Source organism: Pipistrellus kuhlii, unplaced genomic scaffold, assembly GCF_014108245.1.
Source record: "Pipistrellus kuhlii isolate mPipKuh1 unplaced genomic scaffold, mPipKuh1.p scaffold_m20_p_7, whole genome shotgun sequence".
Lineage (NCBI taxonomy): Eukaryota > Metazoa > Chordata > Mammalia > Chiroptera > Vespertilionidae > Pipistrellus > Pipistrellus kuhlii.
Genome location: NW_023425573.1, coordinates 53,012,113 through 53,499,774, shown reverse-complemented (window position 1 = coordinate 53,499,774; position 487,662 = coordinate 53,012,113). Strand labels below are relative to the sequence as shown.

Sequence of the window (487,662 nt, the reverse complement as noted above, 5' to 3'; positions counted from 1 at the left end):
TCAGGCTCTGATAATACCCTAGTCGGTTAGGCGCTAGTAAAATAGTTTCTCTGAGGTCAGGTCTCAGTAGAAGAACAGAATGCTTTGGGCTTATATCAAAATGACTACTTTCGCCGAAACTGGTTTGGCTAAGTGGATAGAGCGTCAGCCTGCGGACTGAAAGGTCCCAGGTTCGATTCTGGTCAAGGGCATGTACCTTGGTTGCGGGCACATCCCCAGTAAATGGTGTGCAAAAGGCAGCTGATCGATGATTCTCTCTCATTGATGTTTCTAACTCTCTGTCCCTCTTCCTTTCTGTGAAAAATCAATAAAATATATATATATTTTTTTAAATGACTACTTTCTGGATATATCCCCTGGATGATGGTTTTCTCTCCAGTCCCAGAGGGTGATGACTAGTCTGAGCCAATCCTGTTAATATTCTGTTCAGTTTGGCAAGGAGGCCTTAAAAAAGAGCATATGATAAAACGAGAGTGAAGAGATTTCTGATACAGAGCATATGATAAAAGGATATGATATAAATACTCATTATAATATTTTTAAAAGACCATTTTGGTTCTTGTATACTGAGAATTTTCATTAGAAATAGCATCAAATGACTTAAAATAGCATCAAATGACTTAAAAAAGAGCATATGATAAAACGAAAGTGAAGCTTAGATGAAATGGGCAAAATTGATGCATGAAAATCCTTCTATTTTGGTTTTAACATGTTTTGGTGTGAGAATTTGAAATGTATTTAAGAAGGCTTTGTCTAACTCAAATATTGTTTCTCTGTTTTAATCTAAGAGTTTCATATTTTTTGTTCTTGCATTTGTATCTACCTATAATTCACTTTAGGTTAATTTTTGTGTATCATAAAAGCAAAGCATTAAACTTCATTCATTGACATGTGGGAAAAAAAAAAAAAATGACTACTTTCCCCTGCCCTTTGCCAGAAGCACAAGGAGATTTTTCTCAGAACCTTCACTGTGAGAACCTGGTAGGGCTCACAGAGGTTAAATTCACACAATTAAGGGACTTGCCTGTGACTAGGTGCCCCTGATTTTTTCCCTCTCAAGAGTTGTACACACTGAGCCTGGAGCAATTTGTCAATTACAGTTTAGGTTTTCTTAACCCCGCCCTGCCCCCCTGGTTTCCATGGAGATTTCTGCTCTGGTAAATTGTGGTTCTCTGTGTCTGCCCCTCTGCCTCTCCGGTGTTGGGGGCAGATATTTACTCTGTGACCCAGTTCTCTAATGGATCTAAGAAGAGTTGTTGATTTCCAGGGCAGCATTTTTTCTTTGTGTGGATGGGAGTGACACTTCTAAGCTCCTTAGATGCTGGACCAGCAACTAGAAGTTGGCTCTCTTTTTCTCTTTTCTATCATAGGTACCAAATGTTTTGGACCCAGGTACTGGAGACTTTGGAATAAGCTCTGACTTTGCTCCTTTTTTCCCTTTTTGCTCTAATTTTCCCTTTTTTTAAACTAATTTTTTCACTTATTTCTGCCAACTTTTTTTTTCCTGTTCTCCCCTCCTCCCTTCCCCTTGGCATCTCCTCCATTATATGACAAGTTCTCCTTTCCTCCATGTCTTCCAATTCTTCCCCTCAAAAAATGGCACCTACTATGTTGTGCCCTTGAAACTAATATAAGATTATGTGTCAACTGTAATTGAAAATAAAATGTTTTTTAAAAAACACAATATGATAACACTACACACCTATTAAGATAGCATAATTGTAATATATATACACATATATATACAGATATATATACATATATGTATGTGTGTGTGTGTGTGTGTGTGTGTGTGTGTGTACTAGAGGCCCGGTGCACAAAATTTGTGCATGAGTAGGATCCCTAGACCTGGCTGGTGATCAGGACCAAATCAGGTTCCCTGCCTCCCTGCCTCCCTACCTCCTCCTTCCCTCGCTCCCTTAGCACCCTGCCATGTTCCACACCACCCCCTGGTGGTTAGTGCATGTCATAGCAAGTGATCTACCTACCATTCTCCCAGTTGAACTCATGAGGGGTCACTTTGCATATTAGCTGTTTACATATATAGATATTACACATGAAAAAGGGCACCATGTAAGGAGTGAGAGGGGCTAAGATCTACTTCATGCTCTGTTAACTGAGTCATGAGTCCATAGGCTGCCTCTATCTTAGAGAGGGAGTCTTTATTTTCTTTCTAAATATTATACATCATATGAGCTAGCATAGCCTTACATGCGTATGTGTTTGTGTGTGTGTGCATGCCACTTTTATGATTTTGTTCCCTTACTCAAGAACCTATTGGATTTTGCCTGTCATGAAAAGTTCGATCTGGGATGTTATTGTTTTGGTAAATAACTCCTTTTTTTCCTACCCAGTAACCTTATTTCCCATAAGCATCAGTTTTTGAAGTCAGATGAAATTTCAAATCATAGCCCTGCCACTGACTATGTGACTTTGGGAAAATACTTAAATAGGAACCTCAGTTTTCTTTTCTGTAAGTATATACTTTATAAATTTGCATTGCAGATTAAATAGGATCATGGGAGCTTTTTATGTAGTAAGTGCTCAGTAGTGCTTATTATAGCACAAGAGAACTTTTTTGCAGTGATGGGTGTGTTTTACATCTGCACTACTAGCCACTGGTGGCTATTGATCATTTGAAATCTGGACAGTGAAAATAAAGAACTGAGCCCTGGCCAGTGTGGCTCAGTTGGAGCATCCTCCCATGCACCAGAGGGTCTCTGGTTAGAGTCCTGGTCAGGGCACATATCCAGGTTGTGGGTTCAGTTCTGGTGGGGAGTGTACAGGAGGCAATGATTTATGTTTCTCACATTGAAGTTTTCTCTCCATTCTCTCCCTCTCCTCCCCCTGGTCTCCTTCTCTCTCTCAAATCAATAAAAACATGTCCTTGTTGAGGATAAACACATTTTTTTTACAAAAGAAAATAATATTTTTAATTAAAATATATATATATATTATTGATTTTTTTTACAGAGAGGAAGGGAGAGAGAAAGAGAGCTAGAAACGTCGATGAGAGAGAATCATCGATCAGCTGCCTCTTGCACACCCCCCACCAGGGATGTGCCCGCAACCAAGGTACATGCCCGTGACTGGAATCGAACCCGGGACCTCCCAGTCCGCAGACCAACGCTCTACCACTGAGCCAAACCGGTTTCAGCGAAAATAATATTTTTAAGTTTTATTTTATGTTAGCTAATTTAAACTAAGCCACATGTAGCTACTGGCTAGCATATAGGCATAGCACTAAACAACATTGTAAAAATCAGTTGGAGGAGAAACAGAAGTGTCTTTTGTTTGTATGACTTGTGCCTTACAATATTTCTCTTTCCAAACATGCATGCTTTCCTCTTCCACCTATCTTCTTCTTGTACTTTTTGTTTTTCACATCTGGAAATTTAAGATTCAATGCATTCTCCTTTAGCATTCTTCAGTTGGTCCCGATCCACATCTTCCATGTCTCGGAACCTATTATTGAACAGATGCTCAACATTGCACTACTTAGGGCGTAATATTCTTCTGAGCTGGCTTTGTGATTGTTGTAACTCCCCAAGAGCATAGCATAAGGATCTGTGTGGTTTTTAAATCCTGTGCCTCTCCCAAGCATTTAGATGAAGCATGTCAAACATGTGGCTGGCGGGCCGCATGCCTGACATGCTTGATTTAGACCACGTGTGTCAAACACAAGGCCCGCGGGCCAAATCCGTCCCGCCAGGCCTTGCAATGTGGCCCGCACCACGCTGTCATCACTGCACTCCGCTGCGTTTCCATCACAATGATAGTTTATGACTGTTCAGTAAACCATTCGGCCCGCGATTTAGGCTGGATTTTAGATTTTGGCCCCTTCTCTGATTGAGTTCGACACCCCTAATTTAGACTATTACTTAGAATACTGTAAACACTACATTATGGACTGAATATTTTTGTCCCCCAAAAATTCATATGCTGAAATATAACCTTCAATATGATGATGTTTGGAGGTGGAGCCATGGGAGGTAATTATATCATGAGAGTGGAGCCCTCATTATTGGGATTGGAAGAGGCCAGGGCTAGCTCACTCTCTTTCTGCCATGTGAAGGTACAGGAAGCTGGTAGCCTGTAACCCAGAAGAGAATCTCACCAGACCCGACCATGTTGGCACCTTGATCTCAAACTTCTAGCCTCCAGAACAGTGAGACACATATTTCTATTGTTTATGACCATCCAGTCTATGGTACTTGGTTATAGCAGTCTATGGTACTTGGTTATAGCAAGATGAACCAGGACAACTGAATAATCCTGTGTCGGATTGATTACTTATCCTATTCTTCTCTGATTCATTCCTATTGCCTTCCACTCCCCATCCCGATTCTCCAATGCTGGCTGAAAAGACCCAAGTGCCCAAATAACCAATAAAATACTTATTACCTTTTCTACCTTTGTGTTAGTTTATCTTCCCTACCCTTCCACAATGAATAAAAACATTTTTCAGGGACATTACACTTTTCATGTTTCATTTAGTAAACAATGGGTGCTTACTATTTACAAAATACTAGTAGTATGAGCATGAATTGATGATGGGGGAGGTGAAAGTTCTATCATAGCTGCCCTTTAATGAGTTATATTCAGATATAGAGAGTGATTTAGGAAAATGATTAATGGAAGATTAGGAAAAAAGGAAATACCATGTGCTAACTAAATAAAGATCAATGGTATGTACCATTTAAAATATTTTAGTTGCCTACTTGAGGATAATTAGCCTAACATACCCAGTGTTAGAAATGCTTCTGGTTGTAATGAAATCTTATCTCAAACTAAACTCTCACAAAATGAGTAAATTGAAACTAAAAGAGAAACTGTATGGAGAGTCTAGAAAAAAAAATAAATTTGGAAATCAGCTTATGAAAAAGATAATATGGAAAATAAAGAATAAACAGAAGTAATAATAACATTAAGGGGTTATGTTGTAGAAGAAAAAAGTACAATTTTAGGAAATTGTATATATGCACAGGTATATGTGTTTTAAAGAAAATTACTGATGAAAGTTATCTGAAAATCCCACAGCTAAAGAGCTCTAGGGACTCCTAGCAGAATTAGTTGATTCTATTTAGTAACTGTTTACTGGAAATACAATTGAAAAGTGGTGAAATATAATTACAATAAAATTAGCTTAATATTTACTTCATAATTTATTTAGAACTGTAGAATGACTTATTTTCCCTTTTATCGTCGTCATTGTCAAGCTCTTCACAGTAGGTGGCGACATTGCTTCACTCCTGGACTCAATTTGCATGGCCTTAACTAGGAAACATTGAGGCAAACTTGGAAACAAACTTCAGGGACCTAATTTGGACAAAATTAAAAACATTGTCCTTCCTATCTACCTTAAGAATTCATATAAATAATGCCTCATCATAATATACGGCTTTACATATTCTACATTGTTTAATAGAAAGTATTTGTTGGATAATTCATTTTGCCAATGAATGTCAGCATAAACCAGCATGTGCTGTTTTAAAATTAAGACTCACTTTTCCATCATGGGAATGTAATAAATTGTCTCCTTTTAAGTTTTGATATAAATGTAGTATTTATTTATAATTAATTTCTTGTGTGCTGGTCATTCAACAGTGCTTATTATGCCTGTGATGGCCAGAACCCCATAAATCTCTGCAAAGGGACAGTCAGAAGAGCAGTTTTCTGAGCAAGGCAGTAAGGCAAACTCTCAACCCACATTTGAGATTGAAAATATTGTTTTAAGGCAATGTATAGCCATATTTACACATGCTATGGAGTAGTCATTTTTAGTTCTCCTAAAATTTACCTCTTGTACAACCTAATTTTAGTAATAAGAATTTATTCAGTATTTGTACTCAGCTATATCTTCCTCAGATCTTATCTTTAAAATTTTTTACTTTTATTTTTCTAAAATACAGAATAATTATTTTTTTAAAATAACTGTCTTTGCCCTAGCCAATTTGGCTCAGTGAATAGAGCATCGGTCCACAGACTGAAGGGTCCCAGATTTGATTCAGGTCAAGGGCGTGTACCTTGATTTCAGGCTTGGTCCCAGTCTCCAGCCTGGGTCTGCATGTGTGTGGAAGACAACCAATGTTGTCTCTCACATAGATATTTCTCTCTCTGTCTCTTCCTTTTTTGGTTTCCAATAATTTCTTAAGGATACTGAGAAAGGACTAATTAATCCCTTTAGGGAACCCACTTCAAAATTCTAAGATTTCTTTCTTGGGCATAATTAATACATTCCTTCTAACCCAGTAGTCATACAGCTTATGTTGACTTTTTCCAAATGTCTAATATTCTTAACATTAGTTGAAGTTTATAGATTTTTTCTAGTTAAGAGCAATTCTCAATTTTAAAAAGCACTTTAAAGATTTATACAAGAACTAAAACGAATTCATGCACCAGTGGAGTCCCTCAGCCTGGCCTGTGGGATCGGGCCAAAACTGGCTCTCTGACATCCCCTGAGGAGTCCAGGCCAGGCCAAGGGACCCCACTGATGCACAATCAGGGCTGGGGAGGGATGCAAGAGGTTGGCCAGCAGGGAGGGACCTCAAGAGGGCTCCAGGATGTGTCCAGCCTACCTCACTCATTGACCTAGCCCTGGCTTACCAAGCCCCCACTTGGGAAATTCAGGAAAATGTGTAAATACAAAAATCAACTAGAATATTTTATACAATGTAGATCATTAACAACTTCAGTAGCTGAAATAACTGCACTAGAAATAGAAGGGCAATCTATAAAGATGATGGGCCTAATTGTTAAAAGAATAAAGGAGCCTGGCCAGCATGGCTCAGTGGTTGAGCGTCAACCTATGAATCAGGAGGTCACAGTTTGATTTTGAGTTCAGAGCACACATGCCTGGGTTGTGGGCTTGATCCCTAGCATGGAACATGCAGGAGGCAGCTGATCAAGGATTCTCTCTCATCATTGATATTTCTATCTCTCTCTCTCCTTCTCCCTTCCTCTCTGAAATCAATAAAAATACATTAAAAAAAAAAAAAAGGCTATGGGAAGAAGTGGGATTTATCATAGGGTCAATATAATAAAGGAATGCGTGTCCAGGGCAATGACTATAGGGAAAGATCAGGGGCAAGAATTACCAATATTTTTTTTTCTTTTTCTTTTTCTTTTCTTTTTTTTTTTTTAGTTTTAGGAGAGAGGGGGACATTTTACTATTTGTATTTATTAAAGTGAATAATACATTAACTTAAATGTGATTGATACTCAAGTGTAATGACCATAAGTAGCAGGTGATACTGCTGAACTGCAGGGCAAGCAAATGTAGTGGTGGGTCACTCTCTTCAGCACGGTATTTAGGATTTAAAAAAAAATATTTAACAACTTTTAAATAGAGAATACATTCAGAAGCAATGCAGAAAACATTTACTTACTTTTCTGTAAAACCATAGTCCGATGGCTATGGAAACATATTTTGTGGTTCTAGTTATATGGTACCTGAAGAAGACTATAATAACTTTCAAAGCAATCCAGAAAGCCATCATCAAAGTGATAAATTATATTGGGCCTATAATCTGAAAATCAACCAAGTTATTAAAAAAGATAGATGTTAAAATGTGTAATCAGAGTTTATAAACTGTAGCTTACACATATATGGCATTATTTTTCAAAACACTGTCACCTTATTTCATTTGCTTATAAAAATTAATGAAAGTGAAGCAATTATAATCTTCATCTTTAAAATATACAGCATAGCCCTCGCCAGTTTGGCTCAGTGGATAGAGCATCAGCCTGTGGAAGAGTCCTGGGTTCGATTCCTGTCAAGGGCACATGCCCAGTTTATGGGCTGGATCCCCTGTGAGATAGCCAATCAGTGATTCTCTCTCATCATCGATATTTCTATCTCTCTCTCTTTCTTTCTTCCTCTCTGAAATCAATTTTAAAAAAATATTTTAAAAATATACAGCATATAAAACTATGAAGGGAGTTGATAAAGTGATAATAGACCTCTTAACTGAATATTGATGCATTGTAAGTGAAGTTTTTCTTATAGATGTAAGAGGTACATTTAAGACAACGAGCATATTGGCCATTGAATGGCCATTGCTAGACAATAAACTTGAGACCTTTTTTTTTTTTTTTTTTTTTTACCTCAGTATGGTAAAGTCCTCAAAGTTAAATGGTTCTAAAGAAGACTAAGATCAATTTGGAGAGGATAGGTCCAAAATGAATTCTTAGAAGAAAATAGAGGACAATGTTCTTCCATAAAACATCCCTATGGTTTAAGGGTGAAATTTTAGATGCTAAAAAAAAACCTATCACATGAATCCAAATAAATTGCTGTATTTTTCTAAATACTTTGTATGGGAGTCTTAACCCACTACCAAATTACTGTTTTAGGACTAACCTTTAGTTATAAGATTCACATCTTCCATATTCCACTTAAAATGAAATGATCTTTGCTTCCCAATTCATTAGTGCACTCACAGCATCCAGGCATAGCAGTTATTAGAGAAATGGGAAAATGAAACCCTAAGTGTAATTAGTGAATGACTTTATCAGTCCGATACTTAACACATGTGTTCCCTATTCTTGCTCCCACTAGAAAATAAAATGTTTACGCTTTTGTATTCGCAAAGAGATCTGGAGGTTTAAACAGAGACAAATGAAAAATACAGCTTTTTCTTTAGCTAGTCTCCAGATACCTGTTAAGTTGTTGTTGTTTATTAACTCCATCTAGTCTCGCTGTCATACAAATTAGGCTGTAGTATTGAGTCAAGGCTAAAGAAAGGAAAATATAATTCCTAAATACACCATCGTAATCTTGTGGTTGACATTGTTTTTAGTTACATGGCATTTATGAGGTGTTAATATTTGTTTCATAGCAATCTTTCAAATAGGACTCATTAGCTAAATCAAAGAAGGATTGCCCCTCTAAGCAGCAGCTAATTCTTAAAAACAGCAAATAGCTTGCCATTGAGCACAAGCATACCTTCGATATTCTTGTGTCAAACCAACAAATCTTGTGTCCATACCCTCTTCTGCTTCCTTTCATCAGGCTCCTGAAGTCCAGGTCACTACCCCCATGCTCTAGGGCCAGGTATCAGATAACTAGAGACAACACCTGTAGCCCAGAGCCCACAGAAATCATCCAAACTCCCTGTTCCTAAACAGGCTTAGCTGCTCACCCTGCTGCATGCATTCCTTCCCAGGAAAACCACTCCTAAGCTTTGCCCATACTTTGCCACACTCGTTGCGCCTCCTGACTGACCCTGGTGCTTCGTGCAGCTCTGCGTGGCATGGCGTGCCCCTCCTCCTGGGAACTGTAAGTAGCCAAGTGTCTTTTTAATTGCAGTTATCTCCTAATCTGTTTGCCTCACCATCCCTAAATAAAAACAAACTCCAGGGTACATTTTAAAAACAAAAGATGCAGAGAAGTCTATACTTTCAGGGATCATTTCTATAGTTCGTTGAAAACAAAAGATGCAGAATGCAAAGGGTATATAAAGTAGTTGATCTTGGAGTGCAGTCCAAGGGACTCAGTGCCTGAGACCCTACCAGGAATCGGAGAGATCAAAACCATGCTCAAGAAAAAGGTCCCCAGAGTGCAGTGGCCCAGCAGATTTTACTGTGGTGTGAGGCCACTCATTGTAGCTGATCTTTGAAAATGTGTAAATACAAAAATCAATGCTCTGTGTGTGCAGGAGGCAGCCAATCAATGATTCTCTGTCATCATTAATATCTCTAGCTCTCTCTCCCTCTCCTTTTCTCTCTGAAATCAATAAGTATACCACTTATCGAATATTGCTATTGTATCATAGAAGAATATCAACAGTTTTCTGGAAAGCTTTTAAATACATCTCCCTTTCTCAACTACATAGCTGCATGAGGCCAGGTTTTCTTTATATACTTGAACTGAAAAAAAACACAAAAAACCATATTGAATGCAGAAACAGATATCCGAATGCAGCTGTCTTCAATTAAGCCAGTGCTTAAAGAGACTGGAAAAAGTGAGAGTAATATTCTTTTCACTGTTTGTTTAACTTAGAAAATGCATTTATTTTTCACAAAACTATCCGTTATAATAACATATACTATGCTTATTATTGTTATTTTAAAATGAATCAATCAGTAAATCTTTTCAATGTTTCTCACTTTTAATTTAAAATATGATAAATATCAATAAATAGGACCTACTCTTAAGAATAAAAAAGGGTCATGAGACCAAAATTTTGAGAACCACTGATGTAAAAGAATGGCAACAGGCAGAACTGGAAAACCATGAAAGCCACGCTGTGAAACAACTTGGATTGCAGACTAAATAGGGATTTTTTTCATAGAGGTAATGAAGTTCTGAGCAGAGAGATAACACACTGAAAGAAAATCTTTAGGAAGAGAGCTCTGGTGAATGTGCTTAGGAATGTAGGACAGTCTGAAAAAGGTGCATGTGTCTGTTTAGTGTGTTTATGTGGGGAGGGGGGCAGTTCTGAGGCAGAGAAACCAGGCAGGAAGCTATGGACAATCCTAGACACATACCTGGTGTGGCTCTGTGGTGGAGCATCACGGTTTGATTCCCAGTCTGGGCACATGCTCTGGTTGCAGGCACAATGCTCTGGGTGTGCAGGAGGCAGCCAATCAATGATTCTCTCTCTTCATTGATATCTCTAGCTCTTTCTCCCTCTCCCTTTCTCTCTGAAATCAATAAAAATATATTTATTAAACAAAAAGAAAAGTAAATCCTACACACAGGGTAATCAAGGTCTTAGTAAAGAGTATAGCAAGGGAATGAAAATAATAACTAGAATTTGCTACAATATATTGCATGCTTACTATGTGCACAGCACTTTGCAAAAACACTTGGTATGGATTATCTGATTGTCTTCTCAGCAGTCTTCCAGTAGTTAACTTTACAACTTACATTTTAAAAGATGAGAATACTGACGTACAAAGACAACCAATGAGGGGTGGAGCTGAGGTTGGAACCATGCAGTGTGACTACAGAGCTCGAGTGGAAGAATCAGTTTAGCCTAGGTCAGTGGTTGGCAAACTCATTAGTCAACAGAGCCAAATATCAACAATACAATGATTAAAATTTCTTTTGAGAGCCAACATTTTAAAACTTAAACTATATAGGTACGTACATTGTTATTAACTTAATTAGGATACTCCTAAGCTGGCCTTTGCTAAAAACTCAAGGGGCCAAAGAGCTACATGTTTGCCGACCACTGGCCTAAAGAAAGAATCACTTCAGGCATTGGGTGAGTGGGACAGAGGCCTTTGGGGCCCTCCCTGATCTCCTTACTGGGCAGTGAGCCCTTACCCAGCCGCCATGAACATGGCTGCTGCTGGCTCACAGCTGCACCCTTTGGGGAGGACTGCCCTTGGCTGACAGGAGACGATTAAGAGGCCTGGGAAGCTGCTGGGGGTGGCTCTCAGCCCATCAGTTGCATAGGGGGTGCAGGGAAGCCTCTGTGGCAAGTGTTTCACTCTTGCTCCTAGCTCGCTTGATGCCCCCTGTAGGGTCAGACGAAGCTCACACTACACCTCTTCTGAAATGCACCTTTGTCTGGCTTATTCCTCTGCCCCCTCTGGCTACCCTCCCCCTCCCTTAGTGTCTTGGGAAAGCACTCTCTCAGTAAACCAATTGTACATGGATCTGTGCCTTAAGCTCTGCTTCTAGGAACTTACCTGGGACACTGAAGAAATTCATTTTAAAATACCTTTGGAATTCTATTCTTGTTTTGGGTCTCAGACATTACAGCTATCTCTGAGATGGATCTATAATATAGTCTTTTTATTAATATATGTTAATTTGACTTTTTTTTTTTTTTACATCCAGATACCATGAGAAACCCATTCAGCATTAGGACCTAAGACACATTCTTTCCAAATCACAACTCCAATTAGATCCTTCTGTGCTAATCAAGCTTTTATGAGCACTCCACTCTCCCCTTAGAATAGTGGTCGGCAAACTGTGGCTCGCAAGCCACATGCGGCTCTTTGGCCCTTGAGTGTGGCTCTTCCACAAAATACCACGTACCCTAATTAAGTTAATAACAATGTACCTAGTTTAAGTTTAAAAAATTTGACTCTCAAAAGAAATTTCAATCGTTGTATTGTTGATATTTGGCTCTGTTGACGAATGAGTTTGCCGACCACTGCTTTAGAAGAATCACGGTAAGGACTGGAACCTCCATGCTTTGTACCCCACCAGCACCTAGCATGGCGTTCTATACTTTGGAGATATACACTACATGTATGAAATAAAAAGAAAACAATCTCAGAATGGATTTAATCACTCTGCTGTCATCTTTATGGGAAGAATATCTTTCTGAGACTCTGACACAGGCATACCTCAGAGCTGGTGTGGGTTTGGTTCCACACCACCCTAACCAAGTGAGTCTGGCAATAAAGTGAGTTGTAATCATTTTGCTGGGGGAGGATCTTGCCTTTACTTTATAAAAAACCCAACACCTGTGAAGTACAATAAAGTGAGATCCTCCTCTTTCATTGCGCCTGGAACTCAACTGGTGGAGCTGACAAAATGATGGGATCTCTCTAATCTCCTTACTTGTGGTTTTCATTCTCTAGGGCTGCAGTGAGAGTAGGAATTTGCCTCTTTAGCAACACCACAGATTTTAATGCAGGATGCCAATAGCCACATTTTGAGAAACACTGCTTTAGAAATATTTAAACATGACATAAAGCTGCCCGTTAAAACACACACACACACAACACAGCCACAACACATGCACAAAAACACAAGATTTGAGATCTAAAGGGCACAACCTCCTTTCACAAACATGAACATTATTTCTTACCCGTAACTATCATTACAAGAAATACAGGCCAATTTAAGAACCTTGAAACATTTTCAGACTTGCCAAGTTTTATTGTGATTATTTCCTTAGTAAACATGGGGACCATGAAAAACATAATGTTTCTGACAAGTTTAGTATTTACATATGTTCAACATCCTATCCAGTGTATCCTTAGGTGCCTTCTAACGTGCCATTGGAACTCTTAGGGGCCTCGCTTTTCCCTCCGCACATTAACCACAGTGATTTGTACAGCCTCCCGGCAATTCGCCCTTCCATCCTTCAAAACAGAAATGCGGTAATGAGTGCTTGTGAAGTGTCTCTGAGGTAAATGACCTCTGCCTCCTAGAAAGCTCTGTTAAAGTGATGTCTGTTCTGGGAAATGGTTGCTGCAACATTATTAATTTGTTGATGACGGTGCTGGCCCTAAAAAAGCCAGAAGTTCTGAGCTGTCTCCGAGGGGTTAGTTCTCCAGGCTGGCTGTCAGTAATTGACACTAAGCCTCTGTGAGGGACATCTGGAGAGCTTGTGACAGAATGATCCCCAGTTTACTCATAGTCTTGCCTTTAGGAACAACCCTAAGAAGGGTGTGATCACAGTGGCCAGCTGTGGCCTTGCGACAGGAATGGGCAGACGCACGGTTACTCTCTCACCAATGAACGTGTAATGCCAGGGCTTGCTTTACTTCTCGCGATTGCCACTATACTTTAAGTGTCTTTTTAGCTAACATTTCTTCTTAAAACATGACTTGGTAACTTAGGATGTGGAAAACTTTCTTTCCAGCAGGGAGGAGTAAACTCCTAACGGATGGAAACACAGACCAGATAAAATATAAAAATGAACTCCCTGAGATCTCTACAGAGTGAACAAAAGGCAGCACATTTTGGAGAGAAGTTAAAATTTGGAAGACCTGATCCATGTGAAATGAATTTCCTGTTTGTTTTTTTGTTTGGTTGGTGTTTGGTGTTATTTTTCAGCTTGTTTCTAGGGGTAGACTACAGATGAAGCATGTGTGAGCAGCTACAACTCTTAAGAAAAGTCAGCCATCTTTCTGTCCTGAGCAGCCAGGGACAGAACTTGGGGTAAAAAGAGCTTCCAGAGAGTGAGACAGAATCCTTGAAAAGAGAGAGCCTCGGAAGGAGAATCCCAAATTCTTATGTATAAATTCTGCCCAACGCTGACCTCTGAGCAACACATCCATAAAGCAGACTGTAAGCAGTTCCCTTAAAATAGAAGATCTGACCTGAGATTTAAGCCTCCACCCATTATAGGCAAGACAGAGCTTGCAGATTAAGTCTAACCAATTAGAATCCTGCTTAAACAAAATTTCAACACTCTTTGGAGAAATATGAAAGAACACAGACTCCAGAATCAACAACATAACAATTACCACATCAGGATACAATCCAATTTTATTTTTTTTTTACTTACAAAGAATTAGGAAAATACAACCTACTCTTAAGAGAAACAACAATGAGGAAGTCCAATCCCAAATGACCCAGATGTTAGAAATATCAAAGACTTTAAAGCAGCCATTGGGGTAAAGAAAAATATGATTGTAATGAAGGAATTGGAAATCTCAGCAGAGAAATAGAAACTGTAAAATGAAGAAAATGGAAATTCTAGAACTGAAGAATTCAATATCTGAAATAAAAATTCCACTTGACAAACTTAATAGCAGAATGGAGATGAAAGAGGGAAGAGTCAGAGATTTGAAGACAGGCCAATGGAAATTATTCAGTCTGAGGAACAGAGAGGGAAAATGGTTAAAAATAAAAAGAACAGAACCATAGGGATTTGTGGAATCATAGAAGCAGCCAAGATTACATGTAATTCATAAATAATAGTTGAAAAAACTAAAGGGAAAAAGTCTTAGTTTTTCCACTCATAAGTTGAAATACAAAGACCCTAAACAATCCATTAGCAATCATATTCAGTTTTAAAAAATGCAGATAATCACAAAATTGGGTTTACCTCCAGGAATACAAGGTTTAATTACCATTTTAATAATATAAAGGAGACAAAGCATATGATTATCTTTATATTTAATAATATAAAGGAGGCAAATCATATGATTAGCTCCATAAATGCAGAAAATGCATTTGATGAAGCATCATTTATATATACTAATAAAAATATAATATGCTATTTAGACTAGACAACCTTCGGAAGAGGCTGGTCTGCGAGGGAAGCCTGGATCCCGGGTGCTGGAGGGAAACCGGTGTTGGCAGCTGGGGGAAGGAAGGCCTACGCTTGAAAGAATTTCATGCTTCGGGCCTCTAATTTGCAATAAAACTCTTAGAAAACTAAGAATAGAATTTTCTAAATTTGACAATGGGTAAGTATAAAATAAAACATCAAATTTAATTCAAAAACAGTGAAAGCTTACTCTTGGCATTAATTAAAATGGCAAGGGTAGCCATAGCAACTTTTTCCATTCACTAGTGTAGTGGATGTTCTAACCAAAGCAGAAAGGCAGAGAGAAAAGGAATAGAGATGAAAAGGAAGAAATAGAAAGTCCATTATTTTGCAGGTGATATAGTCATCCACATAAAAAAACAAAAGTAATGCATGAATTGTTAGAATTAATTTTAAAAATTTAGCAAAGTTGTTAACATCAACATTGATACATTATACATTGATAGTATAAACCATCAACAGATGGTTCAAAAATGAAAAACTTAAAAGATAATATTTATAACAGCATCATAAATATTAAGTACCTAGAAATAAATTAAGAATAGTTATAAGATCTTTAAGATAAAGTTATAAAATTTTATATAAAGACTTTTTTTTTTAAAAAAAAGACCTGCACTTTATGAGAGATGCCATGTTCACTGGTGAAGGATTCAATATTATAAAGATGCCACTTTCCTCCAAATTACTCCATGTAAGTTTAATGTAATTCCTATCAGTATCCTGGGGTGCTTTTTTATAGTTGAATTTAAACAAATGAATCCTAAACTCTAAATGGAAGAGAAAAGGTTATTAATTACCAAGATCCCGCAGGGTGGTTGAGTGGCTCAGTGGTTGAAGTCAACTCATGATCCAAGAGGTCATGGGTTCGATTGCTAGTCAGGGCATGTGCCCTGGTTAAGGCTTCATTCCCCAGTGGGGTTAACCAGTCAATGTTTCTATCTCTTTCTCCCTCTCCTTTCTTCTGTCTCTAAAAATCAACAAAAGCATATATTTTAAAGAGTTGTTTAAAGATTAATGAATAAATAAATAAGATCTGTTTGAAGAAGTTGAATAAAGTGAAGCAATGTGGCCTACCTATAATAAAATTAATTTATGGTATTTAAAATGGTGTAGTATTTCCACAGTGTCAGGCAAGAAGAATAGTGGACAGAATTGAGAGTCCAAATATGGATATTTTATGCTTAACTGAGATTATTAAATCTTGCAAATGAGCAAGGAAAATATTGGCCTTTCAATAAATGGTGCTGGACAATTGGATAACCATGGGGGATGGGGTGAGGAACAGCACCCCTACTTCACACAATACACTCAAAAGCAGTGGGTTACAGACCTATTCGAAAAATAATACAAACAGACTTTTAGAAGATAATACTGGATAATATCCTTATAGCTTATGATGGGGAAAGATTTCTTAAACAGAATTATAAAATTTAATGAACCAACTACATTCAAGTTCAGAACTTTTGTTCATCAAAAGACGCCATTGAGAGAGTAAAAAAGAAAACCCATAAATTTGGAGAAGATAATTGCAACACACATTACCAAGAAAGGTTTCATCTCAAATGTACAAAGAATTTCTGTAACTCAATAAGAAAAATACAATAAAGAGATGGTTAACAGAAATAACCACAAATATATAAAGACAAGTTCAAACTTTTTTGGTAATTGCGAACATTCAAAATGAAATCAGAGCATGAAACCACTTGACATAATGGATTGCAAAATGCAGATCACTAGCCTAATTTATTTCCTTCCCAAATCCACAACTTGTGATTCTACTGCTTTGATTTTCATTAGGAATTCAACATTGTCTTCAATTCCCTTCCTCATAAACAAGTGGGAAGAAACTTCACATGACGCACAAGCTTCTTTCCCAGTCTTGACCTGCTCTTGATTGCTTCGTGGAAGAAAACGTTGTCATGCACCATGGTGACATTTTTCTTTCTACTTTTAACCTGTCTCTGTGATATATCCATTTCTAGGCTAAGGGTATTTTTGTTTTTATTTTTGTTTTTTTGTTGTTGACAGTATTACAGATGTCCCCCTTTGATGGTATTTTCTTATTCAAGCACTTAACAGCTTACATATCAAAATAAACAGTTCATAAAATTAGGTTTATTGCTTAATTGTGATTCTTTTATTATGCTGGGCAACAAACTAATTGACTTCTTAAGCAGAAATTTATATGCCAAGATTTTGCCTGAACTATGCTCCCACATAAGTCTGAAGCCATATTTTTTCCTTGGGAGGGGACTGCTTTTTCAAACATACAAGATTTCTGGAGAACAACTTCAGGTTGCTGGCATCTCTTTCTTTCTGTCTTTCTTTTTGTAATATATTTTTACTTTTTTCAGAAAGGAAGGGAGAGGGAGGGAGAGATATGAGATGAGAAACATTGATCAGCTGCCTCCTGCATGCCCCACACTGAGAATCAAGCCTGCAACTCTGGCATGTGCCCTGACCAGGAACCAAACCTTAATCTCCTGGTTCACAGGTAGACGCTCAACCACTGGGCCATCTCAGCAGGGTGCAGTTGCTGGCATCTTAATGTAAATTCCCTTATCAGAGAGTCTCCTCCAAAACAGGAACAAAGGGCAGCATGAAGTCTCAAATGGAATCCAGGGAAAGGACATCTATATCTATATATATATAAAGCCAGCGATCAGAAAGCTGTTAACGACCAGAATGACTGGTTGCTATGATGCCCACTGCGACCAGTGAACCAGCCCAATCAGGGGGTGGGGCTGGTCAGCCATCTCCTGCAGCCTTTCCCCGAGCTAACCCAGCCCTGATCGGGCAACCTCCTGGCATCTCCTCCTCCTGACAGGCTGGACCCCATCTGTGCATGAATTTGTGCACTGGGCCTCGAGTTTAGGTAATAAAAGGAGACAAAGGAAAGCAGAAAGCAAGCGTGGAAATTCTAAAATTTCCAGGGCACAGCAAAGCACACTCCTCAACATTTGCTGAGTACTGCTGTCAAATCCTACTTTCAGGTCTCACTTTGTCTCTCCTAATAATCGCCTTGAAAATATTCCAGATGGCCGAAGCCGGTTTGGCTCAGTGGTAGAGCGTCGATCTGCGGACTAAAAGGTCCCGGGTTCGATTCCGGTCAAGGGCATGTACGTTGGTTGCGGGCACATCCCTGGTGGGGGATGTGCAGGAGGCAGCTGGTCGATGTTTCTCTCTCATCGATGTTTCTAGCTCTCTATCTCTCTCCCTTTCTCTCTGTTAAAAATCAATAAAATATATTAAAAAAAAAATATTCCAGATGAAATCAGTTATGTTTAAGTGGTGACTTTATTTGTGAAAATAGATGTGGGTTGCCAGGATACATAAAGGAATCTCCAAGTAATATTATTTTGCAAAATTTTTGGTAATATTTTATGTTTAACCACGTAGCATACCAGTGTTCTCAGTAAAAATAATTATTAGTTTTTATTAGCCAAAAATTATCTAAATTTTCTTCTATGAAGAAATCTCCTGATATAAAGCAGTAAACAATTTTGGACACTAAAAAATGACAGTCATGATATGCACACATGATAATACACCAACATCTTTAAAAAAAATAACCTTGGTTTGGGTCTCTCCAAAGAGGTTATGTGTGATAGATCAAGGAATCCTGATGATAGCCTCCAAGTCCCTGCACAACCTGGCCTTCTGTTCTGACTCCTAAAGCAAGTTAATACTTGCTTCATATATGCTTTGTTCTCCATTTGAGAGGTGAATTTATTTCCATTTTACAATTTTGCTTTAAAATATCAAACCTGCATCACAGCTGAATGTGAAAAATCAGATCAGAATCTAAGTACTCCTGAAATACCAAATTTATTTCATAATATACCCCAATGAGTCAAAATTAAGCCATCTGTCCTTTGCAGAGAAGCATTTAAATCCATTTTTTATCTTGCATTCAAGACAAAAATACAAGTTTTAGGATTAGACATATCCATAGCAAGTCATAATATTGAACACCTAATTTCAGTATTTTATGCTGGCTTTATGGCTATATTGAGACAACGTTTGAATGCATTAAGGGGAGGCTGTCTGTCAGTGTTCATACCTACTCCACGCTGGGTGTAACTTTAGTTATTAGAGGGACATCATATATTTTCAAATCTCTGGGAATATCTTATTTTCTGGATTAGATTTGCATTTTATATTCAGCTAGACTATAGATAAGCAGCAAAAATTACTAAAACACTTCCTGTCGCTGAAATATGTAGTTAATAAAGTAAGTTAAGTTAAGGCTCTTTTTCTTTTTCTTTTTTTTTTTTTTACAGAAACTACATGTACAGTACATCCTCAAATAACATCGTTTTATTCGCTATTGTTTCATTATACCATTAGTGAGATGCAGTAAGAACTTAGCTCTTGTATACATTAAGTAGCCTATGGCAAAAATAGTTTTGTTTTACGTGTTTCACTTAAAGTCTCAGACCCTACCAATGGCATAAGTAATGACTTAATGTATTCTCTTTCTTTAAATATAATCTCAAATAAGTAGTTTCCCTCACCTCATTTTTCCAGATTTTACATTATGTAGACTAACTTTTAAGACATATATATTACATTTACCATTATTACTTTCTGCACAAAAGTTATTGATCTGATTGTGGTATGTTAATATGATAAAGGGCCACCTTTTGTCATCTAATTTTTTATAACAGCTTTATTAAGATATACTCACGTAAAATTAGCTATATAAAGTGTAGTGGTCAATGTACAGATATATTAAACCATCACTATAATTTTAGAACATTTTCATCATCCTATAAAGAAATCTTGTCCCTATAAGCTATTACCCTCAATCTTCCCACCCCCTAACCCAACTCCAGCCAACCACTAATCTACTTTCTGCTCTTATAGATTTGATTATTCTGAAATGAAATTATGTGACTTCCTTTTTTCACTTAGCATAATGTTATCAAGGTTTATCTATGTTGTAATATGTATTAGTACTTATTTTTATGGCCAAAGAATATTTCATTGTTTGGATATACCACATTTTGTTTATATTGAATTATCATTTGACTAGAGGTCTGGTGCACAAAATTCATGCACAGGGTTGGGCAGGGGTTGGGTGTGTCCCTCAGCCCATCCTGCACCCTCTTCAATCTGGGAAATCCCTCTCACAATCCAGAACTGCTGGCTCCCAACCGCTCACTTGATTGCCCCTAACCACTTCTGCCTGCCAGCATGATCACCCCCTAACCACTTCCTTGCCAGCCTGATCAATGCCTAACTGATCCCCTGCCAGCCTGTTTGCCCCTAACTGCCCTCTTCTGCAGGCCTGGTTCCCCGCCCCAATTACCCTCCCTTGCAGGTTTGGTTGCCCCCAACTGTCCTCTCCTGCAGGCCTGGGTCCCCCCCAATTGTTCTTCTCTGCAGGCCTGGGTTTCCCCCACCACCACTAAAGTTGTCCTTCCCTGCAGGCCTGGTCCCCCCAACTGCCCTCCCCTGCAGGTCCGGTGACCCCTAACTACCCTCACCTGCCGGCCATCTTGTGATGGCCATCTTGTGTCCACATGTGGGCAGCCATCTTTGACCATATGGGGGTGGCCGTCTTGTGTGTTGGAGTGATGGTCAATTTGCATATTACTCTTTGCTTAGATAGTATGAGCATTTAGGCTGTTTCCACCTTGGCTATTATGAATAATACTGCTATAAATAGTCATATACAAGTTTTTGTGTGGGCATATATTTTCATTTTTGTTGAGTATATACCTAGAAGGTGATTGCTTCATATTGAACTTTTTAAAAGTTTCAATCTGGTCATGTGCCTTGACTGGGAATGAAACAGGTGACCTCTTGGAGTACAGGATGACAACCAACTGAGTCACACTGGCCAGGGTGCTCCATGTTTAATTTTTGAAAAATTATCAGACTATTTTCCAAAGTCACTGTATCATTATACATTATTATCAGTAGCATATGGGGTTTCTGATTTCTTCATATCTTTACCAACACTTTTCATTACCAGTCTTTTTTTTATTATAGACATTCTAGCGGGTATGAAATGGTATATCTCTTTGTGGTTTTGATTTGCATTTCTCTGATGATTAATGATGTTGATCATCTTTTTATGTGCTTATTGGCTATTTGTATATCTTCTTCAGAGACATATTTATTCATATTCTTTGCCCATTTTTAAAAATTGGGTTATTTGGCTTTTTATTATTAAGTGGTAGAAATATTTTATATAGTCTAGATAAATGTCCAATATATGAACTGCTAATAATTTCTCCCATCCTATGAGTTGTTTTCTCACTTTCTTAATATGGGTTGACAGACAAATGCTCTTAATTTTTCTAAAAAATATATATTTTATTGATTTTGTACAGAGAGGAAGGGAGAGAGATAGGGAGTTAGAAATATCAATGAGAGAGAGTTATCATCAATCAGTTGCCTCTTGCACACCCCCTACTGGGGATATGCCCGCAACCAAGGTACATGCCCTTGACCGGAATCGAACCCGGGATCTTTCAGTCCCCAAGCTGACGCTCTATCCATTGAGCCAAATTGATTTCAGCCAAATGCTCTTAATTTTGATGAAGTTATATTTATCTATTTTGTTATGGTTGCTGCTCATGCTTTTGATATTATATCTAAGACAACATTGCAAAATCAAAGGTCATGAAGATTAACTCCTGTTTTTAAAAATTATTTTAGCTATTACATTTATCTCTTTGATCCGTTTTGAGTCTATTTGTCAGAGAAATCCCTGTGTAAATCTATAATCAACTTAGGCTTTAATTTTACAAGGCAAACACCTAGAGCAAAGTCTATCCATCTCTAGCAGATAATTTTAAAACAGAGATGCCAAATATATAGATAGATACTACAAAATACCCAATACCACAGAGATAATGAGAACTGATATTCTACTTCCAATGTGTCCATTCTAGAGCAAAACCAAAGTTCTTGATTGGTCCTAAATCAACTTGCATTCCTAAGTAACTGGGATTCTCTAAGAAAATGTGTTAGAATGAGAATGAAATGATGATTAGCAGTCTTCAACTTTATATATTTATCTTTAGATGATTATGTCTAAAATGCCTAACTATCAGATTAACTTCTACCTGTAGTAATTAGAAGCTAAATTAAAGAAAACATCAAAGATCAAATAAAGACTTTTAGGACAACATCTAAGAACAGCTGAAATTCCAAAAAGGTAAGCTTGTTATTTATAGTTACTTCTCCCTGGAAATACTTGCCAATTAAAAAAGAAAAGCCAATAGTCTGATCAATATTTGAAATAACCTCTTGGAGGTAGGATGATAAGAGTAGGAGTCCAAGTTCTGCAAGGATCTGCAAGAGAGGAGTAGCCATGGTAAACCATTCCCCAAGTTTGGGTTGGAATCTCAAATAACTGAATACTGGGAAAACGGGTGAACAGAATATAGATTAGTCCTCACAGGAACTAGGTTTCATATTATCTTAATCCCTAGAATTTTATTAAGGTTATTTAGGGTTGCCAGTATCACAGGCTTGGTAGAAGACAAATAAACTTATTATGCAGTATAATAATATTATTGTAGGCATCGGATTATTTTATAAGCATTTTAAAATACAATGTCTAGCACATAATAAAAAATAACTTAGCACCCCAAAATATAACATCATTAAGAATCAACAGAAATAATAGACAGCAGAAATAGGTCCTCAGAGTCCATTATACTAGTAGTTATCAGAAACAAACTTTAAAATAAATATGCATACCATGCTCAAGATAAAAGATAAAATAGAAACTTTTGGGAGCTAGAGAAAATAAAATACTTGAAAATGTTATAAAATAGAATCCAAGAAATGAAAAATTAATAGCTGAAAATAAAACTCAGATTAGACACATTAAAATAAAAGCTATAGTGAGAATGAAGCACAAAGAGTCAAAAGGATAGAAGATATAGGTAAAAGTGTAAGAGTCATAGAGGATAAAGTGTTAAAAGAAACATTGGGTCCAAAAAGAAGAGAGAGAGACTAAGAGATATATCTAAAGAGATAATAACTAAGAATTGCCCTAAAATGTATGAAATATTAAGTTTAAAATTTAAGAATTTCTATGAACTCTAAACAGGATAATAAAGAAGAAATCCACACCTAGGTTCATCAAAGAAAATTTTGTGAAAAAAGAAAGGTGATGAAAAATAAATAAAAAATCTACTGCGGATATGGAGGAAGCAGACAGATTACTGTCAAAGGAGCAGTAATTAGACTAAGAGACAACAACTAACTTCTCAACAGAAACAATGGAAGCCAGAAGACAATGGCAGGATAACTTCAAGGCACTGAAAGAAAATAACAACCAAACCAGACATTCATGCATAGTAAATATTCTTCAGTAATAAAGGGGAGCTTGGCTGGAGTGGCTAAGTGGATTGAACATTGTCCCATTGATCAGGAGGTCTCAGGTTTGATTCCCAATCAGGGAACATGCCTGGGTTGCAAGCTCCATTCCCAGTAGGGGTGTGCAGGAGGCAGCCAATTGATGTGTTTCTCTCATTGATGTTTCTATCTCTCCCTCTCTGAAACCAATAAAAATATATTTGAAAAAATAATGAAGGGATATAAAGACATTTTCATAGAAACAAAAACTGAGAGAATTAGTCACATGCATATCTACATTAAAGTGGAAACTATAGTGTATTCTTTAGGAAGAAAAAAAAAAGATCCCAATTGGTGATGTAGATAGCTGTGAAAGCAATGAGATTTAAACATTTGGGTAAATCTAAATGAGTACACAGTATACTGCATAAACAGTAATGACTTTTGGTCTTTAAAAACATGGAGAAAATAAAGAATGATATTATTTTAGGGGGGATAAAATGTTATTAAAATGTTCTAAGATTCTAGCATTTTCTGGAAAGATGGTGAAAGTACAAATAAATATATTTTGATAAATCACAAGTCCTATATAATAAAACCCTAATATGCAAATTGACCGGATGGCTGAACAACTGGTAGAACGACCAGTCCCTATTTTGTGCACTGACCACCAGAGAGCAGGAGCTGCCCCAGACTGAGAGGAAGGAGACTGGCAGCAGTGGCAATCAAGGGGTGGGGTCGGCCAGTGGATGGTGCCAATGGGGACCCCCTGATCACCGCACCAACAAGTCACCCTGCAGGAGGAGATGACCAGTAGTGGTGGCAGCAGGAAGCAGGGCCGGCCAGTGTGGCACCAGGTCGCCAGCCAAGGCAGGTGCCAGCGGGCCCCCCGCCCCCAATCTCTCCACCTGCTGATTGCCCCACAGATGGCCCTGATCACCAGCCAGGCCTAGAGACCCTACCCTATATATTGGGAACTGGCTCTTAGACTTAAAAATTAAAACCTGGCAAGGCTACTCTAACACTGAAAAAAACAGGATGATGCAGTGATGACATGCATGGACTCTGGCTTGCATATTTTGTGGTCAGCCCTGACTCTGACACTTATAACTGTGTGACAAAGCCAATTATTTAACTTCTCTCCACTTTAGTTTTTCCACCCATAAGATGGGGAAAATGGTACCACTGCCTCAGAAGGACCATGTAATGTATTACTTTTTATAACCAGGGCAAAAAAATGTAGCTGCCCATACAACAGCAAGATGCCTCTCACCTGTATGAAAAGTATGGTCACCGGTGCATGCAGCGTCTTGGAATGTGAGAGGGATGTCTGACTGCTAGTTTAGGCCCAACATCCCCTGAAGGATCCTGGATTGTGAGAGAACGCAGGCTGGACTGAGAGACACCCCTTCCGTCCATGCACAAATTTTCATGCACTGGACCTCTAGTGTCATAATAATTATGGTAACCACTAAAAGTTTAATTAAAAAGTAAATAATTTCCCAGCTAATCCTAGGTCAAGGAAAGGAGATTGAGTTCATCTAATAATTGGAAATTTTTACTGAGCAAGAGAAATTTTAATGAAATATATATTTCAGAAGACACAACCCCTTTTGGGGTAATCAAAATTTGAGTAACTGGCACTTATTTAGGGTTCTTTCTTTCATTTATAGTTATTTTGCCTTTTTGTTATAATTTTTAAGAAGCCAATTGTTTCCCAAAGGATTTGTTTTTAAAATGTTGACTTTTATTCATTTTATTCTTAACCCCAAATAAAATGAAATTAAACATGCAAGCTAATGGAATGTCAAGTAACCAGCTATATAGCCAGCTCATTTACACTGAGTTAGTAATTTGCTCAGTCTGCAATTTATGTTAATTAAGGAATGATTATCTTGTTATACATTTACAAAATGACATAAATCTCTCATTTGCTTCTCTATAAATGTGTTATTATTACCTTAAGTTTAAATTCTTTTCCACTATTAGCCTCTTAGAGTAATTCCATATAAGGCTGTCATTTTCATTATATGTTTATTGTATTGTTAATTGGCAGAATCTTCAACTTAAAATTAAGTAGTATTAAAAACACATAGGATTCTCTTGGCTTCAACAAGCTGAATAATACTCTGCATAAAATGATGACAACCACTATGGCACATTTCTTTCTTAAACATAAATTGGCTATTATGCTTTATAAACTTCTATATCTTTTTAATGTAATTATCCTATCTAATAAAGAGGAGATATGTAAATTGACCTTCACACGATTACAAAGATGGTGGCACCCATAGCCACAAGATGGCGGTGCCTAGTCCCCTCAGTTCCACTGGTGTCCCCCAGTCCTTTCAGCCCAGCTGGGGGCGGCAGGCCACAGTGTGGCTGGACCCACCCTCAGCCCCCCCAGCCACCCAGGGCCAGCCCCAGGTGCAGGCAAGCCTTGGATGTCAGCTACCCAGCTGCCCAGGGCAGGCCTGAGGCTCAGATAACCAGGGCTGGCCGAGGCTGGTGCTGTAGGCAGTGGCAGCAGCAGAAGTGTGATGGGGGCGTTGCCTTCCCCTGATTGCTAGGTGGCCTCCCACTCCTGAGGGCGCCCAGACTGTGAGAGGGGGCAGGCTGGGTTGAGGGACACCCCCTCTAGTGCATGAATTTTCATGTACCAGGCCTCTAGTGGTTTAATAAAAATATTTTAAGTAAAAATCTTAATAACAAATATTTATGAAACATGTCATATTTCCCCCCATATTATATAGATTAACTTGTGGCATGATGTGTGCATTTATTCTGAGTCTCTGTCTAGCCAATTAATTTTATGTGCATAGTTTGAGCCCTCAAACATTGGTCAGAATGATCTGGGATAAAAGGGACTTTTTTTTTTTTTGCTTGTCTACATTTCCTACATTCATAGAAAAATTGTCAACTCTCTAAAATAAGTGAAGACCCAATTTCAGTTCTATCTTGGCCACTGACTTGCTTGGTCAACCAACCTCTCTAAGCTTTTCAGTTTTCCTCTTAGTAGCCTGTCCTTTACTTTCAGGTATATTAGAGTAATTTGATCTCTTAGGAGAAAAGGATTTCGCCAAACTCAAAGTATTTTTATTATCCTTCAAATTCAAAGTATTTTTATTATCCTTATTACTCATATCTAAAGTTTTTGGCTAAAAAATGCCCCAAGTTTTTCCTTGTCCATATTGAGGGCCTCACCACAAATCTAGGCTAAATGCGAAGCATGTGCAGAGCCCACCAGCCTCTCTAAGTACGAGTACAGTGAGTATGTGGTGCTTGCCATCTTATTGTTCATTGTCTCCTGAACTTGTTGCATATAAGAGGCTGCTTTCCAGTACTCCCCGTTACCATTTGTTTCTGCTGCCATGGCACCTTTCCACCCAACATTTTGTTGTTTACTGTGAGTCAGAAAAGCTTCTGCAACAGAGAACTTAGCTTATCGCACTTGGGACTGACTTCAGGCTCAGCTGAAGTACCAAAGAAATTCTGGAAGATGCAAAGTCTAGACTGAGTAGTTGCTAACAGACTGCAAAGTGTTTGATCTATTTTGCCCAAAGACTGCTACTTCTTCAATGAAAGGGTCTAGCTCTGTATAAGAGTTGAACTTAATGAAATAGGAGATGAACTAAATGTTAAAAATAGATAAAATAATAGCAATAATTGGAGTATATCTTAACCACTAAAAATGTGAGCTTTACATCACTGTCAAAAGAATATTGAAAGTAAAAACTGAACTTTTCTTAATTAAAAAGAGGATGTTCATCAATAAATAAAGTCACCACCTGGTCAGTACGGCTCAGTGGTTGAGTGTCAACCTATGAACCAGGAGGTCACGGTTTAATTCCAGTCGGGGCACATGTCCAGGTTGTGAGCTTGATCCTCAGTAGGGTGGGTACAGGAGAGAGCCAATCAATGATTCTCTCTCATCATTGATGTTTCCATCACTCTCTTGCTCTCCTTTGCTCTATGAAATCAATAAAAAATAAAAAATATATTTCTAAAATAAATGAGTAAAACCACAAAAATAAATAAATGAATGAATAAATAAAGTCACTGAAACAGGATTATAAATTATACAAATAAAGAAAAAAGCATAGGTATCAGGCCTAGGAAAAAGTCAAATTTGTGCTCTATGAGTGTATATGGTATTAAAAAAAAAAGTGCTAGAAGTGGGACTTTAACTTTTATTGTGATATTTATGCTTAGAAAGTTCCAGGATAAGAAATATTATGCTGAAACCGGTTTGGCTCAATGGATAGAGCATCGGCTTGGGGACTGAAAGGTCCAGGGTTCGATTCCGGTCAAGGGCATGTACCTTGGTTGCAGGCATATCCCCAGTAGCGGGTGTGCAAGAGGCAGCTGATCGATGACTCTCTCTCATCGATGTTTCTAACTATCTCTCTCCCTTCCTCTCTGTACAAAATCAATAAAATATATTAAAAAAAGAGAAATATTGTATGTATAATTAAAGGATCAATCCTGGAAAAATCTATAATTTAAAAGGCTAATATGCAGAGTGTCCCCTTGGGAGTTTGACCCGGTGAACAGTTCAATCGCTCCCTATGACGTGTTCTGACCACCAGGGGGTGGCACAGAACATGGTGAGCAAACAGCAGCGGCAGCAGGATGTTGAGGGAGTAAGGGAAGGAGGAGGTGGGGATGCAGGGAGGTGGGGGAACCTGATCAGCCCTGATTGCCAGCCAGGCTTAGAGACCCTCCCCATGCATGAATTTGTGCACTGGGCCTCTAGTATTTCAATAATGAAAATATAGAGGGATGAAGGGTTTGGGGAAATAGAAAACAGAATCAGTTGGCATTATATAAAGAGATAAAGATATCAAAAGAGAAAAGAATTAAGGACAGAAAAGAGTATGCTGATGAGAAATGTGCATTCATCTTAGTGATTTTGCAGTGTTATTACTGCTATGGTCTACATATAAAATGCTTTGAACAAGGACCAAGTCCTAGAATTTCATCTTCTATAATGTCTGTTTATGGAAGAAGGAGTTTGCTAAGTAAGCATGCAGGATCGGTTTGAAGCACACAAGGATATCATGATTCCTCAAAGTTGCAAGATTAAGCCATAGCCAGGAGACACTTCTGTGTCAGGGAAAACAAAGCCCATGGGCTCCCCTGCTGGGATTACTATCCTAATTATCAGAGAACCATTGTTCCTTTCCGCCCCTGAGCATCAAATAGTCTGACCCTTCAACTTCAAACAACCTCCCACCAGCGCTGAGAGCATTCTCTGCTGGCTCGTGCTCGCCTTCTCTAAAACCAAAGGCCCTTGGCCGAGAGCCAGTTCTTAGGATTACAGCCCTTGGAACGTTTCCATCAGCTCTGAACTCACACACACACACACACACACACACACACACACACACACACACACAGGCACACACACTTTAAAAGCTTGCTTCACACATGTTTTTAGCAGTACTAAAAAGAAGAAAAGTTCTAGTATTCCTTTTAACGTTAACTTCAGTCTCTGGCCATTGAAAAAGCCTCCTTATGACGGATTTTTTAAAAATGGATATCCTAAAGTAATATCTTTAAGGATAAGGAATCAGAAATGAACTCATCTTCAAGCACATTGTATTATTACAAAATACAGGAGTGTAAGCCCTACTATTGGTCGTACTTCCTCTGACATAGACCTTCATTGTAAAATTTTTATCAAATTTTAAATAATTTTAATGAATTTGTATGAGGTGTAATGCTTTAAGTGGGACCTGCCTCCACCTTTCCCCTTTCAAGCAAAACTAACCTCTCTTAAGAAAAAGAGTTAACAATTCTAGATATCTGCCTCCTGGGAATAGAATTGCATCCACCATGGGGAGATTTGCGTTTTATACTTTTGATAAGTTATTTACCACCCACTTTGTTTTTCCTCTTCTTAGTACAGCTGTGTTCCCTCCACACCCAAATATGGCCCGAGTCCTGATCCATCAGAGTAAACTAACTTTATTACAGCCATTGTCTGGCCAGCTCTTTCCTCCTCCGCGACACTCCACCCTTCTCGGAGATCTTGGGTCTTGGCCGAAGAGGGGGGAGCAGCGAAGAGAGCTGGAAATCTGCCATCTCATACTCTAGTTTGCCAGTGAAACGAACTGGCTGTTAATTAAGTAAGGCCAGTCACATCGGTGGGCTTTGTAAAATAACGAGGTTAGACTCTGTCATCTAACATTTCTTCCCCTTCTAAATTCTGTGATTTCAGTAATGCTTTCCCAGTACCACTGTTTCAGAAGAGGTCAATCACCCAAACATGTGAAAGATGTCTTTCTGAAAAGAGACCATGTAGCAAGAGAACTCAAATCCTATTACTCACTCCTTGTTCAGCGAATGTTTATTGAACTACTATTGCCCAGGCACTATGGCCGACAAGGCTATAATGTTGATTAATTGCATTTGTATTTGTTCTTTCTCAAACTGTGTTTATCGAGGTGACATTCACATAACGAGCCCGGCTGGCGTGGCTCAGTGGTTGAGTGTCGACCTATGAACCAGGAGGTAAGGATTTGATTCCCTGTCGGGGCACATGCCCAGGCTGCTGGCTGGATCCCTGGTGTGGGCGGTGCAATGATTATTTTTCATCATTGATGTTTCTATTTCTCACTCTCCCTTTCCCTTCCTCTTTGAAATCAATAAAAACATATTTACATAAAAAAGAAATTCACAAAACAAAATTTTAAAGTGAACAATTTAGTGCCTTTAGCACATGTATCCACAGTGTTGTACAACCACTACGTCTTAGTTGCGAAACATCTTCACCACCCCCGGAAGGAAATTCAATACCTGTTAATCACCAATTTGCTTTCTGTGTCTATGGATTTACCTATTTTGGGTATTTTATATAAATGGGATTGTATAGTATGTGATTTTTTTTTTTTTGTCTGGCTTCTTTCACTTAGCATAATGCTTTTGCGGTTTGCCCGTGCTGCAGCAGATATCAGTATTTCATTCCTTTTTCTGGTTGAATAATATTCTATTGATGGACATTTGGGTGGCTTCCAACTTTTGGCTATTGTGAATAGTGCTGTTAAGAACATGTGTGTGCATCAAACAGCTTTGAATATCTAGTCAAATATGCCTCAGATATACAGTTTATGGCCAGGACTTTTAGAAATACTTTTGGAAGCAGTGAACTGTCTTCTTGAACTGGATTCAATCAAAGTCAATACATTGCAATCTAATTTCTAACATGTCTCAGTTCTTTGATCCTGGTTTTACAACTCAGTAAATTGAGACAATATATGAAGTCTCTCCTAATGCTTGCTGTGTTCCTATAACTGTGTAAGTATAAAACTAGAATCCAACAATGTCTTTGTAATCAATGCCACATACAGTCATATAAACAAGGAGCTATTAACGTCAGAAAAAGAAAAAAACTGTGTTTTATAAAATGTTTCCAATGGATCAATTACCTACTGAATAGGGGAATAAGATGGAAATGCCTGCCACTGCTAATCAGATCAGTTGGGGTAGCAAGAAAGTATTTTTCTTCTTTGAATCATAACTTATGGTAACCATTTATTTTCTTAATTATATAACAATTTAATACCAACTAGGTTTTTTACTTTTATTTTTATTTTTCTGTTCAGAGGCTACATTGCAAAATCACTTGAACTAATGCTATACATTTGAGATACAGCTCATGGCAACTCCTGATCCACATATTCAACACATCTATGGTTTTGTTCCAGTTTTTTTGCTTAAGCAGTCCTTAATTATCCATGCACTGTTTTCATTCTTGGATCCATTGGCTCAATGTCAATTTGTAAGAACTACAATGGCAGGCAAAACCAATCCTAACATTAACACACACACATACTTTCAGTGCTCTCTTTCTTAGTCCCTTCATCAAAGGAAAGGTTTGGCTTCATATGGTTTACAACTTTAGAACTATTTATTTTTACTAGAGGACCAGTGCACGAAATTCATGCATGGGGGGGAGGGTGTCCCTCATTCCAGCCTACACCCTCTCCCATTTGGAACTCCTTGAGGGATATCTGACTGCCCATTTAGGCCTGATCCCACCACCTGCCACTGGTGGGATTGGACCTAAACAGGCGGTCAGACATCCCTCTCACAATTCAGGATCACAACCTGCCTCTGCCTGATTGCCCCTAACTGTTTCTGCCTGCCAGCCTGATCACCCCCTAACCACTCCCCTGCCAGCCTGTTCACCCCTAACTGCCCTCCCTTGCTGGCCCGTTTACCCCTAACTTCATTCCCTACTGGCCTGATCGCCCACAACTGCCCTCCCCTGTAGACCTGATCTTCCTCAACTGCCCTCCTCTGCTGGACAAGTCTCCCCTAACTGTCCTCCCTGGTGGCCTAATTGCCCACAACTGCCCTCCCTTGCAGGCCTGGTGTCTCCCCCAATTACCCTATCCTGCAATCCTGGTCTCTCCCAACTGCCCTCCCCTGCAGGCCTGGTCTCCCCACAACTGCCCTCCTCTGCTGACCTGGTCACCTCCAACTACCCTCCTCTACTGGCTTGGTCACCCCTAATTGCCCACAACTGTCCTCTCCTGCAGGACGTCTTGTGGTGGCCATCTTTGACCACTGAGGGTGGCCATCTTGTGTCTTGGAGTGACAGTCAATTTGCATATCACACTTTCATTAGTTAGGATAATACCTTACTATAAGTTCTGACAAACTAGGTATAAACTTAGAAATGATATAAAGAAATTTTGCAAAATCTTTCTATTTCTCTAAAATAATAGACTTCATTATTTCTAGGGTGGTTGATTTACTACTCTGGCCAGGTTAATTCTTTCAGTCTAATAACAAATTCATGCTCTCTTCACATACAAAGTGCTGCAGCTGCATTTCATCCACTCTGTGGGGAAAAACAACCAAATTAACTCTTTAAGTTGGGCTCAGTTATGACTTTAGGTCAGATAGATAGAAACAGAATGATTATGTAGGCATTTAATAGACTCTGACTACAGGTGTCACTTTAGTTTATAATAAATTATTGTCATACAGGTTTATGAAATGGTTGTACTCATGAGAAGCCATGCATTAAATGTGATTTTAAATATTGAATCACCTTAAATAATTAAAGGATGTCAATAATTTAAAAAATATCACTGTGGTGCCAGGCCAGTATGGCTCAGTGGTTGAGCATCAACCCATACACCAGGAGGTCACTGGTTTGATTCCCAATCAGGGCACATGCCCAGGCTGTGGGCTCGATCCCCAATAGGGAGTGTGCAGGAGGCAGACAATGGATGTTGATGTTTCTCTCTTATTGATGTTTCTATCTCTCCCCTCTCTCTAAAATCAATGAAAACATTAAAAAAAAATCACTGTGGCATCTCTTATAAAGCAAATAATTGTCAAAACAATCCTACTTACCACTTCAACAACAACAAAATAAGGTACGTAGGAATAAACTTAGCCAAGGAGGTAAAAAAATCTACACTTCAGAAAACTATGGTATGTTGAAAAAAAAAGTGGAGGAAGATATAAACAAGTGGAAGAATATACCGTGTTCATGGATTAGCAGAATCAACATCATTAAAATGGCCATACTACGCAAAGCAATCTATAGATTTAATACAATCCCTACTAAAATACCAATGGTATATTTCACAGATTTAGAATAAATACTCCAAAGATGTACATAGACCTCAAAAAGACTCTAAATAGCTGCAGCAATCTTGAGAAAAAGAACAAGGTTGGAGGGATCACAATACCAGATATCAAGTTATATTACAAAGCCACTGTAATCAAACAACCTGGTACTGGCACAAGAACATGCATTTAGATTAATGGAACAGAACAGGGAACCTAGAAATCAACCCAAGCCATTACACTCAATTAATATTTGACAAAGGAGGCAAAACATACAATGGAGTCAAAACAGTATCTTCAATAAATGGTGTTGGAAAAATTGGAGAGGTAGATGCAAAAAAAAAGATGAAACTAGACTAACAACTTACACCATACACAAGAATAAACTAAAATAGATAAAAGACTGAAATGTAAGTCGTGAAACCATAAAAATCCTAGAAGAAACCTTAGGTAGCAAAATCTCAGACATCTCTAGTAGCAAAAATAAATAAACAAACAAACAAATAAATAAATAATTTTTTTCTTAATTATTGAACTATTTTGCAAAGTTATATTTTCACATTGGGTGTGTTTCAAAAACAAGGTGCCAAAATATCTTAAGTAATGAAACTTCCCGTTTACCTGGGTCTTTAATTTCCAAACATTTTCTCAGCTATGTTACCCAGTTGCACTGTGTAGCAAGCACAACTGCTGCTACTTACATATGAGTTAAGTATCTTGGATCTTACTGCCCTGTGGCCTGAGAACCAGCATCACCTTCCTCAAAGACAGAATCACAGGATCCACACTAAAGCTAATGAATTAGAACCTTCATTACAAGAAATCAAGTGGTTTGCCTTAGGGTTTTTAATGGTAAATCTGGGGCTAGAACTCAGATAGCTTAGGAATTTGTCATCTGACTCTCCTGAATTATAATAAACACTAGAGGCCCAGTGCATGAATTTGTGCACTGGTGAGGGGAGGGAAGGGGAAGAGAGGAGTCACCTCAGCCTGGCCTGCACTCTCTTACAGTCCAAAACCTCTGGCTTCTTACTGCCCGCCTGCTTGCTACTCCTTACTGCTCAGCTCACTGCTCCTTACTGCTCAGCTCAGTGCACCTTAGCACTTCCATGGAGGTGGGAGAGGCTCCTGTCATGGCTGCTGTGCTCACCAGCTATGTGCCCGGCTTCTGGCTGAGCAGCACGCCCGCTTTGGGAGTGCACTGACCACCAGGGGCCAGCTCCTGTATTGAGCGTCTGCCCCCTGGTGGTCAGTGCGATCACAGTGACTGTCATTCTGGTCATTCCACCATAATGGTTGCTGAGGCTTTTATTTACTGATGACTGTGAAAGAATGCCCTTCCAGAAAAAAAACCAACCTGGCAGTTTTATTGTGTCCTTGGTATGTCTTTAGTTGCATCAAACAATAAAACATGTAGGATCCGGGAAATAATGTCTTGCTGCAGACAGATTTGATGGGTTTGAGGATGAAAAAACCCATGTTTGCTTTGTTAGATTTTCAGCATCAATTTTATTAGCACTGAGGACAATATAACTGATTTTGCTTTCTTTAATATAGAAGTAAAAGTAATGGGAATTAAACACTACACTAGAAGCTAAAACGGCATAAACTGTACACTAAATTTACCAAACAGCATACTAGCATTTTCCATGGACAAATTAACACTTTTTACAAAGATAACTCTTTTTTCCCTTACTTTCTCCTTGCCATGAGTATACTATTAATGAGACCTACCTTTCTGAACAAAATTTACTTTCCCCTGCCCCCTTGTTCAGCAAGGTGCTTTTATAACAAGATTTTATCTGAAGAAAGTTCCTTTTAAAATGCAAATGTAAAAGAGTGGTGATATATTAATATGATAATAAATGGTAATTGGGTTTGCCAGGGTTTGTTTATCTGATTGGTACAGAGCAGGGCCCTCTGGAAACGATCTCTGACTCCAGAGGTTTGTAAATGTACAAATGTGGGGGTGGAAGGAAGTGCTCAGAGAGGAAAGATGAAAGATCCAGGGCAAACCCGGGTATGGTAATAAACAAGACAGACACTAACATTCTAGACTGATTTACACTTGCAGGATGCTTTCCCTAGCTTGTTTCACGTGAGACCCTGGGGTTCATAGTGGAGATGGGGAGATCTCTAAAAGGGCAGGTGCCTGATCTGCAAACTTGGAGCCAGCGTCCCCTGGGAGTATGTCCAGTAGAACTCTTTCAGGGTGACTGCCTGGCTCACCAGCCGCTGTGAGCCCAAGTCTGCATTCCCAGAGGAAAGGCCTCCTTGAAGTGCAGCCCTATAAGAATGCTTGATCTCCCTGCTCAAAGCAGACTCTCTTAATTAACTAACGCAGGACGTAAAATTCCCTAAGAGAATATCCATTTTGTTTTTTGTTTGTGCTTTTTTTAAAAAAAGAAAAAGAAAAAAGAAGAATGAATATTTTAAAGTGATCTCAGTCCTCTTTTGCTATTTCCTTCTAGTTTACCTAGAAAAGGAATTCCTGAGAAAAAGGAATTTTAAAGACTAGAATGGATTAGAAGGGTGGTTGAGAAATCATCATAACTGAGATATTTAAAAATAAAGGAGCATCTAAGTCCTTTGGGATGATTAGACTGTCTAAAGGCAGGGCCATGGACCAAAAACGTTTTTGGTATTTCAGCTCAGCAACTCAAAGACATATAAAATGCTTTTTAAAAAATTAGGCTTTAATATAGACTTCCTAAACATTTCAGAATTATTTATAGTACAGGAGTTTTGTGCTTGTAATAGTAGTTTGGCTTGCAAGAGCTATGATGTAAGGACATCTAGCAAAATGACAATATTCATATTTAAGGTGATCCTGAGGTGTTATGTATTGCAATAGTATCAGAAACCAATAGTTGTTTTTGTGTATTTTAAAAAAAACCAGTTACTCTTCATGTGTGCTTCATATATTGTGATTATAAAGTATATTGCTATCCAAAGTATAAGCATCATATAATAAAGAACAATGAAATCTTAGTGAATTATACAAAAATGAGAAAAAGTATTTTGAAATTTCTCTGACCTTCAAGTCCTTCCTTGCTTCTTGTTTTCTACTGTAGATGCTGTAATTAAATTGTGGAGAGGGACTCCAGTTAATAAGTTACTCTTAAATTACAGAGTATGCAAATTCAGTAGAATCTGGGATCAAGCCTTTTTACCCGTTTTATAAATTTGAAATACTTATGAGATTCATCATGATTTCTGAATTATACGAATTAAAATAGTAAATAACAATGTGCTTATTTAATAAGGAGTGACATTCCTTTTTATTAAACTTAAGGTGCTTAAATGTTAAAAGACATCTATAATCTCACCATTTAAATTTTACCCCATCCCTATCTTCCTGCTCCCACCATTTAGCTGCACATTCAAAAAAGCCCACTGTTAATAATTTAGTGCTACAAATTATTTTTAATTTCTCCACCTTTATACAGCTGTATCGGTCAATCTGCACAGGTTAAAAATAATGGATCAGGCTAGCCACATCTGTGCTCCATGCCCCCCTGCTTATATGTATATCTGAACCTCTCTCCCTATCGTCGTACGTAGATTTCCTCACTTCCAGTGCTAGTAAAAACACTATTTCAGGGAACATCATGTAGCTTCATGTGCTTGTGTAGCATTTATGTAAAATACATTTCTCTTCAGATCAATTTTTGTGAAAGTCACCATCACCAGTATGATGTTAGAATCAATGGGACACTTCTTTTCTTTAGCATACTCTCAATCATCCTAGGTGGTCCTTAGAAGGCTCTCTGATTTTTTTCCTACCGTTCCTTCTCAATCTGCTTTGCCACCACCTCTTCCTTAGTGCAGCCTTTTCAAGCCTAGTCTATGCATTCTTCTCTTTACAAATTATATTTTGTCCCTAAACATCCTCCTTTATCAATGGCTTTAATCACCGTGTATACTGAAATGGCCTCTATATTTATATCTTTATCCTAGACTTTATGTAGTCCAAAACCATCTTGAATGCAATACATTTTTACTTTTTAGATTACTTTTTTTTTATTTTTTATCCCATACCTCTCTTCACGACCCTAGACCCATAAATCCTATTGCCACAAACTCATTTCATCTAAAACCAAAGTCGTAACTCCGTCAAATTCAGTCCTCTCCAGTTTTTCTATCTTAGTGAATGTTACTGCTATCTGAATAGCTGCACAGTACAAATAACATATACAATTCATCACCAGCAGTTTTACTTCCTACATATTTTTTCAATCTATCCACATCTCGCTATCTTCACTGCCATCCCACTAATTCCTGTACCACCATCTCTCATCACTGAGAATCTTCTGATTGAGTTATGCTGCCTATACTTGTTCTACTCTAATCAAATTTCCATCTATAATCAGGTTGACCTCCCTTCCCCCTGGCTGCCTTGCAACCACACCAGCCTTCTTTCAGTTTCTCCAATGTTTTCCCATGCTCCCTCCATCTGAAGAACAATTCCTTATGTTGCTTTACTTTGAGATTCTGGGGTTATATCAGTGAAAAAGACAGGTAAGGTTCCTGCTTCTCTAAAAGAGCTTCCATTCTAGAGGGGTAAAGTGGGAAAAGAGATTAAAAAACAAACACAAAACAAACAAGACAAGTAAGAGATACTGATCATGGCTCACAGTCTGGAAGTTGAAGCTGATAGGAGAGAGAATGACGTACTGGTTCCTCCTTATTGGGCGGGCAGTGAAGGCTGTCCCCAGGGGCCTCTTTTATAAGTGGGATTTGAATGAAAAGGTAGTGAACCCTACAGAGTTCGTGGGGAAGAGATTTCCAGGCAAAGGGAAGTCATGGAGAAGAGAATTCAAAGACCCTAACATGGGAGTGAACTTGGCTGTTGGATCAGGGTAGTAAGAGTGGAGCTGGTGACAAATGAACAGATTGAGGAAATGTTTTGTACATGCTGTTCTCTCTGTCTGACATAGTTCCCCTCCTTTCTACACAGCATACTCCTGTTCATTCTTTGATCTCACTTCTTGGGGTGGCCTTTCCTGACTCTGCAGATGTAATCAGGTCCCCCATGGATGCGCATCATGATGTACCTTTCCTTCAGAGCATACGTCACAGTTGTAGTTTAGTCACATTAATATCCTTGGTGATTTGATGAATTTGCTTCATTGTGAATACTTGCTCCATGAGGGTCAGGACCTGTCTGTTTTGCTAGGCTTTCCTAATTTTTAATGAAACACTCAAATATTTGCTAACGTGTGATTATTGGGTTAAAGAAATGCACCTTTTAAAAAAATTAAATTTGGGATGACATTGGCTAATAACAGTACACATGTTTCAAATGTACAATTCTATAACACATCATCTGTATATTGCATTGTGTGTTCACCATCCAAAGTCTAGTCTCTCTTCACATCAGCTGTTTGATCCCCTTTGCCCTCTTCAGTTTACCTTATCCAGTAACCACCATCCTGTCTACTTATGGCAAAAAAGAATTGTGAGCAGGGATTCAAGATTCTGGACTAGGAACTCAATGAAACAGTAGTCACTGAGTATAGAACCCTAGCCTAAATATGGATTTAATATTAGGTCCCTTCAGACTGGGGCAAGGGAAGGAATGAGAGGGCAGTGTATTTGAATTAGCTAAGGACTGAAACAGGCTGAAAGAAATTGCGGATCACGCTATGAGGGAAGAAGGCAGAGGGGAAGGAGGTGGATAGAGTCTAACAGTGGTAAAGCCCAGTGATTCAGTGTGGGCTGCCTATTGAGCCTAAATTGCTTAGATATTTTCATCACTTCCACTTTCATTATGTCTTTTAGCAATTTTACAATTAATTTCTCTCTATTTTTGGATTTAATAGTTTCCTGAGCTGACATATGCTGATGTTTCTTTAGGAAGAGTAGCTCCTAGAATGCAGAAATGAGGTGGATGTGACAAAGCACAAAGGGTGTATTAAGTTTGGTTAGTCCATTGATTTCCCCTTTGTCTGGGAAGGATTCCCCCATGCATTTTCTAGTGGATTGTCTAGGCTGGTTTGCAATGCTTCATTTGATATAGATTTTTTTTTCCCTTGGGAGAATATACCTCACCATTAAATAAATGTCATCATTGAATAATTAGGAAGTCAGATAGGCTTCTTACATATTCCCATTTTATTTCATTTCTCCTCATTACTTGTAACTCATGATAGTAAATAATTCCTCTTCTAGAAAGGCACTTTGAAATAGTCACCGTTATATTTTCACAAAGCTCTGTAAAATTTTCTATTTTGTTCCAGTCCAATATTTTACCTACAAGCGCTCTTGGTTCCAATTATTACAACCGATTTGAGTCAGCACAATGCACTTGAGTACACACTGTCTGTTCCACTTAGATGAATGTTTGGAAATGTAGCTAGTGCCTATAGGATAGAATAAAAAGCCCTTAGAATGTCTTTGGAATTATTGGTATTGTGAATGAGGAGAAAAATCTCTGTTTCACGTTTTCATACATGCTCAGAAATGAGATTGTTCTTGTGAATTTTGACTCTTTAAAAACTGCTACCAGTAATGCAGCGGCAGTAACGACAATAAATCTTAACAATAATAAATCACCAATTGCTTCACCTGTCCTGCTCTTGTTTATGAAGACAAATATAACCTTCCTATCATACTTCCTGTTTGGATGAAGTGAGTGTAATTTTCAGGGTATTTTGATCCAACAAGAATATTTCACATGGAACAGCTAATTTTTAGAGAATTAAGAGACATTATCTTCCTATAGGGAAACAAAATCAGATCTCTAAAAATGATAACTTACCGTCAAGGCACAAAAGCTGGCCGATTGCCAGAGAAAAGCTTGTTGCTGCATAAGCAATTTAGTTGGCAATCCGTTCACAGTCCGCTGTGTGAGATGGCCAGATTTGTGTCCAGATGGCCAAAATGCTGAGCAACTCCTTGAATCCCAGGTGGTGTTGAGATGCTGATTCTGTATGGGAGATTGTGGGTGGGTACCTACCTGCCCCAACAGGTAGGCTCTTTAATCGAACCCTGGCAAGCCAGAGAGTCATTGCCATGCATGTATTATAGGAGGTGATTGATGATGCTGAGTCACGGGAGTCCTGTTACGGAACAAGACAGCTGGGGGGATGAACATTTGCCTTTCCTGATCTGAGATGCTTCTCAAGCTGTGGTCTGAGGACCACATGGATTGGGATCATTTGGGTGTCTGTTAAAACTGCGTAATGGTTTCCACCCTGGCTTATTCAATCATCTCTGGAGGGATGAGTTCAGGATTCTTTATTTTTTTATTTTTTAAATATATTTTATTGATTTTTTACTGAGAGGAAGGGAGAGAGACAGAGAGCCAGAAATGTTGATGAGAGAGAAACATCGACCAGCTGCCTCTTGCACACCCCCTACTGGGGATGTGCCCGCAACCAACGTACATACCGTGACCAGAATCGAACCTGGGACCTTTCAGTCCGCAGACCGACGCTCTACCACTGAGCCAAACCAGCTTTGGCAGGATTCTTTATTTTTAAAAATATGTTGGTTTTTTTTTATTGATTTTAGAGAGAGAAGAAGAGAGAGGGATAGAAAATCAATGAGAGAGAAACATCAATACCTGTAGGTTGTTTCCTGCACACCCCCTACTGAGGATTGAGGCCACAACCTGGACATGTGCCCTGACTGGGAATCAAACTGGTGACCACTTGGTGCATGGGTCAATGCTTAGCCACTGAATCACACAGGCCAGGAAGGATTTTTGCATTTTTAAATAAGATGCATTTTAAAAATACATATTTTTATTGATTTCAGAGAGGAAGGGAGAGGGAGAGAGAGAGAAACATCAATGATCAGAGAGAATCATTGATTGACTGCCTCCTCTATGCCCCAATTGGGGATCTGGGAATTGAACTATGACCTCCTGGTTCATAGGTAGATGTTCAACCACTCCTCAGCTGAGCTTAATAAGATACATTTTTAAACAAGTTCTCTGGATTATTCTTCTGAGCAGTAAACTTGAGAACCATTAATTCAATACTAGTGGGATGTTACATAACACACAAACATACTGCTTTATGGAATTTAAGGAGAACACAAAGGCCCATCTGTCCTTTGACACAGCTACATGCTAGCAGTAACAGGGTGGCTAACCACATAGTTTTCTCTGACCCCTGGTGGTCTTTCCTAATCAGCGATTTCCCTCAGGATTTAACATTTGTATAAAGCAATTTATGGCAACTATACAATTGGGATTTTCCAGAACAGTTCCAATTTCATGTTATTTCATTATTTTCCATAAAAGTAGCCTGTTTAGATGAATTAATCTTTGATTTCTTCAGCAGAACAGTATTTTCATATTAATCATGTATTTGAGGGGAAAAAACACACCCTCATTTACCCCTGTCCTTTCCTGATCATTTAAACAGCATCAAGAATACTCTCTATGCACTTTCCTCCATTCTGGGGTGACACAGAGAGAAAGCATTTAGTCAAATTCTTGCCTTTAAGCTTTTAAGAAGACTTTAAAAATACATAACAGAAGCAATAACTTAAAGCCAAAGCACTTTGGAGCTGTGTGAAATGTTGTTTTGTGGATTGTTTTTAATTCTAAAAACGTGATTTTGAATATTAAGAGCCAAGTTTGAGAGAAAGAATTGTCTATAGGGAAAGCCAGAGTAGCAAAGAAAGTGTCATGATGGTAAGAATAATCTCTTCATGAATAGAACAGGAAGTACATTTTTTTCATGGCAAAGAAGCTGAGTGGCTAAGACTAAGATTTTCTATGGATTGCCTTTGAGAAGAAGCCCAATTTCCCAGGCCAAGTCCTGAAGTGTGAAGTGGAAGTAGTTGGCTGAGAGAGAGAAACTCAGAATAAATTGGGCAAGAGTTGGAATCTTGGAGCAAAAGGACCATTACATGGCTTCCTAAGATATAGTCTGGGAGTTTGCAAACCTCACAGCAAAGTCCCCTGTGCCACATAATGGCAAAGTAGCCAAGAGGATGGGCCTGAGGGCAAGCAGCTGACTTGCAGAGCCTCCATGTTGAGTGGAGAATTGCTGGGCCCAGAAACCAAGAGAAAAAGGATTCCTGGAACCTTCAGACACTCAGGTCAACAAACAGATGAGTGAAACAAACATCTCAGGGGAGGCCCACAAAGATAAGCAGGTTTCCTTCTTCCACGACAAGATATTACACATGTGACATGTATCTTAAAGGTTTAGTTCACCCTCCAGGAGGTGGAAATGAAGTGGAAAAAGTCTCAAGTTTGCCTGAGTGTTGTCAGTCAAAAGACATTAAATTTAAACTAGAAGTCACCGTAGCATGTATTCAGTGAAACCTCAACTTTAGTACACCTTTGTAAGACTTTATATGAACAAATTCTCAGGATAATTAAAAATCCTTTGTCAGATCACATGTTCTGATTTTTTGGCCTGGAAAATATGGTCATCATATTTGTACCAGGCTGCTGTACCTTATACTTTCTTAGAATTGTTCTCCAGATAGTCTAGGCTTTCAGCTCTCCAACTGGTTCAAGAACATGTCCTCTCTTCTCTCTCTTTTACTTTCTACATCTCTGGACATAGGGAAGGTACGAAATGAGTGAATGAATGGTATGGAATGAGTGAATGAATGGTCTACTCAAATATGCACGAAGTCTCAATTCCAATAAATAGTTGCCGAGGAAGCACACTAATGAATAAATCAAGAAGGAAAATAGAGTTGGGATTTTTCCCCCCATAAAAACTTAGGTAGCCCTTAACTTGGGTATTGGTATAATGTACATGGTGAAATGAAAGGAGTTTTACAGTTGTTCGTATGGAAAAATAATACAAATAATAAATTAATAATTGTACAAGAATATACTCTGTTTCGTGTGCTCACAACTGTAAACCTACTTTGGCCTCACCCTGTATAAGACACCTGCAGAAAAAGAAGTCATATAAAAGTATCACATCTCTTTTTTTCCTGCTTGGGCACTAGAATCTTGATGATAGCCAGCTATGGACTACAAATCTACCTCTTGATCTACTAGAGTGTACTTTACATTGTAAATAAAAATATTATGCCTAGTAGAGTGGTTGAATACCCACTAGGAAGAAAAAGTATATATTGCTATACAATGTATTCTCCTTTTTTGTTATTGTTCATATCACTTATTTGTCATTTTGTTCCTGTAGTTCAGGGTTTCCCAAAGTGTGGTACGTGTACCCCCAGGGGTACGGGAAGAGTTTGGTGGGGGTACGCTTTGCACCAGAGTTTGGTAAGGATATGCACTGCACCATGTTTAGCTGCGCCTAATACATCCACTTTTTTTTTTTTTTTTTTTTTTGGATGAGGGGTACTCAACGTTACGAAAATTATAGAAGGAGTACACATATGTCAAAAGTTTGGGAAACACTGCTGTAGTTTATGAGGCAGAGATATCTGTCTATTACTAAATTTCCTGGGTTCTTAGCTAGACTACAAAATCCCTTGAGGTTATATTTGGCCATGTGTCTAATTTCTAATCAATGAAATGTGATTGGAAAGGATGTTGGCTTCCCAAGCCTGGTTCCTAAAAGACTTCCATATGTAATACAATTCTATAATCTTTTCCTGTCTGGTTAGATCTAAGGGAATATGGAGTCTCATTGAAAATGGCAAAATTGGGGTCCTGGATTGGCAAGAACTACCCATTTTGGATGCTGAGTAAGCAAAAAATAAACTATTACAATAATTTGCTGAAACTTCAGGGATTTTTTATTTCAAGAGCAGTAACTAATATACTTTACTTATAATTTCATACAATAGTCTATAAATATACAGTGAGATATAAACTTCTCAAAATAAGAAATTGGTGAAAACCCTTAGGTGAATAGTTTCTTAAATTATTCAAACCTGAAACCTACATGTTCATGTTGACCAATATCACTCCAATACATTTAATTAATTAATAAATTATTCAAGCAAAAATACACAAAACTATTCAAATCATTAAAAGTGTAATATAATCACTACTTTATATTAAGGATTTACTATGTTCTAGGCATGGTAATAAGCATTTTGCATTTATCATCTCATTTAATACTCATTTATGGTTCTGTACTTAGGTACTAAGATTACCCATTAAAAACTCAGGGAGATTGAGTTACTAGACCAAATCACACAGCTGATAAGTGATAGTGACAAGATTCAAACTGGATGTGTGAGTCCAAACCTAAAGCTCTTGAACTCAGTGTAATATCCTGAATCTTTCTTTTGCTTGATTTCTATTTCAGTGTGGTTTGTACTGGGATATTCTTTTCTTACTCAGAACTTTATTCCTTTTTGCATAATTTTCATACCCCACATTCTATAATTGTTCCCATCTGTAATTGTGCCCAAATCATGTTATGTATTGGATTTAAACACACACACACACACACACACACACACACACACACACACACACACTTTATGTGTGTGTGTGCGTGTATGTGTGTTTAAATCCAATTTGCATAGTCTCCCAGGAATTACTCTACTTGTTGGTCAATCATGAAGGCCCTTTGTTTTCTGACCAACAGATGGGAAAGGCAATTTTTGGTTTGTTTGTTTGCTTTTGCTTCTTTTAGAAAAACAACTTCATTATTGGAATTTAGACTGAAAGTGGATCTCTTGTTGGGTAAAACATGGATGTCACTTTATTACAATTCCATCTGGAATCTTCACAGGCTGTTGCAGTTTGGGGATGGTACTATCAACAGTTTTATACCCCATGTTTGGAAGGCTATTCCAATTGTCTGCTGCTATAGATGACAACCCAAGCAATCAATGATTTTTTAAAAATAACATTCTTATCTCTCTCTTTTATATATATATATTTACAGAGAAGAAGAGAGAGGGAGAGAGAGTTAGAAACATCGATGAGAGAGAATCATTGATCAGCTGCCTCTTGCACACCCCCTACTGGGGATGTGCCCACAACCAAGGTACATGCCCTTGACCAGAATCGAACCCAGGACCTTTCAGTCCGCAGGCCAACGCTCTATCCACTGAGCCAAACCGGTTTGGGGCATTCTTATCTCTCTTATATCTTTGTGTGACTGGGCTCAGCTGGAAGATTCTAATTTGCAGTTTCTCTCGCTGTTGAAGTTATACTTTGGCTGGGGCTGGAATCATCTGAGGATTCTACTAGGTGTCTAATCGTGTTTTCACTTACATCTGGTGACTAGGCTGAGATGCTTTGAATAGCTGGGGGTTTCTTGGGCATATCAGTCCACATGGCCCCTCCATGAGCTTCATTACAGCAAGAAAGTCTCCCAGTAGCCAGAGTCCTTATGCGGTAGCTGTTTCTCCCTGGTGTAAACATTCCGAGAGACCAAGGTGGAAGCTGCCAGCCTTCCTCTGACCTACTCTTGGAAGCCATGAGGCATCGCTTTCACTGCATACTATTGATTCTGTGAGAACACACGGAACTCAAGAGGAGGGAGTACATAAGAGCATGTATACTGCAAGGCACAGTTCATTGGGAGATCAGTTTTGGAGAACAGGTACCACACAGGCTAAACTTATAACTGTGTTCCTTTCGGGCCATCCCATCCAGCTAAAGGAAAACACACAAGGATATTGCTAAGATTTCTAATGCTAACAGAAGTAGTTTTCCAAGTTCTCTATCACCCTTTGGCTTGTTCAAGTTTTCCTGCTTCTACTGTTAATTTTTCTTTCTGCCACCTGGTAACTTTAACTAGCAACTGCTTCTGCTGCTCTTATTTCAGAATAAGACCTCATTATTATTGCTGAGGATTGGCCGTGCTATTGCAATCATGTGAGGCTTACTACTCCTTAAGCGTGATAGAGCTCTAACTTACTTACTTGGGAGAGTCTTTTCATCAGCATTTGTTATAGATTTTTTTTTTTATTAGTTTTCCCCAAAGGGTAGCTTAGTTTTCTCAAAATCTTATAGATCTTTCACCACTGTATTTTGGTCAAGTTCCTCCAGGTCAAAGGGAATTTGAGTGGCATCACTCAGATACATCTCTCTATTTCCCACCATGAATCAGTGGCCTTCTGTTACCTACTTAACCAATAGCTCTTTAATTAGAGACGCTATGTGACAGAATTACTGGAGGTGAGGAAGGCAACTAATGTGCAATTTTCATGACCCTAACTCATCATTCTGCAATGTTAGGCATTTTATGGGTCCAAACTGAGATTGCTGAGTTCAAACTATGTAAGAATGAAGGCACAGAGATACACAAATAGATGAAGATGAAAATGCCAGCTTTATTACTGATTTGCAGCTCTAGCTTTACTAGCAGATCTGGTGGCTAAAGGGACTGCTAACAACCCCAGGCCTCCTCACCTTCCCCCAGGGTTAAACTTCCCCTTGCAGAAATGTGCCTGCTAAGTTTATCGCATCCTGGAGAAGGGACCAGAATGTGAGAATCACATGGCCAGGCTGGCTCAGGAAATCCCAGAAGGAGCAAGCCCAGGCCAGCCAACAGGTCCTTCAAAACTCACCCTTCAGATGAGTCATCTCTCTCAAGAGGTAGAGAAAGTAAGGGCAGGAAAGAGGCTGAAGGCATTTGTTGTTTACTCATCTCTCCATGGGAAACAGGAAAATAGGGCAATACATGTTTTTCCTTGCGTTCTAGGAAATTCCCTGCCTTCACTCCCCAGGGATTTTGGGAAGGAAGCACAGAGCACTCGGACAGTCCCAATCCTGTCCTTGCAAAGGAGGCTGTGGGTGAATTGCAGTAGCTTGTCAGAGTCTGTTCCTGACCCGGGCACATATATAAGTACCCTCGCCCACTGCTGGTTTTTCTTCCTACTGTTTCAAAAATGCCGTTAAAGTTACCAAACAAAACCACATCTATATAAATGAAGTAGGAAGATAAATAAAACTTGGAGTTTAAGGAATTGATCCAGAGCCTGATTATATTTCAACTATGACCTAGTAATTCCATAATTTTTGTCCTGTGATGTTATTAGAAGGACTACTTGTCTTTGGACAGTACAAATAAAGCAGAAATAAATAGCATGGGCTTTATATAAAAATATGTGAATATGTGTGTGTGAATGTGTGTATAAATTGCTTGTTCATGGCAGAATATACATCTGTAAATATAATATAACATAAATATTTCATTGGTTTCTGTTATGAGTTTTGGAACTGGAGGTTTGAACCCCTGTGTGTTGCCTTTGAGCTACCTCTTACATGTAATTTGCACATTAAACATGTATGTGTGCATCTTTATAGCTCCATAGTTGTCATATCTACATAATATGTGTGCTGAAGAGGCACAGAGCTTATTTTCTTTTTTGAATTAAAATTTCAGAAATGTGAATCCATCTTTAGAAGCAAGAACACTGATCAAAGGATGCAACAATGCTCTTTAACACTAGGTGATGAAAAGCTCGTTTTAATTACAGCGAGCAGTGAGTTCTGGTAGTGGGCACGGGAACTATGCAATGAGCCTTACAAGTCACAGCTCCACCATAGCTCTGTCTGACGAGCAGCCAGATCCTACCCCGGGTCTTCTGGAGTTGCTCAACATTCCAGGAATGTTGTACAAATTAGTTTCTAAGGAACATTTTTTTAAAGATCATGTGAGTAGATAGGGAGCAAAACAGAAGGTCCTCACCACCCCCATTGCATATTATGTTTAATAAACACTTAAGTAGTGCATATCTGGGATTTTTCTAGGCACTTGACACAAATTAGCTTATAGCAAATTGAAGATGAGAAATTCCGACCAGCCCTGTTTTAGAGGAGGGAAGTAGAGGCACAGAGAAGTTAAGTAGTTTGCCTAAGGTCAGTCAACGAATACTTGAACCCGGGCGAGGCTGGTGGTAAAGCTCATGCATTTCATTACTTCACCTTGCTCCTTGCAGCCTGAGCACATGGTGCCTGACAGCCATCCCATGGCTCACTTAACCTACAGCAAACTGTTTCATATTACTGGGCCTCAAAGTCACCTTCTCTAAAAGAGGATGGATTTATAGCTCTTCTTTACAAAACACATCCTACTGGTAAGGTGAAAAGAAACAAAATGGACTTTGAAATTCTCAGAGTTTTTACCCCGACTCCAGGTATAGAATTTTAAATGTCTGTGAGTTTTTTTTGTTTGTTTGTTTGTTTGTTTTTGTTTTTTACTACTTTAAGGTAAATTTGTAAATTATTGAAAAATTATAAGTACATGCCTGGCCTTGTTATGCTATTCCAATTGTAGCCAATAAGATTTGAGGCAAATTGAATGATTTGGTGGGTGTAACACAAAAGGCCTTTGATAAAGAACGTTCCCAAACTTGAAGTTCTGACTTCCCCGGCTACTACCGTGTTTCCCCGAAAATAAGACATCCTCTGAAAATAAGACCTACTTACAGGTTTCCTTCTGAGTGAAATATAAGGCATCCCCAAAAAATAAGGCCCCCCAGGCTAAACATGAGAGATTTGGTCCACTGATTCTGAAAGAAATGGAGTCACAAGAAATTCACCAGGAAATTCAGGAATTGGATTGTTATGATGATGTTCCAGAAGATGATGACATGATTGTCATTGAATAAATGAGTAAATTCTTGATACTGTAGGATTCACAGTGTGTCTGGTTTATGTTGACAATTACCGTACTGCCGTACTGTATATAGGTAATAAATTTCCTTTATTTTCATTTAACAAAAAATGTGTACCGTATTCTTCTTCATGGAAAAATAAGTCATCCCCTGAAAATAAGACCTAGCGCATCTTTTGGAGCAAAAATTAATATAAGACAGTCTTATTTTTGGGGAAACAGGGTAGTAAGCCTGGGGAACTGCTTCCTCCGGGTTCCATTGGATGCCTTCTCAGTAGTCTAGCTCCTGAAATGAATCCGTCTTCTCAGTTGTGTTCCCATGTCCATCCAGACTTTAAACTGCGGCCACAATTACTCACACTAATTGGTAGGCTCCGCAGAGAGGCTGAGGGCTGAATGAGCACCGGGCACAAAAGTAGGTTCTCGGCTGAGAACTGTGTGAATGAAAAGGGTGGGAAAGGTCGGCTTGCTGCTGCCTGCGCTGAATCCACTGTGGAAGAAAGGACTTGAACCTGGCATACCTCCCAGCAAACAAAATTTAAAAGAAATCCCAGTAGGCAAAATTTTGTCTTTGGATTTTACCAGATAATAGATTATATAGATTCTAGTTATAAAGAAACACATGGAAAAAAACCCCTAACAATCAATTCCATAATCTCTAGGCTAAAATGAGGTTGTGTTTACACAGTGGCTTTTAGTCCCATGCACTTTGCCTGAGGAGCCCTGGCCCTGGGACATTGCTCTGCTTGGAGCTTTTATAACTGCTGGACCTCGCCAGCAGCTCACTCCGGGAACCTGGGGAGGTCCGGCAGTCATGGTTCTAGGGTATTCTGTACCCCCAGTGCCAAAGAAGCAAGGATAGAAAGGGCAGGAGCAAGACTTTCCAGATTTGAATAATCAAAGAAGATGCTCTCAACTGCTGCGATGAGAAACCCTTTTCTTTTATTGTGGCAGTGAACTTATGAGATAGACAGGCTTTTATTGAAGTGCAAAGATGGAAGAACTTGCCCTGGAAAATTTTTGGCCCAGGTTTTGGCCAACAGGAAGGCAGGATGTAGATGTAGGTGGAAATATAAAAGTTAATACCTAGTGAATTCCAAGACTATGCCTTTAGGTGGTCGTCCTCCTCCTCCAAATATGGGTAATTTGATTTCTGAAAATGTCTAAATGAAAACCACAAATGATTTCCCCCTCTGTCCCGAAGAGATCTAGGTATAAGAAGTTGGACAGAATACAACTCCTGGCACAATACTTAAATATATCCAAAACCTTTCATCAAGTGACCAAATGGAGAACAGGAATATTCAACTCAACTCACATTCAGGTACGCAGATAAACCTTTGAAGACAATGATTAAAAAAGCTCCCCAGTTTGTGATTGTCTTGTTTTTGCTTTTTCTTAATCAAACCCCTCAAACACTTGCAGTAAACATGACTAAAATGTCCATTGAGTGTTGAAGCAGACTTGAAGAGGATCAGAGAAACTCAGTGAATTTTCATGCAACACTTTTTAAATGATAAAAATAGAGCTCTCTAGGGGTAAGGGTTTCGGGCTCCATCCCCAGTGATGGGCATGCATGAGGCAGCCGATCAAATGATTCTCTCTCATCATTAATGTTTCTATCTCCCTCTCCCTCTCCTTTCCTTTCTGAAGTCAATAGAAATAGATTAAAAAATAAAATGTTTTATTCTTTATACAGAATTAACTATAGTGGATATCTTTTAATTGATCTGTATGAATGCATATGAACTACAGCATAATTAGTAATACAAGAAATATACTTCTTTACTTATTTGCTCCTTTAGTTCTGGATACAAAAGTTAAATATAGCCTAAGAGGGTTTTCTGGGAGCGTTGGCAGCTAAGCAGCTAGACCAGTGTCTCTTTGTGAGTGTTCTTCCCCACCAAAACTACCTTTTCATATAAGAATTTTATAGCTTATTCTGGACATTGCCGCAACCTTTGTTCAGCAAAGAACACTAGAACCCCAAAAATTAAAGAAAAGGAGGATTTCTAAATCTGTGTGGTGAAACCAACGTCCTAAAAAAAAAAAATAGTTGATTATAGCTGATGTGCTTTACCTGTCAAAATGATAAAATCTAGAAAGCCTTTACTTCTCCTGAAGATTACAACAATTTGGCTTTCAGACATACCATGGAGAGTGTATTACCAAAGGCACAAAAAAGAATGTTAACTCAGTGAGTGCTGGCACATTATTTGAGTTATACCAGCAGTGGTTTCCTCTTCTAGAAAAAACCAGCCTGGCCCTGGCTGGTGTGGCTCAGTTGGTTGGGTGCCATCTCGTGCACTGAAAGGTTTGGGGTTCAATTCCAGGCCAGGGCATATGCTCAGACTGCCAACTTCATCCCTGGTAGTTGGCATGCAGGAGGCAGTTGTTTGATATTTCTCTTTCTTATCCATGTTTCTCTCTCTCTCTCTCTCACTCTCTCTTCTTCCCTCCTTTCTTCCCTCCCTCCCCCTCTCTCTAAAAATCAATAAAAATATTTAAAAAGAAAAAGAAAAAACAGCCTGAACCACCCAGCTTGCTCCTGCCAACTCCTGCTCATATGGCTCTGTTGTATCAACTTTTTAATAGTTGTCTAAGACTCCTTATTCTACTATAGTAGCATTGGCTGGGACAAACAGATCAAGCAAATGAGCAAGAACCTTGGTCATCTGACTTCAGTTGTTGGTGGCAAGCCTCCCCATTAGCTCATCACTTTCTAGAAGAGTGCAATAAGAAAAACCCAACTCCAGGGCCAGTAAGCAAGATTCCCTCTCAGCGGTGTGTCTCCCTGATGACTTGCTGAGGAATGCCATTTCCTTAGGTCTAATACAAGCCCTGAGTGTTGTCACAAGTGTTGATTCCAGGTCACTGCCGTCGGGTTAACAAGGAGGCTGTTCAGAAGGGGTGACCCAGAGTACCAGGAGGATATCTATATCAGTGTTGGTTGATAAAAACATGAACCAAATAATAATAATAATGATAATAATAATAATGATAATGAGAGCCACATTTGTAATTTGAAATATTTTAGTAGTTACATTAAGAAAGTAAAAAAGAAAGTGGTAAAATTAAATTTTTATTGAGATAAAATTTGTGTATAACATTATATTAATTTTATAACATTATAATTCAATATTTGATCACTGCAAAGTGATCACTACTGTAATTTGATCACCACTGTGATTCTACTTACCATCCATCCTATATAATAAAAGCTTAATGTGCTAACTGTCTGATCAATCAGTTGACCATTTAGTCTACCACTCGACCAGTAGCTATGACACGTACTGACCACCTGGGGATAGACGCTCCAACCAGTAGGTTAGCTTGCTGCTGGGGTATGGCAATCTGGACTGGGGCCAGAGGGCCAGACATGCCCTGGAGCCCTCCTGTGGTCCCTCCCCAAGCTGGCCAACCCCCATCGCCCCCAATCAGCCCTGATCACCAGCCAGGCTGAGGGAGCCCACCCATGCAAGAATTTGTGCACTAGGTCTCTAGTCTCCATATAATTGATCCCCTTCACCTTCTTTGCTTTCCCCACAAATCTCTTCCCTTCTGGTAACTACCAATCTGTTTTCTGTATCTAAGCGTTTGTTTCTGTTTTGTTCATTTTGCTTTTTTTAGATTCCACATATAAGTGAAATCATATGGTATTTGCCTTTCCCTGCCATACTTATCATAATAATCCTTAAGATCCATTCATGTTGTTGCACATCACAAGATTTCATTCTTTTTTTGCTGTTGTTATTTTTTTAATCCTCACCAGGATATTTTTCCATTGATTTTTAGAGAGAGTAGAAGGAAGAGGGAGAGACAGAGAAACAGTGATGTGAGAGAGACACAGGGATTGGTTGCCACTGTATGTGCCTAACCAGGGCCGGGGATGAAGCCTGCAACTGAGGTATATGTCTTTGACTGGGAATCAGTTGTTTGTTTTTTGTTGTGAGGGTTCTTTTGGATGTTAATTCTTTTGTGTGTGTGTGTGTGTGTGTGTGTGTGTGTGTGTGTGTGTGTGTTTTAAGTATATTTTATTGATTTTTTACAGAGAGGAAGGGAGAGGGATAGAAAGTAATAAACATCGATGAGAGAGAAACATCAATTAGCCGCCTCCTGCACACTGCCTACTGGGGATGTGCCCGCAACCAAGGTACATGCCCTTGTCCGGAATCGAACCCGGGACCCTTCAGTCTGCAGGCCGATGCTCTATCCACAGAGACAAACCAGTTTCGGCAATTCTTTTGTTTTTTTGGTTTGTTTTGTTAATCCTTACCCAAAGATATTTTTTCCATTTGTTTTTTTTTTTTTTGAGAGAGTGGAAGGATGGGGTAGTAACAAAGAGAAACATCAATGTGAGAGATACACATCGATCAGGTTGCCTCCTACACGTGCTGCTACGAGGACCAGGGATCTAGCCTGCAACAGAGGCATGTGCCCTTGACCAGAATCAAACCTGCAACCCTTCAGTCCATGGGCCAACATTCTGAGCCAAGCCAGCTAGGCCTGGATATTAACTCGTTCTTGAATATATGATTTGCATATATCTTCTCCTATTCTGTAGGTAGCCTTTGCATTTTGTTGAATGTCACCTTTACGGCCCAGAAGCTTTTTTAGTCTCATTTTGTTTGCTTTTGTATCCTTTGCCTTTGTAGTCAGATAAAAAAATAATAAGAAAGAAAGAAAGAAGAGAAGAAGAGAAGAGAAGAGAAGAGAAGAGAAGAGAAGAGAAGAGAAGAGAAGAGAAGAGAAGAGGAGAGAAGAGAAGAGGAAAGAAAAGGGACTGCTAACACTAATATCAAGGAGTTGGAGAAAACACCAACGTTATCTTCTAGGAATGTTATAGTTTCAGGTCTTACATTAGCCGGGACTGACCAGCAGACCCTGATCGACAGGTGAATGAATTACTCTGTCACACATTTCTGTGAAAGACAAGGCTAAGGGGGCTGCTTGTCAGGAGGCAAACAGCCCGATTGCCTGCCTCCTTAGGCTTTTATTGAAACAACAGCTTGAACTAAAATTAACCTCTAGATACAATCAGCAGGGTAAGCATCCTTGAGAAAGCATGTGCTTCTGCAAGGTCAGGTTTAAAAACTAAACATAAAGATTCCAGCAAAAACCCCTGGGGGATCAGACTTGTTTGGAAAAGTCAAGGCAGGGGCTGCCACCTTCAGCAAGGAGTCCTCCTGAATACTCCTGACCTTTCAGAGAATCCGAAATTACAGTCTTTCCAACCAAGTCCCATGCTTCCCCACATACATTCAAGGCTTTAATCCGTTTTGACTTAATTTTTATATATGATGTAAGAAAGTGGTCGGGTTTAATTATTTTGCATGTGCCTGCCCAGTCGTCCCAACACCATTTATTGAAGAGTCTGTCTCTTTCTATAATACTATAGTTTGAAGTTGGGGAGAAAAAACAGTCTGAACTACCCAGCTTGCCTTCAGCTTTGTTCTTTTTTTCTCGAGATTGTTTTGTTGTTTCATCCAAATTCTAGAAATATTTGTTGAAGATATTTGCATTTCTGTTCAATAGGAATATTGACACGTAATTTTCTTTATTCCTTTATTTATTTGTTTGTTTGTTTATTGTATCCTTGTCTGGTTTGGTATCAGGATATTGATGTTGGCCTCATAAAATGAATTTGGAAGTGTTTCTTTCCTCTTTATTTTTTGGAAGCGTTTGAGAAGGATAGGTATTAAATCTTTTTTGAATGTTTGGTAGAATTTACCAGTGATCTTTCATTTATCTATTGTTTTCTTAATCTCTATTTTATTTATTTCTGTTCTGATATTTATTATTTTCTTCCTTTTACACACTTAATTGGCTTTCTTGTTCTTTTCCAAGTTCCTTTAGATGTAATGTTAGATTTTTTAGTTGAAGTTTTTCTTATTTTGATATAGGCCTATATTACTATGAACTTCCCTCTTATAAGTACTTTTGTTGCATCCTAGATCTTGAAGTGTTGTATTTCCATTTTCTTTTGTCTTTTAAAAAATGTATTTCTATTTATTTTGAAGAAGAAGAAGGAGAGAGAAATAGAAACATCAATGATGAAAGAGAATCATTAATTGGCTGCCTTCTGCACCATCCTCCACCTTCCCCCCAAAGAGGGACAGAGACCAAAACCTGGACATGTGCCCTTGACCAGAATCAAATGTGGGACCCTTCAGTCCCCAGGCTGACACTCTATCCACTGAGCTAAACCGGCCAGGGCTTTTTTTGTCTTTTTAATTTAATTTAAAATATATGTTTATTAATTTCAGGAGGAAGGAAGAGGGAGAGAGAGACAGAAACATCAATGATGAGAGAGAATAATTGATTGGATGCCTCCTGGACAATCCCCACTGGGGACTGAGGCCACAACCTGGAATCAAATCTGGGACCTTTGAGTCTGCAGGTCGATGCTCTATCCACTGAACCAAACTGGCTAGGGCTGTCTTTTCAATTTTATTTCATTTCATGTCCCTTTCTTTCTTTCTTTCTTTCTTTCTTTCTTTCTTTCTTTCTTTCTTTCTTTCTTTTTTTTGTGTGGCTAAACACAAAAACTATCCTAGAGAATGTTCCATGTGTACTTGAGAAGAAAGTGTATTGTGCTGCTTTTGTATGGAATGTTCTGCATATATCTATTAACTAGAGGCCCAGTGCACAAAATTTGTGCATGGGGGGGGGTGTCCCTCAGCCCAGCCTACACCCTCTTCAATGTGGGAGCCCTTGGATATCCCTCTCACAATCTGAGACTGCTGGCTCCTACCACTCACCTGTCTGTTTGCCTGATTGCCCCTAACCATTCTGCCTGCCAGCCCGATATCCCTCTAACTGCTCCCCTGCTAGCCTGATTGATGCTTAACTGCTACTCTGCCATCATAATAGTCCCCACTGCCCTCCTCTGCTGGCCCGATCACCCCCAAGTGCCTTCCCTTGCAGGGATGAGGGGACGGGGGACTCCACCTGGATGAGGTGGGACTGAGGGGACTTGGTGCCACCATCTTGTGGCTGTACTGGTGCCATATTGTGAGGGTGTGATGGTCAATTAGCATATTCCCTCTTTATTAGATAGGATTCCACCTAGTCTTCTGTGTCATTTAAGGCCATATTGATTTTCTGTCTGAATGAGCTACTAATGTAAATGGTGTATTAAACTCCCCTACTATTATTGTATTACTGTTGTTTTATCCCTTTAGATCTGTTAATATTTGCTTTATAAACTTAGGTAATTGTATGTTAGGGGCATATATATTTATAAATATATCTTCTGGTTGGCTTGACCCTTTTACCAGTATGGAATGCCTATCTTTGTCTTTTATTATAGTCTTTGTTTTAAAGTCTATTCTATTATGTGGTGTCCTTTTGCTGCAGCATGTGAGAGGTACATGGTGTCAACTTTCCCCATTACTGTTGATTTTCATTTTAATCGCTTGGTTCTGGGGGTACTTGCCAAGTTTTTCCACTGAAAAGTTACCAAATAAGCAGTTTGTGGAGAGATACTTTGAGACCATACAGACAAAATGTTTATTATACTTTTTCTTCTAATTTGAGCATTCATTGATAATACTTGCCTGAAATAATTATTACTAATATGTTTGTCAAATGGTGATTTTCTATTTTTACCATCCCTTCTATATTTCTTAGTTGGGATTCTACTTTAAGGGAGAACTTTCTTTTCTTCCTCTTTTGTTTGTTTATATTATTATGCCCTCGAAATGTTATTTTATTCAATGGGTTATAATTCATTGCTAATATATTTATGTTGCTGCTCAAATTGTCCCAGACTGGCCAACGTTGATTTCTGTGTCCCTTCAAGATGTCCTTATTCTTTTCTGAGCACTTTCCTTACACTTTACAAAATACCCCTGGCTTATCTTGTACTTTCTTTTTTCAGAGATGTCATCAGCCATTTACAAGAAACCTTGGTCTTTTTAGAATAGTATTTAAAAGATAACATTTGAGCATTAGGCTTCTTCTCTGCCATTAGGTATTACTGTTCCTTGGCCCTCCCCATGAACAGAACTGGGTACACACACACACACACACACACACACACACACACACACAGTGTTTAAATGTATGAATTCACAATAATACCTTCAATTATAATCCAACGCACACTTAGGGTTCACTGTTTTTCTCTTTTTCCCTATTTGTAACTTTCTTCTCCAGTGAGAAACCTGACTACACTACTATTGGGCTCTGACATGCTGTCGCTGTTGTTATGTGAACACTATGCCATTCTCATTTTCTTAGACACTGATTCTGTGCCTAGCCACCCTTATCACCACCCCTTACCTGAAGAGCCACATGGAGAAGAGTAAATACCTAAACATAATAGGGTTCAGGTAGCAGGAAAAGAGGAAAGTGGATTTGGAGAGGTAGCCAATACCGCCTGCTACACAACCCATTGCCATTTTGTCAATAGCAACCCAGCTTTCCTTTGAGGAACTATGCATTTTCTCAAACAATCCTTGTGATTTGAGTGGGTCTGGACCCTCCTTTTCCTCCAGTGAGAGCAGGTTAACCATATTGCAAGCCCTTGGCCACTGTGGTTGGCTCAAAAATGGCACATGACCTAAGACAGGCCCATCAGAGCATTGTCTGAAGTAACTAAAATGATTATACAGAAATAGAATCTCTTCCTACTGGTATTGCCCAGCCTGGGGCTACTGATAGTCATTTTACTCCCACATCTGACATGAAGCCAACATAAAGAAAAGCAGGTCTCTGACTTGAAGAAGAACAAAGATTCCATACATTAAAAAAAAAAAAAGATTCCATATATCATGTTTAAGCACGTTTTTATTGTTGTTAATCCTAACCCAAGGATATTTTTTCCATAGATGATTAGAGAGAGTGAAGGGAAAGGGAGAGGAGGAGAGAGACACCGATGTGAGAGGGACCTATCAATTAGTTTCCTCTCACATGTGCCCCAGCCAGGGAACCTGCAACCTAAGTACATGCCCTTGCTGGGAATTGAACCTGCAACCCTTTGGTGTATGGACTAATGCTCTAACCACTGAGCACACCAGCCAGGAATGTTTAAGCATCTTGATCCAGTCATACCTAAAGCTAGTATACTCCTAGGCTTATCCTATATAATAAAGAGCTAATATGCAAATGGTTGTCACGCCCTCATGTCATCACATCCTCACACCATAACTGCTCAGACACTCAACACTGGGAAGAGAGGAATGGGGACCAGCCAGGCACAAATGAGCTTGCAGGAGAGGAATGGGGACCAGGCAGGCTGTGGCCTGGGAGAGAGACAAGCTGCCTGCTCTGTGGTTCCAGGTGCTAGTGTCTGTGCCTGCACCTGTGGCCCAGGAGAGGGACAAGCTCCCTGCCCTGTGGTTCTGGACGCCTGTGGCTGTGGCCCGGGCAAAGCTGGTCCAGGTATTGGGTACCTGCAGCTGGCCAGAATGAGGAAGCCTGGGTCCTGGGTGTGGGGTGAGGCAGAGGCAGTTAGGGGCAATCAGGCCAGCAGGGGAGCAGTTAGGGGTGATCAGGTAGAAGTGGTTAGGGGCAATCAGGCAGGCAGGTGAGCAATTAGGAGCCAGTGGTCCTGGATTGTGAAAGGCAGTCAGACATCCCCCAAGGGTCCCAGATTGGAGAGGGTGCAGGCTGGGCTGAGAGACACTCTCTCTCTCCTCACCCCCCCCCCCCCCCCCCCCCGTGCACAAATTTCATGCACTGGGCCTCTAGTCAATTATATAAGCCAATAAATTCTTTTTGCTTAAGCCAGTTTTAGAAAAATTTCTGTCACTTGTGCCCAAAAGAGTTCTAACTGATACAGCTGTACCTTAGATGGCTTTTATATTCTCCCAACATCTGGGGAAGGCTTTTATGCCATAATTCTCAGCCTAAGATAATGGGAGGAACCAAAGACAATAACATTTGAATAAGAACTCCTGGAAGAATCAAAGGTTCCATAATGTTTGTTTGTTTTTCTTAAATCTGTGGACCCTAATATATTTTTAAATATTAGGCAAGTCTTAACTTAGTCTGTTTCCTTTCCACATGTGAAAAATACTGGCAAAGATACGAAAACTTTCAAGTTACTCCACCCAAAGATGAGGCAAGGAATTATGAGCACACATTTTAAAGCAGCTTCAGTTCCTCAAAAGATGTAGCTAAGTGTGTGTGTGTGTGTGTGTGTGTGTGTGTGTTTAAAAATCTTCTTTCCCTGTACTCTGTTGTACTCATCCTATAAGTGCAGCCAGTGAAAGCACTGCTATTTGACCCCGGCACATATGGCACGTATCACTCTTTTAAAAAACAAACGCTTACAAGAAGGAGACTTTGAGGGCCGCATCTGGGCATCTCAAGAAAGTGGTTCCAAAAGGAAGTGAGAAGCCTCACATGAAAAAAAAAAAAAAAAAAAAAAGGGTGTTTCCGTCCAAGGACAGCGAGTTGGTTTGGAATGTTTATTTCAGTCATCCATTTGGCATTGGGCGGGAGAGCAGGCCCCCAGGCGTGCACTGCAGCCTCTTGGCCCCGGGTGAGCGAAGAAAGGCAAGACGGAAGCTGGATCCGCAGGACTCAGCTGGCAACTGCGCAGAGAAGTGTGACATGAAGCAGCTTTCCCCACAGCTGTACAGCTCCCATTGTCTCTCTAAACCTAAACATTGGGGTTGGCCAAGGTTTCCTTCTTTTTTTTTTCTTTAAGGGGACAGATTTCTCTTTTTTGGTGACTTCTGGTTCCTGGGCTGCATCAGCCATCCTCGGTGTGAGGCTGCGGCCCTGAGACCCAGCCGTGTGGCAGAGCCACACAGCACCCCCCCCCCCCCCCCATTAAGTTCCTGGTGGAAAAAGACTTAACAGCTGTAATCCTGTAATCTTTCCTTCAAACAATGACTCCATTTCATTTGAAGTCTTGTGGATGAATGGCTTTTGTCATTTGGAATCTGAGCACATATGGATGAATTTTCAGTTTAAAAAAAAAATCAAACCATAAAAATGCCAACAAGAGTCTCGGTTTTGAGGACAAATGTGATTTCATCACATCAAACACATGTTATTTCCTATTTCCTCATCCTCTGAAGCTGACAAAGATAGCTGAGCTACTTAGTCCACAGCCTCGTAGGAATCAGATAAGGAAGGATATAGGTGGACCGGCCATATAGCATTTCAAAGGTCTGACAAACAGAAAGATAATAAAGCTGTATAGATCGCTGGCAATTTATTTCTAATATACTAAGAGAAATAACTCAAACAAATCTAGACCCACTTTTAAGACTGTGTGTCCAAACTTACTTCTGGAGGTTACAAACCCAAAGCCCAAACCTAAGGAAATTCATTCTCCCCTGGAGTAAAAGCTTCATGACTCAGATTTCACACTTCTACAGCGATCTAAGGAATAAGTTGACATTGTATCCCAGTGAGATCTTTGGAAGATGAAAAACATCACTTGGTTCCTTTTCTCCATTAGTTCTTACATAATCAGTGCCCAACCCGATGGACTCTGCTTCCCAGAGGAGTGTGGTATTGGTTTGCTCCTCTACATCCCCATCTGTTCAAAGCCTTATCATTTCTCACTTGAACAACTGCAAAAGTCCCTTAACTGCCCTGACTGGTGTTGCTAAGCGGTTAGAGTGTAGGCCCACGCACTGAGGAGTCATGGGTTTGATCCCTGGTCAAGGGCATGTACCTGGGTTGCAGATTTGATCCCTAGATAGTCAGGCATGTGTGGGAGGCAACCAATCAATCTCTCTCTCTCTCTCTCTCTCTCTCTCTCTCTCTCTCTCTCTCTCTCCTTTCTCCCTCCCTCCCTGCTACTCGTTCTAAAAATCAATGGAAAAAATATCCTCAGTGAGGATTAACAACGAAAAAGTCCCTTACTAATCTTGTCACAAATCTTCTACCCTGCCAGAAGAATGGTCTTTCTGGTCAATATTCCAGTGTCCTTCCTTGGCTTAACTTTTACCAGTGGTTCCAAGCTGCCTCCATTGCAGAACACATACCGTCTTTTGTATTAATCTCTCCCGCCTCAATTCTCTCACCATCCTCACAAGATGTCCAAAGATGCTGAATTATCTGGGAGCTCTCTCATTGTGAGTCTTTCTCATTTGAGCCTTTGCATTTGCTGCTTCTTCCACCAGAAACGCACTCTGCCACCTCGAAGCTGGTTAAATAACTACGGCTGGGATTTCACAACTTAGCTCAGATGTCAGTGTCTCTCAGACACCTTGCCTGGATTCCCATCTGTATCCAGGTAAAGAAGCTTTCCTATTTGCTCCCTGTGTTATCTTCACTGTAGTACTTATGTTGTTATTGTTGTTATTATTATTTTACTGGCTTGTCTTGCCCACCAACCTGGGAAGGGGATGTTTCTTTCATTTCTGTATTCCCATTACACACCATGGTTCTTGGCTTATAATTGGGTGAGTGAATGAATGAATGATGTAGAATTTAGAGAATTGGCTTTGGTTTTGCAAAGTTTAGTCATTTGTGTTTGGTTGCTTTTAATTGGCAATAGTAATGACCATCCCTCGGTCACTGTGTAAATCTACTAGTTGGACATTTTTGGCTGCATTTTTATAAGCTTTGAAATGTGTATTGAATCTCTGCTACAGTCAACTGTAGCTGCACTAAATTATTCAACACAGAACATTGCAAGGCAAACACATAAATTCACCATATGGAGTCAATAAAAGGTGTTAAAAACAGGGGGAAAGTTACCGATAAAATGTGGCAAGGTTTTCAAACAGGGCCAACATTGTCTATTTAAATTGCAGAGAGTTTGATTCCCATCTACGCAAACAAAGGAATAAAAATTGCAGACTTTTTTGGTAATATTTGGTAAATGGAAATAGTTTTTGTCTTCCGTGTCCCTGAGTCATCATTTAGCATCACTCATTATCAAAATTTATGCCCTACCACTCCCCAACCTGAACTTTATATGCTGGTGAGGCTGGTTTCCTAACTGGTTCCAAATCCATTATCTTTAGTGCAGGCATCATACTTTTACTCAACTTTGCACTCCGTTTGGAATATAGTGCTGCTTAATGACGGGGCTATGTTCTGAGATGTACGTCAGTAGGTGATTTCATAGTGTACTTACAACAACATAGGTGATATAGCCTGCTATTTACCTATGGTAGATGGGATAGCCTGTTGCTCTTAGGCTACAAACATGTACAGCATGTTGCTGTACAAACAAACCACAAAATTAAATCAAGCCCAAGAGAAATGATGCAATGAAGAGACTATGCAATCATGAGATGTATGAGGTTGCTTTTGGCATACCGTGGCATACCGCTTTACAGGAAACTTTGTTCTAATGAGTAGAAAAAGTGTACTGTAAAATAATGATAAAGTATAGTGTAGTAAATACATAAACCAGCAATATAGCCATTTATTATCATTATTAAGCCTATGTGCTGAACATAATTGTATGTGCTGTGCTTTCCTAAGACTGGCAGTACTGTAGGTTTGTTTGCATCAGCAATGCCACAAACACATGAGTAATGTGTTGTACTATAATGTCACTGGTGATAGAAAAATTTCAACCTCATTATGATCTTATGGGATCACTATCGTTTATGTGATCCATTGTTGACCAAAATGCTGTTTGGTAATACATGGTATTTTATCTGCTATCATTTGTCTAATCAGCCTAAGTTCTTCTCTGTCCTTTATTCTCAGCCTAAATCCTACCACCTTCAAAGAAACCACCCCTAACGCTTCTGACCCACATGAATTGTACTTTTTTCTGATATTCTACAACAATTATGTCTGTAATACTCATGTTGCCCTTCTCAATAATCCCCATAACCAGTGGAAACTACTATTCATTGACACCTTTTCACTGTAACAAATCCCTCATGTCTTTCCTGTATATTTGGTATAAGTTATTTTTATGGTCAATCACTGTAACCACTCCCTTGAATATATTTATAACTCTTATGATACTTGCTTAACAAAACCCTCCTTCAGGTATAGTTTCAACTCTGCCTGTAGTGCCACTGCACTCACATAGCTGAGCATGACTAGAAAAACATCACTGTGACAACTGATCTCATTTTAATACATCACAACTAACCTTGAGTGAGTTCTTAATGCTATCTGGCATTTTTTTATATTTCCCTATTTCATTCGTTCTCCCATTCCCTTAGACAACCAATCATGTTGTTGTGTGGTTATATACTGGCTTGTTCTCCAGTTATTTGAGGAGTTTTGTTTTTGTAGTGCTGCATATAACTTGAGGGCTGGAGCCCATTTTCAGAGGCTCCTTTGATATCCTTAATAATGCTAGACCTATGTGTAATATCCTGTAAATGAGCCTAGGACTGTGAATAGTTGCTTTATCCCACCTTCAGGATATGGCAAGGAATTCTGAGAGGCTAAGAAGTTTAGCTAAAGTATAGAAGGCTCAAAGCCATTTGAAATTGCCCCTTACAGAGAATATTGATAGTGAGGTGACTGGAGAGGCAAAAATGAGAATCTCTTATATTCTTTGGAGGTAGTTGATTAAGAAGGCAAACATGTGTTAGACTGCCAGAATCAGACTGCCTGTGCTTGAATCCAACTCCATCACTAATCTGCCATGTGATCCCTGGAATGTTATTCATTGATCTTAGCATCTATTTCTTGTTTAGTAAATGAGACTAACTAAAAGTAGTACCTAACCCATAAAGCTTAGAAAATTTCAATGAGATGCATGTCAAGCACTAGTCCATATTGCTAAATGTCCAATAAATTCTAGCTATTATTTTCAAGGATTAGGATAAAGCTGAACAGTTTAGCTTGAGCTTCTCCAGCTTGAAAGGCAACATCAATCCTCTAATTCAGGTTAAAATGAGCTTTGTCATATTATGAACCATTAAGTTTTTGATCCTGAGAACTTAGACACTTTGTTAAGCTCTCTAGTGCTGACTTCCTCACACTTACCATGTTCATGGACCTTGCAGTTAAAGAGGCCTGCTAAACCATATCTGAGCTGACTTAACTCCTCATAGTCAGACCTGGGTCTTTCAGCTGGCACCCTGGCAGCTGGCCCATGTGATAATAAAATTTGTTGAAATGAATTGGATTTGATAAAGAATAGCAGCAGTTGGCCCTACTCTGATAGTGGTGGAAATGTAGAGAATTACCTTTATTTTACATTACAGTAATTTGACTTACACACATAAATACAACTCCTGGGGAGCAGAGATATTTCTACGGTGGGCCTGCCAAATCCCTGGGAAGGTGACATAACTGGTAACCTGAGCCAAGAAGGGCTCCGTTGTTGTTTGGATCCAGCCTAAGACAGTCATCTCTATTTATCGACTATGTCCTCCTCTTAGGACCTATCAATCTCTTGTTGATTTTTATGCTGGGCACAAAGGAGAATATAAGCCAAATGTAAGATGTCCTGCTTTCAAAAATCTTACAGTCTAGTTGAGTAAGAGACCTTCAAACACATGCTCTTAAAGTTGGGGATATGTTTGTATTGTCAACTGTTAGGTTGTGAGCTAGTAAGTGCTCAGAGAAGGAAGAGTCAGGAGCCCCGGAGGCTGGCCTAGTTGGTTAGTAGGTTCAACTTAATTTACTTCTGTGTTTTCTGAATATTGCCAGAGAAACTCATGTGTTAACACGTGTGTGTGTCTCAGTGTGGTAAGGAGGATTAAGAGCAGAGTCTTATCTATGGTATTGCTACATATCTGTTTTAAAGTGTGAATGTCTGTAAAATTTAATACAAATGTTTGATCTAGAGATCTAATCTTCTGGTAAAAATCACTTGCCAGGATAGCTTTCTGCTTTAGGATCTCAAGGGCCCATCAATTTCACATATATACAGAGATCTTTGATCATTTTCCTCAATGCCAGACACACATACAAATGCTAGACAATCCCATTACATGCTTCATTACATTACATGATAATGCTGTCATATATTTTATTTATATTAAACTCTAGCTCTAACTCTATACAGAGAGCAGTTGGGTCAAATGAGAGAAAGAAATGAGCTGAGGCTGATGATCCAAGGACACAGTCACCAATATACACATTTCTCTTTGCTGCTCTCTCTGCTGTGGCCTTGGAGCTGGTTTGGATGGGGTGAATAGTGTTCTTATATGGCAACGTGTTGAAAATTCTTTCCCATGAGAAAAGTGAAGGAATAGGTTGTATAGCTCAGGGAGTAGCCAAATTTAACAATCTATTTCTCAAAAATCATTTATTTTTTAATTATATTCAGTCATTGGTTGTCTAGCCTCTCTCGTGTTTAAATGTTATATTTATTTGGGTAGAGAGGAAAGGAAAGAGTGACATCAATAATTAAAAATAAACTGTAGGGAGTGGCAGTAATGAGACACATTGTCCTTTTAACAGCATTCTTACAAAAACATGCCTGGGCTGTAGCTTCTGGCTAAAGTCACATATTTCAGGAGGATTTTTACCTCTCTATCATCTGGCAGGATCTGATGTAAATCGGTCCACACCAGATTTTATGAGATTTCTTTACCCCTCCTTCCTGAAAAACACACACCCACCTTCCGTTCAATCAAAGCTTTTCTAAACTTTAATGCTAGATGAGGGGAAAGCCAACCACCCAATTAGCAACATCATATTTTGGCAGGAATCTAAGATCTACATCCAGATTGAATTAATTTGGGATGGTTAGTATTTGTCATTTGACACTTATTTGTTAAAATTAAGTCCCAGCAGTTTCTAGTCCTACAGTATAATACATCAAATGTAGGTAATAATACTAGCTAGAGTTTTGAACTCATCATATGCCAGTCATTTACTGAGCAATGGAAGCCTAATTTATATCACTGTTCATGTAAATGAACAGCAGCTTTCAACTATAGTTGAGTTGCGACTGGTTGTGAATTAACCAATCAAAGAAAATTGCTTAAAATGGAGAATCACCCAAAATAAAGTATATATACCTTAAAACAAGCATGTCAAAGTCAAAGGCTAACACAGGCCAAATAAACAAAGCATGTGGCCTGTGGGCCACAAGTTTGACATGCTTGCCTTAAAACATTTTGTTTTAACTTAAAATACATAAGTTTATATTCATCTGTTAATCTTTTGCTATTTAGCCAATATCTTTTCTATTAGTATAGTAGTCTGCTGAATTGAGTGGGGAGGGGAGGTTGTTTGTTGTTTAGTTTTATTTGTTTCCTTTTCATAAACAATACCCATAATTAATGGTCTACAATTTCCACATTTAGTGTTTGTTTTTTTTAAGAGCAGCAGGAACTTCAATATACTTGAAGAGCGTATTAAATGCGGAATTCTTATAGATTTTAAAGATTTTACTCCCAACCTTTTATAGTCCACTAATTCACACAATTATAATACTTTCAATGATTTGCTTTTTCTGAAACTTTTCAAAAGCATTAAACTTGGTTTTTACGTTTGCATAGATTTTCATCACTTTAATTCAATTAATTAATTATAATAACAAGTATAATAGGCATGAACAGGTTGGGAATAAACACAATGACTCATTAAGAATTACAGTTTATTTGGGTGGAGTAAAAGTGTGCATGCATATTAGATTACTAGTGTCAAACCGTCAGAAATTCTGCAGTTTTTCCAAAAACATTGAGAGGACAGTAATTTAACTAAACTAAACCTTAGTTTCTGCATCTTCAAAATGAAGAAATTTTGCTGTTAGGATAAAGTGAAATAATTTATTCAGTAATTGGCACATAAACAGTACTTTAGCAATAATAATAATAATAATAATAATAATAATAAAATAAGAGCCCATCTAGTTCTGTCCTTAGTTCACTATTGTAATTATAACAGATTTTTTTTTTCTTGCCTGAAATGACTTTCTTCCATCATGGTTCAGCTTATTCGTAACTCCTACCTAATACTTCATTTGGCTGTATTATTCCAAACTGATTATTCTTTTTTAGTAATTTACCATATATACAATACTTTTAGTAGTTCAATTCAATAAATGTCAAAATATTATCATACATCAGATCATAGTCAGAACATAAGAGATAGAATGAAGAATAATATACAGATTAATAATTTCCAGTCTAATTAATGATATAAAAGATGTGCACAATTGGCCCTGGCCAGATCTTTGTCTCTCTCTCTCTCTCTCTCTCTCTCTCTCTCTCTCTTTCTCTCTCTCCCCCTCTTTTTCTCTTTTCCTTCACCCCTTCCACTATCTTTAAAAATCAATGGAAAACATCAAGTATGCCCTAGCTGGTTTGGCTCAATGGATAGATCATTGGCCTGGAGACTGAAGGGTTCCAGATTCGTTTCTGGTCAAGGGCACATGCGGGCTCGTCCCCAGTAGGGGGTGTGCAGGAGGCAGCCATTTAATGACTCTCTCATTATTGATGTTTCTATATCTCTCTCCATCTCTGAAATCAATAAAAAATATATATATTTTTAAAAAGCTCAGGTGAGCATTAACAACAACAAAAATGATGTACACAATCGGACTTCATTAAAATTTAAATTGTTTGTCAAAAGATGACATAAGTGAGTAAAACGCAAGCCACATACTGGGGATGGGAGGGTAGAAGGGGTAACTTTTTGTAACAAATGTATCTGACAAGATTTCTATCTAGTCTGTATAAAAAATTCCTATAAATCACTGAGAGAAATAAAGACTTGACTGGGTACTTCACAAAAGAAGATATAGCCAATAAGAATAGGCTTCACAGAAAAAAGTAAGATGGCTAATGATGTCAAGACAGGCTGCAAGATAGTGTGTGAGTGAGAGAAAGAAAGGAGAGTGTATGAATGTACAGGGAGTGTCTATTTGTGAGTGAGGGACAGCTGTATTCTAAGGGACTTTTGGGACTTCCGGACCTGGAGCAACTAGCTCTGCTGCAGAGACTGTGCCATCTGGAAGGTGAGAGTGGCTGTGATCAGAAGCCTAGCCTTATATTCAATCGGGAAGAATCAGATACCTCCTGGGACCCTAACCACATCACCAAGGGACCAGCTGCGAACCCACAAACACCAAAATTCAGACAAGCTCTGCACCTCCTCACGAAAAGGTCAGATTTTGTCCAGAGAAAGGAGAGAGAGTTATATAATAAGACACCTGGAGAGAAGAGATTATGGGGAGACAAAGAAACAGTCCGCATATGAAAGAAAAGCAGGTATCACCAGAAAAGGAAGTAAACAAAATGAAGGCAAACAGTCAAGGGCATGTACCTTGGTTGCGGGCGCATCCCTGGTGGGGGTGTGCAAGAGGCAGCTGGTCGATGTTTCTCTCTCATCGACGTTTCTAGCTCTCTATCTCTCTCCCTTCCTCTCTGTAAAAAATCAATAAGATATATTAAAAAAAAAAAAAAAAAGAATTCAGAGAAATGGTCAGAAGGTCACTGCCTAGAAGCCTGGAGAGGCTGGGGTGGTGCAGAACACCTGTGTTGTCGCCACGGTGACAAGACAAGCATCCCACCCTGGCCACTTGGTGCCTGTGCATGCAAATTAACCCACTATCTTTGTCAGGTTAATTTGCATACTCACTCCTGATTAGCTGGTGGTCGTCCTGAAGGTATGGGAGTGTCTATTTGTGAGTAAAGGACAGCTATATTCCAAGAGACTGTTGGGACTTCCAGACCCAGAGCAACTAGCTCTGCTGCAGAGACTGTGTCATCTGAAATATTTCTTCCTCTTTTATTAGTGTAGATATCCTGAGAAAACAGAAACACCAATCAGAAAGGATATATGCATGACTATGTTCATAGCAGCACAATTCACAATAGCTAAGATTTAGAAACAGCCTAAATGCCCATCAGCAGATGAGTGGATTAGAAAGCTATGGTACATCTACACAATGGAATATTATGCTGCTATAAGAAAATAAGGAATTCTTACCATTTGCAGCAGCATGGATGGAACCGGAGAGCATCATGCTAAGAGAAATAAGTTAGCCAGTGAAATAAAAATATCACATGATCTCACTCATTTATGGATAATAAAGAACATTATAACCTGCTGAACAAAAAGATAGATACAGAGGCAGAGAAGCATCAAACAGACTGCCAGAAACAAAAGAATATAACTGGCCAGGGCAAGGTCAATGGGGAAAAGAAGAACACATATATGCTACCATTTATAATACTTTAAACAAGGAAAAAAAAATAGAATACAACTGTAGGATTCCATTATATCAGATATAAAAACAATCTATGATGAAAGAAGTCAGAATAATTGTTACCTTTGGAAGTAATGACAATGAGGAGAATTAGGGGAAAGCTTCTGGGTTGCTATGCGGTTGATCTGCATTATTGTAATATACCGTGTTTCCCTGAAAATAAGACATCCTCTGAAAATAAGACCTACCTACAGGTTTCCTTCTGAGTGAAATATAAGGCATTCCCTGAAAATAAGGGCCTCCTAGGCTAAACATGAAAGATTTGGTCCACTGATTCTGAAAGAAATGGAGTCACAAGAAATTCACCAGGAAATTCAGGAATTGGATTGTTACGATGATGTTCCAGAAGATGATGACATGATTGTCATTGAATAAATGAGTAAATTCTTGATACTGTAGGATTCAGTTTGTCTGATTTGTGTTGACAACTATCGTACTACCGTACTGTATACAGGTAATAAATTTCCTTTATTTTCACTTAACAATAAATGTGTACCGTATTCTTCTTTATGGAAAAATAAGACATCCCCTGAAAATAAGACCTAGCGCATCTTTGGGAGCAAAAATTAATATAAGACACTGTCTTATTTTTGGGGAAACAGGGTAGATGTATTTGATTTATAAAAAGATTATCATGCTATTAACTTATGATTTTGTGTACTTTTCTGTTTGTATGCTTCATATCAGTAAAAATCTTTACTAAAAGAGCAAAAGATGGCCTAGCCAGTTTGGCTAAGTAGATATAGCATTGGCCTGTGGACTAAGGGGTCCTGGGTTCAATTCTGGTCAAGGGCATGTACTTTGTTTTCAGGCTCCTACTTATTAGGGATCATGCAGGAGGCAATCAATAGATGTGATGTGTTTCTCTCACATTGATATTGTTCTGTCTTTCTTCTCCCACTCTCTCTAAAAAAAAAAAAATCAATGGAAAAAAATATCCTCAGGTGAGGATTTTAAAAAAGAGAGAAAGATTATGGTTGGGGACTGGGTGAAAAAGTTGAAGGGACTGAGAAATACAAATTGGTAGTTCAAAATAGTTACCTTGATGTAAAGCACAGCATAAGCAATATAATCAATAACATTGTAATAGCTACGTATGGTGCCAGGTGGGCACTGGAAAAATTGAGCAGAATCTCTGTAAAGTATATGATTATATAACCATTGTACAGTACACCTGAAACTAATCTCTACTAACAAAAGGATAATATGCTAGTAAGACCAGGTCGATCTGCCTTCCTTTCGGTCATCCTGCCTTCCTTCCTGACAAAGCCACAGTGGCCAGATCTGAGGCAGAGGCAGTTAGGGGCAATCAGGCCAGCAGGAGAGGGCAGTTAGGGGTGATCAAGCCAGCAGGGGGGAGCAGTTGGAGTTGATTGGATTGGTAGGGGAAGCAAGAAGGGGCAATTAGACTGGCAGAGGGGAGCAGTTAGGGGAAATCAGGCCAGAGTGGAGGGCAGTTAGGGTGATCAGAGAGACAGGCAGGGGGATTATGGACGATCAAACAGGCAAGCAGGTGAGCCATTAGGAGCTAGCAGTCCCAGATTGTGAGAGATGTCCCAGAACGGAGAGGATGTAGGCCGGGCTGAGGGATAGCTCCCCACCCCTGCACAATTTTATGCTCCAGGCCTCTAGTACAAAATAATATGGAATGTAAACTGTAATTGGGGGGGAAACTAAAAGAAAAAATGAGCACAAGGCAAAATAAAAAGATTATAAGTGAAATGCTGCCGTTAGAGAAGATATATCAGGATGGGAGAAATCTTGGAAGGTATATATTTTTTTGTTTGCTTGAAAAGGACATGGATGAAGTGGAAGAGAGCATAACAGCATTTCTACAGGGAGGCAATAACAGGCATGAAGGTATAGTACATTCCCAGGAACAGCAAATATCCCAAGTTGGCTGAAGTTTCATGCACACGGACAACAAGGAGAAAAAAAGCCTGAAAAACAGGTTATAATTCCATTGTGCAAGCTTTGGCAGTCAGGTTTAGGAATATGCATTCTTCTTATCTTTTTTAAAAGAATAGTTTACTGGTTTTTAGAGAAAGAGGAAGGGAGAGGGAGAGAGAGAAACATTGATGTGAGAGACACACATTGATTGGTTGTCTCCCGCAAACGCTTCAACCAGGGCCAGGGATCGAACCTGCAACCCAGGTATGTGCCTTTGGTTGTGAATCAAACCTGAGACCCTTTGGTGCAAGGACCAATGCTCTACTATTGAGAAACACTAGACAGGGCAAACTTTATATTTTCTGAGAGCAGAGTATATGTCATGATCCTTGCATTCACACCTCTTAGCTTATATTCCTCGAAAATAAAGGTATTCCTAAAGATATTTGTTTTTTACTATTATCATGACAAGTACAGCATGTGACTGAGACTTCTCCTCACTACTTTCAGATACACCAGGTGTCTGACTCTGATTTCGGTTTTAATGTTGCCAAATTCAACAGTGTTCTGGCCCCACAAACTAGGTTAGCAGGAAAGATTTTCCAAATCATCGTATGTCAAATATCCTTGTGTTACATTCCAAGGGACATTTGCATGGAGGAGTAAGGATTATTTTCCCCAAAAGTTCTTCATTCAACCAACATGTATTTAAATGTCTTCTATGTGTCAGGCACTTTAAGAAACCCACAAGATTTATAGAACCATTCTTTTATATATATATTTTAAATTAATTTCAGAGAAGAAGGAAGAGGGAGAGAGAGAGATGGAAACATCAATGATAAGAGAGAATCATTGAGGCACTGGGGATCAAGCCCGAAACCTGGGCATGTGCCTTTGACTGGAATCAAATCCGGGACCCTTCCACTGATTCTCTATCCACTGAGCCAAACCAGATAGGACTATAGAACCATTCATAAGTGAATTTATGAAGTTTCAGATTTTAGACATCAGAAACAAGTGGTGGTCCAGTGCCATTAATGACAGTTGGTTGGTAGAGTATGTGTAAGTTACCAAGTTCCCAGGCCCCAGGGACAATTTAAATCTGTCCCACAGTCATCCTGGTTCAATGTTTTATAAACATAATCCTTAGGCTTTTTATTATGTTCCAAAACTAACTTCAGCACCTAGGCTGTTCATGAAGCCAGAAACGGACTCTCTACAATACCCTCTGAAAAGTAGTGCTGGGTAGTAGGTCTGCAACACAACCTTGAATTGTTTCCTAAACAATTACTGAAATATTGTGGTTTTTATTTTCTTTGGCTCTTAAGGGCTACATCAGTGCTGCCCCCACACATTCTGGAAATGTTCGTTCTTAGCTGTCTATACCACAGCCACTAAACACATGAATTGCACTAAAAACTAAATTCTAATTGAATTATTTTTTATTTAAATTTGTGACTAGTAACCACTATAGAAGTTATTAGTGACAACACAGCCCAAGCTGTAAGTAATTCCCTCCCTCAGAAGTGCCCAACCATCCTACCAACAGAACAGCTTAATGCTGAGCAAATATTTGTACCGAGAATGCTGAGCTTTTGTGTTGCCTATTTTACTGAAGTTTTTCAGGAACTTGGTGGAGGTAATAAGGACTGTGTACCTTTAATTTGATTGGACTTCACAAACATTTATTGGCCACTTCCTAAGTACAGCGAGTATGGGAGATACATTCGTGAAAGTGGACTTTGTTTAGGGGAAGCCCACAGACGAGCTGGAGAGGAGAAAATAAGCTAGTAATGCCAATTCAATGTGAAGAAGTGGTAAAGGCAACACAGGGGAAGCACACCTCACCAAGGGCTTCCTGATCAACCCTGGCCTGCGTCTTGAAGGCTCCGTTTCAGTAAATCAGGTAAAGAGGTAAGGGATGAAGATTAAAAAAAAGAGAAAGATTTCTAAGACAAAGGTTGCAGCATGGGCAAAGCCCCAGGGCTGAGAAGTACACACTTTGTTGCGCTAAGGAGGAGTACAAGGCAAGTAATGATAGGAGAAGAGCCTGGGAAGAGAGACAGGGGTCCGGTCAAAGAAGGACCTACTATGTATCAGACACTATTTGAAGGTGAGGACCTACTATGTATCAGACACTATTTGAAGCTAAGTTTTGGGAACATCGAGATGAGCACATGACTCATCCTCACAGAATCTGATATTCATTGTGGAATACAAAAACATAAACAGGCACATCTGAAATATCGTTATGTACTAGCACAGAGCAAGAACAAGATTTTGGAAGAACACATAAGACCCAACATTAGTGCTGGGAAAACGTTCCTTAAACTCTTCCAACAGTTAACAAAAGGTCAAAATTAAAAAGCAGATGTAACTCATTTGTAAGAGAATTGGACAGCTGTCTTCAGGGGCAAGATTGTGCAGTACAAGACAGAAGGGAAATACCACTTCACAATTTTTTTTCAGACATATATGTGTTGCATAAAAATTGCATTAGCCATTAATTCTCCTGGGACAATAGATGTTTCAATATCTCTGTGATAGACTGTGGAAGGAGAATGGGATCTGGCAACCCAAAGGCAACTAAGACTCTTGGAATAAGGTTCCTTTTAGGAATTACCTCATTATTTCCCCCCAAAAGTGCTCCATGACTTACAGTTATGTGTGAAAATTAAACCACTAGGAGGTCTTTTATTTTCACACTGTCCATTCACACTGTAACTGCTAGAGACATGACACACTTCTAAGTTTAATCTACATTTCAAATACATTCTTAAGTCTAGACAACCAACAAAACAATTGATCAAATCCAAATTTGCAGCATTTCCTATTTCTTTCATACGGATATGTCTACCATGGCTGATACCAAGCTACTACCATAATGTAATTGAATATGCGCTTGGGAAGGGATGCACACTATTAGACAGTATTTCCACCAAACAAAAACCATCAATGGAAAATACCTCAAGAGTGCAAACAATAAAATGGACTAAGATAGGAAGTAATAAATCTGGAACAGGTCGATGAATCTTAGAGGGAAGGCGAGGGGTCGGGGGTGAGGAGGAGAGATTAACCAAAGAACTTCTGTGCATATATGTAGCAACCATAGGCACAGACAATAGTGTGATGAAGGCCTTGGGGGGGGGGGGGTAATAGAAAGGGTCAATGGGGGAAAAAGGAAGACATCTGTAATACTTTCAACAATAAAGATAAATTTAAAAAAATGGAAATAGATAAGGAAAGAGCATCAAGAAAAAGGAAAAAAAGAACTAATAAATTTTGACTATTATTACCTTTGGTTTTATATAATTTAATCTTATAATAATTTAGTTTTAAATATTGCCTTTGTTTAGCCACCAAATGGCAGAATCCTTATAAGCCAGTTTAGCACACAAGCGGGGGAAGTAAGTCCCGGAGCAAGGGAGAGATAATATAAGGATGCATTTTGAGTTGGCCACAGCTATCAACAACTGGGTGCTCAACCTCATGGGACCTTCTGAGAAGCCTTATGAAATGTCTCACCCTATCCTGCCAGCGGGCTTCACAAAGATGGCAGCCTTTACGCAGTGGCTCCCCACTCGAGTTCATTCTACCACACTCTGGATTGCACATGTGTGAGCACTGGGTGGGTTCCCAAATCCGTGCCAAACTGTGAAGTCAGAGGAGCTCCAAGGCAAGAGCCTGGAGGCCAGCTGCCCGGGCCTGGTAGTCCGATTGCACTTGCGTGAAACTGATTGAAGCCTGCTCTGAAGCTGGTTCCCGCGGTCCTGGAAGAGGAGAGGGGCCAGATGGATTACAAGTAGCAAGTAGGCCCTCTTACACTGGCTCACAGCACCCAGCTTTGTTGTTGTTGTTGTTGTTGTTTTGTAGCATTCATTTGTGTTGGGTTTTTTTAAATAGTGTCTTTTGCCCCCCTGCTGTTTCCAGTGCCTAGCATTTGCACTTTGCACCTAATAAGCGATTGATACATTTGTTGACCAAATAAATATATAAAAAGGAGATGACAGGCATTCTTCCATCATTCTCAAACCCCCTGCCTCTAGCTTCCACCCTGAAAAACAACAGCAAGACACCCCCAAGTGTTTGTATGTAGTAAAAGTTACTGAAGGTAGGGTAATGGAAAGGTGCAGCCACTTCCCATTTCTCTTCTTTGTTCATTTTATGGGGCTCCTATCCTGAGGCTCTCCCATTAATTAGTTGAAGAAAGAAAGCAATGAATCTTTCTTCCTCTAGTTGGCTTCTTCTCCACTGTTCTGACCAGAGTCCCCAACATGCTCTGCCCAACAACGGTGGATTTACTCCCTGCCCCTTTCTCTAGCAGCACAGAAACGTTGCCAGAGGATTAACATTCCCTGCCTTTTCTTCTCTTCTCTCATCGGTCTCTGCTGGTGGAAATGAGCAACACTGAGATTTATTTCCCCCATTAATGTGAACTACAATACCTTTCCCAGTAAAAACCTTTTCAGAAAAAAGAGGCATCACCAAAACCAGTTTGGCTCAGTGGATAGAGCCTCGCCCTGCGGACTGAAGGGTTCGATTCCGGTCAAGGGCATGTACCTTGATTGCGGGCACATCCCCGGTGGGGGGTATGCAGGAGGCAGCTGATCAATGTTTTTCTCTCATAGATGTTTCTATCTCTCTCCTTTCCTCTCTGTAAAAAAATCAATAAAATATATTTTTTTAAAAAGAGGCATCTATGAATAGTTTGGATTTTAATTGTCAAGGTTCCCCATCTTCATCACAAATGTCTAATACTTGGGAAAATACTCAACAAATAACAGCAATGCCTCTCAACTCCATTCACTTTTGCCAGTGTTTCTCAAATTTCAGCCATTCCCATGCAATTTTCTCATTTTTGACATATCTATATGACACTAGAACTTTTATTTCCTTTGAAATTTACTTTAAATCACTTCCCTTTTTTATTTAGATGTTTATTTAAATGGAAAATTGCATATGCTTACCATAAATAGAACTTTGTGAGCCGCCTGTTATAAATTGAAAGTAACCATAAAATATGGTTATGTACTGAATGTTTGCATAACTTCCAAAATTCATGTTGAGCTCCAAACCCCAACATGATGATACTTGGAGGTGGGGCCTTTGGGAGGTAATTAGATTTAGACAAAGTTATGGAAGTGGAGCCCCAAAGATGGAATTAGTGTCCTCATAAGAAGAAGATATCAGAGCTCCCACTCTCTCTGCCACATGAAGATCCAGCTAGAAGGTAGCTTCCTTCTGTAAGTAAGGAAGAAGGCCCTCACCAACAACTGAATCTGATGGCACCTTGCTTGGGCTTCCCAGCCTCCAGAACTCTGAGAAATAAATGCCTATTTCTTAAGCCACCTAGTTGATGGTATTTTGTTATAGCAGCCTGATTAGACCAAACACACACACACACACACACACACACACACACACACACACACACATAATTAAAAACAATTCATTAATTAAATAGTAGCTTGGAAAATACCTGGTAGATGCCTTGAGTGTGTTTCCAGTTCTCTATTTGTTTAAAAAAAAAAAAAAAGTAGATTAGCATGTGTTAGAAAAGTTTTTAAAAATATGAGAGATTTTGCTTTCTGACATAAGTAGAAGGATGAAAATAGAATTTAAAAGAGAGTGACTTCCTTACTGTGGTTGTCTATGCTTTTCAAAGTCGTGTTTGTGTACTCCCCAAATCATCTTGTCGGTATGTCCTAAACTTTGGGAAACACTTGCCTACTTTCCTGCTGTCCATAATTGTAGACATGTGGGGAGGCACTGCTCAGTTTTTGTATGTTGGTGCCCATGGGCAAGAGAGCATTCCAACTTCAAGTTTTAATCTCCTGTTCCCTTTCATGTATTTTAATCTATTGTTCGATTATCTCAGAGGGTTGGAAAGGTCGTATGGAAAACCTTATAGAGCCTTGAGATAGAAGTGGCGGGAATCCTGGCTTTCCTTCGGGCTACATAAATTAGGTAGATCCCTGATTCCCTGACTTCAGGTTGCTTTGTCAATAAATGAGGTGTCAAGATAAATGTGGCAAAATGAGGTGAAAAGACAGATAGTGAATGCAGAGATGGGGCCTCACCCATGGTCTGCCTGATCTACATCAAAGCCTTTAAAATGGCGACATAGTTCACTCCCCTGGCCTTTCTTCCCCCTTTCTTCCTTCAAGGAGTTACCTTTGAGTTCTTTCTCCTAAGCTCCAAAGGCCATTCTTCTGCTTTTGTAATGTATCTCCTGAGCCCACACAGCCAGGCTGGCTCACTTCTTCTACCTCTGTGACTTTCTAAATAAACTTTTGCTTGTATTTGAGTCTTGGCTCTGAATTCTTTCTTAGCCAAGTACTCAAGAACCAAGGTCTAACATCTGGTGCTATTGAGAGTTAACAAAACTAGACATAACATACAGGCCTCAGTTGTGTTTCAGACCCAGGCCCAGAAAAGTGACAAAAGTAGATGAAGAAATGCCACAACTAATATCGGAACCAGATGCAGTGATCAACTACCCCCTACCCTGATTCAGACCAATCAGTAGAGACCAAGACCCTGACGATGACCTTAACTCCCTTAGTCACCATGATGGATGATTTCCCCCCAATATATTCCATCCCCTGGAAGCTATCAGGGAGTCAAGTCTTTGAGCATTAGCTCATCTGACTCTGGGTGTGAGCTACTTCCTAAAAATAACCCCTTATTTAAAAAAAAAAAAAATGCAAACTAACTAACTAAATGCATAAATAAAACGGCCACATAAAACTATAGGAAGTGACATGCTGTGAACACCATCTATTGGTAGTATTGTAACAACAACAACAACTGCTGCTGAGAATGTTGAGACAAGTGATAGGCAGGCTTCCGTGAATTGATATGAGGTGGCAGACATGTACAAACTTATATTTAATTGTAATAGTTGTATATCAATTTTTAAAGTTACCTTTCTGATTGTGGAATAGGCAATGTTTCTTTTAAAAAATGAATGCATTTAAATAAAAAATGCATTTAAATAAATACAGACCAACACTAAACTAAAAAGTAGGCATGATTGTGTGAATATCACCAAATCTGTGGCTGAAACTTAGGAAACACCAACTCAGTCTTTAAGATACGTTTGGTCTGAAGTAGTAAAATTCTATGCCACTGTAACTCCAAAGGTATTATAGGGACTAAGAGGATCGTCTATTTTCTAATGATGCTGTGAAAAGGATTAATTAAAAAAAAAATAGCGTGCCTGGGTCAAGGAGTATATGGAAACTATACTTTCTGCTCAATTTTGTTATGAACCTAAGACTATTCTTTTAAAAAGTCTATTTAAAAACAAAACAAAAATTAATAACAAAGCATTTCATGTTACAGGCACAGAAAACTTACTAACAACACTATTCTACTGTAAGGGTTATATAAATAACACTTTGTTATATTGTATAAACAAGATATGTGCTCTGACTTTTAAATGTGCAATCTGAATGACACTCTCTTTTACAATTGAAAAACTTATTCCTCTGAGGTCACATAAGTAATGTATTAATGAGAGAATTGTTCAGTATTAAACTATTGTCTGGTGTTCTTTATACATCTATTCCCGTCACTGTGGCCTATCTTAGACTGCGAAGAAGACCAAGCTAATTAAGTTGTTCTTTTTCTACGCAGAACAAAATATCCTGCTGTAAATGATGATTTTGATAACATTGTAGTACCAAGATCATGAACACATAAAGGGGTCAGACACACGAAGTTTATCTAGAAGCTACTATCATGGCAAATTATAAAATCATGGAATGTAATAATTTAGCTTCTATTTTATGAGCCCGAATACAGGTTTAGCCTTTTCTTGTATTACGGAGTCAGCTTCATGGACCCTGCACTTGGTCGGATGTTCTGCAGGTACCGTGAACATCTTCATGCTTTCTGTCTTTGAACGAGTGTTTTGTAAGTGAAGTCAGTGGGACAATGCAGCAGGCGCAGAGCGGAGGAGCTATGCACAGCACACCGGCCCACTGTTCTTTCAGACCCCGTTTGCATGCTGCATTCCCAGTGCCTCCTTTGGGGCACAGAATTCTGGTGAACCCAGAGAAAACACGGAACAACAGAAGGTTAGGTGTTACACCCAAGACAGTACCGTATTTTCCGGCGTATAAGACAACCCCCTCCCCCCCCTAATTTTACAGTTAAAACATAGGTTTAGGCCTATATTTGCTGTATAAGGCTACCCCCCACTTCCGAGGCAAAACCAGTTCTTTTTTCAATAGACCGCCTCTCTGACTCTGGCCAATCTGAGCAGGCTTTTTTTTGTTTCAAAAGTTGTCTTATACACCGGAAAATACGGTAAGTAGATGTTCTGACAATTGCAAGAGGCCACACTTTCTGTTCCAAGCAGAATTTGTTTCCGACACAGAAAGAAGGCTATGGTATTCTTAAAAACATAGCAACCAAGAAACCCTATCATATCCTTTCTCACTCATATTACGTTCCTGTATTAGGAGCCACTTACACGGAAAATGGGTAAAACCTAACACTGTAAGAGCTCTCTCCAATTCCTGTGTTTGTTTTCACAAGACACAAATCATAACATTTTGGAATTCTGTAAGCCCTTGTGCATGTGAACAGTAGCTCTCCCATCTCTCTCACTTTTCTCTCCCAATTATCTCATTGTTGCACTCATTATTATGTAGTCCAAGTATATTTACTGTATTTTTCGGACCATAAGACGCTCCGGACCATAAGACACACCAGTTTTTAGAGAAGGGAAATGAAGAAAAAAAGATTCTGAAACAAATAGTGTCCTAAAATATTTTATGTGCATTAAAACCCAATATCACAGTCATAAACACATGTAATCAACCCTGTAAAGTAAACAGCAGCATTTAGAACCATTTTAGAGCCGGGCAAGCACACAAAGACCACACAGAGCCGGGCAAGTAAAAAAACTTTTTTTTTAAAGTATATGTGTAGGCTATATTTGGACCATAAGACGCAGGGACTTTCCCCCCCACACTTCTGGGGGGAAAAAAGTGCGTCTTATGGTCCGAAAAATACGGTATATAGATGCTATAAGCCAGGTTCTTTTGGAAGTCTCTGTATGTATTCCTTTAATGATAAAATATCTCATTGCAACCATCATAAAAAAAAGAAACGTCATTGGGCTTGGTAAAAAAAACAAAATATTCATAGCACTAGCAACAACTTTTATTCTTAGTGCTTCTTTCAAGGTAACAGCCTTGGACATACTAATAGGCTGAAGTCAAGCAAAGCCAAGACAGTTCCATCAAGATAGCCGGTAATTATCCCCCTGGCAAAATCCCAGGCCTGAGACCAGTGTTGACTTGGCAAATCAGTCCATATATTTTCAAGTGCTTATTAACTGTGAGTCCTTTAAAAACTGCTTACCTGGTGTGTTTTAGCTCATAACCTCCAGGGAAGGCTTAAGGGCACAGTAAGAGAAATGGTGGCCATCATAAATGGTAACACCAGGATCATCTTAATACCCAAGGGTGTGTGTGTGTGTGTGTGTGTGTGTGTGTGTGTGTGTGTGAGAGAGAGACAGAGAGATGGGGGGAAAAGAGGAGAGAGGGAGCAGGGGAAGAGAAAGAGAGGCAGTCCGTATTCCATTGTTCCCAAATGGACCAGCTGCCTTTACAGCAGGAGTGCAGCAAAGAGAAGGCATCGGATTTGCTCTCAGAATACTTGGGCTCTCGTTCTATCTCTGCCACAAGAGGTCAGTTACCCTGTCAAGTCCATCCACTTCTCTGAGACTGATGCAATGTCAAGTACGACTGAAATGATATTTGAGTTACTGCAACATATAATATTCTAGCATCTACTTCCTGGAAAATCAGAGACTTAGAATTTCCTTCTCTCTTTCCCTAGTTCATCCCATTGCTATAGGAGGTTCATATTTACATTAGGGGACTCCCACGATTATTCCTCCTGCCTGAGCTCACTCTTGCACCCCAAACTGGATCTTCTATGTCTGAGCCATGAAGCAAGTTGCTCAAGCCTCTCTTCCCCAGGTCAGCCAGGCGTGGCGTAGTATGCTGTTCTTCTAGGAGCCAGGATGCGGTGTCCAGTGCTAACCCCTGGGTGCTAACACTGTATTCCAAGTTGCAAGTCCACCAGCATTCTCGTGTCCTGACAATAGGTCCCAGGCTCCTTCTCCCGACTCCTCCTCTCTGTCCTAGGCCATGCCACTAGGTATTAGGCTTCTCCTTGCTTATTGTTCCATTTCTTATTATAAAAGTTTCACATGATAACCAAACTTTTTTTTTAAGAATTAAAGGAGAAGAAACTATAAATCATAATTTCATATTCAGACAGCCACTCTCACCTTTTTGTGTACATCCATAGTAAATTGTTGCTGCAAAGACCCTAAGTTTGTTCATATATTTCTGTATAGCCAGACCCGTGTGTATTCCTCTCTCACCACTGACCCTGGGTGTGGCTAATGAGATGGCAGCAAATGTATCAGAGACTTGAAAAGCAGACTTGAAAAATCTTGTGATTGTGTTTACCCTCTCTTGCTGCTCTTGGAACATACTGTCACCTTGCAAGCAAGCCAATCCAGTCTCCTGAATGACAAGAGAGAGGTGCCCAGCTGTTTTTGTTACAAATTGATATTTGTTTTTTGCTATTGAGTTTAATGATTTTCTTATAGATTTATATGTCAACCCTTTATTAAATATATCATTTTCAAATATATTCTCCCGTTCAGTAAGCTGTCCTGTTAGTTGTTGATGGTTTTTGTCACTGTGCAGCAGCTTTTTAGTTTGATGAAGTCCCATTTGTTTATTTTTGCTTCTGTTTCCCTTGCTTGAGGGGCATCATCATGGAGATATTACAAGACTGATATTTACTACCTATGTTTTCTTCTAGGAGTTTTATGGTTTCAAGTCTGACATCTCAGTCTGTAATGCATTTTTAGTTTATTTTTATAGATGGTGTATATGATGTAAGAGAATTCCATTTTTATTTTATTGCAGTATGTGTCCAGTTTTTCAAGCATTATTTATTGAAGTGACTGTCATATCTCCATTGTATATTTATGCCTCCTTTGCAATAGATTAATTAACTATATAAGTGAGGGTTTATTTATGTTCCATTGATCTATGGCTCTGCTTTTGTGCCAGTGCTACACAGTTTTGATTATTATAGCTTTATAGTATAGTTTGAAATCAGGTAGTGTGATACCTTTAATTTGTTCTTTCTCAAGATTTCTCTGGCTATTTGTGGATACAGTAGCTAGAGATATAGCAGCCATCTTGTCATTATGGTAGAGGGAGAGGTCACTAGAATTGCAGAGAGTAACTGTGAAATTATTATAGTATCTACCCCTCGACTATTGTTGTATGAGAAAATTAAAACTATTTTGTTTAGCCACTGTAGTTGGGTTTTATGTTATAGAAACCAGAGCGTTTTCAACTGATACTCATGTCGTATCTATAACAAAACAGATGGAAGTCATCAAAGAAGACTACAATATTGCTTTGATTCTGTCAGTGATACTCTGGTGCCTAAGCTTGACCGAGACTGGCCAAGAAGGGAAGCCAAAAGAGGATGGAGAGTGAATGAGTGAAAAGGAATCAGTAGAGCATCTGTTTCTAGGGAACTCCTGACTGAAACCAGTTTAGAGTAGGAAGATCAATACATTGGTAAGGGTACATGACCCAGAGGGAGGGCAGAAATGTGTTCAAGAAGTGGCAAAATAAAGTGATGAAGCAACAGGGCATACTAGAGTGTAGATTAGCCTAGGGATTAAAGAAATGGGAAATTGAATCCTGAGTCTGTCGCTTCTTAGCCATATGACATGGTCCAATTATATAACCATGACTAGCCTTAAGTATCTTTTCTCTAATATGGGAAGAAAATTGTCTGCCTCACAAGCGCTGTAAAGATTAAAAGCAATAACACATTTGTAGCTCACAGTTATACCACCTTTGCTTCATTTCCTTTTTACATGTTCAAAGTCAAAGTAAGGTTAGCAAAGAGATCAAGACAACATGTTAGAAAGACAGACTGGAGGGAAGCTTGCGTCTCAAGGAGCTATGTTGATAGAAGCTCTGTGAAGTAGACAGAGGTCTCTTAAAGTCAGCCATCTGAAATGTCCTCTTGGAGTCACTCGGTCTTGAATGGGCTGCAGCTGGGAAGCAAAAAGAGCTCCCAAACCTAACTGAATAAAGTCAAACTATTAATATTCTCAGGGAGCAATAGGGAATCATTGGCTTTCTTGTATGCACCACTTGTGATAACAATCTGAATGTTTAAGTACAGTAAATATTTGTTGAATTAACAATACGTTAGAACACTTAACCCTTTTTAGTAGTCCCTATAACAATATTTACCTGGCTTAGAAAACCACTTTGGTATTTTCTTCCAGTTATAGTTGGAGGAAACTTTTCTAGCTTCCACCCAGGAGGAGGTATAAGCTAATTAAAGAACATCTTGAGAGTTTTGAAACCAATTTGATATGATGTTTCATCACAATTAAAGTAAATTAAAATTACATTATTTTAGAAAGAAGCAAAAATCCAGAGGAGATTTAAGCAATTTAGCTCAGAGGGAATTAGAATTATATTAATTGAAGTTGGTGTTATGGGCACAGTTAGTTGAAAATTGCAAATATTTTCTTAGAGCAGGGAAGATTTCCTATGACTGGATTTCCTTCTTAGATTTATTCATTCCTGAATTCAACAAGCAATTAGTGAGACTCTTCCAGGTGCCAAGCACAGAACTGGAAGCACCTGGGATTTTTTTTTTTTAAGTCTATAATTACAGTATCTGTTCTTCCAGTACAATGGGTTCCAAGTTCCGTAGGCATAAGAATCACTTGGGTAGCTTGTTAAAAATGCATACTTCCTGGGCTTACCATTGAAATTCTGATTCATGGGGACTGGACTAAAAATTTTCATTTTCATATAGCACTTCAGATGATTCAAGTGCAAATGGGCTGAGAATCACAGTGTGAAGCATGTTATTCTACAGCTAGACCTTATCAGCTAGTTGGGAAAAGAAAAAAAATACACATTTCAGGAGGTCAAGGACACAGGATGACAGATTGGGATGAAGGGTGCCAAGGCTGAGGCAGAAAATCCTCAGGTCTAGGGAACAGATGGAACTGACATTTTCTGGGAAGCTGTGACCATGGGAAACTGGAGCTAGACAAATTAACAGTCCCAATTAGAACATATAATAAGCCCACAAGTCAGGGCAAAGCAATGATTGAGACTAAGCAGAAGCCATGGGAACCATGGGCAGTCAAGAATCGCAGATTTAAAAGAAAGGAGTAGAGTTACTAGTAAAGAGACCCTGATTTGGGTGGTAATTCAGTCTTATCCCAATTGGGAAAGAAAACAGTTTCTGAGCAAGGTTTACAAGCAGAGGCAGGGGAGTGATGCAGAGAGGAAGATAAAACACTAAAATTGAACCACAGAGAGGCAGGGTGTGTGGAGAGTGGCTATAGCGTTTGGACAGCATCAAGCCCTGAACTAATGAGAGGGCATGGTCCTCCAATGGCAAAGCCACATGCAAGCCCCAGCTTGGAGGGCAAAGGCCTCCGGCACAATTACAGCCAAAGGCTATGGTTGTAAGCTTGAACCTATGGTCCAAACCTGTGGTCCCACGTGGCTAATAGGCTGCCAGAGGTGCAGCAAGTAAACAAAGCTTGATCAGGTGCATGTAATTGAGTAGGATCGAAACCCATGATAATTTTGTAAACATCTTGACCACACCTTTATTTTGCCTCGTGGAAACTGGCTATACAATAAAGATTGGCTATAAAATAAAGACCCAGTCGCTAGCTCTCCACCAGGGAGGACAGTGTCCCACCCAGGCCCAGCTTTTTTCTCTTGTCTGTCTTTCCTCCATCCCTCACTGCCCCCTCTCAGGCTCACCGAGCCTGCCTGAGCTGGTCAGCACATATGGTGCCCAACGTGGGGCTGAGTATGCCATAGCAGTGCAGGGCTCCCCACAGGGTGATGAACAGTGATGACAGAAAAAAGTGAGAAATAGTCACTTCTTTTACATATACTGGCCCATCACCCCTGAGACACCGGGAACGCTGGGCTCTCCATAGATCTTCCTGAACACAGATTTCAACCTTATCTATCAGTTTCTTCCTCTGCAAAACAGGAATAAGAATAAGGCCTAACTCATATAGTGGTAGTAAGTATTACGCATATTAGATGTAGAAAAGCTTCCTGCCTGGCCCACAGTTAGCACTCAAAGTAAATTTATTATTATTATTATTAACTCTGTTCTAGGGCTTTTTTTTTCTGTTTTTGTTTGTTTGTTTGTTTGTTTGTTTGTTTTGTTAATCCTCACCCAAGGAAATTTCCCCTTGATTTTTAGAGAGAGTGGAGGGGGAGAGAAGAGAGAGAACACACAGAGAGAAACATTGATGTGAGAGAGACACACACGCCCTGACCCAGGGCGAGGGATGGAGCCTGAAATTGAGGTACATGCCCTTGACCAGGAATCTCCCTTCATTTTGCAAGGCTGATGCTCTATCCACTGAACCAAACTGGCCAGAACTCTAGGGCTTTCTTTAGCACCTGAGCAATATAGACCACTATCTGTCGTGCCTGGGACTTTTCTGATACTTTGTTAAAATTTTAGTCAGCTGTCGACTTAATTTGAGAATACTTTTCTATTAAAGGGCCAGAAATGTTGTCATATGCTGTCCTTTGAATATGAATGGGTCCCTCTCTTGCAGCTTTCTTAGCCCAGGCCTAGGGAGGTGCTCAATAGCTGGCATTTATTGAGCTCTTTCCATGTGTTTGCTCCAGTATTTTGTGATTTATATGAATAACTACAACGTTTCCTCACAAAAATCATGTAAATACTACTATTGCCCTTAAATAACAAACAAGGAAACTGAGATTAAAACTTAAAAACTGCCTTGTTTGTGTAGGATTTTCACGCAGATCTCACTATCTCCTATTTCTGCACCTCATTTTACATCTTCTCTCTCTCTCTCTCTCTCTCTCTCTCTCTCTCTCTCTCTCTCTCTCTCTCTCTCTCTCTCATCAGTCACCACTGTCATCAACCACATTCGAACTTAGAGAATACAACTTCAGCCACCTGAGAAAGTGTAACCTGATACTTTTAAAGTCCAAAAATCAAAAGGGAAGAGAGAAGGATCATTGCAAAGCCTGAGTTAGAATCCCACCCTTCAACAGGTCAACTGTGGCCAAGACAGCTCAGAAAATATGGCAGATCCTTTGTTAACAGACTGGAATGGAGGGAAGAACCATTCCTAGGAGAACTGGGGGCTCTCCCAAGAAGACGGGGTGTTGAAGAGACAAAGGAATAGGTGCCCGTGGCATCTGTCTGAGGCTATGCATTTCCCACACCCTCACTGCATTTTTAATATTTTTGAACTCTTCACTTTTAATCATTAACACAATTGAGATTTTAGGGGTTTGCTTCTTTCTCATAGTTTTTAAGACAATATTTTGAATTACTTCTTTGATCATTTTAACCCACTCCCTAATACTGATAAAACAAAGCGACCAGGCAGTGAGAACCGGACCTGGGACAGGCCTGTCTGGCCCCTTTGGCAAGCACTTTTCTAGCAAAGTTGGATAAGGTTAGCAGAGTTCAGCCCTCTGGAGAGAGGGTGAGCTATGCAGATGTTGGAGCTAGTGATTTCAGAGGAGGCAAGGGGCTTGATCCTTTGAGGGGGATCTTTTGGTTCTACTAATTAGCTGCTCTCTCCCCTTCCTTTTTTCGTGGGACTTTTCTTTGATCTTACTTGTGTATTGAAAACAATTGCAACTAGAATGATATAAAACAGTTAAACATGTTAGTAAAAGGCATTTGATAAGATGTCAGTTAGCATTTCAGTAGCTCTAGACAGTTTGATTTCATCTATGCAAGATGGAATGCTTGGCATTTATTCATTTTATTTTTGCATATAAATGTGAGTTTAGGGCAAGAGGAAACTGGTATAACCTCAATTCCACCTCAGAATTTGGACACATGACAAAACTGTTTCTAAATCAGTTGTGGACAATTTACACAATAGAACCAATGATGCTTTGTTCTCCTCCAAAGCCTAAAAAGCATAACAAATGCAAATAGGAAGAACTGGTGACATTTCTTAAAACTTTAAAAATCGGGATAAGTGTATTTTAAATAAGAATAATTCCTCTCTTGCTGAAACCGTTTTGGCTTAATGGATAGAGTGTCGGCTTGGGGACTGAAAGGTCCTGGGTTCGATTCCGGTCAAGGGCATGTACCTTGGTTGCGGGCACATCCCCAGTAGGGGGTGTGCAAGAGGCAGCTGATCGATGACTCTCTCTCATCGATGTTTTTAATAGCTCTCTATCCCTCTCTCTTCCTCTCTGTACAAAATCAATAAAATATATTTAAAAAAAAATAATTCCTCTCATTAAAAAAAAAAACACAAAACACAAAAAACACCCAGCTAGTTCAAGTTTTAGAGCAGCCTGTATGTTATAATTATTCAATGGTTTTAAAATAACTTGGCATTGTTCCTTAAATAGAGGCATTATTGCTTAATTGTAGATGAGTCATTTCCCCAATCCTAAGCAATTAATCAGTGTTTCCTAAACTTGCCTAAAATAGGAACCGCCACCCGGAGTTTTGTCAAATGTACAGAGTCCTGGGCCTACCCCAGACCTATTGAATTAGAATTTCTCGATAAGGCCCAGGGGAATCAATATGTCCATTAAGCATCACAGGTGCATCTTACTCACAGGTGTGGGAAATACTGTTTCTACTCCTCAGACAGTGACATTGACTCTTTGAATTACTGCTTTACTGAGTGACCAGAATAGAGCTTTATCAAGGAAAGAACTGGGATATTCAGAAGCACTCCTGGATTCACAGGTGGACTACAAACCACAGCATGTTCTATTTTATATAAATACACCGTATTATCCGAAATAAACGCCATGTATTTAAATATTTCCCTTTATGAATGCAGGGACAGCAGAATATTTTATTCCTTCAACAGAAAACCCAGATTATATTCATTACTGACTTGAAAAAAAAAAAAGAGCATAAGGAGGAAAATATCGCTTATTGAACAGGTCACCATACAACACGCATGATCCTGATGGTTTATGTAAGTTATTTGTGAGTATTTCTTTTTCTTTTAATAATTCTCTATTATTGATATTTCTCTGAATCTTAAGAATTCACTGATGGTGAGAGTGTTTTATTTCCATTTTATAGATGCAGAAAGTGAGGTCACTAAGTGTGCAAGTTAGACAGGGAGGCAAATTCACCAAGTACACATTCTTACTATGATATTAGACTTTAGAATTTACATTGCAAGTCAAGGAATTCAAATTCACTAGACAGAATAATCATGTGTTTGGGAGAATTTCTTCTTTGGAGGCCAAAAAAAAGGGGGTTATTTTTCATGTATTTGGGCTGACTTGGAGAGGGAAGAAAGAGAAGGAGATTTCAAATCTGATGGCCTCTTGTAGAATAACTAGAGGCCTGGTGCATAGCATTTGTGCACTGGGGTGGGGGACACTCAGCCCAGCCTGCACCCTCTCACAGTCTGGGACCCCTTGAGGAATATCTACCTGGCAGCTTAGGGGGAGTGGGCCTAAGCCAGCAGCCGGCCATCCCCGGAGGGCTACTTAGCGCTGCCACAAGGTGGGAGAGGCTTCCATCACCAACACTACACTTGCCAGCCATGAGCCTGGCTTCTGGGTGAGTGGCGCCCCCTCTGTGGGGGTGCACTGACCACCAGGGGGCAGCTCTTGCATTGTGCGTCTGACCCCTGGTGGTCAGTGTGCATCACAGCAAACAGTTGTTCCGCTGTTCAATCAATTTGCATATTAGCCTTTTATTATCTAGGACAAGCCACTTTTCTCCTTAAAAAGTGACTCTATCAAAAGACAAATGAAAAAAGTAAATAAAATTATAAATCTGGATGTGTAATATGTGATATATATATATATATATATATATATATATATATATAGATTGCCCCCCAAAATGTATACACACTCAACAGCTGATAGCTGAGTTGATGTTTCTTTCTTTTGAGATTTAACCCATTGGAATGAATAATTGTTCATAGTGTGCAATTTTTTGGGGGGACAATATATATATATATTTGGGAACTATATGTATCTTTGGAAACAAATTTTTACTCCAACTCATTTTCTTTCTTTCTTAGTCCCCCATGCTATTTATTCTGGTTAAAGTGGTTGCAGCCTGAAACAAATATGCCCCCCCCCCCTTGGGACTTCTTGTTTTAAAAACCCTTTTTGCAAAGGGTTTGTTTTCTTAGACTTGGAAGCTGTTGAAAGGGGCCAGATGGATAGCCTTGGAAGCTGCTTATCTGCAGAGGAGAGCAGGTGTAGATGGGCATCCTGGGCTTCCCACGCGGCACAGCTTCCAACTCCTGCCCTCCTGGTCGACAGCTAATATTAAGTTGGGAAGTTAAGAGGACTCCCTGAAATAAACGTGGACACTATAAGTCAGCAGCACATTCCTCTCCTGTCACCATTGTTGTTGATATTACAGGCTAAGACCCTCCCACCTGATACTCCTTAAAGTCTGATATTAAGGAGGATATTGGAGGATGCAGTGCAGTGTGGGAATGCAGGAGGAAGGGCAGAGTAGGTGACAGAGTAGTGAGGATGTGAAATATTGTCTGGAGTTGCCTTTCCATACAATAATGCTATCTGCATTTTGTGATATCTTCTCTTTGTACGTATGTGGGAAAGACCAAACCATCCCTCAAACATTAGCCCTAGCCTTACCGAGTTTCTGAACCAAAAGTAGTATCCACCTTTTCCCAGATTTCTTGTTCTAGGAGAAAAAAAAAGTATTACTTCTGTTATTACTTGGGTTCTCCTTTATTTGTGGCAGAAGCATTCATTCCTAACTGAATCAGGAGGAGAAAGGCAACTGGAAGAAGTTTGTATGAAACAGAAATTGAATAAACCACGTTTAAAATCATTAGCAGTGTCTGGCACATAGTAAGTGCACAATAAATATTTAAAAAAGAAATATGGATAAATATATGAATCTTGCAGGACTTTTGTGGATATAAATTGACATGAAATAATCCCTCTAAAACTTCAGCTAAGAGGACTATTTTCAATTTTGATTTAGGGCTATCAGGGATTCATGCACTGGGGGAAGGGCGTTCCCTTGGCCTGGCCTGCACGCTCTTGCAATCTGGAACCTGAGAAGATGCCAATGAAACCCTGCTGATTTTGTAGAAGAATTTATTATAAATTATGGCAAAGTTTCTTTGAAAGCAATTTTACCACTGGGGTGGGGGAGGAGGGGACTTCTGATCCAGCCATCCCTAGCATAGTTTGTAAATGCCTGTTACATCCTATATAATAAAAGCTAATATGCAAATTGACCCAACGGTGGAATGACCGGTCACTATGATGCTCACTGACCACCAGGGGGCAGATACTCAATGCAGGAGCTGCCCCCTGGTGGTCACTGTGCTCTCACAGGGGAAGCAAGGCTCAGCCAGAAGCCCTGAGTTGGGCTCATGGCTGGTGAGCACAGTGGTGGGACCGGAGCCTCTCCCACCTCCACGGCAGCACTAAGGATGTCCGACTGACAGCCTAAGAGGGACTGGGCCTAGGGCTCCTGGGTTGTAAGAGGAAGATGAAGTTCTAACATTTCAGTTTTCTTGGAAGATGAGTAGACAGTTTCAATAATTTTTTGTCCATATTTTGTGACATCAATGATAACAAATCATATATATTAGTGATCAGGAAATGAAATGTGTATTTACAAATAATTGCCTGATTTTAATTTTGTGATGAGGAAGAGGGCTACAATTAAATAGAAATGTCTTCTCCTTCCTCTCTCTCCACCCTCCTCAAAACAAAAAATTTCTTGAGATTGTAAAAAATAGAAATCCCTATAGAAACTGCATAACATAATGGAGTATTTTGTTCATTTTTCATTTAATAATAGTCATAAATAATAACCAAATATTAGAGACTGTAAACCTTGAAAGGACAGAGTTCTTTTAGTTCATGGACTTGCACACTTTGTCCTTGGCTTCTCTCAAAGTGTGAGATTATGAGAGAGACTAGCTGTGACAAGACTTAAGGGGAGAAAAAGATCCTGATTACTGCTAGAAATATAGCCAATGAGAGCCGTAATAGAAAAGAATATCTCAACTGGAGAAAATAATCCAGCTTTCCCATGCACATGAGCAACTCCCTGGTGGGTTGATTTTGTGAGTCAATCAGACCCAAAGTATAGGTTTAGAGATTACAAAGAAAATAAATACATTTGTAGGTCGGAAGTATCTCACTTGGCCTGAATTAATAGCTTTTCTTTTTCACTCATTTTTGTTCATTGGTGTGTGTGTTTTTCTTTCTTTGATTACTAATGCACTTATTAATTTTGATACAATGTAATTTTAGAAATACATATTGCATTTACTCAGATTTTTGAATTGACTTTATTAATACTCTCTCCTTTCTTTAAAAGGCTAGATGTTTGTTTCATAGGCTTTTGGTAAAAGTCACTTGTTAATTCAGCCATTAGTTGTTGAAAATCTACTGTGTGCTCAAGGCACCTTGAACTTCCTAAAGCTGAATAAAATGTGGCCCTTGATGCCTGAGTCTTGGTATGTTATCTTGCCAAGAAGCAGCTGATTTTTAACAAGATGATAACAGCTCTGGTTGCATACCAGAATCACATGCGAAGCTTGTTAGAAATACACCTGCCCAAGATCCAGCTCTCAGCTTAGGAAAATTCTGATAACAGGTAGGGCCTGAGGTGTGTGCAATTTCAACAACAAGCTCCCAAAGTGAATATAATACATAAAGCAGGATTAGGAACCAATTTTAATTAAGAAAGGACTAACTGCAGTAGTTCAGCCACAAGTCAATCAGGTGAATGTCCTTGACATCTACACCATTGTAGCTGGCTTAAGTCATTTGTTTATAAGGCTGTTTTTTTCTCTATTTCCACTGCTTCAGAGTGGGTAGTTCCAGGCTGAAAAGCACGCCAGAGGAATGGGTGGGCCCTGTCTTTTCTGTAAAACCCCTGGAACAAGTCTGTTCTGGAGAAATAAGATTGCTACAGCCAAAGATCATCTCCAAAGCCTTCCCACTCTGTCCTTATTTCCATCTCACACGAAATCTTCTTATTTGTGTAAATTTTCTCCTTCAGTAGATGGTGAAGCACTCTGGAGCGGGAACAATCCTCTTTATCCCACTAAGGAACACAGTCACCCATACAGAATAGGCACTGACAGGTGTTTGTGTTGAACTGAATTGAATCCTCATCCACCACCATATAGGTATGCATCTAATCATAGTGGACATTTATACATATCCATAAAAGTGTACGTTTGTTTAAAAAAACATTTCAATCACACAAAAGAATATGCAACACACATAAGAAAGAATAATAAGCTGAAACCAGTTTGGTTCAGTGGATAGAGCCTCAGCCTGTGGGCTGAAAGATCCCAGGTTGGATTCCGGTGCGGGCACATCACCACTGGGGGGTGTGCAGGAGGCAGCTGATCGATGATTCTCTCTTATCGATGTTTCTAACTCTCTATCCCTCTCTCTTCCTCTCTGTAAAAAAATCAATAAAATATATATTAAAAAACCCCACAATAAACAAGCACCCTGGACTCACATCCCAGTTGATGAAAGAGGAAGTTGCCAATACCTCTGCGTTCCCTTTGGAACAATAACAGGCTTCTGAAACTTAAATCAGAGTGCATACATCCCATCATTGATGGATTGGATCATCCGTTCATTGGTCAAATGTGTCAGAATGGATGATGATGACCAGGTGATTATTTCTTCTGTTGGAGTGAGCTGGGTCAAAGTGACCTGAGCGCTCTCTCTCGAGACGTGCAGACTGCCTTTGCTGCTAGCAGTGCTGACCCTGCGGGGTCCTCTCCAGCCGGCGTGGCGCGGACGCGCGGACACTTTGGGCCGGAACTACGCGTCCCGGCAGCCCGCGGGGCGGGTGGGCGGGGCCGGGGCCGGGGGGCGGGGGCCGGGCGAGCGGGGGCATTGTGTCGGCAGCGCCGGGGCCGCATTTGTCTGCTCGAGGTGCCGGCGGCCGGAGCGAGCCTGGTGTTCGGCGGCCGCGAGCTGCAAGTGTCATCGGCGGCCGCGGCCCCGGGAGGAGACCGAGTGGGAGGAAACCTCGTGTCCACGACGCCCGGCCGGGAGCGGCGCGCCCGCGGAGCAGCATGCGGAGCGGCGCCCGGCGCCCAGACCACTCCTCCCGCGGCGGCGAGCCCGGGGCGGCGCGGGGGCGGCGGGCGGCATGAAGGAGGCCGGGGGGCGGCTCGGCTCGGGGCGCTGCTAGGAGCGCAGCCGCGCGCTGCACGGTCGCCGGGCGCAGCGGAGGGCGTGGAGCCGGGCGGGTCGCGCCGGCGAGCGGGAGCCGGTGGCCGGAGCTGGTGCTGATTTCGGGCGCGGACGCTACTAGGGGGGCCCGGAGGAGCAGCCCCCGATCCCCGGCGGGCAGCCGACATGGGCAACGCGGGGAGCATGGATTCGCAGCAGACCGATTTCAGGGCGCACAGCGTGCCTTTGAAGCTGCCGATGCCCGAGCCAGGTGAACTGGAGGAGCGGTTTGCCATCGTGCTGGTGAGTGCGCGGGGCTCCCGGCCGGGCTGCGGCGCAGCGGACCCCCCACCCCCCTCCCCTTCTCCCCGCGCGGGGAACCAGCCTCCTGCTCCAGGGGGATGGCGCCCACCTTCTCCAGGGGGGGCCTCCCCCCTCTCTGTCCCCCCTTCCAGTCCTCTTGGGGTCCCGGGCTGGGACTGGGGGCTCGGGGCGGGCTGCCTGGCCGGCTCCGAACCCATTGTCTGGCGGGAGAGGCACCTCGCGGCCGGTGTGCCCGGGCGGTGCGGCGTGGGCGTGAAGGAGAGGGGGCGCGGGCCGGGGAGGAGGGGGCAGCGAGTGGGAAAGCCGATTGTTAAAAAGAAAAATCCCCAAACCCGCAAACCCCGCGTCGCCGCGGACCCTCCCGGCCTGCGGGGGCCGGGCCGGTGGCTGCCTGGGCTGCGCGCCGGGCTGAGCGCGAAGGGGAACTCGCAGGCGGCGGGGCGCTCCCTGGAAGGGGAGGAGAAGGGGGGCCCCCGGGCAGTGGGGCGCCCCGGTCCTTAGCTGGGGAGAGGGCATCGGAACCCCAGGCGCGAGAGAAGCGTCGCCTCAGCGCGTTCCTTTTGGACTTAAATCTAAAAACCACAAAAATGTGCTGTTTTGCGGGGACGTGTTGCGAGCTGCTCTGACTCCCAGGGGTGACCCCTCCCCTCCCATACCAGCCAAGTCCGGGGCTCCCTTCCCTTCCCCGGAACCCCGCTCCTCCTAGTTTACAGCTTTTTCAAACCCAAGACAGAATGCTCTCTTCTTTCTCTCCCCGCCTTCCCCCCCCCCCTCCCCCCCCCAGGCCGGGACTAAGTTTTGGGGCCCCTCCCTGCCATCGCCGGGCAGCGCTGTGAGCTCCAGAGGGTGTGGCGGTCTCCTCCTCGCCCCGGCCGGAGTCCCTGCAGCTGGTGCCCAGGCTGATGTGTGGCGTCCCGGTCTCTCCTAAGGGATGTGGGAAGGGAACCAGGCAGGATCGGACGCGTTCCTCTTCCTTACACTTCCTTGTACATTTCCCTCTTCCTAGTTAGTTGCCTCTAAACTCTGCCAGGCTGTGGAGCCGGAGGAACTTGTGCTCCAGGGCAGCCGCATCTGGCATTTGTTTGCCTGCCTGCGGGTTTTTGGCTTGTAGTTCACACAACCTTGGGAAAGGACCTGGATGGGGGACACTGACTGGGTCTTCCAGCCCGGTGTGATGTGGGGAAATAGTGTTCTGGATGGCGGGTTAGCTTTGTGCTCTTGGGGAGAACAGAGCTGTCTCACACCACCCGGAACCTGGCGTGGCAGCCGCGAGATAGATGAGGCTGCCTGCCTGGCTTTGAATCTTCTGTGATCTCCCACAGCTGCTCCCACCTTGTGCAAGATGGGACCCTCGGAAATGAAACAGCAAAGGCTTAATTACTTCTCAAGGCAGCGTGGGTGCACCCTTGACTTGCCTTTCCAGAGACAAGTCTTTTTTTTTTTTTTTTTTAATTCGAAATCCTCTTCCTACCAGACACATGGTTCTTCCTCCCAGCTCTGAGTTGTCTTTCCATCCATGCTGTGGTCTGTGGTGCTGTGTGTGTGTGTGTGTGTGTGTGTGTGTGTGTCTGTGTGTCTGTGTGTCTGTGTGTCTGTGTGTCTGTGTGTGGAGGGGCTTGCAGTGGAAGGGCCAGTGGCACAGGAAAACCAGATAACAATAATGCAATTAAATTCTGCTCAACTGGGATAGCATGTTTTGCATGAGCTCTCAGTTACTTTGCTGATTAATAACACATGGTATGAATTAATCCTTAGGAAAACAGTGCTCCGTCATTAACGTGGTTGATTTGTGTTACTGTTAAGTCTAGCAGTCACAAATTTAGTAGGTAGACATTTATGGTTCTACACTGTAAGCTCCTTGGGGGCAGTGGCTGGGTGTTGTGGCTACTTTGCTCACACACAGTTACTGGATGCGGCTCCTTTTGTGATTGTTTACAATAGTATAAGCCTATAAAAACAAAACCAAAAAAACACCAGGCTGACCTTTTTTGAATAGAGACAAAGCTTTTGTTTTGGGAAAAATCTCAGCTTGGGGGCCATTGATGTGTTTAATGTAACTCCTTAGTCAGCTCCAGCTGCTCTTTGAAAATCTACAAGTGGAATTAAAGGGAATGGTGGCTAGAAATTCAAAGTTGTGATTTCTCTTCCGGTCAGTTTCTCAAGTTGTATATTCAGTGCTCTCAACTTTGCCTTTCTTCATGAGTGGCTTAAGACATCAGCTCAAACCATTTAATTCTGGAGATCAAGCTGAAAGGACACATTTTAGGTTGGCAAGTGTTTAAGTTTATATGTGGAGAAATTCTCTACTCTGAGGCACTGGGAATCATTTTGGCATTATTGAGCCTAGGTGGTTCCCCTTCTCCCCCCTGTATCATAAAGATGATATGTGTTTTTGGGGAAAACCAGATAGTAATACAGTACAGAAAATTATGCAAGCACCTCATTGTAAGTATGGCTTACATCAATAATTAACGAGCCATTTCTGGCATAGAAAACAATTCCTCCCCACCCCCAAGCTCTAGAATATTTAATGCACCGGGGAAGAGTAAATAAAAATAAGAGTGACAGAAGTCCATCTATTTGTGGAAAATGTATGAGAGAACACATCTACTCAGTGGCTGTTCCCCCACCCTCCTCAGTCTGTATGAGTTAAATTCTGTCAATAAATAAAAATAAAAAAAATTAGTGGGAGTGAGTGAAAAAGTGAGAGGAGAGAGTAAAAGACTGCTGAATTAAGATCATTGGAGGGATAAACTTTAAAATATAACAGTATTTTTATAGGAAAAAAGATTTTTAAATTTTGTGTTAACTGAACTTTAATTAATGACTAGTAAAACATGGAACGAATTCTTAAAGAGCTTAATCCTCCTAAGGAGAGTCTCCCCCCTCCCTGGGTGTTGTTTCTGTTACATTCTTTGATGGAAGTATTTCACAAATTGTAAATTTAATTGTCTGCTTCAACTTGTTTCTTTAGGGTGTATATATTTTATGTATTTTACAGGTAACATTGACCTGTATTTTTGGGGTCTCGCATAAACTATTTTGGGGTTTCGCCTGATGCATGAAATTTGTGCAAGGGGCTCTGCCTGGCTTAGTCTGGAAGGTCGTCCTGATGGTTGTACGGAATGTTGTCTGGACGGTTGTTCGGCTGTTCGGTCTTATTAGCATATTAGGTCTTTATTATATAGAATATCTATGTGGCTCTCCATTATTAAACACTGCCTGATTGTTGGGAACACCACACAAACACACTCACACTCTAATACTCCCATGCCCTTTATTTTCAGAGATGACACTATGAAAGTGGTTTTGGGTGTGGCGAACAACTGATTATCTTTGTTCAAGAGTACCTCTTTCAACTTTACATATTCCTATTACTCACATATTTATGGCTTGCAGTCGCTGTTTGTCCCCCAGTGCCGTAGTCAAAGAGCTGTCCTCAAGATTCTTTTGAGTTTCAGAGGAAAGGATAATTTTAAGCCTTGCATTCCAGCTGCTGTATCTCTGGGATATCAGATATCAGGCTGGTCAGCCAGCAGATTACAAAAGACAGATTGGGAAGTGATGGTTTAGGGCAGTCTTCTGTGTTAGATTCTGGGAACTGCTTTGGTATGTGATTAATTTGAGTCAGTTTCTTTCTTTCTTTCTTTTTTTTTTTGCTTGCCCTGAGGTTAAATGTGGTTATTTTGCTTTAGGAAGAAGCAGGAACATTTTCTGGGTACCTACTATGAGTACTCGCTTGTGCTTACATGTTCTCATGTAATCTTCACAATAACTCCAGCTATCGGCAACATTTTAGTCGAGGAAATAAAGATTACCGAAATTGCCTGAGGTCATAGGAGATAGCCAATCTAGGATTTTAACCCAGATTTGGATCTCTGTACTATTCCCCCCTAATTATATTATACTTTCTTAAGCCTAGAACTGGGAAGGAAAAAAAAAAAGGGGGGAGGAGGGCTAGCAGTAAAGCTATAAGAAAACCCCCAAAACCCCAAACCCAACTCAAGCAGGAAATTGCAAGGTTCAAACGATAACATTGGCAGACATTTTGTAGATTGGTTAACGTCGGGGCGCTTGATGCTTCTCTCCAGGTGTCAGACATGTTGGCATCTCCACCACACTGTTCTGTTCTTAGCGCATGGAGTCAAATGTTCATTTAGTCTCAAAGTGGGCAAACTTAAACTCCTTGTGGGGAAGTTTAGGGCTTCCACGTCAGGGGGAGGAGGCAGGGGGAAGAGACAGTCTGTCAGTGCAGTGCCTGCACTCCAAATGTAATTACTTGTGAAAGGGACAAGGAAGGTCAGGGCTTTCCAATTAAGCTGATTTCCCACTGCAAGGTGTTGTTCCCTTTCAACCGCTTCCAAGGAGAGCGCCTGCCATGAAGTCTGCTGAGCAGATGGATGGGTAGCAGTGGAGTGAGGCCATCGTCAGATGCATGCTGATTTGTTTTCTCACATCCCTTTTCCTGTTGGGAGAGAAGGGGGTGAAGTGTTGTCACTTTGTGCCATGGCAGTCTCATCCTAGGCAGTAAGCCTGAGCTGCTTTATTCCCCAAAGCAGGAATTTATGCTTAGGACTGTGCTAATCATCATTATCTGGGTGCACTCCTCTTCCCTCCCCCTTACCACACAATACACACTCGCGTGTGCTGCGTGTGCACGTGCACACACACACACACACACACACACACACACACTAGTGGCCCAGTGCATGAAATTCATGCACATTAAAAGGGGATTAATTAGAGGAAATATTTTAATATTGCTATTTGCCCTTTCTCTATAATAGAAGTGTCAGAGATGAAAGAAAATTAGTAAAATTTATATGAAAATCTTCCTCCTGTCAAAGTCGGGGGTGAGCCGCGGAACCCAGAGTCAAGTCCCCGCCCACCCATGGTGCCTCGAAATCACAAGAGACCCAGCCCCAGCCCACCCCACCCTCATTGGGCCAGATCCAGACCTGGCTGGCCCCACCCCTGTCAAGCCCCACCTGGCAGTGTGGCAGCCTCAGTTCCCGTCAAGCCCTGCAGGATAGGGAGGAAAGGGGGGACAGCGGTGCAGCCTCAGGTCCCCTGGCTCAGCACTGGGCTGGGGGTGCAGCCTCAGGTCCCTGCTGATTGCTCCTTAAGGCTCGTTAAGGGAACTTAGCCTCCGCTGTGGGTGCAGCCATCTTGGTGATTGCCAACTTGCATATTCCCTCTTTATTAGATAGGGCAGGTATCTAGGGTAGAAGTTGATCAAAGGCTATGCTCTGAATGTAAATGTTTGGCTCTATTGAGAGACTGGCAGCCATGTAAACTGGTGAAACCTGGGGGAGGAAAGGTATTGCATGCCCTTAAATCCTTAAGGGATAAGAATTGCTTTGTGTGGCCTCTCATTTACAAACAGAATTGGCCTGGGATGCCGAAGAAGACTTAGTTTCTGGAATTATATTAGCTGCACCAGCTTGAGCAAGTTAAACTCTTATCTTCTGGTCCTTGATTTTTCCTCCTCTGTATGAATTTGATACAACTGTTAGGATAGTCATGAGATTTTTAAAAACCATAGCACCTGAAAGTATAAAATTTCCAGGATGTAAAATGTGGTCCATTAGCTGACTTCAGTTGTTGAACTTTTGTGAAGGAAAGTGTGCAGCTGTGTTCTGTGTGGTCTAGAGAGTAGAATTTCCAGGGTCAGTGACTGAATGGCTCATAGTCTAAGGAAAGTATCCTAACATTTAGACTTGTCAAAAAATGAGTAGTGAGCCCGGCCAATATGGTTCAGTGGTTGAGCATTGACCTATGAACCAGGAGGTCATGGTTTAGTTCCTGGTCAGGGCACATGCTCAGGTTGTGGGCTGAATCCCCAGTGGGGGCATATAGGAGGCAGTTGATTAGAGATTCTTATCATTGATGTTTCTATTTCTCCCTCTCCCTTCTTCTCTGAAATCAATAAAAATATATTTAAAAAATATTGAATAGTGAGCTCTCCATTAGAGCTGCTCAGACAGAAACTGTGTGAAAAGTGCTGATGGTGGGAAGGTCTTTTTGAACCCAAGACATAGCTAGCATTGGCTTGAGCAGTGCCTCCTTGAGATGAGCCTGCCACCCGCAGAGTCTAGACATAGAATGACAGCACCTGAGAGTGGGGAAGGGTTGTGTAGGTTCCTCCTGGGCTCAAAGAAGAAGATAAGTATAGGCTCTTGTTTGTTCTGGAAATCTCTTTGACTTGGCAGAAATTGTGGCCTGAACAGCTTGGTCTCAATGAAACATGCTCTTCATTTTCATACTTTGGGCTTGGAGAATAAGGACAAGGTGAAGTGGGCTCTCTGACCCTTATCCATACTAATAACCTATACTAATAAAAGGGTAATATGCTAACTAGACCAGTTCAACCAGGCGTCTTCTGGATGTCATTCCAGACATCCTTCCTGACAAGTGCTATCCTGCCTGGGTAGCACTGCCTGGGGTCCTGGTGCCTGTGGCTAGCAGGGACAAGGCTGGCCTGGGTCCTGGATGCCTGCGGCTGGCCAGAAGGAGGGAAGCCCAGGTCCTGGTTGCAGGGGCTGAGGCAGAGGCAGTTAGGGGCAATTAGGCAGGGGAGCGGTTAGGAACCAGCAGTCCTGGATTTTAGAGGGATGCCCTGCTGGATTGGGCCTAAACTAGCAGTCAGACACCCCCTGAAGGGTCCTGGATTGTGAGAGGGTGCAGGCCTGGCTGAGCACCCCCCCCCCCTCCCCCCAAATTTCATGCACCGGGCTTCTTAAATAAGTAATGGATATTGTAAAAGTGGATAATGAAAGAAGCACTGATTCCAGATGATTGTCTCTCCTTTGCAAGAGGGTGCTCTTCCACTCTACAGTGGGGGACCTGTCCCCTTCCCCCCTCACCAGGAGTATGTCCCCAGGCTTGTGGGTCATGGTGTCAGTAGAGAGGCTCCATGCACCCTCTTAGCTCTCACCTGCTTGAACATTGGCTGCAGGGATAACTTGCCTCTTGTCTTTCTTTGATGATGGTGTCTGTTCATACTGAGGGGGATCCTCTCCCCTCTCCAGAACCTTATCTTTCATCATAACACCAAGGACTATGCCGTTTCTGACAGATGTGATCTGATAGGGAAGCAGTGTCTAGGGAAGAGCTGGTAGGCTGGAGGGCTGCCGGGTGGACTGTGATTCAACTAAGGCCCACAGATGTGGGCCAAGATAGCTGGGAATTCCTTTTTTGGGAAATACCGAGTTCTCACTTGAAGGTATAATGGCATTTGATGTAGATAGAAGTGTACTTTCTTTTTACAACCTTAAAAAAACAACTATGATTACTGGCATCAGGGCTCACAGGTCGGTCCCTTTTTATATCACCAACTTTTTATAGACATACCAAGGCGTTCCGCTCCTCACATCGGTGTTCTTATGTGGGGTGAGGTGGGCTTTGGTGACTCCTGTTTCACATGTGATGGTCCGCCTTCTTCTTTGCGGAGGAAGCTTTGGTGCGTGTGGAAGCCCTGTGTCCATTGCCGCAGGAGCTGAAAGGTTTGAGGTGTTTAGACCCTGCTGTATTGGGGGGGGGGTGGGGTGATCTCCCTGCCTGATGTGTTTGTGGTGGAAGGTGCCCCTGGCCTGCTGTTAGTAAAAACCTGTTGGCTTTGGGAAAGGTGTCAGATTCTTCACATTTCTCTGCCCTGTGACTGCTGCCTGCAGGTAACAGACCTTATCTGTCTCAGGTCCTGGCTTGATTTGCTCAGGAAACTGGCTTATTTCTTGTTTCTCCCCCACCCCCCACCCCCCCATACCCCTTAGGGAGTGTGGCTGAACACTTTTTAATTTAAGGTTGGATGATGAAGGGATTGAAAGCTCAAACAGTGGTTCTCAAACATGACTGCACATTGACATCATGCGGGAGCCTCAAAAAACTTGGATGTCTGGGTCCCACTCCCAGAGATTCTGGTAAGTTTGTCCGCAGGGTGGCCTGAGCTTCTGGGGTTTCACTAGTACAAGCTCCTTCGGAGATGGGAACATGCAGCCTCGGTTGAGAGCCACTGTGCGGGAGGAGTGAGCCTTCCCCTTTTTCTGCTTCCTGCGAACACCAAGCAAAAGTTAAAACCACAGTGCTGAAACTGGCTCAGTGGATAGAGTATCGGCCTGTGGACTGAAGGGTCCCAGGTTCGATTCCAGTCAAAGGCATGCACCTTGATTATGGGCACATCCCCAGTGGGGGGTGTACAAGAGGCAGCTGATTGAAGTTTCTCTCTCATCGATGTTTCTAGCTCTCTCTCCCTCTCCCTTCCTCTGTGTAAAAAATCAATAATATATATATATATATATATATATAAAAAAGTTAAAACCGCGGTGATGAGTGTAGTAGGAAAGGAATTTTCAAAGAGGTACCAGGAAATTTAGAGAAATGAGGCAGAGTGGAGAAAAGTTAAACAAAACTCCCAGAGCTGTTTAATACAACCAAAACGACCCAGGTGAGAAACAGAAGTGGATCAAGGACTGTTGAATGTCAGAGAGACTTACTGAACCATTGAAGAAATGGCCATCACATAATCACACTGGAAATTTTCAGAGAAAGTTCTCTGTGTTACAACTAAAGAGTGAACAGTGACTCTGAGGTGTACTCCTGGAGTACAACACTCAATAAATCAATGGCATTTTTTGCTCAGGCCTCTATTCTCCAGCCTAATTGTTTGTTGGTTCAATGCAGGCCTTTTGCTTTGATCTCTGGCTTTTCCCCTTACAAAGCCTTGATGAGCTTGGCTTCCTGGAGTGAAATTCAAATACACTTGTGAAATGTAAACAACATTCGTTTATTAAGAATTCTATAATCAAGGCAAATTGGCATGCTTATATAAGCAATTAGCTCAGAGAATAGAACGAGAAATAGGATGCTTGGGTCAAGAATGAGCCGATTGCTCTCAATGCAAGGAGTCTGGCTATTCCTTTAATAGCTGTAACATAAGCAAATGCACATTCCTTTTATTCATAATCTTTAGCATTTGTGACATGGGTTTGTGGGCAGCCTATGTGGTTTTCTGAACGGAGAGGGTAGAAGCAACTATTGTTTCATTTTTCATCTAGAAATATAAACAAATCCTCAGGGAAATGTAGGTAGTTGGTTAATGACCAAACAAAACTTCCTAGGAATCGGACCAGAGAGGGTATGGATTTAAATGGGAATATTAAAAAAGTATGATGGAGTTTAATTTTTGTGTAGAAGGTAACGATGATGACTGTTTTACAATGGCGGGAAGATGGAAGATAATCTCACCTGCCTTTGGTGAAAAAATGCAATTGTTGTTACTCTTTGTACAGAGGAAGCACTGGGATCACTGACAGTAGGCAGCGGATAGACATGGTTAGATTTTCCCTTGGGCAGCCTTCAGTTTGCGCTGGGAGATCAATGGTGCCCAGTATTTCGCTTGGAAACGCTGGGATCCTTAATGCAAAGGCTGAGAGTCAGATGAGTAGCTTTCTAGGTTAGTTTCAGTTCTGGCCCTTTCCGTCCCCAGTTATATTCAGCCTAACGGTTTTCCCAAGGAAGCTTTGCCCTTTTTAGTGATAATGGGGTATTTTGTCTAACCAGAATGCTTTATCCCCAAGGACGTCTGCCTGGTGAACCTAGCAAGCCAATTCAGTCCAAATAATGTGGGACCAGGACATTACACATTTGGAACGGGTGATTCCCCAGGCCTTATTACAAAATCATTATTTTATTGGGAACTAATCAGGCCACCCAGATGTGAACCCGGAGAGACCGTTTAGACTGTGGCCTCCTGGGGTGGAGGGACCATGCAGCTTGCCTGTGTTCAGCCTCTCTGCTGTCCTTTCACAGAAAAAGTCTCCAGCCGCGGGGTCTGCCTTTTGGAAAGCATTTGTTTGGTTTAGAAATCCCCCTCTCACCTGTGAATTTACCAGATCCCAGCCCTCCGTTAACCGAGTGATGCTTTAACCTTAGACATCTGTATTTTTGTTGTTTTACCACTAATTATTGGTAATTTCAAGGTTGGTAGTTTCCCTATTGATAATGGAGACATTGAAGGCATTTTTGGTTCTCTAGAATTTATACAGAATCATCCTTTAAGTGAGTATTTTTATTGGAGAATAACTTACAAAGAGAAATGAACCCACAACGTGAAGTGTACAGCTAGGTGGAGTTTCACAAACACACCGTGGTGACCAGCCCCTCCATGAGGATTCAGAATCTGTTTTTCTTCAAACATGGTTTCCCTTGGCTGCTAGGCTGCGTCCCCAGCCACAGTCACTACCTGAACTTACTCTCCAAGGGGCTGGATGTACGGCAAAGAGGAGACCACAGGATTGTGCCTTGTGGCCTGATTCTCACTGGCTCTAACCAGGACATTTCCACCACTTCCTCTGAGAGATTTTCTCTTTTCAGATAGGCCTGACCATGAGGAGATACTGACATGGTACCATCTTTCTTTTGTTTTTAGTTATATCATCTACAACGCTAATGGTATTTCTTTTGCATGTGCCTGGTATTCCTGTTTTTCATACTATGGAGAAGAGGGCATTTTGACTTGTGTTCCTAGAGTACAGCATGAATGGGGAGGATTTTCCACAGTGAAAAGGAGCATTTGCAGTTTGGGCTTCAATACTTGGAATTACACACTTGCAGATACAAATTTTATTTATTTACTTTCAAGTCTAAATTCTGGCCTTAAGGTTGTGAATTTCATCTTCTGGTTCAGTTTTCCCACAGAGCCTGTTTTGTTATTCCAGACATCGATCCCCTTTGGTCCTGTTTGCTGTTAATGATTTACCGTCCATACTCTACTCTGTGACTTCTGTGCCCCTCCCGCCTTCTCATCGAAGCTTTCCGCTGTCTGGCCAGACCCATATCTTCCTCTGTTCCTTCCCTGACCCAGACTTGAAGTTTGCTTTCTCCCTGTCCACAGACAACGCCTGCACTTTGCCTCCATGTCTTTCATTAAGTGATTCTTCTGCTTACTGAAAATGTACTCCATGTATATCTATCCTTCCAAGCTCTTCTAAGATCTCACCTTTCCCAGTTATCCCTGCAGCCAGACCCACTCCAGTTTGGGGGAGGTGGGAAAAACAACTCTCCTCTCTTTGATCTGTTTATGGTATGAATGGCATGAATTATTTCTCTTACTCATGAGGCCCTTGATTAACTGTCGCCTTGTGTGAGGCATGGCCGTAAAATAAGGGATGCTTTTATGTGTAGCTCTGTAGTCGCTCATTACACTCTGAGCCATCTGTTTGTGTCCATGTTTCATTTGGTAGTTCACATTGTGGGCTGGTGGATGGCAAGGATTCTAGCTCACAGGTCCTGGCACTTCTTACCCAGCACGGTGCTCGGTCCGGGGAAAGGTCTTCGCAGAAAACTGCTGACTTGCTTAGAGCGTGGTGCCCACTGACACCGGGCCAGGAATGGAGGAGCTCTCTGAGAACCTATTGAACTGACCACACTGGGCTGACTGTTAATGGCGCATAATTGGCCTTTATGTGGGAATGAAACTTGGTCACAGACTCTTACTCATCTTGGTTTTCCCCACACCACCTGACTGACTCTAGTAGATGTCCAGATGAAGGTTCAGAGGTGAAAAGTTGGAGTCATGTTTCATTTGACCTCTTACAGGAAATTGGTGAGTTAGGAGTTGTTAGGGCAGCTGAAAGAAATGGCCAAAGAAAATAAGTAGTTTTTCCCTGTCACTAAGCCAGATGGGTGTGTCATAATATGCGGTCATCGGTGAGTTCCGTGGCACAGTAGCACAGGGCTTTCTGGGTGGAAAATGTCTTTCATGGCATTTTCTTTTACCTGTGGACTGAGGTGGGCGTAAGTGAGCAACATTTCTTGTTTTGGCTTTGTAGTGCTTTGCTATTGGCAAAGTGCTTTCAAATGATCTTCTCTGAATCTAATAAATGAGGCAAACAGGGCCTGAGGGTATGTGGCTTGGAGTTATATCGGAAGGCGGTGAAGTCTGTGATCCAGTCCTAGGTCTTTCGAACTAAAATTCCAGGGGCATTTAGCTGTAAAGTAAGGTGATGCTTATGTGCTGTCCCTTATAAGCATCATCTCTGCTGCTCCCCGCAGCCCTGGGAGGGAGCTGTTATCTTCCTTTCCCTAAGGAGACCGTGGGGCTCTGCGTGATAAAGTTCCGCTACCAAATGATGGAGGCAGGATTTGAATCCAGGACTGTCTGATGAGAGGACGGGTTTCTTCATACTGTACTACACTGGGTATGTTTTCTGAGTTAGCTATACACTGAGTGGCCAGGTTATTATGACCACCTGACGTATGTAGGCAAATTAGCCATACCCTGCATCATATGGCATATGGAAGCCAAAGGCCTGTACGAACACCTTTGCTGTCTGCAGTTAAGATAAAACGTCTCCAATTTGCACAGGAACACAAGGATTGGACCGTCGAGCATTGGATAAAAGTCATGTGGTCCAATGAATCACGTTTCCAGTTGCATCATGCAGATAGGCAGAGTGAGAATTTGTCGGAAACAGCATGAGATCATACACCCCACATGCATGAGTACAACCCTTCAAGCTGGTGGGGGTAGTGTTATGGTTTGGGGCATGTTTTCCTGGCATGATTTGTGCCCTTTAATTCATGTAGAACAATGTCTGAATAGCACAACATACCTAGGTGTCGTTGCTGATCAAGTTCATCCTATCATGTTCATGGCATATCCCAATGGAGATGGCTTCTTCCAACAAGACGATGCGCCATGCCATGGTGCTCGTATTGTGCAGGAGTGGTTTCAAGAACATGAGGGAGACTTTACCTCGCTTAGCTGGCCCCCACAATCACCAAATCTTAATCCAATTGAGCATTTGTGGGAGGAAGTTAAAAGAGCCACCAGGGAGCTGATTCCACAACCATCGACTCTTACAGAACTGGACAGTTATTCATCAGGCATGGTGTCAGACTCCTCCCATCACCTTTCAATATCCTGGGGAGTCAATGCCAAGAAGAATTGCTGCAGTGTTGAAGGCAAAAGATGGCCCAGCGAAGTACTGATGGGGTGTCATAATAATCTGGCCACTCAGGGTAATATCTCATTACATGTATGCCTCTTGTTCTCATTCTTCATATACTCTCTGGGCTACATTCATTAATTCACACTCTAGCTACCCTGTGAATGAGTCCAGCATCAGCATATTGTAGATACTCTGAGTTCCAAGGGCTCAGAACGAAGGTGCTGTTTCTATGGTTTAAGTGTTCAGAAAAGTCTCCTTGGAATAGTGAGTAGAGAGATGCCAGGGTGTCCCAACCACTGCTGGACCCTCCTCTTTATTCTATATTGTGCAGGTTTACTCATTTGCCACTGCTTTAATCAGATGTCCCAGACAGATTTACTGAGCATTTACTATGTGCCGGGCAGTGTTGTAAGCACTGGAGGATGCGGTGCTGTGTGAGGTGAACCAACTGTCTGTCCCTGAGGCATTTTCTGGGAGAGGGCAGTGGGGGAGCCAGACACGAACGGGGTGCACACATAAGCGGACCTGTTCTGATGCTGCAAAGAGCTGTGAGAATAAGCTAGGGCAGTTTGTCGCTCTGGTAACTGAGTTTGCTGACCCCTGAACTAGGGCAATGTGAGGTGGTGCCCTCTTGCTTAGGATCTGAATGATGGCGAGCAGACAGCCAGAGCATGGAGACCAGGTAAGTGCCCTCAAGCAGAATGGGCATCCATTTGCTTCTGCCCCTATTGACTCCGAATGGGGTTCTACTGAGCCTGGAGCAAATGAAGGGAACAGCGAGGGCTTCAGACCTCACCGGTGAGGAAACCTCACGGAGGCGAGGAGTCTCTCCTCTGTCATGACAGAGCCATTTCCTCTAAGTGGTTTTGTGCAGTCACAGCTCTGCCACCTGTTACCTAAAAATGGTTTCTAACAGGTGATGGCTGCTTGGACCCAGGGGGCATGCAGAACAGAGTATTTGGTTAGTTTGAGCAGTGCCCTTGTAAGGAAAGGCGCTCTGTAGGTGGTACTTGAGATGGCCCATTTTATGTGCTTGAAGCCATGGAATGACCTGGATCAGGCAAGGCAGGAAGACATTTCTTTTCCTCTTCTTTTTCCCCCCTGTAACTTGCTACTCACTTGTTGCTCAGATTTTTTTTCTTTTAAAAAATTTTACTAAGAGATTTTTATTCTGAAGTTAAAAATGGAAGTAGCATGTACCATAGTTATTATTCCTTAAGTTGCCCGTAAAGGTACAACAAACATAGTTCTGGTTTTATGATCCCAGAAAGTAATTCTCATGCAGGTTCAAGTTCGAGAAACTCTGAGCTTGGCTGAAGGAGAAGCCACGACAGAAAACTCTGGGCATTCGGACCATTCTGCCTTTACTAGTAACTGTCACATCGCTGGCCGTGGCTGGAAAATAGGTGGAGAATTCTGACATCTTGCTTGCCCATAGACTTACTCCATTTAGTATAACATTATGCCTTATATCCAGGAGTGGACTTGTTTCTTGTGGAAATTGTAAGGTAGCCCTCAAGTTAAATGTGGGTTTGATGCATGTACAGAAACAATGGCAATGTAGCCACTTGTTATAGTTTCTGTAATCATTTCAGTAAACATGGAAGGCAGCTTAGGGTACCTGAAAAGGACGCATCTCCTCTGTTTTGTATACGAGAAACTTGAGTTGTTAAGGGACTTGCCTGAGGGCACAGCTTTTCTACCCTGTTTCCCTGAAAATAAGACAGTGTCTTATATTACTTTTTGCTCCCAAAGATGTGCTAGGTCTTATTTTCAGGGGATGTCTTATTTTTCCATGAAGAATACGGTACACATTTTTTGTTAAGTGAAAATAAAGGAAACTTATTACCTGTATACGGTATGGTAGTACGGTAGTTGTCAACACAAACCAGACACACTGTGAATCCTACAGTATCAAGAATTTACTCATTTATTCAATGACAATCATGTCATCATCTTCTGGAACATAACAATCCAATTCCTGAATTTCCTGGTGAATTTCTTGTGACTCCATTTCTTTCAGAATCAGTGGACCAAATCTTTTATGTTTAGCCTGGGGGGGGGGGCTTATTTTTGGGCGGATGCTTTATATTTCACTCAGAAGGAAACCTGTAAGTAGGTCTTATTTTCAGAGGATGTCTTATTTTCGGGGAAACACGGTAGTAGGAGGCGTTGGAGTTAAAAAATCAACTTTGTTGACTCTGAAGCTGGGCTCCTTGCATACTCTGGGATCATTTACAAAGTATAAGCGTGGTAAGTATTACTATCATGGTTCAAAGTAAATTGAAAGCTCTGTGAGGGTAAGCTCAATATCTTTTCAGCTTGTATTAATTTTGAGCCAAAGCAACAATATATCCTTCAAAAAAAAGTTTAAAGATAAAATAATAACTGGATGAATAAGCCACTGTCCGCCGTTGAAATGGTAAAGGCCAAATAAGCTTGTGATCAAATTGGCTTTTTTTCTGGTAACAGTTGTCCTCTGAGCTTGCTGAAGGCTCTCTTTCAGACAACTGCCTCTGAACCTTTGTTTTTTTAAATGCTCCCAGTAGAATGGCTGTGTTGTTACAGCTTCAAGGCTGTGCAATAAACTTTTTGATCAGCCCCCGGTGATAACACATAGACTTGAACTTCCTTGTGAGGGGAACAACTGTTAGTATCTCATATTAGCAGGCTTTATGTTGGGGGTTGCTTATTTTTAGTTCCACGTAACCCCATTCATTCATTTAACAAATGTTTTGTTTGGGTGTTCATCCTGAGCCTGGCGCTGTGGAGATGCTGGGACACAAAGGTCCAAGTATCCTCCCTCTGCCTTTACGGCACATGTGTCAAACACAAGGCCCTCGGGCCAAATCTGTCCCGCCAGGCCTTGCAATGTGGCCCGCGCCTCGCTGTCATCACTGCACTCCACTGCGTTTCCATCACAATGACAGTTTATGACTGTTCAGTAAACCATTCGGCCCGCGATTTAGGCTGGATTTTAGATTTTGGCCCCTTCTCTGATTGAGTTCGACACCCCTACAGTTTACGGAGTTACCTGCCTCGTTGAAGAGACAGGCGTGAGAGTGAAAACGATGGGATTTTAAAAGGCATTTGTCGTATGTGTGTGCTCTGTGTGTTTTGTACTGTGCAAGGGCAAAGGAAGGTGCGAGGGCTGTAACATTTTATTTTATTTTTTAAGATATTTTAGAGAAGAAGAAGAGAGAGAAACATCAGTGATGAGAGAGAATCATTGATCGGCTGCCTCCTGCACACCACCTATTGGGGATTGAGCTCGCAACTTGGGCACATGCCCCTGAAAGGAATCGAACCCAGGACCCTTCAGTCCGCAGGCGCTCTATCTACTGAGACAAACCAGCTAGGGCTAGTGCTGTAACCTTTTAGGTTAACCTAATACATCTAGAAACGTCCTTAAATCCGGCTGGAAGTTGTAATTCATAAAGTACAGATGAAGCGAGTCCTGTCCTGCCTGCATGCTTAGAGATTCAGGGGTGTGTGTGCAAGTGTGCCCGTGCAGATCCCCTGGGGGCACCTGGTAGAAAGGACTGAATTTCAGGGACAGCCTTTCGAGTGCAGAGCCTTCTCCTCCAGAGGGACAGACGGAGGCGTACTCTGGGGTTGTGCGCTCAGAAACCAAGTGAACGTCTGCTGCCCTCACCTTGCTGGAAGCGGGCAGTCTTCTCCACAGAGCTCATTGGGGAGGTGATGGCATCGGACCCCTGGGGCCCAGAAGGAGCGTTTAGCTGAACTATGAACCCCAAAGGGTGTAGTTGAAAAAAATGCTTGTTTATGAGCTTAGGCTTTGGACTTAGGCGTGCGTTTGAATCAGGATTTTGCTGCTAACGGGTCCAGTGGCCTTTCCAGTATGAGTTCAGGAGCTACGGGTTGTTGGGAATATTAAATGCTGTTGCTTAGTGCAGTGTTTTTCAACCTTTTTTGGGCAAAGGCACACTTGTTTCATGAAAAAAATCACGAGGCACACCACCATTAGAAAATGTTAAAAAATTTAACTCTGTGCCTATATTGACTATATATAAAGTAATTCTCTTGAATAGGAATCAAATAAACACAAAGAAAGTATTTTATAATTACTTTATTATGAAATATTAAGTAAACAAAATAGTGAAAAATTATAAAATTCTTGTCTTGTCTGCACCTACGGCACACCAGGCAACATCTCGCGGCACACTGGCTTAGTGCACTCAGCCTGTGACACTCGGGTAAGCACTTCACCAAAGGTGGTGGTTGTGGTTGTTTTTCACCCTTTTACTTGTCTTTGTTCAGGCACAGACTTTAGGGGTCGGGGGACTCTGATGGGATTTCAGTAAATCATCATCATCCTGAACGTGAAGAGCGGCACTGAGCTGACGGTGGCTTAGGCTTGCTGCGCTCACCTTGCGGTTGCACGCATTCACTTCTTTCACACACGAAGTTTCCAAAGGGCTGGTCAATTGTACGCGGCCTCTACTTGGAGAGTTTATCTTGACCCCTGCACATACTGTGCTGCCTGGAAAAGAGGGCAGCTGTCTCAGGGCAGCAGACTGCTCTGTTTCAGGCCCCAGGGGAAGTGTTAGATTTTTCATAATCGGACCAGATAGCCACACATGCACAGCAGTGCGACCGTGACCCCTACACAGCTATTGTAGTTCACATGAGAAAGTGCATTCGGGTCATGACCATCTGGGCCTTGAAGAAACTGCTGTGGCCGTTTTGTTTGGCTCCAGCTTCATTCTGGAATGGATGGAGTCATTTGACTTTATTCTGAATTCCAATAGTGGCAAAAAAAAAAAAAAAAAAAAGGATTTTTATAACGTGTGTAGATGGCCTTCTGTTTGACTTAATTGAAATCCACCCTGGCTGGCGATCTCAGTGGTTAGAGCGTTGGCCTGTGCCCTTGAGGGTCTCAGATTTGATTCCCTGTCAAGGGCACTCTACTTGGTTGCAGGTCCAATCCCCGCCCCCAATCTGGATGCATGTGGGAGGTAACCAATCTCTGTCACAGATGCTTCTCTCTCTTCCCTGACCCCCTCCCTTCCACTCTCTCCAAACATCAATGGAAAAAATAGCCAAAAAAAAAAAAACAAAAAAACACCCAAAGATTCTTTATTAATGTACTAGAGGTCTGATGCATGAGATTCGTGCAAGAGTAGACCTTCCTTCCCCCAGCTGCCGGCACCAGCTTCCCTCTGGCACCCTGGACCGGGCTTCCCTCCCGGCTATGTCTGGTCTAATTAGCATATTACACTTCTTTATTTTAGGTTTGGGTTACATCCTACACAGCAATCTTGCTGAATCAGACAGAGCTATGCTGATGAGACAGGCCAGTCCCAAATTCAATCAGTACCCTACCACCATCCAGAAATGAGAGCCTCATATTTCCTGAAGATGCTTTTTACATACACTTCTTTCTTACTTCCCAGTGAGGAAAATTGCTCTTTTCCTCTCAGCTGATAAATCTCACTGTTGCCCTAAATTGTATAGTGGCATTCTACTTTTTAAAGTTACTGAGCTAAGAGAATATTTGATAGCACTTTAGACCAGTATGAAATAAGATTTAGTGTTCTCAGACTTTTGAGGCTCCTAAAATCTTGTGGGCTGAAGCTATGGGCATGTTTTTCTTCGGGCCCCATTTTCATATCTAATAGCCTTAATTTTTGGATTTCAGTAATGAAGGTCTGAACCCAATCTGTCAGGCTGCTAGTGGCGTTTATTATAGCCTTTAGTCACCTTAGAATGGCATGAAAGGAAGTAATAAGCCAACCCTAAGAAGGTCCAGATGAAAAGGATTATAACGTGGTACAAAAATATTAGCAGGCCTGGCCCAGCTGTGTGACTCATTCCTTTTGGAGAATCCATTTTGACAGCTTTTTTGAATTACGCATCCATCACAGTGTTGGTTTTTTTTAGGGTGGTGCTAGACTTTACCCTAATGCTCATGATGGCAATTGCCAAAAATGAACAAAGAGGAGAATTAGAAATGAAACATAAGAATGTCACAAACATTTATTTTCTTCTTGAGCAGAAACAAAACTAGGAGTTGGCATGTCTGTTTCATTGCCCCAAAAGAACCACTGCTTTACCCGTGAAAGCGCGGCCCTTGTGGGCCATCCCAGCTTTGCCTATAGAGGAGCTATTCTTCTTCTTAGGTTTCCATTCAAGGGTTTTCCTCCCAAACCCTCTCCCCTACCCTAGGAACAATTCTTTTAGGGCTTAGGGTTTATTTCATGAGGTCCCGATGACTAAGCCTGCTTTTGGGATCATTCCTAAAATGTAGTCCTTCTGGGAAGAAACTCCCATGCACTGCAGAGGAGCAGCAGAGACACAGGGTGTATCCAGAAATAAAAATGTGACCCTTTGCCTCTCCTGTTCCTCTCTCTTACCGGCATCCTTCTGTGCAAACAGATCCTCGTCACCGCGGCAGCCTATCATGCGGGTGGGTGACTATCATGCCGGTGGGTGACTCGCTTCACTGCTCCAAGCAGGTGCTGTGACGTATCAGAAATCTCCTTCCATACCACTGACTGCCATCAAGTGCATGTGTGCTTTCCACAGCATGTGCTTCAACATGAGAAATAGTGCTATGGGTATGCTCTTAAGGAGACAGTGTCAACATTACAGAACAGTCTGTTACAATACCCACCTACCTATCTAGAGAGAGGGAGTCCCAGGTACGCCCATGCTTCTCTGTCCTCGCGTCCTCCCTTCTCCCTTTGGAAGTAAAACCACCCTGTCTGCCATGCTGTGCACATTGGGCACAATGTACAGTCGCTTGATTTTTATAGAGCCGGTCTCATCACCCACGTGTACCTCTGGCGCGACGCATTTGGTTTCGAGAAATATTTCATGTTGACACATGTAGCTTCAGGTCATTTAGCTCTTACATCATCATCATGAAGGAATGTGCCGTCAGTTTGTTTACAGTTGGTCCTCCTCATTCCTGGGGTCTGGATTTGCACATTTGCTTAGTGCAGTGGTCGGCAAACTCATTAGTCAACAGAGTCAAGTATCAACAGTACAACGATTGAAATTTCTTTTGAGAGCCACATTTTTAAAACTTCTAACACCTCTTCTTCAAAATAGACTCACCCAGGCCGTGGTATTTTGTGGAAGAGCCACTCTCAAGGGACCAAAGAGTTGCATGTGGCTCATGAGCCGCAGTTTGCCGACCACGGGCCTATTAATCCGAAAAGGAATACTTCCAGTGTCTTTGTGGTCTGTTTTTCATGGGTGGTGACAAATTGCAGTTACCTGCTGAGCCGTTTCCCAGCTGAGGTAGGACCAGGCAATGCCCCGCCCCCCTCTTTCAGCTCTCCCACTGTAAACAAGTGTCTTTCTTGCATTCTGTTTAGTGCCGAGCCTTTCACATTTTTGTGCTTTCGTTGGTGATTTTGTTCCATGTAACGGCCTCCAGCTGTAGTGCGGGAGTGCCGTGCAGTGTTCCTGAGCACCGGAAGACGGGAGCTTGCCTTCTGGAGGAAAGACGTGTTAGATAGCTTTGTCCCGGCCTGGGTTAGAGAGCTCTCGCTGTGAGTTCAGTGTCAGTGAATCAGCAATTAAATAAGGCATCTTTAAACAGAAACACACATAACACAGTTTTATGTGTTGAGGTGACCAGAGGCTTGCAGGAATCTATCTTTGTATTTCCCCTGAGAAGTGATTGTTCTGTGCTTGCTAATGCAGTGTGACTTTTAGGACATGAGCCCAGTGAATAATGGGAATCATCTCCTGTACACTATGGATGGGCATTTAAGGTTAGTTTCATTTGTTATTACAAGTAATCCTTCTATAATCCTAATATGCTGATTAGACTGAACAGCAGAGCGACCTTCCGGACAACCATCTGGAAGACCGAGCTCCTTGCATGAGTTTCATGCACCAGGCCTCTACTGTTATAATATAACCCTTGTGAGTGCCACTTGTTGCACAGGTGTAAGTGTCTTAAGGTTATATACTTAGAAATTCAATGACAGGGTCCCAGGTTTGCCCGTTTTCAACTTGTGTGGTTATCGTTGAAATGCTCTCTAAAGTGGTTATTCCCCGGGTGTGGTAGATATTAGTAGGATTTGCCACCCTCTCTCTTGTCTGCTCAGATTGGGTCTGTGTATCAGAGAATTAACAAATATTTTTTAGCACTTCTCTGGTGCTAGAAATTATGAGTAATAGCAGGGAGCTGTCATCCAGGAGTTGACTATACTGTATATTTCCAGCGGTAAGATTTAGAAGCACAAAACAAATTTAAAAAACCTACTTGCCATCTATTTAAATTTTATCTCTGAGTGAGATGAGTATAGATTGAACAGTTCGGAGAATGCTTAATGTCATATTAGCCGCTAACATTTATTGCCTTTTCCTTGTGCTGGGCAAGACATCTTTTATTGCAGTTCATTTTAGTAATAAACCAAGAGGGTAAATACCATTATTCATCCCATTTTACTTAAGAGAAAACAGGTGCAAAGAGATTGAGCAACTTGTCTAAAGTCAGATAATTAATAAATGACAATAGTCAAGGTTTCAATTTAGGCTCCCTGCTGCCTGCTTTCCCAGTTTATTTTTTCCTTTATTCCCACCCCCTCCATCATTTACCCTCCCTGTACCCTCCTCCACCTCCCCTGGTCTCCCAGTGTTAACCTTTGTGCTCTCTCTGCCTCAGCTTGCCACTTAATTTATTCCATGTAGCCACGACCTAAAGGTATTTTGTCTCTCTTCATGTAACATACAGACACAATTCAGGTAATTGGGGCCTAAAATTTACTATATTTGTGAGGTCTATAGACTTCACAAAGTAGCACTTTTCTAAAAAAAAGAATCGTTTCTTTTTTTGGGTTTATGTTTTTGATTTGCATTTTAACCCTGAGGGCTGGAACAACTTAAAACTAGGGGCTTTAATCCCATCTGTGCCAGCCACATCCCTAAGATCTCCTGTATTTTAACTTCACCATCTATGAAGGGGAATAAATAAATAAAGATGTTCCTGCTATCTCAGAGCATTGATGTGGGATAAGTCCTGCAAAGAGCTTTGGTAGAGGAAATTTCTTTTATACATAATAATACGGAAAGAGGAATTACACTTCATTTCAAAGTCTCGTTACTGTAACATCATCAAATATAACAATTTACACTCAATGCATATGTTAAATGTCTTTAAAAGTATTTTTTCCCCCCAACTAATTCAGATGTGTTCCAATTGTAGAAGATTAATTAGAAAATGCAGCTTGGGAAAAGAAAATAGACACATTTCTAATCCCATTGCCCAGAGATAAGCACTGTTGACTGCTTTGGTATGGATGTTCTTCCAGCATGGTTTGCTTTCTTGTGTGCATCCATGCCACAAACATCGCATCTTTCATTAGAATTTCCGAGGGCTTGAAAACTGTTACACTGATGGGCATTTCACAGTTTAATGAACTAGTCCCTGTTGTTTAAGTCTCAGAATGGTCTGTCTCTGTCTCTCTGCCTGTCTGTCTCCCTTAAGTTTTACCAGGATGAATACCCTAGTAGCTGAGTCTCGGCACACATTCTCCATCTTTCCTTAGGGTGATGTTGAGTTTAAAGAGGCAGTTCAGAGTGGTGAAAATTAAACAGGCATTAGGAGAATTGGACTTGACTTTTAACTTTGTCATTAATTGTTGCTGCAACCTCTGCATCACTTTCTTTCCTGTGCTTATTTTACTCCTCACTATCAGGTAGATTTAATTCTCACTGCATTCACTTAGGATAGGTTATAGACAAGGAAATTGGACTGGAAGGGATGTATGTATCTCTTCTGATGAATTCTGTTTGGTGGTTTTGTTGTTTTTGATGATGCCAAAGGTACTGAGCATCTTGTCCTGTATTAGTTAATCTTAATCAGTGATTATGATTAACTAGAAGCCCAGTGCATGACATTTGTGCAGTTGGGGGGGGTGTCCTTCAGCCTGGCCTGTGTCCTCTCACAACCTGGGAGCGGGCTAAGCCATCAGTCGGACATCATTAGCACGACAGCCAGGCCGAGGGACCCCACCGATGCACAACTGGGGCCGGGAATGAATGAGAGAGGTTGGCCAGTGAGGAGGGACCACGGGAGGGCTCCAGCGCATGTCTGGCCCATCTTGCTCAGTCCTGATTGGACAGACCCCAGCAGCAACCTAACCTACCAGTCAGAGCATCTGCCCCCTGTTGGTCTGGACTTCACATGCTGGTCTGGAGATACAGCATGTGAATATCTCGCTGGCTGTGCCCAGCTTCTGGATGAGCAGTGCTCCCCTGTGGAAGAGCACTGACCACTAGTGGCAGCTCTTGCGTTGAGTGTTTGCTCCTTGATGGTCAGTGCACATCATAGCGACTGGTCGTGCCGCCATTTAGTTGATTTGCATATTAGGGTTTTATTATATAGGATAGTGTCTGAGCTTGAACCTATTCTGACTTAAAGAAAAATCCCTTTATTGACTAAGTTTACTTAGTAACCCAGTCTTACCAACTGATAAACGGGTAACCCCCCCCCCCCCAAAAAAAAAAAAAACTGGCATGTTCATACAATGGAATACTATCCTATATAGTAAACCCTAATATGCTAAGTGCCCAGTCGACTGGTCGGCCATTCAACCAATCAAAGTGTAATATGCTAATAATATGCTAAGGCCACTTAACCACTTGCTATGATATACACTGACTTCCAGGGGGTAGACAGTCAGCTGGTTGACCAGTTGCTATGACATGCACAGACCAACAGGGGGCAGATGCTCTGACTGGTAGGTTAGGTTGCTGCTGGGGTCTGTCCGATCAGGACTGAGCAAGATGGGCCAGACATGCGCTGGAGCCCTCCCGTGGTCCCTCCTCACTGGCCAACCTCTCTCATTCATTCCCGGCCCCAGTTGTGCACCGGTGGGGTCCCTTGGCCTGGCTGTGCCCTCCTGCAATCTGGGACCCCTTAGGGGATGTCTCAGAGCTGGTTTCAGCCCAATTTCACAGGCCAGGCTGAGGGTCCTCACTGGTGCACAAATTCGTGCACTGGGCCTCTTGTTTAGTCATAAAAAGCATTAAAGCACTGATACATTCTACAATATGGGTGAAATTAGAAAATGTTTTTTAAGTCCAAGAAGCCAGTCCACATATTAAATGATTCCTTTTATATAAAACGATCATAACAGGCAAATCTAGAGAGACAGAAAGTGGATTAGGGCTGGGAAAAGGGGTGACTCTGTGTGCCTTAGGATGGGTGATAGCTAAAGGTACAGGGATTCTTGTTGAGGTGATAAAAATGATCTAAAATTGATTGTGATGATGGCTGCAGAGCTCTTAAATGTGTTAAAGACTCTGCATAACATTAAATGGGTGAATCGTATGGCATGTGAGTATCTCCATTAAAGCTGTTACCCAAAAAGTCAGATTCTAAAAAGCTTTTGTTTCAAGTTTTCTAGATATTAAAATTATAGCCAAGTGGAAATTAATTGCATCAAACTCCTCATGTGTTGCTGCTTTGTTTCCTGAGAATCTCAGTGTGAATCTCAATATGGGAGGTAACTGAACCACAAAGCTCTTCTTCCCCATTTGGAGTTTCTCTTGAGGGCTTTTATTAAAACTATTTGGGGTCCACTATGACAAATATAAATTAATTAATGGGCAGTACTGTCTATCAGATCCCAAATATAAAACTTAGCTCACCAGTGAGGCTACCGAAATACTGACTTTTCAGCCCAAACAGCATGGCTTTGTGGTTGATTATTGACCCAGGAACCCGAAGGTCATGGTTTAATTCTCAGCCAGGGCACATGCCTAAGTTGTGGGCTTGATCCCCAGTAGGGGGCGTGCAGGAGGCAGCCGATCAATGATTCTCTCTCATCCTTGGTATTTTCCTCTCTCTCCCTCTCCTTTCCTATCAGAAATCAATAAAAATATATTAAAAAATACTGTCTTTTCAGAAGTACCCAGAATGAGTATTTTACAAAGCACTTCAAAAACTCTGAGAAACAAAGGAGATAAATCATAAAATATTGAGAGCCCTGGCCAGGTGACTCAGTTGGGTGGAGTATCATCCCATACACAAAAAAGTTTCGGGTTTGATCCCTGGTTGGGGCATATATGGGAGGCAGCTGATGGATGTTTCTCTCTTTTTCTGACTCCCCTTCTCTAAAAATCACTAAACACACCCTCAGGCGAGGATTAAAAACAAATCGAAACAAAACTATAAAGTGTTGAGATTAGCTGTGTTTGTTGTTCTTGGTGTGGTCCATGTTGAAATTATGGCATTGCATTTTCTTGGTTAATTGCCTGAGTGTATTAATGGGTAGCTCACCTACTACTTACTCTATTGGGGCACTCCTTCCCTGTAGGTATATTAAGTATGGACACATGAATTTAGCCAGGGAAAACAGATGCAGGGGTAAGAATTGGGTCCTTTAGAAATTCAGACCATATTTGATTATTTTTATTGAAATTTTCACATCCTTCAGAAATTTCTACCAGAATCATAAACATTAAGGTAAAAGTTCAGTAAAAAATGTTGTTTGTTTTCCCTTACAATGGTCTGCAGTTATGTAAGTTTTCTCTTAAGCCTCTCTTGATCTACCATTGCAAGTTGTCATATCAGCCAGAGAGCCAGGCTTTTACACCAAAATACCAGTAAACCATAAAACATATCTGAGACGGTCTTAATGTAGCAAAAGCAAATTTGGCACAATTTCTGAAGCAATTCCATGACTCGAATTTCCAATAAATTAATCTATTTAGATATGCTTTGAGTACTTTTCCTGGAAAAATGATATATTATGCAACTAGAGGAGACTAACTCAGATCTTGGGATTAGCCTATGACTTTGATCTTACGTAAATGAGTTTCTTTAACAGTGTTTCTGTTTAGTATCTAAAATAAATCCAGCTTTATTCAAGAAAGTTTTTAGCTGGATAATTTTCTGTGTCGTTACTGCGAGATCAAAATTGTTACGCCGAGTGGAATTTGTTAAAGGGTTCTTGAAAAATTGAGAGGTATTGATTTTAGAGAGAGGGAGGGAAAGAGAAAAACAAATATCAGTTTGTTGTTTCACTTACTTATGCATTCATTGGTTGATTTTTTTTTTGTATGTGCCCTGACTGGGGATTGAACCCACAACCTTAATGCATCAAGACAACTCTCTAACTAACTGACCTACCCAGCCAATGTAGGATTAAGAGGTCTTTTTCTCCTGTCTAGAACATCACTCTGGCCACCCTAAATTATACTATTTATTTTAATTAAACTGAGAGATTTTAGAAAATTGAGGTATAAAATGAAGTACAAGTATTTTTTGTTGTTGAAGATTTTCAATTCACAGATGGTATTGCACACCTAGTTGTGTGCCCAGCACTTAGCATATGATTTGTGTATTCATTCAGTGAGGATTTATTGGTGAAACTGGTTTGCTGGGCACTATATTAAAGTAAACAGAAATGAAAAGACAATGTGCTTATATATATTATAGTAAATGCTGTAATAGGACTATGTATTAAATGGCAGTCCAAGGTGGTATGTTGTTTATAGGCAGAGATTGGCAAGGAGCTAGACAAGAAACCGAAGAGTTGATTCTTGAATTGGAGAGGAGAGGATGAATGGGATGGCTTGGGCTTGGGGACAGTTGGGGGGCGGTTTTGGGGGAAGGCATTCTAGGAAAGGAATGAAGGTATGGTGTGTTTTAAGGGACTGCATGTAGTTGATATTGGAACATACATACGGTGTCTGTAGAACTGACAAGAGAAGTGATAAAAGTCATGTTTTAGTAATGTTATCTGAGAGGAATCTCAGGATGGCTTTGAATGAATAAATTCAGAGTTAGAAACCCCACTGAGTAGTCTGCTGCCACAGTCAGGCAGGGCACGACTGTGGAGATATAGACAGGACAGGTGTGTGTAAGAATGAAGAAGGAGAAACCAGAGAGTTGGTGTCAAAGGAGAAAGAGAAGGCCTTGGGTTTAAATTGGTTCTTATTTGGATCAGGGACCACTTTGAGATTCTTAGGAAAGCTGTGGATCCTTATCTCGAGAGGAGTCCATAGATATATCTACATGTAAACAGTAACAGGCAGTTCCAGAAACCCTTTCATAGACTATCAGAGCTCTGTGCATCGCTGGTTCAGAATCCTTGGCCAGTGGAATGGAGGAGAGGAAAGAATTAATAACTCCATGTTTACTAGAGCCTGGGATTTTAAGAGATTATTGATGTAGCCAGACAGAGTGGGCCAACTGGGTAGAATATCTTGTGTTATAGAAGGCAAGGATGAATTGAGATTTTGGGGTACATTGAGATTTCCCCTTAAAAATAAGTACAGTGTATTTACCTCTGGTAATGTATTTATTGTACATGTACTCTGCTTGATGAAGCATAATAAAGTATACTACTTGGCTGGATGCAGGGTTTAGACTAATCCTGGTAAGGCTGCAGTTTCAAAGGTGTGAGGCCTGGTTTAAATGCTCATATCAATGATTTTATTTTGCTTGTTTTATGTAGACGACTGTACTTTTTAAAATTAAAAAACAAAACAACATTCTATTGTTGACAGTATTACAGATGCCTGCTTTCCCCCTTTTTGGGCCCCTCTACCCCAGGCCTTCCCCATGCTATTGCTCATGGGTTACGCATATATGTGTATATGTTCTTTGGTTAATCTCGTCTTGGCCACTGAGGTCTGCTATTCTGTCCATGCATCTATACCTCTTAACGTATTTTGTTCGTCACTTTACTTTGTTCTTTAGATTCCACTAACAAGTGAGATCGTGCGCTATTTGCCTTTCTCTAACTGGCTTATTTTGCTTAGCATAATAGTCTCCAGGTCCACCCATGCTGTCTCAAAGGGTAAGAGATCCTTCTTTTTTAATGCTGCCTACTATTCCACTGTGTAAAGGAAGCACAGTTTTTTTATTCATTCATCTACTGAAGGGCACTTGGACTGTTTCCAGATCTTAGCTATTGTAAATAATGTTGCTATGAACATAGGGGTACATATATTCTTCCTGATTGGTGTTTCAGGATTCTTAGGATATAGTTCCAGAAGTGGGATCATGGGTCAAACAGCAGATCCATTTTATTCTGTTTAAAAAATATATATACTTTTATTGATTTCAGAGAGGAAGGGAGGGAGGGAGGGAGGGAGGGAGGGAGAGAGAGAGAGAGAGAGAGAGAGAGAGAGAAACATCAATGATGAGAGTCTTGCATGCCCCCTACTGACGATCAAGCCTGCAACCTTGGATTATGCCCTGACTGGGAATTGAAAGGAGACCTTCTGGTTCATGGGTTGATGCTCAACCATTGAGCCACACAGGCCAAGCAGGTCCATTTTACTCTTCCTGTGCATTGTCAGTCATGACTTCAGCATTTAGTGGACATTTTTATGTTTTAATTTTTGAGGAAAATATGACTAATGGCTGGAGACTAACAATGAGGCTGAAAAAGTTGGATTATCACAGCTAAGCATCTCTTTTTTTCTACACATTTAATGCCTTCACACTCATATGTTTCATATTTTGGTTGACAGAATTCTTTTTTCTTTTTTTTTTTTAAAAATATATTTTATTGATTTTGTACAGAGAGGAAGGGAGAGAGATAGAGAGCTAGAAACATCGATGAGAGTCATCGAACAGCTGCCTCTTGCACACCCCCTACTGGGGATATGCCCGAAACCAAGGTACATGCCCTTGACCGGAATTGAATCCGGGTTCCTTCAGTCCCCAAGCCGATGCTCTATCCACTGAACCAAACCGGTTTCGGCGGTTGACAGAGTTCTTAAGCAATCATTTCTTCATCTCAGGAGTCACCTGGAGGATTTCTTGGGTCCCCAAAGCACTGACAATTTGTGAAAGAGGTTAGAAGGGGATTGTGAAATCAGTCTGTCTCCTAGGTGTGTGAGGTCATAGTGTCTTATTTCTCTTCTATCAGATTAAAACCACACCTCAGGCTCCGGGAAATTAACTATGCATGTGGTTCAAAGAGATTTTTGTATTTTGGTACATAGCAGTTATTTTTCTATGTTGTTGTTGTTGTGTTTTTTTTCTTTCCATCTAAAAGCTCATTGGTGAGGAAGGTTTATGGGAACTTGTTAGAAATGCAGGTTCCTCCTAATTACTGAGACAGTCTACATTTTATCAAGATCCCACAAGTGATTCATCTGTCTGCTCAAGCTTCTGACCAGTCCACCTCTCTCCGGAATGTGGACTCTTAGAGCCCCTTTGCTGAAGTTCAAGACCTTTTCATTTGTTTCTCAGAGGTGATGGGAACATCTGGTCACCATCTTTCATACATAAATGTTTGTGGAGTTAAAGATGATTTAGGTGCCTCTGAGCCTTTTGGGTTTAAGCCTGGTAACTGGAGTTTGTATAATTTCTTTCTTCACAGAGAAGATTATTTTCTAGATGATTTACATTTTTTTTTTTTTTCTGAAATGGGCAAAATACTCTTATTAGGGTCTGATCGCTACAAGCAAAATAAAATAGCTCCCGAGCCATGTATTTTATGTTCTTTTTACTTTAAGATCTAGGGACATATGACTGTATTTTTTGTTTCATTTAAAAGGTTATTTTTTTAAGCAGTAACAATAGCAACTAATTCTTCATTGAAGGAACTTCAAACCTAGAAGGCACTGGTCTCTCCTCTCTGAAGGATAGAACAAGTTGACCAGTGGTCTCTGGAGTCTCTTCAGGCAGATGTGACTCACTCGATTAGAGCATTGTCCCATATGCCGAAAGGTCACGGGTTCAGTTCCCAGTCAGGGCAGATAACCCAGGTTGCAGGTTGGTTCCCTGGTTGAGTGCGTGTGGGAGGCAACCATATTGATGTTTCTCACTCATATTGATGATTCTCTCTCTTGTCTTTCCTCTCTCTAAAAATCAATGAAAACATATTCTCAGGTAAGGATTAAAAAAGAAAAAAAAAGAATGAATGAAAGGAATTAATAAAATAAACAAAAGGGAGGCAAGAAGGCAGGGAAAAGAAGAACTAAAAGCCAGTTGAATGGGAAATGAAAAGCTTAATTTTGATGATTGCTTTATAAGTCTTTTGGTTTGGGGATTCTAAGGAGAATTCCTTGAAGGATTAGCATTTTTCTCTTGGTTTTTGACTACCAGAGCTTTATCTGTCTCTTGTTTATATAAAAAGTTCAATTTTGGTGAAGCGAGAAAAAAGCCATAAAATGTCTTTTTTTATTCTTTTATTTTTTAAGCATCAGGGATTTTTATTTTATTTTTTATTTTTATTATTATTATTTTTTTTTTTTGGCATCAATCTTCACCTTTTGCATCACCTTTTTCCTGAAACATTTACATTAGGTTGTAGGTTCAGCATTGCCTTGCTGGATTGTAATTTAATAAACCTGAAAGGTTTCTCTATTTCACCACAGTCCAAATTAGTACTTACAAAAGCCACGTGACTGATTGGCAGATAAAACTTGGACAAGTGCTTGCCATGCAGTTAAATTACAGTCTTCTCACCTTAAGTATGGCTTTCATTGTACAGGAATGCCTGTTTGCTTGGTGTCCTGCCTTTGGTATTTCATTTTATTGAGTTTGTTTGCATCACTGCTAATCCACAAAATTTGTAGGTCTGGTAAGGCTGATAAGTGAAGGAGGTAGAGGTTCGTTTGTGCAATCACTGCATGCTGATTGTCTAAGCTGCTAAGGCATGCAATTTAGCCTTCCATGACTGAACATGTACACAATTGACATGAAAGCATTTCTCTCTTTCCCTAGGCAGGCACATGGGGGTCTGAGTTAGTGTGAAAGAATGCACGGATGTGGAGCCTCTTCTGCGTTTGTATTCCTTGGAAAGTAGCCACCTCCCAATTTTACTTTAGCATGGAGAAAGACGCTTATTTTCTAGGAATGCTGTAAAATAAATAATGAATACTTCACTTACAACAAATGATGAACTGTTGTTGGTTATTTATATGCATCTCATTGGCCCTCTTTGATTTTTGAGGTTTTGTTGGTTCGTTCTTTGCTCTCTGTTATGAGTGGAGAGTAGATGATGAAGCCTGAGGGGAAAAAGGGTGGACAGAGAGGCACACCCGCTGGTGTGTCTCAGTGGTTGAGCATTGATCTAGGAACCAAGTGGGTTGCTGGTTCGATTCCCAGTCAGGGCACATGCCCGTGTTGTGGGTGCAATCCCCAGTGGGGGGAAGGGGATGTACAGGAGGCAGCTGGTTGGTGATGTTCTTCTCTCATCGATGTTTCTATCTATACCTCTTTCTTCCTCTCTCTTTAAAATACCAATAAAAAAAAAATACCTATAAGGAAATGTTCAGGTGACTAAAGATAATGTGTGTGACACACATAGTTATGGCCTCATGTCCTTTCAAATAATATGAATTTTTGTTAGCATTACATGGACTGTATTGAGTTGATTGAAGTTATTTTCAGAAATAACTACCAGCAACTATTGATCCTGTAGAGAGGCTGACTGGCAAATGATAGGACCTGGGTTGGTCACTCAGGAATGCATCTTGATGCATTCTTTGCAAGAAAGAGTTGATCAAGAAGTGGCACAGGTCACTTAAACCATTGGAAAGGACAAATTAAAAATGATTCAAAATAAGTTGCTGGACTTTCATTTCTTGAAAGTTGAATTAATCAGGAAAAGCATAGTAGTAATTTATTGCCGTGTGACAAATGAAATGGTAGTAAACATATATGCATAACCCGCAGACACAGACAACAGTGTTGTGATGGCCAGAGGCAAGGAAAGGGGGAGGGCTGAGTGGAGGTGGGCAAACAGGGGTGGGGCACCTATAATAGTAAATCTTAATTGTTTTCAATAAAAATATATATTTTAAAAAATCTCCCCAAAAAGTAGTAAACATTCTGTGGGTCAGAAATTTGGGTGATTCTGCCTTATGGTGTCTCATTAAGTTGCCATTGTATGAAGGTATGAGTGGGGCTGAGGGATTCACTGCAGAGGTGTCTCTGACATTGGGAACTATATTGGAGGCTGGCTACCACAGAAGGACACTTAATTTTAAAATATCTTAGTTATTTCCTTCTTCAAATGGTAACTCAGATAAACACTAATTTACAGCTTTGTAAAGATCACACATGGAGCAGAATATATGGGAGACATGAAAGTTCTCCATTTAGTGGGGAGATTTCATATAACCTTAGGGTAAGAATTTTTCTGTGGCTAATGAAAGTATTTTTAATTAATACAAATGCATGAACTAATTGGCATATATTACTAGCCTGCTACATTTTTTTGAACCCTAAGGTTACTCTGTAGAGAGATGTATAGTTAGAGGTCTATCAGTGGAGAGTGTAATTGAGCATGTGAGGCAGACTTATGGTTCATAACGTGTTCATTATATGAAAGATTCTCTGGCAAGTTTGTTCAGTTGCCTGCCCTATAATAGCTTAAGTAAACTCTCCATAGCATCCATTGTGAATTGATTCTCTTTATAGTTGGTTGAAAGCTTTTGGTTTATTTTTAGATTTCTAGTTTGGCATAGGGTCCTATGGGGAAAAGTTCATTTACTACATCTGACACATGACCCATGTTGGTGATGAATCTCATCTCACCATTTATTTTTGGGTTGCCTTCTACATGCTAGGGGGAGTTTTCATTCTATGCTCACTCACCTTGATAAAGACCTTGGCCCCTCCCATTGTGTTTTAGCCTTGGCAGGGTCTTTATGGCTAATTTTTCACTTTTGAGAAATTCTTTGCAGCTTTCTCCTGGCAGCCCAAACACTGGCCATTTAATACCAATTAAAGGCAAGAACTATTAGTCTCAGTGTATTGTGATTAATAATAACCCATTTTCCAGTCATCTGAGTTAGAGCTGCTTTCTCTAGTTTCATTGAAGACTGTTTTACTCTTTTTTTTTTTTTTAATTGTTGTTGGCTGATAAAATCTGAGGAGGCAGATGATAAAATCTGAGGAAGAGAGAGATAGAAACAATCAATGATGAAAGAATCAAGCCTGCAACCTAGGCATATGCCCTCACCAGGAATCGAACCATGACCTCCTACTTTACAGGTCAACGCTCAATTTCTGAGCCATGCTGGCCAGGCAGGAGGAGTATTTTGACATCAAAGAGAATTGTCTTGGAATCAGAAAACATGAACAGTTGTGTCTTTGGGCTAGGTTGGGTATATAAGGGAACAAACATAATGAAGTCAGAGAGCCCTTGATGAAGTCAGTGATAGGGTTCTAGTTCCAGCCTTAATACTCCCTGGGTGTGTGGCTTGGAACAAATTATTTAATCTCTCTACTAGTTTTCTGATCCATAATATAAAGGATTTAAACTAAGTTATTTTATTGCCCCCCTGCTTCTGAAATTCTGTTAAAAATTGGCTATTCTCCTTATAGGTCATATGCAATGTTATGAGATTAATCAATTTAATTCTTTAACTTGAGGTTTTGAGAATCAGTCTTTGTAAAAGAATTCTTTGGTGATGATGAGGGGAGTGTAGGCCCTCATGACAGGTATAAATAAGAATTGGAAGGTTTTCTCTATGAACAGTTTAGGAGAGTTTGACTTTGTGCCAGAATTGGGTTGGGCTCAACAGCAATAAAAAAAAGAAGAAAAGAAGAGAATTGGGTTTTGTGTTTCTGAAGCACTTTTGTACAGTGGGATTTTAAAGGAAATCGCTTGCTGGAAAGCATTATTTTAAACTCTGGATATGGGTGTTCAATCTAATTGATAGAGCATGACTTTGTAGTTTTTTGTTTTTTCTTTCCACTAAAAATGAGGGCACATGAGGGGATAAAAGTGTTGTGACTTTGAGAAGTAGGCTAGGAGATGTTCTTTGCGTACAAAAGATTTTTTTTCTAGATGTGATTGGTTATTCAAGCTAAGAAATGTGCAAACCTGTACAAAACTTTTTAGTGTATTTGAGCCAAACGGATGACAGTTTATGGGAAGCAAAATATCAATGGATTGAGAAAATGCTATGGAGAGTGGCAGTTTTACAGCTTATTTTATACATTAGGATAAAAGGAGAAGATATAAGGAAGGTTATATGAAATTCATCGGTGGTAGATTAAGGGGGTGAGAGAAAGCGAAGTAGGGAAATCTCTAGGATTGGATAAAACGGCACAAGTGAGAAACACATACTTCTTTTATAATGGTGAGTAGAGGGTAGTTAGTATTTACAGCACATAGACATGGTATGTGGGGAACAGGGAACGTGATCTCACGCTCTGGTGCTGGTGGTTATGCCTTGAGAGGTCTGGAAAAGGAGGTTATCTGACATCCCAAAGATATGTTATTCTAGATGCAAACAGTCAATAGACAGGCTCATTTAAGGTAAGATGACCTTTGTCAAGGAAGCTGTAGGCCTAGGACGTGACTAGCCATTAGGACCCACTTTTAGTTAGGAAGTTTTATGTTCAGGCCATCCTGTGTGATTGCTTTCAGTCTCTGAATGTGTAAGGCCCACCATGCAGGCCTCCCTGAGCTTGTCAGGCATAATATGTGGCCCCCTTTCCATCCACAGTTCGGTGGACAGTGGGAAAGTATATTTGAAGCTATGGTTGATGTATATGATTCTGCTCTGCCCCTCTCCCTCTGTCTTTCATATGAAAGATTGGAGGCCCAGTGCATTAAATTCATGCACGGATAGGGTCCCTAGGCCTGGCTGATGATCAGGACCATTTGTGGGGTGATTAGGGGGAGGGGGACCACTAGCATCTGCCTTGGCTGGCCTGGGGCCTGCAGGCCAGGAGCAGCTTCTGCGTTGAGTGTCTGCCCCCTGGTGGTCAGTGCACATCATAGTGACCGGTTGTTCTGCTGTTTGGTTGATTTGCATATTAGGCTTTTGTTATATAGGAAATGCCCTGGAAGAGGCTATAGCCACCTGCCCTTTTCCTGCCTCTTTCAGTAAACCTCCCAGTGAACTGATCCTTTTTTTTTTTTTTTTTTTTTTTGAGACATATCAATTGGTTGGCTCCTAAACCATGGGATTGATTTTGCAATCCAGGTACATGCCCTTGGCTGGGAATTGAACCTGCACCCCTTCAGGCCGACGCTCTAACCACTTACAATCACTGCCTAGGGTTTCCCTTTTGGTTTTAACCTAATTGTTCTAAAGCCATGCATGGCCTCACACACACAAAAATTTACAAACCATGCAAATCAACAGAAAGATTGTCACTGTGTATGCATTTGCCATGGTAATGTACAAAAGGGTTGTAGTTGATCTAATCTTTAAAAATATTTCCTTGCCCTAACTGGTTTGGCTCATTGGACAGAGCGTCTGCCTGTGGACTGAAGAGTCCCATGTTCGATTCAAAGGCACGCGCAGGAGGCAGCCAATCAATGATTCTGTGGTCACCACTCTTCACTCTTGCTATTGAGTTAGAACTATAGTTTTACATTGATATGAGATGTCATAACAGGTTTATGTACAATATATATAAATATACGTAACTATGTACATAAACACATTTTAAAAAAATATTGTTTCTTCAATGAGTTAAGTCCTTAGAAGGCTGAGGGTTTTTTTTTGTTTTTTACTTTTTAATGGCTGAGAATACTATTACCTATTGTTCTTAAATTTTTTTATTTCAAACGAACAATTACTGACCCCATATTTTAGACAAGCACTGAGATGAACTCATCACTTTCTTTGATGGTGCTGGGCTCTTCTGGTGCTCCAGTCATGGCTCTTCCGAATAATCACCAGTGACACTGTGGCCTCCTCAGTGGCTTCTTCCACAAAGCTGGGGGTATTGGATTCCACATCAGTAGACAGTCCCAGAGCCTGTGTGTTCTCCAAGTAGACATCAGTGGTCAAATTGACACCACCAGTGAAGTCTGGTCCGTGGGTGACTCTGGGTCAGCTTCAGTTCAGCCTGGAACTCTGAGTCATTGAACATGTGGATATGGGAGTATTGAGGGAAGTCCCAGCCAGAATGAACCAGGTACTGAGGATGAAGGCCTTTCTGATCGTGGTGCGGGTGGGGAATGGTGGGGAGCGCAGGAGGCTGGAAAAGGTGAGGAAGCAGGTGCCACCATTACGTATTCTTGTGCCCCAGTCCCACTATTACCTATTCTTGTTATAGTAGCTTTTCATGGAGGAAGAACTTTGAGATCTTCCAGTTTATAAGTTAGTGGAGAAACAGTAATCTGTGTCTTGAGTCCTGATTGATGAGACAATTTGAGACCTGTTCACCGTTCATTGCTGACTAGCTTCTCTACCAGCAGTAAGGAGCTCTAAAGATTTCTGAAGGAATGGCAGAGGTGTACCGAGGCAGGACTCCATATAGCCCTAAATGCTTCTGCCTGAAGATAGCGGGTTATGAGGACCAAGTTATATGAGTGTGTGTTTATAATAGGACTTGGCACATGGTAAGAACTCAGTGATCCTTTGATTATGATCTCATGCATGCATGTCAAACTTGCGGCCCACAATGAATACTTTTCCGGCCCAGCAATATAACAGTAAGAAATGTTTTAATAAAGATTTCATAACTTAATTTTTACAATATCCTGTTATATACAATCCTACATAACAAAAGCCTAATATGCTAAGTGTCTGACCGTTTGACTGTTTGACCAGTTACTATGATGCACATTGACCACCAGGGGGCAGATGCTGTAGCTGGTAGATTAGGTTGCTGTGGGGGTCTGGCCGATCAGGACTGGGTGAGATGGGCCAGATCCACCCTAGAGCCCTCTTGCGGTCCCTCCTCGGCCCTGACCGCCCAATTGGGACTGGGCAAGATGGAGTCCTCCTGCAATCCCTCCCCGGCTCTAATTGGCCCCAATAGGGACTGGGCTAGATGGGCCGGACATGCCCTGGAGCCCTCCTTTGGTCCCTCCCTGGCCCCAATCATGCACTGGTGGGGTCCCTTGGCCTAGCCTGCGCCTCTCGAAATCGGGGACTCCTTGGGGGATATCGGAGAGCTGGTTTTGGCCTGATCCCCACAGGCCAGGCTAAGGGACCCCACCAGCGCGCGAATCCGTGCACCAGGCCTCTAGTTATTAATAATGAACTACAATGTTCACCAATGACTGATGACTATAATTGTGTTGCCTTCATTTCCCTTACGAGCCTTACACGCAGGTGCACCATTTCTCTCCACTAAAACTGGCAGCGAATATTTTTAGCAGCCGATTGCCACGTCATTAGTCTTGTACTGACTTTTCTGGTGTGCGCAACAGGAAATATTTCACTTTTGGAAAACAAGAAAAATGGGTTTATTTGCATTATGCTTATTAATTTTTGCAGTTATTTATGACTGATATGCTAATGTTCAAGAAAACATTAATTTTTATTAAAATGTTCTATTATTTTATGTTAATGATTACTCATTTATTTCAGCCCTTTGTATTCAGCATGTCTCTACTGAAATAAACCCTCATTTCTATGAAACTTGGCCCTAGCTGGTTTGGCTCAATGAATAGAGCGTTGGACTGTGGACTGAAGGGTCCCAGATTTGATTGTGGTCAAAGGCACATGCCCAGGTTGCAGGCTCAATCCCCAGTAAGGGGCATGCAGAAGGCAGATGATCAGTGCTTCTCTCTCATCATTGATGTTTCTATATCTCTCCCTCTCCCTTCCTCTCTGAAATCGATAATAATAATAAAAAAAAAGGAAGCTTTTGTTTTTTTGCGGCCCACATAAACTTAAACCTTATTTATTTGGCCCATATTAACCTTTGAGTTTGACATACTTGATCTAGTGTAACCCATTCATATTTAGAGGGGAAAAAATGGTATCTGGGAATGTCAAGTTTAATTCAGACTTACTAGAAGGTCTTTCTGATATCTGTTTTGTTTTTTGTTTTTTTTTTTTTATTCCATTCTATATGGGTTATCTGAAGTCATATGTGTGCCTATACCTTTGTTTCTTTATCTGTTGGAAATGATATTGGCTTTTCTTTGACTTTTGTATTTTTAAGGTTTTACTGTTTATGAAATCTCAAGCTGAATTTAGGAAGACTTCTTAAAAACCTCACTATTTGGCTTTCTTGATTTAATTAACAGTTTAACTACAACTGGGTTATATCCCTTCTGGGCTTCTGCCATTGCTTTGTTACAATTATCTTAGGAGTTTGTCTTTTTTAAAAAAAATAACTTAATTAAGATATAATTCACAAACCATAAAATTCATTCTTTTTGAAGTTTATAATTGAGTGGTTTTTATATTTACAGAGTGGTGTAATCATTATCAGTATTTAATTTCAGAGCACTTTTCTTACTCCCTTACCTATTAATGGTCACTCTCTACTTTCCCCTCCTCCTCCTAGTAACTGTCTGTGAAAGTTACTTTTCTACTTTCTTTGTAGGTTTACTTATTTTGAATATTTCATATAAATGAAATAAATCATATAATATGTAGCCTTTTGTGACTTGGCTTCCATTAGCATGCCATTTTCAGGTTCATCCATGTTGTAGCGTGTGTCAGTCCTTCATCACTTTTAATGGTTGAATAATATCCCATTGTGTAGCTCTATCCGATTTTCAAAGCCACCTCTCAGTGGATGGACATTTACGATGTGTCCACTGTTTGGCTGTTATGCATGCTGCTGCTGTGAGCATTCATGCACAAGTTTCTGTGTGGACATATTATTTTTGGGGAAGCTGTTCTTGCTTTGTTTTTAGTGGAGGCTTTCAGGGCTGGGACCCTTTGAACTCTGTATGAATCTCTGGCACTGTTGAGAGCAGAGTTCCTCTGAAGTCAGAAAGATCTGCTCTGGGGAATTCTACCAGGGGTCAGATGGACTGGTGGGAGTGGGGAAGGAGTTTCCAGCCAGTGCTGCCTGAAGAATGCAGAGTCCAGCACGCAGTGTGGCCTTGAGCAGTATGGTCTCCTGCGATCACCTGTCAGATGCCTTATCGGTAGGGGAAGAGTGATGTTACCACTGAGAACAGTGACCTCCTCCAGACATTAGTTAAGATTAATGAGTACATCTTGGCTGTGCTAAGTTCTTCCTTTGACTGCTCTCCATCTCAGAGGCAGCCTTGATATAGGGCTGAAAGTAGTAAGAGAAAGCTGGAGGAATGCAAGTTGCTGTTGCTTTCTTGGGAATGGGGGTTGTCCTGGGCATGATGATGACCCCAGTTCATCATTTCCAGCATTTCAGGTGAAAAGGACCAGATGCTGGAAACTTAGGGGCTTGTGATCAGAACCTGTCACAATGGAATAACTGAGCCAAACTGGCTAGGGCTCTAGAATAGTTAGTTCTGGAATAACTCTAGATCTATCATATATCCTACTGTGGACTTACACATCTGTCAGGCTACCCACATTTGGATGTGAGTAACTAGATATCCTATATAATAAAAGCCTAATATGCTAGGCTAATATGTCCGATCATACATTCAACCAATCAAAGTATAATATGCTAATTGTATGCTAAGGCTGCGCAACTGCTCGCTATGATATATACTGACTACAAGGGGATAGACAGTTGATCCATTGACCAGTTGCCATGATGTGCACTGACCACCGGGGGAGAGGAGGAGAGGGGAGCAGTTGCTCCAACCGGTAGGTTAGCTTGCTGCTGGGGTCTGGCTGATCAAGACTGAGTGAGATGGGGTGAACATGCCCTGGAGCCCTCCCTCAGTCCTTTCTTGACTGGCCAACTTCCTGCATCTCTCCCTGGCCCTGATCTTGCACTGGTGGGTTCTCTTGGCCTGGCCTGCACCCTCTTGCAATCTGGGGCCCCTCAGGGATCCCTCAGGGGATGTCGGAGAGCCGGTTTCAGCCCCATCCTGCAGGCCAGGCTGAGAGACCCCACTAGTGCACTAATACGTGCACTGGGCCTCTAGTCTAAAATAATAAAAGCATAATATGCTAATTAGACCCAATGGCCAAACACTGAAATGATTGTCCGGATGACGTTATGGATGAAGTTGGGGCTGCGAGGATGAGGCCCTTGCATGAATTTCGTGCATTAGGCCTCGTTTGTAATATGCTTTTTATTTCATGTTTAACCTACTGTTCTGTTTTTTTTCTTTATATTTTCTTTTCAGCATTGGGTTGGCAGTCAGAAGACCTAATGTTTATTCTGTTCCACCACCTCCAAACCCTTGCCTACTGTCTTATTTAGTGAGCATTGTCTGTGCGAGCTGCTGAGGATGCAGAATTGATCACAATATGGTCTGTTCTGGGGGAGCTCCCAGTTCCCTCATGTGTGAAGCTAGGGCAAGGCCTGCCCGCCGTTTTGCTTTGTTAGGGCATTTATTAAAGATGCAGATGTGAGACACTGTAGGCTGCTCATTGTCATACAACCGTCATGTATTGTTTAATGAGATAGCGGTAAATGTGGGCTACTAATGAGTTTTCTAGAGAGATTTTTAAGCGTGAGAAGAGATGTGTCTGGGAGCAGGTGGACTAGGAGAACCTTTTCCAGGTGCTGAGAGGGATGACGGGAAGGACTGGGTGGTTCCGCCATGAAACAAGCCCAGGGAGAGGAATGGAGGCGAAACCCAGCCGTCTGTACCTGAGTTTTCTTATGCTCTCGAGTAGGAGAAGTGGGGACTCTGAGATGGCAGAGAGATGCTGAGCCCTGCTGATGGGGAAGCGAAATTGGTGTTTAGAGGTGGATGATGATATTTTATTTATTTATTTTTAATATACTTTTTATTGATTTTACACAGAGAGGAATTGAGAGGGATAGAGAGTTAGAAACGTCGATGAGAGAGAAACATCGACCAGCTCCCTCCTGCACACCCCCGACCAGGGATGTGCCCGCAACCAATCTACATGCCCTTGACTGGAATTGAACCCGGGACCCTTCAGTCCTCAGGCCGATGCTCTATCCACTGAGCCAAACCGGTTTGGCGGATGATGACATTTTAAAGGTCTTTGCAGTGTGTCCACACGCTGGGTACAAGCCATTTAAGTGAGAAGCCACACTCCTGCTTCAGGACAGGCTAGGCGTGCAGTTACAGCGCTGTGCTGGTTTGTTGTGCCGCCCGCCCACTGTTAGTTCTTACACGTGGGTGGTGAAGGCTATTATGACTGTCAGATACTAGTCTGTTTGCAGTACCTTAACGTAAAACTAGGATGGTTTGTGGTGAGGCAAATAGGTTTCCATATAGTATTGTTTTACTTTCCTGGTCTCAGAATTAGATATCTCAGCCATCTTGATACATGGGTCGGTGCTTCACTAAGTGAAGTGTTCGTATCAGAATATGGTTAACATTCCATTCCTTGTTTGCTCAGCTCTTAATACTTTAATTTTGCAGCTAGTATTTTCAAGAGGGTTAACATCATTTTGCAGTTTCCTGTTAAACCCCAAATATTTTAACAACGTGCTGAAAATGTTGTAGTCCTAGAAGGGAATGCTTTGCATAATGTTTGGAAAATGATACTCTGTTCCCAGGACTAGATACTGTAGATGGGTACCGAATCCCTAGCTTTGGTGTGGTACATGGAATGCTAGGAAAAGTTACCGGGAAGGGACGTCTGAAGTATTTGGGAGGATGGTGATGCTATTGTGTGTTCTGACTTGACAGTTTTGAGTAGACTCTCTTAAATAGATCATATGGCACGAAGATGTGGGGCATGATTCAGGACTAATAGGAAGGCATTTGTTTAAAGGACTGTGTCTTAGCTGTTCTCGTTGATTATTTTTCTTAGATGTCATAATCCTAGGAAAAAGAACTGAAATCTGTGAAAATGGCGAGGTGGGTGAGGATTCAGTAGCTTTTGTGAAAATGTTGACAAATACATAAAGTAGAAATAGGTGCAGCCTTATCAGAATTAGATGTGGACAAAAAGGTGAATAAAAAAATATTCCTGTTGCTACCCTTTGAATTTGGGACTGGTTAATTGTCACTAGTCACTCTCGGTTTGCTACTCATTGTATAGCGCGTACTGTGGCTGTGTCCTTCTGGGCTTTAAGCAGCCAAGATCAGGGTCAATTCACCTTTGTATTCCTAGCACCTAGCACGGTGCCTGGTGCCTAGAAGGTATTCAGTGACTGTGGGTTGAATGAGTGAATGAATGAATGAATGAATGAACAAACTGGTTGTATGTGCAGAATGGGATCCGTGTGTGTGAGCCCAGGGAGCCCCTTGCCAACCTTGGTGAGCACACAGCTGGGAAAGCTTTTTGCTCGCCTGTCGATCTAGCAGCTGGAGTCTTTTGTGAAAAGTGAGAACACCTCCTCTTTCTGATTTTTATTAAGATCAGCGATGTTGTGTCCATACTCTTCTAATTGTTCGCAGTAACTTCTCAGAAGTTTATGAGGTACTTACTTGTAACCACAACACATTTCCCACTCCTGGCAGGGAGATGTGGGGGTGAAGCTGAAGGGACCAGACCGCTCAGTCTTCCCCCCTCATCCTGGGCCCTCTCACCTCTGCCCCTTGGCTCAGTTTTTCCCTTCACCTGGAATGTCCGTCCGCACTCTCTGCTCTTCCTGTTTGCTGCCCTTTAATAGATTTCTCTCCAGGTTGTGCCCATCCTTCTAGGCCGAGCTCATATCTAACATGTGTGAAAAGACTATCTTTTGAATCGGTGGGAAGAAAAAGTTTTTGTTTTTTTTCTGCCCCGTATGCCCAGCACAGGTAGTTTGCAGGTGCGTGTATTTTGTTTTGCACAGAATCTATCACACTGTGGCTACTGTGCAGTCTCACGAAATCTCGCCAGTTCGAGAGCACGAGAGGCGGCAACAAGGAGATAATACTGGCATTATCAGTTACTGATTGCAGTTTATGGCAGATGACTTAAACTGAGCCTTAGTTTCCTCCTACGCAAACGGGGCTTGGCATGACGAAGTGGGAGAGTGTCTGTGACGCTGAGGAATGGCTCTACTGAGGTAGGTGCCTAATAAGTAGAGGCTCCGTCCCTTCTCTTTGTTTCTAACTGTGTAAAAGGAACCTTGTTTTGAAATCCAGAGTAGCTAATCTCACCAAGTCTGGTCAAAGGACATTGGTTGCTACATATTTGTCATTACAGTTTGGTCACACCTGACCCGTTTTTTCTGAATTGCTTTAAGCGGGTGGGATTGATGTTACCCAATAGTTCAAGAAAGACTGATGATAGCCCGAGAAGCAGAGATGATCATGAGAGCAAAGGACTGGGAGAATGTTGGCCATTGTCTGGCTGGTGTGGCTCAGTGTTAAGTGTCCACCTGTGAATCAGGAGGTCAAGGCTTGATTCCAGGGTTAGGGCACATGCCTGAGTTTCAGGCTCAATCCCCAGTGCGGGGGGACGTGCTTTTTCTCTCATCATTGATGTTTCTAGCTCTCTGTCCCTCTTCCTTCCTCCCTGACATTAAAAAAAAAAAAAAAATCATATATATGTGTCCTAGCCCATGGCGTCTGTGCTCACAGCATCTCCGTGTGGGGACTCAGGTGCTGTGAATCAGGTGGAGAGGGGTGTGCAGGGCACTGGAGTCCCAGGTGCTGCCCAGGGCCCAGAGGTCAGCTGGGACCTGCCCTTCCATGCCAGACGCTCACACTTTGATCGCTAGCTAGGCCTAGGGACTGCACCTGTGCATGAATTTCATGCACCGGGCCTCTAGTGTATGTGCGTGCGTGCGTGTGTGTGTGTGTGTGTGTGTGTGTGTGTGTATGGAAAAAATGTCAGCCACGGTGTATTTAATAAATCTTTGCTCGGTGTGCAGGGCTTCCCTAAGAAGAGGGGTTTCCTGATCTCTGAGTGCACACCCCCCGTTTTGCCTCGTGGCCTCTGCAGAAGGGGAAGGCAGATCTCCAGGGATGCTCACTGCTGGGGAAGCAGTGGGAGGGGCTTCTTGGTTGCATATGTTTGTTCACAGCAGAGATCTCATTTGAAGTTGTTCTCTTCAGCAAAAAGAGTGGAATGGAAACTGGTTTGGGATTCCTGTCCTCGGGGTGGACGGTCACAGGAGTCATAGCCTTCATTCTGGATTCTGGAGTGCATCGCACAGCGCTGGGACCGCGGCGCCCTTTCTGTGCGCCGCCCAACGGCTGCACTGTGCGCCTTGGCTGCGTCGTTTTTAAAAAAAGATTAATCTGCAGTGATGTTTTAAATGGACTGCTCCAAGAAGCCCTGTAACTCCTGACTAATTAGCATAACAGGTAGCAAGGCAGATGGTTGTTATCAGTTTTAACTATTTTGTTCTACTTTTTGAAGCCCTTAATAGAAGGTAAAGGTACTTTTAGTGAAAACACATGCACCTGAATGGTTCCCAGGGCGCTGACTCACCCACAGGTGGTGCCCATTGTTGTGTGGCGGTTTTTATGCCTGCAAGTGGCATTTACTTCTGCTCTAGGTTTGTCTTAATCGGGATGAACTGGGGAGTGGCCATTAGGAAGGTGTGTGTGCCTCTGCCCTTCCATCCCCTGCTGTCCCAAAGGGAATTCCCCAGGGTTCTCCCAGAGGATCCTGGGGGGATCTCTTCTGATCCTCCTCTGTGCTTCTTGAGTCATGTGAAAAGCAGGTCTTAGAGGAGGTTGGAAGGAAGCCCACCCACCTCCATCGCCTGAAGCCAGCGGAGATTGACTAAGGAGTCACTTTAGGCTTAAACTCTGGCTCTATTATTAAGGCTCTTAAACATGGGAGTGTGACCGAAACCGGTTTGGCTCAGTGGGTAGAGCGTCGGCCTGTGGACTGAAAGGTCCCAGGTTCGATTCCTGTCAAGGGCATGTACCTTGGTTGTGGGCACATCCCCGGTCGGGGGTGTGCAGGAGGCAGCTGATCGATGTCTCTCTCTCATCGATGTTTCTAACTCTCTATCCCTCTCCCTTCCTCTCTGTAAAAAATCAATAAAATATATTAAAAAAAAAAAAAAAAAACCCACAAAGAAACCATGGGAGTGTGGTAAGGGAGGACCAAAAGGGCAGAGAACGGTACATGAAAGTCTAAATTTCCGGGAGGAGAAATGCTGGTGTTAAATGTCCTTACCCTAGGAACTCCGGAGAGGGTCAAAGCCAGTGGGCCCTGGAAATCTAGAGGGAACCTCTAGAAAGGTCATACCTTTTTTTGTTTGTTTGCTTTGTAGCTGGGGAGGCAGTCCTGTGGTAGGCAGTTAGACCAACATGGACAGAACTAGGATGATGGGCCAGGTACAAAAGGTCACCAGGGTGGAAAGCCCTGGGTGCCTAGCAACAGATCAGACTGGGAAAATTAGGAACTCACGCGTCCCGCCCCCCCCCTCCCCCCAGGTAATCTTCCCTCCCCAGGCAGATTGCTAGTGAGGCCAGTTAGACCCTCTTAGACCCTCTTAGAAGGGGAACCAATGGGGCTGGAGAGGAGCCCTTAAGCGTGAAGCCCCCAGGACAGTGAGATTCTGACCCACATCAGATACATCTAGGGCTCCATTGTGTTTTCAGCTTTCAGCTTCAGGCCCTGAAAAGCAGCAAAACCAGACGAGTGAGGCCACAGCTGAGCTCAGGATCAGCACTGGATAATGACCCCCTGCTCTGGTGCCAATCAGTCTACCACCCAGTCATTGGAGATCATGACCCTAAAAGCACATACTTGGAAAGCTAATGAATAGATATATGTTTAAATATATTTTATTGATTTTTTTTTTTTTTTTACAGAGAGGAAGGGAGAGGGATAGAGAGTTAGAAACATCGATGAGAGAGGAACATCAGTCATCTGCCTCCTGCACACGCCTTACTGTGGATGTGCCCGCAACCAAGGTACATGTCCTTGACTGGAATCGAACTTGAGACCCTTGAGTCTGCAGTCTGATGCTCTATCTACTGAGCCAAACTGGTTAGGGCGCTGATGAATATTTTTTTGAGATCCTCCCCTGGGCCCTTCCCTACAGTCTCCACCCTTAAAAGCCCTTGGGACCGAGGACCCAGCATGCTTTCCCTCAGGAGAGGAGCATGCCCTGCCTTTCCCATTCCTCCACCCACCCCACATTTCCTTACCGTTCTCTTTCCTAAGCTCTGAGAGCCCTTCTTCTGCCTCTCACTTCCAACTATGTGACTTTTAAAATAAACTTTCTCTTATAGCTTGAGTCCTGACTCTGAATTCTTTCTTAGTAAAACTCAGATACCAAAATCGCTGAACCTAAATTTGGGTTTTGTAACCTTTTAAGAAGTAAATTTTCTTTTTTATTTTGGAATTTGTTTCTTGTAATAATAATCATTTGTTCTTCATGCAGAATGTTATAAGCTTACCTATATAAAACTCTGAATGTAGTAAATGCTCCATAAGAGATAGCTGATATGATAGCTGATATTAATAGCAGTATAATTATGAGAATGTGTTGTTGTTGTTGTTGTTGTTGTTATTATTATTATTATTATTATTATTATTATTATACTAGAGGCCTGGTGACGAATTTTTACACAGGTCGGGGGTCCCTCAGCCTGGCCTGCACCTCTTGCAATACAGGACTCCTCAGGGGATGTCAGAGAGCCAGTTTCGGCCTGATCCCCGAAGGCCAGGCTGAGGGACTCCCCAGTGCATGAATCTGTGCACGGTCTCTAATATGCATAAAGATCTTTGGTTAATATCTTCCCATTCTTCCCCTCACCCCGTTCCCTTTGAGATTCACCAGTCTGTTCCATGTTTCCATGCTTGTGCATTGTTTGCCTCCTGGTGGTCAGTGTGCATCATAGCTACCGGTCGAATGGTGGAACGGTTGCTTAGCCTTTTGTATATATAGATTTGCGGAATGGTCACAGCAGACTCAGTGCTCTTTTTCTCCTGAAAATTACTGTCACAATAAGCCAAGAAGGTCATTGAAGAACTCCTAGCCATCCCCAAGCGTAGAGAGAGTAAATTAGGACATTTTCTTCATCTTGAAGGATTGTGATTATTTATGGTGAAGGAATGAGCAGAAGTTATCATGCAGTTTGATCATTAGCATCTGTTTTATTTAGAGAATGTTGACATCATAAACTAGGAATTTGTAAAACTTGTATGCGTGTGTGTGTTTTTTTTCCCTTCCCTTCGTCAGGGTAACAACCATGTGCTGTACAGATCTCATCCTTTACATTTATGGAGTTGTATTGTCAGAATTGTGTCAAGTAAAATCTCACTCTTGGCTAGCATGTGTTTGGAATTGCCCTTTGGTATATTAAAGAAATAGGAATATTAATTGCCACTTACTGAATGCCTATCTCGTACTTATTTAGTTTTCATAGCAGCTTTGCAAAGTCAAACAGATTCTGAGGAGTGAAGTAATTAACTCAAAGTCTTGTGACAGATTAAAAGGTAATAGCACACAGGTTGGAACACAGGTTCAAAGCCCATTTTCTCTTTCCTATGTATACATTTTCCCATATTTAAAAAAACAAACATGTTATTGATCTTTTACAGAGAGGAAGGGAGAGGGAAAGAGAGCTAGAAGCATCGATGAGAGAGAAGTATTGATCAGCTGCCTCGTGCACACCCCCCACTGGGAATTTGCCCATAACCAAGGTACATGCCCTTGACCGGAATTGAACCTTGGGACCCATCAGTCCTCAGGCCGACAATCTGTCCACTGACCCAAACCGGTTTCGGCCCCATATTTCTTTTTATGATGCCTTGTCCTCATTCTAAAGAAATGGGTTACCTTTTGAAGTCAGATGTTGAGGTAGAGCTTGGAACTTGGAGTGGAGGCATCACTGTTGCTGGCAAGTCCAGGGGCCAGGCCATGGGGTGATTTATGGGTAGGAGTCAGCTGGTGGGAGCTATGGTCTTCTCATTAATGAGAAGGCAGCAGAGTCCTCTTTTTTTGGATCCTTACCCGGAGATATTTTTCCATTGATTTTTAGAGAGAGTGGAAGAGACAGGGAAGGACAGAGAAATATCGATGTGAGAGAAACATGTCGATTGATTGCCTCCTGCATGTGCCCTGACCAGGGCCCTGGACAGGCTCAGACCCGGGAGGAACCTGCAACATGCCCTTTGTTGGAATCGAACCCGGGACCTTTCGGTCTGCAGGTGGACGCTCTATCCACTGAGCCAAATCCGCTAGGGCCAGCTGAGTCCTCTTGATCAGTGACTGTTTCTTGGGGATAGGAGCACAGCCTCCCTCAGGCTTCATGAGGGGTAGCACATCCTTTAAGCATCATGAAATAAGGATGCTTCTCCCTTGACTCACAGTAAGCAGCCCTCTTGGGTCCCTCAGATTCTCTTCCAGCCCATTGAGTCTCAGCCCTTCAGAGGCTTGGATCTGGATTTTGAAAAGCAAGGATGTCTGGTGCAAGTGGGCATATTGCCTCCGTTAAGGTTGGCCTTCCATGGTCCAGGGCCTGCACATCCTTCTAAAATCTCTTAAACTCCCTGCTGCCTCCACGAAAGAAAGAAGAAAAAAAAAAAAAAAAAAAAAGCTACACCTGTAGGTTTATTTATTTTGTTTCTTCAGCGATATTCCTTTATCTTTTAGTCATAAAGGAGCAATCGGCTAACCACTAATCCATTTAAGTGGCCAATAAAAGTGTGTGTGAGAGAGGAAGTCCTTTTCAGTAGGAAGCTCTGGGCCCGCGCTCTCCCTCCTCGGTGACCCTGGCAGTGAGAATGTGGGTCCCAGCGGTGGGATTGCCTCCTGTATTCCCCTTACGTCTATTTGCCGAAGGAGTTAACAGTGGCCCTTTGAGCAGCGAAGCATCCGGTTCTGGTGCTAGTGTCTACATTGGGAGAGAAATGATTTGCTCTTGGCCTTAGTTGCAGGCCCATTCTCTTCCAGAGAGTAAGGATGAAGTAGAATCCCATCCAGAGAAGGCAGAGGGCGGGAGGCCGGAGGTGGGAATGGGGGGAGGAGAGAAGATGGTGTGGTGGGTTTGTGAAGTGCTGGCAGCTTTGAAGCCCAGGCCGACGCCTTTCACTTCGTTGTGTTCTCACAAATATGCTTCCAATAAAAACAATTTGAAAGGCAAAATATAAAATTCTTCCATTTGGGTGCACCTTGCTGAGCTCGGGGTAGTTGTTTAAATTGTGCAGTGATTAGAACCATACCCTGAGAATGTGTAACACGTTGTCAGACCAGATGGTCACATGATGTTCAGTGTCCTGGTGAGTTTGAATTTAGAAGGACCTCCAGGCCCTCTCACAAACCCAGGGTTGGCAGGGACCCTGGCTGGGAAAAGGTAGGGTTAGGCAAAATTCCTTTTGTCTGTTTGACGAACCAAGTGGCATTCAATTGATTTGATCTCTGCAAGAGTTTACCTTAGCAATCTTCTCAGTATTTGTTGCTTTTTTAACTTTTTTTAAAAACGTATTTTATTGATTTTTTACAGAGAGGAAGAGAGAGGGATAGAGAGTTAGAAACATCAATGAGAGAGGAACATCGATCAGCTGCCTCTTGCACACCCCCTACTGGGGATGTGCCTGCAACCAAGGTACATGCCCTTGACAGAATTGAACCTGGGACCTTTCAGTCCACAGGCCGAAGCTCTATCTACTGAGCCAAACCAGTTTCGGCGCTTTTTAAACTTTTAATTGGGTTTTTAGACATGTGCTTTGTGGTTTATTCACGAAGTTATTTTATTATTATTTTTTTAATGACAGATGAGAACTATCAAAGTGGTTGCTATGAAGGACTAAGTGATGTTATTATGCTGCTGATTTTCTTCAAATGACCAACTTAATCTTGTGAAAATGCTTCAGCAGGTTGGCTGCCCAATTGTACTGGGTAGTGTCTTGATTTATCTTCCTCCCCTCCTCGGTGTGCTGTCTTCTCACAAAGTCTAAGTGCTGCCGAGCACAGTCTGCACCTCAGAGTCATACCTTATTTCTCTTCGGAGGGAAGGTGCTTGCTTGATAACATATAGAGATGGAATTAGGGTGTAAGGCGGGACATTTTAGGGAAACAAGGAAATGAGATGAGCTTGTCTTTCTACCAGCTTCCCTTGCTGAGGTTTTACACTGATCTTGGCATTTGTTCACCAGGGGTCTCGGTGAAAGGAAGGTAATGTACGGAGTTCTACCGCTGAACTCTGGTCCCAGGGGCATGCTTTTGCCCTTGATCTATAAATGGGAGTGTGGTATGAGCCTCTGCTCAGAACCTACCTTAGCTCACCTGTGTGATGCTTCCGTATTACAGGATCTCTGCTTGTTGCCACTGTGTCTTTATCTTCTCCCTGAGAATCTTACATCTCAGTAGTTATGTGACTTTTAAGATACCTCTCAACTTAGTAGGGTCAGAGCTGGTAGTAAGTAGTTTGCCCATTCATTCACTAACTTTCATTCAACAAACTTGAGGCATCTGTGTATCACTTTTTAATTATCAGTCTCCTTTGCTAATTATCTGTTGACTTTCATGCTGTCGACCTTAAATACGCCTCTCCTTCTTTAGGACTTTGGTGACCTTTTTCTTTTTTTAGCAGTTTATTGTCTGTCTGATTTAACATTATTGCTTTGAGGCCTGGGGACTTCCTACACACAGAGGTGTTTTTCATTGACCTGGATAAACTTACAAGCAAGTTACTATAAATCACCGACTTTTGACATTCCCTCAGTTCCCATTTCTGTGGTAAGTGTTCAGCACAGTCTAATTAAACACATTGCGGGGTAATACAGAAGGAAGCTCTTTCTATTTCAGGGTTCCTCTCAACAATAGGTAGAGATAAGCTTTGTTGCTTCTGGAGAGGAGAGGACTCTCCTGGACACCATTTGCTGTTCTTTCTCCCTGACTCTTCTTCATTCTTCACTATTTGTCCGAGAAGCTTGAGGGGTGATGGGTTAAAAGAAAAAGGTCATGTGGAGGCTGGTCCCCAGGTATTTTATGAAAAAGTGTGGCTTGTCTTAGGGTGAAGGCCTTTCTGAGACAGAGGAATGAGCTTATCATGGCTTCGTAGGTGACACTAGGTCCATGCCTTACAAGGTCTGAGCTACAAGCTGTGGTCCATAAGGTCTGTGCTGCTGCCAGGCTCCCGTGAAGTTGGACAGACTACACTGTGGTGGAGATGACTTTATGTTCTCTCTATTGGATGAGTCACTTGCCTGTGTTTCTGCCAAGACAGGTACTTTCCTTAATGACAGCCACTGCGGAGGGCCTTGTTTTAGTAGTAGGCCTTTGATCAATGTTTAAATTTAATTGCTTGCTGACTTGTTGAATACTGAAGTGTGATTACGTTAAGCCTAGTACATTGGAACTAAAAACTGCTCTTCAGTCACAAAATAGAAAATTCTTTTATTCTAAAAAATATATGAAGTATAAAACCCAGCTACAAAATAAGCCTAGTGGAGGAAGAGTGTGACTTAGGGGAAACCTGGGTGGACTGGTATTACGACTGCCTTCAGTGGCAGAGAGGCCCAGCTCATGCTAGTGTTTGACTTTGAACTCCACGCATAGTTGTTTCGGAAAACGTGATCATCGAACCTGTCAAATGGTGATTTGCAGGGCAGGGCGCGCTATGCTGAGTAGGTTTCTCTGGAACAGAGGCACAGAAATGACGTTGAGGAATGTGTTGGAAAAGTCCTCGCCGCTATTCCACTTTCCCCGTGGACGAGGAGAGACAGCGTTGAGTGGGAATCAGTGTCGCTCCCTGCTTGGAGGAGCTGTCCTTCTGGAGCCCACTCCTGGGCCTGCTGACAACCCAGCTGCTCCCCAGGCGGCCAGCTCCCTGGCTCCTGCTCCTCCAGGTGTGCAGAGTGCTGTCTGCCAGCAAGTTCCAGCTCGGTGTTCTGGGTGGGCCACGGACCATTCCAGGAACCACCAAAGCAGTTAAACAGTTTACTACTGAACAAATATTGTTGTAATTAAGAGATCACTTAATCTTTAACTAATCCTAAAAGAAGTGTTTTCATTTACTGTTTATTCCCTACATTTTGCCTTTTGAGCTAGGTATTACCATTCTGGTAAACCTTGAGATACATGATTTCCACGATAACATTTATAGATTCCCAGAGCTATTTTAGACCCTCCACCTACACACCTTATTGAAGACACTCAAGGTTATGGTCTCTGGCTTTTAAACTAAGACATTCCCAACCTTTCCTTCAGTCATTGGCTAGAGTTGGCCACCAAGGAGTTCTTCCTCATGTTTGCTTGAATGCCTGTAACTTTGCACATTTTCTGTAAAATCGTTTTGTCCTTTTGTTATTGGAAAGTTTTATTAATCCTTCTGATAATTAATATTTTAACAGTTAGGAAGCCTCTGCTTTATTATCTTTTCTTAGATGACAAAGATTCATAAAGATTCTAGTGGCATTTATTTTGCTCTCCCTGAAGGTACTAATGAGAGCAGAACAGCAATAATTGAGGTTAGCTCTCACAGAGGAGGAAAATGCTTGTGTACTAAAGATCAGTTAAAACGATTCAAGATAAGTGATCAAAGAAGTGTTATCTTCACCTCTCTTCCGCGGAATTAGAGGGTGTCTATAATAACGGCTGAATAAGCACCCAGTGTCATCACGGGTGTGTGTGTGTGTGTGTGTGTGTGTGTGTGTGTGTGCGTGTGTGTGTGTGTGTGCGTGTGTGTGGTTTCTTTAATTGCTGATTTTCTAATGCCATTGCAGCACCTTCTGATTGACAGCTAGTGCACAAGCCTTTAAAACAAAGCAGGTTAGTGTCCCTTTTGAACTAAAGTGCCATTAGGGACCAGTGAACCAGATATTGCACATTACTGAGGAAGTCACATTTGTGGATGTCTGTGCCTCTCTACTTTAAAAATAAATGTTTTTATTGATTTTAGAGAGAGATGAACGGAGAGGGAGAGAGAGAGAGAAGCATCAATAAGAAAGAAGTATCCATCAGCTGCCTTCAGCACATCCCATACTAGGGATTGAACCCATAACCCGGGCATGTACCCTGACTGGAAACCGACTGGAAACCGACTGGAAACCTCCTGTTGCATGGGTCATCGCTCAACCCACTGAGCCACACTAGCTGGGCTGTACCTGTCTACTTTTATTTATGGAGCTCATGACTATTTTTTAAAACAAAAATAATCACTTTAGTCTTCACTAAAAAACAATTATTAAAAATAGCAAAGTTAGTGTGGCCAGTAGTGTAGGGCAGTAAATACTAAGAAACTTTTTATTGATTTACAAAAAAATAGTAAAGAAAAGTATGTTACTTTACTTCTTAATGCTATTCCCCAATTCCAACTGCATTGGGTGGTGGTATGAATGAAGAGAGCATTTTTTCTCTTTCCCAAAAGAGGATACCTTGTCTTAAGACACTTTGATCTTTAACTCTGAATTTTTACATGCCTCTTGGAAATTTATTTTATTTATTTCCTCATTTGTGATGCCACATTATAATGATGAAGGGAATTAATTGTTCAGGTAAAGTATGAAAACGTGACCTCAGGGAGACAAAGAGGCAGATAGGATATTGACAACTTTCACAGCCTGGTTTGAGAGGATTGCTTACGTACTGTCCTTTCTCTGTCTGAGCTGAGGTCTGGTAGACTAGGGCAGTGTTTCCCAACCTTCTCTCATGATGAGAATCACCTGGTGGAGTTGTTAAAACACAGATTCCCGGATCCCAACTAAGAAGTGCTAAACTAGAATTTTTGGGAACATATAGGTAAAATTGTATACTTAACTAGTATATAAGACAGATTTTATATACAGAGCACTAAGTTAGGTATGCAATTTTACCTATATGTTCCCAAAAATTCTAGTTTAGCACTTCTTAGTTGGGATCCGGGAATCTGTGTTTTAACAACTCCACCAGGTGATTCTCATCATGAGAGAAGGTTGGGAAACACTGGACTAGGGTAGCAGTAGTAATCACACCCTTTTCGTGTTTTATTTCTTTAATTACCATCTGTTCTGGCAGCTTTACCTAAAGCACAGATTCCCAAACTTCCCACCTGAATTACAGCACTAGGTCTTCGTGAATTGTCCCAGACGCAGAAGTCAGTGTCTGAATTTGATTCAGCCACTCATGTCTTTGGGCACCAACAATGTGTTAGCTCTTGTTTCAGCGTACCCATGATAGACAGCATGGTCTGTTGATTTTTCCAAAAACCTTTCCTAATTAGATCAAAGAGGTTCTTTGAGTTTGAAGGTGAATGTGAACATTTTCTACATTATTAACCAATTATGTTTTTCTTCTGCTTAAGAAAAAAAAAATCTCCATCACCTATTTATTTATTGGGCCTCATTGTTTTATGCATAGTCTTTTGTGTAATAGGTCAGAGGTCAGCTAACCTTCTTATTGAAATGGCAGATAGTAAATACTTTAGGCTTTGTGGTCTAGGTAGTTTCTGTCCCAGGTACTCAGCCCTGCTACTGCCCTCTGCCCATTAGGGTCAAAGTGGCCTCAACAGTAGGCAGACTAGTGAGTGTGGCTGTTTTCCTTATGGACACTGAAATGTGAATTTCACATAATTTTTACATTTCCTGAAATAATCTTCCTCTTTACTTTTCAACCCTTTAAAAATGTAAAAACCTCTATTAACTCATGGGCTGTGCAAAAATAGGCAGAGGGCTGGATTTGACCTTTGTAATAGATAACTCATTTAATTTTTTACTATTTCCCCCCACTTCCCTCTTTACATCAGCATTTTAGACCATAGAAGTTAAACTTTTTTTTACATCATCAAAGAAATTTAAATTTCTGGCCCAGCTACTGTGGCTTGATGGGTTGAGCATTGACCCATGAACCAGGAGGTCACAATTTGCTTATGGGTAGATATGCATATGCCTGGGTTGCAGACTCGATCTCCAGTAGGGGGCGTGCAGGAATAGTGATGGATGATTCTGTCATCTTTGTTGTTTCTATCTCACCCTTTCCCTTCCTTTCTCTGAAATCACTAAAAACTCATTAAAAAATAAATTTCCAATTAGTTTTGCCATTATTTTGAAAGTTAGACTGTTCTTGCTAAAGATTGAATACCAAAATACACATGATATAATTCTGGTGTTATCGATAGAAAGTTATTTTTTAAGGGATTAACCTTAATTCATTTGGAATTTATATTGATGTTTAGTTGTATTGGCTATCTAAATTTATTATTTTGTTTTCAAGTAGCAAATGAATTGTGGATCATTTTTGAATTTCATAGTATTGAGATCCCAGCTGTGTCTTGGGTGCCTTTGATCTCAGTCTTGCATCATTATAATGCTCCCACTTTTCACTTATGGGCAAGAAGTATGGGACCAACAAGTGATGCAAGTTCCACTTAGTTCTTGGCTTCTCTGTTTCTGGTTGAGCTTTATAGGGTAGTCAGTTGGAACCTCTGTAAACATAGTAGATACCTGTGGAAATAGTTACCTAAAAAGAAAGCTTATTTTTATGTACATACTACATATTTTTATGAAGAATGACAACCTGATCTTCCACATTAAGAAATAAATGTGCAGGTATCTATATATATCTACATCTACATCTATATATCTATATCTATATCTATATCTATATCTATATCTATATCTATACCCATACCCATACCCATACCCATACCTACATCTACATCTATATATCATCTACATCTACATCTACATCTACATCTACATCAAGAGGTAATATGCAAATGAGCCAGGACACCAGAACAGTCCCGATCAGCCCAGGAGGAGGCTGCATGTGCACATGGGCCCAGAGCAGAGACGCAACACACAGGAAGGCCCACCCTTGCTGGGAGACAGTGTGCCAGCAGTCCCACCTCTGCACATAAACCGCAGAGCAAAAACCTTTTCTGCCCGCTCATTGGCTAAGCTCCCCTTACACCACTCACAGTATTCTTGGTAACTTGGGTAATAAGAATATAAGAAGGTGACCTAGGGTTTTCCCACCACACTCCTGGAGGAAAAACTAGGTCTGCTGCTGGAGGGGCTAAGAAATGTCATATCCTGCCCTAGCTGGTTTGGCTCAGTGGATAGAGCCTTGGCCTGCGGATCGCAGGGTCCGGGTTTGATTCTGATCAAGGGCATGTACCTAAGTTGCAGGCTCCTCCCTGGCCGGGGCCTAGGTCAGGGCTCATGCAGGAGGCAACCAATCGAAGTGTCCCTCTCACACTGATGTTTCTCTCTGTCTTTCCCTCTCTCTTGCATGCTTTCTGAAAATCATTGGAAAAATATCCTCAGGTGTGGATAAAAAGAAAAAAGAAAGAAAGAAAAAAAAGAAATGTCATATTCTATGAAAGAGACATCTTGAAAATGCCTAAAGAAAGTTGTCACTTTTTGTGGTGAAGGGAATGTAGTCTGTGTTGATAAAAACACCTTGGTGGCTGTGGCTGCTAGTAGCAGCAGCAGGATGATGGGGTGGTGCCTTCCTCTGATCAGCTGGTCACCTCCCGCAGAGGGGAGCAGGCCTAAGCTGTCAGTAGGACATCCCCTGAGGGCTCCTGGACTGTGAAAGGGGGCAAGCTGGGCTGAGGGCCTACCCTCCCCCAGTGCATGAATTTTGTGCATCAGGCCTCTAGTTAGTTTATATAACAAACATCTGTTGGTTTTTGCTTTTGGACAATATTGTCTGTCTACCTACCTACCTACCTACCTACCTATCTTGCCTGTAAGGTTTGAAAAGAATTCTCTTTTGTTTTGTCATTTTAGGTGTGCTAACATGACTCAAAATATAATTTGAGCTTAAACAAAAACTGTTCTACCGAAGATTATAAATCTTAATTTTCGGGAGTGGTTTTCTTACTCCTGAGACTTAAAAACCTGTCTGCTCCCAATTCAGTTGCCTATGAAGAACAGACACTCTGCTTTTGTTTTCCGAGCGCACCGAAGAGTATTCCTCCTGAACCACAGTGCTGTTAGTGTCAGTGATGGATTTGCTTTAACTTATTTTTTTTTGCACAGAGCTGTACGTTTTACAAACTCTGGCTGAAATTCCTTTCTAATTCTTTGGTTTGCAGAAGAAAATCCCCTGCTGCAGAGTCCTTCCTCTGGTAGGCCGGCATTTGCAGTGAGAATGTTCTTTCACACGTTTCTGTTTTCCCACCGGATGGCCACGCGCTGTGTGAAATGAGGTGGCAAACTCCCCATGGGAGTTACAGAGTTGAGTAGTACTGGGGATACAGGTGATGGAACGTACAACTTGCCAACAAGTTTTAGCTGAGAGGTTGAACGAAATGTCTTAATCCAAAGCGGAACAACTCCGGACCAAGAATGCCTTTGGGTTGAAATGAGATTCATCGCTTGATTATGCCCAGATGGGCTGTGAGCTTCGCCTTGGAAACTGGTTCCAATTTTGTGTCTTTACAGTGGTCCTCAGCTACCATCTGGACTAATCTCTTAAAATTAAAGTGGAATTAGATGTGATTGTTTGACTTGAAATTTGAAGCCTGTGTTTGTATTTAGCAAGACGACCAGGATGTACTTAGAAGTTTTGTTCAGCATCCCCCGCCCTATATGTATTTGAAGAAAAATTAAAAAAAAAAAATCAATAGACTCACATGAAATGAGAGGCCAGTGTGGAAATGGCCTCGGATTCCTGTTTGTAAGCCAAATTTATTTTTATAAGCCTTTAACGGAAGACAGCTTGTTCTTCTTTGGATAATTGGCCCAGGCTTTGCCCTCCTCTTTCAAATAGCTTTGACCAAAAGGACCCAACTGTGAGATGAATAGGAAAAATGAATTGGGGAAGTAAAAGAAAAAAAAAAGTTTCTTTTTCTTAATATGAAAGCAAAATAGTTATATGGAATCTTTTAAAAAAATAACTTTTATAAGCTGCTGCCTCTTGACAGAGTCAGAAAGTCGATGCTTAAATTAAGCACATAAATGAATGGGATTCTGGAGTCTTTAATGTGGGTCTGTAAATACAAGCCTTGTTTAGTCATGGCAATTTCTGCAAAAATGAACTCCTGTGCCCCCATCTCTCCCTCTCTCTCATTTCTCTTAGTGTCGTAGATCTAGACTTAAGCATTTGAACAGCCAGCGTAAGTATTTCCACATTGGAAGCCTACAGGAACTTGGCTGGGTGTCCTCCTGATTTTCATGGGAGGGAGCTATTTTTCCGCTTTCTGCTTTAGATGTCAGATTCTATAGACTTGCTCTTTGGACTGAACTGGCTTGAAGATCAAATAGGAATGAGTCCAGCTACTAAATTTAGAGAACTGATTCATAATTTCTTGATTTTTATTCGGTGGGCAGGGTTGTCTCTGACCATTGCTGCTTAACTCTCTGTGACTCTGGTAATTCAGTTCATGTAATGAGGCCCCACCGGTCCTGGCATAGACGGTTCCTGGCATAGATGGGCCAGTTTCCCGGCCTCTGCAAGTATTTCAGATGTCAAACTTTGTCTTCTTTTTCTGTTCTACCCCAATTAGCTACTATTATATATTGTGGTTTTGTGTTTGTTTATTTTATTGATTTTTTTACAGAGAGGAAGAGAGAGGGACAGAGAATTAGAAACATAAGTGAGAGAGAATCATCGATCAGCTGCCTCTTGCACACCCCCCACCGGGGATGTGCCCACAACCAAGGTACGTGCCCTCGACTGAAATCGAACCCGGGACCTTTCAGTCAGCAGACCGGCACTCTATGCACTGAGCCAAACCGGTTTCGGCAGTTTTTTTTTTTTTTTTTTTTTTTTTTTTAAACTCAAGCTTTATGCTCCTGTCTCATTGACATTTTCCAAGCCCCTTTTCAAGAATAGGTAAAGTGAGATTTAAAATTAGTGGGAAATTACATTTTGCATAGATGCCCTTTTGTCTTAAATTCTCCTCATGTGACATTCCCACTTGCCATTTGGGAGAACAGTTATTCAAAGACCATTTGAAAATGTGTGGCCCCCTTCCCTACCTCCCCCACCATTATTTCTTAAGCTCTCGAAAAGCCTGTCTCATTTCAGGACTCACAAAATCACGGAGGTGAAAAGCACTTGGCACATTGTTCAGTATTCCACGAATTTGTAGACTAAATACATTATTCTTCCTGTGGTGCATCCAAAAGATATCGTCATCTTTTAAGATTGCAATTAGCACTATTGTAAAATTGGCCGATGGAAGGTGATATATTAGAGTTGTGTGTGTTTTGGATTTAACGTTTCTTTACTTAAGGATGTTAGAGGTGACCTAATCCTGCTTCACCTGGGTTACAGGAAAGAAAACTGAAACTTTTTTTTTTAAAATTAATAAATTACAAATGGAAGAACTTGGTAATGGGGTTTGAACAGTTTTCTTTAAAAATCACAAGCACAGATGGTTCACCTGGATAATTTGGACGGAAACCAGATGAGCAGAACATAGGGGGAGATTTAGGGACGTTATCTGGATAATTCAGCTTCTTTGTCTTTAACTATTGGAGCCCGATTGGGTGTTTGGATGTCGGAATTACCTGCCGGAATAGTACTTGAACTTTCCAAGTTAAAAAACCACACACACACACACATTAAAAGAGACGCTGAATTTCTTAGGACCATATAAGAAAATAAGTAAACTGAGACGTCTGGCACTTCCAGGCTGGGAAGCTCAGGGAATTTCCTGGCCAGCACGGGCAGCTTGTAGTTTCTCTTCTCTCCCTCACTCCTCTTTCTCCCTCTCTTCCTCCTGGTAGTCCTTCCATCCATCAGGATAAGGTCTTTGGAGAAAAGTGGCCACAATACAACATCTGCAAACATTTCCTTTCCTTGTCCCAGTCCCCCGAGAGCTGGCGTTGGTGAAAAGCCTGCCTGTTTGTCCTTTGGCCTGGGAGTTGCCAGAGGGGAGCTAGTCTTCATTCACTGTTGTGTCCCTGGGCTGCCTTAATGTCCGGCCTGTGAATAGGAAAAACTCTGCATTATGGAGGCAGTGGGGCTGAGTGGAAAGAATATGGCATTTGTAGTCAGACCTAGTGACTTTAGGCTAAATACTCAATTTCTCTGATGCTTTTCTGTAAAATTGGAATGATGTCTAGGTCAAAGAGTTGTGAGACCTAAAAATTTACTTAGGAGGTCAAGTGCTTCCTACAAATGCATACATAGAACGTGGGGTAGGTCATCCTCAAGAAATGCTAGTTTTTTCCCCCTGCTAGAACTTACTATACTTTTGGATGACTAAATTGATATTCAACTGATTTTTTTCTGAGCAATTAATATGCAAAACTTTTCTAAGAACTTGGAGGAATAAAACATGAACGATAGGGTAGCATTTACAGGCACAGGTATCCTTTAAGCTAGGGGTGTCGAACTCAATCAGAGAAGGGGCCAAAATCTAAAATCCAGCCTAAATCGCGGGCCGAATGGTTTACTGAACAGTCATAAACTGTCATTGTGATGGAAACGCAGCGGAGTGCAGTGATGACAGCGCGGTGTGGACCACATTGCAAGGCCTGGCGGGACGGATTTGGCCCGAGGGCCTTGTGTTTGACACATGTGCTTTAAGCCATGTGCACTTTTATCAGGTTGACTTGTCTTTACATCGCTGTGAGGTAGGCATCATTATTATCCCCGGTTCCTAGGGGGAGAAAGAGCACAGAGAATTGATTTGCCTGAGATCACACAGCTAATGTGACGGAGTTGACTCAAGCAAAAGAGATAAAGTGATGAATGTAATTCAAGGCACAGTATGGTAATATTTATTCTGAAAAAGAGTGAGCCCTGGTTGAGTAGCTTAGTTAGTTGGTTAGAGTGTTATCCTGATATGCTAAGGTTGCAGGTTTGATTCCCATTCAAGGCACATCCAGGAACCAACCAATAAATGCATAAGTAAGGGGAGCAACAAATCAATGGTTTTTTCCCCTCTCTCCTCTTTTCCTTCCTTTTCTCCCTTTCTCTACAATCAATCAATCAGTCAGTAAATAAAGAGGAAAAAAAGTTGCCAAGAGACTAGAACATAAACATTTCATCGCAGGGAAAAATTTTGTGACTGTTTGGTGATGGGTGTTAAACCAGATTTGATGTGATCATTTTGCAGTATACACAAATATCAATCCATGGTTGTACACATGAAGCGAATATAATGTTACGTGTCAATTCTATCTCCAGTTGTAAACAAAGGGTAAAAGTGACCAGGTGATTTAGAAGAGAAGGCAGTTCTGTTGTTTTGGGTGGATCCATCAGGAAAGGCTTTGGGAAGAAGGCGCCATTGAAGCGGTTGTAGAAGGAATGGGGGTGCTCTGGAGAGCTAGGGACAGGGCCACATGGAGAAGACTGTGCTGCCACATGGGAAGGAGAGCCGGGTGGTGCCCGGGGCAGCCCACAGCTCAGCTAGCTTTCTCGGTGTGTGGTAACTCATCCAGAGCGGCCCCCTCGCACTGGTGCTGGGATCCCCGGCACGAGCTGGGGTTTGGGCACAAGGCCTCCGCTGCCTCGGGCTGTGGTGTGGCAGTGCGGGAGCCTGAATATCTTCAGAGAAAAGTCAAAGCTTGAACCAGGTGACTACGCCAAACAGAAATGTGGATCTGAAGGGCAGAGGAGTGGTAAGTGGCAAAACAGGGCACGAGTGAGAATGTTTGAAGCAGTGGCTCTAAGGGGAGCCTAGAGCAGAGGTCGGCAAACCGCGGCTCGCGAGCCACATGCGGCCCTTTGGCCCCTTGAGTGTGGCTCTTCCACTAAATACCACAGCCTGGGCTAGTCTATTTTGAAGATGTGGCATTAGGAGAAGTTTAAGTTTAAAAAATTTGACTCTCAAAAGAAATTTCAATCATTGTACTGTTGATATTTGGCTCTGTTGACTAATGAGTTTGCTGACCACTGGCCTAGAGGATCCTTTGAACCAAAAATGGTTTCTACTGTGTCTTTTTAATAGGTGCTGGCGATCCTGGACATGAGTGCCAGGGACTTAGTAAATGTTCTCTCTGTGGTATTGACAACCAGTAGGAGACAGAGGCTGGACAGGTAGCGTGAAGCAGTGGTGGTGAAAACATGAAATCCTAAATGTCAGTGTCAGGTTTGCACTGGAAGACTCTGATAGGATGTTGTTGAAAGTTGTCTTTCCTCCTCCCCGCCCCCCCCCCCCTTGGGAGGGGGCAGGTAGGGAGGGGAAAATAGTGACCACATGGGGACTATGCTTTGAGGAAGGTGGATCTGGCATTTGTAGGATGGATGAGATGGCTTTGACTTTCCAGGCAGGACATTGAGTTGGTGCCTTTGCGTCTGGAGGTGGAATCTCCAAGGTTTTGTTACTGATTTGATTTGGAGGATGGGAGATAAGGAAGGAGAAAAAGGGGACTTTCGTATTTTTAATAATGTGTTTTCTCATTTAATAACTGTTTGCGTGAGTTTCATGTGGCGGGCGAAGTGCGAGGCACAGGGTGTGCAGTGCTGAGCAACTATGTGCGGATGGGTGGGAGGAATAAAGCGAAAAGTGGCTCTGGAGTTGTGAACCCCGGACACCGGCAAAGTGTGGCATTTCCTGGAGGAGGGCAGGCAGGGAGGAGCTGGCTTAGAGACACTGGTGATGGATTTTGTTGTGATGAGTCTGGTTTGAGGTCAGTCGTGGCAAGTAATCAATTATAGAATTAGATATCTTGGGCAGAAGTTAGAGATGGCAGTAGGTGGAAAGTGGATGAGAAAGCAGAGGTCATGTACATATTCAAGGGCAGAGGGCAGGAGCCAGGATTTGGCCAGCAACGTGTAGATTTTCAGGGACAGAAGGAAGATACAGAGAGGAGTGAAAGTTGAAATTTGAAAGTATAACTTACACATACACTTGAAGAAAACTGTAGAAAAATGTGTGTGTGTGTGTGTGTGTGTGTGTGTGTGTGTGTGTGCGTGCGCGCTTACTTGTGCTTTAGAACAAGGTTTCTTAACCACAGTGCTAGTTTGACATTGGGGGCCAGATAGCTTACGTTGTGGCTGGCTGGCCTGCACACTGCACCCTGTAGGACGTTCAGCAGCATCCCCAGGTTACCCATGGGAGACCAGGGGGTCACCTTGGGCAGCATTCTCTCTTCCCAGTTGTGACAATCACACATGTCTGTGTCCATTGCCAAGTGTGCCCTGGGGGACGGACTGTTTCATAAGTTAGGGTATTGTCATTTTTTTATTATTATTATTTTTATTTTTTTATGAATTTCCCTCCAGGGAAAGGTTTGAACCTTTATTTGGCTGCAAGTGTCTTTTTGTTCTCAATAAAGTTACAGACGGGAGACACTGGAAATGATGCTGCGAATTGGTTTCCTGGGCAGGAGAGGAGGCGCGGACCTGCAGGGCTGTTTCATTTCAGCTCCCCACGGGCCTGTGCCTGTGATGTGGCCGCACCTGTGGCCATCAGGGTGGGGGGAGTAAACTCTGGGAGTTTAGGGAATTTATTGGTTTCCACAGGAGTGTTATTTTACAGAAGTTCTTACACAGCCCTTCCATGTTTTCAGGAAAATCCATTCATTTAAATGTGCCATACAGAAGAAAATAGGTGTGTCCTCATAGGATTCCTTAAAAGTTCACGTTGAATACCTCCCTCCACCAAGTGAATGGACGTAAGAAGTGTACTCCGGTCCAGCGGTTTCTGCGTACTTACCAAGGTGTCTCTGCACCTGGGAGATGAACGATTTGAGTTGAGTTGAAATCCCTTTTGGTTTTGAAAGAGTGGAAAGTAGTGCTGGGAGGCAAAAAAAAGCACAAGCTTACATCTGTGCGAGATGTCAAAGACCACGTTTGAGGCGGTGTCCGGCGTGTTCCGCTTTCATTTGGAGCCCTATTTTCAGGTCGGCGGTGGATTGCGGTGTGCCCTGTTCCATCAGCAGAGGGAGGATGTCCCTCCCCCTCCCTGGAGTTCTCCAGGTGCTCCCTCCCCGCTTGCCTTTGAATCTCAGATTGATTTCGCACAGGTGCTTGATGAAGAAGTGATTACTGTGGTCAGTTTGGCCTACTGAGCTATTCATAGGACAAACTGCCAGAAATGAGAAGCACACAGGAAAAGGAGAACCATTTCTAAGTCGTTTCAGTTGCGTTTAGTCCTTTCAAAGCTTGCAAAAGCTAAGGGTTGTTCTCATAACTAGAGGTGAAATGAAAGCAAAGAGATATGAAAGGATGTGTGGTTATAGTCAAAGGTTAGGCTAGACAGATTCCCTTAATTCCAAGGAGCATGCTCTGGGGGGTCCTTTCTCTCTTTGAAAAGAGCAAAAAGTGCCTGGGACATCTTTGGCTACTGAGTAAGAGCTGGACTATCCTACCAGTAAGATCTGGACTATCCTATGAGTGTGAAGCATGTTTAGACCCTAGTAGAGTTCTGCCTTGGAGACCTTTGGTTGTGTTTATTCTCCTTGATGGTAAGACAGTGGGAGGTAGAAAGGGATGAAGATTGACAGTTGCTACCAAAGTGAGTTTGGTCAAGTTCATCCATCTGTTCTCCATTGCACACTGCCTCTCATTCTTTCCTCTTTGATTTTATTTTTGAAATAAAGTTCTTATCGTAGAAGAGTTTTGATTTATAGAAAAATTGAGAAGAGAGTATAGAGAATCCCTCTATACTCTGCAACTAGTTTCTTCTACTGACATCTTTCCTTAGGATGGCACAATTGCCACAATGAATGAACCAGGATTGAGACATTGTTAACTAAAGTTCATACTTTGTTAGGATTCACTTAATGCACTTTTTTTCTTTTCAGGATCCCATCCAGAATACCACATTACATTGAGTCACCATGCCTTCTTACACTCCTTTTGGCTCTGAGGGTTTTTCAGACTTTCCTTGTTTTTGATAACCTTGACAGTTTTGAGAAGCACTGATCAGCTATTTTGTAGAATGCCCCTCAGTTAGGATTTGTCTTATGTTTTCTCTGATGAGCAGGCCGAGGTTATTGGTTTTTGAGAGGAGGACACCTGAGGTAAAGTGCCATTTTCATCACATCATAGTCAAGGGTGCATACTATGAACCTAAGTTAGCACTGTTGAAGTTGACCTTGATTACTTGGCTGAGGTGCCAGGTTTCTGCAGAAAACTGTGTCTCTGTCTGTTTCTCTCTCTCTCTCTCTCTCTCTCTCTCTCTCTCTCTCTCTCTCTCTCTCTCTCTCTCACACACACACACACACACACACACACGTCCTCCCATTTTCCCTTTGCATACGCACTCTGGAAGGAAGTCGCTATATGCAGCAACACTAAGGAGGGAGGGGTTAGGCCCTACTACCTTGAGGGTGGCGCTTTTACAGAAATTATTTGGAATTCCGCATGAGAGATTTGCCCTCCACACCCCATTTATTCTGTAATTTCTTAATATCAGCATGGACTCTAGGATATTTATTCTTTGGACTGTAATCCATCACTACTTTATCTCATTGTTCAAATGGTCCCAGCTTTGGCTATTGGAAGCTCTTCTGGGGGCCCCTGTGTCCCTGTAGCATACCCTTAGTCTTGTTTAGTTTGTTTAGTTTTAGAAGCTCTTCCTAACTTTCCCACAATACAAGTTCCTCTTTGATTGATTTTTTTTATGTGCCTCGGTAATGCTTTCTGCCCTGTGTGAAGCAGTGACAGATCACGTGCTTGGTGGCTGAATGCTAAGGCTTTGGTCTCATCTCAGCTGACCAGTTGAGTTTGTGGTTCTGTTTTCTCTAAAATAAATATACCACAAGTCTTTAGCTAAGGGAGTTGTAAAAATCCAATAAATGTAAAAGGGCTTCACACTCAGTAGTTATCAGTCCATGCCCATTTCTTGACATTGTAGCACATCTTCAGACTTCCACCCCTGGGGCTTTCCATGGCTCTGGTCATGGGAAGTCTGAAGATGTGCTGCAATGTCAACATGTTCAGTGTTTTGGGGGCCTGAGAGGTCTGTTTATAAGGTGAGATTTGGAGTCAGGAACTTGGGTTGAAAAATCACTCTTCCGTGTCTGAATGTCAGGAGGATGGGCGGTGGTTAGGAACAGGGTTGGAAAGTTTCTTTGGGTAAGTGGATTAATCGTGTTGCTCCAACTGAATGAGGTATAAAAATTTGAAATTTAAAGAGCCTTGGGTTACCTTCTGCTTGTAGAATAATTGAAAGACAGTGCATATTTGTGCTAGGTTACAATATGTAGCACTTAGGTCTTTTTTTATATACCTTAAACAGTCTGTGAGAACATAATAGATTAGTGTTCTCACCTATGTCTTTGTTGCATTGTGTTTCTTAGGATGAATAAGTAGGCTTGCCAATTGATTTCTAAAATGTTTATAAACTTAAAATCTCTGGGGAGTGAAAATTGAAATGACAGTATATGGAGTGTCACTTTACTGGGAAACTGCTGGCTTAGTATTCTTATCCCATTTGTTTTCCAAGCCGTGGATGATAGTCAGCAATCAAGTGAAATTCAGTAATTGGGAGTTTTGTGGTGTTTCTCTACCACCAAACCCTGCCCCATCCCAAGTAGTTAGTTCTGAATGCCAGACCTGGGTGAAATATTGCTGTGCATTGATATCTAAATGAATCCTTAGTGCATGCTTTAAAAAAAATTGAAAGTTGACTGGTTAAGAGAGGAAGGGTACACAGTTGGCTTCATAAAGTTTTTCTCAGACTTTTAAAGTCGTAAGTTAAGAGCCTTTGATGGAATACCGGGAGGTCCTTCCTTTGCTTTCTTACCTCTTCATTAATGTAGCACGATAGTAAGATGTTGCAAGGAAGTCACAGCATGATTATGCCAAACCATTAGCTGTTTTCTGTCCAACTCTAACCGCCTTGCATGAGGTGGAGCTTTACTCTGTGTGGAGGATAAGGAAAATCCAGTTTTAGTATGAAGGTGATATAATACAATTTATTTATTAATTCGTTATATGGTAATTTCTTTCTTTCTTTCTTTCTTTTTTTCTTTTTTTCTTTCTTTTTTTCTTTTTTTTTTTTTTTTTTTTTTTTTTTTTTTTTTTTTGATTGAGGGAGTAGAGAAAGAAAGTGAAATCGTGGTTCCTATCCTGAACTAAACTTTGGTCAGAGTGTATTTTTTAGGAGCTCAGAAAAAGCGGTGAAGAGCAGATAGTAAGTTTTCCTGACTTGGAGGAAGTTAAGGACAGGATTGTGATGGAGGTGGAAGGTTTTATATGATTTGGGTATAAGTTTCCTATTTGATGTGGGATATAATCGAGAAGGTCAAATGAAGTTGATGGTGCTAACAGTGACTCTGGGTAGAGAAGACATGGTGATCAAGCCCTAGTTTATGACTGTGCTGGTGATGGATACTGATGCTTAATTGAGGACTTAGTATGTGCCACACACTTTATATCCTTTCCCCTATTTAATCCCCACAGTGATCATTTTCAGATGGTAGCTTAGAGGAGTGAATAATTTGCCCAGGGCCATCTAGTAAGCGCTGGAGCTGGGATTTGACACCATGATGTAATGCTGTTCCTTCTAGATGAAGTCAAGGTCAAGGTAACTAAAATAAATACTAATGAAACCAGAGGAATATCTCAGAGACAGAAGTCACAATATTTAGTAACAGACTAGGTGTGTGAACTGAAGGCAAAATGAGAAGAAAAAATGGGATTTTCAAATTACAGTGCTGGAGAAAAAGGAAGACCATGGTGTTGGTGAATGGGCAGGAAGAATAAACAATGAGGGTCTGTCTCAGTCCTGTTTACGGGCCCCTCTTCCTAGAAAACGGCCGATAGTGTTAATTTTATCTTTCAGAAGGCAGCTATTATGTCAAGTGCGTACTGTCAACACGGAACACAGGTTGTGAACACAGCTTTTGTCCCAAACGCCTGTCACACAGGGGCGTTGCTGGCGCTAGTTTCAGACCAGTGCTCACTCCCAGTGCAGCTGAGGTCAAACATCGTGCCATCCTGTTGGCCTCTGATTTGGCCAATGACATGGTGGTTGTGTCATTGGCACAGACAGTGATAGTCTCTGATTGGCAAGATCCTCCCTGGGAAGGACCACATTTATGCTGACTACTACAGATCAGCCAGCTCTTGTCGGTTAATACTGAGTGGCTGTAGTGTTCATTCTGAAAGTGATTGTCAAGGCCCCAGGATTCTTAGGCTTGATCAGCAACATGTAGCTGATAAGATTTCTCACTGACTCAGGGGGAATGCTGGCTAAATCTTGTCTTAGGGATTATGATTTCAGTACAGCTGTCATGGGGCCCGAGCCTGCTTGAACACCATCTCTCATCTCTGTACATTAATGTTTTTTTATTTTTTTATTTTCTTTTATTCACTGTGAATCATTAAGTAATAAATTGCCCTTTTTTGTTTCCTTCATGCAAGGTTCTTATTTTTCTGGGTGAAAAAGTGAACTCAATAAAAAATGTACCTAGAATCAGCTCTCCTTAGGAGAGAATATTAATGTTGTGAGCAGTGGGGCCTCTTATAGGCAGCTGTCTAGCTGTCCAGAGGTATAGTTGTCCAAAATTATATCCTCCACCTGCTTGCTACAAAATCATCCAATGTACCGGTAGCTGTTCATTAGCTCTAGTTAAAGGAGGAGAAACTACCACTCCTGGCCCTGTGGTCTCTGGATTACATAGAGAAACACTGCCTTTAAAGAAACATCCTTCCCTTTCTCCTTACCTCTAGCAAGAATTTCGTGTTAGGGAAACTATATGAAGTCCTTGGTTAGTTTGCATTGCCTTTCCTAAGGGCTAGTTGGCCAAATATACTGTCCTAAGAGAATTAGGTGCAGGCAAGTAAGCTGTTTCCCCCCCCCATTTTTTTATTGAGGTATTATATGTGTACATATCTTACCATTGTCCTCCCACTCCCACTCCCCCAGGCAAGTAAGTTTTTGATACGAGCTGAGGAAAGAGCGAAATTCTGGGAAGGGGAAGTGAAATTATGTGAAGCTTGAACAAATAGTTGGTTGTGTATTTGAGTGTGTATGTGTCAGTGAAGTGGTGAGTATTTTACATGCCGCTAGTGGAAGAAGAATGTTGGAAGAATGGTAGATGTTTGCTCTGGACAAATACACCACTTCCTTTAAGAATTTGCTGGTAACCCACCTTTGCTGATATTATCCATTCATTTCATTGACAAGACTCTTCTGGAGAGAGAATACAGATAGGAAGTCAGCCTTAAAATTCACTTCCTCCCTCTTCCTAAGAGGCCCTCGTTAGGTTTAATCTACTTTGGGTGAAGTACAGGGCCAGCCAGCTGTTTTTCTTCATTACCTTAAGTAGGGTTATAGCTTACCTCATGGACTGGGGCCTCTCGTTTGTTTACCAGCTGGGGCTTGGCTTTGTCGGTTTTCAGTTTACCTCCATTCCACTCCCATTCAATCTCAGCAAATTCCTAGTACACTGAACAGCCTATTTCACTTGAATGACTCCTGGGTGATCAAACTCTTAGGGGGCTGAGCACACAGTGGTACCCTTTTATTTGATGTCTCAAGATAACCTTTGTACCCTTTGGACTTGGAGCTTTCAATTGAGCTTATAGTTAATTCCCAATGAACATTTCAAGTGGGCAGGGTGGGTGCTAGCCCCAGTGTGAGATGACCCCATTATGGTGGCCCCATAGCTGAGATCATAAAAGCATCCCAAGTGTCATTTGAAAGTCAAACACTGGGTCACATAGTCATGTTTTATTTTTTTTTAGTGGGGGAGGAGGGGGTGTTAATTCTGTCCTTCCTAAGATTTCTGTACCTAGTGATTCTTCATGAGCTTGAAGTCTGAGAAAACACTTTTTTTTCCTTTTTTTTTTTTTTTTTAATGATGTTTTCACTCATTAGGTTCGTTCTTCTTTGTTGAACCTGTATAAATGAGACTGGTTCTTGCTGCTTTGTATTGTCTTTGAGCTCGTGGCAGGTGACACTAGCCCCTGTGAAGACTGTCCTTGTGTATTGTTTTCATAAGCTTAATAAGGCACAGAAAGAATAACAAAGGAGACTTTTCCTCTGGAGGAGAAGAGAAGGGAGACTAGACAGTTTGCAGTGGACATGTGATTCTTGTATGAGTGCCCTTTCTGATCATCTTTTCTCCTCTTCATTTTTATGTTTCTTCTTACCTTCCATTTCTCTATACGGTTAAAATTAGGAAGAGAATGTATGCCAGTCTTCTGTTGAATTGATTTCAATTTTAACTTTTTCCTAGACTAACTTATTTTTAGTGCCTCTATTAATAAAAGACACCTGTCTTTCTAAAGACAATAAGATTCATGTTGGACAGAGGCAACTAGGAAAGTATTTTCCATTCTAGTCTGGTATATATTAATTTTTGTATCTAGATGGTTAGATATTTAATCTCTTATCAAGAAGCCACAGTTTTATAGCAAGCATTTCTGACAGATTCAGTATTGACAAATATAAAACAAATTAAAGACTGTCATGGGAAAATATAATCCTGTCCATTTCCTTCTTTTGTGACCATTTCCTCTATCACTTTTTCTTTCTCTTCCTCATTTTTCTGACTTCTCCACACTATTGATGTGTTTCTATTCCCTTTTCGTTCTCCTTATTGCTTTCTGTGCAGAAGGCAGGACAGCCTTCGACTGGTCTTGGTAATGATATTGAAGTTGTTTTCATATGCAGGGACGGGACAGGATACAGTCTTCCTAGTATTTTGTTATCCATAGGTGAGGAATGCCTTTCCACCTACTATTAGTCAAAACAAAACAAAACAAAACAAAACAAAACGGAAACAAAAAAGCAGAAAGACCTTTGGTTGAGAAAAATGGAGAAATTTGGATTGATCAAAGCATGAACTTACCAAAACACTTCTTTAGCTAGTATCTGTATTGAAGAAAAATTCATTGTTTAAAGTGAAGAAATTCATCTCTTAAGATGATTAGAAAGCTAACCCGAATTGGCAGCTTATTTCCATATCTTACCTTAACCAAGTAATCTCGCCTTTCTATTGTCATTAGTTTGAACAATATGAACTTGCTGTTGTTATGTCACAAATAGCTGAATGACAGTGATTTCATATAAACCTGATGAGGAAATGGAGGTACAAAAGAAAGGTTCATCAACAACCTACTCCCCAACCCCCTCCCTAGATCTGTCCTTGAACCCAGTAATCGGAGAACTGAGAAAAACCTTCCCTCCCTCCCTTCTTCATCTCTATCTTTCTAAGTTAACAGATATCAAGGGATAAAGAATATCTTTATAGGAGAGACTGTGGGGAAGTCAAGGTGACTGATATTTTGGGGGTTAGAAGGCAGCAACAGAAACCCCACCTCTCAGTACTAGGACAGTGATGACACCAGGTTTTAGGACAAGACTGCAATAGAGCCAGCATCTACAGAAATGAGTGTATCTAGTCACTGGTCATTTTGTTGGATTGTCTGAGCCACATTGTGCTGTCCTTGAGGAGCACGGATTGTGCTGTTTTTCATTGCATTCCTGACATGCTTTAAAAAAGGCTGCCACAATCTACTGTAGTTGATTGATGCCGGGGAAGTTTGCTGCCTCTAACAATAGCCTTTCTCCATGAAACACTCCATTGATACGTGTAGAACTCATTACTGCTAACCAAACAGTAGTGGTTTTATTACTGTACTGATGGAGCCTGGTACTTGGAGGTTGGGACTTGGGAGTGGGGGCAGGGAGGGGAGAAAGATGGGGCCAGGAATGTGGGCAGGAAAAAGGGAATCCCTTTCCATGATTAGTGGTGTCCACCGTAGAGTTCGTTAGGCAGTTTCCAATAAAACAATGTGAAAATCTCGATGCAATGCAGAGTTTATTTTTTTATTTTTTATTTTTTTATTTTTTTTTTCTTCTTATTTTATTGATTTTATACAGAGAGGAAGGGAGAGAGATAGAGAGTTAGAAACATCAATGAGAGAGAGAGTCATTGATCAGCTGCCTCTTGCACACCCCCTACTGGGGATATGCCCGCAACCAAGGTACATGCCCTTGACCGGAATCGAACCCGGGACCTTTCAGTCCCCAAGCCAACGCTCTATCCATTGAGCCAAACCGGTCCCAGCTGCAATGCAGAGTTTAATATGCATATGCAAGGATGCACCAAGTGAATTATTCCTAGCAGGGAAGAACAGGCTTTTCTCAATGGAGAATCAGCAAGACAACAGCGTTTTCTAAGGCCTCTTCCAATAAAGCGATCTGCTTTCCTGACAGTGCAGGGAGGCGAACACGTGGGCTGTGAAAGATGGGGACACTGATGCGCACAGGACCCGGCTAGCCGAGGCAGGCTCCTCATTACGTGCAGGAAGACAGACCCAAGCGAAGGCTTTTACCCTCTTTCATGTTTGTTGTAATGCGCTGGCATCCTTCCCTCCCTACGTTTTTATCCATCATTTTAATTGGAATAGTTTATCCATTTACCTTTTATGTGATTACTGACGTATTTGAGTTTTTATCTACCAATTTACAACTTGTTTTCCACTTGACCTGCCTGTTTTATGTTCTTTCTTTTCCTTCTTGACTTCATTTGGGTTAAGCAAAAAGTGATTCCATTTTCCCTGTTTTATTGACTTGTTAATTCTTTTGCTCTTAGTGTTTATCCTGGAGATTATAGGGTGCATGCATCCTGGACTTACTGCAGGCCAATAAAGACTCTCCCTTTTCCCTCTTGGTTTTTGCACACTGCTCTCATTTGGAAAAGTTCATGATTTTTAACCCCACAGGTTTAAGTTTATGTGGGCTGCATAAAAACAAATCATAAAGAATGATTTTGTCTTAATTTCCTGGTTAAGTCCCTCCCGTGTTTTTATTTACTGAAATTGCTTGTAAATTTCATCAAAGCTCTTGCCCAGTTCACCTGCCCAGTTCACCTGCTCCTGGAGATGCTTCAGTCCTAAGGGAAGATACAGAAACTGTAGTTAACAATATCGTAATGACTGTGGATGGTGCCAGGTGGGCACGGGCAAATAATCAGGAGGTACACTTTATAAAGGTTATGATTGTCTAACCACTCTGCTGTACACCTGAAACTAATACAAAATAATATTGAGTGTTAACTGTGATTGGGGAAAAAGAGAGAGAGAGAGAGAGAGGAGAGAGAGAGAAGTGGACATGCCCACTGCTGACTTGTTGACTCTCTAAAATAAATATGGATGCTTTCTATGTTCCCAGGAGGCTGTTAGCTTTTCCATAGTAAGGACTTTCCTTTCCCTTGCACCATGATATCTGGCTCACAGTAGCCTGTCGGTTGAGATTTGAACCCAGAGGCCAGGATTGGAGCCCATTTTAGGGAAGCTCTAATCTGTAAACCTACCAGCTTCTACCAGTCTCTTCTAGCTGTTTTAGTTGAATCAGGGCTGTTACTCTGTTTCATATACCCTAAAGTTATACAGCCCCCCAAGTGTCCAGTAACTACAGTTGTTTTTCAGGGGGTCATGAGCAATATGCATGGAAATAATGTGTGGCAAAATCCTTAAATTTGTCTTGGAATTGTTGTGCCTGAAGCAGATAAAATAGGATAAAATCCTAGTACAAAATATCTTAACACAGACTTAGCTGTGCGCTAGGCCACTGATATTGAGGTCATTTTCAGCGGTGATAAGGAAAGCTACAGCAGAGGTGTGACCCTTGTTCCCCAGGGGCAGCATTATGTCAGTTCTGTTATGTCATTGTTGTGTTTTTTTTTTAATAACCAGAGATTTATCATGTTAATGTGAACACCCTGTTCTCAGCGATGGAGGAGCTTTTTGGATCATGCAGGTTCATTGTTTGGAGACAGCATAGCCTGTGCAAAAACAGCTCTGAGTTCACCACCCAGCTATTGAGTACCCGTGGGTGAGCTACATCACCTCTTTCAGGCTGACCTGTGCAGTAGGGTAAGAACACTCAGCTCATCTCACAGGCTTGTTGGAGTGCTGACTTTACACACTGGTCCCTGAAGGTGTTTGTATCAATGTGACCGGTGCAATCTGTTCTCTCCCACCAGGTGTTTTACATTTGGACAACGTAGACTATAGGCACATCTCACGTCGAGCTTGCCCACGCTTATTTATTTTTTTGAGGTGGATGATGGAAGATGGAGACCACTAATACTGCGTTCAAGAGAATCTTTTTCCCACTCTTAACTATGCTCTACTTGGTATCTGCTCCAAGGACATTCAGTTTGTTCCAGTGTTGGGCTCTGTGATGTGGAGAAGTCAAGGGGGAGAGAGAGAGTGATAACTTTCAGCAGTGACAGCTTTCTGAGAACAGTTATTTCAAGATAAATTAACAAGAAGTTGTTTCCTTAAACAAAGGCAACCGGTTGATGTGAATTGACTCTTAAGAGAAATATTTATCACAGCTCCTTCTGCCCGAGTGAGTGTGGTCACCAGGGCAAAGATAGCAGCAGTCTTTATCCAGAGAGTGCAAGACCTGAATTCAGATGCCCCTTCCAGGGGGCTGCCAGCCAGTCTAAAGTTTGGCGTGAAGGTGAGCTCAGTGTCTGCTTCCATGGTATTGGAAAAATCATGTTTGTTGGGGCACCTGCCTTGTATGGATAGAGGAGGGTGTTTCAAAGCGACAGAACTACTGTTTGAGAGACTAGTAAGTGGAGGGATAGCGGTACAGGCATTGTGCTCGGTATCCAGAGGCGCTATTGACAAGTTCTCCTGAAGCATACATAGGAGAAGAGGCAGAGTGGTCCTCTCCTCTTATCGGGACACCTGTAAGAGCTGGAGAAGGGTGGTGGAGGACTGGAGAACACCTCTGGGGACAAACAGGGGGTTTGGCACTTACCTTACTTCTGGAATTGACTTTGAGAAGTGACGGTTCACTTCTCTTTTCAAAGCAAGATGAGTAGATAGTGACAGTAACTAGTAGATAATGATTAGTATTTTGTCTTCAACTGTCATGAAGAATGAACCCACTTCTGATTTGTATATGAAACCTGAACCCTTGTTTAGCCTTTATTGTAGAGCAAGCATGTCAAACTCAAAGGCTAACATGGGCCAAATAAACAAGATTTAAGTTTATGTGGGCCGCAAAAAACAAAAGCTTCAATTTTCATAGAAACGTAGGTTTATTTTGATAGATACATGCTGAATATAAAGGGCTGAAATAAATGAGTAGTCGATAACGTACAATAATAGGACATTTTAATAAAAATTAATATTTTTATTGAACATTAACTTACCAGACACTGAATAACTACACAAATTAATAAGCGTAACACAAATTTATTTTTCTTGTTCTCCTAAAGCAAAATATTTCCTGTTGTGCACATCAAACATGGCAGTCCAAGACTAGTGACACGGCAATTGGCTGCTAAAATATTTGCTGCCAGTATTAGTGGAGAGAAATGGTGCACCTGTGTGCAAGGTACATAAGGGAAATGAATGCAACACGATTCTAGTAGTCAGTCATTAGTGAACATTGTAGTTCGTTATTAGTAATTATGTATAACGGGATATTATAAAAATTAAGTTAAAATTTTTTTGTTAAAATGTTTCTTACATACCGTTATACTGGCTGGGCTGCAAAAATATTCGTCGTGGGCTGGAGTTTCACATGCTTGCTGTAGAGGGCTGGCTGGATGATTGGCAGAGCTTCCATCACATCTCGTCGTTTCTCACACAGTCGAGGGAAAGACCAAAGCTGGTATGTCAGAGTGGGCTTCTTCCCCTTGTTCAGCTGCATCCTTTACGAAGGCCTCGCAGTTGGAAGTAAGTGCTTGAATCTAGCGTTGCCCGTGCTAATTCCTAGCCAGACCGACACGATGGCACATCTATGGTTTGGAGGAGACTTTCAGTAAGATTAGATTTTAGTGCTATATTTAACTTCTAATTATACCTTATTAGGATAAGTTTTAATTTCCCAAGTGTTAGAGCCAAGTCATGAAAATGTGGGTCAAGTAAGCTAATAGAATTAAAACACACACACATACACACACACACACACACACACACACACACACATATACCATAACAAACGCTAAAATGGACCAGTTGTGTCTCAGGTAATTAATGAGAAAGGCCTACAGTTACTAATGTATGTTACTGTTTCATGTTTCCAGGAAAATAGCCCCAGTGTCTTCCAGATTCTCAGCCTGCTTCTAAGGGGACTTGAAATAATAATATTTGCCTTGGATTTTTGAAGATATAGGAAATTCAGCCTTAACGATTCAGGTATAGGTTGTCCTCTGTGGGTATCTGCAGGGAATTACAGTTCTGTGTTGACTTCCACATGCAATTTATCAGCCCAGCCCTATTAGGGGCACAGAGCCCCCTGGGCAAACATAAGGTAGCACAGACACACAGATCTGATGTGTGCAAGGTTCCTTAAGCTAAATAGAAAACACGTGAGTTTATCTGTTAATCCAGACCATTCATGCCCCTCTTTGGCCTCTTGGAGGCCAGTGATTGAGAGGTGACTGGAGTTTGTGCTGAATTGGTGCCTGAATTCTCCAGATAAGAAACTTTTAAGAGTTTGGGAGTCTTAAATGTCATTGGCACATTGTATATACCGTCAGAAACTCTTTACTTTCTGTGAGCTGCCTCTGCTGATTGGTTAGACTGTTGGGGAGGGGACAGTCTTGCTGTTGGTTAGTGTGGTGTGGTGCAGAGAGCCAGGGCCGGGGGACTGTCGGATGTGCCTGCACAGAAGTGTTCTTGCAATCTGTGCACATCTGGCCAAAATAACCAGCGTCTGGAGGCATAGGACTAAGAGGCTTTTGCAGGCAAAAGATCAAAAAGAAGAAAACATGCCAACACATGATGTATGTCCTCCTTCGCTCTGCTCCCCTCTGTGTTTGCTGCCCTGCCACGGAACGCCCCTCGCGTGTGCCTCGTGGCGTTGGTGCGGGAATAGCACTGAACCTGGACGGCTATTTTGACCTGCCGCCCGTTTCTTTGTGCACCAGTGAGTGTGTGAGTACATGGACTGATGTTAAAAATAATAGCAGCTCTTGTGCAACCATTGGAACTTAGGAAAATCATCCTTTATTCCGTCGCCTTTCATTTGGTAATTTTTCTTTCCTCTTTGTTTTTGTACATAGAACTTTTTGGGCCACATTTTTTTTTTTTTAATGTTGTGGTAGAATATACCTCAGATAAAACTTACCATGTTAACTATTTTTAGGCGTGCCACTTAGTGGCATTTAGTACATTCACATTGTTGTGCAATTCTCGCCACAGTCTATCCCAAACTGAATCTCTCTCCTCCCTCCCCCCACTGCTGGAAACCTCTGTTCTACTACTCAGTCTCTATGGATGTGCCTATTCTAGGCACCTCATATAAGCAGAATCAGACAATATTTGTCCCTTTGTGACTTGCTTATTTCACTTACCAGACTGTCTTCAAGGTTCATCCATGTTGTAGCATGTGTCAGAGCACCATCCTTTTTAAAGGCGGAATGATCCTCCGTTGTGTGTGTATGTGCCCCTTGCTTGTCCCTTCATCTACTGTTAGACATTTGGATTGTTTCTACATTTTAGCTATTGTGAATCATGCTGCTGTAGACATTGGTGTATGGGTGTGTGCATTCCTGCTTTCAGTTCTTTTGGGTATGGACCTAGAAGTGGGATTGCTGGATCTCAAGGTAATTCTGTGTTTAACTTTCCACAGAGGCTGCACCATTTAATACTGCCATTAGAAGTGCACAGGGGTTTCAGTTTCTCTACATCCTTGCCAATGCTTATTATTTTCTTCTTCTTTTTCTTCCTCCTCCTCCTCCTGTTCCTCCTGTTCTTCCTGTTACTCCTCTTCCTTCTCTTCCTTCTTCTCCTTTTGGTAGTAGCCAACCTAATGAGTGGGATGTGGTATGCCATTATGTCATTGTGATTTTGATTTGCATGTGTGCATACATTTCTAAAATGTTTAAACAGAGCACACATGGCATTTTGCATCCTTCCTCAGTTAACATTTTACCCTGCTCTCTTTTACCTTTAAAACGACTATTTTTAATTGCATTTTTCTGTGATCCATGTTGAAGTTACCAGTTCTCCGAAGAATTCGAGCCAAGAGCGTTCATGTGGCCTTCCTTTGCTGCAGAAGGGAAAAGGCCAGAGTGAAGCAGTGTGTAGAGACCCCTGAGAAAACCCCAAGAGGAAGCTGGAGGGCTTCCTCTGTCCGTTTCGGCCCTTTGAGGCACTTTACCCGTGACGGTATGTGCTGGTCCTGCAGGATATGGGAGGGAGACCTGTTGTAACAAGCAAGCTCCCGGTGAGACAAAAAAATGGATTAGACCAAGGCAATACCAAGCTACAGAGACAGAGCGAAATCATCCAATTTATCATCCTTCCCCCAAGGCTGAGAGCCTTTTAAGCAGTTTGGGAGAACTTTGAAGGGGTAGAGAAAGCCCCAGAGTAATTTCAACACTTGTCCCCTGCAGGCCAGTTTGTTAGAAGCTCTGCTTTGCCAAAAGACGAAGGCAGTGATTAAGTAGAGCTTTTGAAAAAGAATGTTAAAATACTTCATTAGGAGAGATGATAGGGTATGGTTACTAAACACCACAGTATTTAAAAGAGAATAGTGAAGTAAAATTGAGTGCTTTGTGCAAAGACTAATTTGGTCACCAAAATTATGGAAGCTTTCATAAGATACAGAGAATGCTTGCAAGCAAAATGAAATTCTTTGTAGGTCTGAGTTAAAAAAAAAAAATTATGATGGAGCTTCATTTATAAGCATGATTTCTAAGACTAAAGCTGAAGATTACTTGAAATTCCAATAGGAAAATACTCACACTTCTTTGCTATTATGGTTTTTTTTTTTTTTTTTTTTAAATATTTTACTGATTTTTTTAGAGGGAGAGGAAATGAGTAAGGGAAAGAAACATCAATGTGAGAGTGGAACATTGATTTGCTACCTCCTGCACGCCTCTACTGGGGATCCTGCCCTCAACCTGGGCATGTGCCCTGACCAGGAATGGAACTAGCAACCTTTTGATGCACGTTTGATGATGCCCAACCAACTGAGCCACACTGGCCAGAATTAAAAAATTGCCCCCCCCCCCCCCCCCCCCCCGTAGTTTTTGGAAAGAAGCATCTAAGCATCTAATATTTCTAAGTATTTGAAAGAACCAGTTCTTAATCAGGTCCCTCCCAGAGAACGGGTATTTGTCCTCCAAGGTGACCAGGACCTCATTTGACACTGGGCATGGGGCATCACCAAGGAGTTCATCTGTGTTTCTGGAAGGTGCTGGTAAGCCACCTCTGAGTCCAAAAATTGTCAGACAGAGACAGTCAGCTCTGAGCTGCATAGTTATTCAGTGGATTATGTGGAGATTTGCAGACTAGAGCAAAGAGAAGAATGGTTGAATGGGCCTGAGGGACTAATTTATCCATGCCTGTGGAATTCAGCTCCACAGTGGGGCTGCAGGGGATGGTTTTTACAGACAGTGCCTCTGTAAAGATCCTTGGAAACCCACTACTGGAAAGAACCTGACCAAGTTCTACTCTGCAACTCAGTTTCAGGGGTAGCATGAGATTGAACGCAAGACTAGAAACAGAGAAGACCTGGGTTCCAGACTCAGATTTGACTGTGGTGAGCCCCAGACCTCTTGTGTTGGTAGCTTAATCTTTCTGCAAGGTTTGCTGGCAGCTGTTGGATGGGTCTTGTGTGCAGGAACATTTTGGGGATTGCAGAATACTGTGAGCATTGTTCTTAGGAAGTCCAATAGTAAAATTGAAATGAAAGAATAACCCTCCTGCCCTGCCCCGTGACTCACTTCCTCTTTGGCATTACTAAGGATTCTCTCATCTGCGGTGCAAAGCTCTTCAAGTCTTTCTCTTAAGACGGCCAAGTTGAATGAATGACTTCAGAGTTCAAAAAATAAATTATTGGTCCATTATGGACCTGATGGTGGTTTGCTTAATCCCAAAGCCAATAATGTGAGGTGCTTGAACCAACCACAAATTGATTTTCTTTCCCCCCCCTATGTTAGTGGTAAGGTTGCAGGTACAGCATACGCAGCACTGCCTTGTGATGCTGTTTCTGGATATTTAATAACGTGCAGCCACGTTGGAACAACAGATCAGTGCTAATGTGTCTGGGGAAACTCAGATGCAGCTTTGCAGTGTCAGTGACTACTCACAGGTCCTGCAAAGGGGGAATGCTGGGGCCGCACAAAGCCTCTTACTTCGTGAAATCTAGAAGCATGGCCACGAGTAGACAGTTGGTACATTCAGGCTTCCTGAGCTCTTTCTCTTTGTCATACGGTTTCCTCCAAATGCTTATCAAAGGACCCTTGCTTCACCTAGAAACTTCTAGAAATGTAAGCGGACTCAGTTCTATTACTGAATCCCAGCTATAGTAGAGCTCATTGTCTTTTGTCCTGAGTCAAGTGGAATACACAGGATTGGTGTTTTGGGAATAGTATCAGTGTAGGTAAATGAAAAGGTTTAGGTGCCTTGTTCTTTTGCATGATGGTAGCTTCATTTATATTTTAATCTGCATATATATATATATGTATATATATATAAAATTATGTAATCTAATTTCTATTAATGTGCTGTGGCTGAATGCATATGTTGTACTGAATACCAGGTGCTTGACAGTTGTCTCCAGTCTTTAGCAATACCTATAAGATAGGTGGGTTTTATTGATGAGGAAACTGGCTTGGATAGGTAAACTCTTCTAGGCCATGCAGGCTGTGTTTGATATCACCTTTGCAAATCTCAGAAGACCTGAGTGGGTTAGGTCATGCGGTGCTGCCTCCCAAGTTTAGGGGAATAGGCTTAAGGAATTCAGGGAAAGTACTTTCCTGCTGAGTCATGTTTTCTTAGTCACAAGGTGCTTTACACATTTTGTGCTTGTGTGAAACATTCTTCCAGGAATTGTCTTATCCTGATGTCTTGCCAGTTAAGTCATGGATGCCCAGTTGGAGGAGATCAAATGGTGTTCACGTTGCCCTATGAAGAGGCAACAGGAATATTGGTTTGCATCCTGGGTTCTGATCCCAACTGAATTTAGAAATTTGGTTTCTATTATTGTAACTACACAGTTGATTTAGTTAGATTTGACATGTGGTTGTCTCAATTGTTTTTTTAGTAAACTGCTTTATTGAAGTATAATTTCTATGCCATAAAATTCATTCATTTTAAAGTGTTGATGTGAATGATTTTTAGTAGATTTACAGAATTATGCCATTATCATCACCATCTAGTTTTAGAACATTCCTTTTGCCCCCAAAAGAAACTTTGCTTTGCTTGTATCCGGTTATAATTCTCTTTTACAGCGCGCTCCTCTCACTGCCATCAGGTTTCCAGCTGGTTGTGAGAGGAGAAACCATTTTTGAAAACGATGGTTTAATTTTATCAAACTCTTAGTACAGGTTTTGGCATTCACCATGTCAGGCTCTGTTCTAGGTGCTCTGTGAAGATTAACTCATTTAATTCATTGGTTCCTCATTTCACTCATTGATTCCTCAGAACACTTTTTTTTTGAGATAAGTACTCTTATCACTTATATTTTACAGATGAACTAGAATCACAAAGTTAAATATCTTGACCCATTTTATAGCATCAGTAGTGGTGGAAGCAGGAGTCCAACATGTTATTCTAAGTGTTCTAAACCACCTAGTGAGACTAGGAAGAGTCAGGAGGCAGAAGCAAGGTGGATGGAGGACATCAGACAGAGGAAAATGGTCCCTCCAGGAGAGAGTCAGGGCCTTCAGCTGGCCCTGCGTAATGAAGCCTTAGTAAGGTATTAAGTAAACAAGTCTTGTAAACCGTCCTGGTGGTCTGCAAAGCACTTACCTGCCATCTAGGTTTCATCCCTCCATTCCCTGTCCCTTTGTCTTGGTGTCATCGGTAGCAAGACATGTTTTTAAGGACTTGTTTGGTTTATATACTAGATACCAAAGAGCTATAGCTTTGGGGAGGGGGGAGGTATGTGTGTGTTCTGGTCAACAGATCCTTGGTGAGGGTCTGAGGAGCCAGGGCTAGAACTATCTGTGGGAAAAACTGGGCCCAGTCCATTTCCCTGTGTTTCGTTCTTTTTCCTGGCTCCATTCCCCTTTCCTTATGAGTGGTTTTATTACGTCCATTGAGGTCTGCCCATTTTCCTAGCTCAGAGGTCGGCAAACCATGGCTCGCGAGCCACATGCGGCTCTTTGGTCCCTTGAGAGTGGCTCTTCCACAAAATACCACGGCCTGGGCGAGTCTATTTTGAAGAAAGGGTGTTAGAAGAAGTTTAAGTTTAAAAAATTTGGCTCTCAAAAGGAATTTCAATCGTTGTACTGTTGATATTTGGCTCTGTTGACTAATGAGTTTGCAGACCACTGCCCTAGCTTACCTGGAAGCCTGCCCCCCCCCCCCCCCTTCTCTTTAAAGGGATGGTCTTTGGATCCCTTGGGGTGCTGGGATTGTGAGGATACAAGCCCATAAAGATTGTACAGTGAGTTCAGCTGCCCACCAAAAACAACTGCCTTTGGTCATGGATCACCTGGAAAACGCCAGTCATGATAGTTTTCTCAGAAGGGAAAATTGCAACTATAGGTTTTGCTTAGCATTCCCCTGTTCTTAGGGCACAGAAAGGTTGTGGAAGTCTTGGGCAGTACAAATGAGATCCCAATGCTGAGTGTGTGTTAGTAAATGTTAATTGATTAGTGCATTCTGGTGGGAGGAAGATTTGGCTGTTCATACTTAATCTGTACTGTAATTGGGATCTGATATTGTATGTTTGCTCATTTCAAGTATACTGGCTTTTAAAAATTTTTTAATTTCACGTCTACCAACTTTTCATTCTGTCAGGTAATGGCTCTCATTTACTTCTGGTAGATTTTCATTGAGTTGAAGGACTCTTCATTTACTAAGATCACAATAAGATGCCCAAGAGGAGATCAGAGAGCATATAAGTTAATCTGTCAGAACTGTTCGAATATATTAAAAGTTGGAAAACTGCTAAACTTGAAATTCTACTGCTTTTTGTTTTCTTTCCTTGCATGGGTTTATTTTGGACTACAGACTTTATCAGCAAAATTTGGACATAGGGATCTTTATTGATTGATACTAAAGTGAGAAAGTACGTCTTCATTTGTGTAGATTAGTTTTATAAATTCAACAGCAACAGCCTTTGGGTGCCTCTGCTGGGTGTTAGGTGTTGACAATACCTGAAGTGCCATACAGCCTTTATTCCTGGCCTAATGAGTTTATAGTCTAGCTCTCTGTCTTGTGTTAATCAGCGTCTTTCAGTCAGATTCCTGAACTGGCCAAAAAGCTTAGCCGCACTTGCTTTGTGGAGCTCAGACACATGATGTGACTTGGTAGAGAGGCATTTCGTCTTATTTACGTGGCCTCTGTGATCTAAGAGTGTGTGGAACTCCATGATTTTTGCTGGGTGGCGTGTGGCTTGGAGTCAGGGTTGTCAGCCTCTCTGAGCCTCCCTTATCTTAAAAGAATGGGGATGATGGGCCCTTTGCTCATCGGTGGCTCTCAGTAGATTTGTTTCTGCTACAATCACATGTTCGTCCAATGTTCACCTGAATCTTCAAGTCCTCAAGGGTTTAAGTCTCTCCTTTTTTTTGAAACAACAAACATACACTGAGTGGCCAGCTTATGATGATCTCTGAACGCATAATAATCTGGCCACTCAGTGTGTATCCTATATAATAAAAAGCTAATATACAAATTGTCCCTTCGACCAGGAGTTTGACCAGCAGGCCATCTGGCCAACCATCCATGTCCCTTCCCCCTGGCCAGGCTGGCCTGACCCCACCCATGCACGAATTCATGCACTGGGCCACACACACACACACACACACACACACACACACACACACACACTGAGTGGCCAGATTATTATGCATTCAGAGATCATCATAATCTGGCCACTCAGTGTATATTTTCTGCATTATGGAGCTCTGGAGGCTGGAAGTCCGAGATGAGGGTGCCAGTATGGTTGGGTTCGTGGTGAAGGCCAGCCTCCTGACAACGTCCTCGCTTTACCTTTTCTTGGTGCAGCGAAAGGGGGAGGGTGTGAAGTCTTGCTCTGACCTGTACAGAAGCAGAGCTGAGCTTGGGGAACCACTAGAGCCCAGTTTCTTTTAATGGGACCCTGTGGATTGGGCCTCAGTAAACTTGGTGGGGACTCGAGGCTGGGGCTTAGGCCGGTCACCCTTTGAATTTGCACATGGATGAAATGGTTCTTTGAGTTTTTGTGCCTTTTTTATTTAGGGACATCCTTTGGCAAATAAAATGGATCAGAGATTTCTCTTGACATTTGCCCCAGCATGTGTGCCATTTCCAGGAGAAAATATATAGGATTATCCTTCAACTCCCACTTCCTTTGGTGGGTTCCTTATCAGCGCAGAGAGCCACCCTGTTTAACGGCAGGAGCTGTAATATTCTTACCTGTGCAGTGGCATGAGGCACCTCATGGATTGCCCTGTGGTTTAAATGAGATGGAACTAAAGCGTTGATTATGGTTTCTGGTACATGGTAATTCCGCAAAGATTTCTTCCCGCCTTGTTCTAACCCCAGACTATCCACTGCCCTTCTGTTTCTTGATTCTCCCTGGCCTTCCTGTCTGACAACTCCTTCTATCACATAGTTTCACACTGCCTTGTTCCATAACTTAACTGCTTCATATATGGGAGTGTAAATGTTAACATTTGTACAGTCTCGTCCCAGATGTTGGGTCAGGAAGTTGGCCATTTCTTTCGGACTCCCATCGTGTCTGGTATAACACGCACACGCCAGGCCCTCACACGGAGTGGTGAGCAGAAACAGCATGAGTGAGAAGGCAGAGTGTGGACTGTTACTCACACCTAACCTTTCAGGTGTCATTTTTATTTTCTAGTTGTAAATCTGAAGCTGAAAGGAACTCCAGCAAACCTTGAAGCACATGCTGCTCATTTGATGTGTGTAGGTTTTGAGTCCTAGAGTGGTTAAGTCAGTTTTCCAAAATCATGGAAGGAGTTAGATAACATAAGCAGTCCAGTTTCTGTAATTACCTGGTGCTTCTTCATCCTGAAACTGCAGTGTGGAGCCTTATTCTGATGCTAATAAGGTCACAGGCCTGTGAGATGTTACTTAGTAATGGGATTGAAGACAGAGCCACTTGAGCTAAGATAGGTGCAAATAATCTTACAGTTTTCTCACTGTGCTGTTGGTTAATGTTAAGTCCCACTCAAGGATTCCCAGTGTATATATCGGAAATGGTAATAAAAATCTTTCTGACAGCTCTGAGAAATTTTTTTTTGTTATAAAATATTTTTTTGACAATTCTTAAATTCCTTGCTTAATTTTCAAATAGAAACCAAAATTAAAAAGAAAAAAAGAATGTTCAGGAGTCCTTTGTGTACTTGTACTAATTATACTTATTTTTTATGATGAAAATAAAATAACAAAACTGCTGTACCCTAATATAGTACCAGAACTAATTAAAGTTTAACTGTCAAGTTTGTACTGGGTGTTTTATTGTGAAACTTGCCCTCCCCTCCCTTCTTGAATAGAGTCCTAATTAGGGCAGGTCTGTAGTATTGGGAAGAGATAGCAACTTCCCTTAGGCTATTGTAAGTCAAAGGCAATGCCTTCTGTGGTTTCCCATGTTTCCAATAAATATTTCTTGGCAGTTTCCAAATGTCTCCTCCTACCCTCACTTATCTAAGGTGAGCATTCCAAAAAACAAACCGAGTGATCTCTGACTGGAATACACAGAGAGGTTTGGAAGACGTTTTAGCACTGTTTGGTTGGTAGATTCTTGACTCCATGGGCTGAACATGGGCTCTGATAGCATTTGGTTATACTTTGTGGGAGGCCTACCATTTCTGCCAGGATGGGAGTGTTTTTTCATTGACCTCATTGCCGTCATGTAGAACTATTTGTGCTATGGCTGTGGTCGGCAAACTGCGTGCGGCTCACTAGCCACATGTGGCTCTTTGGACCCTTGAGTGTGGCTCTTCCACAAAATACCACAGCCTGGGCGAGTCTATTTTGAAGACGTGGTATTAGAAAAAGTTTAAGTTTAAAAAAAAATTGGCTCTCAAAGGAAATTTCAGTTGTTGTACTGTTGATATTTGGCTCTGTTGACTAATGAGTTTGCCAACAATTGTCTTACGGCATCTGAGTAAATGGAGATGGGAGACAGGGAGGAAGGGAGTGAGAAGAGAAGTTCGGGTCTTTTGGGCCAAGATGGACCTTGAGCTGTGAGTCATGGGTCATTTACTTTTGTCACTGCCTGTGGCTGATATGGCCCCAGAAGAGCTGTAGGGGTTAGGAACAGCAGTGCCGCTGGGTACCTTTGCATTTGGAAGACTTTCAGAAGCTCTGGTAGGGCATAGACTAGCGGCCAGTAGAAAGAGACGTAAGACAGCGGTCCCCTCAGTATCGGGTATTCTTCCTCCTCCATGGACATTCAGCTCTAAAGACAAAGATCATGTTGCTGTATATGCAAGAACCCCAGAGTTGTTTCCGTGCATAATTCCTGACCACTCATCCCTCATTTCATCCAGTAACAGGATGCATATGTGCTTGGCTTTGATGTGAAATGTGTTCTTTGATCGTCAGCGAAGACAAAGCAGTTCTGATTTCCTTGGTCTGAGGTGTAGGGCGCAGGTACTGGGATGTTTTTAAAGCTCCCCAGATAATTCTGATGGGCAGCTGAGGTGGAGATGTATCTTTCTTTCAAAACCCAAAGAGGTGTATATAAAGCAACAGTATGTTTTACAGATGCTCTCTGCTTGATAATTTTAGAAAAGCTGTGTACAGCCTAATCCTATTACATAAGGAGATATACTCCTTAAAAGTTAAGTTCACCACCTATCACATTGGATAACTATCTCTAAGTAGACTAGAAGGTATTTGTTTAAAAAAAAAAAAAAAAAAAAAAAAAAAAAGTAAAGTTTTAAGCACAACTGATCCATCTGAAGAAACAAAAAATCAAGCGCTGGCTGCATACCAGGCCCTCTTCCTGCCTGGCCTCCTGGTCCCCCCTCCCCGGGTCAGCGGCTTGTACAGTAACATGCCTGGTGTCCCATGTTGCAGAAGGCCTCAGTGGGTCTTTCCTTAACCCTGGCAGAGGGGGACTGTGTCACACTGGTTTGTTTCCCCTACTCCGATGTTGGAATGACTGAGAACTGGAACCGACTCTGATCATTACACAAGCATGAAAGGAAAACCAATGAATGCCCTAAGCACTGATTCCTAGAATGTATTGTGCAGAGAAGGGAAGAAAAGTAGAGAAAAGTTACGTTTAAAATCATCTGTTGTTATTTTTGTTTCTGTAATTTATTCTCTACCTCCTCCCTAACCTCCACCAACATTAACATCTCTCTTAAAAAGGTGATTAGAACTTTCAAAATAACATGGGATGAGAAAATATTTCAAAAGAGTAGACGATGAACAGGAAAGACTCCTCTCACCCTTTTGAAATGTTACCAAAATGCCAGTTTCATTCCCTAGTATTACCATTGCAGGTAACCTCTGAAATTTTTTTGTAAATCCTGCAGACTTCAGAGTGTATTCAGGCAGGCCCCCCTGGGATGGAACGTGAGAATTATGTTTCAGTTAAGCTATGAACGGAACTTGTGTCATACACACCCCTGGCCATATGCGGTGGCTCTGCATGCAGAGTAAGTTCACACTACCTTTAAAACAAAACGACAGGTGCACACGCAATGTACTCTGCTAGCCCCTGTGTTTTTCACGTAACAGTACAAAATGGGAACTCTGCCATCGTTTGTAAAGGATGTTGCCATATTGCCAAATTGCCTCTAAAAGGTAGTACCACTTTACACTATAAACGGTGCATGAGAGTACGTGCCTGTTTTCCCCTATTCTTGCCAACTTTGCATTTTATCAAATTTGGGAAAGGTTAGCCCATTGTTTGGCAAAATATTTATTCCCAAAGTGTTTTCAGTGACTTCTGTGCCAGGCTCTGTGCTCTCTGTTGGAAGACAGCAGTAAGTCAGAGGTGGATTCCTGCTCTAAGGTTATGGTTTAGGATGAGTAAGGCACAAAAACATTTTTAAAAAAATCACCATTTACAGTTTAGGTATACATTTATCATGAAACAGGGTGGGCAACTGTAATAATCTATTATGGTTTAACTTAAAACTCAAAAATGCCACAGAAACATGCCTTCATTTTGTTTAACTTGCCGCAGGGTCTTTCTACTTGGTTGTAATATATTTTCCATTTCATTTCTCCTTGTGTTTTCTGAGTTATCTTTATATTTTAGGGCCTTTTCCTGTCAGTCCAGATGCATTCAGTCTACGGTAGATGGAAAGTGAAAAATGTCTAGTAATTTGAAACGAGTGCACAGAAAACCTTGTGCTTTAACTAAATTGTGTTTTATAATTCTGTAACATGGCTGTTGGCCTTAAAGAGCTAGTGAATTTAGCTGGCGAAAGGTCAAGTTGTAGGGCAGAAAGTGTTTCTAGTTACTACAATATGCCTCGTCCATCTTCGTCCACTGTCCGGTGCGGCTTTTCTGGTCTGTCTGGAGATTTATGTAACATCGCTGCATGGGAATGTGTAAAGCCCAGGACAGCGTGCACTCTCCATTCCAATGTGCCCCCGCGGAGTCGTCCCCGCCCGGGCCCCTGCTCCTGCCTCACATTGTGGTTCAACTCCTGCTTCCTTCTTCGTGTCTGTGGAAGGGCCTGCTAGAGAACTGGAGCCTGAATTGGTGATAACATCCTGCCTCTAGCCATTCATTTTTCTTTTCTGCGTCCTTTTAGAGACAGAGGATCCATTGCCATTTCAAGGGAGAAAAGGCTAGAAGCTTAGTGTTCCCATTTGCCAACTACTGCTGACTGGCAGTTCAGAACTGTTGCCACATTAGTGTGGTTAGCATTTATGGGCTGATCCGTTCAGTGACCCATTCTCTCCGTTCCCTCCTAAAGCTTTTTGTGGCACCCATCTTCGGCTGGTCTTCAGCGTTGGTGGAATTTGCTTTCATTTTTAATTTCTAAGTGTTCAGAGTGATCCTTCAGACTTGTGTCCGAGTTGACACAGCGTGATAGGCATCCAAGACCTGAGTTTGTTCCCCGGGGCCATGAATGTTATGTCAAGTAGGCTGACGTTTCCTGCTCTGTGAAATGAGGATGTTGGACTAAATAATCTCCATCTTTTTCATTCAGCTCAGCACTGCTATTGGGTATATTGCATCTATTGAAATATGTATCTGGCAAACCTTTTAAAAATAAAGAATATATATACGGCAGCAGTGGGTGTATTGGGATTTTTGTAGTACTGGTTTTATCCAACAATGACTAATTATCCTCTCACTGGCATCGTAAAGTGGTGTTCATTTTCTGCATGCGAGTTGAGAGATCGTAATCTGCCTGTGTTTAGGAAATTAGTCAGCTTTTGAACTCGGGGCTATGTGAGTGTTGGTTCCTTGGCGCACTCACTCTTTGCTTGTCTTTGTTCCTGTTCTGTTATGAGCTAAATGAACACCGTGTCCCATGTGTTTTACTCAAGTCATTTAGTTGGGACAAAAGTGAAGTATCATTTCCTATTGGCCTCCTGATGGCTTAGAGCCCAGGTCTATGAGGCAGGAGGAAGACGTCTGTATATCTTCTTTCACCTCTGTTAATTCCAGATCTTTCTTTAAAAGTTTGATTCAAGATTTATTTCAGCAAATCATGGCAGTACACAACTTCAATTTTTAAATTTTTTCCCCCTCAAGGATGGTTAAAAATGGACCTTAAAAATGCATATCCCAGCCCTAGCTCCTTTGGCTCAGTTAATAAAGCACTGGCCTGCGGACCACAGGGTCCTGGGTTCGATTCAGATCACGGCCACATACTTTGGTTGCAGGCTCCTCCCTGGCCCGGGCCCTGTTCAGGACGAGTGCAGGAGGCAGCCGATCAATGTGTCTCCTCTCACATAGGTATTTCTCTCTGTCTTTCCCTCTCTCTCTCTTCCACTCTCTAAAAGATTAATGGGAGGGTATCCTTGGGTGACGATTAACAGAAAACAAAACGAAACAAAAGAGAATGCATTTCCCAGACTGTTTTGCACCTGCTTGAGTGGTTGTATTTATTAATAGCTTTCCAAAGGGGGAAGTGACTTTTGGGACACAACGCTTGCCTGATTTTTTTTCTTTTCTGCTTTCTACAGGGATCTGGAAATTAATGGTTCTTTTTTAGGCCAGTTAATTGCTTTCATCATCACACAAAGAAAAAAATATCACCTTTAAGAACCATTGCTTTATGTGTGTGTGTTTTTGTTTTTATATATACTAGTATATATTGATTTCAGAGAGGAAGGGAGAAGGAGAGAGATAGAAATATCAATGATGAGAGAGAGTCATTAATTGGCTACCTCCTGCATGCCCACTACTGGGGATCAAGCTTGCGACCTGGGTGTGTGCCCTTGAACAGAATCAAAACTGGAACCTTCAGTACACAGGCCAGCGCTCTATCCACTGAACCAAACTGTTTGGGACAGGAACCATTGCTTTAAATCATCTTTCTTGAATAGTTCTCTGTTGCTTCATCCAGAAATGGAGAAAATTAATCCCTACCCTCATAGACTCATTATAAGGTTCAATCAACATAATGGTGCAAAACCTTTGAAAGTTAGATTAACAAGAAATTGAGTTAATCTGAGATGACTTATTGTTGTCTCAGTAACTGGAAGTTTAAACTGTGTTTTGTCTGCCAGCTTGTTGCTTGTGCACACAGTTAACCTCCAAGAGGTTATGCTTTTCAGCAAAGGGAAAGATTAATTTCTTCATGGATTATATTATGAGATGAAATATATTTCATTCTAGCTACCACAGTAAATGAGCAATATTTTTTTTAAACCAGTGTGAATTTGATTTAGTTATTTAAACATCAAATATACCACTTTTAGGTTAAAGTACCATAATTGGTGTCATCATTATGTAAGCTTTGTAGTACTTGGATTAAATAGAAGAAATGAATGTTTCGTGTGCCTGTTTTAAAGATTAAATATGAAAATTTTAAATCTGAAAAGTGTTCTGAATATTTTTGAGAAAAGATTCTCTTTTGCTCTTACTGTATGGAATGATGCAGTATGATTTACAGTCTTGTTATCAGTATTGATCCTCATACACTGAATATGTTTTTTCTCACAAATAGGGACAGGTGTCTGTGCTCTTTAGAGAGTCTCCGATTTCAGTCTTTATCTCCACTTTTCTTTCATTCTGGCATTGCCTATGTTGCATGTTAAAGCTTGACATCATGATTAAATCATTCTGTGACTTTTGCAATAATTCACAGTGGAGCGGAAGCATCATGAGAAAGCCACGCCAGTTTTCTTGAGGTCTGACACACCCATCTTAATTTAGATTATTGTTCTAAAGATGCACCAGGAAACACACAAACACGCAACCCAGAGAGACAGTGGAGGGACTCGCCTGCCTCCTGTCCTTTTCCTGTCTCCTCCTTTTGTTTTCCAGATGCATCAGCAGATGGCTTGTTCAAAGCTCTAAATTTATACCTTGCATGACCTTTAGCCCGGAGAAAGGCAAGTCTCTTCTGAGGGTGGACATCCAGGCCAAGTAGATTCTTCTCTGTCATCACAAATAAATTCAAGTCTTTGCATGTTCCTTCTGAGGTTTAACTAGAGTAGCCTTTTTTGAGACTAGAACAAAAGTAAAGATAAGCGAGGCACAACTGGACAGCGCTCTATGGTAGTTCCTGAGCCCTGTGGTGCGCGAGAATATAGAAGACTTCTGCTGAGAACCGGCTTTGAAAGAACTTTTCAGGCTGACCAAGGCTTGAGTTCTGCCTTGGCAGTGCTAGCAGAGCTTACCTCAAAGTGCCTTAGCATTTAGCGAGGTTCTACAGATACCCAGCCCTGAACTGATGTTGGAATTCACAGGTGCTCAGTAAGTGATAGGTCACTTAAGTCCCTCTCCTAAGAGCTCATTCAGAAATCCCTATGTTGAGAGACAGGAGTCACTGGAGTTCAGGAAGGAAAAGGAAGTTGCATGCTACCGAGCAAAGAACCAGAAAAAGAATAGCATGAATAATTGTATTAGCTTCTTTATCATTGACTGTATAATTTATACGCTGGGTGCTTTTTATCTACTGTAACATGAACAGCATGCACGTTGTCTTAAAGAAGTGGCATGTCCTTGTTCGTGACAACTCGTTTTATGGGAGAAGTCACATAGGTTACTGTATGCCCATAGATCAAAACACCCAAGGTGGATAGGGGAAATTGATACAGTCATTCTGGGGGAGCGAAAATAACCCAGCTGTGGGGTTAACTTGAGAATGGGAGGTCTTGTCTTGTTTAGCGAATCTGCTCCATGTAGTGTAATAAGGATGTGGAGGTGGGTCTGACCATCATGTTTGGTTGAGAGATGACAGGGAGCATTGGTAAATGTAAATGGGGTCATTGAGGAAAATAATGGCCTAGGGGTCTTTGAAGAAAACACGTCACCGTATAGGTGGGCCATGATTCTTACTTGACTGAGTCTGTGATCAGAAGGTGATGGATAAACCGGTGTCAGCATTTCCCTTCCCCTCGTTACTGGATTCTTCTGGTCTTTCCCACTGTTGGCCTCATGCTTCTAAAGAGAAAATTCTGTAGACAGAAAATTAGGCTGAAGTAGTTTGGAGAAAATTTCTGACCCGCCCCACTTCACCCTAGCTTTGAAAATCTCAAATGCAAGGCCCAACAATGAATTATTACTAACATGCTAGAGGAAACTGGTACTGTTAATGTCATGTAAGGAGAAAGCCCATTTTGAGTAGAAACAGAAGGACATTTATGAGGGAGAAATTGGCTGGCTATGGCAAACTGAGTAGTAGGAAATTTAACTATAGTTATTCCATTGAATTTTTAGCAGCACCCATCAAATCGTTGGCGTTTTGCTGGTAAGTAGTATAGCAGCCATTAATAAAAGTACACTGACCTAGAAGAGCAAGAGAGAAGGGTAAGAGTTAAGTATTAAATTTTTGCAGGCTGTGTTGTGTGGCAGGAAACTACAATGAGTTTCCATATTAGATCAGCCTGTTTAAAATTTACAGATGCCAGAGGGTGTGGGTGGACGGAGGCATTAGGATTGTATACGATCTTTGAAAATTGCACGTTTGGGGTTCGTGTTTCCAGTTGCAGCTGAATCTGAATTTGAGATTTTAATCCCTTTGAGGCAAACTAGGCATATTATAAGAATCTGACACTTGATCTCATGCGCCTTACCCAGTACACAGAGACTCCAGCGCCTCCTCAGCTTTGATATAATCTGGATCCCCCCTGGCCTTTGGTTTTAGCTGTATGCAGTGATTAGAGGGCATCCTGGTGATGGGGGGACCTTCCCACAAGACAGAAGGGCCCCTGCAGAACACAGCAGTGGGTTCATTACCCTGCCCGCCTCCTGCTGGCCCCCATGGGCTGGAAGTTGGCTTCAGGTGGCTGATTGGTTTTCGATGGGTCCTAATGAGACAGGTAGGCGAGACAGGTAGGCTTAGCTGCGTTAATTATTCATGGCACATTGGGAAAGCATAAACTGCCTATTCAGAATCCTGGAGCCTGGCCCTGGTTGGGAATTTTGGGTAGGCCAGCTGTAGGATTAGCATTAATGTGATACTAATCCCTGCGAGGGCCCCTCAGAGCGGAGCACCCGTGTCTGTCTTTCTCATCCAGAGTCCACAAACACATGTGCAGTAACTAAACATCTAGATCATGTATGGCCAAGAGGGTTTATCAGAATCCCAAGTAGAGAGATACAGACATACAGCCCAGAGGTGTTCTTCCACTGAATGTCTCCAAGGAGGCCCTGGAATCACGGCCTCTTTTCATTTTTATTTTTATGTATTTTATTGATTTTTTACAGAGAGGAAGGGAGAGGGATAGAGAGTTAGAAACATCGATGAGAGAGAAACATTGACCAGCTGCCTCCTGCACACCCCTTAAGGGGGATGTGCCCGCAACCAAGGTACATGCCATTGACTGGAATTGAACCTGGGACCTTTTAGTCCGCAGGCCGATGCTCTATCCACTGAGCCAAACCGGTTTCAGCGGAATCATGGCCTCTTTATTGAGATACCTGGGCATACACACCCCTCACTGGGCTTTCCTCACATACTTGCTTAAGGATAAATGGGATGGGTTATGGAAAAATCTTTTGGGAGTTTTCTTAACTTCCATTTACATTTTAGGTAATCATATTCAGCTATCCTATATTGGTTCCACCTTGGCATCCTTTTCTGTTCCATCATTTGTACTTAAGGTTTTTTGTTACATGTGATAAATGCCTGAGTATTATTACTGAAGAGGAACTTTTCCAGACTAGTTGGTGGGATGTAAATTGCTGTTAGAACTTTAGAGACCAAGTATAAATATTTTCAAAAAACAAAGACCCTAACAAGTGATAGTGCATTATATATCTGTACAGCTGGTAAAATGAGAGGAGGGGTTTTTTAGACTTTCTCTCTTGAATATAGATTTCTTCCTGGTGGGACTGAGAGAGATAACTAGTGGCATCATCCGGGAGTGAAAGAAATGAAAAATAATTAAACAAACTAAATTGGTGATTATGTCCTCAGCAAGTTGCTGTGATGTTCATGCATTTTGTGTGAAGCTTTCTTGGACTTGAGAGCGAGCCTGACTATGCCCTTTCTGGAAATAAGCCCAGGTGCACAGACTTAGGAGGCCGCCATCACCGCACGCTTCCTTGACCTGCCTGGGCCGCGGTTCAGACCTCCAAGACTGTCCCTCCGTGTTCTGTCCCCGCCACTCCTGCACACAGCGTTAAGTAGTATTGGTGCGACCAAAAACCCCAACCCTACCACCAGAAGACCTCTTTCACAGAAGATACCTTAAGTAGAAAACACCATGCAATATTGCAATCTCATGCTCGATAAACTCAGACCCTTACCCAACATCCTCAAACCATTGAAAATCTGATGTATCAAAGTTCAGAGTAAATGCTATCTACGAGAATTTCACTGGCCTATTACAAGTCTCACTCATGGAACAGCTCAGTGTAGAGGTTCTTGGACGGTAGGTGATTTGACAACCCCCCCCCCCCTTGTGTGTGTGTGTGTGTGTGTGTGTGTGTGTGTGTGATTATACCTAAGGCTTTGGAGTCCCATGAATCCAGCAGCAAAGATGGGAAAGAGAGAGGTGAAAACACTGCCCTTCCCTGCCCCATTTGCCCAGACGTGATGTGCATCACTTCCCCCCGGTGTTTCTGGGAGAGAAATAGTCCCAGTATCCCACGTAGATGCAGGAGGCCTGGGGAACACAGTCCCGGGGGAAAAACCGCTTCCCCGTGGCAAGCTGACAGTGTGCAGGGCCCGTAGACGTATTGGTGGATAGATAGTCCCCTCTGCCCCCAGCGTTCATACATTCCAGGAATCTGGGTTGGACAATATTTGGACATGGTGGGGCTAGGTATTAGGCTTGTCACTATGAATCTGATGTGGAGCCAAGATATAAACTGCTGGAGGTGTGTTTTACCACTTCCACGCCTGCTTTCATAGGTTAGTGTAAAGACAAAATGAAAGAGAAGGAGCATATATTGATAAGGATTTGCAAAGCAGTGGAATAATGGCAGTGAGTCCTCTTTGCAGAGAGAAAGATGCTATAGCCCAGCAAAAATGAAACCATTCCTGACTTGCAGCAGATTACTGGGCTGATTCGATGCTGTGTGAAAAAATAATAAATCATTTAAAAAAATGCCTCCACATTTATTTCTATATAAACACCAACTAGCCAAACCCCTGCAATTCCATTTCTTTAGAACAAGTAAATCTTGATTGTGCCTTTTTATACTCTGTCAGTTTGGCTGAAACTATTTCTGTAACCCCAGTGACAGAACAGCCAGGATACCATAGTCTTTTAGTAAAAATCCCAAACTCAAACAACGGAAACAAAAACTGACACAGGAATCCCCTCTTAGTCATTCATTGTTACAGCTATAAGAAACTTGTAGTTGGTCCTTGAATATCATTACCTTTTGGCTGTTTCTTGGATTTATCTATTAGAGGAGGCCAATTTGAGACTATTTATTCAGTTCTGTGTCCCTCACATCTGTTGTGAAAGACATATGAGGGTGTGTGGGGGAGGGAAAAGCTGGAGCCTTCATGAAATGTATACATACTTGAAACAAGAGGGATGTTTGCCTTAAGTTTGGCCAGGATGAAAGAGACATGGAAACCTTGGAACCAGTTTGCAGTGAGATTTACCCTGAAGGCTGTCTTCTCTCCTCACTGCCAAAAGGAGAAGGCAGAATGCCTGAATGCTAGCATGTGACATGTTACAAAAAGGGAAGACCTGTCTAGAAAGTGGGAAGCATGCTCCAATGAGACCAATACAGAAGATATTAGGGGGAATAAGAAGTCCTGCTGACAGTGTGTTTAAACTGAGAGGAAATGGGAAATGGTGTCATGCACTGGTGACTCATCCTTCTTCTGGGACAGTCATTCAGAAGCCAGAAGCAATTGGCCTGCTTCCCCCCTGTGTCTGGGAGTAGAAGGGTCACAGACTCAGATGTGCCCAGGGGCCATGTGGTTTACCTCAGTGGGTGATGGATGCAGGTTTGAATTAGAGTGGCAGATGCAGAGATGGAGCCTCTGGAGGAAGGGAGAAGAAACCAGATACTGCAGGTTTATGCCGACACATGGGCCCAGCGTTGTCAGATCTTCAGAGAGCCGCTTGTCGCTGGCTTCTGTTTTTGTGGCAGGGGCGGTCACACTGGTTTCTGGGCCTGGGATGGATGGGGAGACCACTCTAGTTTGGCAACATGTTCGCAGTTTGCAGCCGGAGCCTTGAGGGGGGGCTAGTGCCATTTTGAATCTACAAGGTGATAGTGGTTTTATGGAGAACCTGCTATTGGGCAACTTTTCATAAACTAGATTTTTATTTGCTTTTGAGACATGCCATGATTACCATTTTCCCGCATGTATGTGTCTAGTACTTGGGATTAGGAAATCAACAAAGATGAAATTTGGGATTGAAAGTATAACCAATTTAAATCTGCTTGGTTAGTGTAAAGAAAGTGAAATAAAAGCTTTCATAATTCTTGTCCGGCCAATAAAATAGATGTAATTCAGATGAATTATTTTTTGTGTGCTTGTTGCCATGGCTAATTTAAATGTTCTAAGTTTCATATTCCCATCTTTTTAGGAGGTTCGGCTTTTAGGGAGAAAAAGTCTCTAGGTCTAGAAAAAAGAAATTATCATGTAACATATGGAATTGACCAAGAGGAAATATAATCAGAGAAGCTATATTGAATATTGTCTGTTTAAAAACTGCTAGTTAGATGATTGAAAAAATATAACAACTCCATAAAATATAAACCCTGAAAAATAAATCAGGGACTGAATGCTATGTTAGGTTTAAGATTTATTTTTTATAAGAGAAGTCAAATCTTGTATGTGTGTGTTGGTCTAGCCAAGATTCATTTTATTTTACACAGTGGGCATGATAGTTAAATAAAAAAACACCCCACAGCTTTGAGAAAAAAAAAATCATTTTTCTTTTCTTTTTTAAATTAAATTCATTGGGGTGATATTGGTTAATAAAATTATATAGGCTTCAGGTGTACAATTCTATAGTACATCATCTGTAGTATTTCGTATTGTATATTCACCACCCCAAGTCAAATGATGTGCCTGTTGCAGTAGCTGGCATGTAACAGGGACTCATTCCTCTCTTCAGTGTCTTAGGGGTTAAATATCTCAGGGCCCTGACTCCTGAAGAGGCTATGGGACTGATCCTAGCCAGGGAGGAGAATATATCTGGTTTTTCTTCTGGGCTGTTTTTTATTTGGCTTGCTCTTGTGTGCCATGACTCTAATTCTCGTGCAGCAATTTATCTCTTTTCCCAAACTCCATGATTGTTATTGGTGTATGACATAATAGATGCTTATTGTGGTTTTAATAAAAAATTTTTTTATCACACCGTGTGTAGAATTGGACAGAGTAGTCAGCATCTTCCCCACTAGTAAAAAGCAGGTAATGAATGTGAAATACTTCCAAGTGGATCTCTCTACTGAGAACATCCAAGGGCTCGAAACACCCTTGGATCTGCCTGTCTTACCAAATGGAAGAGGTGGGGCTTCATTGCATAATAATTCGGCAGTTAGGCACCTAAGGCGGCTGTGAAGCTGCTTGCTCATTGGGAGACATGGAAAAGAGAAAAGTTTCAGAGTAGGTGCTGTGATTTTCTGCTTGCAGAAGACCAATATCTTAGCTTATTTGGCTGTACAGACTCACATGTCCCTCTGCATCTTGACAAACGCATTGCTGATAAGGACAAGGGAAACAGCATGACTAACTGTGTTTGGGGTCAGGAATTCTCCCCCCCCCCCCATTAGAATAAAACCAGCCTTTTCTTGGAACATGAAGTTGAAACTGTCCTCACAGGATTTAATTCCCAAGACATCAGTTTCCGAAGCCCTCCTTGATATGTGCACAACAGAGCTAACTCTGGGGTTCAAATACAAATAAACAAGAAGTTGTTAACAGAGATAAAGCCCCTGGAGAACACGGGCTTGTTCAAGCTGGAAGTGCGTATGGAGAGTCTGCAGTGGAAGATGCAGACAAGCTTTTATCCTTTTCCTGGGAAGGGTTTTCTCTAGTTTCCCCCCGCCCAAATCGGGAGACTGCTGTTACAGGAACAATAAAAACATGTAGGGAACAGTTATTATAATCTTGTTTACTTAAATCTGAAATGTGGCTACATCTTACTAGCCTGCAAGAGGTGGTTGAAATGTAAGCCCCCACAAACTGGTGGGAATCAAAGAAAAGCTGCCTTTAACGGAGACATAGGGAAGGCAGGATCCTCTTTAGGACTTCTTGGAAGGGTAGCATTTAAAGACTCTATAAATATGCAGAGCACTCAATGTGATTTCAGGTATTGAAATTTTAGTCACCTTTTGTAGTTTTATTCAATCTTCCCATTTTGGAAACGAGGCAGTTGAGAAAAAGTTTTGCTCTTGAGGAAGTCACACTATTGAACAGAATCTTTATAAGTACTCTTGAGTTTTATGATATAGCAAGTGATTGATATTTACACAAACACATACACATGAACACATTTTAATACTGAGGATCAATAGAGTGGTGAGAAGGACTGTAGTGATATTATTTCCTAGAAAGAGGTAGTGATAAATTTTTTAGGTGATTTGAACTAATTTTAGTAAAAAGTGAGGGACTTGGGCAGGAGAGTTAAAGTAGATTAGAAGTGTGTTGGGAAATAAGTAATTGGTGAGAACTTTAAAGGACAGTTGGAAGTGCATTTAATTCATAGGATCAGAGGTCTTAGCATGTGGGATTTTTAAAACAGGAAATGATGGCTCAGGAGTTTTGTACGTTAAGTTTGTGTTGTGGCTGATTTTTATCCAGGATAAGTGGGTGAGGAACATCTAATTTTTTTCTTTTTTTGTTGTTAATCATCACTGGGGGATTTTTTTTTTAGAGAGTGTGGAAGGGAGGAAAGGTGGGAGGGAGGGAGGGAGGGAGGAGGGAGGGAGGGAGGGAGGGAGAGAGAGAGAGAGAGAGAGAGAGAGAGAGAGAGAGAGAGAATATATAAGAAAGACACATCGATTGGTTGCCTCCCGCAAGTGTCTTGACCCTAGCTGGGATCGAACCTGCAACCCAGGAATGTGCCCTCGATTGAAAATCAAACCCGAGACCCTTTGGTGCTGGGCCAGCTCTCTAACCACTGAGCAACCGGACAGGGCATGACATTTTGACACCCGAGAAAGGAAAGGAAGAAAGTATCATTGCCAACCTTGGTATTTGGGAAGAAGCTCCAACCAACTGAGCTACTCAGCCATTGTGCTATCAGCCCATCTTAAGGACCCCTAGTCAGTTAACAAGCAACCTGGTACCACAGCCCCCCAAATGCATGAAGATGCCTTTTCCGAATCATCCCAGCTGGTCCGTGAAGCGGACCCCTGACCCTTCCTGAGAACCCATGTGCTGACACCATGGCCGTGGGGAGGTGCCAGCCTCAATGAGCAGACTTTGGTTTTTATCCCAGATTTATTAATTGGTTCTCTAACCTTACACGAAATTAGACTGTGTGTAGTGTATGCAGAGTGTGATTTTATCTTTGCCAAGTTTACGCTTGGCATCATACTGAATGATTTCTGCATCCATTCTGGCTGGCTGGACCGGGCTCAGATTGACTGTCCTAAAGTCATTTATTTTTTAACCAATAGCCTTTTATTTTAAGCAAATGTTAAAGTCATTTTTTAGCACTCAGAGAGGCCACCTAATAAAAAAAGATTTCTAGAATAAAAAAGCCCCTATCTTGTGGGTGATTGCTTACAAAAAGATCCTTCTGAGAATGCAAGTGGAAGTATTTACAGACGTGATGTCTGCAGTGCTCTTTACTGGTAAAGTACAGGGGACGGTAGATGGAAAAAGACTGCAAATTATGACTGTACAAAGTACATGGAGGGGTAGTGTGCTGTTCTCTCCACTTTTATGGTTGTTTGGGATTTTACATAATAACTGAAAAAAGAAGTGCTCTTAGAGCAAGCATGTCAAACTCAAAGGCTAACACGGGCCAAATAAACAAGGTTTAAGTTTATGTGAGCCACAAAAAACATACAAAGCCTTCAATTTTTATAGAAACACAGTTTTATTTCGATAGAGATGCGCTGAAAAAAATGAGTAATCAAGGGGAGGGTGGTGATAAAAGGGAGAGATCAACCAAGGACTTATTTGCACACATATGAGCCTAACCAATGGTCAAGGACAATAGGGGGGTGGGAACATGACTAGGGGGGAGTTGGGGATTGGAATGGGGGGTTGAGGACAAATATGTGATACCTTAATCAACAAAGAAATGAATTAAGAAATGAGTAATAGTTAACATAACGATAATAGAACATTTTAATAAAAATTAATATTTTTTCTTGAACATTAACTTGCCAGACACTGAATAACTGCACAAATTAATAAGCGTAATGCAAATAAAACTATTTCTCTTGTTCTCCGAAAGTGAAATGTTTCCTGTTTCACACCAGTTAGTCCAAGACTAATGACATGGCAATCGGCTGCTAAAATATTTGCTGCCAGTATTAGTGGAAATGGTGCACCTGTGTGCAAGGTGCGTAAGGGAAATGAATGCAACACGATTCTAGTAACCAGTCATTAGGGAATGTTGTATGTAGTTCGTTATTAATACTTATGTACAACAGGATATTGTAAAAATTAAGTTACGAAATTTTTATTAAAACGTTTCTTCCATACCGTTATACTGGCTGGGCTGCAAAAACATTCGTTGCAGGATGCGAGTTTAACATGCTTGTCTTAGAGACACAAAACACAGCATTTTGGGGAAGAACTTGAATCTGAAAATGAAAAGTATATAGTTGTTGGTCTTGTTCCAGTGAATTCACCTGGACTTATACGTCACTTAAAGGATGTTCAAAAGTAAGTGGGAGATATACACCAGTAGCAGTTGTTTAAATATGTTGGATTGCAGGCCATCATTAACGAAGAATTGCAGATAAGCAGGTGCTCCATATATTTGTGGGATTTTAATAGAGGGAAAACCACCCTTGCTTATTTTTCTGCACCCCTTTGTAGATAGCCCCATACAACTGGTGCTCCCTGTGATGTGTCCACGTTTTGCTTGATTTTAACAAAGTGCAGTTGTTGAAAGTTTAAAAAAGAGGGGATGAGGAAGAAAGGTTGTGGCGAATCACATCGCAGGAGGTGAGGAGGCCGTTGAGCCCTCATGAATGGTGGTGTTTTGATGTTTCCTGCGTCATGGTGGTGGTCACCCCGAAGGAGGAGAGCAGACTGGAAAGACTGTTTTGATCTTCTAAAGGCTGCATGAATAAATCAAACTGATGTTTGATTTAGGAAACAGGCTCAGACTGTCTTTAGCTAGATGGTAGCGAATGAGTATTTTAAATTTTCTTGATAAGAAGTAAAAAGTGATTTTCTAAAATAACAGAGTTTCATGCCAGTTACAGTGTGTCACCTAGGCCCACTGTTTCCCTTTGACTTATCCAATTTGCCATCAATCTTTTCCCTCCTGACATGTCCCTTTATTTTATTTTAATTTTTTTTATTATTTAAAAAAAAATCTTTATTGTTCATATTATTACAGATGTTCCTCTTTTTTTTCACCCCCTCCGTTGCTCCCCTCCACCAGGTTCCCTTTCCCCACCCATCATTGTCCTCATCCATAGGTGCACAGTTTATGTTCAGTTTCTTCTCATCTCCCCTTTTCCCCGAGAATCGTCAGTTCACTCCCCTTCCATACCTCTGATTCTATTATATTCACCAGTTAATATTGTTCATCAGATTTTTTTTTAATTTTCTTGGTTTTTAGATTCACTTGTTGATAGTTACATATTTGTTGTTCATAATTTTTATCTTTATTTACTTTCTCTTCCAAAAGAACCCCCTTCAGCAATTCATATAATTCTGGTTTGGTGTTGATGAACTCCTTTAGCTTTTTTTTTTATTGGTGAAGCTCTTTATCTGGCCTTCGATTCTGAGTGATAGCTTTGCTGGGTAGATTATTTTTGGCTGTAGGTTCTTACTATTCATCACCTTGAATATTTCTTGCCATTCTCATCTGGCCTGCATGGTTTCTGTTGAGAAATCAGCTGACAATCGTATAGGTGCTCCTTTATAGGTAACTACCTGCTTTGCTCTTGCTGCTTTTAATATTCTCTTTTTGTCTTTTGCTCTTGGAATTTTAATTATGATTTGTCTTGGTGTGGTCTTCTTTGGATTCCTTTTGTTTGGAGTTCTGTGCGCTTCCTGGACTTGTAAGTCTAATTCTTTCACCAGGTGGGGGAAGTTTTCTGTCACTATTTCTTTCAGTGTGTTTTCGATATCGTGCTCTCTCTCATCATCTTGGACACCCATAATTCTGATGTTGGTTCACTTGAAGTTGTCCCAGAGGTTTCTTACATTATCTTCAACTTTCTGGATTCTCTTGCCTTCTTGCTTCTGCAGAGGAGTATCTTCTGGCTCTTTATGTTCCAAATCTTTGACTTGATTCTTGTGATCTTCCATTCTGTTTTTAGGACTCTGTATAATATTTTTTATTTCAAACAATGTATTCTTTATTTCTTGTTGATCCCTTATTATTTCTTGTTGATCCCTTATTATTTCTAGTTGATCCCTTTTCATATCCTCATAGGTCTTGTTTATTTTATCGGCCTTTTCTAGGAGATTCTTGAACAACCTTATAAGTGTGGTTTTGTACTCTATATCCAGTCGCTTTTTGTCCTCCATTTCTTCGTTTGTGATCTATTTCCTTGTCTCTGCATTTTCGCAGCTTCCCTGATGGGGCGGAGTTTCAGGGTGGAGCCTACAGCCTTGGCTTCCTTCAGCCACGCCCTATGCAGCTCTTGAGTCTCAGTATTCCTCAGGGTCCTTCAGTACTTGCTGCAAGCACCTCTGAGAGTGAGGTGCCCTCGAGTTTCGCCTGCTACAAAACAGTCTAGTCTCTTCCGCAATGGGCCCAGAACTGGGATTCAGTTCAGTTGGAAGTGGGATTGGAGGTGGCGTTCAGAGCAGACTGGGGCTTTTGTCTCCTTCCCACCAGAGCAATCCCTCAGCACAGCCAACTGCCCCTTCTCTGCGCGCAATGTGCGCGTCTCAGGGGGCCCTGCCTTTCGCCGTTCCTTCGGGGTTCCGCCTTACAGCCCAGCTCTCTCTGTTTGAGCCTGGGTCCTGGGGTCTGGCCTAGAACTGGGGTTCAGAGCAGTCGGAACTGGGGCTCAGCACAGTTCTGAGCTTTTGTCTCCTTCCCGCTAGGGCAATCTAGCAGGAGAGTCAACAGTCCATCCTCTGTGCACAATGTGCGCGCCTCCGGGGGCTCTGCCTTTTGTTGCTCCCCTAAGATTCCGCCTCATAGCCCAGGCTCCCTCTGTTTGAGTTTGGGTCCCCAGGGTCTGGCCTAGAACTGGGGTTCAGCGCTGTCGGGGTTCAGCACAGTCCAGAGCTTTTATCTCCTTCCCGCTAGGGAATGCCAGCCAGGCACTCAGCCTCCCTCCTCTCCGGCTCCGTCCTCTCCGCGCGCGCCACGTGTCTCCGTACCTTAGGCTTTTATAGCTCCTCCGCTCTTCCTTCTGGTTTTCTCCTTGCTTTTCGTTGTAGAATTTCCAGTCAGTCGACTTTCCTGTAGTTCTGGGTAATGTCCATTTTATATTGTAGTTGTATTTTATTGAAATAGTTGTGTGTGGCTGTGGTTAGGTGTTTATCTGTGCAGCCATCTTGGGTCCTCCCTGACATGTCCCTTTAATACATTTCTGTCCTTCATCACGTCACCTCTTAGTTCAGTTCATGTGACCCTCTGCCTCAATTACTGCAATAGATTACTCCGCTGGGTGTTCCTCCAGTGCTGCTGAGCCGTCCCTTCCCATTAGCGATTTTGCTCTCCTTTGACTATTCTGTGTTTGGACTGCAATAGGTAGCCTTCATTTGTTCTCTATTGTGTATGCATTGCTTTTGTTTGCGTGCTACACAGAAAGTAGGTGTGTGTATAACCAGGGTATATTTCTTTAGTTTTTTAGAAAAAAAATATTTTACTGATTTTTTTAAGAGAGGAAAGGAGAGAGACAAAGAACTAGAAATATCGATGCGAGAGAAACATAGATCAGCTACCTCCTGCACACCCCCTACTGGAGATGTTACCGCAACCAAGGTACATGCCTCCGACTGGAATCGAACCCGGGACCTCTCAGTCCGCAGGCCGACGCTCTATCCACCGAGCCAAATCAGCTTCGGCACCATGCTATATTTCTTAAAGTTCCAAACACTGCTGGCAGTCAGTTGGATATATTTGTGAAATATAACAAGGCCCTCGGTCTCTATTTAGTTTTCGTGCTTACCTGTAATACAGTGGAGAATACATTTCCCAAGGGTGGCACCTCAGGGTTAAGACATTGCCCCCAAGCCTGTAGTAACGGTTGTAGATATGTTCCAGGCCTTTTCTCCTACACCAGTGGTCGGCAAACTGCGGCTCACGAGTCACATGCGACTCTTTGCCCCCTTGAGTGTGGCTCTTCCACAAAATACCACAGCCCAGGCGAGTCTGTTTTGAAGAAGTGGTGTTAGAAGAAGTTTAAGTTTAAAAAATTGGGCTCTCAAAAGAAATTTCAATCCTTGTACTGTTGATATTTGCCTCTGTTGACTAATGAGTTTGCCGACCACTGTCCTACATCCATTGCATTCATTAAAACATGCCCAGCTGCATCTGTATGTTTGTTGCTTCAAAAGAAAATCTTGGCAGCATGCATTTTTTTGCACCTAGCATTTGGAGTTTGGGGGGGAAAAAAGTACCAAAAAGGCTGCTTTTTATTTGATTGTCTCAACAGTTCTTGGTATTTAAATATTTATCTGCTTGGTTTTAAAGTGTGGGATAATAGGGTTGGTTTACCTTCTCCTTTTATGGAGCTTCTTCTAAGGATGTGTGTAAAGCATTAGTCAAGCAGGTGTTTGTACCTGCGTGTGGGCCTCTGGTGTGTGTGTGTGTGTGTGTGTGTGTGTGTGTGTGTAAGTGTGTGTAAAGACCTGGCACCTTTGATTCATGAATGGAGTTTTAGAATTCTTCATATAAGAGCCATAAAGAAGAATCCTCTGTGAACATGAAATGTTAATTGTTAGGACAAAGCCAGACTGTTCTCAGTCAAACCGACAACAGTCAAGAACTTGCTCATAAAACTCTGCTTCTCTGGCTGACCTTGGGAAGACAGGCTACGAGAGTACAATCCTCAGGTTTACCCCTTGTTCCTTTTTTTTTATTTTTTATAGTATGGTACAAAAGGAAACCTTTTACAGCTAGGGCACCCTGAGCCAAGATGCATTAATCAAAGCATTTGTCGAACACCTATTCATGAGGCTCTGCCATTCTCTTGAGGCCTTGCACCTTTTTCAATAATGAGTTTAAAAGTAGGTCAGTGACCACTTCAAGGTAAGAACAAATTATAAAAAAAAGGAAAAATCCTTGGGGAGCAGTGCAGCTTTGATAAGATCAATACGCTGCCCCCCAGATAACCGGCTAAATGCACGTGTCGGGATTTCCTGCATCTCTCACGCTCTTGTCCCTGAAAGAGTGTCTGAAATACAGAACTGTTCAGTGCTTTTAAGCCTGGCCCTTTGGCTTTGTAAGGAAAAAGCTGAAAGGCCGTGCCTGACAAAGGCGCATTGGAGCCTCTGGTGTCATGGGGTGAGATGGCACTCAGTAGGTAAGACCAACGTGGAATTCACCAAGCTCAGGCGCCAGAGGCGGCTGTCAATTTTTTAAAATGTCATTGTGCCTTTTAGTTGCTAGAAAGGACTAAACGATGCCCATATTATAGGCACACGTCTTCCCTCCCTCTTTTTTCTTCCACACTCTGCTTTTTCTCCCCTGAACTATGGGGTTTTTATTTCATGAGGCCTTTAGGTGTGTGACCTTCAAGCTTAATCCAAGGTTATATGCAGGGAGCAGACTTTCTTCCTTTTTTGACTCTACTCATAAGATCCCTTTTCAGGATTATCCTGCATTCATCCTGTGCATTTCTGCAAAATTAATTAACAATGTAAGGTTTCTCAACTTTTTTCTTGACCTCTTCTCCCCAGATAACCTGTCGTTTTAAGGCAGGACAGTGGGGCTCCCTCTCCTACAGGGAAAGATTGGACCAGGTTTTCACAGTAAATGCCTCTTTCAGACATTTATTTAAAATTACCCGCTGTTGGAGAAGAGAAAAGCTTTTATTTGGGTCCATACCATTTGAGCAGACTTTGGGTTGAACAGACTATATTTTCCCATCCGGGTCTTGTTTGATTGCTTAGTCGCCTAGTGCAAACAGACGTATGTCTAAGAGGTGTGGCTTTTTACAATAAAGGCAGCCATTAAAAATCCAAAGCCTTTTAAAAGGAAATCTGCTTAAAGAAGAAGTTCCTCTGATAATGGTGTTAAAGGCTATTTTCCGAAACATTAACCTGGTCAGATGTTTGACAGACCACATACAATTCCTACATATTCCTAGAGCGGTCTAGTGAATTACCACCGCCTTTTTATCCAATTCCATTCTGAAGCGGATTGCAAGGATAAGTCATATCCTATGCCAGCTCTACCCATTGCCACTGTGGGCTTTCCTCCACTCCGAAGGCCTTGCTTTCCCTTATACGTAAAAATAATCTAAGTCTTGTAAAGCACCCAACGGGGAGTTACAATCACCGAGTGCTCTGGGATTAAAAACTGATTTTAACGTTTGCATTAACAAAATAATTAGATGCATATACTATGAAAAATGATACACATTTCAAACCAAACACATAAAGCCTGTGCTAATCAGAACTTCCAGTTTTCATATATTTTTCTTTGCTTAACATTAATAAGAAAGCGACAAGATGTAAGAAAAGTTGAAAGAATTTAGAGAATATAAGTTTTTACTTTTGACTAGTGGATATATATATATGTATTTTTTAACTTTTATGATATTTTGCAGTGAGAATTGATGTAGCAGTACCTTAAAGTACTAGCTTAGCAATATATGTTGGTGTTAATATTTAAGAATAAACACCAAAAATCTTTTCTGCTTTTAACTAGATTGATTATTCAAAAACCTATTCCACCTAAAATCTTTCCTTTTAAAAAAAATGGTTGGGCCAAAACTGGATTCCGGTCAAGGGCATGTACATTGGTTGTGGGCACATCCCCGGTAGGGGGTGTGCAGGAGGCAGCTGGTCGATGTTTCTCTCTCATCGACGTTTCTAGCTCTCTATCCCTCTTCTCGCCCTTCCTCTCTGTGGGAAATCAATAAAATTTATTTTAAAAGAAATAAAAAAAATGGTCAGTACCCATTATTTATAATACCCCAAGCACACACACACCAGCAGTGTCTGTATAGTTAGAGGCCAGAAAGCACTCATCTTCAGCTCTGCGCACCCCCCTCTTCTCTCTCCTTCCTTCTAACTCAGCCCCTGTCTCCTCTGCTGCCTAACTTCTGTCTCAGACCCATCGGCCTGATTTCACTGTCCCTTGCGCAAGCTCCCACAAACTCTCACAGCCAGCCTTTCTGTCTTCAGCCTCTTACCTTTCTACTCCATCCTCTGAAAACATTGACTGTTGTCCTCTCAAAAAGCAGGACAAGATCATGAGATTTGGCCCCTACTCTGCGCGTCCATGGCCTGTGATGGTTTTCCAAGGTGGTGGGGTCACTGGGTCCCCCGGTCTCCTCTGCCCACCCCCGTCCTCAGCCTCAGTTGGAACAGCTCCACTTTGTTCTGCCTGTGGAACTTGGATTTTGTTGAACAAAATGTTCCAGGACTTAAAAGTGAAAAGTTTGAAAACCCTGGGAATCGGGTAACTGTTAAAATGCTATATCTTCTCCTAGATTCCGTTGGTGGTGCTAACTTTGAACTTTTGGCTTTAAAAAAAAAGATGTTTTTATATTGTTAACGTAAAAACATTCAAACCTGTAAAGAATTTTTGTGAGTTCTTTTGAGCCAAACTGTGGACAATTGCTGGGAAGCAGAATCTCATCATATTGGAATAGTGCCCCAGAGAAGGTGCTTTTTTTCCCCCCCCCCATCTATTTTTATACATTGCAATCAAAAGAGGGGATGTTGGTGGGTTACATGAAATCCATTGGTGATAGATTAATGAGGCTGGAGAAAGCAGAGGGGGTGGGGAACCTCTGAGATTGGATAAAATGATAGACACATACTTGGGTGCAGGATGGGTAACAGTCAACAATTAGCATGCTAACAATAACACTGAGGGGATTATGGTCCCCTGTCCTGGCGCTCAGGGCATTTGGTTGTGGCCTAAGGGGTCTGGAAAAAAAGGGAAGTTACTAGTTACCCTGACATTTCCAGGATCCGTTATCTATCATAGGTGCAAAAAGACAGATAGGCTCAGTTAAGGTAAAGGTTGACCTTGTCAAGAAGATATCTGCCTAGGAGATGACTACCCTTCGTAAGCTGCTTTTAGTTAAAGTTTAATTTCAGACCATCCTTTGTGGTTACTTTAGGTCTCTGAGTTTGCAAGACCGCTGCCATGCTGGCTTCCCCTGAGCTAGTCCGGTTAGCGTGTGGCCCCTTTCATCCACAATGTTGTTCCAGAATACATCGGATATGTGTTTCTGTTCAAATCTCTCACAGCTCTTCAGTTCGTGGCTCATGTTAATTGAGTGCTTATTGTGCTAGGGCTTTTCTGCATGTTAGTTTATTTAATCTCTACCTGAATGATGTAGGTGCTATTATTTAGCACCGTTTGATGGATGAGGAGACTAAGGCACAGAAGTCAACTGTCTTGCCCAAAGATGATGCAGTTAACAAGCGGCGAGCCAGAATTCTGACCTCAGCTGACTTGTTCCAAAGTCTCTACTTGAAAACACTAAGCTCGCAGAACAAACTCAATGCCTTAACATAATTAGGTGGCTTTTAAAGACTTGTCTGGCATAAGCAAGACCTCAGACACTTAAAAAAGCAAAAAAAAAAAAAAAAAAAAAAAAAAAAAGCAAAAACACACACACACACACAAAACCCTGTATTTTATTTTTGTTTGTTAATCCTTACCCGAGGATATTTTCCCACTGATTTTCAGAGAGAGCAGAAGAGAGGGAAAGACACAGAGAAGCATTGATGTGAGAGAAACACATCGACTGGTTGTCACTTGCATGTCCCCCGACCAGGGCCTGGGCTGGGGAGGAACCTGCAACTGAGGCATGTGCCCTTGACTGGAATCAAACCTGGGACACGCTGGTGTGCAGGCTGATGCTCTGTCCACAGAGCCGAACTGGCAAGGGCCAGACAGCTTCTTTCTAACAGGCTAAACTTTCAATTTGGGGCTGAATGTGCCCTCACATTATTGTGACGCCCGGGCCTGTGTGGGGCCAGCTGGGAGAAGAGGGAGCAGGAGGGCCTGGGCCACAAAGTCCAGGAAAGAAGGGCAGCAGGCCATCTCCTCCAGAACCCAAAAGGACTCTGGCCAGTGGCTGCCCCAACCTGGATCTGAATTTTCTGGAGCCATTCATTCATTCATTCATTCAGCTAATTTCTGAAGTCAAGACAGTGGCCACCGTCACCGTGACCCAATTGTCTGGCTGCCCCATCCCCTTCACTGTTCACGCCTCCACGAATATGTTTATTGGTTTGGTGACTTGCGGTGTTAGAGTCTCCTTTCCTCTCCACAACCAGAGGGACAGTGGAGTACTGGTGGGCCAGATTCTGAAGAGAAATCTCTGACTGGAACTCAGATGCTCAGGACTGTGAGTCATTTGACTCAGAAGCGACACCAACACCAGAAATCCGGGCGGGCAGCAGCTCTAGGCCAGGCCCCCGCCCCCTGCCCAGGGCAGCGTTTAGAACAAAGCCTGCCTGTGTCTCTCCTCACACACAAGCTTGGCCCCTGGAGAGTCACCACTGGGAGGACCACGCAGGGCCGTCACCTTATTTCTGTGGGCAGAAACCACTGCGCAGCGGGTTGTTGGGGCAAACACTTCTTTGCAAAGACAAATACATGTGGGCTGGTAGGAATTCGCACACACACAAAAAAGCAAGTTTTAAAAACACTTTTGTAATGGGACAAATGTGACTGCTCAGATCTTTCCCGCATGGGCCTGCAGAATACTCTCTCCCTCTCCCTCTCTCCCTCTCCTCCTCCCTTTCCCTCTCCTCCTCCCTCTCCCTCTCCCTCTCCCTCTCCCTCTCCCTCTCCCTCTCCCTCTTCCTCTCCCTCTCCCTCTCTCCCTCTCTCCCTCTCCCTCTCCCTCTCTCCCTCTCTCCCTCTCTCCCTCTCCCCCTCTCCCTCTCCTTCTCTCCCTCTCTTTCTCTCTCTCTGTATATGGGAGAAATAACTGACCAGTGATTTTAGCTGCAGAGGCAGGCCTGCAAGGGTGCAGGTCAATCTTTGCAAATCTTTGTCCAGGCCCAGAGGAGAGGGAGGGGTGTTGTGCCAGGTGAGGTGCAATCAGTGGCTGATCTCAGCCATGGGAGCTGCAGGGTTTGGTTCTCAGCTTTTCTGTCCAAATGTAAACCAGAGTTTCTACTCAGTGTGGTGCAGAATTAGAAAGAAAATACGAGGAGCGAAGGGTCAGGAGTGGATTCTGGGCCCTGACTGGCCCTGTGTGACCATGTACAGAGCCCTTAATAGCAGGCGCGGTCTGCTAAGCAGTGCCCTCCTGTATGTATGTTCAAAGGGAGCTTTTTTGCACGTGAAATGTGATTATTGGGCCTTATTGAGTGCTTATTAATTAATGCTTGGTGGGGAGAGAGGTGTGGAGTCCTCAGCCTTGATCTTAGGGGAGGGGCCGCGGTCCAGCTTGTGGATTGGCAGGATGCTTGCTTTTGTTCTTTTCCTCCCCTGCTGCCCAGCCTTCTGGATGTTTCACTGCTTATGAGCCTCTTTGTTGGAGGAAGAAACAAAGGAAAGGAGTTAAAGATCCAACTTCTGGTTTTGCTCTAGCTTAGCCGCTGCCCTTGACTGGGTGAGTTCGGAGTGCAGCAGTTGAAGATCTGAACTGTCTGTTTGGGTTGTGGATTTGTTTGACTGGTCTGCGCCTCCTTCCTTTGCTGGGGAGCCCTGATGAGCAGAAAGTAAAAAACAAAACAAACAAACAAACAACAAAAAACCGCGGGGGGTGGGATTCTTTGTAACAGAAGGACGAGGCGTGGAGCCCACTTGGAAAACACGCAGGTCCCAAATGTGCTCTCCCGTAGCCAAGGCCGCGGTTCGCAACACGTGAAAGATGAGGACCACGCGATGCGAAACCCTTCAGAAAGCTTCCACAGCCCAGGTGCCGCGTGGCAGGAAGCGAAAGTTAATGTGGGGGTCGGATTTTTTCTCGTTGCAGTGGAGAAAAGGATATGCAATAGACTGATAAAGAAAGCTTAGTTTTCATTATTTCCCTAATCTTTGGGGCCTCGTATTAAATTTAAGCCCGTAGGTTATCGCTGGTTCTTGGAAACACCTCCCTGAAAGTCCTCACACATCAAGGTGGAAACATCTCTCTGGGTGGTGTGATGTTTCACTTGAAAAAGAACCGTTGAAATCCTGCGGGATCCCAGGCAACAAATAGCGTGCGAGAGGTGCAGACGCAGCTTGTCTTTGGCCTGCCGTGCTTTCCGAGGCCGGGTCAGGGTGTGAACTTGGTCTCCTTCCAGCCGCCATCCCTACAGATTTGCTCACCCACGACTTGCTGCGAGAGCATGTGAGCTTTCAGGCGGTCCCAGGGGCTCTTCATTAAGCTCTGTGTCTTTAAGGGCCATTGAATGATTGGAACTTTAATCAACACGCGTGAAGAAGGGGCTAGGGGCGGCTGTTAATGCCATTGAGTTAATCAGAGAAAGAGGGGGCAGTGACTCTGGGTGGGGGAAGTGCTCAGGTGTCCCTGGAGGAGGCCCGCATGCCCAGCAGAAGCTTGTGTCCCTGCTGCCTGGGGCAGGGAAGCCCCATCCAGGTAGCTCCTTTGAAGTAGGGATGTAGTTGAGAGGTTCCCTGTGGGGAGTCCTAAGACCCGGAGAAGCTGCTGCACCTGGAAGGCCTGGTAAATATTCAAAGCCCATCTCAGTGGTTTTCTCTCTTCAGACAGGATCCCCCAGCCAAACGCAGCTTTCCTTCTGTGTGGACAGCCCGAAGGGAGGTCAGCGAGGGAGGGCAGGGGAAACCCAGCACCAGAAGGCAGACAGGACAGAGAAGAATGAAGCGGCGGGCAAAGTGCACTTAGAAGGGGTGGGGGTGGAGGGTGGCTACTTAAAAGGCAAGAGAAACAAGGCCTCTGGGAGAGAAAGCAAATAAATAAGGAAATGGAATAAAATCAGACGAAGTCCTTTTAAGGAAAGGGACGGTGTTAACAAAACAAATAAGTCACAGGGAATGAGGGAAAGCTGGTGAAGAGGCCAGAGGAACCTTCCAGCACGAAGACAGGAGAGAGGGGGCTTATGCTTGAAAGGAGGCTAGTGTTCTGAAGAAGGCGCTGGGCTGGGGCCCTCGCTGAGATGGGGCTACTGAGGCTTGTATTTCCTGTCACATTTTCCTTCCCTGGACGATGCCCAGAGTGGCTTGATGAATGCATTTGAATATGCAGGCAGCACCTTCGATAAAGGCAGAAGGGAAGGTTTGGAGATGGACGTCTTCGGGCCAGGCATTTTGTCCTCCATTAAGTTCCCTTTCGATCTTTGTTTCTTCGACAAACTCCTATTTTAATCACATTTTCCTACCAACCATCCTGTGGATAGTTAGAGAAGGACTTTGTTCATCTCCCTTCCTAGAATCATAGATTTGATAAGGTTTGAAGAGGTTAATTAAGCAAGTGCCTCGATCTCGTAATTTACCTTGTCAGTGAGTCAGAAGTAAGAAGGGTACTGGGATGTTGTATTTAATACTCTGTCTGTAAACTGGGTTCTGGAAAATGGGATGTCAGGGCTCATTTATAATATGCCCTTCAGTTCACTCTTGTTACAAAGCATTTGTATTCAGAAAGAATGCATTTTGAAAGCATTTGCTGGTAGGGAATACTATTTGATGGTAGTTTCATTATGGAACTATTTTTGAGTGACACTGTGTACTTGTTCCCATATTTGGCTATTGATAATGGCTAGTTTTTAGTGCCTAAAGAATGGAATTGGGTATTAGTTGTAGCCTGGTAAATTTCTGGAAATAAATTAGGAGAGTTGTGGGCAAGAAGTGAAGGTGTCAAGAGTTTGAAGCTTTGAGAAACTAAGACTAGCTTGATCATTTGTTTATTGAGCATCTATGTAGGCTCAGGCCCTGTATTAGGATCCAGCAAAATAAAGGTGAATACAGCTCCTGATGGAATGGGGTAACAAACATAAACAGATAGCTTTCAGACGACCTTAGTTGTAGTAATGGTCTAAACCTGTAGAGAATTTTTATAATAATTTAGAATCAAACAGAGGATAGGCCTGGGAGCAAGATATCAACAGACAGAAAAAGGCTTCGGAGAAATGACAGCTTGCAGCTTCTTTTTTTTGCATTTGGAATTAAGGAGGCAACGAAGGAAGAGAACGTGAAGGTAGGAGAGAATGAGGATTACAGAATGGTTAACACCCTCTCTTGAGGGTGGTCAGATTTAGAAGGAGGGCTAACCCAGAGGCCCAGAAACAAGGTGCAGAGCTTGCTTACGGCAGACAGAAGCCTTTTACTAAGACGTTTCATGCCTGGGGCTTGGCTATCCTCCAGGACCTGTCCACTTAGGAATTCATGATCACATCACCCTGTGAGGTTACTTTTAGTAGAACCCTTTCTCCTCCTTGGGATATGACTTCCCATTGTTCTTGGAGATGTGTGAATAGGGGTGGGAGCGCGGGGGGTGGGGGTGGGGGGGTGGGAGAGAAATGTGCTGATGTGGGATGGAGGTACACCAGCTAGACTGCTGCTCGCTGCCCTCTCCACACTGTGAAGGTAAATCCTTAAGGCAGGGGATACTTGTTTGTTCATTTACTTATGAGCTGGGGTTGGTATTCAACTCAAGAGACCTATCTATAATTCTTTGTGGTGATTGGAGGTAGGACTGAAAGGATGGCTATAAAGTAGAGAAAGCTTCGGTATGATAAAAGGGTCCAAAGATGTGTTAGGTTTCTATTGCTACCATAACCAACTGCCACAAGCTTAGTGGCTTAATACACACATGTATTATCCTCCAGTTCTGTATGTGGTTGGAAATGGGGTCCTATGGAAAGTGACCTCACAAGGGGATCTATCTGGTCATACATTCCTAACTGGGCAGGTCACCGTGACTAGTCATGCCCCAGGACTAGAACTTCTTTAGGGAAAGGTTTTAAACCAGCCCTGACCATCCTTCGTGTGCATCTAGTGTAACACCCCTTAGAAATACCGGGAGTGATGCCCCTCCCAGGGGGCAGTCATCCTCAAGAGAGCACATCGTTTTGTTAACTCTCCTGCCCCTGCCTTGCTTTCTCCCACCTCCGTGTCATCTTCCTTACAGCATCTCCTTAGTTTCACATGCATCAAAGAAGCTGCAAAACGGCTAGTGTAGTCCAGGAGCACTGGAGATCTTTCTCCCCGGCACATGCCGTCTCTGTGGTTCCAGCGAACACTTAGGAACGTTGTCTGCAGGGCCCGACGTTCTTACACCACGTAGGCCAGAAGGCCGACATGACCCTCACAGGGCTAACATCAAGGTGTCCTTCCTGCCGGAGGGCCATTTCAGGTCGCCCACAGTTCTTGTCTCGTGGCCCGGTTCCTCCATATTCACAGTAAGTGATGTCCTTTGTCTGGTTCTCTGTCCACAGCCTTGAACAGTCCTCCTCCCCCTTTGAGGACTCATACACTTGGTTGGGGCCCATCCAGACAAGCCAGGATAATCTCCCCATCTCAGAGTCCTTAAGCTTAATCCCATCTGTGAAATCTGTTTTGCCACGTAAGGTAACGTACTCCCGGGTTCTGGGGAGCAGGATGTAGACATCTTTGTCTGCCAGGAAAGGAGGGCTCTGTTCTTCCTGCTCCGTCTGCGCTTCTCTAACCCCGATGCGTGGCCTCCAGGTTCCTTTTCTCCCGCAGTTTTGTTCCACTGCCATAATTGCTAGACAGCTGTGTCTGACACGTTCTTCCTTGACTCAGAAATATTCCCTGCCCAGGCCCTCAGGTCAGTCCACAGGCGGGTCCCCGGTCATCCCTTCTCATCCCGGTCTTGAACTAGAACGTCGTGTTCTGGTGGGATGTGTTTACTGGCCATTGCCCTCTGTCCCCTGTTCTGTTCTGCACATTCCTGCCTGGACGCCTTTGCCTGGGTTGCTCCTGCCAAACCAGAACACCCTCTTCCCAGACTCTGCCCATCCTTCCTGTGAGATCTTGACTTCACATTTAGTTTATCATAATTGTCTACTGCGCTTATTTAACTTTTAGGTGACGTAGTGGATATTTCTGTCTAGACTAGTCACCCTAAGGTGCTTGTTAAAAGGCAGAGTCTTGGGACTCACCCTCAGATTAGCTGAATGGTCTTGGATGGGGCCAGGAGTTTGGCTTTTTAAATTTTTAAAAAAATATATATTTTATTGATTTTTTTTTTTTTTTTTTTTTTTTTACAGAGAGGAAGGGAGAGGGATAGAGAGCTAGAAACATCGATGAGAAAGAATCATCAACCAGCTGCCTCCTGCACACCCCCCTCCGGGGATGTGCCCGCAACCAATGTACATGCCCTTGTCCGGAATCGAACCCGGGACCCTTCAGTCCGCAGGCCAATGCTCTATCCACTGAGCCAAACCGGTTTCGGCGAGTTTGGCTTTTTAAAAAAAATATATATTTTGTTGATTTTTTACAGAGAGGAATGGAGAGGGATAGAGAGCTAGAAACATCGATAAGAGAGAAACATTGATCAGCTGTCTCCTGCACACTCCTTACTGGGGATGTGCCCCCAACCAAGGTATATGCCCTTGACCAGAATCGAACCTGGGACCCTTGAGTCTGCAGGCTGATGCTCTATCCACTGAGCCACATGGGTCAGGGCAGGAGTTTAACAAACTCTGTGAATGCTGCTGATACAGGCCCCTCACAGGCAGCATGTGCTGGAAACTCCTTGGTGGGGAATGAGTGATATGTCCTCCCATAATGAGAAACATTAAGCTGTCCTTATACATGAAGACTTATGTTTTTGGTAAGTGAATACCACTTTTCATCTAGAGAGGAAGTGGCTTGTGGGAAGTGTGTAATAGGGTTAAGGGCACCACACCATCTTTTTGTTTTGTTTTTGATGTTTGTTCTCCTTTATTTGTTATTCTTAAAACATCTCATTTTTGACTGGACTCAGACTTAGAGGTAGAAGCTCTCAGAGAGGACAATCTGCGTCTCTTGGCCCATCTGTTCCTGGTGTTTTTCTTTGGCCTCCTTCATCCCCTTGGCCAAAAGTTTAGTATGTTCTGCAGCCTCTTCCTTATTTTCTTAGTATGTTGTTTCTTCAGAGCAATATGTCGGCATTTGCATTTCAGGGCATGTGGAGTAACAAGACACTGAATCTTGGGAGCTTTAGTCTTAGGTTTCTTACCGTCTTTGTTTAGACTCTAAACTTTAGAGGCTTTCTCACCACATATGGGCGGACATCATCTTCTTTAGAGAGATTGAAAAGTTCTGCTAGCTCTTTGGGCCCTAGGCGACGAGGCACAGTGAGACCAGGAATATCTTCTCTCCACAATGACCAAGGAGAGAACACTGAGATTGGCATTCACAGTGCCACTCTGAACAGACTGGTGTTTTCTCTCCAGTTCTCCTTGGTCTATAACAGGAGTGCCCTTTACTCAGCAGCAAGGGCACTCGGCATGGGTCCACATACTGTGCTTCATGGGGAAACCTTGTTTGTCGTTCCTACTACTGATTCGAACCACATAACCCTTCCATTCTTCATTCAGAGCATCAGCGGCGACCTCTGTGGCCATACATGTCTCATAAAAGGTACGGAGGTTATGTTCATCGTCCACTTCATGAGTTTCTGGCAGCCAGTGACAGGGAAAGAAATGTTCAGCTCAGATCCTCCTCTACCCAGAACCAGGGTTTTGGAGAGCTCCGACTGCAGCAACACCATCTTCTGGGGCTCGATTCACATCCCCCAAACTAACCAACACCCACCACCTCCTCCTACCTTCAGCCCATGCACCACCTATTTGGAGTCAACTGTTAAGTTTTAAAAATTCAAAGGTGGACAAAGAGCTGGTCTCTGCAGCCAGTGGAAGGGGCCGAGACAAATGGTACAGTTGAGGTTTGGAGATAGCCTATTGGATGGCAAAATTATCGTGCCTCTAGATTTAATTTTTTATTTAACTTTTCTGTGTTTCAGGGATCTAATATGAAATATCAAAAGCGGGAATTCTGTTGCAGAAAATATTTGAAAAAGGGGAGATGACTAATTCTTGGGAACATGCGGAGGGTACTCTACACTTTCAGGGCTTGTTTTGATAGCTCTTTATTCTTCATGACTAGGATGGAAAGAATACCCAAACATCTGAATTCCCACCGAACCAAGCATTTTTTGGAATGAGGCCTCTCATGAATATGCCATGATTTTTATTTCTGCTTTTGTTAAGATTGGAATGGAGTCTTTGTTTTATTTTACAGTATTTCCTAGATCCCCTTAAGTTCAAATGGTTGGATTTGTTTTATGACTTTTGGGGAACCTTCTAGCACAAAATGAAACTATTAATAGGCTCATTAAGCAAAATACTTTTTGCTTCATTCAGTTGTCTATTTTTCATTAGCTGTTCTGTCAACTTTATGGCAGGAAAAGAAGACAACAATTTTTAGAAAAGAACTTAACTAGCTATTTTAGAGTTCTATTATAATAGAGTTCTGCCTGTTGTAAGTAATTAAAGATATTTAACCTGAGTCTGAAGAGAAGGTATTAAAAATACCAAATGTTTTTGTGAACTGGAAGCTGCCAGAATGGTGACAGATACACTTGAACTGGAAATCACCAAAATTTCCTCCTGATTCTCTAGTCACCAAACAAAGCATAGCCACTTAAAAAAAACACATATTACTGTCTTTTCTTGAAGGATGAGCTATTATAACATGAATTGTGCTAGGAACTTAGTCTTCGAGTCAATTTAAGCTAGTTCTTTATGTGCCTGTTTAATAAATATATTTTATAAATTGAGTAAGTTGTGAACATTCACTTTTTTTTTTTTTTTCATACCTGGTAATTGTTCCACATACGTTATTTTTTCTGGATGGGACTTTGCAATTTGTCCTACACTCACAGTTAAAATTCACTCCAGTGTAACCAAACTTAGGAATGATCAAGGTATTTTGGCCTAGTAGTGAATTAAATTGAGTCAATATTTGTTTAATGTCTTTCCTGCTCACAATGGCACTCTTTGTAGAGGAGAAGAGAAGAGTAATATAATCCTTGTCTTCAAAGAATTTATAATTTAGAATAGAGCTGTGTAATAGAAATATTATGTGAACCACATAACTAACTTTGAATTTCCCAGTAGCCACATTAAAACATAAAAAAGATAAGTGATACTATTTTAATAACATTTTATTTAGTACAAGATAGCAAAAATATTATTTCAACATGTAATCACTAAAAATCACTAGTGAGACATTTTACCTCCTTTTAAGAATACCGAGTCTTGAGAACCTAGTATGTGATTTACTGGGAATTGAGCCAGTGTCATCTCGGTGCATGGGACAACACTCATCCAACTGAGTCACACCAGCCAGAGCTCCCAGGGACCTTTGAAAACAGACCTGTACTCAGCCCTAGCTGGTTTAGCTCAGTGAGTAGAGTGCCAGCCTATAGACAGAGGATCCCGGGTTCCATTCGGTCAAGGGCACATGTCTGGGTTGCAGGCTCCATCCCCAGTAAAGGGCATGCAGGAGGCAGCTGACCAGTGGTGCAGTTAATCAATGGTTCTTTCTCATCATTGATGTTTCTATCTCTCTCTCCCTATTTTTTTATATCCTGTACTCAGCTGCAAGCCCCAGATATATTGATTTCATTGGTGTGGGGGACCTAGTCATTAGGAGTTTCCAAAGGTCCCTAGGTGATTCTGATGTGTAGCAAATTTGGGGACAGATCTATGATGAGTTCTTGTTAGGCATAGCCTACATAAGGTTGCTAGCTAGAAAAAGGAAAACTAAAGAAGGAACCAAATCGCACCTGGTTTCTAAGACTATTGAATATATCCTCTTATTTGATCCTACGAAGCCCTATGCATTAGGTGGAGCAGAAATGATCCCCATTTGGCTAATGGAAAGGTAGAGACTGAAGGTGAGTTCACTTGCTGAATGTCACATAGCTGAGGGCGATGGGGTCATATCTTGAACCCGAATCTTGTGTTTCTGCCCCACATGAGCAGAGCATTGTAGAGCATACTAGTGTAGCCGCCTCCAAATCCGTGCCTTGTTTTCCTTTCTCATTATAGAGCCTTGTGCTTAGATTTGTAAAGAATGTTTCTTTTGATATTTAGGGGGGAAATCTCATTAACAATTGGGTGTTTGTAGTGCAACAGATTCATGGTCCTCTAAAGAGCACGGTGGCCGAAATTGGTTTGGCTCAGTGGCTAGAGCATCGGCCTGCGGACTAAAGGGTCCCAGGTTCGATTCCTGTCAAGGGCATGAACCTTGGTTGCGGGCACATCTCCAGTAGGGGGTGTGCAAGAGGCAGCTGATCAATGATTCTCTCTCATTGATGTTTCTAGCTCTCTGTCCCTCTCTCTTCCTCTCTGTAAAAAATCAATAAAATATATGAAAAAATAAATAAAGAGCACGGTGCTGGGTGCTGGGAGATCTCTGCTCTTTTCTTGGTACCACATGAGCGTGGTGACCGTGAGTGAGCCAGCCCATCAGCCAGCTGGTGCATCAGATGTCTGGCTGTGAGAGCGCGAATTATCGAACCTAACTTAGAGGATTACTGTCAGAAAAAGAGTTACTGCCCTGGATTAAAGGACCTTTATACTCTGCACACTGTTCTTGAAATATGCATGACAGTAAAAACCCTTTCCCCCTCCACTCTCTTTAAATAATAGAATGAAGAGCATTTTTGTGTGTCAGACCTGAATTACCTCAACTCTCATATAAGCCTTGGGAGATAGGGCCCATCTTACAGATGAAGAAGTTGAGGTTTAATAACTTGGCCAAGGTCACACATTTTATGAGAGCCAGAGCTGCGATTAGAACCGAGGTTTTGCTCCAGTGCCCACGGTCACATAGACAACGAAACGGTACCCTGTGGCCTGAGGACAGTTCGTTTTCAGGGGTTGCTTATGGTACTCTACTAGTACAGGGGTCGGCAAACCGCAGCTCGCGAGCCACATGAGGCTCTTTGGCCCCTTGAATGTGGCTCTTCTACAAAATACCACGGCCTGGGTGAGTCTGTTTTGAAGAAGTGGCGTTAGAAGAAGTTGACGTTTAAAAAAATTTGGCACTCAGAAGAAATTTCAGTCATCGTCGTCCTGTTGATATTTGGCTCTGTTGACTCGAATGAGTTTGCTGGCCACTGTACAGTATATTAGTGGTACCAAGAGATGGCAAGATTCAGTAGTGACTGTGAAGTTCCCCAGTGTAGACTTCTAACAGAGAGTGGGTGGTTTCTCCGTCTCAGGTAAAATGTAAATAAAAGCTTCTTTAGAAAATACTGTTATTCCTATGGCTCAGTCTTTAAGAGCAGTGGGCTTGCTATGCAAAGACAGGTTTCAGACAGCACCCCCCCTCCACCACACCCCTCATATCCCCAGCTTTTTCTAATAGGGATCCTGGAGACCCCAGTACTCCTCATTGAGCATTTAATTTGAATCCAATTAGTTAATAACTAATTGAATGTTGGTTTCAATTTTACCTGGTTCCTCCTCTCCTTGGAGAAAAGTGTTTTAAACTTAGAATCGGTAATGATTAAGGTTCAAATCCATATTCCCACCCCCTCTCTTTTGCTTTTCTGTGTGAGTGGCAACACATAGAAGGCGTTATTTGTTGTTCTTGCCTTATTAGGCTAGCTTTGAATATGTTGTTCTAGCTTTATCATTTTCCTAAAAGCTGGGTGCAGGCATGTCTTGTGTGACCCCCTCACTGGGTGTGATGGTTCTTGCTTTGTCGCTTCTTGGGGATGCGTCTTGATGAACTGAATCTTGTCCACTCCCGTGAAATTGTTTGGGGGGAAAGGGAGCAGAATCCGCTTTCTTGACAGTTCCTCCTGGCACTTGTCTGTTGATGAGCTTTTATAATTTCCATCTCGCTGTTCTGGCCCCGGGAGGATAACCTTGGATCTTCATGTGGACTTCATTGAGTGGAAAATGAATTAGTGCAAGTGAAGTGGAAACAGATCAGTCCATGAGGAGGAGGTTCAGACGCTAAATCCTCTAGTTCGATGAAGTTGAAAGCATTTCCCCTAGGGCCTCTCTGGGACGGCCTGCCCTATTTCTTAGAGAAGTAGAGCTACTGTGTGCATGCAATTGCTGATTATGCCTTTGACATTTGTGCTCAGTTCTGTGGGAGATGAAAAAAATATTATCTTATCACTGGCTTCAGAAAGATGATCAAATTGGGAAGATGGCCTTCCAATATTTGCTAAACATGTATCTACTCCTCTGTGCTAGGCACACAGTGTACAAAGATTTGAAAATAGCCTCGGGTGCCTTGGCTGGTGTGGCTTAGTGGGTTGGGCATCATCCTGTGCACTGAAGGGTTGCCGGTTTGATTCCCAGTCAGGGCACATGCCTGGGTTTTGGGTTCCTTCCCCAGCCTAGGAGTCAACCAATCGATGTTTATCTCTCCCTCCCCTTTTTCTCTCTCTATTTAAAACAAAACAAAACAAAACAAAACAAAACAAAAAAATCTTTAAAAAACATTAAAAATGTGTGTTTTCAAATATGAAGAGGTGCTACCCTCTTTTGGTTTACATCTTAGTAGAGAACTCATCTGTGACTTTTAATAATACAGTTCTATCAGGATTGCCATAGGAGCATGAACAAGAAACAGGGCTCACTGCCCAGAGCAAGTGATAAACTGCCCGGGAAGTCAGGCTGACTTCACAGATGGGCTGTCGAGCTGAGTTCTGGAAAGGTTTCTTCTCTGACTGATGGAATTGGGCAGTTTTGGAGGCAAGAACATCATGTGCAAAGGCACTGAGGTGTGAAATAGCGTGGTGTTTTGGAGAATACACCACAAAAGTAGAGGGAGACCTTAGTATTTTTTCGCATGTGGCAGGCAGTACAGAGGAGCCCGGGAGGAGGAAGGCTGACCTAGCCAGATGTGGAAGTGCTGCCAGGATGTTCCAGACGAGTGGGCTGCCTGGACAACGGGGTTCAAGAGGGTACAGGCATAGTATGGGAGGAGTTCACGGAGGTCAGGGAAACACGGCTCTGCTGGTACCCTGAACAAGACTGTTGGCTATGAGTCCAAGTACAGTGCTATTCTATCTTTGCCTGTCGTTGCTCCTTTTTCTTTAAGGACATGTTTCACTTAAGCCCCAGGAATTATTCCAGGTTGTGACAATGGATCTATCCTCTCCCTGCTCCATGAGTAGGGAACAGAATGCTCAACACTGTCGGCTGGAGGCACATGATTTTTCCTGAGGGAGGTCGAGTTTCTTCGATGGGAGAATGATTCAGCACACTTACTCTGACCCCAGGACACCGTGGCTGTGTACACAGAGCAAAGGAAAGGGGTTCCCTAGAATTCTCTTTCCTGCTCTGGGGACACGCAGGTCTACTAGTGAGAACATCCTAACGGAGGCATGCTTTTATAGTGGAGATGAGAGCTTGCGACAGGCACCGGGATGATGGCTGGGAAGGTGGCTACACAGAGAACTGTGGTTTGTTACTGTCCAGAAGCAGCTTGGTGACGTGGGACAAAAGCATTGGCAAGGATTTGAGAACCTCGAGGTCTTATCCTGGTCCTAGCCTATCTCGTCCTTCGACCTTGGACTTTCTTTCTGAGCCTGAGCTTCCTAAGCGGCAAACGAGAACAGTGCTGGGAGAATCAGAAGAGCCATGCACAAGCCTGGTGAACTGTCTGGCACCTGGCAGTTTGCGAGCTCTGGCTGAATCCTGTCATTTGGCACCTCCACCTGGCTGCTCGGTGTCTCGTCATGAGCCTGGGCTGGACCAGCCTCTGAGTGACTCAGTGCAGTCCTGCAAACTGTCTTAGCTTTGCAGAAACCAATTTTTTTTTAATTTTTAATTTTATTTTTTTAGTAAAACTTGATTTCTTTAGTTTATGTTTTCTCTGTGGTTTTCTTAGACTAAAATAATTCTAAGGAAGTATTGAATTCTTTTCTTTTCCCCCTTAACCCTTTATTGCCTACTTATCCCCAGTGGCCACCTCAGTATCTCTGATTAATGTTGGATATAATTTGGGTCACATTGGATTTGAAAACCAGCACGAGTCTTGTCAATAAGTGGGTTTGAAGAATTGTGGAGCTGAAGTCCCCGCATGAAATAAAAATGTACAAGGCCGTTCTGTTTACACTAGGTCTTCTTTATCCTCCTCCCTCCGAAGACCCTGGGTTTTCCTTAGTGTTGAGGGGAAGCAGCGAGAGAAGATGGTGGTGCAGACAGCCCCCTAAGTACAGCACTCTTTTCCTTTCTTTCTTCCTTCCTTCCTTCCTTCCTTCCTTCCTTCCTTCCTTCCTTCCTTCCTTTCTTTCTTTCTTTCTTTCTTTCTTTCTTTCTTTCTTTCTTTCTTTCTTTCTTTCTTTCTTTCTTTCTTTCTTTCCTCCCTCCCTCCCTCCCTCCCTCCCTCCCTCCCTCCCTCCCTCCCTCCCTCCCTCCCTCCCTGTCTCCCTGTCTCCCTGTCTCCCTGTCTCTCTGTCTCTCTGTCTCTCTGTCTCTCTGTCTCTTTCTTTCTTTTTAATTTAAATCCTCTCCCAAGGATATGTTGTGTGTGTGTGTGTGTGTGTGTGTGTGTGTGTGTGTGTGTGAGAGAGAGAGAGAGAGAGAGAGAGAGACATGAAAGAAAAACATCTATTGGTGGCCTCCTATACAACCCCCATTGGGGATTGAACCGGCAAACTTTTCAGTGTATAGGATGACCCTCCAACCAACTGAGCCACCAGCCAGGGCTAACTCGTATTCTTGAACGAATTAATTCTAAAGCATTACACACTCTTGCAGATTTCCTTCTTTGTACTTTATGGAGTAGGTCTTTCTCAACTTGATCTAAAGAAACGTAGCAACGTCTTTGGTTCCCCCAAAGCACTGTCAGCGGGAGGCCACAGTAGCATTCACGTCTTCTGTGGCGTTTGGCTGGTGCGGCTGAGCCTGTTGCTTCTCTCTCTTCCCGGGTGTCAGGCCGCACAGGTTGTGTTCCTGCAGTTGTGACGCCATGGAGGATTATTCCCTCTTCCTCCTCCCTGCCTCCTCCAGCCTGGGGAGCCTCGCTTACAGCCAGAGGGGCCAAGGGGGCAGGGCTGTGCCTGCAGTGAGGGAAGCCATAGTGTTCTTGGCCTTGCCCCTGTATTTATTTCTTCCCTGGACTGACGCTGCCTCACCTTAACCCTTGAGTAAGCCAAGTGCCTGGGCAAAATCCCAGTTCTCCTTTTTTTTTTTTTTCCTTCCCCCGGGAATTTGGCTCTTCCTCCCCCCACACCCCCAAACAAGAGGTGGAATCATGGACCTTGCTTGTTACCAATCCCCCTCCCCCGCTCCCCACACACATACACTTTTTCCTGGAAGTGCCAACACGTTTCTCTGCGTGCTGAACCTGTGCACCAGTAATTCTTGATGGATCGTCATTCCTTTGGCAAACTGAAATAAAGCAGAAAAATCTCAAAATAGATGTAACCAGAATCCCAGACTTAATAAATACCATATGTGCTCACACTTGGAGTTCAGTTTGTCCTGTTCAGTACGAGGCCCTTCTCCCACTCTCCTGCCTTCCCCTCTCCCCCTCCCTCCCTTTTTCTGCAGAGGGAAGTGGGCAGAGCTTGTCCAGCAGCTCCTGCCTGCCTTGTGTGTGCCTGTTTTCATCCCGGGCACCTGTTTTGATAGACGACGCTGTTTGAAGACTTGTCTGTGCATACATCATTTTGCTTGTGGAGGATGCTAACAATACAGGGCTGATTCTGTTTGGCTTCTTCAGAGCGAGCTAGCCGTGGTGCTTTTCCGGTGTGAGCATGGCTGTCACACTGTGGGGTTTTGCCATGTCGCATTTTACTTCCTGGAGCAGGGGAAGTGAGAGGTTGTGTACGCCAAAAGCATTTCCCCCCATTGCTTTCAGAGAGTGTGGAAGGGAGGAATGCAGGCGGGGGGGGGGGGGGAGAAGAGAGAGAGAGAGAGAGAGAGAGAGAGAGAGAGAGAGAGAGAGAGAGAGATCCATGTGAGAGAAACACATCGATAGCTTGCCCTCCCATATGTGCTGTGGCTGGGGCCAGGGATTGAACCTGCAACCTAGGTAAGTGCCCTTGACTGGTTCTCAGGCTCACAATCGAACCACAGAACCACAGAGCAGCACTGGCCGGGGTGCCACTAGCATTCTTTCATCGAGCTCTTCATGTGTGCCAGGCACTAGCTGTGCAGGTTTCAGTTCATTTAATCCTCAAAATAACCTTATTGGGTAGGCACTAGGGCCATCATCATCATCATCATCATCATCCTGCTTTTTCAGTGAGGAACCCAAGGCTCAGAGAGGTTAACCTACTTGCCCAAAGCCCCATGGCCCAAAAGCTTTCGTCCAGCTCTCAACTGCTGCTCTTACGTTGCTAAACCAAGTTATTCCCCGAGGAACTGATGGTCTCCAGAGCATGGAGACACTGAGGAGCACGTGGCTTCCCTTTCAGTGAATGGAAGCTAAAGAACAGATCTCTCCGTCCTGTTTAATGAAAACCTTTCACGTGTGCCTGTGCAGCATAGGTATGTGAGCTTAGGGTCTGCGAATTTGCTTTTCAGCTGTGTATTCTATGAAACCTAGACATAAATCAAATGTCTCTGATGAAACTTAGGCATCTAACTTGGATAGGATTTGAGACATTAATTTTATCTTTTAAAATATTGTCTTATTAGTAACTTTTATACTGTCACATGTTGATGTGATATACTTTAAGAAACATAGCTAAAATATTACTATTAAAATCAGTTTCACTTCCGTTTACTTTTTAATGTGACCACTAGAAAACTTGATTCCGTATGTGGCTCACATTATAATTCTATTTGACAGGGCTCTTGTGGAGCCCAGACATGAATGTTTCCCTGCAGAATAATATTTGGCTAAAGCAAGTGCTCTAAAGATAATTACTGAATGGGTGATTTGTCTGTGGGAGTGGCTGGGAGAACGGATTCAGTGGGGAGAGCTAATGGAATCTGATTATTATTGTTAAAATTGGTATCTGATTTTAGGATATAAATGAAATAATTTTATATAATATCTTAAATAATAAAAGCCTAATATGCTAAGCGTCAGACGTTTGACCGTTTGACCAGTTGCTATGATATGCACTGACCACCAGGGGGCAGACCCTCTAAATGGTAGGTTAGCTTGCTATTGGGTTTTGGCAGACCAGGACTGGGCGAGGTAGGCCAGACATGCACTGGTGCCCTCCCGTGGCCCCTTCCCAGCCCCAGTTGTGCACTGGTGGGGTCCCTCAGCTTGGCCTGTGCCCTCTCGTAATCTGGGACCCCTCAGGGAATGTTGGAGAGCCTGTTTTGGCCTAATCCCTGCAGATCAGGCTGAGAGACCCCACCAGTGCACAAATCCATGCACTGGGCCTCTAGTTTGATGTATACTCGGTTAGACTTAGCATACATAGTACTGTGTGGCCTTGAATAAATTACCATTTGGGATATCATGGGATAAGGTGAAGGTGGAGACTATTAACATGAGTCAGTTTCTGTTGACCCTTGAACAGTGGTGGTTAGAGGTCACTCCTCCAAAACTTAATGTCCTATCCCTCAGAATTCTGGGGATTGGTTCCAGGACCCCTCACAGACACCAAAACCCATGGATGCTCCAGGCCCTTATATAAAAAAATTATAGAACAATGCATATGCAGATTCCTAGCTGTGGATCAAAAATACTGTTTTCACCCTACCTGGTTTGGCTCAGTGGAGAGAGTGCCAGCCTGCAGACTGAAGGGTCCAGGGTTCCATTCCAGTCAAGGGCACATGCCCGGGTTTTGGTCTCCATCCCCAGTAGGCGCTGTGAAAGAGGCAGCCGATCAATGATTCTCTCATCATTGATGTTTCTGTCTCTCTCTCCCTCTCCTTTCCTCTCTGAAATCAATAAAAAAATATTTAAAAAAAAATTAAGAAAATACCATTTTCTATTCTCAGTTGGTTGAATTCTTAGATGGGAAACCATGGTATATGGAGGGCCATCTGTACATTTATTGGGGAAAAAAATCCATGTGTAGGTGGACCCACACAGTTAAAACCCGTGTTGTTCAAGGGCCAGCTGTACTTACTCTTTGGTCAAGAGGTGCTTCCTGTTTCTGCTGTGAGCTGCATCACACTGTAGCATTTGATTCGTTTGTCCTTCCCTTTGGCAGCATTTGACAGTTAAGTGTATGAGGCCCTCGTGCCCCGCCTCCTGCCAGCCCCTGCCCGCCTCCCCTGCTGTTCACCAGTGCTCTCATGATCCGAGAAGCCCTGCTCACACGTGCTGCTTCAGGCCTCCTTGCTCGGAGGCCGTCAGTGTCGTTGAACCAAAAGTAAGGGCCCGTGTTTCCTTGGGAAGCCACCTGCCCTGAGTAGTGACACCAGCCCTCCTCCGTGTCCATCTGCCTCTGGCTGCTCTCCTCCAGCCTGCCTGGCTAGGATTTCCTGTGTGCGCCTTAAGGGTTTGTATGCTCTGGGGCTGCACTCTTCCTCACTTCATTTCTCATTCTGTGTACTTCTGGAGCTTTCCCATGGACTCCCATGACTTCATCTCCTTCTTGCCTGGGTTTCTAGTGGTGAGTCCAGGGGTGTAAGTGCTGAATGAACCCCATCCATGTGTCCTTGCACCTCCTTTTGGGGCAGTGGGGGTCAGCAGTTTGAGTTCTGTGCTTAATTGATCATGCAATTAAGAGTCAGAAAGTACATGTTGGGATCTTTTTTTTCTTTTTTTTAATTTTCAGAGAGGAAGGAAGGGGTAGAGAGAGATATAGAAAAATCCATGAAGACAGAGAATCATTGATCGGCTGCCTCCTGCATGCCCCCCATTGAGGATCGAGCCCATAACCCAGGCTTGTGCCCTTGGCCGGAATCAAACCTGGGCTCTTTTAGTTCACAGGCCAACGCTCTATCCACTGAGCCAAACCGGCCAGGGCTGAATCTTTTTTCTGATACTCTTTTTTTTCTGATTATACTCTTTCTATTTCTTTCTCTCTCTATCTCTCCTCCCCCCCTCACCCCCACCCCCGCCTCAGTCCTTCAGTTTCCTCCTCTGTAAAATGGGAGCAGTATTTGCCTACAAAGGATATCCTAAGAAAGCATTGTGCCATCGTAGAGAAACACAGTCAGCCTATGGTGTATTACAGGTGGCTTTGTGCTGGATTTCAGATTAGTTACCTGTCATTGAATTTGAAATAGTACATTAAACTGAGACACTTGGCTTATGGATGAGGAAGAATGTATTACTATTAAAGCATTTTGAAAACGAATTTCTAGTTTAAGTGTCTCTCTTTTCTTTCCTACCCTTAACCTTCTGCTTTGTGTCTGCATTATCGTTTTAAAAGTTGCACACAGATTTGAATAATTCTTAGCTTTAAAGAAATCCTTTGTAGGTGGTGATATTTGAGGTGGAATAATGCAGGTTTAGGACATATGCTTAGAAAGTGAGAAGCCCTGGTTTGAAGTTCTATTTCTGCTTATTCAATCATAGTGTGTATTGAACATGATACTTAATCTCAGATGATATACACTGAGTGGCCATATTATTATGATCTCTGAATGCATAAATATCTGGCCATTCAGTGTGTGTGTGTGTGTGTGTGTGTATGTAAAATTAGGCCCGGTGCATGAATTTGTGCATGGATGGGGTCAGGCCAGCCTGGCCAGGGGGAGGGAACATGGGCGGTTGGCTGGCCTGCCTGATGGTTGAACTCCTGGTCAAGGGGACAATTTGCATATTAGCCTTTTATTATTTAGTATTATATAGTATATACACTGAGTGGCCAGATTATTATGCGTTCAGAGATCATAATAATCTGTTTACTCAGTGTATATCTCCTTTAGCATAGAGCCTGTTGGATAATAATTGCTCAATAAATATTAGCCATTATCATTGGCTATCTTCTTAGAACATTTAAAGAAGGTATTTGATATTGTTCTTTTTAAAAATGCATTTTATTGATTTTTTTTTTTTACAGAGAGGAAGGAGAGGGATAGTTAGAAACATCGATGAGACAGAAACATTAATCAGCTGCCTCTGGCACACTCTCCGCTGGGGATGTGCCCACAGTCAAGGTACATTACATGCCTTTGACCGGAATCGAACCTGGGACCCTTCAGTCCGCAAGCCAACACTCTATCCACTGAGCCAAACCGGTTAGGGCTGATATTGTTCTTAGGTCTTAACCAAGTAGAACAAAAGCTGATAACGATTAAAATATCATCTATAAAGGCGATGGAAAATTTATTTATTCCAGATTAGCAACTGACTGTAGATAATAGTCTATAGGGAAAAATATGCCTCATCAACCTATTTCCCCCATAATTAATACACAGTTCTGTAAATGAAGGTTTATAAAATTGTCTCTCACAGCTCCACTTCTGGATCCCCTTTGCTGGCTTACTTCTGAATTGTAGGCCAAGTTTGAATTATATTATGGAATCCAAGTGAGTATAATGGTCATATACAGTTCCAGGAAGGAATGAATCATAGGCTCCGGTTCTTACATGAATGGGAGGCCCAAGAGTTCAGTCAGCTAATTTGACATCTAGTCAGAGAAACTGTTAAGGCAGTAAATACCATTCTCATTTGAAAGTGGGAGCAGAGCAGGGACTTTAAAACTGGATGCTCTTTAGCCGAAACCAGTTTGGCTCAGTGGATAGAGCGTCAGCCTGCGGACTGAAGGGTCCCGAGTTTGATTCCAGTCAAGGGCATGTACCTTGGTTGCAGACACATCCCTAGTGGGGGGTGTGCAGGAGGCAGCTGGTCCATGTTTCTCTCTCATCGATGTTTCTAGCGCTCTATCCCTTTCCCTTCCTCTCTGTAAAAAATCAATAAAATATATTAAAACAAAACAAAACACTGGATGCTCTTTAATAAAGGCTGTTAATTTAATGGTGTGTGCGTGTTGTTGTTTTTTTTAAATGAAGGATTGTCTTCTGACTTCTCACTGGCTTTGCTCTTGGTTTCGCGTGGAGTGACTGAAGCCGTGGAAGTGTGAGATCTTTTGGCTTCACATTAGAGACCTCCCTTTCATGTCTAAAGAGGCGAGGAATGCAATATCAAGTTGTTTGGGATATTTAACTTTTAAAGCTGTGCCACAAAGAGAGAGGAAAAAAGAAGAGCAGACAGGTCCTGGAGGCAGTCGAGTTCTTAGTTTTCTCCGAGCTGGCCTTGCAGTTTTGCCCTTTGTACCATTTGAACAGCCACAGGATATTAGTTTAACTCCCTGGGAAGTTTGGGACCATGTTTTGTCTTTTAGAAAATGCAGTTACAAATGACTCTTTTCTTTTCCTAACAAAGTTCAGCCCCTCATTTTGATCCTCTGAGGAGTGAGAGGCTGTTTACATTGAGCAAGTAAGAGATATTTATTCTTCTTGACAGAGAAAGCCAAATTATTTACCAGAAAGCTCTTTAGTTTCCTGTACCTAGCACTTGACTGCAGGGTGCCTTAAAAAAAAAAAAAAAAGCGATTGACCAAAAATAAGCTAAAGAGTGAGCTCTGGGTACAGGCCATGAGGCGGGTGGGGGTCGGCATCTGGGGATGGTTCTGAGCAGCCCCGCCAGGGCTGGAGCCAGCATTTGTCTCCTTGTGGTTAGATTTAGCAACTTTTAACCCTGCCTGGTGCACTCCCTGGAACTTATAAATAGGAATCTTTTCTTAAGCAGGATCGCTTGGAGGCCTGTTGTTAGTTCGTTTGGGGTTCTGGATGGTGATGCTATTTGGGAGACAGAGCTCTTTGCTGACAGCATTGCCAGAACAGGAAGCCCACCTTAGTGTGTGTTTTAACCCAGTGGTTCTCCAACCTGTCCGTGTAGTGAATGTGTCCTGGGGAACTTTTGTAAATTCCAAATACCAGGTTGTCCCTTGTGCTGATCCCTCAGTGACTGAGTTATAATCTCAGGAATGGGACCCAGGATGCTCCAGGGCACCCGCCAGCACTCTGACGTGGTGATCTAAAGAGTGGATTACTACGTAGTATTCCATGGTGTAGATGTACCACAGCTTTTTTACCCACTCATCTGCTGATGGGCACTTGGGCCGTTTCCAGATCTTAGCTATTGTACATTGTGCGGCTATGAACATAGGGGTGCATGTATTCTTTATCATTGGTGCTTCTGTTTTCTTAGGATATAGTTCTAGAAGTGGGATCACTGGGTCAAATGCCAGCTCCATATTTAATTTTTTGAGGAAGCTCTATACCATTTTCCACAGTGGCTGCACCAGTTTGCATTCCCACCAGCATACTAGAGTTCCCTTTCTCCACATCCTCTCCAGCACTTGTCTCTTGTTGATTTGTTGGTGGTAGCCATTCTGACAGGTAGGAAGATCTCTTACCCTTTGAGCCAGCATGGAGAGACTGGAGACTATTATGCTAAGCAAAATAAGCCAGTCAGAGAAAGACAAGTATCACGTAATTGCACTCTATGTGGAATGTAATGAACAAAATAAGCTAATGAACAAAATGATCCAGAGACACAGAAGCATGGAAGAGACTGTGGAATCTCAGAGGGGGGGGAGGGGGAGGTTGGTAGGAAGAGATCAACCAAAGACCTTGTATCTACATATGCATAACCCATGGATACCAGCAATGGGGTGGTGAAGGCCTGGGACAGAGGACAGGGATGGGCTAGAAGAAGTCAGTGGGGGAAAAGGGAGACATATGTAATGCTTTCAATAATAAAGATTAAAAAAAAGAAAAAAAAGAGTGGATTGTATACCAGCCACAAGAAGAAAAGATAAGAAGCTTCCTTTCAAATGCAGAGGGACAATATACTAGGGACTTTCTTCTGCCATTATGGCCAGAGTGATTTCATTGCTCTGATTCATCTAGCTTTTCAGCATTACAGCTGAGGCTTTCTGAACCAGGCATGTCACAGTCTGCCTTTATTGAAATAGAAGCCTCCCACTGGTGTCCCGAAGTGTCTTTAGTACCTTCTACTTACTGGTGATCAAAGGTCAGCATGCTAGATAGCTAGTTGGTGTGAGGAAACCACTTTGATCACTTGTATCTCAGTTCATGCTTTTTGGGGCAGTCCACCACCCTGCATTTGTATTTCTGATGAACAAGCTTCAGAAAGTTTTTTTTTTTTTTTTTTTTTTTTTTTTCCTTTTAAAATAACTCATTGAGTTGGCAGAGCCTGGCCAGACCTGAGCTGGCTTGGCAGTCAACATGATCTCAGTTAAAGGAAGCTCACTTAACGTCTTGATTTATTTCACTGTGAACATTTATTTCTTGCTACAGAAATTTTGGTTTGATGATGGGATGCTGCCCCAGAATCAAAGGGGGCGGGGGGTGGGGGGGGGGAGAGAATGTTAGAGAGAGCATGGAGCTATGCCTTTCTAAAATCTGCAAGAATTGTGAATTCTGAACTACATCTGGCTCCAAGTGATTTCAGACAAGGAGTTGTCGATTTGTGTTGCGTCCTCAGTATGCCAATGCTAATGTCCCCTTTGAAACCACACAGTTTTCCTGTGCTTTCTCTGCTCCTGATTAGCTGTGTAATCATGGGCAAGTCACTTAACCTCTTTGAGCCTCAGTTTCCCATCTGGAAAGTGGTGCCAATGATAGTACCTGCTTTAAGGGCTAGTGTGAGGGTGAAGAGGAATAGTGTACATAGAGTGTTTTAAAAATAGAAGGTTAAGGAAGTTGCAAAAACAGAAGTTCTTCCTTTGGGAACGAAAATGGCACATGGTAAAGCCTCAAATAAAGGTTCCTTCTAGGTGGGGTCCAGTAGGTATTATAGAGACACACAATGAAGTGGGTTTTTGTTTTTTGTTTTCCCAGCTGAAGGTTAAAATTGGGTCTTGGAATCTATTATATTTAATCTCGGGGCCACTTTATATAGAAAAGGAATATATAGTACTAGAACGAAAAGAATTTTTGCATGGCATAGAGGCAGTTTTTGTGTGTGCATTATCTTTTAAAAATAGCTGTACATTTGTATATGAGTGCAGAGCCAAGATCCTTGCATTGTGGGCAAACAAAAAGAAGATTGAGGAGGGCGGCCCCCAACTGTCATAGTGGTCTGCTTGTTTTCAATGTACTGAGATGGCCTAATACACATATGACACACATGTGGTGATTCAGAGAATTGAGAAAGCTATGGAGTTGATATGAGTCAAAGTTCTTTATGCTTATAATGTCCAACAAGTTAATGCCAAAGATTTTATTTTCAGTCCAACTATCTGAACAGTTGCTTATGCTCTTCATTTCTGTTGCATATTCAGACCCAGTATTGAAAGGTCTCCATAGAAAACATGGACAATACGCTTCTGTTAGGAAACTCTGACTGTAAGAAAGGCACATACTGAATTTCTTGGGCCATGGAATATTTGTGTATTTTATCACGTTTGGGATTTTCTGCCCCTCAGGAGTTTGTCTAATCTTAGGCCAGATTTATTTAAAACCAAACCAAGGAAGTTATCTTTGCTCCTGTCCCATCTTGTTTTCCCAGCCCGATGGTGCCCAGCGAGCTGGTCCCTGTGCCATCAGAAAGGCCATTTAGCTCTGTGGCTCAAAATTGTTGTTGTTTACTGAAGAGAAGTCCTAGCTCTACATGTAAAGCATTTTAGCTGACTGGAAAGTGAGCTTGGGTAACTTGATGTCATTAAGATGTGATCAGCACTTATTTCATACATGTGTAGACTGACCTTTGTTGACAGTGATTAATGACCGTTGGTTGGTTCTGAATGGGCCTGTGGAGCCAGGGAGCTTGTACCTCACTGTGCATGATCTGGTGGCTGAGAAGCAGAGGAAAAGAGAGTGCAGAGCCATTCAAAGGGGTGTCATTGCTGTCTTATGTATATCACTAAGTTGATCGCAGAGATTTTTGTCTTTTTTGAGGCTGTATAACATAGTGGGTGGGATAAAAACTTCGGAGCCTCACCCCTATAACTTATTCTCTTAAGTTCTGAGTGACTATGGGCAAGCCATTTAAACTTGCAAAATCTTTTTGGTTATTAATACAATGAGGAAAACTGCCTGGGCACAACTCACATTGAAGAATTATGAAAAAACGAGTGAACTACTATGTTAAAGTGTTTTTTAAAACTGGTAACTGTTACTCAAATGTAAATTGCATGTCCTGGCCCAGTAGCTCAGTTAGTTAGGGTGTTGTCTCACATACACCATGGTTGCAGGTTTAATCTCCATCAGGACACATGCAAGAATCAACCAATGAATGCATAAATAAGTGGAATAACAAATCGATTTCTTCCCCACCCCCTCTTCCTCTCTGTCTCTCTCAAAATCAATTAAAAATGATTAAAAAACAAATGTAAATTGCATGGTGATAGAATACTGGAAAGTTGTTGTGGATAGGATCTGTTCCTGATTCATCTGTGTGTCTCTAAACTACAGCTAACATGCCTGTAGCAGGGTTTTGTTGTTGTTGTTAGGAGGTGGGGTGATGGTAGGGGTAGGAGTGGCAGGTGTGTTTTTATGAACACAGTGACCATTCATTTAAAAATGTCTGCCTCCCATGGTATCCCAAGGAGCCTGTGGATGCTCTCAGCAGGGTGTTCTCCTGTCCGTGTTTGGTAGCAGTTGATCGGAATGCCCTGTGAGTGCACCATCCTAGGAATGGCTCTACTTAAAACAACTTACATTTACTATTTGATAATATAGTTTTATCAGCAATTTGTGTTTGTTTTCTATTTATTGTCCTAGAAAGGAAAAAGTATTGCCAACATTTGGTAGTTGAGTTTAATTGGCTTGCACAGTCATGCAAGTGGAACAACAAATCTATCCCTCCCTCCCTCCCTCCCTCCCTCTCTCCCTCCCTCCCTCCCTCCCTCCCTCCCTCCTTCCCTCCTTCTCTTCCTCTCTTCCTCCCTTTGTCTCTCCTTCTCTCCCTCCCTCTCCCTCTTCCTCTTTCCCCCTTCCTCTCTCTTTCGAATAAACAAACAAATAAATAAATAAAAATAAAGAGAATTCTCAGTTTCCTTAGTTAACAGGAATTATAGTTCATTAAGCCATGGCAGATAGCTCCTTAAGTCCATGAAAATTTATTAGAGAAGAACCTACTCATCATTAGCGTTCACTTTTGGGACTGAAATTTTCCTTAGTACGTTCTGGGATGGGTGCGAGCTAAAGGAATACCCATACAAACTGGGAAAGTCTCTTAACTTCCTAGGTTCTCAGTTTCCTCATTTGTAAAATGAGGGGCTTTGGGATTAGAAGACCTTTGACAAAACTTGAAAACAAATATCCAGGTTCTGGTGCTGTACTACCCCTGTCCTGACCCTGTGTTTTTCTTCCTTTGACTCCTTTCAGCTCTGCTTGCTGTAGATCCGTGGTCGGCAAACTGTGGCTCGCGAGCCACATGCCGCTCTTTGGCCCCTTGAGTGTGGCTCTTCCACAAAATACCACATCCTGGGCAAGTCTATTTAGAAGAAGTGGTGTTAGAAGAAGTTTAAGTTTAAAAAGTTTGTCTTTCAAAAGAAATTTCAGTCGTTGTACTGTTGATATTTGGCTCTGTTGACTAATGAGTTTGCCGACCACTGCTAGATCATAGACCGTGACAAACTGGAGTCTCAGGACAAACAGTAAATGGGACTGGAGTCTTTAGCAGCTTCTCTGTTGATGCTTTACTGTTAAGGTTTTTGGTCTATTTGGAGCCTTTCAGGCCCTGGCCAATCCAAATAGGAGAGGTTCTTACACATAATTTTATACTGGCAAATGAAAGAAAACAAGGAGGAAGCAGAATGTGGACATGGAGTATAGATTGGACAATAACAATTTAAAAATGGCTTTGGATTCTTTATAATTATGGTCTGACATGGTTCCAGTAAAGGTGTCTTCGGTTAAATTAAGTAATGCATGGTGTATATATACACACAGACTATATACATATAACAGCAGGTTCTAAATGTGATGGTCTGTGTTGCTTTATACCACAGGGAATTTTTAGTGAGTCAGCATAGTCTGCTAACCTCAGGAGACTGAAGCACTTGTTTAAATGAGTCTAAACAGCACTGATAATTCACAATTGGTGGTTAATTAAAAAAAAAATAGCAGAAACTTTATTTTCCAAATTGAAACTTAACACAGAATCACAGTTTACTAAAACAATTAAAAGCAAGCCCTGATTGAGATATCTTTCAGTTACCATAGGAGGTAAAATATACCAAATAAAATTATAAAAGACCACTCAAGTGTTATAGTGGTGAAGTGCTTTTATTTCTAGTATAGTAGGAACTAGTTCTCTGCATTGGAAATCATTTGTGATGAACATTAAATGGTGTGAACATCCATCCGTTATATAAAGACTAATGTAGCATGAGAGCTGAGTTTCAGAAGGTTGACTCCCTCATATTTACTGAACTAAGTATCATGAAGACAAAGGTGAGTTTGACTAAAAAGTGTACAAAGATCAAATTAAGCAGAAAGGAGAGATTAAAATGTTGTGGCATGGTGAATTTCAAAGCAATAGAGTAAATAAAAAGCTGCATAAACCTGAATATGAGGCAACGTTCAAATTAGGCAATATCCTATTTTCTCTAGAAGAAGAGAAAAAGAGTTTGAATATATAAACTTCTTGAAATATAGATAAAATAACGGAAAGTATATTATTACTAGAGGCCTGGTGCATGAAATTCATGCTGGCGGGGGGGGGGGGGGGGAGAGGAGTTCCCTTAGCCGGGCCTGTGACCTCTTGCAATCCGGGTCCCCTTGGGGGATGTCAGGCAGAAACCAGCAGTTGGACATCCCCCTTGCAATCTGGGATGCTGCATGCACCAGTGACCATACTTTTCATACAGGTGAAAAGCATCTTGCTGTCATATAGGCAGCTGCATTTTTTTGCCCTGATTATAAAAAGTAGTACATAACATGATCCTTCTGAGGCAGTGGTACCATTTCCCCTATCCTATGGGAGGAAAAACTGAAGCAGAGAGAAGTTAAGTAATTGGCTTTGTCATATAGTTGTGTGTCAGAATTAGGGCTGACCACAAAATATGCAAACCAGAGTCCATGCATGTCATCGCTGCATCATCCTGTTGTTTCAGTGTTAGAGTAGCCTAGCCAGGTTTTAATTTTTAAATCTAAGAGCCTGTTCCCAATATATAGGGTAGGGTCTCTAGGCCTGGGCGGCGATCAGGGCTGATCTGTGGGGAGATCGGTGGGCAGGGCACTCGGTGGATCTCCTGCTGGCACCCACCTTGGTTGGTGGCCTGGTGCTGCCTGCTGGCTGGCCCCGCCCCCCAATCACTGCTGCTGGTCACCTCTCTCTCCGGGAGTGGTGAGCGGGCTGGTGGTGCAGACAATGCAGGAGCTGACCTTAGTTGAGGCAGCTCCTGTGTTGAGTGTCTGCCCCTGGTGTTCAGTGCGCATCATAGTGACTGGTCCTTCCGCTGTTCGGTCGATTTGCATATTAGGATTTTATTATATATGATATAAAACATTATTTAAAAAAATTGTAATGACCCTATTTTCATGAACCAGTTTACTTAAACTCTGTATATGCTTCAACAATTTAATCACCAGAATCAATTTTTGGCTTTTCCTATAATTTAAGAGCATAGCATCTTTCTTTTCATGACACTTTTAGAGTCAGTATGATGTCAGTTTTGCAATAATCCTCCGACTTTAATGCTTTTTAAATACAAATTATGTCTATGATGTAAAAAAACCAATCATTTGGAAAGAAGGAAGAAACAAGTATATTGGCTTTTAAATGCATAAATACACATACACAGAATTAATAACTGGCGGGTTGATGGATCATGAATGTTGTAGATTATGTTATTGTTTTCATATCTTAATTCCCTCCATGTGACATACTTTGCATGAAAGTATTTTTCCTGCTCCAGAAATTGCACCCAAGATAGTTTATTTAGATAATTTCTGTATCAAAATTAACTTCGGGAATGATGACAATCCACCAAGGGCTCAATGGTCTATGCAGTAACCCAGGATTTTTGACAGTAGGCATTTTCAAGGATACCTCATACCAAACCAGATGTATGCAGTAAAAATGTATTGCCAGATGTGAGCATACTGTTCACATTTCCAGTGAGACCTCCAAAGGGCCTATGAATAGAAGCCTGGTGTTTTCCTTATAGACGACTCATTTTTGAGTCCTGGAGGGACAAAATTTTGTCCTTTGTGTTATGCAAAGTTTCAGAGATTCTGTATATACATTCATTGCATTTTGTAAGATACTTGTCTACATATCTGCAAACACCTTTCATATTCATCTGTAGTTTGAAAGCAGGTATAAATGTTTATGCATAGTCATTTACCTCTGTGTATATATGTAAATTCATTTTATAAATTTTTTTATTCATTTTATCTTCAAATAGTTATATACCATTTATTCTTTAAAAAAATTAAAAAAAAAATTTATTTCAGAGAGGAAGGGAGAGAGAGAGGGACATACAGAAACATCAATGATGAGAGAGAATCATTGATTGGTTGCTTCCTGCACTCCCCTCCCCCCCAATATAATAAAATCCTAATATTAAAACCCTGTAATATAGGATTTTATTATATAGGAATTAGTTGTACACACAAAATATGATATAAAACATTATTTTAAAAAATTTGTAATGACCCTATTTTTATGAACCAGTTTATTTAAACTCTGTATATGCTTCAATAAGTTAATCACCAGAATCAATTAAATTGATTCTGCCCTTTACTGGGAATCTAGCCCGCAACCCGGGCATGTGCCCTTGAACAGAATCGAACCCGGAACCCTTTAGTCCACAGGTCAGTGCTCTATCCACTGAGCCAAACCAGCTAGAGCTACTATTGGGTCGGCAACTAAGTAATTGCTGGTTTCACACATATATGGCTTCAGTTGAATTTTTAGGTTTGCAGACGTAGTACAAATGTAAAACACATTTTGTTATTTGATAGTTGGCTATTCAGCTGTTAATCAGTAAAAAAAAGTTTTTTGATCTGTTTTGTAGTTTTCATTTGGCGTTCGTTGAAAAATGGAAAATCAAAAGGAACATTTTCGTCATATTTTGCTTTTTTATTTCCGCAAAGGGAAAAACGCATCGCAAGCTCATAAAAAGTTATGTGCTGTTTATGGTGACGAAGCCTTAAAAGAACGGCAGTGTCAAAATTGGTTTGCCAAATTTCGTTCTGGTGATTTTTCACTCAAAGATGAAAAACGCTCTGGTCGTCCAGTTGAAGTTGATGACGCCCTAATCAAAGCAATAATCAATTCAGACTGTCACAGTACAACACGTGAGATTGCAGAGAAGCTTCATGTATCACATACATGCATTGAAAATCACTTAAAACAACTTGGCTATGTTCAAAAACTCGATACATGGGTTCCTCACGAAGTGAAACAATCACAGTTAACGCAACGCATTAGCAGCTGCGATTTGCTAAAGAAACGTAATGAAAATGATCCATTTTTAAAACGACTGATAACTGGCGATGAAAAATGGGTTGTTTACAACAATATCAAGCGGAAAAGATCGTGGAGCAGGCCAGGTGAACCAACTCAAACAACATCAAAAGCTGATATTCATCAAAAGAAGGTTTTGTTATCAGTTTGGTGGGATTACAAAGGAATTGTCTACTTTGAACTCTTACCACCCAACCGAACGATCAATTCTGATGTCTACATTGAACAACTAACGAAATTAAACAATGCAGTTGAAGAAAAGCGGCCCGAATTGACAAATCGAAAAGGTGTTGTATTCCATCATGACAATGCAAGGCCACACACATCTTTGGTCACTCGGCAAAAATTAATGGAGCTTGGTTGGGATGTTTTGCCACATCCACCATATAGTCCTGACCTTGCACCATCTGATTACTTTTTGTTTCGATCTTTACAAAACTCCTTGAATGGTAAAAATTTCAATAATGATGATGATGTCAAATCGTACCTGATTCAGTTTTTTGCTAATAAAAACCAGAAGTTTTTTGAACGTGGGATTATGATGCTGCCTGAAAGATGGCAAAAGGTCATTGATCAAAATGGGCAATACATTACAGGATAAAGTTATTTAGTTCCATAAAAAAATTGTCTTTGATTTTCTTTAAAAAATCCGCAATCACTTAGTTGCCGACCCAATACATTTCTTGAATGTACTTTTATTGTTCTCTAAAGAAAAGTAAACAATATCTATATAAAAAGTTGACTTACATTTTTATTTTTAATTTTTTAATTTTTAATTTTAATTTTATTTTTAAAAAATATATTTTATTGATTTTGTACATAGAGGAAGGGAGAGAAATAGAGAGCTAGAAATATCGATGAGAGAGAGTCATCGATCAGCTGCCTCTTGCACACCCCCTACTGTGGATGTGCCCGCAGCCAAGGTACATGCCCTTAACAGGAATCGAACCCGGGTCCCTTCAGTCCCCAAGCCGATGCTCTATCCATTGAGCCAAACCGGTTTCGGCTGACTTACATTTTAAAAAATTTCTCCTCAGCAGATGCGTTTGAGACAAAATAACTTGTTATGTCTGCATTTATCCACGGCTTACCCATTTAAACCCAGAGATTTAGATCACCAAAGTAATGCCATCGAAAATAACCAGTTTGTGCTATATCTTCCTAAAAGACATTTAATTGACCACATTTTGGCACCCCTCTTATTTTTATAATTCACCTTTTTCAAATAATTAGCTAGCATTGACCAATGTAGCATTTTTAACAGCCCCAAAGCAAGATTTTAGCCTTTTCAGTACTTTACTACCCTGGTTTCACATGAGTCTCACGTGGGGAGCTTTCAAAGATGGTGATGTCCATCCAGTCTCCTTCACCAGAGGTTCTGGTTTAACTGGTCTAGGATGGGTTATGTATTAAAGCTTCCCGAGTGATTCTCATGGGTTGACAACCAATGGCATAGATACAGCCTTCCTTAATAAAAGGACCCTTCTCTGGGAAGAGTTAAATTCCCAGTGGGGGCGTGCATTATCAAAGCAATCCAGGTTAGAAATCTGTTTTATATGTTAGGATTGTGGGGTTAAGTCATCTCCATTGTTCAAACCCACCGGTAATGACAGATCTAGGGAATTAGTATCCTGTTGAAGCAGCTTGATTTTCTGTCTTCACCCTACTGCTTCTGGACCATTCTTGGTAGACTGATAAAGGAAACTTATTTCCTAAATAAAGCCTTCGTGCTAGCCGGGGGACTCCCGCCTTCCTCTGTGACTTTGTACAGCCATTTGGGTAATTCGCAAAGTGGCCTCCTAAATCACACTGCCTTAGCGTTGGAAACACCTATTTCAGTCGTGGTGAGCTTTGCTTCCCTGTGGAGAGGAGCCCAGTGGGTTTGCCCAGGTGACCTCAGTTACACCGAGCACAGGTGAGGGGACAGCATCTTACCTCTCTCTGCCAGAGGCCTAGGTAAATAGTAAATGACAGCCCCCATAAGTTTCATATACAAAGCCTTAGCCTGTGTGCCTTCAAAAAATACTGAAGTCCACAGAACAGGAATTGTGTATTTTCTTCTATCATATTAACTCTTTAGAAGAGGATAGGATTTTCTTTCTCTTCCACTATTACACACTTACCTTGTGGCTATAGCCTAACTACATGAACATGAATTTCTGTTAATATTTGAAGCAGCATATCCATTCCATAAGTCATCAGGACTGGCACTTCTGTCATTTAGGGATAATGTGATGCAGCCAGTCTTTTAAATCCATTCCTGCTCTTCTCTGAGGACCTTCCGCTCAGCCAGTGGGAAAGTTTACCATCATTTTCTTAAGACTGGCTTTGATGGGATTTAAATGATGAATTTTGGATTTGAATGATAGCTTTACCACTTCATAACTTAGTGACTTAAATGTTTTTGTTTTGTTTTTGTTTTTTTTAAAAAACACCTCTCCTAAACCTTATTTTCTTTACCTACAAAATGTTAGTCCTTGTTACCTGTCTTGCAGGGTAGTAGTGACAATTAAATGAGATATTTTAAGTCTTTAAACAATTTATTGCATCCTGTAAATGTTGGTAGCTGTCTCACAATTATTACTAGTGTAACTATTACTGTTTTTTCCTGGTATTGTCCTGGCTATTACCCTCTTACAGTATTATAAAATAGCAAGTAAACGGAGGTCATTGGAGAAAATAATCTACAGTCTTTCCTTAGGCCTTTTATGAGTTGTCGCACGTGGTCTTATATTTTATGAGTCAGAGGCTCATCTCTCCGTGGTCAGAGGCTCACTGAGGGCAGGAAGCTCTTTTATTATACTTAAAAAAAAAAAAAAAAAAATCCTGCCTCTTCCTCCCATGGGATGCAACATTTTTGTGTATCAGCTCTGTTGAATGTATGTGGCAATTCATATGACTCTCATGGTATATTCTATAGTCACAGGAACTTCCTAAAGGTTGGACAATGCTTTTTCATGATGCATTGACTTAAAAAACACTTAAAAAACATCCTGGAGTGGCGTAAAGCTGGAGGCTGAATTTTTCAAGTTCATGTCTGTGTCACTTGTCACTGACTGGAAAGTCATCATTTCCTTTGACCAGAGGAATGTGCTGAAACAGTAGTAGGTGTTGGTTAAAATTAGAAGCGACTATTTCCATAACCAGAACTCCAGACATGTGGGGGGGAAAAAAGTAAAAGTGACAGACCTCTACCCATTTTTGCCTTTGGGTTCAAGAGGTTTTCAATCTAATTTCACTCACTGCCGTTGGATTCTGTCCCTTGAACTTGGCACATGACATGTGTGGCAGACTTCCCAAACCTGGTAGTGATGGCAGCTCAGAACTCTTCCCAGGGATGGGTCCTGAAGAATTGCCATCGGTGCTGAACGGCAAACAGCGGGGCACACCACTGACTTCTCATGTTGGGTTGTGTCCCCACTCCCACCCCAGGATGAGCCCCAAGGGCATGACATTGACCTTGTTTGCATGTAATAGCTCACTACTGTGTCCACGCTCTCAACTCCCCTTTCCTAGCAGAGCTTGCCTAAGCTCCAGCACTGTAACTGTATGCATGTGTTTCTAGACTACAAAGGGAATTATTCATCTCTTGATGATCCTTATTTGTAGCTAATGGCTAGCATTTGATGTCTCTTGAGAAGGGCATGCACAGACAGTTCCACGGAGAGTGGCGAAGAAAAACAACTCGTGATCCTGTTTTTGTGTAAGAGAGATGCAGTTTGTGTGAGCAAGACTCTAGATGCGTTTGTACCAGGGGCAGGCGTCAGTCCCTGGAGCTCCATGTGTCTGCAGAGATGGGGCCAGACCACGGAGCCTCTAGACCAGCAATTTTCATCTGGTGCGCGCAGGAATTTTTAAAACATGCAGTACCTATTTAGCCAGGGGCTCTGACCTCTTTTCTCTGAAATTGTAAGAAACAGAAACCCAGCCAGCACAACAAGAGCTGTTTGGTGTGAATTAATTAAAATTACATCCTTCCCCCCCCCCCCCCCTTTTTTTTTTGTCAGATTGGCAAAACATTTTTCGGTGTGCCACAGGATTTTAAGAATCGGTGTATGTGTGCCATGAGATGAAAATGGTTGAAAACCGCTGCTCCAGACGGGTCAAGTCGTATTGAATCAAACTATGGCCAGAAGCTCCTGCGTAAGCGATTTCTGATGGCAGTGGCTTCCAGTGCTTTGCATGTGGTGTATTTTGGCCCCCTCCGCCCCTCCCATGCTGAATTATAACAGTGCCGCTGATGGGCAGTTCTTGCGTTTCTCAGTTTTTCCACCAGGTACCTGGCATTGACAGAATAATGTTGAATGTTTGCCACAGTCCAAGGTCTTGGCACCCAGCGCTGTTTCTCTCGCTTGCACAGTTGTCAAAGTCCATGTTGCCATTTTCTCAGTGAGCACGCCCAATTAAAGAGAGAGAGTTCGGGGCTGCGGGATGTAGACGGTAAGCTGTGATGCGAGAGAGATTCACTCTCCTGAAGGAAAACCAGGCGCTCCTGGGGAATGCTGCTTCTCTGGTGCATCACAGCTTCACGGCTCCAGCAGAGGCCGGGCGTGGCAGTGTCTCGGGTTTTTCCTAGTGGCTCCCGGAGAGGAGGCGGAACTGTTTGCAAGATTGCTCACCAGGGGTAGAAGAATAGGTTGTATTTTATGTTGGTTGTTTTAATTTTTGAATTACACTTATTCTGGAATTTAAACTATTTTGACCCGGGCAGTCTTCAACTTGAAGTGACTGTGCGTGTGTTTTGAAAATGTTTCTGTTGGTTGTTTGAAAACTGAAAATATTTACAAATGAGGTTTTAAATTTTTATTTTTAATTTTTAAAGCACATGCAATGTAAGTGTGCTAAGAGTACTTCCTGAGAGGGACTCCGGTGACTCTCTGTGAGTCAGGATATGGTTCTCTGATTGGGGGGCTCTCGTCGTCTAGTAACTGCAGCAGAAGAGAGACTGCCTCCCTCCTGTCCTACAGGGAGAGAAGGTCTGAGAGGAAGCTTTGTGCCAAAGGAAAGCTTTAAAAATACATACATCCACCGTTACCTGTTTGTTACACTGTCCCGTAGGATGTGCAGGGGCACGGGAGGAGCATGCGGTTTTTGGAAAAGAATATTTAGAACAAGAATATTGAAAGGTAGGATTTTATCGCCAAATACTTCATCTTTGGGAATAATTGCCTGACTTCATGGAAAGGACCAAGCAGGGATATACACTGAGTGGCCAGATTATTATGATCTCTGAACACATAATAATCTGGCCATTCAGTGTGTGTGTGTGTGTGTGTGTGTGTGTGTGTGTATTAGAGGCCCAGTGCATAAATTCGTGCATGGGTGGGATCTGGCCAGCCTGGCCAGGGGGAGGGGACATGGGTGGTTGGCTGGCCTGCCTGCTGGTCGAACTCCTGGTTCAATTTGCATATTAGCCTCTTATTATATAGGATATACACTGAGTGGCCAGATTATTATGCGTTCAGAGATTATAATAATCTGGCCACTCAGTATATATCTTGAGGCCTACGATACATAGATAGCAACCAATCATGATGGTCCCCATGGTTACCAGCAGCCCTGCTCAGGTGGGTTGCTACCCCGAGCCCCCCTCTGTCAGGATTGGCCTGCCTCACCTTTCAGCTGTTTAGTAGTTGCTCTCCTTGAATCAGCCAAGGAAATTGCTGTAAAGTTACCTAATTTGCAGGATGCCTGCCTGCCACACTGCGTGCTTGTGTGTGTCACAAGACTCAAGCTTCCTGCCGCCTTCTGTCACAGGAGAGCTTTTTATGTTCTCAACAATATTCCATTCTTTTGGGAGCTTTTTACATAGCTGGGGTGGTTAATGAAGGGATGGGGACTGGGCCGTAAGCTTTTTCACTCAGAAATAAATTTGGGGAGTTATTTTGAACTGCTCTGTACAGTGAAACCTGAATGAACTAGGATTACTTGGAGAAAGGGCAGCTTCTGTCTGGTTAATTGACTTTTCTTTTGAATTAACCTTTTCTCACTAATATTTGCTTTGAAATTCAGATGTGAAAATAAGGTTTCTCCCCAAACCCTGTCCCCTGGTCATTCATTTTTCCCTCCCAGAAACAATTAAAAAAAAAGAAAATAAGTTTTTGTGTGTTTGGGTTTTTTTTGTTAGCCTGTAACAGTGCTTTGGGACATCTTTGAGTATGAATCTTGTTCTTCAGCCTTCACTTTCTCGGGGGTCTGAGAGGCAGAGGTTGTGGCTGCTGATTTTTTTGTTGGTGGGGAGGGAGAATAAATCCCCTTTTGTGTTTTGTTTCATTTAATCTTCTTCAGATTCAAAATGAAAAAACTATTTTACCACTCCAGCAACAGTAGGCCTAATTATTTATATAATCCTGTTGTTTAAGAGTTTACAGATAGTCTAGAAAAATAACAGAAATGAGATGTCAGCAGCTGCTTAAAATACAATTTTTTTTTTTTTTTCAGTTTGAGTGAATTGCATTTACTTTAATAGGCTGTTGACTTGGCCCTTCTGCATAATCCAGACAGTAGACGCATCCAACAAAGATTGCTCTGCGCTCTTTACATACCACGTTAGGCAGTTTTACTGTCAGTAATGATGTGACAGCATAAATGCATCAGCCTCTGATAACCTTAGCAGGAATCTTATTTTTTGTAAGAGCAAGGGAGACTTTGTGGTAATAGCAGTTACGATTGCTTTGTTTGAAATTAATGTATGAAATATTGTTGAACTTGCCAGCTGTTTTCTATGGGACTCAATACTTATAAATAGATTTAATTTCAAAAGTTAAAAACAGAATAATTATCATTAATCATAAATTATAGGTATTTGAGAACACAGAAATGTTTCCGGAACCATAGGTAAAGAACTTAGGCTAAAGGATTGCTTTGATTTCACCTGAAATCTACAATAATATTGACTTGCAAATATGTCATTAAGAGTTTAACATCTCTTGCCCTGTCCGGTTTGGCTCAGCCTGGGGACTGAAAAGTCCCAGGTTCAGTTTCTGTCTAGGGCATGTTCCTTGGTTGCAGGCACATCCCCAGTAGGGGGCTGTGCAGGAGGCAGCTGATCGATGTTTCTAGCTCTCTATCCCTTTCCCTTCCTCTCTGTAAAAAAATCAATAAAATATATTTTTTTAAAAAGAGTTTAACATCTCCAAATAAATATCGAATGTACATTAACCATCAATGATAACAATGATAACATCAGTGAGAGCTAAGAATATTAGGAGGTAAGCTAAGTTATCGTCCAGATTTTGGCTTCAGTAAAAATGAAATCTGTTTCCATTGGTTTCTCTTCTTAGATCTTGTCTAGCCATACTGTGACTATCTACACTAATAAAACAGAAACATGCAAATTGACCATCACTCTGCTACACCCACCAGACAATCAGGATCGAGTATGCCAATTAACCCAACAAAGATTATGGCAACCACAGAGTTGGAGCAAGCAGGAGGCTTGGGTTGCCCCCGGTGGTGGAGGAAGCCAAGCTTCTGCCTGCCCTGGCCTCTGCTCAACACTACAAAGTTTCAATTATAGAAGATCAATAAATCCCAGATACCTTCTTCCAGCCAGCCCTGGCCTCTGATCAAGGAGGTGCTGAAAAAAAGAAAAAAAGAAAAAAGCTTGGGTCACCAGGGTTGTGGCTAGCCTGCAAATAGCCATCAGCCCCTCACCCAGGCTGGCCACACCCCCATGGCCCGATCCCTATCTACAGGCAGTGGGTCCCAGATTGGAGAGGGTGCAGGCTGGGCTGAGGCACACCCCCTCTACACTGTGCATGAATTTTGTGCACTGGCCTTTTAGTAAAAAAATCATCTTTGAAACATACCTGAAACAATGTGGCAAAGGTTAAAGTTTGATAAGCAGTGGGTCTGAATTCATGGGTAATGCATTATATTGTCTGTACTTATGTGTGTTTGAAATATAACACTTTTAGATGAATCATTTTTAAAGAAATGTATTGTCTACATGTCCACAAAAGTGTTTCAGTTTGGCACTGTGACAGAAATAGACCCTATGCTGGGTCTTGTTGGGGTTTGAGATTTATAGAAGTTAAAGCAAATTTCACACTTTCAAGATGAAGCAGTCCACCTCTAATGGGTTTTCATAAAGAGCTTGTCCATGGGTGGTAATGTCAAGTGTCATTCTGTTGTTCGACAATTGAGGGCAAGAGAGAGGTCAAGGTATTGGTGGAACCCTCAGAGTTAGCAAGCCAGCAAATAAGCTTTTTAGCTGCTTAAGCCTAGCTGTTTTATTGATATTGAAGCCTTGGTCCACTAGCCATGCCCACACAATCAAAAGTCCTGTTTTTCCAAGATATATACTGGCCATGCAAGAAAAATGAATGATACTTAGACAATCTTAGATACTAAGATAATACTGACACGAAGGTAAGAATTTACTCATTGTGTATCTACTTTTAATCCAGAACACATGGTATGATATTATATCTCTCTCACACATGCACACACACACCTCGTTGCGCCCTCTTCTCCCCAAATTTTAGAGAAAGTTTATTTAGAAAGTTATAGAGATGGTACAATAGAAGTGAGCCAGCTGGTCTGTGTAGGCTCAGGAAACAGGTTACAGAGGCAGAGGGCCTTTGGAGTTAGGAGAGAGAAAGGGAAAGGTCGCAAGCCTATGGGAAGGGAAAGCATGGGCATGAGGGAGAGGGAGAGCGTGCTCCACACACATTTAAAAAATAGATTTTATGGGGGGCGGGTAGGAGAAGCATCCATCCATTTGTTGTTCCACTTATTGATGCATTCGTTGGTTGATTCTTGCACATGCCCTGATTGAAGGCCGAACTGGCAACCTTGGTGTCTGAGGATGAGACTTACCCGCCGAACCACCCAGCCAGGGCCGCACACACATGTTAAATATCAGTATTTATCTTCCTTTTAATTTGTGTAATTTGTCTCCAAAACTAATAGCGATATCAACGCCTATAAGTTAAGTTACATTGGCTTGAATCAATCTGCAAGATCTGAGCACATGGTTTTGGTGCCAGCTGGACAATGGGATGAGGGAAGGTGGTTATTGTGGAACTGTGAATAATGCAGATGCATTTATAAGGCATTCATTTAAGTGAGTGCATCTCTTTTCCTTCCTACTGAAATGACAGAGAAAGCACAAATCTATAGGAACTAGGAAAGGAATCTTTGGGGGCAAGAAATACTGAGGAATTTTTGGAAAATAGTTGGCAGCTTGGGTCAGAGGAACGCTGTCATGATATTCCTTCCCGTAAGAAGAAGTGACCTTGCCCAGCTGGTGTAGCTCAGTGGTTGATTGTTGACCTATGAACCAGGAGGTCATGGTTCAATTCCCACTCAAGGACACATGCCCAGGTTTCGGGCTCAGTCCCTAGTGGGGGGCATGCAGGAGGCAGCTGATTCATGATTCTCATCACTGATGTTTCTATCACTCGCTCCCTCTCCCTTCCTCTCTGAAAGAAATAAAAACATATTTAAAAAAAAGAAAGAAAAGAAAGAAAAGAAAAGGAGGTCAAGGGAGGAGGAAGCAGCTTCCTGCTGGGACCCCGGTGGTGTCTGAGTTCAGGCCCCGCCCCCAGGGAGTAGGAGTGGTTGTGCACTGGGATGGAGAATGGAAAGGGTGCCTGTGGAGTCTGGGGAGCACCCTCTTTCTAGCACAAGGAGTTGTTGGCTGGTACTTGCTCATAGGCTAAAACCAGGAGAAAAATGCTCCACCCGAAAGGAGGAGCTTTGGGGGGCCTATGAGAAATAGCAGGTGTCTTCCCACGGCTGGGGGTTGAAAGGAAAGGCAACACAACAGCAACAGCAACAACAGCAACAAAATAATTGCTGGCTGTCAAAACCGACAGAAAGGGAAAGGAAGGCAGCAGCCCTACAAGGAAGGAAATGCTACACGTGGAGTAAAGCCTTCCTCAGCCATTCTGGGCCCCAAGTGTGTATCCTCCTCATGCCCCTCAGTACCACCTCAGAAGGCTCTGCTTTTGTAGAAACCGCTGACCCTACAGTGGAAGTAACCCTGAGGATGTGTCATTCAAGGAAAATGAATGGATAGCATGGAAGCAGGACCCATGTGAACAGAGGAGTGGACCGCAGCGCAAACAGCATAGCTGCAGATCCTCTGTGCTCACCACACCCACAACATAATGCTTGTGAGGGCAGAGCAAAGGGCTCAGGGAAGGAAGCCTGCTATACTGTTAACAGTACTTTCCTTTGGGAAGAGGGATATGGGAAGTGGAAACTAAAATTCTTACCCCTAAATGTTGATGTTATTTCATTGATTATGGTGAATTTATTTTAAACTTTAACAGGTATTTTTAAAAATGTATTTTTATTGAAGAGGAAAGGAGAGGGAGAGGAGAGAGAGAGAAACATCAGTGATTAGACGAATCATTGATTGGCTGCCTCTTGCAGCTAGAAACCTGGACACAGGCCCTGACCAGGTATCAAACCTAGACCTCCTGGTTCATGGGTCAACCCTCAACCACTGGTTGGGCGACAAGTTTTTTTTTGGTTTTGTTTTGTTTTTTTTTTTGTTTTTTTTAATGTATGGTCTACAGCTTGAGCTTAGGAGATGGTGCCGTGAAGATGGCTTGTCAAAAAATTCCGTTGTCAGAAAAGTGTGTGCATGACTGATAGTTTTGATAAAAACACTTGTCAGTAAAAATACATTGAGGTTTCTCATCATATTAACTGTCCTGAATGTGTTAAACCACTAGGGGATATTAGAAGAAACCACACAGTACCTGTATTTTAGTGATAAACCACAAAGAACAGAATAGGTTTTTAATTAGCATCATGTAGCTACTTAAGGTTTGTTTAGCAAAGAGAATGTGTGACAGACTCTTTGAATTCTCCCTAGTTTAGAAACACAGATGCTAGATTTCACGTTGCCTGTTCCTGGGGGAGATGTGAAGATTGTACTAAAAAGGTCTCCACGTGTTAATTTTCCCATGGCAGAGGTGATGCGGGGACGTGCCAAGAGGGAAGGGGAGAGGAGTGGGCGCAGTAGAAGTCGATACGAAGCCTCGGCAGGACGGCGCTTAAAAGGGAGGGGGTTGGGGTTGGGGCCGGTAGGGGAAGATAGTAAGTGGGTATATAGTATTTCTGTTTGTTTTTTTAAATTTGAAAACCAAAAACGTTCGCCACCCTATTCAGGCCGCCTGTGTGAGGACGTGAGTTTATCGCCACGGTTTATGATGTACCGGAACGTAAACGTTCCTGGAAATCTCTGGCCTCGGAGCTGCCTTGTCTGCTGTGCGAGCCAAGAATTTAACAGCTCGGCTGCATGCACGGATACAGATGTTTCGCCTCAGCCTCATGGTCCCGTGTGTGTGTGTGTGTGTGTGTGTGTGTGTGTGTGTGTTTGAGTGAAAAACTTAAAAACCCTATTGTTTCCATGCCATGCTGATGAGCCACAGCCTAAACTTAATACTCACATTTGGCTTCACCTTAACTCATTGGATAAAGCAATAGTTTTCAGGAAACAGTTTACGGAGTTGAAAAATGAATAATATCCCAAAGTAAAATCAGGGCTTCAAGCGAATTGTTTATGGACCCATGTGTGAACAGGACAGCTGATTAAAAAAAAAAAAAAAAAAAAATGACAGATGGGTGGGGATGGAAAAACGAATGTGCTGTGTAGCTAGCCAAGTAATATCTGGCTGTGTAAAAAAAAAAAAAGCAAACGGGAAAACAACAGTCTTCAAGGCATTACGTTATTTTTATTCCTTCCATCTTGCTTGCCGTTTGCCTCAAGTGATGCTGTGTTCTCCGAGCCCACTATGTCTCTTGTGCTGTTTGGGGGGATGAGAGGGGAGGGAGGTCCGGTGATGTGTGTGCTTGCCTCCTGCTCCTTTTGGCTGTGGAGACTTGAACATGACTGCTGTAGAGAACGTGGTCTCCTCCCCTCCCCTCCCTCATCGTCCTGTGGAAAAAAGCCCATACAAATGAACATCTGGCAGAGAACCCATCCCGATTTAAGGAGGAAGTTCCCCAGATTTATGATCTCCCTTCTCTGCTCAAGTATAAACTGGAGACAAGCTGAGGAGCCAGAACTGGAGGGTCAGGGGTGGGGTGGGGTGGGTGAAGGGCTGCTGGGGTGGCTGCCTCGGCCGGAAAAACATTCTGCATCAGCTGAGTGGCCACGGCTGGCCTGGGCGGTGTGTTGTTTTCTCTCCTGACTCTGTTTTGTGAAAGGACAGTGGGTGTGAATTACTGGCTGGAAGCTCTTGTCCTCTTGTTTGCTAACCAAAGTTCAGCTACATTGGCCACAAGGAAATCCAGACTCTCAAACCCCACTTGCTAGCCCCCTAATTTGCCCCTGTCCTTGAAATTACTTTAAATTGTGGGATGTATTAATTTGTCTGCACAATGACTGTTCAAGGTGATTTTCAAAATGAATTCTGTAATACAACAGAAAGATAACCGATTCGAAGTATATATTTCTACATAATTACCTACATACCCTGCAAAACAATGAGTTGACTTTAAAAAATTTGCTAAGGTGGAATGCGAACATAACAGTGTTCCTGTTGAAGGGGTTTTTGTGGATCACAGAAGCTTGTTAAGCCCAGTTTAGGGATATCCTGTGTCTGTTAAACTCATGGTCGTTGTACTAGGTATAATGACCTATCTTCCTTCAGTCTCCCAGCTCCCGGCTGCAAAACATTTTCCTTATTTTATGTAATTTCTTATTAGAGTAATCTGGACTTTCAAAAGCAACTGGGTTAGATTAAATCAAAGCAAAGCTCATGATCCGCCTATAAAAACAGGAACTTCATTTCAGGGGAGACTTTTGTAAGATCACTTTCTCCAGTATCAGAAATATTTCAGTAATGCTTTTTAGCGAGGAAATTAGTTCAGTGATTTTGGCTTTGTTATCTCGTTACTTAATAAAGATAGGCCCTGTTGTCATTACAGTTTTGACTTTTATCAACTGGAGAATCATTTTAGCTTAAGTGCTTTAATATTGCTAATTTTTTTTCTTCCATTTTTATCTAATCCTTTGTCAGTGAGACTCAAATATATTGTGGAATAAGGAAAACCCTCATTTCCTTATCTTTCATCATTTTCCTTATTTGCATTGACTTAAATAGCTTTAACTCAGGCAAGAAACTAGTGTTTTAAAATATCAGGTGTTCTTAGCATTTTGGGGGGAAGTCATCATCCCTTATTCCTTTTGACACTAAGTTTTTATCAGGATCTAAGCAGATCAGGTATTCTTCCTTTACTTTGTTTGAACTTTTGAATTGAAATTTGTTTTAAGCAAGAAACAACGTTCATAGGTTGCTGATAAAAAAGAAAATAGCTGATACATTAGGAATTGTTTTATTTTTCTGTATCACATAGTTGTGCAAGGTTATTTTATTGCCTAACAGTTTTCATGAAAACAGATTAAGTATTATGTACCTACTATTGTCCAATATGAAACCAGCCATAATTGTGGGGAGAAATAGATGTCTATTTCTTAGTTTGAAAGAATGTATTCTAGTTATACATTTTTGTGGATCCCAGAAGTTTTTTAATCTCAGGGTAAGCCAACCACTCTCAGCTGGATGTGGTTAGATCAACAAGAGGTACTCATCATGAAGCAATTAATGATTAGAATGGGCATTACAAGAATAAGTTCTAGATGGTATGTAGGAGCTATAGGAACTTAAAATTTGCAGTTATGGAAAATGCTCTTGAGGAGGAACTTGGGTTGAGAGTTCAAATTGTGTTCTCACCAAACTTGTTCTCATTTTAAATTCGGCATTCGATAAGCTTCTCATTTAATATCTTCCTCCCCGTTACAGAATGCCTCAGAATTTTGAAAATGATCTTCATAGAGAAAGATAGCAGAGTCTTTTGAAACTGAGCTGTCCTAACTTTCTATAAGAATGTGGTACTGTGGAAAGAAAGAAACTAAGGTGCTGATAAAAGGATTGGTCTCTGACTTTTAATATCCTTTCTTGTAGGATAGCCAGCATCTAGGACTCTGCAGTTCTTCTTAGAAAACCATGAACACTCCTTGTAGATATTAGCAAACCATTTGGCTTACCTATGTTATTTGCTTTGTGAGCACACAGGCTTGGTTAAAAACAAACACACCCAGTGTTGATTTATAAGAAGAGAAAGCCAGCAAACAGCATATCTTGGTGGATCCTTTACCCATTCACCCGGGGAATGTGTGCAGCACAGGGTAAGCTGGCCACTCTCAGCCTGAGGCCGCTGGAAAATGGAGGGATGAATGGGTTCAGCCAAGAGGAAGGGCCATCTACAGGAAGCTGTGAGCTTTTCCTCTTGTAGGCTGCGTGTGGTATTGGACCAAAATTACAAAAGGCCTTTGACCTCTATATTATTGTACTTCCTTTTTTGCCCTCAGGATCTGATCCAAAATAACAAGTATCTTTTTAGTAACTGGGGACAAAGCTGACCAAAAACCAGTTAAATTTAGAAGGAGCCTGACTGTAAAACAGGCTTTTAAACTGCACAAAGTGAGATGTGAACAAACTTTATAGGGAAACTTCCAGCACAATAATAATGCTGCAGTGTTTTCAAGAACCGATGTGTAATTGTGTTTTCATATGTCAGTAGTCTGTCCGTCTGGCTTAAGAAACACATGCATTAGGCATACTCTCCCTCCTCCTACCCCCAGCTCCCCCAGGCAGGTTACCTTCGCCTTTCTCTCTCTAAGCTCCAAGGGCCCTCCTTTTGTCTCTGTAACTTGTCTCCTAAGCCCAGGCAGCCCAGCTGGCTCACTTACACCACCCCTGTAACTTTTGTAAACTTTGTCTTATACTTAGAAAAAAAAGAAAATAAAAGAAGGAAAGAAACACATGTCATTAAATAAAAATCCTTTAAATTGTTGCTTGTCTCTTTCAGAGAGAAGTAATATATTAAAAAAAATATATATTTTATTGATTTTTTACAGAGAGGAAGGGAGAGAGATAGAGAGTTAGAAACATCGATGAGAGAGAGAGTTAGAAACATCGATGAGAGAGAGACATCGACCAGCTGCCTCCTGTACACCCCCTACTGGGGATATACCCACAACCAAGTTACATGCCCTTGACCGGAATCAAACCTGGGACCCTTGAGTCCGTAGGCTGATGCTCTATTCACTGAGCCAAACTGGTTTCGGTGAGAAGTAATATTAATTTGATCTGAGAGTTACCATTTTGGTTTAATTAACAATTGTTTGACAGATGTTAACGTCACTGTGGTGAACTGTTTTTGCCCAAACATTGTATGGTGATTTTAGGCCCCGGCCTTTCAGTGTGATGGTTCTCAAGCCTCTTGGCTATTGTCACTGTAAGCCTTGGGCTATCGGCCTGTCAGAAGAGTGGCCTGGTGCATGCCCAGGATCAGGATCCTATAGATTTTATTCATCTGACAACACCTACGGCACACATAATGTTGTATTATGCTGTAGTGTAGACAGTATGCATAGACTAAAGTGGAGTTTACAGGGAAGCAAATGGAACAGTTGGAACATGAGAGTCACCCCTACAAAGTCCACTCTTTCGTTTTGGCTCAATTTACTTTACAGAAGGGAAAAGTTGGCTCTCAGGAGTACATACAGCACTGGCTGCTCTGCATAGGAACACCCTATTTGGCCATGCTGTCTGCTCACCATGTCTGTTATTCTATACAAAGCCCGTAAATGCAAAAGGGGTTCAGAGTTCTTTCAGGGAAAGCTTTTATTAAAAACAACGCTAAGAGGCAACAAGAGTCGTTGGAATTCCACTGTTATTTCTGGTCATTCCTTTGCACAAATTAGTTGACACATACACATAAACTTTTTTTTTTTTTTTTCATTCAACAATCCTTGATTGAGTGTCCACCATGGCTCTACAGCTATGAGGAAAATGAACCATATGCCCCAATATGGAAAGCTGTAGAGCAGATGTCGGGTTTTGGAAGGACAAGGGGTGGAACACCTAATTGCCCAGGGAGAGGGAGGAGCGTTATGAATGGCTTCTGGGAGGAAGTGACGTGAGAGCTGTGTGTGGGAAGTGCGAGAAGGAGCTAGCCAGGTTTGAGATAGAGGAAGGAGTGGGGGTGTCCCAGGAAGAACAAATGGCCAACAGCATGGAGAAGGGATCTGAGGGCTGAACGCTGGCTGTCCTGGGGAGCTTTGGTGGTTCAGCCATGAAATTGTAGGTTGTGGTGGAAGATTAACTCCTCTGCAGCTTCCTGAGAGGTGAGGAGAGGGACCTTGAACTTGCCTGGGCCCTGGCTCAGAGCAGGCAAGCACTAAGCGACAGCACCTACCTTTGGGTTGGCTGGGGTGGTAGTGAGGATGCTGTGAACGGGAGCAGAGAAAGCACAGGTTTTTTATTCGGAGACCTTCGGGCCTGGCTCTGCCACTTACTTCGTGATTGGAGTTGCTTACATCTTCCATCTCAACTTTCTTATCTTCAGTGCAGGAACTGCTTTGAAGCGTAGCCGCACCCAAGCCAGTGTACAAAGGAGCAGCTTACTCAGGGGACTGAGCTTCTATCTTTTGGCTCCTTCAAATTGGTCAGTGCTTCTCAAAAAGCCTATAAGTGTCCTTCCATTTCTCAGCAGGACAAGTCGATGAGGCTCGTGGTGCGGGCATATAGTTCCTTTTGAGCTGAGATAAGGCTGAATTCCTCCTACCTTCGCCGACTCGGACTCGGTGGGGCTGGGACAGGAACCCAGGCAGGGACCTGCACTTCTGCTCTGACTTTCAGCCGCCGGTGCACACCAGAAGCACCTCCCTATTATCCCTGTCTCTTCCTTTCTTATATCAAAGATGGGATATTGGGTTTCTATTGCTGCACAACAATGACCACAAACTTAGTGGGTTCGAACAACACAAATCTATCATCTTAGTTTCCTTGGTTCTGTGGATTGGGCCTGGCTTACATGGTCCCTCTGCTCCGGTTGCCGGAAATGAGTTCCTTCTTAGCTCGCTGGTTGTTGGCAGAATTCAATGGAACTGAAGCCCTCGTTTCTTAGAACCTGCCCACTGTTCCTTGCCACATGGTGCCCTCCACAATACACAGTTTGCCTCTTCAAGACCAATAGGGGAGTGTCTCTGCTGGGCTTACCTGCTTAGGTGAGATCCACCTGGCATAATGTCTCTTCATCTTTGCCATATAGTGTAACCTAATCACAGGCGTGCAATTCTGTCGTATTCCCCATTCCTACCCACACTGCAGGGAGGAGATGATGTTGACATGTGCACCAGCAAGCAGGAATTGCGGGGATTGTCTTAGAATGTTGCTTTACCAGATAGCATATAATACGTACTCTTTTGCACTTCACATTATTGTTTTATGCACTGCGCTTCTCTAAGAGATGTATTGTCTTTGCTCTTTAATTTATTAAAAATTATTTTTTTGGTACTTAGGAAAGTTAGGATTTCTTGTAGTGGTTGCCTTTGAACTTTAGTGAAAAGGTCTGGGGTGAGTAAAAGAGTGTGTGTGTGTGGGGGGGGGGGGGAATGAGAGACATCTGCAATACTGTCAACAATGAAAAAAGAAAAAGGGCTCCCAACCACTGGTTTCTTTCTTTCTTTAAAAAAAATATATATATTTTATTGATTTTTTTACAGAGAGGAAGAGAGAGGGATAGAGAGTTAGAAACATCAATGAGAGAGAGACATCGACCAGCTGCGTCCTGCACACCCCCCACCGGGGATGTGCCCGCAACCAATGTACATGCCTTTGACCGGAATCGAACCTGGGACCTTTCAGTCCGCAGACCGACGCTCTATCCACTGAGCCAAACTGGTTTCGGCAACCACTGGTTTCTTATTTCACCTTATAGTATCTGGTTTGTCAGTTTTTAATGGTATTAAGTCATGCCTATTTCCTGTACAACAGTCAACAAGCTTACTCTATTTTCCCCTTTCACTCTCCTTCAAAAACTTAAGGTGTATTTGTTGGTGTAAGAAACATCTAAACCTGCAAAGAATTTTTACAAGAGTTTATTTGACCCAAACTGACGACATATATCAGGAAGCAAGATATTAAATGCTCCAGAGAATAACAGCTTGCAAACTGTTTCTCTTATACATCTGAGAGTAAGGAGGGCTTGTAAGGAAGTTTACGTTAAAGTGGGAGAGAGCAAGGCAGGCTTGGATTATGGGTTAAGATTATGTGCTCTCTAGAGGGTGTTCAGGCTTTAGAAGAAGAAGGGGTCAGGAAGGGTGGTTCACGTATTAGAAGGAGGGACTGAAAGAGTCATTTCAAAGATGTTAACCTAAATACAGAGAAGCAACGGACAGGGCTTTCAGTGATGAACCTTTTCCTACACAGTTACATGGGTGCCTCCCCACCAGGACCGGCCCAGTTGGAAATTTATGACCAGTAACCTGTGAGGTTACTTTGCGTAGAAACACCCCCCCCCCCCCCTTTTTTTAATACACATATTATTTCTGTGTTGTCACAACATGTAGCATTATTGAAGCTTAGGCGCACCAGATCTGCGTTTCGGTCTTTGCCTTCAAATTTTACAGCTGGCATGGTTTTTGTGTGACTTACTATTTCTTCTTATCATTCTGCATACTTTTTGGAATAAACATTGCTGTTCTTATAGCAGGAGTGTTCCTCCTCCCTCCTCCCTCCTTTTACTTTAAATTCTTGAGAATAGTGAGTTTTGAGATCATCACAGAAAATAAAATTGAAGACCAACAGACCATTTATGCGCATTATTAAAAACATGGCAAATGGTCCCTACTTCAGAAAGAGGAAGACTAGATCTTTTTTTTTTTTTTTTTTTTTTTTTTTAATTGATTTCAGAGAGGAAGGGAGAGGGAGAGAAACATCAATGATGAGAGAGAATCATTGATCGGCTGCCTCCTGTACCCCCCCCCCCCCCAAAGGATTGGGCCCACAACCCAGGCATGTGGCCTTGGCCAGAATCAAACCTGGGACCTTCAGTCCATCAGCTGACACTGTCCACTGAGCCAGACCAGCAAGGGCAAGACTAGGTCTTTAATCTACTGAACTAGTGAAGGAATTTGGCACCTTTGTAAACATAGAGGACCTGTATATGATTACGTGGCTTCCTGTAAGGAAATAAACAGAAAACCTGGGCCTTTAGTAGCTTAGAACCTGAACAGGATGGAAAGAACTGATGACACTCTTTCAGCAGAAAAGCTGAGGGTTAAACAGCTTTTCTCTGGAAGCTTGGTAAGCGGTTTCCTGTAAGCCTATGTGCAGAGAGAAAGCCTCTCCGCTGGGAAAGTGTTAGCAACGAGAGTGCAGATCCTAAAGATTCAACACTCAGAACATCCCTTCAAGCTGAGTGAGATTCACAGCTGAACAGCTGTTGAAGCTCCAGCAAAATGAAACAAGCACATGGGTGGCTAGAATTTCCATTGACATGATTTTCCTTTGACTTATTGTTTGGGAGGATGGCTTAGTGGGTTGTTGGTTTCCTGATGTTTAAAACTTTATATAACGCAGTTCCAGAACTTTGTGTAACTATGGTTTAATCACCAAGGCCACCTAAAATCTAAGTCAGAGAAATCACTAGAAGAGAGAGAAGTGAGAAAATGCCTCACATGTGAAAGGATTACCTGACTTTGTTACAGGAATAGCACAGGCTTTATATATTTATATTTTTATTGATTTTTTACAGAGAGAAAGGGAAAGAGATAGAGAGATAAAACCATCGATGGGAGAGAAACATGGATCAGGTGCCTCCTGCACACCTCCTACTGGGGAGGTGCCCGCAACCAAGGTACATGCCCTTGACCAGGATTGAATCCGGGATCCTTGAGTCTGCAGGCCAACGCTCTATCCACTGAACCAAACCAGCTAAGGCTAGTACAGGCTTTTTCAAGGTGTTTAAATCTGAGTGGTTCTAATCTACATGAAGAAAGCTTGGGTGTAAATAGGTTTCTCTGGCCAATGGTTGCCCGACTTGGCCATCAGTCTTTCAGGCTTGTGATTGTAATGAGATTCTCTTACATGCTTAATGGCACATTCTTAGAACATGTATGATCCACACAAAAACATTGCTCTGTGTTTACATGTTAGCACACTGAGTTACAAGTTTTTATTTTTGTTATTTTGGTAACAGGGTGCTTTTGGTTCTCCTGATTGGCTTTGGGAGAATTAAGTTGTACTGGGTTGCCCCAAATGCAACTCTGGAATTACTCAAGAATTCATCTGAGTTTCGCTCTCCTGTTCCCTGCAGCCTGAGGAAGTCTGTCTGCTTTCTGTTCTGCACAGTGGGAGGCAGAGTGCTGGCCTCTGAAGCAATGCTGGGTTTACTTTAGGGGAGCTCGCCCGATGTTAATAAAAGTGGAACAGTGAATCAGACAGTGCTGACTTCAGAGCTGGATGACTTGGGTGGGGAGTCTCTGAAGATAACATGTTGTGATAGGCAACACCCGGCGGAAATTGACAAACTGAGATAAGGGTCATTGGCTGTTTCTGGCCCACCAGGAAAGCAGCAGACTGAGAACTAAGTTGTCTCTTCAAATAAACTTAGATTAAGAAATGAGTCTGATTTTCATTCCATTACATGATTTTTATGAAGAAGAAAAACAAGACTGGCCCTAGGCAGAATTGATGGGTGTGTGTGAAAAATGTATTCTTGTGTCCCCTCCAGGTCTCTGTCTCAGTTCCTGGCACCTGGTTAATGAAACCCTCCTACCTACCCCCTCAAAACCTCTACCCACCTGAGATTCGTTCTGCTGGAGAATCTCCAGCTGCTCACTGCTTCAGATAGATCCCCTGCCTCTGCCGTACCCCAGGACCCTAATAATACCTTACAACGGGTCAAAACTAAGATGTTCTCCAGGGGTAAGCCCTGCCTATTAAATTAGTAAAATTTGCTAGATTTAAGACAGAAGAGAGTGTTGGGGCCATGGCAAGCCAGAGAGTAAATGCCCTGATGAAGGGGGAGGCAGCTGCCGCTCAGCTTTAGCCTAGGCTGGCAAGACTGGCCTGTACTGCCAGGCCTTCCAGATTTTCATGAGAAGATGGAAATATGGAGCCTTTAAAAAAAAAAAAGATCCTCACCCAAGGATATGTGGTGTGTGTGATTGATTGATTGTAGGGAGAATGGAAGGGCCAGGGAGAGATCATTTGCTTCCCGTATGTGCCCTGACTGGGGATCAAACCTACAACCTGGGTATATGTTCTGACTGGGAATCAAACCCATGACCCTTAGGTGCACGGGACAGTGCTCCAATCAATTGAGCCACACCGGCTAGGGCTTGGAAATTTGGATTCTTATGTGAAATCTTTGACAGCTCATGCACACTTTTAAGAGTTTTGTGGGCAATAAAAACAATTCTTTAGGCCCTTGGTGTCCCTGTAATCAAACCATGTAGGCCAGTAGTTCCTAAATAGAGGTCCATGATGCAGTATGCTTTCTCCAAGCTAAGTTTATGTACTTTAGGGTTTATATATTTATTCTGAGGTTTTTTCCTTACTATATTGTTGCTGTAAGTATGTAGTTGCTTATATAAGATGACTTGAGGACAGCAGGGGGTGGAGAAAGAAGTTTTTAATCTACACTCAGTGAAACTTGAAGGATGACCTGCCTAAATGGTAGCTTGGAAAATATATCTTCTACTTTTCTAAAAGTCGGGACTTACAACTTAAAAGCACAATTTTGTATGAGCTGATATCAAGAACTCCATCTGAGTTGATGGAATGGTAGCTAGCCAAGGCTCCACTTAATTGTAAACATTATCTTGAGTGAGCAGTCCGTATGGAGGATCCAAGCCGAATCAGCCTGCTTGTGTGATGTCTCAGAAGCACAATTCCCTGGGCTGCCCTAAGTCTGGAGTGAGAGCGTTTTAGGAAAGCTGATACAGAAATGAGCAAAGAGCCTGATTGTGTTCCTGGAATTAATTGCAAATACTCCTTCATAGGGAAGGAAGATGACTGGAAGATGACTGTTGGGCACAGTACTGTCTCTCTCATGTATCCTGTGACTTAGATGTTGTCAGCAAGGAACACTCTGTGATCCAAATGTTCTAGGTCAGTTAAGTATCATAAATCATAGTTTCCCGAAAGAGAAACTGGCAGCTGAATGGAACGTATGGTAATAGTTTTCATCATCATGCCCCACCATTTACTAGTAGGCCCGAGTACCCCTAAAATCATCCAAGGCAGTGACATATTGGTGCCTTAACTTTTACCCCTTGGTTTTTCACACAAAGCTATGAGGTAGGTTTTTGTGTGTGGAGGTGAATCTTTGGGTTATTTCTCAGGTTTTGGGGAAGGTGGTAGCAGTGACAAATTTTGTTTAAAAGTACACTCTTATCTGATTCTTGGTACTGAAATAGGGATTTATTATTTTACCTTTGGAGCACCTTCTTGGACACAGCTCTGTTGGAAAGCTTAATAGTGAAAGCAGCTACTATTTAGTGAGTACTTCGTAATGTTCCATACATTTGTGATCACAGATTATAACATTTCCTTTTCACAATGACCCTATGAATAAAGAGTACGGGAGAGAATGGTCTCTGAAGATAGGGAGAGAGATTCCTTGGGTTTGCTGTGAGGAGAGGGGAAGAGGAGGGTACAGATGTGTGGGTGGTTTATAAGTTTCACTGCAGGAAGCGGGGAGAGTTCTGGTGCCAGGGTGTGCATTTCCTCTGTGAGGCAGAGGAGTGAGTCTGGATTTAAGAGGGAGTGAGGAGAGGAAATGGGGGTTGGAGGATTGAAGAGGCTGGAAAAGGGTTGATGTGTAGTGTGTATGCAGAGAGAGTTGATCGGAGAAACGAAGATGGCTTTCTGGACATTTGAGATTGGTAATTGTCACTCTGTGGTAGACCAGTTGTCCTGTTGGTGGTACTCTGGAGCAATGCTCAGCTGTTTACATACCAGGGTGAACAGATTTGGTAATTAACTCTGTCTGGATTTGGGGTTTTGTCAGATGACTGCAGTTAGTGGAGCAAGAGACATTAGTGCACTAAGAGCACTATTTGCCAGGACCACAGATTCTAAGCTGCATAAGGCTGGGGAACCACAAGTAGGAGTGAGTTGATAAGAGTTTTTGACTAGGGTTCAGACAAATTTGGGGAAAATATTATGATGTAGAAGGAAAAAAAATGCTTAAAATAAGAGCCAACATAATTCCTTGAAACTGAGTTTCTACATTGGCTTCTGATAAATGACCTGTTTTTCATGCCTTTCATAATGAATACATTATCCATTTCTTATTTGTACTTTCTTTCCCATGGTTCCTCCTGCCCACATACAGAAAGGCTTCTTAAAAATATGGCCATGTGTGTCTCCCCAAACCTGTTTCTTCTCATGTAAGGTGTCTTAAGTTAGGTTTCATATACGTGTGTGTGTGTGTGTGTGTGTGTGTGTGTGTAATGCATATATGTTTGCATTTATATTTATTTTACATTTACGATTTGTATTTATATTCATACTCAAAATTGTGAGAAACTAGTAATTGGGTCATTCACTGAATGTGGGCCTCTCTCTTATGCACTAAGGTACTTTCTAATCAGTAGATCTCAAACATTATGTACTTAAAGGTTTTTCCAGAGATTTGTAAGAAGTGTGGGTTCCTGGATTCAGATCCCAGAGTTCTTGTGTCAGTTCTCCCAGGTGGGGGCCTAGGAATGCACACATCTGTGTTCCCACTCTGAGGACACTTGGAGAAACGTCGCCGCCTTCACCTACATTTTAGGTTTTAAATATAGAAAGTATAATGTTTGGGAGAATGCAGGGATGAAACCAATGAATTATTATTATTTTTTTTTGAAATGCCATCACATATGAAGCACAGTTCTACAGAAATTGAGTAAGGAAAATGATATTTCCTTCTATTTAGCTTAAATTATTTGTAGTACTTCTGTCCTGGATATTATGAAAAGTCAGACATTAATTTGCCTTTTTTTTTTTTTTTTTTTTTTTTTTTTTAGTTTTGTATTTGATTACGTCAGGAGATTTTTCCCTCTTTATTTTTTCCCTGAAGCATGAGCAGTTTTGAGAGAGAGAAAAAAATTCTTGCATCTTTCATTTTTGAAGAAGAGACAGTGTGAAAACTATATAGTCACTGAGCTTCTCAGAATAAAGTTTTGATGTACAAGAAGTGTGTTTTTGTCTGAAAAAAGCAATTACAATTTGCTTTAGGGAAAAGTTGGAGGATTACAAAAGAATTGGTTGAATAAGTGAAAAGATCCAACTGTAGCTATTTTAAAATGAAAAATGCAAAAGCCTTTGAATAAATGAGAATTTAGAAGTCATGAATTGCTTTTCGTATGGTATTTTTTTTCTGAATTAAATCTTTATTGTTGAAAGTATGACATTTAAAGTCTTTAAATAAGTAAAGCCATGCTATTACTTGGCTTATTATTATAAACTAGAGGCCTTGTGCACGAATTCGTGCACCAGTGGGGTCCCTTGGCCTGATTTTGCTGAAACCAGCTCTCCGACATCCCTTGAGGGGTCCCAGATTGAGAGAGGGTGCAGGCCAGGCTGAGGAACCCCACCAGTGCATAGTCAGAGCCTGGGAGGGACACGGGAGGTTGGTCAGCCAGAGAGGGACCATGGGAGGGCTCCAGGGCGTGATCGGCCTGTCTCGCTCAGTCCCTATCAACTGGAGCCCAGTAGCAAGCCAACCTACCAATCTGAGTATTTGCTCCCTAGTGGTTAGTGCACATATCATACTGTCTGGTCAACTGTCTGCTCCCTGGTGGTCAGTGCACGTCATAACTACTGGTCAACCAGTCAACTGTCTGCCCCCTGGTGGTCAATGTATATCATAGTGAGCAGCCTAGCGGTCTTAGCCTATCATGAGCATATTATGCATTGGTTGGATGGACAAGCGGAGACTTAGCATATTAGGCTTTTATTATATAGGATTAACAATTTACTAAAAACATACATATATTGGGGGTGAAATGGTACCATAATGTTAGATTGGTGGAGTTTAGGCCTGATCTTGATTCAGAGACCTCTTAAGTTTATCTCTTGGGCTCTTAACAAAACATGCCTTTTACTTACAGCACCAGGAGTTCTTCCATACGTGTGTATTGGAGACATGCTCACAGACATGGTTAAAGAAGTTACTAAGATGCTCCAATCTTTCACCCCACGTCATTCTTGAGTTTGGTTGTGTTGGATTCTGGTACTCAATAGCTAAAGTTTATTGAACCCTTGTTATGTCAGGCACTGAGCACAATGCAACACTTTGCATGTGTTCACTCGTTGAATTTCTGATTTTCATAGCAGCCCCTCTGTAAAGCCTCTTCTGTCAAGCTCCTCCGGAAATCCCCCGGAGTAGAGTCTTTATGTTCCAGGTGAGGAAAGCAAAGTACTAAAAAAAAAAGTTAAGTGACTTGTGTGTGGACGGACCGACGGCAAGTAGTTTTCCATCTGTAAAGAACTCTGAACACCGATCTTGGTCCCCAGCCACAGTCTCCTCCGTGGATACCACACTGCTGTCCATGTGTCTTCTGCCATCAGTTACACATGCTCCATGGAGACCCTAACAGGGATGTTCTTTTGTCTTCGCCTTCAGATGAAGACACCAAGTCTCAGAAATTCAGTTACTTGCCAGAAGCAACTGCTAGCGATTGCAGTTTGAGCCCAGGCCTCAGGGGTTCCAACCAAGAGGCTTGTCATTGTCCTTTGCAGGGATGGCCAGAAGACACTGTAAAATCCAAAAGTTCACTCAGGGCCATTAAAGAAAGATTAAGTTATGATAATATGGCTTTTGTGTTAACATGTTTGGATAAGTCCTATTCATTTTAAAATCATGCATGGTATGCACAGCACCTTGCTATTAAACAATGTCTCTATTGCCCAGACATGTGGAATACAGAGGATATATTGTACTAACCATTTATAAATATATGTATAGAAGAGGGGAAGGGGGGATGAATGGACCTGTTTGTCAGCGGGCCAGCTGACTAGGATGGAGCCCTGTGATAGGAAAATGTGTGGAGGACCATTTCAGGACTGGGTTTTAAAGATTCATTTAGGAAATAGAGTAAGTTTTAGGAAGTTGATTTTTTCCCCCCTAAATTAAATCTTTATTGTTGAAAGTATGACATATATCCCCTCCCCCCACATTGACCTCTTCTAGCCCATCCCCACTCCCCACCCCCACCCTAGGCCTCACCCCCCATTGTCTGTGTCCATGGGTTATGCATATTATATATGCATACAAGTTCTTTGTTTGATCTCTTCCCACCCACCCTCCCACCTCCACCTTCCCTCTGAGATTCCACAGTCTGTACTAGATCGTTTTTTATTTTATTTTTTTATTTTTTATTTTTTAAAATATATTTTATTGATTTTTTACAGAGAGGAAGGAAGAGAGATAGAGAGCCAGAAACGTCGATGAGAGAGAAACATTGACCAGCCGCCTCCTGCACACCCCCCACCGGGGATGTGCTGGCAACCAACATACATGCCCTTGACCGGAATCGAACCTGGGACCTTTCTGTCCACAGAATGACGCTCTACCACTGAGCCAAACCGGTTTCGGCCTAGATCGTTTTTTAAATCACCAATTGGAAATTCTCTTACCCTACTACATTTCTTTAAAGCTTAACTTCTTTAAATGTCATCAAAACTGAGGCATTTCCCAAATAACTGACACGAAGAACAATACGATTCAACAACTTCAAAATCTACTTGAGGGGACCACTGGTAACATTGTTTTTATTTTTGGTATTGAACTTCTCTCTGGAAGAAGACAGATCTAAATCAGAGGCATACTTCAAGTTGGCCAACTCTTTGGGTGGAGGTCACTGGATGCATTGTATTGCATTACCCCTGGGGTCTTCAGAACTTGAACTTGCGGGTTAGTGTGCAATAGGATAATTTGGTTCACGTGAGGTGGGTATGGTTTATCTCTCAAGCAAGGAGAGGAGAGCTGTTACTGAATGTAACCACTGTAATATCTTGGCATTTCCCCAAATCCTTATGGCTGTCATGGAAGCGCATAGCACTGCCTTGTATGAAACAGAAAAGTGTTTACATCCAGACCACAGTGAGTGGGTGTACCGAGTTCAGCAGCCAGGGGCCTGTCCCCAGGCCTTCTATGTGGTTCCCTCAGTGAGAAGCCTGGGTGGGGTTCAGTGCAGCCAGACTCTACGCACCTCCCCCTCTCCACCCCTCTCCTGCTTGCGTGCTTTCTCGTGTCTTTTTCTTGCACACAGGCAAGGGTAGCACTTAATATTGAGTAGTGCTCACCTCGGGGCCTGCCTCCTAGAAATTCATTGTCTCTAATGGAGCTGTTCGCTTTTCCTGGGAGGTGTTTTGTTCTTGTTGCCTTGTCTGGCGTATGCAGTGCAAATGGACTGTCTTCCATGGAGAGCCAATCACAGGCTTAGGTCGCCCTTTATGCCCAGAACATAAAGTGTGAGATGTAAACCTAGGGATAACGCAAACCGTAACAGACAGAACAAACCAAATTGAGCAGTACTCCCCACCCTGCACCCCCAGCACTGGCAGCCTCTAATCTGCCTTCCACAGTGGCTGCACCATTTAGTACATTCCCAACAGCAGTGTATGAGGGTTCCAATTTCTTTTCATCCTCACCAGTATGTATTTTCTGTTTTAAAAATTCTTCTTCCACTCTTAAGGGTGTTGTGACCACGTTCCCACCCAGGAAGTCTAGAATAACCTCCCAATCTCAATATCCTTAATCATATCTACAAATCACTTCTGAATATGCCAGGAAATATATTCTCAGGATTTTGGGATTAGGCTGAGGACCTCTTCAGGGGCTGTTATCTGTCTATGACAGCAATTCTGCCCTTGAAATTACAGCTCTTTACAAGGGAGGAGCTAGAGATTTGCTGTTATGTTGTCCAGTAGTTGTCTAAAAAGCAGCTTTCTAGCCTCTTGTGTGGCCTTATGTGTAACTCCCCCGTTGAGTGTACAAATGTGTGCAGGGAGGTGCAGCTCCTGGCATAGTCGTTGGCAGACAGTAAAGAACTGTCTGAATTCCAGAACGAGTCAAGCAATCAGGCATCACACCTCTAGTGACAGCCAGATAGGAGGTTCGCAAGAAATTGAATGAGTGTTTCTTTCCATCATTCCCTTTGTATTTATATGATAAGAATCTGTATTTCAGGAGTTGGCATGATGGGATGAGTGGTTTTGGCATCTACTGGGTATTGAATCACTTAAGAAAGTGATTTAGAAAGTAGAAAATTAGGCTATGAGGAAACCTGACCTAGATTACTCCAACTGTAACTTCTGCTCTGTACATACCAGCGGCTCTCCACCTAGCCTTGCATATTGCTGATAATCTGGTCTTTCAATGACATGGACGTAATATAAGAATAAATATATATATTATAAATATATAATACTTGTTTATTCCCATTTTCAAAGGTAGTGAGATGTGACTAAAATAGTAGATAAGTTACATGAGACTTTGGGAAGTCTTTTGTTTAGTTTGTGTTTATTAGTAAAAACAATTGTATAATTTTCATAACCTCACAAATAAAATGAGTTGTTTTGTGACTAAAAAGGCCCACCTTGAGGAAAAATGGTGGAGACATTGGCAAGTGCTGGTATACTGCTTTTGTGGTGCAGTAAAACTTGTATAGTCAGGAAACGATGGAAGCTTCCCAAAATAGGAAAGGAGCATTATAGCAACTCATATAGTCCTTAAAATGGGGATAATCTATACAGACAGTCCTTGGGTTATGTTGGATTCAATGTACATTGTTACATCGCCATCTCCCATTCATTTATTTTTTAAAAAAGTTCCTTTATTTCAACATATGTACATATGTGCTTTATGTTTTTTTATTATTTATTTACCACAAACAGAGGTCAGGAATTATCTTTCTTTTAAATTTTTTTTTACTGTTTAAATTCATTACTGCTGTGTATGTGCTCCATGTGAGTGACGTAGGTGGGTTCTGACTATGGTGAAAATTGTGTTACGTTGTGCCGTAGGAACGGATCTCCCACATAACCCGAGGATCTACTTTATATATAAAAGTCTAAGTGTCTATCCCTTCAACTGGTAGCTATGATATGCACTGACCACTAGGAGGCAGATGCTCAACACAGGAGCTTCCATGATGTGCACTGGCCATTTAAAAATAAACTGCACTGTGGACCTGGCGCTGACAAATGAACACTTGGCTTGCCCCTAGTGGGACATAGGCCCCACCAGCACCTTGGAATAACACCCCACCAAATCGCAGCCAACTCTGCCAAGACCCCATGGCGCAAAATGTGGTCCACAGTCCAGCCCTGCCCAGCCCAGCCCTGAAATGGTTGCTGTGGCCACTGGGTAATGACATCACGTAGCAATGTCTAGCTTCCTCTCCCTAGAGACTAGCCTCCTTGGAGTTTCTTTAGCTCTGGAACCCAACTTGCTTTATAGCCAGGTGCAAACATTTTACAGTTTAACCAAATGTCTGTGAAGTGTTTTCCTGTCCCTCATCTCATTTGATCTTCACAGAAGTCCTGGAGTAGTTAGATATGAGACTCGATAGAATCCTGTTTTCTTTTCATTAGCAAGATGTGAATAGCGATATTAAAATATTTCTTCTAGTTAATCTCCTTTCAATGTGCATGAATCTGTGCACCGGGACACTAGAGTAATAATATCTAGCATGTACTGAGAGCTTGCTGGGTGCAGGACTATGTGTTGACTACTATACATGTTAATTGATTTGATTTCCCCAAGTATGGATGTATGTGTGTTCAGTCACACATGTGCACATACTCATGGCACATGTAAGTGGGCCTTCTTTCATGATCCTGGAAAAGGAGACACGTTGGTCTGGATTCTTTGTTCTACCATTGATAGTAACCAGTTACCTGAACGTGGACATTGCCTTCAGCTTTTTGTGTCTGATTAGTCACTTATAAGAGGCACAAAGGACTAAAATGTCACAAGCTTCTCTTCCAGCTCTGCACTTTTTGCTTATTAAAAAGGTATGGAAGAGTCATTAGTGATTAGTTCAATCCTTAAAGAAAGCCTTCCAAGAAAACAGGCTGTAACGAAAATTGTGAATGGAAGATTAGAGCTCTCACTCTCCCAGCGTCCCCAGAAAGGGTAGCTTTCTAGCCAGGTTCTATTTTACAGATGTAACTCGGCGGATTTCTCCTGTTGTGGGCTTCGCTGGCTACAGGAATGATCTTAATGCCCTCAATGATTAAATAAAAACAACAGTGACAACGAAAGGTGACTGACTGATGATTCGATTCGGGGAACTCTTTGGCTGGCTGCCTGAGTCCTGTGCCAGGGAAGAAGATGAATATATTTCAGCAGCATCCTCGAGGCTACAAGGATATTAACATTTAGGATGTCACATAGTTGTTTGGAACAAGCATATAGGTCATGGAAGAAAATGGCTTTGAGGTTAGTTGAACAGAGGGGTGGGTCACGTGTTTGAATTTGCAACCACCCTCCTTGCTCCCCTCAGATGTTGCCATTTTAAAGTGAACACATAGGGAGATTGGTACATTATTCGGTATCATCCTGATATCCCAATAATGGTATAAGGAAAAAATGACCACTTGGCAAGTATTAACAGATGAGAAAACCTTTACCTATTGTGATTTGAGGACTCCAAAGGCCTTGCTCTTTCTAGACACTTCCTTGGCTGATGGCTTCCCACTGCCTGTCAAGTAATTTTAAATTCTGTGGTTTGGTGTGGAAGGTCCTGCCTTGATTTCCTCCTACCCACTTCTTGCCCTCTGGTTTACTGTATGTTGCTCACAGCCCTCTGCCTTCTACCGTATCCATGCCTTTGCTCACACTTTCCCTTCATCTCATATAATGAGAATAGTAAGATCTAATATGAGTATGTTCCATGTATTTATTTTGTGCCAACTGCATGAATGATCCAAGTTTATTTTTCTCGGACTCCATGAGGCAGGTAGAATCATTACATTATCATCTTTCCCATCTTTACCACCACTGTCATCTCTGTTTTACAGGTGAGGAAGCTGAGATTTACTTTAAATAATTTCCCCAAGATTCACCATTAATGAGTGGGAGTGGAGAGAGGTAGGATTGCACCCAGGTGGCCCAGCTCCAGAGCACAAATATTAAAAATCACATTGTGCCATTAAATGCTATTTTTAAAAATATTTTTTCATTAATTTTAGAGAGGAAGGGAGAAAGATAGAGAGAGAGAAACATAAATGATGAGAGAATCATTGATCAGCTGCTTCCTGCATGACCCCTACTGGGGATCGAGCCCACAACCCAGGCATATGCCCTTGGCTGGAATGGAACCTGGGACCCTTCAGTCTGCTGGCTGATGCTCTATCCACTGAGCCAAACCGGCTAGGGCTAAATGCTATTCTTTACTGCCTCCAAACCCACCATAGCATGTCCTGATTTTCATAAAGAAAAGAAGTGCCTGCATCGGTTATGTTATGTAACAGGTTCTCTTTGGCATTGTTGTACTTATCTTCTCTCTCTCTCTCTCTCTCTCTCTCTCTCTCTCTCTCTCTCTCTCTCTCTCTCTCTCTCTCTCTCTGAGTTGAGAGAGTTCCTGGCTATGTGTAGATTTGAGCACATAACTTATTTTTGGGTCCTAGTTCATATTTTTGAAGATGTTGAAAACTATTGCTAAAATGCCATTATTTTGTCTGAAAATATTAATAACTTGTCCTGTGTGTTTTCACTTTAATCTTGCATGCCAGTGATTATGTCGCTGGTTATTCAGGTAGAATGGCTGGATTGCTTCGCTCGTGGACGGGCCATATTTTTGAAACACTATAGCTTAAGTGTGATGGAAGGAGCGTGGTCCTCCAGACGTCTCTCGAATCCCAGCTTTGCCATCTGTCTCACTCATGGAAGTTGTGTAACCTCCTTGTCATTCAGTTTTCTTCTGTTAAATGGAGAAGGTGATGCCTACTTGTCTGGGTTAAAAGGCAGAATAAATGGGATAATATGTGCAGCGAGCCTAAGTGCCTGAGACACATCAGAGCAACAATAAATGTCACATCTTGTTGTTCATGACCCTTAACTTTGATGCCGACCTTCAGTTTTGAAATATATGTAGAGTCCTTATCAACTCTGGTCTGTAAGCTCATTGTAGTTTGCTTCTTAATTCAAGTTGTGTGGCCCCAGAGCACCAACCATCACTGGTAGATCGGGGTTGGAATCCAGTCCGACTCCGGAGCCCAACTCGCTAGTCCCTGCCCCACGGGGCCTTATTAGATCCCGTTCCTTGCTGTGCTGCCCAAGCATCCAGTGCAAACATCACATTTCCTTATGTATTTTTGTGGGGTTTTTGTAGCAAAAAGTCATGGTCCGGGAGGGAGAAGTGAGTTATTGTTTGGGTAGAGTTTCAGTGTTGCAGGATGAAAGAATTCTAGGGATATGATATTCAACACTGTGAATATAGTTAACAGTACTAGACTGTACATTTAAACATGGTGAAGAGGGCAAGTTTTATGTTATATGTGGCTTTTTGCTACCACAAGTTTTTAAAAAGTACTGGCTCTTTTATCGTTTCTGGACTAAAAGGTTGTCTAAGCTGTTTCTCTTGGGACAAACTTTTCCCCTGCTTCCACAAGCAACCTTGCTTGTAAGGTTTGTGTCCTTTCTTCTCTCTGTGCAGGTGATCATGTACTATCACGTAATAGAAGAGTTTCTGTTGTTGAATCTGGTGACTTAATACTTGGAAGTTTTAATTTAGAGATTAGGAGGACAAAGGTGGTATGTTACATAAGGTGTGTTTTGTTCCGATTCCTTTTCACTGCTCTGTGTCTGCATCTCCCTGTGGGTTTCTCAGCCTGAGCCTTGAGGATATCAGGGGAAAAGAAGGAGGTTTTACAAGTTTCCATTCCTCCCGTATATCCAGGATAAGGGCTAATGTCAGAAAACGATTCCTAGGAGATGGGTTTATTTGGTTCTCAGTGATTTGACTACTTTCATTTTTGCTCTGTGTTGTATATGGTAATGAATCTGTGAATGTAACCTCAGATGTATAGACTATCATAGACTCTCTTTTACCACAATTTATTTCTCCCTCAAGGGTCCAGAAACTTCATTGTTATTTACCTTCTATTTCCAAAAGGTCCTGAGATGGAAATTACATCTCAAAACAATGTACTATAGCATAGTTAATAATAAAACCAGAATATAGACCATAAATGTAGCTACCACTTTGGGTACATCCATTGTGATAGTTGATACCAATTTGGATGCACTGGCAACAGAAACAAAACAAAGTTCAGGTTCCATGGTTTATTATTGGTGGCAGTTAGAATGCCCAAAACACCATTTTTATTGAGGAAAATGTTGCTAGAATTGAACTTGAAGATTTCCCCCCATGAATTCATCTTGGGGAGGTAATTACTAATGAGTAATAATATCCCTGATGGAGGTTTTCTGAGAAACAAACACTCTTCAGCGAATAGGCTTTGTTAATAGCTGAAACACAAATGTTAAAACAATGAAGGTATTTTTAGACTGCAGAGTAGGACACCTAGTTTGCTTTCCATTTATTCAGCACGGTGCCTCTTTTTTGCCAAATTCTCTACCAGGCATTGGGGACGAACAGAGGAGTCCTGGGAGTGCGGTGTGTACCTAGCTGAGTAGGGAATTTGGATGGTAAACGGAATCTTGGGGAGCTGGGTCCTGGGTGCTGTGATGGAGACGTGCACAGTTCACTGGAGCAACTGGAGGAAGGCTCTCCTGCTGAAGGACATTTGAGTTGATTATTAAAAGTCTGTCAGGCTGAACGGAAGTAAAGGGATATTCCTTATAGAAAGGATGCTCTTGGGCGGTCTCATTTCTTTTAGCTAGGAACGTGTTCACGCTAGGCATAGGTAACTAACAACCATTAAACTTCTTAACTCAAATAGCAGGCCTTCCTGGACCTTTGGCATGTACTGGAGCGTAACAACTTCATGACGAGATTCTCTTCCGTGCCTTCAGAAATGTTGGCATGTGGTCAAAACCCAGAACACGATGGATGGATTGATGGATGAAAGGACAGGGAACATCCTATGTCATAGGTATCACCAGGATGAGGTAGAGTTGTCACTGTTAGAAAACTTGGAAGCGCTTGATTTACATTTTTCAGCCAAGAAGGAGAGCAATTTAATTTTGTACAGCAAAGGGATCTGGCAATAGAGCCCATATTTTCCTCAGCAAATAGCTGGGACTCTTGCGAATTCCCTGCACAAACATTTAGCTTGGTCTCCGGAGTCCTGCCGGTGCGGTGCTAAAGGAATGAATTCCCTCTGACAAAGGTGAAGGGCAGGTATTACCAGCCAATCACAACATCCCCAAGCTTTAGCCAGGCCTCTGCGGAGAATCTGATTTTAAATAGGGCCACTTCCTCGCCGTGCCTGTAGAATTATTAAGCTGTGCAATGTATGCCTGAACAGTTCCGAGACTTGACCTGGGGAAGGGGTTACTTTAGATAAAAGATTACCAAGTGCAGTGTTAGTTTTGGTGTACTGATGGGGAGCAACTTCTCCCAATAGTAACTAGTCATCAGGCCCACAGACTTCCTAAGACTCCTCATTCAGAAAAATATATACACCCTTTTCTTTCAGTCTCCGGAATTGTGTATCCATCTGCTTGACTGTTCTCTTGGATGTCTCCCCTCTCTCAGACCTAAACTGGACCATTTATAAATCTTACTCTTCACCACTTGCTCCAGATTTGTACCTTCTTTTGCTGGGTACTGTTCTCATTAAATGGACCACCATTGACCTTGTAGCTCAAGGAAGGGAGGAGCAAGGTGTTAATTCTTGACATCCTTCCTCAGCCCCTAAATGTAGCCAGTCAGTTTCATGTAATTTTCTGACATGCATATACCTTTCTTCATTTGATGTGCCATCAGCCATCACCCTCCATTTGCACTACTGCCCCGGCCTCCTAACTGGCCCCGGCCTCCTAACTGGCCCCCTAACTGGCCCCCCTGTTTCCACTTCCCCTGTTTCTGATCAGTTCTCCCATGGCATGCACGTTCATCTTTGTAAAACGTAACGTGTTTATGACATCTCACGCTCACAAGCCTTCAGTGGCTTCCCTTTGCACTGTAGCTGAAATAAAAAGAATTTATCCTGGCCCACGTGGCTGGGCATGACATAGCCCTGACTTACCTTTCCAACTTTCTCTTTTCCCCCTTCCTTCTCTTTCAGCTCTTTGATGCTCCAAGCAGTTTCCCGCCTTACTGTCTTTTCCCGGTTTCCTTTGCCCCGAATGCTGTCGTCCATGCTTCATCTGGCTCACTCCTCATTTTTAGGACTCCTCCTAACTGTTACTTTTTCTTGAGAGGTCTTCCACATCACCCAGTCCAAAGTTGCCCTCCCATAATCTTGATCAAGACCCATCTGAATTTAAGAGGATTCTTTTGCTTTACCTGTATCTCCTCACCTTAACATGATACTCCAGGGGGACCACAGCTGTGTAGTCACCCTCTGTGCCAGGGAGCACAGTGCTGCACAGCAGTGGTGTTTCATAACATTTTTTGAGTTCAAGACTGTTTCATTAAAGTAAAAGTAGACCTAGAAAGGAGAATCTTGGCCGCCTCTTTGCAATAATGACGGCCCTGCATCTGATTCCTGTAGCAGGGTTTGCACATGGCTTCCATACGAGTGTCAAGTAGAGTCCTAACAGAAAGTCAGTTATTTCCCCTTTTGCCTTGGAAAAGAAAGGGGGAAGGGAAAAAAAGGTTGGTGGCTTTTTCAGTGTTTGTCTTTGGGAGCCTCACAGACTAAGTTTAGGTCCTGATTTTGCTCCCGTAAAGCTGTCTCATCTCTAGCAAATTAACCCAGTTCTCCCAGTTCTGTTTCCTCATGTATAAAATGCGGAAAATTATATCTACCCCATGGGCTTGTTATTAAGATTACAGGAGACTGTGTGCAAGGTACCTCATACCACGGTGGGAATCTTGTGGTTCAGCCATTCTTCTTCTTATTCCCTTTATATCGCAAGAGATTAATAAGGATTCTGAGAAAACTCATGTAATTTACCTCGTAAACTTACTGTACTTATTTAATGCTGAATCATACCCAGGGGCACTCAAATGAGGTCAAATATCAGTTTAAGAGGAAGTAATCCATCCCTAGGGTGCAAATAATCAGTGATGGGCTGTTTATATAATGGCCAGTAACATTGGCCTCCCTCAGAAGGACCTTCACGGAATTCACCTTTCCTTATTCCAGGAATTTTTTTTCTTTTTCAACATGATAATATTTAAATAAATAAATACAAATATATGTTTTTTATTCTACTTCAAGTAGATGTTCTGTGGAGCCGGGCCATATGAAAATATTTTCCCCATTTTAGTATTTCTGTGGAGAGGCGTTGGCAGGCCCATCAAAAACTCTGGAGTCCAAAGCTCTTCTAATTATGTTGTCAGCTTTGGGGGTAATTTAAAAATTTTAATATTCTGGAGACAGTTTATTAAATGTATTCGAATTAGTAAGTGGTGGATGTTTACCACCTACTTAGGCATTTCAATCTGGATGCTAGATTGAGTTTAAGTTGGGAAAAGTGTCATCTCCACCAAATTATCCAAGGATAATTCTTTGTCTCTATGAAGTGAGAATAACTCACTGACTCTTGCCTGTATGAAATGTGTTTCACTGAATGACATGAGACAGCACTGCGGCAGGGGCATTGTCTCTCTACACGCCAAGTCCTCCAGAGAGCTGCGGGCCTCAGCATTACAAGGTTAGGGCCTAGCCCTGGCCAGGTAGCTCAGTTGGTTAGAGCGTCGTCCTGAAACACTAAGACTGCTGGTTCAATCCTCGGTCAGGACACATAGGGGAATCAACCAGTGAATGCATAAAGAAGTGGAACAACAGATCGGTGTTTCTTTCTCCTCTCTCTTTCTCAAATCGATAAGTAAAAAATTAAAAAAAAAAGTCTTGTAAAAAACAGTTCAAGACCTATTTGCTCAAATAGTGAAGAGGCCAAGAGCTATATTGTTTATTATGGGATAGGTATGATTGAGGGCATTGGTTGGCAAACCGTGGCTTGCGAGCCACATGTGGCTCTTTGGCCCCTTGAGTGTTCTAATGCCACTTCTTCAAAATAGACTTACCCAGGCTGAAAACCGACTTCCGCACATGGTATTTTGTGGAAGAGCCACACTCAAGGGGCCAAAGAGCCGCATGTGGCTCTAGAGCCGAGGTTTGCCGACCACTGATCTAGGGTGTCGACGCAAGGGGGTAGACATGACAATTAAGAGCTGTGAGTCATTGGCTTCTTGGCTCAGTTGTTTAGAGTTTGGAGCTTTCTTTCGGGAGGCAGGGGAACAGATGTGAATGCCTTCTGGGACCTTCACTCTGCCATGTTCTGTAGCTAAAGATATCACCTCAAACCCAAGCCAGGTATCTTGACAATGCGTGTGATTGGTTATTTGGGACAATAACAGGTGAACGTACTCCATTCCAGAAGGTGTGTGTATTGACACAGGGGAGGCTATATGAGTATGGATGCCTGGACATTTAGTTCATGACCAGTTTCTCAGGGCAAGTTCAGCTTCATAAGCTGATATGGCTAACTGAGAATTGTGGTTGCTAATGTTAATGTATGTCCAGCATAATGGTGGCATATGCTGTCATCTCAGAGAGATGGCAGAAGCCAGCTACATTGTTTTCATTAAAAACAACAACATAAAAAATCTGGGTGCTTCTCCCCTCCCTTACACCCCACCTCCCAGTCACCGTACCTTTACCTTTCTTTCTCCTAAGCTCCAAGGACCCCTCTTTGGCTTCTGTAAACTGTTTCCTGAGCCCATTTCTTCTATTTTCTGAAGAAACTTTCTCTTATGTAGAAATTAATTAATTAATTAAAAAACCAAGCTGTTCTTTTACTCATAGGTGTTGCCAAAGGGAGTAAAAGTTGATGTTATTGGTCAGTGGTTCTGGTCATTGCATTTTCTTTTGGTGTCTCCTGTTCCGTGTCTGGGGGCTGCAGTGCTTTAAACATAAATTGGGCAATGCCTTCTCAACAGTTCACGACCTTCTGTTGAGAAGAATGGGAGCGCCCTAGTACATGAAGAAATAATGCATTTCCTTTGCTTAAATGCAGGCTACCTTGATGTCCACGCATGGGACTTCAGGGTTTCCCCTTCCATTGAACTGATTTGATGTTTCTGATGTGATGTTTAAATGACTTCTTCAGGGTGTTTCAGTTTGATGAGATGCTAGAAATTGAAAAGAAATCATAAAAAATAAACCCACAGTAGTATTCCTTGATCTACCTATAAGTCACTCATGAGTAGTCTGTTGTGGAATGTGACATCTCTCCCTTTTTTTGGTCTCTTTTCCAGAATGCTATGAACCTGCCCCCTGACAAAGCCAGGCTGCTGCGGCAGTATGACAATGAGAAAAAGTGGGAACTGATTTGTGATCAGGTAAGAAAAAAAAGATGTTTTTATCAAGAAATAATGAAAGTCGACTTGCTAGCTTTAAAAGTTCAAAGTATAAATTAAATTGGGAGGAGTTAATTGTGGTAACTAAATGCCTAGAGTACAAATAAGAGACAAGAGCCTGGAGAGAGATATATGGCAGGCTGGACTGTATGAGCAGTACTTTCCAGTTAAAATTATCAAAGATTTCAAGGATTGATTTGTTCTCATTTGTTCCTCATGTCAGATGAGGAATCTATGTGATGCTTGCACTTAAAAAAAAAATTATTTTAAGTCAGTGATGCAGTATTTTTTGAAGTCAGTTTTTCTGAAGTGATGTTTTAATGTAACATGTAAAACTTTTATATTTGATCCGTTTTCTTTTGCTTTATATGCCATTGTTGTTGTCATTTGTAATCACATTGTAAGCTTGAATTTGGGCTTGTACCTGCATCTTGTATTTTGTACATTCAGTTGTTTAAACTTTGGGAGTCATTTTTAGTTTCAGTCATGTGTGTCTATTTTATAGAAGTAATTATGACTTCAGTTGTTTAAAAAAAACAACCTTATTCATCTTTCGGTGGCTTAAATCTGATTGGTAGTATGTTACAATATTCTAATGGTTATTAGGCTTGCTGAATTTCATGTCCACATTACTATACCTCTACTTTCTTTCACATGTTCCTGTGTTGGGAAATCACACTCACAGCCCTTTTCCTCCTCCTCTTTAAAATAAATATCTAAATTGAAAAAAAAAATAATGAAAGAAGAGATTTCCTCCCTAAGTATATTAAATTCCCCATCCCCCCAAGAAGATGCATGGCTTTCTGTTTTGTGATTTGTCTTCCTGTTTCTTAAGATCAAAGAAAAAGTGAGAAAATGTATTCTTTTATTCTTGCATGATTTTGATTCTTTCCTTTATTTTTAGACTTTTTGTATTAGGTTTTCTGGGCGATCTGGTCTGGTTAGGGGGGCATCCAAATTCAGATTGTCTTTTTTTCTATTTATGTCACAGAGCAGTTTATGCTGCTTGAATAAGGCAGGCCCTCTAATTTAGTCATCTTTTCCATGTATATTGATGCATATTCATGCAAGAAGGTGAATTGTTTATAAAGAGACTACTTAGGCTGATAAAAATTTATTTCAGAGTTTAGCAATTCTTTTTATCTTATCATTAACTCATAATAAATTCATACTCTTCAGAAGGATATAAAATAAAAAGTAGAATTCCCCCTTTTTCTTTCTACCCTCATAATTGTATACCTTAGAGACTTTGAAATGTCCTTCCAGCTTCCTTTTATGTTGTTATTTTAAAACAAACAAATACATGAACACACACTCTCTTCCTCACTTTGATACATTTGTCAGCATATGTGCCTTACCTTATTCTTGTAGATGCTCTGTAGTATTCCATTGGCAGTGGTCGTGATTTGGGGGCACTTTATTCTAGGACTAGGTATAGGCTAATTGTTCTAAAACAGAGGAGTCCCCCCCTAAAGGTAGAGAGTAGGCTCTGTCGATTCTGTATTATCAGGTTTTTCGTTTTGTGCCATGAGTTTCTGGGTGCTCACATTCCTGCGTCAGGCCGCCCTGACACTTTCTGGGCGTGCTGTAATTCCTCTGACCCTCTGACCGGAGCTCCCTGAAGTCTCCGTTGCCGGGTAAAATGTGTCAGGGGAGCAGTGGGGTTTTCCACGTTTGCTAAGATATAGATGCCTGTGGTTCTTACAGAGTTCCCGCAGCACGTACTGCGTGTTGCTTGACCTAAGCCCCTAACTAAAGCAGGAATGAAATGATGGTAAGAATCCTCCCCTCTGTTTCCATCCTATGTTTGAGCACCAAGAAGAGATAGAAACTGAAGAGGAAGCCTACTGCTTAGATGACTGTGGTCCAAAAGAATAACATGTTGCTGACACTTAAAATCTCCTTGCTCAAGACTTAATTTTTGATGAGCATTAGCTAAACCTATTATTTTGAGGAAAAATTATTTTATGACAGTGAACACATATAATAGGGATAATCACTATAAAGGAAAGGTAGTCACTCAAGCGAGGGAAGGCCAAGGGGTGAGAAATTCTGCCGACGCACAGATTATGTTATGACAGCGGAGGGGAGCAGGCGAGGGGAGACTGGCCCTGGTGGCGGTGAAGCTATGCTGGGAGGAAGGGCTGAGCCATCCTTCCTTCCTCAGCCCTGCGGGCGTATTCCTCAGCCTGCCTGCTCCTTCCTGGCGTGGATGAATTAGTAGCGCTTGTATCTCCAGTGTGCCTGGCAGGGAGGCTGCCGCTGATGGAAGAGCTTCAACAGCTGTACTCTGCTCTCAGGCCGGAAGTGGCTCCATAGGGTGGATGGCGGAGTCTCAGGCAGCTGGAGGCTCGGAGAGTAGCAAATCAGTTATCTGATTATTGGACTAATTCTCGGCTCCTCCGAGTTCTGGCAATTCCTGTCTTAAATATGCACATGCCAGGACGTGGAGAATTTAGCTGCTTCATCTGTTCCCAGCAGTCCCTTCAACACAAGCTGAATGGCTCCATCAGTTCTGAGTAGCGGGTGGTTTATTAATAGTGAAGTAATACTTATTATTGTTGTTGCCAACAGCCAGCATTTAGTAAGCAGATTTTCTGCCCGAAAGCTTTGTGTTTAGTCTTCAAAGGACACCAGAGGCTTATTAGTGACTCCATTTGACACACGGGGAAAACTGAGCCTGGGCGATTAAGTCATTGCTGAAGGTCGCATCGCCGTTAGGATGGGTGGTCAGAGTCCCGAGAATGTGCACATTCCGGGTCTTATTCGTACTTTCCGCTCCCTTCCTCACTGAGTACGAAAGTGTTTGAATGATACACTAGAAGGAGAAAGTACAAGCTGTTTCTCTGCCCGCATCCTGGTATTCTTTCCTGAGAGGGAGAGAAAGCCAGGAGGTCTTAGCACAGACACTGAGCCTCATTTACCCGCATGACCGCCACGGTGAACTACCATTTTCTGATCAGTCACTGAGAGAATTGTGTCCAGCAGAAAACTGGGCTTTTTGTCAAATACAGCTAACTTATTGTCACCCACATGAATATGACTTCTATGTATGTTTCTGAGGGGAAAAATAAAATCCATTAGCTTAACGCATGCATGATGTACTATTTATATGGCACATATAATAAATATAATGTATTCGTGTTTATTTGACTGAAGGTTTATCTTACCTGTTATCTACATAGACCTTGTCATACACACACACACATTTGGCACCTATAATCTATATCTCTCTCTGGTACCTAACCTGATGGACACTCAGAATACATTTGCTTTTATGATTCCATCTATATGAAATGCCCAGAATAAAAAATTCATAGAGAATGAAACTAGATTAATGGATGCCATGGACTAGGAGGGGGGATGAGAGACTGATAATGGGAATTATATCTCATTAAACATGATATTTGCCTCTGCAACAAACAGAGATAGGGAAACACGGGGAGGACACCATAAGAGAGATAACTGTGTAGATCTTCTTTTGGATCTTTATCTGGACATTCATGTACTCTGGGGGGATACTGAGGCGTGTTTTATAGTAGCAGAGGTGGTAGTATGAGAGTAAGTAGCTGGAAATGCTAAGCTCCTTGGACAATTACCAATGAAAGCCCCCAGCTGCTCGGCAGTAAGAGGGCTCTCTCCTTGCTCTTTGTACCTGTACGAATGCCCTTTGCTCTCACTCCTGCCTCAGTCCTGGGTGTTCCTAACCAGGGACCCTGTGCTGTGCTGTTTGGCTTTGGAGTCTTGGCTGTTTTCCATCAGCTTAGTGTCAAAGCTGCATGTAGAGAGCTTCAGAGGTCCTAGATGGCTTCCAAATCATTACAGCAGGTACGGTTGTAGAGACCATGCATTTCAAGCCACTTTTTATTTTCCTTTTTAAGCGATTTTTTAAATTGATTTTTAGAGAAAGAGGGAGAGGGAGAGAAACATCAATAGGACCGCAGAACATCAGTTGGCTGCTTCCTGCATGCTCCCTACTGGGGATCTGGCCCGCATCCTGGGCGTGTACCCTGACCAGGAATCGAATGGTCAACCTCTCCATGACCAGGCCTTCACCATACTTGTTATATTCGATCAACTAAGTCATACCGGCCAGCGCTCTACTCTTTATTTTTCTACTTAAGTTAACATATGCTTGTCAAAATGAGAAACTATTAGAGCATGTGAAGTAAAGTGTGATTCCTTTTGCCTTTCCTGTCTGTTCATGCATTCCCTTAAGCTATTGGTGATGAAATTGAGGTTCAAGAGCATAAATGACTAGACCAATGGCACCAAGGTCGCCCCGGCCAGGGAGATGAATGAGAACACCTACTTCTGAGCTCTTTCAGTCATTTCCTGTTACACAGGGACCTGGAAATACCATTGAAACAGAAATCTCAGTAGATAAGAAGTAATCTCTGACCCTTCAAGGTTTCTCGGGTGTTGTTGGTTGGGGGCACGGATTGGTTCATAACTGAATAACAAAGTAGAAGTGATTAGTCCTAATTTCAGGACATTTTAAGTGACTAACATCTATGGGTGTAAAATCAAGTTCTGAAATATTATGGTGCCACTCCTGAGCTGGGCTAGAAAGCTCCCTCTGTGTGACTTTGCTGGTTCCGATGGTGGGATTTATTTTGGGGGTGATGTGGCATGGCATTTATTTTGGGGGTGATGTGGCATGGCTTGATCTTGCTGCCTAATGGCTGGCTGTTGTTTTGCATTGTGGCCTTCGTGAGAGATGGGGTCTCCCCCCTTCTTGACTTTATGGAATTATATGGGAGAAGGAGATACAAACCAAAACAAAAGGGAGAAAGAAGGGTTGGCTGGAAATCATACCCACCTGAACTCAGCTTCCTGCGTTAAACACCTCCGGGAGATTGAATGTCAACCTTCAAGGTCCAGCATGCTTCCTGATCAGGAAAGGAGAGGCACCTGCTGCCACTGTGCCAGAACTGAGTCAGGCCAGGGGCACTAAGATACTCCACTACACCAAGATACTCCATTACAGCGAGAGTTTCTCTCTTGTCTTGGTCAACAGCTGACCCATACCATTTGAATGTATTTAATTACTAAGAATATCATTATTTTGTAAACCCCTCACTTATGTTTACTAATACTATTTCTTCCAAAAAGTTACTTATTGGCCAACTTGTATCAAAAGTGAAGCCAATTTGCCACTGGAATAAAATTTTCTAAACAATTAAAGAGCTAACAAAGTCACTAATCATCTGAGATGCAAATCAAAACAACAATAGGTACCATCTCACACCTATCAGAATGGCTATCACAATAAATGACAAGTGCTGGCGAGGATGCAGAGACTGGCTGAATAAGGGGGAGAGGACAGGGGATGTGGCTGTGCGGACACCCAGCAGCTGGGAAAGCCAGAATGAAGTGACTGTGGCTAAATGTGGAATCAATGCCTGGGACTGGAGGACAGGGGCTGAAGGCAGATTAAGTCTGGAGCCTGGGAGCCTGGGGACAAGGAAGGGACTGCTGCATCACTATCTGCCCATGGGGTGGCTCAAAGAATTAACAGGGCAGCCACCAACTCTGAAGTGGGCTACAGCCTTCCCCTTCCCCACCACCACACCACCTCCACTTATTTTTTAAAATATATTTTATTGATTGTTTTTTTACAGAGAGGAAGGGAGAGAGATAGAGATGCCATACATGGATCTGAGTTCCCCCAGACTCACTTGGAGGCGGGAAAAGACTCTAAATGGTTGCTAGCACCAGTTTGTCCTGAGTTCCAGCAGTGTGCCAGGCAGGAATTGGCTGTGGGGCATGTATTTTTGCCAAATTAAAATATAAACACACAATTTTGTCTGTGGGGTGTGTTCTGACTTGATATTTTTAAAGAGACCGTCTTCCTTTTCTTGAAATCTTCAAATCTGAGGAAATGTATTGAATTAGTTGCTGATTCATGAAAAAGAAGGCACGTTTTCCTTCCTCTCATCCCCCTCCACGAAAGCAAAGTTTCCCTTCCATTCAGACCCACTCAGGGTCTCTTTATTCCTTGATTCTGAATCCCCGGGGAAGCAGGTGGCAATCCTGCATGTCGAGCTTCCTCACATTTAGTATCTCTGGAGTCACAGAAAATTGAGTCTGAACCTGAAAGCGGGCATAGACGTTTCCTCTTCCAGGGGTTCCCTTTGTCACCCAGTTTTACAGCAGGAAGCAAGATCCTGGCCTGCCTCCCAGGGATTGAAAAGGGGCGTGGGGAAAGGGGAGAAAGTAATCTAGAGAAAGGGGGAATTACTTCTTTTAATACTAACAGTCTTTGTCAGCTTGGTATAAATGCTCTGCCAGAGCAAGAAGACCAGGGCTGAGTCTGATTCGAAGCTTCCAGGTTATCTTCTGCCAAATGCACATCACCTTGCCTGCCTTCCTGCCTGGCAGGTCAAATAGCATCAGAGAGCTCCGCCCCGTCCCCAGGTGAAACCACTTGACTTCCTCAGCTGGCGTAAGTAACCCCCTTGTGTTATATGAGCATCTTTTGTGAACTTGGAAACATATTACAGGAAATGAAGAATCATATAGGCCAGGCGTCTTCAAACTACGGCCCGCGGGCCACATGCGGCCCACAGAGGAGTCTGATCCGGCCCGCCAGGTTTTTTGGGCAGTGAGCGCAGCCGAGGTGTTACAGTAGGAATTAGTAGTTCATATAGTCCGGCCCTCTAGCTCTCTGAGGGACCGTGATCTGGCCCCCACTTTAAAAAGTTTGAGGACCCCTGAAGGCAGTGTAATACCTATTGGCTAGACTGAGGTTGGCCTTTGACACTACCTTTTAGAAAATAGTTTAAGTGATTTATTAAGGTGCTTTAGCCAAGAATGTGTGCTAGGTGATACAAATACTACTTTACTTTGTTGGAACTCTTGGACATTTAACTTTTAGTCTTTGCTGTGGAAGGCTGTTTTTGTTTAATTTTCATAAAATAGAAAAGCAGCTTTTTGGAAGTTTTCCAGCAAGGTTGAGCTGGCACTAACAATTTGTGTTTTAAAATGTACCGCAATGGTTTGGAAACTTTTTTTTTTTTTAATTGTCAATGTATGACCTGGATCACCATGGCATGGTGGCTCTTTTCATCAATCCATTTATCATTGAAATTATTTCTTGTGTGCTCACGCTGAAGAGTGATGTGCTAGCTCTGGCCAGCTCAGTTGGTTGGGTGTCCTTGTGCACCTAAAGGTGGCTGGTTCGGTTCCTTGTCAGGGCATATGCACAGGGTGCAGACTCGGCGGTGTGAGTGTGTGTGTGTGTGTGTGTGTGTGTGTGTGTCTGTCTGTAGAAAGTACCGGATGTTTCTCTTTCTCTCTTCCTTGACCTTCTCTTTATCAATAAATTAAAAATCAATAAAATAAAAATTCTTTAAAAAAGTGATGGGCTATGACTGTAGTGCTTTAGAAAACATAATACTGGATCTTTCAAAAGAAGATACTGAAAAAAGAATAAGACATCATCTCAAAAGAAAATTCTGTAAAGACAGTGTGTACAACTGAGAGCTTTCAGTCCATATATACTCCCCTACGTACACAGAGCATTGATTGTAGGTCTTGATGGACTTGCAAGTAAAATGTTCTAAAGGAAGTTATTTTCTGAAGCCATTGAGGAGATGAAGGTGCCCGTGGTCTTTATCTCTGCTGTGGTAGTAAAATAGCATATAGATTTCACTTAAAGAGCAGAACTATAAATTGGTTTGGATTTCTATCAATAATTAGAATGTAGGTGTTGGGGGTGGAGGGAGAGAGGATGAAAGTGAATTAGAAATACGCTTTGGGTTTGTAAGAAATATACAGGGGCAGAGACTGAATGGTCTCCATTAGCATGGTGGATACTAGCTGTTTGGACAAGAGCATGGCAGGCAGACAGGGTACTTGAAGTACCTTCGTTAGGCAGCTAGTTTGTTTATCCTTCTTGTCACTGCTAGTGCTCTTCCCAGGAACTAGACACAACCGCTCAGCTGCTGATGGATGTGCTCATCATATTCTCAGATACAACTTCTCAAGTGCATTTAAAACCCTATAAAATAAGCACTCGTCATAGTTTGGGTACCAGGCTTATATATCTCTGTTGCAGCCGGGATATGTCCTCAGCAATGACCATTTTCAAAGGAGCTGCTTTTACCTCCCTTCTCAGCCAATCCTCGTCAGGTATTGTGTAGAATTTGATTTAAGGAGTCATTTTGACCATGTGGGTTGACAGATTGAAACTGTTGTTGGCTTAATCTTGTGATCTGAAGATGGAAAAAAAAAATGACACGAGGCTGCTTAGAAGAGGTGTGTGCTTGGGTATTTATGATGTTAAATTTGAAACTATGGAAGATCTAAGCAGAAATCATAAAATACCCAACTGGACCTGGGTTTAAGGTTTAGGATTTCAGGTTGTTTGCACACCCTGCTTTTGTTTCTATGTTTTAGAAGGTGACCATTTATGCATTTAGGAAACTGGGATGGGTGTTGAGTTGGGGGAAGTAGGGATGATTGAATGAAGATGGTTGATTAAGCAAATCTCATGAAATGATAGTGAAAATGCAGTAATTTGCATTTCCCTATTGATGTTGGGCATCTTTTTATGTGCTGGTTTGTCATTGTGTATCCGAATTATTGAAGGATTTAGTCAATTTTTAAAAGTTGGGTTGTTTATTTTATTATTTTTAAAATATTTCATTGATTTTTTTCAGAGAGGAAGGGAGAGGGAGAGAGAATTAGAAACATCGATGAGAGAGAAACATCAACCAGCTGCTTTCTGCTGGGGGTGTGCCTGCAATCAAGGTACATGCCCTTGACTGGAATCAAACCTGGAATCCTTCAGTCCGCAGGCCGATGCACAGAGCCAAACCGGCCAGGGCTAAAAGTTGGGGTATTTATTTTATTATTGAACTATAGAATTAATATATGTATATATATATATTCTGGATACAAGTCTTTATCAGATGTATATGTTGCAAATATTTCCTCCTAATTCATGTCTTGCTTTTCCTATAACAATGCCTTTGAAAGAACAAAGTTTTTCCAATGAAGTCTAATTTAGTTTATCTTTTATTTTTTTAAGTGGTTCATGCATTTTTGTGGCCTAACAAATCTTTGTCCAAACTCAGGTCACAGGATTATCTCCTATGCTTTCTTCTAGAAATCTGATGATTTTGTTTCTTACGTTAAAGTATTATATGTTGTCTGTTTTGGCAAAGGAGTGTGAAGTAAGCCTGGGGATTCACTGTTTTCCCCTCATATCTTTATCCAGCTGTTTCAGGCATTTGTTGAATAGACTTCTTTTTTCATGAACTACCTTAGTACCTGAAAAAACACAAATTGTGTGGGCCTATGTTTGTACTCTCTCCTGTTCCACTGATCTTTATATCTTTCCTTTAGTCATATAGCACTGTCTTAAATAAAGGTAGTGTGAATATTCTTTTTTCTGTAAAATTACTCTTGCTATTCTAAATTTTTTTTGCATTTTTATATGAATTTTAGAATTAGCTTGTCAATTTTTAAGAAAAAGCCTCCTGGATTTTTATTGAAGTTGCATTGATTATTTTTTTATTATTATTATTTTGTTTGAAGTATCAATTTCGGAAACACGGACATCCTAGCAACATTGACTCCTCTGATCTGTGAACATGGCCTCTTTATTTATTTAGGGCTTTAAAATCTTGCCTGGAGTGTTTAGAAGCTTCCCCGTGGGTAGGTCTTGCACATATTTTTTTAAGTTTATTTCTAAGTTTTTCATTATTTTTAGTGCTATGTTAAGTGATATAATTTTAAAATAAAAGTTTCCAGTGATGTGTTCCCAGAGAAATACTATTTTTAAATGACTCCCACCACTTCATCAATCCCCTTATGGAAAAAAGGTGTGGTTTATGCTATATCACTGCATTTTCAAAACCAAGTTATACTGTTAAACACCATCTCAATGGTTTCTGTACTGTAAACTGCACCATAAGTGTTGAAGTTGAGAATTCTGAGCTTGGTTCTCATGCTTACATCTATGTTGAAAGCATGTGGTGAGGGTATGGTTAAGATCTGATAACTTCCCTTTTTTCAGTCCTTATGTTCTCTTCATAAGGATGCTTTCTTTATATGACTAGGCACTTTTGTTGACTTTATGGAAGGCATCTACCTTCTCTACCTCTTCCCCTGTTCCCTGACATACATTATGCTCTTCACAAATATTAGCATTCATTCAGTTCAAGCAAGCATCTATGGAAATTCTGAGGATTATACCTGTGTATTTACATGTTGTTATAATTGGGGCAAATGAGGTTTCAGAGACTCTAGTTAGTATAATTGTCAGAAAAACAATCAAGATAAGAACTTGCCATTCTTTCCAATTCTGCAGTGATTGAAAAATATTATCTCTCTTATTTAAATCTTGAATTATCTAATGGTTTCTGCAAGAAATCTAAGGCTTATTCTGTCTTTTTTGTTTGCTTCTGCCTTGATTAGGATCAGAACTTGCTTATTTTTCTTTTCCTCCTCCATGTTTTGTTTGTATGATGCTTGGTTAGCTCAGGAGACTTTAAAGATCTTTCTAAGTGTGTTATTCTTGTTTGGGAGGCATCCTTAAGTAAGATTTCTGGAATTGTAATAAAAATGGGAGAAAGGGTTTCATATTCCATTTTTCTTGTGAAGAAACAACAATGTGTGTTGATACCCCTTGCGTTTTTACAGGAACAGTACTCCCCAGAGATTTTACACAGTTTTCCTGAAAGCATAGACTGTAGCTGTGATTTTATAATATAAGTCTATATCTTTAAATGTAACTGAAAATCTTGTTAAGTCTTTGCTTATGAGGGATATGTATGCTCTCTTTGTAGACTGAATAAAGAGAGGAGATTTATGTGTCCATAGTAGGAAGTACAATCAGAAGCTTTAATGGATAGAGGACCTAGTTGGGGAATTTAAGAGAATGCAGACTCTTGAGTACTTGATGACTTGGGCCAGGATAATTTTTGTCATTTAACAAGCAACCTCAGTTGCTTTAGATGCAGGCCTTTGGTCATGGGTATTTTAAGAAATGCCAGTCTAAATGAAGAGAGAAAATAGATATGATGATTATCAGAAGGCTTTTCCAGTGTAAATCTGACTTTCCACCACTCTATACAGCTCTTCGGTCCTCATCCTACCTAATCCTATCTAATAAAGAGGGAATATGCTAATTGACCCTCACACCATTGCAAAGATGGCAGCAACCACAGCCAATAAGAAGGAAATATGCTAATTGATGGCCACACCCTCAAAGATGGCGGTGCCCACAGGCACAAGATGGCGGCACTCAGTCCCCTCAGCCCCGCTGGGGCACCTGCCTCTGGAGTCCACCAGTTCCCCAGTTTCCTCAGCTCCCTAGCCGCCCAGGCACAGGCAAGCCTTGGCTGTCAGCTGCCTAGCCAACTAGGGCTAGCCTGAGGTGCAGGCAAGTCTCGAATGGCAGCTTCCTAGCTGCCCAGGGCCATCCAAGGCTTAGGTAACCAGGGCCGGCTGAGGCTTTCGCTGTCAGCAGTGGCAGCAGCAGAGGTGTGATGGGGGTGTCACCTTCTCCTGATCGCTGGGTTGCCTTGCGCCCTTGAGGGCTCCTGGACTGTGAGAGGGGCAGGCTGGGCTGAGGGACCCTCCCCACCACTTTCAGTGCACGAATTTTCATACACTGGGCTTCTAGTTAACAATAACAACTGTACTTACTGAACACTGCTCCATGTCAAGTAGTCACAGTTTTGTCTTTTCTTAGGACGACATGAGATAACAAACTTTATTAGTATGACCTCCTTCATGCAAATGCAACAAATTCAGTTACAATGCTTTTTAAGTTGAGAGAAGGATGAACTATCAATAGGATTAAAGAAGTCCAAATCATATCACATATTAGAGAGTGAATTATCCGAAGCTATGATTAGAAAAGACCCGTTGAACTAGAAGAAACTTTTGCTAGTCTAAATAAAGGCAATTATTTGGAAAACTCTCATCAAAAGTTATTTTCAGTCTGCGAGCTGTAATGGAACACTTGGAAAGTTGTCCTCTCTTCTCGGTCTAGGAAAATGATTTCATATTCAGAGCCGAAGAATGCTTCAAGGCGCTCCAAGAAACTATGGCTGTGGAATGAATCTGACATGCTGATTTTTTCAAGTCTAGTCTAGTGCAGAAACGGCCAACTTGTAAAGTTGGGAATGAAGAAAGGAGAGTGATGCACTATTACCCAAATGCTCTTTCACTATTCAGAACTCCTTATTGGCTCCCTGTCCTACGCAATAGCCTATTACTTGATGCCTGTCATTGTCCTTTCCCAGTTCCCATTTAGATCCTTTGTGCCATTAACTTTGATAGACTTTATCACTGGGACACAGCTCACCTCCTTGAAGATCCTAGCACATGCCCCATGCTTTTCTACTTTTGCTCCCATGTGCCCCCATCTGGAAAACTCCTCTGCCTCCTCCCTCTCACACGGTCCCAGGATATCTACTAGTCAATGCTGCCTGTCCTTCAAAACTCAGTTCCAAAGCTACTTTCTCCAGGGATGTTTCTTTGATCATCTCAGTTGGAAAGAGCCTTACCTTTCTTTGAACTTCCAGAGGATCACATATGGTTCTGATCATAGTCTACTTTGTATTACAGCAGTGTCTGCTATCTCTCAGAGATGAGATTTAATGTTTTGGAGTTGAATTTGTTTCATTTTGTGCTTTTTATAGAGCGTCTTGCATAATGTGTTCTAGATGAGTATAAGAATAAAAAGACTTTTTTTTTTTTACCTTGGTATTTTTTACGTTGGTGTCTCAGAAACAGGAGACTTAAATGCGATAGCAAGATTTAAGGTGCTCAGGGACAGGGATTTATTTAGCAAAATGTTTCATCCAATAATAACTACAGGGACCCTTCTAACTAGGATCACAGCTGGCACTAGCTGCCTCTGATCGTTGTTAGACAAAATTAGAATCCCATCTGAGCTTGCTTTTCTTGCTATCTTCATAAGTAGGTAGAGTCTTAATATTTTTCCTTCGTTTTCTCTAAATTGTCCTCATACTTTCCATAGGTGGGGCATTTTGGTGGCCTCTCTGAAGTGCCAGAGAGTTCTGAGGGAAGAAGGGCATGGCATATGCATTCCCATGGGACTTGGGTTCTCTCCATTTTTTTGGGGGGGGGGGTGGATCTATCGAATAGATCTGTTTGTGTGAATTTTTTCTATTTGTAGAAATTGTTTTGTGAGGACTGAGTTATCATGGCTTTCCTTAGGCCCTCCTGCTTAGGAGCCCTGACTCTGGTCTTGGCACCTCCTCCCAGCTCACGATTCTTGGCCTCTGCTATTCCGTAAAAACCACTTCTGTCTGTAGGCAATATTAATGTCCCTTTGTCTTTTCTTCTCCCTGGTACTCACATCATCATTTCCCATTTTAGAGGGTAAACTCCCTGAGGACATGGATGATCCCAGTTAACATAGCTCTGAAGAGCTTTTAGGACCAAGTTATATCCTGTGAAGTAGAACTCACTAATGGCAGTGCTGCTGGTTGTAATTATGGCTCATTTACTCAGCCTTGGAAGAGGAAGCCACTTTCAACTTCTAGGAGGAAAAATCACTCAAGTGTAGTGAGCTTATTCAAACCCTTCGAGTTTACACTAAGGTGAACTATTACAGGATCAAAAACAAACAAACAAACAAACAAAAAACCCCACCACAAAACATTAATATTGCATAACAACGATGACATCCAATTTATCCCTATGAGTGTTTAAGCAATTCTGAAATAGAGCCCGCGACTCTGTGTCCATCCCAGACTGGGAGAGAATCTCAAGTGAGCTTTTCTCCCATGAGCCATCCACTTCCCAGAGACGTCCTCATTTTTAGGTGTCTCGCTATAATTTCTCTTCAGCCTAAGATTATGAAGGTATAAGATAAATTTAAGCGAAATTTTGTCTGATTTTGGTGCTGCTTATCCAAATATAACTTACAGAATGGAAATGCTTATGTTAGTTTGGTGTAAGTCCAGCTAACATCAAATTAACCTCAATTAAGTAATTTCTCATGTAATTATTCACATGGGTAGAGAAGATGCAAAGGGTTAGAAACGTTTTGTTAGGTGAGTGGAGTGTTCAATCCCCATTCTTTATGTGGAAAGGGTTTTATTAGATTTAGGTGGAGAAAGGGGGGCATGGATGGAGGGAGGCCCCAAAGACACGGTGCTGCTGGTTGGAAAGAACTGCCAGTCCGTGTCTAATGGAAGAGGCCGTGTTGTGGCATTGCCGCTGATTAATTCCCTTTATTGTGACTTTCCCTAATTAACTTACCGTATTTTCCGGCGTATAAGACGACTTTTGAAACGAAAAAAAGTCAACCAAAAATTGGGGGCAAAAGACCAAAATTGCACAAAAATTACCTGCAGATCTTGATGGCAAAGTAAGTCTTTTCTTTGAAGTGGGGGATAGTCTTATACAGGGAATATAGGCCCAAACCTATGTTTTAACTGTAAAATTAGGGGGTCATTTTATACGCCAGAAAATACGGGTATACTCCTGTCACAGCCCCTGCTGTTGGTTCCTTTAAGAATGGCCTGGGGTCCTGGCTGTTGTGGCTTCGTTGTTGTGCTTGGTACCCTGCACCCATATGTTGACTGGTTCAGTTCCCAGTCAAGGCACATGCCCAGGTTTCAGGCTTGATCCCCAATAGGGGCCAGCAGGAGGCAGCCCATCAAAGTTTCTTTCTCTCCCTCTTCCTTCCTCTCTCTAAAATCAATAAAAATATATTTATTTAAAAGACAAACAAACACCCAGAATGGCCTGAATTTTTGTTTTTGTGCCCCCCCCCCCATCCCCTCAAATAAACTCTTATAAATATCATCTTTAAAAGAATAGCCTGGTTTTCCATCTCGGGTCGTAGTAGACTTGAACCTTAGTCATTAAGTGGAGTCCAGTCAGTGCTTTGTCTTTTCCTTATCTGCAGGCCATGCCTGTGTTTAGGCTGCCTAACCTTCCCCATGGCTGGTGGGAGGAGTGTGTGTGGGGGGGGGGAGGAGGGGGGGGTCGTGGCAGTCCGAACAAGCCTGAGCAGATTGAGTTAATGAGAACTGTATAATAATGAGAGGCACTAGGCAGTTTCAGAGCCATTCGAAATACAACGCATGCTTATCAGCAGATGTTCTTGAGCTATGACATGAGTTTGGCTGGCTTACTTCTAGCCCAGGACCCCCTGGCTATATGCTCCATATAGTGTTTACAATCTTTTTGTGTACTTTTAAACTTTAAAAGTACTTTTTACCCTTAATTTATGACTTGTATATGACATTTAAAAGAAGTTTAATTCTTTGAACGTTATTAAAGACTAACCGTGTGCCAAATATTTGTCCACATAAGGGAACTCAAAGAAGAAAGCATGTTTCTGCCCTTTTACAAACGATATCAGAAGCAAGATGAGCACACTTACTCCAGTGTGGTGAAAAGAGCGGGGGCCGGAGACTCAGAGAAACCTGAGTTTGAATCCTTGCTGTGTGCCCCCGTGTCTGATTGAAGGCAGTCGCTTAACTTCTGAGCCTCAGTCCCGCCATCTGTACAGTGGGGTTAATCTTAACTTGACACCTGGGAGGCTTGAGTGAGCTAAGAGGTCTGAAGAATGTAGTTACATGTATTATTAAAAGACTAGAGGCCTGGTGCATGAAATTGGTGCACAGGTGGCCCTAGGCCTGGCCGGTGATCAGGGCAGATTAGGGCCTGGCCAATCAGGGCTGGGTCAGAGAGGAAGTTATGGTCACTAGGCTGGGCGCAGAAGGAACGGTTGCCAACACTGATGCCAACATTTGGCGCCCTGCCAATGCACAGTTCCCTGCCTATTCCCCTCCTTCCCTTACTACCACACCCCACTGTGGTGGGCAGGCGGGTGGCAGGCTGATTGGGGCCTGCTGGCTGTGGGGAGGGATGGGGCATGGGAGGTTGGCCCTTGGCCCCCCTGGGAAAGGGGCCGCATCCACCGCCACCCACCCTTAGTTTCCTGTCCTAGCCCGGGGGCCTGCTGGCTGGGGGAAGGGACTGTGGGAGCTTGGCCAGCTCAGGGAGGTTGGCTGTGGGAGTGCACTGACCACCAGGGGGCAGCTCCTGTGTTGAGCATCTGCCCATTGGTGGTCAGTGTGTGTCATAGCAACTAGTCGTTTTGGTCACTTAGGCACACACACACATATACATATGTTAACCATTGAGAAACACAAGTGCTGCCCCAGATGGAAAGGTAATTGTCCCTGGGAGTGCATAAATGAGGTCACTGTTAGCAGTGAGAAGACATTTTCTGGTTATTACCAGAGAAATTAAATTCCTAATACTCAAAGTAAAATATTTGCAAACAACACAGAAGCTTACTGAAGGTCCGATTTTGAGGCTTGTTGTCACCTTCTCTTTCCTTTTAAGCTCCTCCCAGTGCAATCTGCGGTCTAGTGTGCCTCAGTGTTTAGAAATCTCTTTGGGCTCTTTTTTTGTGAATGCTTATGGAGAATGATTAAAAACTCCAGAGCCATTTTTATTTCTTATCCAGGAACATTACTTGAATAAAGTTTGATTACACACGGAGATGAGTGGCAAGAGGTCAGGATGGTGGTGATGCTATACTGATTAGACATTTTGAAGAAATTTGTATTTTATTTTTTAAAATTATATTTATTGGGGTGACATGGTTAATAAGATGATACAGGTTTTGATTGTACAGTTCTATTGTATATAATCTATATATTACATTCTCTGCCCTCCACCCAAAGTTATACCTTCTGTCACCAAACTGTCCACGCTTCCATCTGGTGACCACCATACTATTGTCTGTGTCTGTGAGTTTTTATTTGTTTTTCCTGTTTGTCCATTTGTTCATATGAGTGAAATAATAAGGTTCTTAACATTTTTCTATCTGACATTTTGCTTAGCATGATATTCTCAAGATCACCCATGTCGCAAATGGCTGTATTTAATCTTTTCTTTGGCTGAGAAGAATTCCATTGTATATATGTACCTCATCCTCTTTATACAGTCTGCTAGTGAAGGACACTTGGGTTGCTTCCATGTCTTCCCTACCATGAATAGTGCTGCAATGAACATAAGGGTGCATATATCTTGGCAAAGGAGACCTACAGATGGCCAACAGATACATGAAAAGATGCTGAACTTCACTAGCTATTAAGGAAATGCAAATCAAAACTACAGTGAGATACCACCCCACACCTATTATTATAGAATGGCTCAACAAGACAATAGCAAGTGTTGGAGAGGTTGTGGAGAAAAAGGAACCCTCATTCAGTGCTGGTGGGAATGTAAACTGGTACAGCCACTATGGAAAACAGTATGGAGGCTCCTCAAAAAAATTATGAGTAGAGGTACCATATGACTCAGCAACCCCTCTTCTGAGTACCTGGAAAATTAGAAACTTGTATTTTAAAGCTCTTTCATAGGCTAAAAAAAAAAAAAAAAAAAAAAAAAAATCCATATTAACAAATCACCATAATTAAATAAATTCTTTATCCCTAAGAATATTTCTATATATTGTAACTCAGATTGAGGACTTATTTTAATTAAACTATCCATATCAATGATGCTGAACAAGTAGGTAGTTATTGAATTAGCATGTGGTGATGAAACATTTGGAAGTGAGTGTGATGGAAAACTGCCATCCAAGGCAATTTGGGGTTTCAATTCAAAATCTAAAATTCTAATATTTAGAGAAAACATATCAATTTAAATAAATACGATGTTAGTAATCTATACAAAGTGCTTGCAAATAAAAAGATGTGTTTTGGCAAGATGCTGACATTCTCCAGTGTATTCCTCCCAAATTTAGCTTTTGTTCAAATGGCTACATTTAAGAGATGGAAAAGGTCTGGTGGGACAGATGCTGGATTTACAACTCAAACTGTAGTTCCTTTTGAGATTATAGAAACAACCTTAAGTTTAAAGAAAATGGGGCTTTGTATTCTTCTGTCACAGCAGTTTCATTTGAAACCCTGGATGCAGGCTGAGTTTTCGAGAAGTAGCTGTGATACAGATCCACTGTGTCTAAGACACCAGGCTTCTTTATTTTCTCTTTCATGAAAATAAATTAAAAAGTTTCTCAAACAGGTGAAAAATGTGCCTAAAACTCAGCAGCAAATGCTAATAAACACTTTTGAAAAAAGTATGAGTGTATTAAATCTAGACCTTGTCCATAATTTCAGGGGAATAATTATAAGGAAATATTTGTAGGACCAATAAAAGTGTATTCAGGGGTGGGCAAAAGTAGGGTTATAGTTCTAATACCAATAAATACAATAAATAATAATAATACAAGAGTAAACTGTGTTTCACCTACTCACAGCTGTAAACTACTTTTGCTCACCCCTGGAGTTGAGAAAGCCTTTCTGGGTCACCCCAGTCTTAAACAGGAAGTGGAGAAAGTTGCACTTATTGACTATCAAAAATGGGACTCACTGAGTGAATGCCAATGTTTTATGTGCTACTCAACCATATCTATCTGTCTGTCTGTCTGTCTATTCATTTATAATCCTCATCTCAGTATATTTTGAGAGAGAGAGGGAGGGAGGGAGGGAGGGAGGGAGGGAGGGAGAGAGAGAGAGAGAGAGAGAGAGAGAGAGAGAGAGAGAGAGAGAGAGAGAGAGGTATGAAAGAGAAACATCCATTGGTTGCCTTCCATACATGCCCAACTGGGGATCGAACCTGAAACCTGGGTATGTGCCCTGAACAGGAACCAAACCCACAACCTTTTGGCATATGGGATGATGCTCCAACCACTGAGCCACTTGGCCAGGGCAACCAGAATTTATGTTTAAAGGAATACATATGGCTCTTCTGGTGTGGAGACTTTGCCTAAAGGAACATAAATTAGAAATCTATCAGCAATTGTCCACAGATTGGTATTTCAAGTTCTCAAGCAGATACTTCATTAGCCAGAGTTAGACTTCCTTGAGGTTATGTTAGGGGCCTTATATTTGGAAGTAAGTGGTTGCTATAGCAGAAGGGAGCACAGGTTTGCATTGTCATAGGATTTTTTTTTTTTTTTTTTTTTAACAATTTGAATGATTGGATTGGATTGTTAAAAAACATAAGTTTTATTCTATCCTACTGTATCTTTGACATCCGCTGTGATTACATGCAAGGTTGGAAATAAATAACGAGGTAGCTGTCAGCCCACTTTTCAGGTCAGAGCTTTTTGTGATTATTTAGCCTTCAGCTGGGTTGCTGCTGAAACTTCAGGGCTGTTGGATTCCCTCTGATTCCTTACCTAAATGATGGTGGTTTTAAATTAATAAAAATGACTATACAGCCCCAAGATACAATCGAGATGTTTCTCCTGGTAGAAAATTTGGGGGAATAATTAGAAATAGTATGCTGGATTTTTTATGTTAACAGCTTTGTTGCGATATAGTTGATATACCTATACCACAGCATTTACCCTGATCATTTTTTAAATAAAGGGGAAATATTGATAGATGTCTCACTATGAGCTACTTCCTTCTATTTTAAAGCATAATTAAAAACATATACTTTCACAAGTAAGATTACCTTTTTGGTAATAGTGAGATGATTTATAGCATTTCTGAATCTTAAGCGAGCAAGACTTGAGTGGACCGGGAAGAGTGGTACCCTGTGTTGGAGAAAGAGAATTCACATGGGCTACACAAATGCTTAAACATGCTGGCCAATGTCAGTGTTGGGAAATACTAAAACATTCCATTGAGGTGTAAGCAATAATCAAGTTTAAAGTAATTACTAGGGAAAACATCTTTTGGGGTGTAGGTAGGGTGGTACCTGATGAGAATTGTCCTGCTTTCATGATGAATCTTTGCTTTTTTCTATTTAGAGCTTATTACACTATTTAAACTTTTGTGTGTGTGTGTGCCAAGTATAGCATAGGTACATAGGTGAAACACAAGGAAAGCATAACAAGTAGGATGAAGCTAGCACCCATGTCCTACTTGGGTCAGGAAACAGAACATTGCTAACCTCTCAAGGAATACTTCGTATTTCCCTTTCCTCACCGTAGTCCTCCAGCTAGTCATCTCTCGCTCTCTCACTCTCTTTCTCTCTACTCTAAACTCCCTTCCTCTTTTCCCTTCCTCCCTCCCTCCCTCCCTCTCTCTATTACACACACACACACACACACACACACACACACACACGGACATAAATAAAACCATTAAAGATGATTTAATTTTGCCTGTTTTGTGTAAATCTGTAATAAATGAAATCATGTGTTCTTTTTGTCTTAACATCAGCTTTATAGGACCCGTCTATGTAGGAGCATGCGGTGCACGCTGGGCAGTTACTCATTTCCATTGTGATAGTCGGTTGAATGAACATAGTATGAGTATTTATCCACCCACTTTATAGTTTGTGGGCATTTATGCTCTACCCAGTGTTTTACTACTGCTTATTATGCTGCTTTGGACTTTATAGTCTATAAAATCCAACACACACGGGCATGAGTTTCTCAAAGTGTAGTTCCTCCATCTGCTGCATCAGCATAAAGCTTGCTGGAATGCAGATTCCGGGGTTCCACGTCAGGTCTGTTTTCAAATAGCGTATATATAAAATATGCTCATTTCAATGATGGTGGTTTTGCTTAAACTAGAAGATTGTGGGTCTTCTACTTTAGGCTGCCCTGGGACCCCATGAGCGATCACACGCATGGGTATGCTTACACACAAATGCACGCTCACTCCAGTCTCTTAGCAATGGACTCTTGACTCATTTTTGAAATAGAGAGGTTTTATCGCGTTGGAGTCAAGTTTTGAATGTTTTTTTGTTTCCCTAAAGAATTAATAAATATTCAAAAAAGATTTGCTAACATTAAAGATTTCAAAAGAGCACGCAGCAGACTGAGGACCTGCTGGAAGAGCACATGGTTGCAGGTTGGGCAGAACATTATTCCGGGGATGAGAGCTGCAGAGAAAGCAGGACTGACAGCTGCCTTACCTGAGGGAAACGCCGGATTGCTCTGAGCCTCAGTTCTCTCCTTTGCAGAGAGGACACCATCCTTAGGACACCGTGATTATTTGATTATTTGCCACATCTGTTCTGTGGGTTCCTTTCAGCCTTGGATCGGCGTATGAACCTGTGTGAGCATGGCTGGTTGTCATGCCTTCATACACGCGGTGTTTTTACTTTGTTTTTGTGCTTCCTGCAGGAACGGTTCCAGGTGAAGAATCCTCCCCACACGTACATTCAGAAGCTCAAAGGCTATCTGGACCCCGCTGTAACCAGGAAGGTAAGAGGGATCGATTTCCACTCTTTGTCCCCGCGGCCCCAGGAGCAGGCAGAACCCTCTGCCCTGGGGGAGACCTTCCTTCCTCTGCGCTGTGGCCTGTGCCATGGCCTCCAGAGAAACAGTCTAGAGTCCGACATGAGAAGACAAAGGGAGAAGCTGTCCTGCTCACGTGAGGGTGTGTGTAAAGAGCTTTCCTGGGAGGGGAGGCCCTCCCCTCTGGTGGCCACTGAGTCACTGCCGTGTGCGATTACGGTGTGGGGGCCCAGGAAAGCAGGCGGGCCGTGGCCGGCTTGTCTTTCACGTCCGGGTGCGTTTCCAGGGACCTTGACAAATCGCTGGGCTTTGTCATCCCAGCTGTGCTCTCACATCCTGTGTTGATGCTTTTAGCAGCTTCCCCGCCCCGGCCCTGCCCCCGGCCCCAAGAAGGTGAGGAGAGAATAAGCTCGCTCCGTTCTCGACAGACGCTCCCCTTTCACAGACAAGCCCCGCTTTGTGCAGCCGCACAATTGGCTCACACGGCTGCCTCGTGGTCAGGCCTGCAGCCTGGCACGGCCCCGGGCCTCGGGCGGGCCTGGGACATCTCGGGGCAGAGCCGTCCCTGCTAAGATGGGTAAAGGGCTCCTCTGCAGCCAGTGCTTGTTTTTCGGTTGACCTACCACGACTCCTGCTTTCAAGGCTGCAAGGAGAATATCTGGAGCTGAATCCTCTCTGTGTGGCCCCTGAGAGAAGAAAGGCACACTTTTTCTAGTGAGCCGCTGTTTCCAGGGCCCTTGGCTCTTGTATTAGAAAAAAAACCTTTTTATTTATTTTTTTGCTTTCACTCACCCTCCGGTGCCCCCTTTCAAAAAAAAAAAAAAAAAAAAAAAAAAAAAAAAAAAAAAAAGCTAAGCAAAGGAAAGCAGCTATTATTTCCTCGTGGAATTTCATGGTTAACACGCAGGCAAGTGGAAATCACATTTTCACGTGACGATGAAATGGATGTAGACCTGTGCTGTCTGCTAGGCGCCAGATGGACTTCAATGACACAGCCTTGTCTTCTGTACCTGTCAAGTCTCATAGCATCCCCTCCCCTGCAACCCGCTCCCAAATATGGCACACACATGTTTGTTTTTCTAAAGGGCTTCTGTCAGATCCCCTCAGTGAGACAGCTGGGTAATTCTTTGTTTCATTCTTGTTCGTCTCCTCCCCCAAGGACGGAGCAGCCCCGGCCATCAGATTAGAGGGGGTTAAGGGAAGGCACACCCATACGCACAGCACACAAGCAGAAGGTCCCACGTGTTTTTCCGGGCCATTTCTTTGCCAGGGGCAGCAAACTTCTCTGTTAGAAACATTTCCAGGTATCCCCAGGCTTCCACACCTTCCTGCTGGATGGCTCACGCGTTAGGCACACCCCCCTAGCTGAGCGATGCAGAAATGCCGACGTCTGTCTGCAAGACTGAGAGCTTCCCTCACAGAGTGTGTCCCATCCCCAAACAGTTATCGCAACATTTGTCAGATTCTGAAAAGAAAGGGGACAATAGGTGAACTCCCGGAGAGCTTCTTAGACTCCAGCCCCAAACCCCACAGGGAGGGGGTTCCTCCTGGTATGTCCCAGCTCCCCTTTGGAACAATTTCTTCAGGGTTGAGGCAAAGAATATAAGACCAAAAATAACAATAATAATAATAACAAGCTGCTCAGAAAGTGTTTTTACTCCCTCCCAAATAATGATCAAGAGGCCCAAGACAATCGACGTCTGTTTGGCTGACCTTCAGTCTTGGCGCTAGGCCCTGTGCGTCCACCTGAGTGGCCTTGTTTGGTCTGTGCTTCATCTTTCACCATCAGTCATTGGGCGCAGAAAAAAACCCCGAAATGGATGTTGGATCCATCATCCCTGCTGCTCTGATTTCTGTTGTGAGCTGGCAGGAGGAAACGATCTGTTCCACTCAATCTAATGGTCATGCGCAAGGCCTGGGAAAAGGAGATTGTGTTTGGAATAAGGCATGGCTCGCAGTTAAAATGTGTTTCACATTCTCAGTGGTAATATGGAGGGGGAAACAAAAAGATTTCAAATCAGGGCCCCATAGTGTAGGCCCAACAGTCTCCCCTAAACTGCATTGAGAGTCCTCGGGTACTTCATTCATTGAGCTTTTGTTCATCTGGAACACAAGGTACTTCCTGTGCCATCTTCTGAAAAAATATTCTGACATCTATTCTACTTAGATTTTCTTCTAAATAGTTTCAAACCCTCCAGGGCAGGAAAGGAAGAGCCTACATGGGATGTCTCTGGGATCAGAACTCTCCAATCCAGCCTCCTCATTTCATACCCGGCAGTGCTTAGTCCGTGCTTTGGAGGTGGGAGGGGTTGCTCGCGTCTGGCCTGGGAAAGGCCGCAGACCAGGAAGAAGGGAGTCTGGTCCTCTGTGATGGTAAAATCTGTTGTCTCGGTCTCCAGGGCTCAGCTGCCTCCTTGGGCCCATCCCCACGCTGCGCCTTCCTCTTAGGGAGAGGCTGGTCAGGGGTGAAGACTGTAAGTGGATGGTACCCTGCTCCTTTTAGCAGGTCCCCACGGGCACACAATTTCTCTTTTAAAGCATTCTGCATCCATCGTAGAAGTGCAGAGTGTTGGCACTCAACTGTTTATGTGCTTAGCAAAGTGGGTGCCAAGCATCTCTGTAGTCTAGAATTCAGCTAAAAATCAAACAGTTCCCGAGAGAAGACAGTACAAGGGCAAAGTCAATTTAGTTTCACTTCAGGTCCTATGTAGTTGCCAAAGTGTAGTGCCTTACCGTAGTAAATGGCTAATAAATGCTGTCTGCTGCTGTCGTCCCCATTATCTGATAGTGTTGTTTTGATATATGCCACTTAGTTCCCCCGCAGGTTTTCTTTTATGCTCTATTATGTCCTCCTCGCTTCGCTGGGTGCCCTTGTGGCAGACAATGGCTGGAAGAGCTGCCCTTGACCCAAGGAAGCACGAGGCAGAGTTGGCCGGCAGAGGCCTCAGGAAACCAGTCAGAACTGTGCCACATGCATGGCCAGGAACACCGCGTTGTCTTCTGAAGGCCGCAGGTGTAGGCAGCCCAAGACTTGTGACTCTGGCATGGGAATGGCCCCTCGGGAGCAGCCAGCACATCTGGAAAGGTATCCTCACCTGCGTGGCCGTACTTAGACCCCCCTCCTCAGCAGCCCTCAGTGCTGGAGAGCTCTGCAGGAGGAAGCAGTAGGGTGTCCCTCCAAACTGTAGATGCTGCTGCCATTTCTTAGGTCTTTCTTGATAAAAGAGGGGAGTGTCTTCCTTTCTTCATTGTATTGAGGATGCTTTCATTTCATATATCCTACTGTACCTAAATTCTAAACAACCTGAGAAAGTCCTTGGGGTGCTTTAGGAACGGCATCCAGGGGAATCTGGGAGACTTTGCTTCCTTAGTGCCCTGGTGAGAAGCAAAGGGCCCTCAGAAGAGGAGAGAGGGACAGGAGCCGCCTGTACTGAGCAGGGTTCCGGGTCTTCACTGAGGCACCAGGTTCCACCCGTGGCATGGCCTGGCTCTCCCCAGCCCCACCCTGGAATCCTCCTGGCCAGGCTTTCTCCTCTCCTTCCTGCACTTGCACACCTCTGCCTTCGGAGCTGGATACCCCTATGCACCCTGCAGTGATGGCAGTAGACAGGGCTTTCTAATATCCTGAGCTAGAATCCTCACAGCCCTTTCCCGAGAACAGTGTAACATGACACGGTTTGGACCTACAGGACAGAAAGCATAGGGCTCTTCTTAGAAGGCGTGTCACATCAGATGTCCTTCCAGAGTGGCCCAAGACTTCAGTTATTGCGAATAAGTGCTTCTGTAGGAAATCGTGTTCCAAAGAACTGCTGTCCTGTGCAACCCAGTGAATCCTTGGAGGTTAGATAGAGTTGAGAGCAGAGAGGGGCGAGCACATTGACTATCAGAGGAGGATTCCTTGAAGAAGAAAGACATAAGGATGTTCTGTAAGGATCCAAAGGGTCCTAGAGGCATGGGAATGAGGAAAGACATTTCAAACGTACAAGGGAGGTGCTTGAGAACAGGGACCTTCCAAATGAGGGTTCTCGGGCAGAGATAACTCTGAATGTTTATTTTTGGAAGTGCTAGGTCATGCAGAAAGGAGTTAGCATAGCAAGCCTGCTACCTTAGAAATACCTGTTTGCAAGATTGGATCCTGGTTGTCAATTGGGAACTTGAATTTTGGGCGAGTCCCCCCCGCCAATTACCTGATAAGAACACTCCCAGTGCCCAACTTGTCTAAACAACAATATGGTTGATGGCGAATGCCTCTTTTCCTTCTGGGAGGCTGGACTGAGGTATGGGCCAGGCAGAGTGCCCAAGGGACCCACCCTCCAGTGAAAACCCTGGGCGCTGAGTCTCTGATGGCTTACCTGGCCGACAGCATTTCACGAAGACGGTCATTTGTGACTCCGCTGGGAGAAGACTCTTGGGAGCTTGTATCTGGTTTCCTCCAGACTTCACCTCAGCTATCATTTCCCTTCGCTGATTGTGCCTTGTATCTTCTTGGTCTAATAAATCCCAGTCAGAAGAACAGCTGTATGCTGAATCCTATGGAATCATTGACACTGGGATGATCTTAGGGACCTCAACATATAAATATATTGGTGAATATTGTATGGTGGGGTAAAGAGAAAATAATCTACTTAATGATACTTAGTACATGAAAAATCAGTAATTTTTTCCCAATCCTTTTGCGTCAGCTGATTTTCATGATGAGAAAAATGTGTGTGCTTTGCAAAAAGAAATGTGAGAAAAGCCCACTTCAGAAGCAGAGCTATTTTCATATTGTGTTAAATGGACTACAAGTAAGCTACAGTGTTAGCAGTTGCTAAAATGTGTTTTGTGAGAATATGTGTTTCTTGAATTATAGAAATTTAGACGGCGTGTTCAAGAATCCACACAAGTGCTAAGAGAACTGGAAATTTCCTTAAGAACCAACCATATCGGGTAAGTGTGCCGCCCATTTAACGTTTTAGCTCCAAGGCTTTTTTGAACACTTTACAAAGTGACTGTATCCTGTCCGAAGAGTTAAACTTCCTTACTGTTCCTTATAAGCTAGGAGGGTGGAACCTGTGTTGGTACTTGAGTTGCTCACTGTACAAAATTCAGTCCTTGGTTTGGGATATTTATAACCGTTGTAAAAGTTTCTTGCTTGGATATAGTAGTAAGTGCGCGGTCTCTTATGTGTATGATAATTCTTTGGCAAATTAGGACCCCCCTCGCCACCCCAACATGTAATGGGGAGAGATTCTGGAAGACCTCCGAACCTTTATGGGAGTTCTCCAAGCTGATTGTTTAAAATCGCTCCATTCTCCTTTCCTCGGTTCCCTGCCTTTCTGGCCAGAAGGGAACAGAGCTGGAGTGATGTCACCTGGTACACTTCATTGTACATAGATACTTTGTTCCGATCTCTTCTTCCTACATCTCACATTTGTAGGATCAGGAAATGTAAGTCCACTCTAGAAAATAAAATTTGAGGGATCTCGTCGCTAAGCATTTCTGAGTTTTCATGCAACCACATGATTGCTTTGCCTCAAGCAAGTATAACTTCATGACATTCTCACATATTCCTGATGGCATAATTCTTGAGTACTTTAAAATAAGATAGTTTACCTGCAAGGCATATCCTATTTTATAACCTGAGTTCTTCCTGAAGTTTTTGTTTAATATCCAGCAAGTTATTTAACCCTCTGGGCTTTAAATATTTGAGTTTTACAATAAAAAAACCTTTTAGGATTTTCCCCTTTGGCATTCTTTATAGGTCTTTTGGAAATGAGGTTTTACATACATATTATTTTATAGTTTTACAGAGTAGTCTGTAAAAAAAATATATTACATAAGTAACAGTTTACTTCTACTATAGACTGTGTTTGCTGTAAGCCATTCAAGTGGTTAATTTTCACAGTTATTTCAGCACTAGAGGCCCAGTACATGAAATTCGTGCATGGTGGTGGTGGTGGGGGGGTTTGTCCAGCCTGCACGCTCCGCAATCTGGGATCCCTCTCACAATCCAGGACTGCTGGTTCCCAACTGCTCACCTGCCTGCCTGATTGCCCCTAACTGCTTCTGCCTGCAAGCCTGATCACCCTCTAACCACTCCCCTGCAGCCTGATCAACGCCTAACTGCTCCCTTGCCGGCCTGATTGCCCCTAACTGCCCTCTCCTGCTGGTCTGGTTGCCCTTAAATGTCCTCCTATGCAGGCCTGGTTGCCCTCAGTCACCCCTAACTGTCCTCCCCTGCAGGTTGGTCTCTCTAACTACCCCCCTTCTACTCCCCCTGCTATCCTAGTCACCCCTAACTGCCCTGTCATGCTGGCCTGGTCACCCCTAACTGCCCTCTGCTGCAGGCCTTGTCTCCCCCAACTACCCTCCCTTACAGACCTGGTCTCCCCCAACTACCCTCCCTTGCAGGCCTTGTTGCCCCCAACTGCCCACCCTTGCAGGCTTGGTCCCCCCCAATGGCCCTTTTCTGCTGTCCCAATCACCCGTAACTGCCCTTCCTTGCAGGCCTGGTCCCTCCCAACTGCCCTCCTTGCTAGCCTGATTGCCCAGAACTGCCCTCCTATGCTGGCCATATTGTGTCCACATGAAGATGGCCATCTTTGACCACATGGGGGCAGCCATCTTGTGTGTTGGAGTGATGATCAGTTTGCATATTATCTCTTTATTATCTACACTAATAAAAGAGAAAGATGCAAATTGACCATACTTTCTTGACGCCCACCAGCCAATCAGGAATGAGTAAGCAAATTAACACAACAAAGATGGTGGGTTAATCTGCATATACAGGTGCTGAGCGGCCAGGGGTGGGATGCTTGAGCCCTTGCCATGGCAGTGACGCAAGCATTCCACACCACCCGAGCCCATTCGAGCCTCTGGGCAGCGTGGGAAGGCAGAAAGGCAGCTCCAAGTCAGAGCAAAGGCGGTGCTGTCAGCCAGGGGAAGGAAGGCTCATTCTTGCACGAATCTTCATGCATCATGCCTCTAGAATAGGATAAGCTTTTGCTGTTGTTGTAATCCTCACCCAAAGATATGTTTCCATTGATTTTTTTAAAGAGAGAGTGGGAGAGACACAGAGAGAAACGTTTATATGAAAAACATCTATGTGAGAGAGGCATCTATTGGTTTCCTCCTGCACACGGGTCAAACCTGCAACTGAAGTACACACCCTTGACCTGAACCCTTCAGTCCCTCAGCCAAAGCTCTATCCACTGAGCCAAACTAGCTAGGGCAAAATAAGCTTTTTAAATTGCAGAAATGCAGGATTAAAATGTTCATTTCCTAAAAGATAACTGCATGTATGTTTCCTTGAAAATGAAATATTCAAAAAATGAACCGATTCTAACCTAAAGTTGAAAATCACATTTATCCCAGAAAATGGGCTATAGAGCAGTGGGTCATAAAATCATGATTTAGAACTGGGAGAGAAATTAAGGATTACCTAGTTCCTCATTTTACAGATTAGAAGAATTAAGGACCAGAGAAGGTGTGTGACTCCCTCAAAATCTACAGCTGTAGAGCCAGATGCCTTGGATCAAAATGCTATGTTCTTTTTCTTATGTTCCTAATCTGGCAGCCCTTTCCCTGAAAGGAAGTAAGATAATCAGGGCTCTGGGATCAAAGCAATGAGGCTTGTCTTTTGGGGGTGAAAGTGGTGGTAAGTTAATATAGTTGGGCATCCAAGCTTAGGAAATTTACAGACTTTCCAATATTTGTGGATCAGGAGCTAGATTCCATTTGGTAAGATCCAACCCTGTACTGTTGGCACCGCTTCTTGACTGAATGATCTGCAGCCAGGATTTCTACAAATTGTCAAAAAAGCATTACTTCAGGCATTGCTGGAATAATGTGAAATTGACCATCAAATACCAAAGCAAGATGATCATTCCCAATACAAAGTTGGCTGACTGGTAGAGCCCTGGCTGGGTAGAAGCCAGTGCAAATCTGCAAGCAATTGGAATGGTCTGTTGTTTAGGATGCTGTGGGGTGTTGAAAGATTCTTACATTTCTTTCGTCTTCTCCAGCTGAAGTTTTCTGTGTTTATCACCTATCTGAGGCACTTTGAAAGCTTTGGCTTTAGCAGCAGAAAAATGCATGGAGGTGCATTGTCTGTATACAACCAATTACTGGCATAACGAATGAAACCATACACCATTATTTTTGACCCAACTTGCCTGACCTGAAAACCCAAGCCTGAACTGACTCTTCACTATGGAAACTAAGCAGCTTGAATCCATTTGGCTGGAAAATTTTCTGAAAAAGTTACTCATTAATAATGTGAAAATAATCAATACTACGACGAATTCTTGGAATACAAGATGCTAAATAAGAGATCCATAGATTTTTATTGTACTCTTTAAGGTACAATAATAGAAAGGTAATTGGGTGCCTATTTGCCTTATGAAAAGAAATATGGTAGTTCAAATTTTTGCTATTTGTTATTTTATCTTAGGTAAGTTATATAAACTCTCTGTATTTACCATCTGATCTAAGTTAACTTCTTATCTGTAAAATGAGGATAATAAAACTCGATAGGCATATTGTAAGGATTAAATGAAGTAATTCACAAAATATCTAATATAAAAATGATCTAATATAGGGTATAATACATAGTAATTACTCACTATACGACTGTTTGTTATGCATATTGAAAATAATATTGTATCTAATAATAATTTGACAATATTATGTGATATATCCCCCAAGGAATTCCATGCAGAGAATGTTGCCTTTTTTGTTTGAAATGACCCTGACACCTAGGAGATTATTGCTTACCAGAAATTAAAAGGAAGAATTACATTTAAAATCTATTGTCTTAAAAAAATTATTCTTGGCACATACTTGCATTTCAAGGTTACAGGCTAGGGCTTTGCTGAGATAACATTCCAAGCTACAGCATTGCCAAGCAAAGGGTTTGTTCTGAGTTTTGATGCTAACCTAAAACTCTATAAATGGAGTAATCTTCTGAGAAAGAAAATTAATTTTCTTTGAGCCAAATTGAAATAAGAATTGGACTAGAAATAATCACATTCACTTACTCTTAAAAGAGTTATAATAATAGCAAAGAACTGGAGTATGACTTATCCCAGCTCTTGAAATGACTTGGAATACCCTTGAAAGGAGCCACAAATGTTAGAACACACTGGCCGGGCAGTGTGAGTAGGCATATGTTGCGATGTTTTGGATGTCAGGGTGATAAGATTCAAGTGGCGGCAGTAGTGGTGAGCTGGATAGATTTACGGGCTTTATCCCATGGAACTGAGATGTAGGCTATCTCTTCTTGCAGGTAATTCATTTTAGTAAAACTCCCTATTACGATAGAAAATTAATTCTCATCCTGAGTGCAGTCACAGAAATTCTGAAAGATGCTCAGTTTACTTTATCTCATTGGGAAATTGAGAGAATGAGGCTGTGGGAGGAATGTCCTAGTGGGCAGGTTTGTAGAAAGGGGAGGACGTGAGGAAGTGCTCAGACTCCCTCCTGGACTTGCAGCTGTTTTTGTGAAGCAGCTGTGGGCCGGGCCGGGCCGGGCTGGGCCAAAGAGTGAAGACTGACTAAGGCTGGTTTTAAGAGGCATAAAACATGTATTTGGTGTGTGTGTGTGTGCATCAGACTAGCCTATTATTAATTCATTCTTAGATGGTGCTTTTTGGAAAATTTCAAGTTCATAATCATGTACATTTAGTCATGTATTAAGCATTGTTTTAGGCACAGTCAACGTATTATTTATTTCTAAAACAAAATCTTTTTTTGTTGCCGTTACCTCTGAACCTTCATTTCACAGATGAGAAAGTTGAGTGAGCTATTAAGTACCTTGCTCAAGTCCACACTACTTAGAAGCACTGACGTTCGAATCTAGATATGTCCAAAGCCTGTCAGAAAGCCAACAGTTCTCAATTTGGTTTTAATTTTAGGACTCCTTACTCTCTTAAATTATTTTTGTGGGTTTTATCTATTAAATGTTCTCCATATTGGAAATTTAAACGGATACATTTTAAATATGCTTCTTTAATAAAATTTAATATTTATTAAAAATCTAATAACTATAAATATATAAATACAAAATAAGAAACATCATATAGCACAAATAACATATTTCATAAAAATAACTATTTCCCAAAGCAAAAAAACTTGGTGACAGGAGTGGCTTTAATTTACATTTAAAAACCTCCTTAACGTTTCCTTAGTAGAAGGCAGCTGCATTCTCATATCTTTGTATTCAGTTTGTTGTGCTGTGTTGCTTTGGCTGATGGATGAAGAAAATCTGCTCTTACCTGGCACCAAACATAGCTATTGCAATATTATTGACTGTAGTTGCTCTGTTGTACTTTATACCCCGTGACTGTTTTGTAACTACCAAGCTGTACTTTTCAATCCCTTCACTTTATTCACCAAACCTTCTAGTCCCCTTCCCCTCTGGCAACCATCAGTCTGCTTCCCAAGTCTATGAGTCTGTTTCTGCTTTTTTTTCTTTCTTTTTAAAAAAAATATATTTTATTGCTTTTTTTACAGAGTGGAATGGAGAGAGATATAGTGCTAGAAATGTCGATAAGAGAGAAACATCGAACAGCTGCCTCTTGCACATCCCCTACTGGGGATGTGCCTGCAACCAATATACATGCCCTTGACCGGAATCGAACCTGGGACCTTTCAGTCCGCAGACCGACGCTCTACCACTGAGCCAAACCGGTTTCAGATGTTTGTGTTTTATTTGTCCATTTATATTGTTCTTTGGATTCCACGTATAAGTGAAATCTTTCTCTGACTGACATTTCATCTGCAATACCCTCTGGGTTCATTCATGCTGTCACAATGATAATATTTCATTCTTTTGTGGCTAAGTGATATTCCATTGTATATATATACCACAGCTTTTATTTATTTATTTATTTATTTATTTATTTATTTATTTAAAATCCATTTATCTACTGATGGGCAATTGGGTTGCTTTTACACCTTGGCTATTATAAATTATTAGTGGCCCGGTGCATGAAATTCATGATGTTTCTCAGCCTGGCCTGCATCCTCTCCAATCTGAAATTCCTGTGGGGTTGGGCCTAAACTGGCAGTAGGACAGCTCCCTCGCAATCCGGGTCTGCTGGCTCCTAACCACTCGCCTGCCTGCCTGCTTGACCCCTAACCACTAACCACTGTGCCTGCTGGCTTAATTGCCCCCAACTGCACCCCCTGCCGGCCTGCTCACCCCCAACTGGTTGCCTCTGCTGGCCTGCTTGCCCCCAACTGTCCTCCCCGCCCCCCTGGCCTGATCACCCCTAACTGCCTCTGCCTCGGCCGCACCACCATGGCTTTGTCCTGAAGGACTTCTGGAAGGTCTCATGGTCTAATTAGCATATTACCCTTTTATTAATATAGATGCTGCATTAAACATAGGGATACATATATTCTTTTGAATTAATTTTTAGTTTTTTTGAGGAAACTTCATACTGTTTTCCATAGTGGCTGCACCAGTCTGCATTCTCACCAACAGTGCAACAGGGTTTCCTTTTAGGAGTTTTTATTTTATTTTTTTATATTTATTGTGGAAAGTATTACATATACTCACTCTCCCCACCCTCACTGACCTCTTCTGGTACACCCCCATAGGAAGAATTTTTAAATAATTTTTTCTGGTAACTGTGGATGTTCTTCAATATTACACCAAAATCCAAGAAATGGCAGTTTCTTAAAGTTACCTGCAAGGTGAAATCTGAAACTAAACCAGTGAGTTTTTGTGCTCTGTTGTACTCAAGTCTATTGACTGTCTTGCACTTGAATGAGTCTCTTTACCCATTAGTAATTTTTTAACATCATGAATTGGTTATTTGGAAAACATTGTGTCATCGATCTGATCACCTGGACATTGACACACTTTATTCTGCACTATACACACAGCCACATTTGTTAGTAGTCATCAGTCTTACCGGAATATACTTGAAGTACTGAGGAGCTGCCAAGCTCATGGTGGTGAATACAAGTGCTCCAAATTTCAAACTCTTTTCGGTTTGAAAGCTCAAATTTTATCATCAACAATAAATACCATCACTTGGCTTCCTCAAAATGACAGGCTCACTTCATCCACTTTTGAGAATACATCTGCCAAGTACCCAAGGCCAAAGTCTGTCAGTCACTTTACATTCTTGTAAAAAAGTGGTGGTTTGGTTTGCAGCTCCAACACTTTTCTGAGCGCTTTCCCTCAGACAGCAGCGGCACTGGGGCAGGCAGCAGAAGTGCCTTATGCGAGCTTCCCGTTTTGCCACACAGAAAATTTAAGATGTATGTAGGAGGAGGAAGCTTTAATGCAATCAAGAATTTATTGCCTTCCTACAGGCAGTGTAAAGTTTTGCTAACTTTTATCCTCTCAACGGCATGGGATGAAGAATGAAATAAACAGGTGTATTCTCTAGTGGCAGTTTTATCCACACTTCTTTCTTTTTTAAAAATGCCGTTTTTATTGATTTCACAGAGGAGAGAGGGAGGAGAGATAGAAACATCAGTGATGTGAGAGAATCATTGATCGGCTGCCTCCTACATGCCCCCCACTAGGGATTGAGCCCGCAACCCAGGCACGTGCCCTGACCGGGAACTGAACTGTGACCTCCATGTTCATAGTTCGCTGTTCAACCAGAGACCCCTGTTGGCCGGGCCACCCACATTTCTTTTGTACCATCAGTACAAATGTCAGCACAGTGACAAAAATAACTACTTTCTTACTATTTGTATGAAAATTCTTGTAACCCCACTAACCCCTGGGAGGGCCACAGGGACCCCTAGTGGTGTGCAGGCTATCCTTTGAGAACCAGTTTGTGACACTGTCTCCTAGGTTTGGTAGCTAATGATGAATCAGGTTGATGCTTATCTTTTCTCTCTTGGACTCCCCCCCAAACCCCCATGATTTTTTAGCCACTGCAATTCACCATGCCTGTGTGGAACCTTTTTTCTGCCAAGGGCCATTTGGATATTTATAACATCATATGCAAGCTATACAAAGTCGTCCACTTAAAAATTAGCCTGCTATATTTGGTCAAACATTTCATTAACTCACCCCTAATGCCTTGGCGGGGCCAGACCAAATGATTTTATGGGCCTTATGTGGAGACTGGCAAAGGGAATTCATGCTTTGTCCCTTTATCTTGTGTCTCTAGCTGAGAATAATGAGGTTTAAGATTTTTTTTTGGGGGGGGGGGTAGTGGGGGGCGCAGATAGAAAACACCAACTTGGAAAGGAAGCTTTGACCTGTAGACAATACAACAGAAGCTCCTGGCACCTGCACTTAGATCTCGTCCTTGAGGAAGGTTTTTTCTGGAGCTATTTTTCTTATCCACATCTCTTCTGGCTCCTGAGCAGCTGATTGGAAATTTGCCTGATTCATTTTTGCAGCATGTGGTAATTACAGTGAATCTGTGAGGTGCTTAGTACGTGACACATGCTATCAGAGTCAGAAATAATTCTGCTTTCCAAAACCTATCATTACGCAATTTGAAACTGTTTGCCTATTGGTAATAAATAAAACAAAATGTGTGTAGCATGCACAGAGGTGAAAGTGGAAATTGACTACAGGAACTCAACATTCATGCTAATTCATTGTTGATTATTAGTATTTACATTGGGATACCTATTTTTTTTTTTTATGTCTTCAGATTCAAGGTACTGCTTTGAAAGTTGCCCTTTATTTCATGATTACCTGTTTTCTTTCCATCTTCTTTCTTTTCCACAGAAGTTCACTCTCACCTGTGTTTTCTTCTGTTCAGAATATCCCCGGTGTGGAAGGGATAGGGATTGAGAGAACAGGGAAAAGTATAGCCTCTTTTTTTTTTTTTTTTTCTTCCTGAAATGAGTTTACTGACGTGATATCATTTGACTAATGGGGTAAGATAATCAACCATGATATACTTTTATTTTATTTCCTAAATCACCTAGGCGTGCCTGGGCCAGACCTGAGACCCAGGGCAGATCTTGCAGTTTAGAAAGAGGTTGATCGCTTGAGGTGACGTCTCTGAGGCAGGGCATGGTACCTTCTGCTGGCTCTTTCGGAACTGAGCTGCTGGCTCCTGCCTTTCAATGTGAAAGTTGTTTTCAAGGCACTTTTGCTTAAAGTCAACAAGTGGGAGTGGAGGAATTGATAAGAACCTTGAGTTGGGGGGAAGCTAATTAATAGTCTATCCTTGCATCAGACTATATGCATATTAGCATTTTGAGTCAAGAGAATTGAGCTCTGGCTGTGCTTGGCTATTTCCTACCTTCTTTCCTTTCTTCCTCTCTCCCTTCTTCTTCATCTTTTTTTTTTTTTTTAATTCATTATCTGAGTCATTTGCCTCCTATCCAGTTTGTGGCTGAACATTTTTTCCATTGCTTTTTTTGTTTGTTTGTTTGTTTGTTTTGTTTTGTTTTTTCTTCAAACGATAAGGGAAAGTTTATTTGAAGTAACAGAGGTAGGAGAAGTGAGCCATGGAAGACATGGGCTCAAGAAACAAGCTACACAGGTGAAAGAAGGGCCCTTGGAGCTTAGGAGAAAGGGAGAGGCTAGAAAACCACTGCTCAGGGTTGGCGGTGGGGAAGGAGAGAAGGAGAGAGAGGCACTGGGTTCTTGTCTTGAGGGTATTTATCTGGAGGGCTCAGGGGAGGATCCCAATAGAATATTCATCAACTTTCCAGGTGTGCCCTTTCCGTTCATGGTCTCCACTGATTGGTTGGTCATGAATCAATGCAGCCGATCCTGTTGCCAGCCCTGGCCTCCCTTGTCTGTTTCCCTGCCTTTCTGGGCCTGGAGCTGAAACACAACTGAGGCCTATATGTATTGATGTGGGTCAGAACCTCATTGCCCTGGAGCACATGTGTCAAACACAAGGCCCGCGGGCCAAATCCGTCCCGCCAGGCCTTGCAATGTGGCCCGCACCGCGCTGTCATCACTGCACTCCGCTGCGTTTCCATCACAATGACAGTTTATGACTGTTCAGTAAACCATTCAGCCCGCGATTTAGGCTGGATTTTAGATTTTGGCCCCTTCTCTGATTGAGTTCGACACCCCTACCCTGGAGGGTCCGATCTGCATGACTAGCAATATGAAAGATCCTTGTTTTCCCAGCTTTTTCCGATGCTAGGCTTTCTGCCTGGTTGGCTTTCTGTACCTGCCCCTTCGCCCTTGCTCTTCTCATGTCTGTCTATCTGTGCAGCTGAAGTTTCAAGCGAGATGGCTGTGACAGTGGTTGAGGCAATGACAGGTCCTCCAAGTGTCCTGGACCAGCTCTACTCTTTTAGAGGCAGTATCTGGAAAGTCAACCAGCAGGACCTCTGTGGCTGTTTTTCTCCACTCCTACATTAGAGTATTCCCTGAGGCCACTGAGGCTATGGAGAGCCGAGACTGCCCTGGAAAACCGGGACCCGTTGGTGACATTTCCTGTATAAAGATGACCCCCATGCCCAGCTCTGGGGCTCGCTACTGTGACCCACTCTGGGAGCCTGTTCAGAGGGTGTGGTCAGAGCCCATTGGTCAGACCGTCGGAGAGGCCTGAGAGAAGCCAAGGGGTTTGTAGCTAGTCATCTCATTTTCATAGTGACTTTTATTAGCCTTTCTGTAGTCTCCTCCTACCAGTTATACAAAGAAAAAACAAATTCTCTTACTATTTCCAAGTTTCTAATGATCAGTGCTTAAAAAATCCTCTCTCCTGAGGCCTACTTGTGTAGGGACCAATTAAAATAAATCCAATGAAAATAAGTATCTAGTAGCAGATGCTGTGAGGTTGTGTGTGCGGTGGTTTTGGAATGAAGCTTCGGCCCTGACCAGCAGCTGGCCCTGTTCGTTTGGGTAAGCTGCCATCACAGAGCCACTTGGTGGGGCCCGGTGGTGGTGTGTTTCCTTGCCAGGGTTGCCACGCCAGATCTTTTGCAAGTTAAATGTTACGTGCTTGCGTGTGGCCATGCTAAATGCATGCATTTTGTGATAGTCTGCCCGAGGCTGTTGCGGGAAAATCTGAGGCCAGCATCTTTTCCCCCCACCTTGCTGCCCAGTGGGACCACCTACAGACATGAGTTTCCATCCTGGAGAGGGTGGGACTAAACAGAAGAATGGCCCACCCAGCATGGCTCAGGGGTTGAGCATCAACCTATGAACCCGGAGGTCACAGTCAGGGCACGTGCCCCGGATTGTGGGCTTGCTCCCCCGTAGAGGCGGGGCATACAGGAGGCAGCCTATCAGTGATTCTCATCATTGATGTTTCTATCTCTCTGTCCCTCTCCCTTCCTCTCAAATCAATTAAAAAACAAAACTCACACTTTTTTTTTTTTAAAGGAAGAATGAACTGTGAGGATAAAAGAAAAACAAAGAAAATACCCTCCAAAAAACAAAAATAGAAAGCAGGCATCCTGAATTCAGATTTTTTTTCTTCTTTTAAGACTGAGACCTCCAGGGGTTGCTCATCCTTAAGGACACGTGGTAGGATTGACCAGCGGTTCACCAGCTCCCGTGGTCGCTCTTGTGCCATGCCTGCTAGGCCTCGTGGGCGGGGGTGCATGGAAGAGGCAGCCATTTTGGAATGCCCTTGGCCGATGTATCTTGTTTCACTTCTGTGACAGGAGCAGATATTATTTGTTGGAGTTGCCAATCTAGTGAAGGCTTAATAGGGTATCCCATGTTTTCTGATGATGGATACCCTGGGGAATCCTGTAAGGTGGGGCAACAGCTGTTTATCTCCAGTACCTAAGAGTTCTGTGTGACCAGCTGACTTCATCTCTTGGAACGATTATGAAAAATGAATACAAATTTGTAAAAGAAAAAAAACAAAACAGAAACACCAAAAAATCAACCAATGAAATCCATTCAAACCCACCACTCAAATGCAAGGTGATCTCTATTTTCAAAAGAATTTTTGAAAAACATGGTATTTGTCACGTCTCAACTCTGATGATGGTATGCGGTGTCTGCAACTTCCTGAAAGGTTTGAACGTTCGTGGAAAAAGTTAAGCAAACCATCCCTATCAAATTTCCAGAAGCCCATAAACACGGGCCTCTCATTGGCCGGTTGAGCGCTTTCTGCAGCTTCGGGTGCCAAGAAAAGAGTTGAATGTGGATTTGGCCTCGCGCCTGGATTTCAGTGGTTATGTCGTCATGTCCCCTGTCTGCCTCCCTCCCTCCCCGTGCAGTCTTGGCTCCTGTAGCCAGCGGGCTGGGGATCAGTGATGGTGGAAAAAAGTACAGTTAGCAAGTGCCTTTTTTTAGAAAGTTTCTTAGAGGTTCTCTTAAGTCTCTTAAGCAGCAAAATTCCAAGAAGGCCCACAGATGCCTTCAGCCCCCTATTCTTGCACATCGAAATGTGGCGGAGTTCTTGGTGGCTCTATCCGACAGCTCCTGCCTGGTGTGGTAGAGTCTAGGCTTCCTTAGTGACGGCTTTCCTTTCAGGCGATGAAGGTTTGTGGTGGAAAAACAAAAGCTTTTCACCGTGGCCTTTTGTGGCAGAGCATGTGACGTATCTCCCCCATATTTTTTTTTCCCCCCCAACAGATGGGTCAGGGAGTTTTTGAATGAAGAAAACAAAGGCCTCGATGTCCTGGTGGAGTATCTGTCGTTTGCGCAGTACGCGGTAACGTAAGTAAAACTTGGCTTGTTTCTCCTGCGTTTTATGTGGTCACAGAAGATGCAGCTCAGTGGTATGGTTCCACCCTGCGCTGCCAGAGAAACCAGAAGCAGATGTGCCCTGGTCTGTGGAGGCTTGTTTCTATTCAAACGACTAACAGCAAATCCCATAATTGTTATTAGGAATGCTTTTACGGCAGAAGTAAAAACAGAGTAAAAATTACTCTTGAAGAGACCTTATTTTAAAAAGAACTGTGTTTAGTGCTCGTAAGGTAGAATACTCCAGCACTCCCTGAGAGAGGTGTGTGATATATGTTGAGTGAGTAAAGCAAGATACAGGAGAGTGACTCCCTTTTTGTTTTAATAAATTACATATGTATGTGTATTAGCATGTGTGAGTGAATATAGAAATGAGTAGCAGGCTGGAAGTGGTGAACAAGAGTCTTGCCCTTTTTGCTTTTATGTATTTGTATGGACTTGCCTTTCATAAAGGTGAAGGGGACAAAGGTTGAGCAAAGAAGGAACAAAGTAACTTATTTTACCTAGTTTTTCTTCATTCGTAAACTTTTCCTATTCACTTCGCTTCTGGAAAGATTTACAACAGGAATGAAAAGTACATTTGAATAAGATATTCTATTCTCCACATTTCCTCCTTGAATCAAAAAACATTTCTGTGCTCACAGATATGCTCTCACACATCTTGAGGAAATAGTATTGTATTTCTAATTTACCAGAAGACATTATGGCTCAGGTGTTATTTCTCTTCCCCACCTCCTTCAGTTCTTTTAAACTCAATCACTTGTTTTTTTTGTTTGTTTTATATTGCCTCACTCCAATAAAGTTTTAAGACCTAACCAGATACTATTTTATCTCATTATCCTTATCACCTCCTTGAGAATTTGTGAAGAGAACTTCTCAAATTATTATTCCTACCTTATAGATGCAGAAACTAAAGAATTAACTGAAACTGGCTTGATGAGTTTCAGCTTTGGTAACTTTAATATATGGAATAGAGTACTAAAAACCAAACACAGGCTCTTATCTTCCTGAGAAAGTGTCCTCTGAAATATAATCTTAGTTTTTAATAGAGTACTCTCCCAAAGGTTGTTTCTTATCTCCACTATATCACAACTGCTACGGTAATCTCCTTTTGCTCTTCATATCATATGACAAACCAATAGTAGTACTCTGTTGCATATTTTATAATCTGGAAGATTATGTATGGAATTAAGGAAGGGCTGAGAAACATCAGGAATAATGGTATGCTATGTGCTATATGTTTGCTATAATTGACCTTTTTCCTACATCACAATAGAGCTTTGGAACCAGCTTTTCCAAATGTACCTTACATAAAACCCATGGGAAAAGGCCATGCCACCATGAGGGAATTCTCCTCTGTGGCAGAAGATCAAACCCAACAAAAGATCAGAACTCAGAGCTTTTGCTCCCCAATCTTCTTTTTTCTTTTTTTCTTTTTGCATTGGCTTCACATTTGTGCTGATTAGTTTTGGTTTTCTTTTGCATTAATTAGATGACAAATTATACAGAGACACACAATTTATGTTCTTTCTTGAAGCTAATGGGCTGGAAAATTTCTTGCTATTCCTTGGCATGTGACAACTTCCTAGCCCACAGAATGTGAAACAGCGGGCTCGGGCTCCATCCCGAAAGCACAAGCTTTCACCATGGTGGTTCCTTTTGCTGCCGTGTGAGAGCTGAGACCAGCCGAAAGGAACATGAGAGCCGGACAGCTGAATGGCGTGGGGGCTGCAGAGAGACTTGGCGAGAGTGGGGCAGACTTGAGCAAACTTGGAATGTCCCCTCAGCTTACCTTCTCCTATCTCAATTATTGACTTCTATTTTTAGTACTCAAAGATCTATTTAATGTCTCAGCTCCCACCTCTTTTCGGTTCAGCAGTGTTTCCTGAATCCTAAGACACGACAGAATTGTCAGACCAAGTCAGTGCCATTATATATACCAGCCTGTGACATCTGGATTAATACTTAATAGATGGAGAACATCACCTGGTTTACAGATGACTGTTCTAACCAAATATTTTATTTTGGCCATCATACTTCTTATAAAAGTCATGCTTCTTCAGAAAAAGTCATGCTCATTATTTCCAATATGTATTGGTGCTGTTTCTTGTGCGAAAGCCTCCAAGATCTTCCAGATGATATTAATTTTAGTTGCCTTCTGTTTATTCTCTTATCTGATCAGGTGTTGCTTGGTGGAACTATGGGTAGAAACAATTGACAAAATACTTTTTTGGAGGAAGCAGAGCTTCTGACTTTGGGAGGGGAAAATACATAGAACTCAAAGGTCTGTCTGTTTAAAAAAGATACTGCCCCTAAAATTATACAAGACCGAGTGACTTAACTTGCCATTTATTCTAACATGGTTAACATGAGTAATAACCTCAAAAATGTCAGAGAAACAACAGCCCTGCTTTAAAGAGCACCACATTGGGAAGCTATTCCAAAATCAAAGCAAATTCATAAGTTTGCGAGTAATGTATCACATATGGTTGGAAAAGCACACTTGCCAAAACACTAGGAGAAAATGCGCAGTGAAAATTGATGGGTAGGAATAAATTAGTATAAGCCCAACATATTGACGTGTTAAAGCAAAATGAAGACATCTGTACGATTCCACCCTCCCCCACCTCCCATCTGAGCAATGTTGGCAATTGGTAAGCTAGCAAACTTTATAGTAAAATGCAGATACATCACTATTTAGTTTTTGCTACTGTTCAGCTACTTTGCCTGGCCCAGTATTTGTCATTCTGTATTTTTGAAGCTACCATGGAGTACAAGGACATTCTTTTGTATTTCCCTTTTAGTTTTTGTTTGTTTGCAAAGACTACCCAGATTAAGGTGCAGGCAGACATATGAAAGGAATAGGTTATGCACATCATGTGTTTGTGTGAATGTGAATCTCTAAGTCTCTCGTGGCATTTCTCTTTTGTTTCAGTTTTGACTTTGACAGCGTGGAAAGCACCGTGGAGAGCTCGGTGGACAAATCAAAGCCCTGGAGTAGGTCCATCGAGGACCTGCACAGAGGCAGCAACCTGCCCTCCCCCGTGGGCAACAGTGTGTCCCGCTCCGGAAGGCATTCTGCACTGCGGTGAGTTTCTTTAACCAGGAGGGAGGCACATGTGGTAGAATCCACAGGGCCAGCAGGGCCCCTCGCGTCTGCGATGACTCCGGGCCATGGATTGCTATATCTTGCCACATGGCACTTCCATTTCCAGTCATTTCAAAATGCAAGTTTCTTGGCGAGTTCCTGGGGTCATCACTGGGACCATGCTCTGTAGCATTAGGTAGCTTTCAGGAAACATCATTCCTTCATTCAGCACAGAGAATAAGTTCTGCGGCCATAGGGCACAACAACAGAGGAGTTTGGCCGAAACCAGTTTGGCTCAGCCGTAGAACGTCGGTCTGCGGACTGAAAGGTCCCAGGTTCAATTCCGGCCAAGGGCATGTACATTGGCTGTGGGCACACCCCTGGTGGGGGGTGTGCAAGAGGCAGCTGGCGATATTTCTCTCTCATCGATGTTTCTAGCTCTCTATCTCTTTCCCTTCCTCTCTGTAAGAAAATCAATAAAATATATTTTAAAATAAAATAAAATAAAACAGAGGAGTTTACACAGGCACATGCTTTTCTGGAACCAGGGAGATGCTGACATCGTGATTTAGGCTCTGTTTTCTGGGTAGAGGCAGCGCAGTGAGGTGTGAGAATTTGCAGAACACCTTGTTGATGTTTGTACCCTGCTGCCCCCCTCCCCTCCTGAAGTGGTAGCTCAAGTGAGTGTTCCGTGAGATGTCTTCTTAGTCATAGGCATGGAATGTAGTGAGCATTTATATTAATGAGATTCCTTTAAGCATGTTTCTTTGGACACCAGTCAATCTTCTATGTTCTTCTAGCACGGGTCCTCAAACTTTTTAAAGTGGGGGCCAGATCACGGTCCCTCAGAGAGCTGGAGGGCCGGACTATATGAACTACTAATTCCTACTGTAACACCTCGGCTGCACTCACTGCCCAAAAAACCTGGCGGGCCGGATCAGACTCCTCTGCGGGCTGCATGTGGCCCGCGGGCCGTAGTTTGAAGACGCCTGTAAGGATTCCTTCTCTAGTCTCTCCTCACTGAAATACCATGTTAAGGTCTCTCCTGGCTGAAATACCACCATGTTAAGGGAGGGTGGGTGCCGACCACCTGTATCACTAATGGGCATACTATCACTGAATTGTTCATCCACTCATTGTGAATGAACAGTCATTCATGCACTGAAAAACATTTTTGAGCTTCTGTAATTTCGCAAGCACTGTACTTAGAGTTATTGTCCACGGGTGTGCAAGTCAAAACTGCCTGTCAAGACAGAGACTTCCAGATTCAGAAAGGTTTTTATGTTCCAGGAGTTTAATAAAAATTTTATTAGGAAGCCCCACATTTCCAAACGTTGCTTATGCTTTGTACCTTGAAGAGTTTATTTCACTTATTTCAAGCTTGACCTGGCAGGTGGACTTTGTTCCTGTCAGTGTTTAAGGTCACCGTGGGTGCCGGGTCATTGCAGTTGAGTCACGTGTCCGGGTGCAGCCAATGAATGTGGGACTTTCAGGCTTTCCATGTCTGTTAGCCTGTTAATCACTTCCAGTCTCTTTGACTTGGGTTTTGGTGACGGAAAGTTAAAGTCTTTAATGAAATTCAGTTCTGCTGAAGGATTTGATGTTTGAATATGATGCTTCCAATCAACCTTTCAGATTTTGTTTATTTGGAAATGCCAAAAATATTAATGGGTTTAGAATCCTATATAATAAAGAGGCAATATGCAGATTGGCCCTCACACCCTCATGTCACAAGATGGCCACCTCTGTCATCACAAGATGGCTACCACAAGATGGCCGCCCCCACATTGTCACAAGATAACTGGGAGGGGAGTTGGGGGCAACCAGGCCTGCAGGGGAGGACAATTGGGGGTGACCAGGCCTGCTGGGGAGGACAGTTAGGGACAACCAGGCCTGCAGGGAAGGGCTGTTGGGGGTGATAGGGCCAACAGGGGAGGGCAGTTAGGGGCAACCAGGCCTGTAGGGAGGGCTGTTGAGGGTGATAGGGTAGGCAGGGGACCAGCTAGGTGTCAATCAGCCCAACAAAGGAGCAGTTAGGGGACTGTCAGGCAGGCAGGCAGGTGAGTGGTTAGAAGCCAGCAGTCTCAGATTGTGAGAGGGATGTCCCTCGAAGGGTCCCAGATTGGAGAAGGTGAAGGCTGAGCTGAGGGACACCTCCCTCCCCCAATGCACAAATTTCATGCACCAGGCCTCTAGTGATCTATCTATATATAAAAGCATAATTTGCTAAGTGTCTGACCAATAGGGCTACTCTTTGGAAGACTCTTTGACCAGTCGCTATGCTGCGTATTGAGCACCAGGAGGCAGATGCTCCAACCTATAGATTAGTTTGCTGCTGGTGTCTGACCAATAAGGGCTGGACAAGATAGGCCAGACATGCCCTGTGGTTCCTCCCCAGCTGGACAACCTCCTGTGCCCCTCCTCAGCTGGCCGGCACCCATCAGCTCTGATAGAGACTGGGCAAAATGGTCCCAATCAGCCCCAATTGCTGGCCAGGCCAAGGGACCCCATACGTGCACGATTTTGTGTACTGGGCCTCTAGTTCAATAATAATGAAGACCAGTGTCTTAATTCATCTCGTAGTATTTGCTTTAGGCCAAGCGCTCTATAACCTGCTAGTCTACATCAACTTTACATGTAGACAGGGACATATGTTGGCTGATTTGGAAGCTGAAGAAAGGCCAGTTGTGCCTAAAGAATTTCCTAATCACATTGGTACTTGAATGGAAATTCTTACCATTAGTGTAGTTATAACTATATGTAAGGGATCTAATGGACAAATTAGACTTTGATGTGCTTTTCTATCATTTCTTACCTAGGAAGGACTATTTATTGGCTAGCTCTACCCTAACAAGGATTCATTTCTTGATTAATAATTTATTATGCCTGTTTTTGAATGATTAAAGACTGATTGAGGAGCACATGTTGTTTCTGGTAGAGTGAGAGAGTCAGGAAAATGTGGGAAACATCCCAGGTCCAAGGAGAGTTGTAATCCTGGCCCCTGAAAGGCATGGTACAGGGACATCAATTTCTGATTTACTTCATGGTTGGATCCAGGTAGAACCTGCTAGAATTCACTTTAAATTGGAAAAATAGACCAAAAATGCAGAGAGATGGACATGATGGAAATGCTTTTCTGAGGAACTCCGGAAGTATGTGGCATTTACGGTTGGCAGGTGTGCTTGAAAATGACTAACTAAGAATCCAACATCACCTTCTTCTGTTTGTGTTTGAACAGTTTCAGACTCAGGAACAGAACAACGGAATTTCCTCCCCAGGTTGTAGTCACTCAAGAGAATCAATATGGCAGTAACTTTCAAGAAACTTGTTGACCTGAAGCTTTGATTTTTATTTTTAAACAGTGCGTATCAGTGATATTCCAGCTCTTGAGGTTCATGGATTTGTGCCTAGATTCTAATTCTGTATTTGGTCATTTGCTAGCATCTGTGATTCATAAAAACAGCAATCAGATGTACAGGCATATGGTACATGTTGCTTTTCATATACCCAAAGGTTGTTTATATATTTTTTTCTCTCCTCCTCCTCCCTCTCTCCCCTTTCTCTTTCTGATCCCCACATTGCCTTCACCTTTTGGCTTTGTTTTAGTTGCCCTTCTTTTTTCATTCTGCCATCACATTTCTCATTGTCTTCTCCTCTGCTTAGTCTTTTCTGTTCCCACCGTCTCCTCTTCTTCCGGTTCCATTTATCTCTTACACCACCACCAGATTGGTTTCTCTGCCTGAGTATCTTCAGTTCAAATGCCACAAGAGCTGCTTCTCTCCCTCTTGCCTCTGGAGCAGCTTCAGTTTTCACACTGATGATGAGGTTTCAAACCGGAAAATCTCGTAAGTCGCGGGTGAAAATGACACCCAAGAGAGCTGGTAGTGCATGGTGACAGGGCATTGCAATTGCTCTCCTCGTTATAATATGATAACCTCATGGCTTAATGCCTCACCCAGTACTGGCTATGCCCACTGCCTTTTCTACTTGGATATGCTCTGTTATCATATTATGAATTATTTTAAGAATTTAAACCTTACTAGTAAAGTATGTTATTATTATTATTTTTTAATATTACAGGGGTGTTTTTTTTGTTTGTTTTGTTTTTTAAGAAAGAAAGGATATTCATTTTCTGTAGAGATGATTTATTCTGGTAGCTCTGTTTGACTAGAATATGTCTTTTATATCCAAAGCAAAATTTAGTTCCCTTATCCCAATCTCCAGATAATAATTAAATTGGTAAAAAAAGGAGTTGGTTAAACTTGGAAGAAGAAATGAAGTTTTAAGAAATTCAAAGCACTTTATAAATGGGGCTTGGTTAAAGAAAAGGAAAAACACTCTAATGTTGATGCACATTCTCTCTGTATTCACACTTTATTTTTTAAATATTTTCAGTGGATTATTAAACATTTTATAACATGACCTTCACCTTGAGTTATATCAACTATCCGATTCTGTATGTCAACTTGGTCAGTAGTAAAAATGTTGAGATTGATGCAGCAGAAACCTGTATTGTGGTGTTTTTTAAAATCAAAGCCCGGTGTGCCTTCAGTTAAGATAGATTTCTGTTAATGTGACCACAGATCCAGCTAAATTAAATTACTTATATGCACATATGTGCACACTAGATTTTTGGGAGCAAAGATGCATTAATTCAAATGCAGGAGGTAGAAAGAGCCTGGAGGAAGGGGTCAGATTTAAACTTTGGGTGATGGCCAGAGCTGCTTCTCAGGGTGAGGAAAGACTCTTCCAGGGGGAGGTAAAGTGAAAGGATGAGGTGAACAGAATTCTTACATCAAAGATGGGGCATGTTTGGGAAAGAGGGTAGAACCTACCCCCCCCCCCCCCCCCACAGAAGCTTTGTGGTAGGGATGGAGGGCTGTCTGAGGAGTGGTTGGGTCATAGACATGCAAAGCTGGAAAGACCTGGGAGGTCACCCCTACTGACCTTCCCAATGTGGTGAGGAAACCAAGATCTTCATTTCCTTTAAGATATGAACTTCTGACAAGGGGGTGTGGGGAAAGGGCAGAGGGTGGGATAGGAACCTGGTGGAGGGGGAGAAAATGAACTTTTGTAATAATATGAACAATAAAGGTTTATTTAAAAAAAGATTTAAAAAAAAAGATATGAACTTCTATTAATATTTTCCCCTAAGATTCCCTAGGACAAATTTTACTGTTTTCCTGAGATTATAAACTCCATGAAATGACATATAGTGAATAGTCATTATCTGAAACTATACATAGTGGATTCATATGAATAGATAGAGTTAAATTTATGTGCTGGTTTACACATTTTAATACAGTAATCTCATTCCTGGCAACGTTTTTTAGGGGAGTAATTTTTTTAAAATATATTTTTATTTGTTTCAGAGAGGAAGAGAGAGGGAAAGAGATAGAAATCTCAATGATGAGAGAGAAACATTGACCAGCTACCTCCTGCATGCCCCCCACTAGGAATCTAGCCCGCAACCTGAGCATGTGCTCGGACTAAAAATCGAACCGTGACCTCCTGGTTCATAGGTTTATACTCAACCACTGAGCCAGGCCTGCTAAGCATAGGGGAGTAATTTTTTAAAGTATTTAAAATGGACATGAAGATATAGATAGCTTTTTTACAGTTTTATTGAGTGTCCACTGTGTGCCAGGCACTGTTCTGAGAGCCTTCTGTGATTTGCTGTTCACAATGCTCTGTGTGATAGCTACTGTTCTCAGATCAGTGAGATGATAGGGTTCAGGATCTACCTCACATGTTGTGAGATTAAATTAGCAATTCCAGTAAAGAACCTGGCACAACAGTGAGTCGTCCGTAAATGTTAACTGTATAAGTTGAGGGAAACACTGGAGATGACTCAGCAGATTTCTGTAGCTGTGGTCTGCTACTTTCATCAGCAAGATTTATTACATACTTAATATGCGTAGGGTACACTGCCAAGTGCTGAGGATACAAAAGATGCATTAAATAATATATTTGTATATGATTCATGACTGACAAAGGACTTGTTCATACTCACGTTACTATATCTTCATAAAGTCTTTGGGAGGGAGTCCAGGAGTATTAGCCCCATTTAAGCTGAGGAAGCTGACGCTCAAGAAATTATCCACAGCTAGGAAGTGGCAGAGCCAGGATTTCTACTCAAAGTCTCCCGACTTCTTTCCACTGTGTCATGGTGTCTTTACGATTTGACTGAGAGAAGAGTGTAGATGTGTTTGTGCACACGCCAATGTCAAGCGCCATATGAACATAACCAAAACTACTGATAGGAAACTTCAGAGGCTAATGTGAACAGCAGGACCTGCGGGAGATGCATGGTGTGGTCTGGGTATGAAGTAACAGTGAGTGAGACATGGAGGTGTGACTAGGAAAGGGGAGGAGGAGGGAGGTGGCTTGAGCAGCGGTTCAGCGGTAAGACTGCATGGTTTATTTAGGAAACAACGAATAGATGAGCCTGGCTGGGAGTAGTTTAGAGCCAGTATATGTGATATTCTGAAAGCCAAGCTACTGAACTGTCATTTTAGTTCAATGGTAATGACTTACTGAAGGTTTATGAGAAGAGGGGATAATTTGGGATAAACAAATATTTCTATCTAAAGGTCACAGGAGATAGATGGCTTCATGGCATACTTCACATAGGGATGCATCCTGATTAATTAGCCACTTACTAGCACATGCCTTTGACAAAGGGAATATAATGAAAAAGAACAAAGTTAAGACCAGCAGTGGCTCCCATTCATATGATGAAAGACTGTTCACTCACTTATTCTATTCAGAAAGCATGTACGGAGAACTTTTGATTTACGGCTTCTGTTCTAGTTGCCACTTGTCCTCTCAGGGAGAATGGAGATGAGCAGAAAACTGCAGTTACTTTAAAAAAAGGATCGTTAGGAGTTTTGTGTACTTTTCTCTCTGTCTCTAACTCCCTGTCTCCCTTTATTCCCACTTGAACTATCCGGATTCACCTCCTTGAGCTCTGTTTCTTTTGGCGATAGAAAAGTGCTCGTCTTGTTTTTTCCCTTTAGTATCATAAATTTTATGTTTAAGTGATAGAAAAATTATACCCAAGCGACGCCGTGTCTGAAGGGTAAGAAAGATGAAACCTAAGATGCCAAGTCTTGGTAGACTGCTATTAACCAGACTTTGGAACCATAAAGGACTGGTACAGTTATGCCAAATTATGTGACAGAGCCAGTTGGCAGGGCATTCCTGTTGGGTTGAACCCTTATTAGCTCCCAAGGTAGTTCTCAGTATTATTCTTTATTTATAAGTAGATAGTAGATTGATATCTGAATAGTTGGATTGTTTGCAAGTATGTTTTGTAAGAGAAAATATACATAACTTCTATTTCTTCTGGAGAAATGACAAATCTCACAAATGTTGGCAATGGCAGCTTCACAGGAGATTTTTGAAATCCCCCCCTCTCCCCCCTGACTCTGGGAAAGCCTGGTTAGGTCAGCTCAGGAAATGTTCACTCAGGGTCCCGCAGTAATATATTCTCTGTGGCTAATACGGGATTACAGGGAGAGGCAGAAACGGACATAACACACATCCAAGAAAATGTCCAGTGTCCTCTCTCTCCAGCTCCCTGCATCTTTTCCCCCTCGTCCCCCAAGCATGCTTTCTTTGCCTTTTGTCTCCAAAGCCTCGAGGGCCCTTCTTTTGCCTCTGTAACTTGTTTCCTGAGCCCACACAGCCCAGCTGGCTCACCTTCCACGGCTCACTTCTACCTCTGTGACTTTCTAAATAAACTTTTGCATGGAAAAAAGAAAAGAAAGAAAGAACATATTTAGATATGAGCATATGCTAAGACAACAGATGTGTGATCAGACTTATTTAAAGAAATCTTTGGGTGAACAGCAGCTTCCATATTGGGTTTACTGTTTGGTGCTTTGCTGATGTTGATCTCTGAATAAGATCCAATGTTTGATCACAGCTGGCTTTTGTTCATGAGGAGTGGTCTTTTTCTTGTACCCCCAGAATTATCACAGATGCATTACTTATTCATCCTTAAATTTTATCATTGGTTTCTTAATGTATTGCTTTTGCTTTTTAATATGGTAAAAACACTTAACATGCAATGTTCTTTTTAAACAAATTTTCAAATGTACCATACGGTGTTGTTAACTACAGGCACACGTTTTACGGCAGATCTCTAGAGCCTATTCACCTGGAATAATGAAACTTTATACCCTCTTCCCCTCCCTCCACCCCGGCAACCACCATTCTACTCTCTGCTTTTTGACATCCCTCATAGAAAAAGAATCACACAGCATTTGGCCTTCTCTAATTGTGCCATTTCGCCATTGCCCTCAAGTTCATCCATGTTGCTGCATATTGCAGGATTTCCTTCTGTCTCGAGGCTGAATTATTCCATTGTGTGTATTTACCACATTTTCTTTATTTGTTCATGTGTCAATAGACATTTAGGTAGGTTCTCTACATCTTGGCTATTGTGAATACTGCTGCAATAAACACAGGAGTGCAGGTATGTCTTTGAGGTCCTAATTTTATGTTTTTGGATAATTATTCAGAAATGGGTCAGATCATAGCAATTTTATTTGTAATTTTTTTAAAGAAACTTTCATATGTTGTTTTCCATAGTGGCTATACCAATTTTTATTCCTAGTAATAGTGCACAAGAGTTCCCATTTTTCCACAATCTTAACAGCACTAATTTTTTTTTTTTTTGCAAGTATCTATATTGGTATGCGGTGTTATCTCATGATTTTGATTTGAATTTTCCTGATCATTAGTGATAAGCATCTTTTTATATATCTTTGCCATTTGTGTGTCTTTGGAAAAATTCTGTCCAAGTCCTTTGCCCATGTTTTAATGGGGTTACTTGATTTCTTGCTGTTGAGTTTTAGAAGTTCCTTACATAATTTAAGCCCTTACCAGGTATTTGGCCAATATTTTCTCTCACTCCATAGCTTACCTTTTCATTCTAATTCTTCCCCTTACTGTGCAGGAGCTTCTTAGTTTTATGTAGTCCCACGCGTCATTTACATTCCCAAACAGAATTGCTGTAGCTCCCTGACGACGAAGAGTGGAGGAAGGACAGCCAAACTGGACTGTAACCAGAACTCTAAGGAGCATCAGCCAGAGTGCAGGCTACTAACATACACTTGGCAAGAGAGATTCCTACATGTCTAATTCGTAGTCAAGCAAAGGCAAGGGAGCTACTTCCCTGCATTCCCTTTGTTGGCCTTGCCCTTTTATGTGTTATGTGCTTTTAGGAATAAAAAATTTAGGGTTTACTTGCCTTGTCACTTACTAGAATAAGTCAGCTTATTGATGATTGGCGCTCATCCATTAGTCATTCTGAAGGGCTTTCAGAACAGAACTACCTTCTCGCCTTACAGCACCTGCACCTGCTGCCAGCACTGTGCAGGCTGAGCTGCTCACTGCCGGGTCCTCAGCAGATTCTTTGCTGCACACGAACTAGGAGGCTCAGTTGGCAGCCATAGCTCCAAATAGGAAATGTTTTCTATACATTCTCTAACAGATATTTGTAAATATTGATTTTTTAAAAATGGCTAGCATTCATTTATACTTTCTTCATTCATTTCATGTATATATAACTACCGGTGCATAAAATTAATACAAGTGGTTGGAGTCATGACTCTTTGGTTTTAATCTTAGGTCAGTTTTGTAATATGTTTCTTTCCATATTCATGGAACTTTCTGAGCTCCAATTGGCAGCTCTTCCCAGACAGTGTCTCATCTCTGAATGCTGGGGTAGCATTTTGTCTTAGCCCAGTGCTTGACAAGATAATAGGCAATTCTCGGAGTTGACGGAGAAGAGGGCTTGAGAAATTTGATGGTATCCGTTTCCTATAAGGTTTCTGTGAAAATGGCCTCTTAAAAAAATGGAATTTTCTCAAACGCTTGACCTCAAGAAACAGCCCTGAGTAACTTCTCCTCATTATGTTTCCTACGTGAGGCAGGAGCTCCAAAAAGTAGACCCAGGGCTGCTTTCTGCCTCTGGGAAACCTCTCTGTTAGGTCCAGGCTTCAGAGCCCCAAAGAGGAAGAGAGTGTCTCGGGATTTAGATAGCCTGCCCAGGTGGTCCAGGCCTGGGTCACAGCCACTCCATCAATATTTCATTCCCTGATGAGTTTTCTCTGATCCTCACATCTCAGGGAGCCTGACCCGACACACCAGAGAGACCAAGTTGTTTCGGGATCTCGTTCGACCTGTTCCCATCATCTTGAAGGAATTGTTACGGTTCAGAACGAATACATTGGGCAGGAGATTATCTCTCAATGTCTCTTATGGGATGTCAGTGAAAATGGCAGAGTAAGGACCTCTGTACGTGCTCTCATCCATAAAAGCAGTAAGAAAACTGTCAAAATATGCCAGAACTAATTTTTTTTTAGTACTCTGGAAAGAAAAGTTCTGCAATCTGGGAAGCATCGATTTGGGGAAAACAAGTGAATGTAAGAACCAACAGATATTTTTGTGTTGTTTTAACTTACACTATTCCCCTCCCTCCCTCTTCAGTTCCGCAGTAGCCTTGAAAGCCAGTAGCTCCGTAATCACAGTGCAGACCGTTGGCCTGGCGGCCGGTGGAGGGGGGGTGAATGGAGTTGAAGCTCTTTCCAAGCCCCTTCTTCCTCCTCGTCCTATAAGCTGTGATGTACCATGAGTCCTGAGAACTATTAGTAAAGAAGACAATTTCCAGTGTCAGTTACAGTAACACCCACCATTAGCTGTTGACGGAGTCTGGGAACACTTGAGATGTTCTACTGGGCACAGGACTACAGCTCATTGGCCTCAGTTATCCATAGGGGACTGTGCAGGCTCCGGTGCTGCCTGGCGTTTTTAATAGACCCCTGTGAACGGGAGGACAGTTTCAGTCTGGCTCAGTTCAAATAGTCTCTATCTGTAGTTTCATAGTAGCTTCAGGAAGGAAATGTTATAGGAACTGGTTTCACTTTATGTAATTGTCTATCAGAACACGTGATTAGAACAAGGGTATTAGTTTACCCTTGCCTCCCACTGAGTCACCAGCTTAATTCCTATAAAGCTCAGGTCTTTGTGGAAAGTGTATTTGAATAGATTAGTGCTTGTGAAAGGTGAAGAGAGCTTAGCCTGAAGGTTGTGTCGTAGAACCGGACGCAGGCAGCCTTACATACCCTCTCCAAGATAGTATGTTGAATTATATCTTCTTGTGTTAACATGATTATGCAACAGCACCGTGTAGATACAATGTTTGGCAGTTGTGAGTAGTTTCCTTTGAGCTGTTTGAATTTTTAATTGGTGGCTGATTATTGCTGTGATTTCCCATTGCTCCCTAAGGGAAAGGGAATCAGTGCGACACATACACCTGGAAGAATTTTGTGGCCCTACTGTTACCCTCATCCTCTTTCTATAGAAACTGTTCATCATTGTCTTCTGGCTTTTTGACCTCCAGGTGGACATTCACAGCACCAGGGAATTGGCTTGTTAAGGCCTCATTTTTCTGATGTTGATACTTGTTTCTTTTGTTCCATGTGTTGTGGTGGGATTGGATCTCATTACTGAAACCCTAACCTGTGCTTTATGAGGGTAGATCAGGAGCAACTCTCTACCTCAGAGGCCTTCTAGGGTGATTGAAATGGGAAAAGCGTTATGGTGACACTAGAGGCCCGGTGCATGAAAACTCATGCACTAGAGGCAGGGGTCCCTCAGCCCGGCCTGCTCCCTCTCACAGCCTGGAGCCCTCAGGGGCAGGAGGCGACCCAGTGATCAGGGGAAGGTGACGGTCCATCACACCTCTGCTGCTGCTACTGCTGGCAGCACAAACCTCGGCTGGCCCTGGTTACCTGAGCATCCGGTGGTCCTGGGCAGCTGGGCAGCTGCCAGCCAAGGCTTGCCTGTACCTTTGGCCCACCCTGGGCAGCTGGAGGGCTGATGGGACTGGGTGCCGCTATTTTGTGGCTGTGGGCACCACCATGTTTGAGGGTATGGCAGTCAATTAGCATATTCCCTTATTGTCTGTGGCATTGCCATCTTTGAGGGCGGGACAACAATTAGCATATTCCCTCCTTATTGGCTGTGGGCGCTGCCATCTTTGAGGGCAGGACAGTCAATTAGCATAGTCCCTCCTTATTGGGTGCCACTATCTTTAAGGGTGGGACAGTAAATTAGTATATTCCCTCCTTATTGGCTGTGGGCGCCGCCATCTTTGAGGGCAGGATAGTCAATTACAATAGCATAGTCCCTCCTTATTGGGCGCCACTATCTTTAAGGGTGGGGCAGTAAATTAGTATATTCCCTCCTTATTGGCTGTGGACACCACCATCTTTGCAACAGCGTGAGGGTCAGTTAGCATAAACCTCTTCATTAGATAGGATTCCCCAGCCAGTCCTCTGTCTTAGGGGGATTTAAACCTATACCATCCACAATAGTTTGTTTTCTATGCAGTGTTCTTTTTCTTTATTTGGAAAGTAATTCACATCTATTGTAGAACATTTTAAATTAGATAGAAATAATGAACGAAGTATCTTGTAATTTTTCCATTCAAGGAACCACAAGACAGGTATGCTTTGAATCGCCCTTGGTAATACTTCACGTTCAGTCACATTCATTGTCATGTCATCTCCATGCTACTCATCTCATTCCTTTTATACTTATTTCTTGAATGAGATCCCCATTTGAAAACAACTTTCATATGCCTAAAGACAGTTACCAAGTGTAAGTCTATGTTAACTCAGTTAAGTCTGGCTTGATTCAGAAAAGGATGACTCTGTGGGGATTTTTAAAGTGTGATGCTTTGCAAAAAAAAAGGTTCTCCTTTGAGAATGTGTGACTGCCTTCACCCCAACATGTTGTGCTTTGCAGGGGTGTGTGTAGTTATTGAGTTTGTTTTACATATTTATAATGTGTATGTGACAGGCAGAGTAGGCAGGGGCTGGAGTGTGGACAAACCACATCGTAATAGAAGGGCTTTCAATGGGGTCATCTATTGCTTCTAACCTAGATGGTAAGGCATGGAGGACCAAAGCAACATCTTTATCCTTCATTTTAGCACTTAGACTCTCACATAAACAGTAAATGCTCAGTAAAACAAACCCTGGAGCTTCAACAAGAGATTTGTTGGATTTTTGCACTGGTAGAGAGCCCAGATGCCAGTTCTTCTCACCTTTCCAGGTGTCTTTGTTGTGGTAAAGGGGCTGCATCAATTGTTAGTCTTAATGCAACTGGTTATGGTTGGTATTTTGGCGTCAACTTGGTGGACTTCATGAAAACCAGCTTTTTGGGAATGGGGTTTTTGGATAGTATCCCTTTGCCGCTGAATTTTAAACCTCAAAAAAGAAAATAGTTTAATAACTAAAATACTATTCTAATTAATCTGGTTTTTTTTTTTTTTTTGCTGTTTTCTGCAAGTAATGACAAAGACATTGGCTTTTTATTTTTTTGTTACTCCTCACCTGAAGATATTTTTCCATTGATCTTGAGAGAGAGAGTGGAAGGGAGGGGATAGACAGAGAAAGAAAAACATCAATGTGAGAGAGACATCAATTGGTTGCCTCCCATATATTTCCTGGCCAGGGCCAGGGATTAAGCCTGCAACTGAGTTACGTGCCCTTGAACACTTCTGTCATTGACTCTGTCTATAGCAAACCTGGGACCTTTCAGTCTGCAGGCTGATGCTCTATGCACTGAGCCAAACTGAGTAAGGACATTTGGCTTTTTAGAGTCTTATTACAATATAGCTGAAGAACCAGATTAATAGATAAAATTAAGGAACTTGCTATGTTACTTTACATCTCTTAGGAAACGCCATAAGGTGTAAATTTGATCTACTTTCTGGAGTTTTAAGCTTTGTTTTGAAGAGACGCAGACATGTGTGAGTGTGTAGACTGGCCTGCACCACCTTCCTTCAAGAGTTATTTGCTTTGGTCAATATATATATATATATATATATATATATTTTTTTTTTTTTTTTTTTGATTTTTTTACAGAGAGAGATCGAGAGCTAGAAATTCTGAAAAATGAATTAGGCCAACTTCCACTGCTGAAATTCTATTTCCCAGTGTGAACAATGTGGGGAAAATCCTTGAGTAAAGCATTTGCCTTATAAGTGGCACGACGGACAAACAGATTTTAAATATTCAGCTCTATTAGGCAAGGGACTTATTGTAGTATTGTATTATCAAAAATGTATTTGGCTCATTAGTGGGCTCATGTGGAAGAATGATCTTTCTTACATTTGGTGGTTTTTTAATGGAAAATAAAATTTAAATGAGCTGAACAGTTTCAGGCAAAACTGTCAGCTCAGTTTTCAACTCTCAGCCTGCACCTGGGGACTTTTGAAAACAATGTTAATCATAACTTCCTTAAAGTTCTAATTAGTTCAGCTCAAGAAGGAAGGGCTGTGTCTTATTTTGTGGGACCCTTCTGTCATTGACTCTGTCTATAGCAAACTAGAAGTTGACAACTTTGCTACATTTCAGGCTCGGAGTGGCAGAGAAGACTGTCCTCGGAGGCAGTCATTTACAGCTCACGTGGAAGCCTCCAGCCTGGTCACGTTTTCCAATTGCACCTGTTACTTGACATTTCACTTCTTTATTACTCGCAGGCTCACACATGCCCAGAGAGAACTACCACAGCTTAGCCATGTAGAGTCTCTAGAATGGATCTGATGTTGAAACATCTGAATCCTGCAAAATATGAGCATATTCTCCTCCTAGTTCCAGCTGCCATACCTGGCTGTAGGTGAAGGATCAGGTTGTGGAGGCATTTGTATGCTATTAAGGCTGTGCATGCCATTAAGGTCTAGTATCGCAGGCTGGTATCAAAGTTGCTAATATATGACCTTGCCCAGGCTTGAACTCTGAATCCTGGACTCCTGGGAGCATGCATGGGAAGGTTCAGTAAAAATAGTGTGAAAGATTGGAAGTCTATATGTGAGCTAAGTTTCACCTGTTCACTTGTTGGCAAATGCAATCTGCCTGCATTTTTACCTCAGATCACCTCTGCCAGTCTTGCTGGGCCTACTGGTCAGGAGCTGGGAACTGTTGTTGAATCCCACGTACAGTAAGACTTGTTATATGGTTGTATGAAATTAAGTTTCATTACCCATGAATGATGACCAGCGCACCCAATTATGAGGTCCTCCCAATGTACGGAAATAGCTTTGTGGTGATGGGTTTATTGTTGGTGGTTTTGAGCTACAATCTTCAATTTGGTGCAGGTAAAGGTAGAGAGCAACATCCATTTTTGTTTTTTTAAGTGCATATTCCTATGCTAAGAGTATAATCTGTAGTGTTATAGAAGTTTCCCTTTTTATTTGTAGATATAATACTTTGCCAAGCAGAAGAACCTTGAAAAATTCAAGATTAGTGAGTAAGAAGGATGACGTGCATGTCTGCATCATGTGTTTACGTGCCATCATGAATTATCAGGTATGTTTGTGTTTCTGATCCTTGAAAAAAAATCTGAATTTGTCAAACTCCAAACTTGTCCTTTTTGGTTTCCTTGTATTATTTCTGTTTGAAGTAAACATCAGGATTAAGTGGGATACTATTGAAAAAGAAAGGACTGTTTTTTTTTTTCCTAACGCACAATATTTATTGCCTTGATATTTTAATTAGCATTTATTATGTATTTAACGGGAAGATGTTTGCTTCCTACAGTGTTAAACTTGTCTAGATTACTTGATCAACGTTTGCAACCATTTAAGACTGCAGTAACAGGACAACTTTAGAACATTAGGAATGAGTAACTTATCCCTGGGTTGGTCATTGATTCTCAAAGGGTTCTGTGGTGAACAGGCAAAAAGTGATAATTATTTGGACCCAGTGAGTCCTAGTATCTATAAGAAGCACCCAGAGGATTTTTGTTACAAGTTGAGTTCCTTCTTCAGGTGATTTGATGTAGGTTATCTCCTCTCTGAGAAACAGTGGGAGAGAGTGAATTGTAGAGGGGTTGGATTAATCCTAACAGGGAAGTGGAAGTTAGAGCCTGGGATATCTAAAGTAAACGGACATGGCCAAAGGTATAATTAGATCAGCTAACCAGGGTGAGAATTAGAAAAACAAAACTCATACATAAAAATAGGATTTGATTTCCATCTATAAGGATGCTACAGGTGGGCTCAAGAAGAAATGGGAAATAAATACCACGTAGAAGGTCAGTAATTGAGTTCAAAACCAGCCCAACCTAATGGTGCTGAATTGAGTTAAAAAAGGGAAACATTTATTTATTTATTTATTTATTTATTTATTTATTTATTTATTTTAGGGTTTTTTTGTTTGTTTTTTTTGTTTGTTTTTTTGTTTTTTTGTTTTTGCATTGCCAGACTCTCTTCTAAGCACAGGGAATACAGCATTAAATAAACAAGTGTCCCAGGGAACTAACTTTCTAGTGTGAGAGAGAGATGATAAATAGTTAAACTATATAGTGCTCCAGATACGGTTGCTGATGAGATGAAAACTAATCTTTATAAGTACTTTCCATGTTTTTAAGCCTATTAATTAATGTAAGACTCAAAAACAGTCCTGTGAAGTCTCAGGACTATTACTTTCCCCATTTTACTTATGAGGAAACTGAGCGATAAGTTAGAGAAGTAATTTGCTCAGTATTGGTTAATAAGTGCTGGAGTCAGATTCGAACCCATGAAGATTGTCTCCAGAGATCTATTACTAGGTGCTACAGAAGAAATAATCAGGAAATAAGAATAGGAAGTGATGGAAATATGTGTTCGGTTTTAAATAGGCCAGCAGGAAAGTGTCACGCGATAACATTTAGGAACAACTTGCACGAGGGAACAGGCTAAGGGATATGATAGAAAGTGGATTCCAGGCAGAGAGAAGAGTGAGGTCAAAGGCAGTGAGACAGGAATAAGTGTGATGTGATTGAGGTACAGAAAAGAGGGCAGGTTAGGTGGGTCAGAGTGAGGAAGAGGGAAAGGTAGAAGAAGATGACATCTGAAGCTAACAGGGCTTCCTGGTTGTGTGGGGCTTTGTAAGCCACTCAGAAGACATTAGCTTTACTATGAATGAAAAGCTATTAAAGGGTTCTGATGAAAAGTGTGAATTAATCTCACAGTTGAATTTAACACGATCACTCTGGTTTTTACGTTTAGGAGTAACCTTGAGGGGCAAAGACTAAAGCAGGTAGACCATTTAGGAGGCTATTGCATTAATTTAAGTAAGTGTTGATGATTGTACGGACTAGGATTGTAGGAGTAGAGATGGTGAGAGGTGGCTAGGTTCTGGTTTGATGTTGTTGGTAAAGACAATAGTATTGCATATGTGGTGAGGAATGGCTCCAAAGTATTTGTCCTGGGCACCTGTTAGATGGAGTTGCTATCTACTAAGATGGGGAAGGCTGCAAGATGAGCTGATTTGAGACTCATGATTAGGAGCTCTTTTTGGAGGATGTTAACTTTAAGGTGTTCATAGACATCCAGTAGAGACCTTTAGATACCTGGTTAGATATGCCATTTGAAGTTCAAAGCAGAGGTCCGGCTGGAGAGACAAATTTGGGAGTTAATAGATGGTATTTGGATGAGGTAATCAGATGCACAGAGAAGCAAAGAGGTCCTGGATAATCAGGGAGCATTCTGTTTAAATATCAGAGAGATGAGGAAAAACTAGCTAGAGAGACTGAGAAGTAGCCAGGGAGGTAGATGCCAAGTGCAGGAAATGTTTCAAGGTATAGTGCTCAGCTGTGTCCAGTGCTGTGCTAAGTCACGTAAGATGGGGAGTGAGAGAGTGGGCCATTGGTGATCTTGGTACGGACAGTTTCATTGGAGTGGTAGTGATGATATGCCTGATTAGAGGGTTTCAGGAGAGAACAGAGGAGAGAATGGGAGTGCTAGAGTTTTTCTGTAAAAGATAGCGGAGACATGAGGCAGTAGCTGGAGAGTATAGGGTTGAGAAAGATTTGGTTGTTGTTACTTAGGGTAAGATCATTTGCATCATGATTTTATGCTAATGGCAATGAATTAGAGAGGAAAAATAATGGTGGGGCTTGGGGAAGTTGTATATTCCCCAGAGCAGGAATAAAGGACTCAATTGTGACTTGACCTTAGATTGGAGCATGGGAGAATTCATCTTGAGGAAGAGGTGAGGAGGTAATCCAAAGATCTATGTGGGGAGGACTCATGTGATGGTGGAAGCTTTCGGAAGCTTTTTCTGCTAATACTTTCTCCTCAGTGTCACTGGGAATAAAGTCATAAGCTAGGAGTTGAGTTTGCAGGAAAAGGAATAATTCCTCAACTCAGCAGAATCAAGAATGATTCTTGAGCCTGTTAATGGAACTTTCTTCATTTTGTAGAAGGATGAGGCACACGAGTTTTGCTAGGCTTTCTGTCCTGTTTGCCATGGCACAGAGAAGGGGTTAGAAGCAGTGGTTATTAATCCTGGCTGAGCAGTGGAGTCCTTCTGAGAGCCTCAGAAAATTCAGATGCCAGAGTCCCTCCCTTGAGACTCATTGTTTTGTTTTGTTTACTCTTTTGGGTGATTTTAATGAGCAGCCAGGATTGAGAATCAATGGGCGGGAGCCATTTCACCATTTTACTAAAGAGGATCATATAGTTTATTCATAAAGTCTGGGAATAGGGCCCTTTGATAGTAACATCATTCCTGAACTTTTTCCCGGAGATATGTTCAGACACTGATTACTGTAGTCATGAATGCATTTAAAGATAGCAGAAATTACATTAGGTAGAAACTTTATGGGGTTGCTTTTATCAACATTGGGAGCCCCTAGGATGACTCCTAATACCTTGTTTTTTTCCCCCCACCTTAATTTCAGTATGGTTTCAACATGGTCATGTCTCATCCACATGCTGTCAACGAGATTGCACTAAGCTTGAACAACAAGAATCCAAGGTAAGCTTGATTTGTAATGTATCAATACAAGTTTAAATCCAACTAGCGAAAGCAGAGAGCTAGTCAACACTTAACTAAGAGTTTGGAAACTTGCAAGTGTGACTCTTTGAAATAAGATTGCCAGTGGACTCCTTGCTATATAGACCAGCTGAGTGAGATTCTTACATGTGGCAGAGTTAAGCAACTGGTGACAATTCCAGCCCTTCTCTCTCCTCTTTAAGCCTTCACTCCTTTTGAGACCTAGTTCTCAGCATCCTCGTAAATTTAGCAAAATTTGGCGGAGAACATGATGTTGCCAATTATCATACAGACTTACCAGGTATTGCCAAAAGCTAACTAGAACCACGATCCCTTATCCACACTTCACTTGCAATATTTAGACCTGTAGCTTTTATTACCAAAAGTAAAACACAAACAAAATAATAATTGTGCATGCAGATTTCACTTTTTGTTGTTTTGTTAATCCTCACCTAAGGATATTTTTTCCCATCGATTTTCAGAGAGAGGGAGGGATAAGGAGGGAGAAGAGAGAGACAGAGAGAAAAAATATATAGATGTGAGAGACACATCAATTGGTTGCCTCCCACACCCATCCCAACTGGGGCCAGGGACCAAACTTGCAGCCCAGGCACGTGCCCTTGATCAGAAATCGAACCCATGACCATTCCCTGTAGGGGCTGACACTCTAATCCACTGAACCATACCAGCCAGGGCCAGATTTCACTTTATTTCATTTTCCTATAAAGGCCAGTGCCCCATATTATTCACATCACAGATTACTTCTGGAAGCCTGCCTTTATCAGTTTATTTTCGTTATTCTAATATGTTTTACATTCTGGTGAGGCACTCCACATTTGAAATGTGTTGTTCCCCTTTATCAGACACCTCTGTGTAGAATATCTGTCTGAAAACTGTTAATTCACGTAAAGGAATCTGGTTATAAATTAGACCCTATCTGACCTGGAATGCAATGCAAAGCACAAGTCCTATTTAGATGTTGATAATGGCTTCAACCTTCCCCGGATTAAAGCTTTTCAACTTCACGATTGCTTTCTTAGTTTACAAGAATCCCAAGTAGTCATGCTTCTGTGTCCCTGTCTTCCCCCTCAGGAACTCACTATTCCTTAAGATTAATAACTGTGGATTATTCAGAATGGTCTTTGTTTAGAGGTCAGTAATAGATTTTATTCCAGAAAATGGTGAAACACTGAAGTTATCTTAAAATGAAGAAACAATGCTGTCCTTGACATTGTATTAAGAAACTTGGAATGTATCTCTAGGTTCTCCTAAAAATATTTCAGATGGAGTTTTATTTTCTTTCCTTGAGTCACAGAGAATATTCTCGTATTAGTAGAGCTGAAATCCAGATCCTTTCACACCTCCTGCAGAGGAAGAAACTCGCCTTGTCATAGGGGATTTTTATGGCGCCATGTGCAAATTAGCAGATGTGAAATGTAGGGCTTTAATTTCAATCGATTTTGAACTTTCTTGACAAATGTTATGTTTCTGATTCTAAAAACCAGAGACAATATTTAACAGGGGGTTGTTTTCCTGAATATTCCCAAGTTTCCTATTGTCTCTGGCTCACTAATAAATATTTTTCAGACACACTGTACTGAGTCATCTGATGATGGGACTAAAAGATGAATCTTTCCAGAATTAATTTTCATTAGTGAGTAATTTGTAACTTAGAGAATGGGAAACATGCCTCCAAATTTGCTACCCTAGTTAAGTCTCTTATTATAGAGGTAGGCAAAGGTCTAAGTATGTATGTAAGTGTAACTATACCTTAGTAAAAGTTTATAAAACATACGGAGAAATATTTTATTATATTGATCTTGGATGCCAGGAACAGCAGATTCATCTTGTCACTTTCACTGACTCATGGTTTTTTCTTTTTCTTCTTGTTTTGACAGAACAAAAGCCCTTGTGTTGGAACTGTTGGCAGCCGTTTGTCTCGTCAGAGGCGGGCATGAAATCATTTTATCAGCATTTGACAACTTTAAGGAGGTAAGATACTTTTCCATTTTAAAAAGAATCCTCACACAAACATCTTACACTTAACCTTCTTATTCATTCTAAGGTGTAAGGGGTATAATAGTTAGTTTTCTAACCCGTCCGTGAGTGGGTAGTAATGAACTTAGTCTAAATAGCTTATGTGGAATGGTGTCTCATTTCCAAGAAAAGTTAAAGACTATTCGCAGTACTTGTTTTCCTTGGGAGAACATAACACAGGCGAGTTGAAAACGGGTTTTGTTAAATGTTACGTGGTTTTCATTATGGTTGATACTTGAGCATCCCCCATCTAAATTTCATGAACTCATTCATCATAGTTCTTTTCTTCAAATCATATGTGCTATCATTACTCTGCTGAATGCTATGAAAAACTTATCACCTATATACAGGCACTGGTTTTGGCAGCTTGTAATCTTAAACAGGGGATCCTGCCCCAGGAAAACAATAAACTAGTGGATATGCATGGTTGACCATGGAAATTAAATGACGGCAAAGGAAGAAACAGTTACGTATGAATAATAGGACACCAAGGGTTCCGGGCCAAAGTATCAAGACCTCAAAACTGGAATAATAGCCAGTTTCCCTTAGGGGTGGTGTGCAGTGTTACATGGCAAAAGAGAGTGCCAGTTGGGTCCCCTAGAATGTGCCCCACATCTGAGGCTGCTTTGAGGGGAGATAGTACAAAAGTAATTGAAGGCACTTGGAGCCCCAGGATACCGTGGGACTGTGAGCCACACTGTGTCTTTTCTGTCAATCCCATTTGATTCTAGATGCTTCTGGATTAATACCTAGAAGCTAGATTACAATCCAGATCTCGGGGGTCTTCCATACTCTCTCCCATCTTTTCTGGATTTATTGAGGGCCTATGATAGGCCAGGGGCTGTGCCTGGTACACACAGGAGATCACTGAATTCTGTACGGATCTCTGTGAGACAATATATCTCCCTGTTATAAAAGAATAAACTAAGATTCTAAGACATTGCTGGCCCGAGATCACAGAGCCAGGATCGGGCTTTGGTGCTCCTTACTTTGGACTTCCTTCCAGGTGCTATTTGGGCCCAGTTCTGTGTGGATCTCCTGAGGGAAACGCTGAGTTAGACAGGACCTTCGGGCCATTCCCCCCACCCGGCCTCCTTTAACTGTATCACAGAGCAAGTCATTTTCATGTCAAAAACACGTACTATACAATTATCCGTGAGCCTTCTGATAAAATGAGCTATTTAACGAGCATCTGACTATACTGCAGGCCACATTATGTCCTAAAATTATGAAGGTATAGAATCAGTATTAACTAAATTCAGTAATTTATGAGGGGAATGTTAATTTTATTTTTTCTTAGGTTAGCTAGAATGCCTTTCTTACGCATAGCACACAAATCCTTGCAAATTGAGTTTTGGCTGTCAGGTATCAAAATCATATATGATGACTTAGGCATTTAGGGTGTAATATATACTTAGATGTGAAAAAAAAAAGTAATCCTACTCTAAATCTAATAACTGGCTAGTCTCGATGAGAACAAATTAATTGTGACTTCGAAATTTTAGAGCTTTAACTAAAATCTGCCTCTTTTCTGTAATTACTTGTAAGTAATGGTGGGTGTTTTAAGTTCTGATTCTCCTTGGGCAGGCATTTGCATCTGCAAGATGTGGGAGAAGGGGCGAGGACAGAGCTGGCTCTGTGTGCGCTGTTGGCCTGCATTAACCTCAGCCATGGTGCGCACGTGGCCAGGCCGAGCAAAGGGATTATTCTTCTAGCCATGAATGAGGACCGGGCGGGAGCCTGTCCCTGGGAAACTTCCTTCTGATGGAGAGGTCGCAAGAGCATCATCCTAGTTACCTTCTCAGTGTTAGTGTAAAAACTGTTTGTTTGTTTTTTAATATATTTTGTTGATTTTTCACAGAGAGGAAGAGAGAGGAATAGAGAGTTAGAAACATCGATCAGCTGCCTCTTGCACTCTCCCTCCACTGGGGTCGTGCCCATAACCAAGTTACATGCCCTTGACCAGAATCAAACCTGGGACCCTTCAGTCTGCAGGCCGACGCTCTATCCATTGAGCCAAACTGGTTTCGGCTGTTTGTTTTTTTAATGTAATACCACTCACAGCCCAATCTTTTAAACCTCTGCCTGTTTTTGTTTTGTTTTATTCCCATCTTTATGTGAGTGGATCTTTTTCTCCCTTAAACATCATAGTGAAGGGTGTATTCTATAATCTTTTTAACCAAAATGTCATTGGAATCTTCTGGGATTAGGGTGGTTTGGAAGCCAGCTGTTACAGATCAGGAAAAGTTGTCCTGTGATCTCAGATGCCCGTGTAAATAGGGTTTTCGTCAGTGAGTAATATCTACTGAGCTGCCCCTGGCAGAGACAGCGCCATGCCAGGTACCGGGAGACCAGGGAGCAGGCCCGAGGAGTCTTTACCCTCAAGAAGATGATTTTGTAAGTTGGGATTCCATTCATTCCATTCATTAGAGAGGGGTAATCCTTGTTTTTACAGTGAGGAATGGGGTATCAGGCATCAGTATTCATTTTTGAATAAAGTAGTATGCATTAGGGTAACCAGACCTTTGCACACAGCACAGCCTAGCACAGTGCTGAGACATGGCACCAGATTCTAAAGGAAAATTTAAAGACCACACATTGTATAATATGTAGATAGCAGGCCTCCCCCACTCTGTTTCTTGAGCAAATTTTTTCTGTCCTTAATTACTCCTTAATTCAAATGTAAACTGAAGAAGGTATCTTTTACCTCTTGATAGGTTTTTATGTAGGATTACACCATTCCCTCATATTTCAATTAATCAGAATACCAGCAAGTTTTTTTGTGTGTGGGTTTTTTTCCCCCCCAAAAGAATTTTGCTCATGTTTTGTGCTAATCTGAAGTACAATACATGCTTTAGGAAAGTAGGACATACTTCCAATTGAATGATATCTGATGGTGGTAAGCATATGAAACTGCATTTTGGTGGGTGTGGGGCTGGGTCCTATGCCTGATGTTACTGAGTAAGCATATCAATGTGTATGATGATACATGAGTTGTAATTCCATGGATTCAGATGGCAGACTTGTACTAATCATGGTTTGTGACATACCTGACCTTGTGAGTGTTGCAAGTGGATGAAAACGAAACTGTTGTCAGCTGTTATTTCTACATGAATTCTGTTCTCTTTAATTGTTTTTCAAATGGAATTAGCGCATCTGGTTTTGGTGTTGAAACATTTCCTTATGCAAATGTATGGTCCTGAATTGAAGCTCGAAGGCTCCCTCAGAAAGCCAATGTGGTTTCGCTAGTGGGCATCTGTGCCTCACATTATTAAGTTGATTTAAGAAAGCCTGTCAGGTTTTATTTACAATGGACCATATTTGTTCTTATTGGCTAATTGAGCCACATGGAAAACATATCGCCATCTTCCCTAAAAGGACACTTTCTTAGCTGCATGGCAATATGTATTTTTTGAGCGTTTGGCCTGGCAGGGAGGGGAAAAAGGCATTTGGAAGGGAAGGCCATTCTTCTGGTGTTTGCATTAGTTCAGGGTCTTGTCTGCAAGAAGGAGAAGGTGACTGTACCGTGCAGAGGAAGGGCTGGTTGGAGGGTGTGGAAAAACGGGCCTAGAAAATGCTGTGCCTCGATGCCCAGCCACCACGAAACGACTTGGGGTCCTGGTCATGCTTTCTCTTCTCTCAAATGGAATGGACCATGGCTAGCAATCCACTGGGTCATGAAACCACACTTCCTGCTTAAGGACATCAACTGGAGCGTTATAAACACCATATTTAATCCAATTTCCTTCGGAACTTTCTATCGAGACCTTGATCTCCTCAACTGTCTTGGTCTTCCTACTTTTTTCCATTATGTCCTTTGATATATCTAAGAAATTGCCTCTGGCTAAAAAAACAAAAACAAAAACCAAACAAACAAAAACACCAACACAAGAAAAACTCCCATTTGAATTCAGAGGGGAAAAGTCCCGAGGCCCCATAGACTCTGCAACAGAATAGCCTCCTCTGACAGCAATAATACCCTCTGAGGGCGCTGAGCAAGCTCCCAGGCCCCCAGGCCGCTGGGACGTGCACCTGGAATTCATCAGGATTCCAGATCGATTATAACTGTGTTCTCATCTGCTTCCAACATGACAGCATCTGGCTCTCAACGAGCCAGTTGAGGCCAGAGTTTGGTTATTAAAGGCCCAGCTCCTTCCCGCTCTGACTGTCCAGTATGGATGGACGGAGCCCTGGGCCGTGAGTCACTCAAGGCCACCAGCGCTTGTACATGGCCCTGTTGGCAGCATCCATTATTATTGTTGCCTCTTGCTTGAAGGCTTCCTCAGAAAGTTGATGTGGTTTTGCTACTGGGCATCTGAAAGCACTTGTGCTTCACATTATTATGTTGATTTAAGAAAGCCTGTCAGGTTTTATTTACAGTGGACCAAATTGGGCAGGAAGGAGAGCAGACATTTTGGTGCCCTTCCAGCATCCCTGTGAGTTTAATCCCAGCTAATCTAACCTCTTGAATATTTGCGGGTGCTGCGTTATAAATCCAGCCCAAGACCAGCCGGGTAATGCCTTCAGTGGTAAAATTTTCAACCACTGGAGGGAAGGGTCCTTTTTTTTTTTTCAGTCTTATTGAACTGTGAGCAATATTTTCTCTCAATCTCAAACCAGGGAGCTACCGTTCTAGATAGAGCATTGTGTGCATTTCACCGTATCAGGCCAGAATTAGATTAAATTAATTCACTGAGGCTCCTCGCTAGCCAGTCCGTCTTCCTAGGATCAGGAAGCAAAGTCGCAGTAATGATTTTTTGGACTGTTTATTAACTATTGCTATTATTGCTTGTGCATAATAAATTACCCCAAATTTAGTTTTATCAGGCTCCAAGATTCTGTGGGTCAGGAAGTCAGGTGGGGTGTGGCAGGGGTGATGGTCCCTGCTCCGTCGCCTCCAGGGCCTCGTCCCGGAAGATCTGATCGTCTGGTGGCTTCCCTCATCTGTCTAGTTTCTGGGCTGTGATGACTCCAAGGCTGAACCCAGCGGTGGATGGAGCCTGTCAGCCACAACGCCTCCACATAGAACTCCATGTGGCTGCAGCTCCCCAGAGCTCACAGCTGGCTCTCTGGCAGGAGTGAACACGGTAGCGCATCGGGAGAGCAGGCATTTTAAGGGACAGAAGTTGAAACATCTTCTGAGTTGGTCTCAGGAGACATCAGGGTCACTTCTGCTGCAATCCGTTGCTTACAAGTGGATCACTAAGGTGAACCCAGATGTAAAGGGGAAGGTAACGACTCACTTCTTGATGGTGGAGTGTGAGGGTCACAGTGCAGAAGAACACGGGTGGGAGAGACTGCTGTGGTTAATTTTTCGAAATGCAATTCACTTCAATAACTTTTTTTTACTTATATATATATATATATATATATATATATATATATATATATATATAAAATATATTTCATTGATTTTTTACAGAGAGAAAGAGAGAGGGATAGAGAGTTAGTTAGCAACATCAATGACAGAGAAACATAGATTAGCTACCTCTTGCACACTCCCTACTGGGGATGTGCCCCCAACCAAGGTACATGCCCTTGACCGGCATCGAACCTGGGACCCTTCAGTCTGCAGGCCGACGCTCTATCCACTGAGCCAAACCGGTTTCTGCTCAATAACTTTTAAGAACCTTTTTTTTTTATTATTGATTTCAAGAAACAGAGGGAGAGGGGGAGGAAAGAGAGAGAGAAACATCTGTTCTTCCATTTACTTATGCATTCGTTGGTTGATTCTTGTATGTTCCTTGACCAAGGTTCGAACCTGCAACCTTGGCGGGTTCTAACCAAATGAACTTTCCAGCCAGGGCACCTCAGTAACTTTTTGAGAAGCACTAATATATCTCTACTCGTTCCTCTTCCATTTTCTCTCTCTTCACTCAACCCAATGCTTGGCTCTATGCCAGTAAACTTCTTCATTGGAGGTAGAAAGGCCACTCCTTCCTTCGATCCAGTGTCCTGTGGGCAGACTGTCTTAACAGCGTTTCTAGAGGAGAAAGGGCTGTTGACATAGGATTTCCGAGCCTCTGGTAATGAACTAGTTATTTCTTTGGCATCTGTGTCCTTTTTATCGTCTAGCAAGGAAGTGGAGGCTGCTGATCATTAAGGGATGAGTCATGCCCGCTTACTGGAAAAATTTTTATGAGTATTGCACCCCCCTCATTTACAGCAGCGACCCTCGTTTCCTATCAGTGTCTGAAGCACTGATAAGCGCTGGCAAGAAGAAAATGAGTAACACGTAGGCCCTACCTTTAAGAAAGAGCATTCCGGTGTAGTTAAGGAAATGTAAATATTTTACCTGTTATACTACAAGGCTCTATAAAGATAAATGCCAGAGCCTTGCCAGGAGGAGGAACAACTAACTAAGAGGAAGCAGAGGAAGGAGGGCAGATGGGATGGGATGGGAGCTCTCAAAGGATGCTTTCTATTGGAACGTGTGCCTGAACTGAGTTTAGGATGGAGAAGGAATGTTAGTTCTTAATCATTGCTGTAATAAGTTGCCACAAACTTAGTGGCTTAAAACAACACAGATTTATTACTTTACAGATCTGTTGGTCAGACACAGGGTGGCATTCTTCTAGGGCAGTAGTTGGCAAACTCATTAGTCAACAGAGCCAAGTATCAACAGCACAACGATTGAAATTTCTTTTGAGAGCCAAATTTTTAAAACTTCCTCTAACGTCACTTCTTCAAAATAGACTCGCCCAGATATTTTGTGGAAGAGCCACGCTCAAGGGGCCAAAGAGCCACATGTGGCGCGTGAGCCGCAATTTGCCGACCACTGTTCTAGGGAATCCATCCTTTGCCTTTCAGAGGTGCTAACATTTTTGGCATGTGGCCCCTTCTCTGACCCCGATTCTCTGGGCACCTTCCTTTAGTAACCATGGAGATTGCTTTGGGCCCACCTAGATAATCCAAGATAACCTCCCCATCTCAGGATCCTTAACTTAATCATATCTGAGAATTCCCTTTTATATGTAAGGTAAACATGTCATTTTATACAAAGAAGTGAGGCAACTTAATAAAGCTTCAAGGACTTTAGTTTACCTTGAATCTTTAGTCTTAAAAAGGAGAGACAGGGCCCTGGCTGGTCGTGCTCAATGGTTAGAGCATTGGCCCATGCACTACAGGGTTGCAAGTTCGATTCCCATTTAAGGGCACAGACCTGGGTTGCAAACTAGATCCCTGGCTGCAGTTGGGGTGTATTGGGGTGCACATGAGAGGCAACCAATCGATGTATCTCTCTCTCACATTGATGTTTCTCTCTCCCCCTCCCTCCTTCCTTTCCACTCTCTCTGAAAAAAAAAAGCAATGGGGAAAAAAATTATTGGGTGAAGATTAACATAAATTAATAGATAAATAAATAAATAAAAGGTGGGATAGGAATTTAGGGGCAGATCAGGGGAAAACCTCATTGCTTGTTCTAGAGTCTTCACTTTGCCAAGTAGCCTGAAGTTAGGAAAGGGCAGCAGTAGAAAATGTGTTTCCCAATCTTCCCCAAGCCTTAGCTGTTTAGGTCAACTCTCTGGGTTGGTAAAGAAATAGTTGTTATACTTTTCTCCAAAAGTCAGTTGGCACTGAGCTCAGCATGAGGTCACTCTGACAGAACAGGGTGTGGTCAGGGTCTGAGATTTGTTTCAGAAATTTGGCCATTCATATGTCTCATTCCTTGGGCCTCTGCTTTCACTGACAGTCATCTGCTCCCTCAGCTGCTGTATTCATTCACTTCTAACATCTTCAGGACTTTCATTTGATGGGCCAGAGGGGAGCTTAAAAATATGGGGGGGAAAAGAGAAAATACAAGAGGACAGTGGTAGCGGGACAGATGAGATTATTGTGGTCACTGGTGAATATCTATAGAGATGCTCTGCTTTTCTTTTCTTTTTTTTCTTTTTTCTTTATTGAGATGTTTTGCTTTTCATCCTGACTTTTAATCAGACTCTTCATTTTCTCTACAAGCCCGAGTGAGTTTTTTACAGCAGTGAGCCACATTTTCTGTTTATTCATAGCAGGCACTTAAAAATAATAACACGCAGGGTGTTGCTTGCTTGTTATTTTTACTCGTGTAAAAATGCCATTTCTAAATCCTGTGCCCTTTGCCAGCTGTAAGACAGTTGGCATATGTGTGCCCGTATTTCATATTTTGGGAAGATAATGAAAGATCTCGAGGAAAAGCCGTGGGTGCTGTTTGTCACCTTAGCACCTCATGGAATCTGAACGGGCTGGCGCAGGTCCCCAAGCATGGAGACTCCGCTTGGGCATTGCTGCCCTGACGGTAAGATGCTGCTATGGTCGAAAGGTACATACCAGTAAGGGTGCTCTGAAGCGCTCGCTGTGAGGTGACGAGGGGACTGGAGTCCGAACTCTTACAGCTGGGGCAGTATCGTCACCAACTCCAAAAACTGTTAGAATAATGGGAGGTTTTCAGTGGCTCTTCTGGAATTATGTCTGCAGAGTAATGCTAAAGGTCTATTTTAGGGTCACCTTGGTTTCTTTTTCCTGTAGGAACCGCCTCCCTATTCTGTTTCTCCCTCACTCCACCCTGACTTGAATAGTAAGGATCTTTTTAAAAAGTTATCTCGGGACTTAACACATTGTGGATGGATCGCGAGAATTCTCGCTTCGTATTAAACGGTGTTTTACAAAGCATCATACTTTAAAAAGACACGAGCTTATAAGAACATGTAATAAATAACTTCAAAATGCAGTGGGTATTTAATTTTAAAGCATTCCTTTAACATTTATGTAAAACGTGTTTTGTCCTCGTTCAGTAGAAACTTATTTGGCCACTAGGTAAAGCTAGCAATAAAACTACTGGTCCACAATGTGGTAAGTATAGTTCAGTATTCCTTTTTTTAAGTTTAAATTCTCACCCAAGGACATGGTTTTATTGATTTTAGAGAGAGAGAAAGGGAGAGAGAGAAACATCAATAGGTTGCCTCTGGTACACATCCTGTCTGGGGGATTGAACCCGTGACCCTTTGGGGCCCAGGACAACACCACTCAGGGCTACTTTAGTTTCCTTTATTTATTCCACTTTAAAATAAAAATAGAAATCATTATTTTAGAACATTAAATAATTCTGGATGATAGGTTATGTTAGTCATCATTAAGTCCAGTGCTAAGCAGTGGCTAAGCCCCAGACCCAGAGCTAGAGTAATCATCCCATTAGATAAGCTTCTAGGTTCAAATAGAGCTGTTAAAGTAGGAAAGTGCTTACATTAGTTATGTTAACTAGGAAAAGAATAAGATAAGTCATATATATGTACATACACACACAGATATATAAAATATGTGTATTGTTACAGCATAAAGATGTACTTCTGCATAGTAACAGGCCTTCCCTAAAGGGAAAGGGTTTGGTGTGGTGGGGTTCCCTTATGTGTGTGTGTGTGTGTGTGTGTGTGTGTGTGTGTGTGTGTGTATGTGTGTGTTTACTTCTGTTGCTTGTAATGTGTGAGGAGTAACATCATGCCTCACACAGCCAAATGTCCCGATTGTGAGATTTTTTCCCTTCTAGTCATGTTTCTTATGACTAGCTTTCTCTTGTCTTCTCTAAAGATGCTCAGTTGTCTTTGTGTAACTTGTCTCCAAAAATAAACACCCTGGTTATAACCACCGTTTCTTCAGAGTTAAACAAAATCAAAATTCTTTGGAACTTCTAAGGAGGGATTGGGCAAACATATTTCTTACCATGGAAAAAGCACTGTCCTAAGATCAGGACAATTTGACAGAAAATAAAAGGTCTAACAAGACTTTTCTTTTACAAAAGTTTATATTGCCTCAAGAAAGATAGGGCTGGCTTTAACAAAACTGTAGATATTTAATTAAGTACCAAATGTCTGATATGTTAACAAGAAGACAGTAATTCAAAACTATAAGAATTGTGCTTACATTTATATTTTTTACTAGTTGCCCGGTGTACGAAATTTGTGTAGAGAGAGGCGGGTCCCTCAACCCAGCCTGCCCTGCACTCTCTCTAATTGGGGACATCCCTCTTGCAATCTGGGACCACTGGCTCCTAACTTCTCATCTGCCACCTGCTTGATCGCCCCTAACCCCTCTGCCTGCCTGCCTGATCACCCCTAACCTCTTTGCCTGCCTGCCTGATCACCCCTAATAGTCTTCCCCTGCCAGCAGGGGAAGTGTGTGTTACTTTAATTCTGAGATCTACTCTCAGAATAAAGAAAGAGATTCAGAGTAAATAGGCCTACTGACACATTAGTAAATGGCAACCTTGGGATTTTTACACAAATCTGTTTAACTCCAAGGCTCACAGTCAATCTTATATAGCATGTTATCTATCACATATTAACACTTTTTACACCTGTTCATACACACTCTCAGTTTTCTACCAAAAAGCAGACCAATTGGAATAGTTATGAATTGGGTGGATTATTGGGATATTTGAAGTTATTAGTAAAATTCAGAACAAAACTGTACTGTTCGTTAAGGCCCAGAGAGAGAGAGGATAGGTCTTGAACAGAATTATAAAGGAAGGAAGAGACTTAACTTAGTTGGCAGAGGGAATTCTGGGAACAGGAGACTGGCATGAAATCTGTCTCAGAGTAGGATAAGTCAGAATAAATGTGCTCATCGACAAGAAAAAAACATTTGCCTGGGACCCTTGTTATGAAATAAAGCTCAGCATGATTAAGCTGCTGAGAAAGTAATAGTGAGAGATTTGAAACTTGTGATAAACAAAATCTCAACTGGAAGGCTGAGAAAAGTAGGAGGGAAAAGAGAATAACTAAAAATAATAAAGTACTTAACAGTTTATAAAGTGCTTTTATACCCCATTTGATTCTATGGAAATCTAAGAAGGACATTTTATAGTTCTATCTGAAAGGGTTTTAGTGTTTCTTTGACTGCAGGTATAAAAACTAGATATTGAAATGATAGGTACCAAAATTTACAAACAAGGACAAAAAGTAATGGGTTCAAGGCCAGCTAGTAGAAATAGTAACAATTTTAAAATAAAAATTGGTCGCTGTGATTTTCAATCTCCGTGGTGACTTCTGTTCCCTGTTCTCTTTATGAACCACCCAGAAATGGCTGTCCCAGTCTCTGAACCCAAGTCACATTTTAAAAAATCTGCACTGTGTCAAAGGAGCCTGATGCTTCCACAGCCAGAAAGTGAGCTGGCTGTGCTGGGCACACGGTCAGTACCTTCCACCAGGAAGGCCTGTGCGTGGAAGTGCCTCTGGCTTGTGCTGTGTTTGAAAGACTGAGCTATGGAGTCATTATGCAGCTCATTCGGTTCCCAGCTCCTCCATCATGTCATACTCAAGCCCCAGACTCTGTTCTCACTGTGGTTCAAGGCCATTCTTTATTCCTCTCACCGCAGTGGTGTGTGTGGCCCTGTATCAATCTGCCAAGGCTATCTAGTCATACTTAGATTTTATTCACAACCATCGCCTGGAATACACAGCAGAGGAAAATGGCTCCACAGTTCCCAACTATGGGAACCACTGTCAGTCACCCCTCCTCCTACCGCTGAGCCCCTACGGGACTTTCCCCCTCCGCTCTGCGTCACTGGGGACTGGAAATGGCCCATGTGGTAACATGAGCTATGGCTGTTTTGTGGCAGCGGTTTGGTTTGGGCCATGGAAAATGAGGGCTGCTTTCCCACCAGTTAAATGAACCAGCCACACATGTGGTATCCCACATTGACTGGTGCACCAGTAAGGACAACACTGAATTTTCCATGGTGAAGCATTTTCCAGGAATAGGTGTAAGCCTAGGAGGTGGTGTAGTCTGTGTGGTGGGCAAGGACATGTTTAGTCCTTGAGTAAAAGATGATGATCTTTGCGTTGTTTGCGTATTAGTAGTTCTCATTTGCTTTATAGTATGAAGTGCCAGGTGTTCCAGGATGTGTCTGTTTACCTGGGTGAATTCGCCGAGTCTGGTTCTCCCTGAACTCTGGGGCACACATGTCCTGTGGACCATGTGTGTCTGCCATGCGCTCATGTTTCTGCTTGAAACCGAATATTCTCTTGGCTTTAGGAAAAGAATGCCTAGCCTTGTAATGAGCTTCCCTGGGACAGAGGTGGGCACCTCCCTGGGCTTGTCAGGCACAAGGAGGAAGGGGGTGTCTTTTTTTCTACCTTAATTGACGGGGGCTCCTTTCTACGCAGGGGAAACCTGATCTGTCTCTGGAATGGTGTGGCTTTATCTCCGTGGAGAGAGAGCAGATGTGGTTGGTCTTTATGTGATGTGGTTGACTCCTCAACATCTTGCGAGAAATCTTACTACTTCAAGTTTTGCTTCCTCAACTTTTGGATTTTAAGACTTTATCATCTTTGTAGAATAAAGAGGTGATTCTGTAATCTAGTAGTTCTCAAACCTTTGGCCAGAGGACCCCTTTTTACACTCTTAAAAATTACCAAAGGACCCCCCCCCCCCAAAAAAAAAAGTTTTTGTTATGTAGGTTATGTATTTCTATTTACCATATTAGAAATTAAATAAAATTTTGATAAACCTACTTATTTCATTAAATATTCTATCTAATAAAAGTAATATGCAAATTGACCATCACTCCAACACACAAGATGGCTGCCTCCATGTGGTCAAAGATCCTGGCCCCATGTGGGAACAAGATGGCCAGCAGGGGGAGAGCAGTTGGGAGGGACTAGGCCTGTAAAGGAGGGCAGTTGGGGGCGATCAACCCTGCAGGGGAGGGCAGTAGGGGTGACCAGGCCGGCAGAGGAGGGAAGTTGGGGGTGATCAGGCCTGCAGGGAAGGGCAGTTGAGGGGCACCAGGCCTGCAGGGGAGGGTAGTTGGAGGTGCTAAGCCTTCAGGGGAGATCAGTTAGGGGTGACCAGGCTTTCAAGGGAGGGCCATTAGGGGTGACTAAGCCTGCAGGGGAGTTAGGGGCAATCAGGCTGGCAGGGGAAAAGTTAGGCATCCATCAGGCTGGCAGGCAGAAGCGGTTAGGGTTAATCAGGAAGGCAGGTAGCCAGTAGTCCTGGATTGTGAGAAGGATGTCCAATTGCAATTGCCCGTTTAGACCCGATCCTACTAAATGGGCTGTCGAACATCCCTCAAAGGGTCCCAGTTGGGGGCTGAGCTGAGGGACACACAATTTTGTACACTGGGCCTCTAATAACATAATAAATATCAATGTTAACTGTTTCTATAAAAATTACCTATTTTCTAAAACTAAAAAGTAAAATAAGCAGGGAGAAGAGTGGCTTAGTCATCTTCAGTGCCATAAGGAATTACCATACACTGGATGGTTTGTACAACAGAAACTTATCTTCTCCCAGCTATGGAAGCTGATGGTTGGGTTCTCTTTCTGGCTTTCAGATGGCCACCATCTCACCTTGTGCTCAGATGGCCTTTGCTTTGCATGTGTGTGTAGACAGAGATCCCTCTTTCTCTCCTCAAAAGGCCACCAATCCAATTTGTTAAGAACTCAAGCCTATGGCATCACTTAGTTTTACTTACTTCCTATTTCCAAATACAGTTAAATTGAGAGTTAGGGCTTTAACATGAATTTTGTGGAGACACAATTCAATCCATAACAGTAGCTCATGCTATATTTTTGTACGTCTTTTAAAGTCTACATTAATAGAAGACAGCTGCATGCTCATATCTGCTTCTGCATTCAGTCTCTTGTGTTCCTTTGGTTGAAATAGTTGAAAGTCCAGCTCCACACAAGTATGCAGATGGAAAGAATTTTAACAGCATTTTCATATAATAGTGGGTGTTCGTTTTTGATGCTATACAATACAAACACAGGGCAGGTAGTAGTTTCTTAAAGATTAGTTGCAAAGTGGAATCTGAAACCATATTAATGAACTTCTTGTATTCTGTCATATTAAAACTAGAGGCCCAGTGCACAGACTCATGCACTGGTGGAGACCCTTGACATGGCCTCGTGGGATCAGGTCGAAACCGGCATTACAACGCCGCCTGCTGTTCCCGCTCATCCCAGCCCCAGGCACCTTCTGAGGGCTCGCCAGCCATGAGCCCTGTGTCTGGTGCCCGTTGGTCAGCCAAGCAGTGCTCTTGCTGTGGGAGCACACTGACCACCAGGGGGCATCTCCTGCATTGAAATCTGACCTCTGGTGGTCAGTGCATGTCATAGCTACTGATCAACCAGTCGTTTGGTCATTTGTTTGGTTGTTTTGTCACTTAGGCTTTTATATATATAGATTTACTTGTCTGTCTTGCATCTTGAATGAATGCATAATTTTACAACAACATGCAATGATCACTTGAAAATATTTATTCACCAAAATATCCAGATATTCTAAATATTGACATATTTCATACTGCAACTTAAAAAAAAAAAAATCACATTCATTGTCACCACCAGTCTCATCAGAATAAACTTTAAATATAGGCAAGCTCTCAAGCTCAGGGTAGATACAAGTTTTCAAAAATTCTCATTTTTTGCTTGAAAGCTCAGTTTTTGGAAACAAATATTGTTGTCAATAGTTTCCCTTAAAGCTTGGGTTGACATCTGTCCCCTGAGCAGGTCCCAAGTTCTGTTGGCACAGGTTGTAAACAGCTCCTACTATTGCTGTGGTTTAGTGAACGTGTGATGACCACTAGAAATGTGTCATTGTGTCCTGTTTCTTGCCTTGCTTGACCAGATTGGGTATGTCCAAGGGATGATGCCGTGGGGAGGAATAAAGGACAGTGATAGGTCTGACTGGGAAGTTGTCCCAGAGATGCCTGCAGGCCTTTGTGGATTAGTTCTCCTGTAACTATTTAAATCCCGGTCTCTCCTGAAGAATTAGAAAGTACTTTGGTTTTCTTGTAGGAATAGAGCCCGAAAGAATCTGTATGTGTCTTTACTGATGACCAAGAGATGTGACTCTTACATTTGAAGTCAGAAAGATTAAAGTCATATATTAGGCATATGCCAGAGTTTTGGGTTTCATCCCTGGTCAGGGCACATACAGGGGTCAACCAATCAATGCATAAATAAGTGGAACAACAAGTTGATGCTTCTCCCTCCCCATTCCCCCCGCCCTCACCTCTTTTCTCCTTTCGTCTCCCTCTAAAAATCAGTAAATTAAAAAAAATAAAAATAAAGTCATATATTAGGAATACTTGTGAAAGATGTCATTTATGAAGAATTATAATGTGGAGCTGTGCACTCTAGAATTTAATGAAGGCCATCTTTTTTTTTTTTTTTTTTTTTTTAGGGGAGTGATAAAACTGCATTTCTCATTTAAGGTGTGGTGTGTCAGCAAGTCATCCTTTAGGGATTTCACCAGCCCTTTGCTTCTCTCCATCAGGATTCCTTATTCAATCTAACAAAATATGTGCATGGAAAGTAAAACAGTCATCTGCTTGCTTCATGTGCCTGGTGCCAAACATCTGGATATTTGAAAACATCTGGAAAAGTGACTGGTGTTTTCAAAAGGGTGTTTAGCATTATCTGGATGAAACCTCTGGCTCATAATCAGATAACCAGCCCAAGATGGATAGAAATGCCTTATTATTTTATGAGGAAGGAGGGCTGGATTGAAGATTGTAGAATGCATTCTGTTGTTTAGCTTTCATTAGTCCTCATTTCGAGGGAGTGAGTTTGGGGTGTTCCGCTTCAGAATGCCTCAGTGTGATGGACATTTCCACCTTCATATCCCAGGGAGACAGGAGAGCCAGCAGCGGGTCGGCTATGTCACATGTCACGGCAGCCCTTTGGTGTCACTGTATGAAGTGGGTAGTCACCTCGGGGAGGGGAAAGGGTCCCCAGCCGCGCAGAGCCCCCCAGGCAGCGGCTTCTGGCGGGCCATGGAGGCATCAGAGCCCAGACTCTGTGCTCTCAGTAGAAGGTGGAAGGTGCTTTCACCTGGGCCTGTGAAAGAGCTGCTTGCTTCTTTCTCGCGGCCCTGAAAGGAAAACAACCTTCCTTCCCAGCAGCCCCCAGAAAGGCAGTCTAATCAGTCATAATGGACTTGCCTCTACCCGGCCTTCCCGCAGGGAGCCCTGCGGATCACAGGGGCCTATTGTGAGGAGAGAAGAAGGACGCATTGAGGCAGGCGCCAGGCAACGGGGCACGAAGGAAACACTTAAGCAAGGGCCCTTAATTTTTATAGAGCTTCCCAGGACCATGTTTCACAGTCTCCTCCTGGGAGCCGGGCCTCATGCTGGCTGCAGACCCTGCGTGGTGTCCTGGGAGCTGAGGCTGGGCAAGCCAAAGGCAGTCACTGACCTTGAAGGGGAACGGAGAAGTGGCCGAAGGCCGGCTGTCTGTCCTTCGCTCGGCCTCTGGCTGGCACGATGCACTGTTGATTACAAAGCTTCTGTAAAACCACCGTTTCTCCGCTGGTCGCCTTCAGAGAAAGCACCCCCTAAACTCTGCCCACTTTCAGAGATGCTTTAAACAGCCACCCCTTTGGCATTCAGGGCCCAGACTTATGTAAGTGCTTCGGGACAGCGTTCAGAGATGTCTTCCACAGATTGTGATTTGGCAGAAGCCGTGCTTTTGCCTCAGTCCTGCTTTGAAGTGGAAATGTGTCTTGCTGGTCCTGGGTGTGGCCCCTCCTGTCTGCATGGGGCAGGGTTTATCTGCTCCCGGAGCACCAGTGAGCGGATGAGTTATTGCCCTGGCCCTTATGTGTGGTGCTCAGGGCCTCTAGCCGGTGCACCTCTCTAAGCTTGGTTTGTAGAGCTTCCAGGCCAGTCCGTGTGGGGATATCATGTTGTACTGCCAGGCCCAGATCAGAAGCTTAGAGCTTCAAGATATAGAGTGAGAGGATTTTTATTAGCAATGGAAACCTTCAATGAAACTCTTTTTCCAAAAGAAATCTTACCAGGAAACTCGTGTAACCAAGCAGAGCTGGAAACGTGAGGATACGAATCCTGAATCCTGAGAACCTCTCTCATTTGTGCTTTTTCTCTCCCGGCCAAGCCCCCATTCCAGGAGTTTCCCGAGTATTCTTCTGTGACCCTCAAGGCTTCCCAGAACAGGCCATGAACACCACGGGTGTGATCCCAGGCTCTCAGATCCACGGATGTTAAACCCAAAGTCCAGGGAGGTTCCCTGAGTCACCCCAGATCGCTGAGGGGCAGTGGCAGAGCCGCGACTTACGACCCAGGTTTTGTGGTCCCCGTTTAATACTCCATGTCGTTCCAGTTCTGCCCTCGTCTCCCCTCACCCCATCAATGTTAGAGCTTTACATGCAAAGAGGCCCAGCTGTATTTATTAGGACCCCCCCCCAGGGCGTGGGGGATGGTAGCTGTGCCAGCCACCTGAGGTCTTCTCCGGCGTCCCAGCCTGAGCATTGTCACTTTACACCAGGAGTCAGGACCCTTTTCTCTGCCCAGGGCCATTTGGATATTTATAACATCATTCTTGGACCATACAAAACTATCCACTTAAAAATTTGCCTGCTCTATTTTGGTCAAACATTTCATTAACTCACCTCTAATGACTTGGCAGGGACAGACTAAATGACTTTGTGGGCCTTATACGGCCCGAGGGCTGGGCATTCCCCAGCAGTAGACATATTTTTACAGTAGGGTAGCTACTTCTCCAGGGATTCTACTTTTATTTTTCTGCTGGTTGACTGCATTTCTGGTGGCCCTGGCTGCTGGAGTGGAAGTCTCACTCCCGATGGAGTGGCCAGTGCCCATCAGGGCTCCTCTTCTGTCTGCTACCTACCCCCCCCCCCCACTTCCTGTGGCCACATCGCTTCCGGTCACTGCCTTCCCAGCTCCTGCAGTGGCTACCCTGTATTCGTACAGGAGATCGGTGTCAGTGTTAGTGGGGGATTGGGAAATACCAGTGAATATAAAAGTCGAGAAATGTCAGGTTTCAGTTGCCATAGTACAATTTTCTTTTCACTTAAAGAAAGTTTTCAGATCATCTGTTCTCTGGCCTTGGTTGGCAAATGGACATGAAATGCAGCAAACTATAACATGCAATAAATGTGCGTGCAGACATGCTCCAGCTCTGACGTTCTTTTGCCGAAGGCCCAGGTCCATCCCCAGTGTGTGGGTTCTGGAAATCACTGACAGTCAGTGGTCTTGTTCCTTTCATCCTCACCGACTTCTGAAACGAGGCCAGCTGCCAAGGGGAGAAGCAGCACGTCCGGCCGTGCCTGTCCTGTTTGCAGTGTGTGTGTGGGGAGGTCCAGATGTGATCTCTGAGCCAAGACGATGTTCCTCTGTTGTGGACATGACTTTTCCCAACCTTTTCCCAAGCAGCAAGCATGCCTCCTGGCCCCTACCCCCTGTCTCCTTCCCCCATGATCGGAGTGTACACCTATTTAATGATTGCTCAAGGGGCATAGAAACAAATGTGGATCTGGTGTGCACGCTTCCTCTCCATCAGCAGGGCTGAGGGGCTTCTGGTCTGCTGTCCCTCTGGCACAGGGTCAGAGACGCCACTCCGAGTCCATTGGCAGAGATTGGCAGCAGTGCAGTGAGCAGGCCTTGACGGGCAGGGCTGGATGGAGCAGAGCGAAGGGGCCCTTCTGGTTCTTACAGCGGGCACAGAAAGTGGTCAGTCAGGTCCTCTGTCAAGGTTTCCTGAGGCTGGGATCTCTGTTGGCAAATGTTGTTTTGTGCATTTGGGTTCTTTTCATCACGTTCGTAGCAGCTGTAAATTAGAACATGACTTTTCCCAAGCAGCAAGCATGCCTTCTGGCCCCCGCCCCCTGTCTCCTTCCCCATGATCAGAGTATGCACCCATTTAATGATTGCTCAAGGTGTGTGTGTGTGTGTGTGTGTGTGTGTGTGTGTAAAGATTAAAGGTATTTCTGATTCATAACACATGTTCTCAGCATGAATTTGTCTGTTGACAGAATGAATGATTTCTAAAGAAATGTGTGTGTGTGTATATATATATATATATATATATATATATATATATATATATATTTTCAAAGCTCTTCCTAATGTCTTTTTCAGTCCTGCCTTCCAGGCTAGGACAATGATTTTGGGGATCTTTACCCAACGTGCAGTGGATCTATCATTGCTTGTTCTGGGTTCGATGCCATCTCTTCTTGTCCACAGGCTACCAGGGGTGTGTTTTGTTAGTACCCACATGTGCTTCCCTCAGCCCTATAACATTCCGGACACAATTCCCGATTACTTGGGAATTACCTTATTCCTGTAGCTGTGCAGGGTGGGTGGACCAATCCCTGCTCCTTTCCTATAATACCCAGTTAATAGTAACTGTTTCTTTATGTGTGTTGTTATAAATTCGAGGTTGAGTGAATTGGAGAGTTAATGATCCAGCTCTCCAGTTTACAACTGGTAGTTAGGGCTTAGGATTTAATCAGCTAGTCCAGTAATTTTCAACCTTTTCTCTCTCATGGCACACATTAACTAATTACTAAAATTCTTCAGCACACCAAAACAATATATATATATTGCTAATCTCACAAAAAAATGGGGGGGGGAGTACAATTAGATCCTTTCACACAGATGGCTATTGCTGTGTTAGCTATTGCCGTTTTTATTTTTATTTGACAACTTAAGGGAAAAGAGGTCAGTGCCCCTGATTAAATAGTTAGCTATTGCATGTTTTAAAAATTCTTGCAGCACACCTGTTGAAAATTGCTGAGCTGGTCTAATATTGTATAAGCTACTGTTTCTGAAATGCTGGTCCAACAACCATGAGGATGTTTTTCTCAATAATCTCTTTCTAAAATGTGTTTTTATTGATTTTAGAGAGATAGGAAGGGAGAGGGAGAGAACATGGATGAGAGAAATATGGATGAGAGAAACACTGATCAGTGCCTCCTGGGGATTGAATCTGTGCCTTGACCATGAAGTGAAACAGCGACCTCTCAGTATTGTAGCTTATGCACTAAAATTACTTAATTGGATTAGACATGATATAAAAAATTTGAATTTGTTTTTCAAGGAATTTTTAAATACAAAATTTTTAAGATCTCTTAATATGTGTGGTCCTGGTATTTCTATAAAATGGAAAACCCTGGTGTTTTTTAAAAAATTACCATAAACAACATTCAGGTATCCTGAATGCAGGTTAAAAAAGTTGGTGGGGATGAAACAAGTTTGGCTCAGTGGATAGAGCGTTGACCTGCAGACTGAAAGGTCCCAGGTTTGATTCGGGTCAAGGGCATGTATCTTTGTTGCCAGCACATCCCCAGTAGGGGGTGTGTAAGAGGCAGCTGATCGATGATTCTCTCTCATCGATGTTTCTAACTCTCTATCCCTCTCTCTTCCTCTCTGTGAAAAATCAATAAAATAAAAAATAAAAAAATAAAAAAAGTTGGTGGGTCATGCAAAGATAACCCAGGAAAGAACACATTTGATATGGACTTCAGAGTATCACGAGAACTTGCAAAGGAAACCTAGGATCAGTGAGGGTGCTGGCTCAGGTTGCTATTTGTGAGTTAACTGGCGTGGAAGAAAAGTAAATAGAGTGTGAGAGAGGAAAAAAAAAATAGGTATTCTGGAAATGATTATTAATGCTAAAATTTCTGCATCTAATTTTGGGATGCTTATGTTTGGATTTTCATATGCATGATGAAAATGTGTGTTTTCAGGTTTGTGGAGAAAAGCAGCGCTTTGAGAAGTTGATGGAACATTTCAGGAATGAAGACAATAATATCGATTTTATGGTGAGCTATTTTTGTACTACATGCAAAAAAACAAAAAAAAACAAACTCAATTTCAGCACTTAGCCCTAAACCCATTGATATTTATATGTAGTATACATCCATATGTATGAGTATGTTACACAGGATAGGAAATTGAGCATAATATGCTACAGATCCAATCTAGACTGTCCCTCTTAATCTGTATTTTCCCCTGGATGGCAGTGTTTCTAGTTTTATTCCTTCTGTACACTCTATAGTACAAGCCGAACGTTCTGGTTATTTACAGCAGATGAAGCGTGAAGCATGCACCTGGGTAAAGGGAGGTAACGTGCATGGTGCATATGCTGCAGTCTCTAATGTCACTGTCAGTGGTGCCGCATGGGAATCCTTAGGGCAGAAGCAAGAATCGGACCATTTTGCCTTCTGTACACATTAGCCCTTCTCTAGACAAAATCCCCAAGACTGAAGTGCTTTGGTTTGTGGAATTGACTGTATATATTCCCCACATTAATGTACAGCCATGATTCTCCCTCCCCTCCCCCTCCCCCTCTCGATCTCTTTCCTGCTCTGGTAATTCTGTGACGGCATACCCACACTGCAGATCCACTTACGGGAAAATCCCATGCAACAGCGTGGAGCTCAGCAGGCTGTCATCTTGCAGAACTAAGAGTAAGAGGAGTGTGAGCACTTCTGAATCCATATGCCTAAGGCCCAATCCTGGACTGAAGGTGGATTCCACTACAGAGAATTTCCTGAGTCAGCTTCCTCTGGAGGGCACCCAGATTGGCAGGCCTTCTTTGACCTATTCCAGGAGCTGCAGGGAGCTGCCGAACCCTAGAGGTCCTCACCTGGTCATCTCCCAGGTCCCTGCCAGCCCGGAGCACACATCCCAGTCAGGCCCGACATCGTCGAGTCTCCTGAGCCTGTGCTCGGACGCCAGGCAGGGTTTTCCTTGGAATTGCTTCAGTGAGTGTAAAATATGAAACATAGCTTTATGGATTTCTAGCCTTTTTTATGTATAAATTTTTTTTTACTTAAATTGAATATACATCATGGCCCTCAGCCTCTTCCAAAATCAGTGAGAAAGATGGAATCTTTTACAGAGGTTTTCTGTTCCAGTTCTCCACATCATTGCCTGTTCTGTTACATGTGGCTCGTATGTACAGGATCTCTCTGCCTTTTGAGTTTCTGCTAAAATTACTCTAAGTCCTCTAAAACACCTGCAGTGTTTACAAAGGAGAGCGTGTTTCCTGTGAGCACATTCATTCACTTGCCCATGCATCCAGGAACCTTATATGGAGGCTGCTAGTAAATGGGTGCTATGTGCTCGATGCATGCTTCACCTCACAAGCGGTTGCCTCTCAGGCATGTCGTAAAACTCAACAGATCATTTAGACCTGCTTTCAGAAGGGAAGTGGAAAGATGCCAAGTATTTTTCCTCCAGAAAATGAGGCTTTTCATAAACTGCAATTAAGGGGCCTAACCTCCCAAAACAAAACAAAACAAAACAAAAAAAAGCAAATCTTCTTTAGCTCATTTACCCACTGCCCCTGAAGTCACTTTAAAAAAAAAAATATATATATATATATTTTATTGATTTTTTACAGAGAGGAAGAGAGAGGGATAGAGAGTTAGAAACATCAATGAGAGAGAATCATCGATCAGCTGCCTCTTGCACACCCCCCATCGGGGATGTGCCCACAACCAAGGTACATGCCCTTGCCCGGAATCGAACCTGACGAACCTGGGACCTTTCTGTCCGCAGGCCGACGCTCTATCCACTGAGCCAAACCGGTCCCGGCTGAAGTCACTTTTTAATTAACTGCCATAGTGTCTCCTTGTCACCAAGAGCGGATATCCAATGCATTAAATACTCCAAGAAGAATCTAATGGGACAAAAAAATAATTTTGAAAAGAGAAAGAAAAGGAGGTTTTGGGGGGGAGAGGAAGGGTGAGGTGGTTTTCGGAGAAAACATGGATCTGGTTCCCATAATCATCTTACCTCCTCGCAGGTTTAACTATGGAGGGAAAGCATTAGTGGGATATTTCCACCATAAATAAACTGACTGTCACTATTAAAAGCAAAATAGATCTGTTGAACTCTATGCTGTTTTTACCAAACTGGGGGCTGGTTTCTCTCTGAGGCTGGTCTCAGGGCCACTGATGCCGTTGTGGGCAGAAAGCAGTGAATCCAAGACTTGTATGGATGGAACCCCGTTCCTTGTTCAAAGTGGAAAGATAGGTCAGGGATCTTGAGATGATCCTGTTGGGGTGATGGGGCCCACAGTGAGGTTTCATAAGTGATGATAATCACCTGTGATTATAGGAGATTTGAATGCTTTTCTTTGTAACAACTTTCACATTTTCTACAATATAGCTGTAATAATGTTCATAGTTTATTCTGTATACCTATAAGACTTTTTAATAATGCCTTTACTGAGATATAATGAACATACTATCCAATTTACCCATCTAAACTCATTTTAGTGCAGTCTAATTTAGACAATTTTGTCACCCCCAAAAGAATCCTCACACCCATCCACAGTGACTACCCATTTCCCCACGCCCAGTCCTAAGCAGCTACTAGCCTACTTCCTGTCTCTGTAGAGTTGCCTATTCTGGATACTTCATATGAATGGAATTATAATACGTCATCCTTTGTGACTTTCACTTATAATGAGTTCAAGTTCACCCACGTTGTAGCACATTTCAGTGCCTCATTCCTTTTTATTATTGCATAATATCCCGTTGTATGGCCACATCACATTTTTTTAATCCATCCATTGACGGACATTGTTTCACATACACACGTTTTGATTACTATGAACATTTGTGTACAAGTGTTTGCGTGGACGTGTATTTCCTTTTCTCTTGGGTATTTACCCAAGAATGAGATTGCTGGGTCACACGGAAGCTCTGTGTTTAACAGTTTTAGGCACTATCACCCTTTTCATGGCGGCTACACTATTTTACATCCCCACCCCCAGCTGTGGATAAGGGTTTTACCTGTTCCACATCCTTGTCAACACTTGTTATTATCTTTGTGGTTATAGCCATCCTAGTGGATGTGAAGTGGTATGTAATGACTTTTGAATTTTTTAGAAATATAAAATATTTTTAAAGTCCCAATAAAATGGATAAAAAAGAAAATTGGTAAGTGAGCTTTGATGTGTGCAATTAAAAGCATATTTTATGATTGAAATGAGAAAACAAACTTGGAACCCTACCTAACCTGTTGGCGATTTCATTTCAGGTGGCCTCTATGCAGTTTATTAATATTGTAGTCCATTCAGTAGAAGATATGAATTTCAGAGTTCACCTCCAGTATGAATTCACCAAGTTAGGCCTGGACGAATACTTGGATGTAAGTATAGATGAAAGCTTTGGCTCTAGTAGAAGACCTGGTTTGTTGCCTACCCTCAAGGATACACTTCCACGGTGACTAAAGAACACTTGCAGCTCTGTGCCGTCCACTAACTGTACTGTGAGGTAAAAGGAAGCCACCTGGGAGATGCAGTCTGCCAGAGACACTGGCTTCTTGCAAGCCTCCTGGGCCCTCCGCTGCCTTCTGCCCACAGTCTTTTAGAACCAGAGGCAGAGAACCTCTCTCGAAGCCTTGCTGCAGCTTTCCTCTGCTTTGGAGCTCTAGGGACCAAAGTTTCACTGCACCCCTCATTTGGGCAGGCTGTGGGGCAATTCACATTCTTGGTTACTCTGGGGAACCTTGTGCAGGGAAGGTCAAACCCAGACTGCTGTAGAGTAATGATGAATTCCTTAGAGCATATGGGAGAGAGGGGGGGGGGTTGTGGCGGGAGGGTGGGAGAGAAATGAACACTAGAGACTTCCTTCCTTGTGTAGTTGTTAAATTCTGAAAATGTTTGTGGCTTTAGAAGTTCTACTTTTAGTTCTTGGGACAAAAGGGTCTGAAGTTTCTCTTTCTCATGCTCCCTTGCAGAAGTGCTCAGCCAGTTCCCTGAAGCCCTTCAGAAAGTTGATGTGAAAATTGTCAATGGACTCCAGTAGCTCTGTGTGCACAGAATATACCCTTTCCTTGGACTCGTTGGCAGTTATGTTTTCCATTTTAGATAAGAATGGTCCATTTGCACTTGGGAGATACTAGTGGTTGGGCTAGAATGGTTGGCCTCAATTTCAAGGCTGTTTCTAGTTATGAAGACAGGAGTCCTCCCCTCGGAGCCCAGCTGCCCATCGTCCTTAGGAGTGGAGCCAGGGAATCACACATCCGTACCCTCAGTGTATTGCAAGGCGGAGTCACAGAATGGTTACCCTGCAGCTTATGGCCTTGCTCATCCGACCAGGGAGAGTGGCCTAATGTCTCAGACTCCTCAGAGAGAGGCATGATCCGTTTCTACTGAAGAATGGCTTTGAATTGTTTTCCCACTTAAAGACCCACTAATAGCTTTGATAGGATAATGTACAGAAGGGCATTTTGAGAGCTTGGCGTGTCTGTCTTTCCGCACGTGCTCTGAGAAAAGCAGTATTAGGACGGAGCCTGGGCGTAGCGCTCCATAACGCTGCTCTGGGTTCCGTCTTGTGATGGCCACGCAGAGCTCACTCCAGGCCCGGGAGACAGTGGCAGGTAGTAACGTGTTAGCACCTGTTGTTCATGGTGAAATCCGAGAAGAACCCCATTGACCTTCTCCAGCTTCTTTTCTAGACTCCACCCCTGTTTAGAAATCTTTTTCAGTTCTGACTCCCCAGCCGAAATGGAGCGTGCTCTCTTCCCACAAGCTCAGGGGTAGAATGCCAGCTCCGACCGGGGAGAAAGTCTGCTTTCCTGGGGATTTATGTAGAGTAGGATTCCTCGGAAAATTTTAAGACTTTTTTTTGAAAACACTCTATTTCTCTAACTCCCTGCTCTGTCGGTTCTGGACCCTGGTAAATAGAAGTGGTTCAAAGAAGAATTGGATAAGCATATAATGTATAAATGCTTCACTGGTTTACTGAAACCAGCCTTGCTAAGGAGCCATTGATTTGTTCAGTACATGTCTATGGACACCATCCATGTGCCAGATACTATTCCAGCTACTCCTCTGCTCCCCGGGGAAAGCCGGGCCTTACATTACTTCTAAGGAAGAGTCCTGGTTTACTTGACCTCTAGCTTCACCATAGACTTGGATCTCTCCCTCTGGAATGCCTGGCCTGGGATACAAAGAATGGGGGGCGGGAGCTTCCTGACCTGTGCTTCGGGAACACTGAGCTCCTGATGAGCGGCAGTGTCATAGGGAAGTAATGGAAGGTGGGCTCTAGCAATTTGTGTTAAAATAAACCCCCAGGCCAATGTATTCAATCAGTGCCTGCTCCACTGTCCCACAACCCTACCTCCAATTAGACCTACCAACATTACCCAGGCCAGTTACCAGCCACTCCTATCTCTTTTTCCACACAGATACCTCTCAGGTTTTATGTTCCCCGTGACTCTCGTTCCCATTCAAAGTTGTTTTTAACTTTTCTGAATTCACCTGCATCAGAAGGTTTTAGGTTGGAATATACCCGAATGGGGAATATACCCCCTGGAAGGAGTGGGGAAATGAGTGTATTTGGAAGAGGTCTTCCAGGAAAGCAAGCTGATGGTACCCTCTGGGATGGTCACCCCTTAAATTCTCTTGAGGAGGAGGACCTATCAAACCCTCTCTTAGAACACACTAGACCCGTGGTCGGCAAACTGCAGCACGCGAGCCACATTTGGCTTTTTGGCCCCTTGAGTATGGCTCTTCCACAAAATACCACAGCCTGGGCGAGTCTTATTTTGAAGAAGTGGCGTTAGAAGAAGTTTAAGTTTAAAAAATTTGGCTCTCAAAAGACATTTCAATCGTCGTACTGTTGACATTTGGCTCTGTTGACTAATGAGTTTGCCGACCACTGGACTAGACTATGTGGAACAAACAAAACTGCGTATGCTGTTGAGTAATTGCATTCTGTCTTCACCGATAGGCTAACACCCCCTTCTCTTGCCATTTGATGTGTAGAAGCTGAAACACACGGAGAGTGACAAGCTGCAGGTGCAGATCCAGGCGTACCTGGACAACGTGTTCGACGTGGGGGCCCTGCTGGAGGACGCCGAGACCAAGAACGCAGCCTTGGAAAGGGTGGAGGAGCTGGAAGAAAACCTCTCTCATGTAACTACTTCCCAGATAAGGAAAACAGGCCTGTGTTTCAAGGGGTGCAGAACAGAATAAGTGTCCGCTTGGTGGCCGAGAATGACAGGGCGTGGAGCGTAGGGATGAGCTAGAGAGGGCTGTCAGAGGCCACTCGGGGTTCTCTCAGGAAGGCGGGAGCATTACTTCACACTCTGTGGGATCGTGGCCTTGACTTAGCGCACCTGCCCGGTGCCTGCCGAGTCCACAGTCCCTGGCCACGCTGTTGTTGGCACGGGAGAGTTCTGCGATAAGCATGACCTAGAGCACATGTGTCAAACACAAGGCCCGCGGGCCAAATCCGTCCCGCCAGGCCTTGCAATGTGGCCCGCACCGCGCTGTCATCACTGCACTCCGCTGCGTTTCCATCACAATGACAGTTTATGACCGTTCAGTAAACCATTCGGCCCGCGATTTAGGCTGGATTTTAGATTTTGGCCCCTTCTCTGATTGAGTTCGACACCCCTAGCCTAGAGGGAAGTGCAACTCAAACGTGTGCATTTGGCCAGAGGGGAACACATTTCTTCTGAATATGAGTCACCTTCTGCCAAATGTGTCCACGCGAGCCCATGGACAGGGCGCCTGGTGGCTTCCTGTGCCTGTCTGCGCATTCCTGCCTTGTGGATTCACTTCATCGATGAACCTTTTCAGGGGCCCCGGTGCGCCTTCCCCAGGTCCTGCTCTTCCAGCGGCGTGTCCTCTCAGTGTGATGTGTGCACTGTGTCAGGACTGGGACTCCTTTTCCCTTCAGGGGGGTTTTCTCGCTGCCGACCCAGGGGAATGAGCCGTTATTCACTGGTTCATCCAGCAGCCGGTCCTGTAATATAGCAAGAATGGATGGAAACACGGTGCTGCTGAAAAACCCAGGCCTCGGGAGGACCCGAATCTTCTGCTGGTCTGACAGTGTGTCCCTGAGATTGTGAAATGAATCGCCTCTTTTGGAGGGACAGTTATTTTCCCCTTTGAACGTTTCTCTCCCTCCACATTCTCCTAGTTCCTAGTTTACATGTGTTTAGTGTCCTTCACCTTTTCCCGTCACTCTGCATACGTGCATCCGAGTGGCTGTGGTTGAGCCAAGTTGCTTGGTAGCCTCCTGCTTGGGAAGAGCAGTTACGGGCTTAGTGCTTCTTCCCTTAAGAGACTTGAATGGTGTTTTGATCTGATGAGTGTAAGTCTCCCCTCTTCCCTTCCGCCTGCATCCCTGATTTCCCTCCCTTGTGATGGTTGTCAGGGAGAGGAAAGAGGTGCGAGGCTGCTTAGTTCTAGAGCCTCATGTGGAGAGGACCTGTCTGACCCACGGCTCACCCGGTCTTGCTCTGGAAGCCTTGGCCAGCACTGTGTGACCAGACGTCTATAACCCGCTTTCGTAGGAGGCCCCTTGTGGGTGTGAACGGCCCCTCTGGAGTGACGTTTAATATTTGGGTAGTTTAGGCCCAAACAAGCAGTTGTATTTTTTCAGCTGGTTACCTATACTAACACAGCCAAGTTTTCTGGATCAACAGTTTTCAAAACCTTTTGCCCACGGGCCCTTCTTGGGGAAGGAACGGTGGGCTTCCCCCTCCCTCCGCCGCCCTCCCCCAGCCCCTGCAGAAACGGAGAGAGACGTGCCAGAACTCACGTATGGGTTTTATTGAGGACCGTGTATCAGTTAATTCCCATTGAAAACAAAATGCAGTCAGAGCCGTGCCATAAAATTTACATTTCCATAAAACGGCCTGCGGAACACTCCCAGGGCTGCGATGGTGCGATGGGCCCCTTCCGGCTCCGCGCCGCTCGCCTTGCTGAGGGCCCGGGAGCTGGTCCCAGTGGCCCCGGGTTGTGACGCAGCTTCCCTTTCGCACCTTACAGTTGTCTGAGAAGCTGCAAGACACGGAGAACGAAGCCATGTCCAAGATCGTGGAGCTGGAGAAGCAGCTCATGCAGAGGAACAAGGAGCTGGATGTGGTTCGAGTGAGTGTGACGGTGACGCGGCCCGTGGGCCCCCGGGGAAGGGCGCTCGGGCCCTCGCCTGGCCCAGTGTTCCTGTCAGAGGAATGCCCTGGGCATCCTGTCTGTGGGGACTGTTTCCGAGGCGATCCTCCGAAGGAACGGGCACAGTTGTGGGCTGTCCACGTGCGTGTGCAATCACACGCTCCGGGCACTGTGTCCTTGTCACCGGTTTCAGGAGCAACAGCATTTTCCCATCTGGACGGAGTCCGAGTTGACTGTGCGGACCACTCATTTGGTTAGCCATAGAAACACAGCGTGGGTTTAATTCATGCCCCTTATTTATGCCTAATAGAACTTGGGTTTCCTTGTTGCTCTGCTTTGCTTCTACTTGAAACCAGATTTTGGTGGTTGCCATGGAAATGGTGACATCACCACACAGGCGAGACCTAATGGCGTTCATCAAAAAAAAAAAAAAAAAAAAAAAAAAAGTCAAAGCAAAACCAATCCATGTTATGATCAGATAAGCGCAGCTGTTTTATTTGGCGCTGGCATTGTTTTACCTCCCATGTCAGGTATTTATGGAGCCCCATCCGTGTGTTTAGAATCGCAGGGAACATAAAACCGCCATGAGTCGCCTGGAGGGCCTCCGGGCAAACGGCTCGCCTTTACACACCGCCGTTAATGAAACGGCACGTTTTATGCGATGCTTATCATGTCTGTGTGTGTTGCTGGATAGTCTGACATGTCCTGGAGTTAACGCTAGGAAATTTATTTTCTGGCATGCCATCGAGACGGAGTTGGAGCATATGGACTCAATTCAAGGGCAGGCTCTCGGTTATTAATAATAGGCAGGGTGTGAAGAATGTTCCCCTGCCTGACGGAGGCTGTGGTGAGAGGTCCTGGGTACAAGGCCTGGCGAGTCAGTGCCATCGCATCCTCTCCCGGGGAGCCCCTGGGAGCCCCTGATAAAAGGAAGCGGGACAGCCTTTGAGATGAAACGGTAACTTCTTCATTTTCTGCTAAAAACCTAGACAGAAACAAGTCCTCAGCGGAGGGGAGCACTGGCCTGTTTTGTTGACCGTGTTCCCGAACGGAAAACGTAGCGGCAATGGCTGTCCTGCACTCGCAGGGGGCATGGTGAAGGCCGGGGAGATCGTTCAGGGCCAGCCAGCCTCTGGCCACCCTTCAGCCAATTATTCCACACCTTGCAGGTTTTTAATCCACTCGGACTTCTGTCCAAGGCTAATGTAGGGCTCTTTGGCTACTGCCAGAGTCAGAATGAGTTTTAAAGTAAGTGAAAGAAAAACATGAGAAGCCACCAGAATACCCACAGGATATCCCAAAGTCACCTCTGAAGTCATGGCTGGGTCATCTCTGCTCTGTGCCTCTCCCCCTGCTGGGACAGTCAAGCACTAATGAGTGGAAAGAACCATGTTAGCAACAAGAATTGCAAACAGCCGGCACCGGTTTGGCTCAGTGGATAGAGCGTTGGCCTGCGAACTGAAAGGTCCCGGGTTCAATTCCGGTCAAGGGCATGTACCTTGGTTGCGGGCACATCCCCAGTAGGGGGTGTGCAAGAGGCAGCTGGTCGATGATTCTCTCTCATCGACGTTTCTAACTCTCTATCCCTCTCTCTTCCTCTCTGTGAAAAATCAATAAAATATATTTAAAAAAGAAAAAAAAAGAATTGCTAACATATAGCGCATGCATTGCCAGTGAGCCAACGATAACGAATGGAACTTTATAGGTTCTGGCTGAGTTTTATAGAATTCCTCTATCCCAGTATCCTCTTTCTTTTCTTTCCTTTTTTTTTTTCTTTTTTTCCTTTCGGCTGTTTTCTTTGTCCTCAGTTTGCCTATCTGGTGGCGAGAGGCAAGCATGCCCTGTGAAGCCAGACTCTTGACCGTGGACTCTTTTGCAGGAAATCTACAAAGATGCAAATACCCAGGTTCACACGTTAAGGAAAATGGTCAAAGAGAAAGAAGAAGCCATTCAGAGACAGTCGACCCTGGAAAAAAGGATCCATGAACTGGAAAAACAAGGGACTATTAAGATTCAGAAAAAAGGGGACGGGGACATCGCCATCCTGCCGGTCGTGGCTTCCGGCACGGCGTCCGGGGGCTCGGAGGCCGCGGGGGGACCAGTAACGGGGGCCGCCGCCTCGGGACCCTTGCCCCCTCCCCCACCTCTACCTCTGGTGTCAGATGCGCCTGAAGCTGGTAAGAGGCCCTGGCGGGAGAAGGGGGTGGTATTGGGATATTTGTTCTTCTTTCGTTTACTCGCTGCTCCACGGATGTCCTTTGTGTGCACGTGGCCTGTGGCAGGAAAAACCATCCCCCTGGTTTCTAAGTCCGTTTGTTTCTTCTCTTTTGCTAGTGCAAAACGGTCCGGTGACACCACCTATGCCCCCGCCTCCCCCGCCCCCTCCCCCGCCCCCGCCTCCCCCACCCCCTCCGCCGCCTCTGCCGGGTCCTGCCTCCGAGACTGTGCCAGCGCCTCCTCTACCGCCACCCCTTCCTCCCTCTGCACCCCCGCTGCCCGGGACCTCTTCGCCCACGGTGGTTTTCAACTCAGGATTAGCAGGTAAGAGCAGGGAACAAGACCCTAGTGTGCCCGGGTCAGAATACTCACTGTTCTTCCTTCCGAGGGTCCAAGCCGTTCTTTGAACTCCACGTCCCTTGAATTGTCATATCTCTCCTCTTGATAGAACATCCTGCTAAGGCGCCAGGGAGATGGTCACGCTCAGGGGGCTGCCCCCTCTCAGTAGGTTTGTCCCTCTCTCATGGGCGGGAGGTCCTGGTCCCACACCGTCTCAGCACCCTCCAGGGGAGGGAGAGACAGGTTACTACCTTCTTGGGATGCGTGCGTTTTCACGGGTCCAGCAAACATGTCTGGACGTCTGTCGTAGTCGAAGCTCTGACAGGCTGCTCTGGTGCCTGCGGCTCTTCTATCTCGAAGCTATCTGCCATGTCCCCTAAAAAGAGGAGGGGTGTGTGGGAGGGGGCCGAGCCTTTTTGTGTAACTGCCTGATGCAGGCTCGCAGGCTTTCCGAGTATCGGAGGGCATCAGGACTCACTGCAGTGCAGGGACGCTTTCAGGGGGAACGTTGCCAGCAGCTGCATTAGGATGCCCTGAAATGCTTCCTGATCACGCACTTCGTCTTCCTGCCGACCGGAACCCAATGCAGCGGCCTCCCCCGCCAGCAGTAAGGCGGGGGGTGTGGGTGAGCGGAAGACCGTTGCTCTAATGCCTCGAAATGGAAGTTCATCTTCGACTCGGAAATGCGTGTTGACTCCTCTCTAAAGCACTGCCTGCCGCTCTCCCGGCCTCCGCCTGTCTTCCTGGCGCGGGGAGTTGCTCTGAGCTTCGCGGTGCCGTCCCCGTGACATCAGATGATCCCGCCTCCTCATCCACTTATAGTCCCTCGGCGAGTCTCATTTTTGCCCAGGAGCTGCTGCTGTCTTTATGTTTTCCCATTTCCAAGGCTGCGGCGGTAGTGCTCAGAGCTTTTTGCGGTAGTTCTAAAAGACGGCAGCGACCAAGGACTTCCCAGCCTGTGTCCCTTCGCGTGTCTCACCACAGGGTCCCCAGTGGTGCTAACTCATCCTAGGGACAGAACGCCGCCCACAGCAAACTGGTTCCACACCCCAGCTCCTATCAAACTGTCCGAGCAACAAATAAAGGAATGTTCTCAGGAAGCCAGGGACTCACCTTCACCCTTCAAGGTCATCCCAAACTACCACTTCCCTCTAGAGCAGTGGTTCTCAATCTTTCTAATGCCCCTCCTTTTTTTTTTTTCTTTCATTATGCTACCTGTGGGTTGTGACCCACAGGTTAAGAACCATTTCTGTGGAGCCTAAGACCCTAGGGAAACACAGATATTTACATGACAGTTCGTTAACAGTAGCAAAATTAGCTCTGAAGTAGCAACAAAAATAATTTTATGGTGGGGGTCACCCCAACATGAGGAACTGTATTCAAGGGTCTCGGCATGAGAAAGGTTGACAACCACTGCTTTAGAGCTGTTATTGCCTCTGAAGGACAAAAACAGAAGGCGTGTCATTGTGGCTTTTGGAGCGTAAACAAACCAAAAAGCCTTCACCTGACCCGGGAACCTGCCCATCAGCAGGCTGTTTTCCACGTGGAGACCTGTACTCGCCGTGTGCGCTGGGCTCACGGATTCCGCGTGGCCCTACGCGCGCTCCCTGTGAGATGTGCTGGCTGTGTAGCCCTCCTTCCGTCCTGCTTCCTTTCTGGCAGCTTCTGCTGGCACCCACCTGAGCTCGGCCGGGTCTCAGGACTGCCTTGCTGAGCGAAGGAGCCAGGAAGCTGAGATGTGGGTCCAGGGCCCTTCTGAATGGGTCTTGTCCCTCGATGGTTAATTTTGTTCCTGCTTAATTTTATTTTTTTAAATATATTTTATTGATTTTGTACAGAGAGGAAGGGAGAGAGATAGAGAGTTAGAAACATCGATGAGAGAGTCATCGATCAGCTGCCTCTTGCACACCCCCTACTGGGGATATGCCCGCAACCAAGGTACATGCCCTTGACTGGAATCGAACCCGGGACCCTTCAGTCCCCAAGCCGACGCTCTATCCATTGAGCCAAACCGGTTTTGGCTGTTCCTGCTTAATTTTAAAAATGTGTTGGCCGGTTGCTTCTCTATTCAGCCGATTCCCCACTGCTGCCTTTGGAGCTGGTTCCATGGGGAGCTGTTCCCTCTGTGTCTCCTGCAGTTTAGAGGACTGTGTGTGGGGTTGGAAGAAACTGCCCTTTAGTGCCCTGTGTCCTGTAAACAATCGCAGGGTGTTCTGTTTCACAAGACGTAAGGATTGTGAGAACCTTACGTGTAGCTGGTAGCTTGCGGCCCGGCAGTTTCTACAAGGCCTTTCATCTCTTCTCGTTACTCAACCTCAGTCTAGCCCTGCACGCTGCGTGGTGCAGGCCATGCTGTGAGATTCTTCGCCGGGGTGTCTGGTAGCTTTTCTCTCTCTGGAACCAAGAGGCCAGACAGGAACAGGATGTCCCGGTAGAGCCAGAGACAGAGCCGGGACATACATGCCAAGGGCTCTTGGGAAGCCAGAAACCTGTGACCACGAGGTCCCCGGATCTGCAGGCCAAAGGATGTCTGTCCCTCCAGCAGGCCCTGAGCAAGTGTGCTCTTGGTGGCCGAGATGGGGACCAGGAGGAGGCCCCCCTATATTTAGTTAAGTTTCCTTTGCAGTTTATAAATGAAATTACAGTGATGGGAAATGTGCATTTGAAGCTTAAGGTCTACTTCCCTCAAATCTGTGATCAATCGACTGGCTCCCAAGTCCTAGTGAGGCCAGCGCTGCAGGGCGCTGGGCAGTCTGCACCCTGTGTTGTTTCTGCGGTGGAAAGCGCTTTGGAACTTCACAGTGAGGGTGTGGACTCTGGCTGATTATTTTTCATGAAAACATTTCCCTTATCTTTAGGAGTACTTAGCACAGTTGAAAATGGCTGTTTGGGACTACTATAATGAAATCATTTTTTCCCCCCTTTTCTAAAAAGGATTAGTTTTTTAAAAAAACAAAATAAATGAGTCTTCAAGGCAGGCCCGAAGGGAAATGGATTTTTGGCTCTGGCCTGCCTCACAAAGTGTGTCCCAGAAGCCTGAGATTCTACGTGAAGAGCGTGTCAGCTGCTGAGCCACTTGACTCTAACTGTATCTAATGTGATTTGTATTTTCTTTGTTCTTCCTGCTTCCACAAAAGATGGGCCCATCAAACTTTTCTGTAGGTTGCTGCTCACTGAGTGTGCTGCGTATTTGCGTTGTGCTCCTGTTGGTCACACCGTGCCTTCCATCCTTCCACTCCACCTACACTGACCCATTGCATTTTGACTCTGTGTCTGTGGGACATCTCGGTGTTGCTGACTGTTGTCCCAGGCTTGCCCACAGGTTTCAGCTGACGCTGTAGGAGAGATGATGGCCCTCAAGCAGATATCCTGGGTCCTGTGCCACATTCCTTTCTCCTTGAGGAAAGGAATGTTTTTCCTTTTAGTTTAATTTTCATAGTTGGGTCTAAGGCCTCAGTTCTCTAAAGACTTTGGACTTACTCTTGGTCAGTGGTCAGCAAACTGCAGCTTGAGAGCCACAGGCGGCTCTCTGGGCCCTTGAATTTTAAGCAAAGGCCAGCTTAGGAGTGCCCTAATTAAGTTAATAGTGTACCCGCCCATATAGTTTAAGTTTAAAAAATTTGGCTCTCAGAAGAAATTTCAGTCGTCATACTCTTGATATTTGGCTCTGTTGACTAATGAGTTTGCCGACCACTGTTCTGGGGGGAAAGAGAAAGCTCCACAGAACAAGGATGAGCTTCTGGTGCCACCTTCCTGGGCTCCGGCTCTCTCCTGGAGCACCTGCCCACCCCCTTAGCCTGAGAACTTCATGCCATAGTCACCTGCAGAGCTCCTCCTCGGACCATACCCCCTTCCCCAGAGTCAGGACAGCCTGCCCTGAAGACTTTATTTGCCTTGTCTTCTGGTTTCAGGCTTATTACTAATCTCACTAACGAGCTAACAAGTAAGGTGGCTGCCAATGGAGTGACTTGCAATGAGTGTCCAGAGGCCATGCTGGAACCACGTGTCCCTGGCTTCTCACCAAAGATTATGGTCAGCTCCCCACACAGCCCTTCCCCTCAGCATCGCCCAAGTCCCAGCACAGAGGAAGGGCTGTTCCTGGGTCCCAGGAAGGCCTCAGGTGTCCCCGGGCAGCGTAGGCAAAGGGTGCAGTGTGGCGAGGAGCCCAGCACTGCTGGGCAGTTGGGCCGGAGGTGTCGCCCTTGGGAGTGGGAAGGCCTGGTGTGGCAAAGCTGTGTTCTGTGTCCCTGCATGCCTCTGTGTCGGTGACGGATGACATTCTGCTGTGGATTGTGTCGCACGTGTAACTCTGGAGGAATGAGAGGCGCTGTCTGCCTCCCGCTGAGGCAGGCCGCCCCGAAAAAGCCCGGGTGTGTTCTGCATTATTCCCCCTTGCACTGAAATTCTCCTTTTCTTGCTAATGATGGCAAAGAGCAGAGCTCCCCAATAGCGTGGTGGGCGTCCCAGGGCATACTAAAGAAGGCAGATATGTACAACTCATGGCTTGGGAGGACTTCTTTATGATGTGGAATTAATTAATGGCATTTTAAAAAATTATATGTTTTATTGATTTTTTGCAGAGAGGAAGGGAGAGAGAGAGTTAGAAACATTGATGAAAGAGAAACATCGACCAGCTGCCTCCTGCACACCCCCTACTGGGGATATGCCTGCAACCAAGGTACACACCCCTGACCGGAATAAAACCTGGGACCCCTTGTGTCTGCAGGCTGATGATGCTCTATCCAATGAGCCAAACCAGTTAAGGCAAATGGCATTTTTAATGGATTGCCTTTTTAGCTCATTTCCCCAAAGTAAGAGGAGTTGGGGTTGCTCCCTGAGCCCCTCAGAGATAGAGCCCTCCCTCTCTGTCCAGAGGTTTTCAGAGTGTGGACTGAGTTCGTCCATGCCCCTGGTCCCACGCAGTGAGCCCTGGGGAGAACTCGCTCTTCACGGGGGGGAGGGACGGGGGCCATTCTCAAAAAGCAATACAAGTCCTGGTCCCAAGTACCCTTCTGTCTCCTTGAACATTTTCTGTGTTCAGCCACTCGTGGCCCTGAGTCTATTGAAATCACTCGGCAGCCAATATAACCCCCATTTTTAAAACCATCCACAGGAATGCATTGCTCTGGCTGGAAGTCAGCATTCCTGATGCTACATTCCTGGGGGTTCAGAGAGACACTGTCTGTCGTCTCTGGTCATCTTCTGAGATGCGTTCGGAGAGGCATGTTCTAGAGCCAGGGATTTAGGACGTCAAAGTGACACTGGGGCTCACCGTTTCAGTCCCAGTCCCCGGAGCAAGTGCCCTCTCCGCTGTCTAATAATAGCATGACTGGTCATTTTTGTTCCCCAGTATTTATTTGCCTTAAGCATTGTCCAGACATTGTGACCGTGATGCAGCAAACCAGTTGCCCGCATTAAAAAGACAGCCAGCCCCCAGCTCTTAGGTGACTGGAACACAGTGCGGTGCCAGCCAGCCTCGGCCTGCTTTGGCCGCAGCCACGGGTGGGTTGGACTACCCAGTGCCCCCTGCCAGCCTTCCTCCAGGGTTAATGTGCCATCTGCGAGGACTGTTGTCTGAGTGCTCCAGAGGGTCATGGGGTCGCGGTGGAATCACAGTTTCCTTCTCTCTGACCTCTGTAGCTGTGAAAATTAAGAAGCCAATCAAGACGAAATTCAGAATGCCAGTCTTTAACTGGGTTGCCCTGAAGCCAAATCAGATCAACGGCACAGTCTTCAATGAGATTGATGACGAGCGGATTCTGGAGGTATCTGTCCTACGGGTTACTCTGTACAGCAAAGCCAAAATGGGTGTGTTGGTAACCTGGGCTTCTTGGTGATTAAAGTGCTGGTGTTTTAAGGGTTTTGATGGAAAGAAAAGAAAAAGAAAAAAGGATATATGATGTCAGAGAATAAAATTGCAAACTATTTTATAAGGTGGGTTTAAAACTTTGTTTAAAAAGTTATGTTAAAATGAAATAGTTTTGAGCACCTTCAGTGTATGCCAAATGTGTGTGTGTGTGTGTGTGTGTGTACACACTGAGTGGCCAGATTATTATGATCTCTGAACTCATAATAATCTAACCACTCAATGTATATCCTATATAATAAAAGGCTAATACTCAAATTATCCCCTCGACCAGGAGTTCAACCAGCAGGCAGGCTGGCCAACTGCCCATATCCCCTCATCTTGGCCAGGCTGGCCAGACCCCACCCATGCACAAATTCATGTATCGGGCCTCTAATATGTATACACACACACACACACACACACACACACACGAGTGGCCAGATTATTATGATCTTGAATGCATAATAATCTGGCCACTCAGTGTATATGAGCATATATGAATGTATATCTGACACAAGGTCTTCCCTTAACTTATAAAGGGCATAAAACTCTTTATTAAATTAAAGTAATAATCATACTCACTAGCCGGTTTGATGGGTAGTTTTAGTCTGTGGTTGCCATCCCTGCAAGCTAATTATTGAAAGGCATTTGAATTGGCTGGTTGGGACCAGTCATGTACTTTCAACTTTCATGTCTACATACATGGTATAACTCATTCGAGCACAAACCAGAAAATAGAGCAGACCATGGTCAAAGACAGGCATTGTGTAAGTTCTTTGACACTCTAAATGGTGGCTTCCTAACTTAATCTTTAAGTTTAATTCATTTGTCCTCTCTACCTCAGGATTTAAATGTGGATGAATTTGAGGAAATATTTAAGACCAAAGCCCAAGGTCCTGCCATTGATCTTTCCTCAAGCAAACAGAAGATAACGCAGAAGGGATCCAACAAGGTGACGCTCCTGGAAGCAAATAGGGCCAAAAACCTTGCCATCACTTTAAGGAAAGCTGGAAAGACTGCCGACGAGATCTGTAAAGCCATTCACGTGTAAGTTCAGGGCATTCTGGGGAACTCTATTTCAGTAAAACAAGAAGGTCATGAATTCGTAGATGACAGGAATATTTCAAGAGTGAGGCAAGACCTAAGGTAAAAGATGGAGCAATTGTTAATATCCACACACCAGAGAGTCCCGTTGTTACATCTGTGCAGCTGGAGAGCTTAATGAAATGTTAACACAAAAGAGGTGGGCCAGACGTTACCCCGGGAGGGTGGTATTACAAGGAGTAATTATAATCGTTTGGGAAGAACAACGAGATCGTGACATTAATTATCTTGGTCGGCTCTCCTGTAGGTCTACAGCAAAGCTTCCGTAAAAGGAAAGTTGGGTGGAGTCTTGCAGCTGCTAAGGAAAGGAAGAAATGTCAGTTTTCTCTTGAGTATCTGAATTTTACTCAGATTTGTTGAATACAAATGTGATGGCATTTGTGGAATGATGCCATTCAACACCAGATGCACATAGGATACGGAGGCATATTTTAATTTATAACAATAGGAATGTGATTGCTGTTGCTTTTAGTGCTTTCAGGACATTTTAAACAAAGTTGAGTTTTTTTTGTTTTGGTTTTTTTTTATCCTTGAAGAGCAGAGAAGGCATTGGTTTTATTTATTTTTCTCTTAGAGAAATCTTTCTACTCTTCTTATGGTCATGATGACTTTCAAATATGATAAGGATGTTATAAGATGTTTCAGGAACTAAATCATTGTAAATTGGCATTTCATAAATTTTGATCAGGGATTCCTCCTGCAGTAAATGGCCCCAAGAAATCATCTGTTTCAATTTTATGTCCTCTGTCAGAGTCATAATCTAATAGTGCATTCCTCCAGTCTGTTCTGATTTCTGAGGTTGGAACCTGATACACACTTTGATTTTTAATTTTTACATGCCTTGTTTGCCATGGTGATTAATATAATTATATTATTTTGCCCAACAAAGATTGTCTGGAGAACAATCTAGAGGTTGTAGCAGATACTTTGTTCAAATTGAGCATATATCCACAAGGATCTGGTAATCCTTCAAGGAATGTATACACTTAAGCCAAAATATCCATATGGCACTGGCATTTGGTTTCATTTTTTTTTTCCTAAAGAAGAAAATACATTCCCAGTTATTGGTTCAATTTAAATATTTTACAGAGTTCACCAGATATTCTTTTTAAAAATATATATATTTTATTGATTTTTTACAGAGGAAAGGAGAGAGATAGAGAGCTAGAAACATCGATGAGAGAGAAACATCCACCAGCTGCCTCTTGCACGCCCCCTACTGGGGATGTGCCCGCAACCAACGTACATGCCCCTGACCGGAATCGAACCCGGGACCTTTCAGTCCGCAGATCGACGCTCTACCACTGAGCCAAACCGGTTTCGGCTGGAGTTCACCAGATATTCTATAATCATGTGTATAGTATTAATCTCCTAATTAGCAGTACTTAACATGCCTAAAAATCCACATCCTCAAATGACTTAACCATTGATGCCTCAGCCTTTCTCTGCCTCGTCCCACTGTCATTTACTGCTGATTTCTGGAGGCTTCACGCTCTGGTAACAGCTTAAAAAACTGGGTGTGGGGTGTGTGAGGTCCAGGTTGTCAGGAAGGACCAGGGAAGGCGCTTGCTGCACAGCCAGGAGCCAGCACCCCGGGGCCTCTTCACCGTCCTTCCCTGTGACACTCTGACATGGTGGCTCCTGAGCCGGACCCAATGGCGGGTGTGGGTGGAAGGGCAGGGGTTTTCCCTCCAGCACTGACCTGTCCCCCTCTGCCCTCAGCTTCGACTTGAAGACGCTGCCTGTGGACTTTGTGGAGTGCTTGATGCGGTTCTTGCCGACGGAGAACGAGGTAAAGGTGCTCCGGCTCTATGAGCGGGAGAGGAAGCCGCTGGAGAACTTGTCGGACGAGGACCGCTTCATGATGCAGTTCAGCAAGATCGAGCGGCTCATGCAGAAGATGACCATCATGGCCTTCATCGGCAACTTCGCCGAGAGCGTCCAGATGCTCACGCCGGTGAGTGCCGCGGCTCTGGCCGGGGAGGGGTTCCCACGAGGTACCGAGTCCTTTTTGCTGGTTGAAGTCTCTCTCAGGATAGTGCTTCGTGCCATGGGCTCTAAACACGCCTTCCCAGAACTTTCTAGATTCCGATTTTAGTTCGGCCATCTTTTCCATTTTGTGCGTGTCAAGTGAATTTGCAAATGGTGACATTTTCCACGTCTTGCCATTCTCCCTAGAGTAGGGGTGTCGAACTCAATCAGAGAAGGGGCCAAAATCTAAAATCCAGCCTAAATCGCGGGCCGAATGGTTTACTGAACAGTCATCAACTGTCATTGTGATGGAAACGCAGCGGAGTGCAGTGATGACAGCGCGGTGCGGGCCACATTGCAAGGCCTGGCGGGACGGATTTAGCCCGCGGGCCTTGTGTTTGACACATGTGCCCTAGAGGATGCCATCTTCTGCGTCTATATGCGTCCTCTGGATTTTAAAGTGCCAGTCAGTACGGAGGACAAGGAAAGACCATTTTCTTAGCCTCCGTCCCCTCCTGAAGAGACCAGCTCTCTGGCTGGGGTGGCAGAGCTGAAAGTGCGACTTTCATTTCAAAACCCAGCCCAGCTCTCTAACGGACAGGCTTACTGGCTGTCGTTGGGAGCCTCACGTTATCACTGGCAGCAGCTTCCTCGGAGCTGGTGGCAGTGCACTTGCGGGGGGCTGCAGGGAGAAGAGCCAGCCATCTCCCCTCCTCTGTGATGATCTGGCGGAGGCTATGATATCACAGACATAAATATCTTAGAAGGTTCTTTCCCAGTTCTGCTTCTAAACAAGCTTTTTTAAATTGATTTTTAAAAATAATATATATTTTTATTGCTTTTTTTTACAGAGAGGAAGGGAGAGGCATAGAGAGTTAGAAACATCGATGAGAGAGAGTCATTGATCAGCTGCCTCTGCACACTCCCCAATGGGTATGTGCCCGCAACCAAGGTACATGCCCTTGATCGGAATCGAACCTGGGACCCTTGAGTCCGCAGGCCAATGCTCTGTCCACTGAGCCAAACCAGTTAGAGCCTAAACAAGCTTTTGATGGTAACTGATTATAGGAGTGTGGATACCTTCTGTCCAAACACCTTCTGAGAGCGTCTGGTTCTGCTCCTTTGCTGTTTTGTCTCCATCGCTGAGCAGCCCCGTTGGTTTAACATACAAACCGTGTCCCAGGGCGAGAGGGGGCCGGGAGTTGAGCTCTGCTGGAACGCGCTGCTGACTGAGCCTCGTGGTCATAGGTTTGTGACAAGCCGGTTCTGCCATCACTTCTCAGTTCAAATCATGTGAGGGAAGAGCTCGCACGGAATGAAGTGGTTAGCTAAGACCTGGCAGAGCACTCACATTTACTTACAGAACCTCAGCACGGAGGCTTCAAGGTCTAAATGCAGGCCTGTTTTCTTCTCTGTTAGCTCTTAATTTCCAATTAGAGCCCCCCATTTTTAACATCTTTGTTTTTCTTCCCTCCCCTTCCTTCCTTTGACCGGAATCTAGCAACTGCACTCCATTATAGCAGCATCTGTCTCTATAAAGTCGTCTCAAAAACTCAAGAAAATTCTGGAGGCAAGTGACGTTTCCTTGGTGTCTGGATGGGGGGTGGAGTTGGGGGTAGGAGCTGACAGCCCCATCCTCTGCCTGGGAGCTGGGCTGATGGGCGTCTCTCATCTTGCTTTTGTTTGCAGATCATCTTGGCCCTTGGGAACTACATGAACAGCAGTAAACGAGGAGCAGTTTATGGATTCAAGCTTCAGAGTTTAGATCTGGTGAGTGGACTTGAGAAATGCAAGAGCTCTCTGAGGCAGAGAGCAGCTGGCAGAGATCACATCCTGGAGGCAGAGATTACATTCTGGGATGCTGTGATGAGGATGCTCTGCTAGTGGAGGACCAGCTCTGCAGTGCCCGTGTTCTGGGACAGAGTTTGCCAGCAGGCACTTAGATCCTTGGATACACTCCTACCCTTTGACCCAGTGTTTCCATTTCTAGGAATCCATCCTCAGGAGTCCGAATGGTGGATGCCGTATTTACTCATCATTGCAAATAATTAGCAACATCACTAAAGAGCCAGTAATTGGAGAAATAATTAAATATGCTATAGCCATAGTTAATACTTGGGAACACTTCTTCAGCTGCTAGAATACCTGTGAAGAATTTTCAAAGAAGTACCGTGTTTCCCCGAAAATAAGACATCCTCCGAAAATAAGACCTAGCGCATGGAAAAATAAGACATCCCCTGAAAATAAGATCTAGCGCATCTTTGGGAGCAAAAATTAATATAAGACACTGTCTTATTTTCGGGGAAACAGGGTAGGTAATCCTGTGTTGAGAAAAGAAAGCACAGGGTATAAATGGAATGCACAGGTAGTTTCCAACTAAGTGAAGTAGGTAGGAAAACCTGAATAGAAGTATGCTGAGGTATTTACAGAGAGGATGCATGGAATTGGGGTGTTTTTAAAAACTGCTTCTTGAACCTCTTCTGTCCTTTCTTAACACCCCCCCCCCCCCCAAATGTAACGGGTGCCCTGGCTTTCAGAGCCACCTGATTTATGTAAATACTGTAGTAGCTGAGGAAAGGCTGTGTGACACAGCCTGGGGGGAAGACAGATGGTGCGGGGTCAACGCGGCTTCCACGCCCAGAGGTGGGGCAGGGGCGGAGTCCCCAGCCTGGGGGGGCGTGGGATGTGGTTACTTGACAGTCATTGTCCCCTTAGTCACAGTGCTGTCCCCCAGAAGGTCGTGGACTGCTGGGCACGTCTGGTGTCGGTCAGGAGAGGCCGGGAACGAAGAGAAGGGCTGAGCTACCCTTCTCTTGAAGACCGCCGTGTAGGAGCCCTGCGGTGCAGGACGAACCTGTGCACACCTGTCGGCTCCCCACGCCCTCTGCTCTAGGCCTCCACCTGGGAAAGCAGCACTCCGCCTGGAGTCCTCCTGCTCTGAGGCCAGAGAGGTGCGGGGTGGGGAGCTCCTGTGAGTGCAGGTGTGGGGACCGTTCTCGGCGCCAGAGTCATCCCTGACGTGGAGCCTGTCCCCTCGTTAGGATGTCCCCTCGTCGTTTAAAGTCAGCGGGCTGGCTCATCCAGGAACAGATGCAGGCTGGAGTCTCCCAGCAGTGTTGTTTGTCCGTGCTGGGCACCTGTACCCCGCCGCTGACTCCGGGAGACCTTCGTGGATGGGTAACTCTCCCACTGCCTTTCCCTCTGACCCTCACGCCCTTTTGTCTCCAGCTGTTAGATACAAAGTCCACGGACCGGAAGCAAACGCTGCTGCACTACATATCCAATGTCGTCAAGGAGAAGTACCAGCAGGTGTCCCTCTTCTACAACGAGCTGCATTATGTGGAGAAAGCTGCGGCAGGTACTGGACTGAGCCGTGAATGTTCCTCTTGGGGCCTCAGTGGATTTAATGGCGGGGGCGGGGGGGAGAGCAATCCCTGCTTAGCAGACACCCTTCAGAACCTCTCAGGAGGCGGCTGAAGCATCCAGCTCTGAGCGGGAACACATGGACTATGGTGTGGCCCATCCCGGGGAGCAGTAATGAACTTGGACACGAAGGTGACCTCCCTCAGTGTCCTCTCTATAGAGAGCCAGGTCTCTGGGCCGTATGCACCTTCCCTCTTCCATCTTTTGCCCTTTATTTTATTGCTGCTTTTCGAAATAAGAGAATGAGAGTCTGAGAATTACCCCCTCAACAAACACTTGTATTTTGTGATGTTTCATGAGCTCAGGTGTGGCGGTTCTTTAGTCTGAAAACAAGTTAAATTACCAGTACTTCTTGGTTGTGACTTTGCTATGACTGTTAGGCATCTCCTCATTTAAATCACCAGTGGTTCTGAGGTAGGTGCTGTGCTAGGCAATCATATCCTCGTGTGTCAGATGAGAGCGCTGACTGTTTTAGAGGTTAAATGTCTTGCTTAACATCACGTGGGTCACAAGCAACAGAAACAGGACTAGAACCTGGGTTGTCTTCTCAGACAGTGTATGGCCCAGAGTTCCATGTCCTCTAGAAAGAATATTTGGTTAGCCCTAACTGGTTTGGCTCAGTGAATAGAGTGTCGGCCTGCGGACTGAAAGGTCCCAGGTTCGATTCCAGTCAAGGGCATGTACCTGGGTTGTGGGCACATCCCCAGTGGGAGGTGTGCAGGAGGCAGCTGATCGATGATTTTCTCTCATTGATGTTTCTAACTCTCTATCCCTCTTCCTTCTTCTCTATAAAAAATCAATAAACTATATTTTTTAAAAATAATATTAGGTTAGAAAGAGGAGCACATGCAAATCAACCTCAGAGTTAGTTACAAGGTGTGACTCCTAAATTATCATTGTGAAACAAGGTGTTTATTATCAATTAATATTCCTGAGGCCTACCCCAAATTGCTGAATTGAGTCTTTGAATCCATTGTAACAGTTTGCATGCCCATTGTACTTGCAGGTATAATCAAGTTTTATTTATCTTTTAAAAATTTATTTTTCAATTACAGATGACATAAAATATTACATTAATTTCAGGTGTACAACATAGTGATTAGACATTTTATTTCTTCAAAGATCACTCTGATAAATCTAGTACCCATCTGACGTGATACAGTTATTATATAGTAGAGGCCCAGCGCAGGGGGGGCGAGGTCCCTCAGCCTGGCCTGTGCCCTCTCGCAGTCTGGGAAGAGGGCCTCAGCTGGCAGTCGGATGGCCCTCTCACAGTCTGGCACCCGTCGCTCCTTACCGCCTCCCTGCTCACTGCACTTACTGTTCAGCTCACTGCTCCTTAGCACTGCTGTGGAGGCAGGAGAGGCTCCCGCCACTGCCCTGCACTCGCCTGTGGTGAGCTCAGCTTCTGGCTGACCAGCTCTCCCCCTGCGGGAGCACACTGACCACCAGAGGGCAGCTCCTGTGCTGAATATCTGCCCCCTGGTGATCAGTGCACATCATAGCAACCAGTTGTTCCGCCTTTTGGTTGAATTGCATATTAGGCTTTTATTATATAAGATTATTGACTCTATTCCCCGTGCTCTACTTTTCCTCCCCATGATTATTTTTATAACTGGAAATTTGTACTTTTTAATCCCTTTCGCCTTTTTAACAACCTCCCCTCCCCAAATCTGGCAAACATCAAAATGTTCTTTGTATGTATGAGTTTAAGTGTTATTTATCTTATTTTATTAATTTTTAAAGTGTTATTTATCTTTATAATTCCCTTTGCCCTGGCAAATTGATCATGGGAATAAATGAAGGAATGAACAAGTGAATAAGTGAATGAATGAATGAATGAGGGGAATGCACTGTTCCTGGGATAGATGCTGCTGGAACCGGGTGGGGATGGAGAGGCAGGTGGAAATGATAGTGTGATTATGAAGGATTGCGGTGCTCCCTGTGACAGGTCAATTGAGGGCTCAGGGCTGAGGTGGGTTGTGACCAGTATTTCTGTTCCGGTGGTATGATTTTCCTCCTTTCAAGTTTCCGTCTGCCTCAATTAGAGGAGGTCTTTAGCATCACAATTCTAATTTAAAAAACAAGTTTTAAAAAATGTCAACCTTACTAATTAGCACGTTTTATTGGGCCCAAATGAGATTCCCTGAAAGTGTGATTTGGAAAAAATAAATCTGGGGGGGAAATGGGGAGATGGAGGAACTCCTGCTGCATTGGTTTCTATGTTGCTTTTCTGGTGTGCCGACTCAGATTCCTTAGATTCCTTACATACCTACACTCACTTATTCACTCACCTTCCTGTATCCAGTGAGCCTTTGTGATTCCCTGCTGTGTACTGGGCACCATCCTAAGCATTGAGGAGTCAGAGGTGACCAAGGCAGCATGAGCCTGGAGGGGAAGCGTCCCATGTGTTCTGTATTCCATGCACAGAGCTGCGGCAGCAGTGGGGAGCCGGAGCTGGGGCCCGAACGCCCCGGAGCTACCTGCCCTGGGAGGTGGCCACCCCATGCTATTTAATAAACCCTTTAAAGCAGGGAAGGGCTGTTTAACAAAAAGAAGGCTATCTTGGGGCCAAGTGGTCAAGACAACTCAAGTTCCAAAAGTAAAATGCTGCCCTCTGCTGGAGAGCCACAGAAATGCAGAGTTCAGAGTGTTCCCATCTTGGAACTTCTATAGGCCAACCCAGAGGCCATCCTCTCCTGTCAGAGCCTGGGAACAGGTGTGTAAAAGCTCCCAACTTGGAGCCCGTGGTTGTTATCTGAACTCCATCTCTGCCACCTTCCACCGCCTAGGGCAGGGCACGTAACTGGCTATGCTGCTTCTCCTTGTTGGTGGAATGGGTAACGGTACAAATGAGTTATTGGGTGTGAAGAATTTTAACGCAGTGTTTGGCGGTGAGCACGAGGTGAGTTATTTGTGTTTAAGGATGTCTGCACTGAAAGCTGGCAATGAGATCCAAGCCCCCTGAGTGGCCCAGGGAATCCACTGAGAGCTCTGCTCGCCAGCCAGCACCCCGCGGTCCGGACTCCCAGCCGAGGCTCACGGGAATGTTGCTTTCTCTGCTCCAGTCTCCCTGGAGAACGTCTTGCTGGACGTGAAGGAGCTGCAGAGGGGCATGGACCTGACCAAGCGCGAGTACACCATGCACGACCACAACACGCTGCTGAAGGACTTCGTCCTCGGCAACGAGGGGCGGCTGAAGAAGCTGCAGGATGACGCCAAGATCGCGCAGGTCAGTGCCTGGTCCCCCGCCCCACAAAGCAGCGGTGCGATCCCCCCAGGCCCCCTGGGGAGTTGGCCCCGGATTTCAGGGGAAATTGCCCAATGTCCACTGAGGGTGGAATTCTTAGGTAGTTCACTGAGCAGGTAGTGTACCTGGAAGGGCTCCTGTTCCTGTGCGTTGGCCTCTCTAATTTGGGGTTTCATCCTCTTATGTCGAGTTTCCCCTTCCTCTCCCCACCCCCTGCCAGGCTCCCGGTATGGGAGTCCTGTGTTCGGTTCCGCCCACACGTGTCAGGCTGTGCTCAGCAAAGCAGTGTCCCCAGTGCGCTAGGTTTCTGTAGGCCTTTGGCCTTGAGGTCTCACACACACACTGGGCGGGCGGTCCACACACGTGAGGAGCAGCCAGAGCACTGCATGCGCCACCGAAGGGGAAGCAGAGTGTTGTGGGGACTCAGCAGTGGGCGCGGTTGGTGGCCCCCGTCTGAGGCTGGCTGTCTTGGGTCCCAGAAGCGTCAAGCAGACCTTGAGTGTCCCTGGTGCGGGCTCCTGTGAGGAGCAGTGCAGCAGCGAGTGGGGAATTTAAGTTTGAGTGACTTCTAAGATCCCATTCGTTTCAAGTTCTGCCCTGGCTTGAGAGGAATAGAATATTTGTGTGTATGGTGGTGTGTAGGGGTGGGTGCGTGCGTGCGTGTGCGTGTGTGTGTGTGTGTGTAGGTGTGTGTTTGGAGGTGTGTGAGTGTGTGTATGTGGAAGTGTGTGTGTGTAGGTGTATGTGTGTGGAGTGGGGTGTGTGTATGTGTAGGTGTGTACGTGTGGAGTGGGGTGTGTGTGTGTGTGAGTGTGTGTGTGTGTGTGTGTGTGTGTAGGTGTGTGTATGTGGAGTGGGGTGTGTGTGTGTGTAGGTGTGTGTGCCTGTGTGTGTGGGGGGGAGGTGTGTGTGTGTGTGTGTGTGTGTGTGTGTAGGTGTGTGTTTGGAGGTGTGTGAGTGTGTGTATGTGGAAGTGTGTGTGTGTGTAGGTGTATGTGTGTGGAGTGGGGTGTGTGTGTGTGTAGGTGTGTACGTGTGGAGTGGGGTGTGTGTGTGTGTGTGTGTGTAGGTGTGTGTTTGGAGGTGTGTGAGTGTGTGTATGTGGAAGTGTGTGTGTGTAGGTGTATGTGTGTGGAGTGGGGTGTGTGTGTGTGTAGGTGTGTACGTGTGGAGTGGTGTGTGTGTGTGTAGGTGTGTGTGCCTGTGTGTGTGGGGTGGTGTGTGTGGAAGGGGCAAGGTCCCAGAGAAGGATCCTGTGAGCCCTGCTCACTCTGGCGGGGGCAGATGAGGAGCGCAGGGACGGGGAGCGGGGGAGCCGCTGTCATCACCCTCTTCGCGGCAGCTCCCTGTCCGGAGCGCCAAGCTCAGCTGCTGGGCTGATGGAGTGAAGGGAAGTCTGCTTTCCCACAGGATGCCTTCGATGACGTGGTGAAGTATTTTGGAGAAAACCCCAAGACGACGCCCCCCTCTGTCTTCTTTCCTGTGTTCGTCCGGTTTGTGAAGGCCTACAAGGTAACCGGGAGCCGGTGCCCTCCAGCCTGCCCCGTTTCCCACACCTCCACACACCTCCACACCCCTCCACACACCTCCACACCCCTCCACACACCTCCACACACCACCACACACCTCCACACCCCTCCACACCCCTCCACACCCCTCCACACCCCTCTACACACCTCCACACACCTTCACACCCCTCTACACACCTCCACACCCCTCCATCCATCCACACACCTCCACACACCTCCACACCCCTCTACACACCTCCACACCCCTCCACACACCTCCACACACCTCTACACACCTCCACACCCCTCCACACCCCTCCACACCCCTCCACACCCCTCCACACACCTCCACACACCTCCACACACCTCCACACCCCTCCACACCCCTCTACACACCTCCACACCCCTCCACACACCTCCACACCCCTCCACACACCTCCACACACCTCCACACCCCTCCACACCCCTCCACACCCCTCCACACCCCTCCACACACCTCCACACCCCTCCACACCCCTCCACACCCCTCCACACCCCTCCACACCCCTCCACACCCCCCCACACCCCTCCACACACCTCTACACACCTCCACACCCCTCCACACCCCTCCACACCCCTCCACACACCTCTACACACCTCCACACCCCTCCACACACCTCCCCCCCCTCCACCCCCCTCCACACACCTCCCCACCCCTCCACACCCCTCCACACCCCTCCACACCCCTCCACACCCCTCCACACCCCTCCACACACCTCCACACCCCTCCACACCCCTCCACACCCCTCCACACACCTCCACACACCTCCACACCCCTCCACACACCTCCACACACCTCCACACCCCTCCACACCCCTCCACACACCCCCACACACCCCCACACCCCTCCACACCCCTCCACACCCCCCCACACCCCTCCACACACCTCCACACACCTCCACACCCCTCCACACCCCTCCACACACCTCCACACCCCTCCACACCCCTCCACACCCCTCCACACCCCTCCACACCCCTCCACACACCTCCACACCCCTCCACACCCCTCCACACCCCTCCACACCCCTCCCCACACCCCCCCACCCCCCTCCACACCCCTCCACACCCCCCCACACACCTCCACACCCCTCCACACACCCCCACACCCCCCCCCACACCTCCACACACACCTACACACCCCTCCACACCCCTCCACACCCTCCACCCCCACCTCCACACACCCCCACACCCCCCCACACACCTCCACACCCCTCCACACCCCTCCACACCCCTCCACACACCTCCACACACCTCCACACCCCTCCACACACCTCCACACCCCTCCACACCCCTCCACACACCTCCACACCCCTCCACACACCTCCACACACCTCCACACCCCTCCACACCCCACACCCCCCACCACCCCTCCACCACCCCTCCACACCCCTCCACACCCCCCCACCCCCCCACACACCCCCACACCCCCTCCACCCACCCCTCCACACCCCTCCACACCCCTCCACACCCCTCCACACCCCTCCACACCCCTCCACACCCCTCCACACACCTCCACACCCCTCCACACCCCTCCACACCCCTCCACACCCCTCCACACCCCTCCACACCCCTCCACACCCCTCCACACACCTCCACACCCCTCCACACCCCTCCACACCCCTCCACACACCTCCACACACCTCCACACACCTCCACACCCCTCCACCCCCTCCACCACCCTCTCACCCCTCCACACACCTCCATCCATCCACACACCTCCACACCCCTCCACACCCCTCCCCACACCTCCACACCCCTCCACACCCCTCCACACACCTCCACACACCTCCACACCCCTCCACACCCCTCTACACACCTCCACACACCTCTACACACCTCCACACACCTCCACACCCCTCCACACACCTCCACACCCCTCCACACACCTCCACACACCTCTACAGACCTCCACACACCTCCACACACCTCCACACACCTCCACACCCCTCCACACACCTCCACACACCTCCACACCCCTCCACACACCTCCACACCCCTCCACACACCTCCACACACCTCCACACCCCTCCACACCCCTCCACACCCCTCCACACACCTCCACACCCCTCCACACCCCTCCACACCCCTCCACACTTCCCGGAGCTGCCCCGGGCCTCAGCAGCTGCTTTGGGCAGCAGAGCCGGTGGTCAGCTGGGGCAGGAGTCTCTGGCCTGAGAAGGCCAAGCTCCTGGGGCCGCAGCCCTTCAGGCTCCCTGTGTCCCCCCGGCCAGCGAGGCTCAGCCTGAAAACAGCCCTGGCTGCTCCTTGGGACCAGTGAGATGCTTCGCCGTCGTGGCTGCCTCGTTGACCTTTCACCCTCACAGGAACCCAGGCCTCCCCCAGGGGACTGGGCCTGGCCTGTGGGTGCTGCCCGGGCTTCAGCGCCTAGATCAGCGCTTCTCTGTGTGCTGAGGGATGGCGCTGGCTGCTCTGCTCCTTCATGTGGACTAGCAGGGCCCGCCCTTTGAATGGGAAGCTCTCTTTGACCTAATCCAGGCTCTGGTCTTGAAAAAGCATGTGAGCCACAGGGGCCTGTGTCAGAAGGGTTTGTCCTTGGAGCAAGAGTGACCAGGATGGCATTGGGGGATGGCGGTGCAGGTAGGAGACACCGCATCCCACGTTCTCAGGCCTGTCTGCGTATATCCACCCCCTGGGTAGAGCTGGTGGGGCTGTGCTTGTGAAGGGAGGAGGGACATGCCAGGGTTGTCTCCGTGTTTTGAGAAACACCCTATTGGAAATAGCAGGCTTTGGAGAACCATCCCGGGGCCTTTTACCGAAAGGCAGGAGGATCCCAGTCTTTAGGGCTCCCTTCTCAGCGTGGCCTCGTGATGCCACAGGCTGCGTGCGCATGGGACTGTCCTTGGAAGTGAGGTGAACCCCAGCCCAGCACTAAGTCCTGTGCAGGACTCAGAGCCACGGGCCCGAGAAGGTCACGGTCAGGGGCTGCTGACTGGTGCCGGGGCCAGGTGGCTCCCTCGTGCGCGGGGGCCACGTTTTGTCCCGCCTAAGAAGTTATACGCCTGAGGCCTTAAGGGGAAACCATATGCTTATCTTTAAATCGTGTGATGCAAGCTGGGACGTGGCTCTGGCTGGTCTCAAAGCGTGATGCTTCAGCAGGAACGCGTGGAGAGCAGAGGAACAGGAGAAGCTGCTCTGGGTGGGCGGGTGCCACAGGTCATGCCTGTCGGGGTGCCCCATCCACCTCACCTCTCCCTGGGGTCCGTCCAGCTGGCCCCACAGGACACTCATCAGGCAGTGACGTCACAGGATGTGTTACCTGCCAGCCTGACCCAGACTCGGGCATTGTGCGTGGGGAGAGTGGGGTTGTAGATTGTCATCCCTCCTTTCCCTTCTCACATCCCGCCAACATGACACTCCAGAGGCATCAAAATGTAAACTTTCCCCCCCATACCAGCTGGATGGGAGGAACTGGCGTGTGTCTGTGAGTGGCACTCAGCCAGGGTTAGGTGACTTAACCGGCTCCCAAGCAGTGAGCCTTCTCCTCAGGGAAGCTGCCTTCAGAGGAGAGGATGTGGGAGGGCTGAGCTGACATAAGCCTGTTTCATTTCTTGTCCTAAACGGATGGGACTAGTGACTCTGCCTGCCCTGGGAAGGAGCGAGCTGTGGGCAGAACCTAAGAGTGTCGCTGGGTCAGGGCCCCGGAGGAGGCACGAGGAAAGGAGTGGAGAGGGGACTCTGCATGGGATGAATCACTGCTCCATTTTGAAGAGACAGACAGTGGAACCCCACACCCATGTTATGTACGGGCACCAAATATATATCTGAACCCTCTTCCACTTACTGTAATTGCCGGCTCCCCTGGGACGCTGTCAGAAGGACGTTTTAGAATCCTGACTGCTGCCATGTCCATTGACGTGTCTCTCATTCTTTTCGCTTGACTCAGCAAGCGGAGGAGGAGAACGAGCTGAGGAAGAAGCAGGAGCAGGCGCTCATGGAGAAGCTCCTGGAGCAGGAGGCTCTGCTGGAGCAGCAGGACCCGAAGGTGAGGGAGCCCGCCCCGCCCTGCCCTGGTGGCTCCCGGGAGCGAGCAGGAGGGACGGGCAGCAGACCAGGCCTGCCCAGGACCCCTGCCACTTCCTCCTGGGGCCCGGCAACTTGGCAGCCGGACATTTGCTCATTCATTACTCTGCTTGGAAAGACTGGAATGAGGCTGAGGGCCTGTGAGCGTAGCATTCCTAAGGTTACAGAGATCTGGGACGCAAAGCCTCCATGGTGGACTGCATGGAGAGGCCATGTCGGATGATTGGGCTGCTTGTGTCCAGGGAAGGCCTCAAGGGGATGCCTCTGCTGCTGGCTTTGCTGGCTGGAGGGCGTTGCCAGGAAGAATGGGTGAGGGTGGGGTGGGGGGAGGGTGTATGCCATGAAGGGAGGCATCGTAGGTAAAGATCATAAAGGCTGCAGGTCAAAGCGTTCTTCATCTCGATCCTCTGCAGCCGAGTGTAAGACGTCGGTAGGACCCACCCTCCCCATTGCCACCGGCTGGACTTTGTGCTCCTCAGTGAGTGTGTTCCCTCCCCAGAAGCTCTCTGTTTCCCTCTGTCTGAGCACAGTGTGGTGCTGCTTATGTGTTTGGTGGAGGCTCAGGCACCGTTTGGAATATCTCAACCCTCCGACGGGTGCGTGGTCCCACTAATCTCCACCTTGCCTCTTCCTTCTCAGTCTCCTTCTCACAAATCAAAGAGGCAGCAGCAGGAGTTGATTGCAGAGTTAAGAAGGCGTCAAGTGAAAGATAACAGGCACGTGTACGAAGGGAAGGACGGTGCCATTGAAGACATCATCACAGGTAAAGGCCACGTCCTCCTGACGGCCCGGGGGGCTCCCGCCCGCCGGCCTCACCGCGCTGGCCTCCCGCAGATCGCGCTGCTGCTGGTCCAGGGCTCCCAGTTCTCCCGACTTTAATCAGACCCAGAATCGTGCAGAGACTCTGCTAGTGTTTGAAGTGTATCATAGGAGCCCGTGGACTGCCTGTCAGAGAAGCCCACAAGCTCTCTGAAAAACCTCATTTCTCAATACCATTGAGGGGGAAAATCTCATTTCTCGGTATCATCGGGGGGGAAAAAATCTCATTTCTCAATATCATTGGGGGGAAAAATCTCATTTCTCAATATCATTGGGGGGAAAAATCTCATTTCTCAATATTATTGGAACCCTTTAGATTTCACTAGGGCTCCTTCTCCTAATGGTTTTCCACTGTCTTCCATTAGTCACGTGCTCCATTTCCTTCCTCGTGGTCACTGCTTCCCAGACTCGTAAAGGCTCTGGCAAGACCCATTCGAGGTCTGTACTAACACTAACCAGTCAGTGCGGATGTCGCCAGCTTGCTCTGCAAAAGCCCCTTTACTCCTTCCAGGGACCTGAAGACCAGAGCAAAGCAGGGGCTGGTGCTTCCATTCAGAAGAGCCAGTGGGCTTCCAGCCCAGGGCAGGGGAAGGGCTCCTTGTCAGCCAAGAACCGTGCCTGACCCAGCTCTGTTCTTGCTGATTAAGTCGTAGCCTAACACTTTCTGCCAGAACCAATTCTGGAGAGTTTCTGCCTTCCCTCTTGGCAGATCAGACAGCAGTTTGGGCCCCTGGCTTGTGGCCATGGACGGAAGTGACAGCCTTTTCATGTCTGTTGCATATGGATCCTATTTACCAGCTTCCAAGATGCTTCAACCTCTTATTGTAAGAAATATTTTAAGTATGAAAAAATGTGGAGAATGTATGAGTTCTCACGTACCCACCACCCAACAATAATTTTCGGCTCAGGGCCAGCCAGTCTTATTACATGCCTGCTCCTATCTACTCCCCATCCCCAACCTCTGAATTATTGTGAGGCGATTCCAAGACAAAAGGTTTCATGTGGAAATATTTCAGTACGAACCTTTGAAAGATAAGGACTCTTTAATAAAGCAAACATGCCCGTAGTACCATTACCATACAACTCCTAAACGATGCCTTGATATAAAATGTCTCGTCGTTATTCACATTTCCCCAACTGTCCTAGTTTTTTACAAACTCTTAGATTTTTTTTAATTCTTCCACTTTGGACGTCCCGTTTCTTGTGAAAGCTTAGTCAGCATTTGTAAGTACGGATCCCAAACGGCCAAAACTAGAAATTTTTCCACCCGCTCCGAGCCGAGGCAGTAAAATACTAACACGGAAGTCAACGAGGAGTCCCTGGCCCAGAGTTACGCAGAGTAGGTTCTGAGTGCCCGGTGAAGATGCCATGTCTGCACACGGTACAGACGTGTTCTGTGCCCACCTGCCTGCCGGCACCTCGGGTTCACGCTGCAGGGCTCTGTGGCTGCTCCCCCATAAAGCCCCGGGGTTCCGCGTCTCTCCTGGCCTCCACACGGAGGGAGAGGCTCTGCTCTGAGCAGGACCAGGGACGGACCTCCTCGGGCAAGCGCCTCCGGCACTCAGAGCTGCCGGATTAACTTGTTACAGAGAAGCAGCCGGCCTCGCACTTTTAAGTGCTTGAGTTCCTTTTCATGAGTGTTCCCCATCTCAGTGACCCCTGGCTTGTAAACTGAGCAAAACGTGTGTGTGTGTGGGGGGGAGGGGGGTTCATTTTTATTTTTCATTTTATTAATTTTTTTACAGAGAGGAAGGGAGAGAGAGAGTTAGAAATGTCAATGAGAGTTCATTGATCAGCTGCCTCTTGCATACCCCCTCCTGGGGATGTGCCCGCAACCAAGGTACATGCCCTTGACCAGAATCGAACCCAGGACCCTTCAGTCTGCAGGCCGACGCTCTATCCACTGAGCCAAACCGGTTTCGGCAAAACTTGTAGTTTTCATTTGCCTGACCTCATCCTGTGGAGCACCCCTCACTGTCCCGGGAAGCGTTTCCATTCTGTGACCCACGACCGAGCCCAGACTGAGTAGCTTAGGTTTGATGAGCTCACTTGGGTCCATTACTGCCGTCTCCCCTTTCCCGCTCCTCCCCCCCCCCCCGCCCCCCCCCCCGGCCCCCCGGTATGATTAACAAAGCACTAACTGCGTACTAATGCGATAGATCTTGGCTTCTCACTCTCTTCTGTTTGTCCTGTTTGGCTGTCGTTTCCGATGCAGTGCTGAAGACTGTGCCCTTCACTGCTCGCACCGCCAAGCGTGGCTCTCGGTTTTTCTGCGAACCTGTTCTCACTGAGGAGTACCATTACTAAACTATTACTCTTTCTCACCTGATGCTCTGAAAAGGTTGCTACAGTTTTGTTTTTTGTTTTTTTACTACCTCCTATCACCCTCTGTATGTCTTGTCTGTCCGGACCAGCATGGAACTGCCATCTCCACATGTAGTGTTTTATGTCGTCTTCACGCTTGCATGGTTTTGCATTTCAGCCGTAACGGCTTTCTCGCTGCCACTCTCCATACATCTGAATCCATATTGCTGTGACCGTCTGGGTGTGTGTGAGTTGAATGAAAAGAACTGCTTGCAGAAATTTTCAGAAAAGTAGTAAAAAGAGTAGTTCTTTGAGAATCGGGATTGGGTCCCACTAGGTTGCTTATAAGATTTTTGGTCTAATATATTTGAACAAAAACTAATAGTCATTAATAACAGTAGCTACTATAGCTAACACTTGTTGAGCACGCACTGTGTTCTAACAGGTTTACAGATATTAACTGGTCTTTATTTTGTACTCATTCCCTATGCTTTGATAGTATATAGCAAGCATGTCAATCTCAAAGGCTAACCACGGGCCAAATAAACAAGGCATGCCTTCTGCGGGCCGCGAGTTTGACATGCTTGGTATATAGGCACTCAATGCAAGATGCTCTAAGTTGCAAAATGCTTTTCAGAAAGAACTGTGAGCTATGCACAGATGTAAACTGGGCCTCCAGGGTTGTCTGCAGTGATAGTCATCATCCACAGTGTCACAGTGTACGAGCTTAACCCAGGGAGGCCTTTGACCTAGAAGCCTGTATAAGCTGACAAGGCAATCCATGGCTTTATACCCACCCTTTTTCCCTCGGAGTCCAGGAACCAGCGGTTCGGTGTTGCAGTAAGGCTGTGAGGCAGGAGGTGAAAACCAAGGCTCAGGAGCCCCTCACTGTCTCATGTTGTTCATGTTCCTTCACTATGTTCCATGTCAAACCCAGGGCATTTCTTCTGTGACCAGATCATATCTGGGCCTGCTCCTTTGGTCAGAATGGTGGCACCAGATACTCATAGCAGTTACCTGTCATCGGAAAATGCCACTGAATTAAAAAAGAGAGGTAAAATATTACCAAGAAGTCACTTCCTGGGCTTAGATCCTGATGCCTGGATAAGGACCCAGCTTCTCTGCAGTGCCTGGTTGACTAGAGAAGAGACTAGGGCTGCACACGGCCTCGTCGGCCGTGGCCGTGGTGGGACTCCCGCGAGTGCCAAGATTGACATGGAACTGCTGCGTGTTTATTTTGTGGCATGAAGCCCTCTGTCATCAACTCATGTATGTTCCTCTGTCTCTGGAGATATGAGAGGATGTGGTGTGTGGTTCCTGCTCTGAGTGTACTTACCCCCCAGTGCTTATTAACAAGGCTGGAAACTTACCTCCATGGCTATTGTGGTCGGTCAGTGTCGCTGTTGGCTTGTCTGTCATTCTGGAGCCAGACTTCAAAGCAGCTTGGATCTGGGTGGTCAGCGACCCGGATGGGAAGAACGCTTATCTTCTCCCGTTTTATCTAACAACCTCTTGTAGTGATGGCCTCCACTCTCACCCTCTGTTGGCTGACACGCCTAGGAATGTGAAGCACTAAGTTGAATTGCTTTTCATTTTCATTCCATTTTTATTTAACCATCATTTTGTGTTTTTGTTTTTTTTTCTGTTTAGCTTTAAAGAAGAATAATATCACTAAATTTCCAAATGTTCACTCGAGGGTAAGGATTTCTTCTAGCACACCGGTGGTGGAGGATACACAGAGCTGGCAAGCATCACTTTTTACTTAGCTTCCTCCTCTCTCTGTATGCAGATCAGTGGTTTCAATCTATGGCCCAGGGTAATTCTGGTGAGAGTCTACCAGGGAGAAGTGTTTGTACCTCACTCTCAATGATGTGAGGCCAGGCCTCTGTTGTACTCTTTCTGGCCTGCTTCCGTGTTCTCACGTATGAGGGCTTGGGCAGGGGTTGTCGCTGATTATTGTGATTGCTTTGGGTGGTAGGCTGTCCCTTACCCCTGCTTAGCCTTTGAGTTATTCAGTTAACCCCTTTGTTATCTGAAGACCTTGAGAGCCAGTCCTGGCCAGAGGACAAAAATAGCCTTTGAAGGATTAGGATCTTTAAAATTAATTGCTTGGAGGGCTCAGGAATCACAGAAGGGCAGGTCCCTGCATATCCTTAGCCAGAAGTGGGATTCTAGCCCTCCTACCACTCTGTGCCAGGGACCAGTCTCCGAAGGATCAGGGTATGCAAACCTGTGCTTTGCTTGCATTTAGGAGTAGGACAGGGTCACAAATCCTGAGCCCAGAGCTGGTGGGCACAGTACAGAACGAGGGCATCGTCTTGCACTCGGCTCCAGCTTGTGTTTGCCTGCTGAGAGTTTGGCTCCAGTATTGCCAGATCCTCCAGTTTTCCAGCTGAAGTCAGAAACCCTGCCTTTTATGTCAATTACCAGTTTAACTATCAGGAAACTGTACTTAAAAATGTAAGTCAAGGTCAAACATTCTATTGTTTTTGTGTTTCCCCTTCTAAAGATAGAATGTTTCCTAACAGAAATATAAAGTACTAAAACTAATGAAAGGGAAATGTCTAATAAACAAAACAAGGGGAAGAAGAATGAAGCCTGCTTTTTCCCCCCCTAATATCCTGACTCCATCAAAAGGAAAGCACGCTTCATAGAGTTCTTGTTACTCAAATAAAATTCCTCTTGTTCGTCCCACGTTATCCCTCCAGCGCAGTGCCTTCTTGAACTAATATGCAATGAGCCATTTTTAAAATAACAGGCATTCCATTCTGCTGTGCATTTGCAATACAAATCGGAGAATGCAGGGGGGCCCATATAACTTCTCTGCTGTAATGAAAAACCAAAAGTATTGGTGGCAGGAAAGAATATTCAAGAATTGAGTATTATTTTGATTACATTTATTTAGTAGTTAATTGAACATTGTTTCTAGTACACACAAAATAAAAAACTGACCCCAGCTAATATTAATTTAAAAAATGGAATCTGTGTCTGTGAACTATTATAGGTTCTTCTTTTTTTTTAAAATATTTTATTAATTTTTTTTTAACAGAAAGTAAGGAAGAGGGATAGTGTTAGAAACATTGATGAGAGAGAAACATCAATCAGCTGCCTCCTGCACACCCCCCACTGGGATGTGCCCTTGACCAGAATCGAACCTGGGACCTTTCAGTCTGCAGGCTGACACTCTATCCACTGAGCCAAACCAGTTAGGACTATGATTTCTTCTTAAAACTTGGGATAAGATAGGACAGGACAATCGGTTTTATTAGTTTTGCAGTTTAAATTCATTATTGTTTATATTTAGGTTTCCAGAAAGAAAAAACAAACATCTAAGCCATAGCGATCTCCAATTGAGGAAATATTTCAAAGTAAGACTTCAGGTAGACTCTCTGGCCAGTGACAAAAGCAATCTCCTATTATTTCCTAAAAGTTCCAGAATCCCACCAGTATTACATCATGTTTTAACTGTAAATACAGAGGGTCAAAGTTCATGTGTTTGGCTCAGATATTCCATGGGTTTGAAGGGCCCATTACTGACTCTTCTACACAAGCTGCTTTGATTGGCTGCCAGCTGGCCTTGTCTTGCTTAGAAGCACAACATTAAAGGTTGCACTTCTCTCATTGATGTTCTCTTTACAGATCTTAGAAACCAACCATACAGACGAGCCGATGCGGTGAGGAGAAGTGTCAGGAGGCGCTTTGATGATCAGAACTTGCGTTCTGTTAATGGTGCCGAAATAACCCTGTGAACCTGAGACCTGACTGAATGAACAGAGGGTGTGCGTGAAAGCAGCTGTCCACATGGACTTCACGTGCCACCATTTAACTGCAGCCTTGAACACAGATGAAATATTCTAAGGGCTCAGATTTAGCAAACATAGGAATTTTAAAATGATGGGCCCTCTCAACCTTTGTTAACAAGTGCCTAAAAAGTGGAAGTACCTGCTCAGATTAATCGAAGCAATAGGATTGGATTTGATTAGGTATCTTTTTACACCAGTATGTTACTCAATTTTTTAATCAAATTGTACATTTCCTATTACATGCATTACCTGCCATTGTGAATGTCCCCGTGATGGCCCACCCTGGCTTCCTGAGAAGTTGTAAATAACATGGATGACTCTGTAGTGGGCTCCCTTTGTTGAGATGTCTTTTAAGGAATTTTGGGTTTCAGTCATACCCATCAACTTTGTATTTTTAAGGGCTTGCAACACGGGAGGAGGAGGAAAAAGTCCCATGATAAACTCCTTGTGTCCAAAACTAAGCCCTAGCAAAGTTCAGACAGAATGCAATTCCAGTAGCTCAGGAGGATACTCAGCAGTCTCCTTTCACAGTCTAGTACGCTGTGCTAGTGTACCATGCCCCTCCTGGGAGAGTCCCCGTATGAATGCAAGGAATATGATGGCATACAAATGTTGCACAGTACTGTGTTCTTCAGCTAGGGGCAGCTTTGAAAAGATAATGCAATATATTTATTAATTAGCACTAAAATTAACATCTCAGTTATCAGCATTAGGATTTCTGAGGACTATTATGGGTCAAACCTGAGAAGATAAATCAGTGCCTTGCTAGCCAGGGATAAGTTCACTAGTTCTATCAACAGTGCTCAAGGTTACTTCTGCTGGTGGAAAAGTGTTAGTCACACTGCCTTACTCTCCTCTGACAATCGGTTGGCTCACCCCCCACCCTCCACCCCCTTCTCTCTTTTATAAGTCGGGGAAGATATATTTGGCACCACATCTCGAAGCTATAAACTTTGTATTTCCCAGATTACTTTACGAGGAATTGCTGAATATTCACGTTGGGATAAAATTTAAATGATATGTAATGGGACTAAATGGCCAACTAAGCCACTGTTCCTTTTCCTTCCTCTGGCAGGGCACTCGAACCATTCCAAAGTCAAAAACTGGACTGAAGCTAATTTGTACTTTTCATAATATACATTCTGCTTCTGGCTTACTTTCTTGGTACATTACATCAGTATATTAATTGTACAGTTTATTGTATAGTATTTAACCACTGAATTTCTTATTTTATGTTGTGCTATGTGAACTCCTTGGTGAAGGTCCAATTTTCCTTGGATAATGTGTAGTTATATATGATCTCTTTTTAAATGTACAGATATTTTGCTATAAGATTGGTGCAGTTTTTTATGGTTTTTACACTTCTTTAATTCCCACCTAAGCCTCTGGGTAATATTGTAAATATTGTTTAAAAATGCATCGGCCTATGCTATACAATCTGAATGTTATTTTAACTTATAGTTTTTTTAATATATATATTTAACTACAAGGACAGTTTAGAGATCAGTTATCACATTTCACTTTAGCATATCTATTTACAGAAAGATTGCTTTTAAACTGCCACCTGCCAGCAAATTTTCATAAATGTGTACTTTAAAAAGAACATGCCAAGATTGTTTTTCTATTGACTCAACATTCATTTTGACGATATCATGATACACAATACAAATTGTTGGCCCTTTACCACAAGCAGCTGTTACCCAAAGCTCAATGCTGATGAGCACATTAAAATAATTACTATTTATTAATCTCCAAGTAGACAATGTTGGCATGTTCTTTTCTATTTGTCTATTAATAGGCCTGCTTCTTAGCAATATTAGAAATGTTTTATAAAAGCAGTTCATGTTACTTTCCTGGTCTTTTCATGGCATATGAGCAAATAAACTATTTACACCACTACTATCCTGTAACATGTTGTCTTTCAATGGTATACTTTAAGGGTTTTGCCAGTTATCTTCTAGAAAGAGGTCTTGGTGCTTAAACTCAGAATCTAAATAAATGTATTTGGTAAATTTAGTAAAATCCCTTCCTGTACACTCTTGAGCACTTGCTGTAGGGGACAAAGTAACCACTTAGATTTGGGTGAGGGATACAGTTCCCAAATCACATTTATTCATTCCAGTTAACACTGTAAAGTTTAGTTTATTATTTTTAGCATATTCTTAAGGAAGAAGCAAGAAGATTTAGTATTTCAGAGAACTGGCTTGAAGATACTTTAGAGGAGTGTAAATTAGTCATTTAAATTGTTACATTAGGTCTTTGTTCCCAACTTGGTGCCCTTTCTCCTGTACCAGGAAAGCCGAAGCTTCACTTTATAAAGGGGAGGGGAGAGTTCAAGCCTGCAGTTAGCCAGGCTTTGCGGTTTGTTTTGTTGCAGGGCAAAGTGCTTCATGGTAAAAAAAAAAAAAAAAAAAAATAATTATATATATATATATATATACATACACATACATACACACACACACACACACACACACACACACACACACACACGTATATAGTCCTTAATATTGTACAAATTCAGGTCTTCAAACCCAAATTTCAATGGTAAGTTCAAATGAGGCCAGATAGGGCTAGGTTTAAGGGTACCTATGTACCAGTAGCATCCATTTTTTAAAATGTTGACCAGTGACCCAGAACTAAACTCCCTTGTTCCCACTTTCAAATCACTAGCTAAACTCAGGCCTAATCCATTAATATTCACTGCAGTGAGTGTTCAGTGACCCTCCTGACTCAGCAGTGCTCTGCAGAGTGGTGTGACATCCACCATAAGATCTGCTGGATCAGCACAGAATTTTATAGAGCTACCTACTTTTGTACTGGAAATTATGCCTTTATAATATTTACAATTCACACATCTATTGATTTTAATACTTGGTAACTCTTCTTAGCTTGTATCAGAAATGTCTGCAGAGATGAATCTATCATCATCCCAGTTCATAAAAAAAGAATATATTAGTTTCCCATTTCTCTTAAACCTAATACCCCATCTATTTCCAAAAAAAAATTTGAAGCCAAAACAAATGCATTATGAAGTATTAAGATACATTTTTGATCTTTTTTACAGAGAAAAGCAGGCATTACACTGAGAAAACAGAACGTGGGCATCTAGCATCTCACAGCACAGAACTGCTGCATGAGGGGTGCCTGAAGGTAAAAGTTGACACAAAAACAACTTATTTAGTAAGAGATGTCATTGTTTTCTAATAAATTATATTTATTTACAAAAGGTCTAATTTTATATAATTGAAATTCTTTACATCAGGACAATATAGAAACAAGAGAAAACCTGATAATTACAAACACAGAACATAGAAACCTTGTTCCCCTATTACTCACCTTTTCAGAACAAGTCTTCAGTTTATTTGGAGAGGTAAGCAAGAGACCAGTACCTACCAAAAGTTAGCAGGCACAACTAAAGGAAACGATGTTTATAAATAGCACATTTAGATACCCCAAGGAACAGCATAAAAGGGCATCAAGAAATGGCTTAATTTGAAAAAAATCAGAAGTGGCTTCGTCTGAATCTGATTAGGCAGTCATTCTGTTTCACAGTCTATAATAAAAAATGGGTGGGGGGAGTTTTAACTAGCTGCCCTGAAATGCAAACATCAACCTTACACCTAGGGCAAATGCCATTAAATTCAGTTATCAATCACTCACTATGGGATGTCTTTGAACTAGATCCTACTGAGTCACAAAAGCAGTTTTTATATAGCAAGTTTAAAAAGTAATCTGCAGTTAAGGAATTTAGGTCAGGTAGACAAGTGAAGTAAAATGGAGGGCTAGGGAAATGTAACAGGAGCAAAATCTTACTTTCCACCAACCATTAAGTCAGCTCCAATAACATTGCATACCTGTCATGTCACCATTATTTACTCCTTTGTCAAAAATAGCCTGAAAATATTAGTTCTCAGCTTATAATTAAAATAGGAAGTTTGCTATTGTATCCCTTCGAGTTTTAAAGATCCAAGTGATCTATCATAGCTAAACGTTAATTCTTCAAATAAATTATACTTTAAAAAATCACATGGAAGATCTATGTTCTGACAATCTTTTGAACGTTTCTGAAGTAACGGTTAAGATACAATCACTAAAACTCATGTTCAGTGCACTTTAGTTGTGTATGTGGCTTTAGTCATAGGTTAGGTTGGTTTATTGCAAAGATGCTTTTTCAAGCCCTTAATAGAGATGGTCGGTACCGTGTATACTGGCTGAATACATCTATCAATATGTTACATTCATTCAATAGATGCCTACTATGTGCTAATCCACAGAATACAGCAGCGAATGAAACTTAAATAGGAACTAGACCACCCCTGAAAACAAAACAATTGAAAACTTAGAGCAAGGTAAGCATTAATAAGGGAAGTAATTACTACACTGGTATTCAAAACCATAGAATAAGATGAGCCTATTGTTATAAACCTATTCCAACAGTTCCATGAAAATCATTCGATTTTATTTTGTTTCCTTTCTGTGAAATCAGTGCAATTTTACCTAGAGAATGTAATAGAATTAAAACTCTACCTCATACTGAGAGAGATACATCCCTAAGGGAAAAGTCTCACATTGAAGATATTGGGAATTAATGTGCTTTTCCTCCTTTTGCTTTTAGAAATGTTTTAGTTATTTACTTTTATAAACCACACAATATACTTAAATATCCTATAAACTTTAAAAACAGCATTCATTACTTTTCTCTGGGTCCTATTTGATTAGAAACCATTCTCTCTCCTAAATAACATCTAGGTTTAAAAAAAAAATCTTTACATAAAAGGGACTACATTTTTTTATGCAAAAATTAAGCATCTGCCTAGTCAACACTAAATTGACCATACCAGAAGCAGCTAATGCTGCTTACAAAGTCCTTTGTTAACAATGAAAACTGGACCTTCTTCCCGGAAAAAATGTACACAAATGTTTCAGGAGACTTTAGTCTCTTCACTATGAATTAAGACTGCCTTACTCTAGGCCAGGAGGGAGAACGTCTGGCCACAAGGCCTCAAGTCTATGAAATCATGAAGGCATTAGGGGTGAATTAATTAAATGTTTGGCCAAATATATATAGTATTATGAGAGACCCATTGTTGAAAAACATGAATAATCTATGTGCTGAAGCTACTTTTGGGTAATAATAAAATGTCATCACTATGTTTAAAAAAGGGGGGGACGACTTTTTTTTATTTATTTGAAAGTAATTATTTAAATAACATTTGGTAAAAGTACAATGAATTCTTCATCCTTCATTGCTTCAATTAACTTTTCACACAAATTCAGTTTTCCCACATAGAGATTATATAGACTGGGTGAGAATAAAAACATCAAATACTCAAAGTTCCCATTTTTACGATTAAATATATTAAATGTATTAGTGAATTTAATCCAATAATTCATTAATACTGAGGGAAGATGAACCCTCAACATTTGCCTTATTCTAAGAATTAAAAATATACATTCCCCCTTATCTGAAAATGCTTTTCTGTTTGAACACATTTGTTCAAACCCTATCAAACTGTTTCAACACCAATTATAATTACAAGACATTTCAGCTTTTACAACCTGAATCTTTAACTGGTTAAAAAGTCACAGAACTCGTTTTAACAAAATCTTCCCATCATCTGTGCTTTCAGACTGGACAATATCTTTTTAGCAACTAAATCTCTTTTGATAGGATAATCAAAGGGTAGTAGACAAGGATTTTACTCACTTTAATAGCATCTTTTTAACAAGATGTTATATTTAGAGCTGTAATCTGTTCACTAGTTTTGTTTTAGGTTAAATAATTTTCATGGGTGAACTATAGGGAAACATGAATTTGTGTTGTCCTATAGGGATCTGAGGTTGTGACAGAAGTGCAGAAATTTATTTGAGGACATGCTAAAACACATCAATAGCCTTTTATTTAAATAGAAAGATCAAAACTTTAAAGTTGTACTTAAAAAATCATTCATAGAATTAAAACATTTTGCAGATTCTAAATTCTCTTGTGAAACATCCCTAGTATTTCTGCCAATATCATATGCTTAAAGATTTTACTTCCTTCCTGACAAGTGTTAGACATGATTGGCAGTACTATCATTATAGTGGAACCTCTGAAAACTAAATCTAGATGAATTCCTGATTAATAAATTATGTTTTGGTTCTAATATACAATAGGATTCTCAAGCAAGCAACTTGGTTACTTCCCATTTTCTAAAAATAATGGTCCTCACTTTCTACAAAGTATGTCACATTTCACAGCAGAAAAATGACTTGGCAGAGAGAGACGTTTAGAAACAACACCCTCTCCCCCTTATTTTTGAAGCATTCAACAGTGGACAAATTTAACTAAAATAGGGAGCAGAGATAGGAATCATCTTTTCAAATTCGCTAAGATGAAGAAGAAAAATATAAAATGAACCTTTTGCTCTTTTAAATCCCAACTTGAAATAGTATCAGTCCTAATATACCAAAGACTATGAATTTGTGTTGTCCTATATTTTTAATTGTTTTACTATTAAAAAAAAAAAATCCTGCACTGAAGAAATATAGTATAAATTACATTACTAACCCTGAAAAGTTAGCAGGTAAAAGTATTTTAACTTTTTAAAAAATACATTTTTATTGACTTCAGAGAGGAAAGAAAAGGGAGACACAGAAACAATGATCAGAATCGTTGATCAGCTGCCTCCTGCATACCCCTATTGGGAATTGAGCCTGAAACCCAGGCATATGCCCTTGAATGGAATCAAACTCAGGACCCTTCAGTCCACAGGCCGATGCTCTATGCACTGAGCCAAACCAGGCAGGGTAAGGTATTCTAACTTTAAACCATCGCCTCTCTAAATATTCCATAGCAATTCAAAGATCAAAAACAAATATAGGGGCCACAAATGCACTGATTCTAATTTAAAAAGAAAGTGACTTAGCTGTGTGGGCAAGAGGAAGCAAAATTTAAGGAATTTAGTTTATCTTTAAATTATCATACAACTTTTTTTTAGAGCTGAACAGTTTACGTAGAAATAAATACTAGTACACACTAGAAGAGAAGGTTTAATAATTGATAAAAATGTACAAAAATATTCAAATCAGAAATGCTTTAGAATGTGTATCATGAAGTCAATACTTCTCAGTGAGTAGGGAAGGTAAAAGACTTCCTTGATGAAAAAAGCAAGAGAAAAGTCCGATAAAAAAAAAAAAAAAGACAACTGTTAAAATGCTGGAGTCAACATTGATTTTTGTTTTAGACAAGGATATTGTTTTAGACAAGGATATTGCATCTATCACTTGGTGGCACATTCTTTAGTAGGTCCTTAAGGCAATATATTTAAACTAATTTACAATTTGATTTAATGTTGTTTTAAAACATCACCTCAAAATAATGCCCTCACAATAGCCTTTTTAAAACGTATTCAGATGTTTCATAAAAAATAATGGTGGCTTTATTATAGTAGTGCTCACTAGCACCACTATAGTTAAGGGTCTACCAGGTTTCCATTAAGAACACCTATTTGTGGGTTCACAATAGAAGATCAGATTAGTTTCAAACAGTTGGGAAGTGCACAAAAAAGCAATTTTATCAGTTGCTGGTGCTTTTTTTCTTTTGTATGACTAAATATCAAAAAGGTTTCATATCTTCAAAATCCAACTTCCATAAAGAAAATGCAATCACCTTAATGACAGACTTTAGAAGAAAGAGACACCTGCAGTTATCGGTAAATTGCCACCTTTAATCCACCCTGCAGTGCCCTATGAAAGGGTCACAGGAAAACAGTTATGACCGTATGAAAATAAGATTCTTAATACAGAATCAAAAGTTATTTTCAATTGCCTTTGCTTTTATAAAGTTCACATAACAATACCTAAATGCACTTTTTTTCCTGTGATATAATTAAAACCCAGTGTTATTTCAACTGAACTTAAAATAGAGTCCCTGGTCTGAATTAGACTTTAAATCATACTGTAAACATATATTTGGTATAATTTATTGATCATCATCCAGTTGCTCCAAAAGGGTCCTTCTGCGCTTTTCCAATTCTCCTTCACTCAGTTCACTGCCAGAAGTATCCCAATTACCCTGAAAAGACAGTGAATACGATTACATTTCATGGTAGTACTCAAAAGTAAGCTTAAGTAGTAATGAACTTTTGAAAAAGGAATTCAAAATGAATTCTTTCACAGAAACAGTTACAGCACATAGTTTAAAGACTTACTACCTCTATCCCAAGAACCTATCAATGGGTTGCTTACTAAGAATATATATGCCTTTGTTATATTAGGAGAGATCCTTAGAACGAGATTTTTACGTGTTTTTACTTAACATTAATATATGAATTGGGGACAATGGTATATGTTTCTTTTCCTTCCCCTTACACAACTGATTACAAGACATCCTGTTTCCATTAATGGAAGTCAGGGACTCATTTCCCAGGCACTATATTCCTTGCTTATTTTGCACATTTTAAGTTGCCCTATGAGTGTTTTATATTACAAAAAAGTATGCTTCATGCAAGCATTCATGAACAACATAAGACTTAGGCTGAAGAAAATATTCAAAAGATAATACTGCATTATTTGTGATAAATAATCTTTGGAAAGTATAGTTCATTTTTCTTTCTCTTCAGCGATTTCATTTAACCTAAAGGTTAAGGAAGAATAAACTGTTAAAAGCTGTTAATAGTTCTAAAGGAAACATTCATTTTTCATCAAGGACGTGCATCAGATTCACCAGTGCAGCCTTTTAAAAAGCAAAACAAAAACAAAAAACCTCCACCCTATATAGCAAATTAATCAGAATATGCAGAGGGAGAGCCAGGAGCTTGTCTAAAAAACTGAAACTCCACTGGTAAATCAGAGGCATTACCCTTGCTAAGCCCCTAGAATTTGTGGGAGGAATGGCAAGGATGAGGAGGTTTGTTATTGTGCTGTCATTGTGCACACATACATCCATATGGGAAAATAAAGAGCAATTTGATATTAATTTTGGCTTGTAGTCCCCTCCTATCAATTTGCTCTCACACTTCTTTCTCAATAATTTTTTCAAAAGATTATAGGAATGCTACCCTTTGAAATCAGACTTAGAAACAATGACAACTGAATATTTGGAGGGAGAACCATTAATTTCTCTCTCTTAAATTTTATATTCCTTAAATCAGGTACAAAATATCCAGTGGCACTTCTTAGTGAGAATGCACAAAGCAGATCATATCCTCCTTTTTTTTTTTTTTTTTTTTACTTAAGTTCTTCCTGTTTATTATTTTAAATCCTTTGCTGAGAAAGAAAAACAGATCAGCTGCCTTCTAAATGTGCCCTGGGGATCGAATCCAGAGCCCAGATCATGATTCAAACCAGCAACCTTTCAGTGGATAGGACAACACTCAACCAACTGAGTCACTCTGGCCAAGCATTATTTCCTTTCTCAGTGAGCATTACATAGCTACTTTTTTTTTTTTTTTAAAGTAATGTAAAACTTATGACCACATACACTAGAAAACTATTTTTGTGTGAAAGTTAACCGAACTTTCATTGTTTTCTTTAAACACCCTTAGTTTTAACCATTGTCTTCATTTATGCATTTTGAAAATATAGGTATGAAATAATTCTAAGTACTTACAGAAGAATCCTTTCCAGTCTTTTTCTTAGGTGATTTGTGTTTTGACTCTGATCTTTGTCTAGTTCTGTCTTTTTCACTTTCCCGGTCTTTTTCTTTCTTATCCTTCTCTCGCTCAGCATCTGACTCCGGAGAATCCTGTGTAAAAAATCAGGTATAACAGAGTATGTGTGCCCAGAGTGGTGAAATTTTAGTTGTTAAGCTCAAGGATTAAGGGTCAGAATGAAGGCATAGCTGATTGGATTATATATTATGACCAGTGCAGATTTTACATTTTACACAAACCTAATACAATATTACTTATTTAGTTATCTAAGATGCTGCAATTAGCTCAATCACATATTAGGTTGATAGCTTGCTTAAACAAGCAGTTCTTCATTAGATATGCACAAGTTTAAGTGAGCAGCATGAAAACAATCTCATTGTCAACAGGTTTATGGTAATACCTAGGCCCTAATATTTTGAAAAAGCCTTCTAGGTTTACCTAAGATTAAATGGTTCTCAACAATAGCTGTAATAAGTATCGATACATAGACCACACATGTCTTTCTCTAGGTTTACTTTAAAAAAACCCAGATTGGGAATCTTAACAATGGTGTGTATGTTCTATTTTTTCTCCAAATCTCATCCAAAGATCTTCATGGAAGATGACCAACTTTTTAAAAACTTAAAAACTTTAAAAACTTAAGTTCAAGTGCCCACCTAAACTGTGTTGGTCTGCAGAGGACTGAACAGAAAAAGGCTCTACTGCCACTGAGGAAATTAAGGGTAAAATCCTAATATAAAAATTAAAAGTTTGCTTACAGATTTATGTCTCCTCTTCTTGCTTTTCTTCTTATGTTTTTTAGATTTCTTGTAACTTCTCTCTAAGCAACATATAAAGGAAAAGGTATCAGAATTTGACCACATTCAAGTGTCAATGATTTTAACCAAGTTAAAAGATATGCCTCACCTGACTCTGCACTAGAAGAATGTTCTGAAGCAGAACGAGATTCTGATCTCTGTCTTTTTTTCTTTGTATGGCTGTCATCGTCATCTGAATCTGACCCCTACACAATACAAAAAATTTATTCATAATGATGCTAAACAAATGTTTGAATACACTTATGATGCCATCTAATAAACTTTATTACCGATCGAGAGCGGGAACGTTTCCTGTGGTGTTTTTTAGATTTTTTAGAATGTTTTTTGTTCTTTGAATGATGATGTTGACATTCATGCTACAGGGGTAAAAGAAAGAAATATTCAAAAATTTACATTTACTCTGGACAGTACATTATAAAGAACTAAAAGCTATTCGATTTAAGTTATAATTCAAACTATAATTAACTATCATGTAGATATCTAAACACAACAATGTTAAAAATATTGAGTTTTTGTAGGAATCGCAGTGTATGGGTTAGTAGGAATAACTGTATACTCCAGAAAGGTATACTTTTCAGAACCGTTACACTACTTTCTGTTAAGACAATTAAATATACATTTGAAAATTTTGATTCTGATGCAGGATTTCTACTAATGGGGTCTGAGGTTCTGCATCTCACAAAAGCTCCCAGGTTAACAGAGATAATATTAGTCTGAAACATACTTTGAGTAGAAAAGATCTAGAGGCAGCTGGGAAACAGTAGCGTACATGTGTATGTTAACAGAGCAAACTCCTGTCAACATTGATAGACATCAAGAAAGAACATTAAATACAATGAAAACAGTCAACTTAAGTGACTTGCTATGTCCAAGGACTATACAACACTATGTGTCAGCTTTTGGCTTGTTGTGAAGTATTAGTCCAACTATAACTGGCAGTATAGATGTGTTAAAAGTATTGACTCTGAAGTCAAAACAGCCCGTGTTGAAATCCCTGCCACTTTATTTCTCTTTGCCTCGTTTTAATCCTCACACTATGAAGTTATAGATGAGTAAATTAATATAATTAGTATTTGTCTAACAATTAGAACAGCAATGGCTCATATAGGCATCAAATATTAGTATTTAATAATTATTGGTCAATTTAGCATATTTACTACATACAAGTACCTATCTGAAATACCCTTATTCAGCTAACAGAGTAATTTTATCAATACTTATTCTAAGAAAACCTATTTCACTATATTTAGAACCCCTCCCTTAGTTTTTAAGACATCTAATAATATATTTGAAATATATGCTTGAATCTTATAAAGCAGATAGAAAATAGCTTTTAAGTTTTCTTTAGGTTTACTAGTTAATTGATATGGCTGCTGAATTTGTGAAACACTGTAAAAATATCAGTCTCCACAAACAAATCTTTACATTCCCATGCAACCTATTTGTTTCACTTAAAAGCTACATTTGCATAACAGTGGTGTAATTTAAGAAACATATGTGTCATTCTGAATTCCTTAACTTTTATTTACAATTTTATATAGTTTGCATTTCAGCCAGTTATGAACATTAAAATTACCTCAAGCACATGCATGAAATCTTTAAATATTCGTTTTCTTTCAGACTCTAGAGTTATGTCTTCAAATGCTGGCTCTTTTACAAATCTCTCCCGGATCTGAAAAATTTACATATGCAATAAATATATTAATACCAAGAAAATACTGATATGATTAAAAGGAAAACAATAGAAGTGGAAACTGTGACAGCCCAGTCCCTTCCAAGTCTATTAATTTCTTTCCTTTACTCTAAAATCTATACCATTTAAAAAAATATTTCTAACTGCAGTCACAGCTGACTTACTTCATCCTTTTAACCTAGCATCAAATATATATAATATATTCTACAAATAACTTCAGCTTATTTTTGTGACTATAAAATGAAAGGAACTAAAAAGTATTTTTATCTTCAATTGTAAAGGGCACAACAGTTCATTAGGAAAAATTTGCAAATATACATACATCTTCCCAGACAGCATCCAATTCTATTGGGGGAGCAGCTTGTTTCAACATACTCTTAAATGCAGATTCTTTCCGTTTCATCTTTCGAGCCTCTTCTTTTTCTCTTTCACGTTCACGGGCTTCTGCCTTTTCTAGTAACTTTTATAAAATCATTTAATCAGTTACCATGGTACAATTTTTGTCAATTGAAATAACCCATTATTCTTGGTTTAAATGTTCTTCCATTATTTATAAGGTAAGGTCCAATTTATAACACCGGTAATTTGAGCAAAGAAAACTTAACATCAGTCCATCACCTAAATTCATTATTTTTTTTTACCTTATCCTAAAAGTCTGACTACCTACTACTTTATGTAATCCTACATCCTAAATATTCTATTTTAGGAGCCTACAACCAAAGTGTTTTTTCCTAAATACATTAAAAACAGTACTATTAAACTCATTTATAAAAGACCATAACTTACACTATTAAAGGCCAACTTAATATTTCCGGCATCTAATGTGGTTGATCTTTTAGTTGAACTGATTACTGCCACAAAATCTTCAAAAGTAGTATTTACTTCAACTACAAATCCTTTATCCTAAAAAACAGAAATCTTGTTAATAAAATGTATAAAAGGAGCAGAGAATGAATTTTTAAAATATACCACAGTCTATATAAGCATACTGCCTTGCTTACCTTTAGAATATCTTTTATTATTTTCTTCTCATCATGATATCGTGCTTTAAGATCCTCAACATAAAACTTGAAAAGGTCAAGTGCAGTTGATCCTAATGAAAAAACTAAAGAAGTCAAAAGCTAGCTCTAACTAAAGAGCTGCAATTATTATTTTTTTTATAAAACAAAATAAAGTGCACACCTCTCCCCCCCATCATTTCCCAACACAACCCACCTTCCACTCTGGGCCATTCCAACTACTATCAAAACCAAGTTAGGAAAGAAAAGAATCTCACCAGGCTGACCAAGCATGTTAGTGAATCTAATGTCAGAACTAATTGTTGGATACAATTCCATCCAAGATGACATAGAATGCAGTTGTCCGTGTTCATGCAATTCATCTAAAAATATCTGGGGAAAATATTTTTTAGACCATTAACAACAACAAACTTTCCATTATATTGAAATTACCTCTAAGGACATTAAAGAAAATATTATATAACATGAACACATTAACACTTAAAACTCTTTGACCAATGTTATCCCATATATGTTTATGTGCAAAGAATACTTGGTTCCTTGATTAAAGTAGCAGCTGCTTTTAAACAAAAGTATTTTGTACTTCTGAGAACAGGATCTCTGAAAAGATGCATTATCTTTCTAGGCTTCACTTTACTGACCTGTAAGATGGAACATCATTTCCAGCTTAAAATATATATAAAAGTTAATATATTTGATATTATCAATGTCAAATGATGATGCTAAAGTATATGTTTGCACGTTTCCTATAAAATAACTAGTAGCCCTGTGCACAAATCTGTGCGCCAATAGGTCACTCCTGCCCTCCTGTAGCTCCCCCTAACCTCCCTCCCCGCCACCTCTCATAGCTTGCTGCCCTGATCCATCAGGTAGGTCTCCACAGCCTGGTTGTAGTTCCCTGCCCCACCCTCCTACAGATCCAAGATCCAGTCATTACAGAGGTCTTAGGCCTCTGGGCATAATGGATAATTAGCATATTCTCATTATATAGGATACTTCTGGTTTTAAAACATTGTGACTGATATAGTCTGGATGTCTTTATTTTTTTAATTTTCTTAGCAAATGTGGACTTCTTAAGGAGAACATATAATTTTACCAAAGTAATGCATGGAGTATTTTTGGGAACTAGGACTCAAAACCCATTTACTTCTATGTTACTACCTTAATTCTAAATCTTTATATGCTTATCCCAATTTCTTTCTCCTTTTATGCTACTTGCTGATTTTCAAGGCAACTTCAGCAATTTCCACATTTCCTGCTTCCTTAAATCCCTAAAGAACAATGACTGAAAATTCTGCTCCTAAAATTCCAAAACCTGTAATGCTCAATTTAGTAGCCACTGGTAAAATGTGGCTTTTGCTGAAACCAGTTTGGCTCAGTGGATAGAGTGTCGGTCTGTGACTGAAGGGTCCCGGGATCGATTCTGGTCAAGGGCATGTACCCTGATAGCGGGCACATCCCCAGTAGGGGGTGTGCAAAAGGCAACTGATCGATGTCTCTCATCGATGTTTCTAACTCTATCCCTTTCCTTTCCTCTCTGTAAAAAATAAAATATATTTTTTAAAAATGTGGCTTCTAAGTTCATAAAATGTGGCTGAATTGAGTTGTTTAATGAGTGTATAATATACAATGACTCTGAAGACTTAGTTAAAAAAATGTCAAAATTATAATATTGGGTGAAATAAAAGCTTACTAAAATAATTAAAATCACATGTAATATACTAATTTTTTTATTGTACAGTACGGTCCTGAGTAACACCAGAGAGCTGTAATTCCACTTCACAGGAGAATAAACATGTACATACAGTCTTATATTTCCAACTTAATATCTATCCTTTTTTCCTTATCCTTTCTACAATATAAATGGAATCCTTATCTTAACCTAACTCTGTTGGTTAGGTTAAGATTAGGTTAAGGTAAGTTCTTAACTTGCTCCCTCTTTTGCATTCCTGAGATAGGTCAAAACTACCTTCAACTATGCTCTCTAAAATCTTAGAATCTGCTTCACTCCATCATACCTGCTTTGTTAGTATTACTGTTTCACTTCCAGATTGCTAAGATCTGATGGTCATAGAATTTTGATATTGAATCCATTTCAATAGTGAATCCCTAACCTGAGTGAAAATTACAATCACCTGAGAATTAAAAAAAAAAAAAAGGATTAAAAGCCAGATATTTGTAATTTTACTTCTTAAAGATTACTCAATGACTCTGATTTGAATTCAGGTTTTAAAACTATTAGGTTAAAATTTTAAGTCTCTACTCCTCTACTCCTTTCATTTACTAACCCAGTCTTGGATGGTGGGCAGGAGCCTGGTCTTTTACATTACAGAAAGCAAGTGTGCTAAAGATGGCTGAACCTGGTACTTCTTCCCTATAGGGAGGTTCCCAACCTGGGAACTCACTGCCTCAGAGCCAGCTGAATGTTTCCGCCCTTATTTTTGTCTTCTTAAATACTATTCATAACATAAATACTTACATACACCGAGTGGCCAGATTATTATGATCTCTGAACACATAATAACATGGCTACTCAGTGTGTGTGTGTGTATATTAGAAGCCAAGTGCATGAATTCATGCATGGGTGGGGTCCAGCCAGCCTGGCCAGGGAGAGAGGACATGGATGGTTGGCTGCCCTGGTTGCTGATCGAACTCCTGGTCAAGGGGACAATTTGCATATTAGCCTTTTATTTTATAGGCTATACACTGAGTGGTCACATTATTATGCATTTAGTGATCATAATTATCTGGCCACTTAGTGTATATTCTATTATATTTTCTGTAACTCATTTGTTTTCATTATATTAGAGGCCCAATGCACATGGGTAAGGTCCCCAGGCCTGGCCGGCAATCAGAGTTGATCTGTGGGGTGACTGATGGGGCGATCAGCCCCCTCCCTCCCCGCACCTGCCTTGGCTGGCCTAGGGCCTGCGGGCAGCTCCCACATTGGAGTATCTGCCCCTGGCGATCAGTGCGTCTCATTCCACTGGTTGGGTGATTTGCATATGAGGCTTTTATTATACATGTAGAGGCCTGGTGCATGAAATTCGTGCACGGGAGAGGGGGGGGAGGTGTCCCTCAGCTCAGCCTGCACCCTCTCCAATCTGGGATCCCTCTCACAATCCAGGACTGCTGGCTCCCAACTGCTCGCCTGCCTATCTTCCTGATTGCCCCTAACTGCTTCTGCCTGCCAGCCTGATCATCCCCTAACCACTCCCCTGATAGCCTGATTGATTTCTAACTGCTCCCCTGCCAGCCTGTTTGCCCCCAACTTCCCTCCTGTCGGCCTGGTCACCCCTAACTGCCCTCCTCTGCAGGCTTGATTGCCTCCTACTGCCCTCCCTTGCAGGCCTGGCCCCTCCCAAACGGCCTCCCTGCTGGCCACCTTATGGTGGCCATCTTGTGTCCACAGGGGGGCAGGATCTTTGACCACATGGGGGCGGCCATATTTTGTGTTGGAGTGGTCAATCTGCATATTATTATTTTATTAGATAGGATAGAGGCTCGGTGCATGGGTGGGGGCTAGCTGGTTTGCCCTGAAGGGTGTCCAGGATCAGGGTGGGGGTTCCCTTGGGGCATGGGGTTGCTTGGGCGAGGGGTCTGTGGTGGTTTGCAGGCCAGCCATGCCCCATGGTGACCTAAGCAGAGGCCCTGGTATCTGGAATTTATTACCTTCTACAATTGAAATTTTATAGCCTAGAGCGGAGCCAAGCCTGGAGCGGAGCCTTCAGCAGGCTCATGGTGTCAGGGGATTTATTGAAACTTTGTAGCTTTAAGTGGAGACCTGGGCTGGCCAGGGGGTGTGGAAAGCTTAGCTTCCTCTATCAACTGGGAAACCCAAGCCTCACTTCTTTCTCTGTGGCCGCAGCCATCTTGGCTTGGTTAATTTGCACTCGCTCTGATTGGCTTGTGGTGTAGCAGAGTGAAGGTTAATTTGCCTTTTACTTTTATTATATAGGATTATTTTATCATACAGGTTTCTGTATTTTAAACTATTTCAAAACCTCCATAAGAGCCATGAAAATTCAATGGTTGCAGAAGACTTTCTTAAAATCTGTCCAACCCTTCTTCCTGGGCACATGGCTGATTATTTAAAAATCTAGGTTTTATAGCCTCTTTTTTAACCAGTTATGATCAAGTGACTAAATTCTCAGCAAATGAATATTAAGGAGAACTTCTATATTACTAGATTTAAAAAGAACTATCCTCTTAACTTACTCAGTAAGTTTTATCAAGACGTGGGAGTGGGGGAGGGAAGTAGAGGAGAACAGTGAGGAAAGACAGTGTCCTTGCTGTGATAGTCAGCCCTTCACACAAGGGTTAAAAGAGGAAAAAACAAAAAAAAAAGAAGAGACAAAGTGTGTCCCAGATTCTCATCAGAGCAGCTGAGTTCAGATTCAGCCAGTGCCATGGACCTGAGAGAGGACTGAACCCAATAATGAGATTTTATTTTCTTATCTGACTGTTAATTCTCTGAAGAGCATGATTTGGATTGGGGTGGGGGTGGGGGGCATGGAAGTGCTGTTGAGTGTAATTTTGCTTTACAGTAGCTAAAGATTTTTTAATTTTTTTTATTTTTTAATATATTTTATTGATTTTTTACAGAGAGGAAGGGAGAGAGATAGAGAGCTAGAAACGTCAATGAGAGAGAAACATCGACCAGCTGCCCCTTGCACACCCCCTACCAGGGATGTGCCCGCAACCAAGGTACATGCCCTTGACTGGAATCGAACCCAGGACTCTTCAGTCCACAGACTGATGTTCTACCACTGAGCCAAACTGGTTTTGGCTAAAGATTTTTTTTTTAAACAATGCTTTATTATAAAAGCCCAGCGACTGAACAGAATGACCAGAACCACCAGTCAACCAGTCATTATGACATGCATTGACCACTAGGGGGCAGCTGATCCCTGCAGACAATGACCCCAACCAGCGCATGAATCCCGTGCACTGGGCTGTGGTATGTTTAATAATCAGTGGTATTGCCATAAAGTGGTTATTGAAGTTCTAGAGCCTGGGATATGAAGTAGAGGTTACATTGTATTATAAGTTATATTTATATAGGTTATATTTACCTATAAGTAAAATCTAATCTGGGAAACTCAGGAAGGCTTACAGACACCCTGCTTCAGTGGCCAAGGCCACCACCAGAAAGACAGAGAGACCCACAGTGGCTGGGATAGCCTGTGTTTCCATTTTTAGTAAGATACAGTATATTTTTAAATAAGAAGCCATACTTTTGGAAAAAAGTTTTGCAATATGAATGTGATTCTAATTGTATCAGACATTAATGTCTTAAAGATATAAAAAAGTTTATGTATTTCCTCTTTTGTTTTTCATTTATTTTAACTGTTCTTTTATCTCTTAAATTGTTGTAATGGATGGGGAAGTTTTGTTTGTCCTCTTAACATCTGTTTCTCTAATCAGAAAATTATATATTAAACAAACAGGAAAAAAGACAACCCACAAGAACAAAAGGACTACCCTTTCAACTTAGATGTGATCATGGGAACATCAGCCTTAAATCATTCAAACAAGGTTAAGGCAATTTCAAAGTATGGGCCATGCTTTACCATCACCTAGAAACTTATTAGAAATGCAAATTCTCAGAACCCTCCCAGAATTACCAAATCAAACTCTGATATTAAGGCTCAACAATCTGTGTTTTTAAAAATACTCTAAATGATCCCCTGAGAAACCACTAACAATATACAGAAATCCATCAAGAGTAGTAAATTGTAAGTTTTTATGGAATGAAAACTGAAAAAATGTTATTAACTGTGACTTTTAAGATTGTTAGTGACCTTTGGCATGGTGGCTCCAACTTTTTAAAAAGCCTGCTAGATGATTCTGATGTACACTAAGTTTTGAGAATCACTGGCTTAGGGCATGGCAATGTGTCCTTCCCTAGACCAAATAACTGTTATTTTATTTTTTGTTAATCATTACCCTTTGATTTTAAAAGAGTGGAAGGGATGGGGAGAGACACAAGAGAGAGAAACATATTAGACAAACATCACATCAACTGGTTGCCACCCACAAGGGCCCGGGGATTGAGCCTGCAACCGAGGCAGGTGCCCTTGACTGGGAATCGAATCTGAGACCCTTCAGTCCACAGGCTGATATTTTATCCACTGAGGCAAACTGGCTAGGGCTAGACAACTGTTATTTTAAGAAACAGACATATTTAAGTTACTGAAACTTAGCATTTATACAGTGTTTAATGGAAGAGATCCTGTAATTAAGGCTGCATAGATTCAAATTTTGGCTCCACTATTCAATATTTGGAGTTTAGTGAAGTCATTTCCCTTCTCCCAGATAATTTCCTATCTATACAAGTGCACATAAAAATAGTACCTACTCTTATACAAGGCTGTCATAAAAAGAAATTTAAATTTATAATGTTTAAGCAGTAAGCAAGCAATTAATGCTAAATGCTATCATTATAATTCACTGGTAATATTCTTCATTACTGAGAAATAAAAGGTGATACATAAAGGTGAAAATGAAATACTAACCTATATAAATGATAAGTGATTTCAGCTCCTATGTATAGCATTTTAGAATTATGGCCCATCCCCTAAACATAACCACAGCATTCCCCACAATTCTCTACTGCTTAAAATCCAGCAGTACTAATGATTCATCACATATATTTTGTTTTCAGTCTTCCCTCATCCCATTTCTCTCTCCCAAATAAAACCTTATCTTTCAGTGTACTCCTTTAATACCAAATCTGTTACAGCCTTCCATATTCCGCTGGACTAAAATGGCTGGGTTCGTAACTAATTGTAGACCTTAAGAGTTAATTGTGTACGGATATTTCACAAAGTCTGTTAGTGATTTGGGATCAGGTGTACCAAAATAGTTTGTAGTATTGTTGAAGTCCATTATAAAATTAAGCTAGAAAGATTTTTTTTAAATACCTGAAAAGATTCTCTATTTTTACGCTGTCGTCGCCTTTCTCTCAGCAAACTCTTCTGTTTTTCCTCTTCTTCCTCCTTTTCTAAAGCCCGGATATGTTCTTCAAAGCAAATTAACGCATCTTCTTTATCCATGTCTAGAGTTGTTTTTTTTCAGTTAAAAATATAAAAATATCAAATGTCAATTAGGAAAGCAATTTAATTATTTGTATTAACTTTATAAATTTCAAATTCACCTTCCCAAAATACTTGTGCTGTAACTCAAATATGACATAATCATCTAAATGGGTAACATTTAAGGAAAATATCAAAAAAGACTTCATCAAAAGATACCCTGCATCCAAGGATGAAAGAAAGACTATGCACATGATCCATCTAATGAAAAGAAAATTATTAGAAAATTTATCAGCAGTATCAGAATTACCCACGGAACTTTTCAAAGTACAGAGTTCTAGGCGCTACCCCAAATCTTCCAAAGCATGGTAGTAGAGGATAAAAAAAAAAAAAAAAAAACTTTAATAAACAACTAGATGGTAAAGACAGAACTTGGGAAAGCTTAATGTAAGATAATGCTAACTTTTTTGGCATTTTTGCAAACTTTTAAAACTATAAATTTAAGAATATAGCATGATCCCTTGATGGTTTGGCTCAGTGGATAAAGAGCATTGGCCTGTGGACTGAAGGATCCCAGGTCAAATCCGGTCAAGGGCACATGCTTGAGTTGGACTGGATCCTCAGTAGGGTGGGCGTGCAGGAGGCAGCCGATCAATGGTTCTGATTCTCTCTTATCACTGAATATTTTTTTCTTTTCTTTTTTTATTTAATATATTTTATTGATTTTGTACAGAGAGGAAGGGAGAGAGATAGAGTTAGAAACATCGATGAGAGAGTCATTGATCAACTGCCTCTTGCACACCCCCTACTGGGGATATGCCCGCACCAAGGTACAAGCCCTTGACCAGAATCGAACCTGGGACCTTTCAGTCGCCAAGCCGACGCTCTATCCATTGAGCCAAACCGGTTTCGGCTCATCACTGCTGTTTCTATCTCTCCCTCTCTCTACCCCTCTGAAATCAATAAAAATATTTTTTTAAAACGATAGCATGAATAAAATGTGGTAATCCATTTGGTTCTTAAAATTTAAAATTCTCACAATGACAATTTCAGGTTTGATGAATGATAAACACATTTCAAGGATTAGCTAATAAAGCTATTTTCATATTTTTGTCCTAAATCACAAAAATATCCGATTTGGAAACAAAACATCTTTTCACAAATGAATTAACAATTGTGTAGAATTCAATTAATGGTCTCATTAAAAAAGTAAGAATTCTTTGCTGCTCAACAACCTTTTAAGAACTTTATTCCCATTTAGTTATTATGCTTACTCTGTAATTCCTCATCTTCTGCAAAAGTCGGATTATCCATTAGATACTGCTGGGCTTCAGACCAAGTAGTAGAATATGTTACATTAGCCATGTTGTCAAGTATGTTTTTTAAGGCTTCCCAATTTCTCTTTCGCAACTGCTTTGCTTGCTCCTAAATAAAAAGTATGAATAAATTTTTGAAGTTCAAAGGAAGTATGATATTTGAACTGCAATTAGTAAAAGTTTCTTTTCATTCTAACTGATAACCAAATTTCAATACTCATTTATTTTGAATATCAACATAATTTACCTTTCCAATGCTCTACCCTAGCTGCTTGGCTTGGTACCGATCTTCAATATTTTCACTTCTCTTCTAAAGCCAAAATCTGGATAATATCACTCTCTCCTCCCTCCAGTAATGTCTGTTCCTATTACAACTATGTTCTACAAAGCTAGTTATTGCAGATAAATCATACAATGAATAAATGCTATAAGGTCTTCAACCACTTCCAGTTATGACCAAATTTTTATTTACAATATACATCTGGAAGTCTCTTGAAGACTGAATATACAATTTAGTGCATAAAATAGTCATAAGCAAAAAAGAGGTATTTTTTAAAACACTATCCTAAGTACATTTTAATGGAAACCATTACATATAACTAACAGCCCTTCTTATAAAAGAATATAACTGCCCCTTTTATAAAAGAATCTTAAGTATAAGCACCATAAGCAGAAACAGAGAATTTTTTAAACCCAATGAGCTAAAAAGGAAAAGTATCTTCTCTCTCAAAGTAGGTATAAAACAGCTAGTTAATGACAATTCAAACAATAGATAAGTCTGTATTTTCTATGTTCCCATCAGTACTTACAGAAGCTGTACATTTCAAACCTAATTCCTAATAAATGGGTATGATGTTACACATAAACTGGATAAACCAACCAAAATGAACATGATATAAAGTAACTACTAATCAGAATGAAGAAACATCTTGCTTTATCTATAAATACCAGTAAGAGTGAATTATACCTTTTCTTTTTTTGAAAGAAAGAATAAAACATCTTCATAGATTTCAAGACGATCACGCTCCGATATTGCATTCCAGACTTCCATCTCGCCAAACATTTGCTCTGCTTTTCTGTTCAAAATAATTAAATGTTACTCTATATCATACAATAAAAATTAATCTCAGACCATTCTGATTTTATACTAAACTTAAAACCACCATATGAACACTCTTTACAACTGTAAATTCATGATTGTATTATAAAGGAAAACTTTTGAATAATTAAGAATAAAAGAGCTTAGGACTCCTTAGAGACAAAGGAGATAATTCTAAATGAGCAATGTTTTATAGTCAAAACTATCTTTTACTTAGGGTAGCTAGAGACACTATCAAATTGCCCATGGGACTAAATGATCGACTTCAAAAAGTTATCACATGCCCTGGTCGGTGGTTCAGTTTGTGAGAGGGTGGGACCAGTACACCAAAAAGTTGCTCGGGGTTTGATCCCTACTCAGAGAGAGTATGGGTGAGGATAAAAATTAAAAGTTGTCAGAAATTTAGCTATCCCATAAAATAGTACTAATTAAAGAAATAAAGAGTCATTAAGGCTTTTCAAGAAGACAGGAAAATAAGGAGGCACATAGGGAAAATAAATTTAATAGCTTACTACATATTAATATTTAATTACCTCGTTTTAAAAAAAATAAAGCATACTAAAATCAAGAATGCTATATAAATGCAAGTTTTCAAAATGCTATACTTAATGAAAATAGCCTGTTCCCTTCAACAAATATAAAAAATTTCAATTCTTATATTTAGTAGTCGTCAAGCTTTGAATATTAAATCAAGTCTTCCAATGCTTTTGTTTTAGTTTCCTAAAAAATGAGTCTATAAAGTCTACATTTAACTACTGATTTGGTGTGTATCTAATAAAATAGTCATAAACAAAAAGCGCCATGCTTACAAATCATCTCATTTTATTTAATGAACATCTATCTACTTTTGAACAGTTAATGCACTTGGCAAAAGTTGGATACGCACAGTGCAGTAAATACATACTACGCATCACTAAAAACTCTTACTTGTATCTGGTTGTGGAGGTCATTTTCTCGTGATTTTCAAGAAAACGCTGAAAGGATTCTTTAGCCTCTTTGTATTTCGACCTTGCTTCTTCTTTTTCTTCTTTCTCTGTCTGAACTTTATAGGCATTAAAGGCCTGTTTTTTTTCACTCAACTTTGCTAAAGCGCTAAATAATAGAAAATGTCACATAGGAGTAAATGAAGGCAGAATGATAGAATGTTAATGCTTTGAAAAACAATACAATTGACTTAATTCACAAATTAGATACATTGCAGGAAGATATTAAAGATAAATGATTATAGAAAATAATTTCAACTTTCAAAGTAATTCTAATTTCATCTTTAGCACAGTACTCAAATTGAATAATAAGCCAGCTTTTTTTGTTTTTTTGGTTCATATCACACATAGAACAACTCTATTCTTACAATCCAAAATAACAGAAGATAACAGAAGTTGAAAGTTACATTGCTTTAGACAATTTTGATTTTTATAGGCTTGCTATGCTCCAAGTGCAAAGTAAATTAAAAAAGAAAAAAATTAAAGTATTACCTGTATCGTGGATCATTAATAATCATTTTCATAGCCTGCTCCCATGAAGCATTAGATGGTACCCGCTGAAAACCATTTAATAGAAAATTAGAATTTTACACAAATATAATAAAAGTTATACAACAAAGAACAAAATATAATACTCACTGAAAACATCAAGCACTTCCTTTGCAGAAGTTTTTTTTTTATGTTCTAAAAAAATTTCTCACTGAAGCAAGGCAAATCTGGGTACTGTTATATCTATACACTAAAAAGAAAACTTAAACTGAAATTTAAACAGATCATGAATACTTTCTCTTAAAACTACTGATTAAAGATAAACATGTTTTAAGAATAAAAAAAAAAAAAAACTTTCCAAAAAATATTGAGGTGGAAAGGTACTGGTGTAACTTTGCACACAACAGATTTTGTGGGCTTTTTTTGGTTAAAGTCAGATTCCAAAAAAATATTCTTCAAAAAAGGGACAAATTTAGTTCATTTTCAGCATCTTTCAATAAAGTCATCATGATATGGATTATAATGAAAAGTAACAATTATGTCACATAAAAATCTGTAATGCAAATACCTTTTCCTTCAATAACTCTTTAAATGCTTGCTTTGCCTCCTCCTTTGTATTCCAAGTATATGTTTTTTTTGCTGGTTGGCTTTCATCCTCTTCTTTCTTGGGAGTAAAACTAGAGAGAAATTTAAACATATTATTTATAGCTTAAATAAACATTTGCTTCATTTAGAAAAATCTAGCACTTCTACGTTGAGCTAAAATTTGACAATTATAGAATAATGTCGCCAATGTGAAATCTACATATTTACTTAAACACAAATAAAGGTAATATATAATTTTGTATAAAACACTCAGTTATTAAGACCCTGCAAAAAGGCCAAAATAAAAATGTAATTGCACTAAAATATTGGTTCCACTAGTTAACAACTTTAAAATGACTTACAAAACTTATTCAATGCCTTCATTTTAGTGCCATAATGACTAAGAATTTGGGCAAGCATGACAAAATATAAAAGGAGATTAATCTAAATCAGAGTTGGAAAATCGCGTCTGCTGCCTGTTTCTGAACTATAGCTTTACTAGAACATAACCATGCTTATAAATTTACATACTGTTTATGGCTGATTGTGTGCTACCTACCACAGCAGAACTGAGTCACTGTGACAGACATTAGAACTACAAAACCTAAAGTATTTTCTCTTAGTTTACTTTTTGGGGGGGGGGCTTTATGAAATGAAAGGTTATATAACATTCTTCTTATATAAAAAAAATATAATTTAGGGGGAAAAAGCTTCAAATAGAATGCTTAGGGAAAGATAATGGAGTACATACTAACAAAAAATACAAATATATTCGCACACTAAATACTTGAAAGAAAAAAAAGCAGGAAATAATTGTTAGAATTATGAAAAACAAATTTTTGGTATATAAAAGACTGTTATTCCAAACTTAAATGTCTATGAGTAGAACACTTAAAACTTATGTATCCTATATAATAAAGATGTAATATGCAAATGGTTATTATGCCGTGAATACCAGATCAGTGAACTACAAACAGGTGTCAGAGAGCTGCAGGAGGAGGCAGGGCAGCAAGCTATGATATGAGGGTGGGCAACCCCCAGTCTCTCAGAGCCTCTGGCAGCGTGGGAAGGAGAGGCTGGAGTGGAAAGAAGTGGCTCAGGGGCCTGAGCACAAAGGGGCTGGGCCGGAGTGGAAAGGCAGTGCCGGCAGTCAGGGAAAGGAAAGCCCATTCTAGCATGAATATTCGTGCATCGGGCTTCTAGTATGAAATATTATTAGATCATAGGTACGCAAGTACTTGCAAACTTTTGCTGTCTTAAAAAAAGTTGTACTAATTTAATCTCAATAGTTTTCCTACATCTTGCTTATGTTAGCTTTTTTTTTCTGTGTTATCTTTATTTTTTGCATACTTGATTTTTGTTTGTTCAGTATCAAACTATAGCAAACTTCAATGCAATACCATGCTAAACAATATTTGAGACTGAGGCAAAAGAAAATTAGTAATATTGATGTTTACTTAAAATTTTCCTATTTTATTAATCATGGACTTTTGCTCTGATTGTTTTAAAATATTGCACCACAATATAGCTTAATTACTATCGTTCTGGGCACACTTTTAAATATGTCTCACACTAAGAAGTTCTGCTTCTTAAAATGTCTATGGATTAGTTTTATAAGAGTTTGAATGTATGAGCTTGACTCAAAAAAATTCAGCCTCAAAAGTAATCTATTATCTGAAGACTTATATTTTGATTCTCCAAAAATTAATGGTCATTGACTAAATTGGCAATATGTCTGGTACTGATTTGCAGAAGACAAGTTACTAAACTTACTCAGCTACAGTTTCCTTAGATGTTTCTTCTCCAGCATTACTGTCAACATTCTGATCCTGAACAGCAGGGGTAGTAGTGAGTTGTGCTTGTTCTTCAGTTGAAATTGTTACTGTGTTTTCATTATCTACAACAGTAGCAACAATTGAAGTAACTTCAGGCTCAGGTACAACAGGAACAGTTCCACTGACAGTATTAGCAGAAGAGGAGGTATTGGCGTTGGCTGCAGCGGCAGCTGCAGCAGCAGCTGCGGCAGCTGCAACAACAGCAGCTGCCGCTTCTGCAGCAGCCATGGTGCTCATTGTGGAAGGAATTTCTGTTGTAGGAACTGGGGCTGTTGATGCTGTGGTGCATTCTTCTTGCTTACTATATATTTATAAAGAGAGAAAACTGGTTATTTCAATATTAATAATCATAAAGCCAAATAAAGCTAGTGCTTAATTATCATACAATCAAATGAGTAAGAGAAACTCTTAAAAGGGAAAAAAAGGCAGTGCTGCCAAACTGTGAGGCTATTCAAAATAATTAATTAAAACCACAGATGAAACTGATTACTTTGATTTAATTTAGCAAACATTCCTGAAAATGTATGATAGGCACTCAGGCAACTCTGTCATTTCCGAAAGCCTAATAATAACTGTTTTCATTTACAAAATGCCCTATCAGATTGTATCATACCATCAAATTTTTATATCACAAATTTCCATACAATCTTTATATTTTACTCATTAAAAGAAAAATCTGAATAAAGGACGATACCTATATCTACATCTATATAATACTTCATCCGTTCCCAAATTAATATAAACAAAATTCTGGAGAGTTCTATAACACAATCTTAATGATAAATGATGCAATCTAAATTCAATCACTGTCTACTAAAGATCACTAGTGTACCCTGAGTAAATACCTTTCTCGAACCCTCAGATTCTCCACAGACACAAAACCATGATGTCTAACATGTTAATATTACTTATACAGCTAAAATAAAATTGGATATATCAGATTTCAACATACTGATATATGAAATTTGCTTACCTGCTTTCTTCAGCTTTGATCATTGCTATTGAAGAGAAAAAAGAAGTTACATACTAGTTTTTAAATACAATCACTGAAAAAAAACTTTAAAGGAGATAAAATTTCATATAGTAGGATTTAACTTATTATTATATGTATATATATAAAATCACCACTTTTACTGAGCAAATGCTTGTTCCAAAGTCACAGGGCAACAATTAAAGAATGAAGACAAATTTAAAGAGCAGTTTTTAAAAAAACTTTTCCCAACACTGCTGCTTTCCCCAAGATTGCTAGCTACTGCAAAAACTACCTGAAATAAAACTACTTTCCCCAAGGGTCACACTATTTGTTATTTCTTAACGATATCAAATTCAAAACAAGATAAAAAACATGTTATGAATTCCAGCACATATATACTAGCATTGACAGGTAGATAGATAGTTATACACACCAACTATATATACAATAGTAGGGTTATATCAGAAATGAGCTTCATATTTCTATGTCAATTAACTTTGAGCCTACCTACAGTATTATTAACCAATGCTAATACAGAAATTTAAATTGAACTGTCAAGATTAGCAACTCAATGATCCAGCTTTCATTCTGGTTAAGGTAGTAACATTTTTTGTAGTGGTAATCAAAATATCTTAGCATCTTTATGGAATGAGGTACTCTAACTCTGAAAATAGAGGGTGTCCCAAGAAAATAAATAATATATTGTATAAAGGTAGTGTTTACTAAAATACATTTTATCTTTAAAATAAAATAGAATCAAATGTTCAAGTGTGTGTACATTATTATTTTTTTAGGATGCCCTGTATTTTAAAAACTATCGTTTCTGAAAATCTGTTTAGGATGGCTGACAAAATATACTAAAGGGGTTACTGCTAATAACATATATTATCATAATTTTCATATACAAACTAGAGGCTTGGTGCATGAAAATTCATGTACTGGAGCGGGGGGATCCCTCAGTCAGGCCTGCCCTCTCTCACAGTCCAGGGGCCCTCAGGGCCGGGAGGCGACCAGGTGATCAGGGGATGGCAATGCCCCATCACACCTCTGCTGTTGCCACTGCCGAAAGCACAAGCCTCTGTCAGCCTTGGTTACCTGAGCCTCAGGCAGCCCTGGGTGGCTGGGCAGTCGCCATCTGAGGCTTGCCTGTACTTCTGTCTGGCTCTGGGTGGCTGGGGAGCTGAGGGGACTGGGGGACTCCAGAGGCAGGCATGCAGAGTAGCCAGGCTTGCCTGGGGGCGGACTCGGCCTTATAGCACCTGCCACCCTGGCAGGGCTTGAGGAGACTGGGTGCTGTCATCTTTGAGGCCGTGGCAGCAAATGAGCATATTCCCTCCTTATTGACTGTGGCGTGAGGGTTGTTTGCCTACTTGAGTGTTATCTTTAATTTTTGCCTACTTGATTTTCTTTTGCCTCAGTCTCAAATTTGCATGGCGGGAGTTCAATATGCATATCCCTCTTTATTAGATAGGATGATATTCTAAACTAGTGGTCAGTAAACCTTGGCTTGCGAGCCACATGCAGCTCTTTGGCTCCTTGAGTGTTCTAATGACACTTCTTCAAAATAGACACGCCCAGGCTGAAAACAGACTTCTGCGCATGGGCCACAAAGTTTCAATCATACTGTAAATGCATGTCAGCACGTTATTTTGTATAAGAGCCACACTCACTGTGCCAAAGAGCTCATGTGGCTCACGAGCCTTGGTTTGCCCACCACTGTTCTAAGCTAACAGAGTGACACAGAGCAAATGTAGTAAATAAGACTTCAGACCACAGTGCCTATAAGAAATCCTTTTCATCTCTTTCAAATCATGTTACACTGCAAACTAGTACTTTGTTAGTCCCATTCTCCTACTCTGTTACTTTTAACCTACTATAGTTTGACACCAGATTCTATCTTAAGTGAAAGTAAAACAACTAAGTTCTCAATTCTTACTCAAAATCTGCTATTTTAAGTCCTGGGTTTTATATTAGGTAGTATATTTCTGGATTTTAAACAGTATTATGAACAATTGAGAATGTTAAAAAAAAAAAATCCTTCCTTTGTAAGTTAGGCATAATTCTTTGCTTACCTTAATTCTCCCAGAAGGCCTATTTTGCAATGCTGATTATATAAAATCTGCATTAAATATATAGTCTCACAACAATATATTTAACAAATTTTAAACAGATAAAGATTCAATGTTCTCTGCTATCTGCTAAATGGTTAAGATCCATATTCCATGTATGTACCACCACCCAGAGCTGTATTTAGAAATATTGTACATAATTGTCCTTGCCCAATTGTCCAATGCTATATAACTAAAAAAAACAAGTGCAAATTCAAAAACTATAAGCTCATTTATAATATAACCCTTAAATGAAAGAACTTCTTTGAATTAGAGATTTCTCACTGCAGATTTATCCAATCATGGTTAGTGAATATTAGTGACATAGTATAAAAATGTTAAATAATGACAGAAAATGAATTATCAAAGCAGCTCACCATGCAGGTTTGATTTTGTAATAAGACTTCCAGCAACAATGGTATTCTGGTATCCTAGTTTCAGTGGAATCAAATCAAATAAAAATCTATTTAAAATCTATAGAACTGAGATCTAGAGCAACAAGAAAATAAAGAGCCCATAAAACTGTTTTACCATTTAAAACATTCTAATCATTTAATTAAAAAAAAAAAAAAGCCTTTGAACAAACAATCCTATTTATGGGGGATTGTTTCAGTGTGAATGACATATATATATATGAACTAACATTATGAATTATTTTTTTCTGTTTTACCTTCAAGATCCTCAAGTTCTTTGGGTTTGGCCCAACGGGATTCTTTTGTTTGAGAATTATAATAATATGGCTTCCCAGAGTCAGACTTGTACTCCTTCCAGGGGCATTTAGATAAAAGTTGCTGGAGGGAAATAAACCAACAGTTAACAGTAATGTTTTTAGTATCACTCATCATTCACATCCCTCATCATTCACATCACTGTTTGAAATTAGACATTTCAAGGTATATAATTTGAAAGCTTGTGAAGTAATGGTATATAAAATACCAATTACAAGATACTTACGAGTCATGTTAAGATCAGAATATATTACTTAATCATTTCAGTAATACTATCACATGCATACTATTACTAGACGCCCGGTGACAAATTATCCTATTGCCTCCCTCCACTGGGATCCCACCCTGCCCCAGGCCTTCACCATTCTACTCTCTGTGTTCATAGGTAAGATCTTTGGTTAATCTCTTTCCACCTCCCAACACCCTACCCGCTGAGATTCATCAGTCTGTTCCATTTTTCCATGCCTCTGATTCTATTTTATTCAACGGTTTATTTTGTTCATTCGATTTATTTTGATTTTTAAATTCAATTGGTGATACATATTTATTGCTATTTTACTGTTTTTTAAACTTTTTTTCTCTTCTTCATTCATACCCAATCAAAGGTAAAAGTTACCAACCACATTTCAGACTTCTCAAAAACTAACACAGTAGTAAAAACATAAAAACTAGAAACAAGCAAAATTTGGTTTAGTAATGCTTAAGATTTCAGCTTCATAATAAACAATTTATTACAAATCTATGTTAACTAAAAGGAAACAATATATAAGTAAGATATACTTAAAATGTAATATATAAACCAGTTAGGGTGGTATAAGAATGCTATTGAAAACCTCAAATTCAGACAGAGCATCTTGGCAAACATATAATTGATAACTATCACTATGTCAGTATTAGATAAATAATTATAACCTCTCCTGACAAGCACTGTGGTACATAATAGTGTGGTGGCTGGAAAATAATTTTATCTCCTCAAATTCCTTAAGGGTGACCGGGGGTGGGGGTGGGATGAGATGGGATGGAATGGAGAACAGGGCAGGAGGGGAAGATAAAGGTGTCAACTAGAAAAATCATTAAGTATAGCTTGAAATGCCAAATCTTTTTTACTTAGGATTTTGGAGTTTTCCACAAATAATACTTCTTACTGAATTTATTCCTTCCATCTTACTTCCTTTTCTTATATTCTGAACGGCAAACTTGCAACATAAAATGAAAACTAAAATTTTTTTGGGGGTGGGGGGAAAGGGGCATTTTCCAAAGAAAGAATTTCTCACTTTAAGATAATTATTTGCATTTTAATTTCATCTCGATAAACTCAACCCCATTTTTTATTTTTTTTAGAAAACTTAGAATACACATGAAATTATCCAAGTTTACTATAGAAGAAAAAAATTTGAAATGTTAATTTAAAAATTAAAGGGCAGTCAGAGAGAGTGTCTTTATTCCTTCCAATTTATTCTTTAAATTCTTTCTTAAATTATGTCACCTAAAAAAAGTTCCTGAGCAGTGACAATATAATGAAATGGGTCTGTTGAAAGAAGAGAATTCACTTTGTCTTTTTGCTGATTGGTGTGTTTATTAATAAGCCTTTTATCCTCTGAATGCCTTTCTGAGATATAAGTACTATTTGATAGTCAAATACCCACAAAATCCTAAAATCAAAAACCCAAATGTACTTAATAACCCCCAATTTCCAGCCTTTAAATTTTTACCTCAGCAGGTGTTTTAAGATCATCTGGTTTCTCCCAAGTAGACTGTTTTGTTTCAGTATTGTAGTAGTAAGTTCTTCCATCAGGTGACTTATGTTCAGTCCACATTGATTTCTAAAGAAAAAAAATTACAATGTTTAAATTATTTAACAATTTCACTGACAATGAACATCAGTATTATTGGTTTCAAAACAATATATGATGGAATTTGCTGAAACCGGTTTGGCTCAATGGACAGAGCATCGGCCTGAGGACTGAAGGGTCCCGGGTTTGATTCCGGTCAAGGGCATGTGGTTACAGGCACATCCCCAGTAGGGGGTGTGCAGGAGGCAGCTGATCGATGATTCTCGCTCATCGATGTTTCTAACTTTCTATCCTTCTCCCTTCCTCTCTGTAAAAAATCAATAAAATACATTAAAAAAACACAATATATGATGGAATTAAAAGTATTAAATGGGTACACTTTTGACAGTTTAAGGCATGTTGAATAATTCAGTGATATAAAAATAAAGTGATAACTGAAAATCAGATTTTAAAAATGCTTCAAAAGCAACATGAGTAAATTCAGGTTTTAGTATTTTTTTTTTAATGTCTAAGAATTGTAACGCTATGAGGATTCTCATAAGAACAGTAACTTTGCAACTTAAATAATAATCTTTTAGCAATGTAAATCAATGCCTATGGATAAGAGTTCACGCTAATGTAGCATGAAGGTAAATTGCTCATGAACTCAACAACCCAAATCCAAAGAATGTTTATATCAAGTTGGACAAAATTTTACAAAATCTACACTGATATGCTATAAAGATGAAGCTGTCAAAATCAGAAAGCATGACTTTTGAATGACAATAAGAACTTATCAACAAACTGAAATTTTAACAGATAGAAAATGTGAATCCAAATGGCTCAACACAAGAGAGGTGAGACAAAGTTTCATGTGAAACTACTGGGATATAGAATATCCACTCTTGTGGCCCAAAAACAAAATAGTAACTACAAAGAACCTACTAAAGTTCCTAGTAAAATCTGAGGTATCAACAGACATGCCTCAAATAAAGGTTTGTTAAGAGTTTTACAAGGGTTCTATACACACACACACACGCACAAAATGTTAATAAAGATTAAGGAAGGAAACTTTGAGGTGATATCTGATGGTGGTGATAGTTACATAGGTATACACAATCCAGTTGTACACATTAAATATGTACAGCTTTTCCTATGTCAATCATACTTTAATAAAGTGTCTTAAAATAGTTTTAGAAGGAATCATGAGTGAATGAATTACTAAATGAGATCAAAGATACTAAGTCCAGTTATAGCAAACTGTTCAGATGGTAACAAAGAGGGTTATAGAGATGATCTTTCCACATTTCTTCAAATCTAAGACAAAACATTACTGTACACATCTCTAAGAAAGGAAAACTGTCAAACTATCACTTTGTACCAATCAGCTTTTATGTTAAATCTTATTGAATTTATTTTTACTTAGACACTGACTTTATCACACATCAGTTTTGTGAATACATAAAAACCACTGATACTTACTCTTAAGTTTCTTGCATTTTTATTTAAAGCTAATCTACCTTTACTGCTTCCTTATCAACTTTATTGAATAACTAGAGGCTGGATGCACAAAATTTGTGCATGGGTAGGGTCCCAAGGCCTGGCCAGCAATCAAGGCCGATCTGTGGGGCAATAAGAGGGCCCCTTTGACACTCACTTGGCCAGCCTGGCGATGCCCACTCGCCAACCTGCCCCGCACCCCCACAGCCACTGCCTCCCTCTGCAGGGTAACCTGAAGGATGATCCAGGGGTTCCCGCTGACACCTGCATTGGCTGGCCTGGATTGGGGGTAGCTCCTGCATTGAGCATCTGCCCCCTGGTGGTCAGTATGCATCATAGTGACTAGTCGTTCCACCTGTCATTCTGCCATTCAGTCGATTAGCATATTAGGCTTTTATTATATATTCTATTAACTACCAAATTCAAAATAATAAAGCTAGACTACTGTCTTATACCACATATAAAATTTAACTCAAAATGGCCCTGACTGATTTGGCTCAGTGGATAGAGTGTCAGCCTGCGAACTCAAGGGTCCTGGGTTCGATTCCGGTCAAGGGCATGTACCTTGGTTGTGGGCACATACCCAGTAAGGGAGTGTGCAGGAGGCAACTGATCGATGATTCTCTCATCGATGTTTCTAACTATCCCTTTCTCTTCTTCTCTGTAAAAAGATCAATAAAATATATTTTTAAAAAATTTAACTCAAAATGAATTAAAGATTTGAATTGAGATCAGAAACTATAGTCTCACTCCTGAAACAGGTTTGGCTTCAGTGGATAGTGTCAGCCTGTGGACTGAAAGGTCCTGGGTTCGATTCGGTCAAGGGCATGTACCTTGGTTGTGGGCACATCCCCAGTAGGGGGTGTGCAAGAGGCAGCTGATTGATGATTCTCTCGTATCGATGTTTCTAACTCTCTATCCCTCTCTCTTCCTCTCTGTAAAAAATCAATAAAATATATATTAAAAAAAGAAAAGAAAGAAACTATAGTCTCCTAGAAAATACAGGTGGTAAGCTTCTTACAGTGGTATTGACAATCCTTTTTTTATCTGGATCCAAAGGCAAAGAAAGCAAAAATAAGTAAATTGGACTATGGCAAGCTAAAAAACCTGTTTGTGTACAGAAAATGAAGCCATCAACGGATGAAAAGGCAACCTACTAAATGGAAAGAAATATTTGCTATATAATAAAAGGTTAATATGCAAAACGATGGAACGGTGGAATGACTGGTCACTATGATTTGCACTGACCACCAGGGGGCAAATGCTCAACACAGGAGCTGCCCCCTGGTGGTCAGTACACCAAAAGCCAGGTACATGGCTGGCAAGCGCAGTTCAGGATGACTGACTACTAGCTTAGTGGGTGCAGGCGTAAGGAGGCAGTTGGAAATCCCCCTGAGGGCACAGGCCGGACTGAAGGACCTCTCCCCCTGAGTGCATGAATTTCGTGCACTGAGCCTCTAGTATATCTGATGAGTGAATATAAAAAATATATAAAAAATTCATACAGTTCATCAGCAAACCTCCACAAACAATCTAATTAAAAAAGAAGCAAAGAAACTTAATAGGCACTTTTGCAAAGAAGAAATACAGACAGCCAACAGGTACATGAAAAGATGCTCAATGCCACTAATTATCAGTGGAGTACAAATCAAAACTACAAGATATCTATCCCTCACATCTGTTAGAATTAATTATTACCAAAAAGACAATAAAAGTGCTAAAAAGGATGTGGAGAAAAAAAACTCCCTGTGCATTTTTGGTATAGCCATTATGGAAAACTATATGAAAGTTCCTCCAAAAATTCAAAATAGAATAGAAGCAATTCTACTTCTGGGTATTTAACTGAAGAAAACAAAAATACTAACTTGGAAAGATATATGTACCCCCATTTTCACTGCAGAATTATTTACAACCAGAGGCCTGATGCACAGAGTTCATGGAAGAATAGGCCTTCCTTCCCCCAGCTTCATCCAGAAGGTCGTCAGGTCTAATTAGCATATTATACTTTTATTGTTATTATATAAAGCTAAAATATGGAAATAATGTTAAATGCCCATCAAAGAATGAATGGATAAAGATGTGGGCTGTGTGTGTGTGTGTGTATATATGTATGAATAGTATTCAGTCTTACAAAAGAATGAAACCTTGACATTTGGGACAATATGGATAGACCTTGAGGGTATCATGCTAAGTGAAATAATCAGACAGGGAAAGACAAATACCCTATAATCTCATTTATATGTAAAAATTTAAAAAAACAAAAAACAAAAAAAGATACAGAGAACAGATTGGTGGTAGTTGTCAGAGGGGAGTATTGGGACATGGGTGAAATGGGTAGAGAAAGTCAAAAAATAAAAACTTTCAACTATATAATAAATGTCATGGGACTATAATGAACTGCATAATCACTATAGTTAATAATACTGTATTTCATATCAAAAAATTGTTGAGAGTAAATCATAACAGTACTCATCACAAGAAAAAATTTTTATAATTTGTACAGTGAAGAATGTTAAATACATAACTTATTGTGATCATTTCACAATGTATACAAGTATTGAATCATTTGTTGTATACCTAATACTAATATGTTAATTAAAACAAAATAAAATAAAAGATGAAGAACGTAAAGGTAATGATCATAATCTGAAGCATACAAGTAACTCATATTTCTGTACCTGAATCTAAAAAGAAAGTAACAGTAAGCTATCAAATCAATAAATGATATTTTTGGAAAAGTTTAATAGAAAAATGTTAAAATGTCACTCCTCCTACAATTGAAATTAATAACTATCATTACTTAAAAATAAAAACAGGGCTTTTCCTTGCTGACAGCGCTCTCACAAACATGGTGAACATTCCTAAAACCCGCCAAACTTTAAGAAGTGTGGCAAGCATCAACCTCACAAAGTAACAGTATAAGAAGGGCAAGGATTCTTTGTATGCACAGAGAAAGCAATGTTAACACAGGAAGCAGAGTGGCAATGGTGGATGAAGTCAATTTTCTGAAGAAAAAAAAAAGGATAAAATTATAAAGAAAATTGTGCTGAGGCTTGAATGCGTTGAGACTAACTGCAGATCTAAGAGAATGCTGGCTATTGAGACATGCAAGCATTTTGAACTAGGAGGAAATAAGATTAAGGGTCAAGTGATCAAGTTCTAAGCTTCATATTTTGTTTTATTATATGACAATAAAATTTTGACATGTTCATAAGTAAATAAAAAATAAAAATAGGCACTAACATTGAAAAAACCCCAAACAGATATGTAATAAACATTCAACTTTTAAAGCAAAAGATACAAAATAATTTAAAATATTTATATATAGTTCACAATTAAAAGTGTTTTCTCTAATTTAAAATACTGACATATATGAAATCAATTCATAGCTTTCTATATTACCTAAATCTGGAGATAAACAGCTATCTCCAGTACTGTAGTTTTGAATAAATGAAATTATACATATAAACTTATTTTCATTGATGTTTAAGAACACAAGCAAAAAAAAAAAAAGCCAGTGAGGCTAAAGCATGGGGCAATTAAAAATAAGCATAAAAAGACATTTTTAAGTGGTTTCAGGCTTACAGTATTTTTGAGACATATCACAAAATGTCTAACAGTATACCTACACAGGAGCATTAGCAAAAAGAACTAAAAGATACTATCTTAAAATTAAGTGTTGAGAAAAACAAAACAAAACATGGCACAGCAATATATTCCTTTCCTAAAGAAAGTCAAGCAATTCTGAATATTATATCTGTCTTTCTGACAATGTTAAGGTACAAAAAAAAAGTATTATTTTTTTATTGATTTCAGAGAGGGAGAGAGGGAGATAGAAACATCAATATGAGAGAGAATCAATGATTGCTGCCTCCTGCATGCCCCACACCAGGGATCATGCCCAGAACCTGGGCATGTGCCCTTGACTGAAATCGAACCCGAGACCCTTTGGTTCGCAGGCTAACGCTTTATTCACTGAGACAAACTGGCTAGAGCAGAAAAAAGCATTTTAAATTACATTCGTTTTATAGTAAAAAACAATTATATATTTGTACATAAGAATCATATCTAATGTAATGCTTAACTAAAAGTTATCAGGCTAATTACTATGCATCTACAAATTTCATTTCCCTTCTAATTGTGATGGGCAGAATCAAATCCTTATAAAATACACTGGATTCCCATTAAGTCCCATCAAAATCAGATTTCAAAATACATCATTCACAAACCATTTCTCAACATTTGGCATAGAAAGAAAAAGGATTAAAGTTAGTAGATATTTAATACAGAAATAAGAATAAATATAACAGGCTGAAGTATAATGAAATAAATATCTTCCAGAGGTACTTACTGTGCCTGTTGTACCTAAAAAAAAAGAAAAAAGAAAAAAAGTATATATTTATAATGTAATAAATTATGCTCTCCTGGAGTTAACAGTTTAAAAATACTAATTATTTCTTCCAAGTCACTCCATCACACTAAATATCCTAAAACCATCACATAAAACCTCTGTGACTATGTAATTGCTATTTCCAAGAAACAAACATCTATAGTACATCATATTTTCAGAATTAAATGACACATTGAACTTTCAATTTGCAAATTAAATGCTGGTTTGAGAAGTATTCATATATATGCCTTTTGTTTCTCTTGTTCTTGCTATTAAGAGGTATCTTCTTTACCAGCTATACTACAGAAGAACTTGAAAAATACCTTAAACCTCTTTAATCCTATGCACTAGATTTCTGGCAAGTTCAACTATCTAGGGTCCACTGAGAGTACCTGAGAGGTCACTATGACATCAACGGTATTAAAAAGTAATTAAAAATAAATGTTAAGTAATTTTCCAGGATTATTTAGCACAATATTAATCAGCCCCGGATATCTATATACATTAAAATATCACATGTGTTATTTCAGAACATAATTATAGCTTAAATCATATTTGTGAAACATCTTAAAAACATCAATTATGTTTTTAAAAACGGAAAGCGCATTGTGCATTTAAACATGCTGTGACCCATGTTTAAAACAAGTTAAGGCATAATCCCGGGACAGAGTTTAGCATGTGAATTACTAATTTATAGGGAACATTATTTACTCATGGATAAATGAAGAGTTACTACTATATATTAAAGCCACACTAGTCAAAACAAACACTTATTGGTAACTGGCTAAAGAAAAATACTAAAATAGGATTTGCAAATTGTAATGACTATAAGGACCAAGTAGGTTACAAAAAAAATAACTAAATAGTCCTGATAAGAATACATGTTCCACATGGAAGCGCTACCCCATTCTACAATGTTTGCTGATACAATTATCACCTCACCAGAGTTCTTCATTCAAATATTTTAAGACGATTGTAAACAATAAATATTCAGATCATCCAATTTTTCAAGCGAAATCAAATCTTTGGGCAAAAAGATAAATTCAAACGTTATGTAAAGTCAACAGACTTTAAATGGCATGCATACCTGCTGCTATATCCATATTATTTACTCCTGGCTGTAAGAAGAAAAAAAAAATTAATATTCACCTTTTTAAAATTGTATTTTACATAAGTCACTCATAAAGAACAATCAGTTCCCTGTATGTATAATTCTCAAGCCACTGATTCTAAGATTTTTTTGTTGCCGAAACCGGTTTGGCTCAGTGGATAGAGCGTCAGCCTGCGGACTGAAGGGTCTCAGGTTCAATTCCAGTCAAGGGCATGTATAATACCTTGGTTGCGGGCACATCCCCAGTAGGGGGTGTCGAGGAGGCAGCTGATCAGTGTTTCTCTCTCATAGATGTTTCTAACTTTTTATCCCTCTCTCTTCCTCTCTGTAAAAAAAAAAAAATCAATAAAATATATTAAAAAAACTTTGTTTTGTTAAATTTTAATGGTCTCAGTTCCCTGAGCTTTATATAATTATAAAAAACACCAAGAACCTGGGGCTACTGAAGCACTTTAATCTAAATGTTACATTTATATGATCATCAATTATATACAGATCAACTCTTCATTTACAATTCTGAAATCCAAAAGGTTCTGAAAACCAATTCCTGTTTGACATCAAAACTCACTATAGTAGCAAAACCTGACCTGAATGAGATTAGTCTTTATTTGCCACATATCAGAGGAAATTTCCTTATGTTTTGCTATGGAAATAATGTGCTAAAAATTACAGGGCACTGCCCAAGACCCAATAGGAATTTAAAAATATACAGTATATATTATTTATTACTCTATATTAAAAAAAAGATTTGAAATATATCTGATCCTAGAGGTTTGGGGTAAGACACTACAAACTCAGCACTCCAATGGAGTATGCCACATCTGTTCTTTACAACCACTAGGCTATCATGTAATAAAGAAGTTGTGCAGCCGAAACCGGTTTGGCTCAGTGGATAGAGCGTAGGTCTGTGGACTGAAAGGTCCCAAGTTCGATTCCAGTCAAGGGCATGTACCTTGGTTGCGGACACATCCCCTGCAGGGGGTGAAGAGGCAGCAGATCAATGATTCTCTTTCATCAATGTTTCTAACTCTCTATCCCTCTCTCTTCCTCTCTGTAAAAAAGCAATAAAAATATTTTTTTTAAAAAGAAAAAAAAAGTTGTGCAAATTTGAATATCATAATGATTTATATATTGCTATATTATTGTGTTGATAGTTTTGATAAGTAATGTGCCACACCTGAAGTCTCAAAAAATGTTTCAAATGTAATCTTGATTTTTAAATCAAGAATCTATTAAAATGCTAGCAGAGCAACAAAATATTTCTAGTTGACAAATTATGCTTTTCAGTATTCCAGTTTTATCTAATGCGTGTAATTAATTTAATAAATAAAAAGATTCATATACTATAAATAAAGGGAAAATGGAAACACTTATTCAAGAAGCTAAAAAATAAAAGTCCACTATAATTCCAATATTACATTATAGTACTCCAGAGGCACTTAAAAAGCCAATGAATGCCTATCAAATACATATATTGTATATGAAAGGCCAAAATGCTAATTGTCTAACCTTCCAACCAGTCGCTATGATGCACACTGACCATCACGGGGCAGAGACTCAACGTGGGAGCTGCTGAGCTGACGTGATTTAGCAGTGGCGGTTCTTGGGTGACGCACCCCAAAACCAGAGAGAAGGGAGCCCAATTCCTTGAAGGGCCATGTGTTTCCACCTTCAGGCATGGGTTATGTTGTTGCTGGGACATTGTCGGCCCCAAATATGGTTTACCGTACACTTGTGTTTGCATTCCACACCTATATGACAGCAACTTTGCAGAGTGCCCTCTCGCACTCTGGGACCCCTCGGGGGATGTCGGAGAGCCTGGGATCCCTTCCACAGGTGGGGATTTTAGCCCAATCCCCACCTGTGGAAGGGATCCCAGGAGGTTGGCTCCAGGGCGTGTCTGGCCAGTCTCACCTTGTCCTGCCCAACCGGCCCCATCGACCACATTCTAATTAATTTCCTTTCAATGTGCAGGAATCAATGTGGGTCATTAGTTTAATGTATAAAAGTAATCAAAACATCATAGGAAATAGTTATTTTCACAAGATTACCGGTAAGGCAGGCTGCATGGAAGCCTGAGACATATGAGACATCATCATTCCAGGCATTACTGAAGACATCATTCCAGGCATCTAGAACAAAAGTTTAAAAAAAAAAAAGTTACTGCATAATAAGACCAAAGCCCTTAATATGACTTGAAGAATCTACATACAATTTAAGATTAAAACCCAGTGAGCACTATATTATATAGGTTGTATGCTTAGTAAGCACTTGTTGAATGAATGAAGTACTTCATCAATTACCTATTTTAATACTTATGTGATAATTAGTATGTATAGTCAATTATTTTAACAACTTAAAAGTTCAGACAAATGTTATTTGTAATCTAAATTTAAGAATATTAGCTCAACACTCATGCTTTTCTTCCTTTTTTGGAACTAGACAAATTTTTTTTCAGTACTTCTCACCTTTTTAATATTTAATTAAATAATTTAATAGCAATCTGGTCCTTTTAAATCAAAGGAGTTTAAAATTCAGTAATTTTTCAGGTGCCTCGTTAACGCAGTAAGTAGCACGTCAGTCTCATAAAATTCAGTGATTTTTAAAACTACATGAAAATCAAATTTCTCAAATACAAAATCATCTACAACCTCATTGTAGAAAAAATACCTGAAGAAAAAAATATTAGTTTGAAACCTTAATCTAGTGTACCAATAACTAAGCATGAATAAAGATCGTGAATAACAAATTTCCAAAGAATTCCAACCTATATTAATGTATTAGTATAATCCCACATTATAATTTTGATTTTACTATGAACAAGTCTAAAGAAAACATGGAAGGTGATAAAAATTATATTTAATTATAGATACTTAAATAACCAATTATTCAAAAATTTTAAATTAAATGAACAATTTGAGAAATAAGAACCAAAAAGAAATAAAAATATTAGTCAACAGGAACAAATGCATGTAAAGTTACTAAAGATAGACGAGACCACCCAGATACTGGATTTTATTACTTGAAAGTTATATCATCAAGCAAAGCCAGGCTAAAGTACAATTAAAATGAACTAGAATGGTATTAATAAGTTAAAGGGAAAATTGTTTGCTTCTCACAAGGTTAAATAAACTGTTTAAACATCACTATAAACAAGAACAGAAAACATGTGACTAAAACTTAAAATACACTTTCAAAGAAGCCTTTAAAAAAATACAGAATTTGAAAATCGAAATAATGACAAGCCTCCAGTACCCACACTGACAAAATAACAAAAATAATTTGCACATTAAGAGAAAAAATTAAAGAGATCAAATGAGAACTATGCTTGTTCCTTCTCTTCTCCAACCCCTACAGACATACATACCCTCACATTAATTTTTCATTAGGCTAATAGCAAAATAGGTTTGAATTCTATAAGTACTAAGTAACTGATTATGGTGAGATGGCTGTTAAAATGGTCTGTTTATAAAATAAAAAAAAAGCTAGCCGAGCTGAAACCGGTTTGGCTCAGTGGATAGAGCATTGGCCTGCAGATTGAAAGGTCCCAGGTTTGATTCAGGTCAAGGGCATGTACATTGGTTATGGATACATCCCCAGTAGGGGATGTGCAGGAGGCAGCTGGTTGATGTTTCTCTCTCACCGATGTTTCTAGCTCTCTATCCTTCTCCCTTCCTCTCTGTAAAAAATCAGAAAATATATTTTTTTAAAAAGCTAGTAACACATCCAGTAACTAGAATTCTAAGCTAAATTGAAAAACTGAAGTTTGAAAACTTAACAGAAAAATAAAATCTCCACCATGCCACAATTTCCACATAATTTCAAACTGAAATATTCTGACACAGTGTGATCAAATCCCATTTTAAAAAAAGCACAAAAATTTAGAGACAAGGCCGGTGATAAGACAGATAACATATGAGAATCATTAAAGAACAGTTTGCCCTGGCAGGGTAGTTCAATTGGTTGGAGCATCATCCTGTACAGAACACCAAAGGGTTGTGTGGGTGCAATTCTCAGGTCAAGGCACAAACCTAGGTTTCAGGTTCCATCCCCGGTCAGGGTGTCTAGGGGAGGCAACCAATAGATGTTTTTCCTCTCACATAGATGTTTCTCTCCCTTGCTCCTCTTCTCTCTAATTTAAAAAGGTGACAGAATTTTCAATTGTTCTTCCCACACTTCCAATTTTAAAACATTCAAAAATTTACCGTAAGACTAGAACTCATGATATTGGCTATAGAATGATATTTAATTTCAAATAAAAAGATAAATTTTTATTCAGTACCTCAATAAATTCTTAGGAGCAACAAATGGTTAAACTTGTTCAGCCTGATATTTTTAAGATTCTTAAATAAACTCACTATTCCAAAATTAGGTCACTAATATAATTTTAAACCAAAATTCTGTTCTTCACATGAAACCAAAAAACAAAAAAATAAATATGCAAAATATGATGTTTCTTATGAAAGGCTATTACAAGAGTTTGACAAAATAATAGTTCTTCCAGAGGCTTAAGTATCACAAACAAGCCTGTTTCCAAAGCCTGAAGAATCAACTTTGTAGAAATATTATGATTTCTGTTTGTTTCATTAATTCTACAACACACATAACATGGACATGCATATCTGACTAAAGTTGAATCTTTCAGAGGATTTGTGCTGACTTGGGCCAATAACTTGGCAGCACCATAAATTTGTAACCATTAATTTTTTTAAATCATTTTATTTAATACCACTGATAATGGGAATCTAGGCTGCATCAGTGTGGCTTCCTCCATTGCCAGGTAAACCCAAGCCTCCTCCTGCTCTCTCTGTGGCTACAGCCACCTTGGTTGGGTTAATTTGCATACTTTCTCCTGATTGAATGGTGGGTGTGGCTTAGTGGTATAGTGTAGGTATGGTCCATTTGCATATCACTCTTTTATTAGGTAAGATTTAACACACTTGTCCTTTTCTGATATAAGACACAATAATTAAAAAGAAACAAAAAACTCCAGACAATATTTGCACTGTTATCACATTAAATAGAATTTTACCATTTAATAAGTCAGTTGCCAATATTCAACATTTAGTTTGCTAGATTTATTAACATGTAGAGTTTAGAATTGACTAAGTCCAGTTGACCCTTGAACCAGTGGGTTAGGAATGCTGATGTCTTGGGCAGTTGAAAAGCCAAGTGTAACTTTTGACTCCCCCAAAAGTACCGTGTTTCCCCGAAAATAAGACCTAACGCATGGAAAAATAAGACATCCCCTGAAAATAAGACCTAGTGCATCTTTGGGAGCAAAAATTAATATAAGACACTGTCTTATTTTCGGGGAAACAGGGTAACTACTAATAAGCTTCTACTGATCGGAACCTTACTAATAACATGGTCTACTAATAAATATTATGTGTTATCTGTATTTTACATGGTATTCTTACAATAAAGTAAGCTAGAAAAAATGTTATTTTAAAATTCGAAAGAAAAATACATTTACAGTATCTGCTGGAAAAAAAAATCCCCATCTAAGTGGACTTGGGCAGTTCAAATCTGTGTTGCTCAAGGGTAAACTGTGTATTCTTCCCTTTCAAATTCCAAAGAGGTTAGTTAGCTTAATAACAACCTCACGCTGCTATACAGGGAAGCATCCTATAAGCTATTTTGTCCTTCCACTTTGGAGGCTGACTGCCAGCATTCAGCATTCCTATATCAGCTTGGCCACCTACCAACTTTGTAATCTTGGCCTAACTTATTTAACCTACCTGGGTCACGAAGAAATACTACTCATATGATAGTATGGTTGTAGGGGATCGAGTAGGAAATACACCTAGAAGGCATTTAGAATAATGCTCAATAAATGCTAGTTTTTAACTCACAATGAAAGCATCTCTTATGTTGCTTCTTATCTATTCCCTATCTGTCTGATAGGCACACTTTGGTTCTTTAAAGACATCTAGTAAATATTGTTAATCATCATCTTCAGTAGAAATCAACACATGTAATGACAGATAATAAATCAATCTTATATTAACATCAGTTTACAGATGGTTCTGAAATGTCACTGCATATTACACTTAATTCTCTTAAGTCTTACCATTACTGTCTAAAAATTGGACATCTATCTAGTCAATCTACGTTTCAGAGTCAGGAGAATCAAATTTAATAGGGTATATGAATCTCTCTAAGTTGTTTACAAACATGGTGATATAATTCTAACACAGTTTTTAAGTGCTACAATACTATTCCCTGAAACCTTAAAAAGAAAAAGAGAGAGAGAGAGGAAAAAAAAAAAGCCCTGGCTGGTCAGGTCATATTTCTTACAAACCCAATTAAAAATCAACAAATAATAATAATAAAAAAAAGTTAATTTACTGACATTTACTAGTTCTCTTTTCTTTTTGATCTCACTACTTACTGAACACCTATTTTGCATTTTATAAACTGCTTTCATTTATGTGTGTGCTCATACTAATTTATTTTGATGTTTTCTTTTTCTAGTAAAGAGTAGACAGAATGAGTAAGTGACCCTATTTCAGCAATCCTCATAAAAATGCAAATTCCATGCTAAACAAAGCAAAATAAACAGATAACAGTGGGTAACAGAGACCAGGGAAGTGAAGGAGAAGATGGTCAAATAAAACTAAAAATTACTAAGTGAAAACAGTCTTAAAATGCTTCTGTAAGACTTTTCAACATTTTTAGAAAATACCTGACTTTATGACACTCAAAGAAGAGGAGAGTATAGTTTATTTTTCTAATCATACATGATCTTCTTAGATCTCTTCAAATACTCCCCATACTTAGAAACATTACTCAAGCTAAAGTCTTTAAATAGAAAAGTTCATATTTAAATGAACTTCTATCTAAATATAATGAAAACTTATCTTTTAGTACTACTAGTAAAAAACTAGCACCTAGCTGATATTGCTCAGTGGTTGAGCATCAAACCAGGTTATAGTTCCAATTCCAGGTCAGGGCACATGCCTCCGTTGTGGGCTCCATCCCCATAGAGGGCATGCAGGAGGCAGTGGATAGATGATTCTCTCTCATCATTGATGTTTTTATCTCCCTCGCCTTTCCTCTCTGAAATCAATTAAAAAACAAAACACAAACATAAAATAAAATACATTAAAAAAAAAAAAACCCTATCAGAATTAACTATATATACAGCCCAAAAGTTATACAAACATTCTTAGATTCAAGGCAAATTTTTTTAAAATAAGTACTTGTCTGGGTAATGTAAATGCACAGAAAAAGTTACCTACTGTAGATTCAAGAATTATGAGCATATAACCTAAAAAAGCTTGTTAGTGGCTAATATTCAATGTAACAGCATGGATTCTGTAAGTAATCAAAAGTAAGGGTAATTCCAAAGGAATAGCAATAAATCAATTCATCAAATCAGTCATATAAATCTAAGATACCAATACTTTAAATTTCTCTGAAAGGCCTATATTCCCAATCATTTTCCCCTCAAGTTTGGAAAAATCTGTGGTAAAACTTCTTAAAGAGATGGTCATCAATGAAGTCATACAGATAAAACAAAGTGAAGATGAGTATTCACTTTACAAACTAAAAATTGTTTTTTACTTTCACCTTATTTATCTTTCATTTTTGTCAAATAAAAAGCAACAGTAAAAAGGCAGACACCAAAAACAAGAGTAACGATAACAATGTAAAGTTACATAAGTAACCACTGAAAACTGTCACTTGTAGCATTACTGACTGGCTTATACTGCAGGAGAGTACCTGTGTGTTTGTTTCATTCATTCAACAAGTATTTTACTGAGCATCCAAGATGTGCCAACAACTGTGCTCAGCACCTATAGAATTCTTTAAAAGTACAACACATAGGCCCTGCCCTCTAAGAGCTTACAATCTATTATTTGTTGGGAAGACAGAGCAAATAAACCTTAAAACCAAACAAGTTAATAATGAAGTGCCAAAATAAGTGAAACAGTAAGAGTTCTTAGGCTGATCACATAGGATTTTATTACAATAATTTGAAGGGGAGCTGTACACTGGACAAAGATTGCTGAGGACCTCCTGAAGAAGGTAAGACTTGGAATGGCAGAACTTAGGTAAGTAAAGTTGATGGTGGTAATGAGCTGGGAGCAAGAGGGCAAGAAGGCGACAGCATGAGCTCACTCTGAACTAATACAGCACTCAAGCTATTATACCATGAAAACACCAGCCTAGGTTCAGATTATGGAATATGAAAACACGCAGCTCAGAATTGCACTTTGAATTATACTATTCTTGAAAGTTAAATTGTGGAATTTAAATATTATCCTACAAGCACAGAAAAGCACTGGGGGTTCTTGGGCAAGGAGATGACACACTGAAATCTAAGAAAATTTTTTGTGGGGCAAGCCTGAAGTAGGAAAAACAGATCAAAAGTTACTAAGAGTATCCAAAGACAGGACTGTAACAACTTGGGCTCACATAGCAGAAGGAATAGCAATAAGATCTGTAAAGCCTGCCTTAAGCCAATAAAGGAAAATAAAACTCAGTGGTAAAAAGAAATTACTTATTTATGTTTATTGAACAAAAGCAAAAAAAAAAAAAGCACAAAGTAATTAGAATTAAGGAAGCAATACTAAAATAATTTTATTTTTATTTCCCTATCATATAATCTCTTACATATCAACTACTCTTATGAAGTAATTTGAATTGAATCATAGACTGTTAGAGCTGAAAGGGACCTTAAATCTTTTACTCTACTCTTTATTTAAAAAAAAACAAACCAAAAATAAAAATTAAGTATTAAAAAAAATAAAGAAACACAGCCAACTAGGACTCCCCCTTTAGGCTTAAATGAAGGCAAATCATCTATGATAAAGATAGAAGAACTTTCATGCCCTTTGTTTATAGAAATAACAGAATGAGAGGTAAAAGCATTTTAAAGGCCTTACATTACTGACTATAGATACAGAGGAAGAGGGCCTCACACATAATTATGTCTTAATGCAAGTTTCTTGTGAAAATTTGAGTACTGTCATCCAGCAGAAAAATTACTTTATTAATATGATTTTTAAACCACTGATAAAACATTATTTAATTCACATATTATTCTAAGGTTTATGACACTTATAAGGTCTTCCAACTGTAAAATCCTATAATTCTATGAAAGTAAAAGCACAATTTTCCCATATTAAATTATTGTACACTAAGAAAAGAGGCTTTAACCTAAAGGACAGATGAACTTCAAAGAAATTATGATCTCCATTGATAATTTTCAAATATTTGTTACTAAAGATTCTGGCTGAATTCTAAAAAGGGCATTCTGTATTATCTCTTGAATAAAAAATAAAATGAACAATATACTTTTTTAACTTAAATTAACTTGCTGCATTAGAAAAATTATGAACTTTGGCTTCTACAGATTGTTATTCTGTCCAGTCTGTATATTAGTTTACAATTAAGGTTTAAAATTTCATGTTATGTTCTATAACATATGAAAAATCAGAAGACTGCCACCAATTTTAGATCTTAATGTGAATTTGGCAATATACATAAAGGTTCCATAACTGTCAGTACCAAAGACTAAAGAATCTGTGAATTCATTTTAAAAAAATTAGATGGGCAGGATACTACCAACATTGTGTCACTGCAGTGAACTTACAGGCAATTCTACTTCTCATTATATTCTGACCACTTATTACTCATTAATACTTCTGAGAGTGGGTCAACAAAAGTAATATGGCAGAAAAAAGGATCAGGTTTGCTAATTATCAATTTTTATTTTTAAGGTAGTTTATAACTCTTTAAGTTACATTTCCAGATTACTTGAGTACTGAAATTACCCATGCCCTCCCAGTATATTATCAAAACTAAAATAATAATTAGTTTTACCAAGATTTGGACCCAATATTTGTTAGATATTAAGAAGAAAAAAGAGGAATAATCTTATTTTAATAAGAAACAATGGGTACTCTCTTGGGACCCTCAGAGCTAGAATCCTAGACATTCATTATCTTAACAGTAGCCATAGGGAGAGACAGACTTCTAAACATTTAAATAGTTAGGTACACTTAAAGTCACATGGCGTACACTGGCCTGGGAAAAAAATAGAAGAAAACTACAAGGTGATCTTCAGAGTATTTGAATGGATATGTACCAAGTAGCCAATAACCTTACTAGGAAAAGGGTCACTAATGTAACTAAAGTGAAAGGGCCATAGTGCAGATTATGACCAGCTTATGTCAACAGATACACAAAAGTACTTAAAAAATCAAATCAAATCTGTAATTTACTAGAAATGACTAGCTGGTATCTTAGTTTTGCTAGTGCAATAGCACCATTACAGCAAGGGCAAGCAGGTCAATCCCTTGCAAAACTTACCTTGATTGGCCCAATGGAAACAGAAGGCCCCAGAAAAGAGAGAAGCATCTGGCAGTAGCAAATTGTTTTATTTTATCTTTCTGTGGAAAGAAACTAATTTTAAATAAGAACCAGAGCATTTAAAGAATAAATATTTTTTAAAGCTCATTATGTAGTTAGAGCAGCTCAACTAAGAAAACAGGAAGAGCTCCTTGCTGCTTAGAGATGGAAAGAAACAGAAGAGGAATCAAAGTTGTTTCTCCATCACCTAGGGAGTTTTAAAACTTGCAATATTCTAGAGCAGAGGTGAGGAACATATGCCCTCAGGCATTATAAAGCCCTGGAATCATTTGGTCTGGACAAATTAAATGTTTGACCAAATACAGCAGGGTCATTTTTAAGTTGATAATTTTGTATGGACTGCAGATGATGCTATGAATATCCAAATGCCCTTTGGCAGAAAAAAGGTCCCCTACCCCTGTTCTAGAGCAACAAAATAAATGGTTCTTTTATTTAAGAATTCCTACAGGCAGAATCTTTGGGCCTGGTGCCGTTGAATAAACATTTTTTATACAAAATTAAGAGCTATATTCCAAATAAAAAAAGAAAAGCACCTGACATTAATTAAGCTCTTCTACTCTTCTAATATTAAGGTAGCGTAAAAAGAGAGACACAGAGCAAGCTCCTTCTCCACTACAATTTCACCAATAACTTAAAATCATCAAGGCTTAACTGCTTATCAAAGTAAACTATTAATCAGCAGAAAGTTCATACCTAATTGACTGGCTTTCCAAAACATTTTGTTAGCCTAACGTTTTGATAATTTATTGAGATACTCAAATGGAAAGAAACCAGTCACCAAACTAATTTTAAGAATGAAAGCATTTAAAGAATAAATATTTTTTAAAGCTCATTATCTATTTAAGAGCAGCTTTAACTAAGAAATATTAGAATCTAAGGGGGCATAAAATTATTCATAGCAACTAAACCTGTTACTTTTCTTGAAAGCTTCTCTAGAAACTCAGTTCTATTGAATTTACTGAGTCAGCATTAAAATCTTTTGGTCCAAATCACTCCCACAAAATGTCCGCTTTCAACTTATGCTGGAGATGGAAGGGACAGCTCAAAGCAGGAGTGCAGAAGCAAGAAGCATTAAAAGAAAACAACACAATAGTGTAAGTGAAAAACGAACTACCTATTTGGCACTGTCCTATTAAGAATCAAATTAGAGTAGAACATACCCACCTCCACACACAACCCCACACACACAATAAGGACGCTATTTCAGAAATAAAATTCATTTTAAACAGCCAAAGACGTAAACAATTGCAATTTCAGATTCTATGCATTTACACGGTCCCCCGATATAAATTATGTTGATTTATCAGATATTTATTCTTAGAACATTAACTTCAATTGACATACTTGTGGGAAAAAGTCATTAAACTAAAACGCCTACATTTACAGTGTTACTTTTAAACTTAAAAAACCACAGAACCTCTTAGCTTTGTTGCAGTGAAAGTAGTTATTTTATACAGAAGTCTTCATTTATTCAAAACCGTTAGTGTCATGATTCTACAATTCCCTTATTTGAAAACATTACTTTGACATAAACTTATCCTTAAGAAGCTACAAGTTTTGACCCAGATTTTGAAAATTTTGACACAATACAACAGGCGAAAATAAAAGCAAAATAAAACAAAAACATTCTTACCTGACCCATTGGTGGACCTCCCATTGGGGGCATCATCTGTGGCATCATTCCATGTGGCACAGGGGGCATATTCGCTCTCTGCCCCATAGGGTGCATTCCCATTGAGGCATAATGCATGCCAGGATGCCCCATCTGAAAAATAAAGACAATTTAAACACGAACAAGTGACAATACATACTTTAAAAAAAAAAAAAAAATCTGATTTTAACAAATCAGTTAAGTGTAGCGATGTAACAGTAGGCTAAAGTGTGATTTAATTATTAGGGTAAGTTTATATTTTATTATATTAAACAAAATGCACTTCACCAATACTTATGAGCTTTAACCAAATCCCAGAACAATAGATAAAAAAAATAAAATCATTACTGGACAATTAGATCTTAGTTTTATTTTAAAGCACACTGGTTCGATTAGTTCTAACTGACTTGCTAAGTTCAGAAGTGTATGAAAGCCATTTTAAAAATTGTGATGAAAACAAACTTTGTCCTGTATCACACAGATATTAGACAGCTATTGTTTAAACCCACTTATTCTTAAACTTATTTCTAAACTGATTTTAAGCTTTAAAACGCTGAAGTGACCAAACTAACTCAGATGAGGCTGGTCTTATAAAACACAAATAGGGGTAATCCAGGGACACCTCACTCCTAAAAAATACGCATACTACTCTCAAATATTATAACCTCTAGACGGGTAACATTACTAGTGCCAAAACAAATTTTTTTGTTCTTATTCCAGAACTGAGGTCTGTCATTCACACTGAATGCGAAACAACTAATCCATCCATTTTAATACGCCTTTATAAGACAACTACTGCCTTTACCTGTGTGTCCATCAGTCCCAAGTCTTAAAGCCAGGTGATTACCGCCTGCAAAGTCTCCCAGCTGTGCCCCCTACAGACACCACTCCCACCAGCGGGAACACGTCCCGGCAGCCTCCGAACCCCGTCCCCGCCGTCCCCTCCCACCGGGACGCCCGCCGCGCTCGGGGCCCAGTAGCTCCACCGCGCATCTGCCTGCGCCGGGCCCGCCGGAAACTTCCAGGGCCCCGCACCTTCCCCTTTGTGCATCCCCGCCCTCCATTTCTCTCCTTCGGAGCACGTCCCATCCCGAGCTCTTTCCTCCGTGCTCTCTCCTCCTCCTCCTCTCGGAGAAAGCAAGCTTCCTATATCTGATTTTCATTGTGCCGCTCCGATCCCTTACCGAGGGCCGTCTCCTCAGGAAGCCTTCAGCAGAGACCCAAGAGCCGGAGCAGAGGCTGGAGCCGGACAATCTCCGCTCCCCGTCCCCAGGACCCTGCGCGGAAGGATGGCTCTCCATCTCACTCACCATGAGGCCTCCACGCTCGGCTCCCGTCCCCGGCCTCATCATCGGGCTCAGACTGCTCCGCCGGCGGCCACTGCCGCTGCATATGCCAACAAGAAGCGATCTGAGTGGCTGGCGCCCGCTGGGGCCAAAGGTGAAAGGCTGCGCGGCGCCGCGGGGCGGGACCAGCGGGGCCAAGAGGCTGACAGGCTCTCCCGCTGTCCAATCAGACTGCGCTTCCGACACGCAGCTCTGCGGCGATTCGTCCCCAGCCTCGGGCTCACTCGGCGTCGCCTGCATTGGGAGGGGGAGGGGGGGGGAAATAGGGACGGAGGAAGTTTCTGCTCCGTGTCCTCAGCCGGAAAACTCCACCAACTTCCCCCCGGGAAGGGCAGACAACTGTGTCCCTGCTCTCCTAGCTTAAACCGCCTCACCCCGCAGGGGGTGGGGCAGAGGGGATCTGCCCCCTTCACCCTCCCCCCCGCCCGGATTACGCATGCCCCACAAACCTGTAGGGTGGGGTAGGTGGGAGTGGGGTAGAAGGCTTCTAGCGTTAGCGGTGGCCCGGGCCCGACGCGCGCGCGCGCACTGTGCTGGAGGCGGAAGGGAGGCAGAGGGGAGGCCACGGGAGAGGTCCACGGGGAGGGCTGATCTCCGTACACAGCAGCCGGAGAGCGCGCTCCCGCGCTGGGGGTTGGAGGGGTGGGGTGTGTGAAGGGGGCGTGTCGAGCTGCGTGGAGGGAAGTTGTGGTCGGGGCGGGAGGAACAATGCCAAAGGGAAAGAGGGGTGGGAACTTAAGGCGGGGCGAGAGTGCCGACCGGTGAGCTGTCGTTGGTGGGGGGAAGCCGGGAGGGAGTGAGAGAGGATAGGATAGGAAGAGAGAAAGCGGACAGGTTCGGGAATGTTAATCAGAGGTGCACACGGGAGGGCGCTAGGACCGCGCTTCGGAAAGATGCAGCTTTGGGGCCGACTGTGCCCGGGCTTGCCTGGAGGTGACGCGGCGGCGGCGGCGGAAGCCTCCGGCCGGGACGAAGCCCCGCAGGGAGAGGGGCCCTGACTGCTCTCTCAGGCCTCGCCTCGCCTCTCTCTGCGCCGCCCCTGACTTCCCTTCCCTCCTCCTGCCTGAGGGGTCGGGCCCCGGTCCGGGGGTGTCCAATCTCTCCCCGAGCCTTGCGGCAACTCCCCAGCCCCACCTCGCAATCCTCCTGCGCACCCCTGCGCGCCGGGGCCGGATGGTGCCGGCCGCGGGGAGACCCGGCCGCTCATTGGCTGCTGCGTGAAGGGGGCGGGGCGGCTGGGAGATGCCCGGCCTCGGCGCGGCTCTGGGTGTTTCCCGCCATGTCGTTCATGGAGAGCGCGAAGCGCGCCTCTCTGCAGCGCCGCCGCCGCGGTACCCCAGTCCCTTTCGCTCGGCCGAGGGTGTCCGCCTTTACTCAGGGGGACAGTTGGGGTGAAGGGGAAGACGACGAGGAGGTATTCGACCAGGTAGCCCGCGACCTTCGGGCGGAATTGTCGGCGGGGGCGTCGTCCGAGCCCAGGAAGGGCGCGCTGCTCCCCCCGGAGCAGGATGGTTCCCCGGTTCTGCCCGATAAACGCAACGGCTTCTTCCTGGCGGAGACGCGCGGCCGGGCGCAGGCCCGCCGGTGGCCGGTCCAGGTCCTCTCCATTCTCTGTTCGCTGCTGTTCGCCGTGCTCCTCGCTTTCCTTCTCGCCATCGCCTACCTGATCGTAAAAGGTACCGAAGGCTGGGCCCTGGCGAATCTGTCCCGAATCAAAGTTGAGTCTCTCACCTTCACCACCGTCTTCTCCCCGAAAGCCCAGGCCGGCCAGCCGGCAGCCAGTTCCACCCAGAATCGCGGGCTGCGCCTTTCTTTGTCCTCCCTTTCCCCTCCCTGTTCCTGCAAGTGGGTGGTCCGAGTCAGTTTAAAAAAAAGGATCTCGAGTTAACCAATATCTTGGAGTCAATGAACACTTTTAACAATCGTTAAAAGACAGTGAAAAGTGTGTATAAAATAGGCCATGCGAGCTCAGAGACTAACGTACAAGTGATTAAAGATGTGCTATCCACCGAGTTCCCGAAGGACGGGGATTTGATCCCACAGCCCAAACTGCTACTTTCATTGGTTAAATATGTAGTCCCTCTCGGTTTTGTAGCGATCTAGTTTTGTTGCAGGAGCTAGTCTACTTTCTCTGATTAATAGTTTTCTTTTCCCGTGTCTGACTTTGACATAGGGCCAGATTTGACTAGAAGATGTGCCTTGAAAAGTTTTCCAAACTCTACACGGATGTGTTATGTGGTTACAGTGGAAAGAATCAGACCCGAGATCAAATCTCAGTTTTCACACCTGTGTGACTTTGGCAAAGTTACTGACAGGCTTTTTACCTTTAATGTATGAAACAAACCCAACACACTCAAGTATTTATTTTAGTTCACTAAATCGAATTAAATCTATTTAATTACAGTTTTTATTTTTCCTCATTACTTCCAAGCCACTAATGGGCTGCAAATGGCATCTAACAGCTTACCATGCTTAATGTTCAAAGGAAACAAATTGGCAAGTTTTACCTATTCATACAATGGTAATTTTTTGTAAACTCTCGATGTTAAATACATGTGTGCCATATCATTCCCTCTATCACTCTTCTTACTCCCTTCTTTTCAATGCAGTTTGAGGTTTATTCTACTCAGCATGTTGTAGGTACTTTTATCTCTTTTGCTCTGAGAGATTGCCTTTTTATCATAAAATCACAGAACCTGGAAGTCCTTTGCAGAAGACTGCGTTGTGCATATTTCAGAGAATGGAGAAAGGAACTGAATTTAAAAACTAGTGTGCCTCATTTATTTGCATTACATGAAATGCTTTCACAACCACCCCAGAGAATAAGCATTCCCATTTTACATATATGGCAGTTGACTCTTACCTGCTTATAGAAAGTCACACAGCTACTAAATGGAATAAGTTTGAAACCAGTTGTTTCTGACGCTACAGCACATTCCACAACTCCATAGTGTCTTCCTTTCTTACCCAAGCCCAATTTTGTATTTGCAGAGTTACATGCTGAGAATTTGAAGAATGAAGATGAGGTAGACACGGGGCTATTAGGTATGTACTTCATTGTTACTTGACAAATTATATGTATATATACCCCTTTGACCATACACACACTAGGAATACATTTTGAACAGAACTGTATGTGACAAAGTCCCAGAGAATGCTTAATGTTTTCTAATTATGTGCTGGACGAGTCTCCCTATACCCCTTCCAGGAATTACAAACAAGGAAAAATAACTTCCTCACAAAGTTAGCAAAGATACCATGTTAAGCAAACCTCAGGAGAAATTTAGGTTTAAACAAATGTAAGAAGCATTAGGCATACTTGCACAGTTCAGTTATAACTAGGAAAGTGTCGGACCTGAGTTTCTATAGAATGTCTGTTGAATTCTATAATGCATTTTTCTAGTGAAAAATTCAAGGGGGATTTATATTGTATTTATTTCTCTCCGCACAAATGATTTTAAAGAGTTCAGAAATTTACCTGTCTGGCATATTTATTCTATTTGCTATAATTTATTTGAATAATCACTCTGAATTGGGGGGCAAATGGTTGAGATCCTATCCCACTTGTCACCCTCCTCTCCTAATGTTAGCAAACTATTTAATGTATCTCTTCAAGGCCAGTACCCTCATTATGATACAAAGTATAGTCTACCTGATTTTTGCAGAATGGGACTTCTTTCTCTTCAAATTCCAAACTAACTAGTTTGCTACATGTCCCATGAGAATTTGTCTCTACCCTTCTTAACTTCTTGCATGAGAAAACACGTATTTATTAACTCATTTTATCAGTGTCTGTTGTTATACTATTTCATTTCTTAAAAAACAGCCAAGAATATGAAGGTTTTCATAGCATTTATTGATATGTAAGCTCTTGATACAGTTGTGGACTAGCCATGAATTCTAACTTTGTATTTAAAAGTTGGCAAGATTTCACATTTATGAAAAGAATGAATGGCACTTGCCATCTGAAGGAATGGCTTGTTCAGTATCAAAAGGAATATAATGGGACTTTGCCATTGCTCAGCTTGATGTTCCACCAGTTAAATAGTCTGGTATTGCCGAAACCGGTTCGGCTCAGTGGATAGAGCATTGGTCTGGGGTCTGAAAGGTCCCAGGTTCAATTCCGGTCAAGGGCATGTACATTGGTTGCAGGCACATCCCTGATAGGGGGTGTGCAGGAGGGAGCTGATCGATGTTTCTCTCTCATTGATGTTTCTAGCTCTCTATCCCTCTCCTTTCCTTTCTGTAAAAAACAATAAAATGTATTAAAAAAAAAATAAATAGTCTGGTATTACTTCTAGGTATGCTTAGTAGATATTTGACAGCAAATAGGAAGATCATTGTCTAATCTTAGATAATGACATGGGAATCACTGTTTATAGGTGTGTGTTTTTGTGTGTTTGTGTTTTTTTTTACTGTCCCAGATTGTTTATTAGGTAAGAATTTTACAAATGTTACTTACATTACATCACGTCACATTAGGTAACGGTGGAGCTGTAGTGTATTGAGCCTTCTCCAAGCTGCATGGTAAGAACCACCAGTAAAGTAGTGGAACCTGTGGCCCTTTCTAAGGCCAGGACTCTTGTGGCTTACAGATGTCAGCCCCCTCATCTCCCTGGGCTTGGGGACTGGTTTGGTGATCCATTGGGTATCAGAATTCCTTCTGATAGCCTTGTGGAATGAATCAATGAGGATAACCTCAAAAAGTTTGTATATTGAATCTTCACCAACCCAGTAAGAATTTAGGACTCTCAGAGCCCCACAGTGGTGTTCAACTCACTCTTCCACAACAGACTGAAGGCTTTGAGCAAACTTTAGTTAAATAACACCAACTGATCAACAGGCTTGCCTTAAGTTGCACTCTTAGAAACAGGTTATTTGTGGCCAGCATAGAGCACATGAATCCGTTATATGGCATAACTCTGCTTGGCCTTGTATCCCAACCTGTGCACTTCATAGGGCCAGGTTAGGAAGAATGCTATGGGGGCCCTTGTGGAGCATAGAGATCTGGAGAAACACCCCTGAGAAGGAAGTGCATTACATCAGAGTGCTGCTTCCTCCACAGCTCCTGGTTGTACTTATAACTGCCCATCTTGGCTTACCTAACGGCTGTGGGTAGACAGAAAGGAAGAGCCTTTCTCCCTTATACTTGTTTTTTTAAAGATTCATGATGACTCATGGATGGTATCAACGCCTCTGGGGAGTTACTTGATCTAATCACTCATAGGATTTGGCTGTCATACTGTTCATCTTTACTAGTGAGGTAGTCCAGCCAGGGAGGTGATACATTCAGCTGGTTTTGGAACGCATATCCCCTGATCTTCCCTGGGTGGCATTCTTAGAGTTTTCCTTTTATGATTGTCCTACAAACAATATTCTATTATAAGCCTGTTTTTCAGAGATATTAATAAAATAAATTTAAGTTTATTTAGTTAAAATCATGTTTCAGTTCTTCCTCATTAAGGCTATTTACTGGTCAAATTTATGGTACTAATATACAACAATGTGTTTTTTCACTTAATGCACATTGGTTTTTATATCACATTTCATAAATTTAAGTTTATTTAGTTAAAATCATGTTTCAGTTCTTCCTCATTAAGGTTATTTACTGGTCAAATTTATGGTACTAATCATATACAACAATGTGTTTTTTCACTTAATGCACATTGGTTTTTATATCACATTTCATAAATTTCTTTTCAATTACATATTTTCTCTAAGTCTGTTTTTTATTAGTATTCTTAGAATAATAATTTATCTGAAAATTTAGATTTTCTGTGTCAGGATCTCAAATCAACTGATTCACTTAGAATAGTTTTATAAATGTGATTTTTAATTTTTGGCCATTATGACTACTGCATGGTAAAAGGTTCTATTTGTTGGCAAACCGTCTTGGGCTGTTCATTGCCTTTTATGTGGTTAGGATGTAAATAACATGTGTGCCCCAAACGGGCTGCGACTCCCAGGCTCCCACTTTGTAATACACTTCTTCACAGCACCAGAGGCTTCCCTACACCTGCTCATTTCAGCTTGTATCCTGGCAACCACAGATTCGGTCACTCTGGCTAAAATCTCTGTAATGAGGGATTTATGTTTATATTCAATATATACTTTGTTAGAAGATTGTATATTCTACCTTCTTTTTGAAGAGTGAGGTGTAGGAATAGATTTGGACTTAGGTTGGGAACAGGGAGGACAATAACAAGAATAACAACATGTATTTAAGTCCATGCTAAATATTAATACCTTCCACATTTTAAACTCTGTGCTGGTGAGGATTCCCACACTGACACCCTTCTGGAATACCTGATGTCATTGCGGGGGACAACTCAGGCAGTCACTTGAGTGGTCTGGACTGGCATGTGGCCAGTCTCACAGTAAAACAGAATCAACAGCCTCAGAAATGCTCAGCCTGGTAAGCAATAGTGAAAACTGAATTTTCTTAAACTTTGGACTCCATAGTCAAAGGAAGACTCATCTTGCTTCTTTATATTTACTAGTCAATCAGAATATGTCTGATAGTACCTTTTTGGTTTGCAAGATTAAAGTGGAGAAAAAGCTGCTTTAGAAAAAAAAATATAGGAATTGTTATTACTTGGTGCCTACTATCTGCTGGATATGTTATAGCATGGTGAAGCTAGGAAAATTCCAGGACAAGTGGAATAGGGTAACATAGTTATAGAGCAATTTGTGGCCACCTACTAAATCCTATCTTCCCTAAACCAAGGACACTTTAATAGTAAATGGTTTGCACTTCTCCCCAACCTGAAGATAAGTAGTTTAAATCATCCTACTCTTGGAGACTTAACAGAAATCCAATTAGTGCCATTTGCCAGCCACACCCATTTCAAGCTGCCCATTTTATTCTGTTTCATGACTCCTGCACATTTACAGAGAAGAAGTGATGAAACTAACTCATTTGAAGGAACTAAACTATTTCTTTATTCCTGCAGTTTCTTTATTTCAGCTGGCATCAGAATCATCTAGAAGTACTTCTTAAAATTCATTTTAATGGGCTTCATCTGTTCTAGAGTTTCTGATTGAGTAGGCCCAAGAATTCATGGTTCCAGGTGATGCCAGTGCTGCAGTTTCAGAGAACCATTGGTCTGGCAACTCTCAAACCTGACATATTAGCAACAAAAACTTTGAGGATTTTTTTTTTTTTTTGAATTTACAAAATTTCAGACCCTGTCCTTATCTATTGAATCAATTACTTAATTGACTGAAATCTTTAATGCTCAGTATACCATCAGGGTTCATTAGACCCCTTTTTTATTTTTAAATTTACTTTTGAGAAGTTCTATTTGTAAAGATTGACATTTCAATTACTTTTATTCCTTTTTAGGGGTCTCCCAAGAGAGAAAATTGAGTTATATTTTTTCTAGAATAAAACTTATTTGATCATGAAATAATTAGTAGTCATGTCTGAAAACTGAAGATAATTCTTATATTAAATTTTATAATTATTCTATTGAAGCACCTAAGTGAAAGCTTGATGGGCTTTAGAGAACCTCACATTTTGTTTTAATATTATTTCTGTCTTTCTGACATTTTTAGATATTAGAATTCCCCATCACTCAATAGCAGTTCCTAAACAGATAATTAATTTTTCTTAATTACCATCTTTGTTCAACAGACTTTTATGTATTACTAGAGGCCCAATGCACAGTGCACAGAATTTGTGCACTCAGGAGGGGGTCCCCTCAGCCTGGACTGCACCCTCTCACAGTCCAGGAGCCCACAGGGGATGTCCGACTGATGGCTTAGGCCCTCTCTAATGAGGAGCAGGCCTAAGCCATCAGTTGGACATCCTTAGTGCTGCTACGGAGGCGGGAGAGGTTCCCACCACTGCTGCTGCGCTAGCCAGCCATGAGCCCCACTTCTGGCTGAGCAGCACTCCCCCTGTGGGAGCACACAGCTTCTGCATTGAGCATCTTCCCCCTGGTGGTCAGTGCGTATCATAGCAACCAGTCATTCTGCTGTTTGGTCGATTTGCATATTAGCCTTATATAGGATAATGTCTTATTATGGGCAATGCCTGTAATATTTTTTTTTTTTTTTTTTTTTTGTAGTTAAAGGGAGGGGCAGAATTTTTACTTGAGCCAAGCCTAAAGCTAAAATTGCCCTTAGGTAAAAAACCTGCATACCACTGAGACATATCTTGGTGAGGCTTATTCTGAACCCTCACACTGTTCTATTATGTGTATAAGTGTTGGGAACCATCTTATCTCTTTAATGAAAGGAACCTTTTGTTATGTTACAATGACAACTTTCTTTCATGAGCTGTGTTTTGTCTTCAAGCCTGTATCCAGTATTCATACAGTAACTTTAGCTCTTCTGTTCAATAGTTACCTGGCATATCTTTTATTTTTTTTTCTCTAAATCTTTCTATATTTTTATGTATTAGATAGGAATAGCTCATGGACACAGACAAGGCCTGGAAGGGGTGGGTGCAAGGTGGAGGAGATCAATGGGGGAAAGAAGGGGAAACATCTAAAACAAAGGGACATCTGTAATACTTTCAACAATAAAGTTTCATTTTAAGTTGTCTCTTTTTAATTTTTAAGAGAGCAAGATTTATTTTTTTTATTTTTTTTTATTTTTTATTTTTTCACAGAGAGGAAGAGAGAGGGATAGAGAGCTAGAGACTGATGAGAGAGAATCATCGATCAGCTGCCTCTTGCACACCCCCTACTGGGGATGTGCCCGCAACCCAGGTACATGCCCTTGACCGGAATCGAACCCAGGACCTTTCAGTCCACAGGCTGACGCTCTATCCACTGAGCCAAACCGGTTTCGGCTAAAGTTTCATTTTAAATAAAGGAAAATAATCTTAGTTTAAAAGAGTTTTATGTGAAAAAATTTAAGTAATTTTTCTACACTGTACTTTATATTTTCAACTCCTCTCAAAGAGATATTAATTGACCCTATGTTCACAGATTGCAGGACTGACTGCTGCCATGCCGACCCAGCACTGACTGCCACGGGGACTGTGATCAAACCCTGCTTTTCTCTCCAGGCCTGATCGCAGCCCCCAAAGCAGTCAATGCTGGGTGGATGAGGCACCCACAGCACGGCAGTCAGTGCCATGGCAACCCAGCACTGACTGCCTGCCTGACTTCTGGTGTTTGGTCTAGCCTTCGTTTGTTTGCGACTTACAGACCCTGGCTCTTTAGATAGATATAGATATAGATATAGATATAGATATAGATATAGATATAGATATAGATAGATAGATAGATAGATAGATAAGGTAAGATGCTAAACTTAGACTAAACCATGTAAATTGTATTCTCCCCTTTAGAGGTGGATATTCATCTAAATAATAAAACAGCTATTTGACAATGTAGTCACCCTTAAGTTGTAGTTGTATACTAAGTAATCTTATTTCTACTTTTATCTCCTGTCTTTCTTGTTGGCAGGAAGGTTGTACCTCAAATCTTTACTGTTGAGGTTCTGTTTAGCCAGTCCTAGGTTGAGTTATGGCTCTACCTGCCACTGTTCCAGGATACTGGGATGGCAGTACTTCCTAGTCCTCAAAACATTTGCCCAAATAAGTTACTGCTGAAACATCTTGCATTCTGGTCAGGATGGCCTTTCAGATGTATTGTAGCATCTTCCAGCCATGTGACAATCTACTGTTTCTGTGACCTACTCAGGACAGAGGCACCGGCAAGTGTAGCTATGGGCCCATCTGTCAAGGTACTGTAGCTATAATCTCTTTCTGGTGTTGTGTGGCCTTTTCTTGATAGCTGCTAGGAAGCCCCAACAGCACTACCTCCTCCCTGTTGTACACTCACAAGTGCAAACACCACACACATAACTCACTTTCTTCAAATGGGGGAGTCTTTATCACCTGTAGATAAAGCCTACTATCTCCCTATTCTACACAAATATACCTCAGTCACCTTACTCTTAATCATTTTGTGTTTAACTACTGTTTATACTTAACCTCCTAGTTCCCTTAACTGCAACACAACAAAAGAGACACTAGGGCTAGTTCTCCCTTTTTGCCACATCCTCCTCCTGGGGCAGTGAACAAAAAGTTTGTTATCTTTAAAAGGGGGTAAGGGAAAAGGAACTATGAGGAAAGAAAGTTAATCTTTCAAAAGTACTTTGCCACAGTTTTTCCTGATTCCTTATTGCCCTGAGTTTTTCTTTTAGCAGTTTTTACCACTCTGTTATTGGACTTCATATGGTTTACATGCAGTCCATAGTACATATTTCTTGACTGCTTCTTGCTAAAATAAAGCCATCTTTGGTTTTGCAATTTTGTGTAGCCAGGAAATTTAGTAATTCTCTATTGCAGTATTTTTAACCTTTCCTTCTCCCTTGTACTACTGAAGCCTGAAACACACACTTATCAGTAATTGTGGCTTTGTAAACTCTCAGCAAGATGATGTGAATGTATCTAAAAACCTTCAAATTAATTCTTTTAAAAAAATATATATTTTATTGATTTTTTACAGAGAGGAAGAGAGAGGGATAGAGAGTTAGAAACATCGATGAGAGAGAATCATCAATCAGCTGCCTCCTGCACACCCCATACTGGGGATGTGCCCGCAACCGAGGTACATGCCCTTGACCGGAATAGAACCCAGGACCTTTCAGTCCCTAAACCAACGCTCTATCCACTGAACCAAACTGGTTTAGGTTAAATTAATTCTTTGTTTTCCTTGTGTTTATTCCCCCTCCTTTTCTAATCCTTTTCCCTTTGACCTTTTCATTCTCCCAGTATAGTCACCGTGGTTTCTACTTGATTTGAGAAAATGTAGGTTCAATCTAAATGAAAATAAAATTTAGGATCCCAACCCATTTATAAATTGGGAGTTAATTTAATGTGCATATACTGAGCAAGGTAAAAGAATCAGATTAAATTTATGATGTTCATAGGAAAACTATAAAGAGTAGACACTCAAAAATTGATTCATGTGTCAAAAGTGCATTGGTATGGAAAGAAGTCACTTAGTGCTAAAGTAATAAAAGACAGCAAGCTGTGAAAAAAATATTAGCAGTGAAGTATTTTAACCATTTTTTTCTATAGTTGAATTTTATAAAACTGAAGATAAGTTATACTCTTTAGTTGAATTTGTACTCTTTTCCAAATATTAAGTTATAATTGAATTAAATATTAAATGATAGGACTTATAGTTTTAAACTTCTACATGGGTTAACTTGTACTAAGCTCAAATCTTTTATATCACTTATATATATAAACCAAAAGATCAGAAATGCATATTATCTGAATGCGAGGATACTGGTTTAATTTTAATTGTTTGGGTGTTAATAATTCAAGTTTTCCCCTTCTCTGTTCCCATTAAGGATTCTGGACTCTTCTTGTAATATCCCTGACTGCTGGGTTCTCCTGTTGCAGCTTTTCTTGGACAGTGACTTACTTTGATTCTTTTGAGCCAGGAATGTTTCCTCCTACTCCACTTTCACCTGCCAGGTTCAAGTAAGTATACGTGTCCTAGTTTCTTTTTAACGCATTGCAACTCTCATGAAAATACTAAAGCGATTAAAAGCAAGAGGCTGTTTATTTGGGAGATAATATGTTCAGCTCCCAGTCTTTAACCTGTAAAATACAATGACACAAGATTTGAGCTTGGCTCAAGCCTTTAGATAAATGGGGAGGAGTGTTTTAAACTCCATGTATAGATAATGTAATGGTGTTTTAAAAAATGACATTCAAAAAATGAACTAAGAAGAAACTTAGAAGGCTATTTGTCCTTTGGCAATGGCATTTTATTTAAAACACTTCATGAATGAAGGTAAATTAATATCAGCATAACTACTTAATTGGATTGGGCTTTTCCTCATATTTAAACTTGTGTAATAATTATCAAGCATTTATGGCACCCAATTTAATATTTTGTTGCTAATCCTCACCAGAGTGTATTTTTTCCATTGCTTTTCAGAGAGAGTGGAAGGGAGGAGGCAGAAGGAGAGGGATAAAGAGAGACAGACATCCATTGATGTGAGAGACGCATTGACTGGTTGCCTCATGCACCCACACTTATGGGGAGGAGGAAGCAGCAGGGGCAGGGGGGAGGGTGGTGGAGTGGGCAGGGCAGGGAACAAACCCTCAACTCATGTCTGTACCCTTGACCGGGAATTGAACCTGCGACCCTTCAGTGCTTGAGCCAACGCTCTAACCACTGAAGGCACCATAACACACAATTTATATGTCTAGACCAGATTACATTCATAATGGTCTCTATTTTCTGTTTCATACAGTTTCAGAAAATTCAATAGGCAGTGTTTTCTAATCTACTTTATTTATACCAGAAATGCTCAGGTTTTAAGTATAAATTTCCAAGTATGCCTAAGACCTCTACTTTATCCTACAAATTGTGGTGTTGGGGTAGGGGAAGGATGAAGGATGAAGAGTAGAAAATAAATTCTGTTAAAGATACTGTATAAGAGTATTAAAGTTGCTGTTGCTGTTACTCTAGTCCACTTAATAGACAGCTTGTAGAGATCAAATAAGAAAACTTATATGAGGGGCTCTAAATATGAAATGTAATACTAATGATAATTATTAATAATCATTGTTTACTGGCCTTCATTCATAAAATTGAGTATTTTACTCATAGTGAACTCCTTTTTATGTCTTAGAAATATATAAAAATTTTGGCTTCATTTGAAAAGAATTTATGTGTGCATATATAGCATCTTAATAAACTCTTATCTGTAGTATATGAAATATACGTCATGCATTTGCCAATAAATATTTTGTGTCTTTGAGGTAGATAATCACCTAAATTGACTAAAGTATACCTAACAGTGCAATTCCATCCCATAATTTACCATGAGTACCATTCAGTTGGAAAGTTTATTGTGCTAAGTGATACAGTGTTCAATTCAAATGTATATTATGTTGCTGCCCATTGACCTCAGTTATTTTAGCAAGGGTTCTGTGTCTAATATAAATAATATCATGAGACTTCATAGTCATACAAAATTTAAACCTCATTTTTTCTTTTACTTACATATATATTTCACTTCTCCCCTGAATTTTAGCCCTGCATTTCCAGCTATTTGCTAGATCTTATAGTGTAGATTTCAGAAAGAAAGCACTTTTCACTTAGACTTACTAAAATCCCAAGTCTATCTTAAAGATAAGTATCCATCTACTTATCTAGGGTTAATAAAGTCTAAATCCCAAGAATAGCACAACAGTTCTTCCCCAATTGACCCTTTTCTGCTTTTCCACCTTCAGCTATTTCTCTAACACTCCTTATACTATCCTATATTATAAAGAGGTAATGTGCAAATTGACCATCACACTGTCACAAGATGGTGGCTGCTCCACACACCTTGCCCATCCCTCCTTTCTTTCCTCCCCTGAAGCTGAAGCCTGACTGTGGTGTCCAACAAATTGGAAGTTATAACTCGTCATTGAGAGTATCCTCCATTCCTCAACCAGGCCCAGATGCTCCATGTGCCTTCTGCAGAGTACCCTCAGCGCCGCTGCAGACCTGACTGAGGCTCAGGCAAGCAGGGCCAGCCGAGGCCCAGGCAAGCCTCGGATGGCAGCTGTCCAGCTGCCCAGGGCCGGCCCAAGGCTCGTAACGAGGGCAGGCCAAGGCTTTAGCTGCCGGCAGTGGCAGCAGCAGAGGTGTGATGGGGGCATCGCCATCCCCTGGTTGCCGGGTCGCTTCCTGCCCTTGAGGGCTCCTGGACTGTGAGAGGGGCAGGCCGGGCTGAGGGACCCCTCCCCTCCAGTGCATGAATTTTCATGCACCAGGCCTCTAGTAGTTACATGTCAGGTTACTTTGACAACCCCAAATAAACAACTTTTGATAAGCCATGACTTTACTCTTGCTACTCTCACCTCCTGGAATGTCATTTTTCCTCTCAGCTTCTCTTCCATCACCACCAGAATTCATAAACCTCATAGATATTAGAAGCTTTTGGAGTTAGAGAAAATCATTTCAGTGTTCTCTTAAACATCTGAGATTATAAGGGCATTGAACTAATTTCTTGAAAATTAATTATCTTTGCACTTTTTAAAAACTAGAAGCAGTAGTGATGGACCTCAATTTTCAATGTGTTTATTAGTGATTCACTTTAAATATGAGATAGTGTCAGATCAGAAACTTATTACATATTTTGAATATAGTCCTAAAAATACAGTATTTACATATATGCATTGTATATAATGTTTTAATTCCTTTTAGTATATAAGTAGGGATAAATTAATTTTATATGATAAAAAAGCTACTAAATATCTCGTGAGAATCAACCTCTAAGTTAAAATTATCGTGTGATTAGAAGCACAGTCAAAAACAGCTGTAATAAACATAGAGATAATTTATCACATATTGATGGAAGCCATACACAAGAAAAAAGCATGTAATGTAGTGATGATTGGTGAAATTGACTTTCATAGTAAAAATCCTGCCCTCTAGTGCTTGTGGAAAATAATTCAATTATTTCAGAAATGTCAGAGTAAGTATATTCTCTAAGTCACCAGTAGAGTGAGTGCTTGTATAGGAAAACCTCTCTATCTTTTGAGACAGTTGATATCTTCAAGCTTTATTTTCTAGAAATTGAATTGTTATGTTAATTTGTAACATCACACTTTCACAAAAATATTTTTATAACAAGTTTTATGTTCTTTTATTACCTAAAATAAGCATTGGTGTTAATGTCAGTATTTTTTCCTGACTAAGACTAATACAAGTTCTTTGTTGAAAATTCAAAACACAAAAAGAAAAATAATGGAAAAACCCATAATCAGAGAAAGTGACTGCCAACATTTTGAGTTATATCTTTCCATTCTTTGCATATTTTAAAAATTGAAATTGGGTCAATGGCCACTGCCATCAGCAGTATATCCTGACTAGAGGCCCAGTGCATGGATTGGTGCTCTGGTGGGGCCCCTCAGCCTGGCCTGTGGGGATTGGACCAAAACCAGCTCTCCAGACATCTGAGGGGTCCCAGATTGCAAGAGGGTGGTTCTCGGGTGACACACCCCAGAATCAGGCTCTCTCCCCTCTGTTTCTAGGTGCACCTTAGAACAGCAGCTGCTAAGTCACTGCAGTTGGGCAGCTCCTGTGTTGAGCATCAGGCCCCTAGTGGTCATTGTGCATCATGGGTACCAGTAGAATGGTTCGGCAGTCGCTTAGGCTTTTATATACACTCAGTGGCCAGATTATTATGATCTCTAAACGCATAATAATCTGGCCACTCAGTGTACTTATGCATAAGGGAAAGATTGCAAACCTTGATATGTCAAGGGACCAGAAGATAGTGGCCCCCAGCCTCTGGCTAGTAAGTCCTCTGCTGCTTTCTAACTACTCACAATGCAGTTCTTATACATGGAAAACCTTATTTTATAATCCCAACTCTGTGGTCAGTCTACACTGAGTGGCCAGATTATTACGCGTTCAGAGATCATCATAATCTGGCTAGTCAGTGTATATAGAATACAGACTGTTAATCCTACATAAGAGTATTCCATCCCACAGGCTAAACCATGCCCCCTACAAAAATGCAGAATTATAAAGTCCACAGGAAGTAAAAACCCAGAAGACCATCCTAATGTAGCCCTGCTGGGCTACTGAAGAGCCCATAGTGCCCACAGGCTCATCCTGTGCTTCCTGGTCCTCTCCATCCTTCTGGACCCTTCTTCAGAAGACTGCCTTTTCAAGCATAATTACAGTCTTGCTGGCCATTTGACCTGACCATGTGTCTCTCTCTCCATTCCTCAAACTGAAAAATTCCCTTCCTTAGCAATGCTGGAACAAATTGGCTCTTACTAATGGGACCGAAAGACTTTTGTCTGAAGAAATTAGGGTCATGCTAATTTGATAGAATCACTATTGGGATATTTTTCTAGTCACTTTTTTTTAAAGGCCCCTACATAGAATGACCTAGTATTTGTGATTAAAAAAAAAAAAAAGTCATAGCAGAATCCTCAGGATCCCCACAATTGCGTATTTTATTTTTTATTTTATTTTTTTAGAGAGTGTGGAAGGGAGGAGGAGAAACAGAGAAAGATTGATGTGAGGGAGACACATCAATTGCTGACTCCTGCACATGCCCCAACAGGGATTGAACCTGCAACCGCTCTTGAAATGAATTGAACCCAGGACCCTTTAGTCCGCAGGCTGATCCTCTATCAGTTGAGCCAAACCGACTAGGGCGCAATTGCACATTTTAAATAATGCGAACATTTCATGGACTTGTAAGTGGCAGGCTTTCTTTCATACCCAGGACAGTGAGTATGAGGATAAATATGCTTTGTTGAACCAATAACAGCGAAGGAATAGTCACCACAGTTTATGTTCATAAAGGATTTTAGATGGTGCACATAAAAAGAGAGTCTGCCTGTCTTGATATTTCTAATGAACAAATGCCCCTGCAGCCCCACTTCCTTCCCCATAGACTCATCTGTCCTTAATATCCATTTGTTATATGTAACAGGTAGAACAGGACCAGAGTCAGAGCTGTGCTGCCAGAAGGATTCTAAGGGTCCAATTTAGCTCTCTGACCTTGCAGGTAGGGAGAAATGGAATGGCTTGCCCCAAATCACACAGTAATAAGTGGACCAGGTTTTCCAATACATAGACAACTCTTTTCCCACTCCAGGAGGCTTCTCCATATCTGCATTCCTGTATTAACAAGTAAGGTGTGCTTTCCTCTGAGAATCAAAAGTGAGAGTTGAGTGCCTGTTGTATGAAAGATCTTTAAAAAATAGCTAAAACTATACATTGGGGGGGGGTGGGGGCGCTGTTCTAATGACCAATGTGCAGCATAGATTTTTCAGTATCAATGAGTATGAGCAAGGTACCAGGAACTGTTCTCAGACTAAGTCCTAGGCAGACAAGTTAGACAGTGCTGCTTTGGTAGATCTTACGTGTTTGGGTTTTTTTTTGGTGGTTTTTTTTTGTTTTGTTTTTTTGTTTTTTGTTTTGTTGTGTGTGTGTGGGGGGGAGATAACACAATGCAAAGAACTTAAGGACTACAGCTCCTTCCTTTTACAGATGAGAAAAGGGACTTGCCCAGAATAACATGACTTGTTAGTGACAGCACCAACTAGAATCCAGGTCCCCTGCTGCTGTTCAAGTGCTCACCCACTACACCATGTCCTATTTTCAAATATTTTTCTGCTACAACTCAAATTAACAGTTCCTTTTTGAAAGCTGTGCCCTGAGCAATGTTCTCACCACAAACTAGTAATTAGGTAAATAACTAGAGTTTGACTTTATGCCCTTACTGGTAATAAAGAATTGAGAGAAATGTTTAAATATTAAAACTCAAATGTATTGATTAGGTGGCATAGTACACATGCTACTTAACAAACCACATAAAAAAAAAAAAACTATTTTAAAGGGAATAGTGAGATAATGCAATCTCCCATATTTGAAGAGTACTAATCATTACTGATTCTCCTAGTCCCAAAAATGATGACCGTGACACCTTTGACATAGTTTTGTTTTGCAGACAGAAAATGTTTCTGTTCAGTTGGCTGACAAATTTTAATGAATACATTAAAGCCATATATGATGACTAAAAAAAAAAAAAATGAAATTGGGATCAACATAATTTTTAAGGGAAATTTAATATAAATGGCAGAAAAGCTAGATTCTAAGATAGTTTATTAAATAGGGTTCTTCTTAACTGATTGGAAACTTAAAAAAGGCAAGATAATTAGCACATCATAAAGTAAAGATTAGGATTAAAAATATTCCCTCTTTCTAGCTTCATCAGTATCAAACAAGGATAGTAAAATAATTCTGTTTAATTTATTAGTTTTAAAAGCAATCTTTTGCTCTCCTTTGCAGATTTAAACATGGGCTTTTCTTTTTGAAATTCAAACTAATTAGTAGAAGTAGAAAAAAATTGAGAAGACTGTTTATTATATCTGTCAATTTGTTGTGTTTCTTTAGGAATATAAACTCAGGGGAAGAGGGAAAAAAGACCTTTATTGATACTTAGAAAATATTAGGTGACACATTTAATGAAATTAGCGATTTGGATCAATAATTCATTAGAGGAGTTGAGAATAGAAATAAAATCCTTTTTTGTTTTAAAAATTTCATATTTTCTATATAAGTTATACTACCTTAGTTCAGACTGCCATAACAAAGTACCATAAACTAAGTGGCTAATAACCAACAGCACTTTATTTCTCAAAATTCTGGAGACCAGGATCAGGGTGCCAGCATGGTCAGGTTCTGGTGAGGACCATCTTCAAGGTTGCAGATGGCCTCCTTGCTGTTGTGTCCTCACAGGCAGATAACTGAAAGAGGAAGTAAGCTAGGCTCTGTTACAATTCTTTTAAGGGCACTACTTCCATTCATGAGAGCTCCCCACTCTTAATGACTTTTTCTACTCCCAAAGACCCCACTTCCTATTACCATCACATTGGGAGCTACTGTGTTTTGTTGATATATGAGTTGGGGGGAGGGGAGAGGGGGCACAGACACCAATACAGTTAGTTTTACAGAAGCACAAGACCTTTAGGAAATATAAGATAGTTAAAAAACTTTTGTAAGATGTATTTTCAGACAGGTACTTAATTGACATCAAAAGGCATATTTTTAAAAGATAGATGGTTGTTATATTGACTGACTTTGGTGAGTTAAAAAGTATACAGCAATGTCACACATAAGAAAAATTCCTTATTAGGAAGCAATCATTTTGTCTTTTGGTTCATTTTTACTTTTAAATTATTTTCTCAGTTTCTGAAAATCTGTTGCAATGTTAAAGAAGAAGCAGAAGCAGTACTTTAGATTCCTTACAGTATCTGTATGGATATTCCTCACTTCTCACTATATAATTCCTTATTCTCTTCAATACTACTTATCATCATCTCCAGTTCACTTCTCAGTAGTTTTCCCCAACATACATTCAGTTTTGTCAATGATTTCTATGTAGGCAAATATAAGAGTGTGCACGTAACCAATATTTGAAATTGTGATGAACTGCTTTAATTATGGTTTTTAGGGGTTAATGCATATAAGTAAGTATGTGCTCTACCTATGCATTTATTTTACTCATTTGGAGCCCGGAACTTGAAAGAATCTTGAAATTCTTCTAGGCCAGGCTGGTGGCAGTACCAAAACTTTAACTTAATTCCTGATTGGGGATAAAGTTAGGTATGGATAAATATGTTCTCGAAGCCTTATTTTTCCTAACAAGTACATAAATGAAACAGCAGAAGGAATTTCATTAACTGAAACAGCACTGTTTTATTAACAATCAAAGGCACTCACTGTGAGATTTTGTACATAGCACTTTTGCCTATGCAATTTTGCCAAATCCAATCAAAATCTGGTCTTAACATCTCACTGTCTTTGTTCTCCCCTTCATTGTTTTCTTCGTTTGACCAGCCTTCTCCACTTTATAGACTGCCACATTTCACATTGCCTATGCACAAACCCCATCTAGTGGTACAGTGATTTAGCTGCAGCTTTATAGTTATTCAGTATGCTAAAAACAAAACAAAAAAAACAACAGTCAATAATTATAATAGGTCCTACCTAAGGTAAAATATTAATTTATAGTCTGGAAATAAAGTTAGTAGAAAAAATAGTAATGTAAGTGATGGGTCTAGCAAAAAGCACAGTGTAGAAAGCTCATTAGTTTTGTAATTCAGAGTCAAAATATTTAGTAACAATGGTACAAAAAAACAGTGAAATAAATCATTAAGTTTATCTATCTTATAGTACTTTTATATAGAGTCAGAAATCAAGGGCCAACATTTTAAAAGAAGTTAAGGGTTTTATTTCATTGCAATCAATAGTAGTGATAGTTAAAAGAATCTTAGTTGCTGGCTTGAACAATTATTTAGATCAAAGTTCAAATTTAACAGCATAAACGTCTCTAACTTTGAAGCTAAGAAGTTACCTTTTTTGGAATCGGACTATTATTTTGTGTGGAAACAGCCAAAGAGACTTATTCCCAAGGAGGAAACAAATTAATCCTTGTATTTAAAGTTATTAAGAATGAGCATTAACTGTATTATGAAAATCAAGTGCTACTCAAAATTTCAAATTTTAACCTTATGCTGGTCAAAGGTTATATAAAAGTAAGATTGCTAGTGTATTGGATATATATACATATATATATTGGATATATATATATTGGATATATATATATAACTCATAGCCTGAGTTATTGAATTACTTGTTAAGAAACTGATTTTAAATATTTTTTATTGTAGAAATAGCATGTTTTGCAGTCTCAGTGTTGTAGATTTCCAAGAATGGCTCATTTCTTCATAAATCTTATGTTGACTTTTGTCCTAAGAGATTTATTATCTGAATCTTATAACTGAAGATGAGTTTTTTAAGTTTCCCTCAACAGCTTTTAACAGAGACCTAAGCCGTCAATATTATCTACCAACTAGCCATTTTGAATTATCACAAATCAAGCAAAAATACATTTTTATTCTAACTTTACTCTTAGTTTTAACTCAGAATTAATATTTGTACTTCGGGTGCTTCTTGAATAGTCACATCTATATATTTCTTAGAATGAGGCATATTGGAAAGTATAGTTAAATGTCTGTTTTGTGGGACTAGGAGTATAAGTTCACTATATTATATTGTTAGAGAAGTTTGAAATTTGGTATCTGCTTTAAATGTATTACTTGTTGAATTTATGACTCATTTGATACTAGAGGCCCGATGCACGAAGATTTGTGCAAGATTAGGCCTTCCTTGGCTGTTGGGATCTGGGCCTTCGCTCTGGCTGTTGCCTGCTGCCTTTATGTGCTGCCCAGACACCGCTATCCAGACACCAGGAGCAGCCAGGGTGGGTTGGAATGCCAGTGTCGTTGCCATGGCAACTATGCAAGCATCTGGCCACAGCCATCTTTGTTGCATCAATTTGCATATTCCCTCTTTATTGGCTGTGGGTGCCACCATCTTTGAACGAAGTGATGGCCAATTTGCATATTACGTCTTTATTAGATAGGATGGATTCATGGTCAAATGCAGAAAAATTTTACAGTTATTGATATGTTATGATTTCTAGGAATGTGGTAAGGTAAAGGGTAGTATCTTTTTACTAAAACCTGCTTAAAATAAAAAATACAGAATTTTGCTGCCTTCCTAATGCTTTTGGTCTTTTCAGTTTGGGTCACTCTGAGTTGCCTGCCTTTTTGCTTCTCCCAATCACAAATAATATTTGACAAACATAAAATTACTCTTATTTCAGAAAACCCATGACCTCAAATTGAATTAAACGAATTTCTACACGTCTTATTTAAAAACTGATATTACCTTACAGTGTTATTTGAAACCTGCAAAATAAATTGGAAATAAGAAAGGGGAATGGTTGCTTTTCGTTTTAATTGCTTTTTTGGTAAACGGTTTTTGGTAACTGTTTTATAGACTGAAAATTAATATATGTGAGCTGATATTCTCTTACATGTGTTATTTCCTGTGTAAAGAGTTCTGGATATAATGCTGAAATATTTAAATTTCCATTACACTTGTGAGTTGTTACTATTGTAGGAAGGAAGCAGACAATGAGTAGAATATTTAATGTGAATTTTCTGGAAATTTTGGGATTTGGCATTGATGCATTATGATTTTATTTTCTACTCAACAATAGGTTTATTTTTCTGCTATTAAAGTGCATTGAGGACTTTAATTTTGGGGGAATAAGAAGATACAGTACAAATAAAATCTATAATAATAAAAGCATAATATGTTAATTAGACTAGACATTCTTTTAGGTAAAGCCAGAACTGTGAGGGAAGCCCAGGTTCCAGATGCCAGAGAAAAGCCAGTGCCAGCAGTTGGAGAAAGGCAGGCCTACTTTTGCATGAATTTCATGCATCAAGCCTCTAGTCCTATATAATAAAAGGGTAATATGCAAATTGACCATCACTCCCAACACACAAGGTAGCTGCCCCCATATTGTCAAAGATGGCCACCCCCATGTGGATACAAGATGGCCAGCAGGGAAGGGAAGTTGTGGGCTATTAGGCCGCCAGGGGAGGGCTGTTAGGGGTGACCAGGCCAGCAGGGGAGCAGTTAGGTATCAATCAGCCTGGCAGGGGAATGGTTAGGGGGTGATCAGGCTGGCAGGCAGAAGCAGTTAGGGGCTATCAGGCAGGCAAGTGGTTGGGAGCTACTGGGATTGGGCCTAAACGGCAGTCGGAAATCCCTTGAGGGATCCCAGATTGGAGAGAGTTCAAGATGGGCTGAGGGACACACACATACCCCCATGTACGAATTTCGTGTACTGTCGTAAGAAAAGATGGTGTGGGTTCTTAGACATTAATGTCTTGTAGGTCAATAAAAGTGGGTATTAGTATTTAAGTTAGAACTTCCTTTTCCAAACACAGGAAGTTTAACATTGAGCTCAGTAAATTGACTCTACTACTCTTTTTCACAGATTTTGGAGAACTGCCTCTTTGTTAAATCAAACTCTTTATTGCCAGGGTCTGATGAAACAGATGTCAGATGGCTAATTGTAGTAGGAGAGAAAAGCCACTAACAAAGAGATAGATCAAGAACTTGGCCTTGATATTTGAGTATCATGACGTTTTATTATCTAGGGACTGGAGCCATCAGTTGTATTGCTGTTACTATTAATGACTGCACTGCAGCTTCTTGAAGTGTAGGGTTAAGTTATATGCATGTCTTATAAAATGCATTCATTACTATTTTGAATGGAGACTTAAATAGATATAACAAGGTACTGTAAGAAAATCATATTAACTATTCTAGGTTTCTTTGTTATTTTCATAAAGTAATATAGCTAGTATTTGCTTTTCACCTGCTTGCTATGGATTTTGCTTATGTTAATTTACTGTATTACGTATGGCCTTCTGAAAATGCACAGAGGTCCATAAGCACAGAACAGCAAATGATAAGAAATACCTGAGAGGGAGCACTTGCCAGGAACCACATAAGTACTTGAAAGATTATTATTGGAAAGAAATTTTTTACAAGTAGAACAAAATAGTACCTTTTTTATAATTAATCTTTTAGGATGTGAAAGTAGTTTATTATCATAAGCCTTTCTTTACAACACTAATTTTCCAATATATTTTATTCTTATTGAACAATATTCAGTCCTAGGAAACCCTTGTCTATTTTTTTGTCTATGGATTTCATATAAATGGAATCATGCAAATCCCCAAAATGTGTTTTTTTTAGCTTCTTTTAATTAGCATACTATTTTCAAGATTCATTTATGTTGTAGCATTTATCAGGACTTTTTTTGTGTGTGTGTCACGAAATTATATTTCACTAGGGGCCCAATGCAATAGAGAATTTGTGCACAAGTGGGGTGCCTCGGCCTGGCTGGCAATCAGGGCCGTCTTGCCCAGTCTGGTTGAGAGGGACTGAGAGGTTGGCTGCCTGCCTTGATCGCCCTTTTTCGCCCAGTGCAGGGGGAAGGACTGTGGGAGGGTCACTGAGCAATTGAGCATCTGCATATCCATGAAATTCAGTTATATTAACATTGTAGTTATAATTTCCTAAAGTTTAGTACACTGTACTTTAGAGGTTTTCTTATTTTTATGGGAGTGTAGGGTCACAAACTAGCAAAAGAGAACAAGTAAATCCTAAAATTCTGTTCCATGATTAACTTTATTTTGTTAGTATGAATTTAAATGTTCTCGGGTCATTAGTGGTTTTTGTTTGTTTTTTACAATGAGTGATAATATGATAGTTAATTTTATTAGGTTTCTGTTCACTGACCAATACATGTTTGAGGAATTTCTCTAAGGAGCAAAGCATTTAGTACACCTTTTTTGCCAAATAGTAGGTAGTACCCCTGAGTAAATTTAACCCTTAATGGCAAGAGAAGCACATTAAACTGGTCCCTAGGTGGTAAGGTTAAGTGGAGAGGGTAAATATTAACTCCCATGAAACAGAACAGGGAACCATCAGAAAACATCAGGGTCTTCTCTGGTCTCATGTGAAAGCCAGAGGTTCTATGAAGAGTGTATCTTCTTGATTCTTTGCCACAAATTTTGTGGGACTGGACTCATTACAGTGAAGTGCACTTCAAGTGTGAATTCAGAGCTGAGAACCTCCCTGGCTTTAACCTATCCTTAGAAAATGAGAGGGCATGAACATGACAGCACTGTCAGGCCAGAGCCCTTCTTACTAATGCCTTTTAGCTCTTAGTACTGCCAGTGTACTTCCCTATATGAGAGGATTCTGTTCTGCCTCCGATACCAGTCAGACATTACCTTTTCTTTATAGTATGCCCGATCCTTATTAAACTAAGCAATGAGTATAATGCAATACAATTAGTGGTAGGAATGTTAAGAAGGAAAATACAAAATAAGTAAAATTTATGCAAGATAAAGGAAACAAATATCAGGGAAAATCTGTGCACATAGAATAGTCGGTAGTCATCTATACTAATAAAAGGGTAATTTGCTAATTAGACCAGGGGACCTTCCTGCCATCCTTCTGGACAAAGTCATGGTGGCGGGGCCAAGGCAGAGGTGGTTGGGGGCAAGCATGCTGACAGTGGCAGGCAGTTGGGGTGATCAGGCCAGCAGGAAGGCAGTTGGGGGCAACCAGACCAGCATGGTGGGGGGGGCAGTTGGGGGCAACCAGGCCAGCAGGGGAGGGCAGTTGGGGGTGATCAAGCTGGCAGTGGGGGACAGTTGGGGGTAATCAGGCTGGCGGGGGGCAGTTGAGGGCAAGCAGGCTGGCGGGGTAGGGGTAGGGGCAGTTGGGGGTGAGCAGACAGGCAGAATATTTAGGGGCAATCAGGAAGGCAGGCAGGTGAGCGGTTAGGAGCCAGCAGTCCTGGATTGGGAGAGGGATTCCAGATTGGAGAGGGTGCAGGCCAGGCTGAGGGACACACACACCCATTACACAAATTTTGTGCACTGGGCTACAAATCTGTATAATAAAAGCCCAAGTGACCATTATGGAACAACTGGTTGGTATGATGTGTACTGACGCTCAACACTGGAGCTACTCTCTGGTGGTCAGTGTGCTCCCACTGGGGGAGTGCCACTCTGGCTGGCAAGCGCAGTGGTGGTGGTGGGAGCCTCTCCCGCCTCTGAGGCAGCACTAAAGAGCAGAGTGCAAAGTGGTAAGGAGCCTGCCAGTAAGGATCAAGGGATCATGGGTTGCTAGAGGGATGTCCGCCAAGGGATCCCAGACTGCAAGAGGGCTCAGGCAGGGCTGAGGGGATTCTCCCCCATCCTGTGCACAAATTTCATGCACCAGGTCTCTACTAGTAATCATAAAACAAGAGATGTGTCTTTGCTGATACCTAGAACTCACTGTAAACCACTTTAATTAGGTAACTTATTAGGTTGAGAACTGAATGTCTATAAAAGACATAATCTGGTGTATGACTCACTCTAAGACAAATGCTGGTTTTAGTGCTCAAAGAAATAGTTCTTTCACATAATCTAAAAACGAGACAAATGAAATAATATGTATTTTAAATTCTGAGTTAAGAACCAGAGAGCAGGGAAACACAGTGCTAATTAATGAAGGAAACATTTGTAATGTAAGAAAACTTATACCTTAGAATTAAGTTATGGTACACACAGTAACTGTAAAGTTCAGTAAGAAGTACATATAGGTATCAAACTGGGCATTTTTGTTCTAAGTAACAAAATAGAAAAATTTTGGACCAGGACAGATTGTAACAGAAACTTTAAGATCTATCACTAATCCTGCAGATATCCAGAATTCTTTTTTAATTTGTGAAATAATGTGCAACACATTTCCAGTTTATAAGCATTTTTAGTATAAACTGATGGTATGTCTCTTAAACCAAATTACATCTTCCTTTTTTGCTTTTTCCCCCCCTCAGGAAACTTACTGGACATTCTTTCCACATTGGCTATAGCATGGCAATTTTGAACGGCATTGTAGCTGCTCTTACTGTTGCATGGTGCCTCATGTAAACCTACACTGAAACAATATTCTTGGCAAAGCTTAGTCAAGATTGCTTTGTAGTACCAGGGAAGAACATCATTGCCTACTCAGAAGACCAAGAAGCCTGCTGTTCGTTATGTGATTCAGATGTCTGCCATATCATCATTATGGAAGACCTTCTTAAGCATCGTTCTAGAGTTTAGGCACTGGGTTATCTGAATATTAAGTTTCAAGTAGTTTCTTAAAATTATAAGATGTTTACCTTATCACTTTTGTGTGTGTTATTTTTCTAAGCTGTAGAAAGCATTTTAATGGAAATCAAACTGGAAAACTTGAATACAGCATATATCTTTCCATGTGTATACTAAGAAATGCTGATAATACTGTTTGAGATAGTAGTATCTTAATTATTACGTCAGGAAAGCAAACAATGCCCACAACTTTGACATTTTATAGAAGCTACTTTTAAATCGGAATATTTAGTTGTGTGGTTTTTTTTTTTATATTCATATAATGAATAGATGGTGCATTAATATATTTTAATGGTGCATAGTTTCTTGTGTGTTTTTATTTACATATTTCCTACCCCATATTAAATTTGTATGCTTTAAAAATTATTACATCTAGACAAATATAAATGTTATTCTTTAACTGGTCCAAACTTAATACCTACCATTTTTAAATATGGCTTATTTTATTAATTTTAGAGAGAGTGGGAGAGGGAGAGAGAGAGAAGCATCAATGAGACAGAAACATCAAAATTGAAGAGCTAGCTCCCTGTATGCCCCCGAATGCAGATCAAGCCAGCAAACCTGGGCATGTACCCTGACCAGGAATCAAACCTGTGACCTCTTAGTGCATGGGTCTGTGCTCAACCACTGAGCCACCCCAGGCATAAAGTATTCTGTCTTGAAGGAAAAAAAAAAAAAGCATATTGACCTTAGTTTAAAATTAAGTAAACTTTTTAACAAAAAAAAAGTCTGATAAAAGGAAACTTATATAAGCCATTAAAAAAGGGAGAAATTTGAAGCTGTTCACTTTCTGTTTCCACAATTCCAAATTTTTTCCTGGTGTATATATGGTTACTTGAACAGAACTGATTGATTTTGGTTTTAATATCAACCCTGCTAGCAAGCACTTAATAACTAGGGGAACTTTAAATGATACATTTTATATCATTGTAACCAATAAAAACTTAAAAAGTTAACCTAGCATTTTTATATTAGAAATGTTTGAACTCATTGGTTTATTTATCTCAAAAAAATATAGTCACCAAAAATAGAAAAGGTATTTTGATACAGTGTATATATAATTTTCTATATATAGTTTTATAATTTTCCTATTTAAATGTTCTTCTATAATTGTTTTTGTTTGTATAGTAATTAAGCCTTAATTCCCATTTTCTAAATATGTATTTAGAAAGTCATTTCAATTTTTAAAAGATGGACTATTTAAAATGCTGTTTTCCCTATCCATAGAAAAACTTATATTTAGGAAAGCATTGTAAAGTAAGTAAAACTGGTTATTCAGGCTAAATGTGAAATGAATATGTACAGTCTGTTTCTGTTGTCTGCTGAGTGTTGTTACTGAATAAATGATTTAATGATGTTTCTAAAAGTCCTAACTTTTTACTACACTAATATGGTTGTATTTGTGTATGTACATATAGACATACATATATGCGGAACTATATACAAACCCATGGCTTAAGGATTCGATTCTTTTTAGAGTGGATGCTGCAGTGGATCTATTTTCACTGTGTCTTCCTCTCCTTGCCCTTCCCAACCTTGGCTCTAAAAGGCTCTTCTATTGCAAAAGAATGTGCTCTTCTATTACAAAGGTATATGCAAGAAACAAAATTAATTTTTCTTCTCTCTATCCCTTCTAATCACTCCCCCAACCCCAACTTGGGTAGCTTCTTCAACATTCTTTGTCAGATAACTAAGAAAAATACTATAGTAGACCCACTCTAAATATATACCTATAAGGTATAGATACATAGAGATATTTTTTCTGGAACCCTATTTCTTCTGCATTAGCCCTCCTCTTTCTTGAGAAATTATTCTCTTCTCTTTAGTTTATCTAGGGCCCAGATATAAGCCATCCTATTTCCACAGCTGATTGAAAGGTAAGTAACTAACCAAAGGAGATAGGTACCTAGCCAAAGTTGGGCCAATCCTAGTTTCTCATCCCTCCTGGCCATAGTGATTGCTACAGGAATGGAGATATGACTCAGATCAGGCCAGTCTTTTCCCAGGATTTTTCAACTTGAATGTAAGGTCTGATGAAGCTGGGAAGGTGATGCTGGCAGCCAGGGTTCAGCCACCCCTAGTGGGAAGGAATAAGGCTAACATGTATGCTTCTAATGACTCTCCTGTACTCCCTAAAGCCCAGTGGTGTCCCTGCCATTCTTTAAATTGGTAACATGAATCATTAAATTCCTCCCATGGTCTCTGCTATTAATACTGGGTTTTGTCATTTTTAATAAAAGGAATCAAGTGAGTTTATCTGGCAGTGGAATCCATCTCTATTTTGATACTGACTCGGATCATCTTATCTCTTTTTTTGTAGTTTACAACATTCCATTCAGTGACTTGTGAAGGATGCATTGGATATAAGTGTGCCTCTGGCCACATGAGTTTTGGAGTAAAACTAGTTATTAAATCTACTTGCTTGTCTTATCAAGAATTGATGATTATGTTCCCAAATTCAATTCTGTTTTAAGAGTTAACAGAATATTAACTTTACTTATCAAGATAAGGTAGTGTGTTTTCTACTCGCCCTTATCCATGGTTTTTTTCTTCTGCAGTTTCAGTTACCTTCAATCAACTGCAGTCCCAAAATGTTAATGGAAAATTCCAGAAATAAACATTCAATAAAAAATTCATAAGTTTAAAATTACATGCCATTCTGAGTAGCATGATGAAATCTCATGCCATTTTACCTGGTCATGAATCATCCCTTTGTATGTTATTCACCCCTTAATCATTTAGTGGCCATCTCAGTTATCAGATCAATTGTCACAGCTCCTGTTCATGTAATCCTTATTTTACTCAATAATGGCCCCTAAGTGCAGTATTATTGATGCTGGCAATTTGGATATGCCAAGGAGAAACTATACAATGCTTGCTTTAAGTCAAAAGGTGAAAGATCTTGATAAGGACAGAAAAAAAAATCTCACACTGAGGTTGCTAAAGTTATGGCCACACTATATGATAAGTGCTTAGTTAAGATGGAAAGGCAATAAATTTGTGGGTGGAAGGCATGAACTGAAAATGTGTTATAATTAAGAGCAACAAGTTTCTCCAGAAAATGAGTTTATTCAAAGACTTCTGCAAGAAATCCCCTGAAATAAGTGAACACATTCACATAGCTTTGATTACAGTGTATTGCTGTAATTATACTATTTCATTAATTATTAATATTAATCTTTTACTGTGCCTAATTTATAAATTACAGTTGGTCAAGGTATGTATAAAAAATACATAGTATATATCGAGTTTGGTGCCATCTTGAGTTTATGCATCCAGAGGGAGTCTTGGAATGAATTCCCTAAGGATAAGGGGAGACTACTATATAATGAGTCTTTAGTTCAATGAGTTTTAAATACAGTACTATTACTTAATAACAGTGCTTCTCAATTTCCTTATCTGTAAAATGGGAAGATTACCCATTCCTTACCTTTTTTATTGACACCAATCATTTTCCAAGCTCCTAACAATTCCGCCAATTTCTAATTCACTCCCGTGAATATGCACAACCCTTATTTTATACCATATTATCACAACTGGGAGGTCACGGATGCAGCTAAACATGTACAGCTCCCAGGATAGCTCCCCAGCAGAAAGAACAACAGCCAAAATGCTAATAGTTCCAAGGCTGAGAAGCCCTGTCTAGGACTAGATGAGTCAGATAGCATCCTATTCAGAATGGACATCTAGGGCAGTGTTTTTCAACCTTTTTTGGGCAAAGGCACACTTGTTTCATGAAAAAAATCACGAGGCATACCACCATTAGAAAATGTTAAAAAATTTAACTCTGTGCCTATATTAACTATATATAAAGTAATTCTCTTGAATAGGAATCAAATAAACACAAAGAAAGTATTTTATAATTACTTTATTATGAAATATTAAGTAAACAAAATAGTGAAAAATTATAAAATTCTTGTCTTGTCTGCACCTACGGCACACCAGGCAACATCTCGCCGCGGAACAGCGGTTGAAAAACGCTGATCTAGGGTCACAAGGTTACCTTGAGCCTAGGTGTTCATTCTCAAAAAGGTAAAGTTGAAAGAGCTATTTCTCAAAAGGAAAGATTCATTAGCTTAAGAGGAGTTGTCTCTGTGCCATTCCCCTATGGTCCTGTCTGGCAAGGGCCTGTTTTCATACTCAAGGGAAAAAAATGTGTCCACAAACTTCATATACAAAAATTCTATTGTTAAATTGGAAGCTGAGACCACATTTGACCATTTCAAGTCCATTAGAGCACTATGCATTCTCAACTGAATGAGAAATGGTTGTGCTACATTAAAAGGGATGATTTTTGAAGTATTATCATGGGAAATAGTGGGTAGGTGTATACTGGACAAGCAAAGGAGTATACTCTAGTAGGTATGTTACCAGTTATTGTCTTAACATATTTTTATTGATTTCAGAGAGAAAGGGAGAGGGAAAGAAACATCATTGATGAAAGAGAATCATTAATCAGCTGCCTCCTGCACTCCCCACATTGGAGATTGAGCCCAGCTATGTGCCCTGACCAGGAATCGAGCAGTGACCTCCTGGTTCATAGGTCAACACTCAACCACTAAGCCACGCCAGCCAGGCAGTATGTTACCAGTTTTTGACTGCTCAACCCCAAAGTCTATCCTTACTTTGGGAGACTTAACTTGTTATGTGTTTGTGGGAAGCAAGGTTCTACATAGCCATAGAGAGGGCTAAGAGGTTAGATATTTTTCTGCCAAACTTTGCTAGTATGTAACCTTGATGGGGGCTACCAATTGCACAGTTCAGCCCAAGTTTTGAGTTGTGAACGAACAGCAGTCACTGACCGAAAGCTTACAATTCATTTATAGTTGTGCCATTCTGTGGCCATAGCAGTGGTTTCTAGGTCTGTTCTGCAGTTATTGATACAATCCTAATTAGAATGTTTTGAAGCACACCTTAGCTATAATCTCTGCTACAAAACTTGTCATTTTATGATCCTGGTTTTATGGCCTTTCCTTTGATCCTGTGAGCTATTCCCTAGCATTATAATAAAAATATTTTCCTTTTAGCTAGCTAAAGATAGATTTTGGTGTTTAAAACCAAGAACCAAGAAGTCACTGTTTACCAATTCCACTTCTACCTGTCCACAAACTTCTTATAAAAACTTTGTTCCACTGTAATTTCTGCCACCTGGACTTATTTCTTTTACTAATTTGTAGAAATTAGCATATGCTATCTAGCCTTATTTCATAATGACCCATCTTCCTAAAGAGTCTTAGACTTTTTTAATGTAAATACCTAGGCTAAAGCTTATACCACACAGCAGGTGTTCAATATCTGTGTATGGAGTTACAAAGTGGTACAAGAAAAAAAAATGAAAAAATAACATTGGAAGCAATAACTTTAGATCTTGTGTATCTTATAAGTACATATATCGGCAATAAGTGATACTACACACACATAAGTGTTTCCTGTGCTAGTACAAATATCTTTCATACAATACTAGAATTTTGCTTTCAAAAATAAAAAAGGCAATAGGAATTGGTCATAAGAATAATTTAAAAAATACAATGTATCCCTGGATTTCCTTTATATATGGCCATTTGTAGTGCTACCAAACAGCAGATATATGGTATAAGTAAAGGACAATCAGAATGTAATTTATTCAGACTTTCATAAATTAATACATTGAAACCAGCCTCCATAAGAAAGTAATATTAAATATTGAGGCACTGGAATACAGATCTAAATTATACAAAAGTACAGGTCACTTCTCTGAATAAAGAAGTATCTAGTGCTCAGAATAATATTTTTACTTCTAACCTTAAAAAATTGTGCTCAAGAAAATGTCCAAATTTGCAGATGATATTAAGCTCTCCTGAATATTGGAATTAGGAAAACTCCACAAGAATATCCCAGAACACATATAAGTAAGCAGCAAAATGACAAATGTTTGACAATGGACAACTGGTAACATGGGGGGGGAGAGGGGGGGCCGGCCACAAATGTACATGTAAGAAACCACCAAAAAAGTGTTAGAAACAAATTAGAATACATTCTTTGAACTAAAGCTCTGGCTTCTGCTACTGAAGAAAGCTCAGTAACGTTTCAAATCAATGATGAAAATATAGACCTAGAGTTTGCAAGTAGTAGTTTTAGAAGAAATTCCTCAGTCCATTGCAGACTTATTGAGTTTTTACCTATAGATAAAAATCTATATAGCTTGATAAAGGTTTATAAAACCATAAATAATGAATGCTGCAGTTTGTAAAGGTAGAATGCTTCAGAGATATAATTAGTCTTGTGAAGGGGGTTGTTCTGGCAAGGAGCCATGTGCTGTTATGTGCTACTGCTAGCAGCCTGTTCACCCTAGCAGCCTGTTCTTTCCCATGAAACTTAGTAACTGTTTCCTTGCCACCTCCTCCAGTACTTGGACTCTCTGTTCCTCCCTCTTTTCCCAGAAATCAACATTGTTTTACACTTGCTTACAGGGAATTAATGGGCTGAATTACTTTCTTCTCTTTAGAGGAAATTACAAGATCAGCCCTCAGTGGCTTTGGATATCACGTATAGAATGGAACTTGGATATTCAGTTAAATGTAATATGTCAGGGAAAATATTAATTCCTAAGAGCAGTTCAAAATTAAAACCAAAATCCTGATCCTAAAAACTTTTGTAAATGCTGGTTTAGCTAATGAAAGTTTAGCTCCACAATGTTTTAAACTACCATTTTAAATTTTGTCAATATAATTTATGTCAAAAAAATAAGACTTTATATATCTGTATTTTAGCTAGGTACTAAGAAAGTAATTACTATTTCTAGGCAAGTTATAATCATTAATAATTCCTAGTGCTGTACAAATCTGCTTCAGGTGATAGCATGCTGAATCTAAAAGAGCAATGAGAGTATAATTTTCCATTATGCATTAAATACAACTAATGCTTATACTATTGGATGTTACAAGTTCCTATTGATGTAAAATATAGAGTGCTTGACATTTGTTTTAAATCAGTTTTTACATAAAATTGTACTTCCAAATTGAGCAAATTTTCATTTGTATTCAGATCTGGAGAAACAAAATGAGAGTCAAAGTTGTAAGTATCATGTAGGTAACTAATAAGAAACATTTTATAAAATTGACAGAATAAAGTGTTTTACATTACAGAACCTTCTAGAGTGAATCTCAAAAGTTTTCTTAAAAATATTTTCTTTCTTGATAGAATATTTTTAAGGGGCTAAAGATGTGACATGACTGAATCTCAGATCTAAAAATCAGAAAACACTTCTAGCTTGCCCAACCATATTTAAGATCTTAACTTTGAAAACATAGCATAATCTAGATTTTTTTTCTCCTCTAATATTACAAGACACCAGTAACTTATAAAAAATATTAAATTTGGTGCAGGCACAAGAAATATATTGGGCTACCTTATTATATGGATTCTGTGAAATCTCAGAAACAAAGGCTAAAATACAAAGCCCTTCCTAGCCCCTCTGATTAGAGTGTTTTTGTATATAAGCACCAGTTTGACAAGATAAATTCACTCTAATGATGTGATTTGTGGTGATGAATGTCTGTTTTTTCCTTCTTGAGTAGGAAGGACTAGAATCTGAGTAGGTAAGATTAGTCATCTAGGCACTGTATGAATATATAAGTGAACCCTAATAAAAATCCTGGACATCAAGGCTCAAGTAAGCTTCTCTGGTCGGCAGCATTTCACATGTATTGTCACGTGTTGTTGAGAGAATTAGGCATATTCCCTTGTGACTCCACTGTGGGGACATCTGAAAGCTCATGCCTAGTTTCTCCTGGACTTCCCCCCTTGTGCTTTTTCCCTTTATGGACTGCAGTTTGTATTCTTTCACTATAATACACTGTGAATATGAGTCACCAAGCCTGACAGTGGTTTTGGGAACCATGTATACAAATTAACTGAAAATTTGTCAAAAGATACAGTTACTCTCCTCTTCCTGGAATCTATGTAATTGTTAAACCACTCTTCCCCAAATGTCAAGCTCTGCTTGATCCATACACACTGTCTACAGATCCTTAATGAGGATGCTAGCACTGAAAAGTGATTTAATCCCCCCTTCTCATGCTATAGATGAAATTAAGGATGAGAAGAAAATCTATTCAATGAGCATTATGCATTTCTGGGTGTCAGCTCATATTGAGGTTAGATTAATTCTTCTTTTACGTTCTCACCAGGAACCTAGGCAAGACTATATCTCCGGCTATGTAATTTGCTAAGGACAGTTTAACATGTGCTATTCTGTGGTAGCTCTGTGCTTATCTCTCAGGACTCCTGAAGCCATGGTAGTGACCCTTGACCAGCATAGGAATGGATCACGCTAGCTAGTGATTTATAGGCAAAGTACTCTTTGTAGTCCAAAAACCCCGTTAGAGGCTATCCTATATTAGCTTCTCTACATTGGTCACAGAAAATGTATACACTGGGGAAAAATATAAAGTAAAATGAATACACTTATTTATTTAGTTAGTTAGCTTCTGTTTTCTGTTTTTTGTTTGTTTATCTGTTTGTTGTGTGTGTGTGTGTGTTGTTGTTTTCTACACTGATTTTTATATTTGGTCACATAGACTCGTTTTTGCTCTGTGATTGGTATAAAAGACTGTTAAGTATTATATTAGTTTCCTTGGGCTGCTGTAATAGATCACCACAAACTTGATGATTTACAACAGCAGGAATCTATCCTCTCACAGTTGTGGAGGCCAGAAGTCCAGAAAGTCCTGGCAGGGCCACACTGCCTCCGAAGGCTCCTGGGGAGAATCCTTCCTTTCCCCCTCCAGCTTCTGGTAATTTCTTGCATTCCTTGGCTTGTAGATGCATCACTTCAATCTCTTCTCCTTCCTCTCTGTCTGTTAAAAGGGCATTTTCAGTGGATAAAGGGTCCAGTATGAGCTCATCTCAATCTTTACCTTAATTACATCTGTCAAGACTCTACTGCCAAGTTAGGTTACAATCTGAGGTTCTGGGTGGACATGAATCAGGGGGCGGGGGATAGGGGACTCTATAACCCACTGTAGTTGGCTTCCCTGAGACTGAGATTTCTCACACACATTTGGATGATTCACATTCTGAATGTGAGTATGTCTGTGACTGAGAGAGGACCCAAAACTGTGCCTGATATGTTGGTTGTTCCTAAAGTTTTCTTTTTCTTTCTTGCTCCTGTTGTTGTGTTTGTTCTGCCTGTTATATTTTGTGAGTATTCCTCATTAGAGAGTCCCTTGAGTGCTTTCAATGTTCTTTCCCAGTATAAGTTGTACTTTTGTTTTTGTTACTTTTAGTTTTTTTTATTTTCCAATGAAGTCACCTGTGTTTTGACTCATATATTTTGGTAGAAAAAGCATTAAAACATTTGACTGAAGATTGTGAAACCTATAATCCTGGTCAGCCACATTGGACCATGTGAAATGCAGCAAATTATTTGAACCTCAGGTTTCTGAGCTAAGAACAATACTAGTATATATAAACCTAGATGATTTATGAGGTCCCGTCCTGTGTCAGATTGGGTCCTCTGGGAAGCAGCTGACAAGGGGGAATTGGGGTAAGAAATTTATTGGGGAAAATGTGTGTGAAAGATTAAAGGATGAAGGAGCAGGAGTAAGAGTGACACTGAAGCCCTGTGAAAAAGGGACAAGGAAGGAAGATTATAAAAACCTCAGACTGTATCACAGCTCTGACAAAGTCCTGGGGACTTCCAGCACAAAGACTGCCCATTAGAATAGTCCTGCATGGGCAGCAGTGGCCTGGCTTTCATACCTCATGGTGTCACTCGCTCAGAAGCAGCACAGGAAGAAGGTAGTCTCAGCATAGCCACTGCTGTGGATCCCAAAGTTAACTGGTGCAAATCAACTAACTAGAAGCCTTACAGCAGGTTCTACTTTGAAGGAAGATCTGAATGGCCTAACTCTAGGACTGCCAAAATGCCAACATCTAAAATTCTGAGGTTTTGATCCATATGGACTGCTTGTTTTTGTCCCCCAAATTTAAATGTTGAAGCTCTAATTCCCAACATATTGGCATTAGAAAGTAGGGTCTTTGGGAGGTAATTAGGCTTAGATTAGGTCATGAGGGTGTGCCCCCATAATGGATTATAGTCACTTAAATCCCACAGGCCAGGTTTAAGCTGCGTTGTGAGTGTCCCTGTTTGTTTCAACCTGCTTCTCACATGTGGTGCAGATTTTCTTCTCCTTCATGCTCCCTTTGTCCTCTCTGAAACTCCACCCACCCCTCCCTTTCTTTGCTTTACCAGGGATATGGCAGGCACCCCCTCAGCTCCTCTTCACAGGGAGCGCTTCTCCACCATGGCTGTATGCTGGAGTCATCTGGGGCCTTCAGAAATGTTAAGTGCTAGGGCATGCTCCAGGTCAAGGAGATAATAATCTCTTGGGGGGGGGGGGGGTGAAACCAGACATAAATGGGTTTTAAGTCTCTTCCAGTGACCCAGTGGTTAGTAGCACTGCTGCAGAGCTCAAACCCAGCGGAATGAAGAAACACAAATTAAATTAATGAAACACCTCAGTGGCAGTATTTCAGAGAGAGGAAAGGAGAGGGCAGGAGGGGTAGAAACATCGATGAGAGAGAATAATTGATTGTCTGCTTCTTGCACACAGCACACTGGGGATGGAACCCACAATCTGGGCATGTGCCTTGACCTGGAATCGAACCATGACCTCCTGGTTCATAGGTCAACACTCAACCACTGAGCCAAGGAAATGGCTGGACAGCATTTCCTTTTTTTAAGAGACATAACTTTTTCTTATTTGCTTTTTGTATTAGATATAAGGGAGATTAATTTTATTCAATAAGGGCAATATAAATTTTATATAAACTGTCCCCTACCATTTGTCACTTCATAGTCTGCCATGTAATTCTTGTTTTCTTAACCCATTATATTATTCCTATGGTTTTGTGTGAGAGAGGAAGTTATGTGTCAATAATAATGGAAAAACACCCACGTTACATCCCTTTGAGGCAGTAGATTTCTGCAATGCTATACTGAGGTTGGGGGTCATGGTGAAGAGCTAAGTCAGAGTTGCTGTGCAGCATCACTGGACGGTTGTAGATGAGACATGTTTGTCCAGTTTTATATTGCCCTGTGCAAAATCACTGCTGTGTGAAAAGACACATATTCATTGCTCTTCATTTAGTAAAAACCTATTTACTGTGGGCCTACTATCTCATGGGAACTGTGCTTTGGATCAGTGATCTAAAGAGGACTGAAATAAGTTGGATCTATCAATGTGAAAAAGGTTAATTTATGGGATATCCTTACAATGGATATGGGTCTTTCAAAGAGTAAGTTAGACAATACTCAAGAAGTTATTAATGATGATGCTGTTGGGTGTTGGTAGTTTAGTTATTTAAATATATTTTATTTTAAAATGGTGTGTGATAAGCATATTAAAAATTGTTAAAGAATTCATACAAAATGAGTTATCAGTGGGAGACTGTTTTTGAGCAAGCAGGAGTCTCTCATACTTTTATATTACTTCCAATTATTTTAAAGTGCAGTAGACTTTTCAGTGACTGTAGGCATGAGGTTTTCTGGTATTTTTGAAATTAAAAAGATATCTATAATATTTACTAGTGATAGATCTTTTTCTTCAAGAAATTGAGAAATATTTTCAAATTGTTTTAAAAGAACTTTGCCAAAAATTCAATTGTTTTCTTGCCTTCCCAGTAATAAAAGAAGCTTAACAAATATAATTTAATAGCCTTTGTTCTCTCCTGGTAACCTGGCTTTGCTTTGAAATAGTTGCCCTGTGTTAAAAAAAAATGGTTACCTTTTTTATAACACAAACATATGAAGCAATCCAAGAACAAATATTTCTCTCAGATCACCTTTGAACTTGTAGCAATCCAAGAACAAATATTTCTCTCAGATCACCTGCTGAAAACTGATTCCAAAGACTGCAAAAATCTCTTTAAAAGACACTATCAAGATTCCAGTGAGAAACAGAGCCAGTGGAAGGTAAAAATAGAACCAGTAGGAGATGGATGAATAGATAGATATAGACAGATAGATGTAGAGATATCTTTACATTCCTTCTACCATTCTCCCACACACTTGATATCTACTTCCCAGATTTCTCTCTTCTCAGATATCTGGAAGATTCATGCACTTCTATTGCTGTGTAGAGAAGCTACTTTTGGGTTACATTTATTTTTCTATTTTGGGGAGGTGGGGTGGGGGCGGAGTAGATTACATTTATATCCTACCCTTTAGGGCTTGTTAGGACATGAGTCTAGTTTTAGGTCTAGAAGCAAAGGGAATGGCAGTGGTAGGTCCTGAGGAGAATGAGCAGTGCCTTACAAAGAGAGGCCATTCGAGGTTTTTCAGGCAAAGCAGGATGAACTTCCACAGACAGGAGGGAAGGACTGCTTATACTGGCAGAATTTACAGGCTCTATTTTTCTAACTTCATTGGATTCTTCTAAAATGTCTTGATTCTAATGGTCAGGCTCCCATTCCTTCCCAATCAATGCCTTCACTTAAAATAAATAAATAAATAAATAAATAAATAAATAAATAAATAAATAAATAAATAAAATAAAAAAAGACACCCAGTAAGGTTGGAATTCTATTTGCATTGTAATTCAGCCACTTGAGGGATGAAATTCTGGATTTGGTTTTCAGACATTTTAGCTTTGCAGCTATAGGAGGCAAAGATTTCTTTGATGATACAGAGACTTGTGGGTCATTTATGCAGAACCTGAGCTGGAAATTTGAAGCAATGAGCTCATTCATTTCTTTGCTTTACTTTGCCTGGTGTTCCTCCATCCAGAAATCCTCATCTTTCCTGTCTCTAGGAAATAAGCTTTCAGTCTCCAGCCCAGTCTGGGAGGTGTGTAATCTGGGTGGGTGATTGAGAGAATTCTTAAATGGATTCTCTTTTTTTTTCTTCTTTTTTCCCCCAGTTACATTTATATTTAGAACTATTTTGTACCAGTTTTGTACAGCTTAGTGGTCAGACAATCATATATCCTACAAAGCGCTCCCCCTGCTATCCCAAGCCTGGCACCATACAGAGTCACCACAATATCATTGACTATATTCCCCAGGCTGTACTTACATCCCTGTGTCTATTTTGTAACTACTCATTTGTACATTTTTAAAAAATAATCTTTTGGGTTTTAGTTTTACTTTTATCCTACCTTCAGAGGTTTCTGATGACCGCAATTCTATGCTTTTGCTAGTTCTATGATATAAATCTTGTTGCTTCTCTGCTTTCCCCTGTTTCCCTAAAACTCACCTTTCTCTAGTATGCTAAGCTAATTCCACTTGTCTATCTGCTTCCCAATGTCCATAATTTTGTTGTTGCATCTCTCTTTTTGTTCTCGTCTGGGTAAATACATTAAAACAACAACAACATCAAGAAAGCAAAGAAAAAGATCTCTTTACTCTCATTTTAATGGAATTTTGGGGGGTAACAAAGTAGCATTTCTTTAATCCATCATCTTTACCTAGAACTCACTGATATAATTACAAAGGATGAACTTATCGTATATTCCTCATATAATATCTGCTTGATCATGATATTGCAGGGTTTTTAAAATAATATTTAACTTGGTATATTTGCACCTCAGTTCACAACTAAGGCTCTCCTAAATAAATATATATTTAACTGTCCATGAATAATTTCGCTTTTGGTGGCATTCTAATCTCATAAAATGAGTTGAGGAACACCTTCTGTTTTTATTCGATGAGTTTGTTAACAGTAGGAGTTATTCTTTCTTTGAAGGGTTAGTAAAAATTGATTGTAAAACCTTTCAGGTATAGTGCCTATAATATGTATTTTTTAATCCTCACCAATTTTTTAAAATTGATTTTTAGAAAGAGAGGTAGGGAAAGAGAGAAACATCAATATGAGAGGGAAACATCAATTGGTTACCTTTTATGAACCCACAACCTTTTAAGCACATGGGAGAGGCTCCAACCAACTGAGCCACCCAGCAGGGGCCTGTTTCCTATCATTGGGGGTCAGTGTATCACTTTTGCCCAAAACTCTTGGTTGATATGAACTTTGATGTTTGTGGATTCAATAACTACTCAAGGTTATTGGTCTCTTATACTTTATGGTTACTTTAATAAACTGTAAGTAAAACCATAGATATTAAGATCTTAACTGACTCCAGAGTATTATATATTTTAAGAACTTACATTGAAATTTTACTTATCTAATACTGATTGTATTACATGGAATAGCCCTAAAAATAAATTACCAGATTAAAAAAAAATAATTACATAGAATTTAACACTTTATTCTTTCTAGATGATTTTGCACATGTGTTTTTTGTCTGTGCAGCTAAATTATAAGCAGATTAACTCTAAGGACCATGTTTTCTGCATCTTTTTATTCTTTGTAATGCTATGAACTAGGCTGGATATTCAGACATAATGTGTAAACACTTTAGATTGATTTTAGCATATCTCCTTAATATCTACATCTTTCCTAATGAATGAATGTGGGAATATTCAGTTTATCAAGGATTCTGGTTAGGTAAGTTCTGATAATTTAATACACAATTATTAAAGTTGTGTATTAAACTTATAATAATGGATTCAATTTCTTTTGAAATTGTTGCCCAGCTTTACATTAGATCCTCTTTTTTTTTTTTTTTTATCATTTTGTCTTAAGGACTAGCTTGGGCTATAAAAGTAATGACCTATTCATTTACTTAATTCCTCTCAATAATTGATGTAGTTCTTTGAATTCAGTGGTTCTGCTTGTGTGATTGATATTGACAGTAAATATAGCTGAAATAAGTATAGTAATCATTCAGGAGCCTTATTTGTCTGCTGCATTGTTGCAACCCCTATAATAAAACGGTTTGTGGGGAGCCCTCTCAGTGGCCAGAGATACCCAAACTGGTATGGTCTGGATACTCTGCTCATTTCAACCAGACTAGTTTCTTTCTTTCACTTAATGATTTCCCCATTAAGTGTTGTTTAAACAAGCATTTTTTAGGCTAAACCAAAATTTGAAAACCACTGGTCCACTGCATAAATCTGACTAAAGTCTTCTTAGGTCTCAATTGCATCATCCTTCATTCACCCATATATTTATTAATGTATTCAACAAATGCTTTTTGAGCAAATGCATGTGCTAAGCATTAACTTAAACTCTGAAAAGAAGCCCCTCTTCTCAAGTTAACTTTTCTGATGCAATAATTTGCACCTAGTGAGAGAAAATAAAAAGACAATTTGCGAAGTTTCTCTTTTATACTCTTATTCCAGCTTATCCAATTTTCTCTTCCATTGTTCTCAAGATAACTAAATAAGTGAGAATAATTACTTTTGTACAAATTTGCAGTCATTATAAACAACACGTAATGGTTAACATTCAGATTTTGGCGAAGAGATCAGAAAATATCACTCTGAAATTGAGTTGACCTATAATTCTGTCTGAATCCAATTCTTTTGAGTCTAGTAGACACTGGGCTTGCCACGTGTGGTCCAGAAGTTGCCAGTAGTGAGTGTTACACTTTCTCCCCTCTGGGGCCACTGAGAGCTCTGAGACCAGCACTGCACACTTCATGTTAAGATCCTAGAGAGAGCTGGCCTTAGGGATCCTTGACCTTCAAGGGGAGAGTTAACTGATCATGATCCAGGAAATGGGGGAAATGAATTGTGGGATCAATTCTTGAGGTGGGCGAATGGAGAGTAGAGAGCAGAGTGGTTTTACCCTGATGCCTTGAAGGAGAACTGACATCCTTCTTGTTGCTACACTGCCAGCACACAGGACCTTTCACCTCTTGTGACCATCTCACTTAAGGTATTAGCCAAACCAAAGTCCCCAAAGTCCCCATGGGCAGATGAAGAAAAGTTGCAGCATATCTAAACAGGCCTAATAGTAGAAAGAGATAAACAAAGCAAACAATCAAAACAGGCCTCTAATGAAATGGAGACATTGAATGAGAAAGAGAACAACAACAACAACAAAAAATAGTCAGAACCCTTAAGTTTTCATTTAAAGCATAAATTAGACTTCCTATGAAAACATACATACATATAACTTCCAAATAAAAAAATAAAATATGGGGTTGGTAGAAGAGGATGGTTATTTATATAATTAGGAAAGAATGATACATCTATATTTTAATTTGAAAAAAAAATACATTGAGCATCTGCTATGTGCCTGGCACTCTGCTGGTGATAAGAAGCAAAAAGAAAATCATGGCTTTGTCTTCCTAGAGCCAAAGATTTGAGAATGATAAAAGGGAAAGACATTCTGAAAAAAGTGACATGGTATGATTAAAATTTAAAATAGAATAAAGTTCATTAAAAAAGTAAAATGAATGAAATTGTTCATTTCTTTGAAGTTACCTGACAGATAATCTGTAAATATGCCACTTATGCTGCCCAACAAGAAGCTAGGGAGCCTTCAAAATTCCACCAAGAAGAATCAAGTTTAAATAACATAATATGGGCTGTGATACAATTAATTGTATTATGATCAAGGATATGTCATAATGAGAGTGCAGTAGCAACTAACACTTTTTGAATAGATATACCATGCCCTGTGCTAAGCACTACATTTATTGAT

The 487,662-nt window shown here is 41.6% G+C and overlaps 3 protein-coding genes and 1 long non-coding RNA gene across 23 annotated transcripts; 3 read left to right on the top strand and 1 right to left on the bottom strand.

Moving 5' to 3' along the window:
* Positions 1-92,321: 92,321 nt before the first annotated feature.
* Positions 92,322-394,467, top strand: FMNL2 (formin like 2). 6 transcript variants are annotated; one of them, XM_045575642.1, is made up of 28 exons: positions 92,322-92,905; positions 270,360-270,443; positions 291,571-291,651; positions 296,537-296,613; positions 309,161-309,244; positions 312,207-312,359; positions 327,640-327,748; positions 331,107-331,183; positions 333,100-333,193; positions 353,723-353,797; positions 357,030-357,140; positions 359,764-359,913; positions 361,780-361,881; positions 363,782-364,079; positions 364,237-364,443; positions 367,596-367,616; positions 370,099-370,223; positions 371,151-371,353; positions 373,133-373,367; positions 374,883-374,951; positions 375,071-375,151; positions 376,610-376,739; positions 379,873-380,036; positions 381,465-381,566; positions 385,506-385,604; positions 386,282-386,405; positions 390,416-390,462; positions 392,405-394,467. In XM_045575642.1, exons 1-28 carry the CDS (start codon positions 92,789-92,791, stop codon positions 392,441-392,443), a joined length of 3,258 nt encoding a protein of 1,085 aa, XP_045431598.1. In that variant the 5' UTR covers positions 92,322-92,788; the 3' UTR covers positions 392,444-394,467. The 6 variants fall into 6 exon arrangements, with proteins under 6 accessions (XP_045431598.1, XP_045431597.1, XP_036277408.1 ...); XM_045575641.1 differs by having other exon boundaries at positions 92,323-92,905; positions 390,416-390,509; XM_036421515.2 differs by lacking the exon at positions 390,416-390,462 and having other exon boundaries at positions 92,323-92,905.
* A 999-nt stretch (positions 394,468-395,466) lies between these two features.
* On the top strand, positions 395,467-397,323 carry LOC123651653. Its single transcript, XR_006740503.1, has 2 exons — positions 395,467-395,721; positions 396,821-397,323. It is a non-coding gene; the product is annotated as an uncharacterized LOC123651653 (long non-coding RNA).
* A 2,262-nt stretch (positions 397,324-399,585) lies between these two features.
* On the bottom strand, positions 399,586-445,643 carry PRPF40A (pre-mRNA processing factor 40 homolog A). Of its 15 annotated transcripts, XM_045575576.1 has the most exons (27): positions 445,492-445,643; positions 444,881-445,276; positions 443,679-443,810; positions 433,714-433,794; positions 431,639-431,669; positions 430,513-430,526; positions 424,602-424,712; positions 422,832-422,952; positions 422,539-422,592; positions 420,054-420,078; positions 419,019-419,381; positions 417,229-417,337; positions 416,664-416,728; positions 416,116-416,280; positions 415,057-415,165; positions 414,048-414,198; positions 412,663-412,796; positions 405,994-406,108; positions 405,719-405,822; positions 405,504-405,620; positions 405,040-405,177; positions 404,601-404,696; positions 403,294-403,380; positions 403,113-403,209; positions 402,965-403,026; positions 402,164-402,298; positions 399,586-400,627 (listed from the first exon to the last, which is right to left on the bottom strand). In XM_045575576.1, exons 2-27 carry the CDS (start codon positions 445,046-445,048, stop codon positions 400,535-400,537), a joined length of 2,877 nt encoding a protein of 958 aa, XP_045431532.1. In that variant the 5' UTR covers positions 445,049-445,276; positions 445,492-445,643; the 3' UTR covers positions 399,586-400,534. The 15 variants fall into 15 exon arrangements, with proteins under 15 accessions (XP_045431532.1, XP_036277421.1, XP_036277413.1 ...); XM_036421528.2 differs by lacking the exons at positions 402,164-402,298; positions 445,492-445,643 and adding an exon at positions 401,159-401,188 and having other exon boundaries at positions 399,586-400,630; positions 444,881-445,448; XM_036421520.2 differs by lacking the exon at positions 445,492-445,643 and having other exon boundaries at positions 444,881-445,444.
* An 88-nt stretch (positions 445,644-445,731) lies between these two features.
* ARL6IP6 (ADP ribosylation factor like GTPase 6 interacting protein 6) lies at positions 445,732-472,497 on the top strand. Its single transcript, XM_036421535.2, has 4 exons — positions 445,732-446,718; positions 448,034-448,087; positions 456,365-456,497; positions 470,816-472,497. Exons 1-4 carry the CDS (start codon positions 446,322-446,324, stop codon positions 470,907-470,909), a joined length of 678 nt encoding a protein of 225 aa, XP_036277428.1. The 5' UTR covers positions 445,732-446,321; the 3' UTR covers positions 470,910-472,497.
* Positions 472,498-487,662: the final 15,165 nt, after the last annotated feature.

Bases quoted from the DNA above. Each gene is read 5' to 3' on its own strand.
- FMNL2 (XM_036421515.2), top strand. From the start codon at position 92,789: ATGGGCAACGCGGGGAGCATGGATTCGCAGCAGACCGATTTCAGGGCG. The intron at 373,368-374,882 runs GTGAGTGCCGCG...ACCGGAATCTAG, and splicing joins GCGTCCAGATGCTCACGCCG to CAACTGCACTCCATTATAGC. The intron at 386,406-392,404 runs GTAAAGGCCACG...TTCTCTTTACAG, and splicing joins CATTGAAGACATCATCACAG to ATCTTAGAAACCAACCATAC.
- PRPF40A (XM_036421520.2), bottom strand. From the start codon at position 445,282: ATGCAGGCGACGCCGAGTGAGCCCGAGGCTGGGGACGAATCGCCGCAG. The intron at 422,953-424,601 runs GTAAAAATTTAA...ATTTCCCTCCAG, and splicing joins ATCTTAAAACACCTGCTGAG to CAACTTTTATCTAAATGCCC. The intron at 420,079-422,538 runs GTGAGCTGCTTT...TCTCTTCAATAG, and splicing joins TACAAAATCAAACCTGCATG to CAATGATCAAAGCTGAAGAA.
- ARL6IP6 (XM_036421535.2), top strand. From the start codon at position 446,322: ATGTCGTTCATGGAGAGCGCGAAGCGCGCCTCTCTGCAGCGCCGCCGC. The intron at 448,088-456,364 runs GTATGTACTTCA...GTTCCCATTAAG, and splicing joins GGTAGACACGGGGCTATTAG to GATTCTGGACTCTTCTTGTA. The intron at 456,498-470,815 runs GTAAGTATACGT...TCCCCCCCTCAG, and splicing joins CTTTCACCTGCCAGGTTCAA to GAAACTTACTGGACATTCTT.